The sequence below is a fragment of the Lissotriton helveticus genome, chromosome 11 (genome assembly GCF_964261635.1).
Source record: "Lissotriton helveticus chromosome 11, aLisHel1.1, whole genome shotgun sequence".
NCBI classification, from domain to species: Eukaryota; Metazoa; Chordata; class Amphibia; order Caudata; family Salamandridae; genus Lissotriton; species Lissotriton helveticus.
Genome location: NC_136072.1, coordinates 554,700,398 through 555,277,113, shown reverse-complemented (window position 1 = coordinate 555,277,113; position 576,716 = coordinate 554,700,398). Strand labels below are relative to the sequence as shown.

General features: G+C 44.5%; 1 protein-coding gene across 2 annotated transcripts; it reads right to left on the bottom strand.

Moving 5' to 3' along the window:
* Positions 1–206,818: 206,818 nt before the first annotated feature.
* LETM2 (leucine zipper and EF-hand containing transmembrane protein 2) lies at positions 206,819–507,066 on the bottom strand. 2 transcript variants are annotated; one of them, XM_078666310.1, is made up of 12 exons: positions 506,938–507,066; positions 491,357–491,451; positions 483,627–483,700; positions 443,220–443,676; positions 391,477–391,620; positions 390,085–390,225; positions 342,825–343,028; positions 342,626–342,745; positions 293,581–293,691; positions 247,204–247,293; positions 246,097–246,165; positions 206,819–213,352 (listed from the first exon to the last, which is right to left on the bottom strand). In XM_078666310.1, exons 3-12 carry the CDS (start codon positions 483,671–483,673, stop codon positions 213,302–213,304), a joined length of 1,434 nt encoding a protein of 477 aa, XP_078522436.1. In that variant the 5' UTR covers positions 483,674–483,700; positions 491,357–491,451; positions 506,938–507,066; the 3' UTR covers positions 206,819–213,301. The 2 variants fall into 2 exon arrangements, with proteins under 2 accessions (XP_078522436.1, XP_078522437.1); XM_078666311.1 differs by lacking the exon at positions 506,938–507,066 and having other exon boundaries at positions 212,582–213,352; positions 491,355–491,441.
* Between the last annotated feature and the right edge of the window lie 69,650 nt (positions 507,067–576,716).

The window sequence follows — 576,716 nt, the reverse complement described above, 5'->3', positions numbered from 1 at the left end:
TTTTCACTTTTTCTCTTTTTTTCAGTTTTTTCCTCTTTATCAAACAAACAAGTGTGCACAAAGGTTTGTGGAACTCCTACACCTCCTAAAGTGCTAGTAACAGTGCTAAAGTACATCAAGTGAGTTGTAGATGCCATTGAAAATAAAATACTTTGTAGTTATTTTGCGTATTTCTCATTTTGAATAAATTGAATCAATTATACACACATATTGAACATCAGATTAGAGGATACACCGTCAACAACGACTTCTGTTGATCCAGACCAGTGTTTTGATATTAAGGCATAAATGCATTGGCACATCGAGTATTGTTGTACAGTTTATGGCTTATTCCTGGTTGGTCACAGGTTAATCCACCTATAGAAGTATAAAGATAAATAAATAACATTTAAAGTAGTAGACAAATAGGTACAAAGTTTATGAACATATATAGATATATGTGCTAAAATTGTGTAAGAGTATAAATACAGGACGAAATTTGGATCAATAAATAAGCAATAAATACTGTATAAAATCCATTCCCTACTAGGTGCCTTCTACCTACGTTATTTAAAATTCTTATTTTATACACTTTTCTAGGACCAAACCAGCCGCTGCTCTACTTCCCTGATAGCGCTGCATATTTCCTACTAGGTTTGATTCATCCTCTAATTATTGAGTCCAGTATATTAATAAAATTGTATAGAACCCCATCAGTATTTCATGGCGATATCTAAAACTCCTGCAATGCAAAATTAAGTGTAAGTGCTTATAAATATATACTATTTTTCATTTCATTTTTATATTTTTTTGGTTATTTAAAAAAAAAAATATTCTAGATAAAAGTATAAAGTGCAAGTGTATGATATTAAAATCTAGGATGGTAAAAAAGAAATTTGAAGGGAATCAGCGGAAGACTACCATATAGAGAATCAATAAATAAATATCTCGAAAGGATAGTACCCTAATTCCAAGTTTAAATACTTAATTAACCAACTTGGTTAGTTCAAACCATGTTGAAATGCCCATGTAATGCAAAAGTATTCACAGTCTGTTTAATTTATTTGATAACCAAGATCTGATGGCGGTTGTACATCAATTGGTGTTCTTGGTTTCAAAGCCATAAATGTTTACAGACTGGCATGGAGTTCCTCAGAGCTATTCAGACCATTAGGGTGCTTGCTATCGAGACTTAAGATGTAATGCATCTCTAGCAATCTGAGACTCCTCTCTCTATCTCCACCACGTTACTTCCGTGGGACAGAATCAATGAGGAAATATTTGAGGTCCTTGGGATTGCCATCGTGGCACTCTTGAAAGTGTCTGGCCACAGGATATCCTTGATCATGGTTCTTGATGGCTCTGATGTGTTGGAGTACCCTCTTGTGTCCTGGTAGGATGGTACTGCCTACATATCTCAGTCCACACGGGCACTCCAATACACCAACACATAGACCACATGGTCCGTTTTGCAATTCAGAGATTTCATAATTTCCCTGTTAGGTCCTCCAAATGGTGTAGAAAACTCAGTTGTATTTACACCATGCTGACAGGCTTTGCACGCCTTACACTTGTAGAACCCCTTCCTTTGCGCAAGCCAAGAGCCCTTGGATTGCGGTCCACTAGGGTCATTCTCCACGAGGGCATCTTTCATGGATGTCCCCCTTCTGTAGGTTATCATTGGGTTCTTAGGGACAGTCATGCCAATAATTGGATCTTGTTTGACAAAATGCCAATTCTTTTTGATGATTTTCCTCACCGCTAGGTGTTCCTTATTGTAATCTAAAATGAATCTGAATGTATTGGAGGATTCATTCTTGGTACTTGTATTCTTTTGGACCCCGAAGAGTTTTTCCCTCTCCACCAAATTACATTTACTGAGGGCTTTACTGAGGCATAGATTGCTATAGCCTCTTTCTTTGAATCTCACAATACATTCTTCTTGCGCTACTTTCAAAGTGTCGTTGTTGCTACAGATTATTTTTATGCGCAAGAGCTCACCATATGGGATGCTTTGCACAAGGTGGGTGGGGTGGGCACTACTGGCGTGCAAAATAGCGTTGCCTGCTGTAGGCTTACGGTGTAACTTGGTTTCTAACCTTCCTTGGTCAATATACACTTCCACATCCAAGAATGTGACCATAGAGTGACTTATAGTGGCAGTGAAATTCAAATTGAGGTTGTTCTGATTCAATGAGCCAATAAAATCAATCGCATCACTCTCACTGCCATGCCATACCAAAAAAAGGTCATCTATGTACCTCCAACAATTTTTCACATGTTTGTTCAAATGTGTCCGAGTGTTTTGCCATGAGGACCTGCTCCTCCCACCAGCCCATGTGTAAACACGCATAGCTGGGGGAGAAGCTGGCCCCCATGGCAACACCTCTCAGCTGTTGGTACATCACATCCTGGAACATAAAAACATTGTTGTTTAGGCATAGCTCAACCATATTCACCAGCATCTTACTATGCTCCTCGTACTGTGGTCCTTTTCTTGCTAAATAATATTTCAATGCCCGTAGACCATCACTGTGCTTAATAGACGTATATAATGATGTAACATCTAGTGCAATCAGTAAAAACTCATTATTCCATTCGAAACCCTTCATTTTAGATAAAAAATCACCTGTGTCCTTGATGTATGAGGCCAGGTTAGAGACAAACTCTTGTAGAAAAAAGTCCACATAAATTGATGTGTTTTCGTAGATGCTGTTTTTGGCCGAAATAATTGGCCTGCCTGGTGGGTTTATCTCGTCCTTGTGTACCTTGGGTATATATATATATATATATATATATATATCTATGTTCCTGGATTCTCCTCGCCCCCCACTTGTCGGCAGACGTCACAGCACAGCAGCAGGTAAGTTTTTCAAAACTTCTTTATTATTCACACACCATGTGCAATCTATGTATATATATTCACCGAAAAAAACAAAGGTTACAGGGACGTTATAGTTAGGCACAGATTTCACTTGTACAAAACCAGCTAAATTCAGCAGTTATTGTTAGCTGAGCTAATTATAACTTACATCCCCGCAATACACTGCTTATGACCTCACATATTACATCACTGATGACATGATCGGTGACGTCAATGATGACATCCCTGATGATTTTTTCCCACTGGGGAGCGTGGCATTAAAAAGTTTGAAGACCACTTTGTGAATGCTTTGCCAGTGTAAATGTAGGCATTATCATATCAACAACAAAAGTATATTTATGGTGGAAATACCTTGTGTACTGCACAGCTCATTCGAATTCAACACAAATTTGCATTCCCCCCCGTGTAAAAAAATTACACCAAGGCAGCAGAGGAAACAAAAGAAAAGCACAACCATTGGGCCTTGGGCTCCCAAAATCGATTAGGGAACTTTTTTATTAAATTGTGAGTCTGTCAAACCTCGAATCACCCGAAATTTCTGATTATTCAAGTTTGAGAAAATTCAATTCGGGCATGGCTTCTCTTCAGGTCGATTGTCCTGCAGGTCTGCGTTAAACAGGGGCGTAACTAACACTGGTGTAGCAGGTGCAGTGACACCGGGGACAGAGTCCTGACGGGGCCATTGGACTCTGATTAATGTTGTATTTTACTACCCCAACAGCAGTTACATGGGCCGTTTGCTTAGCTTGCACCAAGGACCCTGGATTCCATACAATGCAGCTGTAGTTAAGAGACCAGCAGAGCCCTTCAATTGCACTGCGAGCTCATTTAAAGTGCCACGGTTGTCCCATCAAACAACAAATTGTAATTGAAAATAAATAAAGCTAATCTATCCCCACGAAAGCTTAAAAGTGTAAATCGTTCTGACTGTCACGAAGATAAATCAGTGGTAACTCCGAGAAATAATTCTCTTTTATTGGTTTCTCTTCTCTGCCTCTGGTTTGGCTGCTACCTATCAGCAAATGGATTCCTAATGAGTTCTAATTTATTAATGCAGCCTTGAGATAAAGGACAACAGCAGGGAAGATGGACAGCACCTGAGTGCTTCCGTGAGTAGTAGAGTGGCTCTTTCCCAACAGCCTGCAATCTGAAACTAATATCCCAGCCTCACAGAAGAGGGGCTATTAGTTTTACTTATTTTTTTAAACCTGTTAGCTGAACCCACTAAGATCAGCAGCTGGTCGAAGGCAGACACTGCCTCTGTAATTATTAAAAGTGGGTTTCTTTGAAAGGGAGATACTTTAGACTGTGCGCAACTTAGAAACCCATGTAATATCAGAGATGGAAACAGCACAGTGTGGCAAGACTGTAGTTTCGGTACTGGTTCCCTTATTTGTTATTTTGGCAGTTCTTTAACCCCTCCCATGCTGGTGACGGAACCGCTCCGTCACCAGCCTCGGTCCCGCTGTGCTGGTGACGGAGCGGGTCCGTCACGGCCCGCTCGGCGCGCCTGCACGGCGCTGATTTTGCGCCTGCACGGCGTGTTACATTGAGCGGGCGGGGCCGTGACGGAACAGCTCCGTCACAAGCACAGCGCGCCCGAGGCTCGTGACGGAGCGGTTCCGTCACGAGCATGGGAGCGCCACGAGGCCCGCCTAGCGCTGCGGCGGAATTACCGCCGCAGCCAAGGGGTTAAAGGGTGAACTCAGGCCAAGAGCATTGGACCGCTTTATATGAGCACCAGTTGCACTACACAACGTCAAATTCATGTTATTAAAGCACTGGGAAGTTAAATGATTTGCCCAGCATCACATGATGTTAAGTCAACAAACTTTGGGCCTAATTACGATATCGGGCGGACCGCCACTGACAGGCTGTCGGTGGTGGTCCACCCGACCGTCAGCACTTCGGACCTATCACCGCATTATGATGCAGGCTGTTGGAAAGTTGTTGGACGGGGGACAGACCGCTGCCTCTGACAGGATCTACTGCTCCTGACAGGGTGGCGGTCAGAATAGCGATCCCTAATGACCAACACAGGCAATGCCATTGAGATTACGATGTCCCCCTACACTTGTAGGGGGCCAAGATGGCAGCTGCGTGAGCTGCGTGTAGTTGCTCCTTGACCAGCTTGCTTAGTGTTTGGATGCTATGGAGCTGAGCTAAGCCGCTGCTGCCTTACCTGTCTGCTCGAGTAGGTTAGAAGCTGCTCCGAAGTCGCTGCAATTGTCTGTATTGAGTCCTCGACCCCTCGAGCCCTTGATTGTTTGATCATATGATCTTTTCTCCGGGCTTGCGCCAGCTCTGGCACCGCCTGACGGAACTCCGCCTTCGAGCTTCACGGAGCGGGACGGGCGTCGGGTCTGCAGCGGATGCCGAGCTCTGCACAGCCTGCACAGCCATTGGGGGAATACGCTTACAGGAGCAAGATGGCGCCTCCCCGAGCTGCTCCCAAGGATGGGGCGCTTCAAACCAGAAAGGCACCACCACTACAAAAAAGCAGGAGTTGGCAAAAATTCAGGATCGTGCCTCTGCCTATAGCGCGGGGACACACTGTTAGTGTAACCAGGCGCTTTAGAAATTCAGTTTACTTACTTACTGCTTCCAGGCAGGGGCACGGAGAGACTGCAGAGACGGTTGCTGAGAGCAGCGGAAATCCCGGCATGGAGCAGGTCTTACTTGATGGGGGAACAAAGAAAAAGACCCTGACGGTTCCTGGTATGTTTACTGGTAAGCCGGTAAGTGGGAAACCGAGCTACCAGTCTAAGCTTAATCTTGAGCGAACGCCTATCCAGTTAAAGAGTAAAAAAAGTGTTTCAACTGTCTCTTCTGCCGCTATATTGACACTGCCTCTATTACTACTACTATTGCTTCCACTGGCACCATGGCGGCTTCCAGCAATACTATTTTGGCAATGATTAATCCAGGCAATGCTGTATCCAGGATAGACAGTGTCTCTATAGGGCTAGATGCTGCAGATATTCAGGCTGCTACAACACCGCTTGTAGTATCGCTATTGGAGCCACCTATTGAGATGCAGTCAGAGACGCAGCCAGAGATGCAGTCAGGGGGAGTTCAGGACTGGACTCTGACCGCGATTCCCTCCCCGATGAGTAACAAGAAGGAGGAGGGGATAAAATACCAGGTACCGCAGACGGGGAGAACTTCTTCTCGATGGCAGAGGAATCAGATTCCATGGTGGGCAGCGATTTGGAGAATTCTGACGCAGATGGATCGGCAGACAATAGCGACACTGATAGCGCTCCCACAACTGCTGACACGCTCAGGCCAGCTTCTAGACATATCAAGGGGAAAAAGTATCCTAGCACCCGGCGGCAGAGTAATCATTCAGACTCCAACACCCACCTTTAATGGGACTATTCGAATACCAACCCAGGAGGCGAAGGGGCTGAGGGAGGGATAGGATTCCAAGAGAACCCCCATGCTTCCTCAATGTCTTTAATCTATGCGACTCTCAAAGCTATGCAAAACGAGGCTCGCCAGGAGCATAAAAGGGCTCAACTAGCAACAACAAAAAATACAGGGAGCAATCAGGAAGACCACGAAAGCCTGTACCGAAGTTATGGTGCAAACAACGGTGCTGGAGGAGCGTGTAGTAGGTCTCGAGGCTGGGTTGGAGAGCACTGAACAAAAGACATCTGCCAATGATGCTAGAATGATAGACATTTTATGGAAGCTTGAGGAGTCGGAGAATCGACAGCGACAAAATAATCTGTGCCTGCTGGGTATTGAAGAGAAAGCTGAAGGAGGGGACATGCGTGGTTTTTTGATCAAGCTCTTTAAGTCCACTTTCCCAGAACTTTCACACTGGAACTGGGAAGCTGAGATTCAGCGTGTCCACCGATTTCCCTTAATGGCAAAGAATAACCCCGGGCCGGACCAAAGACCACGAGCAATCCTGATATTTTTGGGGAATTTCTTATTGCGGCAAGCAATATTCGAGAAGGCCCGGCCAAATGCCGAGAAAGTAGCGGAAGGGCAGACTTTCGTCGTGCGACCCGACTTCTGCCATACAACCGTTGAGAGAAGATGGCATTTGAGGCAGATGATCTCTCCTTTTCAGAAACTGGGCTGCGAAGTTTACTTGATGAACCCTGCTTGGCTGAAAGTTATACATCTGGTGCGGGTCAGGGTGTTTGTTTCCGAGATTCAGGCGGGGAACTATCTTAAAGAGATATCTGGCGATTAGATAAGTCTATATTGCAATGGGGGAAAAAAATAAGACATGGGCTGTGGGTAGCTTGCCCGTCTCCCTCTTTTTCTTTCTTGACATTTTTTGGGGGGTTTTCTCTCTTTTGATAATTGTTGTGCTCGCAGGGGGTTTTGTGTGACAGTGGGTAAGGGGGAGGGGATCAGGACAGGTCAGGGAGCAACAGGGGCGCACTTACGTGGGAGGCATCACAAGGGTCTGGAGACCTTTTTTGCCTTAGTGAAGGATGTGGGGGGGTGGGGTGCGGGTGGTTGGATTCATTTTAAGGGAAAGGTAATCAGAAGCTACAAGGGAAACTTGGAAATGTGTTTTTTTTCTCTGTTCCTCTCCTTTCCAAGTTATGGCTATATTTGTGGTGTCTGTTTTACATAATCTATGGGGGGTGTTAGGATAGCCACTATTAACATCTGCGGATTAAATGACCCAGCGAAGCGTGGAAGGATAAAAGAAGATGTTCGAGTCCTGAAGGCAGACATAATCTGCCTCCAGGAGACTCACATCGAAGTCAGTAGAAGCAAGATCATGGAGCTAGATTGGTTTCAATTAATCTTATGGTCCAAGCAGGAGGTTAAGACTGGGGGGTGGCCATATTTGCCCGCCGGGGTATGGCACATTTTTCACGTTCTATCTCAGATAAATACGGCAGATGGGCAATAACTCAGTGCTCAATAGATAACAGCCTGTTTACGTAATGTTCAGTATATGGCCCAGTGTTAGATGATCCGGAATAGTACAATTGACTGAGAAATGAATTGGTGGGATGGCCGTTGCCAGTTATAATGTGTGGTGACTTTAACATAAATATGGGCTGTGCAATATCAAATCACGCGGAATTAATATATCAAGGGCGTAATCCCAAAGTCTTCACATCTCTCCGCCAGTTAAAGGAGCTCCATGGTCTAGTGAATGTCTGGGCAGCAATAAAAAGCAATGACTCTGGGTTTACATATTATTCAGCCCCACACCAATCACATTCAAGATTGGATTATTTTTTTATTTCCCAAAGCTTGGTGCAGGGCTGTAAAATTGAAAAATTCCCTAGGGTCATGTCTGACCACAACCCCTTGGTTTTGGAAGTGCGCATTAAGTGCCAAGAAAATGCCTCTACCTGGACTTTTAATGGGGCTTTGTTGAGCGACAATTTGTATACAGAACATATGGGGGTGTGGATCACCAGATTTTTGAAGGAGAACCGAGGTAGCACCAGCTTGCAGAATGTTTGATACTTTAATGGCAGGGGTTAGGGGGTAGACCATGTAGTTCGGGTGGGGGGTCCAGAAGCAAGAGAGAAGTAAGTTAAATGATCTGTATGCGGTGCTGACTAATGCAGTGCTAAACCTGGTTAAGGTTATATCTGAGGAAGGGGATATTGATGTGGCTCAAACTAAGATTCTAATTGCCAGAGCCGCTATAGTGGAGATCTCTTCAGCTAAAGCTGCAGCCAGATATCTTGCCTGGCGCACCAAACTCTATGAGAGCAATGAAAAAGTGGGGCATACGTTAGCTGTGCGAATAAGGGAAAAAGAAGTACAAACCCGTATTATGGGAGTGAATGATCCAGACATCGGTTTTGTGAATGATCCTGATGAAATTCTGGCTGCCTTTGAAAAAAATGTATCAGAGGTTATACTCGGAAGATAGTAGAGATGTATTAGGGTTACAGGACGAAATCACTGGATATCTTGACAAGGTTAAAATAGAATTTCTGACTTTGGCAGACAGGGAAATGCTGGATGCCCTGATTACTTTTGGAGAGGTTATTAATGAACTAGGCTCTGTTCCATCTGGTAAAGCGGCTAGGACGGATTTTCTTCCGGGAGAATTCTTTCAAATACAGTTGGCGCCAACTATGCTGGAGATGTTTGGTCAGATTCAGAGGGGGGAATCTCCCCCTGTGTCGTGCAGGTATGCAAAAATTGTCATATTTTTAAAGAAAGGGAAATTGGCCACTGATTTAGGGGCTTATCGGCCAATTACATTGATTAATAATGATGTTAAAATGTATTCGAAGATTTTGGCCGATAGATTGGCTTCTGTAATTAAAAAAATGGTGTCTCATCAGCAACACGGCTTTGTTCCAGGCTGGGAAACAATAGATCATATTCGCAGGGCAATAACTTTATTCGATTATACCAAGGTGACAGGAGACCCTATGGCCCTAATTTTATTGGATGCTGTAAAGGCATTTGATAGGGTCTCCTGGCCCTTTTTATGGGCGGCTATGAAATATTATGGTATTGGGGAGGGTTTTATACGAGCTGTCCAAAGCATTTATAAGGATCCAATCGCCAAGATGGTACTGATGAGAACACAGTCGGGGGAGATCAATATAAGGCGCAGCACTAGACAAGGGTGCCCTTGCTCTCCCTTACTATTTGCAATTCATATTGATCCGTTAATAAGATTGATACAGGAGAGCCAGTCAATACTCCCAGTCTCTGCTCGAGGGGGAGATGTAAAAATGTTAGGGTATGCGGATGATCTACCTATCACCACGTCTGCACCACAGCAGGTGTTGGAGGAAATAGGCATGTTAACATCACAATTTGGCAGAGGCTCAGGCTATCATCTGAATGAAAGTAAAACGCAAATAGTAATTAATGATAAGGTAGATCTTGTGGACCAACGTAATGTAGCAAAGGCTAGGTATTTAGGTGCCAAGATAAGCTCAAACCCTACTGCTATCGTAGACCTAAACCTTGCTCCACTACTATGTAGTATGAAATTAGATACTAAGAGGATGAGCAATCTCCATCTGACGCTTATTGGAAGATGTAATGTTATCAAAATGATTTTTTGCCCAAAATATTATATTATTTTAGAGCTATTCCTTTGGAATTCAGTAAGATATGGTTTCGGAAATTTGATCAGGTAGTGTTGTGGTTTTTATGGGCGGGGCAGCGTCCATGACGGGCACTTAGGTTCATGACTTTACCCAGAGATCGGGGAGGCTGGTCTGCCCTAATTTCCAAATGTACTATTCGGCTATCACATTGAAGTATCTGGGGGAGCTGGTGAATGGGGGTAATCTGGGTGGCTCCGAAATTTCTATCTTTCAACTACTATGTGTAGTAGAAGCAAGGGGCCTCTTCTTGAGGCAGATCGATTTTGCATACTACAAGAGGGTTAAGTTAAAGGTCTTGTTAGGGGCTTATAAAGTTTGGACCGCTGTCAGGAAAAGGTTTGAGATTGGGCGGCTTCATTTGGACTCCCCTCTAGCCAATAATGCTTTACTTCCGGAAATCTTCCATGATGCATATTTTAGAAGATGGGATGATAGAGGGATTCACCATATAGGGGATCTTCTTTGTGGTGTCAACCTACTTTCCTTTGATGTTCTCAAAGAAAGATTCAGCATCGAGAACAAGGATTTTTTCAAATATTTACAAATTCAGGATTTTTTTGATAAAAGATGTCCGAATCGGAATCGAATTCCGTTATATGATCCCCCGACAGAATATGTTTGGTTTAGGTAATTATTATCTATATATAATTGGGAGATTGCGGTGTATAAAAGGAAGAGGAGGCGGGCAAGGTAGAAAGGGGAGAAATTGTGGTTGTCTTTAACCAACTGGCTTATCAAGGAGGTATGAATGAGTCTGTTTTCGGTACGTTTATGCATATTTCCATTATCTTCTTTTTCTTCTCTTTTTTTTTTTCTTTCTTAGGAGGATGGATCCATCAGGGTGGGGGTTAAAATTTGAAAAATATGGGGTATCAGCCACAGCCTTTTTTTTTGTATATGATACTATGTCTTTCTTTTTTTCTGTGTTCTGGTATCCCAATAAAACTTTATTTTTTTTAAAAAAGAGATTACGATGTCCCTTTCTGACAGCCTTTTCCTAGTGGTCCCACCGACATGAAAAGGTTGTCGGAAAGGAACTTTTTAAGGACCCCAAACAGGGCGCCTGTCCCTTGTGGGCCACTGCAAAGTGGCCCTGGTGGCACCTGTAGTGGAGAGTGGTCGCCCCACGTCATCTCATCTACTGATGCTGAATCTCAACGGTGCATAGTCGCTGTCTCATCATCTTGCACAACTGATCCTCAATGCCACTGAGGAGTAACTCGGTACCGAACTCACACAAACTGAGAGACTGTGCCTTAGTCACACAAAGGTAAATTCTACAGCTAGTATATTCACCTTTGCCAGTACGAACTTTGTGGACATAAAGGCTATTGAGCTGACCTATGTTTTATCCATTGGGGTAATTGAGAAAATATCTTTTCGAGGGAAAAGGAGCAGAAGATTTCAAGCCACGTATTGCGGTGGTACACCTTATTATTTGGAGTACATCTCCATCAGTGGGAGCACATCCTTCCTTGACCCCAACCCAGACGGTTCATTTACACGTGCCCGATATAAGGTAGGAGATTGTTTGGTGTAATGGGATCACTACCGCGCCACTAAGAATTATCACTTCTTGGACGTAGGAATAAGAGCGAAAGATTTGTAATCTGACCTTATTTTATTTATTTATTTATTGAATTTGTAAGGCGCAACAGCTACCTAAAAAGGTGTTTCTCGGCGCCTGGACGGAACTTGGTGCAAAAGAAAAGTGAAGAGACGAAGTTACTGGTTAAATAACCAGGTCTTCCATGATCTGCGGAAACAAGTGTAAATGGTTTCTTTGCGAATAGTGAGAGGGAGAGTATTCTAGAGGGTCGGAACAAGATAAGAAAAGGACCTACCACCCATCCTGGCAAGTTTGAACCTCGGCACCATACATTTTTCAAGAGTGGCAGAATGGAGATGACGAGTAGGGACATATGGGCAAACAAGAGAGTGCAGATATTGTGGTGCTGGACCCCATTTGATCTTAAACATATAGCTCAGGGCTTTCAATTTGATACGATTTTCCACCCTGAGCCAATGTAGGTCACGGAGATAGCCAGAGATGGAGTGGTTCGGGGAACTCTGCAAAGAAGTCTTGCTGCAGAGTTCTGTACCAGCTGCAGTCTACGGGTCACAGCCTTATTTGCACCTAGAAAAAGGACATTCCCGTAATCCAGCCATGAGGTGATAAGGGCATGGACCACTGTTTTCTGGGTGACATTAGGTAGCATCCAGAGGATCTTCCTAAGCCATTTTAAGATGGTAAAACAAATGACTGTGACCTTGACTCCTTGATGATGCATGGTCATGGAGTCTTCAATGTAAATGCCCAGGTTACGAACATGGCTGGAAGGTTACGGAAGAGCACCCATCTCGGCAGGCCAATGTAGTGGGCTCCAAAGATCTTTCTCCTTACCAAGGATTAAGATCTCTCTTTAATCACTGTTTAGTTTCAGATAGTTCTGGTTTATCCATGTTGCAATTCACCTGAGACCCAGCTGAAGGCAGGATGAAGAGCAGGGGTCAGTGTGTGAGAGTGAAAAGATGATCTGAGAGTCATCGGCATAAGTAAAAAGAGTCAGACCAACCTGTTCGGCGATGTCAGCCAGAGGCCTGACATGCAAGTTAAAAAGCATGGGGCTCAATATGGAGCCCTCGGTTACCCCATAGGGTGATGAATGGATATTGGAACCATCCGTGGCATATCTTCCAAACATAAACCCCCCAAAACTTGTTTACCCAAGCCATCCCCGAAGAACTGACTCCTGTTGAGAGATCCCCCTCATTTCCTTTTTATTTCCCCGTGAACTGTATACCCCACCTCCCCATTGAAGGATGGACAATCCCGCTCAAGACTGCCCACCCCTTCAGAAAAATTCCGCCCAATAATTCTACCTGACTAACATGAACCTGTCTTATCGTGGCAGAAAAACTGTACATCATCGTAGTTAACTAAGACTGATAAAGGAAAAAACAGAAAATATAAAAGGGGAGGGTGGTTTGGACAAACAAATTAACCTCTCCTCCCGCCACCCTCTGGCACAGTGACTTCCCGCCCCCACCGGACCTCTATTAATAAACTTCCCCGCGCTCCTACTATCTCCCTGATTACCCTAATCAGCACCTGGGTGGCCGTTCCCATTGTGTGAAACAACCCAGGGGGAGACTGGCTTGTGCCCAGCTCCCCCTGGGTCCCCCCTTGGCCCTCTTGTGCAGCGGCAGCCTCTGACATTTCACACGTAAAACATTATTGAACGTCGAGTACAGTGACAGATAACAGTTCTTCCCTGACTCGAAGGAAAGGTCTGTGGGCTTGTTCGCTAACTCCCCCGCCTGGGCGCCTCAATGCCTGCGCAATTCATTGTGGCGCCTTTGGGCGTATGTTTATTGAGGAGACCGCCCAATCTGACGCCGTTTGGAGGTGGTCAATGGACAGGGCTGCTGCTGCTAGAGGCGGCTTCAGGCTCTAAGGCGATGCGTTGTAATAGATGTTTCCCATACGTTTCACTTAATTAGTAATAGTTTAATATATAAATATAGCAATAAGTAACAGAAAGGTGACTAGTCAACTTTTGTGAAAGGGCCTTCCAGTACACAGCAAAACATGCAGTCATGTTTGTTTTAGCAAAAAAACATGAGAGGAGTACCACCAAGAAGAATTTTGAATTTGAATTTGAATTTAATCTTTATTGTTTAGTTAATTAAAACCATAACAATTTGATTTACATCACACAACCGTTATTAAAATATTTAAGATTCTCTCTAGAAAGGAGAAAGAACATTTAGTAAGAACAAGAGTTAAAACTAGATTATTTTCCTTCAGATCAAGATAAAAACAGTCAGGCAAAGAGTGGTTCATTAACAATTAAAATCTTCCTATTATTTTAGACGTTTCTCGAATGCCTGCAAGAACTTAACCAGCTTGCAATGTATTTGAGGGGCAGTCGCATTCAAGCCTCCAATAATGGCAGATCTACATGTTCGTAGCCTCTCGATCCTAAAGATATGCTTTAAAAAATATATCCGTTCCTTGGTCATCATCTTGCAGTGACAAATTATATGTTTTAGATCTTCTTTGGGGCTACCACATAGTCGACATGTGACGGCAGAGTGCTGTTTCCAAGTTGGTTCCTCAGCCAGGGTTGGAAATTTACCAAATCTCAATGCCATCAGCTTTTTCTTAATAAAAATGGAATATGTTGTTTCCAAATAGAATGCTGGCGTTAGTGATTTATAACCATTGATCACAGCCCAAGAATGAGAACGATGGGAAAAAGTTTCTTTGTCCGTAACCAATGAATGAAATTTGGCCACTTTATTTAGTGCCTGTTCAAATGCTGGGAATGGCAGATTTTTATCCCAAAGATTTGTAGAACATGTGACCTCCAAAGCATATGTAAGGAATTGATTTGCTTTCGATTTTCTGTGTGATTTCAACTCTTGCCATAGGTAGGTATTAAGATTATTGTCGGTTGCTTTTTGCTTAATCTAGTACCACACCTTAATGTATGAATATAGTCTGCCCAGCCTTTCATTTTTTAAGCCAAATTTAAGTCGCATTTGGCTGGTGAGGACATGATGGGTAGTCGAAGAACTTTTTTATAAATTTTAGTTATTAAACTGTTTAATAGGTCGGCGTCCTTTCCATGCATTGCCACACTTGCATATGTCAGGGTGGGAAGAACCTTGTTCGCCATCACGATTAAAAGAGGTTTTAATGATGGACCTTCCAATTTCTTCGCAAGAGTACTTAGACCAAATATCAATGCTCCTGCTCTTTGCGTCAGATATTTCTTCTGGTCTATTAAATCAAGCTTGTCATCTACAAAAAAGCCCAGATATTTATAGTTTGAGACTTTCTCTAACGGTTTTCCGTCTAACCAAATATCATGTTTTGGAACACGGCGATTGGTTATCAACATTGTTTTACTTTTTGTAACATTTAAGGCCAACTTGTTTACCGACAGGAAGACTGAGAGTTCTTTTACTAATCTGGTTAGGCCCACCTTCATTTGGCTCATGAGGACAATGTCATCAGCATAAGCCAGGTGTGTGAGCTGTAGATCACCTAGTTTCGGAGGATGTTATGTTTATGTTTATGTTAAAGGAATTTAGTACCGCACGTATTCACCAATTGGTTTCTTGGCGCTCAGAGACATGTGGGAAGAAGGCACGGGGGAGTAGAAGCAGCTAGTCGTGAGCAAGATGGAACAGGTAAGTTTTCAGGAGTTTGCAGAAAATAAGATAGTCAGGTGTGAGCCGTATTGAGAGGGGGAGAGAGTTCCAAGTGGACGGAGCGAGAAAGGAAAAACAAGCACCACCGTGTTTCTTACGTTTAAACCTGGGAGTGATCAAGAGGTTGTGAGCAGAAGATCTAAGATGGCGAGAGGGGACGTGGGGGTGCAAACAGAGGGAAATAAAAGCAGGAGCAGAGGCAGATAGGGATTTGAAGACAGTGCATCCCATTTTGAAGGTACAACGGTGCGCGACCGGGAGCCAGTGTAATTTTTTCAACATCGGCGTGACATGGTGGTGTTTGGGCTGTTGAAAGACCAATCTGGCTGCCTGGTTTTGCACCAGTTGGAGACGATGAAGATGGTATGCGGGGATCCCCACGTATAGACAGTTGGCATAGTCTATACGTGAGGTAACCAGGGCCATGATGACAAGGGTGAGAGCCTCTGAAGATAAATACCTTCGGATCTTCCCGATTCTGCGAAGGTGAAAGAAGCAGGTCGAGGTAACAGCATTGATGTGGGGCCGCATCGAAAGGTCACTAGAGATAATGACTCCCAAACTCTTCACAGAATTGACAGGACAGGGGGGGGACCAAGGGCTGGGGGCCAGAAATTAGGAGTCCAAGGGTGCGAAGGCCCACCGATCAGAACCAACTCTGTCTTGCTAGGGTTGAGCTTCAGCTGACTGAAGTTCATCCACTCGAAGATGGTAAGCATTATTGATTGAAAGTTGGAGCAAGAGAGAGGGGAGGGGTCGATGGGAAAAATGAGTTGCAGATCGTCTGCATAATTGAAGATGGTAACAGAGGAGTGTCGAAGAGAGGCAAGAAGGGGCTGCATATAAAGATTAAACAAAAGAGGGGACAAGGCAGAACCCTGGGGAACACCACAGGAGAGTGAGATTTGAGGAGCGGAGAAGGTGGACAGTTGTACCGATTGGAGGCGGCGATGGAGAAAGGACACAATCCAAGACAGGGCCGGGCCAGTGATGCCAGCATTTCTGATGTGCATTACAAGCATTTAAATTGCCGGAAAGATCTGAAATAAAAAGATTAAATAAATGAGGCGCAAGGACACACCCTTGTTTAAGGCCGATCGATGTAAAGACTTTTCTCGACAGCCGTGAACCATCCCCTATTTTGACTTGGGACGGGTATCGGAATAAAATAACAGCAAACCCCTCAAAATACTCTCCGGTATGTCCCATGTTCTCAGTTTCGACCATAATAGGTTACGATCTACACTGTCGAAGGCGGCTTGAAGATGAATAAAACACAAGTTCAAGCCCTGTTTGCTACTCATGCACTTTTCCGCTATCATAATTATAGATAGGATATTTGATGTTGTGCCAATCCCCTTTCTAAACCCTGTTTGGTTAATGGGGATCAGCTCTCTTTCACCTGTCCAAGTAACCAGGTAGTTTAAGAGAAGCGATGCAAAATATTTTGCCTCAACGTCCTGCAACGCTATTAAACGATAGTTAGTCGGATTTGATCTTTCACCACCTTTATAGATTGGCATGAAAATGGATCCTTGCCAGCTTTCAGGTACTCTGTTGCTAGTTTGCACATCAGCAAACAGTTCGGCCAGACGTGGACCCCAGAATTCTGGTGCATATTTGTACGCGGCTTGAGGGATGCCGTTCGTGCCTGGCGCCCCATTAGATTTCGCTTTTTTGATTATTTTAATTATATCTTCTGCCGCATATGGATTATTCTGGAGCACAGGACTTGATGCATTGCGAAGATTACTAGTTAATGGCTGACTCCCTTGTTCTTTAACAGTGCATGTTTTATTGTAATATTTTGGAAAAGGATCACTGCCTGGAGTTTTTATCGAGGTATCAGTAAACTTTGTCGCGAGAAACGCAGCCCACTCGGATTCCTGCACGTTAGATGTTAATGCGTTACAGGGTCTTGTTAGCTGATTTATTGTTTGCCAAAATGTATTTGTGTTCTGAAGTTTTGAGCTGAAGATTAATTTGGACCAAAAGCTCTCATTGGTTATTCTTTTTTGTTCCCAGACCTTATTTTTATATATGTTTCTTTGCGCACGAAAGGTGACCCACTGACATACACCGCGGTCAGCAGACTGCAACTTCTTGCGAGTTCGTCGAAGTGACCTTCGCAGCTCTTGTAGCTCTTTCGAAAGTTTTCTCTGTGATCCGTCTGTGCCGGCTTTCATGACAGGTAGCTTCATATTTTGTTTTAATTTTGTCAAAAAGAGAGACCATGCATGAATCGCATTCGTTGCTGCATTCCCTATACCATTCAGTGTGTCCTTCATTATCATAAACCACTCGTTTTCATTTGTGTTGGACCAGTTTATGCATTTCAAATTGACAGAACTTAGTTGACATTCTAGTATATATGATGGTTGCAATCTTTCCTTATTAAGGTTGAATTTGGTGTGCTGCATTGCATGATCGCTCAACAGGGAAAACTCGATATGAAAGCTAATTACTAATGGGATTAGTGAGAGGCTAACAATTGTAAAGTCCAAAGTTGATTGAGCATGTGGACCATAGTACGTTTTACTAGGGGGTTGGTCTTCAGGGAACCTTCCATTCAGTACACGCATACCGAGAAATTCTAGTTCTGACACTAATTGGATTGCTAGTTGGTCCTTCCGTGTTCCTGCTACACCTTGTGACTGTTGAGGAACACCCCAATGGATGTTATCAGCTGTTAATTTAACTTATTCTTGCAGAGTAAGAAACAAGTTGGAATTGAAGTCACCAGTGATTATAATATTAGATAGTGGGTCTGTGGTGGGTAGGTCCATGATAGCGTTGCACAATATCGCATTGTTTCTTTTTTTCACCAAGAATTTGGGTTGCGTATAATAGTTAACCAAAATTGTTGACTTGGTATTGGTGGTATTTTGATCAGTTAATTTAATTAATTGGATACTTGGATATGGAGATTGTAGTTGTTCCGAGTTAATTTTTAAAGATGTTGACACATATACTGAGAGACCACCGATGGCACAGCCATAGATCTTGCATTTTTCAGCTGCTACACTGTGATGTATAAACCCAATAAGGGCAATTTCTTCTTGTAGCCAAGTTTCCTGAAGCGCAATTATGTCACATCCGCTCCATTCTTCCAATGGTATTCCTCCTTCTAGCAATCTTTTTGCGCCTGCGATGTTCCAGGATAACACATACCACCAAGAAGAACTAAGCAAGAGTTCTGAGTGGGATGTCTATGAAAAAAGAAAAATATTCTTTTATAAAAAACCCTCACTCACCAACCTGGTTGGTGACATGCTTCATCATTGGGGTCCACCCTGACAGCCGAGTGCCATCAGGGTGTGCTTCGACACCTGAACTACAGTGGAGCTGGTATTTGTGCAAGTAGTGCGAAAAAGTGATATTAAAAATTGTCCTGGTATGACTTGTGTGAAAACGATTTTATTCAGAAGCTACTGGACAATATTAAAAAGATGTGTAGATACATAGAAGGTTTGTTATGACCGTGTGTATCTCTATGTGATTGGTCTATATGTTTCAACCTGTGGGTGTCAATTTCCAGGTTTTCGTCAGGACCAAAGGAAAGTGGGTGGTCTGCACACACTAACGCGCAGCCAGTCCTAAATTCCTAGAACCTACGGCCAAAAATCTGTAGTAGGTAAAACCTCAAACCTGCAATGGGTGAGGAAAAAAGCAAAAGACTCCTATTCTGGGTCTTAAGGCTTCACCTACACGCTTCTCAATGCCGTCCCCGTCCTCATAGCGGGGACGGCATTGAGAGGCATGTAGGTGAACGGCCCACAAGACTCAATCAATCTATTATGTACCCTGGCTGAGACTAGCCTTCCCTCTGCCCCTGTGAAGCCTTAAGACCCAGAATAGGAGTCTTTTGCTTTTTTCCTCACCCATTGCAGGTTTGAGGTTTTACCTACTACAGATTTTTGGAAGTAGGTTCTAGGAATTTAGGACTGGCTGCGCGTTAGTGTGTGCAGACCACCCACTTTCCTTTGACCTTGCGTTTAAGGTTACCAGACCATGGCTATAAGCGGACTAGACCCGGTGCGTAGAGCTACCATGCCGGCATATATGCTATGGCGACCAGGCCATGTAATGTAGAGAAACCATTTCTTTCACTTAGGAGGTCTGGCCTCTGAATGCGTAGCTCTCACATCCCCTGTCACGAGGGCGATTTTCAGAGAGCGCAGACTTTTTACTAACACCACTGAGCATGCTGGTACTTTAAATCTTACCGTTGTAAGTATGAGCCTGCAAGCCCTGGCATGCTTACTTTTGTTGTTTGTAATAGGACTTGCTCAGTGTCACTCACGACATAGGGTCAGTTGACAGCTGTGTGGATGGTGAGAAGTAAATAGTGTCCGACGGCGGGTGAGGCGCTGATGTTAAAAGGCAAGACACTGGACGTCTGGTATTATAAATTCAAGGCAGGGAGGTGCACATTCCTACGTGTGGGACACATGAGGTGCCCGATGTAGATGAGGGGGTGAGGTATCTGAACCGTTGCCCAAGATGACAGATTATGAGCATGTAATGGGGAAGCACTATTGTGTCTGACAGAACAGGGAGTCCCGCACTGCAGGGAAATTCCTGCCACCACAAAGAGACATATGGCACCTGTCCAGACAGGAAAGGGTTGTGGATGGTTGCAAACGGCGCGGTGTAGAAGGAAACATTTTCCTGGTGGAAATTGTACTGTAACGCAATTGGTCTACCACACGTTTCTAGCCACAGACTTCATGTGATTGGTGTAAGTAATTCAATTATTATTTGCTATGGGTGAAATAATCAAAGACCTTGGCACAGTGAACCTGCAGATCAGAAAATGATCTGAGAATATTCTCCCCTCACACAGCACATGACTAAAAAAGAAATGATTATGCTTACTGTCAGAGCCATGGGGAGGGGTAGGGGGTAGGTGGAGAGGGTAAAGGAATAAGCCCTTTCAGTGCAATGCAGTTCTCTCCAGTCATCCATCATATCTACGCTATCCATCAAGTCAGCCAACTACATTCGAAAATATGTGCTCTGTCCCTGTTCATTGAGGATATCCATTTTACCCGTCATTACACAGTTACCATTGCTTGTCCGTTTCATAGGGCTCTTGCTTATGAAACATCTATCAGAAGTAATCTTCCTGGTCCATGTTTATCACTTCTAGAACAAATAGACAGCCACCCCTCTGTTGACGGTAGAAGACACAGAATAATATCACTGTCCACCCCATTTCTCTGCTAGCTTGGAATACTCCATGTGCATTTTAATGTGTTTCCTGCAGGAACTCGATTCCTACCCTGTTCTGTTTAAGCAAAGCAAAACAAGTGATGGGTCGACTTCATGAAATAATGTCAGCCACCAGTAATCGTGTGCCCCTGTTGCCTGCGTGTGCCTCCGTGTGCCCCTGTTGCCTGCGTGTACCTCCGTATGCCCCTGTTGCCTGCTTGTGCCTCCGTGTGCCCCTGTTGCCTGCTTGTGCCTCTGTGTGCCCCTGTTGCCTAATTGTGCCTCTGTGTGCCCCTGTTGCCTGCTTGTGCCTCCGTGTGCCCCTGTTGCCTGCTTGTGCCTCCGTGTGCCCCTGTTGCCTGCTTGTGCCTCCGTGTGCCCCTGTTGCCTGCTTGTGCCTCCGTGTGCCCCCGTTGCTGCTGTGTGGGTGTGTGTGGAGGGCTCTGTGTGGCTGTGTGTGTGGGAAGCTTTGTGTGGCTGTGTGTGTAGGAAGCTTTGTGTGGCTGTGTGTGTGGGGGGCTCTGTGTGGCTGTGTGTGTGGGGGGCTCTGTGTGGCTGTGTGTGTGGGGGGCTCTGTGTGGGTGTGTGTGTGGGGGGGCTCTGTGTGTGTTTGTGTGTGTCATTTGCGAGAGATAAAGCTAGTGGCATTGTAAATGACAATGCCATTTATTTATGTTAAAAAAAACATAAATAAAAAAAATGTCAAGAGCAATGCCAATAGCTCTAACTTTAACAAAGGCAAAACCATTGCATTGTAAATGCTTGTTTTATATTTAGTCCAGGGGACTGGGAGTATTCTCCATTCACCAATGTGAATAAAATCCCTTACTCTCTTTTTTGTTTATATATATGTTTGTTTTAGCAACTTTAGATCTCTTTGAGCTAGAAACGTTTTTTGTTCATATTTCCAGGTTTTTTTGTTAAAATGTGCAGATTATGCAGCAGATGGTGGGTAATGCGAGAAAACTACAATCATCGGAAAACACCTTCACTGCAAAATCGCACAATGACAGACATTTTAAGGCAAAGGAAAAGAGGCCCTTGGTAATGTAATGTTTCTCCCTCTCTGTTGGAACTGGGGTAGCCTGGCCTAGGGCAAGACAAACATTTCAGAGGCACAGTGTTAAGGTTGCAGACCACCCAAAAGTAATTCCACGCAATAGCACTCAAAAGAAAACACTACACCAAAACTGTAGGAAAATACGAGCTGCTTTATAAAAATAATATACTCCTTATCCTCAAAATATATAAATATAACTTAGAACATTGCAGGTCACTTTTGTATCAGCACTTATATCACTTAAACTGCTAAGCAATTAATCATTTAACTTGTCAGTACTCTTACACTTTTTACTCTAGGATTCACAGTTCATTACTTTATAATCACACAGGTGAAATAATAATCTGCTAGAACCTTGGGAGAGAAAAGTACCACTCAATTTAAGTACATGCAGATTTCATGGAATTAACAGGGTACTTTTCAGCAGTGTTAACTGTCATAAAAAATTCCACATCAGTAGTATTCTCTCATTACATCCAGATAACATATAAACAGTAGCTCCACTTTCAGGGATATTTACTTATTTTACTTGTTATTGATAACAGTACAGTTAATAAGTTCACCACATTGGCCAGATCTGCTTTCCTTATGCTATTCCCCAACCTGTGTTTAGCAGGGATTGACTGACCAGTATCTAATTCTCTCCTTTGTAGGCACTAGCGCCACTCCCCCTGCTTTTCCACTCCTTACTTGTTTCCACCGCGTGGTTAAGTTCTTCTCTGTGTTCAGCAGCAAGATGAGAAAGGGGGGGGGGGGCTGAGTACACCACCGAGGTGGTCAATCACTTAACTGGGGCGAAGGCTCCCTGGAAGCTCCCCTGCTCTCTCCTCGCTCGGGCCAGCTCCTCTGCCGGGCGCTCAAGCGGAGAACAGGGCCGATTTCCCAATGCCCCCAAAAACAGCCGAGTCTCTCAACTCCCTCTCCCTACTCGGCCAGCTCCTCTGCGTGGCGCGCGAGCAGGGGAGCAGGGAGACACTCACTCTGGCTGCAGCCGGCTCCTCACGTTGCTCGGTGGGGTCTCTGCTCCCGCGGGCATGCGCTGAAGCGCTCGCTCCGATGCTCCTCCTCACGATGATCGGCGGGGCCACTGATCTCCTCGTCATGCGCGGAAGCGCTCGCACCCGCTCTCAGGAAGGAAAACGCTACTCACGGACCTGCCCGACCCTAGGCCCTTCCTGAAGAGACGATGAACCCGCTTTGGGCATGCGCGAAGGCGCCTTTTTGCAGCGTCTCGCTCTGGCTCTTCCCTGGCAACCGGGTCACTCCCCAACAATGTAATTACAGCGCGGGAGGGCCCCCGGGGTCCCAATCACGGCAGAAGCGCTCAGGACTCCTCAACTGAGATGAGACTTTCCTTCACACTTCACCACCTTAGCGTTCAGAGGGGGATCGGCTCACTAGCAGTCCTGCCACAGGTAAGGGGTGTACAGCGCTACCCAGGCCACCAGCTTTCTTCCTATCCTCAGAAGGGAGGAGGGAATCAAGGGGGGGCTTCCTCAGTAGACAGTCACTGTGCACTTTTAAGGCACTGGAACCCCAGCCCACCTTACTGGACGGATGACAGGTTCAGGAGTCTTCTTTAGTTCCGATCCTCCCACTGGGCAGAGGACTGCGCACCGCAGCACTGCAGTCTCCTTCTCCTTGGACTTCCCCTGTTTAGTTTGGACAAGGGGCAAGCTAGGCGCCCAGGGTCTCCAGTAACCCCTCACAGCGGGGTCAGGACAAGTAACCCAAAAGGGGATAATGAGGTGACAACCCAAGGCAGCTTCCCTATCTAGGAGGTCAACCCTATGTCTAACCTCTCCCACCCTTGGCTACAGCCTGTCCTCCAGCTGACTTCCACAGGTAGACAAAATGGCTGCCCCGCATTCCGCCTTATATAGGCTGCCCTTCAGTGGTCCAGAGTGGACCAGAAGGTTCTAGAATGCCCTATGCTAGGCTATGGCCAAGTTCTGGGTGTGACAGTTAGAGCAGTTGGTGGCCACCATTTTAGGTAGTGCCAACTTTCCTGTCAGAACAGGCCTCAGGGCCTGAGGTAAAAGATTATGGGGGGAAAAAGAACACCTATCCCCTTGACCAACACCTAAAAAAATAGTAGACAGAAAAATATTAAGGATATGAGGGGCAAAAAGGGGACAAAATAAATAATAATGAGGAGGGACTGCGCAAAAAATCCAGACAGGTCTAACACGCGTCCCCCCCAGCTGAAAGTGGGGAGAACTACCCAACCCCTTGGGAGTCCTCATCACTAAGGCGGAAATACCTGGAGAGACCGTCTGCATTGGCGTGGTCCACTCCAGGCCGATGTTCCACCCGGAAGTCCATTCCCTGTAGGGAGATGGACCACCTCAACAGCTTGGGATTTTCCCCCTTCATTTGCATCAGCCAACGAAGGGGACGGTGGTCAGTCTGAACTAGGAAGCGCGAGCCAAAGAGGTATGGCCGCAGCTTCTTCAGAGCCCACACCACCGCAAAAGCTTCCCTCTCAATTGCACTCCACTTCTGTTCCCGGGGAAGCAGTCTCCTGGATAAGAAGACTACAGGCTGATCCAGGCCCTCTTCATTTAGTTGCGATAACACTGCCCCAATGCCATGTTCGGATGCATCTGTTTGCACAATAAACTCCTTGGAGAAATTGGGAGCCTTCAGGACCGGTGCTTCACACATTGCCTGCTTCAACTTTTCAAAGGCTTGCTGACAAGCCTTTGTCCAAACTACCCGTCGAGGTTGTTTCCTTGAGGTGAGCTCTGTGAGGGGCGCTACAATAGTGCCATACCCCTTCACAAAGCGACGGTAGTAACCTGTGAGGCCCAGAAAAGCTCGGACCTCAGTTTGTGTCTTGGGGGGTTCCCAGGCCATGATTGCCTCAATTTTTGCCTGCAGGGGCTGCACTGACCCCCTACCCACCAAGTGTCCAAGGTACACAACCGACCCCTGCCCAATCTGGCATTTACTGGCTTTGATGGTCAATCCAGCTTGTTTTAGCGCCTGGAGAACTGCTTGCAAATGTTGCAAGTGGTCCTCCCAACTGCTACTGAAGACAGCAATGTCATCCAGGTAAGCAGCCGAGAAACCCTCCATTCCAGAGAGGACCTGGTTCACCAGTCGCTGAAATGTGGCAGGAGCGTTCTTGAGACCAAAGGGCATCACACAGAACTGGAAGTGTCCCTCAGGCGTGGAGAAGGCTGACCTTTCCTTTGCTCCATCTGTCAAGGAGATCTGCCAGTACCCTGAAGTGAGGTCAAAGGTACTTAGGTATTGGGCAGCTCCTAGCCGGTCAATCAACTCATCCGCCCTGGGGATTGGATGAGCATCAGTTTTGGTAACTGAGTTCAGTCCTCGGTAATCCACACAGAACCTCAGTTCTGGTGTGGTGCCCGGTGGGGCGGCTTTTGGGACTAGCACCACCGGACTGGACCAAGGGCTGCTGGACGGTTCTATCACTCCTAGCTCTAACATCTTGGCGACTTCGCCATGGATGCTAGCCTTCACCTTGTCCGACAGCCTATAGGTCTTGGATTTCACTGGGGGGCTGTCTCCTGTGTCCACATCATGGGTACACAGGTGGGTTCTTCCCGTGACAAGGGAAAACAGTGAAGAGTACTGCCCCAATACCTGTCGGCAATCCTCTCGTTGCTCAGGAGTGAGAGACGGGGAGAGAATTACTCCCTCCACCGACCCATCCTTCTCTTGACATGAAAAGAGGTCTGGGAGAGGCTCGCTTTCTGCTTCCTCAGCACCATCAGTCACCATCATCAGGATGACCTCTGGCCTCTCATGGTGGGGTTTGAGGCGATTGGCATGCAGCACCCGTAGGGGCTGCCTCGGGGTCTTAAGATCCACCAAGTAAGTGGCCTTACCCTTTTTCTCCAACACCTCAAAGGGGCCTGTCCAACGATCCTGAAGGGCACTTAGCTCTCCAGGTTCCATCACCCAGACTTTCTGGCCAGGCTCCAACTCCACCGGGTGAGCATTCTGATCATACCATTCCTTCCACATGGTCCGCATGTAAGCAGACAGGAAGTTAGTCCCCCTGTCAGACACAACCTCCTTCGGGAATCCTACCCTAGTAAAGATTCCCATCAGGGCCCTAGCTACCACAGGTGCAGTAACAGTCCTCAGAGGGATGGCCTCTGGGTACCGTGTGGCATGATCCACCAGAACCAGGATGAACCTGTGACCAGCTGTTGTTGGTGGATCCAATGGCCCTACAATGTCGATGCCCACCCTTTCAAAGGGGGTGCTAACGACAGGAAGTGGTTCCAGGGGAGCCTTTAGCTTCACCCCTGTCTTCCCACTGGCCTGGCAGGATACACATGTCCTACAGTATGTGTTGGACGCCACTTTCATCTGAGGCCAGTAAAAGTGGAGGACAAGCCGTGCAAAGGTCTTGTCCTGGCCTAAGTGTCCTGCCAGTGGTATCGCATGAGCCAATTCCAGCAGAAAGGCTCGGTATTGCTGCGGGACCACCAAGGCTCTTGATGAGCCAGGTAGAGGTATCTTGGGTTCACTGTAGAGGAGGCCATCCTCCCAGTAAATATGGTGGTGTCCCGTAGCATCACCTGCTGCCTGGGCTTCAGCCTGACGCCTCAGTCCCTCAAGGGTAGGGCACTCCCTCTGCCCCTTACAGAATTCCTCTCTGGTAGGACCTCCCTCCACATGCCATTCAGCAGGGATGGGCAAATCCTCCAGAGAGTCTACTTCCCCCTCCACGGACTCCTGGCCTACCACTGCAGGTGGCCGATCTGTCACATGGGGCGTGAAAGCCAGAGCAGGCTGTCCCTGTCTCCGTTTCTGACCCTTTTTGGCAGCGGGTTGGGCCATTGTTCCAGGCTCCAACCCAGGCGAACTCCCTCTCCGGGCAGTCGCAGACCGTGTGCTTACACAGGCCCAGTCAGGTGTACCCAGCATCGCAGAATGCGTCCGGTATTCCACCTCTCTCCAAGTGTTGTGCTCCATGTCATTCCCCAACAGACAATCAACTGGCACGGCAGGGCTTACGGCAACTCGAAGTGAACCTGCAACCCCTTCCCACTCAAAGGGAACCTCAGCCACTGGATAGTGGCCCATTCTGCCGTCAGCCATCGCGGCGGGGTGGAGTACATTAGGAACAACCTGCTCTGGAGACACCAGTTGACTTCTTACCATAGTCATACTGGCTCCTGTGTCTCTCAGAGCCTCCCCTCTTTGGCCATTGATGGTAACCCATTGCCCATACTTAATAGTATTTGGGGGCACCTGGATCTTTGGCACCATCTCCCGTTCTCCCAGGGACACTAAGGTGACACCCGCCCACTCACCCCCCTTATCTAAGGGCAACTCCTCCCCGAGCGCTACACTAGCTACTCCCGGTGACTTTCCTCCGGTGGGAGGGGGTGGTCTCTTTGGGCATTTGACATCTCCCTTATAATGTCCAACACCACCGCATTCAAAACAGTGGAGAACCCTTGGCTGCTGGCTTTGGCCAGGATTAGGGTTTCTGGGCGGGTTTGCCCTAGGGGTGAAACCTGCTCCCTTACCTTGGAAATTATTTTGGGGACCTTTGGAGAACTCCTTCTTTTTGTCTCCTCCCTCTTTCTTCTGGGGGGCGCCCTGTCCGGAGAATCCCCTCCAGTCCCCTTGGAGGACACCCGGGTACTTGCCCAAGTGTCCGCCTCCTCTGCAAGCTTCCGGGGATCGGTCAGCTTGCTGTCCACCAGGTGTTGGCGCAACTCGGGAAAGCATTTCTCGAGGAGATGTTCTTTCAAAAATAGATTGTACAGCCCCTCATAATCTTTTACCTCGCTGCCCTTGACCCAACCCTCTAAAGCTTTCTTGGCGTAGTCTAGAAAGTCTACCCAATTCTGGTTACTCATTTTGTGACTTCCCCTGAATTTTTGTCTGTACCTTTCAGGGGTAAGTCCAAACTTTTTCACCAGTGCCACCTTCATGGCAGGGTAGTGGGTTTGCTCATTCTGCTCCAGAGCCAACAAAGTGTCTCTGCCAGCAGGTGGCATGTATTTGTACAGCCCACCTCCCCAGTGAGTCTCTAGGATCCCGTGAGCCCTTAAAGAAACTTCATAGGCGGCTAACCATTTGGCAATGTCATCACCTGAGGTATAACTAGCGATGACATCTTTAGGTAAGTAGGGTCTGGATTCCCTGGTGTCTACTTTCTTTTCGCTGCCACCATTGTCTGGAGTGGGAGGCCTTCGTATCAGGACCTGTAGGTCCATCTCCTTGAGGGTTCGCTCATGAGCTAACCTCCTTTCCTCCCTTTGCATATCCATCCTAGCTAACTCCAGCCTCATTCTCCTCTCCTCCCTCCTATCTTCTAGCTCGGCTTCAGTTAAACCCTTCTCCGAGACGCTGCTGCCCGCCCTGGGAGGTGTCTTGGAACCTGTCAGTAGATTTCCCCCCTCCCCTTGGTACAGCATGGCAGTCTCAACGACAGTGTCCCTGTCACTCCCTTCTGACACTGGTACCTCCCCGGAATGAGCCTCCACCCATGCCCGTATGCTTGTCTGCAGCTCGCCTTTCTTGGCACCCTTGTTGAAAAACACACCTTGCTGCTGACTCCAGTCCTTTAGTTGGGTCACAGTATAGTTATCCAGCTCTTCCACATTTATCTCCATTTTTGCTAGAGTATAAACTTTTCACACAGGAGGAAACCAAAAGTGTCCTAGGGTCAACCTCCACCCACCACCAGAAATAAATTTAGAAAAAACTAAAATGTAAATTAGGAGGGCCGCAAGGAGAAAACTCCTGGTGTAGGTTTAGTGTATTGCGTTAAATTACTAGTGAGTAGCTGCAACCAAGTCAGTAATCCCACCGCTAGGCACCAAATGTTGGAACTGGGGTAGCCTGGCCTAGGGCAAGACAAACATTTCAGAGGCACAGTGTTAAGGTTGCAGACCACCCAAAAGTAATTCCACGCAATAGCACTCAAAAGAAAACACTACACCAAAACTGTAGGAAAATACGAGCTGCTTTATAAAAATAATATACTCCTTATCCTCAAAATATATAAATATAACTTAGAACATTGCAGGTCACTTTTGTATCAGCACTTATATCACTTAAACTGCTAAGCAATTAATCATTTAACTTGTCAGTACTCTTACACTTTTTACTCTAGGATTCACAGTTCATTACTTTATAATCACACAGGTGAAATAATAATCTGCTAGAACCTTGGGAGAGAAAACTACCACTCAATTTAAGTACATGCAGATTTCATGGAATTAACAGGGTACTTTTCAGCAGTGTTAACTGTCATAAAAAATTCCACATCAGTAGTATTCTCTCATTACATCCAGATAACATATAAACAGTAGCTCCACTTTCAGGGATATTTACTTATTTTACTTGTTATTGATAACAGTACAGTTAATAAGTTCACCACATTGGCCAGATCTGCTTTCCTTATGCTATTCCCCAACCTGTGTTTAGCAGGGATTGACTGACCAGTATCTAATTCTCTCCTTTGTAGGCACTAGCGCCACTCCCCCTGCTTTTCCACTCCTTACTTGTTTCCACCGCGTGGTTAAGTTCTTCTCTGTGTTCAGCAGCAAGATGAGAAAGGGGGGGGGGGGGCTGAGTACACCACCGAGGTGGTCAATCACTTAACTGGGGCGAAGGCTCCCTGGAAGCTCCCCTGCTCTCTCCTCGCTCGGGCCAGCTCCTCTGCCGGGCGCTCAAGCGGAGAACAGGGCCGATTTCCCAATGCCCCCAAAAACAGCCGAGTCTCTCAACTCCCTCTCCCTACTCGGCCAGCTCCTCTGCGTGGCGCGCGAGCAGGGGAGCAGGGAGACACTCACTCTGGCTGCAGCCGGCTCCTCACGTTGCTCGGCGGGGTCTCTGCTCCAGCGGGCATGCGCTGAAGCGCTCGCTCCGATGCTCCTCCTCACGATGATCGGCGGGGCCACTGATCTCCTCGTCATGCGCGGAAGCGCTCGCACCCGCTCTCAGGAAGGAAAACGCTACTCACGGACCTGCCCGACCCTAGGCCCTTCCTGAAGAGACGATGAACCCGCTTTGGGCATGCGCGAAGGCGCCTTTTTGCAGCGTCTCGCTCTGGCTCTTCCCTGGCAACCGGGTCACTCCCCAACAATGTAATTACAGCGCGGGAGGGCCCCCGGGGTCCCAATCACGGCAGAAGCGCTCAGGACTCCTCAGCTGAGATGAGACTTTCCTTCACACTTCACCACCTTAGCGTTCAGAGGGGGATCGGCTCACTAGCAGTCCTGCCACAGGTAAGGGGTGTACAGCGCTACCCAGGCCACCAGCTTTCTTCCTATCCTCAGAAGGGAGGAGGGAATCAAGGGGGGGCTTCCTCAGTAGACAGTCACTGTGCACTTTTAAGGCACTGGAACCCCAGCCCACCTTACTGGACGGATGACAGGTTCAGGAGTCTTCTTTAGTTCCGATCCTCCCACTGGGCAGAGGACTGCGCACCGCAGCACTGCAGTCTCCTTCTCCTTGGACTTCCCCTGTTTAGTTTGGACAAGGGGCAAGCTAGGCGCCCAGGGTCTCCAGTAACCCCTCACAGCGGGGTCAGGACAAGTAACCCAAAAGGGGATAATGAGGTGACAACCCAAGGCAGCTTCCCTATCTAGGAGGTCAACCCTATGTCTAACCTCTCCCACCCTTGGCTACAGCCTGTCCTCCAGCTGACTTCCACAGGTAGACAAAATGGCTGCCCCGCATTCCGCCTTATATAGGTTGCCCTTCAGTGGTCCAGAGTGGACCAGAAGGTTCTAGAATGCCCTATGCTAGGCTATGGCCAAGTTCTGGGTGTGACAGTTAGAGCAGTTGGTGGCCACCATTTTAGGTAGTGCCAACTTTCCTGTCAGAACAGGCCTCAGGGCCTGAGGTAAAAGATTATGGGGGGAAAAAGAACACCTATCCCCTTGACCAACACCTAAAAAAATAGTAGACAGAAAAATATTAAGGATATGAGGGGCAAAAAGGGGACAAAATAAATAATAATGAGGAGGGACTGCGCAAAAAATCCAGACAGGTCTAACACTCTCTATTTACCTTTCCCGATTTTTCTATCAGAACTTCTCTACCTCTGTTTCTGGTTCTGTCTCTGTTTTTTAAGGAGAGTGCGAGAAAGAGAGAGTAAATAAATTGATAGTGATGTTGAGGTAGGCTTGAATTAGCAGAAAAATCAAAGTTGTTCTGAACAGACGGCCCTAAAATCTGCCTGGCCCGCCCCCAAAAATGAGATTGCGAACAAAAGCAATTATAAAGCGGTTTATACAAGGGGTATTTTTAGTGCGCATAGGCCGCGTGCCCTTATGTACCTGGCTCGCAGAGAGACAGGGGTTTGTCTGAAATCACAAAGTTTGTCGGTGGGTAGCTGGGCACTGACTCTAAGGTGCTGGCACTGCTCCCAGTCCCCTCATAGTCAGACCACACACATTTTCTCTCTCTGTGCACTCTGCATAGTTACAGAGCTCATTGCCGTGCCCATGGGAGATGGAAAACACCGTCAAGGTTCCAGAAGCTGGCGCTCTAAAAATAAAACATTTTTCTGCCTTATGGACAGGATCATGTTCGATGGTATCTTGGTTTTTAATTTTCCATGGTTAATATTTCTCTGGATGTCGCCATTGGAAACAACCTCGCCTGAAGATCAGCTGGAGGGGAGATTAGGGGACGGGAGAGGACAAAGCTTATATGAGGCATTTAGCTATTTATTTCAATGTCCTATCAAGGTGAAATGGGCCCCTGGAAAGTTGATCACAGATCCTGTTAATTGGAAGCGATTAATACGGACACCTCTATCATTGCTTTTATTTTTGCTATGTCCCAGCATTGGAACCAAGGGATAGCCATAACAATAAAATGCCACCCACACTTCGAACCATATCTTGAATGACACTCTGTGAAGGTAGCGAGCCCTGCACTTATTAGCTGATTCTCTGAAGAAATCCTTAAAGCAGTTTGGCCACATTGTGCCTTATTGCACCTGCCTTCTCAGAGAATTAAATCGTCCATCTATCCACTCATCCTTCTCTCTATTTCTCTTTGCTTCTCTTGTTCATCATTCTGCCTCTCCCATCCATCCAGCTCACCCTTTTCTCTATCCATCCATGATCTTTACTTCCCTCCATCGTCCTTCCACTCATTCCTCTCTTCATCACTCCCACCCTTCTCTCCATCACTTCATCCATCCGCCCATCCCTGCATCCATCCTTCTCTAAAGCCATCCGTCTCTTCTTTCTTTCCTTTCATAAATTTCTTGTTGCATTTTCCTCCTCCCCACAGCTCCTTCGTGCTATTCTCTTGCAGTGGTATTTCTAAGCTGAGGTTTGAAGTACAGTGTTGCTGATCAAAATCAAAGGAAACTTAACATCTAAAAGAGTTTTATGTCACAAACACTCACATTGTGCAGTGGCACCAACATGGATGTCTCAGCGCTGGGATACTCACGGGTTACTACGCGCTCTACAAAACCCAATTCATATTAATAATAATTTAGGGGTCACCAGCTATCGCAGATGCGGCCCCTGGCTTGCCCCTTGCATTCCCTGGTACTGCTTCTGGGACCCCTGACTTCATAGGTGCACAATCAGTGCATGGATCACAGGGGCAGCTCTTCCTAATGGACGCTGGTTGGAGCTCCACTTGCCTGGTTTCTGTTTATTCTTTTCTTATACAAATAGTGAATAATATTATTCACTGTTAGTGTAATAAACAATGGAGTACTTTAGCTGGAATATGACCCTATCTGGAAGCTAAGGTAAGTAAAAAATGCTGTTAAATGTATGTTGTATGCATGCTTGCGGATGAGAGTGTGTTTAGGTGTGCAAGAGTGTGTGAATGTGTTAGTATATGAAAGCATGTGTGTGGGAGTCAAAGTAAAGATGAAATAGGGTTCAATGTTACTTCCACTACCTCTGGCATTATGGTAAATTGAAATCCATTGGCACCAACACCCCACTCAAGCTGCTAATGTGGGGGATCATGACGACCTGGATCGGAACCCTTGCCCCTTAAGGAGATAGGGATCCATGGGACCTCTGTCTGCCCCCCCTTCCCACCCCTCACACTGGCAGCTGTCACTGCTCTGTGGACGATGTCTGTCCTAGCCAGCTTCCACACTGTGACTGTTTGCAGACTTCCTTTGGCAGTCAACAACCGCCCAATGTTTTGTTCCCCTATCAACGGTCACAATAAATCGATAAAGTTCCAAGGGAGACACTAGAAGGGAGAGCACCCATGTATTACCCCTTTGCCTTACAACTCTCAAGGATTCACAATGTGGACATTGTGAGGCCAATTGACAAAAGCACTTTTAGTACAGGTAGTCACACTTCTCGGAATCATCCCATTTTATCCACCTTTCAGAAGTTTTTAGGCCATTTTACAAAGGCATGTTAAAGTATGGCACTCCAAAATGTCTTTGTTAATAGGCCAGTGCTTGTTTTAAATTTTGCATCTCAAAGCCTGATGCTTTGAGTACAGTGGCTTTGCGAGCGTAACATTGTTTTAGAACACAAGCAGTGCTTTAAATAGGCCGGTACTCACCGGTGAGTACCGATACTTCCGAATTTTCTTGCCGTCAGTACCAGCACTTTAGCCAGAGAGAGTACCGGTACCGGTAATTAGCGTCGCGCCACTCTCTGAAAGCGCGCAGCCAGGAGGATTGTCTTGTGCTTGGCTACATCTGATTATATTGGGGCAAAAGTGCAATTGTGCATAGCGTCCTTTTCAGGTTGTGCCTCCATTTCAGTTTCGTTACTGTCCTGCTGCCATTTTGTGCTTTGTTGTTGTCCCTCCCTGCCCGGACCTCCGCCCCGCCTCCCAGCTGACCCTCCCTCCCACAGATACTATAGGCTTCTTCTTCCGGCACACACGCTGTGACCACCCTGAAACCCTCAGCTACGGTCGCTCCCCTCGCAGCTCCCAGCACTGTACACTGTGGTATCGTAGCGCTCGCCTGCATTTCTCGCTGTTTATCTATTACTGTGCTTGCCTATCTGCTTGCGCTCACCCGCATCGCCCCCTCATTACTCATTACTTTGTACTGGCTTGACTGTCTGCCGATAATTAATTGTAGCGTATCGCGGTATCATTTGTGGAAGCGTAGCGCGCCATTGCTGTAGTGACTTCGCAGCGCCTACGAGCATTATTACAATTACAGCTGTCCGTCTGCATTATTCACTGCTCGTAGCGCTTGAGCTTGTTAAGGCGCTTTGGAACCTGTCTACTGCATAGTGAAATAATTAGCATCGCGCCACTCTCTGAAAGCGCGCAGCCAGGAGGATTGTCTTGTGCTTGGCTACATTTGATTATATTGGGGCAAAAGTGCAATTGTGCATAGCGTCCTTTTCAGGCTGTGCCTCCATTTCAGTTTCGTTTCCTGTCCTACTGCCATTTTGTGCTTTGTTGTTGTCCCTCCCTGCCCGGACCTCCGCCCCGCCTCCCAGCTGACCCTCCCTCCCACCTCCCCCTCCACTATCCATATATGACAGATGCCTTAGCGCGCAGCGTTCACGCGCAGCGGTCGCGCCCCATGCGCGCCAAAGGTGCGCCAAAGGTAAGCCCGTCTACGCCCGTCCGCGCCTGGCCTGCGCCCAGCGCCAGACCCCCTGGTCCTCCCAAACCGCTCCCTTCCCGCATAACGTATGCCGCCTCCACCCTCCTAGCCCTCAACCCTGGACGCACCCCACCATGTTGCGTTGCGGCCCCAGGACACACTCACGGGCCTTTCGCCTGCCACTCCTGCAAGTTCACCTGCACCAGATCCCTCACCAAACCCTCTAACCCCAAAGACAGCCCCGATTCCAACCACCTGAAATGTATCTTGTTGAACACCCGCTCGGTCCACAGACACGCCACTGAACTCTGGGACCTACTCGACACTGCATCACCGGACGTCGCCTTCCTTACAGAAACCTGGATGAATGCTTCATCAGCGCCCGACATCGCCACAGCCATCCCGGACGTTTACAAGATCATCCGAAAAGACCGCATCAACCAAACTGGAGGAGGCATCGCCATCGTCCATAAAAACACCGTCCGAATCACGACCTGCTCCGACGATAACCTCCCGATAACCTCCCGACCGCCGAACACCTCCACTTCCAGATACACACCGACCCCAGGACCACAATTAGAGGCACCCTCACCTACAGGCCACCAGGAACCCGTAATCAATTTAGCGAAGACATCACCGACTTCATCAGCCCACATGCCCTCGCCTCCGAGAACTACATTCTACTGGGAGACCTCAACTTCCACCTGGAAAAGATAAACGACAGCAACACCACCACCCTTCTGGACAACCTGGCCAATCTCGGACTCAGACAACTTGTTGACACCCCCACCCACCTTGCCGGACACACGCTCGACCCTATCTTCACCTCCAGCAAACACATCTCCTTCAATCACACCACAACTCTCCATTGGACGGACCACAGATGCGTTCACTTCAGCTGCAATACTACCACGATCCACAACCCCCCACAACCTATTCCTCGTAGAAATTGGAACAAAATCACCACCGACCAACTCTTCACCTCGCTCAACCAAAACCCTCCCGCCATCCCTTCAGACCCAAACGAGGCTGCCACCAAACTCAAACAATGGATCACTCACAGCATTGACGAATTAGCACCCTTGAAAAACAACCAGACCAAACAAGGTAACAAAAAGGCCCCCTGGTTCAACGATAACCTTAAAAAATCTAAGAAACTATGCCGTACTCTCAAAAAAACATGGAGAAAATACCCTACCACTGACAACCTGACCACCTTCAAGGCTGCCACCCGCAAACACCACCAATTGATCCGATCCACCAAGAAATCAGCATTCAAGGATCGACTCGACAACAACACCCATAACAGCAAGGAACTATTCAACATCGTCAAAGAATTTACCAACCCCACCGCAGCCTCAAACGACATCACTCCCTCCCAAGACCTCTGCTATTCGTTATCCTCCTTCTTCTACAACAAAATTGCCGACATACATAACAGCTTCGAAAACAGTTCCAACGAACAATCCTCTCCACCCCCCTCAGAACCTAAACCACCCTCTAACAACCTCAGCGCCTGGAACCCAATCACCACTGAAGACACTATCCGCCTAATGAATTCCATCCACTCCGGCTCGCCAACCGACCCCTGTCCCCACCACATCTTCAACAAAGCAGACTCCATCATCGCACCCCATCTCCGTGATGTCATCAACTGCTCCTTCAACTCTGCTACCTTCCCAGAAAGCTGGAAACATGCCGAAGTCAGCGCCCTCCTGAAGAAACCCACAGCAGACCCCTCTGAACTTAAAAACTACCGCCCCATATCCCTCCTCCCATTCCCGGCCAAAATCATCGAGAAAGCCGTCAATAGCCATCTCGCCGCCTTCCTCGAATCCAACAACTCCCTTGATCTCTCATAGTCCGGCTTTCGAGCCAAACACAGCACCGAAACCGCCCTCATCGCAGCAACAGACGACATCCGAACACTACTGGACAACGGAGAAACAGTGGCCCTCATTCTACTCGACCTCTCCGCCGCGTTCTACACGGTCTGTCACAGCACCCTCATACAACGCCTCAGCAACATCGGCATAAAAGGAAAAGCCTTGGACTGGATCATCTCGTTCCTAGCTGGGAGAACTCAGAGAGTCCGACTTCCCCCATTCAAATCAGAGGCCACCAAAGTCATCTGCGGTGTACCACAAGGATCATCACTCAGTCCCACCCTCTTCAACGTTTACATGAGTCCACTCGCTTTCATCGCGCGTCAACACAACCTTAACATCATCTCCTACGCTGACGACACCCAGCTGATCCTTTCCCTCACCAAAGACCCCAACACCGCCAAAACCAATCTTCACGAAGGCATGAAAGAAGTAGCCGTATGGATGAAAAACAGCCGCCTAAAACTTAACTCAGACAAAACGGAAGTGTTCATCCTAGGATCATCCCCCTCTGCCTGGGACGACTCATGGTGGCCTTCGGATCTGGGCTCAGCACCCATACCCACAGACCACGCACGTAACCTTGGCTTCATCCTAGACTCCTCACTCTCGATGACCAAACAAGTCAACGCCGTCTCATCCTCCTGCCTTAACGTACTTCGTATGCTCAAAAAAATCTTCCACTGGATCCCCGCCGAGACAAGAAAGACTGTCACCCACGCACTGGTTACGAGTCGACTAGACTACGGAAACACCCTCTACGCCGGAATTAGAGCCAAATTACAGAAAAAACTCCAACGCATCCAAAACGCATCAGCGAGACTCATTTTGGACATCCCTCGCCAAGATCACATTACCGGCCACCTGAAAGACCTCCTCTGGCTTCCCGTCAACAAGAGAATAACATTCCGTCTCCTCACCCACGCACACAAGGCCCTCTACAAACTAGGGCCCGAATGCCTCAACACTCGACTTTCCTTCTACACACCCACCCGCCAACTAAGATCCTCCAATCAAGGCCTCGCCGCAGTTCCCCGTATCCAAAGATCCACCATGGGAGGTAGATCCTTCTCCTACTTGGCGGCCAAGACCTGGAACTCACTCCCCACTCACCTCCGCCTTACACAGAACCACATCTCCTTCAGAAAAGAACTTAAAACCTGGCTATTCGATAAATAATGGACCCCCTCCCCAAGCGCCTTGAGACCCTCTGGGTGAGTAGTGCGCTATATAAATTCTTGAACTTGAACTTGAACTACCCTGCTCATCGGCACGGCAGGCGCAGGTTAGGCATCTCCTCCAGCTCAGGGTAGTCCCTGCTGAAGATTCCAGCAGCGCCCACTTGAATGTCCCAAGACTGCAGGGTGTTGAGAGGGCTTACATCACGCTGTGATTTACAGGACAGGTCTAGACCAGAGAAACTCAAAGTACGGCCTGGGGGCCACTTGTGGCCCTCTTGACCTTTACATGCGGCCCCCCTGGTGAACAGCAGCACAAGCTACTGTTTACTTGCTGAGAACTAACATTCAGAAAAAAGTGGTAAATAAACGGACAAGCATTTGTTTTCAGGTTAAATAAAGTTATGAAGTAACTACAGTGGGTTCCTACACCACTTAACTGTAGTTAAATGCTTGCCCGTTTATTTACCATTTTTTTGGCCTCCTTACACCTCTCCTGATCCACCCAGACCCCCTACCGTCACTCTTCTGGCATCAGTGCGGCCCTCTGTCACACCACAGACCGTACTTTGTGGCCCCTGGGCAAATGTTTGCGAGTACCCATGGTCTAGACAGACCCTGCACTGTTGATCAGATGCGCATAGACAATTCGCCTGAAAGTGATTTCACCACTCTGCCCCACCCCCAACTCTCCATTAGGTGAGTGAAATGGGCTGGGACTGCTAGAAAGTCATCCAGTCCCATTTAGTGTATTGCACTGGCTCGCACAGGGGTGGTTTGGTGAGCAAAATAACGATGGATTAAACCCAGATCTGTGACTGGGGGTGAATGTTTTGCCATTGTGCAACATTACGTTCATCATCTTGTGTGTTTTGCTGTTCGCCCTATGTGGGAAGGGTATGCCCAGACGTGGGTCCCGTTCTCATTAGAAAGAAAAGAAAAAAGAAAAAACAAGAGACTAGTGGTGGTCTGAACTAAGCAATGAAGACTGAGCAAAAAAGACAGAGGCAAGAGGCTATGTGTGGGAATAGCTATATGCGTGACAAATAGGAAATGAATCCCATCAGCCCACCCAAATGGCGGAGCCTCATCATCTGGGATTATAGCAGGTCAAGGTCTAGATAAGGAGACACAACTGATGATGATGTGTGTGTTTCTCCACTTCCTCAAGACCTCCAGCGATGGATCCGACCCAGGATGTAATGTGTGGGTGAAATGGTGTGGAGAAGAAAAGAATTGCAGTGAAAACAGATTGTGAACAAAAATCGAAACAGTGCTATTTTAAGATTGGCTACCATGATATCAAGGGGAACTTTTATTGGGGATGAATCATGGTGTCAAGATTAAAAGAAGAAAGTGTAAGACAGTTTGAAATAATGACTGTCCAAATTAGATATTTATAATGGTCAACATGTTTCTGCCATGCAGGGGCATCTCCCCTACCAGGCTTTCATCAGGACCTAGAATTTACACTACTGCAATGACGTACAACAATCAAAATTAAATTGGGTTACCACAAAGTACTGGATACTATACCGTCCGCGAGCTACCTTCTGCGTCGGTATTTCCAGAAGTTCTAATGGATTCTTTCCTGAAAGAATTCAGAAACACACAAATATACATCTACCACATATACCACGTGCCACCTGTCAAACATTTATTTGTAAAGTTTAGCAAATTGGCTTCTAAGTCAACCTTCACAGAGATAGTGCTAGAAACAAAAAAAAATTATATAGATTGTTCTACTCACCCAAATATTGTTGGGAGTAAACCTCACCTCTCCTGGCCACTGCTCAGGAAAAAAGAGGCCCTGCTCTGTAGTAATAGAGAATAATCATTCACATATATTTGGGTTTTCTAGGTCACGAAAAACCCAACATGAAGCTATCTATTACATGTGCTCTCCTAAAGGAGGCATTCAGAAAACCTTGTCTTTAAGACACCTTAAAATAGAGACGGCTCAAAATATCACGGGCTGTCACAACGACGTGGAACTAAATGTTGTTAAAGAAAGCACACAGAATTATAGTGTGCTAAGTATCGTTGTTATAGGTATTAGGTGAATTGGACCAATACACCCATTTATATTTGAAAAAATCGAAAGTTGCAAAAAATTGCTTAGGAAAGTCCCAGCCATCCCAAACAGTCAATTTAAACTTTGCAACTTGTTCTCAAAATATAAAAATACAAATGTTGTTTAAGGTCCTAACTAATTCAAGCAGAATCCCGTGCTCACTAGGCCACTGGAGTCAAGCTATCCTGGCTGATGATGGCTGATTGCCAGAAACCGGTCCTAGGATGCTTGATTACGGTCCAGGGAAGACATGACTTGGCAGTTCGGGCTGGACTGTTCCCATGAGGCACAGGGTCAAGACTGATTTGCATATGGCCATGTCTGAACTGGGGTGGCTTGGTGAGCAAAATAACGATGGATTAAACCCAGATCTGTGACTGAGGGTGAATGTTTTGCCATTGTGCAACATTCCGTCCATCATCTTGTGTGTTTTCCTACTAAAGCATGTGGCAGCGCAATACAATCCTCGACCTTCATCAAAGATGTTTTTCTTTTCATCTTTATGTTTAGCACAGAAGCTGCTTCCCTTTGTGTGCCCCGTAAACACTTATTGCTGTATTTTCAAGTTAACAGGGACTGACCAGGGTACTGGGACAATGGGTGTGAATTAGGCCCTGCCCATAGGGCAAAGCACAGCAGGAAATGTTGGAACACTCCAGGAATTAGCTCCCATGACAACTATTGATGCATTTGGTTGGGGGAAAGATGAGACAAACATAGAAGGACGTGGGAGGGAGGAATGTAAAGTGAGTTGACAGGTGAAGTTAGGATTTGCTGCTTTTTCAGAAAAAAATGCCAGATATTTCTTGGGGAGAGTTTTATATAGAGCAAACGTATTTGCTGAGTTCTGAAATCATTAATGGACTTATGTGTGAGTGTTTGCTTACGTCTTTGTGCTTGCATGCTTGTGTGTGCCTGTTTTTGAATAAGAAAGAGAGAAAGTATCAGGACACTCTCAGGAGATATATCAAAGAGAATGTGTGGAATGTTTTGGTGTACATGTCTACTTGTTTCTTTCTGTGTTCGCAAGCTTGAGAATATATAGTATTATGCCAAACAACAATAAATAACAGTAGGGCATTAAGAAACAGCAAATATTTCAAAACAATGAAATGTTACTGTCTCCTGTTTGGCTTTCATTTTGTGTAATAAGTTAACCTGTTTCGTTTACATAAACGCATTTCATGTGTTTTGATGTGTGCTGCAACTGGTACAGAAGCCATTATGTGCCATCGTAGCTTGCCCTTAGCCCCTCCCACTTGCCTCACCTCTAGCTTATTTTAATGAGTACTTGCACTCATTTTTTCCCATTTAAAGCATTGAACACAAGGCCCATAGTTCAATCTCCATTATCCTCTCTTAAGTATCTACTTATATCTTAACAGAATTCCCAGTTACATAAATATTGACACCAAAATGCAAAAATGCAAAGGTTTGAAAATCTTACCATCACACACTTGCCCGCAAAATGCTCACAATGGAGACAGATTAGTGAATAAACTCAGAATATCTAAAAGAGGAAAGTGATTTTTGCTGTTTAAAAATGAAATTAAGAAATAATTGTACATTGAGATGAATCACAAAAGATGTTGACCTAGAAGGACCCCTTTGAAAACGTTCTTAGCTGAGACAGTAACCTCCTCTGTATATTTGAAAGATGCAACATTCTTCCAGTTCAGCTATTTTCAACTCACCAGGGGGCATATTACCAACAACTAGCGATAATTATCGCTATGTTGGCTTAGCGGCAATATTTTTATCGCTGAGCTGCGGCGATTTTTATCGCTTAGGAACCTTGCTATTATCGAGGTTTATCTCCTAAGCGATAAAAATCGGCCGAAATACATGAATATCGCTGAAAAGTCAGCGATATTCAGGCATTACCAAACTAATGCTCTTAGCCATGTTATCCACCTCCCATTGGATAACATGGCTAAGAACTGCTCAGAGGCAGGTGTTAGCTTTTGGAGATATTCGCGCTTAGCGCGAATATCTCCAAAAGTTGGTAATAGGAGATAGCGATGTTAGCGACTGTTTCCAGTCGCTAACATCTTGGCACGCCCACTTTGCATGTCATTAGTGATAAATTTCACTGACATGCAAAGCGGGGCCCAAGATGGTCGCTATCTCCTACTAGCTGTCGCTAACTGGTGTTAGCGACAGCTAGGTAATAGGGAGATCATTTTATCTCGGCTTTCTTGGCTTTTAAATCCAAAAAAGAGGAGATATACCCCCTTGATAATATGCCCCCAGATTCAGAACATTTGCTTGAAATATGGGAATGACCGTGGGCTTTATTTAGAGTGTGGTGGACAGGATACTCTGTCACAAACGTGGCAGATGTCCCATCCAGCGTATTAAAAGTGCATCAGTCTACTGCACTTGCAATAAGGCAGATGAGCTGTTCATCACTTTGTGACGGAGTATCCTGCCGCTGAACTCTAAATAAGGCCATGTATATCCTCAGGGATCACTGACAGTATATCAGAAACCGAAATCATGTATTGACATAATATTGTGCCAAAAATATAAAGGACCAAAATATCAAGAAGGTAAGTGCAAATAGGTAGGGGTAGATTTACTATTTTTAACTCCACATCTATGTACATTGAAGAGATACATGTATCTTCAAGGTACTCATATATGGAGTTATCTATTTTTATTTATTTATTTATTTTTGTGTTTTATAGCGCGCGAACATGACCCGTGCGGGTATCAGAGTGCTTTACACGGTATACATTGTTGAGCAAACAAAAGATTAAGGTGCAGGGACAAACAGATCAAACGTTACACGGTATACATTGTTGAGCAAAAAGATTAAGGTGCAGGGACAAACAGATCCACATGAATGGGTGAGCTCATTGTCATAGACAGAAACAAAAGCAAGGTTCCAAATGTATTCGTCGTGGGTAGCTTTTGATATGTGAGGCGATAGTCTTAGAATAGTCCCATTCAATGGGGAGGTTGTGGGCAGGCCTTAGGCGAAGAATTTACCCATGAGGAAGGTTTTCATCTCAGTTTTGAAGCGTGCTAGAAGAGGGATTTTTCTGATGGAGGGTGGAAGAGAGTTCCAGATTCGTGGTGCTGCTCCGGTGAACTCCCTGTTATAAGTTCTTTTTTTTTTTAAGGAGGCAGGTTGAAGCAGTAGGTTTCTGGCAGACCTGGAGTTTTAGGGAAGAGGTGTGGCGCCGCGGCCAGGGCGACTGACTACGGAATCTGGGGATCACGGTTCGATCCCCGGCACCGGCGGCAGATTAGCCCAGCACCATGTGACTCTGGGCAATAGCTTGCTTAACCTTCCCGACGGCCCCCAGCGCCTAGAGACCCTAACGGGTGATTGTGCGCTTTACAAATGTGGATATTATTATTATTATTATTATTAGTTTCTGCTTCCTCCGGATATCACTAATTTCTGTGCCAGATAAGCAGGGGAGTTTGTGTAAAGCGCCTTGTGTACAGTGCAAGCCAATTTCAACTGGATTCTGGCCTCCAGGGGGAGCCAGTTCAGCACTTTCATGTGTGGAGAGATGTTGTCAAACTTGTAAAACTTTGCTTATACATAGAGCCTTACTTTCACAATATTTGTGTCCTCGATATTCTTCACACAATATTTTGGTCCATGATATTTCTGTTTTCGTTATTCTGTCTAAATAGCTATCCTCAGATATTAAGGTCTCAGAAATCCTTATTCGCCCCTTCTATTAGTCTAGCAAAAATGTAGGACCTGATTTGATGGGTGCCAGCAAATGGATAGATATGTACTGCACAGTGTAAATACCAATACACAGAGTTTCAGTATTTTCTGGTTCATATAAATATCTCTGATTGCAATTCTTCCCTTGATAAGTGGGAAATTACATGCAGATCAGTGTTTTCTGCACCACACTCGGCGTGCATCAGAATGTACAGCACTTTTTCACCCTGGGAAATTTGTTTCAGATTTGGCCTGTAGAGATTTGCCAAGGGAAAGTTGCGTCCAATGTGGTAGTTACAGCCTTACTCAGAATTCCAGTCCCTGGCCAAGCTCCCATTTGTGCATAGATTAGTATTCAACCTCTCACCTGTAATAATGGCCTTAGTAAGCCCCAGTTTCATACCTCTGTACATAAGCCTATGCCACCAGGAGCATCATTAAGCGGTAGTGATTGCCTACAATGGATATCAGTTGATGGCTGTATGCTATTGCTTGCAACCTCAGGGGTTCCCATGTGATTTCACCAGCCTACTTCCTGATGCCTCTAGCTTTCTAAGTTTGAAGAGCTGAGCCTTCCTGCCTCTTATCAACCACTGTTAGTTATCATGCAGCTACCTTGAATTTACCTTGATTGATTAAAATAAACAGACATTCACCCATGCTCTAGTTATATGGTCTTCTTCATCATTGGACCCTCACCTTGTAAGATGCTAAACACCGGGTGGGCTGTGCCCCACTCATAAAGGGTGCACTTTCATACAACTGAGATCAACCCTTAGTGAGAATCTATAACAAATGGTTCAAACTGCCTAGGGTGAGACGCCACAAAGAATTTATTAATCAAGATCTCCCTGGAAGGTTAAAAACACTCTTGATGCCCATGATGTACTTATTGTGCTCCTGCATCTAGTTGGTCTTCTGTCTGAACATTAGGAACTGCATTTTGCGAAACTTTCACAAGAACTACGATTCTGCAAATATGATCAAAAAAGTTGGAAGCCCTCCTATCTCATTCAAACCATGCCTTCAAGCACTCGTTACCATTCCTCTGTGGCATCTGTTCTCAAGACCTGGCAAAATCTTTGGCTGGTGAGGACCCGATGATGATGCATGCCACATGACTAGTGTGTGGGTGAGGGTCTATTTACAAAAGAGGATAACCCCTTTTTCCCCAGGAAAGGGACCATGAATAGATATCAAAATGATGTTGTTAGGGACAGGCCTCTTTATAGAGTTGTTAAAATGATGTCACCAGACCTGGCTTGTAGAATACTGGGATTAGTTCACAGATAATGTGCTTCGCTTCTCAAGTGTGTTGCATGAACATGCACAAATTGTGCACAATAAGTGCATCCAGAGTTCCCAAGTGGATCTGCAGAAGGTTGTGTTCTTGCAGGACATGACATATTTGCTCAGCTATCCCATTAAGGAATATGAAGAAGCCGGGTGTCTCCTGGCTTTGATACATACGCTGAATGATGCCCAAGACAGGGAGGGTAGTTGACAGTGACTGGAAGCACTGTGCTCAGTGCTTGAGGATCTCAAATTCTGATGACAGCTGATAAAGGCTCATCCTCAGAATGTCTGGAAAATGGGACATTTATTGTAACTTCTTTCGAAGTACTCCAAATAGACATTTTGATGCTACATCATGCTTGCTTTTGCTCAGCTGCATTGGTATCTTATACTTCACGCAGGTGAAAAATGCCCACTGTGGCCACGGTACTTTGACTTGTGTCAATCTTTAATTGGTGCAAGTAAATGCAGTTGGAATGGGTGGCCATTGACAGTGCATCCCTTCATAAATTACTCTTTCTATCACTTCTTTCTCAATGCCTGACCCTTATGCATGCTGCTGTGAGGTTCTTGCTTTTTCCATCGCACTATCTCTCAAGAACACTATGGTCTGCCCAATTTGCCACGACTCGCTAAGACGTAATTCAGAAGTCATCTAAAGTTTACTCACCACTATAGGAACTCTAATCTCCAAGAACCCTTCGGGAATCATGCTGAACAATCTCAAACTTTGGCCAGGCAATCCTTCCAAACCACTGTGGACTAATACATCCTCATGAAGAGGTTGTCCTTGGTAGTTCACATCAACCATTTGTCCTTGATGTGGTTCCATTCCATTTTGTTGCATCATTACCAAAAAGCCCCCCCCCCGCAGACAATTCCAGTTACATCTATATGCAGAGTTCCTCAAGGTTCTTCCTTATCCAATACATAATTCTGGACCAGCAAGCATCAACACAATGCTACATGGATGACACTCAAATAAACGTTAAATTCTTTAAGGATTCCTCCTCTCTGCAGGCACTCCATAATGCTTCAATAACATTAAAATATTAATGGGGAGCATTTGATTTTCAGGGACGATCTAATTTTGTGTTCCTGCTAGCCCTCCTCCAGGCCTTTTTGGGCAACAAATACAATCATCCAATAAAGTAACAGTCTTGGATCTCTCTAAATAATGAAAGCAGGATCACTCTTGGTATCTAATTTAACCAATTGGATAGAAATGAGACCTATCCTTCGATGATAGGCCTCATTATTCCTTGATAATGGGAGAGGAGGCAAATCATGATCTGATTTTTCCAGTGAACTATATACGTTTCCCCACATTCCAAATATATACAGTTTAGATGCCACCAAATTAAACAGGCTAGTCAGTTCTTTTTTTAAAAAAAAATTTTTAAGAGTTTTATATAGCACAATCTAGACCCGAGACATCGGGTATCAGCATTTTACATAGCACCAGTTTTGTTACAGAAGGACACATTCATTTTTTTAGGCATAGGGAGATTAAGTGATTTTCCCAGAATCACAGGATGTTTAGCGTCGTTGCCGAGACTGGAACACTGTTCCCCAGCTTCGAGGTTGACCGCTCTAGCTGTAAGGCTACATCCTCACTCCAGTTCTGGGGTTCAATTCTTCCTTGTTCCCTCCATACACGTACTCATTCTTCCCTTTCATTACTTCATACTCACCCCTTGATTTTTATTGTCCTTCTGAATCTTCCTTCTTATTTTCTTGCCTTCCCTCCAGTCTTCGCTCCTTTCTTATCACCCATATTACATTCCTTTTGTGCCCCGTCTCCCACCATTACCTTTTCATTTCTCCTCCTTCTCTTCTTCCTATGTTCTTTTATTTTCCTCCACTTAATTCACTCTCATTACCGTCATCACTTTTTCTAGGATTCATCTTGCTGTAGTTTCAGTCATATTTCATTTCATGTCTTACTTTCCTTTGACCCCTTTCCTTTCACTTTTGCTTCCTTCGTCTTTCTTCTCTTTCCTTTGCCATGTTGGTGTGCCACTGGCTATACCAGATTGAATGTCTGACAAAATATCGAAATCAAAAATATCGAAATACAAAAATATCGGAACAAAAATATCGAAGTCAAAAATATAGGAATCCTATCCCTAACAAGGTAAGTACAAAAATATCGAAAAAATAATATCGTAGTGCAAAAATATCGATATTAAAAATATCGTTTTTTTAAATGTATTAATAATAATGTAAAAATAATTATAAAATACATATAATGTTACAAATATTAAATAAAAATATTAAAACATAATTAAAACATTAAAACTAATACATATACATTTAAAATAAATTAAAAACTTAATAATTTAATGTAATTTTATATTTTTTAATTTCATTTAATTGATTTAATTTAAATTTATTTTATTTTTACCCTGTACGACTGTACCCCAAAACCCCAAAACTGACCCTGAACCCTAAAAATACCCCTTTACCCAAAAACCCAAAACTGACCCTGAACCCTAAAAATACCCCTTCACCCATGAACTGAAAACTGACCCTGAACCCTAAAAATACCCCTTTACCCAAAAACTGAAAACTGACCCTGAACCCTAAAAATACCCCTTTACCCATGAACTGAAAACTGACCCATAACCCTAAAAATACCCCTTTACCCAAAAACTGAAAACTGACCCTGAACCCTAAAAATACCCCTTTACCCAAAAACTGAAAACTGACCCTAAACCCTAAAAATACACCTTTACCCAAAAACTGAAAACTGACCCTGAACCCTAAAAATACCCCTTTACCCATGAACTGAAAACTGACCCAGAACCCTAAAAATACCCCTTTACCCAAAAACTGAAAACTGACCCTGAACCCTAAAAATACCCCTTTACCCAAAAACTGAAAACTGACCCTGAACCCTAAAAATACCCCTTTACCCATGAACTGAAAACTGACCCTGAACCCTAAAAATACCCCTGTACCCATGAACTGAAAACTGACCCTGAACCCTAAAAATACCCCTGTACCCAAAATTAATTAATATTATTTAATTACCAATTAATTATTAATTAAAATATGTACAAACATATATCAATTAATTAATTATTATTAAATTACTTCCCACCCTATTCCCCTATAAACCCATAACCCGCTACAGAACATATTTATCTATTAATAAATTAATTAAAAATAATTAAAAATTAATTCTCAATTAATTAATTAATAATTCCTACTAATTAATAATTAATTTAACATAATTAAATTACTTCCCACCCTATTCCCCTATAAACCCACAACCCGCTACAGTAGTAAAAGACAATATTTAATAAAATAACATTAAAAATAAATAATAAAACATAATAAATACAATATAATATACACTAAATTTATTTAAAAATTGATATTAGTAACATCAAAGTTATTAATTTCGATATTATTAACATCGATATTTACAACTTCGATATTACTGATATCATGCCAATATCGATATTTAGACTGTCGATATTACTTACCTTCGATATTTTTGTATATCGATATTTAAACTTCGATATTTTTGCATATCGATATTTAAAAATCGATATTTTGTCTGTGTACCACCAGATTATCTGTAAGGAAGGATCATGCTAACAAAAGAAATCCATGAGGATCAATGACTGCATTAAACTAAGATACCCATTAAAACAGCCTACAACTGATTGTCACTGCCCATAAAACTGTCTACGAAAAAGACAAGAGAGCACCAACCCCATGTGTCACTGTCTGTTAGCCTCATGTAAGAAGCAATGTAACACAGTGCCTGAGTGTGCCTTTTTTGTTCTCTGTTAAAAGCGGAGAAACAATGAGGGTACCTGCCTTTTATTGTCCATTTACTAAGTACATGTCTGTGATTTACCATATTCGAGTGTCCGGTAGAAGATCCCTGAGTGTCACTGTTTATTAAACTGTCTGTAAGAGGCATGATGACACAGACTCCTTTGCCTCATTCCAAATGCTGCTCTCATGCTGTTATTACCCAGCATGAGAGAAGCTCCGGGATTGGGAGGAGCAGGCTGGTTTCCACTCCAGCAGGGACTGGGAGCCTGTGCTTCTGAGCCCTGCTGATATTTCCAAGCAACAGTATGGAGATATCCAAGTGTGCATGTCGGTTTGGACGTCCTAAGATGGCTGGTCAAACTGGCATGCGCACTTGTAGTGCCCTGTGCCCACCACGGCTCCTGCTGCTGCCCTTCAGAGGATAGCCCCTGCTTTAAGATTCTGCTGTAAGTCCGGTGTAAAATAAAATGATAAAGAAGCAGTTTTATTAATTGCTTTATTATCACTTTATGTTACATGCATCTGCTGGTCCCAGCAGTGGGGCGACACTCCTCCGCCATAATGGAGGAGCCGTCCCTGCCATTTAGTACTTGCTTACGCATTTCAAATACTGTACTAGTTTGTAAAGTAAATTGAACAGCAGTATGGTTGATTATGTCATCCGTGAAGCTATTGGTGATGTCATTAATGATGTACTTTAAGATGTCATTTGTGATGTCATCAATGATGTCATTGAACATGTCATGAGTGATATAACTGTGATAACCAGTGAATGGAGGCATGCATCTTATAGTTAGGTCAGTTAACTATAACTGGTATATTTCAGTGGTATTTTGAGTTTAGAATGGAATGTTTTCAAGTTGCTTTTTCACCAAACTATAACATGACTTTAACCTTTGTTTTTTCAGCGATTTTCTAAGTTTTTTTATGTAAACTAAGAAAATATTACCAAACCTAGCTATAATGTCACTTCAATCTTTGTTTTTCAGTGAATTTCTGAGTTTTTGTAATGGGGAGTGTGATTTATTACCCTACCTAACTACAACGTCAATTCAACAATTGTTTTTTCCACTGAATTTCTAGTGTTTTTTAACACAAAGAATGACCTTTCTACCATACTTAACTTATAATGTCACTGGCCTGTGGCAGACAGGCCCTGCACCCAACTCCACTGGGGGCGGCCGAAGCCCCCATCCACAGCCAGCCAATGAGAGCACGCAACACAATATAAAGGGGTGTCATTTTGAATAAGGTAGGTCTAATGGCTTTGTCAAGGGGTCACCACATCAGTATATAAAAGTCAGACCTATTGGCTTTGTCAACAGGTGACTACATTCATATAGAAGGCAAGTCTATTGGCTTTTTCAAGGGGTCACCATGTTAGTAAATGAGGGGAAGCCAGTCAACTTTGTCAAAGAATGGTACCATCAAAATGCAAGGCATGCCTTTTGGTTTTGTCATCAAGGATACACCACATCAATGAAAGAAGGCAAGCCTATTGGATTTGTCAAGGGTTCACTACTTTAATGAAACAACAAACATCTTATAAATTAGAACACAAAACCATATTCACAAGCATTACTTGTTTTTAAATAAACATTTAATTAAAGTTTGCACGTTTAAAACAACACTAAACATGTGTCAAGTCCTTTTTTAACACTCCCCAGGCCATATAATGCAGTCATAATCTAAACCACAAGATCCCTGCAATCTTCAGATGAAAAGCAAAATCTCCAGTTGAAGGAAAGCTTAAAAACAGGATTAACTATTCCTGGGGTCACATTTTTAAGCCCTAGGAAACGTGGGGTTACTCTAAATTATTGATTTCTCGGGGGTTGCTGCACTCCCTATGGACCCCAGAATGCTTTGAAAATATTGGTGGTAGCCCTACCCAGATAAGGGTACTACAAAGGAGAATAAAATATGCAAATTTGCCTTTGAAGGGCATTATGGGTGCTCCTGGCCAGAATGAGCAGCTCTTACCACTCATTTATTATTACTTTTCCGGCTACTAGCCATATTCTTTTAATTTATTTTCAATGTTCCAGTCCCACCAGGGACACCCACAGCTTCCTTCTTAGTTGGGGGCTGCGGGGGAGCGCAAAGCTCCCTGCGGCCCTGCAAGCTCCCTGCACATAGATTGTATTATCTGGGTCCACGTGTGCGCCGGCCACACTTTTTTGTTTGAAAAACATTGTGTGCTGTGAGGGAGGCCTATTGCTCTTGCCGGCTCCCCACCCAGCATCCAACCTGGGTGCCAGTGTGATTCAGCCATGTTTTCTTTCTTTCTGTGGGTGCTATGGTCGGATGCGGGGCACCCACCAACACACTCAATGCCATTGGGGTCATAAGGAGGAGGATCATGGCGCCTACGGCTCTTCTGGCTCACCTGCCAGCACCCATCTTCGGTACTGGCGGGAGCCGACTTCAGTTGTTTGATTCTGCCCAGCAGGAGCAGCTTTTTTTGTCCTTCAGATGGGCAGTGCCAATACTGTGTTCCCTGCCTACAAGAGTGGGAGTAGGGAAGTACCTTTCTGCTCCCACCAGGCAAGAGCAATGAAGTGTTCCCTGCATGTGCACTTGCAGACAAGGAATAAAACAGTGTCCTGGGGGTTATGGCCCATGGAAAACTGTCTTGCAGTTAGATGGCAGAGTATGAGGTCCCTGAACTCATTTAATGGCTTGGGCACTAGTGGTGCATACCCCTTCCCCTAATTAGTATTATGCCCTAACCCCTGCTGGCCCTGGCCCACCCTGCGGGGTTTATAATTTATTTATTTATTTATTTGAAAAGAGCGAGGCAGTTTTTATTTTTTTATCTATTTTAGGATCTAGGGAGGGGGGTTGTCCCCTTGAGACCTCCCCCCCACACAAGACCTAAGGTCCAGACTATCCCTACCCTGCCCCCTATATGTTTTTTGATTTTCTTACTACGACATGGGGACTACAGTGAATTTCTTAGTCTTTAAAAAGCTATTTTCTTACTATAACATCCTTGTCCGTTGTTTTTTCAGTGAATTTCTATGTTTTTTTACATTCTATTTCCTAACTTCAACATTCCTGTAACCTTTAGTTTTTTCAGTGAATTTCGAAGGCTTCTTAAATTTGTATTTCCTAACGGTAACCTGTAACCTTTGAGAGTGGGTGCATGAGTGGCTGTATAGGTTAGTGAGTGGGTGTATGAGTATCTGAGTGGGTGAATAAGTGGGTGTGTGAATGTCTGAGTGGGTCTGTGAGTGCCTGTGTGTGTATCAGAGTGGGTCTGTGAGTGGGTTTGTAAGTGTCTAAGTGGGTGCATGAGTCTCTGAGTGGATCTGTGAGTGGGTGCATGAGTCTCTGAGTGGGTCTGTGAATAGGAACATGAGTGTCTGAATGGGTCTGTGGATAAGTGTCTGAGTTAATATATATATATATGGTATGATACTGCTGTGAAAAGGAACTGTAGGTTCGAAACGCGTAGGGGATCACAGTTTTGTAATAAATCATCTTGAAAACGACCAAGCGGAGTGCCACGAGTTAATCTTTTTGTGTGGGATATAATGCGAGATACTGCCCTGATCTCGGCGATGGCACCGACTTAAATGTGCTCCTTCTGCGACAGGACAATTGGTGTAAAAAAAAAATAATATATATATATATATATATATATATATTCCAGACCCCGGTCCTCTCATCCAAAAAAACGTTACAATCGAGTGCACACAAGAAAGCCTCCAAGGGGTTTAAGGCAACATTAGATGTTTATTTGGCGCTATTACAGCAAATCGACAATATATATATATATATATATATATATATATATATATATATATATATATATATATATATATATATATATATATATATATATATATATATTGCAACACATCCAACTATCCAGTTGAAAAAATGGCAAGCACACTGGAATCCGTTATGAAAATTATTTAATGCAAACCCCCCTTCACCCCTGATTTTAGATTTCACTTATTACTGGGTAGCGGACGATTGTGGATCACAATACAGAACGACATGCATTAATCTCAAAGATCTTGCTAATATAATGCCCACTAGGGCGTGATATCTATGATGGACTCCTGGCATATATATATTTCACTGTTGCCCACTGGGGCTTGGATGTTATTAAGGTCGCCTTGACAAAAGACTTTTATGTTGGTTGCGCAGTAAGGAGATTTTACCTCGTTGATGTACAATTATTAGGTGCGAGGACATTTCAACTGGATCTGTTGTACAATAAGATATACGATCAGAGTACTTTATTCGTTTTACAATGTTGGTATACTGTAACTTCCTTGGTTACATGGCAACCGCGACCTTAACCAATAGCGCAACAGTTTGTTCAATGAGCCAATAGAATCCTTGCTTTCTAAAATAATTAGTTCAACAAATGATGTATTGTTTAACCGTTGATGACATCGCGGTTATAAATTAAATTAACATGCAGATACATTCTCTAAGTTTCTGAAATGATAAGGCATAAATCGATGTAATTTACAACATAAATTTGGAATTTACGTGTAATGTTAAACTTGGGTGAAACTTATCATCGCCGTTATGTGACAAATGTATGATGATGAATTAAGAGTTATTGAGATGTGTTACATCGTAAACATGTACAAATTCTTGTTATGCCTTGAATTCAAACCCATGACAACATGTCTGCCGCTTTTCCTGGTTTTTTACATGTGCACGAATTACACTGTGGGTGTTTGGTATTTAAAAATGGCTGTTAATACCATTAGACGAGCGTGACCAAGCCGTATTGGCGAAACGCGTCGTGGAGATTTTTTCATCTGCCAAATAAATTCTTGAACTGGAGCTCTGGGTGTCCTGTTTTCTTCAAGAGTTTTGAAGTTTCGTGGAACGATTTGTAAGCTTGCTGGTAGCTGCAACAGGACCGCCCGTGACAGCCTTATTTCCGAACCAGCACTGGTGGAGTATATATATATATATACATATATATATATATATATATATATATATATATATATATATATATATATATATATATATATATATATATATATATATATATATGCAAAGTTCCAAAGAATAATAACCAGCACTCGCGGGGGGTTAAATCCGGATCGGATTTATTGGCACAAAAGAAAATTGGTACAAAACGCGTTTCAGTGGTACGCCTTCGTCAGTACATATACATATATATATGTATATATCCTCTGAGTGACCAAGGACACACTGCTAGATTCATCAAAGACCCGTTTTGCGAGTCTTTAATAGCGATTCATAAGGAATCGCTATTAAGGACTTCCAAAACGGGATTCATGTAGGAATTGCAAAAAATATTGCGATTCCTACATGTTCCTTATTTGCGATTAGCAAATTGCTAATCGCAAATAAGGAATAACTCCCCATGCATTCCTATGGGCCTACAGGCCCAAATATCAGCCAGATGTAGCCCTGAAGTCATCTTGATTGGAATAAAGTGGTAACACTTAATATATTTAATTTGAAAAGGAACAAAATGAGGGGTTTCATTTTGCCATAGAAATTTTATATATATATATATTCAGTGAAAAAACCATAGGTTACACACCAGTTATAGTTAGGAATTAGCATTTAAAAAACCTTTGAAATTCACTGAAAAAACCATAGGTTTCACACCAGTTATAGTTAGCTGGAAATTTTACTCGCATAAAACCATTGAAATTCCCACGTTATAGTTAGTTGGACTCACTATAACTTGCACGTCTGCAATGCACTGCTGATGACGTCACATATTACATCACTCATGCATATATTTAAATATTTAAACATTACTCGCTAATATATGTATTCACTAAGATACACTTAATAAGCCAGTTAACCAATCAATTTTTGTTTAAAAAACACTGAAAAAACCATAGGTTTCAGGCCTTATATAGTTAGGAATTAGCATTTAAAAAACCTTTGAAATTCACTGAAAAAAACATAGATTTCAGGCCTTATATAGTTAGGAATTAGCATTTAAAAAACCTTGAAATTCACTGAAAAAACCATAGGTTTCAGGCCTTATATAGTTAGGAATCAGTATTTAAAAAAACTTTGAAATTCACTGAAAAAACCATAGGTTTCAGGCCTTATATAGTTAGGAGTTAGCATTTAAAAAAACCTTTGAAATTCACTGAAAAAACCATAGGTTTCAGGAGTTATATAGTTAGGAATTAGTTTTTAAAAAACCTTTGAAATTCACTCAAAAAACTATAAGTTTTAGTGGTGTTATAGTTAGCTGGACATTTTACTCATACAAAACCAATGAAATTGCTCCTATATAGTTAGTTGTACTAACTATATTTCGCGCACCCGCAATCCACTGCTGATGATGTCACATATTAGATCATTCATGACATGGTCAGTGACATCACTGATGACATCTCAAATGACATCACTGATGACATCACTGATGACATCATCCAGTGAATGTGGTTTGCTTCGTTATTTAAATATGCATTATATATATAGCAATTTACATTGAAGAATGAGTGGATAGATATAAATAAATATTTGGATGGAGGATTTAGTAGCAGTGTAATTGACTGTGGGCCCAACATAATCTTGATGCATCTATGGGTATAGTATGCATCTTAATTAAATACGCCGAAATCGATAGAGTCGAACTAATGTCCCAGATTGAAAAGCTTAACCTTGAACTGAATGCCATGGAACATCAGGAAGCGATAACTAAAGGGTGGGAAGAGATCAAAAAACGCCTAGATAAATATGAAGAGACTATCAAATCCCGCAAAGCATTTAAGTTCGCTAGAGACAAAGCCGATTATGAGAATGGGAGGATATTTACATTCTCTAGGAAGTTTGAATCAGTCAAAGGACAAGCACTAACTTCATCTGTGCCAGTGTCAGTAACTACATCTCAAACTTCACAAAATCAACAGGCTGCAGCCCCCGAGCAATCTGATACTGATCTGAGTTCTGTTTACAGCAGTGGGGGTTCTGACGATGAAACCAATGAACAACAAGTTGGGGTTAGCAGTTTCACTCCATCTGAGGAATTGGTTTTTATGGTGGAAGATCGGCGAAACACCTTAAGGTCGAGGGGAATACAACAAGCAAGAGGAAGAGGCGAAACAAATCCCGTAAAGAGAGGAGGAAACGCCAACAACTACACAAAAAAGAAAAGAGGAAGGGGAATGCCCAAGCGAAATCATAAGCAAAGTTTTGAGTTCTCCCACCACATCATTTTCAGATGACATAACGTCATTTACTGAATTGGTGATTAATAATGATGAAAATGAAAAAAATGGAAATAACCTTGAAAAATCAAAAAAAGAAAACGACAAATCTACAGAAAATGTAAAATCTCATTTCGTTGATACTGATGTAGAGAATACTGTGATCAACTTGACGGAACTTGACCTTAATGCAGCAGAAACCCAGCTTCTATCTTTGGGACTTTCTTTTTGTCCTCACAATGGATTCAAATATGTCCAAGCGAGAATTGACACCTTTAAATTCATTAGGAAATTGAAGCTTCTCAAATTTCATACCACCAATAAAAAGAGTGAAAAAGCTAATAAGATTTTGAATGAATCTCAGAGTAACAAGAATTTTTCCATAGCTGATACTAAAGCTTTGAAAGTTGCTCATTCTCTGGCCAATGATGTAAATGACTCCGCTACTAATACCCAGGAAGTTTTGGGTTCTATGGGTATCAACAGTGGAAGTGCTGGGAATAGTCCTTTTTGCCCCAAATCTACTTTTGTCCCGTTGATGCCTAGGGATGCCATTGACATTTTTAGCGATCGAGTCATTGATGACTTAAAAGAACTAAATCGGACTGTGGCTAAGAGTAAGAAACAGAGAAGTTTTAGAGATAAACAATATTCACAGTTGATTCGAAAAATCAAATCCAATGGCAATATTATTGTCAACAAAGCTGACAAAGGTGGAAATATCGTTTTGTGGCCACGTGCAATGTATTTACAGGAAGCTGAAAGACAATTAAGTGACTCTGCTTGTTACAGGAAAGCCTCATTCAATGAACTCAACAAAGTAAAATTGTTGGTACATACTAATCTGGCATCTTGGAAAAGGGAAGGATTGATTAGTAAAAAGGAATTTGATTTCCTCAAGAAGGATTTTCCTATCACTCCCACACTATATCTATTACCAAAGATCCATAAAGGCATTACGCCTGTACCCGGGCGACCTATTATCTCTGCCCAGAATGGACTCTTGGAACCCCTTTCCAAATATGTCGATTATTATCTTCGTGACTATATGGAGGCCTTACCTAGTTATTTAAGAGACACGGGTGACTTCCTGGTAAAATTGAAAGAAGTTGTGTGGAAACCTAACTATTTGTTTCTCGTTATGGACATCACATCTCTTTACACTTCTATTAATCATATTGATGGAATAAATGCAAATGAATATTTTTTGTCTACAAGAGACATCAAGTATTATGAACACAGTAAAATGCTTATCACCATGATTGATTTATGCCTTAATAACAATTTTTTCTTATTTAATAATGAGATCTTCCAGCAGATGCGTGGCGTTGCCATGGGTGCGTGCTTCTCCCCCAGTTACGCGTGTTTACACGTGGGCTGGTGGGAGAGGCACGTCCTTGGTGGGCTTCGCAGCTGTCTGGAGGAGGAGGAAACAGGCATTGTTAAGATGTGGCGTTTTATTGATGATGTTTTCATAATTTGGCAAGGTTGTAAATCATCAGCTGAAAACTTTGTCAGTAACATCAATAACAACTCTTTAAATCTTGAATTTACTGCCAACATCAGTGATACGAATGTAAATTTCTTAGACGTTGAGGTCTATATCAAAGATCATAACATCATGACTAGAATGCATAGGAAGTCCACTGCTGGCAATTCTATTTTACATGCACAGAGTAACCATCCTCATCATCTTATTAAAAGCATCCCGTATGGGGAGTTTTTAAGAATTAGACGCATATGTAACAATGAGATTGATCTTATCAACTGTCTCAATGGATCTTTTCAGAGATTCCTACGTAGAGGCTATGAAAAAGTACCCTCATTAGCTCTCTTAAAAAGGTGATGTCTAAACAGACAGTAGTAATTGCTGAGGATTTAACTGTAGACTTACCAGAGGAGGTTATTGTCAAGACAGACAAACCTACTATTCGTCTGATTACCATCTTCAATAACCAGGAAAAGAGGATCAAACAAATCATGAAGTCTAATTGGCCCATCTTGAAAACTGACATTATTTTAGGCCCTCTATTGGAAGACAGACCCAGTATCACCTTCCGTCGAGCACCCTCGATGAGGGATGCTCTAGTAAAAACTAGTCCTGAGACCATTGTAAAAAATAATCGGTTTTCTAATAAAACTGGATTTAGGAAGTGTAGTTCTTGTAGGACCTGCAAGTTTGGTGTCAATACCACAGAATTTGTTGAGGGCTTAACTGATGCTGTGATCAAAATTAATAGTCTGTACACCTGTAAGACTGATCATGCGGTTTATGTTTTAAAGTGTACGTGTGAGTTGCTATACGTTGGCAGCACGAAACTACAAGTATACAACCGCATTTTGCAGCATCTTCGTGCCATAGTAAATTCTGACCCCAACTATCCTGTGGCCCGCCATTTCAAATTGGTCCATAACAACAATTTAAATGACTTACAATATTTTGTTATCGATGCGGTCCCTCTCTATAAAAGAGGAGGTGACAGAGAAAAGAAACTGAGACAGTTGGAGAGCCACTATATACTTAGGTTAAACAGTAAGATTCCTAATGGCCTCAACATGGGGGAAGATCTTAATAACTTTTTGTAAATATTTTACTCTATCATATGCATAGTTTTTTATATGGATTTTTTACCTGTTTACATGGTTTTTATCTATATTTTTTAACTATGTTGAGGATATTTATTGACTCTATGAATTGTTAATCTCTATGGTTTTATTGATATATTATATTGAGGAACATATTGTCTGTAAAGTGTTTAGATAGGATGTTCTTAAGGTCTCATCCTATTTTTTGCTTCTGAAATGTCATTCGTCACTTTGTTCTTACAGTAACTCTGCACTTTATCTTGATGTTTAAAATAATATGACTCCTTCCCCCAAAATGTTTACTAAATTGCCGTATTTTGAACTTTTTTGCACTTTGCACTTTCTTCACTTTAAGATACATCTTGTTACAGGTTATATGCCTGAACATTATATTGCTCTCTCCCAAATATTTGGGATAATGTATTTTTGCACTATATTTATGCACTATTTTAGGATGTGGTTTTAACTTTTTTCTACTGGTTTTATACTATGGCCCGACAACTACATTTCATACCATTTTATCTTTTGTGTAGTTTGCATTGGCGATATACAGAATTGGGCACTTGCCCTTTATTAACAAAGATTTGTTCTAAATGTTTAGTTTGTATATAATTTTTACATTCTACATAATTTTTGTATTTATCAGCCAAATTTGTGATTAATGGTAGTATTTTTTCTATGTTGTTTGCAATATGGGAGGAGCCTAGTGTGAAAGTAACCAGTATTTAACCACATGAATCTCTGGGTTTGTCATGTGATCAAGTCCGGGTTCCCCGGACGAAACGCGTCATGTTGCCGTCTCCATCGATGGAATAAAGCACATCATTCACCTTTAATCCTCGTCTTGTGGTCTGTGCCTGTTTCGTGTCTGTGCGCTGTTGCTGGCACTCAGGATTGTGGATTCTTATATATATATATATATCCAATAAGTGCAATCACCCAGGCTCCGACCACAGCGACCCAGGAAATTACGCAGATCCAATAAGTATAAAGCACAGATTTTTTTGTTTAAAAGCTGAACCAAGCAATCTGACGCGTTTCGGGCATTCGCCCTTGCTCACAGACAGTCAGAGTTGGAAATGCTTGCGTTTTAAATAGTAACTGCCAAACAGTGAAAAAAGTGCATTTTTTTCTTTCTTTTTTTCATCATACACCTCGTGATAGTAGACAGCGAGGACAAACTACTTGTAATGAGTAGCCTAGTCTGTTTTCCAAACAATTTTAAATGGCAACAGTTAAACAAATTCATTTGACTGGTTTAAATCCACATTGTAAATTTTGACAAAAATGGAAACCCATGATTAAAAAGTTAAAGATGTAAAGATAACTTTTTTAACAGCTTAAAATGCAAATACCAAAAGGTTGTATATAAAAAAAAAATATATATATACACTCGTTAAGCCCACGCCAACATTCAAAGTTAGTAGTGCAAAATAGCAGAATAAAGTGCAAAGTGCATCATTTAAAACTTAATAGCTGTTCTTATAACAGATGCATTTAAAAAAACCACCCACAGTAATACTGTTGGTTAAGTGCAAAATACGCTTGAATGTAAACAGTATAATGTTGCATCTATATTTATCAAAGTGCAAATCAGCGTAATATGTAAACATCCGACTGTAGCAGCATAATTATGAGGCATGGGCTCGTTGGTATAGTAGTCAAGGGGATGTTATTGTCAAAATGTGAACTGTTGCAAAAACATATTGATCAGGGAATACAGAAAAAAACTGTTGTCTATGTCCTCAAATAAGTGTACCCAAAAAATTAAATACTCATACATAAGTAATGAACCACCGTAAAGTAATATGTACAGATAATACGTGCAATAACCCAACAAGGAGACAAAAATATTCATCACATGGGGGAGGGCGGCAACCAAAGGAACCCCACCACCCAAGGCGATACAGAACGAGGGAGAAAGCAAGGCTTAATTTATAGAAACACATGTAGGTCCTCTGTGTTATTAAGGCCATTAGGGGATCTGCTGTCTCGCTCAAGAATGAAGTGAGACTCCATTCTTCTCAGCAATCTGACCCTATCTCCGCCTCTTCTGGGTTTGTCAATTGCAGAGATAACAAAATAAGATAGGCACTCCAGATTGTTGTTGTGTATTGCCTTGAAGTGCCTAGCTACAGGGTAGGCTGGATCGTTATTGACGATAGCACGCAGATGCTGGAGGATCCTAACGTGTACCGGTTGTCGTGTACTGCCGACATACCTGAGTGCACATGTGCAAGTTAAAACGTAAATGGCAAATTCAGTTTTACAGTTATATTGACCCTTGATTTGGATTGGGTCTGGACTGAACAGCGTGCTGTATTGCCGCGTGCTTTTGCCAAATTTACAAGCCCTGCAAGAGGTGCAGCGTATGAAACCTGATCTTATTTTCATCCATTCCTGCTTTTTTCTAAGTTCAGGAAATTCATGGCAGATGTGGGACTTGAGTGAGGGACCTTTCCTAAAGGTAACAATAGGGACTTGCGCTAGTTCAGGTTTTAGTACAGGGTCTGTAGCAAGAACAGGCCATCTATTACACAAAATGGATTTAATTTGCCTGGCCTGTTTGCTGTATGGCGTGAGGAACCTGGGGTTCGTTATATCTTCATCTGAAGTGCAAGATGTTACAGCACTGCTATTAGTCTCAAGCAAAGAAGCACGAGATCTAGTTTTGGTTTTTAGCATTGCAGTTTTAAGCACTGATTCACGATAGCCCCTAGCGCGAAATCTAGTCAGGGCTTCATTAGTGCAAGATTCCAAATCAGAGTCTGTACTACAGATTCTCTTAATCCTTAAGAGTTCACCTAGAGGAATATTGTCTACCACATGGCGCGGATGTGCACTGCTAGCGTGCAAAATGCTATTGCCCGCAGTACTTTTCCGATGAAGCTTAGTGGTGAACTGGCCATTGCGGATAATGATTTTAACATCCAAAAATTCTGCCTCACAATCGCTGATGGAACTAGTGAAATGAAGGTTCACATTATTAACATTGATGGAATCAATGAACCGTTGTGCACCGTTCCTGTCGCCCTGCCATAACAAAAAAACGTCATCAATATAACGAAGCCAAAGCAAAACATGATCAGAAAAGATTTGGGCGTGTTGCCGCCTGAGGACCTGCTCCTCCCACCAGCCCACGTGCAAGCACGCGTAGCTGGGAGAGAAACAGGCCCCCATTGCGACCCCACGCTTCTGCAAATACAACTCGCTCCCAAAAAGAAAGAAATTGTTATTCAGGCACCATGTTGTAAGCTCAATCAGTACTTTGTTATGCTGGTAACAATTAATAGGCCTTTTTCCTAGGAAAAAACCAAGTGCTTCTATACCACATACATGCTCTATGCTCGTATAGAGCGATTCTATGTCCAAAGTAATCATGAGCATTCCATCACTCCACTGGATGTTTTGGATTTTGGACAGAAAATCGCCTGTGTCTCTTACATACGTGGGTAGTTCTTGGACCAGACTTTGCAGGAAATAATCGATGTACTCTGTGACATGTTCAGCCACTCCTGCAATGGCCGAAATGATTGGTCTGCCAGGCACTGGTCTTGATAGTTTATGTATCTTAGGGAGTAAGTAGAGTTTAGGCAAAACAGGGTACTCGACATGGAGGAATTCAAATTCTTGCAAGGAAATCATGCCTTCCCTTTTATATTTGAAAAGCAATTTTTTTAGTGATTCCTTGGAAGATTCAAAGTGTCTCATGGTGGTAATGGAATAGCAAGTACCATCACTGAGCTGCCGCTTTGCTTCCTTTATGTATTCCTCCTGGGGCCAGATGACCACATTGCCCCCCTTGTCGGCCGTGGTTACTATGATGTTGTGATCATTACTTAACTTTTTAACCAAAGCATGATATGCAGTTTCCTGTTTGCTTCTGTATCGCTTTTTATGCTTAATCTGATGATGTAACCGCTTCAGGTCTTCAACCACCACGTCCTGAAAAACATCAATGGAGTCTCTGGGCATGGTAGGATTAAATTTGGACGTTTGTTTGAAAGGACTGGTATTAGCTCCAATTTGGGGAATGTCAGCTGCCCTCAACTCATCCTGTGTGGATGTAAGATCGTTGGTGAGTGCATCATTGCCCATTAAATTCAATACTGTAAGTGCTGTTCGAGTATCACTGGCCGGAAGCATAGGCACAATTGAAAGAGCATTGGTGTTTGATCCGATTCCTTGCGGTGTCTTGTTGCTCAGACCTTCCTTTATTGCAAAGAATTTTTTGAGCTTCCATTTTCTTATATACATGTAAACATCTATGCGGGTTTTGGCATAGTTAAAATCAGTAACTGGACAATATGAAAGACCAAGGCTTAAAAGTTGTTGTTCAGCCTTGGTAAGGTCAACGGAAGAAAGGTTTACCACAGTATTATCACTCACTTGTTTTTGCGCCAGTATTGCCGCTTTGGTTTTTTGGGCGCTTTTGTACTTTTTCCGGCGCTGGCCCCGTCTTCTGTTGTTCCTGGCCCGCTTTGCTGCTGCTGCTGCCCCTTTGTCGGCTGTTTGTGCCGGGGCCTTAGTGACTGCAGTCTTTCGTTGGATAAAAAATCCATTTCTTCCCCTAAGTCCAGGATAACTGAGCTTGCCTCCCAAGTGCCACTGGCATCATCATCCGAGGTAGGGGCACTTGTCAATGATTCATTGTCGCTATGCATTTGATATGTTGCTGCTGTTGTGGGGCCCAGAGCTTGCCCAGAGGTCGATGTTTGTCCATCTGGTTTGCCCTGTTTAGCCAACTGCGTTTGTTGCGCAAATTTGGAGCGCTTCATATTATCGAATTTGCGCGCGAAAGTAAATATTCTTCCCTGTGCATAGTCCTCCTTATCGCGCGCAAATTTATAAATCTTGCGGGCTTTGATTTTCTCTTCCTGCTTCGCTATGCGTTCATCAATTTCTTTTCTGCCTTTGGTTATTAGGTCATGAGGTTCGAATTTCAGCAGCTCCTCATTAATTTCTGAAATCTCTTGCATAAGCTGTTCACGATCTATTACTGCGTATTTGACCAGAATTTTCATCAGTTTAGCAGATGATTCCAAATTAGCTTGGCCCCACTCCTTAAGCATGTTGGGATTAGGCTTGTCGTAACTTGGTGCCAATAAAATACGTAAGCCTCTGGGAACTCTATTCTCTTCCAAATACATAGTCAAAGATTTGTGTTCCCACCATTTGGACATTTCTGAATACATGCATTTTTCAAGTTTCTTTAGTGCAGCACGTATTTGGGTTTCTATCGTATTGGAGCTACCAGTTTGATCAGTTTTATTGCTGCTTCCTCCCACACCCGTTGTTACCTTGGGTAAGTTGGAGTACAGAGCAGCTGCCGCCGCTTCCCTGGCGGTCACCAGTAGGTATATATAGTTAGGATTTTTTTCCTATGGGATTTTTGAAAATTCTATGTTGAATAACTTTGGCGTTTGAGGAGGGAATTGGCTGAAATTTTCTGGAAAATGGAACATTCTGTTTCTGAGCAGCCCCTGAAAATTTGGGGGGGTTTCGTCAAGCGGGGGCCAAGAAAAAAGGGGGGTCCCAAAACGTGTTTTTAACATTGAGTTTTCCATAGGGCGGTTGGACTCACTTCTAGCTCGAACGGCTGAATGGATTTCCACGAAACTTGGCAAAATTGTAGGGACTGGTAGCCCAATGTGCCTTTGCTATGTCTCAAGATATATGCTCCAGTGGTTTTTACGAAAATTAACTTTGAAAAATATATATTGGGCTACATTGGGCTATATATATGTTGGAGCCCAAATGTAGCCCAATGTAGCCCAATGAAGCCCAATGAAGCCCAATGTAGCCCAAAGATGGCCGCCAGAGACAAAAAAAAACAAATGTAGCCCAAATATCAGCCAGATGTAGCCCAACTATAGCCCAGTGACAGAATGTCCCTGAGTGTTTTACAGAACAACTAGAACGCTAACAGTCTTACTTATGACAAAAGTATGGCACACCTGAAGTCATCTTGATTGGAATAAAGTGGTAACACTTAATACATTTAATTTGAAAAGGAACAAAATAAGGGGTTTCATTTTGCCATAGAAATGTTACATATATATATATATATATATATATATATATATATATATATATATATATATATATATATATATATATATATATATATATATATATATATATATATATATATATATATATATATATTACCTACTGGCGACCGCCAGTAGGTATATATAGTTAGGATTTTTTTTAATAGGGATTTCTGAAAATTCTATGTTGAATAACTTTGGCGTTGATATACGGAATTGGCTGAAATTTTCAGGAAAATGGCACATTTTGTTTCTTAGCGTCCCCTGAAAGTTTGGGGGGGTTTCGTCAAGCGGGGGCCGAGAAAAAAGGGGGGTCCCAAAACGTGTTTTTAACATTGAGTTTTCCATAGGGCGGTTGGACTCACTTTTAGCTCGAACGGCTGAATGGATTTCTATGAAACTTGGCAAAATTGATGAGACTGTTTGCCTGATGTGCCTTTGCTAGGTCTCAAGATATGTGCTCCAGTGGATTTTGAGAAATTAACGTTCCAAAAAAATATATATCTGAGACAGCGTCCCGGTTCGCGTACCAGACGCGTAACGGAACTTCGCGAGGAGAAGCGGATTGGCTCTCCGGTGACTGTCAACATTCTAAACAGTCCGGAGCGGCCGCCATCTTGTCTCTCGGTAGGATCGAGAGACAAGAGTTGGAAATAAACGAAGGGGGAAATGAATGAAAGGGGGCAAGGTAGACCCCTCCTGACCCCCTAGGATTGATGTGGGGGCTATTAAAGGGCCCCGCGGGGCAAAAAAGAAAATATTTTTTTTTTCGATTTTTCGCGGTGGAAGCGCTACCCGGTACGCGAACCGGGTAGCTCACCGGTAGCGTAATGGGAGTCCGCCATCTTGTGTTTCGGACGAATTTAGTCACAAGATGGAGGATAAACAATGTTGGGAATGGGTATAAGGGGGCACGGGAGACATATCCTGACCCCCTAGGTTTTCTGAGGGTGGCTGAGGAGGCCCATATATGTAAAAAAAAAAAGCGGTTAGCGCCCGGTCCGCACACCGGGTAGCATTCCGGAAAGCGTAACAAGGGGAAAACCAAGGGCAATATTAAAATAATATTTTAGAGTGCTTTGAGGTAGGGTAGCTCTGAATAGAGCGGTTGTGTTGTGTGGGTGATGTAAGTACCAACATGTAGGTACCAATGAAGAGTCTAAAATTCAATGTACACCGTCTCCTCTGTAGATATTTTGTATGTTCTAATATGGGTATTTAAATGTAAATGTGTGGAAAAGCACTTCATGCTTTAAAGCAATTGTATTTTTGAACTGATTGTTCTTTCCTCTTAGTCCTCCTCTTTGGTTTTTTTTCCCCACACTCTTCTTCAGCATGATAGTTGATAAATTCGTTCCCTCAAAAAATTTATATACATAAAAAAATTATATTAAATACATATAAAATATATTTTCCTTTAAAAGAAGAATACATTTTACAGCTTTTGATAGTTGCTATTAAAAAACCATTGAAATTCACTGAAAAAACCATAGGTTATAGACCATATATAGTTAGGAATTAGCATTTACAAAACCTTGAAAATTCACTGAAAAAACGATAGGTTATAGACCATATATAGTTAGGAATTAGCATTTACAAAACCTTATTTTACTCACACAAAACCATTGAAATTCGCATATATAGTTAGTTGCACTAACTATATATCGCGCACCCGCAATCCACTGCTGATCATGTCACATATTACATCATTCATGACATGGTCAGTGACATCACTGATGACATCACTGATGACATCTCAAATGACATCACTGATGACATCACTGATGACAACATCCAGTGACTGTATGTTTCTGTAAAGTTAAAATATGTCTTACATATTGAAGAATGAGTGGATGTATAAGTGTCTGGATGAAGGATTTAGTAGGTGCATGACTGACTGTATGAGTGAGTGATTAAATGTGTCTCACTGAGTGCATGGGTTAGTGACTAAACTGTCTTAATTTGTGCATCATTATGTCTGTTGTTCTGTAAACTGCTGCATGTGTTGATCAGTAGCTATATGAGTAAGTATATGGGTTATTGATTGGTTGCCCAAGTATTTGTATGGGAGACTGAGTGTGTGTGTGGGTGGCTGGGAGGTGTATGACTCTGTGCATAGATGTGTGAGCAGTTGATTCACTAGATGTATGGGTTAAAAAGTGCATGTGGAAACAGCTGTATGGGCGATTGACTGTGTGCATGAGTGTATTGGTGAGTGAATGGATATCTCAGTGCTACATGTCAAAGTAAGTACATATGTAAAACACAGTACATGTGAGAGTTGACATATATAAATAACTGTGCATAAGAGCCAGTGAATGTGTGAGTGGCTGTATGGATCATTGTGAACTTGTATCAGGGATTGTATAAGAGAGTAAATATGTGTTAGTATATGTTTGAATAAGTAAGGTGTGTATAACTGTATAGTTGAGGAAATGGAGGTGTGATTGATTCTTTGCATGACTGACTAGGTGTGTGAGTAACTCCATGGATGAGTGACAGTCTGTGAGTGTCTGTTTACACTGAGTGTATCTAAGGTTATATTAGAGTCTGAGAGGTTTTTCGTATTATCACATGAATGATGTCATCAGTGATGTGATCAGTAATGTCAAATGAGATTTCATCAGTGATGTCATCAGTGATGTCATCTGAGATGTCATCAGTGATGTCATCAGTGATGTCATCAGTGATGTCATTTGAGATGTCATCAGTGATGTCATTTGAGATGTCATCAGTGATGTCATCAGTGATGTCATTTGAGATGTCATCAGTGATGTCACTGACCATGTCATGAATGATGTAATATGTGACATGATCAGCAGTGGATTGCGGGTGCGCGATATATAGTTAGTGCAACTAACTATATATGCGAATTTCAATGGTTTTGTGTGAGTAAAATAAGGTTTTGTAAATGCTAATTCCTAACTATATATGGTCTATAACCTATCGTTTTTTCAGTGAATTTTCAAGGTTTTGTAAATGCTAATTCCTAACTATATATGGTCTATAACCTATGGTTTTTTCAGTGAATATATATATATGTTAGTGATCAAGGCGGCAGGAGCCCGTCGAAACGCGTCTAAGCAGAAACTGAAGTAAGGAATAAACACGTTTGAATTGAAACTCACGGAGTCAGCGCCTTCTTTAATCAGAAGATTGGTTTGGTAAAAAATATATATATATATATATATATATTTTATATATATATATTACCTACTGGCGGTCGCCAGTAGGTAGTTATAGTTAGGATTGATTTCCATAGGGAAATCGCAACATTCTATTGGGAATACATTTGGCGCCGGTTGAGGAATCAGCAACTTTGCCTCGCGACTCTCCGCTCCTTCCCTGAAAGTTTGGGGGGGATTCGTCAAGCGGGGGCCGAGATAAAACATGGGGAAAACGTGTTTTCCCCATGTTAATTTTCATAGGGCGGTCGGTCGCACTTTTAGCTCGAACGGCTGAATGGAATTTCACCAAACTTGGCAAAATTGTAGGGACTGGTAGCCCGATGTGCCTTTGCTATGTCTCAAGATATGTGCTCCAGAGGATTTTCAGTAATTTAGGTTCAAAAAAATTTATATATCTATGGCAGCGCCCCGGTATGCGCACCGGGGAGCGCTCGGGGCGCGCCACGCGACTTGCGCACAGGAAGCTGATTGGTTCTCGGGTGTTTGTAAACATTCGAAACAGTCCTCAGCGGCCGCCATCTTGTGTCTCGGTAGGATTGAGACACAAGAGGTGGCAAAAATCAAAGGGGGAAATGACCAAAAGGGGGCAGGGTAGACCCCCCCTGACCCCCTAGGTTTGATGTGGGGGCCATTAAAGGGTCCCGCGGGGCGAATTTTTTTAATTTATTTTTTTCGTTTTTCGCGGGGGGAGCACCTGGTACGCGCACCAGGGAGCGTACCGGGGAGCGTACCACAGGGAAAACACAGTGAAACAGGAAAATAATAATTTAAAGTGATTAGAGGTAGGGTAGCTCTGTATAGAGTTGTTGTGTTGTTTGGGTGTTTTAAGTACCAACATGTCTTAAATTTAATGTACACCATTTCAGATGTAGATATCTTGCATGTTGTTACAGAAGTTGTGCTATATGGAATCCATATCATAGTCTGTCAGGAAAGCAGAAAGAACATGGAGGCAGGAGATGAAAAACAGATGTCAAATACACATTGGAGATAATATAGTGGGAGAAAGGAAGTATCCATGAGCAAAATTACTATGTAACATAAAAAAATTGCACAGTATACTATAAGTCTGACTTTACATTATAATCAATTTGGTACTAGTTTAAGAATTACATATAAAAATGAATAATGTCTCAAACAATTTTAGAATTATTAAATATACATTTATTTTTAAGATTCTTTTTCCAAATTAAACATAACTTCTATCATTTGACTGTCAGAAATGTCCTCATTTTGAATGAGGAAATCCACTGATTCTACACATTGTAGTAGTTCATAGTCCCTTGATTCATCCATGAGTTCCAAGTTATCATTGGGTTCTATAATTTCTTCATTGTTGCTCTCTAGGACAATTTGAAAGGAAATGTTTTGTTGTCCTTCCATTTTCGTGCTGAAATTTGCATAAAAAATAAATATATCAGTAGAGATAGGGCACTGTTGGTTTTAAGTTCAGACAGGTAGTTTGGAATTTTTTAACAGTGAATTTATCTTTGGGCAGTGTATGGTATCAGACTGGAAGTAGAAATATAAAAAAGTGTATGTGATGAAGCCTAAGTAAATTCATAATTATACAAGACAAGCCTAAATCCATCGATAACTATAACAGAGAAGTCTATCTCAATCTATAACTATTACAGAGGGATAGTATATAATTATCAGAAAAAGTTTTCCAAATTAACTTAAAGTGCACAACATACTTCAGTTTTCAAAATAACAACTTACCTTTCAAAAAGAAGTTGAAGTTGTCAGTAAAAATGCTCTTGAAATGTACTTCAGGAAGTAGTAGTCAAAATGGCTGTGTTTCCCTCTCTTTCTTCATATATATTCAGGTACATAACCAATCAAATGTCATGAAATAATAGTAGAAAATGAAAGTAACTTTTTAATTGGTTGTCAATTCTAATACTTCAGATGTGTTTTTGTGAATTAGTTTACCTCAGGATATTTAGAGAGGTCTACAGGCTAAATGGCTCATTGGAATTCCACCAAATTTGGGAAAATGGTAGGGACTGGTATGTAGTATGGCCTATTCTATATTTGGTGAAAGTGTCTCCAGTGGTTTTTATGTAAATTAACTTTTATCATTTTTTGGAGCGCTTCCCGGTGCGCGCCCCGGTACGCGTACCGGCAGCGCTACGGGAGTCCTCCATTTTGTGTTTCGGTAGATTTGAGACAGAAAATGGAGGACAAACAACGTTGGGAAAGGGTATAAGGGGGCACGGTAGGCACTCCCTGACCCCCTAGGGTTTCTGAGGGGGTGTTAGGAGGCCCATATAGACCAAAAAAAATAATTTTATTTTTAAATTTTCGCGGGGGGAGCGCCCAGTACGCGCACTGGGAAGCGTACCGGGGAGCGTACTTTGGTGAAAAATAGTGAAAAAAGTTAGAAAAAGATAATCATTTGGAGTGATCAGAAGTAGGGTAGCTCTGAAAAGAGCTTTTGGGTTCTGTGGCTGATTTAGGTACCTACAAGTAGGTACCAATGCACAGTCTTAAATTCAGGAGGAATATTCTATTCCCCTCATCTGAGAAGTGCACACCATCTCCCCTGTAGATATCTTGCATGTTGTAACGCAAGTTGTTGTTGTATATTGAACCCATTCCATAGTCTCTCATGTAAGCAAAAACAGATTTATTCACATGTTTCCGTGCTTTCTCAAATTGTGGACAAAATTGGTTGGACCATGTTTCCCTCTCTTTCTTTATATATATTCAGGTACATAACCAATCAAATGTCATGAAATAATAGTAGAAAATGAAAGTAACTTTTTAATTGGTTGTCAATTCTAATACTTCAGATGTGTTTTTGTGAATTAATTTACCTCAGGATATTTAGAGAGGTCTACAGGCTAAATGGCTCATTGGAATTCCACCAAATTTGGGAAAATGGTAGGGACTGGTATGTAGTATGGCCTATTCTATATTTGGTGAAAGTGTCTCCAGTGGTTTTTATGTAAATTAACTTTTATCATTTTTTGGAGCGCTTCCCGGTGCGCGCCCCGGTACGCGTACCGGCAGCGCTACGGGAGTCCTCCATTTTGTGTTTCGGTAGATTTGAGACAGAAAATGGAGGACAAACAACGTTGGAAAAGGGTATAAGGGGGCACGGTAGGCACTCCCTGACCCCTTAGGGTTTCTGAGGGGGTGTTAGGAGGCCCATATAGACCAAAAAAAATAATTTTATTTTAAAATTTTCGCGGGGGGAGCGCCCAGTACGCGCACCGGGAAGCGTACCGGGGAGCGTACTTTGGTGAAAAATAGTGAAAAAAGTTAGAAAAAGATAATCATTTGGAGTGATCAGAGGTAGGGTAGCTCTGAAAAGAGCTTTTGGGTTCTGTGGCTGATTTAGGTACCTGCAAGTAGGTACCAATGCACAGTCTTAAATTCAGGAGGAATATTCTATTCCCCTCATCTGAGAAGTGCACACCATCTCCTCTGTAGATATCTTGCATGTTGTAACGCAAGTTGTTGTTGTATATTGAACCCATTCCATAGTCTCTCATGTAAGCAAAAACAGATTTATTCACATGTTTCCGTGCTTTCTCAAGTTGTGGACAAAATTGGTTGGACCAGTTCCATTTCTGTCTTTGGCATATATTGGAAAATACCAAGGCAGTTTGAGGAAAAAGTGCCATCAATTGTTCAAAGGTGTCCTTTAAAAGCATTTCCAGACCTACCCCAGTCAAAGTGCCTAAGTCATTTCCACCACAGTGCAGAATTATGAGGTTAGGGTGTGGCAAATGCAAAAAGGTTTTCACCAATGGAATCAATTGGTGACATCTCAATCCTCTCTGGCCAATCCATTTAATGTTCACATTTTGTAAATCAAGGTTGTGAAAATTTCTGGTAGCTGCATACCTTTGAGCCCAGTGGATATAGCTATGTCCAATAATCCAGACAGAATACATGGTGAGAGGAGATTCTGGTGCAGTCAGATGAAGTGTGGGAAAGAAATGGCAGTTGGAACAATAGGAGTTTGCAACAAAAAAAACTGTAGACTTTCAGTGCTCTTGAATCACAAGCAATGATTGGTAGATTGAGATAGTTGAAAACTGAAAGTTAGGGTGCATGGTTGTGTTCTGTGTAAGAAGTAATTTGAATGGTTAAAAAAAAGTCATTTAAAGAAACATTGCACCAGATAAGCTGGTGTATTCGCAGGTCAAACATCCTTGCTGAGGTGATTTGCAACATTGTAGAATAAACTTTTAAACCTGAGAGCTCAGTGAGGAGGGAGTTGCTATGGTAACAGGTAGAAAGGGCTGAGGGGGGGAAGGGTGTTGGTTTGAAAATACAGAGGGAAGAGTTTTGATTGGTTACCATGAGCAATATGTGTGTAGAATTAGAGGTTTTCTGTGCCATTAAGGTTTACAGTGCCTGGAGAACATACCTTTTGCTCTGCTAAAGAAATATTGGTGTGTGTATCTGACACTGTTCTGAATCTCCTAAAGCATTTGTAAAGGTGAGTTACGATTCATTTAATATACATAGAGACTTGTATACTCTATGGAGAAGATTTGGAAACAAATTGTGGTTTTTTAATGTTGCTTTGTGTCATGCTTTTTGATAATGCTTGGTAAAACGTTTTTACTGCATAGAGGAATTGTATTTTGTAACATTGTGAAGTTTTAGTAGTGACATGGAATGCTTGTACATAGGACCTGTGCTGTGTTTCTTAAATGTGATGTCAAAAACGATTTTGGGAAAAATGAATGGCTTTCACATTTTTTAAAAGGAATAAAGAATGTGTGCATGTTTAAAGAAATAAATTTGACTCTTTACAATGATGTTACCTGTGTATACTCAGTGTAGGAAGCATATTGAGTTTGTTTGCATAGAGGAATTGTATTTTGTAAAATAGTGAGGTTTCAGTAATGACGTGGAATGCTTGTACATAGGACCTGTGCTGTGTTTCCTAAATGTGATGTCAAAAACGATTTTGGGGAAAATGAATGGCTTTTACATTTTTGAGTATAATGTGGCGCAGAGGTTTAAAAAGTGACGCATCTACCTACATGCGTCACTTTTTAAATATGGCGCAAAAAGGTACATGTTTTATGCCACCGATGCGTCACAAAAAGTGACGCATCAGCAGTGCAAAACTGACGCAGGGCCTTTTTTTTTTTGCACACTACTCCAGTTTAGTCCTGTCCACTGCACTCTTGGACACAAGCCTCACCTTTTGTGCTCCCCTGGACAGTCGTCATCTCATCTGCACTCCTGCTTAGGTGTCAGAATCCTATCACATGGGGAAAGCTCCATGTGAAAGCGTTTGCCTCAGTCTTATCCCTGCTGTGAGGCAGATGCTTGTACATAGGACCTGTGCTGTGTTTCCTAAATGTGATGTCAAAAACGATTTTGGGGAAAATGAATGGCTTTTACATTTTTGAGTATAATGTGGCGCAGAGGTTTAAAAAGTGACGCATCTACCTACATGCGTCACTTTTTAAATATGGCGCAAAAAGGTACATGTTTGGGCTTTCCTGGGGAGCGTAGGTGGTGAGGCTTGTGTCTAAGAGTGCAGTGGACTAGGCTTCATGAAGCCTATCCTCGACTGCACTCTTAGACACAGGCGTCAATTTGACTCTTTACAATGATGTTACCTGTGTTAACTGGGTGTAGGAAGCATATTGAGTTTGTTTGCATAGAGGAATTGTATTTTGTAAAATAGTGAGGTTTTAGTAATGACATGGAATGCTTGTACATAGGACCTGTGCGGTGTTTCCTAAATGTGATGTCAAAAACGATTTTGGGGAAAATGAATGGCTTTTACATTTTTGAGTATAATGTGGCGCAGAGGTTTAAAAAGTGACGCATCTACCTACATGCGTCACTTTTTAAATATGGCGCAAAAGGTACATGTTTTATGCCGCTGATGCGTCACAAAAAGTGACGCATCAGCAGTGCAAAACTGACGCAGGGCCTCATAAATGAGGTTCTTTTTTTTTTGCACACTACTCCAGTTTAGTCCTGTCCACTGCACTCTTGGACACAAGCCTCACCTTTTGTGCTCCCCTGGACAGTCTTCATCTCATCTGCACTCCTGCTTAGGTGTCAGAATCCTATCACATGGGGAAAGCTCTATGTGAAAGCGTTTGCCTCAGTCTTATCCCTGCTGTGAGGCAGGTGCAAGATTTTGATGTAACAGTGTCCTAAAAGTGACGCAGTGAAATCTCATAGATTTTACTGCGTCATTATTACGAGGCTTTTTGCGGAGAAATGACCCCTCTGTGTACATTACACTTGACAGAGGTATAATGTGGTGCAGAGGTTTAAAAAATGACGCATCTAACTTCATGCGTCACTTTTTAAATATGGTGCAACAAGGCACATGTTTTATGCCGCCAATGCGCCACAAAAAGTGACGCATCATTAGCGCAAAACTGACGCATGGCTTTATAAATGAGGCTCATCTTTTTCTTGCACACTACTCCAGTTTAGTCCTGTCCACTGCACTCTTGGACACAAGCCTCATGTTTTGTGCTCCCCACGGGCAGTCTTCATCTCATCTGCACTCCTGCTTAGGTGTGAGAATCGTATCACATGGGGAAAGCCCCATGTGAAAGCGTTTGCCTCAGTCTTATCCCTGCTGTGAGGCAGGTGCAAGATTTTGACATAACAGTATCCTAAAAGTGACGCAGTGAAATCTCATAGATTTCACTGTGTCATTATTACGAGGCTTTTTGCAGAGAAATGACCCCTCTCTGTACATTACACTTGACAGAGGTATAATGTGGTGCAAAAGGTTTAAAAAATTACACATCTACCTACATGCGTCACTTTTTAAATATGGTGCAACAAGGCACATATTTTATGACGCCAATGTGTCACAAAAAGTGACGCATCAGTAGCGCAAAACTGACGCATGGCTTTATAAATGAGGATCAATTATGTCATCTGTGTTACCTGAGATTAGGAAGTAGATTGTGCAGATGAGGTGAGACATGTCCAGAGGGACAGAGGAGGTGAGGTTTATGATCAAGACTGTAGTGGGAGAGAGGGCTTTCCCGGGAAGCATAGGTGGTGAAGTCTGTGTATAAGAGTGCAGTGGACTTAGACACAGGTCTCATCTTCTTTGTACCTGTGGACAGAGCTGTCTTCCACTATACTCTTCAATACAGGCCTCACCTTTTGTGCACCCCTGGAGAATCCTCACCTGATCTGTAACCCTGAATAGATCGTTTGCTTTTTGTAATTGCTTTGTTGTTTGGTAATAGTGGTCTATAATGTGCTATTTTTTTCTTTAACACAGTTCGAAATCGAGATTTCAAGAGTAAGCAAACATGCCCACAAGGGAAAGGAGAAGAAAACAACGTAACCGCCAAAAATCAAAAACAGCAACGGAATTACAGCACTCTTCCACAACAAATACTTCAAAAAACAGGAACCAAGCTCCTGGTAAGACAACTAAGTCTTTTATACGGAACATATGTACTTTAAAAAAAAATGATGGACAGCATGTAGAAAAAGAGAATGAGAGAGTAAATTTGAAAAGGAAGGAGAGAACCTCAAAGAATCCTACAACTGGAGCAGGAGAGAATAATATGTATAGTAATAGAAGGCAGAATCAGTTTAGAGACATTCGTAAACGAATGTTTCGCAATAGGGTGGTTTTAAATTTGTTAAAAAACATTAGGAAAGGTAAACAGAGAGCTGCTTTTTTATAAGAAAAAGAAAAGTGTAGAGAAGATTGTTGATCAGGCTTTTGAAGTTAAGAAAAAATTATTTATTTTAATAATCAATAGAATTAGGACACTTAACAAGACAATTGATGTTTTCAAATCAAACAGTAGATGGAAAAGAGTAATTAATCGGACTAATTTTTGTAAAGTTTTTTCTGGAGAATGGATGCACAGTTCAAGTTGTGAGCCATTTTTTAATGAGGAGAGTTACTTCCAGGAGAATGATTTAGTGCATGCAGTTGACACCAGTGGTCGAGCGTATGAAGTGAAAGACGGATGTCCGATTGAAAAAGAGAAACTTGTGCCTAGAGAACCAGAAGAGGTGTTAACTGATGAAGTTTTAGGGAGACGTACTAAGGGTCCAGTGTACACTTGGAAGTGTAGTCGTATTTGTAGTGTGCGACAGGAATCAATTGATTTGTTTTGTAATTTCTTACGTACATATAGTAAGAAAAGTCTAAAGCAGAAAGTGAAGTTGTTGCAAGACTTAGATCCTTGCAGAGTGAGAGAAAACACAGGTTTGCAAGGCCATTCACTGGCTTGTCTTTCTAGAAAAGTCTGTCAGAGTGTTTTTCATCATTTTAGGATGTTAGCAGTGCATCATACCAAAATGAGGAAATTAGTGAGAATGTTGTATTATGCAAAAAGTCCAGCACTTAAGCTTAAACAATTAAACAGTGCTCTTTTGCATGGAACTGAATTAGATGTGAAGAAGATTTGTGAAGAAATTGAGATTTCTTATTTTGGTGAAAAAGAGGATAGTGTAGAAATTGACACAGCAATTCAAGGTAATGTGGAAGACAATGTACAGATTTCAAGTACAGAAAAGTTTGAGCAGGAAATTACCAGGTTTAAGGTGAAATCAAGTGAAAGGCCGAATTTTACTTGTGTGTGTTGTCGACGAAGTCATTATAAGCATCAAACTAGATTAGTTGATTTATACGTAAAAAGTGAAAAGATGAATAATTATGAGTGGAAGGATTTTGCAACTTATTTGTGGGTGGAGAATTGTTTTGATTTGAGTTCTGATCAGCGTATTTGTAAATATTGTTATGATAAATTAAATCAAAACAGAATGCCTGCTAGAGCTGTTCATAATAATCTGGAGTTGGTAGACATTCCCCGTGAATTGATGGATTTAAATACATATGAGTCTATTTTGATTCAATGTGTCCACCCTTTTCAGGCAATTGTTCGCATGGAGCCTAAGATAGGGAAATTGCCTCCTACAGATTTGCAAAGAGGATTAAAGGGAAGAGTTGTTTATTTGCCTCTAGATTTCAAAAAAAATATTGATACAATTGGTATAGAAAAAGTAGAAGAGGAACCTTTAGTTATTCTAGTTAATGGGGTTCCGACAAAGAGTAAAAAAATCTGGCAAGATTTAGTGGATGTTAGAAAAGTCAAAAAGGCATCGTTGTATTTAGTCAAAAACAATGAGTATTACAAACATGTATGTGTTGCAGCAGAGGAAACAGCTGCAGATGAAGACAGTGATTGTTCAGGCGGCCAAATTGAAAAAGTTGATGTGTCTAGGAGTGAAGAAATATATGAACATTATACTGTTCATCCTTTGCATTCCAAAGAAGTAATGGGGAATGCAATTGAATTGTTTCAAATGAAAGCAGCAAAAGGAAGTCCCGTTAGTGTATGGGAAGAAAGTTTGGAAGCTCGTTGTTTTCCACAGCTATTTCCAACAGGTCGAGGTGGTCGATATGACGATCGACCACTTCAAATTCCTGCATCTGAATATCGAACTGTAAGATTATATGCTGAAGATCCAAGGTTTCGTCAATGCATTCCCTATTTGTTTCATCTACTGTATGAAAGTGACTTGTCTGGGCTTTCTTATGCAGTAAACCATATACTGAAAAGTGGAGCACATCTGCAAAATGTTTCGGCGAGGGACTTTATGGAGAAAGTGAATCTGCAAGATAATATTTTGGAATCTCATCCAATCAATCTCATGGCATGTCAGCGTGGTACAAACGAGTATTGGTACCGTCGTCATGGGGAATTGAAATGTATGCTAAGAAACTTAGGAACTCCTACATGGTTCCTCACTCTTAGCTGTGCCGAGTATGCATGGGACGACTTACTTCAATTTCTACGAGAGGCAAATGCAAATATACAAAATATAGAATTCAAAACACCTGGAGAACTGTGTTCTTTGGATCCAGTGAATGTATGCAGATATTTCAATCATAGATTTGAAGCTATGATGTCTTTTATTACCAACAAAAAAATCCTCCCCTTGGAGAGGTTTTGGATGTCTTTTGGAGAAAGGAGTACCAAGCGAGAGGTGCTCCTCACATACATATGTTGTTATGGATTAAAGATGCACCCAAATTCGGAACAGATTCGGATGAGACAGTGATGAGCTTCATTGAAGAGTATTCAACATGTGCTGTTCCGAAAACTACCGGAGAAAACAGTTTAAGGCAACAAGTTTTACGCTTTCAATCCCATCGTTGTAGAAAGTACTGTAGTCGAAAATTCAGAAACAAGGACAAGTTCTACACAAAATGTCGTTTCGGCTTTCCACGACCAGTGATTTCTAAAGGAAGAGTAAATAATTTGATGTCTTCTCTGCGACATACTGTGACGAGGAAATCACCAAAAAATACATACAATTTAAAAAGAAACGAAGAGTCCAAGTACATCAACGACTACAACCCAGTGATTTTGTCCATGTGGAATGCTAACATGGATATTCAATTCGTTGCTGACAACTCTATTGCTGTGGCTCGATATGTGACGTCTTACATCGCAAAAAAAGAAAAGACAGAACTGAAGGAAATGTGGGAGGACATTTCACATGAAAAGAGTCTAAGCAAGAAATGATACAGTTACAGTCTGAAGATGTTGTCGCATCGAGAAATTGGAGCATATGAATGTTCTGATCGATTGTCATCAGCAAGTCTCTATGCCAAATCTAGAACCATCATTTGGGTGAATCTAAGTCTTGCTGCAACACGAAATCGAGTTTTGAAATCTGTACAAGAAATAGAGTATTTGGCGGAGAAAGAACCAGAAAGTACAGATATTTTGAAGACCAACATGTTGGATACATACTATCCAAATAGAAGTAGTCATCTTGAGAACAGTTGTTTGTATGAAGTTCTGCAAAACTATATTTCTAAGAGAACCATCAGAGAAGATATTAACAATGGAATATATGCTATCATTGGGTGTGAAGGATGTCTAGTGAGACAGAAAAAAGGCCATTTGATTAATCATCGAAAATTGGGTTGCGAAAATCCAGTAAAAAGGGAATTTTACTATTTAGCTCTTTTGCAACTCTTTAAGCCATGGCGTACAGAAGAGGAACTACTTGGAGATTTTCTCTGTTACGAAGATTCTTTCAATGCAACCAAGGATACCATAGAATGTCCTGCTTTTCCAAATTATCTGCAAATGTTGAACGAAGAAATAGAGCAAGAAGCCACAATTGCTGCAGAGATTGCTAGAGACAGTTCTCAAGACAGTCAGAGTTCTGCTTCATTGAGTCAGGAGCCACTTGGAGGACCAATTATCCAAAATGAAGCTGCCACTGCCATGGATGAGGTGGAAAGAGCTATGGAACAAGCTCAAGATGATGAAGTTAACTTAGAAGATTTGGTGAAACAACTAAACCTTGAGCAGGAACAGATATATGACGAAGTCACAGAACAGATTGAACATGGATTCAGTCATGAGAAAAAAGAGTGCTCATGTACATCATTTAAGCCTGTCCAACTGTACGTGAGTGGAGAAGCGGGAACTGGAAAAAGTTTTCTGATTAAAGCAATTGCAACTTATCTGCAGAAAAGGACTGAATCACCGCTGTCTTGTGTTGTTACCGCTCAAACTGGGCTGGCTGCACATAACATTAAAGAGATTACTTTACATCGTTTACTAATGCTGCCAGTGGAGCATGATAACAAATTGGAGTATCACAAGCTATCTGGAGATGCGTGTTCCGAAGTTTCGAGAGTCCTGAAGAAAATGAAACTTCTTATCATTGATGAAGTAAGCATGGTGTCAAATATAATGCTTGCTTTTGTGCATTTGAGAATGCAAGAAATTCTTAGAACAGACTATGATGTCTTATTTGGAGGAAAACACATTATTGTTTTTGGAGATCTACTGCAGTTGACTCCAGTGAAAGGACAACCTGTGTTCAAAATGCTCACGCATGAAGATACCAGGAAGTGCTTAGGAAGCATTGGAAACGTTAATATATGGTTAAACTTCAAATATGCAGAACTGCTTCAAAATATGCGGCAGGCAAAGGATGAAGATTCTAAAAAATTTTTACAAGATGTAAGAATCGGAAAAGTAAGTCAGCAAGGGAAAGAAGCTTTACATGGACGATTAATTTCAAATTTGTACCCAAATGAAAACATTCTTCCAGAGAATATTTTTAAGAAAATTAATGAGAAGAAATCTGGCATATGTTTGATGCCAACTCTGAAAGAATGTTCCATGTTCAACAACAAAATGTTACAGTTAGAAAATGAAGGGATAGTGAAACTGGAAGCTACAGATAAAATAGAGCATATGGGAGTAACAATTATTTTGTCTGAAAATTTGAAATCAAAATTGGATTCATTAGAGAAGACTATATCTAAAACTGCTGGTTTTGAAAAGACTCTGAATGTGTGTTTAAATTGTCGTATCATTTTGAGAAGGAATTTAAATGTGGAAAGAGGTCTGATAAATGGAGCAATGGGTCATGTTGTTGGTTTTGTGAATTACAAAAATAGAGATGGAATTGAAATTTTAAAAATTAAATTTGATGGCATTGATGAAATAGAACACATTTGTCGTTGTTCAGCTAGATTTTTGCTCGTGAAAGACTTATATGTTCGGCGAAAACAGTTTCCTATTTGTTTGGCATATGCGGTGACAATTCATAAGTCTCAAGGTTTAAGTGTAGATAGCGCTTTGGTGAACATTGGAAGTTCTGTGTTTAAAGAGGGTATGGCATATGTGGCATTATCACGAGTCAGAACTTTATCAGGATTGTACTTGATTGAGTGTGATGAAACAAAGATTTGTGCAGATCTAGATTGTGTTAAAGAATACAATAGGTTAAGAAGAGAGTATGCTCCACATTTGCCTCAATATCCTCTGATTGAAAAACGTGTGGTAGGCCGAAAAAGAAGAAATGAGAGTAATTGCAGTGAGGTATCAGCAAAAAGGCAAAAAGTAGATAAAAGTGTAATTGTAAAGAGAAAGAAAAAGGATTCTGTTGAAGATGTTGTTGGATTTCAGTTTGAAAACAGTTCTGGTGTCAACTGCTATGCTAATGTAGTACTTAATGTTGTTTTTTTTCTTCAAAATGTACAAAAACAGATTGTCGAAAATCGGGAACAAACATTGTGCTGTTTATTGAATTCTGTGTTAGAGAAATGTAGTAGTGATAGAGCAAAAATAGAAAATGTTTCAGAAATTAGAAATCTTCTAGACATATGTTCAGGTCAAAATCAATGTTCACAGATAATTCAGCAGGATTGTCAGGAATTTTAATGTATATGTTTGATGTATTGCAAGATGAAGGAGTAGATATAAAAAATCTTTTTAACCTTTCTTATCAATGGCAACATGACTGTGATAACTGTGCTTCATCAAGTACTACTAGAATAGACTCTGAAAGATTTATATATTTGACTTTACCAGACTGCAAATCAGTGCCTTTTAATAATCTAGTTAAAGCAGCGGATCACAATATGGTGTGTACCCAATGTAAGTCTGCAATGCTGTCCACATTATTTCTACAAAATTATGGTCACTATGTCATTTTAATGTTCCAACGATGTAGACCTGATGGAACTAAATTGACAACTTCTATTAAAAATTTCGTGGCTTCTCAGTTATCGATATCAGGAAGAACCTTTACAACTGTAGCTATTATTTTTCATGACGGTCCTTCTACAACATCAGGGCATTACACATGCTATTTAAAAACTTCTAAAGGTTGGACCCAATGTAACGACACTCATTTGACTTTCAAACAACGTTTGCCTTTTGGCTTTATAAATTCATACCTAGTGTTTTTACAGCCAAACTTTAGGTAAAAGTAATTGGCCTATGAAGACGGGAGTAGTTAATAAAGGTTATTTTGCTGTTTAAAAATATATTCTGAGTAAAAGTGATCCAGGCAATATAAAAAATTGACTCGTCATATAGGTACTGTAAGTGGATCTCATAGTAAGTAATATTAGTATTATACAAAATGATGTACATGAGTGAGTCAGAGATGGTTTTAGAAATACTTAAATATTGTGAAAATGTTGCAGTGCTTTATTTCAGAACGTCGGGAAAAAGGTCATTTCAGAGTGTCTGAGAATTAATTTGAAAATATACTCATACATCTGACACTATTTGGCCAAATGGAAAGGTGCAGGAATGAGTAAAGAGTCATGACTGAAAAAAAGGAGTATATGAAAATATTGAAAATATTCCAGATGTTCTTGGAGCTTTTCTTTTAGAAAGTCGATGAAATGGATTTTTAAGTGAACAGCAAAGTACTTTGCAACGAGAAATGGACCTCCATGATATACTATTTGGCCTCAAGGAAAAGTAAGTCAATCAAAGATTAGCGTACATTTGTCATTTGTCAGTATCTAAGGTTTTTTTTAAAACACAATCTTTTAGATTGTGTTTTTTTTTCCCGCTGTCATATGATGAGTAATTTGAACTCACTGTTTTAAGTGAAATTCAATATATTCTGAGAACAGCAAAAATAAACTATGTAACATGTTGTAGAAGTTATTCTATACTTTGGATTGTGTAAATTAAATTGTATTCCCATTCTCTGACACTCACTTTCCTTTTTCCATCCTCTTTCAGCTCTTTTTACTCACTTATAATGTCTTTCTCTCACTCTCTGTAACCCCCGTTCCTTTACTCAACTTCTTTGACAACCCTTCATTCTCATTTCAACTGTCTGCATCCCATCTCTCCCTTGCATAACTTTTCAGCTTTCAGTCTCTCTGCTTTACTTCCCTTTTCCGTATTTTCCTCCTTTGCTGTTTTAGTAAATTCTGTTTACTCATTCAGCAGTATTATTGCACTCTATCGCTATAAATCACCCACTCTCCCTTGCTTATCTTTGTTTGCTCCTTACTTTTGACCTCTTCTCTCTATTTTTCGTTCACTACTTCTATGTCCTCAGTGCCTCACTCTCCTTGTCTTATGTTCACTTGTGTTTATCTACCTTCTATCATTTCTTTTACAACAACTTCACTGCTCCTCTCTCATCGTTCTTCATCCCATTTCTTTTACTGTGGTTCTATTACTATCCCTCATTTTCTTTCTTTCAATGTCCTTCTCTTTACTTTCATCACCAAATTATTTTCTCTCAGTACCACTGTTTTAGTCGCCTTCTCCTCTCTTTCCTTTTTTTGCTCCCTTACTCATTTCCTTTTCTCACTCATTGTACTCCATCTCACTCAGTTTTTCTCTTAGTCCCTCTGTCTACTAACTTCCTCAGTCCATTTCCCTCAATCGTTGTATGTTATCCTCTCTTCCTTCATCCTCTCACTCTATGACTGTTCTTCACTTACTCTTATTTATCTTATATTCCTCATTCTTCTAAATGCATCCTTAAGTAGACTGTTTTCTGTCTCAGTCATTATCTTTTTACTTACTACTGTTTCCAGATTTAGTTTTGCTAACTCACATTGTTTTAGTATCTTTCTTACCTTCAGTTCATTTCTCTGTTCTTCTCTTCCTCTGTGTCAGTGAATCTATATGCCTTACTTTTAGTAATTTGCTCTCATTCTATTTCTTTTTTTCTCTTTTTATCCGTCTACCTTACTTTATTTCCCTTTCTGTGTCCTTCACTCTTACTTTATTTCTAAATACAGTGTTATAATTTTTAACTTCTTCATTTGTATATTTTTATTTAAAATATACATTTTACTAATTATAACTTATTTTTTCTTCTCTCTTTCACAGATACAAAGTGTAGTAAAAAAAGAATAATTAAAGTTACATTTATTATATGGTAAGTATGACTAAAAAAATGTAGTTTGTCATCACCCTTTTGCTTAAAGCTTACTAATATTTTCTCAACCAACCTCACTCCTGTGTCTTTACTCTGCTTCCCTCACTTATTCTTGTTCTCCATGTTTACTCCAATTTCCCTATTTCCCCTCTTATATTCAACTTCTTTCAATCCCTATTCTTTACTTCACTTACTCTCTGTTCCCTTCCTTTGCTTTTTCACTCATTTTGTTTTTCTTAATGTTTTACCTTACTCCTACACACACACCTTATCCCCCTCTCAACACATACACACACCTCTAACATACACCCCACACACAGACCTCATACACACAAAAAATCCCCCCACACACACTCTTCACATACACACACACATTCCATACACACACATACATCGCACACATATACACCCCACATCCATACACTCCTCACACATACTTCCAACATCCTCACCTCCACCCACACCAAAACACCCCACACAGCCACACCCACAGACACACCTTACACACCCACACCCCGACCTACACCCACTGACTCCCTATAAGTCACACACACTGCATTACTTATCTTTCTTTGCTGTTTCACTGAAACCTATTCAGGTACTGTTTTCTTTACTCTCTTTGTCTTTTCTCTTTGTCACTCCCCATGTCTTATCCTAATTCAATTTTTCACCCTCTTTCACTCCTCTTTACTTACACTAACTGGTCTTTTCTTACCCTCACTCACCGTTCTCTATTTATCCCGGTTACGCCACTACACTTCATTCTCAATTTGTAACTTTTCTTTTCTTTTTCTTTCAACATCCACTCATATTCTCCTACTATCTCTACTTTAGTCTTCTTCCTCTCTCTTCACTTCTTTCGCTCCTTTAATCATTTTACTTTTCTCACTTTCAGCCTATTACACCTTCTGTTTTTTACTATGTATTAATGAATCCCTCTGTGTTCATCCTGCAGCTCTCTTTCTCTTAACATTACTCTCTTTGTGTTCTTCCCTCATGCTAACTCCTTCATAAAAAAAAAAAATTCTATTTTTTGGGGGGCGCGCCCCGGTACGCGTACCCTTAAAAATAAAAATTGACAGAGATTCATTAAAAATATAGGTTTATTTTTATAAATGGAAGGTAGTTATAAAAAGAACTTTTTTTTCTTCTTTTTGTTGTTTTATAATTTTGTTAATGTTTTTATGAACATTTTGTACTTTTTTTGGCTTTTCTGAACAAAAAACAGGGAATTGTAAATGGCTCAACTGGAGCATAAAACAAAAAACGGAAAAAATTACTTCTCTTTTTTTGGGGCAATCGTGATTGTCACCAGCAAGGACGATGAGCTTTACACTCTTTTCCCCATAGGCCATAAGCTTGCCACATTCAGTACAAGTGACTTTAAAATCACCAAATCGTTCCTGGATACAAGGCATCGCCTCTGATGTTTCTGGTCCCGATTCAGTGGATTGCTTTCTTTTTGGGCTGGTCCTGAACACTGGGGGAGGTGACTGGCCAGTTCCCTGATCTCTGCACGAGAATAGTTAGCAGGATGCTTCCGGGTCATATGCCGAATCATGGTATTATTACCAAATGAATATTTTTTATCTGGATTCCCCCTTGAGAGTTCTGCACCACAGATTCGACATGTTACCTTGGCAGCATTAACTTTTTTCTTGCCCTCTGGAAGTGAAAAAAACTCCCATACAATGTGTTCTTTTGGCTTGTATGGGGTATTTTGTTCAGGCAGCCATCTGCTCCCCTCCTCCTCTTCCTCTTCCTCCTCCTCCTCTTCTTCACCACCAATGTATTGTTGTGGTGGTCCTCTTGGTGGTTGTGGTGGTGGTGGTGGTGCAGATGCTCCAGCTGTTGCTGCTACAGTAGCCATTTCAAAGTACAAAAGAATTGTCTCTGTAGATGAAACAGGTCTTCCTCAGTCAAAGGACAAAGTCAGAGTAAGGAAGAAAGGTGGGGTTTTTTATCATTTGAAAAGAAAACTGTGCTAAACCAATCAGAAGTGTTATTTTCAGGTCACAAGACCAAGGCTTTACTCATATGGAAACCAAAACTGTTCTGCACCAATAGAAAGTGTTATTTTCAGGTCACAAGACCCAGGCTGGTCACAAGACCCAGGCATTACTCATTTAGAAACCAAAACTGTTCTGCACCAATGGAAAGTGTTATTTTCAAGTCACATGACCCGACGCGCTTACGCTACGCGCCCCGGGGCGCGCCCGTAGTCGCGCTCTGGGGGGCGCCCGCGGGTGCGTAGCGTAAGCGCGTCAGGACGTTTCACGATCGTATGCGATCGCGTGCGATCGCGTGCTTTTGGATGCGATTACGCTGTGCGTCATATGACGCATCACGCGTGTACGCGATACGTCACGATGTTGTTTTCGTTCGCGGCAATAGCGCTCCCCGGTACACGCCCCAGGGCGCGCCGCGATCGTATGCGCACGCGTGCTTCTCGGTGCGCTTACACTGTGCGTCATATGACGCATCACACGTCTACGCTATACGTCATGATGTTGTTTTCGTTCGTGAGAAAAGCGCTAACGGGACGCTCCCCGGTACGCTCCCCAGGGCGCGCCCCAAGTTAAATATAAAAATAAATAAATAAAAATGGTGACATAATTATACATTATAAAATTCGTTTTAAAATGTATTATTTTTTATACCTATAAAGATTTGCTATTAAAAAACCATTGAAATTCACTGAAAAAACCATAGGTTTCACACCAGTTATAGTTAGGAATTAGCATTTAAAAAACCTATTAAATTCACTGAAAAAACCATAGGTTTTACACCAGTTATAGTTAGCTGGAAATTTTACTTGCATAAAACCATTGAAATTCCCACGTTATAGTTAGTTGGACTCACTATAACTTGCGCGCGCAATGTACTGCTGATGACGTCACATATTACATCACTCATGACATGGTCAGTGACATCACTCATGACATCACTGATGACACCATCCTTGTGACAGAGTGACAGACCTCCTTTCACCGTAATGTAAGCGCTTATAGACCCCCGGGTTATAACGCGCTATATTAAATCGAAATAAATAAAATAAATAAATAAATAAATAATGTAACCCTTGAAACAAATATTCAAAAATAGAAACTAAAATTTACAAAACAATTGAGATAGCCATACCACTTACAACAACCAATTCAATAATTCCACCATCTATATACACATGCACTCATTTACCAACAGTTCAATATAGTCACTCATACATATACTGACTCACCATATGTAGTGATACACCTATACATCCTGTTACACACCGACAGTCATCCAAAAGTTACTCACACACATACTCACACACGCAAATTAACTATTCAACATCCATTTATTTGCATATACAGCTATACACACACTACCACTTTACTTCTAAGGAAACTTACACATACTTACTCTCTTAAACAATCACTTATAGAAACACATACTAATTTAAACAGGAACTCTTACAATCCCTCACTCTCACATATACTCACTTATATACATCAATATTCACATATACTAGATTAAAACATATGTAGTTACTGATAAAGACACTAGTGAGACAGTCATTCACTCACTAACACACAAATATACACACTCATCCACCCATACAGTCCTGCACATATGCTGTCTTCAAAACACATACAAAGAGAGTCAGTCATTCATGCATGTATGTGCTAAGTAATACCCCCACCAAACCATACAAACACTCAATCTGATACTAAGAAAAACATCTAATAACCCATATACATACACATATACCTACTCACCAACCCATGCAGCCACTTATACAGAAAGTGAAACACTGATACATATATTTAAATATTTAAACATTACTCACTAATATTTATTTTTCAGAAAGACACACATTCACTGGATGGTGTCATCAGTGATGTCATGAGTGATGTCACTGACCATGTCATGAGTGATGTAATATGTGACGTCATCAGCAGTGCATTGCACGCGCAAGTTATAGTGAGTCCAACTAACTATAACGTGGGAATTTCAATGGTTTTATGCGAGTAAAATTTCCAGCTAACTATAACTGGTGTAAAACCTATGGTTTTTTCAGTGAATATATATATATATATATATAGATAGATAGATTGATAGATAGATGTATTTCCAAAGTAAAAGCAGAGATGAAGGCCTCCATATTAATCTGCTTCTAATTAACAGAGCCGGGTGGCAACTTTCCAAGATTCCATTTCACCTTGATGGGGCATTGAACTATATAGCTACAGGCCTCATATAAGCTTTGTCCTCTCCAGTCCCCTAATCTCCCATCCAGCTGATCTTCAGGCAAGGTGTATGTAGGGAGCATTTACCTTGAATCAGACGAGGACGCAACCACACCTGTTTCCAATGGCAACATCTAGAGAAATATTAACCATGGAAAATTAAAAACTAAGATACCATCGAACATGATCCTGTCCATAAGGCAGACATTTTTTTTATTTTTAGAGCACCAGCTTCTGGAACCTTGACGGTGTTTTCCATCTCCCATGGGCACGGCAATGAGCTCTGTAACTATGCAGATGCACAGAGAGAGAAAATGTGTGTGGTCTGACTATGAGGGGACTGGGAGCAGTGCCAGGAGCTTAGAGTCAGTGGCCCAGTTACCTACCGACAAACTTTGTGATTTCAGAAAATCCCTGTCTATCTGCGAGCCAGGTACATAAGGGCACGTGGCATATGCAGAGTAAAAAGATCCCTTGTATGAACCGATGTATAATTGTGGCCAGGTCATACTGACTGCTGTGTCCGGGTTGACTGAATGTTAATCAAAGAATACTGGGCATTTGCAGCAAAAATATTCCTTGCATAAATTGCAGGGCCACTGGAATTTAGGCACAGTGTCATTTTAGGAGCCTTGGGCCAGGTAGATTTTATGGCCTTGTGTTCAGAAAAGAGAGAGAGAGAGAGAGAGAGAGAGAGAAAGAGAGAGAGAGAGAGAGAGAGAGAGAGAGAGAGACCTGCAAGAACGAGAAATTAAGGGTCTGAAGAGTATATGTTCACTGCCTTATAAACCTTGCTTTCTCACTAAATTAATTTGCTTTAAAATAAACCATTACCAAATCGTGTTTAATTGTTTTATCAGGAGGTGGGCCCCCAGACCTCATGTTTGTCCATTTTCTTTTTTTGCAGATTTATATAGCACAAACTCGACCGGAAGGTATTGGAGCACAAGGACACATTCATTGTTTGGTAGGCACAGGGGAGATTCAGTGATTTGCCCAGAATCACAGGATGTTGAGCCGACACCGAGGCTTGAACCTGGTTCCCCAGCTCCAAAGTCGGCAGTTCTAGCCGGAAGGCTACATCCTCTCCATTGGGATTACTTACTTCGCTTGCTACATAAAACTCATACCCAACTTTTACACACCACCACTTTCAAATGTCTCCAGCACCACTGGCCTTACTGATACCCAGGAAATGCAAAAATACTAGATTAGTAATATGAGGAATAACATTTATGATGAATACAATTAGGGCCCTTTCCCCAACTGCACCACCACCCCTTACCCTTTAACCTAGGTTACTGAGGAGGAGAATAAAGAGGTAAGAAGCAAGCTTTTCTAGATACCCAACAACCTGAGCAAAAGGATATGGTGCGGTGATGGGTCTTACTTTGGGGCGCTTTGCCCACAACTGTTCTGTAAGAGATTTCAGAAAGAAACTTTGATAAGGCTCAGGACTGACTAAGAGGAGTATGGGGACTGACATTGCCTTTATCTGAACCTACCCCTGTTTATTTTTTAGAATGGAACCCCGATTTTTGCCTCGTTTGGCTCCCGTTTTTCTCCCCTAATATCCATGTGGCACACCTTCTGGTCTCCATCTTTCTTGTGTCCTGAAGAAGGTGGTGGCTGCATTGAAGCCCTTCACCAAAACGCGCGACAGCACTTTTTATGACAGAAAACACGCAGTGGTACATGGAAAGAAAGAGAAGAATGAGAATTATCTAAATATCTCATACTTACCTTTACCTCTCTTCACAAGCATATGATATTAATGTTATTTATTTGAAGAACATGTATATGAAAATTCTTGGTTATCAGCACAACAGATATAGATACTTATTGCATTCCGGCTAAAACCCGTTTTTTTTTCATCATTATATAACATTGCATTGTTCCACCTTTATAAAGGGTGGCTCATGATACCACTACCAGTTTGATCTGTGGCCCCTGTCTTTATATGTATTTTTTATTGGTTGGCTTTGACAGTATGATAGATGTATGGATGTGATTGCAGTATGACTGACTTTATGAGAGAGTGCTTTAGTGACTTACTAAAGGTAAACATATCTGAGTGGAGCAGTCTAATCGTCGCACTACTAAATGAAGTCCTGATGGGCGGGTCCATTCCGGAATCATGAAAGGGTGCGGAGGTCGTCCCAATTTTCAAAAAAGGGACCCGGGACGACCCGGCGAACTATCGCCCAATAAGTTTGCTTGATTCCACACAGAAGATAGCGGGCAAAGTAATCCTAGGGAGGATCCAACAGTGGATAGAAGAAGGGAAAATCTTGTCAGATTATCAGGCTGGGTTCAGATCAGGGACTGGCACCATAGAGCAAACATTTCGGCTCCTAATGATTCTGTGGAAAGTGGTCGTCCTTGGGAAGGGCAGCTTGTATCTGGCCTTTATAGACTTACGAACTGCGTTCGACTTAGTCCCACGAGAACAACTGTGGCGAGTTTTGGACACAATGGGCATCCCTCAGTATTTACTATCTTTGCTTATAAAACTTCATGAGGGCAATTATGCTCAGATCAGGTGGGGAGATCAGGGCCAGAAAACATCTCACATTCCTGTGAACAGGGGAGTCCGCCAGGGCTGTGTGCTTGCCCCCACTCTTTTCTCTTTATATGTCAATGGAGTGGTGGACCATCTCCTTAAACTTCCTGGCGATGCACCCTCCCTGGCTGGTAAGAAAATCCCAACTCTCCTCTTTGCAGATGACACCCTCCTGATCTCAAAAACACCAGCTGGTCTGCAACACCTACTTACTGGCTTCAAGGGCTTCTGCGATGCAAGGGGTCTATCAATAAATGTAAGCAAAACTAAGTTCTTGGTGTTGAATGCCCGAAAGAAAACTGTCATCCCACCTTTCTTGGACCTTGTCCCACTTGAAAGAGTACAGGAATTTGATTATTTGGGCATCCGCTTAAGTGACTCAATGAGCTGGCAACCCCATATACAAAAGGCATCGCTGGTACACAGAAAGGTTGTGGGGGTACTATTGAAAGAACAACGGGCCTCGGTCCATAAACCCATTGGACCTGTATTGGACATCTACAGGGCAAGAGGGGTAAGTAAGCGCAGCATTATATGGATCGGAACTATGGGGAACCCAGAACTTAGACATATTGTCAAGAGCGGAAAACAAATTTCACAGAGATCTTATGGGCCTGCCGCATAGTATTCCTGCAATACCAATTCTTCTGGACTCAGGTACCCGTTCCATAGGGGACCAGGCGAGGTTGCGCCCCCTTCTCCTCTGGGCACGCATATGGAGGGTTCCTGAATTGTCTAGTTATGCTGATGGACTAAGGGAATTACTTCAAACTTCTGGCTGGCCCAAAATCCGCTGGCTTATGGAAGTCAAGCGCCTTCTTATTGAACTAGGTCTCGAAGAAGCGTGGGCAAACAGATCTGCTCCGCCTAAACAGACATTAAAGTCGATATATTGGTCATGGGTGATGGCCACTAGACACTGCAATCCTAAACTCTGCAGAACTTCTGTCGAATTCCTCCTCATCAAAGATGTTCCCTACTGTGAACCTTATTTAGATCTGATCACCAAATCTTGGGACAGATCACTATACATCAAATTCAGATTGGGGCTTCTGCCAGTAGGAAAATTGACTGTCAGCTGGAGGACATCGTTTCATCCATCTCCTCTTTGCCCATTTTGTAGCAATAGGATAGAGTCCATGCCTCATCTACTCTTTGAGTGCCCAGCTTACCTTGTTCCTCGTTGTATCTGGTTAAAGCCTTTGTGTAGGAGTCTTGGAACTAGATCCCATCTTGAGGCTTTACGAGTCTTAAGATCTGACCCACGCCCTCTATTTGCTACCTGCCATGCTAAATTTTTGTCTTGGGCATGGCGGATTCGAGCATTGAAGTTACTTGCAGTACCCTTATAGATAGCTGCCTATTCCGTACCCATGTCCCATACTGCCCTAATATTTATAATGAAATGAAAAGTTTTTTAACCACGTACTGTTTTAAATATATATGTGCTTTTTTGTAATGCTTTTTAAGATATGTGTCATATATCGCAATAAAGCTTGTTTGACTGACTGACTGGCTTTAGTGTAATTGAGGTCATTTTTTTAAGCAATTATTTTGTAGTGATCCACTTGGATTGGGGGACACTTTATGAGTTATATTATTGTTTTAGTGGGTGCATTGTGAAGAAGACTATGTTTGTTTACGTTAATTGATTTGTTATACTATATATGTAAAAACACGACAAACCTTTTTGATAATATTAACAGATTTCTCTACTTTCAATAAAATATTTTTGGATAATGTATTTTTGATATTTTGATTCATTTTGTCAATTTTTGAGACATCCGTTTGTTTATAGAGAGACGCCACGCACTCATCCTATATAGTAGGCAGGTTACATTTATTCCCTTTTAGTGTAGGGTCCTATTTATAGACTATGAGGAGTAATCAGTTCATGAGCAAAGAAAGATCCAGGAAGTAAGCTGGGTCTGGTGTGCAGCCACTGACGGAGTAATTGGTCAAGATGATGGGGTTGGTGGGCTTCTCTGCCCTCCAAGTCAATGTATTATCTCCTTTGTCTTCAGGTCTGAAGGTGATATTCGAGGACAACGGTTCCAAACAAGTGAGCAAATACGAATATTTATATACACAGAGGGCCAGAGTGTAGGCATACTGCACATGGGCATCTTTTGGCAGAAAGAGGACGCCCTAAATATACATCAGTACTTATTTTCATAGTTAAATCTTTCCAAAATGACTCATGGACCAGAGTATGTGCAATATGCAATAGTCATTTTGGGGTAACCCAATCCCAACATTGTACCCTAAGCGCAATGGCCCAAGGTTTGTTTTTGGGCCAGGAAGAGATGTGTCTTTTTTCATCCTTGAGGAAAATGGCTTTCGGTGCAAAAGGTGGTATTTTCCCCATTATCGCATCACTTTGCATTTAATAGATTCTGGAACTAAGGAAAATTCAATCTACTTGGTGACGTCTTCCACCTTACTTCGGGGCATATTTACAAGAAATTGTTGGAGACTGGAACTGCGCAAAATTTGATACCACCACGCGCTGAAATTTTCAAAATGCGGTGATGCGCCATATTCACAAGATCACAGTGCGCCCTTGTGTTTTTTATAGCGCAGGCGCTAAATTCAGCTGCGAAGCACCAACACAGGCAGCCTTGCACCATTGTGCAAGCGTACCTGCGCAGCAGGGAATGATTGTTTATGTGCAGGAAGGTGTCCCTTCCAGCACATGAACACTCACTAATGGTGATTTGTTACTTCTATGTGTGCTGCAGAATGCAGACACTTTACTGCAGACAAACAATCATTAATTGCATTTTGCTTTTTGCTCTTTCTATGTGTGCTGCATAATGCAGCACACATAGAAAAAGCAAAAACTAGGAGAAATAAAAGTATTCCTCCTCGTTTCGCCATTCTTACGCCTGCTCTTGCATGGTGTTAGTGTTTGGCGATGCCTCAGATTTACACCTCCTTGTAAATCTGGGGCAGCATAAAAAGGAATTGGTGTTACAGTGGAAAGGCCACAGCAAGATCTATTGCACTCCCCTTTCGCACTTAAGGCCTGATTACGAGTCTGTCGGTCCGAGGAATGCTAGAGTTGCGGGGACACGAATCGCTGCAGTCCCGCCAAGCTTATTACCAGTTTCCTCTCTGCCGGCAGCGTCATGGAAGTTCCTCCTCCATATACATCGTGGCGGAGAGGAAACAAAGGGACCCTTCAAGGTCTCCTGTAGCTCCTCTGCATGTGGATGCACATAGGGGGGCATAACATGTGCTCCCCTGTGCGCACGCACACTAGTTCCTGCATGGCATGGACTTTCAAGTCAGACCACTTTTTAGCCGTAATCCGGCAGGAGCGCGTCAGCGAGTCTCGGCGATGCAGGGGTGCGGCGGTGGTGAACCGTCCGCTCCTGCACCACCGACACTCGGAATTGGGCCACAAGTGATGCGTGTAAAGGGGCCTTATTTACCAGACGTCGCTTTGTAAATATGGAGAAGGGCATATCGCCACCAGAACATCGCTAAAAGTGACGTTCTGGTGGTGATATCCCCTTGTAAATATGCCCCGTACTGTGTGGAACCACGTCTCCGTGTATTTTTTGTACGGCCTAAAATAGCGAATGATGGCTATGCTAATCAAACAAACCTTGGAAAGAAGATTGGCTGAACTGAAACGAAGATGCGGATATCTGTTCACAGGATAGTAATTAAAAAAAGGCCAACATTGCGTAGCTAGCGGGAGCAAAACGGGGCGTTTTTTGAGCCAATTAGTACATTAGAATGGAACACTATCTACATGCAAGCATGGTTAACTAACACGCCTGAAGACGAGTGGTGGGAAGAAAGCAGAGGTAACATCGTCTAAGGACTGTGCAAATGTTCTGAGACTTGAGATCTGTATCACTCTAACAAGATTTTAGATAGAAGGTGGCCCCAATCAGCTCAAGGGCCATGAGTGCCTGTGAGGATATGGGGTACTCAGTAGACCCTCACCACATTCTGTGGGGGGAGGCATCATCTTCCATTACACCGCTGCTCTTAGGTCCTTTTTCAGTCTGCCAGCTCAGCAGGACCACGGGATCCATCACCGAAATCCAATCAGGTGTCATGGTTGTGCTTCGGGTGGTGTGTTGTTACCCCTGCCATGGATAATGAAGACGATTAAGTTTCTGCTTGCACAAAGCCTGCTGTTGCAGATCCTGATCAGCCACTTATCTTGCAGAACTGGCAGGGAGTGGGACAAGCGCATGAATAATTGACAAGTCTACATGACATGCAGGTTTCTGTATATATTGTACTTCCATCGTAAATGGTACAACTCTCATGTATAATGCAGTATAATACATTTCTAAGGGGAGTCTGTCAGTGTTGCTTTGCTGGTGACTCCCTTTCCTCTCATTGAGTCCAAAAAGTAGGTGAGTCTGATTGCACGTCCTCACTGGGCGTCAGGTGAAAGGGGCAGCCAAAGGTTGTTACATTTTTTTAAACATATTTAGCTTTTCCTGTTTTCAGACTTCCATTTGCAGATTTTTCCCCACAGTCAGAATATGAAGTTTTTATTGGATTTCTGTTTTTTACTGGCTTTATACTCTCAGATTTTAAGACTGGGCTCTCTCAGCTGAGCTCTGCATTATTCGCCAAGTCTAAAGTTACTTTATTATGGGGCAGATGTGCCAAGTCATTGCTGATAACACAAAAGGCATATTTGCAGTTTAGCACAACTGTAAATGGCCAGTGCAGAATGCAAAGGCTTTTGCCACTACACAAAGCACAGCGAATAGATTCACAATACAGAGAGCCATATACAAAATCATGGAGTATGTATGTCACACTGCTCAAATTCAAGTTCTTAGCTGTTTATGGGGACCTGTTACACAAGATGTAAAGTACCTGAACAGGAGATCCACCTTACAATCTGGCCTGGTTTTGCATGTTGTGGGCAGCGTTTCTTTTGCACACATTGCTACAATAAACGTGCTTGGTTTTGTGCCACCTTGTGTTTTCACACGGAGCCTGCATTTGTTTTCGTGTTTTGTGCTTTTCCTGGGATTTAGTCTGAACAACTTAGACAAGGTCAAACAACAATGCCCCTAGTTATTCTCACTGGCCAAGCACTAGCACCTAGACATAACATGAGAATGATGCTGCTGGTTGTGAGCAAACATGTCTTGTCATATAACTGAGGACAGGAGTTCTAAAAACACACTCTGAGTGAAGGTCCTGAAGCAAGATCACCACATCAGATGGGATGTAGAACATCCATCTATTTTTGCTAAGGTATAGGGTCCGCCACAAATCACAGAGATCTTTGATATGTAATCATTTAGCTTCAGTATGAAGTGGGGGTAGGCTAATCTGTCTAAAACATTACAGCTCTTTATGGTATATGGTTTGTTAACCATGTTAACTATATTTTTGGTATGCATTTGTTTTTAATCGCAAATACTGCATCTTAGAGCACACTAGTTTAAATAAATATTATAAACTTCCTTTGTGCCTCTTGCCTATCTTATTGTGGGCAAGTAGGAGTGAGAGAGCGAAAGGGTGTGTCCTGTCACCGCAATCCCTCTGAGGATTGAAGTATTGTGTTCTGGTGTGCCAGTTTACTTGTTTCTCTGGAAAGGTTAGGAGGGAAAGTGAAGCACTATAGCTAGTCGGACTCTGGCTCATGGATACTGAGGTGGTATGGAGACTCAGGGGCATATTATCAAGGACCGGTGTTTGAAATTATCGCCATTTTATTGGCAGGAAACTGCTGATAAAACGGCGATAATAGGCTTGATAATACGCCCTTGTTAATTTCCATAGAAGCCCATGTTCTGATGTTAACATTAGCTTCTATGGGAATTAACAAGGGCGTATTATCAAGCTATTTTTTTATCGCCGTTTTATCGTCAATTTCCTGCCGATAAAACGGCGATCATTTTAACACCAGTCCTTCATAATATGCCCCTCAGTCCCTACATGCTGATGTTCTATGGTCCCAAGCATAGTTCTGTTCCTGAGCAGAATCCCTGCAACACGAGCAAACCAAACTTCCATGAGAGTAAATTACTAAAACCCAATGTGAGCATTGAAAAATATGTTAGGAAAAGGCAGATTCACCATTATTAATACCGGCATCTACTTTGCATTATATTATAATCATGTTCCGGAGCCTTGGGGAATAACTGGTGGAACCATTATATATGCACATTTTTACTGGAAAAAGTACCCCATAGGCACCAGTGCCATAGACACCAGTGTTGTCTCTGAAAGTTTGCAGGAGGTGTACGGTACAACCTGCACACTTCTTGGTAACTGCCATAAATGTCTGTGGTGCATAATTGCAAAGTGTTTCTTTGCATCCCGCCACACTGAATACTTGGGTTGCAGAATGCCAAGACACTGAGGGGCGTATTTACAAGGCCCTAGTGCCACCGGAGCGTCACTTTTTTTGCCATTCCGCAGCACATATAGAAGGAGCAAAACGCCATTAATGATCATTTTTGTGCAGGCAGGCGTCCCTTCCTGCATAAACACAATCCTCCTTGCAAAGCAGGCACTCTTGCACCATGGTGCAAGGGTGCCTGCTTTGGCGCATATAAAGAACAAAACAGTTGCAAATGCCACTAATTTTTCAAAATAAACATTCGTTAAATAAACATACGATCGAAGCAATATGTTTAATGAAATAAATTCTGTTTGTTTTAATCTTTTTGCATTTTCATTTGAACACTTCTATTTGAAAATAATTTTTCATATATTCTACAAATATTGGCGCACGGCTGCTGTTTGTGCGCCGGCTCAGGGGAGACCACAGGGGTACGCGGTATTCTTGTAAATACGGCACTTCCCTGTATCTATTTAAATGACGTAGCACCGCGCAGCAAATTGCTTGCGGCACAGTGCTGCGCCATGACATTGTAAATATGTCCCCCAGTGTTAGTTGAACCTCATGTCTCTTTCTTCAACCACCATCCACGATCTGTTTCAATATACCTACACCCTGCAGCTACCAGCACTAATTAAGCAGGATCGGGACTGGTATATGCCAATTCCTGTGACTGGAGATGGGCCATTGCCCCAAAGCAAGGCTGCATCATCAATTATACTTCAATTATACTCTTCAAAATTGAGTGCAAGAATGTTGTGGCACACTTATATCGTGGGCAAAATATAGAGGGGCAAAACATTGAAAGGTAAGTGCACAGACGTAATTACAGATTTGCTGTTCCTAACTCCACATCTATGTACCTTGAAGATATGTTTATTATCAAGGTGCAAAGATGTGGAGAGAAGTATAAAAAAATCTATACATACTTACCTTTCAACATTTTCTCCCTCAATATTTTGGGGCATATTACCAACGATTAGCGATATTTATCGCTAACTAGGCTTAGCAACGATTTTAACATCAGTTAGCGACAGCTTGCTAATTGGGCGATAGTATTATCGCCGCTTAGCGGCCGAAAACGGACGCTAAAGCGGGGAAAATAGCGTATCGCCAGCATTGATAATATGCCCCTTTGTCCGTAATATTAGAGTTGCATGATATCCTGGACTCAATATTTGGAAGCCTCTCGCATGTCTACCGGTTACATTGTCAGCGTTGATGCGTTCCTTCCCTGCAGCTACTAAGCACAGCATTTTTGGCATTTTGCTACACTGTGAGTGTGAGGAGGAAATGCCAGTGTTCAAACATGTGGACTCATTAATGTATGAGGTACATGGCTGTGTTCTATCACTGTGTTCCTTTGTGTTGCAAGCTCATTAGAAAAGTCCAAGTCCAAAAAGAGTTGTAAAAACTGAGCTGAGCTTTATTGGAGTATTCCACACTAGAGTAGATCCCAAAACAAATGACTCTAAGAGAACTCTCTTCATGGAACATCAATCAACATTCCATATTAGTGCATGGTCCAAATAAAACCTAAATAAAATGTCACAACAGGTTACAACACATCTCCTTCTCCATATAACATAACACAAACACTCACAAGATGCGCTCACACAAGGGATATGACAGAATACGCATACATAACACAAGTTCAGTACAGTTCTCACGATCAGACACTAATGGTCTAAGACACACACACACAAACACACACACACACATGCACACACACTGAATCACTCTCAACAGTATGAGTGCTACCCTTATCCCAAACTCTTAACTAAACAATCTTTGTTCCATGTATTTCCTTGTTCCAAAACTACATGATGCCTTCTTACAATGAAAATATTTTAAAGTGCCTTCCACTTTCTCTCCAACTTCCTCGTCAAATTAGTTTTTCTTATATGAGCCCATTTAAAACCTTGTAATCTACAAATCTACTCACCTTCTTTTTGTCATACCACATCTTGTACTTCATCTGGTGGCTCAAATCCTTTTCACATACACCTTACACACCCCATTTCACCTACCTTGTGCCCAAACCATTACGTACACAATTTCAGTCCCACACTCTGTTCCCTCTTAAGCGAAAAAGGTGAACTTGCTGTTACACTATCTGATGCCATTCAGAATGTCCACAAACATTTCTCAGACTTATTTCCTCAGGATAAAATAAGTTACCCCTTGTTTATCCATACCTATCCACTCAAACATTTCCCTTTGTGATACTCCTAGTGGTACTACTGTCATGTGCCATGTCTCAGTCTGAGTCCAGCCAGTGATACTATCCTTCTGCTTCTTCACATACCTACATCGCTCAAGTGCAATTCTTGCTTCACAAAATGTTATTTTTGCCTACAGATATATGCCTGGAGATCCATCCATAGCATACCTCTTGACAGTTAAGAGATAATCATATTCATTATTTGTACTTTGACACTTTTCCAAAATGTCCACTTGCTGTGCATAGATGTTGAAGTGAGACATCTTTTCCTGCATATGGTCATGTGTGTGAAAGGTCATCCACATAGTCAAGGTCCTCCAGTGTAGAGAATAAGGTCTATCTGATGCCGTTCTTCAGTTCGTGGGCACATCACCCAGTCGGTTACCATGTTGAAGAGCAACGCTGTCATCATGCATCCCTGTCTTACATCGTTCTAGACTTCAAAGCTGTACTCACTATTTCCTGCCTTGCAGGTAAAATTATCATAGAACCTCTTGATAAGGAGAACTACCTGCTACGGTATGTCATAGCACCTCGCTGTAACCAGAGTCTATCACTGTGGATACTGTCAAAGCCTCTATCAAAATCAATGAAGATAGTGTATAGTTGTCTCTGCCATTTTGTTCACTTCTCTATGATGTTGTGCAGAGTAAGGATCTAATCAACATAACCTCTGCCCTTGTAGAACTGAACCTGTTCTTTTCTTTACTGCATGTCCAAGGCTTTAGAAATGCACAGTATAATGATTTTCATGAGGATCGTACTCAGGATTGAGAGAAGGGTGATTCTGTGCCTATTGCTGCAATTGGTTAATACTCCCTTTTTAGGAAATTACACATTTATGTAAGCAGTGGTTGGAGGATCTTGGCTGATGTTTCAGGGTCTGCCTGGAACATTTCTGAATTCAGGGTGTCTTGGCCAGGAGCTTTTCCATTCTTGACAGATTGGATGGCAGTGATGATGTCTTCTTTCTGTGGTGGGGCGGTCTTCACATCCAAGCCTATCTCTGATCTTGCATGTCTGCTTCGGTTGTTGTAACTGGTCTAGCCAAAACATTTTTAAAGTGCTCTGCTCAGCATGCATCCTGCTGTTTCTCTGCTGTGAGTAGTCTTCTCTGCTTGTCCATGATAGGGGTGTTGTATGTTGCATGAACTATCTTGGTGATCTTGAAGACCTTCCCTCATTCTGCTGTACTGGCTGCCGCCTCTGCTTGGCTGGAAAGGTTATCCATGTACGCCTGCTTGTCTGCTCTTGTTAGTCTTTTGACTGTAATATTTGCTTCTGTGTACTGTTACTTGTACTTCTCCTGCAGCCTCTCAGATTTGGCCTCCATGAGTTTTGTCATTGCTGTCCTCCTGTCTTGTCTTATCCATTCTTTACTCTTCCTTGTCTTGGATCACGGCCAAGTTTCACTACTCTTCACATATATTGACCAGTCATTTTTGTTTGTCAGAGGAGATTGTCATCTACTGACTGCACCTAAGTTAAGGTATGTTTTAGGGTGAGCCCCTAGATCTTTGGGCTGACATTCTGTGTGCATGTCAAGTGCATGTATGTGCAGTAAATGTGTAGCACATATGATGTGGTAAGACTCTGTGTATGGTCAGAGTCGAAGTACTGGGACTAGCCGGATCCAATTAGGATGTCCCTGGTTTAGCTTGGCAGGAGATGGTGGGTGGATGCAGCTTCCCTAAACAGTGGAAGTGTATTGACTACATTCCAGTGGCTAGATAGGGGAAACCTAGACAAGACACTGACGTGAAGGAGGATGGAGACAGGCCTACCCTGATAAATTCAATGAGACCCTTGTTAGAAAAGGACTGCTGAGTAGTTCTCCTGGAGCACTGTCATTTGGTAGATGGTAGAGGTGAGGTAAGGGTCGATCAGAAGTTTCTGTTGTTAAAAAAGTGAGGAAGAGCAGCAATCTCAAATTATTTTATTGTGCCCAACTTTTGGAAATACTGCTTGGAGCCAACATTAGTGCTTCCTGCTGTGGGAGCCATCGTAAAGACTCTGTCTGAGCTATAACCAGAAAGTTACATTTGAAAGAGAACCCCAAATCAATTCCAGAAATCTAAGGGGAGGATCCAAATGCCTGATCTGAAATAAATAGTTTAAAAGTGGTATCCAAACCACCGCACTTTGGTGCAGTTCCAAGTTTTTCTTGACAAAGGAAGGGAATGCTCTGCAGAGCATTTGAAGGACTGTTTTGTGACCAGGGCTGGTGTCTCCATGAGAATCAATCTCCCAGAAGGAAGGAGACATCATATGAAGTCTCCAGCTTGGTGGAGATGCTGAACCTCTGTCTAGAGCCATAAAGCCTGCTCAAAGAGGGAAAAAGAGTTCCCAGCCCTGCAGGATGAGACTTTTCAGGAGGAGAAGTCTAGAATGTTCCCGGCATGTGGAACACCCAGAAAGGGTCGACTGCCTACATGAAGCGAAGCCAGTGTCAACCTGAGTCATTAGGGTCCCATGGTCTTCTAGTGGAGTTCCTATAGTGAGCTGCACGAAGAAACGGGGAGAGGGGTTGGCCTAACGGCTAGGGCGCTCGACCTCGGACCTGGGGATCTGGGTTCGAGTCTCGGTAACGACGCCAAAAACCTCCTGTGATTCTGGGCAAATCACTTAATCTCCCCGTGCCTAAAATGAAAGTAACTGGAAACGTAAAAATGTAACGTAACTGGAAAAATATGTAAAGCGCTCTGATACCTGATTCGGTTCGGGTCTAGTTCGCGCTATATAAAACTCTGCAAAAAAAAAAAAAACGAACCATCATCACATCATCATGCTCTTCGGCAATCCTGCTGAAGGTCTGAAGGATTGGTGTTGCCCTTGCCTGCTCGTCCTGTTGAGGTTCCGTGAGAATCAAAACGATGTTTTGGGTATGCACTGATATGGACGAGTTTGGTATCTATGAACCTTAAATGACGAGATTAGTAGGTGTACGCATTTTTCACTACACTACTTGGAAGGGCTCGTCTCATTTACGGGTTTGTCCATCTGAACCCTCGGGTTCCATTTTAGATGCGGCATTCATTTTGTTTTCCTGCCCTCACGTAGTCAGCGAACAGGCAAATGTCCGCTTCATGACCCTGAGTTCCCAAGCCTTACGGAAGATGCATATCCCTTTTGTGCGTCTTTTATGACGAGGGGAATGACACTGCAAAGGCAGATGGCTCCGCTCGAGGGTAATCTTGCCGTGCCGAACTATTATTTCAGCCCTGCATGCGCTAGGTTCCAATCCTTTGATCCTGTGATCACGCTTCCGATATTACCCCCACACTCCTTTCTCTTTTGTTGTCTGTCTTCCTTGCACCTGTTCCTGCCTCTTTTCCTTCTCTTGTTTACAACTAGAGTGGAATGTGCTTAGCAGCGAGATGATGTGCTTTTACAGTTGGGAACCGGCAATGCTACTGTAATTATGTTCCGGGTTTCTGTAAACATGAATGTAATCCTTTTAACTTTTTACTATGGGAACTGAGTTATAAACCTTTGTTCGTATGTTGTGCAATGACGAAATTGTGTATAAAAGTAGCGATTCACTTGTGCAATTCGAAGCAGACTCTCAGAACCTACACTTTGTTGTACTTCTAGCGATTTCTGTATCCCTGCAGTAATAAACGCTGATCTTTGACGCCGAAGGAAGGGTCCCGTGTCTCTGTCATTTCGTACGCCAGAACAGGTAACCCACGAAGGTTTTAGGTGTTGTCCCCTGGCACCGCTGGGCCTTAAATAGTCCAGTCCTTCAGTTGGCGCCCAACATGGGGCGACATCAGCGGTACCGGCCCAAAGCTTGACGATCGTGAGGAACTTCGTGTGAAATCTCCGAGGAAAGGTGCACCCTGCTTCATCGATCCTGTTATCGAAATAAGTGGTCCGAAGATTTTTTCCTGCGAAGCTTCCCACCTCCTGACGGCTGCGACGGACCGTTGCCCTGACTGTCGACCTGTTTTTGGCGCCTGGCGTAGTCCTTTGTACGGCGAGACGATAGACGGGCCTTCCTGGTGACGCCATTGTGCTCTCAGTTAAGTATTTGTGGGTCGCTCCCAGTATCCTTGGTTGTTGTTGAAGCTTAGTGGTTTGCATGGTTCCATTGCATTTGTGGTTCTTAGTTGTTGGTTCTTAGTTGCTATTTGACAGTTGCAATTGCCAAAAACCGAGGGTTTTGTATTTTCGCGAGGATTTTGAACCTCGATAACCCTTGAAGTTTGATACTTGGTTAGTGTGCACGATGCCTGGCCGTAGTGGTTTCCTTGGTTTCTTTAAATGTTACGATATGGATTCCCGGTTGGAGGACTCGTGTCCGATACCTCCAGTTGGAACTCCGATATATGAGCTCTATAGTCGACATGGTGTGGGCCCTATTATATATAATGACTGTTGGGTCCGTTATACGAAAAAGGATGGTGTCCTTAGTTGGCCACCACATGGAAGTTTCGAAACTGAGATTTTAGATAATCTCGAAATAAAATTGTTTTAAAAGAAATCTAGGCCAGCTATGTTCGATTCCTTTCGGTTATGGCGCAAAGAGGCCAAGCAGAAAGAAATCAAACAACTTAAGAAAAATAAAAGAGAGGGTATCGTTACGCTGATGCAAGGCGCAGAGCGATACCAACGAGATAAAGCAGATAAAGAAAATGAAGCTTCTATTAGATTGCATCACATGAAGGTGGATAAATGTTATCCGGTTGTATCGTCAAGTTCCGATAAAAAGGACGAAGATTCGAAGGAGGATCCTTTGTTAGCGTATCTGTTGAAATCGCCACCTCCTTATGCACAGGGTGCTACAGCCCCTGTAGTTCCCCCTGTTCTTCCTCCTGTTGTTTTGGCGGCTGCTGGTCAGCCTGTTGTTGGTCCTGTTTTTGTCCCTGTACCTGCTCCTCTTCCTACTGCTCCTTTGCCTGTACCTCCTCAGTCTATTGTTCCTGCTACTTCAACTATCTTGGCTACCCCTACTGTTTCTACGGTCACTTCTAATGTTGTTGCTCCTGTTCTTTTTTCCTCTTCTCCTTCCGTTCGTACTCGTATCCCTAACTCCGTTGCTAACCTCTATTCCCCACTTTCCGGATCGTTATTACAATCCGATGTCTCTGAAATTCCCCAGAGACGGAGTCAAATCCCTGGTGGAAGGGAGAGTGCGACGTTAGTGACTATGGCGCGTAGGTGGATTAGACACCCTGTTAGATACCCTTCGCGCATAGTTTTCGATACCTTTTCTCAGTTTAATGAGCCCACTCAGAGATTTGTGTTTGAAGAAATGTGTAACTCTTTAAGAGAAGAGTGGGATAATGATGAGTTGGATAATGTACCGCACGATATAACTGAACTTCGGAGTCAGTTTTCGAACGGTATGATCGTAGGTGGAGATGTGCGACGTGCATTAGAGCGACTGTTGGCCCTTAGGGCCGCAGTGCCTTCTCGAGTGTCATTTGATGATGACTCCGATAATCAAAAGGCGAACTCCGGTCAGTATCCTATGAGGGAGGTTCCGCCAGTATGGATGCCAGGTGATCCTGCAGCTAATCCCGTGGTTCCGCCATACTTTCAAAGAGTTTGGATACACCTCCCATGGAAACGATCAGAAGTCTTGCAGGTGCAGCAATCCTTGCCTGATCCACGCAAGAATCCGGCAGGTTATTATAAGGAGTTATCCCAACTGGTGGATGCTTCTATTCTGAACCTTGCTGACATCGACATGCTGTTTGGTAATGTCGTACCGCAACCGATTTGGGCGAAAATTCGCCAAGAGAATCATGTGGCTGAGTTAGGCAGTGATTGGGCTGCACTACTAGCGGCGGATGGACGACAAATTGGTGGGGCTAAGCCTGAGCAGTTAATTGCGGATTTGCCCCAAAGAATCATTACACTCATGAAAACTCTTATGCCAGCAATGAGGGTGAATTGGGAGAAATTGTCGGCTTGCAAGCAAAAGAAAGACGAGAGTGTCTCGGATTTCTTTACTAGATTTGAGGAGGCATTCATCGATCATAGTGGTCAGGATATGAGCACTGAGGGAGGCCAGCGGTTATTTGTTGATAAATTTGTGTTAAATTTGTTGCCTGAGTTATGCAACAAATTGAGGAATTCAGAAAGTGCATGGGCCGTCTCAACCACTGCTCAAATATTAGTGACGGCTCAATAATACGAGAATAGAGAAAAAAAGGAAAGTGATCGTTCGGATAAGAAAACGAAGGAGCTTAAAACGAAGGTTTTGTTGCAGCAAGCGTATCCTCCGCGTTCGAATCAAAATGATTCGCAACAACAGTATCGATCACAAGCACAGTCTTCTAGGATGCAGTCACGCTCTGACTCCTCTGACTTTAGATCTATGCTCGGGTATAATCAGTGTGCGTATTGTAGGGGAGAGGGCCATATGAAATTTAATTGTCCCGCTTTACGTGACCGCCATAATAATGTTTTGGCTCGAGGGGGGCGTGGTGGTCCCCAACAGGCATCTCGAGGTAGAGGTCGTGGCACCCCTCAAAACCAGAATGAGCGCTCTCCCATTTCGTCGGGTGCGAATAATTGTTTTGACCAGCGGAATGCGAGGTCCAATAGATCAGCACAGTATCATGTGGATGATTATTACACTGAACATGAGATTGTTGCCGACGATCGTTACTAGGACAGCCACCGACAAAGAGAGGGAGTAGTGTCAGTTCCGGTTGATCAGAGAGGGCCCTATGTCGCAGTTGCCACATCTGCCGTAGTTGAGCCTTTTCTGTTGGACACTGGTGCAGCGAAAAGTTCCATCATGCATTCAAAACTCCCTGGCGCACCCTTGTCCGGCTTAACAAATGTTTCCATTGGATTCTCTGGCGCCCCTGTTAGTAATCCTGTCTCTAGCCCTTTGTCCCTTACGATTGGTCCTCGTGAGCTAGAGGCCCCATTGATTCTATCTACAGGTTGTGGTGAGAATCTTTTGGGTTTGGATTTGCTAAAACTGTTATATGCGACTTTGTACTGCTCTCCTGCGGGAGTGGAGCTTACCTTAGGGCAGAGAGTAATCTCTCCTATGTACTTGTCAATCGATAAATTCCCACCGGAACTGAGTTCCCTTCCTGCGTCGTTATGGGCCACTGGCCCCAATGATGTGGGCTTACTGGACATTCCACCCTATGTGGTCCACTTGAAATCAAATGTGCGATTACCACGTATACCTCAGTATCGTATCTCTCTTGATGGTGAGCGAGCGCTATTAGCGATTGTTTATGACCTGATCAAAAAGGATGTCATTGAAGAAACTCGGGGAAATGTGTGTAATAGTCCTGTGTTACCCATTTTGAAACGAACCGATCCATCTAAACCTCCTGTGTACCGTTTTGTAATCGATTTGAGAGAAGTAAATAAAATCGTGATCCCACAGTTCCCTGTGGTGCCTGACATCACGGCCTTGTTGACCCTGATCCCAGCTTCTGCCTCCTGGTTCACGGTGATTGACCTAAAGAATGCTTTCTTTAGTATTCCGATCGCTGAGGAAAGCAGAGATTTATTCGGATTTTCATTAGGTGGTCGCAGTTTTAGGTTTAAACGCGCACCACAGGGCTACTGTGAGAGTCCATCGATCTACAGTCAAGCCCTTAAAAGTCAACTTGATGCATTTGTGTTACCGATGGGTGCGGCTTTGATTCAGTATGTTGACGACCTATTGGTGGCTGCTGATACCGAGGTCATTTGCAGAACTGCTACAGTATCGTTGTTGCAACATTTATGTGACTTACATCACAAGGTGTCACCTTCTAAGCTGCAATATTGTTGTCAGGAAGTAACCTACTTAGGTCACTTATTGTCAAAGGAGGGGAGAAGGTTGACCCCAGAAAGAATAGCAGCGATTGCTCGAATGACTGTGCCAAAAACTCAGAGAGATGTACGTGCCTTTCTAGGTATCACGTCATACTACAGACAATGGATTCCAAATTTTTCATTGTTGGCGAAACCATTGTTAGCTCTCACGTGCAAGGATGTTCCGACTCCTTTGCCTTGGACTGAAGAGTGTCAGAAAGGTTTTTCTGAATTACGTGATGCGTTGTGTTCGGCTCCTGTGTTAGGTACTCCCGATTACAGTAAGCCGTTTACCTTATACGTTCACGAAAGGGATGGTTGTGCGTTGAGTGTCTTGACGCAACAATTTGGTGACAAACAACGTCCATGTGCGTATTTTTCTTCGACCTTAGATCCAGTGGCTAGAGCATTGCCGAGTTGTTTAAGAGCAACAGCGGCAGCTGCGGCGTCCATTCGACAGTCCGCAGGTTTGGTCATGGATAATATGCTTACGGTGATGGTCCCGCATGCAGTTGACACTCTTTTGAACCGAACAAAAACTCAACACCTGACGAGTGCAAGGTTGTCTGGCTATGAGTTGACACTTTTGCAAGCCATATTCGGATAAAGCGTTGTAATGTGTTGAACCCAGCAACATTGTTGCCGATCAGCGTGGAATCAGGTGATGTAGCACCACATGATTGTTATTTAAGAACTGAAGAGGAGACGAAGGGTCGTATTGACCTGAAAAACACTCCATTGGTAGATCCCGATGGTACTTTGTATGTTGATGGTTCATGTTTCAAGTTGCCGAATGGTGATGTGACGACTGCGTATGCTGTAGTGACGTTGAGTACGGTTGTGGAATCTGCAAGATTGAGTCAGAATTCGGCCCAAGCGGCTGAGTTAATTGCGTTGACGAGAGCGTGTGTGTTGTCCAGAGGAAAGCGGGTAAATGTGTTTACCGATAGTCAGTATGCATTTGGCGTAGCGCATAGTTTTGGCCGATTGTGGAGAGAAAGAGGGTTTTTTACGTCGCATGGCACGAAGATACAACATGGACAGCTCGTGAATGACCTTTTGGATGCACTTACATTGCCTAAGCAGGTGGCAATAATCAAATGCAGCGCTCATCGGAAAGTGACGGATGATGTTGGCTGCGGTAATGCGTTTGCGGATGAGATTGCTAAGGAGACAGCCAGAGATCTGACAAATCGAATGTATGTTACAAGTACGGTAAGATGGCCGGCGGAGACTGGTATGTGTGAGGACACAGTTGAGAGTGTGAAGGAGATACAGAATGAGGCTACTGAGATGGAAAAAACTCAGTGGAAAGAAAGCACGGGGAAGTTAGACGGGAACGGATGTTGGGTTGATTTGTCAGAAAAGCAGAGATGGATGTTACCGGATGCATATGTGCTTGCCGTTGTTACTATGGCCCACGGCACATCACATATTAGCGCGAAAGGTATATGTAAGTTGTTGTCTCCTGTATGGAAGAATGATGGGATTACTAAGTGTGCGGAGAGAGTGGTTAAGAACTGCATGGTATGTTTGATGTATAATCCTGGTAAGGGCACCCCCACTCCACCTGGTCACTTTGCTCCTCCTACATGTCCCTTTGAAATTATTCAGTTGGACTTCATCCACATGGAGAGATGCAATAACTTGAAGTATGTCTTGGTTGTAGTTTGTGCGTTCTCCAGATGGATTGAGGCTTACCCCCTTAAGGATAATACTGCCCTGTCTACAGCAAAAGTTTTGCTCAAGGAATATTTCCCTAGGTATGGCATGCCACGGATTGTATGGTCGGATAACGGGAGTGAGTTTGTGGGAAGGGTGATGAAGAGTGTATGTAGTGGCCTTGGCATACGTCAAAAGTTCCATAGCGCTAACCATCCTCAGTCAGCGGGTTTAGTGGAAGGATACAATGGTACTCTGAAACTGAAACTTGCCAAAATCCAGGCAACGACTGGTTTATCATGGCCTGATGCTTTGCCTCTAGCTCTCTTATCGACCAGGGCGACTGTGCACTCTCGAATAAGGCTTAGCCCATATGAGATCGTGTTCGGCCGTCCTGCGAACGTTTGGGGAGTTCCGAGGCCTAAGGAGTTTGATAGAATTGAATACCCAATGTTGATTGACTATCTTTATGATCTGACTGCTAAATTGAGTTTGATTCATCAACAGGTTTTTGAGGCTCTACCGGCACAAACAGAGGGTCCTGGTCATCGGCTACAACCTGAAGATTGAGTAGTCACCCGAAACTTTGGACGAAAACGCAATCTTGAGCCAAGGTTCGTGGGACGCCACCAGGTGTTATTGGCGACGAGGACTGCAGTTCGGCTGGAAGGAAGGAAGCATTGGGTGCATGCCACCCACACCAAGAAGGTTCCGCTTCCTTTGCCAGTAGACACGTGGATAAAGAAAGGAGTTGCCTCGACTGAGACCGATACCCCTTTGCGCTATGTGCCATTTAGTGATGCTCAGCCTGTAGGGAACGATTCAGTTCAATCAGCGCAATCAGACATCCCTATTGAATCATCGGAAACCGTATCTTCGTCATCAGCATTGGAGAGTTCAAGTTCTGAGCTGTTACCTGAACAATCGAACACTGTTTTGCCATCTGAACCGTTGTTTGAAGAACAGACTCGACCTGGCAAATGTCGATATTTTCTTCGACCGCGCGATAAAGACTAATAAATTCTTTTTTATTTTTGACTTCACATTACCCCCTTACTGTTGCCATGAATGTTGTGGACATTTTTATATATTGTGTTTGTAACTTTTTCCGTGCAGCTAGGAGACTTACATTAAACTGAATGCTCAATTGTTTAAAAACCTACCATCTGGGTTGGCCGTAGGGCCGTGCGGGTACCTCCTTCTGTTTAGCAGGTTTCTGACACTAGGTCGATTACCTTTTGTCGATTTCTGGGAACTCCTGGGAATTGATAATCGCTACTCAGAACGAAGTGCGTCAAGAACGTCACGGACGGCTTTTAGAGGATGGAGTTTTCAAAGCTGTCGGAAATAGAGAAATTGGCGGTGCAAAGATCCAAATTGCGTAAGGTGTTTCGAACAAAATGTTTTCTGTTTCAGGTTTTCATGTTGTTCCTAACTGTTTCTTTGTTACTTGTGGGTGGAGTGTACTTTGGGATTCAATCATTATTGCCTTCCATTTCACCTACTCCTCCTTCACATGATCCAAATTCTGTCTCCACTATTTCGCCACATTCCTTTTTATCTTCTGCCCCAACATGAACAGGTCAGACGTGCGTAGTTTATGAACAATTCCTTTGTTCAACTTCTGCATCAGCATCAGCTGGTGATGAATACTATCAATTGTTGGGTGTGTGGGTTAATGCCACATACCATGGATAAGGGTATTCCGTATTTGGTTCTTCCTTACAGCTCCCAGGGGTCAGCTCGAGCATTCCAAGTTATGTTCCGTAGTGCACTAGATTCCTACCCCCATCGAGAGCCTCGCTCCACAGACCTTGGTTTTGGCCCGTACCACAAGCCTTTGATGATAGCAATTGCTGATTTAGATAGAGATATTTTTGATGCAACCATCATTCCAGAGGAAGAGGTGCGAGCTTACAAGGATCTGAGTGAGATCGAGTATAGTATGTCAGTAAGTGATAGACAGCTTAAGAGCTCGTCTCCGATCTGGATCGTACCTCATCTCGGTCATTTCTGTCTGCAAGGTCTTGGTCGAAATCCGAGAGCTCAGCTTGGGAAGAGTGCTTGTACTGAGACGTATGTTTTACCGATGCTCTCTTCCCCTGTCTTCCTGACTGCCAAGGGTACTTATTTTGTGTGTTATGATCGTGCTTATACGTGGTTGCCTCGTGACTTTTCAGGCACCTGCTATATCGCGAATCTTTTGCCACCAACTTTCACAGTTGCCTCAGACTATCACAAGACCCGAGTTGTGAGAGGCGTTATTAGTAAAGAGGATACAGCCAGTCAAGAGGCAGGAGACTTCTTTAAGGGTTTCCTACCGTTTTGGGGTCCTATGGTTAATAGTAGGAACTTGAGACAGTTGACTCGTGTGGTGGAATCGACTGCTAATATCACTGCAAGCGCCCTTGGTAACTTGACAGCAGAGCTTCAAGCGGATAGACTTATGACGCTACAGAACCGTATGGTTCTAGACGTTGTACTTGCAGATAGAGGTGGTGTGTGTAAGGTGATCCATTCGAGCTGCTGCATTTTCATACCTGATAATGCTCCAACTGTTTATCAAGCCATCTCAAAGTTGTATAAAATCTCAGAGTCCATACACGTGGACGAAGGAGATTGGACGCTGCTAGGATGGTTTTGGGATCTGATGTCGACTTGGGGTTGGAAGCTTCTGATGATTATAGGAGTTGTTGTGATGTTTCTGTTCACATGTTGTCTTTGCGTGCAGTGTGGTCCTGCCTTATGTGGCCTTTGTGCTACAACGTGTATAAGAAGGCCATCTGTTACCAAGGAGACATTGATGGATAGGATGATGTTCCAGCAACACCTGAATGATCTGATGAATATCGAAATTGATTCTGATTTCGACTAGTGCTTGCCTACATGAGGGCAAAAGGAGCGTCTGAGGTTCCGTGAGAATCAAAACGATGTTTTGGGTATGCACTGATATGGACGAGTTTGGTATCTATGAACCGTAAATGACGAGATTAGTAGGTGTACGCATTTTTCGCTACACTACTTGGAAGGGCTCGTCTCATTTACGGGTTTGTCCATCTGAACCCTCGGGTTCCATTTTAGATGCGGCATCCATTTTGTTTTCCTGCCCTCACGTAGTCAGCGAACAGGCAAATGTCCGCTTCATGACCCTGAGTTCCCAAGCCTTACGGAAGATGCATATCCCTTTTGTGCGTCTTTTATGACGAGGGGAATGACACTGCAAAGGCAGATGGCTCCGCTCGAGGGTAATCTTGCCGTGCCGGACTATTATTTCAGCCCTGCATGCGCTAGGTTCCAATCCTTTGATCCTGTGATCACGCTTCCGATATTACCCCCACACTCCTTTCTCTTTTGTTGTCTGTCTTCCTTGCACCTGTTCCTGCCTCTTTTCCTTCTCTTGTTTACAACTAGAGTGCAATGTGCTTAGCAGCGAGATGATGTGCTTTTACAGTTGGGAACCGGCAATGCTACTGTAATTATGTTCCGGGTTTCTGTAAACATGAATGTAATCCTTTTAACTTTTTACTATGGGAACTGAGTTATAAACCTTTGTTCGTATGTTGTGCAATGACGAAATTGTGTATAAAAGGAGCGATTCACTTGTGCAATTCGAAGCAGACTCTCAGAACCTACATTTTGTTGTACTTCTAGCGATTTCTGTATCCCTGCAGTAATAAACGCTGATCTTTGACGCCGAAGGAAGGGTCCCGTGTCTCTGTCATTTCGTACGCCAGAACAGGTAACCCACGAAGGTTTTAGGTGTTGTCCCCTGGCACCGCTGGGCCTTAAATAGTCCAGTCCTTCACTGTTGACCTATAAAAAGCCATCTGCTTCAGCCAGGAAGCCACCACCACCACAGACAAGTGCCTGCCTACAGCAGCTCTGAGTACCCCCACCTGCTGAAGCAGCACCTGCTGAGCAGACCTATTGTGAGATCGCCATCCACAAATGTCCATCACCAAGTGTGCTGTTGAGGGTTGCCAACCAGCACTACGCATCCACAACTCTGTTGAGCAGGGAATCAGTAACAGCTCCTTGAGGGAATACTGTGGGATGGTAGGGCGGGCGGGGGAGGGGCAGGGTGGGGTGTAGTAAACTCCAGAATTGGGCCGAGTTGAGTAAAGAAATAAAGAAATAAAACGAATTACATTGCGTGCTGCATCGCCGATTTGGCGTTTTTATTTATTTATTTATTTGCTTGCTCAACTCCGTTCGGCCCAATTCCGGAGTTTACTACCCCATCCTGACCCGCCACACCTCACTGCCCGCAGCACTCCCTCGAGGAGCCACTACTGAAAGACAGTCTTCAAATTGGGTTGTGAAAGCAATTTATCCACAGAATGGGCGATCCATGGTAGCCAATCAATGGCGCATGCTGGTTCAATCGCAACTCGTGGTTCACCGACACTGATTCCTCAGTTTCACTCGGTCGGCTTGATTCCAAGCTCAGCTCAGTAGGGTATGGATAAATCCATTGCCATATGCAAACTCATAAAAACACTCCAAATCAAAAAATCACTTGTAACAACCTGATCTTTATTTTAATACCCCCCCTGGAGCCTCTCTAAAGGAAATGACTGCACAAGAATTTTCATACATGTAACATCAATCAACATTTCATGGTAATATTCAAAATAGAAACTCAACAGAATGTTTGAGCAGGTTGCAGCACGTTGATGTTAAGAATTAAATGTAAAGCTAATTCGGTTTCAATGATATTTTTACTCAGATGTGCTCAAAGTACACCATTTGATTCTAAAAAATTACAATATTTGACCACAGTGCACGACCCAGTTTGTTTTATACAACATGAATTGCCCCGTATATAACCAAACATTTCTCGGAAGCAAAATGTTCCTGTAAAATGGCTTTATACTTCATTTGGTTTTCTCAAATATAACGGACTCCCCTGTTGTGAGCATACCATCTATGTATCCTAAATTTTGCTTGGGAAAAGGTCCACTATAGATCTGTCTTTACATCCCATCCAATTTTTACCAAAGTTTTTAGTCCTGTGTTATTTTAATAAGTGACTTCAGTTGATTAAGCATCGAACTAAACTGGTACCCCGTCCAAAATCTCCCACATGCGGAAGGAATCAGAAGAAATCAGGAACACCATTTATGAACAATAAGAGAACCTGATGCAGATCATAGCCAACAAGATTGAGAAGATTTCGAAGGGTATTCAAGGTCAGTTTGAAAACTCTATTTTATTAGCAATTACCCCAACTAAAATGCATCCAAATATGGTACGTTGGCCGCTGCTCAAGTTATCAAAGTGAAGAATTTATCAGCCAATCCACAGCACTTGACTGCTTTCACCCAATCTAAAAAACCCTGTTCCCTAAGGTGCTCTTGCAGAACAAGGCACATGTCAAATGCTAGAGTCTGTGAAGGCTTCATCTCGAGGCTTCTGAACACTAAGGGCCTTATTACGATGGCAGTCAGACGAGCGTCCGACCACCATCGCAGTGGGAGTGGGACAGCCCGACAAGTAGTCAGCGATCCCATCCGCCAGTTTATGATGTGCCCGCACTATAGGAGGTTGGAAACCTCTAATTTTCTATTGCGGCTTGTGCTGTGGCCCAGAAAAAGGACGCGGCACAAGCCGCAATCAAAAAAGGGGTGTTTTTAAGCATCTATGCACTGTGGTGCATGGATGTTTGGTAGGCACCACATGTGCCCCTAGGCCACATTGCAGAGGCCTATGGGGCACTGGGGCCTGCTAGGGACCCCCAGAGTGTGTTTCCAACAGCCTTTCCGTGGCGGTCGGACTGCCATGAAAAGGCTGTTGTAAACTGATATCCGAAATCCTACGGTAGTGCCTCCACATGCACTGCCTCCATTGTAGAGATTTTTATCAGGCAACAAAGGCCCTTCACTATACACAATCAAGAGAACAATGAATTATAGACAACAATCTGTACTATAATAAGGAAGGTGTCCAGCCGGACACGGATTTAATAATATGCAAAAAGTAAACAGATAGAGTGAACATATTATACAGTGGGACACAGTCCTGTATCCAATACATATAGCACAAACAGGAGAAAACCAAGGGGTTTAAGGGGGCGGGGTATTTGCAGGCAATTATTAAGTAACGAGACGCTAGTAACAGTTGAAACATTGGCCTAGCTGTACTCATGTAGTCAACACTGTTGTGTAACACAATGGAAAACTGGTGTGTCACTACATATACTGTCGACGGAGTTTCGATCCCATTACAAATAAAGGATCATCATCAGGACTCGAAATGTATTGCCTGAGTTGGAAGCCTTGGGAGAACGGTTGGAATCAATGATCCCGTGGAGAGGGTGGGCTTGGTGGGGTCAGAGGGTCCTGGGAGTCCCAGCAGAGTCAGGGAAGTGCTGAGCTGAAGAACAATGATTCAGATGGAAGAGGAGCTTGGTTTGAAACCAGCACTCAGAATAATGGTCGTGACCTGGGAATGAATGTCCAGGGGGAGGTATTATGAGCCAGTAGATACCGATAGATACAGAGGAAACCGCGGAGGGTTCCGGTGGCGAATCCCGTCATGAGGATATCCAGTGATAGGCTCTGATCTGGTGTTCCTAATGGGACATCACAGATCCGCTGGCGGGCTCGATGGCTCCTGTCAGGGCTGACAGGAGCCATCGAGCCCTCCGCGGTTTCCTCGGTATCTACCGGCCCAGTTTGTTGATCAATTTTTGAGACAATATGTGCCCTCATTTATTGAAGACACGAAGCATGTTCTGAATATACTAAATGATATGTCGTGGGAGGACGGAATGATTATGGTGACACTCGATGTAGTGGCACTATATACTAATATTGACCACAGACAAGGGCTGGAGGCAGTGGAATCTTATCTGAGCAGAAGATCGGCTGATTATTTTGAACACACTCAGATGATTCTTAAGATGACGGAGATGGTTTTGAAAAACAATGTATTTTTATTTGATGGTCATTGGTTCAAACAACGCCTTGGGACTGCGATGGGATCCAGATTCGCTCCGTCTTTTGCCAACCTGTTTATGGGATGGTTTGAGGCGGAGTGGATCTGGGGCCACAAAGGGAAAAGATGGATGGAATATATACATTATTGGGGGCGTTTCATAGACGACTGTCTACTTATTTGGACAGGGTCTGTGGATGAACTTAAAGGTTTCTGTGATTATTTGAATGACAATGAACTTAATCTACAATTTACTACACTTTATGATGAGGACCATATAACATTTTTGGATGTAGAACTTTTTGTGGACCTTGAGACTAGGAAACTTAACAGTAGGATGTTTAGAAAACCTGCGAGCTGTAACGCAGTATTGCATGCAAACAGCTGTCATCCTAGTAGTCAGGTGAATTCAATACCATACGGAGAGATGATACGGGCAAGAAGTATTGTTCCAGAGACTGTGATTTTTAATACAATTTGAGGGACATGACACAAAGATTCCTTGCCCGTGGTTATGAGAGAAAAGTTATTGATAAGGCAACAACTCAGGCGAGGAACCTGAAGCGCAGCAAGACTTTGGAAAGTAAGGAACGGCTGACTGAAAAACGAGATATGGAGACTATACGGGTAATTACCAATTATAGTACTGACAGTGGGCGACTTTTTTCTATTCTTAGAAAACATTGGCATTTACTTAGGACTGATAAGGATATTTTACCCTATCTCACAGTCAATCCTGGTTTAACGTTTAAGAGAGGCTTGACTTTGGCTAATATGGTGAGTCCTAGTTACCCTATTAAAACTGGGATCTGGATAAAGAGTACACTCAAGGGATTCTATAAATGTGGTAAATGTAGTTCTTGCAGATGGGCGACCAATAAAATAACAACATTTAATTATAATGATACAGGAGACCACAGTATTGATATGTTCATTAATTGTGACACGACATATGTGATTTATGTTAGTGTGTGCTCCTGTAAGATGATTTATGTGGGTAGCACCATTAGGAGACTTATTTATTTATTTTATTTATAATTACATTTGTTAAGCGCGCAGCTACCCGAAGGTTTCCCGGCGCTGAGGCAGACTAGGCGGTCAGAGAAAGTAAGAGAAAATAATAAACAATAAGGATCAGGAGTTAAAAAGCCAGGTTTTAATTCCCTTACGGAAAGTAAGGAAGCAAGATTCGGAGCGCAACAGTTGAGGCAGGGCATTCCATAAGGAAGGGGCCAATAGGGCAAACGAACGTCCACCCATTTTGGCTCTGTTGGTGCGAGGAATCATGTACTTGTTCTGCGTAGAAGACCTGAGTGTCCGGGGAGGAACGTAATGGTGCACTAAGGCAGACAGATAATGGGGGGCCTTACCAGTCATGATTTTATGCATATAGCAGAGTGCTTTAAACTTAACTCTGTTCTCGATACGCAACCAGTGCAATTTCCGCATATGGGGAGTAACCGGGGATCTAGCAGGGAGGTGGCAGATGAGGCGAACTGCCATATTCTGCACCACCTGGTACTTCCTGGTAACCTCCTTTGCGGCGCCCAAGAGAAGGATGTTCCCATAGTCCAGGCGGGAGATGACAAGAGCCTGGACTACAGTCCTCAAGGTGTCCGCCGGTAGCATCCATGTGATTTTTCTTAGCCACCTGATGATGGTGGTACAGGTGGCGGAGACTTTCACAGCGTGCTGCTTGAAGGTAAGCTGGCTATCAAAGAGCTCCCCAAGATTGCGTGCAGACTCTGATGGATTGGGTACAGGACCCATCTCCGATGGCCAATGGTGTGGGCCCCAGAGTGAGGTGTCTGGGCCAAACAGGAGGAGTTCTGTCTTGTCCCCATTTAGTTTTAACTTGTGCTTCAGCATCCAATCCGATATTTGTTTTAGCCCGGATTTAAGAGAAGACGAGGGGAGATTTTTATTGGTAGAGAGGGAGTAGATGACTTGAGTGTCATCGGCATACGAATAAATTGTGAGGCCAGCCTGTTCCGCTAAAAAAGCAAGCGGCCTCACATACAGGTTAAAGAAAAGGGGACTAAGAATAGACCCTTGGGGGACACCGTGAGTGGAGGAAAAAACAGATGAAACAGAAGTGGAGGAAAAAACTTGGAACGTGCGGTCAGAAAGAAAATTAGCAATCCAGGCCAGGGCGGTACCACCGACGCCAACTCCCTCCAGCGTGGACAGTAAGATGGAATGGGAGACGGTGTCGAATGCTGCACTCAAATCAAGCAGAATGAGTGCCACCGTCTCCCCCTTATCCACTTGGCGCCTGATGGTCTCTGACACGCCCAGAAGGGTGGTTTCCGTGGAAAAACCCGCCCGGAACCCGGATTGGGAGCCATGAAGAAAATTGGAGGATTCGACAAAGGAGTTAAGTAAAAAATTAACATGTTTCTCCAAAATCTTGGAAAAGCAAGGGAGCAGAGAAATAGGGCGAAAATTGGAGGGGTTGTCTGGGTCTGCATTTGCCTTTTTTAATAGAGGGACCACCATTGCGTGTTTCCATTCGTTTGGAACCGTCGCTTCTGTCAGGGAAGCATTCAAGACATCTAAAATAATGTGAAGGGAAACTGGGTCCAAGGAGCGCAAAATTTGAGGGGGCATAGGGTCCATGGGGGAACCAGATTTGATGTCTTGAAGATACTTATTTAGCAGCGCAGGGGAGATCGGATCCCAAGCAAGAAGTGGGGAGGCAGTGAGCAGTGAACCGGGGATGATATCAGGCGAGGAGTTACATGAATCTTGAGCAGAGTGAGTGGAGGAGGCAGAGGTGAGGTCAAAAGCAGCATAAATCTTATCAATTTTTGCGAGAAAGAAGTTGGCTAAAACATTACACTGAGCAGTGTCTAAACAGGGATCCTTGGGAACCGAGGAAGCACCCGAGAGCTCCTTGACTATTTTGAATAGGGCTTTGGGTCTATTTTGCGCTGTTAGAATGGTGCTGTTCGCAAAGTCAGCTCTGGCAGTATCGCAGGCCGCATGATACATTTTAAGGGCGGACTTATATTCAATTTTATGGGAGGGGTCATAGTTGGAACGCCATCTGCGCTCCAGTTTTTTACAGTTAGATTTCTCAGCCCGGAGAGAGTCGTTAAACCAGGGAGCAGGGGGGTGATGGATTTGAGCTTTGTTATTTTGGATCGGGATACAGGAATCCAGGGCAGTGGTTAACCATGATGTAACATCGGGGAGCTCTTTAATAGTAATCTTAGGGATCATGGGTTTGGAGTTGCCAAGAAGAGAGTTTAATTTATTCAAGTCAAGACGTTTCCAGTTTCTACTGGCTTTGTGGGGAAGATCGGGCCTAGGGGAATCAGCCACAGACGCTTTAATAGCAAAATTAACAATAAAATGGTCAGACCAGAGGACAGGAGTGGACGACAGATAGGACATGCTAGTTAGATTAGAGAAGATAGGATCTAAAAGGTTGCCGGCCTTATGAGTAGGGTCGGAGTTGTAGAGATGAAGGTCTAATGCTTCCAGATCCTGTCGGAGACGTTTAGCGATAGCACAAGAGGACGAGGTGAAATGAATATTTAAATCACCGAGGAATCGTGAAGTTGGGAGACTGTACTAAGAATGGGGCCACAAGCTCAGGGAGTGCAGCTGCCCAGCTGCTAGCAGAGCCTGGTGGACGGTAAATCAGAGTGCCCGTTAGTGTGAATTGAGGAGAAAGGGAGAGTTTGAACAGACCAGCTTCGCAATTGGGAAAGTCAAGATCTTCCCACTTGCAAGAAAATTCTCTCTTGAAGATGATAGCAATTCCCCCACCATCTTTGAAAACACGGTTACGCCCAACATAGGTGTAATTGTTGGGGAGAGCCATGGCTATGTCAGGGCCCGAGCTATCATTTAACCAAGTTTCGGTGGTAAACATGGCAGCGGGGCTAGCATTCTCCAAGAGGTCAAAAACTTAAGGTCAGAAGAATGACTGAACATTTTAGAGCTCTTAAAAATGGAGATACCCGGTATCCAATTGCCTCACATATGGTACGCAATCATGAAAATAGGGAGAAGCATAAATTTACTTTTCATGGGATTGACCATGTGAAACATGACCCCAGAGGGGGCCACAGACAGTTGAAATTGAGAAGGTGTGAAGTTCTCTGGCTAATGAAACTGAGGGCTGTGGAACAAGGAATGAATATTGATAATGAGTTTCAATATTTTCTGGGCCATGAGTGAACGTTGATCGTTGTTGATATGGAATTGCTGTGCTATTATTTATTAACATGTGATATGTTACATTATGGTGTTCTATTATAATAATAATATGTTATCTATTCCTCATCTGGATTATATGTGAATAGCAGTTTGTCAAAGCATGTATTTACCACAACATGCATGTAACGAGTTGAATACTGTTAATTATGTAAATTTGGGACAATGTATTGTGAGAACTGACTTATGTTGGTTACATGTCCTATTTTCCCTTAACTCACAACTCTCTCTATATTCCGTACATTTTCTTGTAACTATAGGTTTACTCTGACCCTATACTTTTGGTTGTGCTATATAATAACGGGATAGATTGTCAGTTTTATTATGTGTTTTGTATATGGAGAATAGGTTGACCACTTATGTGGTGACGTATAGTGTTTATAAGTACACCGCCCTTTGATGGAGTGTGTATGCTGCCCAGTACCCCACATTAAATTGCTGCGACGAGGAAGGCTGTAGATATTGATAGATGTTATGTTGGTGATGAAGACGATATGTATTTTACATATTACTATTTGACATATAGAGAAATCTCTTATATTTAATACAATTGGAATACACGGATATGTGCGGTAAATTCCTATGGTTATGGGTATTTTCTGTTCATATTGTAATAAACGGGGATATTGTGGTGACTTGACCGCTCTGAAATGGCGTCCGCGATATTAGCGTAGTAGTATTTATACGATGTGGGTGTTGGAACTAACTTTGGAAGAGTATAAACTAGGGATATGAGGATGTGGTGAATATGACTATGTGTGTATTTATCAGGATAGAGGATATTTACAAATTTGAAATAAACAGGTTTTTGACTACTTCAACATAGCGCTGGGAGCTACGCTGTATAAATAGACATTACAAGATGGCGCTTACTCAATACGCCGGCTCTCTTTTCTTGGAAGACTTATCCATATGCTATGAGGGGTGAGTACATGAGGCGTGGGTGGCTTTATGACTAGGCTTCTTGATAGCCGCTCTGACCTTTATTTTTGATTACAGATTACGAACCCGTGAGACTTAATCTCTACGTGGGAGCTGCCCGAATTTGGGATTTGGATATTGACATTTCGCTATAGGTGAGCGGTCAGAACGGTGACTTGAGCATTTGAATAATTATGAGTTGCAAGTGCGGTGGGATGCAGGATCTATGTCATTGGATTTGGAATAGAGAAGACAGCTTGAATTATTGACGCTAAATTAAAGGTGATCGGACGTTATGGTGATATGAGGATATGTGTAATGCACGAGTTGCAAGTTCTGTGGGGTGAGGGTGTACCTTTGAAACTGGTGTAAAGGAGATAGTCTGACATATTGGATCATGTCTATACTTAGTTTTGGGATGTTTATGTTTCAGATACCGTAATTAGGAGAGAATAATCAGATTCGTTGTTGCATTTTGGATAAACATTGAGAGTACTTAACCGATAAGGTTAGTGTACTAATTTTCTTTGATACTTATTGTTTTAGTGGTACAACCTTGTTTTTGCACAACTTGGGTGTGGGTTATGAGTATTTGGCTCTTTTTCCCTCTATGCTACTCAAACACATGGGTTGTTTGGTTACTTTGTATCTTTCTTACTCTACTTTTCTGATCTTAAACTGGATTTATAATAGGTGTATCTATTTATTTACTATTTTGTATTTTGGTCTTGGGTTGCAGCCCTGAAGAAGTCTAATGCCTTGGACAGGCAAGACAAAACACGTGTTGGCTGTACATATGTTTATGGAATTGAATAAACTTTGGATACAGTACCAGCAAAACTGAATGAGAAGACAATTCTTGGATCTACAATTGTAATATTGACTTTGAGTGCTCGGAAGGACAATTAATTTTGCTTTTGATACTCCACTTGTGGGGTGCAGTGGGGGTTGTGGTAACCGACCCTGTATCTTCGTTGAGCACCGTTTAAGGATACTGTGAATCGACTACATTACCCTGACTTGTATGAGCGCCTGTGTGTGATACTGGTTACCAATTTACATTATCCTTAGCTGAGAGCTCTGTAACTTCTGTGCTTTCAGAATCAAACCTCTAAAGCAGGAGATTATTTTTGAAAAACAAAAATCTAACGGCCCTGACACCCTGGGAGTTTTCTCGCAGTGTGCGGGTCAGTTCTATTTTGGTCATCTTCAGTAGGGCAGATGGACTGATGCCCAATAGCCGAAGGTCCAGCGGTCAATGATTGCCACTGGTGTAGACAGCAGAAGTTCTGCCAGCAGAAACATGGCAGCTTGCCCGACTCAAAAAAGAGCGGTCAGAACGAGCTTTGGTTATCATGGTATTTTGCCACATTTGTGGCTGAACACCAAGTGCATTACATACTAAATAAGGCCCTCATACATTACATTTTGTGACCAGTGACTTCAGAGATCTATCATCGTCTAAAAACTCCAGTATAGATGGTGTCAGACTGATAGACTGTGAAGTGATGCAAAGTGGACATAAGGCGGCAAGCTTTTGCTCCAGAAAATTCTTAAATACTCAGAAAAGACAGAGACAGGAAGCATAATTGGAAAGATTGTGTACCAATGCCATGGACACGTCTGTTAACCACAAACTGACCCTAGTGCCACCTTAGATCCCTCTTTTACATTTGGCCCCCAAAAGATATTCTCATTGCTACAAACGTAGTAGCATCACTGGTTGGGAAACTCCCCTGCAGTGTTGGATGCTCAGGCAGTGAGTACACTAGGGCATAAACACAGAGTGGCCTAATTTCAAGTGTGGCGCTCTCTGGTAAACTTGTGTTTTTAGCCAACCACCTGCTGCATTCTGGGACTTAGTTTTAAACATTGTAAATATGGTTAAGAAATCCCAGCAGGAAAAGTGGTCTTGGCTAAAAGGCCAAGAATTGCTCACGGTGCAACGGATTAACACAGAACAACGTGGTAACTAGTCCATCTGTTTGAGTCACTTCTTTCTTGGATATTTCGTTTCTTTGTGACTCCTATCTTTTGGGATCCCGATTTTGCCCTGACTGGCTGTTTTTCTCTTGGGATCCTTCAGCTATATATGTATGTATGTATGTATGTATGTATGTAAATAGATAGATGGGTAGATAGATAGATAGATAGATAGATAGATATGTATATATATATATATTTACTTCAAAAACCATAGGTTTCAGGCCTTATATAGTTAGGAATTAGCATTTTAAAAAAACATTGAAATTGCTCCTATATAGTTAGTTGTACTAACTATATTTCGCGCACCCGCAATCCACTGCTGATGATGTCCCATATTACATCATTCATGACATGGTCAGTGACATTGATGAAGCAAAGCTTCGCATATTTTGCGGCTTGCCGAAATCAAGAACCTCATTTATGTGTAATAAGGTAACCCGTGTATGTTTTACTAACGTTTATATTAAGTTTGAGTAAAGTTTAAGACGCTTGCCTATGTGTATTTCTAATGAAATTAATCCATGTCCTTTTAAAAATGGCCGTCGCTTGTATTTTAGTTACTGCGCATGCGTCAGCCACACTCACGTGTCCTGACGCGTCTGCAGAAGTGGAGGGAAAGTTATGCGCATGCGTAATTCATAGCTGTGCTTATCATGTGGTACTGCTTGTGCCACTGCTCTTGTGTTTCGTCTAAATGTAGCTAACATTTAATTGCATAAGTTTATTTCTTGATGATGAGTTAAAAGTACAAACCCTGTGATGTGTTTTTCATAATGACATTATTATGTATTAATTTGTTTTCGCTTACTTTTCATGTACCGCGGGCAATGGGGGTCTGAGTGAGAGGAGAGCCATATTGGAGGTCCCTTCTGCGCCTGTGCGACTTTCGGCAGCACGAGGGACCTTGGCTGATGGAACATAGCCAGCTGGCAGTGATGGGCGAGATGCTCCTGAGAAAGTCACCTCTGCCCTGCGAGAACAGCGAATGTGGCTTCTTATATGTTACATTGTATTTTTGCGCTACTGTTAGCTCATGGGAACCCAAAATCTGCTAGGCGGTACCCAAATATGTTAATGAAGGCTTCAAATTGTGTATTGTGATTGGTGTGTTACCCAAACCCTACCTTAGGACCAATCGAAATTGGGGGATTCTGACACTTTGCAACATTTGGGGGGTGGTACACTGTCCCAAACTGTATATCTACCCTGGGTTCACCCAGTGAACCGTCCGACTTGTCTGGTTTAGCTGACCTGTCACTGACCCAACGTACTCAATAGGTGACTGAAGATACAGAGAGCTGCGGAGCACTCTGTCCGAATTTGACCATAGACTAAGGTTTTACTGAACTTTAAAGTGCTGGCAAGGCACTTAGCTGGGAGTTCGCTGACCCAATCGGGGTCTTGATCGATAGCTGCAGAGCGGGTGGAGCGCAGGCGTTGCTTCCGAACTGTGGATTTTGGTCCTGTCCTGAAGAGGGTCCTGTCCTGAGGGTTTGCTGTCCTGTCCTGAGGGTCCTGTCCTGATTCCTTTTCTGAGGGTATCCTGTCCTGTCCTGGGTGTCCATTCTGCACCTGCTGTCCATTGAGGGGTATCCTTCCTTGAGGGTTTCCTGTCCTTAACTGACCCGTGGCCAGGGTTTGGTTTCCACACCTTTTCTAGGTAAATATTACCCTGAACCTCTTGAAAATCTCGCACCTTCTGAATTTCTAACTTTTTGCTTCAATAAAGTTAAACATTGCATATGTGATATTTTCCATGCCTTTCCGCAACTATTGAAAGTCATTTATAATTTTGCAAAGTTATTCCTATGCCTTCTCATTTGTTAGAAATTATATTTTGCATAGCAGTGTGTCATTTCCTGATATGGTCTAGAACTTCGTTGCCTAGGTTGTTCAAAGGCCCATTCACCTTAAGTGAAGCGTGTTATTCATTATAAGTTCTTCTATAGTCACACACACTTAGTCTATCACTGTTTAGTTAATACTGACTTTGCATAGTATCTTTCCTCGTTACATTTTCATTGATACTTTGATGATTACTTTGTCATTATTTCTTTCTGCCTATGTGATTTACGTTATCTTGGTTATTGATTGTCTTATTTTACTGTATCTCATGCAAGAAAATATTGAACTTTAGATAAACATTTTAAAACTTCCAGTTGTCCGTGGTCATTTTAAACAGTATTTGAATGTTATTGGTTGGGTTTGTATTTGGCTGCCTTTCCTTTACAGCTAGCTCCCTGATTCATTGTGGTCATTAGGCACCTGCATCGGTGGATGGTAAGTCGGGTGCACTGAAATTTGGTAGCAGGGAACACACACACACCAACTTGATAGAGCTCGTGAAGTCACCTGATCGATGTATATGGTGATTTGAAAAGTATATGGGCCCTGAAGCCGGAAACGGCGAAAACTGTTGGTCGGGTGGCCTCGCGCGCTCTATCAGTTTTCTGGTAGATCAGAGGATGGTTAGGGACTAGCTAAAGGTTAGGTAGGACCAGTTAGACTAGTTGAGTCGGAAGCTGCTAGTATATTGATGCTGCTAGAAGAGCGGCTGTTCTAAGAGACCTGATCAATCTCTTGTGAATACGCACGAATAATATCTTGTAAAAATAATTCATGAATTACTGTATTGTTATTATTCTTGTTCTTATATTGTTATATGTACTAATCCATGCAATTGTCAACCGTCTTGTTTCTTGTTGTCCGAACTCCCCGGGGAATTGAAAGGGCAAGTGGTGAATAGAATCCATTGTCCTGAGGTCACAGGTTCGAGGAAAGTTAGGTGCAGGTTAGGATAACCGGGAAGCACTAACTAGGGTTTTTTGAATACATGTGTGAATAAACGACAGTGACGGGGTTCATTGGCAAAATTCCCATAGTGGCGTAACCTAGTAAGGGTCACATCGGAAGAGTAGCAGGTTCCTCGGAGCTAGCGTGAAAGCAGAGGGGTCCGCTGAGAAATCTTAAACTCGGAACATATCCCGGAAAGAAGTGGATGAGTTTAGGGGAATAACAGGTTCACCGATGCTAGAGTGAAGGGTAGGCGGAAGAGATCTGCCCGCAGCGCGTGAAAAGTAAATGGAAGTAGTTTACTTGCAGTAAAAGAACTTTTTCTCTGTCTAGACACTTGAGCACTGTGGCGAATGTGTATTTGTTGTAAATTAACCAAGCACTGAGCACTTTAAAAGAAAGAAAGTTTCCGTTACCTTGTGAAGGGAGGGAGTCAGTCGCGAAGCGCCTCTGACATCACTCTGTGCCGCGCTGGGATTGGTGGACACAGCGGGCGGGTAGCGGAGCTGAAATTGTAAAGGAGGGGTGAGCGCCGGAGCGTGGGAACTGTCTCACGAAGGGGCCGCGCACCCATTGGCGGAGCTTATTTTGTGTCGCGCACCCATTGGTTGCACGAATTTTCTGAAGCGCATTCTGATTGGAGGTAGTTTGTAAACAAAGTTAACGCAGAAAACGTATGTGGCACTCGTATAGTCCAGAGACTAGACCCGATCCAAGAAACCAAGGGTTTGAAAGGGATCAGTGGAAGGCTAACAGATACGATATTATGTACGGAACCAAGAGAAAAATGTCCCTTGTAAATAAGGTGAAAAATTATTTTAAAACGGACAAACCGATTAAATCAAGGGAAGGTGTTCTTGTCCCAGCACCCAATACTCCCGCCTCATTCATGATGTTTGACCGAGGGTACAATACCTGTGTGTGGCTGGAGAATTGGGTGAAGTACACAAAAGATGACGGAGTATTGGCTTTTCCGTTAGATGGTACTTTCAATGGTAGGATCTTATTTAATTTAAGAACCCGAATGAATGAACTGCATCCCAGACCGAGACTAACGCAGTATGAGGCATTAGAGGAATGGGAGATTGAGGCTTTTGAAAGAGAAAGACCCCGAATGGACAAGGGTTTGACCAAGTGGTACCCCAGGCTGAAACAGGAGTCCAGGGATAAAAGGATGAAACAGTGGAGGCAGAGCATGATTGTTGAGGGTCTGTTTCCCATGATGCCGGCATGTCGTAACGTTGGAGCGGGTGAGAAAAGTACTGAAAAATGTAAGCATTGGGGGGCCCTGGGGGATTCAGATGATGAACTAATAGATGACATCTGTACCAGAAGTCCGCCACCTTACAATGAGGGAACCCGACCTTCCAGTGTAGGAGACGTTCCCCGACGCCCCTTCCAAAAGGAAGAAGACAGGTCCCTGGGACGGGGAGGGGGTGGTCAAGTATTGCCCTACCATGAAAAACCGGAACTGGCGGAAACAAGGGACATATATCCCAAAGTGCCCGCAAGTCAGGAAGAAAATTATCCACGTACAAAACCCTTTTTTCCCAGATCCTTGTATGAAAGCGAAGAGAAACCCTCGAATTCAGGACTGCCTTTTGTTCAACCTCCCTATAGGGAAGAGAGCAGGTCCTTTAATACTGGAACTTTATTCCCGAAACCAAATTATGGTGGAGGACCAAGTGAAACGCATCCTACTGCCCCGAGTTTTACTCCTCCATTGACCCCACAGATATTACATGACACAACTCTAAGAAGGGTACTAGTGGAAAAGGAGCAAGAGGCTCTAGCTAGACAAAGAACAGAAATAATTCAGAAAATTTCTCAGATAAATACCAGTCCTGAGGCATTGACTATTCCAGTAACTATTGGACCGGTGGTCCCATTATACGGAAATGGTCAGGGAAATTCGATTACTCCAGTCATGACCCCAGTCATAGCAACCCCGAGACAGGAACCAATCATCATAGATGATCAGTCCAGTGAATGCGAGTCTGAAGTTGCGTTCTTGGACTTGCCAAACAAACCGACCGGAAAGGGATTGCAGCAGAGGTATAATCCTTTTAATACAAAAGAAATTAAATTAGAGACAGCAACAGGTACTAGGAATGTCTCTCTGGTAACTCCGGATGAAATTGAGAGTTGGAGTCGTGAATTAGAGAAGCAGACTCCGCAAACAAAGCCTTTAGACCTTTACAAGCTGAGGGTTGAAATAGAGGAATTAATGGCAGGAAATGTGGGGTTGGATCGATTGAATACCTACTCTGAGGAAGAGTTGTCATTCATATGTAAGAGCTTTACAAGGAACACCAGAGTGCTCCATGAAAAACTGACCGAAACTGCAGTTAGTATGGGGGTAGATATCTCAAAATCCAAGCCCTTACAGAAACCGTACAGAGCAGACTTCTCAGACAAAGATATAGAACACCTGAATGTGGCGGGAAAGAAGTTGCAGATTAAAGAATTAATGGGGGTACTGCAAAAATGGGGAGATGTGGAAAAATGGAGAAGCAGGTGGGCGAAAAAGAGGGAAGAGGTTCGCTCCCGACAAGCGACTCCTGAGTTTGCTTTAAGAGAGGTAGAAAAACCTGAGCAGTTATGCCCCATGCGCGAAGTTCCAGGAGGGAAATATGTGCATGTCCCCTGGTCTAGGCAGGATATTGTGTCCTTCACGAACGATTTTCCAAAATTACGAGAGAAACCAGTTGACTGGTACCGGCAGGTGGAGAGGTTCGTGAAGGTACAAAAATGTCTGTGGAAAGACCTGGATGGGTTTTTCGACATTGTGGTTCCAGTAGATTTATGGACCCAGTGTAAGATAAACATAGATTGGCCCAGTGAAGAGTATCCCAGAAACAAGGAAACAGGGGAGCCATCAAAGGAAGTCATGCGAAAATATGAGCAGGTAATTCAGCACTTGAAAGAAAAGGTGCCCGCTAAGGAAACTGATTGGACAAAAATAGATAGAACAACACAGGAAAGGGACGAGACAGTGCACTCTTTTTATGAGAGGTTATTGCAGGTATTTAAAACATACAGTGGTATTGACAACATCGACCTGAAGGATATGACGCATTTTATTTACAGGTTTGTAAATGGTTTAAGACCTGAAATTTGTCAGTGGATAAAAGACAATAAAATCTGTTGGCATACTAAGAAAATGGATGAGGTCCTGCGGTACGCTAAGTACTGCGAGGACGAGATGGCAGAAAAGAAAAAGGCCCTTAAGGAGAAGGTTATGTGGGCTCAGGTGAAGCTCGCAGAACAACAGGAAAAACAATTGAGTAACATGGTTAAAAATGCTGAAAACAAAAGTCCTGGGGGAGGGGGTGGAGGAAAGCCCCGGCCCAAATTTAGCAGGGAAGAGGCTATGAAGAAATTTCCCTGCCATCAGTGCGGCGAAATTGGACACTGGCGAAACGAGTGTCCCCAATTAGTCGATGTTAATGAGACAACTCCTGATTTAATTCCACAGACGCAGAAAGAAAGACCAAGAAAGACTCAACCCCAGGTAAAAACAGTGCAGGTGCCTCGAGCACCCAAACAGGTATACAGGGGAAGACAGGCAGAGAATGAAGAGATAGAGGTTTGGGAAAGCGGGGAGAACAGAAATACAGCAACTTCGCAGTATCTACTGAATGATACCTTCCTTTGTAATGATCAGGACTGACGGGGCCTGAGAGGGGAGGACGAGGAGTGCGTACTTGGCGCTTCCTTGCCGGTAGACCAGTCTGGACCATATATTGAAGGAAAGGTTGACGGAAATGATGTCACCTTTCTGTTGGACACTGGCGCTACCCGTTCTACTGTGAGAACAGTGGACGTTCCAAACCTACCCCTCTCGGGAGAAAATATCCAAGTAGTAGGTGTATCTAATCAATTGATTAGTACTCCTGTTACCGAACCAATGGAGATTTCAATTGGAAATTTTAAACAGATGCATAGATTTGTCGTCTGTGACACCAGTCCAGTAAATTTACTGGGACGTGATTTGCTGTGCAAAATGAACTGTACCATCTTTTGCACACCAAAAGGTGTTGAAATACAGACCCCAGATGAAGACGGCATTTATAAATTATTGTTGCTTAGACCTGACGCAGAAATTAAAAGATTGACCCTGCAGGACTTGCCCCAAGAACTACAGGAAGCCGTAAAGCCAGAAGTGTGGGATTTCACTGGAAAAGATGTGGGTTTGATGAAAGATGTGGACCCCATACAAATAGCCATCAAGGACAACGCAGTATATCCTAACACTAGGCCCTACCGAATGAATGCTGAGGTGAAAGCAGGTGTCACTCTGGAAATACAAAAATTATTGGAAGGAAACATCATACAGGAAGTGATGAGCAGCCCATGCAACTCACCGATTATGGGCATCAAAAAGCCTAGTGGCAAGTATAGGGTAGTGCAGGACCTGAGAAAGGTTAACAAAATTGTAGTTCCTTGCTGCCCTATTGTCCCAAACCCTGCAGTAATTCTGTACCAGATTCCTTGGGATGCTGAGTGGTTCACTGTGATTGATTTGTGTCATGCATTCTTTTCGATACCCCTGCACCCCGACAGCAAATTTCTTTTCTCATTTGCCTTCGAGGGTCACGTGTATTGTTGGAACCGGGTCCCTCAAGGGTATACAGAGAGCCCCTCTATCTTTAATCAGATCTTGAAGAAATGTCTAGAGACTTTGACCTTACCTGGGAACTCTGTATTAGTGCAGTACATAGACGACCTTCTATTGGCGTCTAAAAGTCACAGGGACTGTGTAGTTGACACCATTGCCCTCCTAAATCACCTGTGTGAGAAAGGGCATAAAGTGTCCCCTGACAAACTACAGTTCTGTGCAAAATCAGTGAAATACCTAGGACACCAGATAGAAAAGGGTGTCAGAAAAGTCACTTCAGAAAGAGTAAGAATAATTCAAAAGATGCAGTTGCCCCGTACTCAAAAGGAAGTCAGAATGTTCCTGGGTGTATTAGGGTACTGCAGGCAGTGGATTCTGGGATTTGCAGCCTTAGCCAGGCCCTTGATAAAAATGACCACGAGAGGAATGCCAGATGTTGTACAGTGGGACGATGAAAGTCTAATGGCTTTCACAAGATTGAAAAACTGTCTGTGTACAGCCCCTGCGTTGGGAATGCCAGATTATTCAAAAGAGTTTGCCCTTTTCTGTGACACTCGCGATAATTGCGCATTGTCAGTCCTTACTCAAGAACATGGCACAACCAGGAGGCCTGTGGCCTATTTCTCTGCCACACTGGACCCAGTAGCTGCTGGGTTACCAGGCTGTCTAAAAGCAGTAGCTGCTACCTGTGCAAGTTTGGAACAGAGTGAGTCCATTGTCATGGGACATCCTGTGACTGTTTATGTTTCACATGGAGTGGTAATTCTATTGACCAGAACTAAAACACAGTATCTCACCCCTAGTCGGCTGACTAAATACGAGAGGATTCTTGTGGGTGCAGCAAATGTAAGCATTGTTAGGTGCGGTATTCTGAACCCTGCCACCTTACTCCCCGACCCCTCGGAAATGGAAGGTAGGGATGATGATGAACATGATTGTATTGATCTAACAGAGTTCAGTACCAAGCCACGCCCCGACATAAAAGAAGTGCCATTGCCTGAGCATGATAAAGAACTATTTGTGGATGGTTCCTGCCTAAGACATGAATTAGGAGGCTTGAGTGCTGCTTATGCAGTAGTGTCTTTCGAAAAGATTGAACGAGCAGGTTACCTATATAACATCAAGTCTGCACAAGTAGCCGAATTGATAGCCATGATAATGGCTTGCAAAATTGGGAAGGACTTACGCATAACAGTGTATACTGACAGTCAGTACTGTTATGGCGTTGTGCATGACTTTGGCCAATTATGGATGCAGAGGGAATTCATGACTTCCTCAGGTACTCCCATTCGGAATGCAAAAGTTGTTCATGACCTTTTAGAGGCCATCCAGTTGCCCAAAGAACTGGCAGTGGTAAAATGTGCTGCTCATCAAAGGAGCATGGACAGAGTATCACTGGGAAACGATTATGCTGATCGAGTGGCTCAATGGTGTGCCAAAGATCGATATATTATAAATCCAAAACGAGGGGGGCCAGGAACCAGCTGCCAGCTTCAGGTGTTTGAGGAAGTGCCTACATGGGATGAGGTGAGAGAGTGGCAGGAGTCGGCTCCTTGGCAAGAAAGAGAGAAATGGAAAGAGGATGGATGTAGACCGAGACGTGTGGATGGTGTCATCATAGGTCCAACTGGTATGCCTGTGTTACCCCGACACTTGCTTGGCACTATGGCAAGATTAATACATGAAGGATCACACATTGGTAGGGATGCCATGATTCTGGTATTTCAACAGACTTGGTACAGCAAGAAATTCAGGAAGGTAGCAGAGTCCCTCTGCCAGAGGTGCCTGTCATGTCAACAGATGAACCCAGGCAAAAGGACAATGGTTGAACTGAGCAAGATTGGGAGGTCAGGGGGTCCCTTTATAAAAATACAGATTGATTTCATCACTATGCCCCGTTGTGAAGGGAAACGATATGTCCTTGTCATTGTGTGCGTATTTTCGAAATGGGTAGAAGCTTACCCTACTCCCAAAAGTGACGCACTGACAGTAGCGAAGTGTTTACTAAAAGAACTGATACCTAGGTTCGGAATACCATACATTATTGAATCAGACCAGGGTGGACATTTCCACAATGAAATAATGGCTGAACTGTGTAAGGCCTTTGGGATAAGGCAGAAACTTCATTGTGCATACCATCCAGAGGCTTCTGGAATAGTGGAACAAGTAAATGGAACTATCAAAAACAGACTAGCAAAGCTGACAGATGCTACTGGCATGAACTGGGTGAAGGCCCTGCCCCTGGTCCTGATGGGACTGAGAAGTGTTCCAGACCGCAAGACAGGCCTAAGTCCCCATGAAATCATTATGGGAAGAGTGATGAGACAAGCATGGGTGCCAGGAAGCAAACTGTTGAGTATTACTGATGATTTGGTGCTTGAATACTGCAGAAGATTGGGTGACCAAGTGCGTTCTATCTCTCGCCAGATTGGAGACGACGGCATCCTTAATCCAACGACTCCTCTCCACAACTTGGTTCCAGGAGACTGGGTCAAAATAAAGAAGCACACTCGATCAAGCTGTCTGGCACCCAGGTGGGGAAAGAAGCGCCAAGTAATCCTGGTAACAACCACTGCAGTGAAAGTCGCAGGTGTTCCCCAGTGGATCCACGCCGGACACACCCAGAAGGTATTGCCAGACAAAGGATTTGAAGAACCAGGGCAACCAGCAGAGGACCCTGAAGAAGCCAGACCAGTAGCAACTGACAACGAGCAGCCCAGCACCAGTCAGGTTGCAGGAACAGCAGACGTTGGCCCAGGAGTAGTTGACTGCGAACTGCCAAGAAACCAGCCTGCTGAAGAGGTCCAGGAAACTGAGCCAGGAGTAGCTGAAGACGAGCTGCCAAGCATATGGCCAGAGGAATGGATACCGATGATTGATCTGACCGAAGATCCTATCAGAACAAGAGAACGACTTAGTGAAGGTAGAGAGTGGACTAGTCAGGAAAAGCAAGGCACAGGCGAAGAACCTCAGCCACTTGAGATTCAAATCAAAACTGAGGAAGGAGAAGGTCAGACAGGGACAGAGCACGTGATTGATATAGATCCAGTGAATAAGACTGAACAAATATCCGATACTGAACAAGTACCTGAGACTGAACAAGTACCTGATACTGAACAAGTGCAGGATACAGAGCAAGTGTTCGATACTCCTCCATTAACTCCTGATGTGGATAAGGGACAGACTAGACATAGAGTAATAGTTCGAGCAGAAGAAAATCAAGAGATCGAAGTGCTTGAACAGGATCAGATAGGGTTAGAAAAACGGGTTCAGGAAACAGAAACAGAAACAGAGACAATTGAAAGCCAAAAACAAAATATTCCTGAACAAGGCCAGATTAGCAACCAGGCAGAAGAATTTGATGCTAGCCCTGGAACTAGTCAGATAAGGGAAGTAGGAGAAGAAAGTGGAGAAGAATTACCACAAGATAAAGAGAACAAGAGAAGAAGAAAAGAAAGTGAAGTCCAAGTACCAACTAAGAGACTAAAGAAAAGAAACAACCTTGAGCCTAGGTTTGTAAAAAGACTGAGACTAAGAATAAAGACAGTGGAAGAAAAACGTGCAGAAGCAAGAAGAAGTGCTCGAATAGCAGAGCAGGAAGAAGACTCTTCCAAAAGAAGGAGTGAGCGAATAAAAAGACAAAACAAAAAGTACAAGTCTCCTGAATGGACACTGGTTTTGGAGGAGCTTGAAGATCTTGATATAACTGACGTGAGTGACGGAGAACCTGTCCCAGAGTACTCAGCTGAAGAAGAAGACGAGCCACCGTGAATTTGCACAAAGTAAGCTAATTGTGTAAAGCCACAAAGAGGGGTTCAAGAGACTCCTTCTAAGCAAAAATGTCTGATTCAACAGTGAATGGTAGACCTAGTTGCAGCCGTTTTAAGACGTGTTGCAAGGTGTGTATATGTAGTATAGTAGTACTGATAGTTATCTGGATAGGATTAACAATTTTCATTCCCTTTGCTGTAAGTAAAGATACTAACATTGTCCCTACTGAAGTTGTAAATACTGACAATGAGGAGCTGACAACACAGAGTGTAGAAAGACATGAGAGAGCATTGAGACAAACTAAACGAGACTTAGAAGCATCAGATGAGAAAGGACTACATTATCATGGCATGAAGAACAGGACACATTTAAATGTTTTTGCAAACTTGTTAATACACTATGTAGAGACTATGGAAATTGAAGATTGCTATGTCTGCATGAAGCTACCTACTTCGGTGGCTGAAGGCGTGACATATCATCATCTGCCATTAACATATGGAATTTCCTGTAGCATTTTAGCTAGTTTATTTTACAAAAGGGGACCGTTACAGTATTATTACTCTAACAATGACGTGATCTTTTCTGAACTTCCTATACGTGGGAACCTGAATCCTGTACATACCAAAACTGACACCATAAGATATATGGGAGACTACTTTCTGACTATAGGGAACATTGACATAGCAGACGCACACAGAGATAACTTGACTTGTTCTTTGCGTGAGCAGGAAAAGATGTTCCTGAACATGGCAGAGAAAAGGAGAATTAAAATTCAGAAGAAGGCTAATGACGAAAGTCAGAAAAAGCCAAAATGGGCAGAAAACATGGAAGGCACCTCATCTGGTGGAGCGGGTCCTGCTCTGTTGCTGGATTTTGAAAAGAAAGGCAAGCTATGTCTTCACCGCGAGAAGACTAGCTATTATAACAATGTTTTCATTGGTTCCAGTGAATGCGAACATAATTACAAGGTAATTGGAGGTTGGGGTTTCAAAAATGGGTCAGAGCCTGTGTTTCCTGGAATTTATTATATTTGTGGGGACAAGGCTTATTTCAAATTGCCGGATCACTGGTATGGAAGCTGCTACTTTGGCATTGTTTTCCCGAAAATATACCATGTGAATGGAAAAGCTGGAAGCAATGAAGATACTAATGGCTTAGTGCGTAGTAAAAGAGAAAGTATAGGTGAAATTATGGGTAGTATTTTCAGTGCACTGATACCTGGAGTGGGAGTGGTTCTGAACACTCACAGAATTTGCAAATTGTCTACTATAGTAGATGTGCTGTCTACTGAAACAGCTCATGGATTTCTGCTGGTCAATACCGAAATGGTTGCGATCAGATCAATGGTTTTACAAAATCGACTTGCTCTTGACACCTTATTAGCGAAAGAGGGCGGAGTCTGCCGGATGTTGAAGGCGCAACATTGTTGCACTTATATTCCGGATAAAAGTGTACAGATCAAAAGATATGTGAAAAACATTACTAATTTGGCAAAAGAACTGAAACCACTCGAGGTTGATAGTGCCTGGAAGAGACTGGTAGATGGTCTCTCAAATGTAGGTCATTGGCTTGCTGGCATAGGTAAAAGCTTATTATTCAAAATTCTGATGCCAATTGGTATTATAGGTCTTATTATACTTTCCATTTTCTTATGCTGTAAATACCGCAAGCGCACCAGAAAGCACGAGGTTAATGCAAGAGGAGTGAAACGAAGTGTGGATGAGATGGAATTAGAGGAAGTGAATGATCAAATATACAAAAAGGTGAAGACTTCTCACCCTGCTAAAACTGAAAGAGAAAAGCTAGAACGGTTGCTGGAAGAAATAGAACTTTATAAAGTGTGAAAGAAAGTTGGCATCTGGTTCCATTATAATTTGTGATGATAGTAGATATCATCAAAGAGGGGATTGATGAAGCAAAGCTTCGCATATTTTGCGGCTTGCCGAAATCAAGAACCTCATTTATGTGTAATAAGGTAACCCGTGTATGTTTTACTAACGTTTATATTAAGTTTGAGTAAAGTTTAAGACGCTTGCCTATGTGTATTTCTAATGAAATTAATCCATGTCCTTTTAAAAATGGCCGTCGCTTGTATTTTAGTTACTGCGCATGCGTCAGCCACACTCACGTGTCCTGACGCGTCTGCAGAAGTGGAGGGAAAGTTATGCGCATGCGTAATTCATAGCTGTGCTTATCATGTGGTACTGCTTGTGCCACTGCTCTTGTGTTTCGTCTAAATGTAGCTAACATTTAATTGCATAAGTTTATTTCTTGATGATGAGTTAAAAGTACAAACCCTGTGATGTGTTTTTCATAATGACATTATTATGTATTAATTTGTTTTCGCTTACTTTTCATGTACCGCGGGCAATGGGGGTCTGAGTGAGAGGAGAGCCATATTGGAGGTCCCTTCTGCGCCTGTGCGACTTTCAGCAGCACGAGGGACCTTGGCTGATGGAACATAGCCAGCTGGCAGTGATGGGCGAGATGCTCCTGAGAAAGTCACCTCTGCCCTGCGAGAACAGCGAATGTGGCTTCTTATATGTTACATTGTATTTTTGCGCTACTGTTAGCTCATGGGAACCCAAAATCTGCTAGGCGGTACCCAAATATGTTAATGAAGGCTTCAAATTGTGTATTGTGATTGGTGTGTTACCCAAACCCTACCTTAGGACCAATCGAAATTGGGGGATTCTGACACTTTGCAACATTTGGGGGGTGGTACACTGTCCCAAACTGTATATCTACCCTGGGTTCACCCAGTGAACCGTCCGACTTGTCTGGTTTAGCTGACCTGTCACTGACCCAACGTACTCAATAGGTGACTGAAGATACAGAGAGCTGCGGAGCACTCTGTCCGAATTTGACCATAGACTAAGGTTTTACTGAACTTTAAAGTGCTGGCAAGGCACTTAGCTGGGAGTTCGCTGACCCAATCGGGGTCTTGATCGATAGCTGCAGAGCGGGTGGAGCGCAGGCGTTGCTTCCGAACTGTGGATTTTGGTCCTGTCCTGAAGAGGGTCCTGTCCTGAGGGTTTGCTGTCCTGTCCTGAGGGTCCTGTCCTGATTCCTTTTCTGAGGGTATCCTGTCCTGTCCTGGGTGTCCATTCTGCACCTGCTGTCCATTGAGGGGTATCCTTCCTTGAGGGTTTCCTGTCCTTAACTGACCCGTGGCCAGGGTTTGGTTTCCACACCTTTTCTAGGTAAATATTACCCTGAACCTCTTGAAAATCTCGCACCTTCTGAATTTCTAACTTTTTGCTTCAATAAAGTTAAACATTGCATATGTGATATTTTCCATGCCTTTCCGCAACTATTGAAAGTCATTTATAATTTTGCAAAGTTATTCCTATGCCTTCTCATTTGTTAGAAATTATATTTTGCATAGCAGTGTGTCATTTCCTGATATGGTCTAGAACTTCGTTGCCTAGGTTGTTCAAAGGCCCATTCACCTTAAGTGAAGCGTGTTATTCATTATAAGTTCTTCTATAGTCACACACACTTAGTCTATCACTGTTTAGTTAATACTGACTTTGCATAGTATCTTTCCTCGTTACATTTTCATTGATACTTTGATGATTACTTTGTCATTATTTCTTTCTGCCTATGTGATTTACGTTATCTTGGTTATTGATTGTCTTATTTTACTGTATCTCATGCAAGAAAATATTGAACTTTAGATAAACATTTTAAAACTTCCAGTTGTCCGTGGTCATTTTAAACAGTATTTGAATGTTATTGGTTGGGTTTGTATTTGGCTGCCTTTCCTTTACAGCTAGCTCCCTGATTCATTGTGGTCATTAGGCACCTGCATCGGTGGATGGTAAGTCGGGTGCACTGAAATTTGGTAGCAGGGAACACACACACACCAACTTGATAGAGCTCGTGAAGTCACCTGATCGATGTATATGGTGATTTGAAAAGTATATGGGCCCTGAAGCCGGAAACGGCGAAAACTGTTGGTCGGGTGGCCTCGCGCGCTCTATCAACATCACTGATGACATCACTGATGACATCTCAAATGACATCACTGATGACATCGCTGATGACATCTCATTTGATATCACTGATGACATCACTGATGACATCATCCAGTGACTGTGTGTTTCTGTAAAGTTTAAATATGTTTTACATATTGAAAAATTAGTGGATGTATAAGTGTCTGGATGAAGGATTAGTAGGTGCGTGACTGACTGTATGAGTGAGTGATTAAATGTGTCTTACTAAATGCATGGGTTAGTGACTAAACTGTCTGAATATGTGCATCAGTATGTCTGTTGTTGTGTAAGCTGCTGCATGTGTTGATCAGTAGCTATATGAGTGGCTATATGGGTTATTGATTGGTTGCCCAAGTATTTGAATGGGAGACTGAGTGTGTGTGTGGGTGGCTGGGAGGTGTGTGACCGTGTGCATAGATGTGTGAGCAGTTGATTCACTAGGTGTATGAGTTCAAGAGTGCATGTGGAAACAGCTATATGGGCGGTTGACTGTGTGCATGGGTGTGTTGGTGAGTGAATGGATATCTCAGTGCTACATGTCCAAGAAAGTACATATGTAAAACACAGTGCATGTGAGAGTTGGCATATTTAAATGACTATACATGAGAGCCAGTGAATGTGCGAGTGGCTGTATGGATCATTGTGTACTTGTATCAGTGATTGTATAAGAGAGTAAGTATGTGTTAGTATATGTTTGAATAAGTAAGGTGGTGTGTGTATAACTGTATAGTTGAGGAAATGGAAGTGTGATTGATTCTTTGCATGACTGACTAGGTGTGTGAGTAACTCCATGGGTGAGTGGCAGTGTGTGAGTGTCTGTATAGGTGTATGAGTGCATATGATAGTGTTGTATTGATGAGTGACTGTATGTATGAGTGATTCTATGGGTGAATGAGTGAATGTGTGTGTAGACCTAGGAATCAGTGAGTGCGTATGTAGTAACTGGTATTGGTGTGTCAATGGTTTCAAGAATGGTAGTCTGTATTTAACACTGGGTGTATCAAAGGTTATATTAGAGTGTGAGGAGGTGCATCGTATTATCACATGAATGATATCATCAGTGATGTGATCAGTGATGTCAAATGAGATGTCATCAGTGATGTCATCAGTGATGTCATTTGAGATGTCATCAGTGATGTCACTGACCATGTCATGAATGATGTAATATGTGACATCATCAGCAGTGGATTGCGGGTGCGCGAAATATAGTTAGTACAACTAACTATATAGGAGCAATTTCAATGGTTTTTTTTAAATGCTAATTCCTAACTATATAAGGCCTGAAACCTATGGTTTTTTAAGTACATTTGCAAGGTTTTTAAAATGCTAATTCCTAACTATATAGGGCCTGAAACCTATGGTATTTTAAGTGAATTTGCAAGGTTTTTTAAATGCTAATTCCTAACTATATAAGGCCTGAAACCTATGGTTTTTTAAGTGAATTTGCAAGGTTTTTTAAATGCTAATTCCTAACTATATAAGGCTTGAAACCTATGGTTTTTTCAGTGAATTTGCAAGGTTTTTTAAATGCTAATTCCTAACTATATCATGCGTGAAACCTATATTTTTTTTCAATAAATTTCAAAGGTTTTGTAAATGCTAATTCTATTAGCGGATAACGTTTATATATGTTATTATCCTTCTGGGACCACCTGAGCAGCCATCTTGTTTCTCAGGAGAAGTGAGGCACAAGAGAGCACAAAACAAGAGTGGAAAACGCAAAAAGGGGGCAGGGTTGAGACCCCCTGACCCCCTAGCCCTTCTCAGGGGGTCCCAGAAGGACCACCAAGTGCAAAAAAATGATTATTTTTTAAATCGCGGGGTACGCGCACGGTACACGTACCGCACGCGTACAGTGCGCGTACCCCGTGATTTTTTTTATAAATTTTTTTTTTTGCCCTTGGGGGTCCTTTTGGGAGCCCCTGAGAAGGGCTAGAGGGTTGGGGGTCTCTACCCTGCCCCCTTTTCGTGTTTTCCACTCTTGTTTTGGGCTCTCTTGTGCCTCAGTTCTCCTGAAAAACAAGATGGTGGCCAACACTTCCTGGTTTGGACAGTTTGGAATGTTGAGAGTCGACTGCCAGTCAATCAGAAACTCGCTCGCGCACGTAAGGGTACGCGCACGTACGCGTACGGTACGCGTACCGTTCGCGTACGGTGCACGTACGGTGAGCGCATATAGATATATAATTTGCTCAAATTCAATTTTCTCAACAACTACTGGAGGGATTTTCACCAAATATAGAAAAGGCACTACTGCATACCTGTCCCTACCATTTTGCCAAGTTTGGTGTAATTCCGTTCAGCCGTTCGGGCTGTAGCCGTGTCTAAAGGTCCCATAGAAAATGCCATTTGAAAAATTTCAAATTCAATTTTCTCAAGAACTACTAGAGGGGTTTTCATCAAACATAGCAAAGGCACATCTGCATACCAGGCCCTACCATTTTGCCAAGTTTGGTGTAATTCCATTCAGCCGTTCGGGCTGTAGCCGTGTCTAAAGGTCCCTATGGAAATTAACATAGGGAAAACACGTTTTGGGACCCCCTATCGGCCCCTGCTTGACGAATTCCCCCGAAACTTTCAGGGAAGGAGCGGAGCGGAGCTGGCCAAAATTCTGGAAAATTACACACAGATTCCTCAATCGGCGCCAAAGTTATTCCCAATAGAATGTTGAGCGCATATAGATATATAATTTGCTCAAATTCAAATTCTCAACAACTACTGGAGGGATTTTTAACCAAATATAGAAAAGGCACTACTGCATACCTGTCCCTAACATTTTGCCAAGTTTGGTGTAATTCCGTTCAGCCGTTCGGGCTGTAGCCGTGTCTAAAGGTCCCATAGAAAATGCCATTTGAAAAATGTCAAATTCAATTTTCTCAAGAACTACTGGAGGGATTTACACCAAACATACAAAAGGCACTGCTGCATGCCAGTCCCTACCATTTTGCCAAATCTGGTGTAATTCCGTTCAGCCGTTCGAGCTGTAGCCTTGTCAGAATGTCCCTATGGTAATTAACATGGGGAAAACACGTTTCGGGACCCCCCTTTTTTCTCGTCCCCTGCTTGACAAATCCCCCCGAAACTTTCAGGGAAGGAGCGGAGCGCAGCGAGGCATATTTAAGGAAAATTACAGGCAGATCTCTCAATCGGCGCCAAAGTTATTCCCAATAGAATGTTCTGAATTTCCTATGGTAACTAGGTCCTAACTATATATACCTACTGGCGACCCCCAGTAGGTAATATACATATACACACACACATATATATATATATATACACACACACACACATGCATATATGCAAAAAAGAAGGAGAGAACTCTGGGTAGTTCTCAGTTTAGGTGGAAAGCACTCCAGGCACAGTATTACAAAAGTAATGGCAAAAGACTTTGTCCTTTTCTATCTCGGCATGGATGGCACTTTGCTAATCCTTTGCTTAAAGACTTTGATAGAAAAACAGACATTTGAGGTGAGCAGATCTAGAGTGTCGCTGGTGTTGAGAGTGCTCTACCAGGAGCTGCTTTCCACCTAAACTGAGAACTACCCAGAGTTCTCTCCTTCTTTTTTGCATAATTTATGCGTCACTCTATGCCTGAAAGGGTTTTGTTTTGATATATATATATATATATATATATATATATATATATATATATATATATATATATATTCACATATACTTTAGGAGATGTTGAGCATCACCCTCACAGAGTTGTCCTGTGCATGCAAGTACACTGGAGCTAGAGGTGTCAGCTATGCCATCCTTATAGTGCACCATTGCTGTACTCCAACCTCCAACAACTATTCCTCCAGTTTTTTGTTGACCCGCTATTCAGTTTTATCGATAGCCATGTCACAGTGAGGGGCAATTTTCTATTGTATCCCTCCGCAGAGTCATCATCCTGCCAATATCTTCATCACTGGTCCAGCCACAAAGGCCAGTCCAATGATAAGGACATTTTGAGTGGCTGCTACACGGTGCCAGTACAAAAGGCCACATGAGGGGGCAAGATTGCGGCAAATTGTATCAGAAATTGCCTTGCTGTGAGGGAAAAGGGAGAGCCCACATGGCGAAATACCGTTGTAATACTGTGTTTGCGCCTGACTTGTGCCAGACTCTTTACCGAGCTGCTACACCCTTCCAAAGCCACTGGCCTGTCGGCTTCCTGTAGCCCAGTCACAAAGTTTGCTCCAGCAAAGCAGCTGTCAGCAGCTACCGTTTCTTGTCAATGGTTGGGCGTTGTGGGTAGGAACTGATGGGCACTCCCCTACCCAGTAAAACGCTAATGGCATTTTCACATTACCAAATTCTGAGTACAAGTTGCCCAAGATCACAGGCTTCTCTGATAAGTTCAGGGACTGAGCAGGGCCAGACAAAAGATATACAAAGGATTTTTAAAATGTTGAAAGGCTGGGGCCTATTTTGAGAAAAGTTGTTAAGTACTGCTGTTTTAGCTAATAACCAGTTAATCTCAGAGCCTTGAGATATAACTATTCCATCAACCCATCACGTGGTTGCTTCCTCTATATGAAGGTTCAGGTATGGCAAGTTGCCAGATATATTTTCCATCTGTTTCCTCATTACTGACAGTAGCATCAAGGCTGGCCTCTGGCGGAATACTCAGGTATCCACTTCAACCTGCTGAAGCAATTAGAGTCCCTATAGAAAGAGAAGAGGGTTTCCTCGAGTGCATTTCATTAAATGTGTGAAGAGGAGACGGATGACAGACTGAATTTCCAAAACATATATTTATTTATTTTAGTTAATGCAATTTTATACAGCACGAACTTTACCCGAAGGAGTCAGAGCACTTTACAAAAGGGCCACTTACATTACATAAGGACTTCAGAGTGCATTAGTTACTCAAAAGATACAAACAGAAAAACTATAAATTTACATAAGAATGGTAGTAAGTACAAAAGTCTACTAAAAGATACTAGTGGTTAGAGTTACATATATACAAGTTGCAAATTAACTCATGGCAAAGATGCAAACAGATACACTCTAAACATAAACAGACAAAATTCTAAGAGGCTCCTTTACTGCTTAGAAGTTTTTTATCCGGTATTTAGTGATCGCTCGAGGACTTGTACGTGCTCTCAGCAGGCCGATGCTGCAGGAAGGCCACTACGGTTGGGGCAGAGTCAGTCACTTGACATGTCATTTAGAGGTGTGCCCTTTTAAGTAGGCCCTGGAGGCCTCACAAGGGTGTTCACGTGCTGAAGGAGTGCCATGCACCCCTCCCCGGTGGAACCTTTCAACAAGTGCTTCCCCCTCTGTCCTATACTCGGGAAATCGAGCGTTCACCACCCGGCTTGCCAAGTGGCCCTGGGCAGATCATGCGCAGGGCCGGACTGGGAACCAAAACTGGCCCTGGCAAACAGCTAGTCCGGCCCCCCTTGGGGGAGGGTGGTGCAGCTGAGCTGTTTGCGAGAGGCGGTTTGGGCCGATTTTGTTACAGGTGGGCGATATTGCCCACCCCGGTAACAAAAACGGCCCCCCAGGGGCCAAAAACCGCCCCCACCCTGGCGGCTCACCGGGAAAATGCCCAGTGCTCACTACGGTCAGTCCGGCCCTGATCATGGGGATCGGAGTCATGGCTCCCCAACAAGCCGCCACAACTCTTCCTTGCAGGCTAAGCTTGGTGAGCAAGGAGATATGCACATACGTCAGAGGCATACCTGTGCTTTGGTGATGTTGCAGTCACATTCCCAAGAGGATGGGACCCACCCTCCCAGCAGGTGAGCCTTCGGGCTGGACTGAGCACCTAACTCCTGAAACCCTGGTTTGGAAATGCCCAGATGCAGATTAGACCTTGCCACAATAAACCCATGACCAAGAAAAAGAGAATCACCAGGAGCAGCCCACGAAGGCAGAAGATGATCATGAGATAAAGAAGCCCACCTCCAGCAGAGACTGGCTGTCATGGCTGTCAGTCAGTCTAGGAAGAGAAGGGGATATCTCTGTTCCTGTATATGAAGGAGAGGGGCGCTGTGCTGCTAAGCTGCTTCTTCTGGGCTTGGAACCCCCCCCCCCCATGCTGCAGATCCAGAATACTGGTGGATGTCTAGAGAGACTAGAGCTTCCTAGAAAAGCCAGCTTTCTGGAAACCCGCTTAGCCCTTTAAGGGTGTGCCACTGTGCATCATATACTGCACGGCTGCCTGCGTCTAGAGCAGTTTATTAGTCTCAGAGTTTTCGCATTTCCTTCTGCTTACCAGGGTTGGCTCTGAGGAAACCCTTTACACATCTCACACTGGAGGGAAGGTGATCCACCCTGGGAGCGTCCTCAGATACTGTTGTTTTAGGAATCCTCCAAATGTTCATTAAGAAAAATTGCTGCTGATGTTTCTCTGTCGTGGGTTTTATGTACTCACCTTTTGCTAAATTGGTTTCTTTGCAAAGCCGTTTTTTTGGCGAAGGTATTTTTTGTGTTCATCCTGTGCTCTCATATATTTCTACTCCTTTGCCAGTTGTACCTTTGGGCATAATACCCGCACTACCCACATTTAGCCATTTGTCACTGCCCACCACTCTATATCCTGCTCTGTAGGGCGCTCCTCTGGGGTTCCCTATATATTCTCAACGTCTCCTTCAACCGCTCTCCAGCTTGCCTGCATGTTTCTATGCCCCACTTCCTCTGAGCCTCTTTCACAAGACAACAGCTCATGTTCCTCCCTTACACCTTAAGTTCCCTCAAAAGAACCTGCTTCCTCCTACCTTACCTTTGTACTTAGATGCAGAATAAGACACCAAGCTATACCAGCATGTCCCCATCTTTAACCTCTTCTCGCGTCTCATGTCTTCGACGATATGCCATTATCTCCTATTTAACTTAACCTCAAGCAAGGGCGTGGGTCCGCCTCCTTTCCCCCATTAACACTTTATCCATCAGCCAATTTGCATCCTTGGCTCATACCGCGTGCCATCTGCCAATGTATATGATCATTATCATCCCATACCCCCTCCTTATGTGCTCATATCTAGTCTTTCATCTGGTCAGCCCTACCCTTCAGAGCTACCCACATTGGTAACTGCTTCTCTCACAAACCACCTTTCTTGAACATTATTAAATTCCCCAATCTTGGTTCATTCCCTCCACTTGTTCCATCACTTGCCCGATAAGTGTTACGTTCCTGTTCTTTCTACCAAATTATGTCAGAAGGGGCTTTCTGGACCATTACTTCTCTATAATCTATCGCAGATAAGGCTATATTGGTCGACCCCTTTCTCGACTCCTGGGAGCCCACTGTCACTCCCCCGCTATGGGTGTTGACTGAGCGCGCCTCTTTCTCATCTCACACTCTTTTGTTAGCAGAGCCTCACCATGAAACAAGCACAGCCACCCTTCTCCTGTCTTATTCCCCTACAATCAATCAATCATGGCATTTGTAGAGCGCACTACATACCCGTAAGGGTCTCAAGGAGCTGGGGAGCGGGGCATGCTGCTACTGCTCAAAAAGCCAGGTCTTGGGGAGCTTTCTGAAGGTCAGCAGGTCTTGGGTCTGCAACAGGTGGATGGGGAGAATGTTCCAGGTCCTAGCAGCGAGGTGGGAGAACGATATGCCGCCGGAGGTAAGTCTCTGCAATGCCTTTTCACAAGGAGCAGAGCCCTGTCAGCCTTCCTAAATATCTTCAGCACATCCACCAATGCTTTCCTCGTTCTGTGCCCCAGTAACTCTCTACCACAAGCATCTACAACCACTGTGTTCTCCAAGCTAAGTGGGAACAACCCGCCTTATGACGGCCTCTCACCGCATAGCACCCCTCACAATAAAAATATGCAGGGCCTTCATTTACCAACTACTTCAGCCTTGCTCAGACGTTTTTGCAGGACCCAGATCAAAAATACTTGCAGGGCCCCACATAGCATGACCACCTGTTCAAAGTTAAAAAAAAATATCCTTGAAGAAAAGAGAAAACATGGCAGCTCGAGCATCAGACACCATTAAGCATGGTAGTGTTAGCTTCCTTGTTAACAGGAACGCAGGTTTGCTTCAGGATCTAAAACCTACATTCTGCAACACAAGCGCAGGGCCCTGAAAAGGTGCTATCTGATGGAATAATCCCCCCCCCCACTCTCCTCCACCCTTCTGAAAGCCCTGATCAGATCAAGTGAATACTAATTTACCAGAATGGTCGAAAAGAGGACAGCCCAGGAGCCAAAACACCTACTAAGACATCTAGGCCACACCGTCATTTGTATTCACATTTTTAGGAAGCAGCCCTAATATTATTGGAAAGACCGGTTATCATATAGGATGTGCTGGGGACTTAGGGCCCAATGTGCGAAACGGCTTTGCGGTCACACATGTTGCAGTTTGTAAAATTGTAGGATTGGCGCAGCAAAACCCAAAGCACAATGTACTAAATGAACATTAACAGATGTCTCTGGCACGTGTGATGTACATTTTTTGACTTTTAAGTAATCACAAGAACATGAGGGCTGATGAAAGGCTCCCTCTTTCCTTGCACTTCACAGTGGAATGCATCAATGGTACTGACCCAGTGTTTAATTTGAGCCAGTGATTTCTGGTGCTTGGCACCAGCACCTAATTGTCAACAGTGGCACTGATGACAGGCTGCCACATGGTGGTGCTGTTTGTCTTATTTAAAGATGAGGACTACCACAGTTGTTTATTAATACCTGCTGCCTATGCTTTTCTTATAACTTTGGGAGTCTGGAAAAGCCTAAACTGTCACACTTAAATGAGTGTGATGGTTAGTAGTTGTGCTGGTATTGTCTTTGTAAAAAGAACATTTGATGGACAGAATGAAGAACGATGTCATACATTCACCCCGGTACAGAGATCTGGGCGTAGCGGGCAAAAGAAAGATAGATTTAAACCAGATCTTTTGACTGGGGTAGAATGTTTGCATTGTCAGCATTCCGTCCATCATTTGTTTGCTGTAACATTTTGCGCCCTAAGTGAGATGGATATGCCCAGACGTGGGTCCCTTGCTCACTGTGCTACTGGATTCAAGCTAGCCTGGCTGAAGAAGGGTGACATACCCTGAAACCGGTCCCAGGATGCTTGTTTGCGGTCCAGGGCGGACCTGGCCTGGCAGTTTGGTCTGGACTGTTCCCATGGGACATAGGGTCAAGACTGATTTGCATATGGCTGGGTCCGAACTGGGGTGGCGTAGTGGGCAAAAGGGCGATGGACTTAACCCAGATCTTTTGACTGGGGGAGAATGTTTGCATTGTCAGCATTCTGTCCATCATTTGCTTGTGATATTGTCTTTGCAGCGCTGGCAGGGAAAAATGGTGAATGAACCAAGCAGCATTGGCTTGCTGACAAGGGTTCTGGCACTTATATTTTTACAAACTATGCACTGTTTTGACCGCAGTTGTGGCCGCAAACCATTCTAAGCCATTGATTGAGATCCAGCTCCAAAAAGCGTGTGGATTCCATCCATCCACAGAGTGACGCTATTTACGAGCAGGGCCCCTGGAATTATGCGAATCTGCAAATGCAGCCCTTTCCATGTAATGATCTACTTGCCTGATTTTACACATAATCAGGCATCTGCTGCATAATCTGCAGATTTTAACAAAAAGTTTTACAGCTCAAACAGACTAAACGTTACCATAAATGTGGTGATATGTGTTCGCCTGCAGTAGAAGGCCCATCGCAGAAGTTGACTTGTCATCTTTCAGTAGCCGATTGCTGCATTTGGTCGCTAAAGAGAGACTAGCAAGGCGAAAACTTTGCCCAGACGGTGTTACCATGAGTGAAAATAACAAAAATAAAATTTGAAGTGTGTTTTCATTGGGGGTGGGGTGCTTTACTAGCAACATTATTTAGTCTTTCCCTACGGCATACTTTAGGCAGCCCCTGCCACATAAGTCCAGTGTCAATGTCCATATGGATCAGCTTCCAGTTTGTGAATTCTGACTGGACCCTTAGGAGGAACCTGCAGTGACCCAAGGGCTGCTACATGTTCTCCCACTGCCCTTTGAAAAATGCCAGTTTTTTATTATATTTGTTTATTGGTTGCAACCTGTCTTTAATGAACAGGGGTGAAATAAGAAAAATGCCTTATGAGAATGTGAATGTAAAGATGGAGGCCTTCTACCCCTCAAAAACCTGCATCGCATTCACAGGCATTTGGAGGGGTTTGCAGAAACCCTGCCTCATTAATATCATTGAGCAAGAGAATCCTTGAAACATGTCCAGTGGCATATTGCACCCAGAGAGTCATACTTCCGTTGCAGCATAGAAATGTGTACTTGGATTGCATAGATACTTAAAAAAAATATGATTTGTTATGCTACCCGAGAATACATCGAACATCAATAAAATTCTGTAAATATGTAATATATAATTGTCCAAGCCTAATCGTTGTTTAAATGTAATCCTGAGTGAATTTGTGTATATATATATATATATATATATATATATATATATATATATATATATATAACCACTAGTATATGTAGTAGACCTTTGTACTTACTACCATTCCTATGTGATTTTAGAGTTTATCTGTTTGTATCTCTTCCTTGAGTGACTTTGCAACTTGTACATTTGCAATTTTTCCCTCCTTTCACTCCACTTGTACATATGCAATTTTTTTCTGTTTATATCTCTTTTGTAACTCGTGTAATCCAAAGTCCTTATGTAACGCAACTGGTTCTTTTGTAAACCCCTCTGACACCTTTGGGTAATGTTCGCGCTATATAAAATCGCATTAAATAAATAAAAATCAATAGTGGGGGATTTGTTACTATCTCTGTTTCTCTGCCTCCCTCCTACTCCGGAAAAACAAATTTGTTGTCTTCCTTTATTTCGAGTAGCTCTGTAATTCATGACGCGCTAGCCTTTATGCTTTGTGATAAACAGGATTTGAGGCATGTTGGCGCGCCGGATTTCCATACCCAGATGTTTAAACTCAGAGAACTGCCACGTTCTAATGTGGCGGAGGGGATGGTGCGCCCTCTGCCGGTTAGTGAGGTGAGAGTATCCTGAGCAGCAAATACCCAACTTCTTCACACAAGCACAGGAAGCGAAAGAGCTACAGCCAAAGCTCAGTAAACAAACACATGCCTCAAACTAATAGAACTAAATAGCAAATCACATCATTGGCATGGCTATGTGAAGTGCAAAAAGACTCGGAGAGCGCATTTGAAAGTAAAAAAGGGCCTAAACTAGCATTTTACACCCATATTAATTCGCTTTTTTTTTTGCAGTTTTATACAGCGCGAACTCGACCCGTGGGTATTGCAGCGCTTTACAGGAGCGCCAGTTACACACTACACAAGGACACATTCATTTTTTGTTAGGCATGGATTTGGGCAGAATCACAGGCTGTTGAGCCGACGACGAGCCTGGAATCTGGTGTCCAAATTCTATCTGTTGTGCTAACACAGCTAGTGAGTGCTTGGTTAACTTTCTGCCCCACGATTTGCACCTTTCTCTGTAAGCTTTCTAAAACTCGTTTGTGTGGAGTTCGCACTAGTTACGGCGATTCATGGAAAAAGTGCAGTTGTGGCTAAACGTAGGTTTTGGCAGCTTTCTTTTCAACACCCCTAGCTTTTTGGCATCTTTCCTGTTAACGTCCCTGTAACTTTTCTGTACAACGAACGGTATTAATGTAGGAGAATTGGTTTCCAACATGTGTAGTCATTTGATGCTCTTAAATTAATTTTAAAAAAACAAGCACAAAAAAAAACCCTCAGTAAAAATAATAAAAACTAAAAGAGGGAGCATCTTCGAATTTTCAAGCTTGTCAATGAGGGCTTTTTTACGTAACGCTCGTACAGATCACTGTTGTGCAACACTGGAATATAAACTCACACACGACCAACATCCACAGATTAGTTTAATGCATACATCATAGCTCAGATTAAGATTGCTGCAGAGAGACTTTCTATTGCTGCATTCATCCTTTTTCCAAAAGACAGTCCTTGAAACTTCAAAATGGGTTCCTAAGTAGATTGCTTTTACGTAAGATCTTACTGCCATCTAGTGGTCTTTATTAGTAACACGCCAAAACTGAGAATGTGTGTTATTAGAGTGAAAGCGTAAAAAGCACATAAAATCGGAGTGAGTACTAAATAAAGTATGTAATGCTTATGAGCACTTCATGGTGACAGCGTAGAACTAGAAGCACATTTTTCCAAATAATGGACAAAAGTTAAATACACCTGCAAATGAGCTGACATCACTGTATTTCCCATCGTCCATCTGTACAGGAAGAGGCATCACTGGTTTCGCGCCAAAAAGGCCTTTAAAGAAAGAAAAAGCCCAGCAAAAGGACTTAATTTCCCATCATCTATTGTAGTGTCTTGGTGTGTACACGTTCTAGTGTTCCTGTGTAATGTAACACACTATACACCCACCCACCACAGACGTCATGGTGTCACATGACGCTGCCAATAAAAGAGGCTGAGCGCACGTGCTCAGCACCTTTTCCTACCACTCATTCCTGGTGTCCGTGTCCCTTATTGTTGTGCCTAACATGCGGGCCCAGGGCCCATTACCTCCAACTTTACAATGGCGACGAGGTCGGTAGTGCAACCCATGCGTGCCACTACCCTACACTGAGGAAAAGGGGGAGAGAGTGCCCGCTTGAAGAGCACCCCCTGCAGCAAGGCACAGCGAGCCAAGAAGCCGGTGAGCGTCGTCGGAGCCAGCAGCCACTAGAAGGCCTACAGCAAGCCGATGGTAGCCTCCCACGTCAGCCGCCACCGACATGTGCCACCGGGAATGAGCGGACCGCCCAGAGCCACCGGAGACGGCGCGAAGCAAAAACCCCACCAGAGAGGAGCACGGGCCGAGCGGAGTCCACCCGCCGCGACAGCGACGCAGCATCTGACCGCCGGCCGAAGGTGAGCCCCAGGGGCGAAGCGCTAATAAATAAAGTGTGCCAGTACATAAGCAGTGCCAGCGGAGCCTACCCGCGGCCTGCCCGAGTCATCCCTTGTCCCCGCCGCGCGTGTAACGGAAGCGGCGGGGCCCAGAGCAAGCCACGGCGTGAAGGGGAAGGCGGCCGGACCCGAAGTTTAACAATACCAACGAGGGGGAGGGAGCGGAGTAGCTAACCGCCTCCCGACCCCCCTCGCGACGTGGTCCGGGCCCAGCGGAGCCCACCCGCGACCGGTTGGCGGCGCCTACACCGAAGGAAGACTCAGCAGCGCCAGCGGAGCCCACCCGCAGCCCGCCGGTAGCGCCCAGAGAAGGACAGTCACTGCAGAGCCAGCGGAGCCCACCCGCGGCCTGCGAGAAGCAAGGCAGGTCTCCGCCGCGCAGCGTGTGGGGGTAGAAGCTGCAGCGGCGGGAGACCGGTGAAAGTGAGGCCAGCGGAACAGTACAGTCAAGAGACAGAGCCGGCGGAGCCCAACCGCGGCCTGCCTCGAGCGTCCCCCGCCAGGGAGGAGTGACCGGAGCGACGTGCTCCCCCGCCGAGTGAAGCAACTTCTCCCCCGCCCGCGTGAGTACTGCCGAGGCGGCTGCGGACGGGAAGAGAGAGAGAGCGAGGGTGAAGCAAGCGTCTGCAGGAGGCCAGCGCCGCCAAGACCAGAAGGCCCCCCCCACCTCCTCCTCGTGTGCTCCGTGTGAGGAGCAGAGTGCAAGGAAGCAGGGGTGAAGTGACCGTCTGCACGCAGCGCCGCCATCAGCATAAGAGCCCCCTCCCTGTGTGCTCCGTGAGGGGCAGAGGCCGCAAAAGCGGTCCACACCGCCAAAACTTTACATAAGCCCCACCGGGACACTTAAACAAGAGGAACCACAGATGCACCTACAAAGACTGCCAATTTGGCCCCAGCATCAAAGCTGCACAACACCAGAGGGACATAAACTGTGCTTTTGCAAGGTAGGCCTGACTTCAGCACATTTACAAGTCGGGACAATTCTGGAACACTAAAAGCATAGGAAATCTACTCACCCATTATCAGCAGCAGCTCCAACCTCCTGTGCACTGAAGCAGTAGAGTGCACACCCGGGAAGACAAGACAGGCTGCTAACAGATCCAACAACACTGCCACCCGTGGCCAAAAGCATTAGTGCACCAACAACCTCCAGCACTGAACCAAGCATTGCACAACGCAAAAGAAGTTAACACCATCTAGAGGAAACAGGCGTAGTAGCGCCCCAAAGAAAAGCATCTTAACTCCCAAATCCAGAAAGCGCGCTCTGCGCAGAAGACGCCCACACGCACCAGCAAGGAGTAGGCGGCTGCCACTTCCAGAGTGACGTGGGAAGAGGCACCAACGCCTCACCAAGAATCCAAGCAAGGACAAAACGTCTGGAGAAAACGACTGCCAAGCAATGGAGGAACGATCAGGGAATAAGACTGCCGAGATCAGAAGACGGAGAGAGCAGTGACTCCTAGTGGCCACAGGAGATCACCGCAGCATCAACTACTCCCGCCAACGGTCCGAAGCAGCAAACTTCTGACGCCATCCAAAGCAGCACGTACCCGACGGTCCAAAGCAGCAAAGTACTGGACGTCAGCCAAAGCAGCAAGAAAACGACGCCAGCCAAAGCTGCAAATACGACACGCATCAAGTGTCCGAGAGCCTTGAAAAGTACGGGCGCAGATAACGCGCCACGTGGCAAAGGCACAGCCCCCACGAGATGGAAGAAGGGCACAGGTAACGCCACAGTGCAGAACAGTTACCGAAGAAGACCACTAAGCGTGGCACCCCCAGAAGCTGATCCACAGAAAGATCGCGTACCAAGTATCACCCGCGACGGGTCCCCTCAAACAATACCAGAAGGTGCTAACGCGCCTAGTCCGACTGGACGAGAAACCTGCCAAAACACCAGCAGGATGGGACCGCCAAACGGTCCAGGACGTTCGACCTAATCAAGATCCCTGAACACCAATCCACGAACGTCACCAACAAGAATCCAGAGTAGAGGGTTCGTGACACCTACTCGGGAAGCTAAGGAAGAAGGAGGAAGTGTTCCAGTCGGGGACACACCAGGACCACACATGCAGCGGGCGCGCCCTGCATGGAGGAGCCAGGTCAGGAGAGAAGATGCAAGATCGGACCGAGTGATGTCGCGAAACAGGAAGGAAGAAGAGGAGAGATCCGAGTGGCACGCTTGCCACTGAGAAAAGAAAGGAAGAAGATGTGTGGCACGTATGCCACTGGAAAAGAAAGGAAGAAGAGGAGAGAGCTGTGTGGCACGTCTGCCACTGCGAAAAGAAAGGAAGAAGAGGAGAGAGCTGTGTGGCACGTCTGCCACTGCGAAAAGAAAGGAAAAAGGAGAGAGCGGTTGGCACGTCTGCCTCTGTGAACAGAAAGGAAGAAAAGGAGAGATCGGCGTGGCACGCTTGCCACCGTGAAAAGAAAGTATGAAAAGGGGAGACGGGTGGCAAACCTGCCACTGTTAGAGAGCAAGGAAGAATATCCACGTGGCCGTTGCCACAGTTAAGAATGGAAGGAGGTTATTCCATGTGGCCGTTGCCACAGTTGAAGAGCAGAGAAGAAGTACATCCACGTGGCCGTTGCCACAGTTAGGAGTGAAGAAGGTGTCAGTGCAAAATAGGTCCCCACTGTTAGTCCGAGGCCGAACTGGTACGTGACCATCCATTACATGGCGAGCTGCAAGAACTCCAACAGCACCCGTCACCACGGAAGCCAACAACACAAAGACTGTGAGGAAAAAGGGGCTCCCAGTCGTCTACAGACTGTTTCCATCTAGCATCTCCAACCTGTGCCAGAGCGGACAAAAGTTCCCCGAAACAGACTGAATTCCACCTGCCCTTTCCCAAGCTGCGGCGGATAGAAAAGCTTGATGGAACTGAACACTTCACTGCATCCTGAGATAAGTTGATTCCCCAAATGTGAATTATCAAGTTGAGTTTTTTCATTGATTAAAAAGGGGAGTGATGTAGTGTCTTGGTGTGTACACGTTCTAGTGTTCCTGTGTAATGTAACACACTATACACCCACCCACCACAGACGTCATGGTGTCACATGACGCTGCCAATAAAAGAGGCTGAGCGCACGTGCTCAGCACCTTTTCCTACCACTCATTCCTGGTGTCCGTGTCCCTTATTGTTGTGCCTAACATGCGGGCCCAGGGCCCATTACCTCCAACTTTACATCTATATGCACAAGACGTGATATTACTGCATTTACAATCATCCATCTGCACAGGAAGTGGCACTGTTGGATTTCCAATCCTCTATGTGCACAGTAAATTATGTCACTGGCTTCCCACCAAAACATCTTTAAAAGCAGAATCCAAGCAAGAGGACTTCATTTCAACATCATCCATATGCACAGGAAGTGACATCACTGGATTTCTCCTCATTAATTTCCACAGGAAGTGACATCACTTCCTGCTTCTTCCCTACTGTAATCAATTCTTCAGGGCGCCCCCAGCAAAGGGTAGGCACAGACAAGGGCATCACCTGTTTCAGTCTGCAAGAGTCATGGGCGAACCCCATTCCAGTAAAATCTACAAGGTAAAATGATAATCATGTGACACTCATCACCCCATATTGCCAATCCCCACGCTCACACCAAGACATAGAAAATCCAAACATTCACATAGCTTTCACACAACAGAGACCCAACCCCATACACATCTCCACCAACTACAACACCCCCCCAAATAAATATAACATACATTTCATGCTCATTAATACTCACTCTGCAATACTCCACGTACCAGACATCTCAGACCTCATCACCTATCATAAGCATGGCACCCTCTTCATCACAGACACATGGTTAGTCACCACATCTCTGCACACCCTGGAAGCCCTTCTTCCTACATACCAGAGCTTCCATCGGGTAGGCCGCGCACATAAGAAGAAAGGAGACCTCATTGTCATTAACAAGTCCTCCTGGTCCTTCACACTAGGCAAGCAACACTCTACTCAATGGAACTACTAACATGCCATTTCCTTCTCTCTGCAACTCATATTGCCAAATTCCATCTCACCTACTGGCCACCCAGGCAGAACAAGGACTTAATTTAGGTATTCTCGGATCTCCTCACCACCTTGTTTATGAGACATGCCCATAACAACCTCTTGGGTGACTTCCACCTCCCAGACAATACAGGCTCCAAGAAACAGTCTTTTCAACCTCATGGATACACTCAACATGGCCACAATCAACACACACCAAAAGGTCACATCCTCAATTTTGTCTTCTTAACTTCACCAACAATCCAATGCAAACCAGCCAGACCCTTAAGCAGACCACTCTGCTATTCCTATCTCCCTACTCAGTGTACTACAAACAAACCAAGGTCAACAAAAAGAGAAGATCAGCCCTTCACAGACTTCTACATAGACAACCTAATGCTTGAACTCCTTTCTCACCCTATCAACTCCATCCCCGATGCCATCAGCCCAGTAAACAACTTCAACAATTTTGTTGGAAAGCTATGTGAATGTCCATGCCCCAAATAAAACACACAAGCACAAAACAAAGCCTTCAGCACCTTGGTCTTCGTAATACCCTACTGACAATAAACAATCATTCACAGACAAGGATAAAAAAGAAAGACAAACCGAAAACCTGAGGATCTCTCAATACTGAAGGCCCTGAGCACAACATGCAGAGAGCTCATTACATCATGAAAGCATTACACAATCACCATAAATGAAGCCACCAACAGAAGCAAAACACTGTTGAAGACAATCAAGCAATGCATCACCCCCCTACCAAACCCCCTACTCCTCACTCCAAAGAAAAGTGGAATACCATCAGCCTTGTGTTCAGCTAAAAAAAAATACACAAGATCCAACAGCACATCCATGATACCAAGTCTGCATTATCTCTCCCACCTACCCCTTACTGTAAAATCCCACAGTGGTCAGCCTTTCAAAACCCTCTCTCTTCCACATCCACCGCCTCAAAGCCATTTCTTATTAAGATGATGTCTTACCATCATCCTACATCAAAGGATTCTCTGGAGATGCTCCATTACCCCTACTTACCCTTGTCAATGCATTCATGCAAGGTATCTTCCCAGAAGCTCTCAAGAGTAATCATATCCACTCACTCCTAAAGAATACTACACTAGAACCTGATGACCAATCACTCGCCTACCATTCATGGGCAAGACCATGAATTAGTCTATGTTCAACTCCAAGATCACATCAAAGCTAAGCATCTCCTGCTCGACCACCAGTCTGGCTTCAGGTCACTACATCACTGAGATCACCACCTTACACATCATAGATGATTGCCCTCTTGACCATAGATAAAGATGACCCCTGCCTTTTAACATTGTTGGTCCTCTCAGCTTTCTTTTACACAGTTGACCATTCCACCCTCGTACATACCCCTGAGTCACAAATTGAATTAACCAGCATGTCATTTACCTGTTCTCCTCTTATTTTTTCAACAAATACCAGCTTGTTCACATGGGTACCTCAAGGTTACAAAAGACCCTGATCACATGTGGAATATCCCTGGGGTACATAGTGTCCCCTGTCATTTTCAACCTTTACCTGGAGCCGCTTGGTGCTCTACACACAAATAACAGCATCAAGATTCACCAATATGTCTATGATACACAACACTACCTGAAAGTTTCCTCTGCTTCAGACATTTTACGTCTCAAACACTGCTTGTACATCATCCAGACCTAGATTCCAAGTGCCTATCAGAAGATCCACCCGAACAAGATATAACTCATATTATTTTCCAAGAACGACAAAGAAGATGTAGTACAAATCTGGCTCAATGACATGAACCTAGATGAACCTCAACTCTCAACAAATGCTAAATCACTTTGAGGAGTGAGGGAGTGTGGCTCAATGGTTAGAGCTCTTAATGCTACAAGGGAACCCAAACGGTTGGCTGAGGACCATGGGGAATTATGCTTTAGAAGACAAAGGTCCTAAGCTTATCATGATAAGGAAAGTAAATAAAATATAGGCCATAATAGGAAGCTATATTTATCCTCTGTCCAGCCGGACAGGGTATTTATTTTCAACAGAATCACAATTATTTATATAAATAAGTGAAGGCACAGTCCTGTACCTTGTTCAAGAACGACAAACAACACATAGGGAGAGGTTTCCACAGGCAAGAAAGAGCTATACTGGCCACTTTCACATCAATGTTAAATTAAAGTTTTTGCCAGTCAGTACAAAACACAATTAAGGTACAGCACAATTGCTAAGTTGTGGAAGTACTGCTTATAGTCGACGTTTCGATCCCTCTACGCTCTAATTACATGGGATCATCATCAGGACAACATTTGAAAAACATTTGCCTGTTTGTATTTAAAAATGCAACCACCTGTTGAGGAGGAAGGAAGAAAAGGGGAAGAAAATCATAGCCATGGGCTAAGTTAGAAACCATCAGCAAGTCTTTATGTCCATCTACCTTGTGCATTTCACATTAATTCGGAATCGGCTTAACGTGTTTAAGGCTTGGTGTATTTTAAAGTGCGTAGTTCTGGGGCTTCCATACCCGAGTGCGTGTCCGTGACTAGTGTCAAACACATCCTGTCTTGACCCACAGCGTTACTCTGGCAATTTCGTTTAAGTTCAATAGATAAATGAAATTCATTAGATAAATAAAACATTCTATGCGGAAGCGGTTCGAAAGCAGGCGCTCGTGTAAAATCATACCGTGTCCGTTGGTAGGGGGAGGCACAGTGCACTTACTCGGAATCGAGCGGTTAACTCCCGATCCTAGCCTCACAATGGGGGAATTAGGGTGCAGCTAGACGCTGGCATGCCGGTCAGGGGTTTCGGTTTGGCTGTGATGCCTACGGGATTAATGGTGATTAGTATTAATCCTGAATTATTCCTATATCTTCTTTAGGAGATGTACTCATTATTACCTGTACGTCCGCCGGGTCTGGCTTCTACTACAGGTCTGCATAAGTAAAGACGCTGTATCTGGTGGGGGTGATAAGTGAATTTAAGGTCAAACTACTTTCAACCACTGAGGAGATTTTGCGCGTTCTTTCGGGGTTCTATAGAAATTATCTTACCCAAGTGGCATGCTGGCCACAAGAAGGACGGGATTCTTGGGGACGGGATGGAGGGGGTCCTGTCAATTCATCCAATGCGTGATGAAGGTTTTACCACAGGTATGCCTGTTGGTGGGAAAGAGTGAGTTAAATGACTTTGAGGTTAAGCCTCTTCATAGCCGCTATTTTTAACCTGTCCATCATGGGTATGGGCTTACCTTAGTATTTAAGTTGATCCATGGTATCAGGGTTTCTGGTGGGAGAAGGAACGATGTCCTATCGATCCGCTGCTTCGATTGCAGTCTGGTGAGGCATTTCCACCGTGTTGCTTAAGGCAGCATGGTAGTCAAAATAGAAAGGGGCCAATAGATGGCGGACATGATGGAGTTGTCAGTTTGCCGCGGGGCGGCCATTTTGGAGTGGGTTTGTCTGATGGTCGCGGGGCGGCCATCTTGGAGTGGCTTTGTTGCACATCTGATGGTGGCGAGTGGGTGAAATTAATAGTCGTGATTGTGATTGGTGGGGGGAGTGATTACTATTTGGATGAGAACTAAGGTGAAAGTGCATTTTGTGACCATAGTGACGCCGATTTATGATTTAAAACCTCAGAAATTAACATTTCATTTTCGGGTTATATCAAAACAATCTGCATTCGTGTCAATCTTTGGAATGAACATAGTCTGTGTGTCCACTTAAATCTTGGACATGGAGCAGGTAAAGTTCATATTTATAGTAGGGTAGTCCAGTCCTCTGCTCGATTCAGACCATTCCTTATTGTGTCGAATTGGATCATTGTCTTTAATTCCTCTCGGTTGAGTATTTGGGCAATATCTCCACCTCTGGCTGGTAGCTTGACCACTTTAAGTATTGTCCATTTTATGTCATTTTCACTGTGCCCAGCTTCCTCGAAGTGATAAACCAAGGGTGCATTGGCTGTCTTGCACCGTACACGGCTCCTGTGCTGGCCAATGCGTGTTTTAGTCTTTTGTGTGGTCTGGCCAATGTACAATTGACGCTGGGTCAATACACATTGACAAACCTCTCTTCGCATTTCACAAGAGTAAAAACTTAAAAGACCACCTAATCAGAGCAGCATTACCGATATCACCAGTAGGAAGCACACTTGAGTCAGCCTGGGGACTACCACCACTGATAGGCCATGTCAAATGTGGATGCTGCAATGTGTGTGAATACACGGTGGAGGGCAAATCATTCACTCACAATAGCACCACGTTTGAGAGACGCTCATTTTCCAACTGTAATTCTTCTAATGTAATATATGCGATACAATGCCCTTGTCCGAAATTGTACATTGGCCAGACCACACAAAAGACTAAAACACGCATTGGCCAGCACAGGAGCCGTGTACTTATCACCCCCACCAGATACAGTGTCTTTACTTATGCAGACCTGTAGTAGAAGCCAGACCCGGCGGACGTGCAGGTAATAACGAGTACATCTCCTAAAGAAGATATAGGAATAATTCAGGATTAATACTAATCACCATTAATCCCGTAGGCATCACAGCCAAACCGAAACCCCTGACCGGCATGCCAGCGTCTAGCTGCACCCTAATTCCCCCATTGTGAGGCTAGGATCGGGAGTTAACCGCTCGATTCCGAGTAAGTGCACTGTGCCTCCCCCTACCAACGGACACGGTATGATTGTACACGAGCGCCTGCTTTCGAACCGCTTCCGCATAGAATGTTTTATTTATCTAATTAATTTCATTTATCTATTGAACTTAAACGAAATTGCCAGAGTAACGCTGTGGGTCAAGACAGGATGTGTTTGACACTAGTCACGGACACGCACTCGGGTATGGAAGCCCCAAAACGACGCACTTTAAAATACACCAGGCCTTAAACACGTTAAGCCGATTCCGAATTAATGTGAAATGTACAAGGTAGATGGACATAAAGACTTGCTGATGGTTTCTAACTTAGCCCATGGCTATGATTTTCTTCCCCTTTTCTTCCTTCCTCCTCAACAGGTGGTCGCATTTTTAAATACAAACAGGCAAATGTTTTTCAAATGTTGTCCTGATGATGATCCCATGTAATTAGAGCGTAGAGGGATCAAAACGTCGACTATAAGCAGTACTTCCACAACTTAGCAATTGTGCTGTACCTTAATTGTGTTTTGTACTGACTGGCAAAAACTTTAATTTAACATTGATGTGAAAGTGGCCAGTATAGCTCTTTCTTGCCTGTGGAAACCTCTCCCTATGTGTTGTTTGTCGTTCTTGAACAAGGTACAGGACTGTGCCTTCACTTATTTATATAAATAATTGTGATTCTGTTGAAAATAAATACCCTGTCCGGCTGGACAGAGGATAAATATAGCTTCCTATTATGGCCTATATTTTATTTACTTTCCTTATCATGATAAGCTTAGGACCTTTGTCTTCTAAAGCATCAATGGTTAGAGCGGCAGACCCTGATGCAGAGTTCTGACCCGGGACCAGTGTTCAATTCCCGCCTCGGCGGGTCTTGGGCTCAATTTCCTCGGACCTGACAATTCTCCCCTCGGTGCCTATTCTAATCATGGGCCCCACGCTGCAACTCTGGGCAATAGCTTGCTTAACCTCCACACCGGCCCCAACAGCGCTAGGATGCCTGGCTTCACCCTGGGGGTGCCCAGGAGTGGACACTTCACAGGGAAAGCCAGGAAGGGTTCCACAGCGGTATGAGTAATAGCGCCAGGAAACCGCTTGGTGACAGTGCGCTCTACAAATACCTTGACATTACATTACATTTTCACCTTGGACACCAAACTCTACCAGAGGAACACATTGCCAGAAAAACAAAGAGAGCCTGGTACCAGCTCACTCTTCTAAAGAAAGTCAAACCATTTTTCCAAAAAATGACTACTGAACTGTTGTACAAGCCCTTGTACTCTTGCACCTGGTTGGTAGTAATGTCCTACTCTATGGCTTCCCAGACTCAACACTGGTACCCCTAAGACGCATCCTAGGTGCAACAGAATTTCTCATTGTGGGCCTGAATAAATATGATCACATTACAATTAGCCTGATGGAATTCATTGTCTTCCCTTGCCAAGCCCGTACCATCTTAAGAACGAGCTGCATTAGTTACAAAGCCATCATAGTCAACATCCTCACTTATCCTGCAGACAAGATCACCATCTCTGGTAGTTCTTGTCACACCCGCAGCCAGGACACCTTCCGAGTGCAGACTAAGAATAATAAAAACAACAAGCATTGGAAATGCAATAGGTCTCGCATTAGGAAAGTTTGAGCGATTAGTATTGTAAATGACACTTTTTTTTATTTATGTGTTGGTTTTGAAAATAGCTAAATTAATAGCTTTGTCAGTTACAATGTCAATAGTTTTAACTTTCGCAAATGTGACACCTATAGCATTTGTAATGCAATGTGTGTTGTATTTACGTGACTTAGATGTATTGATATTACAAATAACAATGGCTTTTAATTTTGTAAATAATTAATACTTGTTAGATCTGGGGGTCTCTAGTTGGCAGAGGTAAGTACCTTAGACCAAGTAGGGACCCTTGCTTCTAGTCAGGGTGAAGGAATACACACCGTAGATAACCTCAGCTCTCCCTCTAGGTAGCTTGGCGCGAGCAGGCAGGCTTATCCCCAAGGCAATGTGTATAATATTTGCACTTAACACAACAATAATCCCCCATCCACCACAAACTGAGACCACACAGGTAAGTATATATCAAAAATATATCTTTATCTACTTGCAGCAGTAAAAATCGACAATATGTTATAATTACTTTCTTAGGAAAAATGTTACACTTCTTCTTAATGGTTGCACTTAATCTTTAAGGTTGCCCTTGGTAGGAGGTTCTTATTAAAATCAACAATAGTCTCAAGTCTCTCTTTAAACGGTATTAAAAATAAAACTAGTGATTCCTCTCCACTTGGCTCTACAACCGAGCAAATTAAGCAATGCCCGTAGGTGAATTACTCAACCGAATCAGCCCACAAAACCAGGGGCCCCCAAGCGCTGCAAGCGCGCCTCACCAGATTCACCGGGGACTCCTTCGTGCCGCTCGGCGTGTCCTCGCACCCCTGATGATTTCAGCGCACCGCGCTGAGCAGAGCACACACCCTCTAGCCCCGGCCGGTCCTGTCAGATCTCCGCCTGCCCTCGACAATCCAACGGGCGGCGGGGACGGCAGACCGGGGATAGTCACACTGCTCCCTGGGTGAGTCGCGGAGAAGGCGGCCGGTCGGGGAAGGTTCCCCGGCTCCTTCGTTGCTTTCTCGGCTTCGGCGAGGCTCCCGGTAATTCCCGGCGAAGGCTCCTTGCTTGGACCAATCCGCTCGCGGCTCTTCTGACGAGCCCTCCTTGATGTCACACGCCTCCTCGGTCCTCAGCCAATAGGAGCGCAGCTCCTTCGTGTAATCCCGGGCAGTCCTCCAATGGCAGCGCGGCCTTCTCAGGCGAGCCTCCCTGAGCGAGCCAATCTCAGCGCGGCCACTCCGATGCTGCTCACGGGTCCCGGGCCGCTGGCGGTGTATTTCTTTAGCGGTTCTGGGTCCCGGGTCGCGGCGGTGATGCGCGGATCTGGAGAATCGGGGCACAGCAGCCCTCACCACAGGCACACGATGAGTAGAGGCCGCCCTCAATGTTTTCAGTCTACGCCACCAGCAGCTCACGGGGGTAGCAAAGCAGTCCCACGGCCAGCGTCGGTTGTGTGTCGATAAACACACCGATTCTCTCCCACGGCTGGCGGATGGTTTGCAGAGCGCAGGCTGGCAATGAAGACGATCTCCCAGCGTCTAAGAGCCTCTTTAGGAACCTTTTAACCCTGGGTTCCAGGAACAGGAGGCCAGCTCTTCTCAGGCCCTTGGAGATTCAAGTTGAAGACACAGCACACAGCAAAGTCTTGGCAGTTTCAAGCAGGCAGGGTCACAGCACACAGCAAAGTCCCTTTCTTCTCCTCTCCTTCAGTTGGATAGCAGGATAGGTCAGCCCTTAAAGCACACCGCAAGGCAATCTTCCATCAGCTCCTTCAGCAGTCCTTCTTCTGGCAGAGGTTCCTCTTGATTGTAGAATCTTAGAATCGGATCTTCTGTAGTCAGGGGTCCTTCTCTTATACCCCTAAAAGTCTTTGAAGTCCTTTGAAGTCCTTTGAGGTCTTTTGAAGTCCGTGTGCAAGTGGGCCCTGAGCCCGGTCTAAACCAGTTCTGGGGGTTGCTGGAGCACTGGGGTGTTTCTGGTTTCCTTCTTCCTGTCAGCATCAGGGTCAGAGGTGACAGTTGGCCAGCAGGAGGGGGAGCCAGCATGGTGGCCAGGCAGGCACAGCCCTTCACTATCAGGCGCTATCTCCTCCCGCTTCCCTGGCAGCAGATGCTGCCTTTCATCCACGGGCTGACTCCAACCCCCCTCCGGGGGCTCTGCAGCCCCTGTCACACTCAGACCAGACAGGCAATCCACAAACAGGCCCAGGCACACAGAAAGGTTTAGACAAGAGAACAGCCACTTTCTAAAAGTACTATTCTCAAACACAGAATCTAAAAACAACCTTCACTAAAAGATGTGTTATTAAAGTCTGAGTTCAGCGATATCATTCACTTATGTCCCATCTTGTTCCTATTAGAAGATAGGCTGGTATCCATTGGGACCAGCCTCCCCCATGTTATTCTATGGAGCAAGATAGCCTTACAGCAGTGAGCGCACAAAATGGCTGCTGCCCACTACCAGAGCATGTGACCTGCACTAGTACATGCTCTAATCAGGTATATTCAACCAATATGACAATTTACAGAGGGAGCACTTACACTCTGGCACTGATCAGCAGTGGCAGAGTGTCCAAAGCATCTAAACCAGCAAAAACGAAATCCAGCACAGCATCAAACATACATGAGTCAGAGGCAAAAAGATGGGGGAAAAACCACGCCAAAAGGTGTCAGGTCTAACAATACTTAAATAAAATTTATTGTAATTTATAATGGCAATAGCTTAAACGTTTGTAAATAACTTTTGTGAAGATTATGTTCAGTGTATTTTATTGTGATGAAAATCCAAGAACATTGCATTTGCACCTACACACACACAGAGCCACACACACACACACACATATAGATGTGGTGGTGGTGGATCTGGGGGATATGGTGGTGGTGGATGTGGTGGTGGTAGTGATGGTGGTGGATGTGGGGGTGGATGTGGTGGTAGATGTGGTGGTGGATGTGGTGGTGGTGGATGTGGTGGTGGTGGAGGTGGTGGTGGATGTGGAGGTGGTGGTGGATGTGGAGGTGGTGGTGGATGTGGTGGAGGTGGTGGATGTGGTGGTGGTGGATGTGGTGGTGGATGTGGTGGTGGTGGATGTGGTGAAAGTGGTGGTGGATGTGGTGGTGGATGTGGTGATGGAAGTGATGGCGGGTGTGGTGGATATGGTGGTGGATGAGGTGGTGGATGTGGTGGTGGATGTGGTGGTGGATGCGGTGGTGGTGTTGGATGTGGTGGTGGTGGATGCGGTGGTGGTGGTGCATGCGGTGGTGGTGGAAGTGGTGGATGTGGTGGATGTGGTGGTGGATGTGGTGGTGGTGGGTGTGGTGGATGTGGTGGATGTGGTGGTGGATGTGGTGGTGGATGCGGTGGTGGATGCGGTGGTGGTGCATGTGGTGGTGGATGTGGTGGATGTGGTGGTGGATGTGGCGGTGGATGTCATGGTGGATGTGGAGGTGATGGTGGATGTGGTGGTGGATGTGGTGGTGGATGTGGTGGTGGATGCGGTGGATGTGGTGGTGGTGGATGCGGTGATGTGGTGGTGGTGGATGCGGTGGATGTGGTGATGGTGGATGCGGTGGTGGTGGTGGATGCGGTGGTGGTGGTGGATGGGGTGGTGGTGGTGGTGGATGTAGTGGTGGTGGGTGTGGTGGATGTGGTGGTGGGTGTGGTGGATGTGGCAGTGGATGTGGCGGTGGATGTGGCGGTGGATGTGGCGGTGGATGTGGCTGTGGATGTGGTGGTGAATGTGGTGGTGGATGTGGAGGTGGATGTGGAGGTGATGGTGGATGGGGTGGTGGTGGTGGATGCGGTGGATGTGGTGGTGGTGGATGGGGTGGTGGAAGTGGTGGTGGAAGTGGTGGTGGAAGTGGTGGTGGATGTGGTGGATGTGGTGGACGTGGTGGTGGTGGAAGTGGTGGTGGAAGTGGTGGTGGATGTGGTTGATGTGGTGGACGTGGTGGTGGTGGATGTGGTGGTGGATGTGGTGGTGGTGGGTGTGGTGGATGTGGTGGTGGATGCGGTGGTGGTGCATGTGGTGGATGTGGTGGTGGTGGTGGATGTGGTGGATGTGGTGGTGGATGAGGTGGTGGATGTGGAGGTGATGGTGGATGTGGTGGTGGATGTGGTGATGTGGTGGTGGATGTGGTGGATGTAGTGGTGGTGGATGCGGTGGATGTGGTGGTGGTGGATGCGGTGGTGGTGGTGGATGCGGTGGTGGTGGAAGTGGTGGTGGATGTGGTGGTGGATGTGGTGGTGGATGTGGTGGTGGATGTGGTGGTGGATGTGGTGGTGGTGGATGTGGTGGTGGTGGATGTGGATGTGGTGGTGGATGTGGTGGTGGATGCGGTGGTGGTGCATGTGGTGGATGTGGTGGTGGTGGATGTGGCGGTGGATGTCATGGTGGATGTGGAGGTGATGGTGGATGTGGTGGTGGATGTGGTGGTGATGGTGGATGTGGTGGTGGATGCGGTGGAGGCGGTGGATGTGGTGATGGTGGATGCAGTGGTGGTGGTGGATGCGGTGGTGGATGGGGTGGTGGTGGATGGGGTGGTGGATGTAGTGGTGGTGGTGGATGCAGTGGATGTGGTGGTGGTGGATGTGGTGGTGGAAGTGGTGGTGGATGTAGTGGTGGATGCGGTGGTGGTGCATGTGGTGGATGTGGTGGTGGTGGTGGATGTGGTGGTGGAAGTGGTGGTGGATGTGGATGTGGTGGTGGATGTGGTGGATGTGGTGGTGGATGTGGTGGATGTGGTGGATGTGGATGTGGTGGATGTGGTGGTGGTGGGTGTGGTGGATGTGGTGGTGGATGCGGTGGTGGTGCATGTGGTGGATGTGGTGGTGGATGTGGCGGTGGATGTCATGGTGGATGTGGAGGTGATGGTGGATGTGGTGGTGGATGCGGTGGATGTGGTGGTGGTGGATGCGGTGGATGTGGTGGTGGTGGATGCGGTGGTGGTGGTGGTGGATGCGGTGGTGGTGGTGGATGCGGTGGTGGTGGAAGTGGTGGTGGATGAGGTGGTGGATGTGGTGGTGGATGTCATGGTGGATGTGGATGTGATGGTGGATGTGATGGTGGATGTGGTGGTGGATGTGGTGGTGAATGTGGTGGTGGATGTGGAGGTGGATGTGGAGGTGATGGTGGATGTGGTGGTGGTGGATGCGGTGGATGTGGTGGTGGTGGATGTGGTGGTGGATGTGGTGGATGTGGTGGTGGATGTGGTGGTGGATGTGGATGTGGTGGTGGATGTGGTGGTGGTGGATGTGGTGGTGGTGGATGTGGTGGTGGAAGTGGTGGTGGATGTGGATGTGGTGGTGGGTGTGGTGGATGTGGTGGTGGTGGATGCGGTGGATGTGGTGGTAGATGTGGTGGTGGTGGGTGTGGTGGATGTGTTGGTGGATGCAGTGGTGGTGCATGTGGTGGATGTGGTGTTGGTGGATGTGGTGGATGTGGTGGTGGATGTGGCGGTGGATGTGGAGGTGATGGTGGATGTGGTGGTGGATGTGGTGGTGGATGCGGTGGATGTGGTGGTGGTGGATGCGGTGGATGCGGTGGTGGTGGTGGATGCGGTGGTGGTGGTGGATGCAGTGGTGGTGGAAGTGGTGGTGGATGTGGTGGTGGATGTGGTGGTGGATGTCATGGTGGATGTGGAGGTGATGGTGGATGTGGTGGTGGATGTGGTGGTGGATGCGGTGGATGTGGTGGTGGTGGATGCGGTGGTGGTGGAAGTGGTGGTGGATGTGTTGGATGTGGTGCTGGATGTGGTGGTGGATGTGGTGGATGTGGTGGTGGATGTGGTGGTGGTGGATGTGGTGGTGGTGGATGCAGTGGATGTGGTGGTGGTGGATGTGGTGGTGGATGTGGTGGTGGATGCGGTGGTGGTGCATGTGGTAGATGTGGTGGTGGTGGATGTGGCGGTGGATGTCATGGTGGATGTGGAGGTGAGGGTGGATGTGGTGGTGGATGTGGTGGTGGATGTGGTGGTGATGGTGGATGTGGTGGTGGATGCGGTGGATGTGGTGGTGGTGGATGCGGTGGATGTGGTGATGGTGGATGCGGTGGTGGTGGTGGATGCGGTGGTGGATGGGGTGGTGGTGGATGGGGTGGTGGATGTAGTGGTGGTGGGTGTGGTGGATGTGGTGGTGGTGGGTGTGGTGGATGTGGCGGTGGATGTGGCGGTGGATGTAGCAGTGGATGTGGCGGTGGATGTGGCGGTGGATGTGGCGGTGGATGTGATGGTGGATGTGGTGGTGGATGTGGTGGTGGATGTGGTGGTGGATGTGGTGGTGGATGTGGAGGTGGATGTGGAGGTGATGGTGGATGTGGTGGATGTGGTGGTGGTGGTGGTGGTGGTGGATGCGGTGGACGTGGTGGTGGTGGACGTAGTGGTGGTGGATGTGGTGGTGGTGGACACGGTGGTGGTTGTCGTGGACTTGTTGGTGGTGAATGTGGTGGCTACCTACTCTGTCAATAGCCTTCCCTTTGACCTGGTACAAAATATATTATTGTACTATGGTCTTGAGTATGTGCAGTTTTCTATCATATTACAAAGAAAAAAATAATGGCGTTACTCTATATTTTGCACCAGTGCAATTATTTCTAATATGGCAATGGGCGCATACGTTATTAAACTACACGCTGCCAAAGTAATCGGGTGAATTTGATTGTAGAAGAAGCAAATCGGATTTATGACGAGCAAAAATCTTGTAGAAAATATGTACGAGTAAAACACGTGGAGCATCAACTTGACCACCAGATGGCGCTACATCGTGTCCGGTTTTAAGAAACATTTGAGTCAAACTAACTAGTAGAAGAAACAAGCATTCCTCGGTGGCGGCGTGGTTGCAAACCAAGCCCTGCAGATTGCAGGGATCTGAACAGACTAATAATGTCTATGTAAATAAACAAAAAAAAATACAAGACTATGCATGCAATTTATACCTGACCACAAGTTCATGCTCCCGTTGTAATGTATGGACCGTGCAACTACATGAGACATACTTGCATAACATACCTACACTCACTTTCCAAACTCTACCTCTCTAGAATGTAAGGAATGCATGCCACGCTTATATGTGGCTGAATGTGCCTTCCTGTAATGTAACTGATGCTTATGTAAAGCGCCCACCTCTGTATCGAGTTTATGCTAGATAAAACAGCAAAGGGAAACAAGACGGAGGGCATTGCTGTGGGGAGGGGGGAGGAGAAATGCGACGCGGAGCGGGGAGAGCGGCGAGTGTGAAGCAGCAGGGGCCTTTGAAGTGAAGCTAAGCTTCACTTCAAAGGTGTGGGAGGAGTGCTGCTGGGGAACAGATGGAGATTTGATGATGTGCACCAGCATTTTAGGTCAATGCGCTTGCGCATTGGCCTAAAAGCGCACGGGCACAGCATCAAATCGCCAGTCTAGGTAAACCTTGTTTAAGCCCCTATAGTCTCGCTCAATGCGCATGCGCATTGAGAGGCGAGACCTAAAAACAAAATAAGACAACGGGTCTTTTCCATCTAAGCACCCAGGATCTGGAACAACATTCCTGTATCCATCAAGATCCCCGTCCCCCAACGCTGCTGTAATTTAGGAAACAGTTGAAGACTTACCTCTTTGAGGAACACTTGTCACAATGCATTAACCATCCACAACTCAGCTTCTCTCCTATTACCCACCAACTTTTAGCTTGCCTTTGACCATGTACAGTGCTCCTCTGCCTTTTGTCTCGGTTTGAGCTAGAGTAATACCATACATATACATACAAACAAATCAAAAGAGACCCCTAGCTGGATCATCAACTTGTAAAAATACATTACAAATGCAGGAGGTTTGACCTTGCCCAATCTGGTCTAAAAAAACATAGGCACTGCTAAAGACTTTCCGGTCCTGGGTTTCGGAGATAGGGTTGGCAAACGCTTATACTCTGTCTTGTACGTTAGGGCCCAAAATGTATTTAATGTGACATAGGCAAAGTTGAATTATCTCAAGGCTGGACTTTATAACTGTGGGGGAGGCATATCAAAATCAAAGACATTTATTTTTGCAAATGTTGGAGAACCAGTAGCTTTGATCTGGACTTTAACAACACTGCTTATCAAATCTGGAGCTATGATGGGCACTATTACTGAACTTCCTAGAATCTCCTCAAGAAAGTAGATTAAAAGATTCCAGATCTTAAAAAAAAAAGAAAAAAAAAAAAAAGATTTCAGATCTTATAAAAAATGCAGCTGCAACCTGACTGTTCTCAATTTAATACCCATCATTACATTCACTATTTATTTAGCACACACCACAAACTGAATTATCTATTGGGCTTAAATAATATGCATTATTACCAAACTCAAACAGCCATTATGAGTCGGCCAAAAATAGGCCTGGTAATTCCACCCACAAAAATACCAATACCGGGCATTGGTAGCTCGGGAGGGAATTAATCGCCTTTACAAGTTAAGTGAATAGCATGCAGGAATAGGAGTATCTACACTGATTCCGACATATTGGCTTGGTGTGTTTTGCGGCAAGCGGCTCCGGTTCTGCAGACCCCCTAATTCTGTACAAGCATCTTGTTATATCAGAATATCAGACGGCTTTTCCTCGACACAGTTAGAACTCAGGGGTGGACCGCTAAGAAAAATATCATATTCTATAGGCTTTCCGTGAAAAGATGATCAGGACCTTATACAAGTGAGCCTCAAGCTGGCTGACTTTTCCGGAATCTGTTATCAGATCATATATTCCGAACCTGTTCTCCATCGTCGTAATTAGAATTTTACATCCCATCTATCTTTTAAACACAGAGTTGTCATCACGCTGCATCATAATTTGAAATACAGCGGCCAGCTTCTATATCCTTGTTCCAAACAACTTCATCCGCCATCAAGTTGGGCCCTCAAATTATTTCAAACAGTTCTCCAAACGACAACCTACTTACACTATCACTCCTGTCTTGATAAATTTTCTCCAGCGATCAATTGTTCTTTATTCTGCTTGCAAATGACGGACTCCTGAAGAAGGCAATAGCCGAAACGCGCGTTGAGTTTACATCTACCGCTTTGCTAACTTCATCTGCCCATTAATCATTACTGATTTATTCTATGTCTCTTACTTATTTTTCATTTTTGTGTTTGTTTATTCTTTCTGTATTGTAATAACTGTATATGTTGCACTGACTAAATCTCTGAACTGTAATTTTTAATGTAAACTGAATCAAAATGAAGAAAAAAAGATAAATGAATCTATAAAAAATATTTTTGAATATATATCATGTTTGGTCTTGTTTAATCGTGTGGAATCATAGTCCCATGTCACTTTGCATGTTAATTGTGTTGTTTCCCTAGGTTCAGGCATCTGAGTTAATGTACTTCACTACTGCCCTTTTTTCAAAATAATTATTGTTAGTCCCTACCAGTAGTGATCTTACCATTAGTAGGGGTCCCCTCTTTTTCCAAATTTTGGTGTGTTTTTTAAGCCAGACACTTTGCCTGTTTAAATACTGGACCCGCAGTGTTCCCATAGGACTTTAAATCCAAAAGGGGCAATAACTGCTGTTAACATTCCCACGAGGAGTACATGCTGACAAGTAATAGGTGCCTCAATGGTACTCATAAAATGACATGGGGAGGATAAAAAACTACATTCTCTTTGGAATTCACCCTACTGACTTTAGGTTACATATGTGAATTCTGCAATGGGGGCTCACCCACATTGACTATAGGTTACACAGCTCTCGAACTGTGTTCTACAATCCTGTAGGAGCTTCATCTCCCTGAACCAACTCCTGCTCCAAGTTAAGACTGAGCCATACTATCATCACAGAGAATGCTTTATTTGTATAAGAATGAGTGCCTGTGCCCACCGCTCTACTTAGAAGTTCGTGGCCAGTGCAAGTAAATGTCGGCACACCAAATACCAAGGCTGCGTAGTGTTAAATCCACCTCTTGCCTCATTAATCCAATACCAGACACTCCCTGTCCTTTTATCTCACTCTTTCAGGTTTCGGCTTTCTCCCTTAGTGGCAGTTTTTCCATCTTTCTCTTCCTCCGTGTTTCCTATTTGTGTGTTTTTCCCTCTCCTGCTATCTCTAAATGTCTGGTGCGTAAAAATAAGTGCTGTTCCTCAAACATGAGTTCTGGTTAGCCCCGCCAGCAACCACCGACTTAATTTTAAATTGAATACTGATTATAGAACAACACCTCAGGGGAAGGAGATGTGGCCTGATGGCCAGCACTGCCGACTATGGATCAGTGGAACAAGTGTCGAGTCCCAGTAATTCGCTCAACATCCTGTGATTTTGGGCAAATCAATTAATCTCTCTGTGTCCAAATTAAAAAAAAAATGCTTGTTAGTTTAGTAAGATTTGAGTATTTTTAAAATCCTTATTCTTAGAATCACAAATCACTGGCAAATTAGTGGTAAAGATACACATCAACCTACCCCTTAAAAATCTGACCAATACCTATTTTTATCGCAAATATCAGGAAAACTGCTTAACGGAGTGTCACAAAACCACACAAAGGGCCTACATTGAGGAAAGTACTAGCTTCATTTAGAGCAATGTCATTCAATATTTTAATCTGAGAGCAAAAAGTTATATAGGAAGTCAAATGAAAAGCAGTACTTTTTTAACGTCCCAGCACTGTTGGAAATGTAAAAGAAATACACTGAGATTTGTCAGTAAATGCAGAGACACATATGTCACTCTGACTAATGTACTGCTTAAGACCTCTCATGTGTCATTAATGATATCAGTGGTGACATCACAAATCCAAGCTAGGACATCACTGAAACAAATCACTCTTTTCCACCCTGGCCCTGCAGGAGACGTGCTTGTATGTTATTTTTAACATTGATTGCGACGCTGAAGCTTTGGCAACATCAATTCTCTTTGCTCGGGCGATGGAGCTTACAAGGGGATGTTGCAGAGATCATACAGGCATGGATGTATGAAGTGGACTTAATCGCATCCATATATGCAAACATTGTCCTACATCAGGCCTCTCCAACAAGTAGCTCCTGAGCTACAAGCAGCTCAGGAGCTATCAGAGAGTAGTTTTCCTGTGTGCAGCCATGCCTGCTAAGTAAGAAGCTCTTGCTTGGTTGAATTAATGGATGTATACAACATTGAAACGTGTGTACTCGAGACAAGGATGTGTGTATTTTCAGAACCTGTAATTTCCAAAATATATTTAAAACTTACATTTGATTGATAAATCATACAGCACTGAGAGGCCTATTACTTGTATTACCTTAGTGCCAGGGGTCTTGCAGCTGTGGTTGGAATTTCTCTTGTGGAGTCATTTCAAATTCACTAAGCCTTTTTTACATGTACTGGGTAGCAGATACTATTTCATAGAACGATATTAGGGTATACGGCACTAATATAGATATTAGCTGAATGATTATTATATTATACTGCAAGATTTGACAACTAAGCTTGTCATTTGGCTTGCCCTGCACCGAGGCATGTCAGAGAGAATTGGGTTAGTAAAAGAGCTTACTTTAAATAAAGTGTTGCATTGTCTTGATATTGTCCCAGTCACTCCACACGTCCAGTTTGCTGTTATATGTAAAACCTTAGCTACCAGGCTAGTCTGGGCAAGGAAGCATCCTATGATATGATGGCTGTGTCCATGCTGACACAACCTTATGATAATGGCACTCTGATGATACAAGGGCAAAACTAAAAGAGATGATGGACGGAGCGCTGGCACTCACGCCCAGTCAATTGATCTGGGTTTAATCCATCATCATTCTTAAGCTCACTCCACCACCCCAGTTCAGACATGGCCATATGCAAATCAGTCTGACCCTGTGCCTCATCGGAACAGTCCAGTCCGAACTACCAAGCCATGTCTTCCCTGGACCGGAAACAAGCATCCTGGGACCGGTTTCTGGCTAATCAGCCATCATCATCCAGGCTAGCTTGAATCCAAGCTGTTATCTGATGATACCAGACACCTTCAATATGCAGTCCATGCAATAAATCTAGAATAATAACATTGTGCATTCTAATATGAAAAGATGTAAAACAAGCAAACAGGAACCTGATAAGATGGCTACTTTTTATAATTTTCAACATCCAGTGAAATACAAAGACTTTTGTAGTCTATTGTCGTCTTTGGGACCCCACAAGCCCCCCTTAGCTCTCAATATGTGACAATCTGATAAATGGCAGGAATTTTGAATAACTAAATGGGGATCGGGGGGGGGGACTACGTTCAACCTCAAAATTCATATTGGATCAAATTGTATCACAGGCAAAGGGATACTCCCCCATTAATATCTTCAGATATGAACAGCTCAAATCAGTATTGAACAATAGATGGCCAGGATACCCAAACTAACTTACATCAGTACTTAAAGATGGCTGGGGAGGGCAGTGCTTGCAATTAGTATTCAATATATATGGTCTAATATTGTATGCCAGTCAATGGCGGCTCCTCCGCTAAGGAGAAGGAGCATCGCCTCACTACTGCTTTGAGCAGTCAAAGAAAGGAAAAATAAAATGATAATAACAAAATCTTATCATCATTTTATTTTGTCCTGCTGCTGAAGCTTTGTGTGACAGAGCAGGGCTGTGAAGGTGTGGTAGCCCCCTCCTAGTGTGCAATGACTTTTTGGTCTGCCCTATCGGGCTGGCCAAACAGTCATGTACACTTCGCATGTTCTCCATGCAGGCTGCATTAAAGCCTGCGTGGAGAACATGCCTAGGACCCCAGTCTCTGAGTGAGCGCCAAACCAAGGGGCTCAGACCAATCACAGCCCTGCATTGCAGCGTTGTGATTGGTATGGGGAACCCGGGTGCTTACCAATCACAACTCTGCATTGCAGCGTTGTGTTTGGTCAGGGGAGCCTGGCTGCTTGCTTCCTGTCCATTCCTGACGCGAGGAGAGACAATGGAGAGATGAGGTTGTAAGGTATGTTTTCTTTATTTTAATATCATCTTACCCCTCCACCCTTCAACCCCCCCAGACCAACTGACCCCCCCACCCCGCCACCCCCAATCAGCATCCCAGTGCTTAAATAAGAAGGAACATGGGACGAAAGCCTGTAGCTATAGACTAGTTGAGTACAGAATAATAGAAGGAAGGTATATCATCCTAGATCTACTTCAAAAAGTTAATTATTTCAGTAACCACAGTGGACCCCACGCCAGGAGGTAAATGCATATTTTCCACATTTAATATCATTGTGGTCTGGGAAAAAATTATTTAAGGAACAGAAAATACTTATAGTAATTAGGCAGTTCACTCAGCAGAGGCTCAACAGCAATCTTCGTTTAACTATACAGTCCAGATCTACAAGTGTTGCCGCATCACTGGCGAGCCACTGTATTGTCGTCCGGTGGATGTGATCATTCCTTCCTGATCTTTCGGATTGGATAAGAAACCTGATGTAATGCCATGGATGAACGCTAAAGAGTCTTTGGTACAAGTAGTACATAGAAGAGTTTAACGAGTATTCAAATACAAAGAAGACAATCAAAACGTTGAGTCGTTGGTGGACGAGACATGTTCAGAGATATGTTAAGTGTATGTCAGTGTGATAGTTTGAGCCTTTCCAACATTTTGATTGGTAATCCACTGGATGGTGGAGAATGGTTTGCTAGCTGTCTTAGTGTTAGTCAGCGGATCCATGACATTGCTTTATACTAACGCCAGCTTAATTGTATAGGCGGAAGCCGTGCCCTAGCTGTTCATGGAATTGACAAACTATGCAGCTGCACTTTCATTTTTGGTATGTTTGAGTCTGTTTTTCTTCTCTTGTGATATGTTGCAAGGAAAAATAGAAATTAAGCATATTAAAAAAATAACTTTGTCTTGTCAGCCGGCCCTGCTGCTTTATCACACCCACAACTTAAAAACAGATCTAGAGAACATAGCAAGAGCAGTGAGGAGGAATTTCGTGTGCCCCTGACAAAATGGCAGCTTCCAGTGGACCAGCGATAAGATACTGATTCATTACTGGAACGTTTAATCAGTGCAAATTACCAGAAAGGACTGAGTTCCAAAGGCCCAGAAGTATTTAATTAGAGCTGACAAAAAGAGTCAATGCCATTACAACTAACCCCAGTGGGTGATAAATACACCCACCCTCCCTTTTTCAATGATCCTATAGAAAAGCAAAAAAAAAAGTACTGATGAGCTCTTAATTCATTTAGATACTCCTTTCACCAGTGAGCATGTGACTGTCCACTAATACATGTTATTTGGGTTGTAATGAAAACATTAATAAATGGCTAGGCAGGGAGGAAGGTGGCGGAATAGGCTAATATTCATTGGGGTGCATTTCTCTACTGGCAGTATTTTATTTATTTTTATTTATGAAGTTTTATATAGCGCAAACAAGACCATTTCTGGTATCAGACCGCTGTACAATGGGAAATAAGCAGAGAAGATTCTGCAGAATAGTATGCTACTTGCTGCACATTACAGCCAGTGGTTGTAGCTACTTTCTTTAGTCAGTCTCATATTAGTTCATTGGATGGCCCTTATTAACTCTTTCACTTTGATAGCCTATCCCCTTGAATCCATGCGCGAGCACTGGCAGATCTGCCCTCTGACAAAGATAGGCAAGAAGTGCACCCCCTGGAGATGCACTTGTAATGTGCGCTTTGTGGGATGACGCAAACCAGCTCTGCTGAGCATTTAAACTGAAGGATGTACCGAGGACAGATCAATAAATAGATTAGCAGAGTCATTTACATCTCACTGCCATTAGCCATGCTACATGGCCCATTGATTTTCAAATTGTGTGCATTTAATTTGTTATGTCTGATGAGACCACAAAACGCTGCTGCCTCAGTAAATCCATCTTTAGGACTGATTACCCCTTGTGAATTATGTTCCTTTGGCCCAAAGTGCCTGTTAAAGCGGAAGGTCTGCCCAGCACGTTATATAGAGCACTGAAGGATACACAATATAAAATCTCAGAAAACGGTTCCGTTTTTTAATTTTTGTTTCCAAGATAAATGCTGTCCCTTTTTTCCAACGTCAATAGCTAAAAGCCAGGCATCTTATTTCCCTCTTTGTTACTCGCGGACACATTTTAAGTGGAAAAGAAGCGCTTGTTACTTTGTTTCTTTTTATGAACGCGTTGTCGGGGAGTGCCCAGCATGAAGTAATAAAGGCCCAGATGTAGGTAAAAAATATTTACCGATTCTTAATTACCGAATTTTACCGATTCGGTAATTAAGAATCGGTAAATATGAAGGGTGGACATGTAGGTCCATCCAGATGTGTATTTTACCGATTCGGTAAAAATCGGTATTTACCGAATCGGTAAATACCGACCGGTAATGCTCCATTCATTCCTATGGGCTTTGAAGCCCATAGGAATGAATGGGGCATTACCGGTCGGTATTTACCGAATCGGTAAATACCGATTTTGACAAGGGTGCAGGGGGTGTCACTTTGACACCCTCTAGCACCCCCAAAAAAGGGTCGGGGGCCATATGGCAGGCAGACCTGCCCTAAGGGCAGGTCTGCCTGTCATATGGCACAGGTGTGCATGCACACATGTGCATGCACACCTGAATCGGTATTTCATCACCATCAAATTGAATTTGATGGTAAAATACCGATTTCTTAGGCCTTGTGGGACTCATAAGAGTCCCACCTACATATCAATTTTACCGAATCTGTAAAAATACCGGTCGGTAAATTTACCGACCGGTATATTTACAGAATCGGTAGAATTACCGATCGGTAAATTTACCGAACGGTAAATTTACCGATTCAGCCCCCTACATCTCAAAATCCTTTTACCGGTCGGTAACGGCCGAATTCGGCCGTTACCGACCGGTAAAACCCTACCTACATCTGGCCCAAAGTAACAAATGCTAGTCCCAACCTTTACGAATCAGTCCCGGCCAGGACTTAAAGCGGGCCGGGTCTCAGCACCAGCAGTTTTTTAAAGGGGCCTCGAAACGGGTCTCTATCGGGCTCTGTTTTGTGCCCGGGCACAGGCGGTTAGTTTTTTTCCGGACTGCAGTGACAGCAGGCACATCCTTGTGGGGTGCGCACACTGCTCACTTCTCACTAGTGGAGAAGTTACGGCATGACGTCATGCCAGGTAAGCGTTGTAGGGGAAGGGAAATCCTTTAAAGAGAGTAATTTTCTCTCCAGATTTCTCTTCTGTATTTTTGTATTTGTATTTGTATGTGGATTTGTAGAGCGTGGTTGCTGCCCGGGGGCGTCCAAGCGCTAGGAACCAACAGAGGTGATTGGCGGTAGCAGGAAAAGCTAACAGAACATTACTGTGGGGAGTTGAAGAGGAATGTCTTGAGCTGTTTCCGGAACGAGGAGAGATTGGGGTTGGCTCTCAGATGAAGGGGAAGGGCGTTCCACATCTTGGAAGCCTTATGGGTGAAGGTCCTACCGCCTGATCTGGCCTTTTTTATTCTGGGTGCGGTAGCCCTAAAGGCCTGATTTGAGCGGAGGTTTCTGCTTGGTTGGTAATGGGAGACTAGGTCACGGGTGATCAGAGGACCTGTGTCCCAGAAAGCCTGGTGGGCGATACACATGACTTTGAAGTGGATTCTTTGGCGTACTGGCAACCAGTGTAGGCTTATCAAGCCAGCTCTAACGGATTGTCGATGTGGGATCTGAAGCAGTGTGCGAGCTGCACAGTTCTGCACTGTCTGAAGTCTCCGCAGTGTATAAACTGGGGCGGCAAGGTAGAGGACGTTGTTAAAATCCAGGCGGGACTGGATCAGACCCTGGATGGCTACCTGCTTAGCCTCCATGGGTAAGAGATGGAGAACTTTCTTTAGCATCCTGAGAAGGCCAAAGCAGGTAGCCAAGAGTTTGGTGGCTTGGGTGTCAAATGAAAGGGATCTGTCTAGCCACACCCCAAGGCTCTTGATGTTATTCTTAGGTGCTGGGGGGGTGCCCAGGCAGGGTGGCCACAGGGAGTTGAAAGAGCTTGGATCAGCGGGGCCCAGAAGCATCAGCTCCGTCTTGTCCCCGTTTAGTTTGAGTGAAGAGGAGGACATCCAGATCTTTACCTCCTCTAGACACTGTCTGAGCCCTCCTCCCATTGGCATGTTAGCCTCCTGCGCCAATGAGACCACCAGCTGGGTGTCGTCCGCGTAAGAAATGATCTTGACTCCAAACGGACGGGCAACCTCAGCCAGTGGCCTCATATAAATGTTGAAGAGCGCAGGGCTTAAAGAGGAGCCTTGTGGGACCCCGCACCTTAATGGTCTGCTAGTGGACACTGACTCACCGTCGAACACTCGGAAGCATCTGTCCTTCAGGAAGGACTTGAACCATAGCCATGCCTTGTGCTTGATACCAACACTAGTTAGACGGTGCAGCAAGATGTCGTGGCTGACCGTGTCAAAGGCCGCGCTGAGGTCAAGGAGGATCACTGCCACTGATCCTCCTTGGTCCAGGATTTTTCTGGATTCCTCGGTGACCATGAGAAGGGCGGTCTCAGTACCGTGCTTGGGTCTGAAGCCTGTCTGGGTGGGATCTAACAGTTGGTTGTTTTCTAGGAAGGCGACCATTTGGCCGTTGATATATCTCTCCAAGACTTTACTCAGCCAGGGGAGTAGGGAGATTGGCCGGTAGTTACTAAAGTCTGAAGGATCCAAGCTGGGTTTCTTTAGCAGGGCTCGAACCATGGCCCGTTTCCATCCAGGCGGGACCGTGCCGGAGGTGATAGAAGAGTTCAGGAGGTCCATTATGATGGGCTAAGTGACCTGGGATGCCGACATTACGATGTCTGGCGGGGCTGGATCGGCAGGGGAACCAGATTTGACTTTCCGAGCCACAGATTCCAGGGATGCGAGATCAAGGGGGGGAAAGTGGTCCAGTGTGGGAGGAGGCTGTGATGAAGGGTGTGTCAAGATTGAATCTTGACAATCTCAATCTCAATCTTGACTCAATCTTGACACACCCTCTTCTCTTTTAGAAACTCAGGAGCAGCAACATTGTCCTGGTGTCACCACGGCTTTATGTGGAAACTTTTTCAATATTATATACAAGAAGGCGCAGGTATGATGTTACTTGCTGTATCGTATATCTGGATGCAATGACAGAAACAGCAAAATACCAGTCAGGCGGCACACTATGCTAAACACCTGAGTCGCAACTAAAGTCAAATTTTGGGGGGGAGGCTGATTAAAATTTCGGGGGTGGGGGGCTAATTCTTCCAGCAATCGGCAGAGTGAAGATGTAGGGGCTCTAAGACGGGGTGAAAGAACAACAAAGCCTCTTTAACAAGTAAATGGTCTTTTAAAGACCTGTGAAGTACTCGGGTGCGGCTGCAGTAAGACGGTCGCCAGCCCGGGAAGCTGTCTCACCCCGGGCTGACACACACGACCGGAGGGGGCCTGAAGCCCTTAGAGCCCAATGGGCGTTGCGCGCCTGCTAAACACAGATTTTTAGCTTACATGTTTTTAAACCATGCCCTTAATTACATTGGCCACGCCCCTCTGAAAGACCCCAGTTTTTACATCCCACTTAAAGCCCTGGTCCTGGCCAGAAGCAGAGCAAATACTGATCAACAGGGAAATTTAATCAAGACTCCAGGCTAATTGTCATGAACACCTTGCGTGCGGCGCCGATTTCCCCCCAGTGCTGGACATTCCATAACTGGGTGTTGTCGTGACGGAACCATTCCGTCATCCGCACAGCTCAACCGTGAGGCATGACGGAATGGTTCCGTCACAAGCATCGAAGGGGTTAAGGGGTAACGTTGCTCTATTCAAAATGGTGGTTCTGCTGAGAATCCTTTATGTAACACGAATCTACCCAAACAGACTTTGCCTGAAATTTGTCTGCCGAGTGACTTCCATATTAAGGTCCATTATTTGGAGTAAATGGATCTCTCAGAAAGCCATGACAAAATAGTACCATTCAACAAAGGTCTGGGTTCTATGTTTTGTTGTATTTTTGAGTAGCCCAGATAGTCATTGACTTTTGGGATAGGGGGAGACCCCACCTTAGGAGCAAACTATTTTCAATGGGTGGAAAAACACTGCTCCACTTTCCGTATCAGGGTGCCCTCTCCCCAACAATATACCACCAGAGGTGGGTAAGTCAACAAATTAACACAGGGAGCGGAGCTAGAGCCCAGCCATGGGTCAGCTCTGTCTCTAAGTGCCCGTGCACAAGCCGAACTCTGAAAATATTTTGGCACGTGAAGCATGCAACAAGCATGTTAAAATATGATAGGTATCTTCATTTCAAAATACTAAAAAGTGCATTTCTTTAACACATGGAAGCGTTTCACCGTAGCACATCAGATTATATCCCCGCATTGAGAAGCATTATTAAAAGTGAGTTTTAAAACATGTCACATGGTACAGTCCTTTCCCCCCACTTCACCCTGACAACAGTGCTATTAATAAACTAAGAGGCAACTTATTTGTCCTGGGTACCCTATATGTGGCCTTGATTCTTATTATAGATGGAGTGACATTATAGGGTATTAAACAGTGGCGGCTCCTCCGCTAAGGTGGAGGAGCGTCGCCCCACTGCTTTTAAGCAGTGTCACTAAAGGAAAAATAAAAAGATAATAACTCTAAGATATTATAATTTTTTTCTTTCCTTGTTGGCAACTTTGCGAGCGGGGCTGCTCTGCTGACAGAGCAGGGGAGGGGAGGAGTAGTTTACACTCCCTAAAGTGCGCATGAATGTTTGGCCGGCCCTCATTTATGCACACTTTGCATGTTCTCTATGCAGGCTGCATTACAGCCTGCATGGAGAAAATGCCCAGCCTTCCATTCTCTGACTGAGCGCCGATCCACGGCATTCAGACCAATCACAACACTGCATTGCAGCTTTGTAATTGGCTATCGGGCGGCTGGGAGCTGGGTCCATCCTGCTTTCTACTATGGAAGCGGGGAAGAGGACCGAGAGGAGCCGGCGACGGCGGGCGGCAGACAGGTATGTATTTTTTTACATTATTTAATTCTCTCCCCCCCCCCCCGATCCGCCTCCCACCGCCTTCAAATACCAGCCGTGACTGGTATTAAATCCGATTTACACAGTGCAATTCACCCATTGAATTGGTATCTCTGTCTGACATCAGTAATGATTTGTACTTAATTCTTGGAAGCATTTGATTACCTAAGGGGGGAGACACTATGTTTAAGGTATTGGCATGGCATGCATTTGGATCTACTATTTTGAAAATTATCTACCTACTTTATTCTGCACCCAAAGTTGCTATTTACAATAATGGTACTCAATCTACTTATCTTTATTTACAGAGGGACACATCACGGTTCCTCTCACCCGATTTATTATTTATTCTCTCACTTGAACCATTTTTAGACAGAATATAAGAATTCTATCATTAAGGGTTTTTCTTATGCTGAGAAAGAAGCCAATTAGTTTTCAGCACAGATGGATGGTGCCTTTTACAGATTAAAACACACAGGCGACATCATTTAACATTAAAATCAAGTGTTTGGGCCTTGGGTTCGCTTCCACTCTCAAGAACAGTGTCAATTAATTTAAGTTTGGAATCGATCAAGCAAAACATCTTTAATATAATTGAGGAATGATTTCTTTGTTGTTGTCCTGGTTGCACAATATCAGGATTCGTGGGCTTTGATGCTATTAAAATGATGTTGCGGCCACAGTCTTATATCCAATATCTATGGTATCTGTTAATATTTTCAATTGTTAGGATGAAATAGGTTGACATTATCTAAATACCATTGTAGTGTTCAATTCTCTGATTTCTCCCTATAGGATACATCTTTTTAGTTGAAACAAACAGAATATCGGTTGTTAGACTTAAACCATGTCCGGTTACCTATTTGGGTGTATATAGAGTATTGCTTTAATTTCCCCTTTCTCTTTTTGAGATTTTACATCTATGACTCAAACCCCACTTCACATTCTTTCTGTATCCTTAAAAACACATGGAAAGCTTTTTACCTCATCCTATTTGATAATGTATATACAATGAATTGTCTTGCTTCTTCTATTTGGTATATTAGGAATATTAAAATTAAAAAATAAGGTTGTATGTTGGAGAGGTTGAAAGCATTAGTTGGACTCACCAACTTCTTAATCGCAATGCCTTTCAACCTTTTTCTTACTTACAACTTAATTTTACCATACCATACTCTTTATCACTGCAATATGGGCAGCTTAAATTTGCTGTGGTGGATGTAACCATATTTAACTCACACACTACTTCTGTTGGGGTTCTTGCCTTAGAAGACTGTTGTAACATTTCAATGTTTAAGGCCTAAAAAATGTATTGTTATTTGAATATCCCTATTGATAAAACCAATGAACATTGGATTCAGGAATCAGACTTACATTTTGTTTGGCCTTTAAAACTATGATCTGATATTTGGAAGAAACGTTTGGCAAAAGAAGCGATAAGTAAGCACAATTAAGACTTTTGTTTTCAAAAATCGAAGTTTTATCACTCCATGTCCTCTCACTAAAATTGAGTCATCCTGTTCATATTTATGTTTGTCATACAAATACTCTTTAAGCACTTTCTTTTACATCTTTCACTTATCATTTTAGTGCCCAATTGTTACATTATTTTGGTTGAATATATAGAAGAAACTTAATGTAATTCAATTTTACATACAATTGTTTATTTTCAATACTATAGTGTGTTTATGTGATAGTCTTATTCAGGAATGGCATGCATTTTTTTCCGCTCTAACTGGAAGATAGTTGAATTATTTATTGCAGAAGCAATTTAACAAATAGCTGTAGATTGAAAGGATAATGCTAAACCTTCAGACATGAAAAGCTTTTTGTTTTAATCATGAGATTGATAGCATGAAACATAGTACTTCTGATTTTTTACAAAGTCATTTGGCCCCCCTTCACAAATTTTCTACAAACAGTTGTCTTTTGGCAAGACAGAAAAAGTAAAGGGACAGTGGATTTTTTTTTTTAAAACAATTTTTATTGGCTTTTTATCAGCATAGCAATACATACATATGGCATTGTATTTATCCTCTTATATATATAGACAATTATTATTTATAACAAGGATCATTACGTTACATCTTTTCTCGCTCTATCATAGATAGCAGTATACATGTGTTCTCACGACATACGATGACCATTAGACGATAATAATATTAAGTGGTAGTCTTTTACGTGTTCGTGTATCAAGAGAGAGAGAGAGGACCAGAAAGCTAGTCCATATCCCCCGGTTTATATGTAGTTAATCAAAAAGAGACTAGCTCGAAATAGGTAAAGATAACAAAAATTAATTTAATTTTTGGTTCAAGGACTCAAGTATGCTTTGTCACGGGTTAGTGGCACCTGGTAGGTGTGCTCATGAAGCCCTCACCCACCAACCTAGTTGGTGGCATGCTTCATCATTGGGCCCACCCAGTGACACCTAGCGTGTCCCGGGTGTGCTTCGACGCCTGATTACAGCGGAGCAGGTATGTCGCTGAGTGTGCGGTGAAGAGTGTTATGGAAAGTGAGTTTAAAACGGCTTGGCGGGGATCCCAGTGCCCGAAGGCAAATTATACGTTAATAGCTGGGTCACCGTCAGCGGTTAAAAATAAGGCTGTTGGATGTTAGAGGCGGGTTACGACCTCCCACATCCTGGGATATGTCAACATGTTTCAGCCAGTGCCTTATGACTATGCTGGCTTTCTTCAGGACAGATAAAATACGTGTGTGTGATTAAAACTAGTGGGTGTATATTTCAGACTATGTGTATACACGCCCTAAAGTGTTTTTCTATGTGTGAGTGGGGAATTCCCATCTCAAAACACGCTAGTTTTAGAAATGTGCTACTTCAAGGTTGAGAAGTGGCAAGGGTTGACCAGAATTGTTGGCCAGAGCCTGCTGTGGACCTGTAGTGCCTCCTTCGCAGAACCGGTCTTACGTGTTGCATATTCGTAACTATTTCATCAACAAACAAGTATATCAGTAACACCTCCGTATCCCATTTCTTTCAGGTTCCTTCCCCCCCATGGGACTCAACAGGAATATATTAGATAGCTTAGTTTGTATTCCATCCAATTTGGAGTGAATATCTGCTCAATGTAATAGAGGGTGAGATGGGACTGCATATTTAAAATACCTATGAGAAGGCACCCTACATCTTCCATTCTTACACAACAAACCTTGTACTCCACCACAGGCAGGTGGAAAGCAACAGTGACAGGTAGCCCTACATTCATAATCACTTTTAATTTGATTCTTTGTTGGCTGAGAGGAATAGTGAAACCAGGAAATAAAACCCAAAGATAAAACAAAACTAATTACAAATGCATAGGCGGAGGTGTAGGCAGTGGAGGTAAGACACTGTGATGAGGCTAGGGTGGTAAATACAAAGTGCAAGGCCTGAAAAAGACGCTTCTGCTGTTGTAGAAAAAGTCCAGGAAGGTGAAGGGTGGTAATAGAAAGGTAATAACTATGCAATATAAAGTGGTGAATTCAGCAAGGGGACATCACTGCTGGAGAGAATAAATAGGATGTTTACATGTACTTTTTTTTAGAACATTTACAAAACGCTGAAAACTGAAACAAAGAATGTTATGGAACCATCCTCAAGTTTTTAATAATAATGGTCTAATCTCCATCAGTCTACATGCAAAGGGCCACAGTATTCTTTTCACATGTAACCCATGCTTGGCTTGTGAAGTTTAGTGTTACCTGATGCAGAGCATAATAAGTCTGGCATTCTCTGTTACTGCCCATGTTAGCAGTGACTATATTGCCTTTACCTGGGAAGTAGGGGAGCATCTCCAATGATCCATGTTAAGAATAAAGCTTACCAATTCTGGAAAAGTTTCTTAAGAGATACCCTTACCAGAGAACCAAGTTTTGCATCTATTTTTTTTTAATCCTGTCAAGTGTTGGTCAGTGTTACTACCGGAAAGTGCTTAAAATGCAGCACATAGTGCTTTTTGACAAAATTCACTGCAAAGAACTCAAACCATCAGCTTATTATGTATGGCTTATTTGATCTCATATTTTTACCAGTGCTAATAGCCCAAAGTACTTCAAAATTACCCGTTTTGGTACTAAATGTTTCCAGGGAAGCAAAGGGGTTTAGTTATGAACCAGTGGTCAATGAGGGCCTCATTCAAACAGCAAACAATACTTTTAACCACCCACAGCACCCCATTATAAAGTCTTATCAGGTTAGTATTTTACTGAATGCATCTACCACCTCATCATGGCTTCTTGGTGCTGAGACTGAAGACAGTCAGTGAAAGATTCAGTTACCCAAGTGGCTATATAGACAGGAAAGATAAATGCTGACAGCTTTGTGAAAAAAAATAACAAACTTCAATTTTCTTTATAGATTACGCAAGACTGTTACAACATTTCCTGAACAGAAAAAGCACGTAATTCGGGGTTTCGTGTACTCTAGGATATATACAAGGACTAGAGCACTGTTAGATATCTTTTGTGCTGAGGAACATGGGACCAATGTTTTGTACAGTGCAATGAACAACCAAGTTAAACAATGCTCTCACTGAAAGCCATCAAATGGGGGACTGACATGATCACTCTTAAGTAACAGAGTTCATGGGGAGGTGTGCTCCATAGGCTTGTACCTAATGCAAGAGGGAAGGTCCGTTTATGCAGCTTGGCAAAGTGGAGCTTAGATAGGGCCAACACCATTGTTGTCTGTACCATATGAAGAAAAGATGATCAAATATATTTTTATTGTCTATAAATGATGGAAAACCATTTGTACAACCTCAAACCCTTGCAATCTCCTTGTTGGGTGGGTACACATAGCAATTCCTAGATTCCTTACTGCTGGGACAGGTGAGGGAGAGATCCTTAAATCATAAATAATTAACGTATATGGCTGCATTTTTCCAAAGTCCTACATTGGAGAGCAAAATGGGCGTACCTGGTATTTTAAAAAGATGTACCTTTGACAACAGACACAAGGTAGGTAATTTGAGGGTATCTTGTTTCATGAAACAATTGGCATAAAAGTCTAGGATACCTTACTCCTTCCATTCCAACAATATGAACAATTGTTACTTACCTGTAAACAGGTGGTTCTCCAGTATTGGTGTCTTTCATAGGTTCACATGCTTGAATATTCCCTGTCGTCGAAGTGGGAGTCCCACGGTAAATATCATAGCAATAAGATGCTAATAACATAAGTATGTAAAAACATAACACATAAAAATACACAGTAGAAATGCATAGAAATGCCAGACATAATTCCTACATAGGAATACATGGTAGAGAGAAAAAACACTTGCAACATATCCATGTCATTATGTTAGTTCAAACTGCAGCCAATCAGGCGCAAGCACCCCTCCAGAACCTTCTCCTCAGAGCTCAGTCCCTCAGATTTTCGTAGCACAGGAGTGACAATAGAGTCTAGGAGGAGAAGCGAGCCTCTGAGGGGAGGTGGGTGGGTCGCATGTGAATCTATGAAAGACACCAATACTGGAGAACCACCTGTTTACAGGTAAGTAACAATTGTTCTTCTCCAGTATTAGGGTGTCTTTCATAGATTCACATGCTTGAATAGAATAGTGAGCAGTAGTAGCCGAAAAAGGCTCGAAGAAACCATGCAACAACATGGAAGAAACTCAATAAGACTATAATATAGTCATGCAAGTAACATCCATAAACAAAATAACCATAATGGAGGAGGGAAGACAGAGGCTCACCTTATTTAAAAAGATTGCGAAGCACTGCCTGTCCCACTGCCGTATCTGCGTCGTTGATGGCATCCAGGCAATAGTGTCTTGTGAAAGTATGCCTGCTGGACCACGTGGCCGCTCTGAAGATTTGATGAAGCGGCACACAGGCAAACAGAGCAGTAGAAGATGACATCACCCTGGTGGAATAGGCCCTCATGGAAGACTGAAGATGCTTGACGGCTTTCTGATGGCAGAAAGCAATTGCTGAAGAAATCCAACGTGCAATAGTTGGCTTGGTAACAGGACGTCCCTTGCGCATGCGTCCATAGGCAATGAAGAGTTGATCGGACCTGCGAAAGGGTGCCGTCCTATTGATGTAATGTCCAAGGAATGTAGGCGTTGCTCTGCCGGAGATTGAGGATTGGCAAAGAAATTTTTTAAGAAAACAGGTTCGTTAATGTGAAAGTCAGTAGGTACTTTAGGAAGGAAAGTTGGGTTAGTGCGAAGCATTATACAGTCCGATCTGAATTGGAGGAATGGAGGTTTAATGGTGAAGGCGTGAATATCGCTTACTCTTCGAGAGGATGTCAGAGCAAGGAGAAGGGCTACCTTCCAGGTGAGAAATTTTAAGTCCGCTTTGTGGATGGGCTCGAATGGTGCCTTCATTAGTTAAGCCAGTACGAAATTAAGATGCCAAGTGGGAGGAGGACGCCGAAGGGGCGGGAACTTCCGGAATAATCCTTTGAAAAACTGGCGAATAACTCTGGAGGTGCAGAGCGAGGTGGAACCATCTTGACAGTAACGCGAAATCGCCGCCAAGAAGACTCTCAAAGTGGAATGTGAAAGTCCTGATTGAGTCAGTTACAAAAAGAACGGCAGTAGTTGATCAGGAGTGGAATGAACAGGATGAATATTGGCATCTGCGCACAAGTGACAAAACCTCTTCCACTTGAGCTTGTAGGTTTTGACTGTAGACGGAGCTCTTGCCTGAGCAAGAATGTCCCTGCATTCTGGTGAAATATTCAAATGGGCAAATTGAAGGTGCTCCAGTTCCAGGTCGATAATTTAAGAGAGATTGGGTTCGGATGACATATCTGACCCTCGTCCTTCGTGAGGAGAACCACTCGAGGATGCAGAAGGATGGGCTCGCACTGGGAGAGGAGAAGCAGCTCCGAGAACCACGCTTGTCGAGGCCATCTGGGAGCGATCAGAAGAAAGTGGCAAGGTTGTCTCCGCATCTTCCACAGCACGCGAGGAACCAGCAGAATCGGAGGAGGAAAAGCGTAGGCGAATAGGTCGCACCAGTTCATCAAAAGGGCATTCCCGCACGATCCGTGGTGGGGATGCCAACTTGCGTAAGATGAGCATTTACGTTTCTCCGGTGTTGCAAAGAGATCAAAGGGCGGATGACCCCACCGTCGAAAGACAAGGTCGAGTGTTGGTTGGTGTAACTGCCACTCGTGGGGAAGACGTGGATCTGCTGAGGGAGTCTGCTAGGATGTTGGAGACTCCTGGTAGATGAACTGCAGTCAGGGTGACGTGGTGTCTGATTGCCCAATCCCAGATCGACATCGCCAGGCGAGACAAAAGAGGAGATTTGGTTCCGCTCCTGTTTGTTGACGTAGTGCTTACTGGTTGTGTTGTCTGTTTGGATGAGTACCAACTCTCCTTTGATCAGAGGATGGAACGACTTGAGTGCTAGAAAGATGGCCATCAATTCCAGCCGGTTGATGTGCCAAGAGCGCTGAGGCAGAGTCCACTTGCCCTTAATTGACAGACCTTGAAGGTGTGCACCCCACCCTTCTAAGGAGCGACTCACCATCATACGGCATATCAAGGATCTTTGCCTGTACCTCTTGACGAAAAGAGGTGGAACGGAGCCATCCCTGTCGCCGCAACACGGCGGCCCCTGCAAGCTGACGGAAGCCAGTCGATGCGATGTCTACTGAGCAGTCTATGATCTCCTCAGCTGCTCTCTCCCCGTCTTGCAGAATTTTCAAGGCTTCAGCCCTGGAGGGTTCTGGGATGAGGGCTACAAGGGCAGCCATGTCAGACCACATCTGACGGTCGTATCGCCCTAGAATAGCCAAACCATTCGCTGCTCTCACCGTGGTAGAGGCCATTGATGAAAATTTACGCCCAATGGTGTCCAGGCAACGACCCTCTCGATCTGGAGGATCCGTAACAGGTGATGCTGGGTTCCTTGAGCGTCGCTGAGCAGCTTGAGTGACCACCGAATCCGGCTTCGGCTGCGATATCAGGCGCGCGGGGGAACCAACGGGTGCCTTGTATTTCTTTTCTAGACGAGGCATTTGTGCCGGGATGGTATTTGGCGTTTGCATAAGTTTCACCCCTTCATTCCATATGAAATCAATGATGGGGACTGTATGGACCTGTTTAAATCGTTGATTTTTAAAATCATAAAGAAAACAGTCCTCCTCTCTTTGGACTCTTGGCAGTTTAAAACGTTGGGCCGCTCTGTCCATTAACTGATGGAAGCAGGCAATGTCCACTGGTGGGGAATCCCCAGGTGTCACTGGAGGAGGGGGACAGCGTTTGAATTTGGTAGTCGTCCCAATCGGCCATGGTGGCGTCGTCATTGTCATCATCTTGGACTTTGCCATCTTCACGCTCCGGGCGAACATCATCATCGTCATTGGCATACACGGTAGTGTGTATCTGGACTGACGTCTGGACTTGAGGGGACGGCGCTGATGGTGGTGGCAGCTGATCCACAGGTGGAGGCACTGTAGGCGCAGGTGCTGCCGGTACTGGCGAACCCTGATGTGATGGGGGAAAACACCTGTTATAATCCTGCAACATGTGTTGTAGGTTGGAGAGGAGAGACAGAGGCAGTGTCGCTGTTGGAACCTGCACAGATTGTTCTTCGTCTTGAAAATAATTATCTTCAGGTTCCTCACCATAGTCTTGGCACTTAATTACCAATTACGAGGGACTGCGTGCCGTCCGAAAAGGGCCACCGTCATCCTCTTCAGAACCAGAGTCCTTTTCAGAGCCAGTGGCAAACAATGGCGAAGGTGACTGCTTGTCATCCGGAATAGACAACTGGTCTACATGAACCCGGCGTCGTTGATGCAGCGGGTCGGAAGTGGCACCAGTGGCAACGAAGCAAAAGAAGAGGTATTCACCGTCGACGAAGTCGTCGTCGACATAGCTGATGACGACGGCATAGGTGTCAACGAAGGCGTAGATGCTGGTCCTGCCGTCGACGGTGCCACCGTCGACGGTGCTGCCGTCGACGGGCCTGACGTCGACGGGGCCATCGTCGGCGATGGGGAAGTTGCCGTCGACGAAGTCGTCGTCGATGATTAAGAAGCTGCCGTCGACGAAGCACTCGTCGACGGGATCGAGGACGAAGATTTAACAGCTCTTAGACGACGAGAGAGCCTTCTTTTTCGACGACGAGAAGATGGGTATCGTCGACGACACAGGTCTAGAGCCTATTGATACCTTCGTCGACATGGATGACGTCGACGTAACCGTCGTCGACGAGCCAGCAGCAGATGTCGTCACAGTCGCCATCGATGAGCCGGAGACGGCAGATCTCGTCGTCGGGACGATCGTCGACGCTCTAGCATGTTTTTGTGTGGAAACATGACTGGAAGAAGCAGAAGACGCCTGAGAGTCATATCTCGTGGGCGTAGTAGGAGTAGGTGAAGACACTGCAGGAGCCACAGAAAGGGAGAGTTTCTTCTTTAGAAATGGAGAAGGCAATTCCTGCACACTGCTACGCTTACTGGCTGCTTTTGAAGTACCAGACAACAGGCTTTCTGCGTCTGAAAGTGGGTTATCTTTGTCTTTAAGTCTCTGCAACCAGAGGAGGAGACAACCTTCCCTTTTTTTAAGGGTCTTAGTAGAAAAAATTCTGCAAAATATTCATTTGCTCACCTCATGGTCCTGGTAAAGACAATATATACACTTGTTGTGGGGGTCTTCAGAGTATAGCCGCAGCTTCCCACAAGAATTACATGGTCTAAATAAAGACTTCTTACTTGAAGACATTATAAACACTGGAAATCCAGAAGAAAGTAGAGAAAAAACTAAGCAGAGCTCAGGGAGATTCCCTTCACACGACGTGCGGTAGAAACTCTGAGGGACTGAGCTCTGAGGAGAATGTTCTGGAGGGGTGCTTGCGCCTAATTGGCTGCAGTTTGGACTAACATAATGACATAGATATGTTGCAAGTATTTTTTCTCTCTACCATGTATTCCTATGTAGGAATTATTTCTGGTATCTCTATGCATTTCTACTGTGTATTTTTATGTGTTATGTTTTTACATACTTATGTTATCAACATCTTATTGCTATGATATTTACCGTGGGACTTGCACTTCGACGACGGGGAATATTCAAGCATGTGAATCTATGAAAGACACCCTAATACTGGAGAAATAATGATATGTGTGAATGGTGGCTTTGATATGTGTGTGGTTGGATGCAATTGGATTATTAACTGGGGTGGCTGACTACCCACCTCAAGGAATAATCTGAACCCTATTCAGGGGGAAACTACCTTTACAACGCAACTATTACAACGCAGTACTATTACAACGTAACTAATACAACGCAAATACTATTACAACGCATGTTTTTACAACGCATGCTATTACAACGCAAATGCTGTTACAACGCATGCTTTTACATCGTAAATATATGTATATTTAGTTATATTTGTTTTATAATTTTTATTTACTAAATATTTGATTTAATTAAATTTATTTAATGTAGTTAAAAAAACGAATTTTTGATTTAATATTTTATAATTAATTAAATTTAAGGTTGATTAATTTTAAAAAAATGATTTTAATTACAATAATTAATACTCATGTATATATAGTAATTATTTTAAATTTTAATTTTAATTAATTAATTAAATTTAATGTTGGATAATTTATAGAAAAATGATTTAAATTACAAAAATTAATACTCTGGTATCTTTTTAGAAAATGTAAATGTTTTAACTATATGTAGTAAATTTTTTATAATTTAATTAATGATTTTAATTACAAAAATTAATACTCGGGTATCTTTAAAAAAATATAAATGTTTTAAATATATCTTTTAATTATTTTTAATTAATTAAATAATTAAAATTAATGTTGGATAAATGTTGGAAAAATGATTTCAATTACAAGAATTAATACTCAGGTATATTTTAAGAAAATGTAAATGTTTTAAACATATGTAGTGACTATTTTAAATTTAATTCTAATTAAATAATTAAATATGATGTTGGATAAATGTTAGAAAAATGATTTTAATTACAAGAATTAATACTAAAGTATCTTTTAAGAAAATGTAAATGTTTTAAATAAATGTAGTGACAAATTTTTTAAAGAAGATTATTTAAATTAAATTTTTAAATGAAATATATATTAATAAATATTAGTAATATGAAGGAAAATATTATGAATAAAAATTATATTTATATATAAATTATTTATTTTAAATATATATCATTTTTTTTAAATGATATAAATATAATAAGAATCATTAATGAAAATTTTCCCACGGTTTAACATTCATTCCAATGGAAGGTTTAGTCCTTCGTTTATTACAATGACCGCTCTATAGTAACCCACGCAATGGAATAGTAAGGTTGAAAAAGAACAGAAGGAGGAGAGAGAAGATGGAAATAAGACCAGCATACAGGTAAGTGAATAAAAAGATAATTTATGGTAGTCAATACATAATTTTTAAAGTAAATTTAATGAAGTATAAAAATATAAAGACAATGACGTTTTATATTTTTTTGGTTTAATTTTATTTAAAAAATATTTAAAAAAAAATATACATTTTTAATAACATTCTCCATATTTTTAAATAATTTAAAGATAAAAAATAACATTTTAAATAAATTAATATATTTTACATATAAATGTTTACTAAATAGTCCTTTGTTTATCTTGGTAGATTTTGATCACGTCGTTACGTTGACGTCGACGTTAGCGGCCATCTTGGATAGCATCGATTGCTGGAAGCAGCTGGAAGCTGATCTGCGCTCAGGTAGGAAACTTTAAAAACTTTATTTACATTAAAAAAAAAAGATTATGTATATATATATTGTAATGAAAAGATAAGGAGAGGTTGCGGTAGTTATAAAAAGATGTTTAGAGTTTGTTTACAGCATGTCGCCGAACATATTACTTGTATATGTCCACGTCGGGTTAAGTAACGAATAATGTAATGTCAAATGAATGAAAAACTATTAAGTGTTTAATTAATTGAAAACATTTTGAATGTTTGGGGGTCGATTCCGATCCGGTAAAATAATCCGGCGTACGAATCGTATCCGGAGCCGTTTCCGTACGACTCGTACAGACGCCGTACGACCGGACGATTCCGATCCCGATCGGCTGACCCGTTCGCGATTCGTACGGTACACATCGATTCGTACGGAAAAGCGCACGATCACCTACACACCGTACGGCGCGTACCCCCCATGATCGCAGGGGTACGCGGCGTACCCCTGTGGTCATGCGGGGTACGTGCCGTACACCCAGCTTACATGGGGTACGTGCCGTACACCCACTGTACATGGGGTACGGTGCGTACCCCATGTACGCTGGGCGTTCCGTACCTGTTTCGGCGCGAACTCTGCGTTTACGACTGTTTTCAGCTCCCGTAGGAAAAGGGTCGTACGGCGCGTACCCGACACGAATCGTACTTGCTGGGTCGTAAAAACGTGCCGCGATGTCGCGTACAGCGGGTTCCGAGTGAGATTCGTATGGAGATTTGAGTCGTACGGAGTCCTGTACGACTCGTACGGAGTTCGGCACCTAGTACGGATCGTACTTCATCGTACGTACGGGACGTCTATGGATAGGATTCGTACGGGGAAACAACTCTCCGTACGACCATTCGGAGCGCATTTTACCGGATCGGAATCGACACCTTAATGTTTTGTGTTGAGATACAACTGTTTTGCGATTGAAAATAGGAAGAAGTGAAATAGGATAGTTTGGTTGTTTTTCCAAAATGATTGCTTCTCATTAGGTAGTTGGAAAATTAAACTGTTTCCTTGAATTGCAAGAGAAAAAAAGAAGAGAGATGAATTTTGTTTTAATTGTTCTACTTTTCGTTTTGGATATTTGATTTGTTGTGTTGGTTTAAATTTTATTGGTTCTGGAATTCAAAGACATTTCTTTGCGTGTTGTTTATTGGAAAAATTGGAATGAGATACGATATAGTTAGTGAGAAAAAAAAGTAGTTAGGATGTGATGTTTGATAACTGAAAAAATTAATTTATAGGTTGGAAACGTGAAATTTTGCAGCATGGGATCTTTGTAAAAAAAAAGAATGTTAAAAATTCATTTAACGAAGACGGATTTGTTTTAAAGAACGAATATTTTCTGTTTGAAAAAGTACAGAAAATATATAAAAAATTTGAGCTACTAAGTAAAGACAATGATGGTATTTTAACAAAGACAGATTTGTATTAAAGAACGAATATTTTCTGTTTCAAAAAGTACAGAAAATTTAAAAAAAAATTTGAGCTAATAAGTAAAGAAAATGATGGTATTTTATGGAATTCAAAAAAATTTTTGTTTGACAAGTAGAATGCATTAATCAGGAAATGCGTTACTTTATCCATTAATAAATAAGATTAAGATAAAATAACGATCTGACATTTAGTAATTCATACATATTTAGATTAGTTTTGGTAATTTTAAAGTAATACATTTAGGAGATTACCAAAATATTTTATATTTGACAATTTATAAAAGTATGTCAAATACTGTACAAAAAACTTGCTATAAATAACCAGTTTAATATAAAAAATATAATGTCATAAAAAGCCTCACCACTTTGGAAAAAATAAGTGGTGAGAAAGGAAAGATTATATTTAAAAGATCGTTCTAAATGTTTTCAAAAAAATAATATTCCATTTTAAATGCAATGGATATCAATCATATTTGGAAATAAAATAAGGTTACGAGTGAGTTATCTTTGGATTGTATGGGTTTTTAAAAGGAAAAATGTATTAATGGATTTGTCTTCATGGAAAAATGGTGGAATAGAAAAAAAGACTTCTTAAGGTAAGGGAACCCGACGAAATTTTTAAAAAAAATGTTTTAAAAAAATGCCAATTAAATTAAATGTGTAAAAAATAATTGAAGGTCAAAGCAGGAAAGTAATTTTGTGAGAATTAATTAAAAATGTAATATGTTAGCAACATTTTCAAGATAGTCTAATGCCACACTCAACGAAAATTGTTTAAGTACTCCCAATAGTCTCTCGGACATTTCCTTAGCTTGCTTAGATGGTCGTGGATTTAGGCTACCTGTTAATGCTTGTGCAAGTCTCATTTCTTGAAAACTTTGCTCCTTCTTCAAAGTTTTCAAAAAAGAGTAGAAATGAGGATGATGTTTCCCAATTGTATGACTGAAGGAGTTGTGCCATCCCTCTATGGCATTGTTTGTTTTTGAACCTCCTTCCAAGCAGGTTGAGTAGCAGTTCCACCACTCCACATGGAAACGTGGCTTCCTCCTGCGACCTGATCTGCTTAGATGCCCAATCCATGTGTCCTCAAAGTAATTTAACAAGGGTGCCAATTTTTCTTCATTTTCGACATAATATTCCGATTCAGAAATTGCAGTGCAGTACTCGTCTACACTTTCAGGAGGTACAAAACAAAGTGCTGTTAATTTTTTTAATTCAAATTGTAGTTTACTATCTGGGCAGTAATCTGTAACCAGGGATGTTTTTTGTAATTTACACCAATATGCCGGGGAAAAATGAAAAAAACATCCCTGAATTTGGGTATCCACGTACAATTTGTTGATCCCATTGATCATAGTCAATTCGAAATCAATAATGATTTTCCGAGGACTTTTTCCAGATGTTTTCTCTTTAATCACTGACAAAAATTCAGTGTAGGTTGCAGATTGCTTATCTGGTAGTAAACTATACACTAAGGGAACAACATTTTTGTTAATTTGTGCATGAATGCTGTAAATGTGGGTGAATGGATGGGGTGTACATTTAAACGTCCCATCCATCATCCAAATTTCAGTATTCTCTAACTTATAAAGGTTGCGGGGAGTGCTAAATATTAAAATACGTTTAAGAGGGTTTTGGTTGTCATAGAGTAAGAAAGGTTCATTAGAGAAAGATAGAGTAAGTTCATGAGGAATATTTATGTCTGCAAAAGTTTGAGGGGTAACTGTGAGTGTTACTTGCCTGCTTTTTACGTTGGATAATTCTACGCAAATTGGGTATATTAGGCATATTACAAGCAATATGACCAGGGACATGCTGTGCAACCTCTCTTAAAATTGAACCAGGAGTTTCATTGGAGGTGGATGCAATATCTTTCATTTCATTTATGGTTTCACGTATTTCTATCTCCATTGCAGAGGCAGAGTGGTTATGTTCAGTTGTTTTTATTATGTTGTCACCAACAGTAACCGCTCTGCCGCTGCAACGGGAAGAATAATATTGCACACACCTCCAATGTCTCCTTGGTTCACTTATCCTTTCATTACAGTATATATATCCACAATGTTGGAGAAGTCTGTTTCCTTTCCTGGATTTAATGTAAGATGCTGTGGCCTGGCTTGACATTATCTGTAGAAAAAATGAAAATAGAAAAAGAAATTACTATGTTTTTCTATGTTTTTGTTTTATCTTTTAGAAATGTACAACTTTTTTCATATTCATACAAGTTTAAGGAGTTAGAATAGGAAGTGTAACACATACACTATCCAGCACTTACCCTACTGATGCACTTTCATGGAGTTAGATTAGTAAATAGAAACCCTACACTATCCAGCACTTACACTACTGATGCACTTTCATGGAGTTAGAACAGTCAGTGGCACCTCTACACTATCCAGCACTTACCCTACTGATGCACTTTCATGGAGTTAGATTAGTAAGTGGCACCCATACACTATCCAGCACTTACCCTACTCATGCACTTTATTGGAGTTAGAATAGTAAGTGGCACACCTACACTATCCAGCACTTACTCTACTGATGCACTTTCATGGAGTTAGAATAGTAAGTGATACATCTACACTATCCAGCACTTACCCTACTGATGCACTTTCATGGAGTTAGAATAGTCAGTGGCACCTTTACACTATCCAGCACTTACCCTACTGAGGCACTTTCATGGAGTTAGAATAGTAAGTGGCACACCTACACTATCCAGCACTTACTCTACTGATGAACTTTCATGGAATTAGAATAGTAAGTGGCACCCCTACACTATCCAGCACTTACCCTACTGATGCACGTTATTGGAGTTAGAATAGTCAGTGGCACCTCTACACTATCCAGCACTTACCCTACTGAGGCACTTTCATAGAGTTAGAATAGTAAGTGGCACCCCTACACTATCCAGCACTTACCCTACTCATGCACTTTATTGGAGTTAGAATAGTAAGTGGCACACCTACACTATTCAGCACTTACCCTACTGCTGCACTTTCTTGGAGTTAGATTAGTAAGTGGCACCCCTACACTATCCAGCAGTTACTCTACTGAGGCACTCTCATGGAGTTAGAATAGTAATTGGCACCCCTACACTATCCAGCACTTACCCTACTGAGGCACTTTCATGGAGTTAGAATAGTAAGTGGCACCCCTACACTATCCAGCACTTACCCTACTCATGCACTTTATTGGAGTTAGAATAGTAAGTGGCACACTTACACTATTCAGCACTTACCCTACTGATGCACTTTCATGGAGTTAGATTAGTAAGTGGCACCCCTACACTATCAAGCACTTACTCTACTGATGCACTTTCATGGAGTTAGATTAGTAAGTGGCACACCTACACTATCCAGCACTTACTCTACTGATGCACTTTCATGGAGTTAGAATAGTCAGTGGCACCTCTACACTATCCAGCACTTACTCTACTGATGCACTTTCATGGAGTTAGATTAGTAAGTGGCACCCCTACACTATCAAGCACTTACTCTACTGATGCACTTTCATGGAGTTAGATTAGTAAGTGGCACACCTACACTATCCAGCACTTACTCTACTGATGCACTTTCATGGAGTTAGAATAGTCAGTGGCACCTCTACACTATCCAGCACTTACACTACTGATGCACTTTCATGGGGTTAGATTAGTAAGTGGCACCCCTACACTATCCAACACTTACCCTACGGATGCACTTTCATGGAGTTAGAATTTGAAGTGGCTCATTTATATTATCCAGCACTTACTCTACTGACGCTATTTGTTTGTTTTTTATAAAAATGATAAATCTACTTTTGGTACTTATTGTGTGGTTTAGATGTGTTTATTTATATAAATTACCTTTGGTTATTGGACTTTGCTTCTTGATTTTCTTCCAGGTCTTCTAATTTCTTTTTGATTAGGATTGTTGTTGATTGCTTTTTCAACTTTGGCTTTTCACGCTGAGCTCTAAAAAAACCTTTGGAGAATGTTGTAAATGTATTATAAATGTTTCAAGTTAAATACTTTTTAGAAGTTTTTGAAGGTGTGACAATTTTCAAAATGATTGTTTTTCAATTTTATTTAAAAAAATTTATTTACACTGTTTAAATATTTTACAACTGCTTCATATTTCTGGTATTACAGTACTCATTGGCACACCTACACTATCCAGCACTTAATCTACTGATGCACTTTATTGGAGTTCGAATAGTAAGTGGCAGCCCTACACTATCCAGCACTTACCCTACTGTTGCACTTTCTTGGAGTTCGAATAGTAAGTGGCACCCCTACACTATCCAGCACTTACCCTACTCATGCACTTTATTGGAGTTAGAATAGTAAGTGGCACACCTACACTATCCAGCACTTACTCTACTGATGCACTTTCATGGAGTTAGAATAGTAAGTGATACATCTACACTATCCAGCACTTACCCTACTGATGCACTTTCATGGAGTTAGAATAGTCAGTGGCACCTCTACACTATCCAGCACTTACCCTACTGAGGCACTTTCATGGAGTTAGAATAGTAAGTGGCACACCTACACTATCCAGCACTTACTCTACTGATGCACTTTCATGGAATTAGAATAGTAAGTGGCACCCCTACACTATCCAGCACTTACCCTACTGCTGCACTTTCTTGGAGTTAGAATAATAAGTGGCACCCCTACACTATCCAGCACTTACCTTACTCATGCACTTTCTTGGAGTTAGATTAGTAAGTGGCACACCTACACTATCCAGCACTTACTCTACTGATGCACTTTCATGGAGTTAGAATAGTCAGTGGCACCTCTACACTATCCAGCACTTACCCTACTGAGGCACTTTCATGGAGTTAGAATAGTAAGTGGCACACCTACACTATCCAGCACTTACTCTACTGATGCACTTTCATGGAATTAGAATAGTAAGTGGCACCCCTACACTATCCAGCACTTACCCTACTGCTGCACTTTCTTGGAGTTAGAATAATAAGTGGCACCCCTACACTATCCAGCACTTACCTTACTCATGCACTTTCTTGGAGTTAGATTAGTAAGTGGCACACCTACACTATCCAGCACTTACTCTACTGATGCACTTTCTTGGAGTTAGAATAGTCAGTGGTACCTCTACACTATCCAGCACTTACCCTACTGATGCACTTTCATGGAGTTAGAATAGTCAGTGGCAAGCCTACACTATCCAGCACTTACTGTACTGATGCACTTTCATGGAGTTAGAATAGTCAGTGGCACCTCTACACTATCCAGCACTTACACTACTGATGCACTTTCATGGAGTTAGATTAGTAAGTGGCACACCTACACTATCCAACACTTACCCTACGGATGCACTTTCATGGAGTTAGAATTTGAAGTGGCTCATTTATATTATCCTGCACTTACTCTACTGACGCTATTTGTTTGTTTTTTTATAAAAAATTATAAATCTACTTTTAGTACTTATTGTGTGGTTTAGATGTGTTTATTTTTATAAATTACCTTTGGTTATTGGACTTTGCTTCTTGATTTTCTTCCTGGTCTTCTAATTTCTTTTTGATTGGGATTGTTGTTGATTGCTTTTTCAACTTTGGCTTTTCACGCTGAGCTCTAAAGAAACATTTGGAGAATGTTGTAAATGTATTATAAATGTTTCAAGTTAAATACTTTTTAGAAGTTTTTGAAGGTGTGACAATTTTCAAAATGATTGTTTTTCAATTTTATTAAAAAAAATTATTTACACTGTTTAAATATTTTACAACTGCTTCATATTTCTGGTATTACAGTACTCATTGGCACAACTACACTATCCAGCACTTAATCTACTGATGCACTTTATTGGAGTTAGAATAGTCAGTGGCACCTCTACACTATCCAGCACTTACCCTTCTGAGGCACTTTCATAGAGTTAGAATAGTAAGTGGCACCCCTACACTATCCAGCACTTACCCTACTGCTGCACTTTCTTGGAGTTAGATTAGTAAGTGGCACCCCTACACTATCCAGCACTTACTCTACTGAGGCACTTTCATGGAGTTAGAATAGTAATTGGCACCCCTACACTATTCAGCACTTACCCTACTGAGGCACTTTCATGGAGTTAGAATAGTAATTGACACCCTTACACTATCCAGCACTTACTCTACTGATGCACTTTCATGGAGTTAGAATAGTAAGTGATACATCTACACTATCCAGCACTTACCCTACTGATGCACTTTCATGGAGTTAGATTAGTAAGTGGCACCCTACATTATCCAGCACTTACCCTACTGCTGCACTTTCTTGGAGTTAGAATAGTAAGTGTAACCCCTACACTATCCAGCACTTACCCTACTGATGCACTTTCATGGAGTTAGAATAGTAAGTGGCACACTTACACTATCCAGCACTTACCCTATTAATGCACTTTCATGGAGTTAGATTAGTAAGTGGCACCCCTACACTATTAAGCACTTACCTTACTTTTGCACTTTCATGAAGTTCTAATAGTAAATTAAAACTAAATTCTATTCAGTAATTACTCGACTGATGTATTTTTCAAAACTTTCAAAAAGAATAGTAAGTAGCATATTTACACTATCCAGCACTTACCTTACTAATAAATTAAGATGATTTTCTTTGTGGAGTGATATTCCCACTTTTTTTCTCGTTTGGAGGGCTTCAAAAGATACATTTGAGTATCTAAAATGTATTTAAAAATTTTTAGAAAAGTAAAAATCGATTAATTATGATCTAATGATAACTGATAAGTGTTAATTCGACTCTTGATATCTGCATTGTATACTTTTTTCAAACGTAAAAAAATGTACCTTCTTTAAATGTATTTGCTTCTATTTCGAAAATGAATGGCTTTCTTCTTAAACCAAGTTGGTTTTTCTGTGTGAAAAAAATAAAATATAGATATGGATTAATAATTAAGAAATTATGTAAAATAATTTCTCATGTGTGTATGCAAAGTAAGTGACAACCCTGCCCATACAAAATACACTACTTCCACCCCTACAATACCCCTAAACGAAAAACACTACCACACTACACTACCCACACTACTCCCACCCCTACCGCTACCCACACTACTCCCACCCATACACTACCCTAAACTCTAAAACACTACCACACTACTACACTACTCACACTACTCCCACCCCTACACTATCCCTAACCCAAAAACACTACCACACTACTACACTGCCCACGCTACTCCCACACCCTACACTACCCTAAACCCTAAAACACTACTACGTTACCCACACTACTCCCACCCCTACACTACTACGCTACCCACACTACTCCCACCCATACACTACCCTAAACCCTAAAACACTACTACGCTACCGACACTACTCCCACCCCTACACTACCCTAAACCCTAAAACACTACTACGCTACCCACACTACTCCCACCCCTACACTATCCCTAACCCAAAAACACTACCACACTACTACGCTACCGACACTACTCCCACCCCTACACTACCCTAAACTCTAAAACACTACTACGCTACCCACACTACTCCCACACCTACTAAAAAAAAAAGTAAAAAGTACCTTATTTTAACTCATGCTGAGTTATGTTGATCTGTAGAAAAATAGCTTTTTTTACAGAAAGCTTGTTTATTGGTCTCACTTGTTTGGAGAACTGTTTTAGGAAGAAATAAATAATTATCGTTTCTTAAATTAATTTATATTATTTTTGCCTAGTGTTTAGCTGGTTTTCGACTTAGTTGGCCTGGGATCCTGCTAATCAGGGCCCCAGGCTATCTGCTCTCTCTTTAAATGGATTCCATGTACTATAGGTACATCACCAATTTGGTAATGGACACCTTATCAGCCCCTGTACAGTGCAGCATAGGTGCATCCAAGGCCTACCCGGGGCTGCAGCATATCTTTTTCCACCCCTGGCTGGTCCTTAAATTGACACAACTGGCTGATCACTCAGCTGGGGCAAGGTGGTGTACTCACCCCTTGCTTAGATATAGTATACCTATGTCTAAACATATATCTGGACACATTGACACCTATAAGTCACTCCTATGGCAGGCCTTTACAATCCTGGAGGCAGAGTGCTTGGTTTTATGTGAGATGGTGCTCTAGCATGAGCTGAGCCTGTCTGCAGTGTTCGGAACCATTTCCTTACTGCTGTTCCAGTGATACTGCCATACCATATACTCTTAAGTGCATTATAATCCTCGCGGTTAATGCTAACTTAGGTTTGGCTTTATCAAAACATGTCGTGTTTGGTGTCATACACTTTGGAATACTACCCCCTCGCCAGTTCTGGCGACGGGGGTAGCATTCCACCCTTCTAGAGGGAGAAGACATGTTACTTTACTCAAAACGCGGTTAATCCTAACCAGAGCCCCAGCATCACAAAATGGACGCTGCTGCCACAGACACATGTCTGGCCTCCTGCTGCTGACCGAAACTTGGCAGAGGACGCCTGGACAAAGGGTTTCCTGTCACAGGGAGGTGTTACACCACCCCAGACAGGAGATAGTGGATTGTAGCAGGGAGGATTGAAAGAAACTAGACACTGCCTGGGGCGCACAAGGTGTCCCCGGGCAGATTCCAGTCAAACCGGTTCTGGGGCCATCCTGCCCCAGTCCTGGCGGCAAACTGGACAAAGGAAAAGGGGTGTAACCACCCCCTTCCTGGGTCCCACCCATAGGAGGGACCTAGCAGGTAATCCAGCCCCCAGATTTGGAATATAGGTGGGAGCAGTGCCAATGCACATCAGATTATCCTGACTGAAACTTATGAAACGAAATTCTGGACCCTTCGACATTCTACTCGACGAAGAAGACTGAAGAATCTACCTTGTGGTCAAGAAGTGACCACCCTGTGCAAACACTAGCAAAAAAATGGTTAGGGGTTCTGCCCACTTATCCCTCCCGTACCTGAGCAGGAGACATCCAAGGATGAGAAAGTAGCAACAAAGGGTACCGAAGGGATCAATCCAATTTTAATTTTCAAACAAGAAACAGTTAATTATCTTGTGAATCAAAAATCAAACATTAAGAGAATATATATGTAAGTTCATCAACACACATAAGAGCGGACATCAAGGGAGGCACAACAAACAACAATCTATATACAAAACATCTCATATACATCATATACAAATATACACCACATTTACAATATCAACAAACGCTTCTATGTACCCTAAATACAAGAAATATATAGAGATATATATACACCAATTCAGGTAAGTGCCTCCACTTAATTTGCAATGGAGTGCACAACACAGAGGTAGTCCCAAAAGCAAAGCACCAGGGGGTTAAAACATCAACCCAGTCTATATTTGTATTGGTGCAAATCAGACAAAAATCAAATTTTTCTTAAATTGTAACAGGGGACTCCATTCGAAGCAAAGGCGTCGACGCAGTCGCGGTCGCGTTTCAGCCAGATGATAAAGGCTTCATCAGGACAATGGGTACTCTATTCTTCTGGGTCCTGGCAAATCCTCGGACCGGTATCAGCGGCTAGTGCACGCAACCACCCACACAGGGGTGGGGCGGGGAACGCTTTCTAAACCCAGAATAGGGAAATATTCCTTATATATATAAAGAGTCCACTCGAATAAGGGAAGAGGAAAATAAGCGTGACTTAAGTCCCACGTATTTTCTGAATTCTAGGGTAGCACGGCGACACGGACAAACAGTGTTCGCTGCAGCGTGAATCAAACAACACCCTGTGCAAACAGGCACCATCCAGCACCTTGATGTTTGCTTTGTTGCAGTTCCCGCCGGAACTCGAGCGACAGAGATCGACAAGACCCAGCGCGCCTGCCTTCTAACAGCCCGATCCACAGTCTATGCAGAGCTGAGACCCGTGGAGGCGACCTGAAGCGTGGGAGCGGCCATCTTGGAGGAACTACGAAGCGCTGACCGTGAAGCATCCGAGGCTCCCTCGAAGCTGTGCATTGGAGTTTGAGAAGCTCCAGCCCGAGCAGCTTTTGCACAGAAGCTCACCCCTCCACACTCGACAAGTGCTGCGTGGGGCCCTTTTGCATTTCCTGCTCGACGCGTTGGTCCGGTCGCTTGCCCGTTGGCTAGTGGCCCCAGTACCAACGAACCTTTGAATTTGCTCTGCTAGTCTGGTTGCTCCAGACTGGCCCTCGCTCCCCTGAAAAGGAGCACCCGCTCAAGCCTTGCTGGTCCGAGTAAGAAGCCATCTTCGAATCCTGCGTGGGATGCCTTTGCCAAGGCCTGTTGACTCAGATCTTGAAGCCGACAGCGAGAGCCTTCGTGGGACAGCTCGTGATTCACTCCAGGACATCCTCGGTGCCCCAGAGTCCACGTGGCAGCAGAGACAAGCTTCACGACAAGCACCTGATTGCGCCCGACATCGCCTGGTTCCTTCCTGGTCACTAGCTAGTGACCCAGACTCTGTCCCCTCTGCTTTCAGGTACTCTACATCTTCGATCCACCCTTGGATCGCACCGGACACTTCCCTTCTGGACGCCTGCAGCATCTTCATCTCCAGGCACCATAGAACTGCGTGACGAAACCCGACACATCTTTGCACCTGTGCACCCGCTTCCTGTGGGTGAGGTAACTCTTGAACGCCTGTGCTCCTGTAGTGGTTTACACCTCTAGTGTCTAAGTCTAAAGTGTTGTCCTTCTAGTCCAGTCGGAAGACTCCTAAAACTGTAACTCGATAACTTTTACGCACCATTGACTTTGCATTGGTGCATGCGTGTGCTTTCTGCACTGCACCCGAATCCCGCGGGCTACTCCCGTCCTAACTGCTGTTAGTCCAGTGTAGTCCCAGCGATTCCCAAGGCCCTAGGCCTTACCACTGATCGATTAGTGATTGTTATACCACTTTATTGATATATGGTTTGAGTGGCCACCGGCCTCATCCATAACTATGCAACTTTTCATATGTTATATTGTGCTATTGTTTAAACGCTTGTGCTTCATTGCTCATAAAGAGTAGTGGGGATTATTCTGAGAATAAATACATATATTTTTATAATATATAACTTGTGTGGTGTCCTTTCATTTGATATTACAGGATTGCATATGGTAAAACAGCTGGCTTCACATGTCCTCTTGAGTTAAGCCTTTAGGCTGCTTAGTCCATGCTACCACTAGGATAGCTTGTCTTTAAGGTTGACTTACAACCACCACCATAAGGGATTGTTTGGACTGATACAGGGTGCCCACAGAACTGTGGACATCATACATCAGGCCAACTTCTCACAACCGGAACTTAGCAGAAATCGGAGGCCAGCCTCAATGACGCACTGGTCGGATACACCAACCAGGTTTATCCTTGTTAAAGATTTTACCTTCTGACTTATTCCTTTAAGTCCCAATCCACCACAAGAGTCTTCTAAAGCCCCCAAGACCTCAGAGAAACCACTTAGACTCACAGGATATCAGCCAGAGTCCTACACCAATGTCCAGTTGCCACTGGTCAGCAAGGCACTTCAAGGGAAAGGTGTCTTGCAGCTTGTTGTTTCCTTGGAGCTTGAACAGGAGGTCAGCCTTATGACACTTGAAATCCACTTCTTTGTCCCGGGTACAAGAGAGAACAGGCCCAGTCCTTCAGGACTCCCCTCAGATGACAGAGGGGTCATCTCTGCCCATTCAGGCGACCCTATTGTTTGCTTTTGGAAGGCATTTCACAACTTCTTTCAAATCCTATTCAACTTCAAGTCATTGACTGATAGAAGCTGGAAAGCGAATCCTATTTAGCCTCCAGGAACTTCAATCAAGGAAAAGGTAACTTTCTAAAAGTTATTTTCCTTAATATTCACTACAAATCTGCCTCCCCAAATGAATTGGATTTTTAATAACTATTAAAAATAGTTGTCTATTTATTTTTCTAGCTAGTCCAATTCCTGAAATATAGTATTAGGATTTCTGTACTCTGGTTTTCTTCAAATGACTGCTAAGCTAGCCAAGTGAAAACTATCTTTTGAGTGCTAGTCACTGAAAGTGCAGGTTAACATTACATTTCTATGAGTCCTAATTTTAAATACAATGGGCACTGCCTGATGGATATAAGGGTAACTTATTAAAATTTAAAAGGGAGGTTTTACTTGTCAAAACAGTTTATTCTGATAGGTCGAACTGCTATTTTTACACTGCTACAGTCAGACTACACAAGTTAGGCCTGAAGCCATGTTTGTACTACCATTGTAGTGGAAGCCACAACAGGTGCTGCAGTCCACTAGTAGCATTTAACTTCAAGGCCCTGTGTACACCTTGTACCATATACTAGTGTCTTATAAGTAAATGAAATATAAAAATTTGTAATATGCCAACCCAAATATGTTAAAAGGGGAGCACAGGCACTTTACTGCTAGTTAGCAGGGGTAAAGCGAAAGGCAAATAAACGTGAATGACCACATAGATAAGGCAGATTTTTCTACTGTGATCTATATTTTCATAGCAATCTCTATATTTCAGCAGGTTAAATGCCTCTTTCTCATAATAGTTTGTCTATTATTGCATAATTTCCTCTTTTATCGTAGGGTTTGATAATAATAGTAAAGTCATTATTGCAACTCTGTTCTTGGGCCTCTTAAAACTGCCCTTTATTTCACATAACTGTTGATCTTTCACCCCTAATTCATGAAACCCAGCAAGCTGATCATAGGGATGGACTGATTTGTTTCTAGACTTTACTTTAAAGCCACTCTAACTCAGTGTGTTTATGAACGCAACAATTTGTCTCAGTAGGCCTCTTCTTCACCCCAACCTCCTCTACTTCCTGTAAAAATTCATAAATACTCTGAGTTGATTTATGTCAACAAAACATTGTCGCTCTTCCATGTTGTAATTTTACATGGTTGAAGCCCAGACTACTGGATCAGAATTAAGAATTTGATACAGAACGTCTAAATATTTACAGTCATGTTTAAGATATATAAAGGACTACTGTACATGTATAAAAATGACAGTATGTGTGATGAATATTTGAAATATGTCTTCCAACCCTGGAAGATACCAGTCTTTCTTCCAGATAGTGTTTCAAAGAATATACAGTTTGTGTTACAAGTAATCATGTTTTGTCTTGACAAAGACCCCAGAGTGATTCATAATGCATACACGATGTCACATGAATAAAGTACTTTATTAATATTCCAGGAGTGTGGCATCGTTTTTCTAAGAGCAGTTCTGTGGCTGTGATAAATGGGGAAATGCACCCTTTGCAAGGAACCAATGTTCCAAAGGTGCAAACAGCCATATCCTGCTCTAAAAGTGATTGCTTTATATGCAGTCTTTCTTCTAAAAAATGTTTGTTGTATTCAATTCTATTAACTTTAATTATTACTTTTTTGACTTGAATCACTTTAGTTTTCATAATTATATACATGTGTGTTTGTGCGTGTACATTTCTGTGAGAAACCAGTTCTGAAAGAACCCTTCAGCTAAAAATACGCTAAATATCATTTTCTGATGTAAATAGGGTTTCTCAAAACACAGAAAAGTGGTAGGTTCACGGAACATGCACAAGTTTATAAAACTCCTGCAGTAACACTGATGTGAAAATGAATCTTAAAAGGTAAATAAACATCCTTTTCTAATTGAACTTTCCATCTGATCTACTTCAATCTCTGTGGGTGCTGTAATTTCCTTTATTAATAAAAAAAAGTAATTTTATAGAAATTCTGAATCTTGACCTAAATGCTACAGATTTGGCATATGTCTAAGGTCACCAGATCCCCCTGTGTCACCAACGACAGTCCTGGACCCAACTAGAAATCATTGTTTTCATGCGTGTTAATTCAATTGGATTCATGGAAGTGAATCAGGACTAAAACAACAGAACGCATGAGGTTGTTAACAAAAATATAGGCCTTGAGCATTACATCTTTGGTGACTCAGAGTCATCTAGCTGGTAACCATATAACAGGTCTATGTAATATAGCTAAATAAATACACATATTTGCATGGATTGAGGCGATCATTGATGCAGAGTATAAAAATAAATCTGATTTAAACTCACTTGCATGAATCGTTAGTCATTAGTCACTTTCAACAAACGCTCAGATCAAACACGCATACACTGACACAGAGTCACAGAACAATGACTATTTATTTAGTATAACACTATTCAAATATATAAGCTCTGCATTAATACAGTGCACCTCCTAAGTGTAATGCTGCTTGCTGTAGGTGTTAGCCCTGGAGTGACTCTCTCCACCACGACCAGGATCAAGATTACAAAACAGCACTTGGGTTCAGTATCGTGATGGTACCTTGATGGTGCAATTATTAGATACTTAAATGTATAGCGACATTTAGGCTAAAGTGCAGATAAAAGGTTTGTAACTTTGGAATCATATTCTCTGAAATTGCAAAAATATCCTTTGGACGGACACATTGAGCATGTTTTTACACCTTTTTCTTAATTACATAAAATATCGTACATAGTTTTACAAAGTTTGAATGGATGCTTTACTTAAAATTACACATATTAAAGAAACAGCATTACGTAAACGGCATGAATGTTTAACCAAGAGAACAATAACCAAAGATTATGGCCATCAATTATTATAAGAGGCGGATTAAGAGGTGCGAATTACAATGAATATATGTGTTGAGATAGTGGTTTAGGGGTTTATCCCACCGAAAGAAAAAACAGAAGCAACATGGAGTAATGCAAAATTGTATTAATGGTCTCTTGGTAAATTGCAGTGCTAATGGTTTTATTTGTTTTTGGATCAACTTTATCAAATCAATGCGTAGAAAAGACCATAGTGCATCCCAAAAGAGACCCTCACATGTTCGGAAATATGAATGAGTTTGATGCTAGAAACTGCAATGTGACACGAAAAGCAATAAAATACTTTTTTTTTTTAAGTGTGCAATACAACAGCGCCAACATGATTTAACCTTTATTACACTTTCATGATTCGAAATAAAATGAAAAACAGTTAAATCCATGTCTGCATCAAGTGTAAAAATCAGACACCCAAAGATTGCTCTACAGAGTCAAATGTCTCTCATAAAAAAGCAGTCCAAGGCATCAATCTGGATAAAACCCACGCGGGGTAAACATGAAGGTTCTTCTACTACAGCAAGCAGCCTACAGGAGCCTAGAGCCAAACATTGGCAGGCTCTGAAGACGATTTTAAAAAGTGCAGCGCTTAGAATCAATTTTTCACTCAAGTTTATCCGGAGCTGAAATCAGGTCCTATCCAGCTGTGTAGATTCAGGGTTCTGCCCTTTCGGGTGTAAACATGGCATGCATAGTGGGTCAAAACAAACAGGATACCCATTTATGGCTTTGGTCGTACCCTTTAGAAATTGCCTCACAATTTGCTAACCAGTAAATACTCCAAACAATAGAGTGCTGCTGATCTGGACACCAAAACAAGTATCCCAACTTTGAATGCTTTAGAGTTAAAGGTTAGGTGATCACATTCCCTGATAAACTATTAGGATCCATCTTCTTTTAAGGAAGCTACAGTCACTGTTACCGATAAAATGGTGATGACAATGTGATGGCAAGCAGCCAATGGTACGCGCCATGTACTCATTCCAAACTATGAGAAGTTTATTTTAGAAACCACGCAATAAGTACTAGTGGGATCTAGTTCTGCTTTAAAAAAAACTCTATGCTCAGTATATTTCCTCTGTTATAGGATTTCTCATTCGACAACAGTGACAATGCACTCAATGTGGCTGGGCCATGGCATGTTGGAGCTCTCTGTGTCTCTTTGGAAAAGCAGAGTCGCATCACTGAAGGACAAGGTTAACAAGCACGGAGAGGCATAGGAGGGATGCATTTGAAAGCAGTGTTCCTCTGCTCCACAACACGGTGATGGTGGTGCAGGAAGGGGTCGGTCTGTCCTGTGCTCAGACCTGGATTGCCATTCCCTCGCAAGATACCCAGTGGTAAACAAGACTTGAAAGTGATGAAGCAGATCTGATGTCTGCTTGGAGCGCTTCTATTGAAATTAATAACACTGTCCCCTAAAAATCATACGCTTAAATACCTCTAAAATATTTCCTAATTCACCAAATGAAAAAGACAAAATATTTTTAGCACGTGTTCACCATGTACTTCTCCTAAGAAAGTTACGTTATTTGCCCACACAAACTGTATGTACACTGTTAAACTTTACAAGATTGCTATTAAAAAGGTTATTAAAATTGACCATTCTACAGCTGAAAATATGTTTTCGTATTTATAGGATAGGGTAGAGAATAGGGTGAACTACATAGTTCAGTTACAGAACACCAATGCACATATGTGCGAATGAAATATGTGGAAAAGAATGAAATGCATCTTCACATTTTCATAAAATGAGAATAAAAAGAAAGACCACCCTTCTAGATGACTGAAAACATTGTGAAAGCTCAGAGGATAACAGCCCTCATCACAAAAATGGAAACTGGAGGAGGCAGAAATAAAACGGCGTTGACATAGTGTGGGAAGCACCTGTACATTGATTTTTTCACACACTGTTGTGCTTGGTATCACTGACAGCATATTAGACCAACCAGTGGCAGAACTGTAAACCTTAGAACCACATACCTATTACTTATCACAGTTTTTGTTTTTGCTGCAGTAGTGCCAGGTGAGTATTAACTGTTCTGTGGAAAACAACCCAGACCTCACCCTAGACTCTGCCCTCCAAGACAACCGCCAGTATGTTACACTTGGAAGATGTTTTCTCCACGTGTGAACAGACTGGTCCTGGGCTTTAACCAGAGCAGTTGAATAAAAAAGGTAAAGCTGGAGACCAGATACCCATTACTGCGTAGGAGTAGGCTAGAGAAAGGGCCCACCAATACTTATGTGCACCACATTGTTTTGTGTGTTTAGTTGTGTTTCTGAAGATTGTGCTTCTATGTATTGTTTAACAGCTGCTGATGATTATTCGCCCCCTACTTCAATGCAGCAAAAGGCTGGGTCACAGCGGAGTTAGCCAACCTATGTACACAGAGTAGTGGCAGCTTTGGAAACCTGTGAAATTTAAAAAAGAAGAGTAGATAATGTACCCGGGGATCTGTGATGAGTAGCACACAAAGTGCTAATTCTCTGATATCTAGTCCCACCCGTCTAACATTAATTTTATTACCCAGGCTGCCAGTAGCTTACATATCCTTTAGCAGGGGAGTGTACAATGGTTAACGTCAAGTTAAAAGATATATATATATATATTTTTTACATGACTTACCAAATGCATTGTGGAGAGGTCCCAACTGATCCAGGAATACATATTTGTTACCCCTACTTTTCGTGCAAAGAAATGCCATGTGAAATACTCATAATAAAGAACAACAGGCGTATAACCCATAGACCGGAATGAGATCTGAGTATATATACACGTTTTAGCAACAATATCTCAACCGGATTCAGTGAGGAAGGCAAATACACAAGCATGTACAAGACATTACAAGGTAGCAAAGAAAGGAGAGATTCCCTGTATCTTTTTAGAAAAAGTGCTCATGACATCATATATTGAATTCACACTTTATACCTTGGGTTGCAGCCGCATTTTATGCCAACAGTGCTGTTATAACTGTCCTGTATAAAGTGTGAATTCAATATATGATGCCATGAGCACTTTTTTGAAAAAGATACCTGAAGTCTCTCCTTTCTTTGCTACCTTGTAATGTCTTGTACATGCTTGTGTATTTGCCTACCTCACTGAATCCGGTTGAGATATTGTTGCTAAAACGTATGTGAAATACTCAATCACACACAAGAGGTAGAGGTGCATGCACTACAATGACTAGTAACAATAACAGCAGTGCCCACTATGAGGATTACATCTCTCTTTTGAAATTAGCAGCATACTGTATGAAAGCCCACCTGACAACAGGCCATCGGTTTATCCAACTTACGATTGATCGCCTCTGCATTATCGATTTCAAATGAGTGCTGGAAGGGCTTCAACTTATCTTCCTGGGAAGTAGGAAAACATGTCATCTCGTAATTACGTCATCAATGAAGAAAATTGGTACTCGGGCCACATTTGATCCAATTCATCAACAGGTACACCTTTTATCTCGCTGTGACAGGTAAAAACTGACAATGGTTCTTCTGTACAGTAACAAAATGGCAATAACTATAGGCCTGCTTTAGAGTTTGGTGGCCATGGTACTCTGTTCCAAACCTGACAGAGTACCCTGTCTGTCAAACCCTTGGGCGGCACGCTCAAGTCTGAATCGGGGAAGATATCAATTTTCTGATGGCGGTGCCCCCGCAGGTTCTGCCACTGGAGAACATACTCTATCAGCCCAGAGGAGCAGGGTATGTCAGAGTAAGCGCATCTGACCACCTGCCAACTTTCCAGTGGACAGTGTGATGCCCCTTTTTTCTGGCTGTCACTGCAAGTAAAACCTGTTGATCACGCCCAGTTAAAAAACAATAACCCTCCACAGTCTATGGAAAAACTCCCAGGGTCTGCGGGAGATTTGTTTTTGTTAGAAACAAACTTTTGCTTTGGAAGTTTGTTTCTGGAAAAAATAAAAAAAAAGTTGGTGCCTGGATGCCTAAAAGTTGGCAGGCGCACTAAATTTTCAGTGCCTTTACAGGAGCCACCATGGTGTTCAAGTCGGTCAACCCCAAAGTGAAATTATTCTACTTTTGTATAAAAATCCACTTCTGCCATCTATACAAATGGTTGCACACACTATTGAATCAAAACCAAAAGACTTTTGGTAGGGTTGTGTGCTTCTTAAGGAAAGAATGCTGCAATTTACAACCCTCACTGTTCTATATTTAGCAACCTACCAATACTCCTCAAGGTATCTTTGGATTCAGTTATGTTTGATGGCTTCCTACAGAGCACAATTCCTATTTGTGGAACACTACAATTAAGATCAACAGAAAACAAAGCAATGTTTTTTCCAAAGAAATTCAGATTTTATCAAACGGGTAAAAAATGCCCATGATAACAAATATCCCTCATGGTCTACTTCTTTCACAAGCAACCCATATTAGTGTAATTTTTAAAGTAATCGAATTTGTTTACACTCACCTAGCACAGTAAATATATTTTGTGCACTGTGGATGCTGAAGGCCATCATCACAAAGACAGCAATATATCACACTTGTCACTACAGGTGTATTAGGCCACATTCACAGACAAAGATTGATATACACTTGTGCGCTGCCGTTGTAGACCATACATATCCACTGCATGTGTAACAGGTCATTTACACCTACATAGGCTCCTAAATAACAAACACTTGTATCCTGGATGATAGTTTTAGAATGATTGTGTGCATCAGTTCACCTAGCACCATTTGCAACATAGTCCTATTCCAATGATACAGCCCTAGTATTAAAGATACAAATAACATCTTTGTTAGGAGTGTGCTAAGTATGGTTTGTGCACCTTTGTGACACAGGGTCTCTCCACACTTGTTGGCAAATGTATAATGAGCTCCGATCAACATCTTGTGTGACAAACTGGTTTCCATAACTCTGTCAGGGACTTAGCAAATGACCTAAAATAAAAAAAAGGTTATTTCCACTTCCATGTGTAACTGATTGAAAAATATATTCCCTTCTTGCTCGACAGGGCATTGCCAAAGGATCTTTCACTAAGAACCCATGGAGAAATAGCGGTGTTACATAGCGCCATGCATAGATGAACCAGAGTTCACGGATGTCTTTGAGGAGTAGCCAGGTCCAACATCCTCTCCCCCTGGCGTGCTCTTTAGTACATTTGGCAATGCCCCTGCAAACCATGGGCCGAGCAAATATAGCAGCAAAAACACAACAAGCAAACCCGGCTGTCAAACCTTGTTTACTTCCTGTAGCTTTCAAACCTCACCCTGCCCTTAGGCCGTCAGCAGTGAAGAGGATGCTGTTGAGAAGTTGAGGGTGAGACAAGGGGCCACCACACTCAGGGGCGTAATGCAGGCCCCAGCGGCGGCCTTCAGGTGCCCCCACCCAGCAGTAAACCTATGAATATCTATAATAATATCTATAATATACTGGAGTCTTCACAAACTGCTGAAAAGGGGGCCCATTATTTGTGTCACGGCACTGAAATAGGTGATGACACTGTGGTTACATGGGGAGTCATGTCACTTTTGTTACCCGTAGCATTTTGTGAATTGACGCCCCTGTCCGCATTACAGTACAGTCGGGATTCTGCCATTCCCAGTCAAGTAAGAGAGCTTGGCAGGAATAAATTACAAAAAAACGTAACAGCTGTGCAGTTAGGGGCTCTGACAAGGTAGATTAGCTATTCACATTTTTACAATAAATGTTACGATAGCACCTCAGGCGGGAAAGGGACAGTTCTGGACAGGCAGGGATGTTTACCTATTTAATGCGTCAGTCAATGAGCACACAAGGTCACGTGATGGGTTTGAGCGTTACATGGCGTAGTGTCGCGACACATTGGCCAAGGGCCGCCAGAGACTTCGACGTTCGAAAGTCAGCCTTGCTCCCTCCCAGCCGTGCTCGGTTAAGAGTGACAGGCCGCCATTCATGCTGATAGCACCAAGCCCGAGCTCAGGAAACCTCCAGGCTGCTGATGCTGCGCGGACTCCACAGGTCTCCTTGCTTTCTTTCCACGGCTCCTTTCAAAGTCCATTTGCGCTGGCCTTGCTGTCCTGAGAAGCTGCTGATTTGGCCTGTGCAGGAAACAAAGCAAAAGCTTTTCATTTACCAAAAAGCAAAAATTTTAAATTTAATACAGTTTTTGCCTGGTCGTCAATCCAGTCCTGAAACAGACTCTGTCCATTTCAGAAAAAAATGAGCTCCACCTCTTGCAGAAAGGGTTCCCACAGCTGTAATGCTAGCAAGGCCCCATGCCTCTTTTGGAAAATAAGACAGTCATGATTCTGATGCAGTGGGCCCCCAACCCCCTGGGATCCAATGCCACTTTTCCTGCTCCACTAATGATGGGTGCTCCCTTTGCGAAGCGGGCAGCCTCCTCTGTTCCTTGTTAAAAACATAGGCCTGATATTTTTGCTATGTCCTGTTATATCCTCATAATGTGTATGTTTGTTACCCAGCCTAGCTTTCACCTAGCTGATCAGCCACAGTGAGAGATGGTATTGGAATGTTGGTGTGACTGTGATGAATGGAATGCTTGGGTGCCTGTGTGGAAGAGTGGTGACAGCTGGAGATGGGCTGAGCAGCAGGGAGGCTGCTCCTGGTGGGGCTGGAGTGAAGGCTGGCAACTGGAATATGAACTGATGTACATATTTACATGGAACCAATAAAGAAGTCTACAAAACTCTACCTGCCTACCTGTGTCAACATGTGATAGGGCACAACATAGCTGTAATGCTAGCAAGGCCCCATGCTCTTTTGGAAAATAAGACAGTCATGATTCTGATGCAGTGGGCCCCTCAACCCGCTGGGATCCAATGCCACTTTCCCTGCTCCACTATTGATGGATGCTGCCTTGCGAAGCGGGCAGTCTCCTCTGTTCCTTGTTAAACACATAAGCCCGATCTTTTTGCGATATCCCTTCTGGCATCTATATGAGACCCAAGCTAATCTGTCTCCTCTGCTTCAATATTCACTCCTCCGGAGTCATTGTTACAAGTCCCAAACCAACAGTGGCAGGGTCCACTGGGTCCTAAAGAAAACCAGGAATAGTAAAACAGCCATAATTGGGCTTTAGCTAGCCCCTCACACTCCTAGGCCTCAGTGCCACTGCACCTGCAGCTCCAATACCTACAGCCCTACGAATTAGGCTGCATCCACTGCTCACTCCAAAGAGATATATTACTCCTAAGCCTGAGGCTCAAAGTAGGTTATCTGCCCCTTTGTGTAAATAAAAAAAGGACAAAAAAGCTCCACATCGTGCTTTGCCCCCTCTCACCTCTACCCCCATGCTTGAGATCTGTTCCTTGTGCAACAAGGACAGCCGGGGCCCCAATACTAGCAAGGAAAATGGCCTCGACTCCACTTTTAGCTAGTAAGACATCCATAGTTGAGGTATAGTTCCCCTGCACACCCATGGTCCCAGTGCCACTGCACCTGCTACACTAATGGTAGTGCTGGCCCACTCATAAAACCAGCCCTCATATATTGCCATCTTCCTCATGTCATTTCTCTGTGAAAGACCTGTCTCTGTCCATTTGTAGATTGAAAAATTATCCCCCTGATAACACCACTCCTATGGGCCATGTCCTTGACATTATCCATGGATCTCGCTCATTTTCTCTTTTTCCTGGGTCATTACTTTGAGGCCCCAGGGGTCTGGATGATCAGGGCTGTGCTTCCGAATGCAGCTCTTTTGGCAGCTCTTTAACTTACTGAAAGGACATATGTATGTCGAAGTGAGCAGGATCAATGGGGACCAATGTGCCTATGTTTTTTTAATTTCAATAAATCAGTTCCCATACTTTATGTTAAAAAAAAGAGCAAATCATGCCTGAATGGTTAATGTGGTCCTTGGGTGCCTCTGGGTGAAAGTGAAAGGGGAGGGGGTGGGGTTATCGTGTTGTGAAGTCAAGGGTGCGGCAGAGAGTTAAAGAAAAATATAGGCCTTCTCAATAAGGGGCTTGCTACCTGAATTTTTTTTAAATGTGTGCAATTGGTTAATCACCAAATGTAAGCGCTGCTTGGAACCCAGTATAAGCCTTAATTAATGGTGTCACTTGAAGTTTCATGATGACAAGTGGCATAAGGGTGTTACGTTCTAGCAGAAAAGTGCCCCTTTTAATGGATACTCATAAGAATGATTGTACTAGGTACAGTTTATTACCTATTACTAAATATATGCCTTGAAAGCACTTGCTTTATCTTAAACACTATTCCCAGAGCCACCAGAGACATGCGATTCTGCTGCTTTTTCACATAATTATGGAATCACCACATTTGCCACTTAATCCATCCATTGGTGCATAAGCTGCAGATTTCAACAAAAAATGTATTTCTAGCTCAAAGAGATCAAAAGTTACTAAAATGTGGAAACATGTTCCTGCACAGAGGAAGGCCATTCACAAAGGTTAACTGGCCATCTTTCATTTGCTTATATAGTATTTTGTTGTTAAACTGGTACTAATAAGGTGAAATATTTTCCCAAACATATTACAGTGCGTAAAAAGTAAAACAATTAAGAAGTAATACTATCAAAAAATTTGCCACAGTAACTGGCTCCAACCTTATTTTCTTTATTCATCAACAGGGTTGTTGACCATCTTGATGTGGAGAGGGCAGCCTGATTATTCTTCACTCCTAGGCTAGCATTTTTAAAATGCACAAAACTTCTCAGAGTCAGGCTGTAGGTTTTTAAGAGCCAAAATGCAAATGGCAGCCCTTTATATCGCTGAGCTATGGGGACATTCAAATACCAACTCGCTAAAATAAAAATAATTTAAGTTCCTTAAATCCTTGTTCGAACTCCCCCAGTCTGCTCTCACTTTTCCAATTATCTTTGATACCGCCCACAAAAGCATAGACTATCTTGCTGTCTTAAGACCCCTTCTTTATTGGACCAGACTTTGGCCCAGGCAAGAATTGGACTTGTACAAAATAAGTGTCCTTTAGGAGCCTTGATACAAGGAACAAGATTAAGAGGTTCAATCATCTTAACGACTGGTCTGTAAAACTGAATTTGCGCTCCGTTTATGTCTCTCCCAAATGTATCACCTGCAATTCTAAGACTAAATTAAAGACAGCTTAATGGAATTTAATAGTGGACAAGTGGCACTACTCAACTAATCTTGGCTCTGTGTCACTTCTTTGTCTGTAAACCGGTCCCTAATTTGAGGGTCATCTCGACGAAATTACCTCCCCAATGGCGAAAAGCCAATATATCAAATTCCGTTTTGGCATTATGCCTTTGGGGGACTTTACCTGTAACTGGTCGCAGGATCGCTCAATGTCGCCAGCTTGCAAACTATGTGGCTTCAAGCGTGAGGACATTGTCCACTTTATGTTCTTTTGCCCTCTTTATCTGCACCCTTGTCGCCAGTGGATCCACCCCCTATGCCTCAACTTGGGTATTGACAGATTTCAGGTGGCCTGTAGGATCTATACAACTGATCTCTAAAGGTTTACTGTATTTGCCATCAGCAGATATCTCCTTGCAGCCTGGTCTATATGATCCAGGCACTTCCTAACATTTCCCAGGTGCCCATTTTAATTTCTAGGGTTATATTTGTTTAGTGCATATATCCAGGGGATAATGCCAGGTATCCTGCTGAACTCGAATACTATACCCTTGAACATCATTGACCCCAAAATATCAGGATTCTCTCCTATTTATTTCTGCACATTCCCTACACCCTAGCTCATTTTTAAGTGCCCAGTTGAGACCCTAACCCACCTGCCTGCAGTGGTTTTAATGGGTGTCATGCACTTTTTAAGTTCAGTCCAAGTCCTTAGAGTTAACAACATAACTGTACGAGCACATAGCGGACGCGGCATGGAGTTTTTTTTCCTCCACTTTTCCCTTTGTTCTTGAGTTTATAACCCATCCAGGCACTGTGTACTGGGCCCTGGGAGCGTATTCCCCAACAATGTTGAGAATAGTTTTATACTGCTCTGAAATGCTTTGAATAAATTGGGATGACAATTACATAATTATTTTAATTTCTGTGTGCCCTGTTCCTATTAACCATGCAATCACTGTTTTATGCTAATATGTCACTATGCACTTAATCCTAAAGCCCTTCCCCCATTTTTGTGTCTACTGTTGCAATTTACTCCTGTAATCTGTGCGTTTTAATCACTGTGATATCTATTGAATCATGTCTGCCATCAAATTTTTGTTCTGTATTTATCTTATAGTTGTATGGCTTATGGTTGAAATACACTTTTACTACTTCTATTTGCCACATTATGCCACCTAATTTGCCTTTCCTTGCTGCATAATTTTGTCAACCCTGCCGCATAATTTGGCTCTCCACTGCCATATAAATCCAATGGGCCTGACTAAAACATTCTGCAGCAGCCTATCTTGTACTGTGTGTAATACAGTTTGAAAATAATTATTTATATGTTTACATTCACTGTGCTTTCTTGTTACAGGCTGGGACCTCGTACCACTACATATACAGACAAGCCCCTTTTCCCCACTGCGTCCAATTCTGTGACTTTCTGGACTCACACACAAACATCTGCAGTGATTGCATTAACCAACTGAGGTATCATAAGTATTATGTTGTAATTATTTTTCATTTAAGGTGCGTGTTATTTTATCTGCTGTTACCTGAAAGTGAAAAAAAGAACAAAATATTTCCAGAATGTTTTTTTTAAAAAATAATGTCTGTGACACTGCCATGCACTTCACGAGCTGCTTGCATATGAAGACAAACTGGAAACGCGGTAAATATACAACTTTGAGCGTCAAGGCCATTTTAATTTACAGGTTCTTACTGAGGCATTTGCACCCCCTGGGAATACAGCCACGAACCATTAGAGGGGACGCACCTCACAAATATCTGAACTAGGGCCTTGCCCTCTCCCAACAGTCCCAATATTTTAACAACAAAGTGAAGAGAAACACTAGTAATTTCTGCCTGTGCACTATGAGTAAAATATACATTAAACTTGCGTTCATCATTTTTTTAGTCTGGCCAATTTCCACCTGCATAGGGTGCAAAATCCTGCTCACCTTGTTGTATTCTTGAAGCGGACTATACAATGTTCTCTCCAAAAGCTTGGAAACAATAGCAGTTGTGAAAACAGGGTGGTATTCTGGGTCTGACTGGAACACAGAATAGTCCAGGGCACCAAAATAAGAGGGGACCCACTAGTGAATTAAATACTTGACAAAGTGCCCCATGCTTGCAATATGGGATAGTTTTTAACTTGTAAAACGCTATATGAGTGTTTTGCAATGTATGAAAGACTGGATGTATTTGAGCTCTCGGCAGGCAATGTTTGTTAATGTAAGGGTAATCAACAGTAAAAATCATCCCAACATACCAAAAAACAGGTCCACAAACAGCCGAAAAACCGACCCACACACTGACCTGTAAGACCAGCTAGTCGATTTGATTGATTTGATTTGTGGTTTTATAAAGCGCGCATATGCCCGTGGGCGTCTTAGCGCTAAACAGAGGAAACGTGAGCAGTACTAATGGAATAGCATGGATTATTGTAAGTTAAAGAGCCAGTAAATTGTCTTAAAGACAGCAGGGAAGTACAACTTTTAATGACCCAGGGGAGTCGGTTCCAGTCCTTAGCAGCGTGCAGTAAGAAGCTTCTGCCACCCCACCTCACTTGTTTGAAGCGGGGGACCTGAATTAGTTTGGCTTGGGTAGAACGCAATTCTCTTGTTGGAACATACGGTTTCAGGTGTGTTCTCAGAAAAAGAGATCCAGAGCCCTGCAGCGCCTTATATGTTAAGCACAATGATTTGAATTTAATCCTTTTCGCTATGGGGAGCCAGTGCAAGGAATTCAAATGATGAGAAATGCGTTCTGATCTGGGGTTATTTATTAGCAGCCTAGCTGCTGAATTTTGCAGGTGTTGCAGTTTCACCAAGTGCTGGGTCTGCATACCGGCAAACAAGGCGTTCCCGTAGTCAAGTCTCAATAAAGCTAATGTGGTGACCACTGTTTTCCTTGAGTCCAATGGGATATAAGGTATTAGTTTCCTAATCCTTTTCAGTGTGTACCACAAGGTTGATGATAATTTATTGACTTGAGCTTCAAACGTAAGTTTGTTGTCTATCAGCATCCCCAGATTTTTTACTTTCTCGACCGGTGAGGGGCAATTACTAAGGTTGGAGGGCCACCAACTCGGAGACCAAATTTCAGTGTTACTCCCCAGTATCATTACTTCACCTTTGTCTCAGTTAAGTTTTAGACAGTTCCTTGCCATCCAGAGGCTAACTTGCTTCATACAATTTCTAAACCTATCGGCCGTGCCTAAAACATCCTTGGAAATTGTGACCACGATTTGTGTGTCATCAGCGTATGATACTGGGCGGAAGCCACATTCCCTGATAACTTCAGCTAGTGGTGATACATATAGATTAAATAATGTTGGGCTCAGTGAGGACCCCTGCGGGACCCAACACGGAGAGTTGAAAGGTTTGGATTTAACGTTCCCCGTCTCCACCGTGAAGGACCGGTCTCTCAGAAATGACGCCAGCAAAGATCTTGCATCTCTATGGACCCCTACTGCTGTCAGCCGGTCCAGGAGTGTGCCATGGTTTACCGTATCGAAGGCTGCCGAAAGATCCAACAGGATCAAGGCGGCCTTCCCCCCGGCAACCAGCACACTCCTGAGTTCTTCCACCGCCATCAGCAGTGCAGTCTCGGTGCCATGTCCCTCTCGAAACCCATACTGAGATGGGTCCAAGATTTCTGCCTCCTTAACAAACTGAGCCAGTTGTTTATTCAGCAGTTTTTTAAGAACCTTTGCGCCAAACGGGATCCTGTCTATGGGTCTATAGCTTCCTGGATCTAGTGGATCTAAATTGGGTTTTTTGAGTAGGGGAAGGACCGAAGTAGATTTCCATGGGGTTGGGTAGACCCCCGAGGTGATTATATGCTCTGAGAGTTTAGTCAATTGCTCACTGAGAAGCTCAGGAAAAAGATGCAAAATTTTCAGTGGACAAGGATCCCGAGGGCCCCAGATTTTGTGGACAGGACTGCCTGAAAGACCTGTTCTAGCCCTGGGGGACGGAACTTGAACTCTGGTTCCGATGATTCATCAACAGAGGATATATTCCTAGGAGGGATGTTCTCTGAGGTCGCTGACTGGAGGTTGTTTGATTTAAATGACTCGTATACGGATGTCACTTAGTCAGTAAAAAATTGACCAAGGGAGTTACAGAAATCCGTACTACTGGGTGTATTGTTGTTTGTTGTTATCTTAGATAACTTTTTTACTGTCAAGAAGAGCTCTCTACTACAGTTTTTTGACTCCTCTATCCTTTGGGTGAAGAATTGGCTCTTAGCCACGAAAATCTGTTTTTTATAGGAGTTTAAGGCTTTTTTGTATTCCCTTTTACTGTCAGGATCGTAGCTAACCCTCCACAGCCTTTCAAGCTTCCTACAAATTCTTTTTCTCTCCCTAAGAGACTCAGAGAACCAAGATTGTGACGCCTGTTTTTTTCCTGAGAGTAGATTTTTTCCCCAGTGGTGCAGTTGTTCTTATAGCCTCTGCTATCCAATTACAAATTTGGTCAGTGGCCGTATTGCTATCCGGCACTAACCTATGTATCGTGGATGCCAAGTGTTCTTTTAATTTGTGTGGGTCTAATCTGGACCAGTCAACAAATGATGTAGATATATCCGTGATAAGAGGTAATGCTACCCCTTCAACATTGTCTGGTGTTATTAAGAAGATTACGACCTTATGGTCTGGCCAGGAACCAGGAAGGCAGTCCATCATTCCAATGTGTTTATTGGACGTGAAAATTCCGTCCAACGTGTGCCCTGCTTTGTGGGTGTCTTTATGCACGATCTGTTCCATGGATAGGTTTATAAAGGTGTCTATCAATGCTGCCGTATCTGCCTTATCTCTTTTTTCCAGGTGGACATTAAAATCACCCAGGATGATGAAATCCGGGTGCTTCACACTGGCTTCTAGGAAGGGATTAAGTGACAGTGTCAGCGGGGTTTTAGCTTTTGGTGGCCTGTATAACAAGAGCCCATTGAAGGTGTAGTTATAGGTTAACTAAATGTTAAATGATAAGGTTTCACAATCTGGGGTGCTGCCCAAGCTACATCCCTTCACCATTAGTTCGTTCCTGGTAATAATAGCTAGGCCCCTCCCTTTTCTCTTTCCTGTCTGCTCTAGTAATTCCATATCCCTCTGGGATTGCTAGTAGTAGGTCAGTATCTGAGGCTTCATCCGCCCAGGTTTCCGTAATGAAGATTAAATCCAACTTCTGTGAGTCTATGAGGTCTGCCATTTCGGTGTTGTGTTTGACCAAGGAACGTGCGTTCATAAGGCCCGCCCTAAAGGGTATTTGTATTATTTTCCGTGACCGGGTACTCGCTGTTAAAGTACTACTTTGGGTAAAGTCAAATATAGCCCACAATTCAGGCAGTGCTTAATTTCTGCTAGGGGCGAATGAGGCTGGCAGCAAGGGCTGGGTCTTAATGCTAATAGTTCCCCGCTAGAGTATTTTAGATCTCCTAAATCAGGGGCATTTTGAGCAGAGTATTTGGCCCTAAGCCCGGTCCCGGCGCGGACGGGCGCAGACGGGCTTGCCTTTGGCGCATCTTTGGCGCGCCTGCTGCACGCGTCCGCTGCGCGGTCGGGGAGGTGTCCTCAGCTGCGGTGGACCGGGGTGGAGCAGGAGACGAACGGCAAAGGAGTGCAAGGCTTGAGGTATTTAGAATATTCTATAGTTTCTGTGCAAAAATGCTCAAGTTTCTGTGCAAAAATGCTCAAGTTAAAAAGTTAAGAAAGGAAGTTCCCACAGCAACAGTGTAAGGGTACGGCCACCCCACGCGCTACTCACGATCTCTAAACGCGCGTGCAGGCTAATGACCTTATCTACTGATGCTGAGGCCACGTCAGCGTGGGTGTGTCTCGCTCTGCCCGGTCCGCCCTCCACAACAAACAGCCTCAGCTGCGGTGGAGCGGGAGGCGAACGGCAAAGGAGTGCAAGGTTTGAGGTTTTTAAAATATTCTATTGTTTCTGTGCAAAAATGCTCAAGTTTCTGTGCAAAAATGCTCAAGTTGAGAAGTTAAAAAAGGAAGTTCCCACAGCAACAGTGTAAGGGTACAGCCACCCCACGCGCTACTCACGATCTCTATAGGTCTGTCTGAACCTGGTCGTAATTGGACAGAAATGTGATTTTTTTTTCAAGAAAGGAGTGACAAATGGGAATTTAAAAGAGAAGATTTTTTTTCTGGGAACACTAAAGAATTTATTGTAGTCTGCATCTGCACATTAAGTACTAGCTAAAGAGTTTTTAATATTTTTGCAGCAATTATGTCAACGAGGAGCCAGAAAGGCAGCTTTTTGCCACCAAAAAATTAAATATGTGTTCATTCTTGGATTTGAAATCAGTTCTCTGCACAACTGTGGGCAAATAAAAAGGTGCTGGACGAGTTAGAGAAGATCAATGGAGATCTTTACCCCTCTTAATTATCTCAATGTTGTGCTGAAAAAAGTCAGCAAGTTATCTGCATTTATCTATCGAGTTAAGCAAATTATACGGTTGATTCAGAGTTTAGAGAGAGCGGAAAAAATAGGGGCAAGAATGATGGAAGAACAAAATAGAGCAATATAGTAATTAGATTTTGCTTTTGCCACAAACCTATTATTGATGGATTGTAATCTGGATGCCTAATGCGTTCTAATGACCAAGCTTGTTTTTTTGGAGATCTTACAGTTTCTGTGAACCAGCTCTACTTCAATTTAATCTTTCTGGGAACTGGCTCTTCTTCAATTTTATTGGATTCTTTCGAAGAGATTTAAGAGGTGCTAGATGGTTTAACGTTGTGTTAATTCTATTGTTAAGACCATACAGCAGAAGGTAGGGCGGCTTATTTATTAGGTAGATGACTAAGATTGACTGCAGACACCAATGCCTCCGAAGTATTTTTTCCAAACAATTTCACAGAGCCCTATAAGACGTCAAAGGGATATCCATTCAGCATGACTCTTGTTGTCCACAGGCTAGAGGAAAACATATCCTTGTAGTGATGTGGAAATGTCAGGGACAAACTGTCAAAATGCAAGTTAAAATCCCCCATCACAACTTTGTGAGGGCTTGCTCTAGCTCTGCTAAAACAATGGATGCTACAGAGGTAGCTTGTGGAAGACAACATAGTAAAATGAGGTTTTGATTTCTGCATTCCCTTATCTTCTCGGCAGATAAAGCAAGGCATAATAAGCTATTTATCTTTAACCATCTTCTTAAAATAGTTTAAATTGAATGCTCTCTTGTAACCGATACATGTTTGGAAAGGCATATGCCAACCATATTTGATTTAACACTTATGAGTCTCTAGTTATGGGACAACAATTTATCATCTTCAAAAATCAGAAAACACGTTACTTGTTATGGCAAGAGAAAGATAATTATTACATTGTATAACTTACTTTGCCAAATTGGTGTCTTATTTCCATGAATGACAAAATATCTACATCCTCGGGGATGTATGAGAATTCAAGTATATTCATCATACAAATGCTTTGAATAATCTTCCCTAGCATTTTTTTCTCTGGAAACACATCCTACATCTAAAATTACTGGCCTTTATCTGTATTTGTTAGTCTTTCCTGTGGAAAAATGAAGTCGAATTTGGCTAGAAAAGCTAATAATTGTACATAATGTACATAAGATTATAATACTTGAATTTCTAAATAAATAATACTCAGAGCCTTGTAAATATTGTGGGTTATGCCAAGCCTGCTAACGTATGCATGCAATCTGATTGTGCTCTCAGAAGAACATACTACACCCAAGGAAACTGGTTACAAGGGATTTGAGACTTACATTCAAATACCTAATGTCCAGCACCATTGAAGCTAACTTGATAAACATGTTTTCAGATTGTTCTGTAATTACTTATCTATCACAATGTGATATTTTAAACCAACCATTACAAGTAAAAGGTTTGATCTAGTTTTATGATTGGTAACCTATTCAGAGACTGGATTTCAATAGCCAAATTCCTGGAATATTTAAGGGCCTTGGGTTTTTGTATTTGAGTGTGTGTCAAGATCCTAATCACTAACTATTGCATTCGGTAATGACTTTCTAAATCTGACCATCATATTTCGTTCCTCATTCAAAATCTTCTCCTTCAGTTAAAAACCTTTGTTACTTTCTAGATAAAGGCCTCTCACTTGGTTACAAAACCAACTCACTGGCTAACACCTGCTGCAGCCACCATATATCTTCAAAGAGGTCCTGTTTACCCGATACTCTCCATAAAAGACGACTGTTGTAAGCGCTCTCATCTCATCGGTATTCAGCTACAGTAACCACAACCATCTCCGATTCCCCATTTTCTTAACTAATTAATTGATTAATTATTACTTTGGCGCCCTTTGATCTTTTAACCGTTGTGATTTGTAACAATGGGGCAGCAGTACGTCCAATCTTATTGTTACCCTCCACAATACATGTGTAATCACTGGTATAGAATTTCCCCCATTTTTCTGAGCTTGATGCAGGTCACACATATAGATTTTTACTTGGATTTAAGACATTTTCTTTCTAAAATGTTACAGATCTGGACAGATTAATATTACAGAACGGGCAAGTTCACTTTATGTAGACACACATAGCAGACCTACTGGTTGATGAGCAGACCGTTGAGAATGGAAAAAGATACAGGATGTTCCAATTGTGCCAACTGCATCCTAACTTTCACTGGAGAGCCTACATTTCTAAAGAATCTTAATTCTCTAAACTCCAATACATAACATCTTATTGAAAAGCTGTGCTGGCAACTCATGAAATAGCAGGGAAAAAACTGCACACTGTGATGTCAATGGTTGAACGTTAACTTTATTCAGGTGATAGAGGGCTATGAGCCACCAAAGAATTGGATGAATGGTAATATTTTTTAAATGTAAACATCAAGTAACCTGAAAGTCAAAATGATTGACTCTTTTAAGGCTAAAGGAGCACAAGCCATGATCGTACAACAGTCTAAATTAAATGTCCTAGTCAAAGGATTTTTTTTATTTTCACTTACATATCTGAAGCACAAAGCTTTTTAGAAGAACATAATGCTGCATAAGAAAAGTAGACTCTGTAGTCATACGTCGGCTCTGTATCACAATAGGTTTGGTCTGAGAAGCACCATGAGAAATCCTCAAAGTAATTAAGGGCGGCTATGAGGTGAATCAGGAGTCACAATAGGTTGCAATAAGATGGCATCCAGTAAAAAGAGGGAGGAGGGAATAGAGGGACTAGCTGGGACTTCCCTTCTTCTGAGGAGGATGGGGTGGGGGATGGTGGTGGGGGTGAAGCAGTTGTAAAAGGAGAGTTCGTAGGTGAAATTCTATTGTTTCAGAATAAGCATAGGCTATGTAGAGAAATCCTTCATATATGGTCAACAATTTATGTGCCATATTATGTTTTTAAGAGGAGAATGCACTTGAGGCACTTTAATATTTTAATATGTTTAGGCATATGTCGCATTTGTGTTTTTTAATGCCAGATGTTATTGCCGTTTACCGACTAATGCCAGTTTTGCACATCAAACTTTAGCTATGAAATCTGTCAGCTGCCAATGAAAGATGCTGTTTAATATGTTGGTTCTATATTGCACATGGTATATTGCACATTGCACTTTAACTTGACTATTATGCGAAAGAAAGGGGGGAATTCTCTTCTTTGTTTCCTTTTTATTGAATGTTATATGCTGCTCAATGTATACTTTGTACAAATGGCACAGTCTGCATCATAGGTTATTGGTATAATATTTGCGTGATTTGCACAATTGGGACAACCTGTACTTTAGCCTGCAACACAGCCTGCTTCTTTCCTATCAGGAAGAGAAGTATCGGTTGCTACCGAGTATACTTTAGCCTGCCTATTGCTATTAGGAAAATAAATCTCTGGTTACGATCCAGAGTTGCTGCTTATATGTACTTTTTTGCACATTGGCACAATTTGCACTTTAGTTGGTATCCGTCGTGGTAAGATTTGTATCTACTATTATCCTTAAAATTCTAGAGTATTACTTTTGGTCTATGCAAGTAGTTTTCTCCTATTTTTTAGAGCTATGATGATTAGGAATAAATTGACAATTTTGCCCTTTACTGTTAATGGTGTGTTAGCAAAATATTTAGGAACTGGGTGGGCTTCTACTGCGCATCTGTATCAGGGATAGCCCAGAGGGGTGCGGGCATCTTTCTAGGCAGGCATGTTCATTTCAATGTGGAAGCATCGCACTCGGATCCGGGTGGTAGGTGGACGCTTCTTCACGGGAAAATAAACTAGGTAAACCTTATATGGGCTACAATTTATGCCTCAGTGATAGATGACCCGCTCCCTATTTTTCAATTAAAGCAAGCACTATGAGGTATACCTGGAAAGATATATGGGAAGGCGATATTAATTTTGTACAGGACCCTTCTGTCGACTCAAAAAAGATAGAACGTAAGCAAAACAAACCACAAGTTGCTATCGCTCTGTCCAGTTGTAAGACCGATTTAGATATCGTAGATAATTGGTGCCTCAATAATCCAGTCAAAGGGGGTACTCTTGCTATTCAGCAAAATATGACTCAGCATCAAGGCTAGATTATTTCCTAACTTCGCATAACCTTGCAGTTAATAAATATGAACATATCTTAAATGCTTTCTCAGATCACGCTTTAATTTAAATGGAATCTCTGTAGGAAAGACGGATGAAGGCGTATCCAGAAGGTGGTAATTTAACAAATTTAATCTAGCAGATGAACAATGGTGCACAGAAATAGAGAAGGAAATTAGTTCTTTTTTAATATAAATAAAGACTCTGCCCCAATTAATGTGATATGGGACGCATTTAAGGCTACACTTAGAGGCGTAATCACTTCAAAGGACATCCCGCCACCGAGGGTTAAAAAAGAGGAGAGAATTGCGATTGAAAACAGGCTTGCCTCTGCGAATCAAGAGTATTTTAGGAATAGGAGCCTAAACATTAGGCAAGAAGTACTAAAAGCCAAAATGAGAATGAGGGAATGTTATTATGAATTAGGTGATATGGAAAGTAGGACCTACCCCCAGACAGGCTATGAAGATAGCTAATATACAGGAAGACTCTTAGCCTGGCAGGCAAAGGAGAGGCAGGTCCGAAATAGGATTGAGAGCATTTGGAACAAAACAACTAAAACACGTTTAAAATGCACGTCACATATATGCGAGATTTTTCGTAATCATTATAAGGACATTTACCAGACATGCCATCAGGATTCCTCAGAAGCGATCAAGAAATTTTGACAGGAATGGCTACTTCCAGTTTTGGACAAGAAATTCAGAGTAATACTATTAGCTGATTTTACGAAGGAAGAACTAGATTTAGTTATCAGCTCCTTGCCTAATTGTAAAGCTACTGGGGAGGATGGTTTTCCTGCGGAATTTTTAAAAGAGGTGCTTCAATACTTAACCCCGAACTTTTAAGACTTGCAAATTATTTATTACAAAGGGGTGATCCACCCGAATCCTTTCGTGTAGCAGTAGTGGTCAGCATTTTAAACAAGCATTTACAATGCAATGGTTTCGCCTTTGGAAAAGTTAGACCTATTGGCATTGTAAATGACAACATTTGTATTTATGTGTTGGTTTTGAAAACAGATAAATAAATGGCATTATCATTCACATTGCCATTAGCTTAATCTCTGCAGTCACTCTGCACTCCCTAGCACTGCAGGCAATATTTGTGGTGCTATCAGGGAAATCAACATTAAAAACATACCCGCTAGATCATAAAATAGGCAACAAAACATTCCAGACACTGACCTGTCATGACTAGCACTTCTTGCACTGCCAGATTGCCCTAAACCAGTCCAAATCTGAACCAATCCTTTGTTCTCTAAGCAGCTTAGTCACCACCAGCTCACCTTCTCTCATTACGCAATCCCTCCGTTGCTGGCTTGGGGGCATGGGTGCTATTATATCATTTATATCAGATCATTGGAATTATGTGGCAGGGGAGCATCACTATATGCAGCTGATTTGACTACATTTTACAGTAAGAGAGGCCAAATTATGCGACAAATTGCAGTACATTGTTTTATAGTATTACTTCATTATTTTGACATTTTAACACATAGTAATACTGTTTAGGAAAAGATTATGTGGCAAATGCGGTAAATCCATAGTTCTGGGTAAACAGCTATGGTGGGAGAATCGCGTAATTCCAGTGGACCGCTTTATGTCCCAGGCTCCTGTCATGTTCTAATGCAACGTCGTGCGACATATGTGGTAGTCCAAGAAACAGTGAAGAGGTAACAAAAGCACTCTGACTGAAGGCCCTTAACTTTCTTCTTCCAGGTACTAACTACACTACACACGGCCCCTCTCATGCCAACTATCTAGTGATTTCACTCATGAATCAGGGTTCAGGGAGCAGCGGTGGGAGTGCCTATTTGTAAAGGCAAATAAATAACAGCTGCAAAACAACAACTGAAATGTATTGCAGAAACAGGCTCTGTCTGTATTCGTCCATGAGCCACATAGATCTCACGCAAGCCTTCGCCAAGGGAATTCGGCCGAGAACCAAGACCCGGGCAGAGGCACTCTTGAGAGATTTAACTGTGGAGAACGGCCCTCCCTATATGGAGACACTTTTCTTTAGGAACATGTCGGAAACATTCATCTGACTGGCAAACATGTACGCACGCTTCCTTCTCAGCTCGCCGATAACATCTCAGGGCTCCCGAGGCAAACATACTGTAATACATATTCCACAGAACAGCTGTGCCTAAAAAAACCTCGAGGTCAATGAATGATTAGGTCTGCAAAATGCACGAGCAACTTCGCCCAAACGAATTAATATTTCAAATGTGGGTACTGGTTCTGGGAGCCCTACCGCTTTTGATATGTGTGTTTAGATGTCTGTTTCGAACACCAAACTTCCTTTTTCCCCCTTTTCTGTGCGGCAAAAAAACACAGCCTTCAGATGAGTCATAAGGCATACAGATGTTACTCTGCTCTTCGTGTCTGAAGTGGCAAGATAGCTCAACGGACAAATGCAATGCCGCGCCAGGGGTACTAAGCGCTATATAAATGTGACGACTTGCAGAAATGTATGACACAATTGTGCTACTGCTAGCTGCGCACGCATGACTGTGCCTATTGGACTCACACACAGGAAACGTGGCTGCAAAGCACACCAACCGACCCAACAGTGTATAATCAGTTTAGTATGTGTCTATTCTGGGTACTCGCTTCATCCTTCAAACTGACGGCGGCAGGAATGTTAGGACAGATAATGCCATGTAGCCGATTCAAGCTTATTTGGGAACGTATTAACCCGTGGTAAGGCAGTTAAGACAGCAGCAATGCGAGTTAATGCGCCTGCAGTAAAGATCAGAATATAACCACAAGGCGCTACAAACCACCTTCAATTTCCGATGTTTAAGAAATAAATACCGCTTAATGGGGTCACGGTAAGCTATTGCATGTGACACCAAGAGCTCCGCACAAATATTAAAATATCAATGAGCTCATTAAAACTGTTGTAAACCACACATCGGATTACCTCCTCCGACCTCCTTCGCTTCCCCAGGACAATTCACCAGCCCATACCTCGGCATCTGCAGGCAGCACGCGAGAGTCGGATTGCTTGCCCTGCACCCGATTTCTTATCTAAAGTTTATTTTCGTGCACGCGAGGAGAGAGGATGGTAACTGCAGGTGACATGTCACTGACTCGACCCCGGCCCCTCTGACCGGTCAAAAGCAGTGTCTGGTCTGAATAGCCCCATTACAGCCTCAAGAGCCGTCCGGCGGCTGGCGCTCACCCACCTGCAGCAGCGTGGCGTGCGGTTCGGTCTCGTCCAGCTGGTGCAGGTTGCCAATGAAGGGCCAGGGCGGCGGCCCGGGGGGCAGGTTGGGATCCCTCTTCTTCCAGGAGGCCAGAAACAGGAAGAGCGCCAGGGCCACCAGGGGTCCCGCCACCAGCAGGGAGAGCATGGTCGCAGCGCAGCCTCCCTGACTGAGCTCGAGCACACACGGCACCTGTGAGCGAGGACTGCTGTCTCCCCTCCCCCTCGCCTCGGCAGCAGCACGTACACACGTGGCTAGGCAACCGACTATCTCTGTGGGCCATGATGCTATCTCAGCCATGCGGCCTGCTGTCTGATGGAACTTACTGGCTTTTCCCTTGATGTCGCGCGGCAGCACTTTTGCGGAGAGGGGGAGGGGGAGCGACCTCCGCAGCAGCGGGAGGATGAGGCTGCGCGCTCCACATTGGCCTTGAAACGAAGGGCGCCTCCACCGCTGCCAAACGCAGCAACATGCGGGAACGAACCAGAGCGAGGTTCTGGGAAATGGAGATGCGGACCTTCGTGGGAGAAGGGATGTTTGAGGGAGAAGTTAAAATACTGAAATAAAACACCGTTGGCAAAAAAACAACAAGTCCTTTCTTTGTTACTCTCGTTTTTGTTTGTTTGTCTTTTTTTAAACAAACTAAGTAAAGTTATTTATGAATTCAATTCATTATGGCTGCTTCCATGTTACGATTCACAGGTAAACCTTTTACTTTCCTTCAATCGAAGTAGAGGGTATTATGGTGTATTGCAAAGACTTATGGAATGCATTATGTTGACGGTAAAATAAGCCCAAACCTGATCGGTAGGCTCAGGCAAAAACAAGTCAAGTCCCGGGCCGGCAGCCAATCACAGCGCGGCCCGGGAATGACGTCACGGGGGTGTCCCGGGCCGGCAGCCAATCGCAGCGCGGCCCGGGACAAAGGGGCGGGGCTTAAAAAAAGCACCAGAAACGCCCCCGAATCGCGTTTTCGAGAGAAAGCGCGATTGACAGCCTCTGTCTCCCAATGGCTAGCCTCCATTTATGGAGCTAGCCAATGATAGACAGAGGCGGTCCAGACATCCCTACTGAAAACAAAAGTTTTCGATCTGGGAGGGGCTTTGCCCCTCGCCAGGTCGAAACCTAAAAAGGATAAAGACAGCGGGAATGTGAACTCCTACAGGCCCATAAGTCTTTTAAATGCTGACTATAAAACTTTTCCAAAACTTATTGCTAATAGATTAAATAGAATGGTGGGCTCACTTATAGGTTTGAATCAGTGCGGTTTTATTGCAGAGAGACAGCTTCACACCAATACAAATTTTTTAATAGAAGCATTGGCCTTCTTTTAAACAAACAAGATTGAGGCTCAGGTCTGGTTTTTAGATGCCTAAAAAGCATTTGACCTAGTCTCTTTGAACTGTCTGTTTTTGATTTTAGAAAAATGTGGCTTTCCAAATGAGTTTATATTTTTAATAAAGCCGCTATATATGAATTCTCAGGTGCAAATTTGAATTAATTCTGTAAATGTAGGGACATGTCAAATAAATAGAGGCACCGGACAAGGTTGTCCTCGTTCCCCGATTTTATTTGCGTCATTTATAGAGCCATTAGCAATTGCAATTAGGAAAAAAAACTCATACGGTCCCTGTTCAAGGGATGACCAATATAAAACTCTATGCCGACGACATTGTTCATTTTCTGGATTCAAAAACAGGCACCCAGGCGGAAATCATATATTTTCAGATTTTCAAGAGATGGGGGGGCTATCAAATTAACAAGAACAAAACAGAATTTATATTGTGTAATTGCAGTGTTAATTCCTTATTAACAGAATTCAGACAGGTATATAACACTCGCCCAAAGAGATACTTAGGAATTTATGTGACGGAGGGAGTAGAAGATCTATACCACTTAAATTACAGCCCGCTGCTGATAAAAGTAAAAGTTTTGTTAGCACGGTGGAACCATCTTCTACTCTCAATAATAGGTTGAGTTGCACATATTTGCATGTCTATTATCCCACTGATTAATTTTATTTTTAGTGCAGCTCCATGTGTATTACAGACCCCTTTTTTTAAAGAGATAGACAGTATGTTCTCCTCTCTTTTATGGTCAAATAAGATACCAAGACTGGCACTCGGCACTTTAGATCATCCTGTTGCAGAAGGAGGACTGTCTCTTCTAAATATTAGAAACTACTATTATGCAACATTTGCAAATTACAGTTTTAGGTTTTTCTTTTTGGATCCTCAAGAGGCAGACAATTGTTTTATGAAAAAGATCTTAAGGGAACATAATATCACTGATCCTACAAAAATAACTAAGTACCCTAAGAAAGTACGTTATAAGATCATTCGATGGGTACTTAAACAAAAATCTCAACTTTTAGCATATTATAGTACTCCAAGAGTTAATAATTCGACTAGGCTCTCCAATACATATACTGGGGAAAGATGCATTTTAGACACCAGTATTTTAAGGTTGTGGGAAGAAAACGGATATGTTCAGATCTGGGATTTTATTAGAGGCAATTGCTGGAAATCCTGGTTAGAGATCGAAATAGGGCTTCAACATTGTAATGCAATTTTGAAATGGTCATTTATAAGGTTAAAACCTATGTTGGAGAAATTAGATTTGGAAAATATAACCCTAAGAACTAGTATAAGCGAAGCTTTGGATTCCCCGATACAGCGGAAGATCAGTACCTGGGTTAAAATGTTTGATGAGAACAAACCTCTTTCATTATATGAAAAGGCCAGGGATAGTTGGAGGAAAAGGGAAGAGATACAGGTCTCTAAATCAACGTGGAATAGAGTTAATAAATTTAATGCAGCCATATTTAGAGGCACAAATTTTAAAAGCATGCAATACTACTCGAAATAGTTGATTTATAGGACACCCGCTTTTTTCCATAAGATATACCCACAAATTGAAAACAAGTGTTTTCTCTGTGCAAAGGAGGGTGGAGGCACCTGGGCACATGTTGTTTGGGAGTGTCCAAATATTCATAGTTTATGGGAGGAAATCGGGATCTAACATAGACACACATTGGACCCCCTTATTTCAATTGATGTATCGATTGCAGTTTTGGGCTGCTCACCTGCTATCTCTACACGAGAAGTATGCCTATATATAGTAGCATTAATAGCAAGAACTCTAATAATACAACTCTGGAGAACGGAGAAGGTACCTACCTTCCATGCGTGGAGAGCGAAATTGCGTAAAATTCAAGTACTAGAAAAAAATATGCAATACGATTAGGCACAATAAAAAAGTATGAGAAACATTGGAGCCTATTTCAGATATAGGATAGAGATCTGAACCTATCGCTTATTCAATATTAGGATGGGGAAGACTAATAGGAAATATGTTCAGTCTGGATTTTTAAAAAAAAGTTTGGGTTTTGTTTATATGTTAATACGCACTTTGTACTTACCCTTATCATGATTCTCAACCGATGTATATAATTGCTATGAATTTATACCACATCAGACAGGCAGAGAAATCGTTGTTATTTTGTCTTTCCCTTATGAATTTGGTATTTTGCAAGTCGTATATTAATTTATTGTGGCCACTAACTCTTTCACTTACGTATTTCAATTTATATTGTACCTGGTATAGAGTGATAGACCATATGTATCCCTATTTTTGTGACATTTAGCACTTTGCACTTTAATCTAAGGTGATTTTTGACTGACTCATATGAACGGTTTGATTTAACTCTGCAATTTTCTGGAATATGTATTTATATCTGATAGTATTGTATGTTTGAAATTTCTATGAACTCTCAATAAAAAGAAGAGAAAAAAAAGTAACCTGGAAGTCTGTTGAGGATTTTGGTGCTGCTCATTTGAGAATGCAGTTCCTTGGTGAGACCTTCTTGCATCTAGATATTATGAAGATCCATTATTTGAATTGTTTCCTCCACTGCTGTGACACTTATGTTTATGGGCAACAGCTGACTAAGGAGAGCATGTACACGTCCTACCTTAAAGCAATTGGGACCAGTGAAACTTTCCTGAAATTGTTTATGTTTGAACAGATTTAGCTTGATTCCAGCTGCCACATTTTGAACACATTCATTCACAATCAGATGTAGCTCACACTTTTGCTCGAGCAATACCTACCAGGCACATTTCTGTGCAGAATGGTGACTGACAGACCCAAAGGCATTTTACTGCATTTACCAATGCATGTTCTTCCTCTGCTTCTCTTATCAGATTCTCGTAGCCGAAATACTGTTAACATCCACTTTGGTGGAACTATTTTTTCTATAAAGTTTTGCCTCTTTCTGCTTTTTTGTTTTCAAGCAGATTTATATAGGGCAACTTATCTAAAGAGATTGTTTAATTTGCCCAGAATCACATGATGTTGCGCCGCCGAGACTCGCATTGGGATCCCCAGCTCTCGAGTCAGCAACTCTGGCCGCTGCCCACATCATGTCTACTCTTGTGATGCATATTAGGGAGCTCTTTCCTTTGTCCCTTCATCCCAGACTCTGACCAAGCTTATAATTCATCACATAGGCGAAACTGATACATTACCAATGCTTGTTTCTTTAGTAATGGCTGTTGCAAGAAATAGCTTAACCACAAACCTTTCAATTGTTAGACCAGGGGTGGCTCCTCCATTAGGACGGAGGAGCGTCGCCCCACTGCTTTTTCGTAGTGCGAGAAGCAGAAACATAAAATGGTAAAATTACAATTTTATATGTTTCTACTTCTTGCACTGCGAGAAAGCAGAAGGGTTTGGCTCGCGTCTGCTGCAGGCAGGAGAGGAGTGGCTAGCCCAATGCTGCGGGCCCTGACTGTTTGGTCGGCCCTCTGGGGCCGACCAAACCAGTCATGCGCACTCTCCCTTTTCTCCATGTAGAAAATGGCCTCACCATAGACGCCTGGCTGGCGCTGTCCCCACCAATCAGAACGCTGCCATTGCAGCATTGTGATTGGCTTAAGGAAGGGGAGATAGGCTGCCTGCTTCCTGTCCACGGGACCCGTCAGGAGCTGAGACGGAGCGAACCGGGAAGGTACGTTTTTAATTTTATTTTAAATTATATTCTCCCTTCCCCCACCAGTCATGCCGGCGGCGACTGGGTTAGACCATACTCAATTTTAAAAGTAGGGTTGATACCTGTTAAGTACGGATTATTAAATGTGCAGATGCTTCTAAGTAATCATGTAAGCGATGATGTCCTAATAGTTATGTTTGTTGTAAAGTTATAATTATAATGCACGACACCCACTGGCGTCGAGCAAATTATGTAATCTGATATTGTATGTGGTAAAATGCCAAAAAACAAAATAATTTAAAAAAAAATACAGAACATTAAGAAGCCCTACTAAAATATTAAACTACCATAGAGGAATTGTTTATCCATGTAGCACAACAAATCACTGCTGCAGCTACCAAGGAGATAACACAGATCACTATTCCAAGTAAGTATTCATTAATATACTATCCATACAGCATGCATGCTTTAAGTAAATATATTTGTGAAGCCCAAGAGGTCATATAAAACTAAAAGATAAATGTTTCCAGTGTACAAAAATATGAGTTTCTTTTTTGATGTCTGCTAGTTCCAGAACAGTACTGTGCTCTTAAAGTCAGACAGCCAGTCCGACAGCACAATGTTACTTTCCAGGGAAACCGGAAGTTGCTCACTCCTGGTTCAAACAGCATTTTGGAAATTGAAATGATGGGGGGGCTTTTCAACCAGGGCTTTACCTATTAGCAACTCATGACTCAGAGCAACGGTGCATTAAACATTATTTAATAATGAGTCAAATCTGTTGCAAAGGCACTTCGGAGAGATGCTGTTTCCGGGGGCCAAAATTAAAGCTACAGACTCATCTTTTGCAAAGTGAATGAAACCCAACTGGGTGGAATGAAATACATGTTATCTTTCTCATAAACGCCTAAAAGGTTTGAACTGCAAAACACCTCTGTAATGGTCAGGATTTTATTTTATAAACAAGATGTTATTATTTTTGTATGACCCATTAGGATTAAGATAAACAGTGTAATCATAGTGTAGAAGTTCATCTAAGAATATGGTCAAATCTGTTGCAACACATTAAACATCCATTAGAATATAACATCACTACCAGCTCCCCAACTCTTGTGTTTCTTATGTGAGCAGCCTCTAGTCCTTTAGATGGACTCTTCTGTTTTCGCACAACTGTCCACTGTTTTCTGCCATTCGACAACAGGAGGATGGATTTCCAAAAACGAGCAATTTATCTCTTGCCAATTGTTGTGCCGATGCCAACAAAAGTACAATATCCAATTTCCTTCTACCACAATGCCTATTAAAGCAACATGGGGAGAAAAGTCTGGTTCTGCCTATGATTCTGGAGAGTGCTTAATAATTTGGAGTAGTAGTGTGCTAGGGCAGAGCATTTCGAAATCACATGAAAAACAAAAACACTATCAGGATTACAGCGAAAGTGTAAAGATGGGGGAACCTTGCCAGCCCACTATAGCTTCCTGGGGGTGAAATAGGCAGCATGCAAGTAATTTAGTTGTATGAGTCGCAACTGAGAGGGAATTGCAAGGTCATTTGGGGCTATTTTTTCATCTCTGGAGTCACCATTGTCCAAGGGGCTCATCCAGTCTTCCCAGCGTTCTTTAAGTGCCTTAAACAAGTTAGCATGGTGACTTGCTCACAGTTGGAGCAGGTAAGGGGTCTGTCCTCTTACTATTTTGTAATTTATTTTTATCATTGTTCCATTTTTATATGTTTTCCAATTTATGGCTTTTTGTTTGGTTGTAGCTACGCTCTATTGAGGGGCTTGTTTAAATACTGTCTGGTCCTTTGTTGGAGAGCAACTGGATCTCCTTCTTGATTTAAGTGGAGGATAAGGTAAAGGCGGTTAGACTTCATTACTCGCTGGCCAGAGCCAGTGCCAAACCAGTTGAGAGTGTTTTTAAGCTGTTTTTAAGACCAACATTTTGCTGCTAGCGTTTTTGCACAGCGCGAGTGCGCTTTTTAAAATTGTTTTACTGTGTTATATATATTATCTCTGCAGTGTTCTGGTACCTGTAATATCGCTTTGGGGCTGAATTACTTGCAAGTGACTCCCCGGTCCACCACAGCTCTTAGAGCTGATTGATGTGGAGGGAGGTTCACTCCTTAATCACTCGACTTCCGGGTTGCCAGTAATAGCAGCCATCTGGAAGTCGGCGGTCTAGTTGATGACCGCACTAGGGGTGAGACAGTATATAAATCGGGCATGACGCGGACGCACAGATGATAAGGTAAAGGCGGCTAGACTTCATTACTCGCTGGCAAGAGCCAGTGCCAAACCAGTTGAGAGTGTTTTTAAGCTGTTTTGAAGACCAACATTTTGCTGCTAGCGTTTTTTCACAGCGCTAGTGCGCTTTTTAAAATTGTTTTACTGTGGTATATATATTATCTCTGCAGTGTTCTGGTACCTGTAATATCACTTTGGGGCTGAATTACTTGCAAGTGACTCACCGGTCCACCACAGCTCTTAGAGCTGATTGATGTGGAGGGAGGTTCACTCCTTAATCACTCGACTTCCGGGTTGCCAGTAATGGCGGTCTAGTTGATCACCGCACTAGGGGGCAGACAGTATATAAATCGGGCATGACGCAGATGCGCAGCGGACGTGCGCAGCGGGGGCGCCGCTGGCGCGCCAAAGGGAAGCCTATCTGCGCCCGTCCGCGCCCAGCCGGGACCAGGGGCCAGGACCCCTGCCCAGGTCAACTTATCTGCAGGTAATTTGTACACCTACACTAGGGGAGAGCTCTTAAATTTAAATACAGTAGTTCAACTACCATGCAAGCACACCTTGAACCCAGACTTATCACTAATCTGCACGGCCTGTGGATATGGGGGAAAAGCAAGCGAACACCACGGCCAGGGCTCCCTCTCACAACTGCTTCAAAGTGAAGTTGTGAAAATGGGGATGATTAATTGTAGGTCCCTACCCAAGCACATGGTGGAAATTACATGTCTTATAGAAAACGAAGGGCTGGATGTCTTGTTTCTCACCGAGAGCTAGCTTAGGGAAAGCTTGGCACCAGAAATAGTAGAGACACTACCCCCGGGATATGAAATCTCCCACCTGGACAGGGTAGGAGCTGTGGGTGGAGGCTTAGCCATCATTTATAAGGCACTGTTTGGATGTACAATATGCCCAGAAAACATTGCAAAGTCGGAGGCACTTAGCTTCCGAATATCCATCGCGGCATCGAACTCCTTTGCAGGAGGATTAATTTACAGACCCCCAGGACCTTGTGGCCAGTTTCTGGATGAGGTCCCAGACTTAGTAGCAAGCATGCTTATTGAGAAAAGTACTATCACCATGCTAGGCGATTTTAATATACACCTAGATGACGTTGATGACCCAACCGCTAAAAGATGCCTAGCGGACATGGAGGCCCTACAATTAGAACAAAGGTACGTTCAGCTACCCATGAGAAGGGTCATCTTTTGGACCCCATTTTCTCAAATGACGCTAGACTGAGGGTATTAGATCGCATATGGATGCCGTGGACTGATCATGCCCTCATCCTAATGCACCTCCAAATGAGTCGGGGAGAAGAAATAAAGAAAGAACATACAACAGTAGGTAGAAAATGGCCCAGATTGGTGCCGGAAACCTGGGTTAGCGATCTGGAGTCCTCTGTGCCGCCGGACACACAGGATCCAGAAGTTGCTTATAGTAATTGGCAGGCATGGGTAAAGAACGCCATAGACAAGAACTTCAGGAAACCAGGCCCCTTATCAAAAAAAAAACTTGGACAGATCATCTTGGTTCGCACCCGAGCTGGTCGCTCAAAAAAAAAACCTGTAAACGACTGGAAAGAAACTGGAGGAAATCATAGGACCCGGAACTAATGAGGGCATATAAAGTGGCAATACAGCTCTACCACAAGAGCATTAGGGTAGCACAGGCAGCTTTCTTTGAAGAAAAAATATAGGCCTCCAATTCATCTAAGGAGCTTTTCAAAATTGTCAAGGGACTCACAACGGTAAAATAGGGAGTTATCAGGCTGCACTACTCTAAAGAAAGGTGCGATGGATTGGCCACGTTCTTTAAAAGTAAAGTAGAAAATATCTATAACTCCCTCCCCCCAGCCTAATAATAACATCACAAGCAGTGACGCAAAGAAAGATACACTGTGAACAAAAGGAACCTGAACTACTGACCCACCCTGTTCTCAGTTCCATTTCACCGCTCAATACAGACAGTATTTCCAGATTACTGAAAGAAATCAAATCAGGCTCACCAAGGGATCCAGCCCCCCGTATATTCTTGCACAAGGAGGAAGTTCAATGATTACCCAATTATGCAAGGTAATAAATCTCTCCCTTGAAAAAGGGGTAGTTCCGAGAGATTGGAAACACGTATCCGTGAAGCCCTTGCTGAAAAAGCCAGATTTGGACCCTGCTGATTTATCTAATTATTGTCCAATATCGTTATTGCCGATAATGGGAAGAAAAGAAGGTCAACTCTACAATCTCTTCCTTTCTGGAAAAAAACAACATTATCCACCAGTCTCAGATGGGTTTCAGACCCAAACACAGCACTGAATCGGCGCTGCTAGTGGTCACTGAAAAACTTAATTCTATATTGGACCAGGGTAAAACAGCAGCAGTGGTACTCCTGGACTTAAGTGCCGCTTTTGATACGGTAGACCACACAGTACTGATTCAGAAGCTGGAAAATGTAGGAATAGGAGGAATGGCAAAGAAATGTGTAGCATCTTTTTTGAGCAATAGACATTTCCAATGTGTGGAGGCAGGTTTCCAGTCTGACCCTCTCGAAGTCCCCTGGGGAGTACCACAGGGCTCCTCCATGAGCCCGACGTTATTTAACGTCTATCTCAGCCCTCTGGCTCAGCTAGTGCAGGAATTCGACAACTCCATTGTGTCATATGCCGATGACACGCAACTGGTGTTTTCAATCTCGGAGTCTCCGAACTCAGATCACCGGCAGCTTGTCCCCTGCCTCGAAAGAATCGGAGCATGTATGGCAAATTGCAAGCTTAAGTTGAATGGAGATAAAACAGAACTAATGATTCTGGGCAATAATACTAATCCGACATTTGAAATTCTCTGGCCAACAAGCTGGGGGTCTCCGCCCTCCCCCAAGGCTGCCATTAAGGATCTAGGCGTATGGTTGGACCAGAACCTAACAATGGAGACCCAGGCCAATAAACTGGCCGCGGCCTTCTTTGGAATCATATGCATGATCAGGAAAATCATGTCCTTGCTCCCAGAGGATGCTAGGAGAACCCTAGTTCAGGCCTTAGTCACATCGCGACTGGACTATGGTAACTCCCTTTACCTGGGATCGGCCAAATATGTGGTAAAAAGACTACAAGTGGTTCAGAATGCGGCCGCTCGAATGTTGTTGAACATTCCCAGACGCCAATCAGCCAGGTTAAAACTGCGGAAACTGCATTTGCTTCCGATACATGCCAGAATTAAATTCAAGTCTCTGAGTATGGCCCATGGGGCCATGCAAGGGAGAGGCCCTATTCTTATCCAAAAATTAATCACACACTACCTTCCGGAGCGGAACCTCAGATCCAGTTCAAAATGTCTGATGAAAGGAGCCCCAGTTAAAAAGGCTAGATGGGGGGACGATCCTTTACTCATCTGGTCCCGAGGCTCTGGAACAGCCTGGACCCAGAGATTCGTCTCATTGAAAATTAACTCTCTTTCAAAAAAAGGCTTACGACCTGGCTCTTCCCGCAAGACTAATTGTTGGCTGTCTGTCCTCCTTATCTGATAGCGCTGAGATGCCCAAGGGTGGTCACGCGCTCTATAAATCTCACAAACATAAACATAAACATATATTAATCTTTGATGTGAGTATACACTCATTACAATTGATACAGACCTTCTTAAGGCCCCATATATTTAATTAATTGGTTTTTGCTTCTGTGTATTGTGTTTAGTTACGTGTTTTGCGCAACTGTGCTTGGATTACATGCCAGTAAGGCCCACTAGTTCCCTTGCCGTGGACTCGTCATGAATAGGTGATTGAATCCTTAAGGTGTTTCCAGAATTGTCTAGGATGCACTTTCTTTCTTTCTCTCATTTTCACTTGGTTTTACTTGGATTCTAAACTCAAAACGGTGATCTTGATACTGCTATGCAAATTTTCCTTAAAAAACTATTTTGTTTTACTCATTTGGCTCTCGACCGAGTCTGTAAATAATTATGTCACTATTTCCATGGGGGTTTTATCATCCTTGATTACCCTTTGGTGGTTCCCCTGCATTGGTGGTTGCTATTTCTTAGTCTTCTTTTCTTAACTACCATGCCTTTCCTGATCTTATACTATGTGATGACCCCTGGACATTTATATGATACCCCTATATTTATGTACATTTTCTAGATTACTTTACTGGATGCTGTAGTATTGAATATTGTTTGTCCTGACGATGACCACCTAAGAGTGATGTGGTTGAAACGCCGTCAACGCCTACATGTAGCCTTGATTGAAGAGGATGCATTTCTTGCTATTCTTGTTTTTTGTTTTGTCTAAACAGTGTATATGTAATTTTCCTCAGCCACTATTTATGTTTACACAGTTCATTGTCTTTATGGTCTTTTGTGTAACTTATTGAGCGCCATTGTCTCTTGTTAATCGATTTATTTTATCATTGTCTTATTAAATTTTGTACTTTTTGAATCTGTGTAGGGGAGTCACTTGTTAACATTTTTCATTACTTTTCTTGTCTTGTTTCATGTGATCAATATTTTGTATTTTACGTTATATGATATACTACTTGAACCCTTGTTAGGATCTAGTCTTTTTTTTCTCCAAAATATTTCATTTAATTTACAGCACTCTCGCCTACATCAGAAGTCCATCATAACATATCATGGTTAATCAAATGTATCATGTCCTATTACAGCTATACCACCATAACAAAACTTACCCAACCCTCCCCTTCCCCACAAGCTCGGCCAACAATTGCCAATACTAGCAAATGTACATGACCAATTCTTAATTCTGCATGTGTCCCAGTTCCACAGTCAGTCCTAGGCGTACCGTGCATACCTGCTATAATGAATAATAGATCCCCCTGTCACTGCAAGGAGCCTGCGAGAACTGTGACATTGTTCCAAGACCCCAACAGATGATAGCGTGACCCCCTCAGTAGGGTGCCGATCTGCCTGTACTCTCTGCAAAGTCGAAACAGGGGTTATAAGGTGCTGTATACCCTTACTTGAGGGTGAAAATATAGCACTCTAACAAGGGGTAAGAATCTGGCCCTAAAATCCATCCTTGCAAGCAATCTAAAAAGGGGGGAGCAATCAATGGAGTCAAATGCTTTTATAAATTCTATAAGCTTGAAGGTGCCACTGTCACAGAGAGCAGAAGCTTCTGCCAAGGCAACATGCACTCTGTGAATACAAAGTTGGGTACTCTAATGAGGGATGAAGGAACACTGATCTACATGAACAAAAAATTGTGATCACGTGCCGTAGTCTTTTGGCAAGGACTCTAGTATAGATCTTGATCTCCGTATTGATGAGGGAGATTGCGCCATAGAAGCAGCATCGATCTGGCGGGAGCCTCGTGCTATGAAAGACCACAATGGTTGCCAGGCTAAGCTCGGGAGTGAACTCGTATGTTTCTATGCCTCCTAATACATGTGCAATAGGTGGGAAGAGAAATGCGACTTAACTTCAAGTAGGAACCTGTCAGTACCATAGTTTTGCCTGGCTGCATATCTCTTGTACCGTGACAGGTTGCTCAAGCTCGTCTCAGTATGGGGTGACCAAAGTCAATAAGAGGAAGTCTTCCACACGAGGGCAGTGGAGCGCTCCGGTTCAGGGCACTCGCATTGTGTGTACAGGTCTCAGTAGTAAAAGGCAAAAGCAGAAGAAATCTCCACCACCATGTCAACCATGCTCCAATATGGATTGTGGGAAAGTTTAGATGCCCTCGATCCAAGAGTAATGGTTCCTAACACATTGAAGGAGCAGCTTGACTCTCTCCCTCGAAGAATTCTAAAAAACTAATTGGTTTAGGTAGAAGTTGCATTAATTTCTTTTGCCTCAAATTAATTTCTAGGGTAATTTGTAATGTTTACCTGTTTTTTAGACTTCTATTCACACCACATTTATGTTATGCTATTCTAATATATTTCTCTCTTTTTTTAGAACATCCTTTTCTTTGTTTACAGTATAAACTAAAGTATCACATTACATTTCAATCCTAAAGGCATGGTACAATTACTTTATAAATGTTTTCCTTGTCAGACTTCATGCCTAGGATATCTATTAGCAGTTTTCAAAGTGTGTGAAAATATTACCCTATGTACTTTAGTCCCTTCCCCTTATTACCATCCCTTCCCCCATTCATTCCAAAGTACGCCCTCCAAGGGTCCCATATTTAATGAAATCCTTCTATTTATGTATACTTTTTATACGGAAAAGGCTTTTCTGGTGTGAGCCATACTTGGCTGTGAGATTTCTTTGTTATATTTTCCAATTTTTTGCATTTCAGATGGCTCATCATATTTTCAAAGACAATGGCAAAAAGCAAGGGAAATAAGTGGTAATCTGAGATACTCTGCACAATTTGGAATACTCAAATTAGTCATCAAAAAAAGGTCTTGCCAATAAAAAAGAAAAGCCTATGTTAATAAGTGCTCTGTCAAAATCAAATTGAATTCTTGGCTCCTATAAGAGATATATATTTTTAGATAACTCCTAGATGTCCATTTTATTTTTTAACCATGCAAGAGTGAAGGGAAGGATGAGTGGACACAAATGAGGGGATTTGCTTTAGGGGAAAAAAGTTCCCTAATGCACAGGGAGGTTTTTCCCAGCATTCCCTTGACGGATTTTCCCACCTGGGACTGACATGCCTTGAATGGCAGTCTTGAACAGGGAAATCCAAAGACCATAGCCCCGCTGCAACCACCATTGTAATATGGTTAGCCTTGTAGCGGAAAGGGGACTAGCTAAAGACTTTTCAATGATTGGTGCAGCTGAGGCTCCATAGGCAGAATCCTGTAGCATCCCCACCTCTAAATGGGGTGGGAGCACGCCAGGGGTGGCGGATGGGGCATTCCCCATTTTTGGGCAGATGCTCTGCATTGTCAGACTCCAAATGACCTCTTAATCTTTCTACTTTTTGACGTCAAAATACAATCTCCTAAAACTCTCTGAGACGTTTAGAAGTACACACTTAGAAAAGAGTCAGATGTGGAATGATTAACTACTGCCCGGAAGAGAGGGTGCTTTTTAGGTTTAGCCAGAGACAACGATGGGCACTGTTGCTATTGAGTGTCTTGTAAAGAAAAAAAACTAAAAGGGGCTTAGAGCGCGTGCATTACTTACCATTGGTTGGCTACCCCGTCACTCATTCACTTCCTTCTCATAGGTCAGGGCCTCCTTTTTGCCTCTTTTCTGTGGAACATGGACCAAGCACATCTTCCCGTCTGCAGCCAGTGTCCTTCCACTGACCGCGCGCTTGCGAAGGTACCTTTTATTTCAAGTGTAGCACTCTATAAGAGGGCATTATTTTGCAGGCCGTCTCCTTTCCTGCGCACCCCACACCCAGTCATTATTTTTTTTATACCGCTCACAATTTGCCCTATGGCATTGAAGTGCTTTACATGAATACCGGATTAGGTTACACAAAGTCAGTTTTGTATTTCTAAATAAAAAAATGATACCTTCTTTTTTTAATTCATGATAACCCAATGAAAAAATGGGAATAAACCGAACTTTTCTAGAATGGTTCAAATCATTCCTCTTCTCAACAATCTCAATTTGGAAAGTTAAAATACTTTGAATAAGATAAGCATCCAGTAATATTCGGAGTTCTTCAAAATTCCATCTTGTTGCCTTACCTGTTTAACTAATGTATGCAATCTCTTACCACAATTTTCCACAACAGATTTATCCATCTGTAATAATATGCTTATGATACCCAGATTTAGTTTTGAGTCCCTCGACCCATCAGCATACAAACCAGAAAATCATTTAAGAGAAACTAATTCAATTGATATCCTCACTCTCTGTGAAAATGAATACAACCAAAACCAAATGTGTTCTCCTCTTCTTAAATGACTCTCCGAGTCCTGTAGAAAAATACAATACATTGGCTTGGTACTCCACCGGTTTGGTCCCACATGGGAAGTCGCTCAGCTTAATTATCAGCTAAAATCTCAATCTGAATGATAATATAGGCCAACAACTAAATTTGCCTCATACGAGCTTCCTCTACTCAGGAACCTAAAACTGCCAAACCCATTTCCGGAATTCCTAAACACTTATGGGCAATTGCTCTTACACATGCAGATGGGGGAAATACGGTCCTAGCAAGTCTCCCAAAATCAACCACTGCTCCCCTAACAGCTGTACTTGATGCAGCTGAAAGGCCTTTTATGGGAACAACAAGTTGAACAACATCACTCCTGTTCTAAAACAACTTCAGCGAACCCCCTCAAAGCAAGGATCAACTGCAAGATACCGTTTATAATTCACAAAACAATCCACAATGGCTTAACCTTCTACTTGAAGAATGAGCTTCAAATCATAGGAAATACATGTATATGTGTAAAAGGAAACAGAAATAGACCAATTCATGGAATTCCAAAACTCAAAATTGTGAAAATATTAAAACAGGTCCTCTGTTCCTAGACTATGCAACACTATCCTTAACCCCATCATAAAAAATCTGGACCTGCTGTCTTTACATAAATAACAAAAAACTCACCTCTGCAAACTATACCTCGCAAACTAATTCCGACATGTATTCTCCTCTTCCTCCGTCGCCGCTTTTCAATATGATCTATGTTATCTTCTGATACATTACTTGTAAAGCGCTCTACTTCCCTGTTGCTAGGTTCACAATATAAAAATAGCACGAAATAACAAATAAAAATAAATGGACAATGTTATACTGGAGGGTTGACTGTTCCAAAAGCTATTAAAATGGTAAAAATTGAAATGAAATTTAAAAACTCATCAACCACTTTCAATACAGATACATGCCTAAGGACTCACCGTGTCTTGCAAATGTGTTGCTTCATGTTTAAATTGGGTCTCCAACTTCTCTGATGGCAATTCCTCTTCCTTAAATAAGGTAAACAAAAGAAGCGCTAGAATTATTAAAAATATACATAAGATTAACTTCAACCACTTTCAATTTAACAGGCATTTATTTACAGAGAAGGTAGAACTCAAGAGGTGAGGAGGTGGCCCTGATGTGTTTAGGTTTGTGGACGTAGGTGGAGCCATTAAAGGAGATGGGTGGAGCCTTGGAAGTCTGTGTGGCCTCCTAAAAAATGTGAGCACCTGCACTTTACATTTTACAAATTAAGCACTGATTCACCACCTTTACTGAATGGAACTACATGAATATGAGAGACCTTGGTATTGCAGACATAATCTCAAGATAAATGGTGAAGTTAACACTCCCATCAGTCTCTAAGGAATGACAATCACTTATGTGAGCTGAAACTGTCTTCACCAATTAAGCCTCTCTACCTTATAAGGGTTAATTTCTTGACAAGGTCTACTCAGTTGGTGGCAATGGTGATCACTGGGAACCGGCAGAGAGTCATTACCAGGGTACTTTTAACACTTTCTGATCTCTCCTGGACTCAAAAGAGTTGACACTTCCACTACAATTGCAGGGATCAGTGTGTGATTGATTAGGTTTGAAGAGCCGTGCACTAAACCTGGCTCACAAAACATCTGTCCCAAGCCAGACTTTGAATTTCATCTTAATGAGAATGTCCTTGACGTCCTCCACTGACTGGTCTCCATAGAGGAAATAAACACCAAGGAGCAGCTGTGCTCATTATCAAAAATATCTTGCCTTGTGAATTCTATTTAAAATGGCGAAACCTGTAAAAACCAATCTGTGTGTGGGTTGGTCTAAAAAAAGGTAGATGAGGGTCATAGCAATCAGAAATTGGCAGCTTTGAGGGTACACACAGCAGATGTTTCCAAACACGTTTTTGCAACTGGAGTCCAAACTATAGAAAATGGCTATTAATGCAGTTGAAGGGCGGTTCAGAGCAGTTCTAATGCACATTATAATGAAAATACAGAAATACAAAACACCCGACATGACTCAAAACTAAATCATTATTGATAATCTTTTACCTTTGTTGTCTGCAGAGTTGGTGCAGTGTCCACCAAAATCTCTTTTATGTCTAAAATAGGTTTCTGTACAGCAGGTTCCGGCTTTGGCACCTGAGAAGGGTAAATATAAATTAGATATAGCAAAAATTCCAAATGCAGTGATTACACTTTTACACAGTGCGGCGTTCATTAGTGCACATTCCTATCGCACAAGTTACTACTTGTGTAACGATATATCTGTAAGAGACATTAGTTAGTGATAGATTCCTTACCATAGAATATCCCCAGGCGTCAGACAGGATCCCGAAAGTTTTGCCCAGCAGTACCCCTGCGCGTCAGTAGGTGGCGTCCTGCGGCTTCGCGTCCGACACTGGCGTCGTCAGCGCCGAGATGACGTCACGGAGGGTACTTAGGCGCCACCCATGCACGCTGACGTCAGTTCTGTACACGACTTTCCGCACCAGAAACATAGAGCCATTCAAGATACTGTCCATTGGTGCAAAAAACTAGGGCCCTGAAAGGGAGGACTTTAACCTTAGTAATCAGTCCGCAGAACGGGGAGGATGGGTGGGGCGGTAAGGAATCTATCACTAACTAATGTCTCTTACAGATATATCGTTACACAAGTAGGAACTTGTGCATCTGAAAGAGACACGTTAGTGATAGAATCCTTACCTTAGAATAGATACCCCAGCAATACCAACCCAGGAGATGGGTCCGCAAACAGGATTACACCAAAAAGTCACGGAGCACAGAACGGCCAAAGAAGCCGTCTCTCCATACCCGACTGTCAAGGCAGTAGTGCTTTGTAAACGTGTGCAGCGAGGCCCATGTAGCTGCCTGACTAATGTCCTGCAAGGAAGGGCCGCGTCCCAAGGCAGTAGTGGCTGCAGTTGCTCTGGTTGAATGGGCCCGCAGCCCCACAGGAGGCTCCTTCTTGGCCAAGGAGTAACACGCTTTGATGCACAGAACGACCCACCGGGAGTTGGTCCGTTTGTGCACGGCCCAACCTTTTTTGGCGCCCACGTAGCCAACAAAGAGCTGATCATCCACCCGGAACTGCTGTGTACGCTGCAGATAGAATGCAAGCGCACGTTTTGGGTCCAGACGGTGGAGCCTCTCTTCCTCCCTGGAAGGATGCAGAGGCGGAAAGAAGGTAGGCAAAGTGATGGTCTGCCCGATGTGGAAGGGCGTGACAACCTTTGGCAGGAAAGAAGGATGGGTCCTGAGAACCACCTTGTCCAGATGAATTGAAAGGAAAGGAGGTTTGGAAGAAAGAGCCTGGAGCTCACTCACTCTTCTGGCAGAGGTGATAGCAACCAGGAAAGCCGTCTTTAAAGACAGAAGACGTAAGGGACAGTTATGAAGGGGCTCAAAGCGAAAAGGGATCGTTTAAACAAACTTCATTAATTAATACCGTCACTAAGAGTGATCAATCATTCACCAGAAGCAAGGTGGATACAGTATTTGTACTGTTTTTTTATTTCTCAACAGTTTTTTGTTAGAATATTTTATCAAAATTCAGGCATGGCAACATGATACTACTACAATTGATTGATTTCAGTAGCATATAACACCTTATGCTATTTACACGGATAAACCAAAATACCATGTGAAAAAGAACTTTTCAGAGTAATACATTCTTTTTTGGCATAAATGATATCAATATAAGCAAAACGGTGTCAGGCGTCGACGTTTCGGTCCTTCTTCGGTTAATTAATTCCATAGGACCATCATCAGGACCAGTTGCACAAAGTATATCACTAACCACCAGCCGGTGGACGTAAGGCCTAAATGGGCAAATTTTTCCAAAATAGATTACTCGACTCAATCCTGCGTACTAGTTGGGAGATTATTATTCCAACCGAAACACTCGATGTTATCTCAATCACTTATATACGGGAGCACTCGCGTCACACTTCCTCACGCCTCGATGGTTTGGGGCTGTTATTGATTATACCCAGTCCTCACGGGATTATTGGGTGGCTCTGTTTTTTATACAAAGCGAAAAGGGAGCGCATATCAAATAAGTCAAGACAAGATTCAAGTCCCACTGAGGCATTATGAAAGGCACGGGAGGAAACGTGTGTAATGCCTTTGAGGAAACGGCTAACAATCGGGGACTTAAAAAGAGAAGGCTTATCAGGAAGCCGTAGAAAGGCAGAGATGGCAGAAAGATGACCTTTGAGAGTGCCCGAGCAGAGCCCTGCTGGACGAAAGACAAAAGAAACAGAAGAACCTCAGAAAGAGGGGCATAAAGGGTATCTACAGCCTTTGCTGTGCACCATGCCACAAATTTGTTCAATCGGCAGGCGTATACTGTTTTAGTGGAGGGACGCCTGGCTGCCAGTATGACATTACAGACCTTGGGAGGAACGTCAAAAGCCGTCAATTGTCGCCGCTCAATCTCCATGCATGGAGGTGGAGGCTGAACAGGTTTGGGTGGAGGACCGCCCCCTGCTGCTGTGACAGAAGATCCTCCCGAAGAGGCAGACTGATCGGGGGATCGATGCTCATACTGAGTAGCTTGGGATACCATACTCTTCGAGCCCAGTCCGGAGCCACAAGAATGACTTGGGCCCGATTGCGCCTGATCTTCTTCAGCACCCTGGGCAGAAGTGGTACTGGCAGAATGGCGTACAACAAACCGCAGTTCCACTCGAGACTATAAGCGTCTCCGAGCGAGTGCTGCCTTGGAAATTCCAATGCGCAGAACAGAGTTCTGACGCCATTCGTGATCCATCATGCACCGACGGCTGAGTTTATCCGCCCAGGCGTTCAGAGAACCTGCCAGGTGTTGAACCACCAAGGTAATGCCTTGATGTTCCAGTCATGTCCAGAGGCGCAGAGCCTCCTGACATAGGGTCCATGACCCCACTCCGCCCTGCTTGTTGCAATACCACATGGCGGTGGTGTTGTCCGTGAACACCTGAACTATACTTCCCCGGAAAGAGGGTTGATATGGAGCCGGGACTCCGCCGGAGACCAGATGCCTCTGATCTCCGCCTCTCCCAAGTGGCCTCCCCATCCCCGGAGGGACACATCCTTCACCACCATGTGCTCCGGTTGGGGAAGGGAGAGGGATCTGCCATTGACCCAATCGCGATTCGTGAGCCACCACTCTAATTGTCGTGCAGTGCCCTCCGAGATCGGAACGTGGTCGAACAGGTTGCCCTGATGTTGCGCCCACTGGAACATCAGGTCCCATTGCAGAGCCTGCATATGCCATCTGGCATGTGTCACCAGCAGGATGCAGGAGGCCATCAGGCCCAGAATCCAGAGGGCCATCCTGACCGAAAACCAGGATAGAGGCTGAAAGAGCAGAATCATAGCCTGAATATCCCGGACTCGTTGCTCGGGAGGATAAACCCAAAACAAAGCAGAATCCAGAACCGCTCCGATGAAGGGGAGCTTCTGAGAGGGACTCAGGTGCGACTTCGGCACGTTGAGGAAGAACCCCAGCAAGTGCAGGAGGTCAGCCGTAGTCTGGAGGTGGTTGACGACTGCCTGGGGCGAGCCTGCCTTCAACAACCAGTCGTCGAGGTAGGGGAAGACTGAGACCCCGGACCTGCGCAGATGAGCTGCCACCACCACCATCACCTTCGTGAACACCCAAGGGGCACTGGTAAGGCCAAAGGGGAGCACAACAAACTGAAAATGCTCCTGGCCTACCGTGAACCGCAGATAGCGCCGGTGGGGAGGCTGGACGGGGATGTGGAAATTAGCGTCCTGCAAGTTCAACACCACCATCCAGTCTACAGGGTCGATAGCAGTCAGTACCTGAACCAGAGTTAGCATTTTGAACTTCTCCTTCCGGAGGAAGTGATTGACGTCCCGGAGGTCCAAGTTGGGGCGCAGGCCCCTCTTGTCCTTCTTGGGGACCAGAAAGTAGTGGGAATAACAACCACTCCCTAATTCCTGACCGGGAACGCACTCGATGGCCCCCTTGGCCAGGGGGCCGTGACTTCCTTTTGGAGAAGACCCAAATGATCCGGCGACATGCGATGGTACTGAGATGGCATGGCTGGAGGGGAGGACTGAAATGGAAGTGAGTAACCCTGGCAGATTATCTGCAGCACCCACTTGTCTTTTGTGAGCTCCCCGAAGCTCAGATTAGGAAGGTTTGGAGGCGGAAGCAGTGGGGGTGGAGGTGGATGGACCCGCACGCTGGTTCCCCGACCCCCCCCCTGCGGAAACCTGGTTCTGCACAGGCTTGGTGGATGGGCGTGCCTGGGCGCCTCTCCCTTGGCCACGAAAGTAACGAAAACCAGGAGTGGCCGGGTTCTTAGCAGAAAGACACAAGGACTTGGCCGAAGCCCGCGAGTCCTTAAAGCGCTCCAGGGCACTGTCAGCCTTGTCGCCAAACAGGCGGGTCCCATCAAAGGGCATGTCCATGAGCGAGCTCTGGACAATGGGCGAGAACCCAGTCGAATGCAACCAGGCATGGCGCCGCAACGCCACAGTCATAGAAATAGCCCTGCCCAATGAGTCAGCGGTGTCCAACCCACACCGAAAGGCGAACTTAGCCGCATCCTTATCCTCTGTAATCGCTTGAGAAAGGATAGCCTACACCTCCTCAGGACACTGAGGTAACACCTGAGCAACAGCATCCCACACCGCGTATCGGCCCAACAAGCAGGCGGTGTTCACCGACCGCAGCCCCAAGCTGGCCGAAGAGAACAACCGCTTCCCAAACTGGTCTTGTCTTTTAGAGTCCTTATCCGACCGAGCTGTGGGAAAGGAAAGGCACTTTGCGACGTCGGGGCCTGAATGACCAGACTCTCAGGCGTAGGGTGAGTGGTCAAGAAGGCAGGGTCACCGGGCGCCGGTCGGTGGCATTTGGCGCCGTTTTTATCCACCGGGGCCCCCGTGGCTGGCCTCGACCAAGTGCCCAAGAGGACCTCCATAAGGGCATCATTGAAAGGAAGCAACGGCGCAGACGAAGTAGACGCCGTTTGGAGCACCTCGGTGAGGAGGTTGGTCTTGAGGACCACTGTGGGGAGGTCAAAGTTGAGGGCCTCAGCAGCCCAATGGAGTACCATCGTGTAGGAGGCACCTTCCTCCAACGTAGGCGGGGGAGAGGTGAACCCCGGATCAGAGGAGACATCGAGGTCACCTGCTTCTTTCAAGTCGTCCACCCAGTCTTGCTCGGAGTCACATTTCCGGGCAAGAGGGTCCTCGGACCCTTCCTAGTCCTCGTCCACCTCCGGTGTAGAGGGGGCCAGTCGCAGCGGCAGAGCCGGAGAAGGAACAGGGGCCGGACTGGTGCCACTTCCCAATGTGGATCCCAGGCTGGAACAAAATGGTCCTGGAACCGTGGCAAGGGAGGGATAAACAGCACCCAGTGCGGCGCCGAGGGTGGTGCTGGGGCCGGAGCTGGCAACGCAGCACCTCGTGGTGCCGGGGCTGGAGCCAGTGGCGCAGGAACCTGTGGCACTGAGGCTAAAACCAGTGGTAGAGCCGCCGGGCCAACAGGATCTGGACACGGGACTGCAGGGCCCGAAGGCACGCCAGCGGGAGCCCGAGCCCTAAAAAGGCGGTCCATGGCAGCAAGAAACTCTTGCACCTGTTCGGGTGTCGCCGACGGACCCGGGTAAGGTGGGTAGGCTGCGGGACTCCCAGGCTCCAGAGGAGCCAGAGGGGCGGAGCACCTGTCCCCCTCGTCCGCCTCCGAGGAGCGACGGGGGGACGTCGGAGAGCGAACACGCTTCTTCGACTTCTTTTTATGGCGTTGCTTACCGAAAGCTGAAGGCGAAGACTTGGAGCCCGAGGAGCGACGGCTCCGGTTCCGTGAGCGGTCCTGGGAACGGTCCCTAGACCCGGAGCGGCGGCGTGACGAATGCTGGACCTCCAGCACTTTCCTATGCCGCTCCCGCAAGGCCTTGGGGGCCATGACTCGACAGTCCAGGGAGTCGGTCTCCAGGCAGTAGAGGTAAACATCGTGGGGGTCCGCCACCGACATATTACGGCGACAGGCCCCACAAGACGTAAAGCCGGGCTTCCCTACATGCCCCAGGAGAAAAAGTCTCAAAATAGCAGTCAAAAAATGACTTAGGTACGTGCTCAATCAGGATCTGCGCTTACTGGCGCGGAAAAAGAAAGAACTGACGTCAGCCTGTATGGGTGGCGCCTAAGTACCCTCCGTGACGTCATCTCGGCGCTGACGATGCCAGTGACGGACGCGTAGCCGCAGGACGCCACCTACTGATGCGCAGGAATACTGCTAAGCAAAACTTTCCGGATCCAGTCTGACGCCTGAGGATATTCTACGGTAAGGAATCTATCACTAACGTGTCTCTTTCAGATACTGTAAATACTGGAAATTTCTTCCGCCCTTGCCCCTTTCCCTTCTTGCATCCAATTGCATGATTCTGCCCCGTTGATGCACAGGCTGTATCTAATTACATTTAGGAAGCAGCGGATTACTACAGGTGAGATTGTATCATAATATAAACTTGCCTCAACATTACAGCAGTGCTGAAACAAAGTCACAATTCGGGGAAAATTGCAGACTATGGAAGCCAACCTAAAGTTCTTCATTTACAACTAGCTGCCCGCCCGACGTTGTCCGGGGATGAAAATGAAAGTCTCTAAAGTTCTTTTTTTACCTGTGTAGTTGAGCAGTGCATACACGGTAACACTAGGTGTCCATTGCAGCCGAACATGTGCCTCCGCTTGTCCAGCCAGTGTTAGGAAGCGCCACAGTGACTGCGTTTTAGCCCCGCTGCTATGCTGAATCGCCTCAGCACCCGCCTCAGCACCCAAGCAATTTTGGGAACGTCTTTGTCCGCTCCAGCCGCAAACGTGTTTGTCCGCCGTACCTGACGCCACTGCAACATGCGAACTGTGTCAGCCGCAAACGTGTTTGTCCGCTGTAGCGCCACTTAGACGCCCCACACGGCATCAACGGCCAACGCCCACAACAATGCCAAATGCACCGCCCACTCGTATTGGAACGCTAGTCCCACCCAGGACGCTTCTCGCAAGCGGTGGAATCCAGCTTGGTTTTGACGAGTGCCGCACCCATCGCTCTATGCACACGCCCCCAGCAGAACGCACACTCCCACAACGGACTACTCAGAACGCTTCTCGCAAGCGGTATAATTCAGCAGGGTTGGGTTTTGACGAAAGCCGTGCCCATCGCTCTATGCACACGCCCCCAGCACAACGCACACGCCCACAACGGACTACTTTGCCCCTAACGTTCTTTTCCCCTTATAATGTATATGGTGGGCTGCTGTATAGCCTATGTCCATCTGCTGATACTGTGTTTTGCAATGCTGTATTGGGTGTTCCGATTGGCGCTGTACTTCCTGAGCTTACCCGCCTCAAAGGTTTGGGCTCTCTCTTTATAATAATAGTATGGATATGGATAAGGTAATCACAGGCAACTGAGAGCCTCACCACAAGAGTACCACAAATGTCTATGGTCAGATGTTTTTTGGCTCATACTGCTTCACCAAGTGGTATCACTTCTTAAATTCTCTAGGCCCTGAGCCCGCAGAACAGTGTAGATATTCGTCTGGATATACTGGGAATATTTCGTCCAATGGAACTGGCAGCTAATAACTCCTCACTAACAACCCATAGTGTGGAAACTGTGGAGGCTTAGTGCCAAGTTCGGATTCATCAAATCTTTGCTTTAATGGAGCCATGGGGGAAGGTTAAGAAGAAGAATATGCTGGTGGTGTACATGCAGCAGATATTATGTTGAGTGCATCACCACAGTCACCCAAAATGGAATTCTATTTCATATGTCAAGGCTACCAGAGAAAGGAAAGCTGATTTCCATCACTGACATATTGCTAGTGTCATAAATGACTATCGCATCCTCCAAATTTATCAATGGATTTAGCGTGTTTTATATGCCCTAAAATGTTTAAGTAAACCGGATCCCAGAACACACTGCATGGTGAGTGTCTCTCTCCTTTAATGTGAGTACCTTCCTCAAGTTCTCAAACTTTTGAACACTTCCTCACACTCATGGAGGAGCCTTCAACACTGTAAAAACAAACGTCAAGAAAAGTCGCCACTTTGGAAAAGGTGGTACTGTACCTTTAGGTTTATAAGCACTTAACACGAGATAGCCGCCCACCATACTGGGTTTTTCCAGAGCCATTTCAATTGAACATTTTGGGACACACAAGTGACTCCCAATCCAGCTCCTAAATAGACAAGATGGATTGTTTTCTTTATGACTATAACAAGTTTCCAACGATATAGAAGGAAAATGCTACTTACCAGTATGCATCTGTTCTTGGCATGTAGAGCTGCAGAGTTGTACACTTAGCATTAGATCGCCACCTGGTGTTGGGCTCGGATGATTGTAGGTTGTTGTTGTCTTGGAAGAAGTCATTGTAGTAACAAGATATGTGACTCCTCCCTTGGACAATACTGCGCATGGGCATCGGCTCCATTCTTAGATTGTTTTTCGCCATGATGGGAAATGATGGAGTTAGTATAAGTAAAGAAAAAAGGATGTCCATGCGTGTGCATCTAAGTAAGATGAAAACTGGAACGGATACAAGTCCCGGGGAGGCGGGAGGGCGTGTACAACTCTGCACCTCTACATGCCAAGAACAGATGCATACTGGTAAGTAGCATTTTCCGTTCGAGGCACATGAGCTGCAGATTGTACACTTAGCATTGATTGTACAGCAGTGTCTCCCCTAGCGGTGGTCGCTTGAATCCGTTGCAGTGGTTTGAAAGAGAGTTTTAAGGACAGCCTGGCCTACTGCAGCTTGCTGCTTGGCTTGCACATCAACACAATAGTGTTTAGTGAAGGTGTGTGGTGTAGACCATGTTGCTGCCTTGTATATGTCCTCTAGGGGTATGTTTCCTAAGAAAGCCATAGAGGCTCCTAGCTTGCGAGTGGCGTGCGCTCTAGGAGGAACTGTTAATGTACGTTTAGCCTTTAGATGGCATATTTGTATGCACTTTACAATCCACCTTGCGATCCCACCTTTAGAGATGGGATTGCCTTTGTGTGGAGGAGAGAAAGATACAAACAGTTGTTTTGTTTTTCTAAAAGATTTAGTTCTATCTATATAGTATAGAAGAGCTCTTTTAACATCTAGAGTGTGTAAAGCCCTTTCCGCTACAGAGTCTGGGTTTTGGAAAAACACAGGTAACTCTACGGATTGATTTAAGTCAAAAGGAGTGATGACCTTTGGAAGAAATTTTGGATTAGATCTAAGAAACACTTTGTGAGGATGTATTTGAAAAAATGGTTCTTGTATAGTGAAAGCTTGTATCTCACTTACTCTTCTAAGAATGGTAATAGCAACAAGGAAAGCTGTTTTCCATGTTAGGAATTGCAGTTCACATTTATGTAGAGGCTCGAATGGGGGCCCCATGAGTCTTGTAAGGACAATATTCAGGTTCCACACAGGAGAAGGTGGCAACCTGGGTGGGATTATTCTTTTTAATCCTTCCATGAATGCTTTGATTGCAGGCACTCTGAAGAGAGACAGATGTTGTCTGTTTTGTAAATACGCTGCAATTGCTGCAAGGTGCAGGCGTATGGAAGAATATGCTAAATTAGACCTTTGTAGATGTAAAAGGTAACAAATGATATTTTGGATGGAAGCATCCAGGGGATCAATTTGATTGTTTCTGCAATATATTGCGAATCTTTTCCATTTAGCGGCATAACACGCTCTGGTAGTGGGTTTCCTAGCCTCTTTAATGATGTTCATACAGTCTGGAGGTAGGTTTAGATAACCAAACTCTAAGACTTCGGGAGCCAGATCGCTAAATTCAGTTGTTTTGGGTCTGGTAGTCTGATTTCTCCATGGTTCTTTGTTTACAGGAAGGGTGTGAGCTGTAACTTTTGATGTGGAACCAGAGAGAGGTCCAGCAGTGTGGTGAACCACGGTTGGCGTGCCCATGTGGGAGCTACCAGGATCAGTTTGAGAGACTGTTGTCTGAGCTTGGGCACTACTAATGGAATCAGTGGGAGAGGCGGAAAAGCGTATGCAAATCTGCCTGACCAGTTCATCCATATCGAATTGCCCTTGGACAATGGGTGTGGAAACCTGGCGGCGAAGGTTGGGCATTTTGCATTTTCGTGGGTGGCAAACAGGTCTATGTGTGGATGACCCCACCTCTGGAAGAATGGCTGAAGAACTTGTGGATGTAGTTCCCATTCGTGAATCTGTTGTGACTGCTGACTTAACAGATCTGCTATCTGATTGTGAACTCCTGGAAGGTGTTCTGCCAGCAGATGTATATTTTGAGGAATGGCCCATCTCCAAATGTTCTGTGCGAGCTGGGACAGTTGCAGAGAGTGTCCCCCCCCTGTTTTTGTATATAGTACATGGCTGTCATATTGTCCGTCCGGATTAAGACAGTTTTGTTTTGTACTTGAGTTGAAAAGTCGAGTGCTAAGAATATGGCTAGCAGCTCTAGATGGTTGATATGGAACAGTTTTTGTTGATTGTTCCATTGACCTTGAGTTGTATGATGTAAGAGATGGGCTCCCCATCCTGTCAGAGATGCGTCTGTTGTGAGCACTAATTGTGGAACAGGTTCGAGGAACGGCCGCCCCTTTGTCAAGTTTTTGGTGTTCCACCACTGCAGAGAGTGATGCGTGCGGCTGTCCACCAACACCAGGTCTGTTAGTTGGCCTTGAGCCTGGTTCCACTGTTGTGCTAGGCACTCTTGTAACGGCCGCATTTGCAATCTTGAGTGTGGTACTATGAAGATGCAAGATGCCATCATGCCTATTAGTCTCATGAACATTCTGGCTTGCAGAGATTGTTGTTGTTGGAAGACTGTGACTAAGGCTTGAATGCTCTGTATACTTGCTGGACTGGGATACATTAGAGCTGTAGAGGTGTCTATTGTAGCCCCTAGATACTGGTGTACATGAGAAGGCTGCAGGTGCGACTTGGTGTAGTTGATCGTGAACCCCAAGTTGTGCAACGCTTGAATTGTTTGATGTGTGTGTTGGACACATTGATTGAATGACTTGGTTTTTATGAGCCAATCGTCCAGATAAGGGAAGACATGTATTTGCTGCCTTCTGAGATGTGCTGCTACTACTGCTAAGCACTTTGAGAACACGTGTGGTGCTGTTGTTACCCCAAATGGAAGGACTTTGAACTGATAGTGTTGTCCTTGTATTACAAACCTTAGGTACTTCCTAGGAGCAGGGTGTATAGGAATGTGAAAGTAGGCGTCCTTTAGGTCTAGTGTTGAAAGGAAATTGCCTTGTTGCAGTAGTGGGAGCACTTGTTGCAGAGTGATCATATGAAAATGATCGGATTGTATGTACTGATTGAGGGGCCCGAGGTCGAGAATTGGTCTTAGTGTCCCGTCCTTTTTGGGAATTAGAAAATACAGCGAGTAAACCCCTGTTCCCTGTTCTTCTAAATTAACTAATTGAATGGCATCCTTTTGTAAAAGTGACAGAACTTCTTGTTGGAGCAGAGTCAGGTGGTCTGTAGACATTGGACGCTGCCTGGGAGGTATGTGTGGAGGGGTTGCTGTAAGTTCTAGGCAGTAGCCATGTTGGATAATCTGTCTCACCCACTTGTCTGTTGTAATGGAGTTCCAGACAGGCAGGAACTGTGTTAATCTGCCCCCTACAGGAGTGGAATCCTGTTGGGGAGCAGAGGGAAGTCACTGTCTTGTGGCGGAAGAGGATCGATTGCTGTTGTTACCACGGCCTCTTCCTTTGTTATTATTGCCTCTGTATCCTCCTCTAAAATATCCCTTGTTAGAGGATGTTTGTGTGTGAGATTTGAAAGATGTTGTAGTGTCTGCTACAGTTTGTTTGGAGCCTCCTCTGTAGAAGGAGCGACGAAAGGAACCTCTAGCTGGTGTGGACTATAAAGCCCCCATAGACATGTCGGTGTCAGTATCTTTCCTCATCTTTTTGAGTGCAGTGTCCACTTCTGGTCCAAATAATTGGTTCTGATTAAATGGTTGGTTTAAAATGGTAGTTTGCACTTCCTGTTTAAACCCGGAAATGCATAGCTACGCATGTCTCCTAAGTATGACACTGGTATTCACAGCTCTAGATGCGGTGTCTGCAGCATCTAGTGCACATTTTATTGAGGCATGTGAAATTAACTTGCCTTCCTGTATGAGGTCAGTTGCCTGAGCTTTATACTGATCTGGTAGGTGCTCAAGTAGTTTTTCTAATTGATCATAATGAGCCCTATCGTAACAAGAGAGGAGGGCTTGTGTATTAGCTATACGCCATATGTTAGTGGCTTGTGCAGCTATTCTTTTACTTGACGCATCAATTACTTTGGATTCTTTGTCAGGTGGGGGTGCTTCGCCAGAAGTTTGAGAATTTGCCCTTTTCCTAGCATTGGACACAAATAAAGAATCTAATGGTACGTGTCCTTTAATGTAGACTGAGTCTGTGGGTGCAGGCCTATATTTTTTCTCAATTTTTCAAAATTCTAGTGCGTACAGGGTCTTTAAATACCTCTGGAGCATGTTTGATAAACCCTTTAATCATGGGAAGAATTTGAACAGACCGTTGAGACTGTTCAAAGGTATCTAAAAGAAAATCCTCCTCATCAGAATGCATAGTGACTTTGTGGTAAGCAGCAGCTCTGTTTAATAAATGGTCTAAACCAATGTTATCCTCTGGAGGGGAAGGTTTTGAAGGGTATTACTGCGGGTCAGGAATATCAGGCGCATTTTGTGGGTTTGGCAAGTCCCATATAAAGTCATCCACGTGGTATGGGAAAGGCTCATCTATATCATCCCCTCCACCCAGACTATATTCATCATCATCATGTTGAGGTGAATGCGATGATAAAAGTGGAGAATGTGCAGGAGAGATTTGAGATGATATGTGAAGAGAAACAGATGGAGGAGGAGGTATAGGAAAGGAAAAGTGCATAGGGGATGTTGCACAGTCCTTTTTCTTGGCAGGAACCACAGGTGTGGGCGGTGCATCTGCTGGTCTCTTTTTGTGAGGTGTAGTTTCTACATGGCCTGTTTTTGTGTCGATGTAGATCTTCTTTTGTCGAGGATCTGGCAAGAAAAGTTCCTCCTCATGTACAACCTTCTTGGGCGTCGATTTTTTCGGTTCCAGCTGAGGTTGTTTTGTGTCTTTAGCCTTGGGAGGTGTTGAAACGTCTTTTGGCGTACTTTTCGGTGCCAAAGGTGTTGTTTTCAGCTTGGTAGGCAGGTTCGAGGGCTCGGGCACATCGGAATCAGGCCTTGTGGGCTTCGGCACTGAAGAAGGTGTTTTCGGTGTGGGAGCTGGTGTCGTCGGCTTCACACTTTTAGGTTTAGATGTGGACGGTTTCGGAGCCGGTACTTCTTTCGGTTTCGGTGCCGATACTTCTTTAGGCTTCGGTGCCGAGAGGTCTTTCTGTTTCGGTGCCGAGCCATCCTTTGGTTTCGGTGCCGAGCTAGCTTTGGGTTTTGGTGCCGATGGAAGAGGTGGAATCGGCACATGCGGCTTGCTCGGTGCCGAGGCATTAGAAGGCTTAGGTATTTTCTTCGGAGCCGGGCTCAAAGGCGGGGCTGACCTTTGCCTTCGGTTTGGGAACTGTAAGTGGTGCAGGGGCAGTAATACTCACGCGCTGACCCGATGGAATGGAGTCATCTGAGTCGTCTGATACGATCTGGAGATCAGGTGAATCTTCTTCGGGAACGAGCGGGACCTCTTCATCGAAGATATCTTCCGGTTCCGGAGCTAATCTCCTAATTTCGTGTCAACGGGCCCTCCGATCCAGGATGTTTTTCTTTGATCGGAAGGATGCACAAGCTGTGCAGGTCGATTCGTCATGTTCTGGCGATAGACAGAGGTTGCAGACCTCGTGGTGATCGCTATGTGGAAACTTTGCTCGACATACCGGGCATCTTTTGAACGGAGTTCTGTCCATGAGTGTAGGCCGCACGGCGTCGATAGGCCCAACGGCCCGCGTCGATGACCGGAATGGAACTGATGGCGTCGAAACTATTGTAGTCGATGTCGAAGGTAGTTTTTTGCAGTTTGACGAAGTCTTGAAAAAGTGTTTTTCTAGCCGGAGCGGAGAAACTTTCATCCGAACCCAGTGGCGGAAAAAAACAATCTAAGGTTGGAGCCGATGCCCATGCGCAGTATTGTCCAAGGGAGGAGTCACCTATCTCGTGACTACAAAGACTTCTTCCAAGACAACAACAACCTGCAATCATCCGAGCCCAACACCAGGTGGCGATCTAATGCTAAGTGTACAATCTGCAGCTCATATGCCTCAAACCTATTATTATAGGCAGAGGTTGAGCTGGTCAGGAACTACAGAGAACTATACAAATTTTTCTTTTAAAAAGTTCCTCTGCTTCCTTGAATTTCATGGGGAATCTGTTAACAATATGTTTTAGTGAGATTCAGAGCCTGTTATCTAGAATGTTAAATGGTTTCACAGCTAGAGTGGCAATTGGGAGAGGGGCGGGATATTTCCAAATGGTATACCTTACTGGGAAGAAGTGAGAACTGGCACCTGGCTGTCACACCTTCTCACACCCAAGCTCTGCATGGCACCATGAACATTATTAGAGCCACATTACTCTTCCTTGTCACTACCATTACTAGCGAGGTAGCATTAGCTCCAAAAGAGAGAATTACATTTTAATCTTTCTGTTCTGTTAGTTCACTTAATATGGGCGATGTAATTGAGGGTGGCAGTCCCAGAATCCCAGTTTTCTCAGTCAGGAGAAGGGGCTTTAGTTACAATCCATGTTGGACTTACTTTCTGCACTGCACTTTTGAGTGGGAAGGAGGAGATGATAATATGGTGCATCATGAAAGCAAAAGGTACACGGGCTTTGCAATGAATTGAGTTGTTTTGCTAACTCCAGTTAAGGTGTCAATACTCATGACAATAGGTGATGTCTCCTTGCAGCAGCCAACCAGGAGAGGCAGTAAGATCTGGAAGATGAAGCTGGTGTTCTAGAAAGAAACGTGCAACATCCAGACTCAGTCGGATCTTCTCAGTCACTTATTACTTACGCATTTGTGTCCTAAGCTCCAAATTAGTGTATATTAGCTTGAGTTGGGTTCCATTTTGCTTTGGGTTGGTGACTTTGAAGGATCAAGTAGCTTGGCTGATGGGTGCACATGAGAACACAGCTGACATTTAAGTGTTTAGTGAGAAGTAAAGATAACGCAAAATAGGAAAGCCATGGCACGGCCAGAAAAGAATCCATAGGTAAAATATGATTTACATCTTCTAAACCAACCTTTTGATGCAACATGGCCAAGCCCACAGAGACAACATAAGATGCCAAGATAAAAATATAAAGGAAACATTTACTTCCTCCTGGAAACACAAGAACACATTTTCCAGGAGAGATTCACTCTCCCTTTCAAAGGACAGGACTCCTTGCTGAAGCAATGGCTTCAGTGGGAAAGAAGAAAGCTTCAAAGTAAAAGCAGCGTTGTTCAGGCTCCTCAACTGAAGCTAAGGACAGAACAGAAGAAGGTAGAGGAGGAAATGAACATTTCTAGAGCCATAAATGGGCAAAGGTAGATATTTTAAAGTGAGAAGGAACATTGGATTTCCACCTCCTAAAGTTACTAGGGCTTTCTCTTGTGCACTACTGTATCAGGTGCAGTGGGGAAAACAGGGCACCCTTTGTTTAGGTGTGTCCTGGTGGTCACCCAAAGCAAACAGAGGCATCTGTTACTTTATGTCCTGACCATATACGCTAACCAACAAACACTCGGGCTAGATGTAGGTAATTGTATTTTACCGATTCGAAAATACCGAATTTTACCGATTAGGTATTTTGGAATCGGTAAATGCAATGTAGATAAAAAATCTGTAAAAAATAACGAATCGTTAAGATTCGGTATTTACCGAATCGGTTTTTACCGATTCGGTAATTGCCATTCATTCCTATGGGCCTGGAGGCCCATAGGAATGAATGTCAATTACCGAATCGGTAAAAACCGATTCGGTAAAATTGGGAAATTGTCAAGGGTGGCAGGGTGTCACTTTGACACCCTGTTGCACCCCTGAATTGTGCTGGTGTGCACATGTGGCATACATACATGCCCTAAGGGCATGTATGTCTGTCACATGGCACAGGTGTAAATGCACATATTTGCATTTACATTGGAATTCGTTATTTACCACCAACTAATAGTTGAACCTGTTAGGCAAATCCTTTACATCCATTGAGCGGCATGGCCCACCCACCCGGAAAGAAGGATGATTCGTCTTTAAAGAAATCGTGCTGGCATCCATCTATCCTGAGGTAAAATAGATGTGGAACCTTTAAGGATAAGTGGCTGTTGTCAGACTTCGGAATCTCTTTTAAGCTAGCAAGGAAATTGAGTTTTCCAAATCACGAAACACGGATATTTCACAATGGGACATACGTTGGCATACTCTAAGTACAGGTGCTTGCTATACGATTTCAAATTTTTAGCCTTTCCAAAATCCAGCCAGGACAGAATGTCCAAACTGATCACCATGGGCCAGTGTTCCCAGAGAGAGAAAAGGCAGGATTTTCTTCACAGTTTTCCAAACTAAAAAGCAGGCTGTCCAAGTTTAATTGATTTGATTGTTAAAAACATTCCTGGTAAAACCAGACGTCAACATTTCTTGCCTCCCCTGGGGCCTCGTCCCAAGCCTGGTCAGCCTCCGAGACCTATCATTGCCAGGCTCATGAACTTCAGGGACAGGGACACTGCCCTTCTCTCTGCCCATGAGAGGGGGGATATCCAGTGGCAAGAGAGCAGGCTCTAATTTTTTCGGATTTCACAGTTGTGGTGGAGGAGGCAAGAAAAGACGTAAGTTCAACGTGTGAAGGCTGCCTTGAAGAACTTGGGCCTTAGATACGGGAGGCTTTATCGGGCTAGACTAAAGGTGGATGTTGACGGCAGATCCCGCATTTTTGAAAATCCGACTGAGGCACAGGAATTCTGCCAGGCATACAAAAAGAGCAACAATGGTGCGGCGGTTCGGATGCCAGTGTGGAACTTTTCTCCAATCCTGAGACTGGCTGATCCCCTTTGCCGCCTGACGACTCTGTAATGTATATTGCAATGTGGTATTTCTCAAATTTGTCCTTATGATGTTTTATTTTTGCTCGGCCGGCGTGGCATTGCTGCGCCTCATGGTGTATACTGTGGTATGTTTGTTGTATTTTCCAACTTTTCGGTGCCTATGGTTATGCACAGTATCACAATGTTTATTCGAATTGCACCGATATTTAGTTGTTTGGATTGGGTTTCACGGTGCCAGGGACTGGGTGGTGGTGGGTGGTGGTGGGGGTGGGGGGACTTGCTTTTTTTCCCTCCTTGTTCAGTTCGCACTACACAGGTCAATGGTATATGGCGCTGGGTCTGTTCTTTTAGTCATATCTTGGCTGATTCCTTGGTTAGATAGCTAGGCTAGGCTGGCAGCCAGGTCCTTCCGGGTTTTCTTTGATGTCCTGGAATGTCAGAGGTTTGAATAACACCCGGAAACGCAGACAAGTTCTTAATTATATCGCTCGCCACAACATTGACATTATTTATTTGCAGGAAACACACTTGCCCGGGTCCGATTCGACTTCCATGGCTATGAGATGGGGACCCCATAGGTACTTTTCCAACTATAGCAGTTACGCTAGGGGTGTGGCCATATTTATCCATAAACTAGTCCCTTTCTCCCTCACCAGGGTTGTTACAGACGGGGAAGGCCGCTTTATCATAGTTGTTGGCTCTCTTCTGGGTCACAATGTCGCTCTAGTGGACATATATGGGCCTAATGTTGACTCGTCTGAATTTTATAATGCGTTACTGGTGCATTTTTGGCTCTGGACCTCTGTCTATTGCTAATAGGGGGTGATTTTAATTTGCTGTTAGATCCCGCTAGAGAAAGTACTTCCACCTCTCCAGATGTTAAACACCGTTCGCGGCTAGCCATGCAAGATATTTGTACACAGTTCTCACTGGTGGATATTGAGCGCACACATCACCCGGTCCACACTGAGAGAGAGAGAAATCGGTTTATTTAGACCGTGGTCTTTAAACTTCGAGTTCATATAAAATTAAAACATTGCAATACAAACGGTAACAATGATACGTAATGATCTCTAAAATCACACAATTGCATTTCTAAGTTGCTTATACATTTCTAGTAAAACCCTAGCTACTATAGGCCCATATATTTCAGTATTCCCCAAATTTAAAAGTCAGTTAAAATGTTAAAAATATCGAAATTTAATAAAAATAAGCATTTACAATCTTTAATTTTATGCCATATTTTATAAATAACGGTCGTAAGAACTGTTTCCTCACTCCTAAACCAGTTAGGCAATCTAACAATATGTGCAAGATATCACACTTCGTCTCCAGTCCACACTTACATAACCCATCAGGATATAGCATTTCTGCTTTTAATCTCCCCTCCAGTAGCCAAGGGTTAGTTCCAATTCGGATTTTCAAAATCTCCCACCTCAATCCGTAGTTCGGCAGGGTTTCTAAGTATGGATACCATGCATCATTTTCCCATGCTTCTAACATACAACCGACTTTTTCTTTCTCAAGTATTCTATGTCCTGATGTCTTGATAGCTCCCTTCCTTGTGCTCTTAGTACGCCTTTGGTGAAGGAAATTTCTACTGGATTCTGATTAACTCTCACCTTTAAGCTACCAGTTACCTCCTTTATTTTCCTTTTTGCCTCCACTGCCCATTTTAGGTTGCTATGCTGGATTTCATTACTGCACCAAAGGGACACCTTCTGGGTTTCCTCTTGTAATTGTCGTTTCCAGAACCTTGCCACAGCCATTTTAGCCTGAATGCTCCATGCTATTATTCTGGTCTCTAATCTAATTGCCTGTATCATCGCTGACTTTGGCAAGGACAGAAGCATTTTCAACACCTTACCTTCCTCCCGATCCCAACCCACTTTGCCGCAGAAGTAAAGAACTTCCATCCCATACAATACTTGGGGAGGGATCATTGCTTCATAAGCCTTTAGCATGGGTTTATGCGACCGGTCCCCGTAATCTCTATTGAATTTTTTCAACCCACAAATAGAGGATGATGCTTTTGCCATTTAGGCTTCAATATGTCTATCCCAATTTAAGGAGCTTTCGAACCATAAGCCTAGGTATTTATATTCCTTTACCGTTTCCAATTTAGTTTTGCCTAGGTACCAGCTAAAACTTTTAGACCTTTTACCAAAACACAGAATCTTCGTTTTATCCATATTTACTACTAAAAGTTTGGCCTTACAGTAGTCATAAAAAACGTTTAGTTTTCTCTGTAGCCCTAGCTCGGTTTGGTCGATTATTACTAGGTCATCCGCGTATAGCAGGCTTGCCACCTTCCTGCCACTCATTCTCGGGCTAGCACTTCTTTCTACTTCCAGTGCTGCTGGCAGATCTGCTAGAAAAATCGAGAAGAGGAGTGGGGCCAGGACACAGCCCTGTCTTAACCTATTTGCTATGTCAATCTTCCTTGTCAGTGCCCCTTGAGTATCTTTAATCACTTGCGCCCAGTTCTCTCTGTGTAATTCTTTTAGGATTGCTAGTAGGCCCGCTGGGATTTCATATTTAGTCAGGCATTCCCATAGCTTCCCGCGGTCCACCAAATCAAAGCCTGCCCGGAAGTCGACGAAGCAACAGAACATGTTCCCCGTTTGCTCCGTCGACTTCCGTGCAAGTGCCCAGAGGGCATAACAGTGATCCACCGTGGAGTGCCCTGCTTTAAATCTCCCCTGTTCTACCGGGATAATTGACTTCCCTTCTACCCAAGTCTTTAGTTTGGCCAGCACTATCTTAGTAAATAACTTTTCCCCAATGTCTAACAGGTTCATTAACCTGTAGTTTTATGGGGTGTGCTTATCGCCTTTCTTGTGTATTGGTCTTATTATTGCCCCTTTCCAATTCTCGGGGATCCTTCCAGTATCTAAAATTACTCGGAACATATTAGCAAAAAATTCCGCCCACCAGTCTATATGAGTTTTAATTATCAGGGCAGGGAGGTTATCTGGACCAGCTGCCCTTGCTAATTTCAGGCCCTTTATCGTTTTTTTTAACTATAGAGGCCGTGAAGTCAAGTTTTATATCAGCTACCAGACCGCTCCAATCTGTGTGCTGATTCGCTTCCCGGTTCCTCCCCGGGCTATATAATTCCTGAAGGTAGTCCTCCCAGGCTGCTTCCTCCACTACACAGTTCATTCCAGCTGGCTGATGGTCTGCTGCTGAATGAACCAGTTTCCAGAACTGTCATAAGTTCTTTGCCTCTATGGCCTCTAATAGCTTTTGCCAACAACTTTCCTTAAATTCTCTTTTTCTCCTCCTGATTAACATATTATATTCTATTTTTAGGGATGCTAATGCATTTCCACTGCCATGCCCACCTTTTATCAGTTTACGTCGTGCCATTCTCCTCACTTCTCTTTTCTTTTCCCGGCATTCCCTTGTGAACCAACCTCTTTGTTTGTCCACTTTTCCACTTTTAAGCTATTTCCTTTAGGATTTTTTTGGCTGGTTCTCAGTCCTTCACTAAGGATTTGGACTACCTTCTCAATTTTCCCTACATACCAGTCTAGGCCCTGGCCATTTTCTGCATCCAGATCTAAATTCTGTTGTAGTTGCACTAGTTTGGCCATATATTCTTCAGTTAACCTAGTTGTACGTCGTTTAGGATAATCCATCCTTTGTTCCATAACTTGGGTTCCGGGTTCTAGTTGTACACCTGGAATCTCCAGGACTACAATATTATGGTCGCTCCCTTCTCTATTTAGAATCCTAAACCCTGATATTAGTTGGTAACTCCAGGGGGACACAAATACATAGTCAATTGGGCAATTTTGAGTGCCCACTTTGAACGTTTTTTTTGCTGGACAGTCTGAGGGAGATCTTCCATTTAGACAGAAAAGATTTTTTGTTCCCAAAAAGTTTCCCAACTGGATATCCTTAGTACTTGTTGTGCAGTCTGGAAAAATAGCTTGCGGTATCTCATAGGCCTCTAGTAATTCTTGAAACCAGCAATCTACATTTTTGGGATGCATTTTATGATTAAAGTCGCCCATTAACATGATCACATCCTTACCATACTTTTCACAGATCGTATTAATGTCTTCTGTAAATAACCCCATTTCCGCAGCATATTCCTCTACAGTATCCCATTGCATATATACATTTATTAGCAATAGCATGTTCTTTTCCTTACATCCTGATAACATTATTCTACAGACAAGTAACCATTTACATTTTAGGGTAATTTCTGTCACCTTTTTCATAATTTTTGTTGACACCAAGGTCATTATTCCCCCCGCAGGACGGCCAGACCTCTGTTTCTTAGCCTTTCTATTTAGCTGGAAGAAGCCATCTATTGTCGGGGATCTGCCACACAGCCAGGTCTCCTGGAAACATATAATCTCTGTGTTTTTGCCTAATGCCTTTATATTTTTTTGTTTAACGTCATCTCCTAGGCCATTTATGTTCCAGGAGGCCAATCGTATGCTATGTGGCATATCCTCTACCTATTCTATCTCCTCTAGCCATCCATCCTCACCCTGAATTTCAAGGGCTCTGGATGCAGGGCCCGCATGGGCCCTGACCTTGCTCCTATTTCCCCACCAGTTTTCTAAGTTTGAATTATTTGCTACTATTTGTATGTTACCCAGGGCAGTTCCTTCATCTTCTTCTGGGTCCCTTATCCTTACCTGTCTCTTTCCCAACCCTGCATGGCATCTTAGGAAATTATTTCCTTGCCAATCAATTCCTTCTATTTCCCTCAGTACCTCCTCTTCGGTTAATAGTCGAATACCCTCTTTCTGTAGGTCATTTGCTGCTTTCTCAATCAAAGTTTTTATCAGTTTTGAATACAGTATAATCTTAGTGACCTCCTTCCCTTCTTTATTTTGGCTAAAGCCCACTTGTCTGAGGTCGTTCGTTCCTAAATCTTTCAGATTATGACATTTGGCAAAGCCCTGCAGAAGTTGTGTCCTATTAAGGGGCAACCTCTTTTCAAGTTTCTTCCCCCCTTTCCTTAAGGGTATTGGTTCAAGGTATAGCCTTATCTCCTCCCTCCCATCTTTCGTTATCCTGTTTGGGATCAGAGGTTCTGTCCTATTTGCCTTGTATGTTTGAGTATTAGGCCTGCTAGCTTGCACCTCCCGGGTGACCCATGACTGTAGATTCCCTCCTAACTGTCTCCCGGCCTCTTTAGTCTGTGATTTAATTTTCTTATTACCTTGTTCCATCTGTGGCGCTGGAGTATTATGGGGGGCACACATTTTTCCCCTGTTTCTTTGGGGTTCTCTTCATTATTGTACTCATGCCAGGTTTGGGTCCCTTTATTTCATTCCCCTTTTCACAGACATCCTTTTCCACCCTTGACCTTTTCTCTGGAATTTCCCTCCCTTTCCCTAGTGATCCCTACCCCTCCTGCTCCAGTTAATTTCCCACGTCTAACCATTGCCCTCTTCTTATAATCCTCATTGGCCACTTTGAAATGTATACCTCGTGACTTTCTTTAAGTTGTTCGACAGTTTCTACCTGCGCCTCGGCCCGCGCCCCAGGCACAGGGTCAAGATCGAGGTTTTGTCTGCCCATATCTGGCATGTGTAGTCTGATCCCCTCTAGCTCCCCTTCTATTTTAGCTAAATACATTTTTTGAGTTTTTAGAATTACATTGTTAGACAAGGTTACTTCTAGAAGGCCTTGGAGAGTTTTTTGTAAAATTAGCATTAGATCCAACATTGAGGTTGCAGACATAGCAGAGAGATCTCGATTTATCTCTGAAGTTAGATTCAGTTCCCCACATTGATCTGTGCTAGCATCACGAAGGTCGGGAGGACTTTTACTTTCGCTTCTTCTGTGACGCAGCTTACTGCTCGGGGTGCTATCTTTTTCTCTTTCCAGATCCTCCGGAAGGATCGGGCTAACTTGGGTTCTTCTTTCCAAATCACGGGAGATGATGACAGCCTTGGAGACGCTAAACCCAGATGGTCCGATAGTAGCTGCAAGGACTGATTGACCATATTTAGGGACTCGGATATCTGTACATCCAAGGGTAGGGATGTATACCTGATCTCTTCTTGTCATGTATTCCTATAGGTTCTGAATCGATCCCCCTATTCCTGACCCTATTCTGGTTAAACTAACTATCGAGTTAACTAACAGTCAGCCCATGAGGCAAGAAAAGCCCCCATGATGCAGATACCGTTATCTGACGCAGTCACACTACGGCACAGGAACGTGTTATCTGATTAGGTCATAACGCTTGAGATCTAATTAGACAAGCGACATTCCTCCAGCCCCTGATAAGGCATACGACGTTCTCATAACAAATCAAACCTATGACAACCTGGAAAATCCGTGCGGCCATTGTTTTGATTTCACAGAGAACTTCAGTAAAAGAATGTGCTAACGAGCAAGTCGTATGACATCTTTATTGACGTATCTATGTCCATCCTTACGTCAATCTCGGCACCTTTAAGGTATAAATATTGCCGATCTTGCCCTATGCAAACACACGCGTGGTGACGAGACGGAGCAGCCATACTTGCCGAAGCCAAGAGCAGAGCAGACCCCGCTGGCAGCAGCCCCGCCTTCCTGACGCGCTGAGAGACGCGCTGCTATCTCCTGCCGAGAGACCCAGCACCGGCGCTTTCGGGCAGCCCTCGCAGGCGGCCTGGAATATCGAGAGCAGAGAAAGAGATACCATTCCTCATTTCATCCTAACTTCCAGGTACAGAACTGAATAACCCCTCACAGAGAATGCTTTAGTTATTCACTTGGCAAAAACAAACTTAACTTAAACTGTAACTTTCTATTCCCGCCCACGCATTAGACTTAGGTCAGGTACACGGGGTAGGCGTATTTAGAAACACCAGTTGAGTACGTTTAGTCAAATGTATATGTGTATGTAATATATTTTAATCATTTTAAACATCATATGGCTCAGAAACCATATCAATGTTTTTACAGTATTATTTTATACTATTGCTTTTAATGTATGCACTTTACTTAACTATAAGTATTGCAATAATATCGATCCATTTCTCTTGTACGAGAAAAGAGACTGATCAATAAATAACACCTTTTTATTGAATACGCCAGTCTCTTCCTTTTCTCTACAATCTGATGAGACTAAGAATGCACGTACTGACTGAGTAAAATAATTGCCTTGTGCTCACACGACTCTGGAGATACACTCTTGATTAGGGGAGAGCAAAGTTGTCATGTTCTATGGTTGTCAGAAACTAAATCCCTTCTTGTCTAATCAGGGGAGTTAATTCTTTCCTGAACATTCGAGAAAGTTTCTAGCGAACTCTGAGCTATGCTGGCAAACCCAAAACTTAAGTCTAGTATCGACAGTAGTAGACCTAGTTAACGTCTGGCCTAGGCCTTTACTGCTGTAGGTATTATTCCAATGCGCAGAGCCTATTGGGAAGATAGGAACTACACTACATTCTCTTTCGAAGCTCTCATTATCAGATACTGACTCGATAGACATAATTTCCTTGTCCTTTACAGGTGTGAATACTTTTTTTTAATGTTTTCCCACAAACTCCTTTATTGAGTTTGATGTAATGTTCTTAGTGGTCACTGTATTCTTTTTCACACCTTTCCTTCTTTTTTTCACAAGTGTAGACTCTGGGCTCCCCTTGCTCCTCTCCGAGGTACCCGCTTTCTCTACATTTGCGGAGTTTGATCTCGTCCTCAAGTTGTGCCCCACAGTTGTTTTCATTCTTTTGGGGGCCATCTCTATGGTTACCCTCCGATATTACACGCACCACCAACACTATTTAGGAACGAGGGGCCAGCAGCTGGTTTGTTGATCCAACAGGCTGACCAGTGCAAAACCCCAGCTACACACTCCAAACTTCCAATAGTCCAATTTCCCGACTTCAGTATTTGCGTGTGGGGATTTTGGGGTTAGATGTAATGAGTGCCACTGTTTACTAACTGTCCAGGGGTTCTGAGCTCGACCCGTTTATTAAACAGTCCCAGGGTCCTGCGCTCAACCCGCTTTACTCTCTCCTTCACTTACATCTGTCTGTGCCTAGCGTGCGAGGTCTCTGCTTATACTCACTACTCTGGGCTTCATATTACATGGACTAGGTTTAACTATTGGTTACTTTCGCCGGGAGTTGCTAGTTGGTTCCAGGGGTTAGACACGCTACCACGCACATTTTCGGATCACTCCCCGGTTGTACTTCGTATTAACATTCCTAGGCCGGGGGATATGAAAGGCAATGGCGTTTTCCTGGTAGGGCACTGCAGGATCCGGTGTTTCTGGAGGAGGTGAGGGAATCTATTGAGAACTATTTTGAGATTAACACTGGGTCAGTGGACACCTGGGCGGTCCTTTGGGAAGGTTTCAAGGCATATATCAGGGGGTTTGTATTGCTAAAAATGCAGGGGTCCTGAGGGATCTACGATCCACGTTAAACCGTCTTCAATCTGACATTTCTGCTCTTGAGGCTGAGATGCTGGGCCATCCATCGGAGACTGGTGAGGCTCGCCGTTTGGCTTCGATGATGGAGTTTAGGAAGGCCGCGGAACTTGAACTCTTATTTCTCAGCAAACAGACTGTGGCCAGGAGGTATGGTGAGGGTGAAAGACCTGGCAGGATATTAGCGCATACACTTCGCCCCCCTCGCAGTAATCTTATATTGCTGAAATCAGGGGTCCAGATGATCAGTTGTTTCACTCTACTCCGGAGATATGTGATATTTTTCTGTCCCACTTTAAAACTCTGTACTCAACCAGACTCTCTGGGGACCTTCGTGAACAGGGTGAATACATAGCTGAGATTGCTTTGGTGTATCTTGAACGCCATATGCAGGACTTTCTTGCCCTTCCCATATACCGGGAGAGTGTGGAGGAGGCGATACATGCACTGAGGGGCTCCTCGGCGCCCGGCCTTGACTCGTTCTCAGCGGATTTTTATAAAGCATATAAAGATGTGTTGATCCCGAGATTGATCGAGGTGTATTCGGAAGCGCTCGAGTTCGGCATTCTTCCCCCAACCTTTCGGGAAGCTATTATCATCCCTCTCCCCAAGCATGGCAAAGATCCTTCGCGTTGTGGCTCCTTTAGGCCACTGTCCTTGTTAAACCTCGATTATAAAATATTAGCTAAGGTAATTGTCATTCGGCTGTCCTTATTGATGGAGTATATAATATCTCCAGTTCAAGCTGGTTTTGTCCCTCACAGGTCTACTTCCCTCAACCTACGCACTTTGTTTACTGTATTGCATAGGATAGACCCCACCACTCCGGCCGCCGCGGTTCTTCTCGATGCCGAAAAGGCGTTCGATTCCCTTGAGTGGCCTTTTTTCCTTTCGGTGATGCGTCGTATGGGTATGCCTGAATGCTTTGTCTCCACCACTGCATCAGCTGTATACGTCGCCCACCGCTAGACTGCTCATGAATGGCACGATCTCCTCGTCTTTCCCGCGGCACTCGACAGGGTTGTCCCCTTTCCCTATTGCTTTTCATATTGGCGATGGATCCCTTGGTGCGACACTTTCAGGAGAAACATCTTCACCGTGGCTTGCAGTTTCGCACTGGCCCCCTCTTAATGTCATTGTATGCCGATGACACGGTTTTGTATGTTCGGCACCCCCACCTTAACCTTGAGCCCCTATTAGGAAGATTATCCGATTTGGCGGGTTCTCCGGTCTTAGTATAAACTGGCACAAATCAGTGATTTTTCGGTTAACAAGCAGTACTACTGCATGGGACTGTGAGTTTCCGCTGAAATGGTGCCATGACGCGGTCAAATATCTTGGGGTTTACATACATTTGGATACCGCCTCCATTATTCGGCTAAACTACGGCCGTGCTATTAGCGCTTTGGAAACTAAGGTGGATAGATGGATGCGGCTGCCTCTGTCCATGGCCGGCAGAGTTGCCATCATAAAAATGGTTGTCCTCCCGAGATTTCTGTATTTTTTTAATAACATTCCCATTACTCTTACCCAGTCCTTTTTTTTTACAATTGCGCCATCTTCTTTTGCGCTTGGTATGGGGCGGCAAAAACCCGCGGGTGAGCTAGAGGATTTTGACACTGCCACCGGAATGAGGCGGACTGGGCGTCCCGGATATGTATTTATATTATTTGATTGCACAGTGTTGTTATTCCTATGCTTAGTATCACCCAGACGCCAGAATCCCCAATTTGAAGCCTGAGGCAGATTTGGTACTACCGCAGAAATTATCCACAATATTACCTATTGGGGTCCCTCGAGACCCACATAATATTCAAACTGTTTCCACCACTAGTTGGGCGTGGGTCAAGTTGCGTGGGCTATTGGGTATCGATTTATTATATTCACCGGCACTCCTTCTCCCGAATCCCACGTTACTTCCCATCACTGGGGAAGTTTTGGTGCAACGCACACTGACAAAGTTTCAGATATCCACACTTGGCGACCTATGTCCCAACAATTATGTTTTTTCGGTGTCGGAGGAAGCCCGGTTTCAGGATAGCTTTTTCATGGATAGATTTGTGTTGTGTCGCATGCTCTCCATGTTGCGGCTGCCTTCCCCACATTTCCGATCGCTCCCGAACCGTTCGCCCCACTGGCGGTAATAATTGAGAGTCCTACGGGTGCACATTTGGTCCCTAAAATGTATAAGCAGTGTATTACAGATCTTCCCTTCTCTGACGTTAAGGTTCGCGCGGCTTGGGAACGTGATCTGGGCCATCCTATAGCCGATGATCAGTGGGAGAAGTGTTGCAGGGTTACAAAAGAGGTGTCACTGAACAGTAAGCACAAATTGCTGCATTTTAAATTTATACGCAGGATGTACCATACCCCAGCTTGGTCACATGAGATAGACCCCTCCAGGCCTCACCATTGTCTGAAATGTTCTGCTCCACACGCTGACTTTGCCCACCTTTCCTGGACCCAAGTTACAGCACTATTGGGTTCAGGTGCACGACACGCTAGGAGATATATTTGCTATGACACTTGATCCCATTCCTGAACTTGCGCTGTTGGGATATATGTGTAACTTCCCCCAAAAAATCAGGAAACTCGCTTCACTGGGTTTCCTACTGGCCAAACGGGAGGTGACGTTGCTCTGGGGTAGCAAGAAAGCCCATACCGCCCAAGCATGGCTTCGCAGTTTGGCATACTGTAACGTGAACTGTGAGGAGTATGCTACACTCATGCGCAGCTCCTACCGTCCAGTGGATATTTGGGGCCCTTATAGAGGGTACGTTACCCGTAGGCGCCGTGAAGCTGACACACAAGTTGCCAGAGGCATTGTTCCAGAGGGTATAGGCTAAGAGGGCTGTTGTAATGTCTGTTGTTCATGAAACGTGATTTTACCTATGTATTATCTAATGTGTTGATGTGGATAATGACGTAAATTGAGAGGGGGCGGCGTGTCGGGTTCGGCAGATGTTGTCATGCAGTCTTGTTCAGAGAAAAGGTGGCTTAACCTGATTGTCTTTACTATTGGTTTCCGGGACCTGGGGTGATGCTGGATACTGTCTTCATAACCTCATATGTGTTAAGGCGTCTTACCATTGTACCGATATATGCATTGTTCATTAACGTGAATTTGTGTGAAACTAAAAAATAAAACTTTTTAAAAAAGAACAAAAAATACATTTCTTGCCTCCCACACAGGGCTTGGGAGGGCACCAAAAGAAGGAGGACAAAGAGCCTTAGACCAGACTGACTATTTTTCAGTCCGGTTCTTATTAGGCTTCAGGAAGTTGGTCGTCATTTAATTTTGCAGTCGTCCGCTTAATTTGAGCCTGTGGTTTCTGGTGCAATTTCCAGTGCAATTCTCGAACAATTAGCAACACCGGCGCTAGTGGCAGTCTGCCAAAAGGTGCGCTGTCTGGCCAATTTAGAGATGACCACAACAGTTAATTATTAATTTAATATACATTAAAATGCACTATTACCGGCCACCCAAACCATTATTACAGTTTTGGGAGCCTGTAACAGTATGAATTGTCACACTTGTAAAAGTGTGATGGTTAGTAGTTGTGTTGTTACTATTATTGGCAGTATGGCAGGGGCAATGTGCGGTCCAAGCTTCAGTGGTCTCCTGGCGAGAGCCCTGTCACTTGTTTATTTTTACAAATTAAGCACTGTCAGAAGGACAGAGTAACAATGGATGGAGCGGTTTTAAACTTAAGAATCTGCGTGTCACCTACACAGGACAGAACAAGGGAGTCGGAGCTCCTGAGCAGCTCTCATTGAATAGCATATGTAGGAGAGCAGATCCCTGTGGGACTCCACATCAGATTCCAATTCCTTAGAGCGAAATGGAGGAAGAGAAACAGTTTGTGACCGCCCTTGTCAAAGGAGTTGAAGACCTTGTCAGCCTAGCTGCCCTTAGTGAGATGGTTGCTTAAGATTAAATGATCTACCGTATGAGTTGGGTCCAGGAGCTTGGATTTCAAGAGAATATGTCAGCCGTGTTTCTAAGAAGTGCTCCATTATTTTAGCGAAGGCCAGAAGTGGAGTGACAGGTATGAAGATCTTTAAAATTCCACTGGCAGAAAATAATAACACATTTTGTTTTTACAGAAGTCTGTGACGTCCTGCTTCAATGGAATTATTAGTAGCATCATAAAGAATTGGTGTGAGTACAAAGACAGAATGGAGGTCAGATAGGGATCACTAACCTGGGACAAAATGTTGAGAACTCTAAAAAATAAAGATTAGCACACCACTCAGAACAACAGTGATGGCGGATGCCTGAATATAAGTGGGTTAACTGCAGTATTTAAATAACTGTAATGGAGTGTGCCACCCTTAATACTCTACCGTGCTTACAACCCATGACTAGCAGGGAGATTAAGGTACTACTCAGAACAAACTGTTATCCTTTAGTCTCATTGTTATATAGGAGTGATACATGAATAAAGGTGAATCTAAGGAATTCACTTCTATGCATAAATAATATGATAGGTGTCCCCTCTTGTCGCTGATTGAGAATATGAATCTGTGTGAAAAGAATACTTAGGTCGGTTCTTGTTTTTATCTTTTTTCTTCTCTTTTTAATATTTTTTTATTTATTCCATATACTACAGACAGGTTCATCATCACATTAATTTATTTCGGTCTAGAAGACCCTAAAAGTACATATACACAATACATCACATTTTAAAAATCAATAATAAGCAATGCCATATCACAAAAATAAATTAACAGCCTAAGGTAGGAAAAGAGATAAAAAAAAAGGACAGTTAAAATCTGTGCTGTTGATGGAAATAGCAATAAAGCCTGGGTGCCAGGGTGAAATTTGAAGTCTAGCAGCTCACATAGTAGTATTATAAAATAGACACCTCCTGGAAGAAGGCCAAGAACATTTTGAGATTAGGGTACTAAAAGACAACCCGTTTATTGGGTCATTATGCAACAACAACAATTACTCATGACGAATCCCCGTGACAAATAAGCACTACCCAGAAACCCAGCTCCTTACAAAAGAAGAGATTGTAATGCAAATTTGCTCTCATTTCCTTATTTGCCTGGGCCAGACGCTATGATCTAATTATTATTGTTTTCAGTAAGAATGGGCAAACCAAACTACACTTCCACAAACATTTTACAATTTTAATTATACACTTTGCCCAAGTGAAGTTTAACTTTTCCTTTTCAGATGACATAAAATATCTAATCTTGCCATAGCCAACTTTAACACCTGTCTGTCCAGACAAGAGAAATTCATATTCAAGGGGCACCTGATCAAGTGAATTACCATGACCCCAAAGGAAAGTGTATGATCAACTGTTTAAGCCCGAGTCTTCAATGATACTGCTCGAAGGGATCATGCCCACTTTAAGTGTCTTTAAATAACAAACAGAATTCATTTGGATATATCAGTTTTCAATAGGCGTAAAGCTACCACACAGTGTTTGATACTTAAATTGCGACAAAGCAGGAGAATCCACCTTGATCTCAGGAGTGTGTACTTTGGGCATAGCAATAAAAAGTGTACCTCAGTTTCTGGTGAGTTAGGGCAGAATGGACATCTCCAGTCCTGCATCATCTGCAGCCCACTTTGAGATAAAAGACCTAAGTGGCAACGTGCCAATCCGAAACTGGACTTGGCCTAAGCTGGGGTAATTCTATCAAGGAATGGTTTGAATTGTGGGAAAGTCATATGGTTCAGAAATTTGCCCATCAACCCTTCCGACCTCGTTTCATGCTATATCTTCTGGAGAAAATGTTCCCAGTATATTCCCTTCATCCTGGTGGCTGAGATCTGACCAGCATACTAGGATCTTCCCACATGTTCACTAAGTTAAGTTGATTGCATACTACAGACATGTCATACTGTATGCAAAATCTGAATGTTTATCTACAAGCTAAGAAGGTGTGATTATTGAATACAAGGCAATAAAGACATTTAAAAAAAACTTGTGTGAGTGTGGGAGCTAGCGATTTGAGAATCACCGGTAGGTGGGGCAATGGTCATCATGATTTAAGATTACTAAGGGTTGAGAGAATGTCAGCAGGGGCCCAGTAATGGAGTTAATAATTTTTCAAAGACTGCATACCAGTTGGCTTATCTGCAGGAGGGACCCCAGTGGCCCAGAGCAGTTAATTACTGCATGGATGTCATGAACTTTGAAGGACATTTTTTTTTTAATGCCATTTGATGGAAGGTGGTCTGAATTGGTTAGATACCGCCGAAACACGTCAACAAATATATGAGACTACATTTGTGGAACATGCTGACACACTAGATGAGAGCCTTGTAACGATCATGTGGTTGTATTGATTATTTGTACAAATTAGCAGATGAATTAATGACAGAGTGTATTGTCTTGTGTGTTCTCTCTTCTCTAGTTGTGCTTTGTTTTGTTGCCATGTACTTTTAACTTTGGTGAAACATTTAAATATTTTTTTAATCTTATATCTTTCTTATGGAATGTACAATATGCACATGAAGGACCAGATCATATTATATGTGTATTTATTTCTGTAATAATATTTTTATATTAAGTATTTGATATCGTCAGTAACCTTGTAGCACTATATTCGATTGTTGGGGTTGTCTGTTTGAGTTGTGGTGAAGTTTGAGACTGTGTTATCTGAAATTTCAGTGAAGGCGATTCTGTGGTGATGTTGGACTCCAATGGGGATACTTTTTAGGTCAAGCCTGGGCAGCGCATACGCTGCTCTGCAAGGCATGCTGTTGTCAGGTAGAGCCTCGAAGCTCTGCCCACTCTCCAATTTTTCATTCGCTTGTATCTTTGTCCACTGTAAACTGTGGCTTAACATTGGTGTATGGGCTTAGTAGTCCCTCCGTAGTACCGCCTTGACTAATTTTGTAACCTCCCATGGTGACACCCCCTGTTACTCGGTAGGCTTTAATTTCAGCCTCCGAGCATTATTTTCTCAAATAGCTTATCTTGCCATATCTTGCAGGCAGAACACGCTTTCTCCTAACGCTTTTGATTTTTATAGCACGGGCACCATACGCATTTGAGATGCAATAGGTCTTGCATTTGCAAGAGTTTAAACTAGTGGCGTTGTAAATGGCAATGGCTTTTATTTATCTGTTTTAAAAACAACACATACATAAAAGCATTGTCATTTACAATGCCAATAGCTCAAACTCTCGTAAATGCAAGATCTATTGCATTGCAAATGTTTGTTTACTATATAATCTGACACGGAGCCCTATTTCTTTGGTCTCATTCAATTTCTTCTTATTAAATGAATCTAGTAATAAATTCAACAGAAAAGCAATGCAACAAATACATCTGAGAAACTGTTGGCAAAATAGTTCAATTTAAAGTAAGGGAACATGCACAGAAAAAATCTATATCATGGTTCACAGATTAACCTAATTACAAATGAAAGGCACTCAGAACTATTTGAGGAAGATGGAGAACAAACAAGCTGCTCAGAACACCAAGATACAAAAAAGTCAATCAAAATATAAATATGACCAAAATAATTCTTGCAATTTGTAAATAGTAGCACCTAACCACAAACCCAACAAGTACCATCAAATTTAAACAGAAATGCATCAACAACTGTGCCAAAATATCCCCAGTACAAGAACAAATAAATATTACAAGACCAAAAGTCAGAACTCATTCTATATGAAACCCCACTTTCTACTATGAAAAACCTCATCACCCGAACCAAAATCAATTTCTAGTTATCCAAAACTTGAGAAGGATGTTTATATCCCCCCAACAGGATCCTTGACTCCCAAAACTGGTCGAATCACACAGTAATTAAAAAGCAAATTGACCCTACACTCCCTACAGGTCCCTTGGTTGGGAAAAGTCACAAAAAAGCGTGCCATCTAACCTTCAATGTTCATAAAAAATGTAAACTAACAACATATCAATATCAATGTGAATTATATATAAGCTGAGAGCAAGGAAACGGCCATAACTAAAATAATGGATTACATTCACTACCTGTTGGATAATGGAGAAGGCTGCCTTCATATTCATCTCAGTCTTCTTCGCAGTTGACATATCAATAGCTCATCACTATCTTTGATACTCACATGCGATTCTATGGAAATGTTCTGAGTTGATTTACAGCATACTTCAGCTACCAAAAACATGTGTAAGCCCGGGAAATAACGCTGTCATGTGTGTAGTACCACAGGGCTTTATTTGGCCACAACATTATTCAACTTGTACGTGGAGCCTCTGTGATACAGAACTAAGGTGTGTCCATCCACCAAGAGGCTGCTGAAACACAAATATACCTGACAAATAACACATATGCAGATATCTTCACTCTCAAACAAGGCCAAATAAATATTCAAAACGAATGCCATTAAGCTAAACCCAGAAAACTGAATCCATCCTCCTTTCCAGTGAACATCACCGAAGCTTCAATAACATTTGGTTTATTGAACTAAACATTGGCAGTTTGTCTCCCAGTTTTGCTGTAGAATTTAAATCACTTGGTTTCGGTATTGACTCAAATCTCTCCACGGAAGCACACCTTGAAACACACTGAAATTAGCCAGAGAAGCAGACGCTGCTCAAAAAGACTCCATGACCTGGCAATCCGAAACGATTCCAGTCATTATTCAAGATACTATAAAATCCTAAATAAATTGTGGAAAGGTTGGAGGAACCCAAAACCATGTGCACCACTGAAAACTCTGCTACATATAGAAGCCAGAGGCTAGTCTGGTTCCAAAGAATATGGCCATATTACTACAATATTGAGAGATCTGCGGCAGTTAATTCTGAAGGTAAAAATTAAGTTTCAGATTGCTTGCTTCACTATCAAAGCCCTAAAACATAAAAAGTCTTCATGCCTCCATTCCACTTTCAAGACATCCATTGGTGACAAAAAAACTCAGGAGTAAAGACATATTTTGGCTAGACTTCTCTGTGTTTTCTGGCTCTGTGTCTTTATATTGAAGCTTACTCCCTGAGGATCTGTCCTATCAAAAACAGTTTTATTTAGTTTCCACCTTAGTTGTTAATTTTATCCCACTCCTTCTTCAACAAATAAAGATCGAATTCCCTTTTACTGAAGACTTCCTCCTCTATTACGATCTTCTTCATTCTCTTGCTTTTATTGCCATGCAGCATGAATAAACACAACCTTTTTGAATGCCTGTTTCTGAGAATCTGGTCTCTTAGTTGGTTAAATGTCCAGTTCATGGACTCCACTTATGTAGGAATTAACACTATATAAAAACCCTAAACCATACATGAATACACCAGGAAGCACAAGATCAGGAACAATTAGCTGTTGGTTCAGTCCAACAATACTATAACGATTACATTTATAAACCAGTAGGGTGGGGGCATGGTTACAGGCTTTGAACTCACCTTCCAGAACAACAACTTGAATTTGTTTCCCCCTCACATCAGGGGAATAAACGATTCCCAGATGTTCAGACTTAGTTGCATAATCAAGCTTCTCAGGGGATGCCCTTTTGTCCTAGGATTCCGTGTTACAGAGTCAGGATGCCTTGCATAGATGTTTTTACCCCCTGAGCCAATACTCCGCTGTCTGGTTTCAAAATATACAGGCTTAGAGAGGAGATACACTAGTCAGTTAACGCAATGTCCTAAGGCTTCATGCACACGTTTTCTACTTTCCACATCTGCTACCATTAATTCAAGGTGAACTGAAAGTGTGGAATATTCTACATCTTCCCTACACTCTACAATTCATTAACATATGGGGTCAGGCACCCAGGAAAGCCTCACAGTCAGTCTGGTTGGCCGTGCTGTGCTCAGGGTTGTTCTGATGTATCTGGAGTTATCAGAAGTATTCATGCACTCAGATAATTTTTTCCATCACCTTATGGGCATCACGTCAGGGTAGAAAGTCTTACACAGTCTCCATGAGTCGATGAAAGACTGCCCTATTGTACTTCTTGATACAGTTTCTTTTACTCTTTGCTATCCATAATGAGCTCAAGTGAATTATGGCCACATCTTGGGCAGAGGCGCAGGGTGTCACTCTGGCTGAATTTAGTAGAGTGGTAATTTTTCAGCCGAGAGCGCTTTGCAATAAAAAGTTGTAGTTTACTTTTTTGGCTCCATCTGTTGTTTTAAAGATCCAAGTTTGTCAAATGCTTTTCGCTTAAACAAGAGAGAACTGACTGAAAATGTCATAGATTACAAGTAGCTACGAGTAAGATTCACACTGCACAGACTGCGATGGGGCAGGGTGCAGTTTTAAAGAACTGCTCTTTGAGATATCGCTACAGTAATTCTGGGATGGATTTATGAGCTCAAAAGTGGCTTCTGGGGAATAAATCTATGGACTGGCTCTTGAGACAAGATGCACGTGAGAGTGACACTGCGTATACTCTGAGAACGGCACTGCAATGGATGCTCAAATGTATCCACTATTCTATTTTAGCACAATGGAATGGTGTATCTCCAAATTATTTGTGCCATTCTAGCCAGGCACTATTCTCTAAAGTTCTTTACATATAAGGCCAGGGCTTCATTACCATCTTTCAAAAAATTTCATCTTTGACTATAGGTCAGTGGTGTTTAGATCATGACCTCTACTTCCGACTCCTAAACTTTTAAATAGAGTTGCAATAAGTGAAATTCATATTGAGAGCAGGAGCTTCAGGAATTTATAGACCACTTAAAAAGAGCAAACGCTGCTCCACTTCATAATAATGCGTAGAATACAGGTTAAAGGTCTCCGGAGTATCAGCCCCATATATGTATGCCCAGGAGCTCTTTCCTAAATACAATGTCATTTCAGCCTTATATCTTACACAATGACTGTAGGAAAATATCAACTTTTGATAACAGATTCTTATTTACAGCACACACCATGCAATGCCTGACTGTTTATACACAGCTTGCACTGAATACCTGCCCTGTATGATATAAAGAGACCCTGGTAACCCTCAGATCTTTAGGCTGTGCAGTAATTGACACAATGTGTGCATGACATCCACCAAGCTGGGTGGGTGGGAGAAAAATCAGAAAATAAATTTTCCAGGTTCACATGTAAATCTGAAATAACATTAGGCAAAAGCATAGTGTGGGCACATGAAACCCATTTGTAAAGGTGCGTCAGCTGAAATAAACTTGATTCTCACCGCCATAAAAAGCTGAAGTGATGGTGACGAAAACAATTATCTCCCAAGGCAATATTTCAATTACAACTGTTCATTTGCTAAAAGCGAGAATCCATCAGCTGATAAGACGACAACGCTCACTTCCAAACCGAATCAAATGTTTTTAGTGGAGGAAACTTTTCTCGCAATGAAGAGAGCTTTAGACCTGCCTAGAAAGATTCGACAAATACAGAGACACACTGTTCTCCTGACATGAAACGGTCCAGATGGTTTCCATTCAAATAAGTCAAAATACACTGGTCAGGGCTTTCTGATGATGGCCCACAAGGTATATTTACATTACATTTACAGGACAGAAAATAAGCAAGTAAGGGTCCCAATTTAGGTAGGTAGTAAAATCCTTGAAAGCAGGCTTGGTTTTTAAGTACATAGAAAAATCATGCTTATCCACCCTCTCCACAATAAATTATGTTTTATGGCCTATTAGGCCCTTTATTAGAGTTGGTTCTCGATAGAAACTTCTAACCTACTAAATGACATTCTTAAGAACCTCTATGCGCTCTGCCCATAGAGATTAATCTTTGTACTGGAGAACCTAAGGGGCTACGTTCAGTGATGTGGTAAACCCTATCCTGCATTATTCAGAGGAGTCAAACATGTGAAGTTAGTGAATCTCAAGTAAGGTTCAGGCAATAAAATGGATGAGTTGCGGCAGCCACCACCAGAGTCAGGGAAGGTTCCTGGGCTTTTGCATGACTTTAAATGTCAAAGTAATTGTCCGACAGTAAAGTATAGTACCCAACCAGTTCATTAAAAGTCATCAGCCAGAGCACCAGGATCTGGCTACCAAAACATTACAACTATTTCAGTTTTCCATGGCGATAAGAACAAAAACTCTACTTTTGGAATGCCCGACAATGTCACTGAATTTATTGTCCAGTTCTGCTTTTCCCCACAATACTGCCTGTAGTGAATCCTTGGAAGAATCACCACCCTCAGAAGCAGGTTTTCTCTCAAGAGCTAAGGAAAGCTACTAGACCTCCATTCAACCCTAAGGTATTGCACTATTGTGTTCTGTAACAGCTTCAGTCTTCCACTTATTTCAAGTTGAAAGCTTGGAAGCACTAGAGGCCAATCTCATAAGCATTTTCATGTGAGGCATTCATCATCCTATAGTCACAGAACTTCTACTAACACGAATCCAATTGTTCTCCCCATTCCTACATAAACCTCTCCACAATCTTGTGGCTGCGATTGGCATCCGGGATTGCAAAAAGGAACATAGCCCGTGCCTGGGGGCAGGGAGAGCGCCAGAGGTTCTGGACTGGGTGGCGGAAGTGGGTTGGTGCCGTACAACTGAACAGGCAATCTATCAGGACAGGGGATGCCCAAAGAAATGGGAAAAAATCTGGAACCAAAGGCACAAAGCGCAACTGCAGAGAAGAGTCAGGGGGATAGAATATGCTAGAATAAGGTGAATCCCCTGAGATATCAAGACAGTATGTTCCCAAAACCGAATGTGCAGGTGGAGTAGCAGGAAAAAGGTTGGCCCCTATGGCACAATGTACTGTACCTATGGCTGTTGTTTTGTGGAAAACGTTCATACCTCGATGTTTGGAATATGTCGTCAAGCTTGTAATACTGAGCACTTGTTTAATAAAAAGAATTTATAAAACAAAAATCTCCACAATCACTTATATCACTGCAGGATACTCTTCAAAGGGAACCGAAATACACAATGTGTTTTCCGCATATCCATCAGGTTACAGATGCTGTTGCTGAAAAAGGAACAATGGCATGAATCTGGAGAGTAGAGAACTCTATTGCCATTACTCATCTTGACATTCCTTGAAGGTTCTCATGTATATATACTCAAATAAGAGCAAAAGCACTACGGGAGACTTTACTATCCTTTATCAGCAATGCATGACTGTGTAATAAGATTGACTGAGCCCCTTTCAGTAAAAACAGTATTTATCCCAGAACAGCACCAAGAAAGGTCACTTGGGTGTATGGACACCGGTAATAATTTCCAGTGATTGACGGAACTCAAGATGATGCAAAAGACCAGCCTTTTTGATGAGCACCTGTCTAAACTGTTGCAGATTTGATGAGCCAGTTTTCCACAAAAGATTGACATGTGATGTGGTATGCCATAGGCATTTTGTGAACACACCCGGACAGGATTTCAATTAAAATTAAAGACCCTTCAATTGATGGTTTATGTTCAGGGATACATCTGGGAGCACTCAAAAGTCGTTTGTAATCACTTACCAGCTTGAAAGGTAGACATCTAGAGACCTTCTCTGAATAAAATATTGTTGTGTGGAAGGGGGGAAAAAAGGCTCATTGTGCACTTCGGGTAGGGAACAGGCACTGGTTCACGCCCAGTACCTGTAACCCTACCTGAAGCCCACCCGCTTTAGGTTCTTTCCAAACGGCGGACCCGCCGTCTCAACGATTCACAGGCGCTCAAGTTGGGGGATCACCGTTATACCAGTGGTTCCAACATTGAATGTGGACCGGTTACTTGAGTCCCTTTTACTTCGCCTTTTGTACTGGCATTCCGGAGCTTCTATTTCCACATTTTCATTAATACGAGGACTTCATTGGTCCCATCCTCGTCCCTTCAGCCGGGTTGGAATTATCACCGGCGAAGTGGCCGCACCTGACTCCTACGCTTTAAGTACAGCCCTGAAGAAGTCACGGGATACTTCCCATTGTGACGAAACACGTGTTGGCTGGTTGTGTTCATAAAGATTAAAACAATTTGAAGAGACCATAAACATCTTGCGTGGATCTTATATGCTAACATTTTGAATACAAGAGACTTTGGCAAACAGTGCATTTACCTAGTAACGTGTGTCCTGGACTTTGTTTTTCTATTCAGTTTTGATCTGTGACCAAAAAACCTGGCCATCGGCCTCATTATTGTACCATATGCTGCATATTTGCCTAATCCTCCATGTTGACTAAGTTGAATATCATAAACTTATGTTTATGATATAAGTTGAATAGAAGCCTACCTCAGTCAATTGTTCTTGTGTCCCTATTAATTTGTCTTACCAGGCAAGAAATTCTAAGAATTCCCCATTTTGGGCTAAAAGAGCCTGACATGTCCCTAAAAGTGACCGTACAATTATCCTCTCTTAATGCCACATTCCTGAATTATTTTCCTTAAAAATCTTTCATTCTAGAGGAGTAGAGGGAAGATTATCTGAGTTTGCCAAAAGAACACAAAAGGTGCAGTGGTCTAAAGTTATGCAAGACAGCATCCGGCTAAAGCAAGGAAAAGTATGCTAATTGTTTGTCTGTGAACAATCAATCAATCAATCAATCAATCAATCAAATCACTACTTACCCCTGAGGGTTTCAAGGCGCTGAGGGAGGGGGGGAGAGGGGAGGGGGTGGGCTGCTGCTACTGGTCGAAGAGCCAGGTCTTGAGTTATCTTCTGAAGGTCAGCAGGTATTCGGTTTGTCATAGGTTGAGGGGGAGGGTGTTCCAGGTCTTGGCGGTGTGTTGGGAGAAGGACCTGCCTCCGGATGTGGTTCTGCGGATGCGTGGGACCAGTGCCAGGGCGTGGTCAGCGGAGCGGAGTTTCCTGTTGGGTACGTAGAATGAGAGTCGGCTGTTGAGATAGGCTGGGCCAGTTTTGTGGAGTGCCTTGTGCGCGTGGACCAGGAGCTTGAAGGAGATTCTTCTGTCGACGGGGAGCCAGTGCAGGTTCCTCAGGTGGGGGGTGATGTCGCGGCGCGAGATGTCGAGGATAAGGCGTGCAGATGTGTTCTGTATTCGTTGCTGTCTGTTGATGAGCTTGGACGAGGCTCCGGCGTAGAGGGCGTTTCCGTAGTCGAGTCTGCTGCTGACTAGGGCCTGGGTGACTGTTTTCCTCATGTTTGTCAGGATCCATCAGTAGATCTTGCGGAGGTTGTTGAAGCACGTGGAGGAGACTGCATTGACTTGTTCGGTCATGGTGAGTTTTGAGTCGAGGATGACTCCCAGGTTGCGTGCGTGGTTGGTAGGGGCCGGGGGTGTGCCCAGTGATGCGGGCCACCATGAGTCATCCCACGCTGAGGGGTTGGGCCCGAGGATGAGGATCTCTGTCTTGTCTGAGTTCAGCGTAAGACGGCTTTCCTTCATCCAGTCGGCGACGGCCTTCATTCCCTGGTGGAGATTGGATATGGCGGGGAGAGGGTTCTTGGTGAAGGAGAGGATCAGCTGGCGTTTCGTCGGCGTAGGACAGTGGTTCCCAAACTGTGCGCCGCGGCGCCCTGGTGCGCCATCAAAACTAGCCTGGGGCGCCGCGAGCACTAATTGGAATTCAGTGCTTTGAAGTTCGAAGGGGTTATAGAGGCGCGTGCATGACTGAAAAGAAATGGCCCAGCAACAGTTCTGAGACGACAGCAACTCAAAACTCAACAAGACCACAGGAAAGGACTGGGAGCCTGGAGACGGCAAATATAATCTGAATTCCTGACTGGGAAAATCGCTGAGTCGTCTGCTCATCGACGAGGCCACACACATAGAATCTGCTCTTACACTTGCGGAGACACACTGCAGTGCAGCAGATACCCCAGCAGTGGTGGCAAAGCACAGGCGGTCCCTCATCTCACGGCGCCAGGTGAAAGGAAGACCTTCACCCTTGCCACTTGCCCTTCAGGCATCAGTGGATGTCAAATGGCATGAGTCATTCGTTTAACGAGGTCATTTTTAAAACCTGGTAACAAATGTTTGTAAAATAAAAGGGCAACATAGGGCACTGAAGCTTTGCTTCCTTCAATAACAGAAATAAGGAAGTGCGAGCTCTTTGAAGTGTGCACACGTGGTTGAGTTCAGGGGAAGGCAGAGTATAAATGCATTTGAAGTGGGGCCAAGCAGAGAGTTGCCATATTTTACTCAAAGGCAGCTCACCTGTCTGGCGCACAGTAAGTACAAGAAACCTTTTTCTTTTTTTGCAGTTTTCTTTTTTATTTTATATAGTGCTTTGCATGAGTACCAGTTATGCTAAAGGTAAGGAATAGAATATTGCTGTGCCTCCTTCAAACATAATGCATTAACTACCCTTCTGATCAGCACGTAGTGATGGCACAACTCTAGCCAAACAGAGCAGCCAGTATTCAAATATGCCTCATAACCAATAGAGCGTACTGCAGTACCTTAACTGAGGAGACCATATTCCCCGACTTACAAATAGAACATAATGAGGACTTATATGAGACCACTTACAGATGGGCCAGAAAGCTGAGTCAAGGTATGTATGTGTGCAGCCACCTTTTACCTTCCAACTACTACTTGCTACGTCACCCAGTGCTCATCTACCCAGATAAATCACACTCTGGAGTCCCCCCTTGCCGTCCCACTATTCCTGTGACATTTGATTGTCCCTCCAGACAGAGTTGTGGATAGCACCACATCAGCTATCTTCGGCTGTTTGAAGGACTTTTCAAATGTACAAATACAAATGTCAGACTCCACGAATCCAACATAAAACACATGTAAATGATCAAACAAAATCTTTGTAATTCCCATACCGAGCACAAATCCATCTATCAATCTATCTAACCTACCCTCTCTTTCAGACACTACGACTCATAGGATGACATCCACAAATATATCCGCTTCATCTCAATAATTTTCAGGGAGAAAAATTGAATTCTCTTGAGGCCGGACTTACACCCCCACCCACCCAAAAAAAGTAACGTAATGGGGAGCCACGGCCAACGGCCAATGAGTCTAGGGAGCCGCTGGTCTAAAAAGTTTGGGAACCACTGGCGTAGGAGATTATGTTGAGGTCGTGCTGTCAGACGATGCGTGCTAGTGGTGCCATGTAGACGTTGAACAGCGTCGGGCTGAGGGAGGATCCTTGTGGGACGCCGCAGATGATCTCGGAGGCTTCGGATCGGAACGGGGGCAGGCGGAATTTCTGAGTTCTGCCGCTGAGGAAGGAGGTGGTCCAGCCCAGGGCCTTGTCACGGATCCCTGCGTCGTGGAGGCACGTGCATAGTGTGCGGTGGCAGACAGTGACGAAGGCGTCGGTGAGATCCAGGAGGATGAGGGCCGCCGTCTTGCTGTGGTCTAGTAGGATCCTGATGTCGTCTGTGGCGGCGATGAGGGCGGTCTCGGTTTTGTGGTTGCTGCGGAATCCTGATTGGGAGGGGTCCAGGATGCTGTTGTCTTCGAGGTGACGGGAGAGCTGGATGTTAACTATCTTCTCGATTACCTTTGCTGGAAACGGAAGCAGGGAGATGGGCTGGAAGTTCTTGTGATCGCTCGGATCCGCCTTCGGTTTCTTCAGTAGAGCGTTGATCTCTGTGTGCTTCCAGTTCTCAGGGAAGGTAGCGGTCTCAAAGGAGAGGTTGATGATGTTTCGCAGGTTGGGTGCGATGGACCTGCCGGCTTTGTTGAAGATGTGGTGTGGGAGAGGGTCGGAAGGGGGTTCCGGAGTGGATTGTGCCCATGGTCTTGATTGTGTCCTCGATGCTCACGTTGGCCCAGGTTGTCAGGGAGTCGTGGTTGGTGGAGTGCGGTGGGTCCGGCGTGTCGAGGTCTGTAGGGGTTGTCCGGGGGTTGAAGCTGTCATGGATGTCGGTGATCTTGCGATGAATTAAGGTGGTGAGGGAGTCGCACAGGGTTTGCAATGGCGGGATGTCGTTGGCGCTGGAGCTGGAGTTGGAGAGTTCCTTCACCATGTTGAAGAGCTCCTTGCTGTTGTGTGCGTTATTGTCTAGGCGGTCTGAGAAGGAGGTCCTTTTGGCGTTCCTGATGAGGTGGTGGTGGTTGCGGATGGCGTCTTTGTGGGCAGCGCGGCTGTCCGACATCTTGTTGCTGTGCCATATGTTCTCCAATTTCCGGCAGGTGCGCTTTGAGGCGAGGAGTTCCGGGGTGAACCAGCTGCCTCTTTTGCTGGTGTCTCTGTTGGCTGGCATTTTCAGCGGGGCTAAGGTGTTGGCGCAGTCGTTCATCCAGCGTCCGGGGTTGGTGGGGTTGGTCGGTGGGTTGAGCCTGAGGCTTGTCTGTAATTGTTCTTCAGTGACTTTGCCCCAGCAGTGGCGGGGGATCTGTAGGGTGCGGTGGTGTGTGAGGGGTTTTCGTTAGGAGAAGTGGATGCAGTGGTGGTCTGTGCAGGTGAGTTCGGAAGCGTGGCTGAAGGCGATGTGGGAGCTTGAGGAGAAGATGGCATCAAGCGTGTGAACAGCGATGTGGGTCGGTGTTGTGTCGATCTGTTTTAGTCCGAGGTTGGCGAGGTTATCGATCAGGGTGGAGGAGTTGTCGTCGTTGTTGTTCTCCAGACTGAACAGACTGTTCAGTTTAAAACAAAGGCCCACACCCACTCTAAGGTGACATTCTTAATCATAACTACTTTATGCCAATTACCACGAAGGTAGCAGTGTGGGTTACAACTCTTGGTGAATCAGCCAGGAAGCACTTGGGTAGATTGTTTTGTCAGAAGGACATCCAACGAGGTTGTCTATGCAGGTTGGGGATGCAGAGGATAAGAAAAACAGTTACAACTACGGCCAATTTGGTGGATTATACAAGCATTTATTCTTGTCCCTAAAGGATAAAGGTTAAATATCATAATATAATTCGACCAACTAAGTGGTCTACATGGTTCTGTCTATAACAAAAACCCTGTACCCGGTGAAGGCAAGCTTCAGACGACCATGAAACAAATCACTTTGCGAACATGATTAGTCAAAGATAAAGGGTATAGGAAAACACTTTAAACTGAACAGTAGGTTTACAGGCACACAAATAAAATAACTTTTCTTGCCTCAGCCTGATGGAACATGCATGACTTTATGTATAGGGTTTGTCTGCTCTCCCATTCCCTCTAGTGATAGTATATCTATGGACAACACTGTGGTTAAAATATGCATTCACAATACGCTAAACATAAGATCCATGGGGGACCTGTTCACAGATGGGGTGGTCAACACCTGGGAACAGATGCAAACACAAGCACATGAGACATCACTGCTCACCAAATACCATTATCACCAAGTGAAACTGTCGCAGCGCGCACGCTGCTGAGAGACGAGATGTTAGAGCCACATGAGTTAGCTTTATGGACATACTTAATGCAGGCTCGATCCCCACATCATGGGATCTTAATATTATATACATTTGCAAGGACGAAGAGCAACTCGGCTCAGACTAAGTCATGCCGGGAGTAGCTAGACGAACTGGGTGTTGACATAACCCGAGGAGCAGTGAACACACTGTTGTTCAGTCTTGAAGATTATCCCACAAAATGGGCAACATCGCTTAATATACTTCAAATACCTTCACTGAGTGTACTACACTCCGGTCACACAAATATGGGTTGCTTGAGGATGATAGCTGCATGAGATATGGGCCCAGGGGGGCAAATTTTCACTCATCTGGCCTGGGATCCGTATGTTCTGGGCTGCAGTATTCGAGGCATTACAAGACATGTCGGAGACACCATTGCCTGAGACACCATTAGTAGCTCTCTTGAGATATGACAAAGACATGCCTAGGACATCCCGAAGATTGGTAGCGCTTGGCATATTAATGGCAAAGAGAAGAATTGCTATGCGATGGATGAAGCGCCCATTGCCCAAATTATCGGAGTGGTGCACTGATCAGTCTTGTTCCAATACACAGTCGGACAATTACAATGCCCTAATGCCGATACACAGCAGACCATGGAATATTTAGGAACCATATCATGCATATCTTAGTCGCAAGGCAGCAGATGAAGGGGAAAGCGAAGAGCGGGTCGAGGCGGGGGAAGACTAGATCCGGGGTGTGGTATATAGGCACCCCTGACTGGATGAAACGTTGGTGCGCTCAGATGAGCAATATTCAAGGGTTTGTGCAGATGCTATGTGATCAATGTTAGATATCCTGTTTTCATATGTATGGCGCATTGAGATTGTTGAATGTACCCCACTGACATATACCTCAATTATCTCGATCAATATTGCTTGGAATGTATTTTCTCTCTCCAAGATGTTCTCTCCTACTAACGAGTGACACGATGATGCAAACACAGCTACTGTACTGTTTATATGCGTATAAAAGGAAAAATAAAGTTAAAAATATATATATATATATGCATTCACAAAGAGATGGCTATGATCAAACAATGATTCCGAAATTTTATACTTCTAGGGATATGAGGATGAGTAGGATCAGACCGGACTGAGGAGTGTTAATTTTGCTGAATCTATGATAGTCTCAAGATTCGTGACAAACAGAATAATTTGTTAACCTAGCTATATACTTAATAGTGTTTTCCACCACTTTCATATTCCTTGAAAGGAGCAACCTTCTGGTTTACCTCCATACTCGAATGATTCGTATTGCAAAAAGAAGGCTGTAAATTACTTTCTAAACTCTACTCAACATTCACATGCCTGTATCAAACATAAAAGCAAAACGAAAGTATGTGAACTACAGTATATATAAACATTAAACCCAATATGCATTTATGGTTTTTGAGCAAGAAAAGAGGAAACCGTCACCCCAAAGATGGCCTCTAGAAGTCCCCTAACTGAAAAGGTACCCTGCATTATGTTTAAGAAACAAGCAAGTCTTCCAGCTTAAGACATCTGTCGTGTATAGTAGGAAGAGCAGAATAAAGCACTACAGGAACATATGTGGGACAGCCCAGCAAACTCATGGTGCATGTTTAAGTTCCTGTTAAGGCCTTAAGTTAATTAGGCTATCCTTCACTTTTTGATAGGGCATAAACAAGAAGTGAACAACAAAGTCACTGTACGTACAGTGTGCTGTTAAAGGCACCTAGTCTAACAGTATGTATGATGCACCAGGACACTTCTTTTTAGGGTTGTGTAAAGATGATATGTAGACCCAGCCAGATTGGTGGTGTTGGCCTTGCTATGCGCACAACAATTCAATTATGCTATTGGGCTAAAGTGTTACAAATGTCGCAATTTCTGGGTTTTTCAACTCACCTCGATAGGAGGTATCTGAATAGGCTTTGGCTTTACATCTGTCAAGTACAAGGCACGAGAAAGCAGCAGCAGAGAAGGTGGGACATTCTCTTTCAGATGCAGGTCCAGCCACTGTAGAAAAACACAGAAAAAAAGCAGCAACAAGATGAAATATGAAATAAATGATAGATTTAAAATATATATGTCTTGTCAGTCCTACCTACTACCATCCTCAGAAATCCAATCAACTGTTTCCTATATTCAATGATTAGCCTAAGGTGTATCATGGTATCTACTTCTTTATAACAAATTGGAACCTTTCTCTCAATTTTTTGTTTGAATATTTTTATTATGATTATCTTTGCATTTCGTGTATGAGGTTACAGGAGAACAACAAAGAAAACAGCAACCATATTAAGCGGTACACTTTTTGCTTTTTTCCCAATATTCATCTCTTAAACACAACAAGAGGAAGGAGAACGGCAAATATATTAAGTACAGCTGTGTACGGATAGCCATATATGACAACATTCTGCTGTATGAATCACCCCTGCCACATGCAACCTGTAAGGCAAACAATCAGGTTAAGGCACCTTATTCAGTAAACAGGCACTAGAGGCGCATTTTAGAGCCTTTACAATCAAACAGGTGCACCTCTAGCAATCCAGAACAGGTACACCTCGGCCAAGAGGTGCCATCCCAAACAGAGGGTGCGTTAAGGCAAGTGAGGTCCGGGTATTATGAGTGTCACTGTATGGCAGGTCATTTCCAACGTGCTGCAATGTCCCCGTCCCCAGTGGTGTGCCTCCCGTTCATTGCCTAAATGAGGCATTCTCTGTCCTGGGTACTGTAATGTGGCAACCCATTGCAATCCGCAGAAGCGGTCGCTGGGCGGGGCCCAATGGGATCTATGGCTGGGTCAATATTCAATACTTTTTTTATACAACGTGATAACTATAGAACCAAATCCCGTAAAAACAGGAACTGAATCTTGTACAAAATCAAAATAAACTGGAGATAACACAGGCAAGCACGGGTGTGCATGATTCTCCGTCAACAGTGTAAGTCGTCTAATGTGATGGTCTATTGTCGCGATGGGAGTGGGGGGAGCACTTCTGGAGTCGTTTCGCACAGGGCTACTTGGATGTGTCCATGTGAGTGTCTGTCGGTGAATTGGAACCTTTCTCTCATGTAATGGAGGGAAATGCTAAGTCACGATTTATAGAGAGCTTAATTAAAAGATTCACTTATTATTGGCATCAAATAGAATGGTTCAAAATTAAAGTTAATGTCACTCGAATGCAAAAATGTTAACTTAATATTACAAACACCACTCCCTTCTGTACTTTGTGCTACACGGAACCTCATCATTACAATGACACATGTTCATTTTGCTTGAGCAGCAAAATCTAAAACCAGTACTCAAATCTATGTACCCAGCTTCCTCCTCTATGCATCAATTCACTTTCGGAATGACTACAAACCACCATAATCTTCAATAATTCTTATACATCAACATAAAATTACATTTATGAGAAACAAACATCTTCTCGCTACTGCCGATGTCATGATACTTGGTCAATCGATTAGCTACGCTCGTGAGGGCAGCACTGTCCTTGAGAGGTTTTGCACATTCATGAATGAGCATTACCGATTTCCTCAACTTCTTTTAAGTCCGATACATAAGCCATAAACTCTGGAGTCCCCAGGTTTCATCCGGCCGCTCTAATTTGTTTATTTGGATTTCAATTTTATTCGTATTCAGAAAACACAACAGATCTAGCTTAGGTTAGAACAGGGCAGTAAGATCTTGCCACAAGGGTTGTTACAAATGAATGGAAGGTAGCTCTGTTAAATTGCATTCTTACAAAATCAAAGTTTTGATTGTCAGGGATAAGGATGAAATTTCAGAGGTCTGGAAAACTGCACAATCTGCATTTGGAAAATACTATCAAATCATTGTGCGCCTCTGCTTTTTGTGTGAAATATTTGTGTGCACGAACGAGACGCTGAATATTGAGGACAGGAAGCCAATGCACCACTGAATTATTTTTGCCTCATTGGTTATCCATATTTGGGTAAATATTTATTAGACACCCTCCATCGTCTCCACTTGAAGAGTAAAAATAAAGAGCTATCACAGAGAAGAGAGGGGAGAATGCTAGTTATACAAGTGGCAGTATTCCTTGGTCTCTAATTAGTAAGAAACCTAATTAATGAGTTGTTACCAAGTTTGCTAATGGGTGAGTACTAAAATGCACTATGAAGGTACAGAAATCTGGCAGTTCACAAACCATTTTTCAGAGCACTTAGTGGTGATCACTGGCTGACATCAGTACTCAAATCTGTTAAGCTGGAGGTACAAGCTTTAGAATATAGTGAAAATACTTGTTTTGCCCCCATCAATTCGATCGTCACAGGAGGGTCTAACTGTTGTCACAGTTCCCTGATAGCAAGTTAACTTCACCAGCGTTTAAAATAATAAAACAAGCCACCCACAGAACTGGCTGTACCAGGAAGATGTATTTTTATAATTTGTATAAGGCCAGGTGTACCAATAAAACACTGTGGAGAAGATCATTCTCACACTGAGCAGACAGCTTACTTATCCAACTTTCTAGATGACCCTGCATTTTTCACCCAGTACATTCTATGTGCCTGAGCCCTCTCGAGTGGCTCTGTCTGTTATTGTTTGTTTTCGCCAGCAAAGCACAAAGCTTTGCTGGATGGGAAGAGTACCCAAAGTGTTCCCTGGCAAATTAAAAGGTAACTACTGAACGCGATGAGGCTTTAGGGATGCTGATAGTTGGTGACAGCCAAGATTTTAGTGAGAGGTCAGGCCTGAACAGGGAGTCTAACAAACCTTTTCATATAAAATTCATTATCTCCTCATCATTCTGTGTCCAGTCTCCACCTTCACTAGTGTTCTTGCTTACCCTGCCCACCAGAAAAAACAAGCATTGGCAAAGCCAACAGGTCTCGCTTATGGTACGCTGCTGTGCAACATGGCTAAAAAAACAGATAAAACCAAAAGATTTTGCATAAGCGAGTCCTATTGCCTTAGCCAATGCTTGTTGCAGTTGATGTAACTGAGACATGCGTGTGCCACATGGCAGCCGCAGCCCGTGGAGGGAGTTCTATGGAGCAGAGAGGCGGGGCAGGGGAGGGGCAGGGTGGGGGTTGCTAAAAACGGGAATATGGATAATTGGAGGTAAGTAAACTAATTTCGTAGCGCACCCTGCATCGCAAAATGCGATGCAGGGCGCGCTACGAAATTCATTTTATTTATTACATTATTTACTTACCTCCAATTATCCATATTCCCGTTTTTAGCACCCCCCCACCCTGCCCCTCCCCCGCCCCGCCTCTCTGTCCCACGGAACTCCCTCCACGGGCCGCGGCTGCCACATGGTGTGTTCTTATGTAACGTGACTGGGTGTACTCAGACTGCACAGAAGGTATTATTCCTGATGACGCACTGAATGGAGTAGAAGATGGAGGTGCAGTTCCATGCTGTCTATGTAGAGTGGATATCCTTCAGGTGGCTTCCCACTGCTACCGCCTAGTAGACAATTTCCAAGAGTTTAGGAAAGCTCTGCTGGATAATAAAGTATTAAACAAGAATCAATGTTGCTGCTTTACTTCTCTACCAGATCGCAGAAATAAGCTTACACTTTTTTTAAAAAACATCTGGCCTCCAATTTGCAGAGAAAAGCCTAAGGAAGTTTGGAATGTCGCCTTAGTAAAACACATTTCTTTGATCAATTCGAGCCGTTCCCCCTATTAGGAGAAAATTCACGAAGCTGTGCCCATCTCGAATTAGTCTAAGTTGGGGATTTTAAAGATGGCATACCTTTCCATTGGCTAGTGCCTCCTGCAGGTATCCCTGAGTGTGATAAGTGCCGGTCCTCCAGGACCAGTTCCATGTGCTCATTTAGACTCTGAAGCGGTTGGTGCCCCTCCAAGAAGGCTAGAACCAGGTTTATGCCTTCAGAAAAAGTCAGCTGTGAAGACCTGCGCTCTAGTGATCTGGGAGAAGAGGAATCTCTGACCCTTTCAGCAAGACTCAACTACGTGAATCTGCATCGAGGACATCCCAACTAACCGAGTAGTCCTAGAAGCCAAGAGAGCCTGCAGCAAGCTGGCAATGGTTGTAATCCAAAAAGATTTCCAAGTCATAATTTACAAGTGTAAAAACCTTAGGGAAAAGAACAATTCTCAAAGCGCCTTGCTTAGGGAAGGAGTAAAGGAACTAATAAAGAGAACAGTGCTTTGTGGACTCCATGAGACGAACCACTTACCTGTGTTTTAAAAATAAGGATACCAACACTTCAAATGGCACTTTATGCTTGTAGAATCTCGAGGTCTGAATGGGGTATTTAAAAAAGAAGTAAGAAAACAGTTTAGCTATTACTATATTTTTCTAAAAATAGTTTCCTCTGCTGAAAAAGTGTTTGAGATACAACACACGGGCATTCCTGCGCAATCCTCTTGGAATCTACGAAGAAATCTTTCTTCAAGTGCATTAGAATAAGTCGGCCACCAATTTTATAGCCTGAGGAAGGGTTCTGTTAAAGCAGAAAGACTACTTTAACATCACTAAAATAACTTGCCTCCCTTAGTAGAGTGGGTGGGGCCAAACAGTAAGAACAGAGGGAAGGTTATACAGTTAATGCAAACCAAATCAGGTTAAGACTATGTGTTGGAATTTCTAAACAGATTATGTCAAATGAAAATAAGTTGCTAAAGTCTCCCTCAAACAGGGAACATCAGTTGGTTTCATGCTGTCAGGCAGTTAGGAAGTAAATACAGCGAAGGGGGTGAACAACTATAGGATTTATATGATTCCGCAGCAGAGGCAATTGCAAATGGTTCCCAGTTCTGGAGTTTTAGCTCTTTAAAAAGAAAAAATGCTTCAGGCCCAGATTTACCAAAAAGTTGGGCGCTGAATTAAAATGTGCACAAACAGAAATTTGCAGAAACGTTTGCAGTGCCATATTGACTAAGCTATACATAAAATGGAGTTTCAGGACAACACTATGCTTTTCACCACACCGCAAAGGCAAGACAAAGGGGTCTTGTGAGGAAATTGTACTCAAGGTACTAGTTTCTTTGAACCGTCCAAGGTTAAACCACATGTGCAATTTTACAAATATTACACATGGAAATTTCATGTGTTATTCTGCTTTTCCACTGCTTGCACCTGGTTTTATTTCGTGCTAGGATTTCATAAAAAGACAAGGAATGCTTCTTTAGTAGGTCTGGCTCAGCATGAAATCGTAAAGGTCTTTGTGCTGCATTTGCTTGCTTACATCTGTTTGAATTCATTATACTTGATTTGCATACAACTAAACACAGCCAGTAAGCACTGTACTTGTTTCCACGTTTTGTGCCGCTTGCTTTGCATAGCCACACTTGATGCTGCATACAAGCACAGTAAATCAGAGTCTTGGTGTCTCAAACAAGCTGCTCAGCTGGACAATCCATGAATCGGAAGAGCTGAATAAAATGTCAGAAACAAGAACACTCAGTTCCAAAACAAAATGGGGCAAAATGTTCAAATAATTAATTAAAAGAATCAGTGAAACAATGGTTCAGTTTCTTCTCTAGACAACAAAGCAGTTTCAAATGTGATGCTGTGATTTCTGATTGGCTTACTGATGCGGCTAAAGCTAAGCAACCAATAGGAAGCAGGGGGTAATGTTCTCATCTTTATGCTGCAGACGAGGCTAAGGGAGGCAAGAACATTCTTGTACCAGTGACTGGGCAGATGTGGATCAAGAAGAACTGATTGGTCCTTAAAGCACCCCCCCACCCCACATGAGGGTTCTGTCTTTGGGTATAGGCCAGAGGGTCTCAGGGGAGGGCTCTTGAAGAATTCTGGAGCATCTAGTGCTGTGTTATTTCTTGATTATATCCTGGTTAGTCCAGTAACTAGGGTGACCAACCGTCCGTAAATTTCACGGACAGTCCGTAATTTCGGCCGTCTGTCCGTTGTCCGTGAAGGATTCTTTAACGGACGCCATTTGTCCGTCATTTTAACAGGGCACCTGTTGCCCCACGCTAAAGCCGGCACAGCTTGCACCCACCTCCCTTCTTCACTCCAATGCTGTACCAAAGCTCCTCAGACACTCAGCAGCATTGGAGAGGCACAGCGGGATGGCAACCCTCACACCTCCAGACCTGGATGACCTGTTAAGAGGTGCTTCGAAGGTGACTGAGAGGGAGGGGCTGCAGCTTCAGGAGCAGTGACATCTATTCACATGCAAACAGCCCTGAATGCATCATGTCTCTGCTATTTAGAGGGGGGCTCACACATTCCATTTCTACCCAGGGCCCCAAACATCCTAGACTCGGCCAGATAGATAATACTTTATTTGATTTAAAAAAAATCATAAAAGGGTGGACTACCACCATGCAAGCAACATTTTCATCATAAAAACAACACAAAATCAACTTTGAATCAACTTAAAAACTAATATCATAAAATAAGCAAAATTAGCGGGGAAAGGTCTAAAAGGAAAAAGAATAAAAGGAATCTTGTGTGTTCGTTCTGGATACACATTATTTTTAACTCGTAATAAGAAGGGGAGAGGTGAAAAGGTATGGGAGAATAATAGGAGTTCACACAGGGGGCACGTTAACTCGTAATACAAAAAGGCGACCGTTTGGAGAGGAGGGGAAAAGAGTGGAAGAGTCCGTGGCCGGCCAAAGCCTGGCCTATTGTCCGGAGACCTCTTTGATTGCTGCCCTGTTTTCCAGCTCTATGGCAGCGAGATTCAAAAATGTTATGGTTTTACATGAGAGTTCTATACAAGTTCCACTTAGGCATCTTATCACCGCCGCCCTACAAGTTCTCACCTGGGCTTCTCTTAGAAGTGATTGAAGAAGCATTTTCTAAGATTCTGAAGTGCCGGGCATATGCATATAAGGTGCAGTAAAGACTCTGCGCCGTTGCCACAGAGGCGGCAGCCGGGAGTTTCCCACAGCCGTAGCCATCTTGGAGTGAGATCTTTGGTCGAAAAGCAGCCCAGCCTTAACAGGCTTAGTTTCCTTTTGTAGTGGTCCCTGAAGCATTCTTTCAAATATTCCTGAGGTTTTAAGTGGGTATATGACGGCAAAACGATCCAGGCATGGTTTTTGCCAGCCATTGCCGCTTTATCCATGAGTAATGATGCTTGTTTGACTGCTTTCTTGGTTATCAGCTTAAAAGCAGAATAAGTCATGGGCAAAAGCAAGGATTCTTCCAGTTTTAATGCTTTGAGAGCTTGCCTCAAGGTCTTATATATTGAGCCCGGAAGCCCGGACTGTTTTTTAACTTCTGACCAGCAAAGGTGCGCCAGGGATTCGTCTGCTGCGTCCCTCATGCGCCAATAATATTTGACGAGTGCTCCTTGTCTTGCCGGGAGCTGGTTAGTAAGACCAAACTCCAAGCGAATTTGGGCTTGAGAGATATGACGCGGGATTGAGAAAAGGTTTTTGAACAGCCTGGATTGGGCGAGATTTAACACTGCGAAGTCCCGGGTTGCCAATAATTCAGAACCATATGTTAGTGATGGCAGAAATTTAGCGGCTGCAATCTTAAGAATGTGGCCAGTGGAATGTCCGTTTAATTGCTTTTGGACAGCTTTAAAAGCAAATTGAAGCTGCTTGGCTTTGGATTTCCCCTGTTCCAAGTGCTGTTTAAACTTTAATCGGTGGTCCAATAGGATTCCCAGGTATTTATATTGAACTACCTGGGTTAGAGAGGTAGAATGTATCTTCCAGACGAATTTTTGTTTTTTCTTTCTTGAGCCGCAGAAGCATAGGATGTTTGTTTTTTTTAGGTTTATAATTAGTTGTGCGTTGGAGAGGTACTGCGACAGTTTGGAGATCAAGCGTTGTAGACTGATGGGGGTTTTTGGGAGGAGCACAATGTCGTCTGCATATTGAAGACTTATTATAGGTGAGTTGTCCAATTTTGGTGGATCCCCCTGAATGGTACGCAGGTCACTTTCTAGGTCCGCGGTGTAGATGTTGAAGAGGCTGGGGGCTAGTACACAGCCTTGCTTTAAACCGTTGGTTGTGTGGAATTTCTTTGTCAGGCGTCGACCATCTCCTTTTTTCACTTGAACCCAAGTGTCTGAATAAAGCTCAATTATTGCTCCCAACAACTTTGGCGGCACGCCCCAGGCTTTCATTTTGGCCCAAAGATTGGATCTAGGCACTTTGTCAAAGGTCGCTTTTAGGTCCAGAAAACAAGTGTACAGCGGGGTGGAGTTGTGGCTTGCTTTGTTAACAAGGAGGGTTAAAGCGGATAGGTTGGTCAAGGTACCCAGTCCTGGCCGAAAGCCTGTTTGTGTCCGAGGAATTATCCCTGTGCTGCTCACCCAGGATTCCAGTTCCACCAACAAGTTGGAAGCATAGATCTTGGCCTCCACATCTATTAAGGCTATCAGCCTATAGTTGTTAGGGTCTGCGCGGGACCCGGATTTATAGATTGGGTGAAGAATGCTGCCTCTCCATGATTCGGGAATGTTCCCGGTCTTTAGGCTGTGACCAAATAAAGGTGTTAGTTGGCTGGCCCAAAACGTTGGGTCTTTCCTAAATAAGGCATTGGGAAGCCCGTTTGGTCCGGGTGCTCCATCTGCTCTCAATGTTTTTATGGTGTTTGAGACCTGCTTTATTGAGAATGATTCCATGTCTCCCGTATTCTTTGATGGCCGTGAATTCCTAATGATTTTTGGAGCTAGCTTAGTGCTCAGGCTGTAGCGAGGAAGCTCCTCAGGACGCTCGGCGTTATTATCCGTGAGTGAATTGTGCGGGGAATTATATAATAAGTCAATGTGACTACTCCAGAGCTGGTCCGTCATGTCTGAGTTAAACTGGCGATTTTTGCCATTTAGCATAAAGTTTATTTTTGCCCAAAAATCTTTTGAATTCTGCAATTTGCTTGCGTGGAGTATGGAGCACGCAAATTTTTCCTTATGCATTCGCTTGGCCAGATTGATCTCTCTTTTTAGTTCTCTTTTTAGAGATTCGATTGTGTTCAGCGTAGATTGTGATAGCCGAGGGTCTTTTTTGCGTTCGGCACTTAGGAATGCGTTTAATTGCCTTTTTAGCTGGCGCAGTTTCGGTGTGTACCATTCCCCACCTCTTTTTCTTGTGGGTTTGCGTCCTCTATTGTTAAATTGGTGTTTCTTGTTGATCTCCATTACGAAGTTTTCCCAAGTTTTAACTGTGTCTCTCGATGTTTCAGATAGTTGGAGCAATGCGTGGCATGACGCCATTAGGATAGACAGATTTCCTTCGTTCCAGTGTAGCCGTTTTAGGTTAAAGATTTTTGTGTTCAAGGACAGAGGCGCGGCCTTCACCGACTTTGTAGGTTGGATGTTCAGGATAAGGGTCTGTGGAAAATGATCGCTTTCTCCGCGCTCCTGAATCTGGAAGTCACTAATATGATGAAATAGGTCAGGGTCAGCCAGGGTATAATCTAAGGTAGAGCCTGAGTTCTTGGAGACCCTCGTTAGGGCGGCTGGTCTGTCCAGATGGCCTCTCCCATTTAGGGTGTACAGATGAAGAGCTTCCAGTTCTGAGGCGCATTTCCTTCCCAATGCATTTTGTCTGCATTGGTTGCCCTGCCGTGGCTCGATGTGAATGGGGAGGATTCCCTCCTGACCACAAATTAGGTTCAGATTAAAATCTCCCGTTATAATCATGTTTTCACTTGGATAGATTGATTTCAGTGACTTGATTGTGGTGACTAGTTGTTTTATCCTTTTCCCTTTATGTTTTCCGCCGGGGTGCATGTAGAGATTCACGATCAAGAGACCCAGGTTTGGGGAAATTTCCACTTTGATACATTGCATCCATGTAGAGTCTAAGTCGATGCTAGTTGGTGTCCAGGTAAACTCTGTCGGTGTGAAAATGGATAGGCCCCCTTTGACCCTGCCGGAGCGTCCATCCTTCTGGGCTGGAACAAAGAATTCTTTGTATCCCACTAGAGGCGAGTTTTTGATCTGCCATGTTTCTTGAAACAAAAGTATTTTGAATTGGGTTATAAACTCAATAAAGTCGTCTTCCTCCAGCTTTGCATTTAAACCATTGATGTTCCATGAGCAGATCGTGCAGCCCTGCTTATCCCCCTTCGTTAGTCTACTGTCAGTTCAAGCTGCATTCCTCTGGGATTGTGCCCGAGTAGCGTGTTGGGGCCTTTCGGGCATTTCTGCCTCTTGGTGAGCGAAAGTGATTGTGATTTGCCTTAGTCGCTGCGCTTCCGCTTCGATACTGCTTCTTAAATCTGGCCCTTTGGCGTTTTTTAAGAGGCTTATTTTAGGGTTTTGTTTCCGCAGCGGGCTGGGATATCGTGCGGGCTCCACTTTTTTTAATTCAATGCCCCATGCGGCGAAAGCCTCCCTATGAGACAGGACTAGATCTGTGATGGTATAATTGGTCCACGTTGTAATCGTCGAGTCGGAGCCTGATTGAAGAGGGTTTGGTTTGAACTCTATTAATTCGAGGTCGCTCGATTTTAGGTGTCGTAGACCTGGTAGTTCTTCTAGAAGTCTTAAAATGGCCCCTCTGTTCAGGATGTCGTAGGACCCTCTTGAACAATATTGTGGAGTAAACTCGATTTTGTTGCTTGACGTGGACCTGTTTGGGATTTTTGGTCGTCTGCTCTCTTCATTAGGTGGAGGGGCCGATCCTACCTGGTCCCCCTCTAGCTCTAATGTGTGTGAGTTTACCATCTGTACGCTATTGGCAAAATCTTGTCCGTTGGAGACTGGAGCTGATGGTACATGAGGTTCTCCGCCCTGTGTGTCTCGTGAATTGATTCCCTTGATCTTTGCGGCATTATCTAAGTTGGCTTGACTTTTGATGCCTGGGGCTTTGCTAGGTGAGTTGTTTTCGCTTGAATCCTTCCTTTGATTAATGTTTATGTTTTTTCCCGGCTCTTGAAGTGGTACCTTACAATCTGGTTTTTGTCCCGCGGATTTAAAAATGCTGAACACTTTTAATGTGTTCTCGTTTGTAGTTGTATCACCTATTGCTCCTTTTGGAATTAAAGTTGAGGGTGCCTTGGTGGGTGGGTGAACCGTCGGCGTGGACCCTTGCTCTGGCGTTGTTCTAGTTTGTGGTAAAACGCTCTCGGGGTGCTGTTTGGCTTCCTTGATCTCAGAGTTGTTGATGGGTTTTTCCGACGAGGTTTGTGGAACCCATCGGTTATGTGTAGGCTGTTCGGAATTCGGTTTAAACCGACTCTAAACGACAGTACCCTACCGGATGAAAATCAGCTGACCTGGTTTAAACCGAGTGTCACTGATTTTCATCATTGTTGCAGGTTTTGGCCACAGGAGGGAGCCAACGCATAATAAACTGGCGCCTGGCGTGGAGGTGTCAGGCGAAAACACTGCTTCTGGGCCGGTCCACACATGGGGAGCCATGGTGTGAATGGCCCCAGGACAGAGCAACACCAGGCCCCCTCCCCTGTCTGGCTCACTTGGGGGGAGAGGAGGTGTTGTGCTCTGCTGTCTTACTGCAGCGGCCAGCCGCACCCGAGTATTTCACAGGTCTTTAAAAAGACCATTTACTTAACAGGGCTTTGATGTTGTTAACAAAGGAGTGGGCGAGAGGAGTGGGCACCTGGGAAAGAGGCGGCACACTTAAATTTCTTGCACCACTCCTGGGCTTGTCATATCTGGTCTCTCACTCGTCTCCTCTGGCTCAGCTATTTCCTCACCTGCAGCTTTATAACCTCTCTCTCCTGACGCGCGTTCTCTCCCTCTCACGCTTTGCTATCCAGTCCCTCTTCCGCTGACATGCACACCAGACACTATTACCTCTCTCCTTGTGTGTGCTCTGTTGGTGTTTCCTTATTGTCCTCTTTCGTTTCTCTTCCCCTGTTTTCTCCGCCTGTTCACTCTCTGTTTTTCTCGCTCCTTATATGCTCAGGGAGAGAGAGTTGCAGGGTCACCTTCTCTTCTGGTCTCGTAAATTGCAATAATAAAATAAAATTGTGCACCTATGTTGTTTTTTTGTTTTTTGCCGTTTTCCACGCATTGCAATTTCACGAAAATCGAAGAAACATTTGCAAGCCAAAAGAAATGCAAGCGCTTCCCCTTTAGCTCTGAGGCCTTGCATCAGTCATCGCCCTGCCTGCATTTCGCGGGTGAGGCAGCCTGTAATTGTGTCATTTGGCAGGTTTAACACTTCCTGGCAGGGGGCTATTAAGGCGAAGTATTTGCGCATAACTATCAGAGGCAGGAACAAAAGCGCGCCCATTTCGATGTGTGGCACTGCTATCCTACCCACCTTCACTCCCTTGCACGCACTCCCACCCCCTTAGGCTAAACTGCAGCAGTGTAGGGTGTCAAGCCAAGGAGAGCACCGAGGTGTCATTAAGCAGACCCAGAATATGTTTTTGTGATGGCAAATTTGTGTCCGACCTGAAGACTATTGTGATTCCGAAGGAAAATGCTTATTAAGAGTTGTGGCCGCTTTGAGGAGACTTGAGGCTGATGTCACGTCGAGGACTGCTTTGAATTTAACAAGCACCGAGCATCGTTGTTTGCTGGTAATTTATGTCACCTTTTCCCAGTCTGTGTAAGCTCTTTCTTTTATTGCGTGTCATTTCTGTTTTACTTCTTGAACATTTTCCACTCCAGCAACTACTGTTGAAGCTATCACATTGCTATAATATCTTTCTTGTCCATGGTTGCTGTGATTTTTCTGCCGCCCAATGATACATCAGAACATTTCTATTGCATTATTGACCTTTATCAAAGCAGCTCCCTACATAGAAAAAACTTTTTATTGTTGTGCCTTTTTTATTTGTTGCCACAGTGTAGCACATTTCAGCACATCATTGCCTTTTGGGGGGGTGGAGGGGTGGTGGCAGCGTTTACGTGCATTCATAGAACAATGCATTGTCAGAAAAGATGTGTGTTCAGTACGTGTTCCTTTTCCGTGGTTCAGTTCCAGAAGTACCTCTGGGCTCTGTGTCAGCTAGAATTGCACTTCTGTGAATATGCACTTACTCAAGGCTGCTTATCTTCCCTTTTGGCCCAAACCTCCAGGCATGGCCTTTTTCTTTGTCATTTTCTTGATAGGGAAAAGCCAAACAGTTGATTATCGTTAATCTCATTTCATAGTTTCAGCCAATCCCTAGATTGGCTGAAAGATACTCTCTGCTCCAATGTTGAGAATTCCGTTTTCATAGAGAGGAGCTTTGGATACTAGATTTCTGGAGTGCAATGGTCCGTCTGCCTCCAAAACAACTGCACAGCACAACCAGAGCAAAAAGAAGTTAACAACTGCAATATCTATAGGTTTCAGCAAAATTCCCAATTTCTGCAGCTAATGTGTTGGCAGTGAGAACATTTGACTATCTGTGATATGTATTTGTATGTATTTAATGCTTATTAAGCGCAACTGTCACCCAAAGGGTATCCTGGCGCTGAGACCGAATCCAACCATCGGGTGAGTGCCTTAGATTGCTCTTGGAAATAAGTGGGTCTTGAGATCCCTTTTGAAAGAGGACAGATCTTGTCTACTCCTCAATGTCAGAGGTAGGGTGTTCCATAGCGTGGCGGCCGCAAAGCTAAAAGCGCGGCCGCCCATCCTCACTCTGTTTATCCTGGGAATCCTCACCAGGAACGCCGAGGAGGATCTCAAAGGTCTGGCAGCTTGGTACCAAAAAAAGAGGTTTTGGAGTGGTATCGGTCCTAGTCCGTGCAGAGCCTTAAAGACGAGGCATAGAGCCTATAGTGATAGCGAGCCGGCAGTAGCGTACTAGAGCAGGGTCATGGCAGAAGCCTTGACCATACTTTGTGGTTTCCACATTTTGCTCTACACTGAAAATCCTATGAGTCTGTGCAAAGCACTTAATCTCCCCATGCCTAACAAAATGATGAATATGCCCTCATGTAACGCAACTGGTGCTATGTAAAGCGCTCTGATAACCGATACCGGGTTCAAGTTCGCACTGTATAAAACTCTGGAAAAAAAGCACCGATCAACTTCCCTTCCTCCTTCCCGTCTTGGGACCGTGGGCAGAGGACTTAAAAATAAAAGAGGGTTTGCTTTATGATTGAACAGAAATGGTCACATTTGGAATCAAATGAACAGTGCTCCTGCAACTCTAAGTGTGAGTGTTTAAATGTAACTAACATTGTAAGGGATTGTAATTGTTACTGATAGGAATGCAAACTGCCACACAGGCAAGAAAGAAAGCTCAGTTAAACGCTCCCACGCGGGTTTCCGGAGTTAGCCTACAGGCCACAGCAGCAACCACTGCAAGGCAGATTCCACCCTTCATCCTTCTAAAGTCGACAAAACGAGCATTGTTGAGTTGGGCCGATGTGATTACATTGGCTACTTTCCGCTTTAAAAAAATGGCTAATTACACGAACAGGTACAAAAGGGGTGGTGATGGACGGAGCATCTGAACCAATCAAACACTCACACCCAGTAAAAAGATCTGGGTTTAATCCATCACCATTCTTTAGCCCACTCTGCCACCCCAGTTCAGACATGTGCAAATCAGTCTGACCCTGTGCCTCATAGGAACAGTCCAGCCCGACTGTCAAGCCATGCCTTCCCTGGACCGGAAACAAGCTTCCTAGGACCGGTTTCTGGCATTTCAGCCGTTAATTACACAAACAAGTACCACGTAGATTGCAATGTGTTGTTGTTTTTTTAACATTCAAGTAGTTTTATTTGTGTACAATTATAAATTATTTTGTTTTTTTCTTTCTAAGATTCACAAACTAATGTGCTATTGATAGATTAGTGTTGGGAGCAAATGAGGTAGGCAGCGGGATTTTATACGTATGTTGTGTTACATCACATTTGACTTTGGCTCAAAAGTAACATCTCCATGTATAACACTCAGCGTATATCGGCAGCCAGAAAACGACTCGGCAAGCAACAGTTAATGTTGTTGACCAGGGATATTGTGCTGCAAAACTAAATACTAATAAGGTCCCAAAGGCGAGACCTATTGTCATGGTGCACCTAACAGTACCTTATTGCATTTCAGTACTTGCTACACAATCCTGTTGGAGAGAGGTCAAAAAAGCAAAAGCTACTATCACTGTCGGACAAAAAAAATCAAGTGCAAAAAAAGCCCCAAATACTTTTTTTTTTGCTACAGGAAGTCTTTTTCTTAACCCCATTTTTAGGGCTCGGACTCCTTCCCAGTGAAACTGGGAGGAGTTTCGAGAACTAATGTTAAAGGAGAAAAAAGAAGTATCTCCTAGGGCCTTGGAGAGAGAAATTCCACACATTCCTTACCGTTTTCTGTCATCTGTTCAGTGATTCGTCTTCCCTGTGCTGTGTATGTAGTAGCCTTGAAGTGATAGGCTTTAAGTAATTTACGCGTGCCCGATGTGGCATTTTGTGTGCGCGAACGAGCAGGCAGAGTGATTAATCTTAATTACGAGCTGTCAGAGTGCCCGTGTAATGCAAGCCAGATGATGCGAACGCGTTCACAGCGGTGAGCGCGTTCAATGTTAAATGACGAGAGGCAGCAGGCGAGGCTCACAGAAGATGACTCATACATGCTCGTCCACACTGTAGTTCTTGTGTTTCCTGAAGAGTCTCATTTCCAAAGGGCGCCATTTCCTTCTTTTCCTCGCACGCTGGCTGCACTGCACTATTTTTGTCTTGTTTAAACGCTGTTAATAGTGCATCCTACTTTTTTTACAATTCGATCGCTTTCGCGATTGGTTGAAGTGCCGCTTGTTTTCTTTGTAGTAAACAAAACCGAAAGTGTATTTTTATTTTCCTCGGGAGATCCATCCTATTTCCGACTACTTTTTTTTCCTGTTGTGTGAATTATGACAGGGGGGCCTTTGGTGCAGATAATGCATTGTGTCAACTTTCAAATACAATGGGTTTCAGTGTAAGACGCTGCACATATATGTAGTTTTGATTTGTGCACTGTAAATCTCCAGGTTGTAGTTGATTAAAAAGGCACTGCTTGGCATGTCTTATAAAATAGGCCCGTTGCATGTTTACAGTATTGCAGGACCACCGATGTGCTGTGTGTACTCTTCTGTACACATACATTCCTAGATCAGAGAAAGGATGGCTCCAGAACCCGTCTTACTTTTAATGCATCTATGGGCCCAGCGCTGCCAGAAGCAATGATGTCATAGTCACGCCAGTAAGCAGAACACTGAGTTACGACGCAATATGCTTCGGAAATGGGTCTCTCGTTAGGTTTTCATTTTATCGACCTCAGGCAAATGAAATTCTGGGTTGGCCCTTCTGGTGCTTGCACCCACCTCCCACAGGTTGCGCACAGTTCTCTGGAGCAAACGCCTTAACCCACTGTTATGTTACCTTGACATACAGACATAATAAATGCATGCATGAATTTAAACGAGCAAGACAACAGTGGCAAATAATAAGAAACAGAAGAGGCCATTTAAAGGATTTGAGGCGTTGCTTGTGAGCTGGACCTGGGAGAGCAGTGGACTGCACCGGCGATGAGGTGAGGGAGGGGAGCGTAAACCAGGCGAGTCCTGTATCAGTAGGAAATCCTTAAACTAAGCTGATGAGAAGTGTCAGAAAGAATTTAGACATTGATGTATTTTACTTGAGATGTGGGAGGGAGGGGGTGGGGGCAGTGCACGGGAGCGGGTGCGGCTGCCGTGCTCGCAGCACTTGGCTGCCGCTGCAGCAGAGAGTGTATCAGCCATTAGCCTGCATTACAGTGACCCGCAGGGAGCACCAGCCGTTTGTTTTCATTTATTTCTCCTTGCAACCACCCTTCTGGAGCTCGGGGTATAGTACCATGGGTTAATGTGCCTGCTGCGGAGAGCGATTCAAATCAGCCCGGCACATTCAATTCTGCTTAAGAATATGTAATGATGCAGTACATTCAAGTGCGCAATAATGTTGGTACTGGCTGCTTTTAGGCTGAGGCAGAGCAATTTGTAGTTGACCATATGTTTTATAATGTCCACTTTATTCTTGTACAGAGTTTTGTGGGCCGTGTAATATTGTTGAGATATTGCGCAAGTGCACCTTCATATTTTCACAGCGTTTCAGAATTTTTAGCCGCTGCTAGAAATGCAATATACCAGGCTTGCTTTCTATTTTATAATAGTTTTTGGAAAACGTGGTCAGGATTCGTAAACCTATTTACAGAAAGGCAGCGCAGTCCTTAAACATTCTACACAAAAATATGGAGAAGATTGGCATACAATAGTGATTGATGAGAATAGATTGCAAAAGTCCTGCCACCAGAGTAAACCCCAACGCAACCGATGTTGACAGAAATCTGCGCAGATTTTTTGAAAAGCTCCTTATGCATAGAATTGTGCTCTTTATAAATGAAGAGAAAGTCGCCAAAATGAGAATTCTATTATATACGCCACAATGAGTATTACAAAATCAACGCATGCTTCCAATTGTGTTCTCATTGGTCGGGCCAATGTTGAGGTTGGAATGGATCACAGTGTTTTAACAAAGCTGATGGTCCATCTTGCAACGGTATCTGTTCTGACTGTGATCAGAGTCAGTGTTGCGCAATGGTCTGGCGATGTTGGTTATCGTCGGGTAACGTTAATGTAAGGCAGGGTTGGCTGATGGTGGTGGCTCATGCTTGGTCAGGTTATCTTGATGGTCTACAGATGTTGTTTTCTATCACTATTCTTCGGATTTCCTCAGCAGCCCCGGCAACCTGGTGACCGGAACAGGATTCTATTTATTAAGAATTCATTTAACCTGTGTGGGGTTTGTATTCTGTATTCAAATACAGGTTCTAAAAAGTGCACAACATTCTGCTGAAGTATTCCCTTTGTGCTGACAGTTGGGCATTGGTTTGTTGACACCCTGCAACTTTGTTAATCTCATCAGAAACCATTAGTGTGCACTTGCTACAGTTTGCATATGGTCGTTCCTTCCATTGTGTCCAGGGTTGTGTCTGTGTGGTGCGTTCTTGTGCTGAAAGAACTTTCTTGGCCGTCATTGGGGTTCCGTTGACTGCAACATCACTATATAAGATCCTTGGAATGGTGCTGCTAAGGGTGAGCAGTGTGCGAGTGTGCAGGGTGAGCAGTGTGTGACTATGCAGGGTGAACAGTGTGAGTGTGCAGGGAGAGCAGTGTGTGACTATGCAGGGTGAACAGTGTGAGTGTGCAGGGAGAGCAGCGTATGAGTGTGTAGGGGCACTGTGTGAGTGTGCAGGAGACGAAAACTCAAACTAAGTCCACCACACACATACATACATAAGACCACACACAAAACACCACACCACACACACCACACACACATACACCACACACACATACCAGACTCACACACACCACACGCACACCAGCCTGTCACCAGCACACGCTCATCACAACTCACCACCACACACTCACCACCGCACACTCACCACCGCACACTCACCACCACACACTCACCCCCACAGACTCACCACCACACACTCACCACTACACACACAACCACACACAACCACACACCACCAGCCGTCAGTGTACGCTTTCACCAGGCGCAAACACCACCAACCATCAATGTACACTTTCATCAAGCACAAACACCACCAGGCGTCAGTGCAGGCTTTCACCACGCACACAACACCAAATGTCAGTGCATGCTTTCACCAAACACACACACACACACACCACCAGCCGTCACTGCACACTTTCACCAGTCACACACAACACCAGCCGTCAGTGCATGCTTTTACTAGGCGCACATACCAGCAGCCAACAGTGCACAATTTCTGCAGGCACACACACCACCACCCATCGGTGCACACATCAATTGTTAACGCATCCACAATTAACTATTGTAGCAATTGCAATATGGTGCCCTTTACTTTTAAACATATTCATCTAAAGTGCAGCATGCCACCATTCCTAATATTCCAATCCAACACACATATTTCCACTACACACCACATGCATAGACTCCATAACACATGGCTAAAAGACATTGCCATTTACAATTCCATTAGCTCTAACTCAAAAAAATCCGAGACCTATTGCATTTCTAATGCTTGTTTGACTTGCATATGCCTCTTCGGCCACACTGCAATTTCATTATAGCATTAAAAAAAATTCTCTACGTATATTTATTGACAAACTCTGAGTCACCAATTCAAGCTTACATTTAAAACAAGTATTTGCAATGGAATAGGTCTTGCATTAACGCAAGTTTGAGCTGTGGACATTGCAAATAACAATGCCTTTTATTTTTGTATTTGTATTTAAACATAAATAAAAGGCTTTGTCATTTACAATGCCAATAGCTTAAACTCGCATAAGTGCGAGACCTATTGCATTGCAAATGCTTGTTAAATCTGAGCTGCAGAATCAAAGTACAATGGAAAGTATTTCATGACTGTATTAACTTCTGAAATGTAGAGCATGATACCATTTCTGAAGAAAACGGAAAACGCAATAATAAAAGCGAAGCGTTCCACAAACACCGGTAAAACACTGTTTCAGTTGGTTTTTTTGGCGCGAAAATGAGTAACCACTGAAAAGCACTGTTTTTTTAAGGTATGAAAATCACTGGAAAACACTGAAAAAACACCACCAGAATTTACCAAAAATAGAAACTGAAAACAGGAAAGCCTAGTTATGTGCTTTCGCGTTTCTAGCTTTTCTTAGTCGCTTCCGTTCTCTCTTTGTGAGCGTTGGAGCCTGTTTGATGTGATTTGCGATTGGAGTGACATTGGGAATTGGCTCCTGAATTAACTCGGCTGCCTCTATGCGGTTAACTGAGTTATATTCGTCTAAGCTTGCTGGCGACCTGTTTTCATTTGCTGGGGGGGAGTGTAGATGGTCTTGAGATTCCGGGCTCTCTTCGCCCCTGCTAGCATTGGGCAGCCTTGTCAGCCTGCCGGAGCCCTCTTTAGAGTGCCGATTGCCAGTTGATTCACTTGTTGTTGTGGTTGTTTCCGTTGGGGAGTCTTTTGATGAATCCTTAACAGCCCCCAGTATCTGGGTCATCAGACTGGGTACTGTGGCCAGTTTGTCTATTATGTTGGAGCAGTGGCAAGTGTAGAAAGTCTGATCCTTATTTAGTTGAACCTTAGTGATCATGGTGTTTAAGTCTTGTAAGTTTGCTTCAATCCCCTGGACGTGGAACGCCAGGAGGTTGAGCAGGTCAACTTGAGTATCCAGTTTGTCCGCGTGATAGGACATGGCGGCTCCCATGGTTTCCATTGTCTTTAATAATTGCGGCCAAATGGAAACCGTTTGGCTGATCTCTGGCGATTCCCCCTGAGAGTGTCTGGGGATGGGGATAGGTGATAAAGCAGAGTAGACAAAGGGGTCTGATTGGATAAAATGCTCACGCAGTCGGTCATTCCCTGGCCTTTTGTCGGTACTCTCTTCCTTCCCTGGACCTTGATTGTATTGAGCTGATAGCTCGCGTGTACTTCGTTCGAGTTTTGCTGTCTCAAATGCTGTTAAATTTAGTTCCTGTGGCTTCGATGGCAGACTGTCTCTGATAGCATCCGTGTCTTCATTAACTTGTCCGGTGGAAAGAGAGCAGTGCTTTTTTCCCAAACCCGGCGTGAGCTGTCTGGACGTTGGACTGTGAGAGTTTGCCTGTGGCGTTGGGCACGGTTTTTCAACGCGGGGTTGCACCTGAGACTGCGGGGTTAATCCCTCAATTGTAGTCGGGGACGTGTTCTGAATTATATGTACACTCTGCTCTAGAAAAACCGAGTCATCAGTTGCGTCCGGGGCCCAGTGTACTAGGGCACGCGCCGGTAGTGTGTGGGTCATTTGTGGTAATTGAAAGGGTGGATCCCCCTTAGCTTGCTTTGAGTCTTTAGCTGTTTGTTGGGTCTTTGAAACGTTTGACCAGAGAGGGCCGGACCCCTTACATCCGGAATTCCTTCTTGACTTTGTGGTATGGGCTTTACAGGATTCACTGTAACACCTTGGCCGGTATGGTGGTGATGCAGACCGTGGGGCTTCCTTATTTGTGCCCTCCATGTGAGCTTTGTATTGTATGCTTTTGCATTTGGAGCCGGAGTCATGTGGTAGGGGTACCTTCCCACTCCCACTCCCCGTGGAAAGTCTTTGACAAACTGTAAGGAAATCTGTGATCAATGCCCTTTTGCTTGCTTTTAAATGCGGGGCCTGTTCGCTATGTGCAGGGAGTGGTGTTATGTCTCTCAAATTATTTCCCTCATTCTTCTCTACAGGGCCGCTGGTTGTACTATCCTTGTTGGTCCTATTGGCTCCCTCGTCCAAGCTTAGTGAACCAGGATTGACAGATTGATGTAACGTGCCTTGGGGGGTTTTTGCGAGGCCTGCAGAGTCAGTAACGGGGGCTGTTGTGCTACAGCCATGATCTTCCTGGGTTGATTTAATGGGACTCTTTTCCCTGCCCACGACTGTTCCTTCGACTTCCTCCTCCGCCTCTTTCACCACCTCGGTGGTCATACATGGGAGGACCCCCTTGACCTTCTTTGTCTTCCCCTGTGACATAGCTGCTGTGGCGTCTTCGCCTCGTAGTTTCCCCGACCTCATGCTACTTCGTAGTGAGTTGTGGTGAGTAGCGTTGTTGTTGGTTTATCTGATGTGTTGACTGAATTGCTTCTGTTTTGTTTTTTTTGTTGCTTGTGATAAGGGTGTCAGGGAATGGCAAATGACAGAAGGCGGTAGCAAACTGCGAGTGGCAAGCAGCGAGAAAGCAAGCGGGGCACACGGGGAAACCGCAGGCTGGGTGGACCTAGCCAACCAGCCTCCCTGGGTCCACCCCCGGCTCTTACTTTGCGGCCGCCTCTAACGGCTGCCGCGCTTGCTTTTCTTCTTTCCCTCCAGCTACCGCCTCTTACCTTGCTGGCACCTGTTCACCTATTCCCCAGGGTACAGACTGCAGCTCCTCCTCTGCTGACTGTCTGGCCGGATGTGGGCAACCAGTTCTGCTGGAGAGTTTTGTCAGGTGTTTTGCCGGGGGGCCCGACTCACAGGAGGACCCACGGGATGGCTCGCTGTGACTCCCGTCTCCGTCGGGCCGTTCCCGCCGTTTCGGCCTTTTTTCGCCGATTCCGCTGTTCTATAGCCCTCTAGAAGCCCTCAAGAAGCTCCCGCAGCTGCTCCTGGGCGACTCGGTACTCGCCAAGGCTCCCGCCCCTCTCGGGCCGTTCCGGCCATTTTCGGCCGTTTTCGGCCGGCGTTTCCTGCGAGGAGCGCTGCCTGCGCCTGTGCCTGGAAGCCGCCGGTGCTCACCGTTGCTGTCAGGGGGTCAGGGGTCTCTGTGAAGCGGCGGTCGGCGGGCGGCTCAGGTGGACGGCAGACACAGACTGTGAGGCTCTGTGTTAGTGTCCGCCCTCTGCACATGCGCAAAAGCGATTCGGCCAGATTACACCCCTGATTACACCGAGGCAGCATGTGCTTCTCTTCACCGAGCTTAATTACTGTCACTAAATTGTAAGCAAACCTCGGTTCTTCAAACATGCAGTCTATAATGCACAGCCCCCATGTTGTCTTCAGCACATCTCGCGCGCTCATGTATGTGTTTACTCTTTGCCCTGATGTTGTCACCCGGTCGGACTGCGTGTATCTGCCATTTTGTGAACAGCCCCCCTGAGTCCCTCTCCGTGTCCGTTTTTAATGCTCTCCCTGGCCTGATCATGGGCGAGTGAAATCCGAAGTATGCATAGTTCAAAGCAAAAGGTGACAACCCTGAAGGAAAATCCCACAGACCATTTTCAAATGTTGCATATTGCATCCAAATCCAATATTAGATTTTTGAACATCTTGTGTACAGAACAGGGACGCTGACAAGGCCAGTTCTATCATGGAACTTGTCTTTTTTTTGGCAGGTTTATATAAGGTGAACTTGACCCAGAGGATGTATTACAGGAGCACCAGTTACGTGACATGATACATTCATTTTTGGGTAGGCACAGGCCAGGACATAAATTAATTAGCGGCTTGCCTCTGTCTACTCAAAAGCTGTAAAGTAAAGTCAGAAAATAACATGAATTTATAGGGTTCAAAGAGATGCTTGGCTAAAAGTTTCTGAAGGAAACACACTGCAGTAACAAACGTTGTGATTTTGAAGTTTATTAATATATGCTATAGCTATATGCTTGTATTCACATTCACAATTTGTCTCTATGTCTAAAATATGTGTTAACATCTTTGTATGCGATCTGGACTAGAAACAGTTATCGCTGTAGCATCACCAGCCACCTGTATTAAAAACAAGCATTTGCAATGCAATAGGTCTCGCATTAGGAAAGTTTGAGCTATTGGTCTTGTAAATGACAATTTTTTTATTAATGTGTTGGTTTTTGAAAATAGCGACATTAATAGCTTTGTCATTGACAATGCCAATAGTTTTAACTTTCGCAAATGTGACACATATAGCATTTGTACTGCAATATGTGTAGTATTTACGTGACTTAGATGTATTGATATTACAAATAACAATGGCTTTTAATTTTTTTAAATAATTAATACTTAAATGAAAGTTATTGTAATTTATAATGGCAATAGCTTAAACTTTTGTAAATGACTTTTGTGAAGATTATGTTCAGTGTATTTTATTGTGACGAAAATCCAAGAACAGAAGTGAAATATTAACATCTTTTTGTGACATTTGTAATAAAGCTTGAAACATTGAGAGAGCATTTTCGAACCAATTGTTGTTATGGAGAGGGAGGGGGGTGGGCTGCCTACTAATGCGTGTGGCAACAGAGAGAGACTGGGGTGCGCGCTGGAGAGGGAGGGGGTGGGCTGCCTGGTTAGGCCGAGACCTAAAAAGATGGATTTATGCCCAGATCTCTGTACTGGGGTGAATGTATGACATTGTCCTGCATTCTGTCCATCAACTGTTCTTTTCGCGATAGATATTCTACTACATCGCTCACCTTACACAAACTGAATGTATCACCAGGGAGAGTAATTGGATGCTGCCTGCCAAGAGTTCTGGAAAACATTAAATGCGAAATGAATTCACAAGGGTGAGAGAGGGTGGAGCGTTCAAGGTTCCATGTTACAATTCTACTCAAGGTTACAAGCAGGCAGTTAGGATGAAAGTTTCTCTCCAGAAGATGCAAATAAACGTAGCTAGTATTTTCAGAGTTTCTAATGAGGGTGGTGGGGTAGAGGGATGGAGAGGAGGGGGGGGTGGAGGGATGGAGAGGAGGGGGGGATTAACACCAAAGCAGGCGATCGCGGCAACACGTTTTATGTTTGTAGACACGCTCCGTCATACTTCCAATGGGCTGAATGAGCCAGTTTCCACCTTAAATATGATGAAGCCTTGTCGTATTTATTTGGGTAAATGCTACGGGAGAGCGGCGATTACTGTACGGGATATTCCCAAAAAGAAGTTTGGGCGGCAGGCAATTTAAATGCAGCTAGCTGTAAGGAGGCTGAATCACCTGAAACATTAAGGTCTGCATTCTCGTGGGGTCGTTAGTATATTAGTCCCTAAAATTGCTGCCACTTCGAATTAAAACAATTTTTTTCCTAACTACAGAATTAAGATTGTTTATTTACATAAAAAAAGATAATCTGAGACCACAGTCTTTCTAATGCAAACATATTTTTCTTCTGGGCTTCTTGAAAAGGAGCAAGCTGAAGTCAGATTAATTGCTGCATGCTGTAAGAGGGGAGTATGAATAACCAGGAAACGCAGCCGCCGGCCCTTTAAAACAGTATCCACGCTGTATGCACAAGAACACATCTTCAGATAGCAAAGATTGCATCTTTATATAATATTGCTTGGCGTTCTCGCAATGTGGCGCCTAAACTTCAGCCCTCCGCGCTGCTGAACTAGCTACAGTAAGAAATGCCAACTGAGAAAGTCACTGGCCAAACTCCCATCAGACGCTGTAACCTGGTCATATATAAAGCCAGTACCCACAGCGATCGCTGTAATAGAACTGCCTCCGAGTTCTCTGCGTGACACATATACGGCCCTTTGGCACGCATTCGAAAATAACTGCTTTAATGAATAATTCAAAGAGGAACAATATTTTTAGCAGCCTGGTCACCTCACCCTTTGGCAGGGGATCCCAGGCAGTGCACAAACACTCTGGAAAAATAGCAACTAAATATTTTGTAAGTTATTAGTACACTTTACAGATGTTAATAAACCACAAGGCCCCTTTCAAAAATGCCAAAGGAAATAGTAGAGCAAGTGAGATCGGCTAAGGCATATTTCTTCAATGGCCAAGTCATTAAATACAAAAATTGAAAAATCTTACTGGGATAGCATGAGCACATGCACCAAAACTATAAGAATAAAATCGGCGTACGAAGACGATCGCAGGTGACACAGCGACAAGAATCACATTCATGTTTTAAACAAGGGCCCGCTGCCAAGGCCCGGGGGAGAGCTTTGTGCAAGGAACAGGAGGAGGATGCTTCGGGAGACGCGCTCGGGAGCCAGGATCAAAGGAGGGCCCAAAATATGCAGGAATGGAGGAACCAGGGGCTGAGTGCGGAGGGAACCATCAAAGAAAGGGTTCAAAAATGCAAGGTCCCAAGCAAAGGCTTGACAAAAGCAGAGAGCCAGGGCAGAAGGAAAAGAAAGACACACAAATTTAGGGACAAAGGGAGGAAATGAAAAACAAAATGCAAGGTGCAAAGGGAGCGAGGGAAGAAAATGCTGCGCAATGCGAAAAGCAACAAACAATTGATTTCTCTAAGCGAGAGCCTACCTCGCTGTACTGTGGACGGGAGACGCTGTGCCCGCCTCCCTGCTCGGGGCCGCGCTGCCATTGGCGGCCGCCGAGGCAGGAAGACAGGCAAACACGGAGGAGACGTGGAGCCACTTCCTTTGGGCGGGACTTCCGTCTTCTGAAGTCCCGCGCACGCGTCCACGGAGTACCTGAGAGCGGGGCTCCCATGCCCGAGGGAGAGCCCCGGCTACCGAAGTCCCGAATGGCGGTAAGTGGGGCTTAGTTCTAGGGGGGAGGGGGGTGCGCTTGTGTGTGTGTGTGTGTATGTGTGCGATGGCGGCGGCGGGGGGAGGGTAGTCTTTGTATGTGTGCGTGCGTGTGTGTAGGTGCGCTGGTGTGTGTGTGGGGGGGGTCTCTGTGTGTGCGTGTAGGTGCGCTAGTGTGTGTGTAGGTGCGGCGGCGACGGGGGGGGTGTGTGTGTGTGCCTGTGTATGCGTGTGGCTGTGTATGCGTGTGGCTGTGATGTGCGCATGCGTGAGTGTGGGTGCGCGTGCATGCAGTGTAATCCAGCCGAAGAGAAGCACGTGGCTGTTTCTTGTCCTTCATTCCCCCGAGTCAGCTAGCTATAAGTCTCCACCTGGACGCATCCTTTGGATGCAAATTCCAGGCTCGACCTAAAAAGTATACTTAACAAATACATATACACAGAGACTTCTTCTCTTATCATCTGTTCCATTTTCATTCCCAAGTTGCTTCAGTCCCCTTCAGTTATTGGCTCTTTCAGTGTGAGTGACGCCTTGGTCCTGATCGTATGTGCACATCCACCTCAAAAGTAGTGCACTTCAGTGCCAAGACTGGTGGGACAGTCTACCTTTGAAATCATAAACTCTGTTAAAAATGGCATGCCCTACCCTCCCAGTATTGTCCTTTCCCCAAAACAGCACACAGAGCACTGACATTGTCCCTTTTCAATGTATTAGTGGTTTTAGCTAATTTATTCCAAACTTGTGCTTTAAATGCCCATTTGCTTTAATCTTTTTCAAAATGGTTCACGGGGAACCTTCTATCAAAACCTTACGAAGGCTCCCTTTCTGAAATTCAGATCAGGTATTATATTTGACTTTTAGCAGTGGCACTTGAAGATGTGGGTGGAGCTAATAGAGGAAGTGGGTGGAGCCAGTGGAGGGAGTGGGTGGAGCCAGAAAAAAGTGGGCGCGGCCTCCGACAAACATTTCAGCACCCGCACTTCATATTTTACAAATTAAGCACTGAATGTAATACAATAAAGAAATGGCACAATCGCACCCACACTGATTAACAAAGTATGGAGGACAATCAGTTAAATCAGTTCTCTTGGAGTATCTCCTTTAAGTACTGTACATCACAGTGGGGGATGGCATTTTGGACAGAGAGCCTGTCTTCTCGTTGTATTGTGCAGGAGGGGGCGAGGAGCCCAAGATGATACTAGAATACTGCATGCCCACCCCTGTCCCCACCCTGGTGGATCCTGTTCCCTCTCCTGTGATGGCTCCTGCCCTCCCCTCAGTGATGGCTCCTGTCCCCCCCATGTGGTGGCTCCAGTTCACCCCCCGCCTGTGATGGCTCCTGTCCCCCCCATGTTGTGGCTCCAGTCCACCCCCGCCTGTGATGGCTGTTGTCCCTCCTGTGGTGGATCCTGTCTCCGCCCTGGGTGGCTTCTGTCCCAGTCCTGGAACGGCCCTTGCAGCGAGGGTGAAGTTCTTGATGGGCCTCTTCTCAAAAGGGCTCAGCTCAAAATTAAAATGGAAAGGTGGGCGAGTAAGTAAGTGAAGGGATGGGTGAATGGCTGGATGAATTAGTGAAAGGGTGAATGGATGAATGAAAGATTGAATACATGGATAATGAGAGAGGATGGATGGATTGATGAGTGAGGGGAAGGATGGAGAGAAAATGTAAATAGCTGGATGTATGGGTGGAAGGGTAGATGGATGAGGGGAAAGATGGATGAGGGGAAGGATGATGGATGAGGAGAAGGGTGGATGGATGGATGGAGGGGATGGATGGATGGATGGATGAGGGGAAGGATAAATGGATGGGATGGATGGATGGGTGAGGGGATGGATGGATGATGGATGAAAGGAAGGATGGATGAGGGGAAGGATGGATGGATGAGGGGAAGGATGGATGGATGAGGGGATGGATCGATGAGGGGAAGGAAGGATGGATGAGGGGAAGGAAGGATGGATGAGGGGAAGGATGGATAGATGAGGGGATGGATGGATGGATGAGGGGATGGATGAAGGGGAAGGATGGATGGATGGGTGGGTGAAAGGATGGATGGATGGAGAGTGGGTGGGTGAAAGGATGGATGGATGATGAGTGGATGGATGGATGATGAGTGGGTGGGTGAAAGGATGGATGGATGGATGAGTGGCTGGGTGGATGGTGGGTGGGTGAAAGGATGGATCAGTGGATTGGATGGTGGGTGGGTGAAAGGATGGATGAGTGGGTGGGTGGATGGTGGGTGGGTGAAATGATGGATGGATTGATGGATTGATAAGTGCAAGAGTGAATGAATGGACATATGAGTGAAAGGGTGGATGTAAGGATGGATGAGTGAGTGAAAGGGAGGGTAGATGGACAAAAGGATGAATAGATGTGTGAAGGAGTGAAATGACAGATGGATGAATGATAGGGTCAATGGATGGATTCATGAGTGGATGAGTGGATGGATGGATGGATGGATGGGTGGGTGGATGGATGGATGGAAGGGAGGATGGCTAAGTGAAAGAGTCAATGGAGAGAGAAAGGGAGGATGGATGGATAACTAAAAGAGTGGATGGGTGGAAGGATTAGTAAGTGAAAGGATGGCTGGATTGGTGAAAGGGTAAATGGCTGAATGGATGAGTGAATGGATGGATGGGATGAAGAGTGGATGGATAAGTGTACAGATGGATAGGATAGGGTGAAAGGGTGGATGGATGGATAATGGAGGATGAGTGAAAGGATGGATGAGGGGATGGATGAAGGGATGGATGAGTGAAATGATAGATGGAAGGATACATGATGGATAGGTTTGCAAATGGTTGAATGTTTGGAAATGGCTGGGCTTACTTATATACTGTTGCGCGACCTCTGATGTGTCTGTAAAACGTACCTATTGTCCTGAAGTTTTGTCCTGAATTTTGACCTCCTGTCCTGAATTTGTGTCCTGAATTTTGACTCTTTGTCCTGAATTTTTACACTCACCGTCCTGAATTTGTACCAATGCCAGTTGGTCACCCTACCAGTAACTGAAATACAATAATTTAAATACAGCAGTGACGTGGGGATAATCTGTCAGCTTAACAATAAGCTCTATATGGCAAGTTTTAAATGTATTCAATGAAGTTAGTTACAAAGAGCTACAACACAACCAAAAGTAGCTTCAAGGTGTTTTAAAAGATTCTAGAAAGGAAGATAGGCCTTGCACACAAATAAAGATCTACAGACGCATAGTCCCAAAATAACGTCCAGAGATACAAGCCACAGAGGTCGTACATCTCCCTTGAATTTTGCGCAAACAATGGAGTCAATGGCTCAACAGTTAGATTGGATTTATGCAGAGAGGGCCTAGCTGCAATACTTAAAACGCCACAAACCGGCTTAGTGGTTGATGATGTGATATGTATGATTAGAAATATGCAAACGAACTTCCTCAATGGATAAGAATGACAGAAATGAGGAAAGGGAGCTGTCTGAACGTGAATGTAGCTTCAAAGTTCTACGAGCATACATTTTTTACATCTAATTTTTATGCTTCTTTTTATCTTTACTTTTTTCTTAATGTTCCCCATTTGCTTTGCTAAATGCGTGACCCTTTTTTACTTGTCCTATTTTAATTCCCCTCTCTTTTCCCCTTAGGATGGTAATCTCCCATATTTCCCTTTATCTCTGCCTTTTCCTTAAATTGCTTTTCATGCTAGTCATATCTCCTTCAGATTCTTTTAAAGTTGTTTTTCTTTTTTCCACATTTTTAGGTGTGACTTGTTAGTGCTTGCTCTATTGTTGACAAACATATTGTAGTCTATGCATACTCTAAAGGGCTTAGCTACACCTACCTTCAGCTAATCCCTTTTTTAGCTGAAGAAGTTTCTCCTGCTGGTTTGAGACATTTGACCCGCATCTTGGATTAGCACACAGGAGTATTTTAGTTTCACCTTTTTTCTATTGACTATTGTATATATTATTCCTCCTCCACGGGAATGCATGTTGGACCATTTTGCATCTGAAAAATACACTTTGACGTAACACGGAATTCTTAACCTCATCCATCCATCGTATACACAAAATGGCCTTTATTTATGCTTTAAATTGTGTCAGGTACTGTATTGCTTTTGACAGCATCTGAGAACAAATGACAAACCCCTTGCTTTTGCTAAAGCTTGTTTTCATTTGGGGGTCCTCCAAGCTCCTTTTTTACCTCTTTTCTTCCTCTAATTTCCCGGATCACCCACTTTTGCCATATTTCAAAGTCTTTTTTCTCCAAATCTTCACTACTTTTTCCAGAAGTATTATTTTACAATTGCTGATTTCCATAACTTCTCCTTGAAAAGGTAACAGTACCTGGTTTCGACTACAATAAATCCGGAATTATTGGCATACCTGATGCCCCAAGTGCTGTTGCTTATGGGAAAACGACAATCCGGGTTACCTTGGGTTAAAGGGAACATAAAGTACCTTGTGGGCATCTTGACCTTGTCATGCAACTCTTTGCAGGAATTAAATTCCGCATGCTTTATTTCATCATGTATAAAGGGCTGCTTGGATGGGGAAAACTTTAAATGGGGAACGATAACTCGCAACTCAATGTATTTTGTTCCTGGTTTCACATATGTAATCTAATCTCTACCCATTATGATCTCCTTATGGGTTATTCATATCATCCAATCTATTCAAATATGCATAAATGTATATGGGCCAATAAGTTCATGGGAGTGAAAGGGAAACTTCTTTGTATGTCTGTTGTTGAGAGGACATAGCAGCTCCAGAAGAAAACATATTGTTTAATCCCAATAGAAGGCCATCCATTAATGGTCATCAGCCATATAAACATGGTTAGATGATACCTATCCTACAATTCACCATATAAAGAGGTTTTTGTTTGGACAAAGGTGTAGAACCTACAACTTGAAGAGATAAGCTCCCCTACTTGACAAGTATAACATGTACAGGAGGAGGTATAGCAATTCCGCATAAAGCACTGGAAGACCAACTAGATTATAGCACCTAAGTGCTCCCAATGCATTAAAATACAAAGAAAATTGTAGCTAACCGTTTTAGAGTAGCGTATCACCTTTTGTGGTGTAGTTAATAGTTGGGGTTTTTGGGCGACAGATGCTTCCACTTCAGAAGTGTAGGGTGGAGGAAGATGGCGGGGGGTTGAGTGGGACGGGGGACCGTTGTCCCTTGACAGTTTGTTTTGTTTAGCCGCCTACGGGCCGCTGGTTGCAGTTCATCTTGCCATTTACGATCCTCTGATTAATTCCCAATGGGCATGCAGATCACGTCCTTCATCGTTTTTTTATTTTTGGCCGCTTACGGGCCGCCACTGGGGGTTCTTACTGGCAGTTACCTACCTCCCTTCCCTGATTCCCAAAATTGATGGGCTGACTACCAAATACTATGACTCTGATCCTGGGCCCGGGGGTAGGGAGGTGTTCTCCCCCGGATGGGTAGGGATCCACGTAGTTATCCGGCCCTCCATAGTTCCCTCCCTTAGATGATTTTTATCCTTACTAGACCTCTCCACATCCTTTCCTGGAACGTCAATGGCCTACTGGACCGAATCAAGCATACAGCTGTCCTCTGCGCGTCTCATCGCCATGGGCCGGACATTCTATTCCGCCAAGAGACGCACCTCCTGGGTACACAATGCAACTTCCTAGCTCGATATGGCTTTGATAGGGTCTGGCACTCAGGGTTTACACGTGGTTCCCGAGGGGTGGCCATCTTGCTGAGGAAAGGGCTTCCCTTTACCCTCGTTAACGTCGAGTCGGATGCACAGGGACGATATGTGGTGGTCTCGGGAACCATTGAGGGGTGCCCCCTGAGCCTTCTCTGCCTCTACACCCCCCCCCCCCAGGCTCCTACCCCTTACATTCCAAGGTCTTACGCAAGTGATCTCCTCCCTCCCACAGGGTCTTATGGTACAACGCCGTTCAGCAGCCCCTGCGGGATACGACGGGGCCGCCATCTGTAGCCCGTGTCTCCTCTGCGAGGATCCTCTCAAGCTGGTCCTCGACCTTGGGTCTGTGTGATGTCTGGAGAGTATGGAACCCGCATACAGAACAATATACCCACACGTCAGCCGCCCACCATACTCAATCCCGAATCGATCTTATCCTGATGCCGGCCACAGACTGCCAGCTAGTGTCTGCTGCCGTGATACTGCCAAGGGGATCTCAGATCACTCTCCCATCTCACTCCGCCTCGGGGCCCCCCTGAGGGGTCTGCGAGCAGTCTGGCAGCTTAATGCCTGGTTCTTACAGGATTCGATGATGGTGGAATCCCTTGACCAGGAGCTGCGTAATTTTTTCTCCACCAATCCAGGCTCGGTCCCCTCGCAAGGGACACTATGGGAGGCGAGCAAGGCCGTTATCCGGGGGGTGGCCAGGGGATTGGTCCACGCGAAGCAGTCTGAATGGATGGCCCAGTTTGCTCAACTGGAATCCCAGGCAGAGTGGCTCCGCTCACGGATGGCACTGGGGACTCCTCCAGTCAGCTGACCGTGGTGCGTGAGGAGATCTGTCGGGTGTCATTGGAGTCTGCCAAGATGCTTTGGCGTTCATTGGTTGCCCGTATTTATGGGTGGGGGGACAAGAATGGTAAGCTCCTCCATAACCTAGTGTCTTATCCTAAAGTCCACCGTATTATCCCTGAAATCCGTTTCAACACTGGGGCCCTCCAGGTGACGTCTTCAGCCATTGCACAAACATTCACGGATTACTATGAGACCCTTTACACTGCCCGTTCCCCGAATGCTTCCCTAGCTGACTTGTTGGACGAGACAGATACCCGACTCCCGGGTCTCTCTCCAGAGGCGGCGGAGGCTCTAGACCGTCCTTTCACCCTGGAGGAAATCCAAGATGCTATCTCACTCCTGCATCCCGGGAAGACGCCTGGTCCAGATGGGTATCCTCAAGAGTACTACACAACCTTTCGGGACATCTTGGCCCCCCATTTGGTAGATCTTTTCCGCCACGTGGTGGAGGTAGGGGTATTCCCTCCCGAATCGGATGTTGCCATGATAGTGGTTATTTCAAAAGACGCAACCGCCCTCCCTGAGCTGTGCGGACTACCGTCCGATATCACTGATTAATACAGAGATTAAGATTTTCGCCACTCTCTTGGCTCAGAGGCTCCGACCCCTTCTGCAAGATCTTGTCCACCCCGACCAATGCGGGTTTATGCCTGCCAGAGACACTCCCCAATAAAGGAAGACCATTCTCCCCAGACCCGTGCACAGCGAAGATTTGCCAAAGTAGGCGTATTCATCTCTTTACTTATTCTTTATCTTGTCTTTATCTTGTCAATATCGTTTTCTTGTCGCTTATACTCAATTCAGCAGTTCTAGTCCGCACATGGAAATACGCGCTATTTTCCAGGTTTCTAATGTCCCCAAAGTGCCCATCCAGACCTCAATCAGGAACACGACTGAAGCGCTGGTTCATAAAAAGCAGCTTTTATTCGCATTAAAACCCAATGCATTTCAGGCTGAAATAGCCCTTCGTCGGGGGTCACTAAAAAAACACAGATCAAACCGTAATCAGTACTTATTAATATCAAGAAGTATTACACATTGATGTGCTAACTGTTATTTCAATCCCAAATTACGTTTAAATCACCATGTTTACATTCGGTATTTCATTTCTAGCAAATACCCGCATTATGCCTCAGTTTGCGGGTATTTGCTAGAAATGAAATACCGAATGTAAATACTTCTTGATATTAATAAGTACTGATTACGGTTTGATCTGTGTTTTTTTAGTGACCCCCGACGAAGGGCTATTTCAGCCTGAAATGCATTGGGTTTTAATGCGAATAAAAGCTGCTTTTTATGAACCAGCGCTTCAGTCGTGTTCCTGATTGAGGTCTGGATGGGCACTTTGGGGACATTAGAAACCTGGAAAATAGCGCGTATTTCCATGTGCGGACTAGAACTGCTGAATTGAGTATAAGCGACAAGAAAACGATATTGACAAGATAAAGACAAGATAAAGAATAAGTAAAGAGATGAATACGCCTACTTTGGCAAATCTTCGCTGTGCACGGGTCTGGGGAGAATGGTCTTCCTTTATTGGGGTTTTTGTCTAAAATTGTGTCAGTTTGGGCATGACACTGAGCCAGTAGCACGCAATTTGGATTATTGGATTAATAATGGATAAAACTGTGGAAAGCACGAGAACGATGGTGTGCATCCCAACCCCCTACTCATCTTGCCAGAGACACTCGCCATTGTATTCGCCGGCTCCATCAGGCTCCGGCTCACCGTGGCCGCCTCACCCCGTACTTGCCACTACTCTTCTTAGACTTCGAGAAGGCCTTTGATACGGTGAACTGGGAATATCTACAAGATGTGCTGGACAGGATGGGTTTCGGTCCCTCGTTCCGCCATCTGATCAGTGTTCTCTACGCTAGCCCCAGAGCCCGAGTACTAATCAATGGAGAGCTGTCCGGGGCCTTCCCGATCCGAAGGGGTACGCGCCAGGGGTGTCCGCTTTCGCCACTCTTATTCGCGCTAGCGGCTCTAATCCGGCAGGACCCACTTATCCGGGGATGGGCCTGGGACTCGAGTCAAGTGAACAAGATAGCCCTATACGCGGATGACGTCTTGCTTTATTTGGAAGACCCTGATAGTTCTGGCCCTAGGTGTCTGGCGACCCTTGTCGCATTTGAGCGAGTCTCGGGACTCCGCCTCAACCCGGCTAAGTCAACCCTGGTGCCCCTGCACCCCTCCCGGGACTGCTTTGACTGGCAGTCGGACATACCCCTTAGAAGGCACTCGGTCAAATACCTTGGCGTTTGGGTAGCTCTTCTGCCAGAACTTGAATGGGCTTTAAATGTCACGCCTTTGGTCGTCCGGATGAAGGCGGATCTTAAGAGGTGGCAGACTCTCCCCCTTAACCCTTTTGGAAGGAGTGCACTGTTCAAAATGATGGTCCTTCCCCGTTTTCTTTACATAATGCAAAACATTACTGTCCAGCTGCCGAGTAGCTGGTTCCGTGAGTTGGACAGTGTCTTAACCCAGTTTCTCTGGGGAGGGGGTAGGCCACGCTTATCTTTGGCGCACTGTCGTATCCCCCCCTATGATGGAGGCATGGGGGTAACCAATCTCCACCTCTACTACCTAGCCACGAAGCTCATCGTCATCCACGATTGTAATGCGGGTGGCTGGTCCGACCCTGCATATCGGGTGGAACTCAGTGCGTCGGACTTTACACAGATCCAGGCCTTTTTATATGGCATCCCAGTCCTGCAGACCCTGCCCCTGGTCACCAGGACGGTGCTTCTGGCCTGGCGCACGGCCCTCCGCCATGTCCGGTGGGATCGGAAACTAACTCGACAGATGCCAATATGGCACGGATCCTGGATGCAGGAGGTCTCGTCCTTGCAGGGGTTCTGGCGGTGGGACCTTGCCGGAATTTCAGTGTTTGGTGATGTTTGGGTGGGGGACCACATCCGCTCCTTTGCGGATCTGCAGCATCGCCACGCCCTTTTTAATGCCCAACATTATAAATACCTACAGCTCAGACATGCCCTCCATACCCATGTCTCACCCTCTGTATCTCTTCCAGAGTTCAGCCCGTTAGAAGCCCAAGTGATGATGGGAAATCTGGGGAGGGGAGGAGTGTCCCGTATCTACTGATCCTTAGTGAATAATGGCCCGCTTCTCTGGATCGGCTCAGGGCTCGATGGGAGGGTTGGGTGGGCCCCCTAGAAGAGGCGGACTGGAGGGATGTCCTTATGGCGCCTAAAACCCTGACCACATCCTCCAAGTTACGTCTGGTCCAGCTCTAATATTTACATACGGCGTACCTCACGGCTATTCCAGGCCCAGCTGAAGCCCTCCCCGGCATGCACACGATATACATCTGCCCCAGCCGACTTCTACCACATGGTATGGTGCTGTCCGGCCGTGGCGTCATTCTGGGGGGGGGTTGGAAAGAGAGCTCACGACCGCACTGGGCTGGGAGGTTCCTCATGACCCGAAACGTTTGTTGCTTGGGGTGTTTGATGGCCTCGATGGTTCAATTGCGGACAAGCGCCTACTCGGGACAGCTGTGGCAGTGGCCAAGAGAGACATAGCGGCGCACTAGTCCCAGGCTAAGGCGCCCAGGATAAAGGCTTGGAGGAGGGGAGTGGGCTGGTGCGGGATCCAGGAGGAAGCAATGTTCGAAGCTCGGTGGGGCCCTGATTTATTTAATAAAGTATGGGGTAAATGGTTCAATATGCTTCCCCCTTGAGGAACTGCCTATTTCCCTGTTCATTGTATTTTTACTCCATCCCCCTCTATGTGCAACTCTCCCTCGTGTACGATCTGCCATGTTCACCCTGAAGGACAGCCTTGCTTCATGTCGACTGTGTGTACTGTTATTTTCTTTCCTGACGTCAATTGAACTGCAACCAATGAATGTATTTTATTGTAATAAACTTAATAAAATTGATTATCAAAAACAAAATACACAGAAATTACAAACAAAACTAGTCTGCAGGTGATATCGTACACTGGTTAGATTTGATTTCATGTATGTTGGCACACCAACCCTAGTCAATATAGTGAAATGTTCAATACTTGGTGGTCGTGAAGTACCGCACTGGCCTTCTCAAAATCTACATTTTCCTTCATCAACTGTATTGCCTGACAAAATAGACAATCATCCTTGACCTAATAACATCAGCGACAATATTGTTTATACACTAGTTTTACCCAGAAGCAAAGTGATCTGTTAACCCCTCCCATGCTCGTGACGGAACCGTTCCGTCACGAGCCTCGGGTGGGATGTGCTGGTGACGGAACGGTTCCGTCACGGCCCACTCGCCGCACCTGCGCGGCGCGAATTACGCACCTGCACTGACGTTCTAATGGGCGGGCGGGTCCGTGACGGAACCGTTCCGTCACAAGCACAGCTCACACGAGGGCCGTGACGGAGCGGTTCCGTCACAAGCACGGGACCGCCGCGTGGCCCCGCCTCCCCCTTAGCGCTGCGGCGGAATAGCCGCCGCAGCGAAGGGGTTAAAATGCTAGTAACCTCTGTTGCAGTCCTTTTTTTAGGTAGATCACAACTATACGCAATGAATTACTTTGGGATGGAGCACGCCCTCGGGTTAAATTGAGCACACTTTGAAGAAGGCGGAGTGTCACTCCCAGATTTTGAATATTATTTATTATATGGTCTCTCAATTGCAGCATCTTGCGCAGTAGCCGGCAGAGACCCCCAACAGAGAAAGATGCTTTGGGTGGGCAGTTACCCTCAGATCCCCTGGAGAACTGGGTGAGGTGTACTTAAATCGGAGATGCGAATCCCAGAGAGTGGCATATTTAATAGCCCTAATGCCTCAGGCCTGGGAACGTTTCTGCAAATGTGGTGTAAGAGGAACACCTCTAGCGTCTACTTTGGAGATCAGGACTTACCTGAGCTTCAACAATCTGTAAACTGTAGGAACGCAGGCAGGATGGATAGAGGGGGGCTGACAGGAATTGTGGGACCTGTATCAGGGAGAGGTGTTTATTACGTTTGAAGGAGGCCAGGAACTTATTTCAGATTGGTCTGGGTCAATTCTTGACCTTTGCTAGCAGCACCCAGATGCTTGAGGGACTTTCCGGGTGAGCCCCTAGAATCAGGCATGCCTAATGCCATTGTGGAACTACAGGAGGGAGGCAGATGGGTCTCATTCATTTATAAGTCAATGCTGTAGGATAAGATACATGAGCCTCTGACAATACTTGCTAACTAGGAACATGATACTGCTGATTTACTTACAGATCTGGAGTGGGACAGGATACCTGGGTACCACAAAGAGGTAGCCAGCAATGCAAAGGAAAATGCTACTTACCCAGTATTCATCTGTTCTTGGCATACAGAGCTGTAGAGTCATACTTTGCATAGATCACCATCTAGTGTTGGGTCCGGATGTTTGCACTTTGTTTTTCTTCAAAGAAGTCTTCCAGTCACGAGGTTGGTGACTCCTTCTTTCGGTGATAGTGCGCATGGGCATCGATTCCATTGTTAGATTGTTTTCCCACAGAGGGTGATAATGGAGGTAGTAAGAGTAGTAAAAGGAGATGTCCATGAATGCATGTATCTAAGTAAGATGTTACTGCAACAGGTATTGGTACCCGGAGAGGCGGGTGGGGGCGCATATGACTCTACAGCTCTACATGCCAAGAACAGAAGCATACTGGGTAAGTAGCATTGTCCGTTCGAGGCATATGAGCTGTAGATCATATGCTTTGCATAGACTACATAGCAGTTATCTCCCAAAGTGGTGGCTAACCTGTATCTGTTGCAGTGGTCTCAAATAGTGTACGTAAAACTGCCTGGCTCACTCTAGCTTGCTGTCTTGCTAACACATCTACACAATGGTGTTGTGTGAATGTGTGAGGTCTAGACCATGTTGCATCTTTGCATATGTCATCTATGGGTATATTTCCTAAGAATGCCATAGAAGCCCCAAGTTTGCGTGTAGAGTGTGCTCTAGGGGGAACTGTTAAGGTTCGTTTTGCTTTTGCGTAGCATATTTGAATGCACTTAACTATCCACCTTGCAATACCTGATTTTGATATGGGATTGCTTTTATGTGGTAGAGCAAAAGCGACAAAAAGTTGATTTGTGTTACGGAAAGGTTGTGTCCTTTCTATGTTCTAGAGCAATGCTCTCCTTACATCTAATGTTTGTAGGGCACATTCTGCCACCGAATCTGGTTGAGGGAAAAACACAGGTAGCTCAACAGATTGATTGATATGAAAAGCAGAAATTACTTTAGGGAGGAATTTAGGATTAGTCCGAAGAACCACTTTATTTTGATGCATTTGTAAAAAGGGTTCTTCTATAGTTAATGCCTGAAGCTCACCCACTCTTCTGAGTGATGTGATAGCAACGAGGAGCGACTTTCCATGTGAGAAATTGCATTTGTGCAATGACTCAAAGGGTGGATGCATTAGTCTAGTGAGAACAATGTTAAGATTCCACACATGCGCCGGTGGAAGTCTCGGAGGAATGACTCTTTTGAGTCCCTCCATAAAGACTTTGATGACAGGCACTCTAAAAAGAGATAGATGGTCTATGTCCGGGAAGTCCCACATTTGAAAGAATTGGAGGAGAACTTGAGGGTGTAGTTCCCATTCATGGATTTACTGTGTCTGCCATCTGATTGTCTACTCCTGGGAGGTGTTCTGCTAGGAAATAGATTTTGTGATGAATGGCCCACCTCCAGATGTCCTGGGCTAGGTGGGACAGTTGGAGGGAGTGGGTTCCCCTATTTGTGAATGTAGTAATGGCTGTCATGTTGTCTGTACGAATAAGAACAGTCTTGCTTACTAACTGAGCTTGAAATGCTTTCAAAGCCAGAAAAATCGCTAACAGTTTTAGATGGTTAATATGAAGCTGTTTCTGCTGCAAGCTCCAAATGCCCAGAATTGTGTGGGTTTGGAGATGCGCTCCCAAACCTGCCAGTGATGCGTCTGCTGTCAGTACTATCTGTGGAGCCAGGTCGCTGAAGGGCCGCCCTTTCAAAAGGTTTTGTGTGTTCCACCACTGCAGAGAGCGATGGGTGCGGCTGTCTACCAACGCTAGATCTGATAATTAACCTTGAGCCTGGTTCCACTGACGTGCTAAGCATTCCTGTAGGGGACGCATTTGAAGTCTTGCAAAGGGAACTATGAAAATGCAAGACACCATCATTCCCAGTAATTGCATGAACACTCGAGCTGGTAAGGAGTGAAGAGGTTGAAACTGAGACATCAGGTTTTGAATATTCCTGATTCTGGCTGGAGTTGGGTATGCTATAACTTTTTGTGTGTCTATATTAGCTCCTAGATAGTCTTGAGACATGAATGGTTGGAGATGGAATTTGGCCTGATTTACTGTGAATCCTAGTTGGTGAAGCAGTTGCAGTGTTTTGTGTGTGGCGTAGACAGCTGGGTTGCGAACTGGCCTTTATGAGCCAGTCGTCTAAGTATGGGAAGACGTGAACAGGTTGTCTACTCAGGTGGGCTGCGACTACTGCCGAACATTTTGTGAAAACCCTGGGAGCGGTTGTCACTCCGAAGGGAAGGACTTTGAATTGATAATGTTGGCCTGCTACCACAAACCTGAGGTAATTGCGGTGTGTAGGGTGCATTGGAATATGAAATTAAGCATTCTTTAAATCCAGCGTGTATAGAAAGTCGCCTTGCTGAAGTAGAGGAATCACTTGTGGAGTGTCACCTATTGAAAATGGTCCGCTGGAATGTATAGATTTAGTTCTCTGAGGTCCAATATAGGCCTCAGAGAGCCGCCCCTTTTGGGATTTTAACATTGGAACCTCCTGAGGCACAGCCGGGAGTAGTAATTATCGCTCGCATTACTTTTTTAAAACTTGTGTGGAAATCGTTTTTTAAAATCACTTACCAATCTACCTGGCACCCGATCTACTTGGTGCAGGCATCCCCGCACAGCGGAATCAGCGCGGACGCGGGAGAGTCTCTCACAAACTTTTGCCGCCATTACCCACGCCCAGCCACGGGACACGCCCACTTGTGAGGCCACGCCCCCCGCAACAACTACTTAAAGCGCGCTGAATACAAGCGTCGCATTTAACATTGGAACCTCCTGAGGCACAGCCGGGAGTAGTAATTATCGCTCGCATTACTTTTTTAAAACTTGTGTGGAAATCGTTTTTTAAAATCACTTACCAATCTACCTGGCACCCGATCTACTTGGTGCAGGCATCCCCGCACAGCGGAATCAGCGCTGACGCGGGAGAGTCTCTCACAAACTTTTGCCGCCATTACCCACGCCCAGCCACGGGACACGCCCACTTGTGAGGCCACGCCCCCCGCAACAACTACTTAAAGCGCGCTGAATACAAGCGTCGCATTTAACATTGGAACCTCCTGAGGCACAGCCGGGAGTAGTAATTATCGCTCGCATTACTTTTTTAAAACTTGTGTGGAAATCGTTTTTTAAAATCACTTGCCAATCTACCTGGCACCCGATCTACTTGGTGCAGGCATCCCCGCACAGCGGAATCAGCGCTGACGCGGGAGAGTCTCTCACAAACTTTTGCCGCCATTACCCACGCCCAGCCACGGGACACGCCCACTTGTGAGGCCACGCCCCCCACAACAACTACTTACAGCGCGCTGAATACAAGCGTCGCATTTAACATTGGAACCCCCTGAGGCACAGCCGGGAGTAGTAATTATCGCTCGCATTACTTTTTTAAAACTTGTGTGGAAATCGTTTTTTAAAATCACTTACCAATCTACCTGGCACCCGATCTACTTGGTGCAGGCATCCCCGCACAGCGGAATCAGCGCTGACGCGGAGAGTCTCTCACAAACTTTTGCCGCCATTACCCACGCCCAGCCACGGGACACGCCCACTTGTGAGGCCACGCCCCCCGCAACAACTACTTAAAGCGCGCTGAATACAAGCGTCGCATTTAACATTGGAACCTCCTGAGGCACAGCCGGGAGTAGTAATTATCGCTCGCATTACTTTTTTAAAACTTGTGTGGAAATCGTTTTTTAAAATCACTTACCAATCTACCTGGCACCCGATCTACTTGGTGCAGGCATCCCCGCACAGCGGAATCAGCGCTGACGCGGGAGAGTCTCTCACAAACTTTTGCCGCCATTACCCACGCCCAGCCACGGGACACGCCCACTTGTGAGGCCACGCCCCCCGCAACAACTACTTAAAGCGCGCTGAATACAAGCGTCGCATTTAACATTGGAACCTCCTGAGGCACAGCCGGGAGTAGTAATTATCGCTCGCATTACTTTTTTAAAACTTGTGTGGAAATCGTTTTTTAAAATCACTTGCCAATCTACCTGGCACCCGATCTACTTGGTGCAGGCATCCCCGCACAGCGGAATCAGCGCTGACGCGGGAGAGTCTCTCACAAACTTTTGCCGCCATTACCCACGCCCAGCCACGGGACACGCCCACTTGTGAGGCCACGCCCCCCACAACAACTACTTACAGCGCGCTGAATACAAGCGTCGCATTTAACATTGGAACCCCCTGAGGCACAGCCGGGAGTAGTAATTATCGCTCGCATTACTTTTTTAAAACTTGTGTGGAAATCGTTTTTTAAAATCACTTACCAATCTACCTGGCACCCGATCTACTTGGTGCAGGCATCCCCGCACAGCGGAATCAGCGCTGACGCGGAGAGTCTCTCACAAACTTTTGCCGCCATTACCCACGCCCAGCCACGGGACACGCCCACTTGTGAGGCCACGCCCCCCGCAACAACTACTTAAAGCGCGCTGAATACAAGCGTCGCATTTAACATTGGAACCTCCTGAGGCACAGCCGGGAGTAGTAATTATCGCTTGCATTACTTTTTTTAAACTTGTGTGGAAATCGTTTTTTAAAATCACTTACCAATCTACCTGGCACCCGATCTACTTGGTGCAGGCATCCCCGCACAGCGGAATCAGCGCTGACGCGGGAGAGTCTCTCACAAACTTTTGCCGCCATTACCCACGCCCAGCCACGGGACACGCCCACTTGTGAGGCCACGCCCCCCGCACCCTTTCCTTGCAATAAATATGTGCATTTGCCGGAGGCGCAGCGGACGAGCGCAGCGGGCACGACGATTGCGCGCCAAAGGCGCGCTTAAGGCAAGCTCGTCTGCGCTCGTCCGGGCCCAGGGCCATACTCCCTACATCCCAGCTGGAAGAGCCCAGGCATTATAGCGCTGAAACCCTTTACAGCTTCGGGCCCCGTGCTACGGACTGCCTCTCGCATCCCTATTACGCTGAAGACATTCCACAAACCTGTTCAAAATGCAAATCAATCCTTAAACCTAAGCTGGCCCCAGAACTGACACATGAGTACAGTATGTTTATGCTAAACTGCAGATCCCTGCCCAAACACAGAGTGGAAATTGCCCTACTATTAGAAGAACGCATGCCGGATATAGTGTTCCTGACGGAAACGTGGTTCGCCACAGACTCCGACCCTGCCCTAATAACAGCCCTCCCTCCAGGCTTCCAAATCACTCGGCAGGACCGACCTGAGGGAAGAGGAGGAGGCCTAGCAATCATTTATAAAGAACAGTTCCACTGCCGAGTTACTTCAGAAACAATCCCTGACTGTGAGAGCTTAGCCTTCAGTCTCGAACTTTCTCCTAATAACTGCTTCTCAGGAACACTAATTTACCGCCCCCCAGGCCCCCCTAAGCAGTTCCACAACCATCTTCCTTCGATTGTGGCTGAACGCATTAGTACTACATCTACCTTCACTCTGTTAGGTGATCTCAACCTTCATTTCGATTCGGCACTGGATCATACAGTCACTACGCTCGTAGATGACTTAGCTGCTTTGCAACTTACCCAACATGTCAAGACTCCAACTCACGTTAAGGGCCATCTGTTGGACCCTGTGTTCAGCAACTGTGTAGATCTTGTAGCCGGACTACCAATTCCTCTCCCATGGACGGACCATTTACTGGTCCCCTTCACCTAGACCACACTTAAGCCTCCACCGACTGGACTTACGACAAGACTCGCCAGAGCCTGGTCGCGCCTTCCAGTCGACGAATGGACCATTAAGCTTGCCAGCAACCAACCCCTCTACAATGAGGATCCTTGTCTAGCCAACCAGGCTTATGAAGATTAGATCACACAAACTCTTGAAGACACCCTCCCTAAAAAGAAAACCACGCTGAAATGCTCCCATAAAACCGCCCCCTGGTACTCAGAGGCCCTCAGGGAAAAGAAGCGCCAATGCAGAAAAACCGAAAGACGATGGCGCTTAGATTATTCTCCAGGAAATAAAATTCGCCACCAAGAGACAATCAATGACTACAAAGCTGAAGTCAAAGCTGCCCAAGCTGCATACTTCTCGAATAGAATTATCCTAGCCAAATCAAAACCTAAAGAAATCTTCCAAATTGTGAAAAAACTTACCAAACCCCCATCCAGCCTGCACGAAACAAAATCTACAGCCCACTGCAATAACGTAGCAAAGTTTTTCCATCAAAAAATCGTCAAAATCTATTCATCCTTCCCCCCCATAGATACCACCCCCTCAGTCCGGGCCAATACAACCATGGCAAGCCCCCCACTTCAGCTTTTACCCACCCTGGACCACTTCTCCCCTCTTGATCTTGCATCCCTAGAATCCGTGGCTCGGAAAGTAAAATCTGGTTCCCCTAACGACCCAGCCCCGCCAGATATCATAATGTCAGCGTCCCAGATCACACTACCAACCATTATGGACGTCCTGAATGTATCCATCACCTCTGGTACCGTCCCTCCTGTTTGGAAACGGGCCATGGTCCGAGCACTGTTAAAGAAACCTAATCTGGATTCCTCAGATTTTGGCAATTATCGGCCTATCTCCTAGCTCCCCTGGGTGAGTAAAATCCTGGAAAGACACATTAATCTCCAACTGATAAATTTCTTAGAAAACCACCAACTGTTAGACCCTACCCAGATGGGTTTTAGACCCAAACATGGAACCGAATCCGCTCTCTTGATGGTCACTGAGGAATCCAGAAAAATCATAGATCAAGGAGGATCAGTGGCAGTGATCCTCCTCGATCTTAGCGCAGCATTCGACACGGTCAGCCACGACATCCTGCTGAACCGTCTGTCTAGTGTTGGAATCAAGGATAAAGCCTGGCTTTGGTTCAAATCATTCCTGAAAGACAGATCCTTTCGAGTATTCGATGGTGAGTCAGCGTCCACTAGTAGACCACTGAGGTGCGGGGTCCCACAAGGCTCCTCTTTAAGCCCGGCATTGTTTAACATCTATATGAGGCCACTGGCTGAGGTCGTCCGTCCATTTGGGGTTAAGATTATTTCTTACGCGGACGATACCCAGCTGGTGGTCTCATTGGCGCAGGAGGCCGATATGCCAATATCAGGCGGACTTAGAGAGTGCCTAGAGGAGGTAAAGAGCTGGATGTCCTCATCATCCCTCAAACTAAATGGTGACAAAACGAAGCTGATGCTCCTGGGCGCATCCGACCCAAGCTTCTTCAAATCTTTGTGGCCCTCGTGTCTAGGCACCCCTCCAGCGCCTAAGGACAACATCAAGAGCCTGGGGGTGTTGCTAGATAGATCCCTCTCATTCAACATCCAGGCCACAAAACTCTTGGCTACCTGTTTTGGCCTTCTTAGGCTGTTAAAGAAAATTCTCCCCCTTCTTCCCATGGAAGCTAAGCAGGTAGCCATCCAGGGTCTGATACAGTCCCGCCTAGACCTTAACAACGTCCTTTACCTTGGCGCTCCAGATTACACCTTACGCAGACTTCAGACAGTGCAGAACTGTGCGGCTTGCGCACTGCTCCACCTTCCTCGTAGGCAATCAGTAAAAGCTGGTCTGGTCAGCCTTCATTGGTTGCCAGTGCGTCAGAGAATCCTCTTCAAGGCCATGTGCATTGCCCATCAGGTCTTCTGGGACACAGGTCCTATGATCACCCGTGACTTAGTCACCCACTACCTACCCAGCAGAAACCTCCGCTCAAGCCAGGCCTTTATGGCCACGGCCATAAGAATAAAAAAGACTAGGTCTGGCGGCAGGACGTTCACTTACAATGCCTCTAAAACCTGGAACACTCTCCCCCTTCATCTTAGAGCCAACCCTGACCTTTCTTCATTCCGCAAGCAGTTAAAGACATTCCTATTTCACCCCTCTCATTAATTCTCTGTTTAGCTACTCCACCAGTCCACCTCTGTTGGTTCCTAGCGCTTGGACGCCCCCGGGCAGCAATTCGCGCTCTACAAATGTACCTCCATTCCATTCCAATTAGGAAGTAGATGGAGTACACTCCTGTTCCTTGGTATTGTAAAGGGACTGGTTCTATTGCCCCTTTTTGCAACAGAGAAAGACCTCTTCCTTTAGAAGGGTGAGATGTTCTTGTTTTGTTCGCGCCTAAGTTGGCAGGGTATGCCCAGAAATGGGTCACTTGCTCACTTTGCCACTAGATTCAAGCTAGCCTGGCTGATGAGGGCTGTTAGCCCGACACCGGTCCCAGGATGCTGTTTCCCGTCCAGGGAAGACATGGCTTGGCAGTTCGGGCTGAACTGTTCCCATGAGGCACAGGGTCAAGACTGATTTGCATATGGCTGTGCCTAAACTGGGGTAGCGAAGAGAGCTAAAGAACAATGATGGATTCAACCCAAATCTGTGACACGGGGTGTGTGTCTGAAAAGTTTCAGCACTCCGTCCATTATCTCCTTGAATTTGTTGATGTTCTTGTGACATGAGGAGCGACCTTGGAGGAATATCTGGTCGAGTGCTTGTAAGCGCCAGGCAATAACCAGATTGGATAATTTGTAGAACCTATTTGTCTGATGTAATCGTATTCCAAATGGGTAGAAATTGTAAATGACATCCCCCGACAGGAGTAGAATGATAGGAGGGTATGGGAAATAAGTCACTGTTTGTTGTTTGCAGAGGAGGTACGTGTTGAATGACCTCTGCCCCTTCCCTTGCTGTTGTTATCCTACATCCTCCTCTAAATTAACCTCTTGAAGAGGGCGATTGATTGTTGCCCTTGTAAGAGGAGGAGGGATTCTCTATAGATATACTTTTGGTGCCACCCCTATAGAATGAGCGACAAAAGGAACCCCAGTTAGAAGGTGATTGTAAAGCTCCCATGGATTTTAACAACTTCTGAATCTTTTTTCATCTTTTCTAGTGATACATCGACAGCTGGGCCAAAAATATGTTCTTTTTTAAAAGGTTGATTAAGAATAGAGGCTTGTACTCCAGACTTGAACCCTGAAATACTTAGCCAAGCATGTCTACGGGATAGTACACTAGTGCTAGTGCTTATTGCCCGAGCTGCTGTATCTGCCTGATCTAAGGTGCACCTGATAGAGGTATCAGTTATTAATTTGCCTTCTTGAATAAGGTCACTGGCTTAAGTCTTATGCTCATCCAGTAGGAATTCAATGAGCTTTTCGAGTTCATCATAATGAGCTCTATCATACCTTGCCAATAATGCTTGGGCATTGGCAATACGCCAATTATTAGCCGCTTGTGAGGCCATCCTTTTTCCCGAAGCATCTAATAATTTTAACTCCTTATCAGGAGGAGAGACGTCCCCTGTTGTTTGAGAGTTAGCTTTCTTACGAGCATTGGAAATGACCAGAGAGTCTAAGGGTAATTGGCCTTTCATATACACAGGGTCATTAGGTGCAGCTCAGTATTTTTTCTCCACCCTGGGAGTGATGATTCTAGCTCTTACAGGGTCTTTAAAGATATCTTCAGTGTGTTTGAGCATTGTCTTTAACATTGGTAATGTTTGTGATGCCCTGGGAGTGATGATTCTAGGTCTTACAGGGTCTTTAAAGATATCTTCAGTGTGTTTGAGCATTGCCTTTAACATTGGTAATGTTTGTGTAGCCCCCTGAGATAAACTCAGTGTCTCCAACAATAAATCCTCCTCTAAACTCTCCTTATGAAGCTCTACTCCATGATATTGTGCGGACCTAATAAAGAGCTCAATGTACCCAATGATATCATCTGGAGGCGAAGGCCTGGATGGATATAGGTCAAGGTCATTATCTGGTTGAGGGACATTATAATGATCCCATGGATCAGGATCCTGTGGTGTATTCTGTGGTGCATAGTCATCTATATCCTCAACCCCTACATCCTGTGGCGATGGTGGTGTAGGGGAATGTGTAGGTGTAATGAGTAAGTTTTCATAAATGGGTGAAGACGGTGAAATATAAGGAGGAGGAGGGTCAGTGGTCACATTTTTCTCCTTTAAAGGAATGTGGTAGTCCAATGGTATGTCCATTTTCCTCTTTTCAGGAAGTTTGGCAAGAACATGTCCAGTTTCGGGATGAATCACTATTTCCTTTTGTTTTGGATCCGAAGGTGGGTGTTCGGTCCGAGGCTCTTTAGTTGCAGTACTTTCTTTAGATGCCGGTTTGGCGTCAAAGGTTTAGGTTTACGTAAAGGTGGCACAGAAACCAGAAGGTGTTTATTTTTCAACACCAAAGGTTTCGGGTCGGTACCGGTGTGGGGACGGGTAGAGCCCGAGCCGGAAGGCTGTTGTTTATGTTTCGGCGCCGAAGGTGGGGTGCTCAAAACCTTTTCTCCGTGCCGACCTTAGCCAAAAGACAGAGGAGGGACCAGAGCCTTTTTCTTATGAAGGAGATGGTATGGGAACGAAGTCTTCTTACTCACGATCTGTTGTCCTGGTGTGAGGTCTCGGAGTCGGCTTCGGATACGGAGACATGCTCCTCTTCCATTCTGGCTTCCTGCGATTCTTTGCGTTCGGACTCTTCTCCGAGGAGGTCCGGTGCAGAGCTGCTTTGGTGGTACATTTCGTGGCGTCGAGCCCGACGATCACGGAGATTTTTTTTAGACCGACACACGTCGCAGTCTTTCTCGTCTTGCACGCAATTTTGTATCACACACTTATAGGTGGATTGTATCTCAAGTAACTATAACGCATGCGCTAAAGTAACTATAACCTGCACCTCCACTATGCACAGTGTTGTCATGAATGATGTCATTTCAGATGCTGGAGTGATGTTATCAATGATACCAAAGATCATGTCATGAGTAATGTAATATGTGGGGTAATTAGCAGTGCATGGCGAGGGAGCGAGTTATAGTTACTTTAGGGCACGATTATAGTTCCTTGAGATAACTATGATGAATATCAATGGTTTTGTTAGTTTAAAATAGTTTCTTTTAACTGACACCTTCACTGAACTATAACGTCATTTTAACCTTTGCTTTTTTCAGTGAATTAGTAAGGCTTATTTATTTTAATATAGAGTAAGAAATTATTACCATACCTATCTATAATGTCACATTAACTTTTGTTTTTACCAGTGAATTTCTAGGGTTTTTAACATAAATATTGTATTACCATATGTAACAACCCCACACTGTGCACGTTCTACAGCCAAGCTCTTTGTCCAACTCCCACCCTCCTCCCCACCGCCTCAGCCCCCCACAGACAGGTCAACTCCACACTGCGCCTAGTTTTCAGTCGTGCTCATCCTGGGGTTGGCCACAGGCTCTGCAATCAAACTCTCATGTGCAGCCAAACCCACGCCATGCACAGCCTTCAGCCATGAATGGTGTGGGGTTGGCTCTGAGGCTTAGCCGGTGGCCAGGTCCTGCATCCAACCCCTCCATGGAATGGTAAATGGAGAAACACGTAAACAAAATCTCACAAAACAGCCCTAAATGAAAGTCTATGGCACAAAAGTAAATGGTAAGAAGTGACAGAAAAAAAGATTTTCACCTGCTTAATTTGCTCTCTCAGCTGTTCTTCGGTCAGGCCTAAAGATCTCATCCCTCTAGCTCTGCTAACAGCTTGCAACTCGGAAACGCTTAAGGAATCCACTCCTTCTTTGGCAATCATCTGAAAGAAAGACAAGGCATATTCATACTCCTAACCTGGAGAATTATTATTCTACTGTAGAAACAGAACAGGTCCCTACCTCGTCATCCGCTTTAATGGACCGAAGATTCATCATTAGCTGGAAACGAAGTAGGTTGTTGGTGCCAATCGGCTGCAGTTCTAGCAGTTTGCACAAAGCTACCAGCTGTGATCTCTCAAGGTGTTCCAGTGTCAGCTCATCCTCAAACAGTTTAGAAAACCTTACAATCTCCTTCGTGCTGGGCTGCTCACCTGTATGGCGGACCTGCAAATTAAAGTAAGATACCTTCAACAACAAATGATCTCACTTGAAGGAACTGTGTTGCCAAAAATATACATTGCAAAATGGTAAGAAGTAGTTCAAGCCAACCACGGGATTACACCGGCTTATACAGAATTGTATCTGGTTCCAGACAACTAACTGGTTTGAACCATATTTCTAAGAGGAAAGAACTGAAAACTGTTCCCCTATGAACATTGTTTTTAACACAAAGCTAGGCAACTGTGTATGTTCATCCTTCTCTGCAAGTCAAGCTCTTTATTCTACATATGCTACGTTTGACTAAGACTCAAATTCACAGATACATTTAGGCAAATATTTGGAAAACAAAGCTGAGCCGATAAGGAAGAGTGGGTATTACTAAAAGGAACTTGATGTACTAAAGTATTCTGCAGTTGTACAACTTCCAATTTGCGAAATCATAGAGTTTGCCACCAGAAATTAACTTTTAACAAAGTACAAAGCCATTCTATGAGTCGGATCACAAATGGGACAGGTGTGAAAAAGCATTTCCTACTCTGTGATTCAGAAAAGTATTTATAAATGATTTGTGATCACAACTATAGTTGCAAACCACTGATGTGTTACTGATATCCAGATTGGGTGATAACTGATTTCCAAAGGTGCAACTGCCTCAAAGGACATGGGTAACCTCAGGTGAAGCAGATAATGCGCCAAGAGACAAATGCATGCGTCTTCCGTTATCTTTCCTTATTTAAAGCAGAACTGCATTTGGTTGCTTTGAATTTTTTTTTTCAAAAAAGGCAATGTGAATGCAGGAATTGAGGTCCGCTGTCTCTTAAAGGCCTCCGTCCCTGCATTCGCAGATAATCATAGGGGTCGCAACTGAGTCATGCCTAATAAATATTAATAAGGAGTGTAGGGCAATATGTATCAAATGATTTTGCATTCGCAAATGGTGTGACTTGCTGAATTTGACCGTTTACATATGCAAAATAGCCTTTCAAAATGTATGAAAGGCATTCCCAGCCCAAAATTTGGAAATAGTCAAATGAGCGATTCCCATCAATTGTGATACCAAATTGCGACTCCTAAATTACAAGCCGCAATTAGGTAATTGCAAATTCAATTAATGAACCATTCGCAAATTGCAAATGGTTGCAAAATGGGGATTTTGCAAGTGCAATTTACCACCAACTCAAATTAGGTGGTTACCAGGTGCAATCTATATAAATAGGCCCAGAGTGGATCAGCATTTCCCACAATGGCTGCTCTCTATGTCCTGGCAAGGAGGATGAGGATCCTGGAAGGTTTGCGGTGGAGGAGACAAGAGTGTATTTTCAGAGTGCACATAACATAGTTTGACCACACTGAGGAGGAAATCTGTGAGAAATATAGATTACATTCTGCCATGATTTCAAGCTTAATAGGTCAACTGCACCCACAACTGCTGCGTCACACTCGCAGGACCAATGCTATTCCCACCCATGTGCAGATGTTATGTTCCCTGCACCTCTTAGCCTCAGGAAGCTGTCACTGTGTAATAGCTGCAGCAGGAGGGGTGTCCCAAAGTGTGCTGTAACACTTTTTATATGCCTTTCTGAATGCAATGCTCCAGAAAATCAGTCAATACATCAGATTCCCTAACACACCACAGTACTTGCAGCTCACTAAATGGAAATTTTACCAGATACCACAATTTCCAAACATCATTGGCTGCATTGATGGGACACATGTTGCAATATGTCCTCCCTCTGTAAATGAGTATATCTTAAGACATAGGAAATGTAGCCATACATTAAACATACAAGTGATATGCAATGCCTCAAATATCATAACTGATATAGTGGCTAGATTCCCTGGTAGTACTCACGAGTCCTTCATTTTTCGCCATAGTAGAATATACACACTGCAAATTGGTGGTGAATTTGGAGAGGGATTTTGTGAGAAGCTGGCTTCGTATATGGTACACACCTACTTAAGTGGGCACCTTGCATCAATACAGACAACCCTTATGGTGATGTTAGTGGTCTTAGCCAACCTTAGAAAGCTCTCTAAGTGGTAGCTGTGGAAAGCAGCCTTCAGGCTTAGTTCAGAAAGAGTGTAAAGCAGCTTGTTTTACCAGAATGTAATCTTATAGGTATAGATTAAGTGAAAAAGAACCACACAGTATATTGATAAAAATAGATATTTATTATAGTATACTCACTAACACATTCAGGTATCTCCTAGCGGGAGATGCACACACAATGCACACAATTTTGCAACCAAAATCAATTCTCTGGGAAACGAGCTGAATTCCGCCGCTAGCGCCCATTCTCTGTCTCCGGCGACACAAACCAACAACTCCACTCTCCTCCACCAGGCAGCTCCCAAAAACCAAGGTCATGGGTCTACCTTCGACCTAAACAATGACCATATCATCTAGAAAATCTTAGCATCCATTAAACCAAACAACCACTTCAATGACCCACTACCAACCAGCTGCTTATCCGCAACCAACCAATTTATCATACCCATTTGGACCACAATATTCAATGCTTCTCTATCGCAGGGTCCATACCTGACTCTCTAAAAGCTGGGCAAGTCATCCCGATCTTAAAAAAACCCTTCCTGAATCCTGCTGAACCGGACAACTTCAGACCTATATCCAATATTCCACTTCTAGCTAAAGTTCTCGATAAATGCATGCAACAGCAACTTAGCCAACACATCGCCAAATTTAAACTGCTAGATGTATGCCAATCAGGCTTCGGGCCAGATCACAGCACTGAAACTACTATTCTCTACATAGTAGATGACACCCTTCTAGCCTTAGACCAGGACAAAACGTGTCTCTTAATTCTTCTGGACCTATCATCGGCGTTCAACACAGTCAACCATGAGAAGTTACTAGAACGTCTTGAAAACAGGATGGGATTAAGGGGGAACCGTCCTTGAATGGTTTAAATCCTTCCTTTGTAACCGCGCCCAAAGATTCTTAATCGAAAACTATCCAATCCTTCTCCAATCACAATCAGAGTTCCCCAAGGTTCAACTCTCTCCCCTTCGCTTTTTAATCTCTATCTGGAACCATTAGCTGAAATTCTGCGCAGCGCCAACATCTCTTTCCACATGTATGCAGATGACACACAGATTTACTTCAACATCTCATCTCCAGAAGAGATCAAAACAATGAATGAGGCTCTAAAGCTAACTGTGCAATGGCTTGCTAGCAACCAGCTCAAGCTGAATGCGCAAAAAACGGAATTCCTGCTAGTCTCACCCCTAAAAGTTCAACTGACATTCGAGAATGGACCAACACGATCACCGCACTGAACTGCACTCCGACCATAGTGGACTCAGCCAAATCAATAGGAATCACACTGGACAAGAACTTGAATATGAGAGCCCACATCAACACTCTAGCCAAAAATGCAAGGTTTCACCTGAGCTACCTGAGAAAATTAAAACCATTCCTAGATACATCAGACCTTAAAATGGCAGTTCAGGCACTAGTTATTTCTCGGATCGAGTACGGATGCTCTACCCTCGCAGGACTACCCAAGATCTCAACGGCTCCCCTAAATGCTTGTCTCAATGCAGCCGCAAGACTCCTAACAGGATAAAAAAAAAATCGACCACATCTCTCCACACCTCAAAGCTCTGACCTGGCTCCCGTAAGAAGCCATAATACAGCTCAAATTGGCCCGTGTCACACACAAAGCGCTAAACTCTAACTCTCCAGCATGGTCTCCGGAAGAAACAGGCACTCCCGGTCCGCCAGGGCTTTTGTTCTGAAACCTCCCCTCTTCCGGAAGAAGAAAACATACAACAGAGCCTTCTTTGGGCCCGCGCCCAAAATCTGGATTTTGCTGCCGCCCCACATCAGAAGAATACCGTACTTGGCTAGATTCAAACAGGAAGTAAAGACCTTCCTAATGGGCACATTCTTTCCTTAACATTCTCATCACTTATACAGCTTGCTGCCTAGCGACATGCATTTCTTTTTGACCTCTACATATGTATGCCAATCTGGACTTCCTTGATGTAGCCTATGCAATATCTTGTACCATGTCTGTTGCTATTTCCTCCTATCTCATTCGTACCTCCCTGTTCACTTTATGGGGCAGAGTCTAGTGCTGTACAATCTGTCTCTGCTGCCACCAATGTTTGTTTTTCCCCGTTAAATTGTACCCACGTTGCTTATTCCCTCTCATTGCATTACCCTGCTTCTGATGGCAAAATGCTCTCATGAGTTCGTCTGTCTTGAATTATCTTGTAAACATCTTGCTTAACTCTGTATAGCGCTCTGATACCCTAACGGGTCACGTTCGCACTCTATAAAACACTAAATAAATAAATAAACAACATTTTTTTAAAAAGAAACAGGTAAGTAGCACACAATACACAGTGGTCGCTAGGGGGAGATCAAACCATATACTAAGATAGTGGTATGGGAACCACGACTTGAGTCAAGACTATACCCAGAAACGTAGAAGTGCTGGGGACGCAAGGAACCATATCAAAATTAGTGACGACCGTACATCACAAAAAAACTGATAAGAATTCCTTGCTCCACTACAATTCTTTTCATCCGAGAGCCCTACGTGACAACCTTCCTGTGGGGCAATTTTTGCGCTACAGGCGAAACTGTTCCACCATTGAGTCATTTGTGGAGCAATCGGATGAACTGCCCGTTAAATTGGCAGCCAGGGCATATCCTAAGAAGGTAGTAAAGCAGGCACGCAAACTTGCACTGAATACGCCTTGGGGTGCGCTCCTTGAACGCCATGTTAAAACTAAACAGGAGTGCATACCGGTAGTAACTACTTTCGATCCTTTATCCACCAAATTAAGACCGATTGTGCGGAAGCATTGGTCTATTCTTGATACAAGTATGGGAAAGATGCCACCTCCGAGGTTTGCTTTTAAAAGAGCTACAAATTTAAAAGACAAATTGGTCCACACCCGGACCTCACAACCTGTTTATACTGAAAGGTTACCACCTGGCCACTACCCATGTACGAGCTGTTCAGTATGCAATTTAACAAAGACCACGAAGGCAGTGACCTTGCGAAATGGCAGAATTTGGCATCTCACGAAGTTCAGTAATTGCAATACTGTAAATGTTATCTACAGATTGACATGCAAATGTGGGTTGCACTACATTGGACTCACGTCCAGAAAGGTAAAAGTCCGCATCCAAGAACACCTCAGCACTATCAGGGCGAAAAAATTGACAACGAGATTGGTACAACACTTCAATGACATGGGACATGATCCCAAGGATTTGGAATGGGTTGTTTTGGAAAGGGTGATCTATGAGAGTCACAATGTAGAAAATATCTTGGCGAGAAAGGAAGCTCGCTGGATATATCAGGAACAGGTCGATCGTGAAGGTTTGAATGACCTTATTGAATGGAACAAGATTACCAGAAGATGAACCCAGATTATGATGTATATCTTTGAAAGGCCGATGGTACAGTTATGTGTTATCATTATTGCACTATTCAATACATATAGTACATCTGTTATGACTTCTGTGTGACTCTGTGTATTAGATGCCCCTGTTAACACATTTGCCTACACTTAAGTTACGCAATTCTTTGTATATAGTTTTTATATTTTTGTAAATAAATAATACTATTTGCCCCTTCAGGATGTACCTCCGACGATAACATGGTTTATTGCGACCATTTTCCCCTCGGTGCAGCTCTTTTGATCATTGGTTGGAAAGCTGTGTACTGCGAAGAGGTGTTCTTCGCCCACTGTTTAGATTAGGGAACACATTATAAGATGGCCGCCACTTGGGACAGACGTCTGTCACGTGTCCCGTGACGCCTTACACGTCATTACGCGCTTCCTGATATCCGGCTTCTGAAACCGGCATGGGACGCGGGTGACACTTTGAAGTGCCGGTGACTGAGCGTGGGTAAGCTTTTTGCCCGTGAGCGGTAAGGTGGTTTAACCAGTTTAACTAGTGTTAAAAGGGAGGTTCGTCATGGAGAGAGGGGCGGTGCTCGATTGGTCTGATTTAAGACGGGCGAACTGATAACATTTGGTGCCCGATGTTTAATGGCAAGTCCTCTATACTCCTACGCGGTGATTGTAAGCGTGATTGTAGACTACGTAGTGTTTTACCGACTGACTTTGACCTCTGTCTTTTGTCTCTGTGTGCAGGATACCCGACGATAGCGGGTTCCCGCAATCAACACGTGATCTTGGAGGACACGGGCACACTTTGTAAATAAACAAATAAAAACAAACAAGAAGGGGTAGCCGGTATGCGTGAAAGACGCTAACCCCAGGTGATTATGTGCAGTGTTACCTTGTCTGAGTAACGCAACCTCACATTACAATTTAAAACCGTTTTCATCAGTGAATATAGAAGGTTTTTAACCCTCGGCTCATTTTATTTTTCAAATCTGTCGTTTTTACCACCACAGGTGTGTGTTTAAAGATAGTGGCAATAGCAGTGGGTAACCCCCAATTGCCCTGAAGAAGTTGCAGAAAATATGAGCAACGAAACATGTTGGCGACTGTGACCCACCTGAAATTGTGTAGGGTGTGAGTCATTTTTATGTTAGAAGGATTTACAGCCCAGAATAAATCGAGAGTGGCCAGTAAACTCTTCTATTTTAATTGTGTGAGATTCACGTTTCTTTCTCACTGGGGGGTTTTCTGTTTGTGTGTTATATATGCACATAAGTATAGCAAGTACAACACATGGACTTGCTTTTATAGGAACAGTCAGCAGATTGTGGGGCTGATGTTGAGAAGAAGCACCGTTATATGTTGTTGGTCTTTTTCTGTTTTATTTTCCACTGCTATGAGAGTGAGTCACCAATGATGATAATTGGGTATACTGGCAATTGCTAGTCAGACAACCCGATTGGCGGTTCTTCCGTGAGGGGCTCACTCTCCTCTCTACACTTTTTCCACTGGCACTGTTTGGTGGGTGTTGGTATTACGACAGATTGAATGTTTACCGTGTTTGTACCATATTACTGTTTGACACTTGGATGCAAGAGAATAGCCAGAGAAAAACTGGCCTGTGGTAAATAAAAATAAAAAATTGTTTGTACCACTACAATCCATGCCAGATTATAATTTAATGAATAGTGTCTAGGGTCACAGGCCTGTTGTTGTATATTATGACCCAAGGAACCACCCAGGGTAAGTAACTAGGAGCCCCCAGGAGGCTGTGTGCAGAGTGGGAGCACAACCGCGGGATCAATGCAAGTCAATGGATACGTCACGGTTGCTATTTCAAAGAAGAGGGACCCTTCCCAGAAGACCCTGAAGAAACCCTGTGGAAGACAGAAGGTTGGAGAACCACGATACCTTCACCAGGGAAGCCGGGTGCATAGGTGTGAGGTGGCGTCTGAAACAATAGTCAAACTCAATGGAGGACTTCAGAAAGATGCAGCTGCTGGAGAAGGTGAAAGTGTCCGGTGGAACCCAAAGGAGGATTCAAGATGTGAAGAACCTACAAGCAGAGGGGACAGAGTCTACGCTACTCATGAGTGACCAGGAGGCACGGACGTCGAATGCCCACCGATGTCAGTGTTGAAGGCAAGCTGACGGTGACCTTGAAACTGCAGCTGTGTGGACCAGGCGACACTGTGGAAGACCAGGAGCCGTACACAAGATGTCAGATGTAGAGAGTTGAGGGGTCGATGTCTGGCGGGAGCACAGACAAACCTTGGCAACTGCAACCAACGTGGAAGTTGAAGAAGGTGCAATGTTGGGACCAGCAAGGACCAGGAGACTCACAAGCAGGAGAGTCCGGGTAGGACCCGAGCAATCAGGGGAGCCCAAAGAATTCAAAGATGACCCTCACGAGGACCCACAAGCCGGAGGCACTGGAGTAGCAGGAGGGCCTTGAGCAGCTCACCAAAGATGCAAGCCCCAGATGCAAGTGATGCAGTGAGGACGAAGATCTGGGTCACTGGAGATGCTTGAGGTTGGGGCTACGTTGAGCCTGAAGACCTTGGTGGAAGGAAGCCAACAAGCCTTTGCAACTGCAAGTCGACGTGGTGCACAGGGGTTCAGTTCCTGCAGCTCCGAGGGATACTGGCTCAAACTTGGTGTGAGGACAGGGAAGTCCTCGAGGGGTGAGAAGAACCACCGCCTGTATTACTGAGCCTTTCGGAGTCCGTGGGAGCCCAGGATCACCAGACCAGTCAGCTTAGTCATGGTGTCTGTAGATGCAGGGAAGTGACTCCTTCAGGTGTCTTGGATGCCCACAGGCCTTGGAAGGTTCCTGTATGGTGCACAGGCACGGATGTTGCAGCAGATGAGCAGGACGACGAGATCAGGAGAAGCAAGAGTCTTCCTAGTTGCAGCCGTGATGCCCAGAGCAAAGTCCAGAGTGCCCAATGTTTGAAGAAGAAGTAGTGTCTGAAATGTATCTTGTCCCACGACGAATCTAGGGACAGGCCCACAGGTAAGCCCTTAAATACCCTAAGGAAAGGGTTGGGACGATTGAGGGGTCTCTCCATGTCCTGTGTCCAGTTTCAAGCCAGAGCGGGAGCCTACTGCTCCCTGAACTGGTTTTAATTGGACTATTCATAGAAGGCACCAAGTGCGCCCTGCACACAGACTATGTGAGCTGGCAAGCGCCCCCACCCTGGCCTAATACATTAAACCCTGTCTGGAAGGTGGTCACACCTCCCTGTGACAAGATACCTATTGTTCTGCCTTCCCCTGCCCAAGCTTGGCTCAGCAGCAGGAGGGCAGAAACGTGTCTCTGGCCAGCAGCAGCCCTAGCGTGCTGTCACGGTCTGGAAGACTGGTACTGTAAGCACCGAGGGCCTCCCAAAGAAGCTTTACGGTGAATGGTAATATACCTCCCACACCGTTTACGGTCATTGCGTAATGACGCATGCCCCTCTATCTGTTATATGGCTGTCCCACTTACAATCCGGGAGAATGGACTCCGTAGGCTGTAGGGGTGTCCTGCTCGTGCAGGGGCACCCTCATATTTAGAACCGAGCACACTGATTTCAGGATTGAAAGACATGCTTTAGGGGTGGCTTATAGGTTTTAAGTGCAGTGACCTTAGATATAGGTACACCTATATTTTTCGTAAGTGGTGCTAGCACCAGCTGTGAAAAAGTGCCATCTTTCTTGCATTGGTATGCCCCCACTTTTTTCTGAACTGCTGATGTGCTTTGACTGAGTGTGCCCTGGGCTCCTGCCAACCAGGTACCCGGGGCCTGTGTTCCTTCCCTAAAACTGTGTTGAAACTAAAACCCAATTGGCATCTCTGGCCACCTGTCAGCCCCAAGTAAATGGTACCCTAGGTACCCAGGGCATGGTGACCAGAGAAGACCCCTAAGGGCTGCAGCACTTATTGTGCCACTCTTAGAGGCCCTGCATCCTGACACCCACACACAGTCTTTGCAGGCTGAGTGTCTAGGTACAGAACTAAACAAAGAGGCGACATGGCAGACATCCCTGTGTGCCATGCCCACAAACCCACTGCCCTGGCATACATCAGTCACCCCTCTAGCTAGGTGCCCTATGCCAGTGGTGTGGGCACAGGTGCATGAGCCCTGTGCCCCTTATTCCTGGGCACTGTAAGTGCAGTGATGTCATTAAGAGTATATGGTGCTGGGAGGTCGCCATTACGAACTCCACAGCACCATAATGGCTACACTGAAGACTGACAACTTTGGTATCAAACTTCTCAGCACATTAAACTCACACTGATGCCAGTGTGGGATTTAATGTAAAATGCACCCCAGAGGGCATCTTAGAGATGCCCCTGAAACGTAACCTACAATCCACGTCTGGACTGAGAGGCTGCCTAGGCTGCCCCACAGCAAACATGTTGCTGGACCCCTGGGTGGAGAGCCCCCGCTCTCCTGGGTCTGCAACAAGACACATCCTGGGCGAGGTGCTAGGTCTCCTTCTACAGTATGGGCAGGGGGAAGCTTCAAAGGCCTGCCGCCTCTGTGAGCTTCTCCAGACCATTTGCTGTACCCAGCAACTGGCCCCCACCGGTTCTGACCCCCACTCTGACGGGAAGACTGGCGGGAACCCCTACGTCAGAAAGGGGGGTGTGCCAGTGTGACTGTGGGTGTGTGGCAGGCCGGAAAAGCAGGCAAGGAGGCCGTATGTAGTGGGCTATGCTGTTCGTTTATTATGCACAACAGGCAGGAAGAAATGTCCCAACAAAACAAAGAAAGGCTCCAGGGAAGATGGTCCGCTCCGGGTCGTGGGGATGGGTCCAGGTCTTCAGGAAGTCCCACGATGTCTCCGATGTTGGGGAGGATCCACGGAGGGCAGTAAGAGAAGAAAAGAAACAAGGGACCGTTAGTCCTATCCTGAACTTCAAGATACAAGATGCCGATCACCGTCACCCGGGCAGTGAGGGGGGGGGGATGAAAGAGATAGTGAGGAAAGGGAGGTATCGGGAGGGAAGAGCACAGGGTCGGTAGATAGACAGTGTGTCGATTCGGGACGTGAGGGGGACGGTCGGGCTCTCTGTGAGGGTGCTATACAGATATGGTACAGTGTAGGGCACGTGAGACTACCGAGAAGGGGGATATTTACAGGGTCCTTACAGCGAGCTCCTAGTGAGCAGGGAAAGGGAAAGAGTCAGGTACTCACGTGGTCCGCCGCAACTCTCCAGTGAGTCACGGCCGCTCTTCAGCCACCTCCTGAGGACTCCACCACTCTTCAGTCCAAACGTCTTCCTCGTACGCCTGCTCTCCTTCTTCAGCTCCAGTCCGAGTGTTCTGCCACGATGCTCCGACGGTGTTCTGCTCTCGGGTCTCGGCTTTTACCTGTTCTGACGCTGCCACGGGGGCAGGACTTCCGGGGTCAGAGGGATGTGCTTCCTCCGGACCCGGCGCTCTGGTTGGTTCCTGTGGGAAAGAGAAGGGCGGGTGTCCGTGGGTTATGGCTGCAGCTCGGCGTCCTGTTGCTGACACGGGGAAGTGTTTGCGGGGTGTCAGACCCGGCGGATAGGAAGGAGGTATGTGTGTGGGAGGGCGGCTTCCGAAAGGGGGACCCCGGGGTACCGTCTCACATCCCCTTCCCCTAGCTGTCTTTCTTGTACTGGATGGAGTATGAGGGTAGCGTGAAAGGAAATCGGCGTTACCCTGGTCCGTCCCTTTTCGGTGTTTTGTCTCGAAATGAAAGGGCTGTAGGGACAGAAACCAGCGGAGGACCCGGTCGTTCTGTCCTTTGTTCCGGGCCATCCACTCCAAGGGGGCGTGATCGGTATAGAGGACAAAGTCTCTACCCTCTAGGTAGTATCGCAGGTTCTCAACTGCCCACTTTATCGCCAGGGCTTCCTTTTCCACTACAGCGTAATGTTCTTCTCTGGGGAATAACTTGCGACTTACATAGAGCACGTGTTTTTCGTTCCCTAGGGCATCTTTTTGTGATAGCACTGCCCCTAATCCATGATCGGAAGCATCCGTTTGTAGTATAAAGGGTAGCGCATAGTCAGGGGGTACCAGGACAGGACTGGAGGTCAGGGCGTCTTTTAAGTCTGTGAACGCCTGCCACGCTTCGGGAGAGGGGTTTCGTAGCATCTCATCTGATCGGTTTGATTTCAGATCTGTGAGGGCGGCTGCTCTCTGGGAGAAATTGGGTACAAACCGCCGATAGTAGCCTAGAAGCCCTAAAAAGGCTCAAAGATCTTTTTTTGTTTGAGGGAAGGGAAGGGATCGGATGGCCACTGTTTTGCTTTCTTGGGGTCTTATCTGGCCATCTCCCAGGAGATAACCCAGGTATTTTACCGTCCTCGCTGCCAGGGTGGTTTTGGCGGGGTTGATGGCAAACCCAAAGGAGCCTAGGGAAGAAACAACACTGGAAAGATGTGTTAAGTGATGGGCCCAGCTATCGCTAAAGATGACGATGTCATCTAAATAGGCCCCAGCGTACTGTGAGTGGGGACGTAAGACGTGGTTCATAGCACGCTGAAAAGTGGCGGGGCGCCATGAAGCCCAAAGGGCATGACTAGAAACTGGTATAACCCCTCAGGGGTGGAGAAGGCGGTTTTCTTTTTGTCTTGTTCCCTGAGGGGTATCTGCCAATACCCTTTGCAGAGGTCCAGGGTGGAGATGTATTTTGCCTTTCCTATCCTCTCGATCATCTCGTCTACCCGGGGCACGGGATAGGTGTCGAAGCGGGATATTTTATTGACCTCCCGGAAGTCGATGCAGAAGCGGACAGACCCGTCTGGTTTTGGCACAAGAACGATAGGGGAATTCCAGTCGCTAACTGAGGGCTCTATAATTCCCATCTTTTGCATCTCTTCTACCTCCTTTTGTATGACGGCCCGGCGGGCCTCTGTAGGGTCTCAAGCGGACGACTTTCCCTGGCTCTGTTTCTATTGTATGTTCCGTGATAGTGGTTCGACCAGGAGAAGTGGAAAAGACCTCTTTCACAGTACATAGGGCTTTTTGGAGTTCCCAGACCTGTACGGGGGTCAACCCGGGGTTAAGACAGGGGTCAAAAGGAAAGGAAAGGGGGATACCGGTTCCGGACAGGACCGGACGGGGTCCTCCCCATTTTTTAAGCAGATTCACATGGTAAATCTGGGAAGTCCGCCGAGTGAGGTCCAACTCTATCTCGTAGGTAACCGGGGTCACCTGCCGGCGGATGGTGTATGGTCCTTGCCATTGCCCCAGGAGCTTCTGGTCGGAGGAGGGCATCATGAGGAGGACTAGATCGCCTACAGCCAAGACACGGGTTCGAGTGCCCTTGTCGTACTGTCTTTTTTGACTGTCCTGGGCACTCCCTAGGTTTTGCCTGACTATGTCCCGAATCACGGACAAGTGGGTTTTCAGGTTTTCCAGGTATTCCGGGAGCGGACGTGTGCGGTCCGGCTCTGCTTCCCAGGCTTCCTGGGCCATGTCCAACAAGGTACGAGGGGGCCGCCCATACAGTAACTCATACGGGGAATAACCTGTGCTGCTCTGTGTCTTGCAGCGGATGGCGAATAGGGCTAGTGGCAGCATGTCTTCCCACCGTTTTGCTTCCAGGCCCAAGAGTTTCTTCAGAGTCTGTTTTAACGTGGCATTGTAGCGCTCTACCAATCCGTCTGTTTGCAGATGATATGCTGACGTTCTGATTTGCTTTATCCCTAGTTGTGAACAGACTTGTTTCATAAAAGCAGAAACGAAAGGGGTACCCTGATCGGTCAGGATTTCCCTGGGAAACCCTACCCGGGAGAAGACAGAGATGAGGGCCTTGGCTATGGTTTGGGTGGTGGGTTGACGTAAGGGTATAGCCTCCGGAAAGCGAGTGGCATAGTCGACTATGACTAACGCATAGCGACACCCGCTGCGTTAGGGCAGGAGGGGTCCTATGAGGTCCATCCCTATCCTACTGAACGGGATGTCAATGAGAGGGAGGGGTTGTAATGGGACTCGGGGGGGGGGGGGTCGGTATCGGCTGTTTTTCTGGCAGATTGCGCATTCACGGCAGTAGCTCTTGATCCGCTGGTGTACTCCTGGCCAATAGAACTTCTCTAGGACTGTCTGACTGGTTTTCTCATCCCCGAAATGACCCCCTAACAGGTGGCTGTGAGCGAGGAAGAGGACCTTGTCTTGGAAAGGACCGGGGATCAGTAACTGGGCGTTCTGTTGTGCCCCCTCTTTACGATACAGTAACCCGTTTTTCTTGTAGAAGTAGGGACCTACTTGCAAGGGATCCTCGTTATCTAGGGCCCTTCCCCAGGCTTCCTGGAGGAGGGGATCCTCTTGTTGTGCTGCCCTGAACTCCCGGTCTGTCTGCCAGGGGTGATCGTCCGGAAGCGCGGGATAAGCGCTGATGAAGTTTTTTTTCTTTTCTCTTCTGGCTTTTTGGTTTATGTGGTTTCGAAACCGTATCTCGGGATGTCTGTCCCTGAGAAAAATAAGCGTCCTTCCACCACTGGGCCAGGGAGTCAGTGGTGTCCTGGAGGAGCGTTGGTAGTCCGGGATAGTCGCTCCCTAAAATGGCTTGCTCTGGGAGAGCGGGCACAAGCCCTACTCTGAGGCATGTTCCGGGGTCCTTGGGATGCTGGACTCGCACCTGGGTAGTGGGGTATCGCTTGGTGTCGCCATGAACACACTGTATGGCTACTACCCCAGTAGGGTTACTGACCGGGTGAGCTAGGTCTTGTGGTCGGAGAACGCTCTGACGGCAACCGGTGTCGGCAAGAGCCAGGAGACTGATAGACACAGGGCAATGGAAAGGGGGAGGTGCGGTCCCCGGAGTGGTACAGACATAGTTCCTTACAAGGCCGATCTCCATCGGTTCCTCCTTCTGTGGGCACATCCGGGCGATGTGTCCAAATCCTCCACACGAATAGCACTGGGGTCCGGGGTTAGGGGGCCTGAACAAGACTGGAGAGGGAAAAAGGGGAGAGGGTTCCGGCCTTCGGGGCTGTAGCGGCCGGGGTGGACGGGTGGCCGTCGCAGTCGGGGCCCGGTGTGGATGTTCCTCCTTGCCCCTCTGGAGTTCTTGAGCGCGGCTATATGCACTAGCAATCTCGATAGCTGACTCCAAGGTGAGGCGGGAGTGTTGTCGTACCCAGCGCTGGGTGGCAGGGTATAAGGAATTCAGGAATTGTTCGAGATATATCTTTTCAAGGATGTTTTCCTTTGTAGAGGCTTCGGGTCGTAGCCATCTGTTAGCAAGATCCCTGATCCTGAAAGAGAGAGCCCGGGGATTCTCCTGGGGTCTCTCTTTTGCTTGTCGGAGTTTCACCCTATAGGTATCATCGTCAATTCCAAGGCGTTCCAATATGCACTGTTTTATGTCCGGATATGGGGTGTTGCCCTGTATATTGGCCTGTTGATAGGCGGCCTGTAAGTCCCCCGTTAACAGGGGGCCCAGGTATTGGCCCCAACGGTCCACAGGCCAATTGGCCGCTTGGGCTAATCGTTCAAAGTTGGTAAAGAAGTAGTCCGGGTCTTCTCCCGGCACGTACTTCTGCAGGACCACAGATGCGAAAGAGGTCACCGGCCTTTGTTGTCCGAGGGCGTCGGCTAGTTTTCCCATTGCTTGTTCGTGGACAACCCCCTGACCCTTCAGCACGTCGTGGAGCTGTCCCCTGTCGTCTTCAGCGGTCTTCAGGAACTACTCCATCAGCTTTCCGAATTGTTCCTGGGATTCCGCCATCTTCTGCACTATGGCCTCCATGCTTCCAGCAGATCCCACTTCTGACACCAGATGTGACTGTGGGTGTGTGGCAGGCCGGAAAAGCAGGCAAGGAGGCCGTATGTAGTGAGCTATGCTGTTCGTTTATTATGCACAACAGGCAGGAAGAAATGTCCCAACAAAACAAAGAAAGGCTCCAGGGAAGATGGTCCGCTCCGGGTCGTGGGGATGGGTCCAGGTCTTCAGGAAGTCCCACGATGTCTCCGATGTTGGGGAGGATCCACGGAGGGCAGTAAGAGAAGAAAAGAAACAAGGGACCGTTAGTCCTATCCTGAACTTCAAGATACAAGATGCCGATCACCGTCACCCGGGCAGTGAGGGGGGGGGGATGAAAGAGATAGTGAGGAAAGGGAGGTATCGGGAGGGAAGAGCACAGGGTCGGTAGATAGACAGTGTGTCGATTTGGGACGTGAAGGGGACAGTCGGGCTCTCTGTGAGGGTGCTATACAGATATGGTACAGTGTAGGGCACGTGAGACTACCGAGAAGGGGGATATTTACAGGGTCCTTACAGCGAGCTCCTAGTGAGCAGGGAAAGGGAAAGAGTCAGGTACTCACGTGGTCCGCCGCAACTCTCCAGTGAGTCACGGCCGCTCTTCAGCCACCTCCTGAGGACTCCACCACTCTTCAGTCCAAACGTCTTCCTCGTACGCCTGCTCTCCTTCTTCAGCTCCAGTCCGAGTGTCCTGCCACGATGCTCCGACGGTGTTCTGCTCTCGGGTCTCGGCTTTTACCTGTTCTGACGCTGCCACGGGGGCGGGACTTCCGGGGTCAGGGGGATGTGCTTCCTCCGGACCCGGCGCTCTGGTTGGTTCCTGTGGGAAAGAGAAGGGCGGGTGTCCGTGGGTTATGGCTGCAGCTCGGCGTCCTGTTGCTGACACAGGGAAGTGTTTGCGGGGTGTCAGACCCGGCGGATAGGAAGGAGGTATGTGTGTGGGAGGGCGGCTTCCGAAAGGGGGGCCCCGGGGTACCGTCTCACAGCCAGCCTGTGCCAACCCCACCTCTCAGGTGGGAGAGGCGAGGTGAAGCACGACCCCGGGCTCCGGCCATCTTGAAGATGGGGAGCCCTGCCCAATCACAGCTAGGCTCCTGCCCCCCTCCCACAGGAGAGGAGCAGACTAGGGGTGTACCCACCCCAGGACAGGGACCTATTGGTCCCTGTCCTTGTCCTACCTGTAACGCCCCTAAATTCAGTATTTAGGGGCTCCCTGAACCTTCCTTCGGCAGATCCCGATAAGAAAAAGAAGAAAGAAGATCAAGAAGAAGAAGACCCGCCATGCAGTTGCTCACAACAGGGCGACGCCAACTGACTTGGCCCCAGCCCTACCGGCCTGTCGATCCTGGAACCTGCTCCTGCTTAATCCCGGCGACTCCTGCGGACAGCAACCTTGGGACCCCCGGAGGACCTGCCTGCCTTGACCCTCTTAAAGACTGGGACTCCCATAAGCAGAGGCTCTGCTTCAACAACCAAACCCTTGGTGCCAGCCAGGAAGCCCAAGACCTACCCACTCTGCACCCGCCGAACCCGGCCCGTGCCCAAGTGATCCAAGACCACGAGGACGTCCCCCCGTCGACTGGGACCCGAAGTCCAGTGCCCACAGAGCCTCTTCGACGAACCAGACGCCTGCAGCCTCAGAACCAGGGACCCCTCCAACCGCGACCAGCTGAGGGCAAGATTTCCCGACACCCAAAGACACCCCTGCACCCGGCGCCCTGCGGCTTCCTGTGCCTTTCTTTGGGGTACCTACCTCTTCTCCAGGATCCCAACTTACCTCTCGAAGTGGTGGACGCACCTGAAGAATCACCGTCCCCGAGTCTGCAGCCTTTGTTACCTTTTTACCTTTCCCATTGAATAACATTGAGCGCCCGACGGCTCAAAAGCACCCTGCACCAGCCGCCCGAGTGCTTGTGGCCGTGCAACCTTTGCCTAGCCTACTGCCCTATTTGCCCTGAGCAAGTGACTAGGAGCCCAGCTCACACAGCCGCGTGGCCTGCTAGCCAGCAGCCACCAACCGAAGGCTCCCTGTCCCTCATTGGTTAACACTGGGCCTAACTACCTCTGCACCCGGCCGCCCCTGTGCTGCTGAGGGGGAATCGACTGAACCTACCTGACCCTGGGGGACCCCTGAGTCTATGCCCAGAACAATAACTTCACCAGTCGAGTACTCACCTGGAAACTGGTAACTCACTTACCTGCCATTGGATAACATTGACTTGTTTGACTCGAAAAATCTTCTAAGTGTGAAGTTTTGAAAACTTAAAATATTCCTATAAAATCAGCCGAATCCCGAATTCCGAAGTACTCACCTGTGATCAGGAGGGAAGCCAGTACTGTATCTTCTAGCCCAGTACTGAACCGCAAAAGTAATCCTAACCGGGTTTACTAGTAACCTGAACTTTCTCCATAGGAATCAATTGTCTGCTTTTCTGTGAAATTTCTATTGTGTCTACTTTTAAAAACCTGAAATATTCCTTAAAAATCGTACTAACTACTGAAACGTAATTACTTACCTGTCTTAAGTAGAGATCTTAGTGCTGGACCTAGGAGCCCAGTACTGGATTACAAAAGTAACGAAAACATACTTTACCTATAACCTGAATTTTCTCCCATTGATAACATTGCCAGATTTTCACTGAAAAGTTTCTAAGTGTGAATTTTAAAATACCTTTTTATTCCTTAAAAAGCATTGCAATAACCAACACGTTTTTACTAAACTGTTTCCAGCTTAGACCCCAGGACTGAATCTAGGATCCAGTCCTGGACTTACAGAAGTAATCTACAAAGTAATCAACTGCATTATTGTAGAAAAACCCATTGAGCTCAATGCTAAATTGTGTTTAGAATCGTGTTGCCTATTGCAACCCCTGTACCTATTGTGTTTACAACGTCATTGCCTTTCTGCAAAGCAATAACCTGAGATCACTCATCACTGAGAAAAGTATATTTTTATGCCTGTTGGTTCTAAAAATAAAGCAACTATATCTTTTGATATTAAAACAATTGGCCTGGAGTTCAGTCCTTGAGTGTGTAAAACCTTTTGCTGACCGAGTGTGTACAACAAATGCTTTACACTGTCCTCTGGTACTGCCTTACTGCTCGACCAAGATACCACTTTTGAGAGTAAAGTCAGCCCTGACTTTAACCTCTGTTATACCTCTGGGGTTGGTGGACTCTATACACACTGTACCTTACTTTGGTCCAGTATATATATAGCCACTTTCTCACACCAGCTTACACAGGTTGCAATGGCAGGCCTGTAGTTACATATTGAGTGGTCTCCCATGGGTGGCAAAATACATGCTTCAGCCCATAGGGGGACCACTGGTGTACCTATGCCCTGGATACCTTAGTACCATATACTAGGGACTGACAAGTGTACACCAGTGTCCATTCTGGGATGTACCCAAGTACTTACCATACCAATTTAGGGGAGAAAGCACAGAGACTGGAGTCCTGATTAGTAGGATCCCAGTTAGACTAGTCAGAAACAGCATTACACCAAGCGAAAAGTGGGGGTAACCAGGTAACCATAAAAGCAGATCCTATTTTCCTACACAATATCTACTAGGTAAATCTCTTATACACACTGTAGCACTTAGTAAAGAAGCAGTAACACATGACAGTGAATCATTATTTCCTCTTGCCATTGTAGGATACAGTGAATATGCTGTGCACTCAATCATCCTCACCCCATTTCTGAATCCATCCATTCCAAGTGAGCACTGTTACAATGCAGCATATTAAAGCACATGTAATGTGATAGAAAGGACCTTTGGCCTGCTCAAGTCGCTTCAGTTGTCTGCACAAGAGTGGAGGTGCACACAGTACAGTCCTTAAACCAGCTGTAAAATTGTGGCTAATTGTGCCATGGTGCAGAACAAAGCTACAAGAAGCATATCCCTGGGCCTGTCTGATTCAGATTCTGATAATGACGTTGAGCCATAGCTAATCTGAAATTACATGCAATTTTTGTAAAGTAAGGATGAGACAGTGCATTTTATGATATTGCTGTTAATTTTCATATTTATTATCTTAATTTCAGGTTAAATATGTTATCAAAACCCTAGGAACCAAACAAACTGGGAAGGTATAACTCGAGTAATGATAAACGTGGTGGGTGAGGATGTCCCTCTTGAACCAAGGTGGCTAATTTTGGGAGTGACTGGCGAAACGACGTGGCTGCAATGGGCCAAGACCTGGCTAGCTCTGGCGGGAGGGGTGGCCAAGAGGAACATCGCCCAAACATGGGGAGCAGGGACACCCCCCCCCCCCACACACACACACACACTTGAAGCCTGAAAGAAGGACCATGACTGGTGCTATGGGGCAGAATGGGTGATATACCAGAGCCGGGGATGCCCACGGAAAGTTTAACCCCTTCAGTGCTAATGACAAGGGTAACTCGTCATGGAGTTTCCATTGATTTCAATGGAAATTCAATGTAAATCATGAGCATGCCTTAGCATCCAAGTGGTTAAAAGATATGGTCCCTGGGCCAAATATAGAGGTTATAGTTGAAGGCTGGAGGGATCAGGGTGCACTGACGTGGGAAAATTGATGCCGCGAACTATGTAAAGGGAAGATTATTGTTGCCCAGTGGGCGCTTATGAGGGGGTGCATGTCGTGCATTGTGAATCCTGAATTGCATGTCTCTCCAAATCTGATAATATGAACTGACTATGTATGTACTGAAGCTTGTTTATGTTCAATAAAAAGACTATATATATATATATATATATATATATATATATATATATATATATATACATGCTTTTGCCACTTGCATGTGACAGCACGTCACAAAAGCAATGCAGTTGCATTTTTCAGGCGATGGACACATCTCGTAAACCCATCTAATCTCCCAATTAGTTGGCAATAACGCCTACGCTGTGTGACATTGTCCTGCTGCATTACTGTGCGCAGTTCCTTGATGGCAGATGTCAACTCCTTGAAATTGTCTTCAGCTGCTTTTTGCCCTTGATCCACTGAGTTCAGCTGCTTGATACCATCTTTGATGCCACAAATGTTGTTATTCAGCGACTCCAAATGTCTTGCAAATAAAATGTGGCTTGGATTAAAGTTTTACACTGTCTTCCTAATTGGTAATCTTGTAACAAAAAACTTTCATATGTTACAATTTGTTCATCTTACCTTTGCCGGTACTGGGTGTGGCTGAGGAGTCATTGTCTGTGACCCTAACAATGGCTTCTGGCTGCAAGGTTGCCTCTAACATTTCTTCCAAATGGAGTGGATGGTGGCTGGGTGGATAGTCCTCCGCCAATGTGAGGGGGCCTTGATTTTCGTCGCAGGGGCCCTGTGGGCGCTGGGCCCCATCGGGTGAGCCGGTTCCCTTCCCTCTCCTGAGCACTGGTTTGGAGGTGGTGGAGGCCGCCTACGGGGATCAACCGCGGCTGCCTCTCCAGGGCCTGCAAAGTTTCTGGGCCTAGCTGGACACGGCTTGATTGGTCTTCCCGCATCCACTGGCGGCTATAAAAGATACGATCTCTTCTGGGGCTGTGACGCTGCTGTTGCCGCACTGCGAGGGGGCCTTAGATTCACACGCTGACTCTGTTGCTCACTGAGGGACTCTGTGATCACTCCATATTTGCCACTGGTTCTTTACTTGCGGACAGAGCAGCATACGCTCTCCCTCGCACTATTCTTTTGGTGGGCGGCCTGGCCGGATCTGCTGGACTCTCGCCTCTGGGGGCATTGCCATTGTTCTATCACTTAGCCAGTGTTGCTACGTGCGTTCTGTTAGACTGGCGCGCACCGTGGAGCTGCACTGTGAGGCTATTCTCTTGGGATGGTGTCAAACGAAGACTCTGAACTCCTCTGGCCTTCCTGCTTTGCAACCTCAGCTTGGCTCCGTTTGCGTCTTGAGGCACAGCTGCTTTCCCTGAAGTATGGGAAGAAAAGATCCTAAGCACCGTACGCTGCAATTTGAAAAGGCCCCTGGCTCCACCTCGGACAACCCTTCAGATATGTTGGATGGGGCGCAGGGCTCTGACGATGCAGACAACCCTGTCTCCCTTACTGTGGCTATGCTTAAAGAGATGACAGCTGGTTTCAGGGCACTGGACAATAGATTTGATGCGCTAGATAAGAAATTGGCTGACATCAAAGGTCCAGGCTCATGGCCGGCGGTTAGATGTGGTGGATGCGAGGGTCTCAGATATTGAAGACGGAGCGGCGACATCGCAGAAACGGCTTGAGAGGGTGGAAAGGATTCTTAAGGAAATGGCGATAAAGAATGAGGATTTGGAGGCCCGCAGTCGACGGAACAACATCCGCATTATTGGCATGTCGGAGACAGCTACCACCGGTCGCATGGCTATCTTCGTAGAGCAACTATTAACGGAATTGTTCGGTAGGGAGGCCTTCACGCAGGGATTTGTGGTGGAGCGTGCTCACAGGTCGTTGGGCCCTCGCCCTAAACCAGGTCAGCCTCCAAGACCCATTATTGCCAGACTCACGAACTTCAGGGACAGAGACGTGGCCCTCCGCTCTGCTCGGGACCGTGGGGAGGTTCAGTGGCAAGGGAGTAAGTTGTCATTTTTCCCTGATTTCACTATCATGGTCCAAGATGCAAGACGCAAATTCAATGGAGTTAAGGCCACCTTGAAAAACCTGGGTCTTAGGTATGGCATGCTTTACCCGGCGAGGTTGAAAGTGGATGTGGATGGGAGATTCCGCATCTTTGAGTCCCCGGCACAGGAGTTTTGTCAAGCTTATAAAAGGAATAACAACGGAGCGGCGACCACCCCACGTGCCGCCTCCCCTCCTCAAAGTAGGTCGGAGGCCAGCATTGAGCTCTTCTGTAATCCCTGGACTGGTTGATCAGTTATTGCACTTATCATATATGTTCTGCTGTGTTTGTATTATGTGTGCAATTCTATCCTGGTTGTTACTGCAACATTCAGTAATGCCCGACCGACATGGCGTTGCTGCGCCTCATGGTGAAAACCAAGGTTTCTTTACTACATATGCCAAGGTTATGGTGTGTAAATTTGATTTCTGCATTGGTATGGTTGTTTACATTGCACCGTCATTTGGGTAGTAGAGTTGGGTTCTGCCTCGCAGGGGTTGGTGTGAGGCTGGGTAGTGGGTTGGGGGGGGGACATTTGCTTGTTTTTCATGGATTTTTAGCGAACATTACACACGTTACTGGTACATGGCACCGGTTTGATTTGCATTGCTGTAATTTTGTTGTGATAACTCTCCAATGGTACAGTTAGGCTGGCAGCCAGGTCCTTCCGGGCTCTCTCTGATTTCCTGGAATGTTAGGGGGTTGAATAATACTCTAAAGCGAAGGCAGGTCCTTAATTACACTGCAAGGCATAACATTGACATTGTCTACATGCAGGAGACCGACCTGTCCAAATCTGAAGATTCTCCTGTGGCGGCGAGCTGGGGTTCCCATTAATATTTTTCCAATTACAGTAGCTATGCGAGGGGGGTAGCCATATTTATACATAGAAGAGTCCCTTTCTCTCTGCATAAGATGGGGGGGATGGGGAGTGCCGGACGTTGATTGTGACTGGCTCATTGATGGGACATAATGTTGCACTGGTCTGTGTTTATGGTCCTAATGTGGTTTCACCTGATTTATATCATGAGTTATAGGTGGGCTTATTGGCACTTGACCCGTGCTTACTGATAATGGGGGGGATTTCAACTTATTGCTAGATCCTTCTAGGGATAGCACTTCCTCCTCTCCTGACACTAAACCTTGCTCGCGCCGTGCGCTTCAGGACATCTGTGGGTACTTCTCTTTAATAGACATTGAAAGCAAACAACACCCGCACCTCGCAGCCTACACGCATTATTCTGGGTTTCACCACACCTGGACTAGAATAGACTACTGGTTGGTTTCCCCGGGGGTTGCTGGATGGTTGGGTGGGTTGGTTACCCTACCACGCACGTTTTCAGACCACTATCCGGTCGTGCTTAAGATAAACGTTCCCAGACCTGGAGGATATGAGAGGTAGTGGCGCTTCCCTGGGAGAGCTCTTCTAGATCAGGTTTTTCATGAGGAAATAAGAGAGGCTATTGAGGGTTACTTCAAAATTAACACTTGGGTCGGTGGACCCCTGGACTGTGCTTTGGGAAGGATTTAAGGACTATATCAGAGGTGTCTGAATTGCCAAAAATGCAGGGGTACTGCAAGATCTCCGTTCCACTTTGAGACAGATATCGCTGCTTTAGATCAGGATTTATTGGAAACTGCATCGGGGACTGGGGAGGCCTGGCCATTAGCTTTGTTGCTCGAATTTAGAGAGGCTGCTGAATGAGAGTTATTATTCCTTAACAAACAGCATGTCGCTAGACGATATGGAGAGTGTGAACGACCCGGTAAGATTCTTGCACATACACTCAGCCCCCCACGTGATAAAGCCTACGTCACTGAACTCATAGGCCTGGACGACACGTTGTTGCACTCCACCCCGAACATATGGGACACGTTCCTCTCTTATTTGAAAACATTATACACTTCCAGAGTCACCAGGGACCTTCGAGAACAAGGGGAATACCTGGCGGAAATCGCGCTGGTGTACCTAAAACGACGAGGATTTCCTGTCCATTCCCATATTCAAAGAGAGCATTTTTGAGGCAATAGAGGCATTGCGGGGCTCCTCAGCTCCCGGTCTTGATGAGTTCTCCGCGGATTTTTATAAAGCGTATAAGGATATATTAGTTCCAAGATTGGTGGAGGTGTATGCTGAAGCGCTAGAAGTGGGTATCCTTCCTCCAACGTTCAGGGAAGCGGTCATCATCCTCCTCCCCAAACTGGGTAAAGACCCAAAACTCTGTGGCTCCTATAGGCTGTTATCCCTGCTAAACCTTGATTATGAAATACTGGCGAAGGTGATCGCAATCCGGTTATCTTTATTAATGGAATCCATCATTTCTCCGGCACAGTCAGGTTTAGTCCCGCAATGATCCACATCTCTCAATTTGCTGACTCTGTTTACGGTGTTACATAGAATTGATCCTAACACACCTGCCGCTGCAGTGCTCCTTGATGCGGAGAAGGCATTTGCCTCCCTTGAGTGGCCCTTTTTTCTGTCTGTCATGCGTCGTATGGGAATGCCCGAGTGTTTTGTCTCTACAGTTGCTCTATTATATACACCGCACCTACAGCTCGATTACGCCTGAATGGTACTATTTCCGAGCCTTTTCGCTTATCTCGCGGCACAAGGCAGGGCTGCCCTCTGTCCCCATTACTTTTCATTTTGGCAATGGACCCACTAGTTCGACATTTTCAAGAAAAACATTTACACTGTGGCTTACAATTTCGCACTGGACCTCTTCTGGTGTCCCTGTATGCTGATGATACAATCTTATACGTCAGACTACCCCATCTTAACCTCGAACCTCTTATTCTGGAAATTATTCGATTTGGCAGATTTTCCGGTCTCAGTGTCAATTGGCACAAATCTGTCATTTTCCCATTGACTGCTAGCACTACTTCCTGGGAATGCGAATTCCCGCTTGAATGGTGCCAAGATGCTATCAAGTATCTCGGAGTTTATATACATCTAGACACCGCCACTATTATCAGGCTAAACTATGGTCGGGCAATTAGCTCCCTGGAATGGGATCGCAGGTTGTGAGACGGTTACGGATGCCTTTGTCGATGGCCGGTAGAGTGGCCATTATTAAAATGGTGGTCCTCCCTCGGTTTCTGAACCTTTTTAACAATAACCCCATTCCTGTCACTCAGACCTTTTTTCTTCAGCTGCGTACACTCCTCTTGCGACTCGTTTGGAGAGACAGGAGGCCGCGTGTGAATTGGCAGACCTTGACCCTGCCGTATGAGAGAGGGGCTTTGGGGTTCCAGACATGTATTTGTATTACCTGGCTGCACAATGTTGCTATTCCAACGCCTGGTATCATCCAGACGCACGTGTCCCCTATTTGAAGCCGGAAGCTGACCTAGTACTCCCACAGAAACTGTCCGCCATTTTACCCACGGGCATCCCAAGAGACCCTCGGGACATTCAGACTGTATCCACCACTTGCTGGGCATGGGACAGGTTGCGAAGACTGTTTGGCCTAGTCCAATTGTATTCTCCGGTGTTGCCTCTACCAAACCCTTCACTGCTCCCTATAACGGGTGAGGTCTGGATTCAGAGCACACTGGAGAAATTCCAAATCCGCACGATTGGTGACCTGTTTCCAGATGATCATGTTTTCTCTGTGTCATTGAAAGCTCGGTTCAGTGAACGCTCCTTTATGGATACCTTTGTAATGAAAAGTATGTATTCCATGTTGCGGGCCACGTTCCCTTCTTTTCTGGCTGCTCCCGAGCCTCCCCCACCACTGACCTTAATTATAGAGTGTCCTACAGGCGCACATTTGATCTCCAAACTGTACAAACAATGTGTGATGTTCCGGCCGTTCTCTGATGCTAAAACGCGCACAGCATGGGAGACTGATTTAGGCAGGCCTATTACGGATGACCAGTGGGAACAGTGCTGCAGGGCAACTAGGGGGGTGTCTCTGAATAGCAGGCATAAACTGCTTCACTTTAAGTTTCTCCGCATGGTCCCACAAGATAGACCCCGCTAGACCCCACCGCTGCCAGAAATGTTCGGCTCCATTTGCCGATTTTGCCCATCTCTCCTGGACTTGTCCTAAAGTGCAGCATTACTGGGTTCAGGTGCACGCCACACTAGGGGACATACTCTCCATGACATTGATCCCCACTCCGGAGATTGCACTGTTGGGGTATACGGTTAATTTTCCTAAGAAGGTCAGGAAATAGCTGTGCTTGGTTTTCTGTTGGCCAAACGCGAGGAGGCATTATTATGGGGTAGCAGGAGGGTCCCTTCACTGCAGTCATGGCTTCGCAGTTTGGCGTTTTGTAATGTAAATTGCAAGGAATACGCCACATTAGTTCCTAGCTCTTCGTGACCTGTGGACATTTGGGGACCGTACAAAGCATACATCTCTAACAAACGCACTGAGTCAGACTCTCAGATTGCTAATGGTATTGTTCCTGAGGGGGTCGGCTAAAAGCATGGGGCAGCAGTGAGCACCCATGTTTTGAATGTTTTTACTGTGTGTCATTCATACTTCATCTCTGTTTGTATCGGGGGATCCTGGGGGAAGTAGACCATTCCTTGTGTTGCGAGTGCCCTATGGGTTAATTGGTGTTGTGCCTTCACTTATCCCCCACGTTCCATTGTCTACTTATGTTATGGACTGGTACATGTCGCTTATATCACATTGCATTTATTTATCTTGGTGCCAGTACTATGTATTGCAATATGCTTTATATTTTTGATCATGAATGTATAAAACTGAAAAATAAAGCTTTAAAAAAAAAAATACAATTGCTCCAAAAAAGCAACATTAGCAATTTTTGCGATTACCTAATTGCGATTCGCAAATTCCGATTTTGATACATATGACTCGTAGTTTGGCAACTTCACGCGAATATCCATTTTGCAATTAAACTGATTAGTCGCATCGCAAAAATGAACGCTCTTCGCAACTCAGTCTTTGAACAATTTGCACATGCTTATTTGCAAACAACCCTTCAAATATGGGGCCCTTAATTACTGAGTACCTAACATATCCTCTCTCTTGATAGGACTTTCCTTATTCCCAGTAGTGGGAACAAATATTCAAGCAGACTAAACAAGGAGTAGACCAAGGAGCAGGCACACGATAAGAGGATCTCAAGAAAAGTGGCCAAATTAACCATCTGCTCTGGTACTGACGAATGCAAGTGAGTAGCCCCATGTGCCCTCACTGCAAACAATATTTTCTGCAGCAATGAATGACGCATTGCCTCTGGTAGAAGTAGCATGGTCCATTTGTGTAAGACAAACAACTAAACTCTCCTAGCAATGCTTTATCTAAGTGCTGATTGCAAAAAGAGAAACGCCTACTCCTGCATTTCAGATTTTCAAACTCCACTACAGAAGAAAACACAACAAGAGGAAAACCTCAGATTGTTTAAATCCCAAGAGAACAATAAGAAAGAGTGATGAAGTTGCACCCTCTTTGTTAGAGCTAACATCTTTTAGAGTGTGTTGGACCTGGCCCTTTTGGCAGGTTCACCCCGAAACTTTTTGCTTTTTCCTAGCCTGTTTTTAGAACCTGGTGTTGGTGATTTTAGGCCTCTGCGCACTTTTTCACTGTGGTACAGTGTAAAGTGCGTGAGCTCTCTGTGTATGTGTGGTGAGTGACCTGCCCTCCCATAGGAATGAATGGGGAATATGTATGCCCATGGTAGTTCCTGGTGTGTGGGGAGTGCAGGGTCGAGTTTGATATGTGCGAACTCGTGAGATTGAATGCTGCATAATGGTGTATGCCGCATGATTGTGTCTAGTCTAGAAGTGCCACTTTTAGAAGTTGGCATATTTGTGTAGTCTGTGGCTGGCGTGTGATTGGCTGGTGAGCCTGGCCCAGGAGTGCCTGAGCCTGCTTGTGGATTGACTGTCTGGTTTGAGGATGACAGGTGCTGGGGATCCCCAGGAGGTTGTATGAGTCAGCCCGTGGATGAAAGGATGCATCTGCTGCCAGGGAAGTGGGAGGAGATAGCACCTGGGAGTGAATGAGGCTGTGCCTGCCTGCCACAATGCTGGCTCCACCTCCCCGCTGGGCGACTGTCCCCTCTGTCCCTGATACTGAAAGGAAGTCCCTATAACCAGTTCTAGCTGGTTCTCACACTGCCTGCACCTTCTAGACTTCAAAGACTTTTTTCCGTATAAAAAGGGTCTGTGTCCCCTTCCAAAATGTTCTTGTTTTTGGACTTGAATCTGCCAGGGGCGTGCTGCTGCTTGGGCCCAGGGGAATCCCTGGGCCCTGCCCAGCCCCTGGACTCCTGAAGGACTTTGCTCTGCCCTGGGATCCTTTGGGCCTTCTTCTTATCCCCCCCAGGACTTGCTGCATCCCCTGAAGAACTTCTGTGGACCCTTCTTGCTGTAGGGGTCATTTCTAGGGGCCTGTGGGTGCTACCAGGGCCCCCAGCGCGATGGAAGCACTTTATTTTGTCTCATAGCGCTTGAGAGCGTTTTTGTGGAAGGGCGAGCGTGTCGCCGTCACGCATTTTGCGTGAGGATTGGCAGGTGCCTACCCTGAGACTTTGCCCGTTGATGTGATCATTTTGCGAGTGCCCACCTCGCTTCTCTATTTTATTTTAATAGCGAGGGTGCCCACCCCTCGTTATGCCCCTTTGTTCACCGCCGCGGCCCGAGCTGTGTTTCATGGCCGCCGGAGAGACGCTTGTCTCTAGAGTCGTGCAGCCATTGGTCGGCTGCAGGAGGCTCGTCCTGCGAGCCGCGTGGTGATTGGGCAGCGTGAGAGGAGCTGCTACGTCACGAGGGGCTCGTCTAAAAGGCCGCGCTGGGAGTGGCCCAGCGCTTGTGGTGTCCCGGGAAGCGAAGAGGAAGCCCGGGCCGAGAGAAGAAGTATGGCGGGAGATGGCACGGGACTCCCGTGAGTCTGGGAGAGCCCCGCACCGCGACCGGAAGAAGGAAGCCGCCTGCCGTGTCCGTCCCGGGGCTCCTGAGTGAAGGGAGAGCCCCGGGGAGAAAGAGAAGTCCGGCCGAACGAGCCGCGAGGCCTCCGTGCTGAAAGGTGTGGAAAAGTAAATTTTGCCATGTTCTGTGTCCCTACGTGTCCTCCATCTTATGTTATGTGTGCATGATTAATATGCATATGTATTCCCCATGTTCGATTAAAGACGCAATTATAGTTGTGTCCATCCCTAGTATGCCAGTTTCCAGTTCTTGTGAAAGCTACGAGTATTAGGCCTATGTAAAGCTACGTTGCCACGTTTCCCAGTGTGCACGTTATTTCATTGAAAAGTCCCCGTTTCTAGGCCTCAAAAGGGCCCGGACACCAGATTCAGCTCCTGCCTCCTGAGCCCTCGCTGAGGAGCGATACAGCCCCCACCTGTGTTCCTGACCCTTCACTTACTTCCTGCCTCACAGTGCCCGGTTCAGCCTGGCTCTGCCTCTGAGTCTGCCAAGAGTATGTTATGATTCTAGTTATCAGTCCAGCCCTCCTTCTCTGCATTCCTAAGCTACTGAATCGCATCAATAGTTTCCGTCATCGTCTAGCCTTTACGTCTCCATGTAAGAGAAATACTGTATTAATGGTCATTTAATATTCCACATCACGCACTACATGTAGAATAATGCATGCACCAGTCTTAGAGTCTGTTAGCCTTTACCCCGATAACTTTTGGATTCTATCAACATGTTCTCTAAACATCAGATACTAGATATGCTTAGGTACATGTCGCCCTGACTCTCCAGACTTCAGTCTCTGCTCCTAGCGCAGAAGTCATAGCCCCCAGCTTCTCCTAGTAACACGTCATTGTCAGTTTGCGCGCACCATTAGGTTAGAGGTCCCGGCTCCTTAGGTAGCCCCCTCCATGTTTCCGCCCCATTTATGACACATTCTGTTACGTTTACATCACATGTCTATGTATACGCCTCTTGTTACACCTACTTTCACCCTTATCTTTCGCGACTGCTATTGACCACACCCACTGCTCCGCCTACTGTATTCATTGTAATGCAACTGTTTTAGTATATATGCTTGTGTACTGTTATTAAATGTTAGCGCGCTCATCCCAGATCCTGCCCGACAGCTGTCGGGGCCCCCCTGTCAGGCCCTGCCATCCTATTCCCATGCAGGTTGTCCTGTTCCTGTCCTTTATGCTGTATTAAACCTGCAAACTCCTACTACCTCGAATCTTGACTCTTATTTATTGAGCTATCTGTTATTACTATGTCCAGTAAAACCTAGATCCGGTATTATTTATTTATATACCACATAATGGCGCCCGAATAGGGACTTGCCCTTTCCCCACGCGCCGGTGAAGCCACGTATGCCCCCTGATCCTCTGCAGCCGTGACGGAACCATACCGTGCACGTGCAGATATTTCTGCTTCAAGTATCCCTCAGGCCCACGGAGGAGACGGAGGTTGCGGTCCAGCATCCAGACGAGGCGGTGGAGGAACGCGGCGAGTCCCGACCAGAGCCCAAGCCGAGAGTCCAAGGTCCGAGGTATCCGGAGGCCCACCCGTAACAGAAGTCCGAAGTGTGTCCGTCCGGCGTCGAAGCAGTCCAGTCCAGTCCGAGGCCTTCCGTTCTTGCTGCCCGGTGAGTACCGTTGCTGGGGTAGTATCTAGACAGGGTCAATCTAATTGTCTCTGGTCCGCGGGGTTTGGTGGTACACAGATCCCAAAACGAAGTGTCCACTTCGGGGGATGCGGGTCCTGACGTGTCTCTTTATGAGACCGGTGAGTTTCGTACTGTTTCAGCAGTGCATCTAGTTTCTGTTCTAGTCAGTTCTGTTCTCGAGAAAATTCATGTATTCTGTTTTCCGTATTCCAGGTAGTATTCTGTCCGAACTGTTATTTTTAAATGTCATTCATGTATATTAATGTCGTGGTATGAAAGTGGTATAATTATCGTGTTTATTGTGTATTGTATTGTGTCCAGATTACAGTTCAGTCATGCCGTGGTTTTCCAAACTACGTCAGTTAAGAACTAGGAAAGGTCTGTTAGAAGAAGCAGTTCCTGTCCCGCCTAGGGACAGTCCAGGTCATTTTATGTATCAGAAGCATGGCATAAGTGCCATATTATATCTAGATTTATGGGTAGAGTATACCAAACAGTTAGAAGAAAAGTATAGATGGCCCGTATCGGGTACATGGGATGCCGAGTGCATCATGCGAGTAGAAGAAGCATTATGGAAAAAGAAAGCCAGACAGTCACAGAAAGATGCCATCGAGTTATGGCGCAAAGAATCTCATAAAAGAACCGAAAAAGAAATCAGAAAGTCTGAATTAAGTAGAGAATCCTTAGAGCGAGCCCAAGAAAGAGAATTAATCGAGATAGGTGAACGAGTTAAAACCGAACAGTCAGACAGACAGAGGCATGCCCTCATTAAGGGTATGTATCCTCTTCTTGCCGAGGGCTTGCCAAAAGCGACCCCGGAGGCATCCAGTAATTTTCCGCCACCATTAGTTCCGACCAAGCTACGTCACAAACCGACCGCAGCTGATATTTTCATCTCGTCCTATTTGGACGACACAGTCCCAGAATATGCAAATCCTGTTCCGCCAGTCCCTGTAAATCAGGCAATTCCTGTTCCTCCAGACACCGGAGTACCTGCTACGGTACCCCCGGTCCAGCCTACATTACAATTTCCCGCCACTCTGCCAGCACGAAGAGTATCAGTCGACGATTCCAGTCTAGGGGCCGCAGGAGGAGGTCCTCCTGGTACCCCGCCACCACACCAACGTAGAACGTTAGCCGAGTTACATGAATGTGCGTTACAGCGTACGCCCAAATATAAGTCCGTCGCAGATATCCGACGAGCTCTTACTGAATGCCGCTATGATCCAGTCGCAGGTGATGATAGTACAGTTATATATTCCATCCGTGTAAGACGGGTGACCGGGTTTTTGGACACCCTACCAGATATGAAAGAAGATCTAGACAGAATATATCGTTTCATCCGTACAGGGAATGATCCAGAAAGTATTGGCGAAGCCATGTCTCAAAGAAAAGCTGAGATCCAGCTCATGTTATTAAAGTTTCTGATTAATTGTTTAATAAGGGAACAAGATTATCCGACCAAAGATCCGGCCGAAATGAGAATCCTGACAAGGTGGAGTGATAATATAGCCGAGGGTAAGCACAGAACTATCAGTAGTATAGAGAGTATGTACAAGAAAATTCGTAAGGAAATAATAAGGTTACACGAACAACGTAAAGCAGCACAAGTAAGCGAGAAAGAGAATGACTCTTCTACTGAAGAGGTAGAGGACGAGAATCCCGCCAGAATAGCGTATGTAGGAAAATCTAGATTTCCAGACCGCCATTTACGCCTAGAACACAAGTCGGTTTTTCATCATCCAGCACCAGAACAAGGTTCTCTAGAACAAGTATTTCAAGCTACCGATCAAATTCTGAAATCACGAATCGGTTATAGTGAGTTAAGTACTATGCATGAACAAGAACTAGTCCGATCAGCAGTCCGATGGATTACTGATTCCACCACTTTTCCAGACGAAATAGTGGCACAAATGTTTCTGAAATTGCCCCCAGCCGAGCAACGACTGGTGGGTATGTATATGGTTCAGCACCTCATTACTCTGTATGAGGGTCAACATTCTGATCCAGGTCCGTTACACGATGTCTTGAACGAGTTACTCCAGTATAGATGGAAAGGTTTAGGTACCGATTTAATTAGTGTCATTCTAGAACAGCGCCACAAATATAGTATGTTCTTGAACCCGCATTTTGTTCATGTCTCACCCCCAGAAAGTAAACCGTTTTACATAGATAGACAGAACCCGTTACGAGAAGTACACCCAGTCAGGACAGCAGATGGTGAAATGCAAAGAGTATTTGTTTACACCCCGATTACAAAGATGGAACTCTTAGAAATGAAGAAATTAATTCCTTGTCATGACAAAGATCCAGCAGGGTTCCACCGAGAATTAAAAGACATGCTCCGTATGGGAGAATATACGTATCCAGATATTATTAAAATGTTAAAGGTCCTGTTGCCCGCAGGGGTATATGAAAAACTCAAGGAAAAAGATTGGGAGGTGGGAGAGAAAAAGATCGATTGGGCAGTTCTAGAAGCTGAAGATAAGATACGAGTACCAGGTACCGGTCTTGGAGAGAAATGTAAAGAATTACCAGAACTGTTAATACAAGTTTTGCCCAGATTATTAGCCACGAAAAAGGAAGACTGGGATGCAATCTCAGCCTGTAAACAGAAACAGGATGAAGACACTAGTGATTTTTATTCTAGATTTGAGAAATGTTTTATTATAAACAGTGGCCTCAAGACGAGTAGTGAGTCGTACCCTCATCTTTTTGTTACTAAACTAGTCGAGAATTCAAGTCCACAAGTTAAGAATCGAGTTTTGAAAGTCGAAAGTACGTGGCAAGCAAGTACTCCGTCCCAGATGTTACAGATGCTCCAGTACCACCAGAATCGAATCAGAGAAGAGCAAGATCATGAGAGAAAACGTATGAAAGACACGAAAATGAAAGTACTAGTTGCACAATCTGTTCCACAAGACAGTCAGAAGAGGGGTCCGACTCAAGCAAGTCATCCTGCAGCTCCCGTTAAAGGGACATGCAATTATTGTAAACAGCCAGGTCATTTAATAAACGAGTGTGCAGTTCTGAAACACAATATAGCTACCGGTAAGACTAAAGAAAGACCACGTCCGCCTAGACAAGAACAAGTTTCACAGACTTCTCAGCCACAGAATGCACAACAGACAGTTCCAGCACCGCAGCCTATTGCTGCAACACAGCATGTTACACAGCAGATGTATCAGTATGCACAGTCCGAGTATCCAGAGTATCAGCCATATTCATGAAACAGCCTAGAGAGGGAGGTAGGCTTGCCTCTCATCGAGATTCCTGTAGATCAAGAAGGTCCCTATGTTCATAGTCAAGTACTAGGGAAAGACAGAAAGTTTCTGATTGATACAGGGGCAAGTAGGACGACCATCAGTCACGCCGAAGTTCCAGGGGCTCCGCTCTCAGGCTCTAGAAATGTTTCCCTTGGATTTTCAGGAAAGCCTATTGTAAACGAGATATCTAAGCCAGTTACTTTAGAAGTAGGTCCATTGTCCCGTACTACTGACCTGTTACTTACAAAGTCATGCCCAGAAAATTTGTTAGGCATTAAGACACTGAAAGAATTAGGTGCAGTCATATGTTGTTCCCCAGAGGGAATACGATTGTTTTTACGTGACTTCAAGGGTCACTATGTATTACGAGATTTTGATCCGAGATTGTCTAATGTTCCGCAGCATCTATGGGCGCAAGGTCCAACTGATGTAGGTTTTATGCAAATCACACCCCATCGTGTGACTCTCAAACCAGGTGTAGTGTTACCACGAATCAGACAGTACAGATTGCCACCTGAGGCTGTAGCAGCCTTATCCAAAATTATTGACGAGCTCATGGCTCAAGGGGTAGTTGTAGAAACTGACTCCAATGTATGTAATTCTCCGATCATTCCAGTCATGAAACGTACTGATCCAAATGCACCCCCAGTATATCGATTAGTGATTGACCTACGAGAACTCAATAAATGTATTATTCCCCAGTATCCAGTTGTTCCAGATATTTCTTCCCTATTGACAGCCATTGATTTCGAAGCCTCATTTTTTACAGTCATAGATCTCAAGAACGCGTTTTTCAGTGTCCCCATTCATCCAGACAGCCAGTTTCTTTTCGGATTTTGTTTAAATGGAAGAAGCTATATGTTCACACGAGCTCCTCAAGGTTTCACAGAAAGTCCTAGTATTTACAGTCAAGCACTTAAGAGACAACTAGACAACATTCACATGCCAGCTGACACTGCCCTGCTCCAGTATGTTGATGATCTACTGATCACAGCCCGTTCTGAGCGTGCTTGCGAGCGAGCATCACTTACAGTCTTGTATTTCCTTGCCGAGATGGGGCACAAGGTGTCCCCTTCGAAGCTTCAATTCTGTGTCCAGCAAGTGATCTACTTAGGCCACTTACTGTCCAAGTGGGGTAGGCAGTTGACACCAGACCGTATCCAGTTAATAGCGAGTCTTCCTCAGCCCAAGACCCAGAAGGAGGTACGTGCCTTTATCGGCCTTACTTCTTATTGTAGACAATGGATTCCTCAGTATGCATTTCTAGCTAAACCACTGATACAGTTAACGACACAGGAGGCAGCCGTATCGACTGTCCTCCCTTGGACATCTGAACATACACTTAGTTTCAATGAGTTAAAGAAAGCCTTATGCCAAGCTCCTGTTCTAGCTACACCGAACTACAGTAAGCCTTTTACACTTTTTGTCACAGAACGCGAAGGTACAGCATTATCTGTTCTCACACAAGATCAAGCAGGACAATACAAGCCCTGTGCTTATTTTTCTAGCACATTAGATCCAGTAGCCCAGGCTCTGCCTGCGTGCCTCAAGTCAGTTGCAGCCACAGCACTAGCTATCAGACAAAGTGATTCCATAGTATTAGGACATTCCCTGACAGTACAAGTTCCACACTCCGTGGAAGTTCTTTTAAACCGAACCCAGACTCAGCACTTGACAATTGCACGTTTAACAGGTTATGAATTGACATTGTTCCAGCCACACATAGAAATCAGGCGCTGCAACGTTCTAAATCCTGCTACACTGTTACCGTCAGTTAATTCGAATCCTGCCACACACGACTGTGTGGAAGTAGTTAATATTATGACTAAGCCAAGACAAGATCTGACAGATATTCCATTACCAGATCCCGACCTGACACTTTATGTGGATGGTTCATGTATGAGAACAAGTACAGGAGAACTAGTAGCCGCGTATGCAGTGACTACTGACACTGAAGTTATTGAAACACACCGTATTGACATCCTGTCTGCTCAAGCAGCAGAGCTAGTTGCTCTGACACAAGCCTGCATACACGCCAAGAACCTGAAAGTTAATGTTTACACAGATTCACGTTACGCATTTGGAGTTGTACACGACTTCGGAGTGCTCTGGCAGGAGAGAGGTTTCATGACTTCTCATGGAACCAAGATTCAGCATGGTCTCCTTATTCAAGCTCTGTTAGATGCTATACATTTACCGACATCTATTGCTATCATGAAGTGCAAAGCACATACGAAAGTTACTGACATTATTTCTCAAGGTAATGATCTAGCAGATCGCACAGCCAAGCTTACAGCACAGACTCCAGACATTTCAGTTAATCCAACACAGACACATACTCCAGATCCGACTATCTGTATGACAGTTAAGGACCCTACTCAAGATGTCATAGATATCCAGTTACATGCTACTCCCGATGAAATCAAGAAATGGTCCGAACAAGGAGGGGTCCAGACAGATCAGGGATGGGTAACGAAGGGTAGAGCCACATGGTTTCTCCCCGACTCTATGGTTCAAGTCATTATCAATACCGCACATAGTCCAGCACATTTAGGAGAAAAAGCCATGTTAGACAGTATCCAGAACATTTGGTTTAACAAGCATTTACGAGCTGCAGCCAAGCAGAAAGTCCGTACCTGTATGATATGTTGCCAGTTTAATCCAGGTAAAAGTGTCCCGGTGGAACAAGGTGGATTCCAGCCCCCTGACCACCCTTTTGAAGTCCTCCAAATGGATTATATTCAGATGGAGCGATGTCGAGGTTTCAAGTATGTCCTTGTAGTTGTATGCGCTTTGTCCAGGTGGACAGAGGCATATCCAGTCCCAGATTACACAGCCACGACCACTGCCAAGCAGTTGGTTCGTGAGTTCTTCCCCCGTTATGGACTCCCTAGGGTCGTATATTCTGATAACGGCCAGCCATTCTCATCTGAGTTGATGAAACACGTTTCCCTGTTGTTAGGGTACCAGTGGAAGTTCCATTGTGTACGCCATCCAGAAGCAGCCGGTCTCGTAGAGAGACATAACCAGACCCTGAAAGTCCGCATTGCCAAAGTCTGTAAAGAAAAAGGTGTAGACTGGCTAGTAGCTCTGCCAGTCGCTTTGTTTTATATGCGCATGGTCGCACATTCCAGATCAGGTCTGTCCCCGTACGAGGTCGTATTCGGCCGCCCCCCTAATATGTGGGGTACACCTAGACCCCGAAGTATTACCGATGTTTCAAGTAATATGCTGACAGATTACCTAGCTTCCTTGATGTCTGCCCTACACTCTTGTCGTTCACAGGTTGCCGCCGCATTTCCAGACAATACCGAGGTGGCACCGCATGAAATCGTTCCCGGATGCATGGTCCTCGTAAGGAACTTTGATCGGTCAAGTCCGCTGGAGCCTCGCTGGAAGGAGCCACGACAGGTCCTCCTGGCCACCCGTACTGCCGTCAAGTTGGAAGGCAGGAAGGGGTGGGTCCATTTGTCGCACATCAAGAAATTTTACGGACTAAAGCCTGTTTCTAAGAACATTTCCGAGGATTCAAAAGACTGCCAAAGTACTATTCTTAAGGACTGTCCCGCAAAAGACAATGATACTGAACCCTCCCTGTTAGAGAAAACTCCGCAACAGGAGTATAAGATAAAATTAAGGTCTAGTAAAATAAGTCAGCCAGTTTGATTGTCTAAGTCCTCCCCTAGGTGAAACGGTTAGACCGGTTTCTGACATGTATAAAATAGACCCCCATAGTGAGAGAGTTAGTCAAAACTCAATCCGATGTATCGTTTTTCTAAGTTTCATATTGTTTTTCAGCCTTATGACTACCTGCACAAGTTATGCTTTTTATTTGTATTTTCCAGTTTCTCATGTAAATAAGTCTTCTATTGCTACAGTAGAGCACACGTTTAGTGATCTGCCTCCTCATGAACTATCTTATCGTCTTGCTATGCGTAATAATTCCTTTATCCGCATGTTACATTATTCACACCAGACCAGCAATGCCACAAATTGTTGGGTGTGTGGTCGACTCCCCCCTTTCCAGACACCGAAGGGAGTTCTGCCATTCTTTCCTTATCCATTTTCACATAATGGTTCGTGTGGAGCATGGTCCACGTTAACGTCATCCTCAACAGATATGTCTCTTCTTAACAGTACATGTTTTCCAGACAAGCAAGGTCTCCCCCACAGAACAGGGTTAGATCTAGAAAATGAAGTTTATAATTTAGGTAATTATTCTTCGAATTTCATGGTCCTCAATGTTCAGTCTGATTCTACTCCAGACTTACCTGCTATGTCAGTATTACCAGTCAAAGGCGAATTATGTGTCCGAAAGAATGGTTCCGCACATGTAGGACATAGTGATTGTACTACTATTGTCAAGTATAATGACAGTAGGAAATCTATTTTTAAAGCTTCACGTCATTCTTATTTTTTTTGTGGTCAGACCGCATATGTTCGTCTGCCCCTCGATTGGGAGGGAACCTGTTACATTGCCTCCTTACTGCCACCAGTTTTTCTAGCCCCATCCGATTATCATAGAAACACACATCTAGTACATCTTAGACATAGAAGGGAGATCGAGTCCCCAATTGTCGATTATACTGAAACCGCTCTAGAACAGTATACAGATTTCAATAAAGGTTTCTTCTTCTTTATAGGCCCTATCCAGAATAGTAAGTTAATACGTAGATTAACCAGAACACTTGAAGCAGTAGTGATTGAGACTACTTCTGCTCTAAGTAACTTAACCGAAGAACAATCCTTTATGAGAATTGTCGTGCTCCAGAATCGTCTCGTCCTTGACGTCATATTGGCCGATAGGGGCGGGGCATGTAGAGTCATCGGATCTAGTTGCTGCATTTTCATTCCAAATAACGCGCCGTCTGTTTATTCAGCTATAACCAGACTCCATAAAATTGCCCATATGTTACACCAAGATCCAGGCACCTGGACATGGTCCGGTTGGTTCTGGAATATAATTTCCGCCTGGGGATGGAAAGTCTTGTCCTTTCTAGGTATTGCAGTAGCGATCATATTCAGTTGCTGCCTCTGTATACAATGTGGCCCTGCGATTTGTGGCATTTGTGCTACCTCTTGTATTCCTAGTCCCAAGTCCCGTTCTAAATCCCGTTCCAAGAAAATTCGAGACGAGCAAATGATACTGTATGAAATGATAGATGGTATCATGAATATTGATGTTTCCTGATGGAAACGTAGTGACAAGGAGGGAATGTGGAAAAGTAAATTTTGCCATGTTCTGTGTCCCTACGTGTCCTCCATCTTATGTTATGTGTGCATGATTAATATGCATATGTATTCCCCATGTTCGATTAAAGACGCAATTATAGTTGTGTCCATCCCTAGTATGCCAGTTTCCAGTTCTCGTGAAAGCTACGAGTATTAGGCCTATGTAAAGCTACGTTGCCACGTTTCCCAGTGTGCACGTTATTTCATTGAAAAGTCCCCGTTTCTAGGCCTCAAAAGGGCCCGGACACCAGATTCAGCTCCTGCCTCCTGAGCCCTCGCTGAGGAGCGATACAGCCCCCACCTGTGTTCCTGACCCTTCACTTACTTCCTGCCTCACAGTGCCCGGTTCAGCCTGGCTCTGCCTCTGAGTCTGCCAAGAGTATGTTATGATTCTAGTTATCAGTCCAGCCCTCCTTCTCTGCATTCCTAAGCTACTGAATCGCATCAATAGTTTCCGTCATCGTCTAGCCTTTACGTCTCCATGTAAGAGAAATACTGTATTAATGGTCATTTAATATTCCACATCACGCACTACATGTAGAATAATGCATGCACCAGTCTTAGAGTCTGTTAGCCTTTACCCCGATAACTTTTGGATTCTATCAACATGTTCTCTAAACATCAGATACTAGATATGCTTAGGTACATGTCGCCCTGACTCTCCAGACTTCAGTCTCTGCTCCTAGCGCAGAAGTCATAGCCCCCAGCTTCTCCTAGTAACACGTCATTGTCAGTTTGCGCGCACCATTAGGTTAGAGGTCCCGGCTCCTTAGGTAGCCCCCTCCATGTTTCCGCCCCATTTATGACACATTCTGTTACGTTTACATCACATGTCTATGTATACGCCTCTTGTTACACCTACTTTCACCCTTATCTTTCGCGACTGCTATTGACCACACCCACTGCTCCGCCTACTGTATTCATTGTAATGCAACTGTTTTAGTATATATGCTTGTGTACTGTTATTAAATGTTAGCGCGCTCATCCCAGATCCTGCCCGACAGCTGTCGGGGCCCCCCTGTCAGGCCCTGCCATCCTATTCCCATGCAGGTTGTCCTGTTCCTGTCCTTTATGCTGTATTAAACCTGCAAACTCCTACTACCTCGAATCTTGACTCTTATTTATTGAGCTATCTGTTATTACTATGTCCAGTAAAACCTAGATCCGGTATTATTTATTTATATACCACAAAGGAGAGCCCCGCAGCAGGAGAGAGGAAGCCCCAGCCGCCGCGAGCAGTCGGTGAGTCAGGGCTGGGCCGGGCAGAGTGGGGCATATCTGTTTTCGCTCCCGTGGGAGCAGAAGAAGCTTAGGGGTGCCGGTTGAGAGGCACAGAGTCAGGGCGGCCCCGATTGGCAGCGGGTCACCCCAACTTTGTAGAGCCCTGAGAAGGCTCCCTGGGGGCATGTTGTCTAGAGCCCCGAGAGGCTCCCTGAGGGAAGGTGTGTTTCCCGAGCCCAGATGGCTCCAACGACGGGGCCATAATTGTTTAAGAGCCGGTGTGGCTCCAGCGGTTGGGGGCATGTGTTATGTTCAGAGCCTGTGTGGCTCCAACGTGGGTAGAGTGTTTTCAGAGCCTGTGTGGCTCCAGCAGTGGGCGCAGTTTGCGCCTAAGGGTCAGTGAGGACCCTGTCGCAGTTTGTCTCCAGCTGCCCAGCAATTAGTGGGCAGCTGCACCGTTTAGGCGCAAGATGGAGAGTGAGTCCCTGAGAGGGACAGAGATGGCACAGAGGTGCCCGGCCAGTCACAGCTGCGCAGCACTTAGTGCCAGCTGCAGCGTTTAGACCCTTGTGAGTGTTCCCAGGTGCCCAGCAAGTAGTGGGCACCTGCACCGTTTAGGTTTTGCGCCAGTGGCGCACCCCTGACTGACGCTGCATTGCAGCGCGCCCTGACATTCTGGACACAGGGCTCTTTAGTCCCTTTATTAGATGGGGGCTGGTATGTGACTCTATTTAGGCGCAATGTGATTATCTATGTGATGGTAATTGTCTAATGTGAGTTTGGCGCAATATGATGTGGTGCTAGGAAATGTAATGCATTTAATATGATTACGCACCTTGATCTTACACCTCTGAATGTTTTTGGGCATCATGTGTTTCTGCGCTATTGAGTTATGTTCTGGCACCTCTGAATGTTTTTATGCATCATGTGTCTTCCTGGATTTTACACCTCTGAATGTGTTTTTGATGCATCATGTGTAATGTGTTCTTGCTCCTACCCCTAAATGTATTTTATTCTTAGGTGGTTGTGTTTTGCCTAGTATAGTTTATACTAGAGAGGTTATGTATCCATGCGTGATCTAGGCCTATGGTTATTAGTATTGCGTAGTGTGTACCTACCTTTACCAGTAGTTACTGGTTGTGATTTATAACTGTTATTTTATATCCTTTTATTCTAATTTCTGACAGTATTTCTATTCTAAAAGTGTTGATTCTGACAGTGGCCTATGTGGCCCTGTCTTGTAAATAATCCCTTATGAATATTGCCCGTGCCAGTTGGCACAATGTACATGTGTGATTTTTATCTGATGTGTTTTGACAATACAAAAGTTATTTTCATATAACCTTGTGTGGAGTCCCTTTTGTGGTGTGCCTAGGATGTTGTTGCTGTTGTGTGCTGGCGCAAATGCTTTACACATTGCCTCCGAGTTTAGCCTTACTGCTCGTGCCAAGCTACCAAGGGGGTGAGCAGGGGTTATCTTGGCGTGTGACTCCCTTGCCCTGACTAGAATGGTGGTTTCTGCCTGGCTTTGGCGTCAGCCTTAGCCTACCAGAAATAGCCAGTTCTAACAGAGTGGTTTCCTGTCTTTTTGCTTCTGGGTTCTATTTTTGATTGCTTTGTTTTTGCTGGTGTTAGGACTCTGGGCACTTTACCCCTGCTGACTAGGGCTAAAGTGCGAGTGCTCTGTGTCTAAAATGTAATTGCATTTTGTTTCTCCATGATTGGCCTATTCGATTTATTAATAAGTCCCTAGTACAGTGCACTGTGTGTGCCCAGGGTCTGTAAATTAAATGATACTAGTGGACTTGCAGCACTGATTGTGCCACCCACATGAGTAGCCCTGAAAACATGTCTCAGGCCTGCCACTGCAGAGGCTGTGTATGCAGTTTTGGACTGTCATGTCAACCTGGCAAGTACATAAATAAGTACACCTACTTGCCAGGTCCTAAACCTTCCCTTTTACAACATGTAAGGCACCCCTAAGATAGGCCCTAGGTAGCCCCATGGGCAGGGTGCAGTATATTTAAAAGGTAGGACATGTGGTTTTACGTTTTACATGTCCTGGATAAATATTTTACACTACAGCAAGGCCAATCTCTCCCGTTGGTTAGTATTGAAGCTAATTGAGAACAGATAGATCATTTGAGTTTGGTGTCTCTGGACTCAACAACATCTCATGAAATTGGTTTTTAAATTGCAGGCCTGAAAATGCCACTTTTAAAAAGTTGGTGTCTTCTTACTTTAAGACTGTAATGTTCCGAGTGGAACATGTCGAACAAGGTGCTCCAATGCATTTCAGGCTGGAAAAAGCCCTTTTTCAAGGAGCTCTGAAAACAATAAAGATACGCTCATTTTAGAATGTTGATCTATCTCAAGGCCAAGTATAATGAACGAAAAACATTGTTTGTGAATTATCACTTACGAAAACATATTAGCAAAACATGCGTAACCAGAGTCATGTGAGACTGTGAAGATGTGTCTAAGCGTTGTTTTAAGTAGTCTATGTGTTGACTTCAAACAAAACGTGATGACCAGGATCGCCTCGGACTGTGAAAAGGGGTACCTTGTAACCCGTGGGGTCGGGTGGGGTGAGGGGTTAAAGCATGCGGTGGTTGCTAAGAAATGCTCACGTGAAAGTCGCTTGTCCGTTATGTGGGAATCTGGAATGGAACCAATAAAATGTTATAAACGGGCGTTCTCACCAAACGGTGAAACTGCAATTTAAATCCATGTCGGGTCCCCGACTTACTTGTGGAGTGTGTGGAGGCGCTTCGGGTTCTTTCAGCGTGACTGGAGCGGAGTTACCGCGAAGTGAATGCGGAGTTTCAATCCGTGGAATGAAGGGAAATTGGGGGAATGAGCATAGAAATAGGACTGGAGGTGGAGAGGCAAGTGCGGGGGCCATGTTGGAGTGGAGAAAAGGTTGCTATGGGGGTGAAATGGGTACAACTACTAAGAACAGTGTTATGATAACGTGTTTGTGTACAACGCATTGACATTTAACAATACAGGCAATTTAAAGAAGGCATGAAGAAGGCATGAAAAAAATGAAAAAATATATATATAATACAAGGCTGATAATGAAAAAGAACTCACTTTCACGTGAGCATTTCTTAGCAACCACCGCATGCTTTAACCCCTCACCCCACCCGACCCCACGGGTTACAAGGTACCCCTTTTCACAGTCCGAGGCGATCCTGGTCATCACGTTTTGTTTGAAGTCAACACATAGACTACTTAAAACAACGCTTAGACACATCTTCACAGTCTCACATGACTCTGGTTACGCATGTTTTGCTAATATGTTTTCGTAAGTGATAATTCACAAACAATGTTTTTCGTTCATTATACTTGGCCTTGAGATAGATCAACATTCTAAAATGAGCGTATCTTTATTGTTTTCAGAGCTCCTTGAAAAAGGCTTTTTCCAGCCCGAAATGCATTGGAGCACCTTGTTCGACATGTTCCACTCGGAACATTACAGTCTTAAAGTAAGAAGACACCAACTTTTTAAAAGTGGCATTTTCAGTGTGAAATCTACCTAATCATATGCATAAATATGAATTAAATGAACTGATGAATTATTGATGAATGAACTTGAAATAAACCAACTTTAAAATCACAAAGGAGTCATTCGTATCTTACGATGAACCTGAAGGTGTGCCCAATCACAAGGATGCGTTTACGTTCGTAGTAACGCACTCAACCAGCCACCATTGTCCGGCGTATTGGGACGGTTACGCCACTTGTTGGAGCACCCTCAACATCCATAACAACCTCACCCCAACCTTCCTGAACCTTCAAACAAGCTCACGCTGTGCGCCTTACCCGAATTTCCAGGTCTTCTTACTTTAACCATACTGTGCCTCTGCCTGCCCCGAGAATACACATCTGGGTTGGATGACAATTGGGATTTGTGAATTCACTTTAGACAGTCGCACACAAAGGGGGCAGAGGTGTGCCCTGCATATCCTGATTATTTCAAGAAGGGGGTGGTGATGGACAGAGTATCTGAGTTAATCAGAACACTCCTACCCATTTTGCATACAGCCAGGTTCTGAAACTGGGATGGTGCAATGAGCTAAAAAACGGTGTTGGATCTAGCCCTGATCTCTTGACTGGGTGAGAGTACTCTGCTTAATTCAGAGACTCTGTCCATCACCACCCCTTGTTGTAAATAATTCTGCATATCCTGATGGCCCATCACGAGGTTGATGGGTCTTCCTGAGCTAGAGTGGTGAGAGGAACTGGCATTTGCACCTGGATAGGGCTGTGCCTGTCCCTACACAAAGAGATGCCTACCCCCCTATAGTGTGTCTGGAGCCAGGGCCAGGTAGGGCATGGTCTTGAGCACTATAAAGACCTTTTCTTTGAAGTCTCCCTACTTCAAGGGCTGAAATGGGTAGAAGTACTGGACCTCTGACACCCCAAATTCAGAACACTCTGGACTGAGGACATTCTACCAAGAAGAAGAGCGGCCAGGAGGGTCTGCTAATTTGCTGCTTGATTTGCTGCCTGCTGTTTCTGTCGGGAGTGGGAGGACTGGACTTTGCGCTCTCCATCCTGCATTCTAAGGTTCTACAAGGACTTGAGTTAAGTTTGCCTTCTATTGGAAGTCTCAGGGTCATCAAAGATTTCACCTGCAGCGCCTGGGCTTTCCTGCAGAGGGCCCTACTCTGCCAAGAGGTGCCAAATCCACTTCCTTGGCCCTTGGAAGTGAGTTTGCTGTGCTAAACAAGAAGTAGCCAGACCATCAACTTTGAATGTGACTTCAGAGCCAGTGCTGCTCTTCGAAACCGTGCCGCTGCCTGCACCGAAGCTCAACGCAACAACCGTGACTTGTAAAGCAGACCATGACGTGCCAACAACCTGCACCAATAGCAAGAAACCGACGCCGCACCGGCCTTAGGGATGACTCAACTGCTTGGCGAGTCGCAACGTCTTTGTTTTGTCATCATTTCCAAGGTACTGTGACTGAGGTCTGTACGACTCTGTAGCCGAGCCGCACTCCATCACGGTCTGGCCCTGAACTTTGAGATTCCACTCCGTCAAGCAAGTCGTATATAGCCCCAGCTAGAGCTATTGTGTCTCTATGTGCTAGAACTTCACTTAATATTGAAGAAGGCGTATCTGGATTTGTGTATTTGGGACTCCTGGTGTTCTAATCTTGTTTTAATCAGATAAATATTGGCTAGTTTTCTAAAATGATGTGGAGTACCTATGTGGTGTTCCTGTGTGTGCACACATACTTTACACATTGCTTCTTTAATATAGCTTGACTGCTCTGTGCCTAGCGACCTGAGAGGGAGCACAGGTAAACTTAGCATGTACTACATTCACCCTGCCTAGGACTGTCTGTCCCTACTTGGACAGGGTGCAAACCTCTGGCAACTAGAGACCCGGTTTCTAACACTCTGGAACATATTCCAAATCATGATCTACTAAAAGAAAAAATCAGCACAACACTTCCAGGAGGACCTTATTTGGCAAACTAAGAGATTTTGTGTCTCCTTGCAAGGTACGAACTCGACAAGCTCATAGCCCAGTGACTCTAACTGAAAGACATATTAATACATCACAGTTCAAAAGAAACAGCCAGGCAAACCACAAAGCGAGATTTAAACACTGCTGAACTACAACAGTGTAATACCAATTTAAAATCATTTCTGGGTCTAACTGCCAACAAGTAAAGCGTGGAGCAAGGTGGCTGTGCAACTGAAGGAGGAAGCATTTCCTGAATTTAGGCCAACAATCCAGAACTAAAACACCCCACAGAATCCCGAATGCAGAAGACACAAGGGCAGAATTTAGAGCAGCAAAGTAGAAGTTAAGAGATACTTTGGAATTTAGCTGCACATACAAGAGAACAGAAGGCGTTTGGTTGGGGTGGGTAGCAATCATACAAGTGTTCGACAGTGGGGGAGTAGACATGGCAACAGGAAGAAGATAAAAGTACATGTCACCTCCCTCCCAACCCCGTAAAAGATGAGAAACCAATTTGCTGAAGAAAAAATCAAAGTGTGCAAATCCAACGAGTAGCACCACACAAACCAAATAATGCTAAGGGTCAAAGCTGAGGTCATGTAGTCGATGAGGACAAATAAAATTTTGAAACGTAATGATATTACACAAGAAGAAAATACTTGATTTAGTTTAAAAGCTGAAAGATAAAACTCTGCTGCCATAACCTAATCGGATAACAACCAGCATTATGTACAGTGAAACAGTGTAATTGGTAGTCAGAGTATTAATGAAGTTAAATAGAGCTATTGTAAAGTAACAAGATGTCAATAAAGCATAAATAGAAAAAGCCAAAAATAAACTCTGACACCAGGCTGCAAGGCCTATCACCATTTCGTGAAATGTTTGGAAGGATGTAAACCTAGTGTCTACCATATAGAAACGGACAACACCCATCAGACGTTTTAGTGGGCTTTACAGGCCAGTCGGAAAAAAGGACGTCTCTAATTTCACTAATCTCTAGGCCATTTCTTTAGGGATGTCCAGCAGCAACAGATTCAAGAAAGCACTCAAAGAAAACTAAAACAAATCCTGAATGTTCCCAGCAACAATTGGAATGATCATAGAGAAACGTTAGTCTGTTTCGGAACACAAAGAATCAAAGAGGTTTCTCCACTAAATGCAGAGAAAGGAACTAGAAGCTAAATGTAAGAAAATCAAAGTCATTCTGTAAGAGATACACTTCCTACTAATTTCTTTTACACTTCTACTTAATACATTTTTCTCCGGGTCCTTTATTATTTGATCAAAGCTTTACATAAGAGGGAATGGAAATATCCTTGCGTTTCTATATTTATAAGTGAAAGCATAGCTTAAGCGGACTAGGCTGTGCGCAAATCAATCCACGTTAAAAAGAACTACACTCTCTTAGTACATTTTTGGTGCGCATATTTCTAATCAAATTTCGTCTATGTGAAGCATAGGGGCGCAGGATCTGTCACCAAAAGTAAGGTTAGTTGGTTTTAAGCGCCTAACTAACCAAGGCTCAGGCTAACAGCCAAAGTAACAGTTCAGGACAAAGGCATGCACATCACCTGCTGAACGTAAGAGGAGAACTGCCCAGTAGTGGCATCGCCAGTTTCTGCTTTGTTTCTTCTAGCCATCTCAGAAATGGTTTCTTGGAGAAATTTTGCCAGCTCCAGCTTAGCTCCCAGCTTCTTCTTAATCTTTTCTTCCTTGGTGTTGGAAGGAAAGAAAGCAACAGTTGTTATGTCACTTAACCCAATGTTACATAGGCATTCCTAGTAAATTAGACTGTGCCTCAACAGTCCTACATATAATACATTGAGGTAGCAAATCCTTTTATTTATTATCAATTAAAGCGTAAACTTGTACTGTGAACCTAGCCAAAAGGCAGCGGAGAGCAGTGCAGGATAGTAGTAGTAGGAATAAGACATGTTTTCATCTGTATGATGCTCTAAGATGCTATTGCCAAGATATATATATATATATATATATATATATATATATATATATATATATATTTATTTATATATATATCTTGGCATTAGCATCTTAGAGCATCATACAGATGGTGAGTTTCAGGAAGGTAATATTCACTGAGTTATGATATCCTTAATCCTGGATATCTCGGACATCAGAAGTAGCCTTAATGGGATATCGAACTACAGCCTCCCAGACGGTGATCAGTGTTCAAGATAATCTACTAAGTATACTTAATGAAAGCTAAGCTCTCATTACAGGCTCCCACTATGTGTTTTTTCTCCAATAGTTGATGGTCTTTCGCTGTAAAAAGGAAACATTACTTTGTGGGGGAGGTGGGATTACGAGTGTACATCTGCACTTTAGGATAGGAGAAATGGGATGTGCAATATTCTGAAGTTGACATTCAGTTTGAAATTGTTCTTGATTTACATGTTTAAAATGTGTATTTTACATTGCACTTCAAATATACCTTTCTAAGCTCAGACAGAATTGCATCAACTGTTGACAGTAAGCTTAACGTATATATTAAAAGGGTATTGCAAGTAAACTCAAACCTCGGTGTCCTGATGAAGAACATCAACCCATATATATATTTATTAGAAAGTCACCAAACTCCACCCTGAAATACCTCTCAAAAGAAGACCAGTAACAGGTTGCCTTTTTTCTTGCATTATCCTTTCTGCCCCTGGTACTGCCAACAGTGTAGCATACGCTGGTGGTGGACGTGGGGAAGGTCTCATTTACATAGGGAATACAACACAGCAATGAGATGTGCCTGGAGAACGGATACCTAAATAATACATGGCATTTCCAAAGTGTTTTATTATTTACAAAATGTTCACTTCTTAAAATCAAGGCAGCTAACTAACTACAGGTCTTTGAAAGGTGAAAATAGCTTGGAACAAGGAATGTGACATAGGAGCTGTAAAAAAAGCTGCAGTCTTTAAAAAGAGGTCAATTTGTAGACTATTAATGCAAACCTTCTTGGATTCGGTCTCAAATGTTGATGGCAGCATTTCTGGGAAAAGCTTCAAGAATACAGGCAACAGAAACTCCATGAAAGGCACAATGATGAAAACAGTAAATGGGAGAAGTCGGAAGAGATCAGCACAAGTCCTCATCAGCTGTGGATCAAACCAAAATTCCAAATAATCAGCATCTTTTACAGTTTAAAAGCCACAATATCTGACATCACCAACTCAATATCTGCGCAGCATAATAATTCCAAATGCAAACAAGCATTGGAAATGCAATAGGTCTCGCATTAGGAAAGTTTGAGCTATTGGTCTCATAAATGATTTTTTTTTTAATTTATGTGTTGTTTTTTAAAATAGCTAAATTAATAGCTTTGTCATTTACAATGCCAATAGTTATAACTTTCGCAAATGTGACACCTATAGCATTTGTAATGCAACATGTTTTGTATTTACGTGACTTAGATGTATTGATATTACAAATAACAATGGCTTTTAGTTTTTTAAAATTAATTTTTAAATAATTTATTTAATTTGTAATGGCAATAGCTTAAACTTTTGTAAATAACTTTTGTGAAGATTATGTTCATTGTTTTTTATTGTGACGAAAATCCAAGAACAGAAGTGAAATATTAACATCTTTTTGTGATTTGTAATAAAGCTTGAAAGCTTGAAAACAGCTTGAAACATTGAAAGAACATATTTGAACCAGTGATGCTGTGATTGCGCTGAGTGATGCTGTGGTTGCGCTGAGTGATGCTGTGGTTGCGCAGAGTGATGCTGTGGTTGCGCAGAGTGATGCGGTGGTTGCGCAGAGTGATGCGGTGGTTGCGCTGAGTGATGCTGTGGTTGCGCTGAGTGATGCTGTGGTTGCGCTGAGTGATGCTGTGGTTGCGCTGAGTGATGCTGTGGTTGCGCTGAGTGATGCTGTGGTTGCGCTGAGTGATGCTGTGGTTGCGCTGAGTGATGCTGTGGTTGCGCTGAGTGATGCTGTGGTTGCGCTGAGTGATGCTGTGGTTGCGCTGAGTGATGCTGTGGTGGTGCTGAGTGATAATGTGGTGGTGCTGAGTGCTAATGTGGTGGTGCTGAGTGATGCTGTGGTGGTGCTAAAAAAATGCGTCCAGCAGCTGAGCTTAATGTCATGTCTGTCGTCTTTAGTTATTTCAAAAATATTCACTATTAAAATGGTATCATGATCATAGGCGGTGCAGTTCCAATGTTTATAAACATAAAACAATATCCTGTGTTGGACAACTGTAGGGTTTGCAGCGTCGTGCCAGAGGACATAAATAATTACCCACAGTCAAAGTATAACAGATGAACAGTTGGCAAAGGTCCATCAGAGCTCACATAACTGTAGCATGACTCGAAGCTCCCAGGGCCGCCAAGGAATGAGTTGTTAGGACCAGCAAGTGAGAAAGGGTTTCGCAGGCTTTACTACACGGGGAGGCTGCACCACACCAGCATGAAATGAACAGGGAAAACATTTTCCAGAACAGCAAAAAACAAGTGTTGGACATATTATTTTAGCTCGGTGGAAAAACTGAAATTACATATGATACTGTATGCAGTGCAAGATAATAGGAGCGAGCGTTTGTGCCACACAACATTTTAACTATATAGTAAAAAATAAGTCTAAAAGTGTATAACAATTCCAAATCGGAAACAACCTGGTCAAACTCGCTTCCTACATATGTACAGGTCGGTCCATATTTAGCTTACATGGAGTACAGCCAACAGACACCAACCACGTGTGGCAGAGAATGAAGGCGAGAAAGTGCTAGCATAACATGCTCTTGGCATTGCTGTGGGGGGGGGGGGAAATGCGAGACACGGCCGCCAAGACAGGATGTGGCATAACGGCTAGAGCAGCGAAATGAAAGTTAAAAACGCGGCCGCGAACTAACGGAAAGTGCCATTATTGGGTGATACTGTGGGTCAGCCAAACATAAGATAAAGTAAACATGCGTGGCTTACCAAGGTCCATTAGATGAGGTAAATGCAACTAGAAAAATAAAGAGAAAGGTAGGTGATTGTCAGAAGAAAGATGGGAGGAGAAGAGGCACAAAGAGAAACAAGGACTGGAGTGAGGTAGCGACCTTAGAAGCGACATACAACAGCAGAAACTGGCCGAAGTCTAAGGGTATGAGCGTATATGAGCGTGGCCGTAAGCTTGTAAGCCAAAGGGCTAGGGCCGCCAAGACAGAATGTGGCATAACGGCTAGAGCCGCGAAATGAAAGTAAAAAACGCGGCCGCGAACAAACGGAAAGTGCCATTATTGGGTGATACTGTGGGTCAGCCAAACATAAGATAAACTAAACATGCGTGGCTTACCGAGGTCCATTAGATGAGGTAAATGCAACTAGAAAAATAAAGAGAAAGGTAGGCGATTGTCAGAAGAAAGACGGGAGGAGAAGATGCACAAAGAGAAACGGGGACTGGAGTCAGGTAGCGACCTTAGAAGCGACATACAACAGCAGAAACTGGCCGAAGTCTAAGGGTATGAGCGTATATGAGCGTGGCCGTAAGCTTGTAAGCCAAAGGGCTAGGGCTAGAGCTGGTGAGCTAATTCTCACAAAGGCACAAAGAGAGTGGCGGGCGGGTGCAGAAAAAAAAATGTCAATGCTTGGCAGGAAAGGCTTTATACACTTATAATCGGGGTGAAATAGTAAGGTCTAGGTATGACTTACTTATGCTAGACAAGTCGGGCGGCACAACAGGGGCAGAAAAAAAAACGCGGCCACGAAATGAAAGTAAAAAACGCGGCCGCGAAATGAAAGCCTTTGATGCAGCAAGGGGCGGAGCGGATACCTTTGAAGAGCTGCTGGAGGCACCAAGCTGGGGAACAGATGGCTGGCTTTGATGTGCATGCGCTTTTTAGGTCAATGCGCTTGCGCATTGAGCTTGCTTTTCACGGGCACTGCATGGAATCGCCCGTTTGGTTAAGCTCTCGATAAGCCCCTATATCTCTCGCCAGCTCAATGCGCAAGCGCATTGGCAGGCGAGACCTAAAAAGAATCGAGTTGTCAATGCCCGAATGCAGCAGCATAAACAGGACCAATTTCTATTCATCTACCAGGAATGACAATGTCGCAGTGGTGATACAGTTACACAACATTTAAAAACCTCTGGCAGACACACAGTTATTATCATCAGTCCCTGCAACAGGCCTCAAGCTGTCTCTACATTACCTCAAAAAGCTCTTTGATGCTGCCTAGACCAGCAAGTTGTACTCATATGATAAATACGGTAAGATACAAAGGGGCTGGTATACAAAAGCATTTAGGGTTACAGGAAACAATACTACAGGAGTAGTCTGATATGTACTCTTAGATGCCTTTGTGTATCGGTCTAGAAGCTTAAGAAAATGCAAATAAAATGGAAATATTGGGATCATATTCATATACAGTTAGTGCAATTCAATTCAAACAGAAGAAAATAAGTAATTTACCTGTAATTGCAGTTCTACAGCGTTGGTATCTTTCATAGACTCACACGCTTGAATCATTCCCCATCGTCTTAGTGGGAGTTCCTGTGTAATCTTAACATAGTAGAACAAGACACTACCTGGCTGGCTAGGGTCAATCATAGACTCTTTATTAGAACACTAGCAGCCCGTCCCGACGTTGTCCGGGTATGAAGAGTTGAGTGGGTGACAGGTCGCGCTAGAGACGCTGCGCGTGTGGGAAATTGCAGTCAGTTTCAAGGTTAGTGTGCCATCAGGGCCGCTTAGTCACGTCAGCCGCCACTTGAGGCCGGCTCCAGCCCTGGTTGATGTTGTGCGCCATGTGTAAATTCGTTTATGCAGAGAGTTGAGTGACAGCGCGCAGGAGACGCTGCAGTTATTGTCCCCGCAGGCACCCTCAGTGGCGTGTGCCCCCGCTTGAGGCCCGGCTCCAGCGGTGACCGTATTGCAATGCGAATGATGTGACCCTTGAAAGTTATTTCCCGGTTTTATTATTTTTTAGGACCCACATGGCGTGAAGGCAGGAACGTAACGGCAATTTAGTAAAGCACCGACGGCATTCGGCCCCAGTCTGTTTGACACGCACCCAGCACAAGGCTCACACTGCATTCGTCCCCAGTATGTGTGACACGCCCCCAGCACAACGTGCAGGCCCACAAGTGAGTAGAGCGAACGGTTACTTGCCACGCCTCCAGCTGAACGCAGATGCCCATTGAACGCATACGCCCAGGTGCGCGATTGGCATCATAATTTAGGAATGTGGCGCGATTTTTGGGGGCCGATTGCCGCGCCCATTGGCCACAGCCTTTGCTCCAGTGCAATTCCGCAATTGCCGCGCCCATTGTCGTTTGTCACGGCCCTTGCTCCCGCGTAATTGCACAATTGGCGCGCCTCCAGCTGAACTCAGACGCCCATTGAACGCTCTTGCTCCCGTGCATTTCCGTGCACATTGGGCACGCCCCTTGCTCCCGTGCAATTCCGCAATTGCCGCGCCCATTGTCGTTTGTCTTGCCCCTTGCTCCCGCGCAATTGCCTCGCCCATTGTCGTTTGTCACGCCCCCAGCAAACGTCCCCAGCCTTTGTGACGCCCCCAGCACACGCCCCCAGCACAACGCATTCGTTTAAGGAACACTTATTTTTGTCGTCATGCCGCGCCCCGCCCACGCACACGCCCACAAGGGACTACTTTTCTGGCAAGGTTCTTTTACCTTTCAAATGTATATGGTGGCCATCTGTATAGCCTATGTCCTTCTGCTGCAACTGCCCTTTCCAATGCTGTATTGGGTGTTGTGATTGGTGCTGTGGTTACTGAGATTACCCGCCTCAAAGGTTAGGGCTCTCTCTTCATAATATTAGTATAGATTCACCTTTTGGTAAAAGGCACAAACTTCAGCCAATAAAGTGAGAGTGCTCCTTGTCTCAACCCTCTCAAAGACCCTCATGCCTCAGATTTCTTTACACACGAACGGAGTGTAAATACAAAGAAAATGCTTGACATGCGCCTCTATTTGCAAAGGAGGACGGGCCATATGGGATTCTATGAAAGATAATAAAGCTAAAGAACTACAATTACAGGTAAGTAACTTCTCCAGCATTGGAACTTTCAAAGATTCACATGTTTGTATCAGAACAGCACACAGTAACAACAATTTAGACATACAATGTAGGAAATCCGCCTTTTCTGCATGGTAACCCTTCATTTTCGCCTTTTGATTGACCCTATATTTTTGCTCTCATTAGAACTCGTGCTCTCACTCTAAAAATGGTTGAATATGCATATTTTTAATTGGTATATTGACTTACCTATAAGCCCCTAGCATATGGTACATCATGTATGCAGGGCCTGTAAGTAGAATGTCACTAGTCAACAACAGCACTGATTATACCATACACTGCAGTGACAGTGTAAAACATGGAATCAGGCCTACCAGAAGAAAAAAGCCGGTACTCCTCCATTCACAGGCACCCTTCCGCAGCACAAATTTGTGTCAACTGCATTGGTCCTCATCAGGTATGCTTACATGGGTTTTTGAATACCCGTTTTTGCTATTTTTTATTCACGTCTTTAGAGGCAAGATTGTGTGGCCCACACGTACTACACGCCGTGACTCAAGGTTGGTGGTCGTGTTGGACACATTTCGATCACGGGTCGACAAGGGTCGAGCAGCCTTCCTAGTGCTGCTCGACATGTCGGCCGCGTTCGACACGGTCAGCCACTCAATTCTTGTCAACAGGCTGGAGGAGGCCGGGGTAGCAGGATTGGCACGAGATTGGCTGATGTCCTACCTTCAGAATAGACACCAGGTGGTGGCTTTACCTCCCTTTCGATCTGGTATTAGGAGAGTGGGACAGGGTGTACCCCAGGGGTCTGCGATCAGTCCCATTTTGTTCAACCTGTATCTTTGCCCCTTGATCGGTTTGATCAAATCTTTCGGCATTTCAGTGATTAACTATGCCGACGACACCCAGCTCATTTTCTCCCTTGAAGGAGAAGATGCGGTGTCTACAGAGACTTTTCATCGCTGTATGACTGCCACTGCCGACTGGTTGAAAAACAACTCCCTCCAGTGTAACAGCTCCAAGACCGAGGTACTCTACTGTTCCTCGGATCGCGTTCCGCGTCCTTTACCGACTGACCTTTGGCCTTCTTCCTCCTTGGGCAATGTGGTGGCGGTGGACTCTGTCCGTAACCTCGGAGTCATGTTTGACTCTAACCTTCAGTCGGACGGCTTCGTTAATAAAACTATCTCCACATGTATGCTGCTACTCCGTACCTTGCGGAAAATCCTCCCCCTGCTCCCGGTCCAGGCTAGGCCAGAGGTGGTGCGTGGCATTATCCTTAGCAGGATAGATTATTGCAATGCACTGCTTTTAGCGGCACCTGGCACTCTGATCTATAAGCTGCAGCGCATTCAAAATATGGCTGCGAAGTTAGCTCTCTCCAGGCCGCGCGCTGCTTCCTCCTCCCTTGCACTTAAAGACCTCCATTGGCAGCCAGTCCAGCAGCGTATCCTTTTTAAATCATCCTGCCGGGTCTTTAAAGCTTTATATGACCAAGGCCCAGTCATGCTTCATAACCTCTTCTCTTGGTACCACGCAGTGAGACCTTTGCGTTCCTCCTCAGCATATCTTGTGGTGGTCCCGAGGATTCATAGGCTACGGATGGGGGGGTCGGTCCTTCGGACACGCGGCTGATAAGCTGTGGAACTCCCTCCCCCTGTCTTTGAGGAGCTTGAAGGACCTGCCATCCAAACCTATCTTTTCCCTAGAACAACCTAATAACGTGTCTATGTAGCTGGTTGAGTAATGTCAAAGCGCCAGGATATCCTATGGGTGGCAGCCCGCGCTATATAAGTGCACAATACATACATACATTATATATGGCGTGAGTTTCATTACCAAAACTCAAGGTTGTTGTCTTTGTAACACTTTGCTTTACTTTGAACCTTTAACTTACTGTAATCGAATGCTATAGATCCACACAGTTTTTTGGCTCACAGTAATTGAAATGAGCTGCAAGTTTTTCTTCCTGACTTGAGCAATCTCCTGCACTTATGATACGCTAAATGAAATATAATGCCATATGGCCCGCCTGATGCGTGGTACGAGAGCACGTACTATGCGTTGTGATATTATATGCAACGCGAGTTTTATTACCATAAACTCAAGGTTGTTTTTTGTAACACTCACTACTTTGAGACGTTTTGTACACACAGGTATTTGGCTCACAGTAATGGAAGCGAGTTGAAAGGGTTTTTCTTACCTATTCGCACAATCATCTCCACATATGACGCTAAATGAACCATAAAACATGGTATACCTGTTTCCCTTCAGCAGTAATGCACCAACAAATACTACAGCCAATGTTTGGTTGCATCTACATTTCCAATTTATTTGGACGGACGGACTTTTTTTTTCTCTCTCACTAAGTGAAACCAACCATTTAGATATATGTTACACTGTCTTCTCCACCTAGGACTGGATCAATATTAGTCATTTTCCAATCTACATTGTCGATCTACTTTTGTAGACTGAACTTTAGCCCTTCCGTATTATGATTTCATTCAAACTGCTTACATTGAGTGTTATTTTCAAGTCAGCATCAATGGGGCTTGAAAATTAAATCCCACCTGTTTTTTCTAACAGGACTTGGATGCCACCTCAAGTATCTGTGCCGAGGTAAAGGGGTCACCTGGCCACCCGAAGGAACGGGTCAGCCATATTCGCAGCTTATCTAATTAAGCACTGCTGAACATTTTACAACAAGGGGCGTTAGAGGGTTCACGAATGTCGTCTTTTATGAATACACTTTCATGATATTTACAACTACAGAGTGCGTCTCTAATCATGTGTTATAATTTAACACACTCCCAGATGCACTCAGGCACGCATGCACCCACTCACAGGCCTACTCAGAGACTCATGCAACCACTGACAGACCCACTCGCAGATTCACACATCCACTCACTTACACAGCCACTCACAGACCCACTCAGAAACGTATGCACCCACTCACAGACCTACTCAGAGACTCCTGCACCCACTGAGAAACCCACTAAGACACTAATGCAGTCAATCACAGACCCGCTCAGGAACTTATGCACTGACTCACAGACACACTTCAAGACTCATTAACCCACTCACAGACCCATTCAGACACCCACTGATAGACCCACTCAGACACTCATGCATTTACTCACAGACCCACTGAGACTAATGCACCCACTCACAGATCCACTCACTCACAAACCCACTCACAAACCTACTCAGGCACTGATATACCCACTCACAAATCCACTCAGGCACTCATACACAGACCCACGCAGACAATGAAGCACTCACCTGAAGACCCAGTCAGAGAATGACACACCCTCTAACAGACCCACTCAGAGACTTGTGCACCCTGTCACAGATCCACTTAGTCACCAATGCACCCACTCAGAGACTCATGTACCCACTCACATACCCATTGAGAAACTTGCACAATCATTCACAGGTCCACTGAGACACTCATACACCCACTCAGAGACTCATGCACTCACTCAGAGACACACACAGAGTCCCAAGTATGGTCTCATAGACCCAGTGACACTCTCGCACACCCTTTGACAGAGGTTCTGAGATAATTGTGCACCTACTGACAGACCCACTCAAACTCTCATACATACAGTCAACCAGACAGACTCAGAGACTCATTCATGTTTTAATAGAGTTATTTAGATACTGATGTATCTAGTGTGATGCTTATAATCAATTATATAGTTATACATTTTCTGATTATGCTGGTGGCTATTCAATGTCTGCTTTTATTTTACAAATTTGGGACGAAGTTACGAATATTTTTTTTAAATGAAGAAAAAAGGTATTTATAAAGAAAATTAACAACATCTTGGGCAATAGGGTGCATCTGAGAAGAGCCTGTGTGTGATACAGATAGGTCCGGATGCAGAGTTTCAGGTTGCTGAGAAACACCCTGTTTCCGTTGTCTGTGTAGTGAACTCCATCATTTCTACAGATTCCATGCATGTAAAAACGCAGGTTGTTATTGTAAATAGAGCCCAAATTATGGTCTCTGAGGAATACAAAAACAGTTTTATTACCATGTTTTCTGGCTTTGTCAATCTGTTGTCAACCAGTCAGACAGCTACATGACTTATAAATGTAGTTGCATATATAGAAACTACTTATGTATGCTGCAATATCAAACGCAGTTGCAAACACACCAACATCACTGTCTATCCCTAAAATAGGCACAAATGTATTCTTTTAGCCACTTACATGCACATTTAGATAGTGGTAGAGGCACTAAACAGTCATATTCTGGTACACTTACTTAAGCATCTCATGGCACTGCTATAGGTGGACTCGTGCACGTACTGAGATATACAGGTAAGTAGTGGCACAACATCGTAATCCATCCACCGGTAAGGCCTACTAATGCGGAGCTTGTCTATATACTGTAAGTGCCCATTCAACTTGGCATGTAAAAGCTCTTCGTCAAGTTTTAAAGCCATATTTTAGTACACATAACTCACCTTTGAGATACTCTGTAGGTATGCCATAAAGCATGGTGCTTTGTGCTTAAAAAATGAGAGATGTCTTTTTTTTGTTTTAGTAACTGACTTGTGCACTTGCAGACCCTTATGCCAAGTACTACATAGAGTATACCATCTATAATGCAACTGACATACAAGATTTCAAAAGCATTTAGCATCTGCCTCATCCAGTCCAACACCAACAGAGGAACTTATACAAAGCATTCAATACCTTGGAATGGGACTACCTATTTACCATATTGGGCAGCTGTGGCCTGGGCCCTTGCTATCTCCGCCTGGTCAAGCTCCTATACTCCCTGTCCACAGCAAGAGTAAAAACAGGACCCTATCTGTTCAAGCCAGTACCCATCGAACGCGGTACCAGACAGGGCTGGCCACTGTCACCCCTCCTGTTCTCTCTGGCATGGAACCACTAGCGGCTACTATCGGCTTGGGGGAGCAGAATAGGGAATACCAATTGGTGGCGCAATGAACGCAATTTCACTCTACGCAGATGATCTATTACTATATGTCAGAGACGTCGGGGCTCCCTGAGATACCATTGAGAACACACTTACAGAGTCTGCATCACTGTATGGCCTCAACGTCAACTGGGCTAAGTCATGCTTATACCCATCCACCGCAGACCCAGGATTATCCATAACCGATCAGGAAATCCGCTGGCAACCAGGTGGTTTCCGTTATGTTGGTATCAGGATATAACATCTATCCGATGACCTACTGGACGTCAATGTCACACGTGCAACATCCGCCATACAATCTTAAATGTAATTTTGGTGCACCCTACCACTAACGGTAATGGGCTGTATTGCCCTGCTGAAAATGGAGGTGTTACCCAGGCTGTTATATTCCTTTGCGAATTTACTGATTTATATCCGCCCTCCAATGTTTCATTCCTTCGAGAGCATGATGCACGAGTTCATTAGGAATGTCTCTCTCTGCCGAATCACACTATTCAAACTATACATCCCGGTGGACCAGGGGGGACTTGCAATGCCCCATATAGAACACTACTAACTGGCAGCACAGCTCCAGTGAGTCGCCAGATCAATGAGCAGGTAACACACACAGGACAAGGCCACGCAACATCAGGCCTGGCCAAGTTCATCCATTCTATGACTATTCCACCCGGGAAGCCGAGACAAGATCCCGAGGCAACTAAGGCTGGCAGTGGCACATAGATGCTTTAAACACCCCTTATTCCTCACCAAAGACTACATCCCATATGCACCTGCCCTCCCACTGCTGGGCACACCAAGAGGACAAAAATACGTCACAAGTGCGGACCTCCCCGCATGGGAAACATCGGGGTTACAAACTTTGGGAGACCTTTACAGGGACGGACAGCTGACTCCTTTACTGAAACTAGCGTCAGATGAAGGTCTCCCTCAATGGCAGTTACTGCTTCATGCCTCCCTAACAGCGGAATTGAGAGAACATTCGGGCGACATGTCGCAGGAACCGGCAATACACCATACCATACAATACATCCACACCTTGGGCACAGGGAGGCAGCTAATTAAATGGTTCACTGACTCACTATGCATGCACACGGCGCACCGGCTACTCTCACTTAGAAATCAATGGAATGCTGCCTTACAAAATCCCAGTACTGACAAAGCTTGGGAGGCTATACTACAGGGACCAGTTTGCATACCTAGAAACACACGGTTCCGTCTCATACAACTTTACATAATCCATAGGGCGTACCTTACATTGGAGAATATCAATAGCTACTTTCACCGCACGGATATTCGGTACCCCGTTGTCATTTGGAGGATGCAAACCTGATACATATGCTATTGGGCTGCCCTGCCTTGGTCACTTATAGGCGCACCGTCACCACCTAGGAGATCTGCATCCTGGGCCTGTACCACATAACCTACCAAATCAAAGCATTGTCACGCTTCATCGATCTAGGCCGGATTACTGCTAAATGCCCAATAACCAGGCCTTGGAAACACACAGAACCCTCTCCTTGGGAAGCATGGCACCACTCTTTTCTCACTAAAGCACAAGCTGAAAGTGTGGCATTGCGCCAGGAAGACACACTGGGTCTGCGCCAGATCCCACTGGCAACAGCTTGGGATGCCATGCTCAGGGACTTACAAAAACCCCACCAGATGCCCCGCTCCCCTACATCAGACATGCAACCAGAAGCCAATAACCACTAATACTAACTGGAATGCCCTCCCGCGCTTCCACTGCACTTATACTCCTATTATGCAAAAACGTGACCACTCCCCGACTGGGTGAGGGGCTGACAACCAGAGCTGTAGAGGCAGGCACGGCTGCACAGTGAATAGCTTGGGCACATAACTCAATACACTTGGAAATTTCATAACCCCAATTAACCCCCAATCCCTTCCTCATGCACATCCGAGGCCATCAAGATAAACAACCCTGTCCCATCACTGCACACAGAGCTTCCTTCAGCCCCAACTGCCATACTATCTATGGCTGTAGCCTCACTACCTAGTAGAAGGGTAGGAATACAATTGGTACTCCTGATATATTGTTGCCTCGACCCTATGATTCATGTTCTAAATTTAGCTCATGACTGCATGTGTATTACCCCGTTTGTAACATTGAAAAATGTCAATAAAGAAATGTAAACAAAAAAACAGAGGAACTTAGTTACATACTCAGAAACTAGTTATATATTCAGTACTATCAAAAGTATTTGCACACACACATACATACCCCTCTATTCCCTAACACAAGTACTGAGGTACTTGTTCAGCCATTTACATACACATTTAGCGAGCGATAGAGGTACTACAACAGACAACCACATACCAGCAGATTTACCCAACCATCTCTAGGCACTGCTATAGGTAGATTCCTCACTCACACATATATGTAGACAAGTAGTAATACAACCTCATCATGCATCCACATAAATACTTCTTTAAACATGGGTCAAGCAAACTAGTGCAGAACCTGTATGTGCACTGTCACTGCCCACTCGACTTGGCCTCCAAAAAAGCCCTTTGACAAGTGTTAAACCCTTGTTTTAGTACATGTGACTGACGTCTGAGATATACTATAGGTATGCCATTAAGCATAGAGCTTTGTACTTACAACAATGAGAGATGTCCTTTTGAGCTTTAGTAAGTTACTCATACACTTGCAGACTGTTATGCCAAGCGCTACATAGAGTATACCACCCATAATGTAACCGACATACAAGTTTCCAAAGTATAGAGCCTCTCTCTCACACAGTCACAGAGCGAGAGGGACGTATATGTTCACTCACATACTCAGAACCTGCTTATGTATGCAGCAGTATGAAAGGCAGTTGCAGACACCCCTCCATACAACCTCTAATCCCTAACACAGGCACTGATGTATTTGTTCAGCCACTTACATACACATTTAGAGAGCCACAGAGAGTCATATACCAGTACACTTACTTAAACATTTCATGCCACTGCTTCAGGTGGACTCTTACACCGAGTCAGATATGTAGGCAATTAGTGACATATCCTAGTCATCCAACTTTGCTGGGCGTTACAGAAAACCTTTGTCATCTTTTGGACAGAGGAGACACAGCTGCGCTGAATCTGCTTGATCTCAGCGCAGCATTTGATACCATTTCTCACACCATACTCATAAAGTCCCTTACCTCGATGGGCATCGGCGGCCAGGCTATGGGCTGGCTGGCATCCTTTCTTACTCACCGTACTTTCCAAATCTTCTCAAACACTGCTACCTTCAATATCCATGCGTCCCCCTATGGAGTACCCCAGGGCTCGGTACTTAGCCCTTTTCTATTTGACCTATATGTAACACCACTGCCCCACATTGCTGAACAAGAAGGTCTTACTCTGTTCACATATGCCGATGACTCCCAGATCGCTTTTTCCCTCTCTAACTCGGGCCAAGCCTCCACCTCCCTCCTCCTGTCAGGCCTAAAGAAAATTTCAAACTGGATGAACGACAATTTGCTCAAATTGAATGGAGGCAAAACCGAAGTCTTAGTTCTAGGTCAAAAGCATGACCTTTGGAGCTCTAAGCATTGGCCATCAGAGATGGGTGCCCTCCCTCTCCCATCGGACCATGTGTGTAACTTGGGGGTTATCATGGACAACGGTTTAACTATGCAGCATCAAGTAAATAAGGTGACAGCCATCTGCTTTACCATTCTGCAATGGCTAAAGAAAATTATTTGGATGCTGCCTTGCGAGGTTATATGTCGTTACCACGAATTCCGTTGCAACGCATGCCTTTTCCACGCATGCGTTACCACGGAATTCGTTTTCCCCTCATCTTCTTTGCCACGTCGTTCTTACGTCATAAAGAGGAAGCGGAAGTTTATTCCGCTTCCTCTCTTATGACACTGTTTTTTTCGGCACGGCGGGATCGTTTTTTTATGGGGGGGGAGACCCCCCCCAACCCCCCTATTTAATCCTTCGTTTTTTTTTTTCGTGGTAAATACGATCGTTGAAGGCATACGCGTTGGAAAGACGTTTACGTGGTAAGTGCCTCGTTGTAAACGTTACGCGTAGTACTGCCTTCGTTGTTAATGATGTTTCCCGCCTTGCGATACCCAGAAGTCTGTGGTCAATGCCCTGATAACCTCTCGGTTGGACTATGGCAATGTCCTTTACCTAGGGGCAACTAAGGCAGTAACAAGACGCCTACAGCTTGTTCAAAATGCCGCTGCGAGACTGCTATGTAAAAGTCACAGAACTGATCTCATTACGGGGCACCTCCGTGACTTACATTGGCTTAGAGTGGTGAGTCGGGTCAAATTTAAAACCCTGAGCTACATGTATAAAATAAAATGGGGTACTGCCCCCCGCTACCTGCAATCCCTTGTCCACACCTACACTCCTGCACGCTGCCTTCGATCTTCATCCCAAGGCTATTTCAGCGTGCCCAAATACAGACTCGCTAGAATGGGTGGTAGGTCCTTTTCTCTTTTAGGCCCTAAACTTTGGAATTCTCTCCCCATGAATATCCGTACAGAAACCAGCTATGTCCGATTTCGCAGAGCCATCAAGACCTGGCTGTTCAATCAATAATTTTCCAGTACGTAGGAATCTCTCGGGCCTCTAGTACACTGCCTTTTTCAGAGCCGGTAAACCCTTATTGGGTAGCTGTCGCGCTCTATAAGCTTAATAAATAAAGAAAAAATCCATCCACAGAAATACTGCTTTAAAAATGGGTCAGGCATACTAGTGAAGACTCTGTCTCGGCATTCTCACTGCTAGCTTCACCTAGCATGTAGAAGCTGTTTAGCAAGTCTTGTACTTGGCATGTGAAAGCCCTTACTCAAGTTTTAAACCCACACTTTAGTACACATATTTCACCTCTGAAATACGCTGTGTGTATGCCATAAAGCATGGTGCTTTGTGCTTAAAAGATGAGAGATGTACTTTTGAGTTTCATTAAGTTACTCATTCACTTGCTGGCTCCTATGGAAAGCACTACATAGGGGATACTACCTATAATGTAACTCACTTACATGTTCACAAAGGCATATACACTGTCTCTCACCCAGTCAGAAAGTGACAGATAGATTTATATATTCACTGACATACTGAAAAACTACTTATGTATGTAGCAGTATGAAAAACAGTTGCAGACACACTTACATACTACTCAATTCCCGAACACAGGTACTGAGGTATTTATTCAGCCACTTGCATACACATTTACAGAGCCATCAAGGTACTAATGCAGATAGTCACATAACAACATATTTACGTAACATCTTATGGCACTGCTATAGATGGACTGTAACACTCACTCGGATATGTAAGCAAGTAGTAATACAATTTCATCATGCATGCAGACAAATAGTCCTGTAAACATGGGTGAGGCCTAGTAGTGCAGGGCCTGTCTGTGCACTCTCACTGTCCATTCGAGTTGGCCTGTAAAAGCCCTTTGTCAAGTCTTACACCCACGTTTTAGTACACATAACTCACCTCTGACATATGCTGTAGGTTTGCAATTAAGCATTGTGCATTGGGCTTAAAAGAATGAGAAATGTCCTTTTGAGTTTTATTATGTTACTCATGCACTTGCAGGCCTATATGCCAAGCACTTCTCACCTTGTCACGGACTAACAAAAGGACTTATACATTCACTCACATACTCAGAATCTGCTTATGTATGCACTAGTATAAAAGGCAGTTCCACAGACACCTACATACCCCTCTGTTTCCTACACGGGCACCAAGGTATTCATCAGGTCACTTGCATTCACATTTAGAGAGCCACTGGGGTACTAAAACAGACAGTCACATACCAGCACATTTACTTAAACATCTCATGGCACTGCTATAGCTGGACTCCTACACTCACTCAGATATGTAAGCAAGTAGCAACAGAACCTTATCATACATCCAGACAAATAGCCCTTTAAATATGGGTCAGGCATACTAGTGCAGACTCTGTCTGTGTATTCTCACTGCTAGCTTCACTTCGCATGTAAAAGCTGTTTGGCAAGTTTTATATCAATGTTTTAGTACACATAACTCTCCTCTGAGATATACTATAGGTATGCTGTAAAGCTTGCTGCTTTGTGGTTGTGTTGAAGACCCTTAAGCCACGCACTACATAGAGGATACCATCCATAATGCAACTGACATACATGTTTCCAAAGCATAGAGCCTCTCTCTCACCCAGTCACAGAGTGACAGTGGGAGTTATACATTCACTCACATTCTGAGAACTTACTTATCTATGCAGGAGTATGAGAGGTATATGCAAACATACCTACATAACCTTTTATTTGTAGTGAAGTACTGACACATCCTAGTCACCAATCAAAACAAGCAGTCCTTTAACTATGGGAAAACACATAGGAACACAGTAACGGATACGGTAGTATAGTATACCCAGAGAGAGACTAATGCATACACTGACAAAGACATAAACATGAAAATTAACAGAGTAGTGTTAGCTATAGTATAATAAGACAACTCTTTATGGTAGTTATATAATTAAAATATGTAATCTGATCGGATGTAATTAAAAAGTACATGTACTTTTTTTTTCTTTTCAGGCATCAATTTCTAGTAAAATGCAGACAGTTACAATGCCATAAAAAAGTGAGAGAAGAAAGAAACAGAGGCAAGAATACTATGAAAAAGAAACAAGCATTGAAAATGCAATAGGTCTCGCAGCATTAGAGTTAGTGCTTTTAGAATTGTTTATGGGTTTTTTTTGTAAATCTTTAGCATTTTTGTTTCCTGTAGCCAATGCTAAAGAATTTCAAAAAAAAAAGCCATAAACATTTCTAAAAGCTCTGAAATGCAGCTCTTGAAATACGATTAGAACCCAAAAGTGCAAGAGTGCACAGCTATCTAAATAGAAAGTCTTGATCTGCTGGTGTACTGTGTTTGACACTGACCTGGTAACATTACATTCCCAGTCTGAGGGTTCACTGAAGGAAGGATGGACTAGCAAACACAGCCATAAAACATCGACTCCTGGCTCATTTATGGGAAAAAGCAACTTAGCAAAGACGCACAGCTCGGCAGGCGCTCATGTGAGAAAATAGCCGTTGCGTGTGAAAAGTGTGGCAAAGCAGAAAGAATACATAGCAGCGGGACAGCATGCCAGGTCCGTCATTAGGGGGACGTACACAGAGCAGAGAGGCACACAGGTGAGCGGGCCATAAAAACACAGTTGTGGGGGAAAGAGCCAACAGGAGGAAGACGGCTGAAACAGCCCTGCCAATGCACCTTGGGGTTAAACTAACGGCAATTAAGTCATTTCCGCCGCATTCCAACAAAAAACAAGACCAAGTGAAGCATGTGAAATGTAAGCAGAAACTGCAAGCTCTTTACAGGGAACCAATTTAGCTCCTTGGATAGTTTCAGAGCATAAAACAATTCACGATTAAAGCGATCAAGCTACTGTTTGTTCACCGCTAAGAAGATGGTTGCAACACTGGAGTAGATTTAAAGGAAATTAAACGTTTTCCAAACAGTCCAGTAACTCTGAAAGGGTTAAGAACATAAGGAAGAGTCAGTGAAAAGAAGATTCAAGAATGCAGGGGTGGAAGACTGAATACCTAGGTAGGCAATTGGTTTGCCCCTTAATTCCAGTGTTGTATTTACCTCATGTCCAGCTACCGTCCTCTTGGTTAACATCGCCTCCTTAAGAAGGACAGCTTTGCTCAAGTCTCTTGTTGCCTATTCACCATATCACGAGGCCGACACTGAGTGCCAATTCTGGTGACACCTACAAGTTGATTCAGGAAGAATGTGAAAGCATTTCTTTGCGGCTCTGGCAGTTCACATACTAAAGTCCACGCACTTCAATATTTATTTACCTGTAGTGACCGAGCATTTACAAACTGCAAATGCGTACACACGCTACTCTTTTGAAAATACAAATGCTACAGCTGCGAAGCCCGAATGGAAATGCTTTTACACAAGCTGCTGCTTTTTAAAAATACAAATGCCGCTGTGGAGCTCCTACTTTGTAGGCGCCCGCTGGACCTGTGCAGGAGGGGTGTAGGGAGTGAGGGAGGGGTCGGGCAGACATGGGAATGGCTGCGGGAGGAGGAATAAGGAAGTATTGACACTTGCTTAAGAAAGGCACTGTTTGTGCTCAGAGGGTGGGGAGGGCTGGTAATGCGAAGCAGGAGAGGGGAAGCTAAATTATAATGCCGAAGCGGAGGTCACAATTCACGGTCACAATTCACGGTCATTATCTTTGTCCGTACCGCATTGATGTGGACTACGGACCGGTTCGAGTCTCCCTTTCTACCAGTGCCTATTAAAAAAATAAAAACTGTGGTGAATGGGAAACAAAATAATAAATGTGCCTATCGCAGTCTCGCAAATGGATGAACTCCCGAAGGGTGAATGCAAGGGTTTGCTTCAACAAACAACAACAAACAAGACGGAGGGAAGAGAGGGGAGGGGGGAGGAGAAATGCGACACGGCGGGAAGGGGAGGGGGCGGAGCGGAGAGTTGAGGCAGGAAGAATTAAGTGAGAGAAATGTGTGGAGAACAGATGAGCACGAAGAGAAGTGGGGGCGAGAGGGTAGAAAGAAAAGAGAAAGATGTGAGAGTAGGCGGGAGAAACGAGGAGCTAAGGAAACAGAGGTAAAGGGAGGCAAACGTGTGGGGAGACGAGGAAAGCAGACGTGGCAAATGTTGGAGAAAAGAAAGGAACAGGAGATGGGCATAGAAGGAGGTTCAGAGAGGGAATCGAAAGGAAGGGATAGAAGTAAGGGGCAAAGAGTGACAAGTGAGCAAGAAGAACAAGACGGAGGGAAGAGAGGGGAGGGGGGAGGAGAAATGCGACACGGCGGGAAGGGGCAGGCAGGATGACTCAGGGGAGGGGGCGGAGCGGGGCAGAGCGGCATGTGGGTGTGAACAAGCCGGGCCTTTGAAGTGAAGCTAAGCTTCACTTCAAAGGTGTCGGAGGAATGCGGGCGGCTGTGCACGCGCTTTTAAGCTCAATGCACATGCGCATTGAGCTTAAAAGTCACGGGCACTGCAAGGAATCGCCACGATTCCTTGCAAGTTAGATAAAGTCTGGATGAGCCCCTATAGTCTCGCTTGCTCGATGCGCATGCGCATCGACAGGCGAGACCTAAAAGGGCAAAATGCTGAAAAAGTGGTGAAAGAGAAAAGAGCTGCTGGAAAGAGAACAAAAAATTTCATAAATTAGTACATGCACAATAAATTTGGAATCCAAGCTACTGGGGAGGGTTCTTGCGGATCGCTTGCGGTCCTGCATACAGGATTTGTTCCAACTGGACAATCCGGCTTTATGCTGCATTGGGCCACTTGACATAACATCCGTCGGGTCCACAATGCCATGGCTCTGGCCCTGAGCTGGGTCGCCCCGCGGCTCTACTCTGGCAGATATAGATAAGACCTTCGACTCTCAACTGGGAATATCTTTTCCAACTCTTAGAAGCGATCCACTTCGGTCCGCGCTTCCTAGCGTACGTGCGCCTACTCTATACGGAGCCTATGGCTTCTGTGCACATTGCCGGTCATTGCTCTCCCATCTTCTCTATTGGTCGAGGCACACGCCAGGGGTGCCCCATCCCTTCTCCTTTTTGCTTGGCAGTGGAACCTCTGACGGCATGGGTTCGTAGGGATCTGATGCTCTGAGGCTTTGACCGGCCATGATCACGGCCAGACCGTATTGCGTTATACGCAATGTCTTGTTTTTCATGACCGACCCATGGAACTCAGGCCCACGTATTCTACAGATTCTCAAGGTCTTTGGTACGAACACTGAGGGGCATACTAATCATGCTAAATTGGTACTGTTCCCTGTATGTGGCCATCAGGGCAGAAGCACGTGGACAGCCCAGCTGAAACACGCCATGGAGGGTTTCCAATATCTCGTAGTGTTTGTGTCCCCCTATCCAAAGATTTAATGGGCATGTATCATAAATCCGCTCCTCGCTAACCCTTGCGACGAAAATACTATTTGGTCTTCCCTACCTCTCTCTTTATATGGACGGTTTGCCATTTTCAAAATGGTCTCCCTCCCCAGGGTACTCTACCGTCTTCAAAATTTCCCCCGATCGTGGTTCGCGCAAATTAACGCCATACATAATACGTTTTTTAGGGGATGGAGGGGCGATCAGAGTGGCACTAAAGACCAGTGCACAATCCACCTACTGCGGAGGCATTGCTGATGCTGACGTATACTCCTATTACGTGGCGGCTCATCTTTTAATCATTAACGACTGGTGGTGTAACTCACCTACAGACCCGGCGTGTGCACTAGAACATGCAGCCATGGAAGAGACTCCCCTCCTACGGTTACTGTATAGTGCGCAGAATCTCAACTTCTTGCCACACACCAGCCGAACGACTATTAGATTATGGCGGTATACCGTCCGGCGAATGGGATGGCACATGCGGCTGACGCAGGCAACCCGCTATGGCGAGATAGTTATCTATATAACCACAAAAGCCAGATAAATCTGGGCTGAGGGAACCAGAGGCACGGGGTACTGGTAGACGGCAGCCTCCAGAGATAGCTATCTATGCCAGGTGGCTGCGCTGAAGGGGATCCACCAGTGGGAGCAGATTGGCATTCCCACACTGGGAAACATTATGCGGGGCAATGTCCTCAAGTCCTTTCAGCGCCTACAGGAGGAGTTTTATCTCTGTAGGACCCAGTTCTATAGGTACCTCCAATTAAGCCATTCTTTGACTCCCTCGCTTGCAAACCTAACCGACCTCCCTGAATTCCATTAGCTAGAAGGCTGCCTTCTTATGGGCGATCTAGGTGCACACAAAATAAGACAGATATACCAGACGCTGACTACACACTCCAACACGACTATACACAAACAAGCATTTACAATGCAATGGTTTCCCCTTTGGAAAAGTTAGAGTTATTGGCATTGTAAATGACAAAATTTGTATTTGTGTTGGTTTTGAAAACAGATAAATAAATGGCATTGCCATTTACATTGCCATTAGCTTAATCTCTGCAGTCACTCTGCACTCTTTAGCACTCCCTACTCACTCTGCACTCTCTAGCACTCCTTAGCACTCCCTACTCACTCTGCACTCTCTAGCACTCCCTACTCACTCTGCACTCTCTAGCATTCTCTAGCACTCCCTACTCACTCTGCACTCTCTAGCACTCCCTAGCACTCCCTACTCACTCTGCACTCTCTAGCACTCCCTACTCACTCTGCACTCTCTAGCACTCCCTACTCACTCCCTACTCACTCTGCACTCTCTAGCACTCCCTACTCACTCTGCACTCTCTAGCACTCCCTAGCACTCCCTACTCACTCTGCACTCTCTAGCACTCCCTAGCACTCCCTACTCACTCTGCACTCTCTAGCACTCCCTACTCACTCTGCACTCTCTAGCACTCCCTACTCACTCTGCACTCTCTAGCACTCCCTAGCACTCCCTACTCACTCTGCACTCTCTAGCACTCCCTACTCACTCTGCACTCTCTAGCACTCCCTACTCACTCTGCACTCTCTAGCACTCCCTACTCACTCTGCACTCTCTAGCACTCCCTATGCACTCTGCACTCTCTAGCACTCCCTATGCACTCTGCACTCCCTATGCACTCTGCACTCCCTCTGCACTCCCTATGCACTCCCCACTCCCTATGCACTCTCCACTCCCTATGCACTCTCCACTCCCTATGCACTCTCCACTCTGCGCTCCCTATGCACTCTCCACTCTGCGCTCCCTATGCACTCTCCACTCTGCACTCTCCACTCTCCACTCCCTCTGCACTCTCCACTCTCCACTCCCTCTGCACTCTCCACTCCCTCTGCACTCTCCACTCCCTCTGCACTCTCCACTCCCTCTGCACTCTCCACTCCCTCTGCACTCTCCACTCTCCACTCCCCACGAACTCGCGTTTCTCGCTCAGATATGGACAAAAAACAAAAGTACTCCCTTGGGCATCTCACCCACTCTGTGAGTTCACACATATCTCCTACACAGCACCAACCCCAGCAAATACAACATTTCTGCAGAACTGCAGCACAGAAGAAACCAAACTGCGATTATCCGAGGTCCTCCAGAGTATCCCCCTGTCCTTAACATCCTACCCACGCTCAGGGCAGAAACACCCCCGAGACTGTCCTCGTCCGTCTATGCCACACCCAGAGCAGACTTCACCCTGACACCAAGCGAAGAGGAGGCGCTTCCATCACCATCTCTCCCACCTTTGGAGCGCACAGATCACCTCACTCGCCAAGAGCGCTCACAAACATTACACGCTGTCCTGACACGCCAGTCAATGTAAATTAATTTTTAAGAAAAAAAACATTTACCTAGCGCAGTAATAAAAAAAAAAAGGCATCTAGGCGCTGGAATGAATGTCTGATATGGTGCTTCGCACGCAAGCCCAATGCACAACACGCTAGTGGAACATGCATAGAAGCACACAAATGAGCAAAACAAACTCTATCATACTTAAGAGGAAAATGTAATTTTATCATTGCGAGTGCTCACACAGCACGTGCACAGCCTCCCCGGGCGGATCTGGGCTACACAGCGCTTACAAACCGCCGAACAGAGCTAGGAGGCGCTACATAAAGAATAGATTGATAAACAGCGGGGGGTTCCTAAGCAGTGGGTCTGTGTACAAGGAATACCTTCCCTAATAACCACGAAGAAGCACATAAAAGTTGCCGCAGCTTTTATGCAGAAAAGATGTCGCAGTTCCTCACACACAGCATCTGCCTCAAATAAGCCTCCGCCCGGAGTGCTGTTGTGCAACACTTCCGGTGGGCCCCTGGGCAACTGACCAGCGTGCCCATGCGTTAAGCAGGCACTGCTCCACTCCAGAGCCCTCGGGTCCCCCCTTCCTCTGCCCTCAAACAGAAACAACCATTTGGCTATCTTACTGCCCTTCCGAGCAGGTTTCACCCTGTCACTCGCCCTCCGTTAGAGACTTCCCCCTACACCCGTCTAACACTGAAATGCTTCCTCCAACATATCGCTCACTCAGGAAATACAGATCTCACGTGTATACTGTCCCAGGTAGTTGCGGAGGTCCCCTATCCAAGCATTTATCCCAAATTTGTTTAACGTCAGTTCAGGTTTTTGTTCAGGTTTTAAAGTCTTTATTTCGATTCAGAAAAAAATCATAAAAGACAAATAATAACAGACGTTGCTTAATTAAAAATACATAATCTTTAGGTTCATAAAACTAGTATTAAATAACATAGAAGACAAACCTGAGGAAAAATTACTAAAATTAAAACACAAAAGTAAAAACAGGAGAGCTTACAAATAAATTCCAAACAGTGTTTAGTAACATAAACAGAGATGGACAATCCGATTTTGTGGTGCTAAGTAGGTCATAGGGGAGCATTTACATGATCACTAGACTGTACAAAAGTCTGATCAGGGAAAAAGTAAATCACAGCAATCACAATGGTTATGCTAAGGTTTCGACCTTATTATCCAGGCCCACCCCAGGTATTTAGCCAGGCACACTGAAATGACCTCTGAGGTGTTAGTTATTAATACACAGATGGCCTCGTCAGATTTTCTTATGGGCAGGCGCTGGAACAGTGGCTTTAACCATTTGGCTCTTGGTGCCAAATATCTAGGGCAGGCAAACAGAAAATGTCCTACAGTTTCCTTGTGGCCGGGGCACCATCTACAATGATCCGTAGTACTCGTTGTCCAACTTTTCGTAAATGTATTCAATGGCAAAGCACCCACCCGGAACTGATGGTAAAGTTTCCTGTCCAGTGTTTTGGAGATTAAATCCCAGTAAAGTTCACGGGATGAGTCCAACTTAAAGGAAAGGAACCTACCCGTGAGATTGGTGGAGCTTGAGGCATTGACTCTAGTCTGACGAATCGTGGCCCAGTACAGATCTTTAAAAGCTGGTTTAGATGGAAAGGTGCTAGTAGTGGGAGATGTCCAAAGCTGCTCTAGCCCCATATCCGTCAAAGTAGATTTTACCATTTTGAACCATTGGATTTTTCCTGAGCCCCCAAGTGACCTAACTTCAGCTACCTCATTAGCAAATAAGGTAAGTTCAGGGGTTATCCATAAACGCCTCCAGAAAGCAACCAGTCTGAATCTGGCCATCTCATTAATCGGGGGACAACCCATGTCCAGGCAGAGAGGGATAGAAGGGGACGACGGTGGCAGGCCCACCAGGTTACGCAAAAATTTGCATTGTATTTTAAACAAACCCGTAAGGTCCATGTAGCCCCACAGATCTGCACCATATAAAATTGCTGGATTGATTTTGGCGTCATAGATCTTTAGCGCCGGAGAAACCCGCTTTGTGATGGATCTTTTTTGTTCGCTAAGTAGACAGCCGGTGAGGCGGGCAAGCTTTAGATGTTGTGCACCGACTTGAGCTTTCCATCTCAGGCGGCTGTCTAGAGTGACCCCCAAATATGTCATGTTCTCCACTTGGTCCAGTTTAACACCACTCATACTAACTGTGCACTGGACAGGGCGCTTCTTTGTTAGTACCATGAGCTTGGTTTTCCCGACGTTCACCTTGAGGTCGCTGATGACACAGAACTCCTCAAAGCGGTCCAACGCCCGCTGTAGACCGCCGCGTGTTCGAGAGAGGAGAAGGGTGTCATCAGCGAAGATGAGCATCGGGAATCGCTGTCCTGCTAGCATCGGGGCGTCCGTCGGGGTATCCTTAAAAAATTTGACCACTTGGTCAATAAACAATAAAAAAAGTGTTGGTGCAAGAACACACCCCTGACGGACACCTCGGGTTACTGGAAAGTGTTCCGTCACTTGGCCCTGGCCTCCCCATCTCACCCTCGCAAAATTGTCCTCATGCAGTTTGATTATTAGGACAAGTAACTCCTCGGGCATTCCCAAGTTCCTCAGAACTCCCCACAATTTGTTCCTCGGGACTAGATCGAACGCAAACTTCAGATCAATGAACGCTGCGTAGATGGTGCCACCGCCAAGCTGAACCACCTTCCAGTAGATCAGACAGAATCTGAACACCTGGTCGATGGTGCTCGTTCCTGATCTGAAGCCCGCCTGCATTGGAGATAGTATGTCCTCTAGTTCGATCCATCCTTGGACCCTACCCAGGATCATGCGTGCAATGAGTTTTTGTGTTGTGTCGATGAGGCTAATCGGGCGATAGTTACCAGGAATAGACCTACTGCCCTTTTTGTAGATAGGTAATATCTCAGCCCCCTTCCAGGATTTGGGTATGCTTGCACCAGCAGCTATGGAATTGGCCACTTTAGTGAGATAGGGCGTCCACAAGGCGGGGTCGGTTTTGAACAGATCGGCTGGTATAAGATCCATGCCTGGTGCTTTCCCTCGCATAGTAAGGCTTATGGCCAGCTCGACCTCTTTTTCCGAGAAAGTAATGATCTCGGTTTGCATGGGTGAATGTGGTACCATCGCCAGGAAGCTGGGGGGGTTGGGAGTCTCGGCACAGAACTGGGTCGAATAAAATGTTACCCATTCCGCGGGGGACACATGGTTTACAGGGATGCGTGCATCCGGGTCCTTCCCCCACTTGACTATTTCCCAGAACTTGATGGGGTTATTTGACGTGGAAGCCTCCAATAAATCCGACCAATACTTGTCCTCCCACTCCCGTTTAGCTTCCCACTGCGTTTTCCTATAGCTTGCTCTAGCCTCCTTCACAGAACCCATAATCCGAGACTTGACTGCTTTAATGAGTTGGGTGTGGGCTTCCCTACATTTGTTGTTATACCATTTCTTAGGACAGATCGGTATTTTACAGTTTGCCTGGGGCCGTGGTTGTGAGAGCAGAGATTTGAGGTCGGCAAAGCAACGATCATGGAGGTTTATAATGTAGTTGGCCGTTTCGGAATTGTCCCCCAACTGGTCATATGCCAACATCTCACTATATGTGTTGCTAACCTTTGCGTTGACCTTATCCCTTAATGTGACATCCTCCATAATTTTGGACCATTTTAGTCTCCTCCTATCATTGGTTAGGAGGGCGTCCCCAGTCTGTGAGGTACCGGGGTTCTCAGATCTTACTAAACCTGGTATCTTTAATTTTAGGGACAGGGGGTTGTGGTCACTTTCTGGACGGGGAAGTACTGCCATGTCCACCAGCAGAGGCCAGTCTCCTAGCTTTAACAGGATATAATCGATGCGGCTTTTTCTTAACCCGTTATCTAATGTAAAATTCGCTGTCCTGATCTGATTTTGCACGGCCATTAACAGCCCGAAGGCCCCTATTAAGACAGAGAGCCGTCCAATTCACCGCTGCCTCAGTTGTAATTACTGGTTTGATGGTCATCAGGTCAGGAATACCCCATACTGCATCTTCCGCGGAGCCCCAACTGTCCCCTGAGTCAAGTAATGGCTCGAAGGTACAGTTTAGGTCTCCAGCTAGGAGGGTGACATGATCACTATCTAGGTCAACTAGGATGGTATCCAATGTTTCAATCAGGGGAGGGGAGCGGCCTCCTGGCAATCCTCGGGCGTATATGTTAATCAGGATCAAATCCCGACAACCAATCTTACTGAGCTTAATGATGAGGAGATCAGGGTCTTGTACTGTGATTTCTGTGGAATAGAATCCCAGGGATTGTTTCACCCAAATCAGTAGGCCCCCTGAGGCTCTCCCTTTGGCACTTCTAATTGCCGGCTTAAAGAAGTTTATGTATCCCTGCCTAAATGTTGGTTCGGTTGCCCAGGTTTCCTGGAGTAGGATAATATCATATTTATCCATGAACTCCAGCCAGTCGTCAGAATGGATACGACTTTTAACCCCCGCAACATTCCAAGACACAAAGGTAAGTAGTTCTGGGGCGTGGACCACAGAGGGTGCCACCGAGTCCAGAACTACTAGAGTGCCCTGACTGATCTCAGCGTCCCACCCATTTTTGGTGCACCCATTGGTGCTCTGATTTTCCCCTGTCTTCAAGGAAGCTTCCACTTCCCTTAAAGGTGATATGGGAATTCCTACTATTATTGAGGCCCCCATTCGCTCTTCCTCTATAATTACAGGCTCCGGGGGCTTATCGCTCGGCCTCACTGCCAGAGACCCAGGATTTACTGTGGGTTCGATTATGCAAGACCGAGATTGGAGTCAATCGTTGGCCTCAAGATCGAATAATGGGCCAAATTGATTGAAAAGAAATGGGAAGTGCGATGGTTGGGGAGTCCTCGTCGTGGGGTAACTCCTGATGGTAGGTTGACCGTGTCTGGATCCCGTTAGGATACTACTCTGCCTATGTGGGTAAAAGTATGATAAGCCCAGTGTCTGAACATCCCCCTGTCTGGCAAACCTAGCTTTTCTGCTGATCATTTCCACCACCCAGGGGTCCTTAAACGAGATTAAAATGCAATCACCCTCCAGGTCTTTTGTGCCATGGCCCACCCAGTCAACCCTTCTTACAAACAGAATTTCAGTTGGCAAAGAGGGGGGTAGCGGTCGGTTTTTGTTTAACCAATAGGTCACCTTATTGCGCAGGTCGCCGAAAGTCTCCCTCTTGCCAGATGGAAGGGGGGCTACACCAGTCAAAACTATTGTATATTGTGCAGCCTCAATAGGGAGGTCGGCCCGCGGGTTGGTATGCCTGCGATGTTTTTCTATCAGAGGTTTTATGGTGTTACGGTGATGGTTAGCAGAAGGCCCTTGGGGGGGATGCCGGGGAGTATTCAAACTAGGTTGAACCAGAGAGGGTGGTTTAGTTGAGCGGGGTCTAGCAGGGTTTAGGCTATCTGATTTGTCCGTGGGCTTCGTCCTATGCGTAAGTTGAGATGAGACCCCAGTTACGTTGTTTGATGTGGTCTTAGGATCTCCACCCCTCGTTGGTCTGTTAGTTGCTGCCCCAGGGAGTTTATTATTAAGGGAGGTGGAAGTATTTGTTGGCTTGGGGACTGGGTGTGTTGGTTTAGTCCCCCCTTGGCTCGGGCCAGTTAGAGATAGTAGTAGGGCTGAGTTTGTATTTACTACTGCCTCCAGGGTGTCTATTTTTAAAGTCATTAACCTGGTCCGCTCCAGAACAGGTAGTAGGAGATTTTTCATCAGGGCCTCAATCTTAACCAACAGTGATTCATCACTGTTTTGACAGGTGGGACATGGGTCAGAAGATCCTAAAGAGGTGAGGGAAGGGCATAAGACATTGGGAAATGTACTGGGACGTTGTTTATCACTAAGATTACCCATAGCTGGTGTTGTGGGATTGCCGTAGGGATTACCGGTGGTATCTTTTACTTTTAATTTAGGCATTTTGTGTTCTCTCCCCCCCATATGGCTCGTGTCATGCTTTCTCTTCCTTGCTACCATGTTGGTGCCTGCCGAATCCATGTGGGTCGATCTAGTGGAAACAGTCTTTGAAGAATCGGAAGGTGAATGGGGGATTTCTGAGGTATAATCTGACTCAAAGCTAACCTGGGATGCGGTTGCTCTACTTGCCTCAAGATCATCCAGGTGGTGTTCCACATGAACTGGTGTATGTACAGGAGAATCAACCCCCTCACTATCCATATGGACTAAGGCCTCGGTGGTAACTGAGTGGATACAGTTAAAGGCTGCATGAACTTGTGTCACGGGGCTAGGGATCGTGGCCAGCCTACCCAATGAAGAACGCTTTCCACTGAGTAAGTCAAGTGAAAGACGCTTTTCTACCATAGCGATTTCTTTTTCTAGTATTCCTGTGGCACGAGTAATAAAAGCATCTAATGGCCCTGAAACCACACCTTTGGGAGTTTGGACTTGAACTATGCGTGTTTTGCCTGAACGTAATGACATATTTTCTACGTGGCACCAATAGAACAAATTGTAACTAGACACGCTATTTACACAAGATGATTATAATAACATAAAAATCCTCGCAGACAATAAAAATGTTTCTTGAGTCCAGGCGCTCGGGGTTTTAAAATAGATGAATAGAGGTTAACTGTCCCGCCTACCTTGGGTGTATCACAAGAACCAATATAGGGGTTATGGGCCGGGGCCGTCCTCTGCCGTCCTCGAACGGCCCAGTCTTTGCCCAGTCTTCGCCCGGGCTGCGTCCCGCGCTGCGGGAGTAGGTGGTTATGATATAGGGGGCGTGTTGGACGGGGGGCGGGCCGGCAGGGAGAGCGGACCGGATGCTGGTCTCCGTGGTCTCGCAGGGGCTCCTGGTAGTCGGAGTCCCCTGCACACTCGCAGCCCCGCCGAGCCTCACGCCCAGCCGCCTTGGTACTTGAAGGTCCGAGCCCCGCGCACTCCTGTGCGATGCGGCACCCGCGAAGCGGGTGCGGCGAGGTGTAGCTGAAGAACCGGGAAAGAATGCCGCCTGAAAGTGTTTGCCTCCGTGGATACTGGAAAGTCAGAAGTCCCACCGGTAAGAGGCACTGGGCGCCTTAACAGCCCTCAGGTGGACGGGGGGCGGGCCGGCAGGGAGAGCGGACCGGATGCTGGTCTCCGTGGTCTCGCAGGGGCTCCTGGTAGTCGGAGTCCCCTGCACACTCGCAGCCCCGCCAAGCCTCACGCCCAGCCGCCTTGGTACTTGAAGGTCCGAGCCCCGCGCACTCCTGTGCGATGCGGCACCCGCGAAGCGGGTGCGGCGAGGTGTAGATGAAGAACCGGGAAAGAATGCCGCCTGAAAGTGTTTGCCTCCGTGGATACTGGAAAGTCAGAAGTCCCACCGGTAAGAGGCACTGGGCGCCTTAACAGCCCTCAGGTGGACGGGGGGCGGGCCGGCAGGGAGAGCGGACCGGATGCTGGTCTCCGTGGTCTCGCAGGGGCTCCTGGTAGTCGGAGTCCCCGCACACTCGCAGCCCCGCCGAGCCTCACGCCCAGCCGCCTTGGTACTTGAAGGTCCGAGCCCCGCGCACTCCTGTGCGATGCGGCACCCGCAAAGCGGGTGCTGCAAGGTGTAGATGAAGAACCGGGAAAGAATGCCGCCTGAAAGTGTTTGCCTCCGTGGATACTGGAAAGTCAGAAGTCCCCTACGGTTTCGGCATGTTTGCGTTTTCTTGCTTCTGTTCTCTGCCTTGTGAAAAATGCTCTTCTCTGTGGCTGGTTGCTGTGCAGACCTTTATTGGTCAATACCCGCTGTCTCGCGCCCGCTGCTCCCTCGGCAGGACCCCCTCCTCCTGCTGCTCCTGCGCGCGCTGCGGGCTCTCCTCCCCTCTGGCTGCAATATGGCTTTAACGTCAGTTGAAACCAATATGTTTATCATACATTATTGCACCAATAAAAAACATGCACTATGTTTACATAATAAATATGCCATGAACTTAGTCTGCAATTGAGTCCAGTATTACTGTACCCCGTGATCAATGTTACTTCACAAACTACAACACACTTCAAATTCACATATGACTGAATGGATATAGTATAGAAAAGACAAGCAAGGGCTGCTTCCTATGACATTTCATAATGTCATACACACTCTGTTCAAATAACAGGACTAATAGCATGAATAGCACTTACCCAGAAGAGCATATTGAAGAAGAAGAGCAGGAACTTCACAGTACGACTGCCGAAGGAGAAGTCTTCCCCTGGGAGGGTGGCGGCTGACCTCGGGGCCATTGTAGCTGAACAGGAATAGATGTTTTGGGATAGCAGTGGTGGTGGCTGTCAAATTAGGTGCCCATCAACTAAAACAAACTATCAACCCACTTGGAACCTTAAAACCTAAGTATGTGCATTACTACTAGTTAGATCCTTAACAAAAAAACACACACAGTGCCTAGTCAAAAGCAAAGCAGATAGAGGATACAGAATGTGCTCAAGGAAAACTTTCTGAAAGTCTGCTGTGGTCAGTACTTTATTTGTAAAGGAATTAAGAGCCAAGCTCCACATTTCTGCTCATAACTCTGCGGCCAGAGCTAATGAATATTGAGGGTGGCGAAAACCAAGGCTCCATAGTTTTGATTCCACCTCATGCATCTCTAATCCACCACCAGAAACTCTGCCTCGTTATCTCACGCTTTCAGGTTCTTATCATCACTGCTTTGTCCCTTTGTCATTGTCCGTATTTCTCTTTCTCCTCCCTTCCCCTTGCATGTGTTTCCTCTCTCTTGCTCTGGGTCAAAGTCTGAAAACAAAAAATGAGTACTGGTCCCCAAAAATAAGTGCCATCGGGCCACCACCTGCAGCCACCAGTTAAAATTAGACACTGGCTGTGGAACTTGTGACCAGTGGTGGCGCCCTTTCAGATGGGTGATGCAAGCCCCAAGTGCACAATGGAGGTTCCATCAATGAGCCAAGAAGCAAGGCTGGATTTTTAAGACGGAAAAAAATGAGTCGTAGGTCACTGACCAATGCAGGTGAATTTGTGCAGCTTAGATGCTCAGACCTTCTCAGTGCAGGACAGGTGAGAAGAAACAAAGCTACAGACCCTGCATGCTACTGGCAGGTCAGATTGTGGTGTGTAGGTATGTGCAAAGGATCTATTCAAGGGGGTGAAGCGCATATTAGAGCAACTTACCAGTGGCTGTACCAGCTGTAGGACTTTACGTCTCAGAGGCATCCCCTTCTCAACAGAGTTGCCCCTTACCTAGCTGGAAGATCCACAACTCTACACACAAGAAGCACTTTACCCCCCTAAGCCTCCACTTTCTCTATGTAGCATCGTACTAATCAGTAAACGCATTAACAGCTTCCTTCCTCAGTACACACCGACAGCAGCTTACCTCGCTTGAGAAAAAAAACACCACACACGGAGACGCATTCGTCCTTCCTCTTATGCAATTAATATATGTAACAAATAAATAAATTAGCTTGGCCCACCTCTGTAATCTAGGGGCCTCCCTCTTCACCTAGAAGCACACACTCACTCTCCCAGATACACCCCCTCCACTCATGGAATTGGGAAGCACCGTTTCTTTCACTGGCAGCGGACTCCTCCGAACAGCGAAGATGTCCCTTCGGTTTTTGTGCACATATGACACCAATGAACCACGCTGCCGGGCTCACGCAGGAAATGCCTGTATAGCGCCTCCCTCTCCGTGTCTAGGCACCTCTGTCAAGATGTCCCTTCGGTTTTTGTGCCCAAATGACACCAATGAACCACGCTGCCGGGCTCACGCAGGAAATGCCTGTATAGCGCCTCCCTCTCCGTGTCTAGGCACCTCTGTCGCTGTACTAAGCCAGCAACCTCGCTGGACTGGTAGTACACGCGTTCTTCCTTCTCTGAGCGGATTGCCTCCCAACGCTCAGGGGGTCACTGGCTGGGCTCAAGACCTTAACAGCTGATAGAGTTTGTCAATCTGCACTGGCGGTCGGTCTTTGGCCGCCCTTGCCCCGCCCACCTATTTTTGGCGACCGCTCCCCCCTTTCATTCCTCAGGTGTTCAAGAGCTGCCTCATTATCTACATAGGCCGCGCCCCTATCACGCCCTAATCCCGCCTCTTCCACTCCAATTGGCTGTGCCCTGTCATTCATCGTTTCCCTGCGCCCCCACCCCCTTTTTTTTGCTTTCAGTTCTACAGGTCTGTGCGTCACGTCTTGCAAGCTTTTAACATTTTATGTCCCGCCTCGTTACCCTCTATTGGTAGTTCACTCCACATCGTCTGTCTGAGATGGCAGTTCTTAAAAGGGCTACGACGAGGTAGCGCTATATGGGCTCCACTCTGACATTAGAACTGGGGCATAAAGCTCCCCGAGAAGTACTCTTAGAGGATGGCAAACCGTTCTCTGCACCTACCCACTGCAATCCCGAGATGTCAGCCTCCATGATGACAACAAGTGATAACCGTCACCACCAGTGATTGCTCTTTTAACTGAAAGTCAGACAAGAAACAATCACAGGAATGCCAAGGACACCAGAGCAACTGGAGCTGATCCGGTGACTGCCCCTGGGTGCATTTCTGCATGCTAATGCAACGCTAACAAGTACATACACAGAACCACCCCCGAGTCGAACGAGCAACTGCACATGCACTTCCGAGCGGGAGGGGGGGGGGGGGGCGGGAAGCGGAAGGGGGGCGGGAATGGACCCGAGCCGAGCTCCAGAAACAAATCACTTTCACACGGGGAGGGGGGCGGAACGGACACACGGGGAGGAGGGGGCGGGAAGGCAAGATGAGCAACTGCACATGCACTTCCGAGCGGGAGGGGGGGCGGGAAGCGGGAGGGGGGCGGGAATGGACCCGTGCCGAGCTCCAGAAACAAATCACTTTCACACGGGGAGGGGGGCGGAACGGACACACGGGGAGGGGGCGGAACGGCACAGACGACATGAGACGCAGCAAGCACTTACCAGAGGAAGACTTCTTCCGGCGGCGGTCGGCCTCGGAATGACAAAAGCAAACACGGACGACAAAAAAAAAGAAACCCCGCCCACCGCCCGATGACTACACAGAGGGAACGCCCATGGAAAAAATCTCGGGAACGCCCCCGAATCTGGTCCGTGAATGACGGACAGATCTCTGTTCCAATGGCTAGCCTCCATTTATGGAGCTAGCCAATGGAACAGAGGGCGGATTCAAGTGTCCCTTACTGAAAACTACAGATTTCTCTGGAGGCGGAGCTAAAGCTCCGTGCTCCAGGCGAAACCTAAAAAGGAGGTGTCGCAGGATGACATGCCAGACCTGACGGACGATGACTGGGCGGAGGCGATATCTAGTCCTCGGGGCGCCGTGGTAGCCTCCAGATTAGGTCTTATTCAATTTAGGTATGTTCACCGCGTCTATTACACACGTCTTTGTCTCTGGAAGATGGGAGTTGTGGCATCCCCTCAGTGCTTACGCTGCGACAGGGAGGAGGGGACACTTCTCTACAAGGTATGGAATTGCACAGCACTGCAACTTTTCTGACGTAGGATATCGACATGCCTTAAAGAGATGCTGTCCTGGGACCTTCCACGCGATCCCCAACTGTTTCTGCTTCATAGCACGGAAGACATAGGTGGGAACCGATATAAGCAACACCTCCTCTTTCTCGACCTTACAATCGCTAAACGGGATACTGTACAGTTATGGAAGGGAACTTCTCCACCAACAATGGGAAAGTGGCGTAGAGAGCTAGACAAATGCATGGCCGCGGAGATGGCGGTATTCCAAGCGAAGGGTTGCCACCAAAAACATAGAAAAATATGGTCTTGATGGGCTACATACCGGGGCATCGACCTCCCTTCTCTTCCCAAGCAATCCCAGTAAGAGTAGCTCCATGGGAGGTTTGGTGGGCCACACTGTATGGTGTGATGTTTTATCTCTTTGGGTATATGTATAGATTCAAATTTGCTTGCCAAAACGGATGGGGTAGGAAAGTCTGCGGACTATGTCGGGCTGTCACCCAAGCGGTACTATAAAAACCTAATAAAATATGTTTTTTACAAAACTTTTTATATGCACAACTTGAAAGTCAGCGAAATAGAGTAAATAAAAAACAAAGTTTGAGAACAAGTAAGAAAGGAGAAAATGCACATGATATGAAGAGTAAAAAAATCGTTTTAAAAAAGGAGAGTTTAACCAGAATACAGAGGCAGTTTAAGAATGTTAGAGTGAGAATGTTCAGCACTAGAGTAATTCACAATCTAAAGACAACTATGAAAAAAGATAAAAGAAGATGAGAAGTTGTCAGACAAAAAGAATGTGTTGAGACTGTAGTTCATAAGACCTTTGCTCTTAAGCGGAAGCTATTTATTTTAATTCTAAACAGAATGAGGACACTGGATAAAATAGTGTTATCTATGAGAACAAGAAGCCAAAAGAAAAGATTTGTCAACAGAAGTAACTTTTAGGTGAATGGAGACCTACTTCTAGTACTGAGCCTTTCTTTAATGAAGAAAGCTACTTCCAAGAGAACACATCAGTGCATGCAGTTGAAGAATATGGATACTGTTATGAGATAAAGGATGGTAGTCTTAGTCCAAAAGAGGTGATGGTACCTTGAACTATATAGGAAGCAATTATGGCTGGTGCAGGTAATAGCGGTGAGGCGGGGTGCGGTGGGGGTGCGTGATATACGACAACGATGAAAAATAAAATGTTAATAAAGAAAAACACGTACCTTATGCTCACCGCATCGCCGACTCGGTGATGCGGTGAGTGTAGGGTAAGTGTTTATTTTATTTTATTTTCCCTCGTCATCGTAAGTCGACACCCCGTCCCACCACTCTTACCCTGCACTGGTCGCAGCTGAGAGGAAGTGATCGCTAAAGAGGGACAGGGAAGGCGTAGACAGGCCCCTGTATATAAATAGGACTGTAACAGTATTTGTAGAGTACGGCAGAAATCTAGTGCTATATTGAGATCTTTCCTTCGTAAGTTTCTAAACAGATGTCTAAAACAGAAAATTGTGGCTTTGCAAGGATTAGATCCATGCAACATAAGAAAATATTCTAATTTACAGGGACACTCACTATCATGTCCATCAAAGAAAGTGTACCAAAGCTGCTTTGATCATTTCAGAATGTTAGCTGTACACCACTCGCAAATGAGAACATTAGTTAGGAGGCTTTACTATGTCAAAACTCCTGCCCTATGTTTATCAATCAATCAATCATAGACATTTGTATAGCGCGCTACTCACCCGGTAGGGTCTCAAAGCGCTGGGGGGGAGGGGTCCGGTACTGCTCGAAGAGCCAGGTCTTGAGGAGCTTCCTGAAGGAAAGGTGATCCTGGGTCAGCCGGATGGGGAGGGAGGTCCATGTCTTGGCTGCCAGGTAGGAGAAGGATCTTCCCCCGGCGGTGGCTTTGCGAATGCGTGGTACGGCGGCGAGGGCGAGGCTGGTCGATCGTAGCGCGCGGGTGGGCGCGTAGAAGGTCAGGCGGTTGTTGAGGTACTTGGGGCCCAGGTCGTGGAGGGCCTTGTGTGCGTGGGTGAGGAGCCTGAACGTGATCCTCTTGCTGACGGGGATCCAGTGCAGGTCTCTCAGGTGGCCGGAGATGTGGCTGTGTCGGGGGACGTCCAAGACGAGTCGTGGGGAGGCATTCTGAATGCGCTGGAGTCTTTTCTGAAGTTTGGCTGTGGTTCCGGCATAGAGGGTGTTTCCATAGTCCAGTCGGCTGGTGACGAGTGCCTGGGTGACCGTCTTCCTGGTTTTGGTGGGGATCCATTGGAAGATCTTACGGAGCATGCGCAGGGTGTTGAAGCATGATGATGAGACGGCGTTGACTTGTCTGGTCATCGAGAAGGAGGAGTCCAGGATGAAGCCTAGGTTGCGTGCGTGGACCGTTGGCTTGGGAGTGGTGCCCAGGGCAGGGGGCCACCAGGAGTCGTTCCAGGCAGAGGGCGATGATCCTAGGATGAGGACTTCTGTCTTGTCTGAGTTCAGTTTCAGGCGGCTGTTCTTCATCGACTCGGCGACGTCTTTCATCCCTTCGTGCAGGTTGGTTCTGACGGTGGCGGGTCGTTGGTGAGGGAGAGGATCAGCTGGGTGTCGTCGGCATAGGAGATGATGTTGAGGTTGTGTTTGCGTGCGATGGCTGCGAGAGGGCTCATGTAGACGTTGAAGAGGGTTGGGCTGAGTGATGATCCTTGTGGTACGTCGCAGATGACTTTGGTGGCTTCGGATCTGAACGGGGAGAGGCGGACTCTCTGGGTTCTTCCGGCGAGGAACGAGATGATCCACTCCAGTGCCTTTTCTTGGACTCCGATGTTGCTGAGGCGCTGCACTAGGGTGCGGTGGCAGACAGTGTCGAACGCTGCAGAGAGGTCCAGGAGGATGAGGGCCGCTGTTTCCCCATTGTCGAGCAGGGATCTGATGTCGTCAGTGGCTGCGATGAGGGCGGTCTCGGTGCTGTGGTTGGCTCGGAAACCGTACTGCGAGGGGTCGAGGGATCCGTTCGTCTCGAGGAAGGCGTTTAGGAGAAATGTTTAGGAGAAATGAATAGAGCTCTTTTGCATGGTACAGTAGCAGAGGTAGAAAAAGTTTGCGATTATGTTCAGTTTAGTTTATTTGGTCCTGGAGAGGAGTGTAGGGAAAATGAATACTTGGTATCTGCAGGTATAGCGGAACAGGACATACATATTAGTGTTGATAACTTTTTGATGATGATCAACTTTATTGGTTTTTAAACGAGGAAAACCAGCAATAATCAGGTGTAGCAAGGTACAGCAATTGTAGAAAGTCATCACATTACCCATACAGACAAGGCACCTGGAGTACATAGTTACGAAGGGAAAACAATATAAGACCTCGCACTTGACACACTGTCCCTCAAAGGAGGTATTATCAGTCCAGTAATCCCAACCATTTTCCCCATACTTTGCCATACTTCGCCGAGCACCCTTTAGCCGCATACATAGGTTTCTCCTGTGCTGCACACCAGTCTACCCCTCTATGCCATTTCGCCATAGTAGGTGAATCAGCATTTAGCCAGATAGCAGCAATATCCCTCTTGGCCACCATGAGGTCTGGGTTTAGAAATAATTTATCGGATCTGGTCCCGTCCAACCAGTCTGTGATTCCCAGGAGCATGGTTAGCGGTCTGTGCAGGACCTCCCAGCCCAGAAACTCTGTAAGTTCGGTCTCTATTGAGTTCCAGTAGCGTGTGATGTCAGGGCAGGTCCATACCATGTGGAAGAAATGTGCTTGTTCTTGGTTGCAGCGTGTGCATGATGCATTTGGTCTTAACCCTGCACTGTGAAGGCATTTTGGTGTTAGGTGTGCAGTATGTAAATAATACAGTTGAACCAGACAGAGCCTAGTGAAATTGGGAACCGTTTTGGGTGTCATCAGTGCATTTCTCCAGACTCTCACCCGCTCGAATGCCACGCTGCAGATTCCTCCTGTGCAACGAGCGGGGCCTGACACCTAATGAGCCACCCAGCCGCCGATACCGCGCTGTCTCTACATGCCACCCCAACTGCAAATGTTAGGCTGGGCAAGAACCTCACAATCCCTAAAAATATCACACGGAAGTAGCTCCTGCCTCGCGTTCCCTCAACAGCCATACAATTGCATAGAAAACAAAAGTAGCAGCCCACACACTATACTCGCATGCTAGTCTGGCCATGTCTGCAACTAGATGGCACACTAAGATACTTGATACATATGCTCTTGGTTATTTGATGTCTCTTTTGTTTTGATTTATTATTTACTATTGTTGGATGCGGTTGAATAGTTATAGAAATTAATATCTAGTGAATGAACTTGACATTTGCATGTACACTGATATATTTCCTTATGGCATGTTATGTGATGCAATTCAAAAGTTGGATCCAAATGAAAACTGCATTTATCTGTATGCATTGATGTTCTTACGCATTACTCTTGCTGCCATGGAGAGGCGTACTAAATACCTTCACTCTGGCCCTCGATTGGAGATGACAGAATGTGCGGACCATAGGAGCCCAAGGCGATTTGTATACGTAGATGCAGCCTTACACCCCAGACATGAACGATACTGAAGTAATGTGAAGGAAATGTTTTGATTTATATGTATAGTGTTATGGTGCAAATGATATTGTTGCCAAAGTGATATGCATCGATGCTTGTAGACTGATGTACCAAAAAAAGATAAAATGCAATAAAGATATTTTTTTTTTAAATCAGTGCGTCTCTCCAGTCCTCTTCCTCCAGAGGTCCAGTCCAATCCTCCCATTGGTCCCTAAGTCGGTGCAATGTGTTGGGAGTATTGTTTGTGAGATTCCAGTAAATAAGGGAGATCCCTTCCTTCCCCAAGTTACCTGTCATGGTTTGCGCCTCGGTGGGCTATATTCTGGTAGCATGGTGCCGTTGGATATGTGGGTGTGGAGTGCGTGGCGCAGCTGCAGGTATTTATATAGGGAATATCAGGTTTGTGGGTCTTAAAAAGTGCGAATGCGATCACCGCCCCATATGTCACCAAGTTGCGAGATGCCAATAAGATCCCAGGCTTTGAATCCGTTTCAGCTGCTGACTTCCCGGAGCCAGGAGCCATGCCAGAGTGGTGTGTATTGGGTTAGTTTATTCGAGCATTGGGTGTGGCGCAGGGAGGCTCACCAGGCCAAGACAACTCCTAGTGTCACCATAGGCAAAAGTCTAGGGATAGGTCTCCTGTACACCATCTCCTGCATCCTGGGTAGGCCCAAGATATTCAATTCTACCCTGTATGCCGGGTCCGACCAGCCACCGTTGAACCAGTCGTATGCCGTGAGTAGTCGGGTAGCCAAATACTATTAGTATAGATAACTTTTAAGAAGAGATTAGAACATATAAGTTTGTTTAGAGAAACTGAACTGTGTTTGTATATATTGTCAACGCACTCACTATAACATTCAAACTTGTTATGTGGTTCTGTCTTCATAAACTGAAGAAGAGAACAGAGATATTTGGCAAGAATTAGCAGCTTATTTATAGGCAGAGGAAAGTTTTGATTGTTTCACATGACAAATTATATGTAAGTACTGTTATATTGAGTTGGAGGATAATAAAATGCCAGCTAGAGCAGTCCACAACAAGTTAGAATTGGTTCCAATCCCCAAAGAACTTTAAGATCTAAATTTGTATGAATAAATTCTTATACAGTCTTTACATCTATTCCAAGCTATAGTCCGTATGAAGCCAAAGCCAGGGAAGTTACCACCAACAGAGTTAGACCAAGCATTTGCAATGTAATGGGTCTCGACATTTTTGAGAGTTAAGAGTTATTGGCATTGTAAATGACAATGTCCTTTAGATATGTGTTTTGGTTTGGTGTAGTGGATGCATGAACATAGACACAGCTACAGCATTGCCTAGAGGACTTAGTATGAGGAATTACCAGTGGTACTAAAGAAGCAGCTGTAACACTGTTGAGAGAACTTAGAATGAGAAATTACCACTGTGATCAGAGACACAGCTTCAGCACTGCCTAGAGGATCTAGAATAGGAGAGTTACTGACGAACCCAGACAAGCAGCTAGCTACACTAACTAGAGGACTAAGAATGACGAATTACCACTGAGACCTGACAAGCACCTGCAGCACTGCCTAGCATACTAAGAATGGGAACTTTCCATTGGAAACAGAGACGCATCTTGTGGGACTATCTAGAGGACTAAGAATCGGGAATTACAACTGTGACCAGAGACACAGCTGCAACACTGTCTAGAGGAAATAAAATGAGGAATTACCACTGGGAGCAAAGAAGCAGCTAGCAGCACTGGTTGGAGGACTAAAAATGATGAATTAACACTGGGGCCAGAGACATAGCAGCAGCACTGCCTAGAGGACAAAGAATCAGGAATTACCACTAGGACCAGAGAAGCGGCTAGCAGCACTGGCTAGAGGACTAAGACTGACAAATTACCAGTGGGACCAGAGAAGCAGCTAGCAGCACTGGCTAAAGGGCTAAGAATGGGGAATTACCACTGTGATCAGAGAAACAGCTGTAGTACTGTCTAAAGAACTTAGAATGAGTTATTACCACTGTGACCAGAGAGACAGCCTCAGCACTGCCTAGAGGAATTAGAATGGGGAATTACCACTGGAAATAGAGACACAGCTAGCGGCACTGCCTAGGGGGGATTAAGAATGGGGAATTACCACTATGACTAGAGACTCAGCTGCAGCACTGTCTACAGGACATAAAATTATGAATTACCACTGGGATCATAGAAGCAGCTAGCAGCACTGTCTAGAGGACTAAGAATGAGGAATCACCAACAGGACCAGACAAGAAGCTAGCAGCACTGCCTACAGGACTAAGAATGAGGAATTACCACTGGGATCAGCGAAGCAGCTGCAGCACTGCCTAGAGGACTAAGAATGGGGAATTACCACTGGAAATAATGACACAGCTAACGGCACTGCCTAGGGGACTTAGAATGAGGAATTACCACTGGGACCAGAGAAGCAGCTAGCACCACTGTCTAGAGCACTTACAATGATGAATTACCACTATGACTAGAGACACAGCTGCAGCACTGCCGAGAGGACTGAGAATGAGGAGTTACCACTGGAACCAGAGAAGCAGCTAGCAGCACTGGCTGGAGGACTAAGACTGAGGAATTACCACTGGGACCATCGACTCATATGGAGAGGAAGTGAAAAGTGCGGTGAAAAATTATATTATATATTTTATAAGTTTCATGTAGCGCTGAATACACCATTGTTGATGTCAGAGCTCTTTACACACATGGCAGTATGTGTACAAGGTACCCTGTTTTAGACAGGTTTGTTTATATAATGGATAAAAAGAAAAATCAATCAAGAGAGTGAAAAAGCTACTCCCTGATAGTTAACATTAAGCAAATCTTCAGAGCACTGAAGGGAGAAAGAGAATGTCAATTTAAAGGAGAGATTTTTATTTTCTTGTTGGAGGTTAGACAGAAACCGCTAGATTGATCTTTAAACCATATGGCGTGTTAAAAAATGTTATATATTATTAATAAATGTAATAGAGGTATATTTTCTTATGTGTTCACAGACAAGTTATTAACGTAAACTTCCCTTAGAGCATATCACTAAATTACCAGTTTATTCACCAACAAGAAATCCTTGAAATGTGCAAACGTCATCCAGCTTATCTCTGAATAAGCCACTTAGCAAAGACGTGTATGCAGGCTCTATTCTTATGAATCCAAACTAACAACAGTATAAGAGTCCGTATTCGCCCAGGATAGGGTAATTATATGTCAAAAGTAAAAACCCTTTTGTTTTGTAACACTCTTTAGGCAGCTAAATTGGCAAACCTAAGATAAAAATCTCTTTACAAATGCTGATCAAGCTATGACTGTGCTGACCTACAAAATTAACACCAGAAGCCATATCAGGGAACGCAAAGCCTGGTCAGCACACCAGAATAAAATACCTCACGTAAATGACCAGTTTAGAGCTATACGGAAGGGCTCTTATGTAGGACAGCCGGGACGTTTGTAAGTGCTTGCTTCACCCTTTCCTGCCCGGGGTGCTTGAAAGAGATATTAAAAGCACGGTTTCATTACGATAGTGCGGTCATGTCCATCCATCCTGCCTTATGTCCAAGCAATCTTTGCAACTCGTTTTACTGCGAGCTGGATTTATTCAAATAGAAAATTGCTCTCCTTGTGTTTTTTTTTGGGGGGGGGGGGGATCACAAAGCACATTACAAGCACCCCCTATAAATGCTCCCTTAAATTATACACTGCTTATATAAACTCATGTGTGTCATAACCAGCAGTTTATCTAATAATGGGTGGTAACCCAGACACTGCAAAGCAGATTCAACTTTAACTTTCATACCGGTTAGTGTGTATAGAAAGAAGCTGCCATTTCATTGAAAAAAGCGTGAACGCAGGACATATTGCTTACAAGGGCAGTTTGACTTGTTTAATGTGCAACATGAGAGAAAACGTATGCTACAACTAAAACGCTTCCCTTTCAGTGACGAGTGAACCAAGTCAAAAGCAGACAGTTTACATGCCATCGCCTCTCGAGATCAGATGGGTTGTGGCAGTAACACAATGTCACAATTTCAAATAAAAAAAGCAGACAGATTAAGGAAGTTGTGCCTCGCAAGTAGAGCATCACACAGCAAGGGGCACTGACACTTTCAAAGCCCAACTGCAGAGCATAACGTGTATGTTTGAGCTGATGTCAAGGCTCACCTCACTGCCCTCCATATTCTCTGTAGCCATCTTCTGCCAGGGACCAGCAAGCTGCTCCTGCGGCAAGTTGGAGCTTTGCAGCTGAAATTGCTGGCAAAGAAGCACGAAGACAGTGCAGTCCCCTCCCACCACTCAAGAGTGGAAGGGAGGGAGGGCATGACTAACCTCACAATGGAGAATAGAGGGACATCCCTGGGAAAGCAGGCTTGCTCGCGACAGCTCATGTAAGCGAGAAAAATAAAGCATCTGCAATGTAATACGATTCACATTACTGAAAGTTTGAGCTATTGGCCTTGCAATATTGCAACACTAATAGCTCAACCGTTTAGTAATGAGCGACCGATTGCTCTATTTTGTCAATATTATATGTTTTTAGTAACCAACGCTGCACAAGCGGCGTGCTGCTTACGAGAAATGTACAACATTGAAAACATACAGTTTTGTGAGCCGTGCCGATTAAAAGAAGGGCGCGGCTCACCAACCTCTATTTTTTTCAATATTGTAAATTTTTTGTAAGCTGTACAGCACACTGCTTGTGCCGCACTGCTTATTAAAAGTATATAACATTGAAAAAATTGTTTGGCTACCCGCACGAGAGCAAAGAAAGGCACAGCAACATTGTTTAGGATCAAGGTGTGCCTCGCTGCTGCCAACCGTAGCTAGGATTAACGTATTAGTGAAATAGTGCTCACAGAATGTAAATAAAACACATCGAGCAACAACACAGTAAAAGGTCCAGTACTCATGGGAGGTTACAAATGCAGATAAGGCGGTATTAAGGATGGACTACTAAGCCTATTCACGAATCAAAAGCAAACATTCGGAAAGGAGAGTAAGAGGAGCCAATTGAAAAGATTGGCAGGAAATTGGGCGGAGCTTCAATTCCATACCTCAATACAGCATGTCTCGAAGAGACAGCGCAAGCGCTGCCTAGGCGAGACCTAAAAAGGCCTTAAAGGTAGAGTTGTGTACTTGACATTTGATTTCAAGCAGCATATTGAAATTGTAGGGTTGCAGAGAGATCTGAAAGAAGCACTTACTTTTTTAGTCAAGGGTGTCCCTATCAAGAGTTTTATAAAATATGGAAGGAGTTAGTGCATGTTAGTAAAATAATGAAAGCAACATTATAATTGGTACAAATAATATTTATTATAAAAATGTAGATGCTCTTCAAGATATAACACATATGGAGGGTGACACATTGCCATCAAGAGGTCAGATTGAAAAGGTGGATAGATCCCGATCAGAAGTAATTTATGAACACTACAGTATCCACCCTCTGCATTCTAAAGGGGTTATTGGTCATGATATTGATCTCAATGTTCAATGTTATCTGCATCTCTTTCTCACAGGAGTGGATGGTAGGTATGTTGACAGGCCTGTACAGATCCCAGCAGTTGAGTACAGATCAACTAGATTATACACAGAGGATCCTAGATTTCGCCAGTGTATTCCCTATATATTTTACCTTTTGTTTGAGAGTGACTTGTCAGGCCTATCTTATCGAGTAAACCACATTCTCAAGGCAGGAGTGAATCTGCAAAATATCCGAGCAAGGGGATGTGTTGACAAAGTTCAATGAAAAGATGAAAACCTGGAATACAACTTTATTAAGTTGGTGGTGTGACAACATGACACCAATAAATATTGGTATTGTTGTCATGGTGAGCAGAAAATCATGTTGAGAAACCTCGGAGCACCTACTTGGTTTCTAACACTCAGCTGCGCAGAGTATGCATGGGATAATCTGCCTGAATTCCTGCGAGAAGCAAACTCAAACATAAAAGACACCAATCTAAAGACACCAGGAGAACTTTGCTTGCTGGACTCTGCAAAAACAGATATTTTGACCACAGGTTTCAAGCGGTGACGGCTTTATCTACAACTAAACGCATCCTCCTTTTGGTACAAAGAGTACCAAGCTAGAGATGCTCCCCATATTTACATGCTGTTATGGGTAAAAGATGCCACGAAATGTAGAACAGACACTGGTGAGTCTGTCTTGTCTTTCATACAATAGTTTGTGACATGCGCCATCCCAAAAGACGGTGCTGACAAGGGCTTGAGGCAACAAGTTCTATGGTTTCAAACTCATAGATGAGGGACGTACTGTTGTTGAAAATACAGAAGAAAAGGAACATTTTACACAAGATGTCGTTTTAGATTTCCACAACCTGTCATCTCAGATGGGAGAGTTAACAGTTTTTTTCTGCAGGCAGACATATCCTGACATGGAAATACATACATCCTTCCAAAAAATACATACAACCCGAGAAGAACAGATGCTTCCAAGTGTATCAATGACTACAACTCTGTGATTCTGAAGATGCTGAATGCAAATATGGATCTACAATTTGTTGCAGACAAGTCTATGGCTGCAGCTCGCTATGTTACTTCATATATAACAAAATCAGAGAAGCCCATGATGAAAGATGTGGAAAAAGATTTCTGCAGAAAGGAGTCTGACCAAGAAATTGAAAGGTTCGTTTGAAAATGCTTTCTTAAAGAGAAATAGGAACCTATGAATGCTCGGTAAGGTTGTGCTCGGCTACTTTGTTCTCCAAGTTAAGAGGAATGGTGTGGGCAAGCCTAGGCCTTGCAAGCAGTCAAAATAGAGTATTTAAGTCTTTCCCAGAAATACAGTACCTTGCAGAATTTGCTCCCAAAAGTAGAGTCATTCTGAAGATGAACTTGCTGGATACATACTACTCAAGAAGGAGTCCTTATCTTCAAAATACGTGTCTCTATGAAGTACTGCACTACTATACTTATAGAAGTAATCTAACTGAAAACGTAGAAGTATGAAGATATACAGTACTTGGATGTGACAGTTGTTTGGTGAAACACAACAAAGGGAACCTAATTAACCGGTGAAAGCTCAGTTGCCAAACCCTAGAGAAAAGAGAGTTTTTCTATTTGGCACTTCAACAATTGTTCAAGCCATGCCGTGCTGAATCAGATTTACTTGGACACTAAGACTGTTACAAAGACTTTTTCTATGCTGTGAAAGACAGCATTGAGTGCTCAGTCTTTTCAACCACCTGCAAATGTAGAAAGATGAGATTGAACAGGAAGAAACCATCACTGCTGAGATAGCAAAGGAGAATTCACAAAGCAGCCAAAGGTCTGCACCAGCGAATCAAGATCCTCATGGAGAACCAACTATTCAAAATGAAGCAGCTATAACTATGAATAAGGTAGAGATTGCAATGCAGCAAGCAAGAGAGTAAACTGTGGATTTCAAACACTTAGAACAACTGAACAAATGAACAAAAATAAATTTACAACGAAGTTAAAGATAAAATAGAGCATGGACTTCTCCATGAGAGGAAACAGTGTGATTGTTCTTTGTACAAACCAATATTGCTATACATCAGTGGTCAAGCTGGCACTGGAAACACCTTCCTAATTAAAGTTATCCCTGGTTATCAACAGGAGACTACAGAATCAAATTTGTCATGTGTAGTAACATCACCAACAGGCAACAGTATTAGCTGCACATAACATTAAAGGGATTATTTTACATTGCTTACGAATGCTATCTACTGAATGTGACAAACTGGAATACCAGACACTACCTGGTGAAGCTTGCCATGAGGTCTCAAGAGTATTGAAGAAACTGAAGCTTTTAATCATTGATGAGGTCAGCATGGTATCCAACGTAATGCTTCATGTCTTCATACACTTAAGAATGCAGCAGATTTTGAGAACAAACTGCGAAAATCTCACCCCCGTAAAAAGACAACCTGTTTTCAAAACACTTGTGCATAATGAAACAAGAAATTCTATATGGTGTCTTGGCAATGTGAATATTTGGTTAAACTTTGAATACAGGTAACTAGTGAAAGATATGAGTCAAGCATCTGATGTAAATTATACAGATATACTGAAGGACATTAGAATACAAGTTCTGACACAGGAGGGGAAACGTGCTTTGGAAAGTCGATTTATGAAGAAACTATTTCCATCTAATATCACAGAAGCTGAACTAATGCACTATTTCATTAAAGAGCAGAAGTCTAATCTATAGTTTATTTAATATCAACACTTGAAGAGTGCACCAAGTTAATGAATAATTACTACAACTGGAGAAAGAAGATATTTTGTAAATTACAGCTATTGATAAAATTGAACATCAGGGATTCACAATACTTACTTCTCAGAGATACACTGCAAGCAAAATGTAATGCTTTGGCGAAGTCTGTATCGAGATCTGCAGGATTAGAAAAGCCTTTACGTGTGAACAAAAGCTGTTGAGTAACTTTGCGCTGTAATTTAAATGTTGAGGAAGGGTTAGTAGGGTTAATAAATGGTGCAATGGGTAACATAATTGATTTTATTAATTTACCAAACAGAGATGGGGTTAAATAATTGGCCATAAAATTTGATGAGATTGATGGCTTGAAGCAGATCGGATGTTATTTGCACGTTTTATGCTAGTGAAAGACATATGGGTGCCGCCAGCAGTTCTTACTGTCTCTAGCTGTAACTGTCCATAAATCACATGGTTTAAGTGCAGATGCAGCTTTTGTTAGCATTAGAAGTACTGTATTTAAAAAAGGAATGTCACTGTAGCATTGTCGCAAGTTCAAACATTGTCTGGTTTGTTTTTGATTGATTTTGATGAAGAGAAAGTTAGTGCTAATGCAAGAAGTGTAAGAGAGTACAGTCGGTTAGGAAGTGCATAAGCTTCTCATTTAGGCCAATACCCTGCTTATGAGAAACTGATAATCTATCCTAAACGGAATATTACAAAAGAGTGTACAGATAGTAAAGAAAAAAAGGACAGAAGGACAATCTAGAATCTGTTAAGAAGAGAAAACTAGAAAATGACAGAGATATTGTAGGTTACCAGTTGGAAAACAGTTCAGGTGCCATCTGCTATGGAAATGTTGCTTTCAATATTAATTTGCCACATCTAGTCAACCAAATTGCACAAAAATGAGATAAGAGATTGTGCTCGGCACAGTATCACTTGCTGCAAAGTTTACTGACGGACAGAAATATGACTCATTCAACTTCGGGTATTCAAAATCTTTTAAATATATGTAGTGGATCTGTAATATTTACTCTCAACCGTCATCAAGATGCCCAAGATTTTATTATGGTTATGTTCGGAGTTTTAGAAGAAGATGATGTAAATATTGATGATTTATTCGGCCTGAGTTGCACATGGAACAATGTTTGTGATTATTCACCTACCACTAAAATAGATTCTGAGTGTTTTCTCTATTTAAAATTACCAGATTCAAACAGTGTGCCTTTTGACAAATCGTTGAAGAATGCTAACCAAAATATGATCTGCCCAAACTGCAGATCAGATGTTATCTCTATGTTAATCGTAGCAAGAACTGGAAAATGCCTTATACTAATGGTACAACAATGCAGAGCATATGGTTCCAAATTGGAAAATTAAATTACAAATTTCAAAGCTGGACAAATATACATTTTGGGAAGACCATCTTTTACCTCAGCTATGATCTTTCACAAAGTAATTAAAACAACCTCTGGATACTACACTCAAAGAGTGAAAAAGGATGGATGGAATGTAATGACATCAACCTAAAATTCAAACCAAAACTTCCTTTCAAATTACCAAACTCTTATCTTTTCTTTCTTCAACATAAGTTCTAAGGAGGAATTGTGGATAAAAAAGTGCTTCCACTAGGGGTGGGCGGAATTTGCGTAGTCGCGCTACGCAAAGCTCTGCGAAATTGCTTGTTCCGTCCGTTCGCGTGCTTTTTTCCTGTTCACGAATGTTGTTTGCGTGCTCGGGGGCAAATATCTTGCGAACACGCATTTTGAGAGCGCGAACAAGCAAAAAGTTCCACGAAGCCGCAGATCGCAGAATTTTTGGCAATTCCGCGTTCTCTTCGGAAGGCGAAATTACCCAATTTCTGCGATCGAAGCGGAATTCACCACCCAGGCCTAGCTGCCACATGGTTCATCAGTCTTTTAGACATTATTCAGCCTATTGGGTGTAATGTCTTTAAAGTCTTCCTCAAAATTCAACAGTCCTATTATCTTCCACAAAGGAGTTAATAACACATATATATACTACACTGTGTTAATAAAGTTACCAGGTGTGATGTTTTCAAAAAGATCTTCAAAATAATTTTAGAAATATTTTTAACATAGGTTTGTTTACATTACCGTAGTAAGTCTAGAAAAAGCAACACATTTATGGGTAGTAGTGATTGCAATGCATAGTGTCACTTAATTATAGTAATGTACTGCACAGTTATATATATATTTTTTGGGCAATCCATTGATTGTTTTTTCCCCATCAGTCGAGGTTGATGCTTCATACACACTATAATTTATGGTGAAGAAGTATGAAAGCTGAGAACAGTAAAAAAGGGAAAATTATATTTTTACTACTTTCTAATACTGTGGTATAGTATAAGTAATGTGTATTGGTATGATTCTGTAATTTTGAAGATCAAATATTTACATATATTTATGTTCTTTTTCCATATCGGCTGCAGTTGAAAGTCACTAGATGTCTCAAAAGACTTTTTCTACCACAGATATATTGGATAGAGATATCCATGCAGAGTGTCTTTAAACATCAATTGTTCTTGCACTAACTTCCAGTTAGTTTGTGTAATAGAGCAGATTTACAGTCAACATAAAGTGTTCCTGCAACAATTTCCTCTTAGTTTGTTTTGCCTATTTTCTAATTAAAATGTCAGTGTAATAGAAAAGATTTACAATCAGTCACACAACTCACTCACACATGCAGTTACACAGCCAGTCACTTACACATGCAGCCTCCCACACAAGCAGTCACTCACACAGACACTCACATACCTTATTATTTCACTCATAGTGAACACACTGCCACTCATTCACGCAAACAGCCACTCACACACCCATTTACTCATCCATACAACCACTCTTTGACAACATTTGGTGGTTGTATTTTCGTACTATTGCCATAGGATTGGCAGCTCTGATGGACATTGTGGAGAATCCTTCACTAAATATATCCATTATGAGCCCTGACCTATTTGGAAATGCAGTGCAAGGAATCGCTGGATTTTATGACTAACGTTGAGCAGCCTGCATTTTGACAGAGTCCAGCTACGGGTTACCTAGGAGACAAGCTGGTGAATACCCTGGATCTTGTACTTTTTGTCAAGCTTGGGTGCCGCTCCCACATCTGTGGCTGGGGTCTGTATCAGTTTACCTAACTCCTGCCAGATGTGATTCACAGGAGGTATAGCTCTTAATTGTCTCCTTGCCGGCTGTTTGTTTATACATACCTTATGATCCGGATATAGGAACTAGATGCACCTTTTGTATGGATCATCTGTGAAAATTCACTTGCCCACACAGATTACATGCCTTGAACAGGCTACTGTTAGATTTTTTTCATTTCCACTCTTTTTTTATTTTATATTTCTCTAACCCTTTTAAAAAGGTGGTGGTGAATAGAAACTACACCCCACGTAAGAAAAAGTTTTAAAGAAAATGTCTCAGGTAAAAATATACTTATCCGAATTGAAGTGGGAGAGAAGCTCTGGAATTTCCTTTCACGTGAGGTGTGGTAGTTCAACTCTTTTACAATGAGATGAATGTGCTCATAAAGAGGCACGGCCCTGGGCCTAGACAGGCAGGTAGTGCCTTGTAATGCTATGTAAGAGTTACAGAGAGACTCCCACTTCGAAGACTCGGAATGATTCAAGCATGTGAATCTATGAAAGATCAAATGCTGGTGAAAGGACTGAGCAAACATTGCACTTTTACAAATATGGAATTGGATGTTTTAGGGCCGATGAACAAAGGCATGTACCACGTTTAGGAGTGCACCTGTAGAACTACTTCTAATTCTCATAATTGCTTTGGTGAATCAGTTTCATCAGGTACACGTAAATACTTCACTGGGTAGTATTAAGTGTATAGGCATTTCACAGGTGTTATCATCTGCTATATTTCAGGAAATAAGCACACCTAGAAGCAGAACATGTCTGTGTACAAACATGCACTCCCACTACATTGTCAACAGGATACAGCAAGCAATATAAACTGCATGTAGCTGAAGACAAGATGGGAGCTGACATACTATCACTGAAGGATTCTCTGCACCACTGTCATCATCTGTAATTTGTGCTTCAATCTCTCCATAGACCCCCAGATCCTTAGACAAGCTACTGAAGCCTTGACACGGAAAATACCCAGTGGTCAATGAGAAAAGTGAAAGAAAGTTGAAGACATACCCGACACTGGGTGAGTAATGATCTCTGAAAAAGAAGGTGGGTTGGCACCAGCTACATAGGGCTATGCATGAACAAGTGTTGAGAGGACTATGCTGAGAATGGGAAGCATATGTCTGTTAGAGGTCTATTAGATAAGGGTGGGACAGTTGGTTTTGCCAAGTCACCAGAAGAGATGGCGCACAGAAAAAGAAAAGGCTAGACTCCCTCTCTCCTGCGCCAGCAGCTCGAGTCATAGGGACAAGGTCCTTAAATGTGTCCACGTGCCCATAATTCTTGAAGAAAATTATTAATTCTTCTGTGTTCTATGCTCCTTTCACTACTGGAACATGTACCAAATGTGAACCCCACTGAGGCTGAGCTAACAGCAAGGAATCATTGGAGGCAACCAACAAGGCATACTAAGTGCGAGGTATCGAACACTGACAGACCAGTTCAAGTCACAAAAGGCTAGACAAGTCCTACAGCCAAACCTTTAGCACCCCGTGGAAGGTTCTAACTCTTAAGCCTAGGTCCTATCAGAAATGGAGCAGACAGGTCTGTCGCTTTCAATGCCCTTTTAAGGTGAAGCCATGCAGGTAAATATTTCTATTGATTAAGGAATGTAACAATCCTTTCAAAGTCTGCGCTTGGGTAGATCTGTGGTTATTCAATCCCTTCATTTTTAATGTCAGATTTCAGAAACTCTCAAAATAAATTAGGTTATTCCTTTCCATCCACCTTCTGGAATCCATCACCACAGGCCACAAACCCTCTTCCAGGAAGGTTTGTGTTTGAAACCTCTATGGCTAGTCCCCTTCATGGACAAATGAACTGTAGTTTGAACCAGTCCTATACAGTTCACAGCTCAAACTCTGATCCTTCTGTTACAGACACTGCTACCTTCTAGCTCTAGTAAAGACATATGGATGGCTCTTTTGTCACTACATTACACCAGCAGTTCTTAATCACCCCCACTACTCTAAAAGCTTTAAAGTGTATCAAAGATGTATCATATTGAAACGTTAAAATACATGCCTGAGAAAGCCTCTTTAATTGGCACACCTCTTTTGACACATTTCCATGTTGCTATTCAATGCCGCACATAGACTGCAGAAGGTTCATAGATCATGTAGAAATAGCTTGAATAATTCATAATGACAGTCTTACCCTTCGTCTTTCCCTCCTGGTAAGCACCTGCCCATGCAGTAGTCTCCAGACCATTCTGCTAGCAATCTTGGTATCAATCCACAGCAAACGGAACCCATTGTAATAGTGTTTCAGTTCAGCTACAATTTTCTGACGTATAGTTTTTTTTGCTGGAACAGCTTCCTTGCCACTGAGCTGAGATGATTCATTGGCTTTAGCTGTATCCTTTACAGTACATGCATCTGGTGGGGCTTTGTCAGGGGGAGAGTCTTGATGAAAACCAGTTGAAGTGTGTAAAGCTTGCGATTTAGCCCACGAGTGGGGGAGAGCTCTGATGAGGCTGGATGCCGGCAGCACAAGCTGGCTGCTGTCTGTGTACATTAGAAAGGTCCTATTCGCATGGTAACTTGGAACATGAAGCAGTCGAACACCTGAGAAGCATTGGCAGCAACTGTTCTGCATGAGAATGCATGGTCCTCTGAAATTCAGAAGCAAGATAAATGAACAAACACAAGAACCAGCAGAAAAAAATCAAACTATTATTTTATTGAACTAGGTGTAAATTCATTAATACCAAAAGCTGGATGAAAAATATCACCTGCAGCGTATTGCTTCCAGTTACTCTATCATTATTAGGCCTATCCATATGATCTACTTCACCTCCCATGATGTCTCTAAAATGGTCAACTCAACTCTACACAATGTAGGTATTAGAGAACCCCATAGTGAAAGAAAATATTATAATTTGAACAGATTCAGAATATTTGAGGTGTATTTGGACTGTACGCAGCTTTATAAGAAAGGTACAATTATTACACAATTCAGCTGAACATGCAAGCAAACCTGTATGTTTCAAAAACCTCAACATAGATTGTGAAAGTGCTCTGAAAAGAAAGTGTGCGCGCTTATCAGTCAGGTCCCAGAGCACTGGGTTAGATACACTGCACACTTTCTTAAAGGTGTTTTCAATCCTTTTCTTTTTAGTTAAATAGTGGCAAATCTTCTAATGGATTATCATTTAAAAATGTTGCATGGCTTTTTAACTTATCTATATGACTTATATAGTGCAAACCTAACTGCAAAGGTATGCCGTATGCATCATGTTTTACAGTGGACTGTGCAGACTCTGTTGAAGAGGGCTTAAGGAGAGTCCTGGTTAAGCATTACAGGCAACAATTTACAGTGGACAGGGAAGGGTATTGGGTGATGCTTAAAGGGAGTTTTGGCACAGCTAGTGAAGTAGCAGATCTGTGGATGGGAAAGTAAGTGGGGTGTTAATGAGAACTCCTAATGGTTGGTCTTACACATAGGATCTTATCTATTTTGTCACCCTACTGGTCTAAACAAATATTATATACGTGTAGAGTGCACTATATTTTACTAGACCAAGAAAGAGAGTGTAAAGGTTTTTTCAAATCTCAATAAAATCATGTGTGCTTCAAAAACTAATGTGCAACACAATCTTTGCACTTCTGGTACTACAATAAAAGGCAATGCAACACACAACAATCGACATTTTAACAATGACATTAAAACTTTTCAAGTTCAAACTCTCCCACTTGGGTGTTGGGACCCCTTGAATAAAGATTTTTGTGCGGCCACTGCAAATGATGGAACTATTAACTTCTCGCACTGTCAACATAAATGCTGCCAAATATTGCTAACAAATATAGCCTGCAAGCTAAAACACTAAAAGAAGTTTCCAATGAATATCCTGAACTGAAATGTACACAACATTTAATGTTTGCTGATAGTTCTAACTGCTCACAATAACCACAGGAAAATGTACACGATGAAAGGGCTCATTTTATTTCCTTTGGCGGCTACCCTCCAAGAAATATTGACTTACAAAAGTTCATGGGCAAAGGCAGGATGGTGGTGGTAATTCATAGTCAATCTCTTTATTCGACCTCTTGTAAAAAACAGATCATAAAAGCATCAATTCATTAAATGAATCATGGCACAATATTATAAAAAGATCCACACAAATCCACCATTTAAAACATTTAACATCATTTCAGAGACAATGGTTTCACAAGTAGGATCTACCAATAAAAAATATTATTTAAAATCATGTATGGGGCAACCGTGCACATTAAACAATTCCAGGGACTACGGCCCCCAACATTTAGTACAATCAATGTTTCTAGTTGTTTCAGAGATTTGATTGAGAGGACCCCAGTTCTTCCTCTTTCTCATGCATGCCCATAAAAAACATGTTACTGATAAGCTCACGAAAGGGTCATGAAGTGCCTTTATAAAATACAGTGCCACCCTACATTGTACAAAATTGTGATGCCTTAAAATCGGGAAGATAAAACATTTTCTTTCAGTATGATAAAACTTGCAGAAAAACACCATGTGCAAGTTCGATTGGGGAGAATGATTGTCGCAGGGGGGCAAGTCTGAGTGTTTAAATTTCGTCACTGGGTGGGCTAACATCAGAGGGATGTAATTCAGGCAAAAACGCAGTAGAATAAATCTATGGTGAGCGAAGTTGATACACGAGAGATATGAAAATCCATCACCCATTCTTGCAGGAATAAGACCATATACCACTGACGCCCTTTGTTTGTGATTTTTTTCCTCCTGAAAGAAGTTAGCCCTTTGAAGATACAGCTTGGTGATTTGCCTCTTCGAGACCTTCCTACACAGTGAAGGGTCACTGAGTAGATTACCCTGCCAAATTGTGATCAGTTCAGCCTCTACATAGCTGAGCCAGCCAATCCTGTTGCAGTAGTCCAGCTTCAGGCAACTAGCGATTATGTAGTACATTAAACTGACCGTGGACCTGCGCCAAAACGAAAGCCAAAGCAGGGTTGGGGCCAGTCTGATGGAATCAAGCAAGTAAGGTAACCCCAATTCCAAGTGTCAAGTATATTTTGATTGTGATTTGGGGTAAGGATACCCAATTTTTCAAGAAGGTGTCTTCCATTCTCTGAAGATGGTCAACGTTTGCCATCCCCCAGACTCTCGCCCCATACGTCGCTATTACCTTTGTTTTGGCACGATAGATGTTTTTAATTGTGTCCAAAGGGCTGGCACCCAGCTTTCTTGCAAAGCCCTTACTAGCCTGCAGACTCCTTTTCATAGCAGTTCTTCCCACAACCAGAATTTTCCAGGAGTGGTTCTTTTCAAATAGAACCCCCAGGTAGGAAAAGGAGTCTACCACTTCGAGTTTCTTTGAGGACAACTGGAAATGGGGGAGATTTTCTCCTCTTCTGGCGCCTATGACAATAAATGTTTTTGCCTCATTTGCTCTAAGATCTAATGAGGCCATAAATGAGGCATAGGCTGTTATAAGAGACTGTAAGGGCACCACTGTCCTGGCAATCAGGAATGCATCATCTGCGTACGCCAGTATCGGAAGGGGCCTATTATGAAAGATAGGGATATCCAGGGGGGCACGAGTCAGGGCAGCCTACACCCAGTTATTATGGATAGAAAAAAGAAATGGGGTGAGGACACAGCCCTGCCTTACTACCCTCTCAATTTTAAACGTACATGTACGTTCCCCATTTGCACCATTCCGAACAGAGAAAGAGCCATTGGCATATAACTGGCGGATGAAGCGGATTATCAGTGAGTCAACCCCCATCTCTTCCAGCATAAGCCAGAGATTCTGGTGGGAGACACAATCAAAGACCGCTGAGAGGTCCATTATTGCCATATAGATCCTCCCCCTTTCGCTTTCATGTATTTATCAATGCAGAGTGACAAGTTAAGACATTGGTCAATCGTCCCCTTTCCCTTCTGGAACCCATATTGCACTTCGATCAGTATATTATTTTCTTCGGCCCAGTTCTCCAATCTGGCTAATAAAAGACAGCCTATAAGCTTTGCAGTGGTGTCCAGAAGGGAGATGGGATGGTAGTTCTTTGGGGAGCTCCTATCCCCTTTCTTATAGATGGGGACAATTACACTCTGGTTCCACAATGGTGCAGGGCCCTCAACTGCTATTCTATTAAAGACGTTTGTTAATAGGGGGACCCGCAAGTCATAAATCTGCTGAAAGAGATCTATATGGACCCCATCAGGGCCCGGGGCTTTCCCTGGCGGACAAGGCTCCAACCCTCTCTAAACTGCTGTTAGCGACAAGTTCAGGCAACCTGATGGCATTTCATCAGGGTCAGCAGAAAGTGGGGGAAAGGGTGTTTTTATGACCAAAGATGCTTTCAAAGTGAGCCACCCAATCCTCCTCATCTACATAGGAGGCCAATGAGGGATCTTTGGAGTCCTTAAAATAAGGGGTGTTTATGACTCTCCAGAACTCCCTGCTGCTGCCCGAAATCGCAGTTGCTCCAAGTAATTCCAGGCCTTTTCCCTTATCTCCTTTTTTCTTTTTTCCTGACCTGTTTATAATTGTTTTGCTGTGGTGTTAAATATCAATCAATCAATCAATCAATCATGCCATTTGTATAGCGCACTACTCACCCGGGAGGGTCTCAAGGCGCTTGGGGGGAGGGGTATGCTACTTCTCGAACAGCCAGGTCTTGAGTTGTTTCCTGAAGGCGAGATGGTCCTGGGTCAGCCGAAGGTGGATGGGGAGGGAGTTCCAAGTCTTGGCAGCCAGGTAAGAGAAGGATCTTCCTCCGGCGGTGGCTCTTCGGATGCGTGGTACGGCTGCGAGGGCGAGGCTGGTGGACCGTAGCTGGCGGGTGGGCGTGTAGAAGGTCAGGCGGTCGTTGAGGTACTTGGGGCCCAGGTCGTGACACTGCACTTCTAAACGACAAGCTTGCAGGAAAACCTTACCACAAACTAAACTTACAATTGTGCGCCCAGAACTATCCACTGGTTCCTATTGTGCAAAGAAGCTCACTGTACCACCGCACCACTCCTCCCTACAGCAACAAGCTGCCATTCTTGACTTCAACCTACATAACTAAAGCATGCTTCATCTACTCGCTGCTGGTTTCTATAGGAAGAGGCCAAGTCCAGGCATGCTGTTGAGGCTACTTCTGGCAGTTCACAAAGCTCGAAAGGAAGTGGAGACCAAGGAGAGGGATGTTCAGGGGTCAGAACAAAAGTCATACTTTAAGTACCTTTCCGTTTCAATATTTGTAGGAATGCTCATGCTCTGCTTTAGTGTATGCTGCAGCAAAGAATCTCTTTCATTGGGTTGAAACAGGTGGAGCATGAGGGTCCTTGTACTTTGATTCTGAGTGCCAATATTGGAAGATATCGGGAGAAAGGAGCCTTTTTGGTGCTTCAGATCAGGCTCTGCATGTGTGAAATCATCAACTTTGGTGCTTCTTCTGTAGTTGGACCTACAAGGTAGCATTGTCCACTCACCGACAATCAATGAAGGTGGGACAGTCACAAAGTTAGAATGTCATGCTTGCCACATTTACTGCAGCACAAAGCGAACAGAGTGCACACAAAGTGGGCTACCCAGGGAGGTAAATAGGCAACGACAGTACCCCCGAATCCCTCTACAGGGACAAAAAAGGCTGCAGAAGTAAAATCGTTCTTTTTCTACCATAAGCAAATAGTTTGAGTGGAGAGTCCATTCTTAGGTCTTGCCTAACAGCGTGCTTGCGCTGTTGCTGCGAGGGGTTTTGTATACAGTAAATGGCTTGGAGCCAATCATTATATACCATTTGCTGGCTCGATTGTCATTTTTAGCTGCCTCCTAACTGGCCAACATATGCTTCATGACACCTTTTATTTCTTCTGGAGCATGGACCTTGGTCCATGCTCCAGAAGAAATGATAAAATAAAAAAAATGATTTCATTTGAATGGTGTCCCACAGTTCTTTTGCTGTTTGCGTTGTGATTTCATGTCCCTTTTCTTGATTTTTTCTAATCATTATTTCCACCTCCATACTACACTTTTGAGTTAATTTTCACTTCTGTGTTCTACAGGTTTGCCTTAATTTGTTTTGGAATTCCGCACTTTCTTTCACACCAAACAAATGGCTAGACCGTGTGACTGCATGTGCTTGAAAGCTGCGCCTCCTCTCTGCGCATACAAAGTATGTGTCTGTTTAAAGCGTACACTTCTCTGAAACACAAGCAGCCCTTTCACATGCTTCAGGCCAGGATCCAACAAAGCAACAAACATTTTGAATATATCTGTGCCTTTTCAAACACAAAGTATGTGGCTTTTCAAAGTGCCTCAATTTTGGGCAGCACTGCAGTTAATCCAGTTCGCCTTAAAAACGTGTCTCCTCAGTCTCATACATATTCCACCTCTTCCCTGCACATACAAAGTATGTGTCTGTTTAAGGCGCTTTAGTTTTATACTTTAATCCCCATTCTTAAATCCGCCAACTGCGATTTCAGATGCCCCTATATTTATGTGCACTTATGTGCAAGAGATATAGCCTAACGGCCACAGCTACACTCCACTCCACTCCAATCTACCCCACTCTACGCCACTCTATCCCATTCCACTTCAATCTATCTCAATATACCCCACTCCAATCTACCCCAATCTTCCCTACTCCACTCAATTCAATCTACTCCACTCTACTCCAACTTACCCCACTCCACTCTACCTCGTTCAACTCCACTCCAATCTACCCCCACCATTCCCATCTAACCCTACGTACCTCACGCCACTTTAACCCACTCCACCACAATCTACCACAATCTACAACAATCTACCCTATTACAATCTACTCCAGCATACCCCACTCCGCTCTAATCTACCCTACCCCACTCTAATCTACCCCACTAAACCTGACTCCACTTTGTTTACTCTACTCCAATCTACCCCATGCACCTCCAATCTAGCCCACCCCACTACAATCTACCTGCTCCACTTTACATTACTCCAATCTACTGCACTTGACTCCACTTCAATCTACCCCCTCCACTCTAACCGAATCTACCCCCAAACCACTCTACTCCAATCTATCCCACCCCACTATAATTCAATTTACCACAATCTACACCACTCCACTCTGCACCACTTAGTCCAATCTACCCTAGACCACTCCAATCTACCCCACTCCAATCTACTCCACTCTAACCTACCCCAATCTACTTCACTCTAAATAGACCCCACTCCACTCCAATCTACCACAATCTACCCCCTTCTAACTACCCCATTCTACCGTAATCGACTCCAATCTACCCCACTCCACTCCAACCCGTCCAATCCAATCTACCACACTCCACTCTACCCCAATTCATTCCAATCTACCCGACTCCACTGCACCTTAATCTACGCCACCCCATTCTACACCACTCCAATCTACCCCACCCAATGTACTTCAATCTACCTCACTCCAATCCACCCATCTCCACCACAATCTACTCCACTCAACTCTAATCTACCCCAGTCTAACCCACTCCAACCCACCCCAATCAATCCCACTCCAAACCAACCTACCTCAATCCACGCTCACTCTACTTCAGTGTACCCCACCCCTCCCCAATCTATCCTATTCCAATCTACTCCACCCCAATCTACTCCACCCCAATCTACCCCATTCCAGTCCAATCTACCCCAATCTACTCCACCCCAATCTACCAAGCTCCAATCTATGCAACTCACCCTAATCTTTCCCACTCTACTCTACCCCACTCCAATCTTCCTCATTCCAATCTACCCCACCCTACTCTATCCCACTCCAATTCACCCAATTTACTCCAAACTACCCAACTCCAATTTGCCCCAATCTACCACAATCAACACGAATCTACCCAATCTACTCCACTCCAATCTACCCACTCCAGTCAAATATACCCACTCCATTCAACACCAATCTACCCTACTCCAACAGTCTACCCCACTCCACTGCAATCTACACAACTCAATCTACCTGAATTCACCGCACCCCAACCAACTTCAATTTACCCCACCCCACTCCAATCCAATCCACCTCAATCTACTCGACTCCACTTCGATCCACCCCACTCCCCTCCACTCCACTCTAATTTACCCCACTCCACTCCACCCAGATCTACCCAATTCCACTCAGATCTACCCATGTAACTCCAATCTACCTCACTCCACCCCAATCGACCCCACCCAATCTACCACACTCCACTCCAAAGTACCCCAATCCACTTTACCTCTATCTACCCCACTCTATCCCTCTCTACCCCAATTTACCCCACCACACTCCAATCTACACCACTTCTCTCTACCACAATTGACCCCATTCCAATCTACCCCACTCGAACCTACCCTAATATTTCCTATTCCCATCTAGCCCACTCCACCCTGATCTACCCCACTCCACCCAAATCTACCCCAATCCATCCCACTTCAGACCACCCCAATTTACCGCACTCCAATCCACCAAACTTTACTCCAGCCTATCCCAATCTACCCACTCTACCCCACACCAATCAACCCCACATCAATCTATCCCACTCCAATCAAATCTACCCCAATTTTCCCCACTACTATCTACCCTTCTTAAATCCAGCCCCACCTCCACTCCAAATCAACCCAACTTAAATGTACCCACTCCACTCCAATCACCCCATTCAACTTCAACCGACCCCACTCCAATCTACCAGACTTGAATCTACCCCACTCTATTTTACCCCACTCTAATTTACCCCTATTTATTATACCCTACCCAATTCCAATCTACTACAATTTATCCCCTACACTCTACCTCAATCCACCACACCCCCCACCCCCCACTAACATTTAGCCATGCTGAACAGCAGTCCCACTGGTGCAAAACATGGCTAAAACATATTGCCAAAGCCAATAGGTCTTGCATAGGTGAGACCAATTGACTTTGCCAATGCTTGATTAATCAAGTAGATCCATTGAGATACTAAACCACTCAGGTACAGTTATTCATACTTGAAAGCTGTAATAATATGCTGTGATTTATAGATTGGCTCAGCCTCACTGCAAGTCAGTTTCATCTATAGAAATCTGGAACAGTCTTGAGCGCTCCTAATTCACCTTGGTAGTCTGGACTTCGTGCCATACCAAATAATACAGAGGCGCTTAATAAATGCTGAAGAATAATAATAGTTTCTCATCACAAAATCTCTGAAGTACGAGGTACAGAAAATATAGGCAGGAGTACATACATAGTCAGCAGAAGAAAAGGAATATGTGTCTAACAACAACATGCACAGGAAAGACAATCTCAGTGAGAGATGATGTGCTCGACCAGACCTCTTGCTTAATGTTTAAGCAGACCATGCAACAATTGTAAATAAGGTAGTAGCTGAAACTAAGTCTGAATTTCAGACAAGCATGAGTTAGAGGTGCTGGACAGAGACCTGCCGGCGACTGCAGCAAGTGAAAGTGTAGATCCTTTTTTTGAAAATGTTATTTAAAGTTTTGCATAACATACAAAAACAATTAGCTTATCAGCTCTTGCACATACATATTTCATTCACTGCTTACATCCTATTTAGGACATGTGCATAATATTATTTCACACTAATTACTATCTGAATCAACAAAAGCCTGCATAACATATTTCACCCTCCTTCCCACCTTCATAACTACATGCCCTCATACTGAGGTAATTTCCTTCAGTCTTGTGTAGTCTTTAAATGGTTCCCAAATGTACTACAGTCGCATTGCAAGATGCACTTTGTGGTAACATCCTTCTTCTCTTTTTATGTTAGAGTTTAAGTATGTCATTTCTGGAGTGTTAACTATGTAATTCAGAATGTGTTGTGAGCCAAGTTCTAAGTCAGAGAAGCGGTTGGTGCTGATCTGACTTAGACGCTTGGCTCTGTGCTCCAGTGGGTCCTTGGATTTAAACTTGAATAAATCCCTTTACAAAAACTTAGCCTGCCTCCATCCGCTCTTTACAATGGCGATGAGGACAATTTAAAATTATTGGACCCACTGCGATCCTAAGCGTTTTTAAAATTTAATTAAAATAATTTGATGGAAACGGACCTACGTCGTGATCCTCTTCTGAAGCAGGGGAACTGTTCGTGAGGCTGTCGGCAAGTGTGTTTGCGCTGGATTACTAAGGTACTGTTGACTTTGGGCAATTAGGAGACTTTCAGTCGTCTTTTCTTGAGCGCCCAAGAATCAGTTGGTCTGCTCGCGCTCTGGGGCGTTTGAAGACTGATGACGTACCTGGTACACAACCGTCTCCTGAAACGCATTGCCTTCTTGACACGCAGCGCGTAGGGCACGCAATGTCACGGCCATTTTGGAGTTCACTTTCTTCCCTGCTGAAACGCATTTGAAACGCAACGCTGCACGCAAGGCCACGGCCATTTTGAAGCCGATTTTCCGCGATCACCAGTTCTGTGTCAGCGCTCGTCGTGCAGTCTTGGCAGCTGGTTACTTCCGACGCCTGTCGACTACAACTGGCAGTTTTCAGTCAATTTCAAGGGGAATTTCTTGCGAATTCAGTGATTCGCTCATTTTTCTTCTTTATACTTTTGGTGAAGGTGTGGTAAGCTGATTCCCTATTTATCACACTTCAGTGATGTGCACACTATTTTTACTTCAGTGATGTGCACACTGTGATGTACACTTCGTTTCTTTCTCAGTGATGTGCACACTTTGCTTATTTTGACAAGTGCACTCTGATATTTATTGCTGTGTGGTGCATTTCATTTGTATAAAGGAATACATCAGTGATGTGCACACTTTACTTATTTTAATAAGTGCACTTTGATATTCATTGCAGTGTGGTGCATTTACTTGTTTAAAGGAATACATTTTGCCATTCTTTCACTACTGTCTTCAGCTTTTTACTAAATTTTCGATTTCACAGGTTTGTTTATATTAGTGGTTGAAATGGCATCATCTCAGATCTGCAATCAGCCATCTATATTTTTACAAATACCAGGTAAACCGAAGTTAAGCTGGAGGAAATGGTTTGATATATTTGAAAATTATATCGTTGCTATTGATGGCACTAAGTTTTCTGCGGAAAGGAAGAAAGCTATTCTTTTCAGTTATTTAGGCACAGCTGCTATTGAGATTTTTAAGAACCTTATACCCATTGCTCCACCAGCTGATGGTGGTGAAGGATGGAATGTGTTTGTTGAAGCTGTCGCCAGACTTGAAAAACAATTCGAGGATGAACCAAATGTTATGATTGAAAGACATTCTTTTCATAAGAGGAAACAGTTCACAGATGAATCCCTCGAGGATTATATAGCGGCTCTGAGGGTGTTAGCTGCAAATTGCGAATTTGGTGCCTATGTTGATACTGCTTTAAGGGATCAATTTGTTTTTAATTGTGCAGCTAAAAAGGTTCAAGAACGACTCTTGGCTTGTCGCAATCCCACCTTGGCTGAAGTTATTGATTTGGCCAAGGGGATTGAGAGATCTATTGAGTCTTCTAAAGTCATTGCTGCTAATGATAACAAGAGTTCTAATGACACCTCTGTTTGTGCTATTCAAATGGGCAGTAAGAGTAATTTTCAAACTAGTAAAATTTTGAGTTGTTTTAGATGTGGCTCAAAGGCACATTTGGCGAATTCTCCAGATTGTCCTGCTCTTAAGAAAAAATGTACCAAATGTAGTAAGATTGGCCACCTTGCATCTTCTTGTAGGATTCAAAGGAAGGGTGGTAGATCTGACTCTGCTGTTACCAGTGTTTCTTGTATTCATGATGATTTGGAGAATTTGGTCATTACTATTTATGATGATTCCTTTGATAGTCACATAAATAGTATTTCTCTTCCCTTTAAAGCTCCTTTAGGGATAGTTCATGTTGGGGAGGTTGCCTTTGAAGCTATGGCTGACTCAGGTTCGCCTGTGACCATTTTGTCAGATGTTTTCTTTTATGAAAAATGGAAAAGTGTCAAACTTGCCAAATCGGATATCAATCCTAAAGCATTTGGTAATTTTAAGATCAAAATGCTAGGTTTCTTTGAAGATTCGTTAAAATTTGAGTCTCGTGTTATTTTTACCAAAATTTATGTCGCTATTGATGGCAAGAATATTGTTGGGTGGTATGATCTTGGCAAACTTGGCATTAATTTATGTCCTGGATCTGATCATCCTATTCAGTTGAGAGAAATGCCTATTAATAGTGTTTCTTTTGAATATCCTATTTCTTCTATTCTGGATAGGTATAAGAATGTTTTTGAAGATATTGTAGGTGAGGTCAAAGGTTTTTCACACAGGATAAAACTTAAAAAAGGAGCTTTACCTGTACAACATAAGGTCCGCATGGTACCTTTGGGTGTAAGAGACAAGCTTAAGTCGCATTTGGATAGTCTCTGTTCTCAAGGTATTATAGAACCTACTGATAGCTCGGAATGGGTTTCGGCTATCGTAATTGCTCTTAAAAAAAATCAAGAAATTAGGCTGTGTGTAGATCTTTGATCTCTCAATAAGAACATTGTTGTAGAAACTTACCCTTTGCCTAGGATACAAGAAATGTTGGCTGCTGTCAATGGGGCGAATTTTTTTTCTATTATAGATTTAAAGGCAGCGTACCATCAAGTCGTCCTTGACCAGGATTCTAAAGATCTGACGGCATTTATAACTCCGTTCGGATTATTTAGATTCTTGAGGATGCCTTTTGGCCTGGATTCGGCGGCCAGCGTTTTCCAGAAATTAATTGAGAATTTGTTTTGTGGCGTAAAAGGTGTCCAGTCTTTTCAAGACGACATTTTAATTTTTGCTAAGTCTATTGATGAACACAATGTCACTTTGGAAACAGTCTTAAAGATCCTTAGCAGCAAGGGTATGACAGTTAGCAAGGAGAAATGTAAATTTCTTGTTCAAGAAATTGACTATTTGGGTCATAAGATCACTCAGGAAGGAATTTTCCCGAAAAAAGACATTATCAGTAACCTTGAAAATGCCAGCAAGCCTCAGGACAAGGATGCTTTACGTTCCTTTCTTGGGTTGGGGGAATATTACGCAAAATTTGTAAAAGGTTATGCTTTGGTTGTTGAACCTCTCAGGCAGTTACTGAAAAAGGGTGCTAGATTTGTTTGGACTGACGTTCACGATTCTGCTTTTCAGGGTGTCATCAAACTTATTGCTAATGCACCTGGTCTTAAAACCTTTGATCCTGAGGGGAAGTCTTTTGTTACGGTTGATGCCAGCACGGTTGGTCTGGGTGCTGTGTTCACGCAGATGGTTAATGGCAAGGAAAGAGTTATTTCTTTTATCTCGAGAGCTGTCAGAGGTGCTGAGGTTCATTATAGCACAATTGAGAAGGAGGCCTTAGCCTGTGTGTGGGCTGTGGAGAAATTGAAGAATTTCTTGTGGGGTAGGCCTTTTGTTTTGGTGATGGGCCATAAACCTTTAGTCTATATGATGGATGGTGTGAGGAGTGGAAGCGCTTCCTCCAGGTTGGTTCGGTTGATTGCAAGATTGCAGGAGTTTAACTTTGAGATTCAGCACATTCCTGGTGGTAAGAACTTTGCTGCTGATTGTTTATCTAGGTTACCCCCACTTGATGTTTCCGGTGATGAGGTTACTGATCAGCATGAGTGTGTGGTAGCTGCTGTGGATGCTGTGGAGTTTAGTAATTTTGGGATTGATGTGAATGAGTGGAATGACCATGCTTGTAGGGATAACGGTTTAGCCAAGGTCAAGTCTTATGTGGTTAATGGATGGCCTTCTATTAAAAATGTGGAAACCTCTTTAAGGAGTTTTGCTCAAGTGGCTAACGAGTTATCCATTGAAAATGGTATTTTGTTGAGGAATAATTTATTTGTTCCACCTAGTGGCCTTAGGGAAAAAATTGTTAGGTTAGCGCATTCTGGACATCCCGGTGTTTCTGGAACAAAGAAGTTACTTAAGTGTCACTATTGGTGGCCCGGATTGGATGCCTTTGTCGAGAAATTTATTAACAACTGTGCAGTGTGTGTTAGGTCTGACAAGCATTGGAAGGTGTCTTCTGAACCCCTGTCAATCTGTGAGGCTCCTTCCGGTCCTTGGGAAAGACTTTCGATTGATTTTTCGGGACCTTATGATTGTCTTGGCAGGGAGTTTAGGTTTTTAATTGTTCTTGTGGATGACTTTTCCAAGTGGTTGCATTATTCTTTTGTGGAGCATCCTAGTACTGATGTGGTCATTAGTTTTCTGGACAACGTTTTCAGAATTGAAGGAGCTCCCATTTCCATTAGGTCTGATAATGGGGTTCAATTCATTTCTAATAAAATGGGTTTGTTTCTTAAAAAGTTTGGTGTGACAGCTAAGAGGGCTCCCCTTTATAGTCCACGTTCTAATGGTCAGGTGGAGAGGGCCAACAGATTTTTTTAAGGAGGGGATTCAGGCTGCTTTGGAGAGTAATTTGGACGTTTTTGATTTTCTTAACCACTTGGCTGCTAAGGCACCTGATGAGCTTCCATTGACTTTCCATTGAAATCAATGGAAAGTCCATGACGAGTTACCCTTGTCATTAGCGCTGAAGTGGTTAAAGACAAAATTTCGAGTTATCATATCACTCCCAATTCTTGTACTGGTGTTTCTCCTTTTTAGGTTTTGCCTGGCGAAAAGATGCGCTCTGCGCATCTTTTTCGCGCAGGCGAAAACCTAATGAGAACTGTAGTGTGGGTTTGGGTCGGCCCTCGTCATTCATTGGCTGGCTCCATAAATGGAGCCTAGCCATTGGACGAGGGGCCTGTCCGTCAATGCCGGACCAGATTCGAGGGCGTTCCCGAGATTCTTTGGCTTTTGCCGACGTCACGCGACGTCAGCCGAAAGCCGGGAACGCCCCCGAATCTGGTCCGGCATTGCCGGCACCTGCCTTCCTGCTCCGTGAGCAGTGTGATTAGAATTATTCGGAAATGCATCCTGCTCCGTGAACGGTGTGATTAGAATTATTCGGAAATACAAAGAAAAAAAAAGTTTCTTGCTGCGCAAAACGTCCATTGGAGAATCCTGAAGCTCTCTCTGCCAACGACTTCTGCTTTTTTACGCAAGAATAATTGAAACCATTATCTGGAGAGCACAGAATGTTTTTGAAAGCCTGCCAGCTAATTTTCCAGTAACTTCTTCGGCAGTGGTACGCAGACAACTCTTCGATCTGAAGTTCAACAATTGCACTTTTAAGAGCTGGCCTCTAATTTGATTTGCAGTTATAAGATTTATATTTTGTGATTGGCTCAACGTTTAATTATTGTTTTAATTAATACAATCTTATTATATGAAAACCCCCTCATTGCAGCCGCCGTCATTACTGTGATCCTGTTGGTGTTTAGAGCCGACCCCACGTGAACAGACCGGTGGCCGAGTGGAACGGAGATGCCACCTCTACTAATTAATACAAAGTGCACGCTCCCCCGTGTTCCCGCCCCCGTCCCGCTGTCCGTGTTCTCGCCCCCCCCCCTTCCGCCCCCCCACCCGTCTCCTCTGCAGACCACTGGGTGTCTGCAGAGAGCGTCGTAATGCCGTGGTTCAGGGCTCGGGGTTGGTCCCGCTCTCTGCAGTGCGGGGTGTTGCACAGATCCGAGGGTCATGTCATTAACACCTCCCCAGCCCCTTCTGACAGCAGCTGCTCGACCCGCTGTCCTTCCTGCGGAGCTGGGAGCCAGCGCACCACGCACCGCAGAGGGGAGTGAAAGGAGGAGGGGCAGGAGGCGGGCAGGAACTGGATCCGATGAGCTGACTGCCCCGTCCGCCCACGGAACGCCTTCCCGCGCCCCCGGTGTTGGCTCGGCTGAGCTTTCCCTTTTCATTTGCTGGATTGCGACGCTGTGATTGCCCCGCACGCAGGATCCCGGGAGGAGGAACTTATGTGACCCCCGGCCCGGAGCTTGGATAACGCAGGTAAGCTCTCCCTCCTTCCCGTGCCCCCTTGTTTCAGGAAGTAAAGGGGTTCTTGTGACCGCCTGTCCTGTTCCTCACCCTTGGATCCGCAGGAACTGGGCGAGGAGAAGGATCTTGGGATAAGGAAATCCGGAGAGCTAGGCCACAGTCACGCTTCAAGGTGTGTACTCGGGCAGCACTCCCGCCCCGTTAACAATTGACACCTAACACGAGTGAGTAACCTACACAAACATGTATTACGGATCCTGTCACTCTGTTTTCTGCGCCTTTACAATCCGTGATATTCCTTAAAACGTGAATTAGTGAGAAACCCTGAAAGGGTGAAACGCAACAAGACAGAAAACTTCCCCAGTTGCTGCTGTCATCACGCCTGCCCTTTCCCATACGTGTTGTATGTATCAGCTTTTCTCAACAACAGTGGCTGCTTCTGGGGAACAGTGTGGTGTTGTGTGTCATGCATGGAATCAGGAACACTACTGTGCTCCGGATTCCATGGGATGACAGTTACGACCCAGGTTACCTGATCAGATGTAACTTATACTTCTCTGCAATAAATCTCTACAATTTCATGCCATTGACTCCAGAAGAGACATAATTTCACTGGCGACGATTGGGCAACAACCCTAAATTAACCTGGAGTCCCTACCTGCATCACTGAACCTCGAGTTCTGATGAGCATGTGAATGAAATTGATGACGATTATTTAGAAGAAGAATTTCTTTTTGCAATATATTAAGTCAATACTGGCGAGAAAGACTCACCTTATTGCACTGTGAATGTAGGAGGAAAAGAAATTAATGTCATGGCTGATTCAGGGGCAAAGCGCACGCTCATTGGTGAAGAATGGATGAAAGAATTTCCTGGGTTAAAATTGTCGCCTCCAGATATAAAATTACTTGGATACGGCAAGAAACCCATTGAAATTCTTGGTTTCTTTAATACATCCCTTACTTTCAAAGGCAAAACTATTAATTCAAAGGTATATGTAGCCAAAGATGGCTCTTGTTTGTTGGGTTGGCCTCAACAGAGGGACTTAATGATAAAATTAGATCCCAATCATCCTGAACAAGTACTAGGGTATTCTGATTTGATCATGAATGTAGACTCTGATCTTGCTTCTGAATGTGAAAAAACATTTCCTGTAGTTTTTTCGACCTCCAAGTTAGGTCTTTTGAAAAACTTTGAACACAAAATCATATTGAGGGAGGATGCCATCCCGAAAGTTCACAAAGTTAGAAATGTCCCCTTACATTTAAGAGATGCAGTAAAATCTGAACTTAAAAAGTTGTGTGATTTAGACGTCATTGAGGAAATAGAATCCTCCGTTTGGTTATCCCCAGTCGTTGTCGCTCACAAGCCCAACGGCAAAGTAAGACTCTGTGTGGATTTGAGGGATTTAAACGAGAATGTGTGGGTGGACAGACATCCGCTCCCCAATATCAATGAAATGTTCACGAAATTGAAAGGGGCATCAATTTTCTCCACTTTGGACCTGTCAAATGCTTATCATCAGATAGCATTGCACAAGGATAGTAAACATTTGACATCCTTCATCACTTCGGAGGGTGCTTTTAGGTACAAGAGGATGCCTTTCGGCCTAATATCAGCATCTTCCGTTTTTCAAAGGGTCATGCATAATCTTTTTAAGGATTTTATTAATGTCTTATACTTCCAAGATGACATCTTGATTTTTGCATCCAATCCATCTGATCATTCCGAGATTTTGTATAAAGTTCTATATATATTACAAGATAGTGGTCTAACACTTACAAAAGAAAAATGTAAATTTGGTGTAACTTCTGTTGACTATTTGGGGCATACCATAAGTAAAGAGGGCATTTCCCCGAAAATGAATTTAGTCAAAGCTATAGAGTCAGCACCAGATCCTATTGACAAAGATCAGCTAAGATCTTTCCTGGGGCTTGCAAAATATTATTCAAAATGTATTCCCCTATTTTCTGACAAGACGGTTAGCATGAGAAACTTGATGAAAAAAAATGTCCAATTTCTTTGGGATGACAACTGCAGGAAAGAATTTTTATTGTTAAAAAAAGAGTATCATATCAGCACCTGCATTAGCAACATTTAACACGGCCAACAGTTCATTCGTTATCACAGATGCTAGCAATGTAGGAGTTGGAGCAGTATTGATGCAACGTCAAAAAGGTCAATTAGTGACGATTGGGTTCGCATCTAGACCTTTGAGGGATGCAGAATGCAAATATTCCACATTAGAAAAGGAGGCTCTAGCTTGCTGGTGGGGCATTGAATACTTCCGCAAATATGTGTATGGCACTGTTTTTAAGCTGTGGTCTGACCATCGTCCATTAGTAGATTTATTTACTACCAAGGGCTGTGGCAAAGCCACTTCAAGAATTGCCAGATGGCAGTACAAGCTTCAAGACTTTCATTTTAAAGTGGAATATATCCCTGGCATTAGAAATGTCTTAGCTGACTGTTTATCTAGACTGCCCGTTCCTGATGACAAGGTTGTGGAAGAAGATAATGATGATGACAATGTTGTATCAATATGTGAAATCTCCAAAGGTTGCATTGGTAAAGATAGTTGGAAGTTGGCATGTGATAATGATTCAGTTCATAAGGATGTTTGTGGTTTTGTAGAAACACATTGGCCTCGTAAAGAGCTATTATCTGATAAAATTCTGCCTTTTTATCATGTTGCGCAGGAATTATCCATTGTAGAAAATGTATTGTTTAGAGGTTTACAGTTAGTGGTCCCACATGAATTACAACCAAAAATTTTAGACATGGCCCATGAAGGTCATCCAGGGATGACGTCCATGAAAAGAAGGATCAGGAGTGAATTTTGGTGGCCAGCAATGGATAAGTGTATAGAACGTAGGGTTAGGAGCTGTCTAGATTGCTGCTTAAGCGACAAATCACAAAAACAAGTTAAGTGTGAATCATTTCCCATATCTAGACCTTCACGTGTTTGGGAAAGTGTGTCATTGGACATTGCAGGTCCTTTATCATATAACAAAAACGTGATGTATGCAATAATTCTGGTAGACCAGTTGTCTCAGTGGCCTGAGGTGAAAATGGTTTCCAGTATAACATCTAGTGTTGTGATTAAATTTTTAAACGAAGTATTTGAAAGGGAACGTTTCCCAGAATCTATCACAACTGACAATGGGGTACAATTTGTATCTTTAGAAATGAGAGAGTTTATGGAGCGCCATGGAATAAAACATAGGCGCGTGTCAGTGTACTATCCCAAAAGTAATGGCATAGTAGAGAGATGGATCAGAGTGTTTAAGGAAGGCCTGCAACTTGCCTTGCAGAGTGGAAGAGATTGCAAACAAACCATTAGTGAAGTCTTGTGGTGTTATAAAAACACACCCAGGAGCATGGGAGACCTGTCTCCTTTTGAAAAGATGAGAGGGAGGAGATGTAGTTCCAACTTGTCTCCACCTTGGATGAGAAAGCTTGGCTCAAAGAGTTCTGATGACATCGATTATACTCCTGCTAGAAGTACTAGTCAGTTCAGTATCAATGATTGGGTCCGTGTCAAGAAGTGCAGGAATGTCAAGTCTGGTGAATCTCGGTATTCCAGTCCTTTAAAGGTCATGCGTGTTGGAAGACAAGTTGTCGAGCTGTCAGATGGAAATGTGTGGAATTTGTCCAGGGTTGTTAAGGTTCCCAGGTGGTTGTGGCCCAAGGATGTGTCTCCAAGTTCCAAAGTTGCTTCTGGTTTGAGGTCTTCCAATGGGGCAAATAATTGGAGAAAATTCTCTGATTCTACTATCCCTCAATGTTCTCCTGAAGTTGGATCTTCCTGTTCTTCTGCTGTCAATATACCAATCCAACGTGTACAGAGGACGAGCCGTATTCCTGCTTGGTCCAAGGACTATCATCTGTATAGATAATTCAATTTGCATATTGCACATAATGTATTTCAGTCATTAGTATTAATGTGATTTATTTCCACGATTTTTAATGTATAATATTTGTTAATTCTCATTATTTATCTTATCTTTATGTTTCTGCAATTCTTCCTTCACGAAGGGGGATGTGTGGTGTTGTGTGTCATGCATGGAATCAGGAACACTACTGTGCTCCGGATTCCATGGGATGACAGTTACGACCCAGGTTACCTGATCAGATGTAACTTATACTTCTCTGCAATAAATCTCTACAATCTCATGCCATTGACTCCAGAAGAGACATCATTTCAAACAGCACGTCTGAAAGTTATCTGTCACTTTCTTCCTGCCCCACTCGTTAACCCTCTCCATGTATTTTGCTTTTCAGGGCGTTGTTTATAGCGAGTAACCTGGCAGATACATTAATTATTGGAAGCTGTTTTAGAATGCATTGTACGTTGTTATTTCATTCTTAAATCAGTTCTGGTAAATGCGTTTAAATATTATTACAGTCCGTACTGGGCATTCTTTGCTGTATAGATAGTTATACACAAAATTTCGCTCTTAAAGCACATTTTACGCGTTTGTAGGTGTAGGCGTTTGTAGGTGAAAGCTGCACTGGTGAAGTCGTAGCAAGTTTCCGGACAGGCTTCAGACACAGAGAATTGCCTCTGGTTTCAGGGATCCAAGCACTGCTTCCCTGGTCTTATAGGGACTGGTTACAGTTATGAAGTACGGGCGTTGGTTTCAAGGATCCCTGTGCTGTTTTCCCAGGCCAGCTGTTTGCTGCCCTCTCCCAGCCTGCCCTCTCCCAGCCTGCCCTCTCCCAGCCTGCCCTCTCCCAGCCTGTCCTCTCCCAGCCTGTCCTCTCCCAGCCTGCCCTCTCCCAGCCTGCCCTCTCCCAGCCTGTCCTCTCGCAGCCTGTCCTCTCGCAGCCTGTCCTCTCGCAGCCTGTCCTCTCCCAGCCTGTCCCCTCCCTGCCCTTTCCCAGCCTGCCCTCTCTCAGCCTGCCCTCTCCCAGCCTGCCCTCTCCCAGCCTGCCCTCTCGCAGCCTGCCCTCTCGCAGCCTGTCCTCTCGCAGCCTGTCCTCTCGCAGCCTGTCCTCTCGCAGCCTGTCCTCTCGCAGCCTGTCCTCTCGCAGCCTGTCCTCTCGCAGCCTGTCCTCTCGCGGCCTGCCCACTCCCAGCCTGTCCCCTCCCTGCCCTTTCCCAGCCTGTCCACTTCCAGCCTGCCCTTTCCCAGCCTGCCCTTTCCCAGCCTGCCCTTTCCCAGCCTGTCTACTTCCAGCCTGCCCTCTCCCAACGTGCCCTCTCCCAACCTGCCCTCTCCCAGCCTGTCCCCTCCCTGCCCTCTCCTAGCCTGCCCTCTCCCAGCTTGTCCCCTCCCTCTCCCAGCCTGCCCTCTCCCAGCCTGTCTCCTCCCTGCCCTCTCCCAGCCTGTCCTCTCCCTGCCTGTTGTCGTGTCCCGGCGGCAGCAGGCAGGAGCGTGCACTGCGTCCCCGAAGTAACAGCCCTACAGCAAGCAAGAAGTACGCCCCCCCTCCCACCAATCCCTGTTAGGTAGTGGAAACTGTCCAAACTGGGGTGCAGACAGCCCCTCTCACCTTTCGGCCTGGTACCACTGCACCAGCCGCACTACTTCCCTACTGACCGTTCTCCACTTCAGCCCCGTCTAAATTACAATTCATGCTTGTGACCCTTTTGCCTGCTTGTGCTTGTTTTCATGACCCTGTTGCCTGCTTGTGCCTCCGTGTGCCCATGTTGCCTGCTTGTGCCTCTGTGTGCCCCTGTTGCCTGCTTGTGCCTCCGTGTGCCCCTGTTGCCTGCTTGTGCCTCCGTGTGCCCCTGTTGCCTGTTTGTGCCTCCGTGTGCCCCTGTTGCCTGTTTGTGCCTCCGTGTGCCCCTGTTGCCTGTTTGTGCCTCCGTGTGCCCCTGTTGCCTGTTTGTGCCTCCGTGTGCCCCTGTTGCCTGCTTGTGCCTCCGTGTGCCCCTGTTGCCTGCTTGTGCCTCCGTGTGCCCCTGTTGCCTGCTGGTGCCTCCTTGTGCCCCTGTCGCCTGCTTGTGCCTCAGTTTTTGTGCCCCTGTTGCCTGCTTGTGCCTGTTTTCGTGCCCCTGTTGCCTGCTTGTGCCTCCGTGTGCCCCTTTTGCCTGCTTGTGCATCCGTGTGCCCCTGTTGCCTGCTTGTGCCTCCGTGTGCCCCTGTTGCCTCCGTGTGTCCCTGTTGCCTGCTTGTGCCTCCGTGTGCCCCTGTTGCCTGCTTGTGCCTCCGTTTTCGTGCCCCTGTTGCCTGCTTGTGCCTCCGTTTTTGTGCCCCTGTTGCCTGCTTGGGCCTCCGTTTTGGTGCCCCTGTTGCGTGTGCCCCTGTTGCCTGCTTGTGCCTATGTGTGCCCCTGTTGCCTGCTTGTGCCTCTGTGTGCCCCTGTTGCCTGCTTGTGCCTCTGTGTGCCCCTGTTGCCTGCTTGTGCCTCTGTGTGCCCCTGTTGCCTGCTTGTGCCTCTGTGTGCCCCTGTTGCCTGCTTGTGCCTCCGTGTGCCCCTGTTGCCTGCTTGTGCTGTGTGGGTGTGTGTGGAGGGCTCTGTGTGGGTGTGTGTGTGGGGGGCTCTGTGTGGCTGTGTGTGGCTGTGTGTGTGGGGGCTCTGTGTGGCTGTGTGTGGGGGTGTGTGTGGGGGGGCTCTGTGTGTGTGTCATTTGCGAGAGATAAAGCTAGTGGCATTGTAAATGACAATGCCATTTATTTATGTTAAAAAACATAAATAAAAATAATGTCAAGAGCAATGCCAATAGCTCTAACTTTAACAAAGGCAAAACCATTGCATTGTAAATGCTTGTTACCTTATGAGGGGCAGACAAGCTAGATCTTTATTTTTACCTCAATTGGCTAACAAGAGCTGTTTGTCTGGGAGTTTTGAGTCTTCTATTTCTAAGGCTAGAGATAACATCATCTCTGCACGGTCCTCTGGGAAAGCATACCATGATGGGTTTCATCATTGTAAAAGCAAGGTCATCAATGTTGGTGATTGGGTTAGAATTGTTAATCCCTCTCACACACCCAAGGGAATGTCCAAGTTCAGCAAGCCTTTTGTGGTTGAAAAGGTTTCTGATTCCACTGTTTTCCTCAAGGACAAAGGGTGGTGATGTAAAAGTTCTGTGGTTGTTCTAAGACCTGGACAGGAATTTTTTTTTGATAGTAAGGAAGATGGTGAGGATGGTCTTTGGTTTGATGACGCGAGTCCATTACCTGAGGACTCATGTGTCTCATAACCTGGTCCATTACCTGATCCTATTTTGGATTCGCCTGCTTTTGTGGATGTTGCTGTTCCTGATTCTTCTGTCGTACCTGATCCTTCTGTTGATGATGCTGCTCCTAGTTCTCCTCTTCTAGATTCCCATGTAACTCTTAGGAGATGTGTTAAGTTACCTAAGAAATTTGATGATTATGTTTTGGATTAATCTTTCTTTGATTTGTTTTTGTTTTCTCATGTTTAATTTCTTTTCTGTTTTATTTTGTTTTTCTGTGAAAAGGATACATGTGGTAACATCCTTCTTCTCTTTTTATGTTAGAGTTTAAGTATGTCATTTCTGGAGTGTTAACTATGTAATTCAGAATGTGTTGTGAGCCAAGTTCTAAGTCAGAGAAGCGGTTGGTGCTGATCTGACTTAGACGCTTGGCTCTGTGCTCCAGTGGGTCCTTGGGTTTAAACTTGAATAAATCCCTTTACAAAAACTTAACCTGCCTCCATCCGCTCTTTACACACTTGTTATACCTGCTGCCAAGCCAGTGTGACTGTGGTGACAGAATGTTGGTGAGGGTAATGCTGGTGAGTGTGTGAGTCAGTTGGCGGATGGGCTGAGCAGCAGAAGGCTGCTCCTGGTGGGACTCTGCGTAACATCTTATCCTGAATAAATCTACTTGAAGAATCTACATGGATTAGACCATCATTTATTCACTATAGCACTAAAGCACAGTATTCGCCTGTCGCCATATGACAGTATGCCAAGTCTCTTAAACATGCCTGTACCGCAGGCGTTCTGTGGTTCATCCAATGAATTGCTACGTGTCTTTTGACCAGTAATAAGGCCATAGATACGAATCTTCTCACAATACCAAGTATATCAGCTGTGAATCCTAACAAAGCCATCTCCACCTTGGGAGTTATAGCCATGCCTACCATCTCATTAATTGGTTTAAATATGTTCTCCCCGTATGCAGATATTGAGGAGCATTACCACGCTATGTGCAAGAAGGCCACATTGATTGTCTTGCATTTTTTCAACTGCACTATTTCCCCTGGTGTATGTAAGTGTTAATCCTTGAAGCAGGCAAACAGCTTGTCGGTAAGGTGTTTATCATTGCATTTTAGGGAAGAAATGGATAAGATCTAGGAAACAGTCATGGCACGCTAAGTGAAGGGCGTCAACAAATAAAGACTGGGTCAGTGAATTACAACTGGCCGCAGCCCAACAGGTAGGATAACTTGATTGCCACTCTTATGTAGGTATATGCAGTGAGTGCTAACCGTGGCACCTGCAGGAACCGCTGCACTAGTAACCTGGAGTTTTGTAAGCTTCTAGTATGAAGCACTCAGTCTCGGCAGCCCATTGTACAGTTTATATAGGAATTATAGTGGCCACTTGTGTCGCTAGTAGCCAGGCTCCCATAGATCTGTGGCATTCACCCTCTTCAAGTTTTGATGCTAAAGCCACTCCCAGGTCACCCTCTACTGCCCCTGGGGCATTGAAAATTCACCAGACTCTGTGTTTGCTTACCTGCTGTGCATTCACAATGCAGTCTCGGACCCAAGATAGCCAACAGGAGCAGCATTTTCACAGACTTACCCAACTGTTCTGCAGGTCACTGTTCAGTCCTCGTTTTTTTGCCAACGCTCCCCTCTTCGTTGACTTATCTGGTCTTATGGAGAGCTCCACAGAAAGTGCTATCAGCTCCATGTTATTTTCTGTCCAGTTGACCACTTTTCGAACAGCAGTTACTGTCTGATAGGCCTTTACAATTAGACTCAGCAATCTGCTACCATCAGCCCACTGAGGAGCCTCCTTCCTGCTGTGCTGCCCCTCACCCGTATTGCCACTATACCACTATAGATGTGGTATAGTGGCATCAGTTCTGAGGGATTACTGGTAATCTGTTTGGTAATGGGACACAGTGGTCCAATTAAGCGACCATTTTAGCTGGGCTCCGGCCAAGCCCTCCAATGGGGTCAGTGAATAACATAAGTATGTACAAAGTATCAAAGAGATAAAGAAAATACTCAGTATATTTAATTTTTCTGAATGAAGGCTATGAAGAATACCATCAGGTACCTCGAAATCGCTCCCTAAAACGCTGATTAGAATTTTAAGGCATCTATGACAAAGTAAAAACACTCATGGCAGCTGGGAATAAGAATACGCTTAGGCACAATGGTTACAACTGATCTTCTATCCAGCTAACCGTGCGGGAAAAGAAACAATTTGGGAGTTATTTAATGTAGTCTAGTGAAAAAGGAGGGTGACAAAAAGTCAAGAGTGCTGTGCTCCTCCACCAGCCAGACTGATAAATGACAACGATGGGAAGAGGAAATTATTTTCCATTGTGGAGATTAAAAACACCTATGTGTCACAAAGTCAAGCTCGGACAAATATCCTGGGAGACTGGGATACATATCTGTTGGTTTATTATATATAATTATGATGTGGCTGTAACAAACCTACCGCTATGACCATATATGCCCTTCAACAGATTATGCGATAATTGTTCAAAAAACGCTGATGTTGCTTGGAAATCTGTCCATCTAACTGAACGTCAAGTTATGTCAAATTGGTTCGAAATTCTATGGCCATTACTACACTTATGTGTAATTCTGATTTTAGCTTGTAAAGGAACTTTTATCTTTTTTTAATATATATATATATATTTTTTTTTTTTTAAGTATTTCTAAATATCTATTGTTCGTTAGTCTAAACTTGTGTGGCCGTGTGCTGGATAAAGTTAATTTCAATCGCAAAAACGTCAAGTACAGGAGATATGCACTAAACTGTTGCTGCCTTGGATGGATCTTGGTATGCCCACAAACTTTCATGTATTGGAAGGGTTTAGTAGCTATAATTTTGAAGAGTGTACAGTCTCATCTAATATTCACCTGCAGCATAATTATGGTGTGTTGCTTGGTGGGGGGGTTATCATTTAAAGTGGGTTTGTTAGATTAACTTTTCACCACACAGCATCTCTAACCAGCCTCTTGATCAAGCAACATAGTGTCTAGGTAGGTGCATATGGCTATTTTGAACGCAGGAATAAACCTGTTTTCTGTGAACTTTTTGCACATGGAGTCATGGTTTGTGAAGCCCTAAATTCCAGTGGAGGATCAAGCTTATACCCTGGTAGACATCCATTTCCTTCTCCTTTTATTTCATGTTAAACCTTGGGGCGTGCTGCACACTACAAATGATGAACCATTGAGCTTGCAATAATGCCTCGCTTGACATACATTTATGATTTCCCAAATGATTGCCTAGCAAATGGAAATTTTATTGAACAACCAGAGACTAGAATCATTGCCTTCCTTCTCTTTCAGGACGCCTGAGAAACTGTACTAACTTTACGGCTTGTAAAACTTTAGAAAATGTTAGACAACTGTTATTGGAAATGGAGATGGCAGTTAGTATACGATTTTGCTTTTTCGTAATAATAGTTTTGTAAAAACTACTATGTTAGGTTTAGGTTGCTCTGTTTTGTGCATATCTTTATGTTTCTCAATAATGATTATTTTCTTCCTACCCTTACCCTGTATTTAAGTGTGTCCGTCTAGCCACTGTCTCCTGGGGCACAGAGTCACTAGATGTCCCTTTGAAATGTGCCAATTGGTGCTGCCATCTCATCATTTGGACCTAGCTCTTTGCTGTTTTCTGCAGCATATGAGAATGTGACTAGGTTACACTACATCTTATTTCCATGAAGATTCCATGCTTTATGATGTCAGTATGATGCATTTTTGTTGGTTATGATGCAGGAGTTCCACACTATTGTATAATGCAGTTACTGGCCTCGTGAGACCTGAAACTATGAGCTTTTAAAGCTGAAAGGGGCTAGGTCGAATTGATGAATAATAAGTCAGAAGCACTTAACCTGCTTGTTGGAGGACTGCAAATCAACCACATTAAGTAGGTAATAAGGCTAACACTGGAAAGCCAGTTAAAATCTGTGGTGCAGCAAAACGCAGAAGAGTAGAAGGATTACATAAACATGTTACAAAAAATGTGACATTAGTTGACTGCTTGAACAATGTAATTGCCAATCACATGTAAACCACCAGCATGGTGCAGGGGATAAAGCAGAAGAGGTTTGGCATGGCTGGGTAAACAGGACACTGGGTTACAGCCCATAGTGTGAATTAGGAAAGAGGGCAGAGATATCACACTTGATCAGTCAGAGAAAGATCTGACAATTGAGTATTTTCTAAAAAATATACACAGACAACATTTTAGAATAGGGGATATAGCCCTGGATTGACTGGAATATGCAAGTACTTTGGAGCAGAGGCGTGGCACGGGCAAAGCCACAGGGGTGGTTGCACTGGGCGCAAAATACCTAGGGGCATTCTTAGGGGCGCAGAGACATTCTTACGGACAAAATGTAAAACATTCGGGCGCTGACAACCTATGCTGCACCACTGCTGTGGAGTGCCCCCAGCTTGGTAGAATAAGGCACTGGGGTGATAGTATTCTAGATGAGTACTATGTGAAGTGTGCTGGATATGGATATGCATAGTGTGAATGAGGTCTCGGATATATATGTTCAAATCCCTACAAATGTACAGGGCTTTGTGAGTATACATACTGCCTTATAGCCATTCACATGAACTACAGGTTCGAAAGCAGTGGATTAACTTTAAGAGGTACCGATATATTTTCTTATCACACATGAATTGTTTTGTGATACAATAACCCATTAGTTTAGGATGACATGAGAGCAGCACTCATCTCAATACAACAACAGTGGAGAGGAGTTACAACAAGCAGAAGCTGTTGTCCAGTAGCTTGGGCCAGAAATTGACCATGTAACAGCGATAGATGACTTGCACTGATAAACTTGCTATGGAACAAGAGTGGCACCCATATGCACCATCTCGGAGGAAGCGCAAATATAGGAGAGAGTAGAGCTTTAGAATAAATAAAGGTATCCATCTGGTTAAGTACAGACTTGAATAGAGTCACTGAGAAGCAATTATTTTATCTGCAGTATAAATGAGTAATTCAGTGCTCTATTTCCAGCAACTGAATGAACCAGCAAGCTCAGATACATGCAGTCAATCAATGGCCAGTTTACATTAACCCGTGGGACACCCAGAGACTGGCAAACCACCCACAGATAAGAATTCCCTTAACTGAACAGTTTTCAGCATGGTTTAAACCAAACAGGTTCACCTGGTAAGAAAGTGCTCTATTGGCAGGAAGAAAATATATAACTACAATTGAAGATGGTCTTCTCAGTCATATAAATATCTAAGCCATGCGGCAGTTAAATTGATTGGCTGGAATATTTTTCTTTTGACTACATACACTTGTAAGATGAACCATTCACCTATTTAACAAAAGCAGCAGTTATTTTACTAAATATGCATGTAATAAATTGTGTTGGTGATTTCAAATGTTAACTTAATAAGGAGTTGGATAGATCCACAACTACACAACAAATAGGAGGCCATTAAGAGTTGCATCAACAAATCTTCTCCTGGACTTGGAACACTGCCTACTGGGGAAAATGTAGCTATCTTGGCAGGACAGGGAGATTACATTGTATTTTATTCTCTTAGTACCAATTATTCTTTCAGCATTTATTTCATGTTCACATATGAGTTTTATCTGTGGAATATGTTTGATTTCATATACACGGGTACATTTCAGATTACTTGTCAGCCAGTGTACTAGTTACACTGTATAACTTGGTGTACTGGTTATAGCGGTAGATGAATCAACCCTAGCTAGCCCAGTAAGTGCATTTGCAGCAGGACAGAATACAGTGTTTGAAAGTAAGATACTAGACTTTTTAAAAAGGAAGGAGCTGTGGATATGCAAGAATAAATATGTGAAACAGTAAAGGCCACAATATCGAACTTATGTATTTTGGGAATATGGGGGTGGATGACCATCTCTAAGGTCACCACGTTGGAGGTGCAGGTTAAATCTCAAAACTCACTGACTGTAGACAATCCTTGGATTAACAGGGAAGTGGCAGAGAAGTAGACTGATATTAACAAAGGGATATGCAAGTGTAGGCAAACTATTTAAACAACAGTCTGAAAATGCTGGTTAAATGCTGATCTCCTTGCTTTTAAAAAGGATGTGTTAATACACCTCTTCTAACTCAATATCCCTGACTAATTTCTCTACCACATTCTGTCCTACTACTACTGCTCTCAAGTCATAACGTTTCTGTGCCCTTATGGCTAGGTCTGCAGTATAGAAATATTACAAACACATAAATAACCTAGGAATAGCTTGTGCAATGGTCGTCAACTGTGATATGCATTTCAGAACAATGAAATCCATTTGTAACAGGAGTGGATATTATGTCTAATTATAAAGAAGTCAACAAGTTTTCAGTAAGTTCTACAGCAATCCGCACACAATACAGGTTAGGTGAGGCAAGTATATATCAAGGGACGCGCTGGAGCTTGCTATTATTTTCTACTTTTTAACAATTGGAGGAGTTACGTGCATCTTCAAAGAACATGACGTTAATAGGGAAAAAGTCTTTGCTGCTTAAGAGTTTTTTTTAAATTTCTGTCAATACATGATATTGTTAAAACATGTTTGCCGCACAACATTTAAAGACCAATTACTTCTTTCCATAAAATGGTTCCCAGGACCACTGGCTATGCACTAGAGGGCTATGGTCCTTGCAGTAACATGCGGTTTGATGAACAGATAAGAAGGCTTTGGCCTGGAAATATTATGCTGCAAACTGGTTTGGTACTCAGTGCCTATTCAGAGTGCTGCACATGGAGGCTTTTGTTTTTTCCAAATACATTTGCTAACACTTTAACCCCAGTTGAAGAAATGTAAATGATGGTAGTTATCCAAAAATAAAACTGCAGTTAACTCAATTGTTAAAACAGGTATATGTGCAATCCAGGGCTCCGTTATAAGTGAACACCGTTCCTGCAGGGACTCATCTCAAATAACAAAACACTCTTCAGACATCACCTTCCCTATCCTGACTAAAACAGTAATCCTTATTCCAAAACCAATGGAAAGTTCCCCACCTCAGCACCACCTGAGAGTCCATGATAGAGAAGGTGCGGGCTGAAAAGAAAATGCCTCCCTTGCTGACTAGAGCACTTCAAAATGATGCCACTCCAAATGTGAGAGCCCGGACACACCCACCAAGCAGAGAAGTGGGGTGCTCTTGCGGAAGCTTGCTAACCTTGGGGGCCAACCATCAGCGTTGTGGAGAAGTATGCCTCCTGTGGAGAACAAGTTGATATGAAATAACCTTCCCATGGCCAAAAGCCTAGAAATATCCCGGCCAAATTGAATTATATCACTGAAAAATAAAATGTATTGAGAACTGCAAGAATATAAGGAGTAATATTCTTTCAGATCTCCACTTGCATACTTTTTCAAGATATTTCCAGTACACTGTTACAAAAGAGGCTCTCATTTAAGCCTCTCACTGACAAAACCTGGGTAGATGAGATTGGCTATAGATTGTCATTTCACATAGGCACCATCTTTAAAATAGGCAATAAGCCCTATCATTTTACAGTCAGGGTTGAAGTGGCTAATGGGCTTTATATTCTACTTTAAGAGAAGCAGTAGAAGAGAAGAGAGGCAGAGTACAATATGAACACAATAGATATACGTGAGAAAGTGCCCTCTTTCTGCATGGTGGCCCCCAACTTTTTGCTGAACTGCTGATGTACTATGACTGAGTGTACCCTGGGCTCCTGCCTATCAGGTGCCCAGGGCCTATGTTCTTGCCCTAAACCTGCATTGAAACAAAACACAATTGGCATCTCTGCCCACAGGTCAGCCCCAGGTATATGGTACCACAGGTACTCAGGGCACTGTGACCAGGGAAGACCTCTGAGGGGTGCAGCACTTATTGTGCCACCCTTAGAGGCCCTGTACCATTACACTCGCACACTGCTTTTGCAGGCTGCGTGTTTTGGTGCAAAACAAAGTGAAGAGTCGACATGGCACACATCCATGTGTGCCATGCCTAAGACCCACTGCCATTGCATACATCAGTGACCCCACTAGGTGGGTGCTCTATACCAGTGGTGAGGGTACAGGTGCATAAGCCATGTACCCCTACAGTGTCTAAGTCCATTCTTTAACATTCTACGTGCAGTGCTGCCATTAGGAGTATATGGTGCTAAGAGTATGTCATTAAGAGCTCCACAGCACCATAATGGCTGCACTGAAAACTAAGAAGTGTGCTATCAAAAGTCTCAGCACATTAAACCCATACTGATGCCAGAGTGGGAAATAATGAAAAATGCACACAGAGGGCATCTTAGAGATGCCCCCTGAAAAACGACCTACCACTAGTGTCCAGGCTGAGTGGCTGCTTTCAGCTGCCACCACCAGACATGTTTCTGGACCCCTGGGTCGAGAGCCTGCTGCTCTCAGGGGCCTGAAACAATCCACATCTGGGACGAGGTGCCAATCCTCCTCCTCCAAAATGGGCAGGGTCCACAAAGGGGAGGCTTCAAAGCCTTGCTGACTTTGTGAGCTTCCCCAGGCCACTTGCTGCTTTCAGCAACTGGTCCCCACTGGTTCTGACCCCCATTTTGGGCGGATGAACCAGCGGGATAAACAAGTGAGGAAGAGAGGTGTGCCCACCTCTGCCAACTCCACCCCTCAGGTGGGGGAGGCAAGGTGAAGCACAACTCTCAGTCCCTGCCATCTTGCAGATGAGGGGACTCAGCCAACCAGGGAATGGCTTATGCCCCCCTCCCACTGGAGGGTGGCATAATAGGGGGGTGTACCCACCCCAGGGAAGGGACCCATTGGTCCCAACCTCTCACCTACCTGTAATGCCCCTAAATCTAGTATTTAGGGGCACCCCAAACCTTGCTTCCACAGACAAGAACCAACTACAAGAAAAGAAGAAGGACCAAACAGCCATACCGAAGCTAACAAGAGGAAGACGCCCACTGACTTGCCCCATCCCTACCGGCCTATCTCCACCTCGAGCCTGCACCTGCGAGATCCCGGTGTGTCCTGCAGCCAGCAACCTCGAAAACCCCGGAGGACCTGCCTGCCTTCAACCACAAAGACTGTGTCTCCCGTGAACACCAGATTTGTTCATCGACAACCTCTGGCCCCAGCCGTAAACCGCAAATCCGCACCCATCTGCCCCCACCGTCCACAACCTGAGCTCAAGTGAGCAAACACTAAGAAGAGGTCTCCGCGGCGATCCTGACCCGAGATCCAGCGACACCTGACCTTCCTCAAGCCTCCAGCCGACGCCAGCAGCTCAAACCGGAAGGTCCCCTCAACCGCGACTAGGAGCTGGTAAGAAGATCCGACACTAAAAGGCACCCCTGCACCAGACGCCCCACGGCATTGGGTGGCCGAACTGACGGTGCCTAACCAACCCCCAAGATCCCAACTTACCTCTCCAAGTGGTGGTCGCAACCAGAAGACCTTCGTCCCAGAGCTTGCTGTGCTTTTGCAAACTGGAGACTCCCCATTCCGACGCCAAAACAGCACTCTGCACCCGGCCACCCCAGTGCCGCTGAGGGTACAACTGTTGTGCTGGCCTAAACCCCCATTTGCCCTGAGCTTAGATCCAGGAGCTTTGCTCCCACAACCCAGTGGCCTGCTCGTCAGCAGCCACTAACCAGAGGACCCCTATACCCCTCTGGATAACATTGGGCCTCAGCACTCTGCATCCGGCCACCCTAGTGCCGCTGAGGGTGTAACAAGAGAGCATCCTTGACCCTGGGGGACCCCTGAATCTAACCCCAGAACACCAACTCCCACAACAAAGTACTTACCTTAAAACCGATAACACTATTTTCCTCCATAGGATAACACTGACTGTTTTTCTATGAAAAGTTTTGAAGTGTGGAGTTAGAAAACCTAAAGAAATTCTTTAAAATTGTATTAACTAACAAAAACAATTTTACTTACCTGTTTATAGGTATATGTCCCCGTGGAGTATCCAGGTATACTACACTGTGTAAGAAAAGTCATCTCAAAAGTAATTTACCTGTAACTTTACTAAAAAGCCCATACAAAGTATATGTACTGTATTTCCAAATCATTGCATTCTCAGTACCAGTACTATAATCCAAACAAAGTGCATATACAATAACAATTCAAACTGTTTATAAAGTGCATTACTACTGTAAAGTATGTATTGCTTTCCTGTCCCAGGCTTGCTTGGTTCTAGAAAATAAAATAACTAAAATAATATTTTTATACAAAAACAATTGGTCTGAAAGTCAGTCTTTGAGTGTGTGAATTAATTTGCTGACTGAGTGTGTACAACAAATGCTTAACACTGTCCTCTGATAAAGCCTTACTGTTCGACCAGTCTACCACAAATAGAGAGTAAGGTGCTAACTAACTTTACCTCTGCCTACCTTTGGGGTTCCACTGGACTCTGTGCACCCTATACCTCACTTTCGTATAGTATATACAATGCCAGCTTATTACACTATACAACAAGTTAGAAGGTAGGAAAACTAGATAGCCCAAAGCAGAAGCGCCTCGAGGAGGAGAGAAGATATCTACAACTGCAGAGAATGGACAGGTGAGTTTACCTGTCAGTAACCTCTATATATCATGTAAACAGTGAGATGTGCGGAAATTACTTATATTCTAGAGGAAGGGGTTAATTAATGACAAGAAAATATGACACGGACTCCCCACATAAAGACACTTAATGATCTGGGTTCAGCTTAGAAGGATAACAGGTTGGAGGGAGGAGCCCAGGAATGGCTGGTGAGCTCACACCCCACTCTAGGATCTCACAGACACGGAGGTGGCCAGTTGGTAGGGACTGATCAACATTGGGGGCTTTGGACCGAAAAAGTTTTTTACTCTTATCTGAAAGCGTCTCTTAGATCCGAGCATCATTGGATTTATTTGTCGAGTGTCAGATTAAGTAGTTGGAAAATGTTTTTCTTATGTTTGTTTTTAACTATGGGGGAAAGGTACGAAAGGGGGAATGTTGCACTCTCACGGTTCAGGTCATGTACAATAGGGTAGTTGGTGTAAATATTTGATGATTTAGTCCTATAGTGGGCAGATAATAAATGTAAAGAAATCCACTTTCTCTGCTTGGTCACCAGTATTTTTTGCTTCTGGCTGAATCCTATATTTTGATGGTTTTAGAACTCTGTGCACTTTACATTGCTAACCAGAGGTACAGCGCCTGTGCTCTCCTATTAAACATGGTGAAACTGGCATATTCCTAATTGCTATTATTAACTTACCTATAAATCCCTAGTTTATAGTCCAAAATGTACCCACGGCCTGGAAGTTAAATCTCATTAGAGGACTACAGAACCTATGGTGACATCCACTGCAGTGACAGTATAACATGGCTTCATGCTTACCACTGTAGTCTGCCTGTGGCAGCATAAAAATTGCAATTTCGACCTGTCAAAATAAACCCTTTCGACAGATCAAAATCTCACTTTAAAATGTTAATAAGGCACCCCTATGTAGGGCTTGTTGCCCACAATACAGTGTGCATGGTATTTAAAAGTAGGACATGTAGAAATATTTTATGTAAAGATATCCTTGCAGCGACTATCACAGAAAGACTACATTTCACTGTGGCAGGCCTAGCCTGTCCTATGTAGAAAACTAGGGTACAGATTAAAAATGCCAAAATTGTATCTCAGGAAAGGGACGAGCTAGACAAATACATAAACAAGTACTTTTAATAGTTATTAAAAATGAAATTCAATGGTGAAGTAAGATTTTTTATAAATATTAAGGAAAAGTAACTTTTAGAAATTTGCCTTTTGCCTGCCTAAAGTTCCTGGAGGCAAATTTTAATTTTTTCTCAGACTTCTCCCAGCCACTAATTAACATTTTAATAGGTGTGAAAAGGGTAGAAAAATGCCTCCCAGGAACAAACAATAGGCTGACCTTTCTGGGCAGAGATGCCTCCCCTGGACCTTTCACAATATACAGGGTGGAGGCTGTAAGCATCCTTTTATAGTGTAAAATTGTGCTTGACAGGTCTGGGATGTTTATATATAATACGCTGGGGCACACTTGAATGGTAGAGAATTGGATGGCAAGACAGTTTTTGAACATCCACTGTTTGACTGCTAATAAACCCTGCTTTGTCCTTCCAGACTTCTCTCTGTTTTACATGTAGCACTGGGGATGCACTTAAAAGCAAGGGAAACAAAATGTCAAAACAATTCTTTTATATTCTCGGATTGGTTGCAGGAAAACTCTATGTTTGTTTTACTGGACTCCTGTCTCTGGGTTTATTAGGAATCCAGTGGTTTTCCAAACTGGATTTTAGTTTTAGATGTGGAAAGACCGTAGGGTTACCAAAGTACACTCCTCACACGCACCTCCAGCCCTCAGAGGCCATGTTTAGTGTAGCCAAAGACTTTCACCATCTTGAAAATGGCCAGAATTGTGTAGGGTTGGCCTCGGGAACTTTTACCACGTTGGTTACAGCATGCCCAGGAGTTACTCCTACCAACTGGCTAGTGAAATAGATCTATTTCTCACATAATTTAAATCCGGTAGTGCTCCCAGACTTCAAGGAAAAATATTTTGCAGCGCAACTTAGCAAAGTGATAGAATGGTCCAGATTTCAAACAAGCAAAAGATGAGCTAGTATGGAATTGCCAATGGTATCTAGACTACTGTAGGAATTGAGTCGGCTGAGAAAGTATCCACGTCATATTAAGGCAAACTTTAGTTCACCAGTTGCTACTGCCCTTCAGACGTAGGATATATGGGAAACAAAACAGATTCTTATTGCTTTCACATCCCCATGCTCTCCTCTACATTTTAACCCAAAATTTACTTCAGTGTTACAAGCAGGCCCTTTTACTAAATGTTGGTCATGAAGCTGTAGATTATTAGCAGACCTCTTTCAGAAAGGGCACAATCACATCATTCACACAGTGTAAAACTGACTTCAAGCTAGACAAGACTGAAGATATGCTTGCCACTCAGTTACGACACCACATGATGTAGTTCACCTTTAAGACATGACCATTTCAGAGAAAACTCTCTTTGAGAAGCATTTTCCCTAAAACAAAAAGTGTCTAAGAATCTAGATTCTAAATTGTACGCAATATTTACAGAAGATCCCACTGCCATCGATCTCTCATGAACCACTGGAAAAGATGCCTGAATAGGGAAATGACATCTGGGGAGTGTATGTATTAAGACAAGAAAGGTGCACTATCAAGTATTATTTGATTGGTACCATGAATCCTCAAAATTACATCATATGTACCCAAATGCAAACACAGACTGTAAGTGGAGCTGTGATAAGGAAGGCACTATAATGCATGTAGGGTGAAGTTGCCAAATTCTGGTGCTTTCTGAAGGCAGGCGTTACATATTGAAAGATATCATAGGCTACTCTCTCCCATCCAATCCAGGACCACCGGTCTATAAAGACCATATTAGACTACATTGGTGCTTTTTTCTGGCAGTGTCTAAGAGTGGCAAAGTAAGCTATTGATTTAATGTGGAAGAGAAAATTTCCACTTTCGATGACTCTGTGGCCTTAGAGGCTCTGGAGCATATTCTAGATGGAATGACAGATCAGTAATTTGAAAGGCGAGCATATGACATAAATGTTTGGATAAGTTGTATGTAACTAATATTTTGAACACCAGACGCTTCTGAAAAGGAGGGAGTGGTGGGGGTTTGTTGGAAGACTTTTTGTGTCTAGTTATGGTATGCATAAAATAGAAACTGACACTGCTCTGTTGAAAACTTGTCAACGAATGGTACTAAGGTTATATAGTTTGCGTAAAAAATATAAATAAATAAACATACTGTTATAAAAAGGAATGTATGACAGAACAATTTAACGGAGCAGCCAATTGACAATGGAGTAATATGTGTTCCCTTTGTGCTGACGTACAGGCAGTTGGTCTGGGAAAGATGACCTACTCGAGCCGTTCAGGGAGGTAAGAACTTCCCAATCAAACTCAGCTTAGGAAGTCCTTATTCAGTGGGGGACCAGGCAAAAGAGGAAAACAAATAACATGTGTGAAGAGACTGTATTTCCTACTGATGTATTCCCACTGGAAGGAGGCCTGCTGAGGGCATGGGAGGCTGTGATAGCAAAACTCAAATGCAGCTGTACAAAAGGAGATGTAAAAGCAGACTACAAAAAAAACAGGGACAGGATGCATTCTAAATCTGAGAGCGTATTTTGAATGAGAAGGAATGTAACAGTAGAGCAATGCCTGCTACTGTTGGAAAAGTCACTCATTGTGAATGGAGAGGGGGCAGGGGAGCTAGTGAGGGAGCAATAATGTGGGTACACAAACTGTGGAAATGAGTGGGCCACATGTTCTTGCTTCCCATCTTCTGCTCAATCGTTCGCCTAACAAAGGGGGAGTGTGTGGAGTAATACAGATTACAAGCGTAAATCTAAAAGGAGTAAGATCGGAGGAGGAGCCAAGATGGCGGACGGGACGGACGTGTAGGCTCTCGGCTCCACAAGCCGTCCGCTCTCGCATTGATATCCTGACTCTTATCCTTGCCTACGCCGTGCTGGACCGGAGACATGAACGCGCTGTTCCCGATTGCGTTCTTTTGAAGTCTCCGCCGGCCGTTTTGGTGCAGATTCCGCAGTGTTTGCCGACCTCCGCTGCTGCTCGTGAGCCCTGTGCTGATCGCCGCTGCCGGACGCTTCGGGACGGAGCGGATGGGACGAGCTGGGGAGAAGCTGCCGGCTGGGGGAGCATGACCGGTCACGGCAGTGGAGGGCGTAGACCTTTTCTAGCATAGTGGGACTCCCTCTGCCTCCGGAGCGTGTGTTTGCCCGATGAGAGCCCTTCACACGGCGCTTCCCTTCACTACGCTGCTTGCACGCTGGCCGGACTCCATTTTGGGGCGCCTCTTCGGCCGTGGTCCACCCCGCAGTCATCAACAGCGAGGAGACTCTCTTTCAGCGCGGCCCCCCTGACTGGGGGTCGCGTTTCCTTCGGTGGTTCTGACACTTGTTTTCCTTTGTACCGCAACTGCCCCCCTTCCTCAACTGTGGACTCACTGACGGGGTGATAATGGCGCCTGCTTTTCCCGACGGAGGGTTGGCTCCTTCCCTATCCCTACTATGTGAGGTCCTGCCTGCCCCGGAGACGGAGGCTGCTCTGAGTGCATCTCTGCGCGGTGCAGACCGACTAACGTCGCAGAGCGACCTGGCTTATGGGGATATCCTGGTTGCCCTTATGGACCTGGGGGCAACATGGCGGCGAACCATCCGAGAGTTGATATGTAAGGTTGAGAGAGCTTCGTTTGTCATAGCGCGACCGGAGCTGGCTGGCCCCCTGCTGCCTCTAACCACTTCTGGAACGGATACAGTGTTGCGGCAGGAGATGGTGGAAGAGCGATGTGTCCCTGGCAGTGATTTTGGATGTTTACGTATTGATGAGGCTAAGGCTACAGTGTTTCCTTCCACTTCGAGTTCTGGGACTTTGCCTGCGCAATTACTACTGAGGCTCCGCTTATCGCCCGTTCGTTTGGTAACCCCCCTCGTTGTTTCTGCCTCTGGAGCCTCTTTCCTGCAATGGTGGTCTGTGTGTCATCCTGAGGTGGAAGTGGAGTTTATCGTTTATGACATTGACACTGTGCTGGACTGGGGACGCTCATTGCCTCCTCCTCTGCCTCTTCTTTGTCGGGAGCGGCCATCTTGCTCCTTTGTTCTGCCTGACGAGTGCTTGCGGCGGGGGTCGTGTCTGCAGGGATTTTGTCGTTCTGGCCAGGGCTGAAGGTCTTTTCCTGGTTGGCTTTGCTTGATCGGCTGGCGGAGACCCGGATTGAACTGCATTTTGTTATGTTAATTGCATTGATTGTGCTGATTTTCTCCACTAAATACTGTCATTGCTACGTCCTGTTCTTGACTCTGGTGGGGGGGACGGCGGGTTTTGTGTTGCCCGGGATCTGGGTGTGACTGATCCTGCCCTTCTTCTGGTTCTCTGTCTTTCGAATTTATGTACACGGCGTAGTAGTTTGATATTGCTGGGGAGTCCGGGAGGTCTGATTTTGAGTGGGCTCCTCCCCGCCTTTCCTTTTCCCGGGAGTAGTGGATTAATTTATTCCTTCCTACTCCCTATATCTCAAGTGTGAGGGTTCTTCTTTCCTTCTTCTTTCCATTTTTCTTTTTCCTTCTTTCGTTCTTGGTCTATATTTCGGGTTCCTTAATGGGCGACAGACACTTTGCTGGGGGGGGGGTAGGCCGTAGCCTCCGCATTGGTGTAGGGTGGGGGGTGGGATTTAGTTGTCTTTATTTAGTTTCTATGGGCCTCTTTTTTCTATCCTTCTGCACTTCCTTACTCTGTTTCTGTTCTGGGTCCATGTTAGGGGTTAGTGGATGGGGGATTGCGCTGTAGGTGGTGCGCAGCTGCTGGCGGATTATCCTGTTGTGTTGCTTTGCACCGCCCTTTTTGCTCGAAGTGTTGCCTTCCGTTGTTGTCTCCAGTGATGATGCCGCCTGCTCGTGTCGAGAAGTTATTATACGGACTCAGTTCTCTTGATACTTATGCTTTATTGATTTCTATTTTGAACGTAAAATTTAAAATTAACCTTACATGCTCCTTTGCCTCGGCGACGTGATTATATATAGTGTAACGTTCATTGATTGTTTATATGTCTCCTGATGCCGCTGAGGTTCACATTGCTTGCACCTGTGCTTTAACAGTATTGTGGCCAGCCTGAAGGTTGTGGGCCCGTATTTGTTCTTTTATTCATGCACAATAAAGGTTTTGAAAAAAAAAAAGAAAAAAAAGGAGTAAGATCGAAAGCAAAACACGTTTTATAATAGTGTGTGTTCACGTTTGAAAATGATCTCCTGATCTGCATTTAATAAAAAATACTTTTTTCAACTTTAAGTTTTTAGCAAAGGAGAAGACTGACTCACTGATGAGGCGTACAAATAACGGGAAAAGTAGGCTCAATTTAAAAGTATCTTGGACAACGAGTGGATTTTCAAATGAAAATATCCATACTTTAAGCAAAACAACAAAAGAACTGTGTTTTTGGGTCAATTCAACCTCAGAAAGGCTGAGAGAGCTCTTAGCAAATACGTCTAGAGCTTGCTACAAGGGGTCATATTCACTATACAAAAGGCAGATGCTTAAATCTCCATAAAGAGTTTTCAGCCACCTAAAATTTAAAACTGTAAAAACAATTACAGCCATATCAGTGGCCGATTAAAAGTGTACACGCTGAACAGACAAAGTAGGGATGGTCCTACCACTCATCTCAGAAAAAGGTGTCAGAAATGGAGGCGCCAGCTCAGTAATTGATTCTCTGTTTTGATTCTGTAAGTATGCTTTTGATTGTAAACATGAGCCAGAAACTGATTTAGAGATATAGTGCTGGTTGATGAATCCACAGAAATGACCTTCGTCGTTTACTGAGAAATCAGATCCAACATTCTGGTTAATGGAACACATGTGAAGCAAAATAATCATTTACAAACATACCCACATCTACAATCCCTTATTGTACCTGAATTAACAAAACAATCTCTTAGTTGTGGGGGGCTGCACATTTAATGTCAGTTCCAAAGAAACCTAATCAATTATGAGATAGACATGGTAGTTGTATTTGGCCCAAATGTTTTTATTTTCACAGCATTGTTAGGCATGGTTTATTCCTCAATACTAACTCTGCCTTAAATAGCAAAATGTATTTGTGTAAAGACGTTTCTTACCTTGATTTGGTCACAGCAAGAAGCAAGCTACACGGAAAGGTAGCCATGTTTCTCTGCAATTTTCACTTTTAATCCTTTGAACAAAAAAGAAGACAAAAATGTAATGTCACCCCAACATCGGCAAATCTCGAAGAGCTGCACATTAAGAGAAAAAGTGACTGTGTAGAAGATCATGTCTCCTTGGTCCAGATAGTGCTTTATATTACAATTTGTGGAACCTTTCATCCAAAGGCTAGGTGTGCACACAGTTTTGAAAATTATGTAGGGCAATAGGACAAAATATATATTTTTTTGCTTGTAGGGGCCTAGCAATTGTGGTAAGATGATGCACTTTCTCTGGATTTGGGTACATCTTGCATGGTATAGTAGAGTTAGATGCATCAAATGATCCAACAGGGCATGGAAGAAAGAAACATCCCCATGTAACACATATTTCAAATGCAAGCACATAACCGCTCTGGAAAGGGACTGACCTTCAGTGGGATCATGGAAAAATTTGGATTCATAACCAGATTGGGAACTTTAAATGGCTGTACAAAAATTAAGCTTATAGAAAAAGGACATGTGTGATTCGCTGATTGACTAAGAAATTGAAAATGTGCTTTGAAATTAGTGAAATGTGAGTGGGGGGTCTACCTATTAAGTTGGGAATATAGTGAGGACTTCATTTGGGAGTGTTAATGCCCACCCAAAAACACACTGTTAATGTAAAAAATCTTTAGTCACAGGCATCCATAGAATCAAAAGGAACGTTGACAATGTGGTCAAAACAATTTTCGGATTCTGTCGAGGACATGATTTGCTAACTGGACAGCTCAAACACTACTTGCAACTATCAAAGTTCAGTTCAATTTTCACTAAGAGGAGCTATTGAAAAAATTAATACTTTCACATAATACTGCTGGAAAAGGGTATACATACACAAGATTTACGGCATGATAGTCAGCTTTGGAGAGCAAAATGAAAGTCAGCATGTTTCGCCTTTAAGCAAGTGGAATAACAGCCATATCATGTCTCAATTACACATCAAAACCAAACTGAAAAGGTATGAACAAGAACTGTAATTGCCGTTATATAGCGCTTACAACCCCATACAAAGTGTTGAATCACTTTTTCGGTGAGTAGCACGCTACTCCAGAACCCTAAAAGGATTAGTGGTGGATTTGTAAAGGGAAATATAAAATTAATTTGAGCGGTGGACATGTTAATTTGTTATTTAGATTGAAAAGGGTTTGCATTTATACAGCGCTTGCGACCCCTGATAAGCAGTGATGTAGCAAGGTCAGGTGGTACCCGGTTCGGAAAATTTCTAGTCACCCTGGTTTGACAAATTGGTAAAAATATGTGTTTAAAACACATATTTTTGCCATTTTGTCACCCCTTTCAGAGATGATACTTGTCACCCCCGGCTTCACTAAATGGCATAAATATGTGTTCAAAATACATATTTTTGCCATGTTGTCACCTCCTTCAGTGATGACCCCGGAGCGGCCCGCACCCACCGCACCCCCCTTCCTACGCCACTGCTGATGAGAGGTTGAAGCGCTTTTCGGCAGATAGCACGCTACTCCAGAACCCAAACAGGATTACTGGGAAATGGGCTATGAAATTAATTGTAGCAGTGGACATGTTAGTTTGGTATTTGTACCGAAAAAGGATAGTAGAGGGATAGAAGAGGGGAGGGTTTGCATTTTTATAGCACTTGCTACCCCTGATGAGGTGTTAAAGCGCTTTTGGGCGGACAGCACTATAGGGAAATATGAAATTAATTTGAGTGGTTAACATGTTAGTCTGTTATTTGGATTGAAAAGGATACTGGATGGATAGAAGAGAGAAGGGTCTGGAAAGATTTTGTTTTAGCTCATAGCAGTAATAGGAGGTTTAAAATGAGTAAAAAGGGAGGTGGAGGGGGAAGAGTCAGACAGAAGGGTTTAGAAAGGCTTGTTTGGGAGCTCTGAATAGTAAAAGAGGTATGAGATGATGCCAGGAGGGGTAGAGGAGGGAAGAGTCTACAAAGATTTATTTGGGGATCATAGCAGTAGAATGGGGTTTGGGATGAGTGAGAGAGTGGAGGTATAGGATATATTGAGAGAGGTATAGGGTGAGATATAGGGTAGTCCATTGGAGAGTCTGAATTATAACAAAGTAATAAATATAAAGATACCTAAGTACATGGAAGGTATACATGTATAAGAAAGGTAATATATGTACATTTAAAAAGTATTTAATAAACTCAGACTTTCAAGTGTTGCTGTACTTTAAGTTAAAAAATGTTTTAATGTTTTTTATATATTTCTTATTTCTGTCAAGTAATGACCAAACGTTATAATATTGCAATCCGAGTAATGCCCAAGATGATGGATTACTTCTTTATAGGTAGGTAACAAACAAAAAATATGTGACTTTCTGATTCAGTTTATGAATGCTTCATCAAATGTCTGTATATTTATAAGGAAATAGATTTCTCATTAGTCATATTTTTAATTCAGCTGGAAAAGAGAGTATATAATCTCCCTCCAATTCTGAGATAAATTATGGAACTTTGAAAGAAATTGAGAATCTTGTAACTTTCTGGCAGTGGTCAACACAACCACCAAATGTCACAAATGTAGGTACTCAATAAGGAGAGGTGCTGGCCATGTCTGAACTTCTGAATCACCTTTTTGATTAATAACAGGGATGAAAAACATAGGTAGCAAAATACCTGGACAGGTGAAGAGAATGCTGTCTGCACATCTACAACTCAAGTATATTTGGGAGGCATTTGAAATTGTAGTAAGAAATAAAAGAGGAATATCTGCCTAACACAACATGTGTTGATTATCAACTGGAGATACTAATATAGTTCCCATTTGAGCTTGGCATGATGGAGTCTGTTGACTTTGTCAGTGTACCCTAAAACAAAAGAAACTGAGACGGTCCCGTTTCCCGAAAGGGCACTCGGAATAAGGCCCTAAATCATTCACTGATCAGATTACTGTGTTAGGAAGAAATTTATTTACAAAAAAAAGAAACTTTCTTCAATGGATATGTCGCATTATCGCATGCCTATATTCTGAGAAGTAAAGCATACATGACAAGCAAAACATTTTCCAGTTGGATTTCATGGTTTCATTAGCAACTAGACAAGAACATGACTGCACTTTACCTCACACCAAAAACAGGACTACCTTCAGGTAGTATAGGCTCTACCCTTCGTATCTCAAGTTGCTCCACCCTGACCCCTTGTCATAAATCCCCAATCACGTTTCCACTGTCATCCACCTCAATCATTTTGGGCTTCCAGTTGCATCAGAGGACCAATCTATTCCTTGCTGAAACAATCTGCCCAAGTTCATGACAGGTACACCAAAGGTGCATTAATGAAGGTTGATCTTAGAAGTTGAGCAGAGATCCTAGCAAACTTTGAGGTACATGGAAATGTTGCAAGGACTCTGCGCATGCGGCTCTAAAATCCATATCTGTGATCTTAGGTACCCAGATAACATGGAGCAGAGCAAATCCTCAGGAGAGTCATACATCATGGTACTCTCCAAGATACCAGATACCTAGAGCCTTTGCTCTCCTTTTGACACCTGCCGCAGAAGGGATCCACAGCACATCAATGGCACACAGCCACACATCAGACACTAGAATACAACAGAGGCCAGCGTATGCTCATGTGCCGTTTGCATAAACATCAACGTGTTAATTCCAGTCTTCTGTTTATATATGGAGTCAATAAATCTTACTCAGTCCCCTCCAACAAGGTAAAAGTCAATCATAGTTTACTGGTTGTGATATTCCTTTCATTTAATGTCATCACACTTCCACTGGTTACGCCTCCTTTGACATCCCATCTTCCTCTCAGTACAAGGGGATGTAATAACTCACTGTCCTCTTATTCTCCTTCCATGCCTTCATCTTCCTTATCCATCACAAACATGTTTGCATTTAATTTATCCAAAATAATATTAGTGGTTAACGACAAACCTCTTATGAACCTGAAACTTGTGATGGTGTCCTCCCTTTCGTTCTTGACAGGTAAGAATCCTTTGAGTTATTCCATCTCAACAACACTATCTCTCCATAGTAGCCATACCTACCTACTGCTGTTTAAGGCACTTTATATTCCAAGAGTAACATCCATACCTCCTATGAGCAGGTGGCCAATATCTCACTGTGCAAAGGGAAAGGACCTGTGATCACTGTGAGTTGGGAACAGTTGTTCTGCTTGTGCAATAAGACATGCAAGACCTAACACTTCTAAAAACCAAAAATGCCAGTTATGATATAATAGCATGAAACTGTAGTCAGTTTCACACAATATTTTTACTGGCTCTGTTCTCTGGACTTGAGATCATGTTGCATGACTTTGGTGAGGATCATGGTGCTGTACAGAGGTTTCCTCACTTTAAAAATAAATTCAACTGACTCCCCGCTATCCCCAGGGGCTATGGGTAAATAAGTTAGATCTTAACATGCAAAATGCAAGCTTCAAAATGACCCCTTGTCTAGTGAAAATATTAGCCTGTTTTTTTAAATGGTGTCTAATCCCCAAAATGGCAACTGCTGCTACAGCATATCGGTTAAACATCAACTTCTAATGAAACGTTCCACTAGTGCATTAACCTTCTAATTTGGGGGTCAGCTGTTATCTCTGGCGGGGCAAATGAGAGACCATTTCCACGACTCCTCCTGCCCCTTCCTCTCCAAGTGCTCTGCGAGAAAGTGTGCAACATACTCAACTATCCGAGGGAAGAGATTGGAACATTAACCCAGTTGATTAGGAAGAGCAGCCATGGAAGTATTCTTCAACAGAAGTCACGCTTCAGGACTAAATTTGTGCATCAGAGAACACCAGTTGCATCGGGGCTCACACCTAAAGGACTGCCAAATAGATTGTACAATACTTACAGGGTCTTAGAAGACTGAAGTATGGCTATAACTTCTCCATGCTCACAGGAGTTTCAGAACGAAAACTCCCAAAGCGGGAGTACATTTCTAAAGAAAAAAAAATGAACTGCCTTTAAACCCCGAGGGGTTGCTCCCAGGTTGGGGGGGGGATTCATTATTTTCTTTTCTTGTCCCTCACCACCAGGTTTTTCCTGGGTGTTAACAGACAGGGAAAAAAATATTACACCATCCACCCTAAATAGGGCTGGCAGTGTGATATCCTTCTTCCGATGTCCCCTACTCCAGTGGGCTATCGAGAGAAGTATTCCATCAACGGAGACAATAAGGACTCCATCAACAGAATACTTACGGTCTGGCTGTCACTAAATGAGGCAGGCAGACCAATGGTTTGGTGGGCAGGGTAACCTGTTGCATTTATGATGGAGTACCATGTTCACATCGGGCCTTAAGCAACTAATGACAAATGCAATAAATATATAAAACTTTAATATTTTATATAAACTGGCTGTGAAACTCAAACTCATTGCCATTGCTGCATTCCACGGGAACATGAAGAAATTATTTTTCAAGAATCGGTCTACCTGTAAGTATAGCAGGGTGGGAGGGTGAGTGTTTGGGGTAGCAAAGAGCATGGCTTTGTCTCAAGGCATATGGTGACACAAAAGGGAGCAACAAGGCTCCATGCCACTCTCTTGTGTTCGATCAACGCTTTGTAAATTCAATGAAAAACAGTTGGCCCCTCTGCTAACTTTGGAAAGTAAATCTGCCACTGTATGAAGAGACAGGAGTAAGAGGGATACTTGTGAGTATTTAGTCAAAAGTAAATTGCTTCCTGTTGTTAAAACAAGATTCTGAGGCACACTGTAATTTGATTTTAATCCTAACAGCTTCAGCTGAGTTTGATGTGTTTTTCTATCTGTCAGTCTGTTCTTGGCAGGACAAGCTTGGACACTGCTTTCCATGACCATGTGAGCTAAGTTAGAGCTCTTGGTAACAACACAACCCAGAGAGCATACACAGCCAAGCAAGCAGAGGGAGGAATCTCAAAGGAAACAGATTCCATAAGATACTATATAATTCAAAAGGTTGTGAGGGCAGAGTTGGGATGCTACCACTGACCTGTAATGCAGTGTACTCTGCCAAGAACACTCAACATTTCAACAAGGAGGCGACAGTAGAGAGTAAATGAAGGAGCAGTGGTATAATTAAAAGCACATGTAAACAAACCACCAATTAAAAAAGGTTGAGCCAACTAAAATCTTGGAATTGTAATGTTTGTACTGGCATGGGAATAAATACCTAACCGCACAACAGGATAGTGGCATGAAATGGGTACTTGGGCATTGAGACTCCACTGCTTCAATGTGTACTACGGTTTGGCATTGTGGACCTTTAACAGGTTTCATATACATGTCAACAGAAAACTGTCTTTTCCCCAGACTCTGGAGGATGACTGACTTTATAGAAGAAGAGGGATAACATACATCAAAAACATGCACAAACCAATAGCAGAATGTATTTTTTTGTCCTCAGTTTACTGAAATACGCTGTAAAGGCTAGGTCTTGTTTTGATTAAAGGGCTGAATGGATTGTGCATTTAACTCAGCATTTTATAGGTTATCACTTGTATTAGGATTATTATGTGATGAATTGTGTAAATGTTAATGGATTTCTATGTATTGGTAACTTTTATGGTTTTAAAATGCTAAAACCGAATAAAGTTGTTTGGAAAAAATTAGCCAGTTACAAAGCATAACGTCATTACCTCAGAATACACTAAACTCTTGCTGAAGAGTAAGAAATGTGACACCAGTCACCTATCACCTTGCTATTATGTGGACATGTGAAAATATATTTTGCATAGGCATATATCACATATCCAAAGGTGAAATCCTTTTGGGAAAGTATGATGAATCACTGTTGAGGTGTGATTAAAAGCTTTATTGTCTCCATGTGCACATTTGATTTTAGCACAGACAGCAAATGTGAATCCACCTGTGTCATTCTCAACAACTATTATTTATCCTTATGCCCAGTGAATGCTTATGCACTCTTCCCTTTTGAATTAATAGTAACACTCCTCTATCTGTTGAATGGTGGATGAAAGCACTGGCTAGAGTGAAAAATGAGATTATAATCAATTTTCCTACTGCTAAAATGACTATAATAATTGAAGCCTAGTCTTTATATTTAGGATAGCTAATAATAAATGCAATTGATAAAATAAACCTTTAACCCAATGATTTTAGAGTTATCAACATGACATTGTTATTTTCATCATGTCATGGACAGGATATACGAGAGCAATAAAACAATTGTAAAAACAATTTAACAGGAACCTCACAATGTTTCAATTTAGAAAGACAATATAAATTGTACATGTCGGCTCTCAGAATGGTACTGCTATCCCGGAATGAATCCTGAAATATTCACTAGCTGAAGCACTGACATTTTCCAGTCTTTTATAAATGGGAAAGCATGAGTAAGAGTTGCATGAAGAAAGAAAATACGTTTTTAGTTTCTTTCTAAGGTTTTTATTTACATTACTACCTGTCTATAGGGTTCATATTCTATTCATTTTGGTACAGACAAGATACCAGCTAATTGGGCAACTGGTTTCGAGCTATATACTTTAACACTGTACTACCAATACACTTACACAAACAATATCCAATATCACTTTTGTACGCCCCTCAAAAGCATTTGCAAACACATTATTTATTTCTGGAACTTTGCAGAAGTCTAAGTTACCTAAGTTATTTCAGAAAAACAACATTTTATTTAATCAAAATGAAAATCTTTTCCCTAATAATCTAATGGAAAATGTACTACACCTTGATTTCAGGGATAGGTGTTGGTAAGTCCATCGTGCTTCAGGTGACTATCAAGAGGTCCTCAGACTCCTTCTGACCTCCAAAATACAAAATACCTGTCACATGGGGACAAAAAAGTACATGGAGACAACATTATGCAATGTCCAAAAATAAGCCATTTCATGTCAAGCGTGAAAAAAACGTTTTGATCCAAAGCCGAAGAAACAACGTCTGCCATCTTTCTTTTCCAAGACCACCCCTGTTGTACACAATTACATAACAGAAGCATCATCAAACTACCCCAAAGAAGAATCTGATCCTGCCGGTTATTCTGTCTCCAAAAAGAACATACCAATTGGTGATGCCCGCAGCACATATTTTTTTACTTTTTTTGTCATGGGTATTCCCTTTTGAGTGACGCGGAATATGTGACTGGGTAAGTGAAGTGGTTCTACAAGCTGTCCTGTGAGGATGGCCTCTCATCAGCAAGGTGTATTTCTAATCTTTCTTCCAGAGAGTTGTCAACTTATGGGTATGGAGTTTTGCATCAATATTTACATATTTACATTCACTGATTGTTGGTGTGCATGTGGTTGTCTTATTAAACATAGCTGGGGTCTAATTTCAAAGAAACACTGTTTTCTGGTGCTTAGCCTATCCCAGTAGGTCTAATCTCACTCCCAAAGAGGATGCCGAACTTTCTGGCATATTTTAACTCCTCCACCAATCAGGGCCATCCATCTTTTATTTCTTGAAATGACAATCACCAAACAGTTTCTTACATTAGCTTTACTTGAAATTAATTTAGAATATTTATGTTCTGTACTATGATTCTCCTTCATGTTCCAAGTTTTCCTTCCAGGTCTATACATTCTTTCATTTACCATGCATTCTGTCATAATCAGTGCATCTGATAAAACAGACACCTAGTATGGAACAAGTTTGTAGACTGACACTACCACCCATCAGAAGAAAGGTGAGGGGGATATGTAAATAAATAATAAGGCTTATGAAGACGTTTGACACCACACCACATCACAAAGGTCTGTCGGCACTGATGTCAGTCTGTATATGTCGTAAAGAAGCACAAACGAACTCTAGGCATTCATCGGTTTACATTTCTGAGAAGCAAACACATCAGAATCTGAAAAGAGGGGACACTGTGGTGGTATCTTAGAATGGTAGGCTGCTGTGGCAAACTGTCACTGAGCAGAGAATGCAGAGATGTTGAGGGATTCCAGTAGGTGAAATACATGAATACAGAACTTAGTACTTACCATACTGAAGGTACCGTCTTCATTTTACACTGAGGACAATTGGCTAAGAAGACCTCAAAATGTCTGTTGTGAACCTACAAAGTGAAAGTAGTGCCCTCTTTGAGGTGAAGAGTGCAGTGTTGAGTTTCAATTCTATTACAGAACATTTGAGTAAACATGCTACTTCTTTCTCAAAAAGCTGATATCTAAACAAAATGCTTTTGTGACAGACACCACAAATATGATAGCCAAGGTTGAGGGTATACGTTTCAATAGAGAGACTGAATTGTTAGTAATCCTCGATATTGATGCACTGTATACAAATATTCCCCAGACAGACAGGATCGGTGTAATGCCTAATGTGGATTTTATGGTCGACTGCATGAGGATCATCCTTAGGAAAAATATTTTTTTTATTTAAGGATGAACTCTTCATACAATTGAAAGGGACCAGCATGGGGGCCACGTGTGCCCCTAGTCTGGTATGTTTATATGTAGCTGATTTCGAAGCAAAACAAATTTTTTATTAATTTGCCACATTTTCAGAGAATATTGGGTGTTGGTTTTGTTATATAGATTATATTTTTTTCATTTGGACTAGGACTAAAGACCTCTGTGCTGGGGTTGTTGAATGGCTGAATCTAGGTGATCCAAATCAGAAATTCACTAGGACAGGAGGAATGTATACTGTGAATTTTTTTATTCGATTACTAAAGAATGACAAAGTAAATTGGAAAATGAACTATATAGGAAGCCCTCTGACCGGAGTACCCTTCTACACTATCAGAGTTTTCACCCCAAGAGCCAAATAGAGAACATCCCTTTAGGACAGTTTCTGTGTTTAGGCAGTAATTGTAACGGTAGGATGGAGTTTGAGAAACATGCAGATATTGTTAGACAGAAGTTGGTTGAGTGGCGTTATCCTAGTAGATTAATAAAGCAATCCTATAAAAGGGCTAAATAATATTATATTTTTGGTGTGTCTTACTAGACAATGTCAGTAACCAACTCAAATTTCTTATCAATAGGAATTGCCATTTTTTAAACAATGAGCGCAAAACAATGTTGCAGAAATCCCTTTGGGTACACAAGAAGAACAAAAATTTAAGAAATTGGTTAGTGTATACATATATATAGAAACCATGTAATGTATAATACATTTTTTTAGATATTAAGGAAGTGGTGGGCAATTTTAAAGGCGGGACATGTAGTTTCTGCAAGTTCGCATTAGGGGGTTTCTATGGTTGAGTGCCAGGGCAGAAAGGGGAAACATCGTTTACACCGCATGTGATTAAAACGACAGTGTTGTAACAACGCATGCCATTACAATGCAAGTCAGAACAATGACTTGCTCTAGTGGTCAGAAGGTGTTGGATTTAAAATCCAACACCTTACCTACTGTTGCATAGACTGGAATTGGAATAGTAAATTATATTATTCGAACGCCCAGTGCACACCCTAGAGCAAGTCGTTGTTCTGACTTGCGTTGTAATGGCATGAGTTGTGACAACGCGGTTGTTGTAATGACCGGTTGTAATGGCATGCGTTACAAACGCGTGCGATGTAACACGGCATATTCGGAAGAAAGTACTGAACCAATTTCTTAGCTAGTCATGGGTGCAAGAATGTTGTTTACTTACTCATATGCCCTCATGGCATGGGGTACTTAGATGAACCGGGTTGTGAATTCTAAACCGGCTATGTGAACATATATCTGCTATTCGCACTAAAAGGAAGGGTGCTCCGTTGGTCAATCACTATTCAGCCCTCAGGCATAATAAGAACGATATCAGGTAGTACATGTTGGAAAAAGTATGGCTTTCCCTTCTGGGAGGTGATATTGTTCGGAAGACAAAGCTGCCTAACAGTATTTTATGTCTTTTTTCATGACATAAAACAGCAGCTTAAATAAACAGAGACGAATGGGAGGGCCTGATTAGGCAATAAGATTTTTTGCATTGTAAGCAGACGGTGTGACTCTGTACGTTAAGCACCCTTAAAAAAATCTTGGCGCCCTAATTCCGGAATTCACGCGGTGGGAGGTCTCTCGGTTGTGTGCATCAACTGGAGCAAATCGAAAATATTTCCACTCACGCTGGCCACTGAGAGATTCCAGCTGGAGTACCCTCTCAGCTGGGCTGACGGCCCAGTGAGGTACCTGGGGATTTGGCTTAGTCAATATGTAGACGAACTATGATGCTTTACCTATGGCACGCTCATGGAGCTGTTGGGAGATCCGTTTGCCCAGATGGGAGAAGCTGCCGCTGTCAATGATTATCCTTCTCAAATGTTTGTATTTGTTTCTCAACCTTCCGATTCCCATCAGCAGTACCCTTAGGCGTAGATTAAGATTGAATTTAATATCCCTTACCTGGGGTGATAAGCAACCCAGGATTTCTTTGGGAAACACTAACACTACCTTTTGAGCAGGGTGGAATGGGTGCACCTGATATTGAGCTTTATTATCTCTGCGCCCAAGTCCAGTTTAGCTATCACTGGATATACATATACCCTACGCAATTCGTGGCACATACCACATCGGAGCACGATCAAGCGACTCCAACGTCGTTGACCACAAAGAATTACTAACCTCAGTTCAGTGCCGGGGTGGACACGACTGGCTGTACGATTTGTTTCTGGCACAGATTGAGACGCAGGGCGCGACTAGAGAGGTTATATGCATCTTCTATACCGCTACTAAGAAATCCCATGTTCCATTCACGGCTGACGCGGGGGCTTGCACTATGTTAAAAAAAAGTTCTGACTTGTCCCGATAGAAGATGCATTTCCAGAGGACACATTTGTGGAGCAGGACATAGTGCTCGAGAGGAAAGGGATGGATGCACTGGAGAGATTGACATATTATCAGCTTTGCACGGCCCTGCGTGCATACTTTGCCTCCTTCCCAGCAGGGCATCCCGACCCTACATTCCAGGTGCTGGAGGACTTTCTGACTAACCCCTCACTCCGTAGGATAATCACACGACTAAATGCAGCAATGCAGCACACGGCTCCGGTCTGTGTTTCTGGGGCGTGAAGGGAGTGGGAGGTACAGCTGGGCACACCCATAACGGAGGAACAGTGGAGGTTTTGCTGCGCAGAGGCTCATGAGTTATCCTCCAACTATAGGCTGCGCCTGATCCATTTTAAGTTTTTGCATAGGCTATACAGAACACTAGAGTGGCTCACTAGCAAGTTATTCAAATTGTTTTGTGTAAAACTAATGTGCACCACTTGAATATGCGGGTTAGTGAAGCTTGCTTATGTGTTTACTAACGAGAATAACATAAACGAAGGACTGAAACCGCTTTTAACGGGAAATCTTTACTGCGCATGCGTCAACTGCATCTACGCAGTATGACGGGCTATCGCTTGGAGGGAAATTCTTGCGCATGAGCAGAAGACTCACATGCATGACATCTGCTTGTTTGAACTAAATTGAGTGGTTTTTACTAAAGCTAACGTGGGGATAAGTCTAATAAATAAACTGGGATAGAGTAGAGGTGAGTGGTATACAGTGCGACCATTTATTCGTGAAGAAACATCTGTCTTTTGACTTTATCACTAGTGCGTATTTGGGCCTCTCATGTGTAACTGAATGAAGTGGAGTCACCTGACGACTGCGCATGTTCACTGAAAGTTAACCCGAAATGATGACGTGGATGTTGAACGGGAGCCAAGGTCGCAAAGTGTAATACCCTGGGAACGGACGGTGAAAAGTTCAACGATGTGGACTTGTATTCAGACTATTATAATAATGTTACAAATAAATGTGAATGCGGGTGTGAAATAAAATTATGAATACAAATTAAAGGGATGGGTTTGTGAACAATAGTCAAATTGATTTAGATGACATGTAAGCATGGTGTGATGATCTTCCCAACCTTGCCTGACCAATTAGATTTCGTATTTTTACGATATCGGACCAGTACATGTAAGCAGGATTTTGGGTGGAAAGCCGCATAGGATGGGTGACTATCACGTAGCAATAGAGCTCTGCAACTAAGAGGAGAGCGGCTACCCTCCCTTTTTTCCTCCTTTTCCTTCTTCTTCCTCCTCCTCCTTTCCCCCTTTTATATCAGCTGTTAGAACGTACCAAAATAAGGTAATTGATGTCAGCTGCTCTGGCAGTGGGCAAATGTATATTTAACTTGTTACTGGATGAGTATACGATTTAACAATATTATGTCTTTTGATGCCAATACAATATGTGTAATTAGCAAAGCCGCTCATTTGTATACACAGCTGATTTTCAATAAAATATTCTTTTTAAAAAAATAGATTTTTTACATTATATGCTCTTTAATTTTAGGTGCATTAACTGATCATTGATAAAGCAGTTTTTATCGCCCTCAGTAGGGTTTCTTTTTAATCCCCCTATCATAATAGTTACCTTGGTTTTTATAGATTAACTTTTAATCTTTTTTATTTTTCTTAATTGATTTTCAACTGTAGTAACTCCCCCCCAGCACAGCCACACAGAGCGACTTTACACAGCGTCTTTATGCATGTTGTATACAATATAAGACGGCATTTTCATGTCCATCGAGTTTGCATTTTGTAGCAGCATTTAACCATTCTGTCGGCTTCGCTCCTTTCTGTCCATGATATCTAACCTGGCCAGTAGCAGTTCAGACTCTGTAGGTTAGCATAACCAGGCTCCTGCAGCCATTTATCTGGAGAGCGTGCCTGTGTCGCCCCGTCTGAGGTAAGCCATGAAAGGGTCCCAAATATCTTTATGTCGTGTAGCTAGGAGCATCATATCCCAATATGCTGTCAGCAGCTCCTGCAGTATGAAATGTCCGCAACCCAGGCCTGCGCCGTCAGAACTGGCTGCCTCCCCCAGTGCATCGCCACCCTGCGCTTAGCTAGTAGCAACAACACCGCAGTGAGTCGCCGACATCCCACTGGGACTTCCCCCATGAAGCCCAACAGGAAAACAGTAGGGTCTGGCAGAAGTGTCTCCCTGATGATTGTACTCACCGCAATGTACACAGCCACCCAGAAGGCCGCTTTCCCAGGGCAGGACCACGGTAGGTGCAAGAAAGTGGCCTCCGACCCATGGCAGCGCAAGCATTGCGGGTCTGCTGTTAATCCAATTCTGTGAAGTTGTGTTGGTGTACAGTATGTTCAGAGCAGATAGTTTAAGTGTATCAGTCGCAGTCTGTAATTGAGAGACAGTTTCTCTATTTGAGCACAGCAGTATTGCCATTGTGTATCTGCTATTGCAGAGTGCAGTTCCTTTTCCCAGGCCACCTGGGGACCGAAGTGTCAATCACAGATGCATTGTGTCAATATGCATAGCCAGGCTGTAAGTTTATTTGGTGAAGCAGTTGTGTGTATGTATTCTAACGCTGCAAGCGGGGAGCAGGGAATGTGTTGAATATCTCACAACAGTGTGCTCTGATCTGGTAATATAGCAGTGCGTCCGAGAATGCCAGCGATCCTGCGCCCATGGCGGCAAGGCTGGGTGCAAATTCGCCCTCTGGGCATAGATCCAAGACTTTCTTAATGCCACGAGTCTGGCTGCTCCTTTGTCCCTCAATCTTTAGGTGCTTTATAGAGTTGGAACACCATGGTTTTCAGTGGCAGCGGTACTGTTTGATTGTGCTCGAAAATTCTAGCAGGTATATTGAGTTGGTTCTCTTAACGGGTTTTAGGACAGTTTGAAAAAGCAAGTGGGATATCAGCGTTCCTTCCATATTTCTCATTATAGTGTTTTGTAACAACATATAGCTGGAAGGTTGGCGTTCCTACAGCGCGTCATCCATTGAACAGTATAGAGTTAAAGGAGAATCACTATATGAATTTCTGCTGATAATTGAAGACACGGAAGACCAATATTTGGCACACATGAATTTGTAAAGACCCATGGGCCACGAAACTCTTATACATTGCCATTTGTATTCTTTCTTTGCATTCTTCTCTATAGGAAAGTTTTTTGGTCATTCTCTATCCGATTTTACACATACTCCGGAATCTATATCTATACTACTATTATAAAGCAAGAACTTTGGACCTTTGAGGTGGGTAAACTCGGGAACCACAGCGCCAATCCACACACCCGATACATCATTGTAATCGTCAGGGTGTGCAGATGGACATAGGCTATATAAATAAAATAAAAAATACGTTATTTAAAAAATTGACGATAAAAAAAAGTAGTCCCTTGCAAGTAGCGCCGGCCGCGACCTGCGTGGCGACATCAGGAGCGCGGGGAGGAGCGGCATGCAGGAGCGGAAGAGGAGCGGCGGACATCAGCGCGGGGAGGAGCGGTGGACATAAGCGCGGGGAGGAGCGGCGGACAGGCTGGAAGGAGCGGTGGACAGGCGGGGAGGAGCGGTGAGGAGCGGCGGACAGACGGTGAGGAGCGGCGAGGAGGAGCGGCGAGGAGGAGCGGTGAGCGGCGGATGAGGTAGGTTATTTATATTTATTAAGGAGCGGGGAGCGGCGGATGAAAACATGAGAACATTACAAGTGAGCAAAAAACAAAAGCAAACGTTACATTAAATGAAGCAAGCGGATGAGGTAGGTTATTGATTAAGGAGCGGGGAGCGGCGGATGAGAACATGAGAACATTACAAATGAGCAAAAAACAAAAGCAAACGTTACATTAAATGAAGCAAAAGCAAAAATGACAATCGTGAGCCAAAAAAATACGTGAGCGTAGCAAACGGTGCATTGCAGGAGGAAAAAGTGACGTGTGCAGGTTACAAAAGCATACAAAGTAAACATAGAGGTATAATACTGCAATATATGGAGGAAGGCTCCGGGGAACCCACGGACAACGTCGGGGCGGCGGGGGCCTGAAGCCTAATTGCTACCGGACAACGTCAGGACGGGCTGCTAGTTTCATATAAACATGGCAGTTTACTAGGTGGGTGCTGCGTGTTGAAATAGCTTTGTTATGCCCTTTTAATAATCAAGGAGAACTAAAGGTTACATGCGTTTGTAGTTTACAGAGCAGAGGTCCGTGATGATTGTGTCCTTGGGTAGCAAAGCCTATTCATTCAATGATGAACAGATATACAAGGCCTTTAACCTTCAGTAATGGTGGAGTCTAGTACTTACGAGGAACCCCTTTTATTTTGAATTGTAACGTTCGGCACAAGGTTATGAATGGCAGAAGTACATTTAGACAAATGCTTAACTGATTTTGGTATGGGGTTTACAGACTGTTGATTAATATCACAGTTATATAACAGGATGGCGAGCCAGATCATAGAATTGATGAATGTGTTGGAAAATGAAATGTGATTATAACTCTATTTTCCACTTCCCCATTTTTTTTTCAAACTCTTCATCTTGCTCTTGAGGTGGAGGGTGAAGTTGTTTTTTTAATGTACTGTGTAAAAATATTGCTTAAGAAAATGTTTTAAAAGAATATGTAAAATATTGTCAAATCCATTGGTGTTGTGTTTTTGTGCTGGTTTGATAGTGTGTGTTTTGTGCTCTTGCAGGAGTAATACCACACCGAAGATACGGATGTGTTGAAAAAGATTTTATTGATCCTGAAAAGGGTGGTCTTAATTAACCACCGAAATGAGTCGAACATACTTTACACATTTTCTATCACATTTGATTATGGAAATTTTAAGTACATGAATTCATGATCGTATGATCGATTATAAAAAGTGCAATGATAAATATTGATGTAATTTTGGTAGGATTTTTCATGGAATGTGTCAATGTATGGTCTTGTCTTTTATGTTTGATACATTTTACATGATTATAATAAATGTAATAAATATTTTATGTAGTTGTTTTGTGTATCTATTTGTGCACAGTTACTCTTTTATAGATTTTGTCTCAGACTTAAAGGAGCTTTATTGGGTTGTTGTAAATAAGGAGAATAACTGAAGAAGCCGTGGATAAGGTAAACATCAGGAAACGCTCTGACATCTAAAGTTTAACATGGAAAAATAATCTACAGGTAGAAATCATTACTTCTGCGTGGTTGGCTGAACTAGCTAACTGAATATGGAGACACCTTTGGTTTCAGGCACGCCTTTTCACAGTGGCGCTGAGTACAGTAGGAGCCAGATGAAATATTTCAGTCTGTCGGATGCGCTAAAGAACTTTTGGGTTACAGACACCCCAACAGAAGAGAATTCACACACAGAAACACATCATCCCATCTATGATACGGTGGCAAATCAGTGACAAGCAGACAAACAAGAGCTCCACTAGGCTAATTTGAAAAAAAAATTGACAGGTACTCGGAGTCTCGATTAGATACAGGAACTACACATTGACTTGCTAAACAGTCAACTTTATCAGTTTGTAATTGCTGAAAGTGTCACATGTGCAGTGGAAAGAAAAGGTCTTCTCATTTGGCTTTTAACTTTTATATTACGCCATGGCTCCAAAGCAATAGATCATAATGTCTACACACATTAGGTTTATAATTTCAGTTTCCAAAATGTAATGGAAGTGAGAATTGTTTGTTCTGTTATTTAATAGTTTTGCTGTGATTTTTTATATGTATCTACGTAGTAGGCAATGCGAAATAAAACAACTTCTTCCTGAGCTATCCAAGAGAGCAACCCATTTAACAGGCGAAATGGGGAAAAAATGTTTACCTACAGAACAGTGTGCGCAGCAAACATGTCAATGGAAAGGAAGCTTTCATTTATAATATATTATTTAAGAGCTGCATGGAAGGAAGCGTTCGACAAGTAGCTAGATTTGTAACAATATGAAGTAAGAGGGTTGAATGATTAGTGTAAAGAAACTTCATAAACATTATCTTCCAAAAGTTAGCACCATCGTAAAAAGAAAACACTGTAGCAAGATTTCATGGTGAAAAGAAATCACAAGAGTTTAAGAAAATTGGAGTTTTGTAAGTTTGGGGGGCAGACGGATTAAAACATCCAGGCTTGGTTTCTTATGAATTGTAATAATGACAAATTGTCTGAAGAACCGTGATTGAAGGTTGATCATCAGCTAACTGAGGTATTAATGGTAGTGAAAAGGGAGATGGTGTGTTGTGTGCTGAAGAGATCAAAAGAGAAGTGAGCAGAGAACAGGTGTGAGTACGGTAAAGGAGAACCATAGTAGTGGCATTAAGGAGAGAGGTGAATTTTAAAGGAGTGGGTTTCTGTTATTAAAAGGAAAGATTGTCCTGCGCAAAAATGCCTTTGGTAAGCATGGATATTTTGTGAGGTGATGCAGATTACAATAAAAAGCAAACCTGTGAAGGAAGTGTGCAATTGGTTGTTTTACAATTGTGTAGTAACAATGGTGGTAATCTCATGCATTATGTGATCATGGAACGTAAACTTTTGGACATGATATTCGAATCCTGCTCAAATAGTACCATAATTTAAGAGAAGACTGGCAGATTTCGTTTTGAAAGAACATTATGCTAAGGAAGATGGGTGTGAAGCCTCTTGGGTGGGGGCACTAGATCAAAATTAAGGGTTATTTTGAAGAGACTGTGGAATTTAAAAATAATATTGTGGTCAACGTATATGTGTCTTTAAAGGGTGACAATATCCTTTAGTTGCCCTCATCAAAAGGAACTAGGTGTGTTTCTTGACCCTCATGCTGATCTATAGGTGCAAATGCATGTTACTGAGTAAGGTTGCATTAAACCTGAAAGTTATTAAAGAAGACCTTGGGTGTCCTATAGCCATAACATCACGTTAATAAAAAATGCAGTTCCAGTTGGGTCAAGGGTGAGGATGTTGCCTGTAGGAGTACACGATGCTGTGAGGCCTTAATTTGAGAAATTGTGTACAATGGGATCTACTAGTCTAGTTGGGGGGGGGGCTGAATGGTTGGCTCCTGTTGGTGAGATTTGTCTCTGAGTTGATTTAAGCTCCCTGAACAAATAGGTCAATGTAGATGTATATTCCCTCCAAAATATGTCAGAACTGCTTTCCATGTTGTGAGAGTCAACATTTTCACCACTATTGATTTTGCCTATCATCAGATATGTCATCATGAGCAGATATGATTATACGATATGTGAGGTTTTGGTTAAGCTGAAATGGGTTGGATTGAGGAGACAACGGACCGTGTTAGACCTTTCTGGAATCTGAAGAAAGAATTGAGTGAGAAGGATGCATTGCTCTTCAGTTTTATAATGTTGGTGCAGCCTATTACTTTGAGGAAATGGCTTATGGAATTAGGGCATGATGGTCATTTGGGGGTAAAGACTATGGATTCAGCAGGATTTTCAGTAGCCATAAGGTGGATTTGGAGGTGGAAAGATTAATTCGGAGTGAGCTAAATACTACAATAATGACAACATTTTAAAAATGCTTACTCAACCAATGCAAAGGTGGGAACTACCCACTTTGCAATGTGAAGAACCGTACATTACAAACAAGACGACCAAAGAATGTTCTTAAATGGATTGATAGGGTGAATGGATTACCAGGTAAGGACGAATTGAGGAAAGGGTTGGTAGCTTACACGAAGAGTTGAAATTCTACAATAAGACATTCACTATTTGAGTTATGTGGGGTAGAAAACAGAAAGGAGTCTATCCCCAGGCCGAATGGTTCAAAGGAAAAGTAAAGGTATCCATGGAAGAGAATAGGAGCAAGAGAGAAGAAAAAGCGGTGTGTGTGTTGTTTTTTTTTTTTTTTAAATCTTTTTATTATTATAACACAAGAGGAAAAATATACATATCGGGTGTCATTAAACGAAATACCGCACAGCTGTGGACGGGCAAATGAAGTGACGAAATAATGTACAGTCATAAGCAGCAGAAAAATCAAATGCAGCGTGAACCAGAAGCAAAACAATTGGATAGCAATGACCGCAGGCACCCATCAACAGCACCCGCCCACCAGGAGTACAGGATGTACGGAGCAAACATGTGACACCCGGATACGTTAGGCAAGAATCAGGAGAAAACGCCACAGCTCTTGTGAAGAAAGGAAAGGGGAAATAGAATGGTCATAGAAAATAACAAAGGAAAAATAACCCCCCCCCCACAACCCCCCACCCTACACCCCTGCAGATGGCTACGACCAAACCCCATTAGCAGCGTGCCTGTCGCCCCCTAAGCTACACCCCAAGGAAGGGAAAAAGTTGGAGGAGGAGAATATAACAAATCAATACGAGCTCCCGGACTTCCATCCCCCCGCCAAGAGCAGACACCCCGTACCGTAATGTTAAGCAAGTTATAGCAAAGCAAGAGACATGTCGTAGGGGAGTCGCAAGCAGAAAAAGGACCATCCCGCCCGATCCCCGGCACCACAGAGGCAGCAAATCCCGTCCCGAACACATCAGACACATAAATATCAAACACTCAGAACCACGTCTGGCCCTCGCTCCCACAGATATAACCCAGCAAAGACAAAAGAAACATTGCATCAAAGTCCTGTCCAGTTCAGCCCAAACCCTCACGTTCCATCACGAAGACCCCGTCCAGTACAACTGAATTGTTGCGATTTTTCACACGGGTTCTATCCATCCGAACCGCCAGCACCACAAAAATAACCGAAAACAGTTAGAGTGTCAAAGTCAATTCGAAAGAAGGGAAAACAGGATAGACGTACAGAGTCTAAAAGTCAAAGCAGGTCCACCGCCCACCATCGACAAACCTGCAAAGCGGTTTTGATCACTCACGAAAAGAGGCAAAGGGTTAATCCTATAGACGCTGGAGAAGACACAATGGCTAACAATCCAGGACCTGACCTCAACCCTGTCCCGTTCGATCCAAAACGTCAGCAGAGATCAACCGGCCAGCCGCCGTGGTAGTCGACGTGGGCAACAAGGGCAACCAGGACAAATCGGTGGGCTGTCCCCCCAAGCCAACCGTAAGCAACAGCAGTTCACAACATCCAACGGAGATTGTTCGACAAGTTGTCCAAAGCACCTGCACAAAGTTCAAAGACAATAAGTCTGACATCGGCCACTGTGAACCCTGGGGGACCCCCAAGAGACATTCTTCAGATCGCCAAGCCCTGCTTACACAATTACTGTGCTCATGGTGAACAAGACCGCGGGAAGATGTAGGGGGGAACATGTCCGGTTGCGTCTGAACCACGTCAACAAGCCCACAGGGCATTACTGGCTGGGGCTCTTCCCCCTCGTCGGCCCCGGCGGGAACAGCTCTTGTCGGGTGGAGCGCAATGAATCCTGTCTCCAGAGCAGTGTTCAGCTTTGCGAACTGCTCATCCAGAGAGACTCGGACATCAGCTATGGCCGCCATGATGTCTTGCATCGTAACCGCCATCTTGGGGATGGGGGGGTCGTCAGGTGTTCCAAGCATTAGTTCCCAGCCTGCAGGTAAATACCCCCGGAGACCAATGGACCACACAAAAGACAGGGCAAGTCACACATCGGAGGAATGCCTCTCTCCACACTGCCAAGTCAATCCTGCCCGTGTAATAAACACACAGCTCAGTTTCGGATCCCACCACGTAGCGCCAGCAATGGGGGCACCTCAGTATCACAGAAACAGTCTCATCTCCGGCAGGATCTGCAGAGCCGGTCGTGCGCCCGTGGGAGCAGCGATCGTCCTCGCCCCGAGCGGCGCCAGCCGAGAATTCGGGAGCGGCCCGTGAAAACCGGGCCGAATCCTAAACAGCGTCGGGGTCGTCACAGTATGCGCTTCGCAGACATAGAATGTATCCAACAGGCCAGCGCTTCGGGGGGTGTTACATCGCCACGTTGCCGGTCAATTAAGGCGTCCGCGGCAACAACCTGACCGATGGCCACTACGCACCAGTAGACCGACTCCGCCCCTGCTTAGATGGCCGCTGTTGTTGCTTCTTCGCCCGGCCATGCTCTGCAACCTACGTCCCGGCTCAAGAGACTTTAGGGCCGCTAACTACCGCTGCGGATTTCTCCGATGTCGGGGCCGGCAGGGAGCCGGGGATCGCGCCATCAATTTCAGCGCTCCTTCCCCAATACAGAATATAGCGCGATAACAGGATGATATGCAGGATAGTTGTGCGGGGCTCGGAGGGTCACGGAGCCGGGAGCCTACGCGTCCGTCCTGGTCGCCATCTTGGCTCCTCCGTGTGTGTGTTTTATTTTAGAAAATATAGGCTTCTGTGGGCTAGGTCATGGCAGAAGTTCACAAAGCTTTTTCAAGTGATTAAAGGGTCTAGGAACGCAGGGACAACAAATAATAAAATATCGAATGTAATTTGTGTGTGTTACAAGATTCCAGAAGGTAATTAATACGAACACTCTGGCTGTGGGTGCTGATTTGACACCACAAAGCGTTTAGGAAAACTGTAACATTTCTCTTCTGGGTGCCCCAGAAACATCAATCACAGGATTATGACAGCAGTCAAGAAACTGATGTATCAAAGCCTATTGAGTGTACATGCAATCTGAGGTGGCGAACGTGTCTAACTCCACTTGGGTAACTATGCCTGAACAAGACTGCAACTGCAGAGAAACGCAGTACAGTCTCAACTAAGATTCAGAAGGCGAGGTAATGAAGGAGATGCTACTAACGTGTAAGAAGGGGAAGTTCAACAACAACTCTGGTCAGAGTACAGACCTCAAACTGTACTGAGGGCCTGGTAAAGAGTGAGACGAGAGGGCTGTGCATGGGGGCAACGTTTGAGGCTCCACTGATGCATACATGCCAACAGACCGGATTCAGACGGGAGACTTCCGATTTTTTTTTAAAGCCAAAATGGGTTTAACTGACTTCCGCCGAAATTGCATGTGCTTCCAGAGAAGTCATTTGGAAAATGCATATCCCCGATCATTTTTTTTCTCAAATTTCCCACTTTCCTGTGTTCTGAGATGTCGGCTGAAGTCCATGAAGACTAGCGCTGCAACTCAAAGGCAAAAAAAATGAAGGCTATTCCTCGGCTGTATATAAATGTAAGAGGTCAGCCTGAACAGAGGCGAGGGAGATTCATAAATGGAATGCTGTGTATGATAAAATTGTGAACGACTGTTAACCCATTTAAGCCTGCCACATTAAAAGTCCTAATTGTGTGTATTCTCAATTTATATAGAAAACCAACACAGATTCAGAATAGCAAAAAAAATGCTCTACGGAGTTAAACAAGATGGAAACATGTATTGGGATAAAGTTCATACATTTAGTAAATCTATACACAAAACATTGGATGGCTATTTTCAGGACCGCAATCACACAGTGATAAACAAATATAACTGATCGGAACCAAAGAAAGCAAAATAAAATACATTACAGCCAACCTCAGTTCATCGAAACTGGGATCTTTCAGGTTGCTTTACAAGTTACAACCTCCATGTCAGCTGGAAAGTCTGTTTTTTTTTACTGATTACTGTCCAACTCACCAAAGGCGTTAAAAAATTCTAAATATCTAGGAAATTATGCACACAAACTAACCCACCCGAATGAGGCGGGAGAGTCCCATACCTGGGCCTTACCTCCCGCCTCCAGACGGAGGATCTTAAAAAATCCTCTGTCTCGCTTTCGACTCTTAGCTAGGGGCTCAATAAACGACAGCAGTAAGAGTCTTGTTTACATGTTAGGAATCTAGGAGGGGGCTCGGGACTGTGTCGTACTATAAGTCTTGCAATTGGTTGAACTCGGGACCGGCCCCGGAAAAGAAATCTAAATCGACCCGGAAGAAATCTTCCACTCTGCCCGGAAAAAGGCACTTGATATTACCCGGAAGTGATTTTTCATTCGCATTTGGGCCGGCATTCTACATCTGAGCTTCTTCAGAATGTGATTTAGATTTTTGCTTTCAATTGAGGTGAATCTCAGACAGTATAGTACTGCAGAAAGCCGCACACGTTTGGAAGCTTATGTATTGAAGAAAGCAGCCAGCAGACAAAGCAGAACTGTGGCCCGGCGGCGGCTTGTAAGCCGCCTGGAGAGGACACTTGGGCACTGGTGTCAGCAATTGTAGCCGAGGATGCGTCGTGTTGTTGTCAGGCCTGAGAGATGCATAGCAGTGGACTTTTCAGTGGTCTACGACCTGGCGGGAGGTGGCAGTGAGTTGAACCAAATGAGATGGAGAAAAGGTTTGCCCAGTGCTTTAAATGGGAAAAAATAAGTGCAGGTACTCATTAATATCAGCTAGAGGCGTGGCGAGTGGGCGGGTCTAGGGGTGGGGCTTAGGACAACATATGAGGATACATAGGGTGACCAGAATTTTAAAGCCAAAAACCGGGACATTTCACAAAAATAGAAGACGGACTACAATTTTACTTAAAGTGATGTGCGCGTTCCTCAGCAGAGAATTACAGAACAGGCAGTAAGAATAAACATAAAATGCAATTTTTAAGCCCAGTAAGCTTGCCTGTTAATTAAATTGCTTTATTGAAACAACTGCTAACCATCCCTGCTTTGTAAAACATAAAAAACACCTCCCACCGTTTTCAGTCGACCCTCTCCAAAAACGGGGACATGAGCTAAATTTCTTGAAATTTGCTGGGACAGCTGACTAAAAACAGGGACCGTCCTGGCAAAACGGGGACGCCTGGTCACCCTAAGGATACATGATGACTTCTATATCAGTAGCAGCAACTATGAACAACACATGAGAAAGGTGTTTATGTAAACGAAACAGGTTAACTCATTACACAAAATGAAACCCAAAAAGGATGACATGTGAACAGTTCCTCGTTTTGAAATATTTGTTGCTTTTTAATGCCATACTGTTATTTGTTTGGCACAATACTATACTCTCAAGCGTACACACGCACGCAAACACACACTCTACACATTCCCTCTAAAATCTACTGAGTGTTCTGATTCTCTCCCTTTTCTCTCAGACAAACAGGCGCACACACACAAGTAAAAGCTGCATGAACAGATTTGTTGCACGCACGGTATACAACCCTCAACTTTCTTTTAGCTGTGCATCATTGAAGCCTGTGCTCGGGATATGATTTTACCCCAAAATTGTCATGATTAGAGTAAAAAACATTAGTGTAACTGTAAGTATGTCGTTTTGGGTAGCTCTTCTTCACTCCTTGAGTTTGAACCTAGGGGCATTAATGTTTTTTTTGTTTTTTTCTAGAAAAAGATAAATGCAACCTCTGTGCAGGTTTTCTTTGCCAACTGTGTACTCTTTCACCAGGCGAGAATCTAACATTTGCAGGATTTGTCTGGAAATTATTAGTGTAACCTGCATGTAAGTAGTTTTTGCTAGCTGTTCCTCAAGACATCCTCAGTTTGCACTTCTGGTCATATCATGTGATGTGATGAAAGCCTCATATTCTCAGATTCTGTCCGCAAAAGATGAATTGTAGCCTGCTCGTGTGTAGCCTTGACTATCAAACTGTGCATTATACGTCTAGGGAGGAGAGCCTAAGATTTCCAGCGTTTGTCTAGAATCGATTAATGTAACCTACATGGATATAGTCCCGCCTCATCGCAGGTTCAAGCATGCGATGTGATGTTTCCCATGAAAATGTCAGGCCTATTTATGTGATGGTAGATTGCACCCAACCTTTGGTGGAGCATGTGGGATGCATTGTTAAAAACCCACGGCCAGAGAAGTGGGGTGAATAGTAGGCTCGGCTCCTGCTGAACCACAAAGTTCATTGCCAACATTAGTCAAGCGTTTGGCACTTCCTGATTCTTTCTTGGACAAGTTGGTAAAGTAATATGTTTGTTGTGGCTGTGGGGAAGGAGAGCATGCCCCCGTATGGCCCTCATTCACCATTGCCTGGAAGGAGTCCCAGGAGCGATGGTTATTTTTTCATGTCTTGACTCCGCACCATCCCTACTCCTACCTTCCACAAAGAGAAGCAGCTCCTGTCCTGAATAAAAAGATGAGGGGAAAAAAACGGCTTTGCGGAGGCAGAGGATTTTGTTGGGCTGTCAGTCAATATCCTAAATAAGACTGGATTACTGACTGACTGCCCCTCCTAACCAATTTACACACCTGATGGAGAGGTGCGGGGATGATACTAAAGCACTCTCAGACGAATAGTCCTCTGGCACCTGATCGACAGTAAAGGGTCTTTCTAGACTCTGCACTGTTAATCACACCTCTTAGACCCCTGCAGAGTCAGACCATTCACATGGGCGCAGCGACTCTGCAGGAGGCTTGGCGGCTTACACGCTCCTGAGAAGCAGAGCGGCATCTACGCTGTGCTATAGGATAAACATAACCGGAGCCTGCAGTCCCGTCTAATAGGGTACCGGTACTCTTCCCTGCCTAATAAGAAGTGCTGGTACTGCGGGACAGAAAATTTAGAAGTGCTGGTACTCAGTACCGGTGAGTACCGGCCCATTTAAAGCACTGGGTTTGCCGGGGTTAAGGCAGGGATACCAGCAAGAGCCATCTACCTGCTATTTGACGTCACTGTGACAATATGTGGAGGAGCATCTAAATCTTAGAGCGTGGTCCTCCAAGCGTTGTCGGGAGACCGACTGTGACTGTCTGTTTCAGAGGTGGACTGCCCTGTTTATTGACAAGGAGTCCAGCAAGGGCCACTGCATTTATTTATTTAATGCATTTTGATATAGCGCGGACCTTACCCGAAGGTGTCAGAGCGCTGTACAATAGAACCAGTTACGTTACATGAGAAATGTTACAAAATAGAACGTTACAAAAATAAACAGGAGACTAGAAGAGGTAGGTTAAAACCATAAAAGGCAAGAACACAATGTCAAACACAGCAAGCAAGCAATTCAGTGTTGGGAGGGATTGAGAATGAGTTGGTGAACTAACATCCAGTTGTCAGTAGAGTTGAGTAGTGAGAGATCGTGTGCGGAAGACACCTTGAGGTAGATTTGAGTGTCCTCCGCATAGAGATGGTAGTGTATCCCGATTTACTTAGGAGGTTCCCTAATGGTTCCAGATGGAGATTAAACAAAGTGGGTGCAAGGATAGAACCGTGAGGGATGCCTTGACCTACCGCCAATGGAGACGAAAGACTGTTCGCTATCTTGATCATTTGGGATCTGTCAGAGAGGAATGAGGCAAACCATTTAAGCACTGTGCCTTCCACGCCCATTCTCTGTTGCATGTACACCTGGGATTGCCAGGAGGTGCATGGACGACTGTCCCCAGTCAGTGGTAGCGGGCTAACCTTTCCTTGTCCGGCTCGTGGTAGAGAGCACCATAGGGAGGGAGAGAACTTGGACAGTTTGGGTATTGCCTTTATAAATCCTTAGAGGCAGCACCCCACCCCCACCTGGTTGCCCTCCCGGATCCCACAAACTTAGATCGCACAGTTTCACATTTATAGAAGAATTGAGTATGCAGCTTATTAGGCATTTTTTAACTCGCAAGCGATCCTTCAACCACCATTTCTTTCTTTATCCAACAAGCCTGTGCCTGCCTTACCATTGCCACACTGTACCCTATCAATCAATAAGGGGTTTGTAGAGCGCACTACTCACCCAGTGTCGGGCTTCGCCGGAGGTGAAGGGTGAGGTAGTTCCAGGTCTTGGCTGTGAGGTAGAAGAAGGCACTTTCACCCGCTCTGTTCCTGTAGACGTGTGGGACGGTGACTAGGGAGAGGTCTTCCTGAGCGGAGGTTTCTCTTGGGGCATGGAGGGAGAGACGGTCGTTGAGGTATTGTGATCCGATGTTGTGAAGGGCCTTGTAGGCGTGTGAGAACAGCTTGAAAGTTATTCTTCTTTTGACGGGGAGCCAGTGGAGATCACGGAGGTGTTGGGTGATGTGGTTGTGTCGAGGATTGGTCTGACTGCCGCGTTCTGGACGGTCTGGAGTTTACAGAGGAGTTTTTTTGTTGATTATGGCTTGGAGGGCGTTGCTGTAGTCCAGTCTTCTGGTGATGAGGGTGTTAGTGAGCGTTTTTCTGGAGTCAGGGGGGATCCATTTGAATGTTTTATGGAGTATGCAGAGGGTGTTGAAGAGTGCGGAGGAGACAGCTTTGATCTGGCGATTCATAGTGAGCGATGAGTCCAGTATGATGCTGAGGTTACATGCATGGTCTGTCGGGGTGGGCGGGTATCCGAAGGCAGGGGGCCACTAGTTGTCATCCCATGCGGAGGGGATGGAGCCCTTCTGCTTTCTCTGAGTTGAGTTTCAGGCAGCTGTTCTTCATCCAGGTTGAGACGGCTTTCATCCCTTCTTGGAAGTTGTGCCTGGTGATGTTGGGTGCCTTGGTGAGGGAGAGGATGAGCTGGATGTCATCGATTTAGGAGATGATGTTGAGCCCATGATTTCTGACGACGGCTGCAAGAGGGCCATGTAAACATTGAAGAGGGTGGGGATGAGGGAGGATCCTTGGGGTACTCCGGATCTGGTCTCTGTCGTTTCGGCGAGGAAGGGCAGGAGTCTTATTCTCTGTGTTCTGCCTGTGAGGAATGAGTAAACCCAGTCTAGGGCTTTTCCTTGGATGCCGGCGGTGTGGAGTCTTTTGGCTAGTGTACGGTGGGAGACATTGTCGAAGACTGCTGATAGGCCCAGGGGGATGAAGGCTGCTGTGTAACCTCAGCCAATGAGGGTGCAGATGTCTGTGGCGGCGATGCGAGCAGTCTCGGTGCTGTGGAATGTTGATTGGGAGGTGTCCAGGATTTTGTTGGCATTGATGAAGTATGCTGGCTGAGTGTTGACGGCCTTTTCGATAACCTTGGCTGCGAAAGGAAGCACCGAAGCTTGGCTCATGCACAGGCTCTTAGAGCCATGCAAGTCATTTTTCTGGGATCTCGTTACCACACTTTCTTGTTTAGGCCTCAGGCCTGTCAGCCAAGTGGGAATGGCACGTACAGTACCTTCGAGTAATGTAATAATGTTCAAAATGAACTACTGCTACTTTTTCAAGAAAGTTGCTCACGTTCAATAGACTGAAGCAGTGAGAGCTAGGCCGGGCAACACCTGTGTTTAATGGGGTTGTCATTCTGCTATTTTGTATTTAGGAATCAGAGGGAGGTTTGCAAGGATGAGATGCTCGAGGTTGGGGAGGTGGGACAGCCCCTCCCCATTTTTCCGAATGGCCAGCCACACTCCAGTTATCAGTACCTTTAAATGTCTACAGTTGTGATTTGTTAAGGTTGTAACTTTTGAATGTCATTTTGCACGTTCCCCTCCAACCCACAAGCCACATCCAGTTACCCCACTTCCAAACATAGCATTCACCAAAATAACTTACATTATGATTCATCTTCTTCATAGTCAAGATATTTAAAACAAGCATTTACAATGCAACGGTCTCGCCTTTGTAAAAGTTAGAGCTATTGGCATTGTAAATGACAAATTTTGTATTTATGTGTTGGTTTTGACAACAGATAAATAAATGGCATTGTCATTTACAGTGCCAATAGCTTAATCTCTCACAAATGCGAGACCTATTGCATTTCCACACACACACACAGAGCACAAACACACACATAGAGCCACACACAGACAGAGCCACACACAGACAGAGCCACACACAGACAGGCTTCAGACAGGATATGCCTTAATGCCAAGCCATAGATGTCATATGCATGCATGTGAGGTCATAGACGGCGTCTGCCTGCATATCAAGCCATAGATGGCGTCTGCCTGCATATCAAGCCATAGATGGCATGTTCCTGCATATCAAGCCATAGATGTCATGTGCCTGCATATCAAGTCAAATATGGCATGTGCATACACGTTAGTCCACAGACAGAGTGTACATGCATGTCAACATCTAGATGTCATGCGCCTGCATATCAAGTCATAGATGTCATGTGCATGCCTGTTAGACCATAGATGTCAAGTGCATTCCTGGTAGAACATACAGTGTGCATGCATGCATGTCAAGAAATAGATGCCATGTGCGTGCATATCACGCCAGATAGCATGTGCATGCATGTGAGACCACAAATGCCATATGCATACATTTAAGGCCATAGAAGGTGGATGCGTACAAGTCACGGATATCACAAGCCTGCCTGTAAGGCCAAAGATGCTGGGAGTCTGTATGTCGGCCGTAGATGCCATGGGAATCCATGCATGCCCTGGGTGCAGTGCCCCTCTGAGTCTGACCATAGACTGTGTGTACCTAGACAATAGGTCATGGCTCTTGGCTGAAATCTACACAGATCTTTAGCCCAATGGACAGTGGTCCCCAGCTTTTAAATATGTGAAATGTTAACAGGAAGTGGACTCTGAACTACGACCCCCTGCGGCTGCCGCCCCACCCCCGGTCTGCACGGGTCTCGCAGTGAACTTTGCTTTGAATTGATATTTTAATAGCTCTTGAATATCATGCCAACCCAGCCCCAAAGGGCATCAAAGCTCTGTACACGAGAAGCTTGGCAATTTGACGTATACTTTACATATACAAGGAAATTATATACGAAAAGTCTATGAGCTCTGCAAGGCCAGGAGTAAAATCAGCACAAATACCTGAGAGGATGAAAGATTAGAGATTTCTGCAGGGAGCTAGCACCACACAGCAGTGTGTGTTTCCTTTCCCTAACAGAAATGTCCATGCGTATAATGGGTTCGCCTGGCAGTCTCTGAACCCAAGACTAACACCCCAGAGTCAGACTCGGGGCGTCCTGGCTAACTACTGAAGCAGCAGCGCCACAGGCCTGTGAGGAGACTCAACAGTATCAAACACCGGTACTGCCTAGACGTCACATCCGGCCAAGGAAAGGGACCGACAGCCTAGTGACTGTGATGTGAATGTGCAGAATAAAGCTTTTCCTACATATATCGGTGTCTCGTGAACTGGCGCATCTTTACCTTGTGATCCCGAGAGAGCACGGAGTACGTGATGAGGGTGCAAACTAGGTTATGTTGCAGGAGGGGGGGGGGTCGGGTAGCCGCAAGCCCAAATGTGCGACGTGAGCGGGCAATGCGGGAGGGGACGAGGAACTCCAGAGAATGTGTTAGCAGTGAGACAAAACCACATCTACTAGCAGTGGTTTAAATATATCGGTATCTCGTGAACTGGCGCATCTTTACCTTGTGATCCCGAGAGAGCACGTAGTACGTGATGAGGGTGCAAGCAGGGTGCAAACTAGGTTATGTTGCAGGAGGAGGGGGGGGTCGGGTAGCCGCAAGCCCGATTGTGCGACGTGAACGGGCAATGCGGGAGGAGACGAGGAACTCCAGAGAATGTGTTAGCAGTGAGACAAAACCACATCTACTAGCAGTGGTTTAAAGCCCAGTACTGGCTAGAAGTTATGAAGCTAATGTAAGGTGCGTAGGAGGGACTCCTGGCCAGTTAAAGGAGACATCGATGGCGCAGTGAAATACAAACACAATATAAACAAGACAAGCACAACGAACGCGGGGGGGGCGGGCGGATGCACAACACTCACCTGAGGACGACTTCTTCCGGCGTTGCCCTCCGCAGGCTCTCCGGGGTTGAGGAGGGGTGCGCGCCTGCAGCGAAGCAATCGCTACGTCCATCCCGGCAAGAGAAACTTTAACAATGACGAAAAAACAGCCCTGAAAAAAAAAAAAAAGAAACACCCACTATGGCCACCTCTGCATGACGAAACAAAGGGGGCGGGGCTTAACAAAACCACAGAAACGCCCACGAATCTGCTCCCAGAATGATTGACACATCTCTCTTCCAATGGCTAGCCTCCATTTATGGAGCTAGCCAATGGAAGAGAGAGGCAGGTTAAAGCCCCAGTACTGGAAATCAAAAAATCTCGGCTGCGCGACACTGCTGCGCAGTGAACGCCAGTCGAGACCTAAAAAATCATGTTAAATACAAGTCTTTCCCTCAGGCGTTTGCTGGTAAGGGGCTAGGTCAGAAAGAGATAATATAATTCGTAGAGTTTGGAAGTGAGGAAGCTACGATTGCAGTGTAATTGTCCTGGTATTATACGGGGCAGCTTAGCTAAGGGATCAAACACCGGCTGTAAAATTAATTACTGTAAGAGTTATAGCAAAAAGGCTTTCATCATATCATTACAGCTCTCTTTATGGGTGCAGGGGCTGCAAATCCAGAAACCATTTCAACATTTCCAACCAAAAATCAACGCCAATGAAGACGTGCTAGGTTTCAACTTGAAAATCTAAGCGATTTAGGCAAGCAGTGCAGAAAATACTGCAGCAATTAATGAGTGCATGGATGAATAGGTAGAAGTGTGGGTCAGCTGGATGAAACTGTAGATAGATGTATGCAAGCATGGATGGATGATGGGTAGCAAGATGAATGGCTAGTTGAATTAGTAATGGGCGTGTGTGATGATGACAGGGTGGGTAAATTAATGGGTGGCTAAGTGAATCAACATGTCTATCTCCGTTCCCTGTTCTGAATCGCATCAATGCACCATGTCATAAATGAGTAAGCAAAGAACTCGTATAAAGTTGAATATATGCTTTTTTCCCCCACCTCGGGCACACCTTATTTAGTTTTATTGAATCCAACATGTGTCACAACCAGTCTTTCAGTCAGCGCATAACATTAACTTTCGACAGTGGTATGGGCATTAATCTCACCACCCAGTGGCTTGCCCGTCATTATCTCACTGTCATACAACTATTATCTGTGCTTTATATGTCACATGAAGTATTTGGTTGCCAGTTAATACTAGAGTATACAGATGGCAACTTTCCCTTTCACGTCGGTGTAGAAAGCCTGGCGTAATCAATCCATTCCTTGTACACTTCCTCTCTTTTACCTTACATTTCTGAGAGAGAGAGATGTGACCGGGAAGGCTCAGAGACAGCAATGATTGTTGTAGGTGCTGTATGTATGTATTGTTTATAAAGCGCTGCACACAGCTGGTGACCACAGCAAAGTCTGTAAAAGGTGGCGCACAAGCAATATGGCCGCACTACTGTGAGGCTCCTGCAGCTCGATCCAGTAATCCGTATATTTATCCTGCCCATGAGGTCCTAGGACAAAATCCACTGTACCGGGGTGAAGTACATGACCCGGTAACCCAGTGGAGTGGTTGCAGAGGCTCCTGACCGCTGCTGTCTGCTGCAGAGGCTCCTCCAAAGTTACCCGGTGGCGTGGCCTGGCGCACCTGGAAACAGTGCGAGCGGAGTAGGATACGCGAGCGCCGAGGCGCCCACGTGGAAGCTAGGCCGCCCGCCTGATGTGGCCGGGACTCTGCAGAGAGGTAGCGGTGAGTGCACATAAGCTAAGCCTCTGCGTGCGCCTGACACCTCCTGCGCACTCCCATATCGAAGACCGGAGGTCTGGGGAGAATTTGTATCCCCTGCTGAGCCTCCTGTCCCGGGGCCGCGTGGCACTGCGGGTTGCCTGCATACATCGCTAGCTGACAGGACGCACGAGCGCGGCTCCTTCGATACCCACAGGGCTTGCGTGGCATTTACCTTGCTGCGAACACTGGTACCTCATACTCGATTCACACAGCCCTCCTTTTGGATATTTAAAGGAACACAGCGATAAGATTACTGTGGCGGCGCCACATTCGCAATGTCGGCGTATTACGCTCTCACTGGGGAAAGCACATTGAGCACTGCGGTAATGTACGTGCCTCACGAAAATTGAATAACTCTCGTGCACTGACCAGTGCTGAACCGGAGACCTGCACTGGCACAGGTGCCCCACTGATCTCCATGTCACTCATCTGCAGGGAACAACAGCACAGCTGAAAGGGCCACTTGCGGATACTCCACTTGAACGCGGCCTCATTGTTACTCGTGCAGCCTGTTCGGCGTGTCCATGGGCGGTCCAACAGACATTATCAGTAAAACCCATGCACGCCCTCCTTGCACACTGGGGGTACACAAACACAGAATTTCTGCAGCAAGATCGCCCCCTGGACTACAGATTGCCTCCGGATTGGAGTGCAGTGAGCACAGTGGTAACGGAATTGCCCTGACTTGGCGCATGATCTAATGCACGCATGATCGTACGCCCTATACCAGAACAAAGTAACAGTGACTTACATACCTTGTCGCCTTTCCCTACATGTGAGTGGCTTACGGCTTGGGGTAGACAGGCACCGCTGGCAATGTCAGTAGCAACATCTCTAGAGGACCCTCTGAGAGCCCAATGTGGTAGCACTCATCTTTGATACTGAACGGAAGGAATTAGCAGATTGCCGACTCCAGAACAGCTGCTGACAAAGTTATATACGATCCACAGAATGGGGAAGGCGGATGTGAAATAGACTCGGCTGCCATTTGAGACCAAAAAAGGTACCCGCACATAACAGGAGAATCCTGACCACATTAGTGAAGAACAACCACAGAGGTTGATGCAACTGCAAGACGAAGACATAAAAGAACTCCTCCTTGCACTCAGACAAAGCCTTACCTCCGTAGAAGGTAAAATGGACACAATGAACACTCGTATGGACGCTATTGTCCATTAGCTGGACAACCATGACGAACGTATAAAAGAGACCGAACGCCGCATCCCCGACACGGAGGATAACCCAACGAAAATGCTAAAACAAATGAACCAGATGGACAAACTACTTAGGGTCATCGCTGCCAAAAATGAAGAACTCAAGGGGTGCAGCAGACAAAATAATATTCTCGTTATTGTCATCCTGAAGAGCACCAATACAAGCTGGATGGAAGAATTTATAGAGAGGCTGCTGCGTGAAACAATTGGCGCTGAATCTTTATCCTCACAATTTATAGTGGAAAGGGCACACCGCTCCCTGGGCTCTAAACCGCTGCCAGGAAGCACACCACGTCCAATCATCGCGAGGCTGCTCAATTATCGCGATATGGCACTGAAAACACCGCGGGACAAGAGACATCTCACGTTTGAGGGAATCGCATTCACCCTCTACCCCGACTTCACGGCCACCGTCCAGAAAGAATGGCGGAAATTCCTTCCCGCAAAGCAAAAACTTCGCCAGGCACAAATTGATTATGCGCTCATGTATCTGGCTCGACAAAGAGTGACACACCAAGGCAAGCAACATCCTTTTACTACTACACAGCAAGTAGACGACTTCCTGAAGCGCATCAAGCGGCCAAACAATTCCCGCACCACACAGGACGTGTCACCAAGATCGTCGTCCCCGGTCATGGAATTATACAAACCTCAGCCTTACCGCTGTGTGCCTCATGGGACTGGTGCGGTACTTCACCTTCTTTTCTCCTCCCAGCTGTAGAATCAACCTTCTGCTGAATGTAGGGACAATAGAACACTGTTGTGCAGTCTCGGTGCGGGGAAGCGGCTGGAACATCAAGAACAGATGAGTGCCTCCCTGGGGATGTATGACACTTAGCACCGGGCACCCCTGTCCCAGACGAGTTTGTCTTTTAACTACCCTCCAACTCGAAGGGAAGGGTGTAACTGTGCAGGTACCTAGGAATCCCCCCAAGGGCGATCCCCCTTACTGCAGGTTAAACTGCAGGATGCATTTGTTCTTTTGGGCTATGTGGGTGGGGGTGAGATTGTTCATTCTGGCATGATTGGGATGCTACAGTGGGACAGGGTTTGTTAATGGGGTATGACGCAAAAAACAATAAGGCACAGATGGAATCTTTATTGCATGTACTGTACCAGACTTGCAGATGTAGATCACACACTGCTTTTGACATTAGATTAGAATTTCTTACATGGCCAGCTCAGAAACTGATCAGAATTTCCTTTTTTTTCACATGGAATGTCAGAGAATTAGGCGATTCGCGCAAGCGCAGACCGGAACTAGCATACCTGGACCACCATCATGTCCGTGTCTCACTGCTTCAAGAGACTCACTTGAACACCCACTATTCTACTTCATTTGCTTGTAAGTGGGCAAGTCACAGCATATTCTCCTCATACTCAAGAGGGACGGCCATACTTATAAAGAAGCACACTCCATTCACCATTGTAAATGTAAATGTAAATGTACAGGAATTTATGTAGCGCAAATCACCAAGCGGTTTCTAAGCACTTGCTTAGGGAACCCGTCCTGGTATTCCCCTGTGAGATAACCCCGGCAGGGTATCCGCAAGGTGAAAGCCAGGCATCCCGCCGCGAGGGGCCGTTGTGGATATTAAGCAAGCTATTAAGCAAGCTATTGCCCAGAGTCGCAGAGTGTGAACCCGTGAATCGAGTAGGCACCGGAGCGAGAATTGTCGAGTCCATGAACATTTTAGGACTCAAGACCCCGCCGAGCCGGGAATTGAACCCTGGTCCCGGGCTGACCTCTGCTTCCAGGTCTGCCTCCTCTAACCAGTGAGCCACACTTCTCCACCATTGCTGGCACAGCGCAGAATCAACAGGGGCGTTACTGCATTGTTTGGGGCAGGTTAGGTACAGTATCCGTCACACTGGTCTGCTGCTAAGAGAGATTTTAATACTACTCTAAATCCAGCAAGGGATAGAGCCAACCTGGCAGCACATCACTACACTCGATCACATACGCTGTTGCAAAACGTAGTGGCTGACAATGGGTTGTAAGACGCATGGGTATGTGTTCACCCACATAAAACTCAAGGTACACATTATACAGATCTGCATGCATCTTGGGCTAGATTGGATTACTGTCTAGTATCTTGTGCCTGGGTCCATCGATAGTTTCAGTTGCACATTTGGCGAGACCATACTCTGATCATTCTCCTGTGTGATTGTCGCTGTCCCCCCAGGGTTAACTGCATCCCCAAGAAGCGGGAGACTATCACCCCTCACCCTACTGGACCCAGCGTTTTGCAGTGAACTAGGGCAGGAAATCACAGATTTCTTTCAGAGAAATTTGGGATCCAGTGACAGAGTTGAGACGGTTTGGGGGGCCTTTATGGTCACAATCCCAGGTTTTTGCATTTCTAAAAGCTCAGGAGTTGTGCGTGACATTCAAGGCATCTTGAAGCAACTGGAGGGCAAACATAAGGGGCTGGAGACACTACTAGCTGTTGGTGCAGATGGTGCATCTCACCGAGACTTCTGGGAAAAACGTTCAGAATATACAGAAACAGCTGAACATGAGGCCCGATTTAGGAGTAAATACTGGGTGGCCCGCAGATATGGGGAGGGAGAGCTTCCGGGCAGAGCTCTAGCTGAAGCCATACGCAAACCCTACTTCTCTAGTTACTTAGTAGAACTTACAGGTCCTGATGGTGCCCAGTGCAGAGATAATGCTGATATACTGGCCTCGTTCACCACTCTTTATTCTACGCTGTATTCCACTAGCCGGCAAGGCTTACTCTATCTAGCCAACTACCTGGATGATGTGGCATTAGGGTGACTGGGAAACTCGCAGAGGAAATTCCTGGATGCTCCCTTTGAGTTGGACGAGATACGTGAGGCACTTATACATATAAAATCCGGTAAAGCCCCCGGTTTAGATGGGCTCCCCATAGACTTTTATAAAGCATATATTGATCAAATAGCCCCATCCTAAAATTGTTTATGAAGACGCTCAAACGAATGGCATCCTTCCACCCTTGATGAGAGAGGCACTCATTACCTCCCTAAAAAAGCCAGGAAAGCCTGCGGATCAATGCAACTCTTACAGACCGCTGTCCCTTTTCAACAACGCAAAAATTCTGGCTAAGATTCTGGCCAATATATTAAATTTGTTGATGGAAAAACGAATCCTCCCCGACTAGGCTGGGTTTATTACAGGACGTGCAACCTTGCACAACCTGCGTACCTTCTTTTCCACATTACAAAACGTAGATCCTGATTTGGTACTTGTGGCAGTCTTCCTAGATCCAACAAAAGCGTTCGACTCCTTACAATGGGACTATTCCCTCTGTCTCCTGCTATCCTCTTTAGCCCGCATCTGCTACAGACTCGCGCCAGCCGGCTCCCTGGCGGTGCCGAGTGCAGCCGCCATTGCATCCGGGACAGCTGGTGCTGGGGTACACATTAAATGGCGCTGGGGCCGCGGCTGTGCTCACGCATGGCGCTGACCGCCAAAAAGCAGCTCACAAGATCTGGAGCCCCGGTGACACCTGCGTTTAGCGGGCCCAGGAGGTGCTGGACCCTGAAACCACCATTGACGGAGGGGATATCACTGGTATATATGACTCACTTCCAAAACACTGAGTAACCTCTGCTACTCCGAGGACGCCTCCCAGGGGCGATCTACGCTAACCGCCTCTAGGGACTTGGGGCTCTCTGATACTGTCAGCAGGGAGCGCGCGGCGCGCTGGGCACAGTCGGTGGTCTGGTGCAATGTCTCATCTCAAGAGTTCCAAGGTATCGTCGCAGAACAGACTAGACCGCTTCACATATCAGAAAGTGAGTTCTCCTGACGCAGCAACCAAAGAAAAATCAAGCGCTGAGACGGGGGGCACCACCTGAGCACACCCTGAAAGGCGTCATGGACGCCATCACTGGAGTGCGCACCTCCTTGGAACAACGCACCAACGCCATCACGGTGGAGATGACTTATCAGGGCGGACTTATCCAAGATGAGGATAAGGTAAAGCAGCTCGAGGTCACTTCATCCAGTCTCGTAGATGACGTGTCGCAGCTACAAACCGATCTCCGTGATCTCCAAGCCTTCAAGAAGCAAGCACAGGATAAGCTGGACGATTTTGAACGAGGACCTCATCACGAAGCACCTTTGCCCCAAAGGCCTGTCGCGTCTATTTGTAATCGAGAGGGCTCACAGAGTCCCGGGTGGACAGCATAAACCGGGGGCGCCTCCCCATCCCATCCTGGCTCGCCTGCTGAATTTCAGGGACCGTGATGTCATCATGCAGAGTGCTAGATTAACCCCGCTGCTTAAATACGATAATGCCACAATCTCCTTTTTTCCTGATTTCACCCAGACTGTGCAGAAACTCCGACATTCCTTTCTTGCGGTCAAGAAACAGCTCTGGGACAAGGGATTAAAGTACTCAATGCTCTTCCCGGCTCGCCTGCGGGTCGAGTGCGATGGGAAGGCATGGTTCTTCGAACGCCCTGAGGATGTGATGGACTGGCTGGAGGGCTGGCGGGATGCGAGGGACCATAACGCCCATTGATCTATCATAGCTGGCGGATCGGGGAGGGACTGTAACCAGTGACATGGTAAGACACTTTTCTGCCATTGCACCGATCGGGAAAAGGAGCCACTGATGTGACACTGGGGACTGGTGCTCCCCTCCGCTCACCCTAGTCGGAGAATGCTCAAACTGAAGACCAACGAGACTCTAGGGTGGTTTAGCTGGGGACATTATTTATACTCCATGGGGTTTGGGCCAGCTGCGGGGGCGATTACTCCCCATTGTTATTTTCTTTTATGGTTAGCAGGTTGGGTGACAGGCACTCTGCATAGTTCTCATGTCCGGGCAGTACCAAGCTCAGACCGCAGGGTAGCAGGGAGGGTGGGTTTTGGGGTTGGGAGGGTGGGAAATGTTTGAAGTAATTTCCTTGTTCAGTTTAATTCGTTGATAATCAAGCAGTTCAAATGGTTGAATTTTGAGATGATACGGCTGGATATTTCGCACATGATACACATAAACTGTACTCACACATTTGTCCGCGCAGTTAAAGCTCCTTAGCTGAAACGTCAATGGACTCGGGGATAGGCTAAAGCGAACATTGGTCCTACAACAGCCTAAGCGTCACTCCCCTGACGTAGTGCTTCTCCAAGAGACCCACTTAAAGGGTATCACCTGTAGGGCCCTCAACCCATGGGGCTATAAGATGATACCTCATGCTGGTTTTACCACAAGCTCTCGAGGGGTGGGTATCCTCCTGAAAAACTCATGTCCCTTTGTTCCGCAACATACACGTACCGACGACGGGGGCAGATATGTGGCAGTCTTGGGCAGATGGGAGGGACGCACCCTTAATCTAATTTCAACTTACGTTCCCCCCGGTCTCCAGCACTCCACATTCACTGACCTAGATACACTTCTCTTGGGGCTCCCTGAGGGTCTCCTTCTGGTGGGCGGAGACTTCAACACTGTAGCTTCGGGAACCATGGATCGATACCCTCCAAGAGACTGGAATATGTCAAACCGCTGGTTACCCGATTTTCTCGACTCCCCACAACAATATCTAAATTAAATCTCGAGGGAATTCATTATTTTTGGGTGACTCTCAGGGATTAACTGGGGGAGGTCGCAAATATTCCCTCTCACCTCGGCGGCCACAAAGTTCTCATTGGATTATAGAATAGAGTGGTTTAACTAAGAAGGAGTAGTTTCTGTCCTGTAACTCCAGTTCTGTAGTAGGGGTATCTATTTTATAGTCATAATCTAGTGAATAGTCCCGCCCATGTGCGTGGACCCCGGAGCAATCAAAAATAATCTCTTACAGTGTCAAAAAATGCAGAAATGCATAGACACTTAAGAGAACATTTTAAAGACAGATAATGCAGCCTAAAAAGGCTACACTGTCCAGTACTTCAACTAGAAATTCCACCATAAAATCCACAAAACAGCAAAAGCCTGTACACATTTCCATTGCTTCAATAGCAAAACTCACTCAGGAATGATAGAGAGAAGAACCTGGACAGACAAGCCCCATAGGCTGCCATTATGTGGCTCAAAACAGGATACTGTGCCTTTAAGAGAATCTTCCAGAACCTTCTCCCAGTATCCCAGAATGCATAGCAGGTCCAACTTACTTTCAGTTATTTTTGAAGGCGTAACACGCCGGACCTGTAGCATTCCTCAAAGGAATATGTCTCTCTCCACCGGGGAGGAGGGAGGGCGCTTATGACTATAACAGAGATACCCCTACTACAGAACTGGAGTTACAGGACAGAAACTACTCCTTCTGTAGTAGGGGATCTCTGTGTATAGTCATAATCTAGTGAATAGAATGGCAAGCCCATCCCCACACCAAAGCGGCGGTGGAGAAAAGAGAATCAACACCACTATTGTGCGAACAGATTTCGCAGCGAAGCCTGTCCAACCTGAGCATCTGCCCTAGCATCAGTATCCAGGCAGTAATGCTTAGCAAAGGTATGAACCGACTTCCAAGTGGCCGCCTTGCAGATCTCTGCAATTGGAACATTACGGAGCAACGCTGTCGTGGCAGCCTTGCCCCTGGTGGAATGAGCCTTAGTCTTACCTCCTAAGGTCTTATTAGCTTTTTGGTAACACAGCTGTATGCAGGACACAATACACCTAGAGAGAGGTCGCAAGACCCGTCCTGACTGATCCATAATTGACGAACAATTGGTCTGACCTACGAATATCACTGGTTTTATCCAGATAGAATTTCAGCACCCTCCTAACATCCAGGGAATGCAAAGACCTTTCCGCTGGAGATGAAGGATTCTGAAAGAACGTAGGTAAAGTGATAGTCTGATTGATATGAAAATCAGAAACAACCTTGGGAAGAAACTTAGGGTGAGTACGCATAACAACCTTAGCAGTATGAAATACAGTATAAGGTTCTTGGCAACACAACGCCTGAATTTCACTCACCCTGCGGGCCGATGTAATGGCCACGAGGAACGCCGCCTTCCAGGACAGGTGCTGCAACGAAGCCTTATGAATAGGTTCAAAAGGCTCCTTCATCAACCTGGACAGCACCACATTCAAGTCCCATGAAGGCGAAGGAAGCCTGACAGGAGGGAACACTTTCTTCAAGCCTTCCAGAAAATCTTTGATCACAGGGATCTGGAAGAAGGAAGTCTGTGAAGGGCATTTCCTGTAGGCAGTCAAAGCAGCCAGATGAACCTTAATGGAATGGACATTAAGGCCAGACTGCGCCAGCTGAAGTAGATATGGAAGGATGACATCCTCCTTGCATGTTGTAGGGTCAAAGTTCTTGGACTTGCACCAGATGCAAAATCTCTTACACTTGTAAGCATAGGAAGTCCTAGTGGAAGGTCGCTTAGCCTCCTTCAGTATGTCCATGCAATCCTCTGGGAGATTCAGATGGCCATATTGCACTATTTCAGGAGCCATGCCGCCAAACTCAAAGACGAAAGGTTGGGGTGCAACATCCGCCCCCCGAACTTCGTGAGAAGGTCCGGCCTGCACGGCAGCTTCATGTGAGGAAGGAGAGACCGGTGAAGCAGGTCCGTGAACCACCACTGTCTGGGCCATTCCGGGGCAATCAGAAACATCCTCGCCCTGGATTGGGACAGCTTGATGAGAACCGTAGGAATCAGGGGAATGGGTGGAAAAGCGTACAGAAAGCTGTTCGACCAGTCGATCCATAACGCGTTCCCCAGCGTCCCCGGCTGGTAGTACCTGGAGGCAAAGCCTCGGCATTTGCTGTTTTCGGCGGTGGCGAACAGATCTACGTCTGGAGTTCCCCACCTTGCGAAGACTTCTCCTAGTACTTCGTCGTTTATGACCCATTCGTGGTTTTCCTGAATCAGTCTGCTCAGCTCGTCCGCCTGAACATTCTGCACACCTGGCAGATGAGTGGCCGTTATCGAGAGTCCTCGAGCCAGAAGCCAATGCCAGATCGCCTGCGCCTCCTGAGACAGAGTGCGCGATCTCGAGCCCCCCTGCTTGTTGAGGTAATACATCGTGGTCGTATTGTCCGTTTGCACAAGCAGAGAGTTGGTCCGGAAGGACGGTTGAAAAGCCTTCAGCGCCAAGTGAACAGCCCTGAGTTCCAGGAAATTGATGGGGTACGTGGACTCCGAAGGGGACCACGTCCCTTGAATCTGCAGGTCTCCGGAGTGCGCTCCCCATCCCAGGAGAAAAGCATCCGTCACGATCGTCTGTGTGGGAATGTCCTTGTGGAAGGGAACCCCTCTGAGGAGATTTTCCGCTGAACACCACCACTTCAGAGACTGAAGAGCATGTAGAGACAGTCGTATCCTGTCGTCCCAAGATCCTCTCCTCTGGTCCCACTGATCTTCCAAGCACTCCTGCAGCGGTCTCATGTGCAGCCGCGCATGTGGCGTCAGGAAGATACAAGAGGCCATCGATCCCAGTAGAGAAGACACCGTCCTCACTGTCGTGGATGGAGTGGACATGAGAGCCTGAGCTTTCCGAAGGAGTGATAAACGTCGCTCTTCCGAAGGAGACACGCTTGCCGACAGCGTATCGATGGAGGCTCCCAAGTACTGGATGCACTGGACCGGAGTCGGGACAGACTTGGACATGTTGATGTGCAACCCCAGCTTGTTCAAGAGAACGCACGTCTTCTGGAAGTGCGCTTGAGCTTCCGAGAAGGAGGAGGCTTTGATCAACCAATCGTCCAGGTACGGGTAGACAAACACCTTGTTCTTCCTCAGGTGTGCCGCTACCACTGCCATGCACTTCGAGAATGTCCTGGGCGCAGATTTCAGCCCAAACGGAAGTACCGTGTACTGATAGTGATTGGTGCCGACTTGAAATCGCAGGAACTTCCTGTGTTTGTGTGCAATGGGCACATGGAAGTACGCATCCTGTAGGTCTATGGCACAAAGCCAGTCTCCCCGTTGCAGCTGAGGATAAATCTGATGCAACGACAGCATGCAAAACTTTTCTCTGCGAATCCATTTGTTTGCCTGTCGCAAGTCCAGAATGGGCCTGAACTCGTTCTTGTCCTTCTTGTGGACCAGAAAGAACCGAGAGTACAGACCCTTCCCTCTGTGAGACAGAGGTACATCCTCTATCGCCCTTTTCCTTAACAGGATGTCGGCCTCCGCCTGAAGCTCGCGCAGTTGAGACTGCGAGCCGATCGGAGGAATCGATGGAGGAGGGCTGGTGAAACGAAGACTGTATCCATTGCAAACAATATTCAGCACCCACTTGTCCTGAGTAATTTTTCTCCACTCTGCCAGAAAAAATTGAATGCTTCCCCCCACCGGAGTGGGTAACGGATGAAGGGGAAGTAACTGCTCAGGGTCGAGACCCAGCCGGGCCCTTGTTCGCAGTAGAGGACTGTTGTGCACCTCTACCCCTCTGACATTTTTGGAAGGGTCTTCTGTACTGCTGCTGTTGTTGCTGCTGCTGATATTGTCCAGAAGACTGTCCCCTTCCTCGACCCTGCGACCCGAACCGTCGTTGAAACTGGCGGTAGGGTTTCTTTTCTTTGGGCTTCTCCAAGCCCACCGCCGTCAAGGTTTCCGCCTCGGCCTTCATCCTGGCCATCTCGTCATCTGCGTGTTTCCCGAAAAGGGTATCTCCGGAAAACTGCAGATTCGCCACTCGTTGTTGCGCCTCAGGTTTAAGCGACGTCAACCGAAGCCAAGCATGGCGCCTCTGATTGATACCGTGGCAGTATCCATGCGCGGCCAGCAAGGAGATATCCGCCGCGGCGCTGATGGCCTGGTTAGAAACCAGCATCCCTTCCTGGACGATCTCGATGAAATCCTCTCTCCGGTCGCGCGGAACGAGGTCCGCAAACCGCTCCATGGAGTCCCACAGTGCACGGTCGTATCGTCCCAACAACGCCGAGTCACTGGAGGCCTTCATCGTTGTGGAGGACGTCCCACACGCCTTTCGTCCATCAGAGTCAATCCAACGGCTCTCCTTATCGGGAGGCACAGTGGAGGCAGGAGAGGTGGCATGGAGCTTCCGAGCCGCCGTCACAATCACCGAATCCGGTGCCGGGTCCTTTCGCAAGAAAGCCGGGTCCGACTCTGGAGCCCTGTATTTCTTGAGGAGCCTGGAAGGCGCAGCTTTCACCACCGCCGGCGTAAGGAAGAGTTGTTCCGCCGGCTCAAGTAGTCCTGGCACCAAAGGCAGTAGGGGGCGAGACAGGTGTTTCTTATGCAATGTCTCAAAGATCACTGAAGTTGAGGGCGTAGGGGCCGTAACCTCGATCCCCAACTTCGCCGCCCCGCGCAGGAGAACCTCCTGGAACGTGCCAATGTCATCAATCGGGGACACCCTCGTCTCCGGTGAATCTGACAACGTAGGGGAGTAGGAACGGGTCCCAGAGGCAGAACGAGCCCTGGACCTATGCCTCCTATGGCGATGCCTGGATCTCGAGGAGGATCCGCGTCCACTCCTCGACCTGTCCCTTCTCCCTGAGCGTGACCTCGATCTCTTTGGTCTGGGATGCTCCGCTGGCCTCCCCGGGTCGGACGTCTTGGGCTTAGGAGGAACTTTCGACTTAGGAGTCTTCTTCGGGGGTGTCGGGAATTTGGGCATCGACACCGATCTCGGTGGAACCGGGGAAGGAGGAACAGTCGGAACCGGGGCCTGAGGAGCCGGTAGAGGAGGCAACGGGGGAGGTGTCAAAGACCTCGGAGGTGGACCCTTAGGCAAAGGGGGCAAAGAAGGTGGTGCAGTCTGTTTCCTCGGGGTATACACCTCGGAGTATGCCGTTCCCGGCGAGCCACCATCCTGTCCTGACTGTGGGGAGCCCCCACAGTCCTGGGCCTGTCCTTACGACCTCCGGACGCCGACGATCGGTGCTCAGACGTCGATCGTGGTTCCTTTGACGGCGAGCGGCCCTTCGGCGTCGACCGTTTCACACTCCTCGGCGTCGACCGGCTTCTCCGCCTCGACGTCGACCCTGACCAGATGGACGAACCTCTGAATCTCGACGACGGGCGATGACGCCTCGACGGCGACCTCGACCGCCTCGACGACGACCTCTTCGATCGCCTCGACGTCGACGTCTTCGATCGCCTCGACGTCGACCTCTTCGATCGCCTCGACGTCGACTTCTTCGGCGCCAGAGACCTCCTCCGTCTCGACGGCGACCTCGACGACGAGGATCCCCTCGACGACGACGATGTCCGTGTCTTCGACGGCAAACGACGGTGTCGCCTCGACGGCGAGCGCCGACACCGGTCCCTCCGATGCCGTCCACTCGACGGCGACGACGAGGAGATCGACACCGGGTTCGACGGCGGCCTGTAAACGTCCGACGTCGACGGGCGACGTTTTCTCGACCCAGAGCCCTAGGGAGACCGGGAACTGGCCGTGGACCTTCCTCTCGACGTCGTGGTCCTAGCAACTGAACCAGACGGAGACCTTGGACGCTTGCTGGACTTCCTGCCCCTGGGGAGCCCCCCAGAGGCCGCAGCATGGGCAGCAGAAGCCCCTCCGGACCCACCTTGAGCCTTCAGTCTTCTTTCTTCAAGCCCCTGAAGTCTGATTTTTCTCCTGTCCTTCAGGGTCCTGCCAGAGAAGCCTCTACAGATCACACACTCCTCTGGGATGTGGGAAGAGGGAAGGCAGAGGATACACACCTCATGGGGGTCTGACTTGGCCTTCTTCCTGGAGCACTCTGGGCATTTATCAAATAATGCAGGCATTATGGACAGCCAAAGAGAGCAGAAACCCAAGAAGAAAGTCACCAAAGTACTTTAAAAGTACACAAAATCGAAATTAGTGAAAAAACACCAACAAAACCCTTGAAAAGGGAGAGCTCAATGCTCCAGGGTCCTGCTTGCAGGAGCCGGAAAAAAGAACTGAAAGTAAGTTGGACCTGCTATGCATTCTGGGATACTGGGAGAAGGTTCTGGAAGATTCTCTTAAAGGCACAGTATCCTGTTTTGAGCCACATAATGGCAGCCTATGGGGCTTGTCTGTCCAGGTTCTTCTCTCTATCATTCCTGAGGGAGTTTTGCTATTGAAGCAATGGAAATCTGTACAGGCTTTTGCTGTTTTGTGGATTTTATGGTGGAATTTCTAGTTGAAGTACTGGACAGTGTAGCCTTTTTAGGCTGCATTATCTGTCTTTAAAATGTTCTCTTAAGTGTCTATGCATTTCTGCATTTTTTGACACTGTAAGAGATTATTTTTGATTGCTCCGGGGTCCACGCACATGGGCGGGACTATTCACTAGATTATGACTATACACAGAGATCCCCTACTACAGAAGTAAAGTATTTGGGCATTCGCATCACCAGGGATAGGGAGGAGTTAATGTGCCTTAATTATGGCACTGTGAAACAGTAAAGGTATTGGATCCTACATCTGACCAACCCGGATCTCAACAATAGGAAAAACAGAACAGGGTGGCTGGACAGGATTATACGTGAAACAATTCACCAGACACACAGTCAATCTGTACCGTGTGACCACTGGATTTAATTTTCCAAACAAGTTTATTTTTCTTTTTTACATTTATCAGCAATTTTTTGAAACACAAGCACAAACAAAACCACTGTCAATTCAAAAGGTTCATATATACAGTATCTACAAATGCACACATTTACAAGTTGTAAAAAAGAAAAATAAACTTGTTTGGAAAATTAAATCCAGTGGTCACACGGTACAGATTGACTGTGTGTCTGGTGAATTGTTTCACGAATAATCCTGTCCAGCCACCCTGTTCTGTTTTTCCCCTTAATTATGGCACGGCACTGGACCACATCACGAGCTGTGTCACACGCTGGATCTCTATGCCGCTATCTATGGCAGGACGCACCTCACTAATCAAAATGGTGGATCTCCCGCAGTTGCTATACTTATTCATGAACATGCCATACTACCCAGGCAGGCATTTTGTTTATAGCTGTACGCTCTGAAATGATCAGATTAACATGAGGGGAAAGCAGCCACGTCTACAATGGGGCATAATTACCTGACCTGAAGAAATGAAAATCTTCCTTCTCAGGGAATACTTACTAACAGAAAAAAGAACTTGGCACAGAAGTTGAAATATGAAAAGACATATTTATTAAATTATTAAATAATAAGTGAGGCCACGTCACACAAAAGCCGTAGCAACTGAATGAGGTAGTCTGAGGAGTACAGAGAACAGAGGCCTTATATATGTTCAGGGTTACAAAACTCAGCATAAGAGTAAGGGGCAGTCCTTGCTTTTGCAAGCATGCAAAATGCCTAACATGGACATGCAAGGTCTGCCAAACATTAGCCAATAGGACAAACACCCACTATTTACAATTGTCCAATCATAGGTATTATTACGCAAGGTATTGCATGACGACAAACCCACTTTTCAGTTGTCCGGCCCACCATTAATTATACAGAAAAGCCCAACATTCCTTCTTACACAAGCCGGACAAACCCATAATAAAAGGACCACAACCCATATCATAAACAGACCATAAAAGAAGGAACAGAAAACAGATAAGAAGCAGGATAAGGGGTGTGTGTGTGCATACCAAACTCTACAATGTCCTGTGCACTGATCCTTAATCTTGATCAGCTAAAGGGCAGGAACTGGTTTAACAAGGTCAGCTTCAGGCAACAGGGTCAGTTCACTCAGGTCAAACAGGAGTCAGCACGAACTCGAGCTAAGGTGTACATGTCCCTAAAAGACTAGTTCAGCCACAATCATCGGCCTATGTGAGGGCAACCACAAAATGGCTGCCATACACAAAATGGAACCCTTGGGTTCAGAATTCACAGAACCTCAGACCCTCCTTTTGCCCTTACATAGGCAATCACTCAGTCTGTATCTGAATCGATGTCAATATTATCCGTTATTCCCTTCACTAAGGCATTATTACTCGAGTTATCTTTCATGGAACGCAAGGCATAGACTTCGTTGGCATAAATAAACATCGTCTGATATGCCCATACAGACCCATTGTAACTAAATGGCAAAACCAAATAGGGAATACCTCTATCTGTAGTATGTGGCATAAGACCACACACCCAACAATTAGTGGTGTTCATTACTAACTGGTGTTGATGCAGAAGCTGTACAAAGGAATTATTAGTAAACTCTGACCTCCTAACCAGTTCATGTTCAGGTAAAGTATGGAAAGAATGCAAAGAAGTAGTAGTAGGAAGAGACATAGGTTGGGAGGTGGGTACAGATGTCAATTGGGTAGCAAAAACAATCCAACCCACAAAAGACAACGTCAACAGGAGAAAGTAATGACCACTATTACAAACAAAATTATCATTTTTCACAACTCTAAGCAGAAAGCAAATCCTAAAATTATCTAGTAACATTTTTATGGCTCCTATGCATTTCAGTAACTTATTATATGTTCAGGTGAAACAGGGGTGATCCTCATCAATGCTCTGAGGTGATAAGGGGGTACTATTCCACATAGAATGGATTTTATTCTGCTTTTACTAAACAGAATACTACTTTAAAACAATGCCAACAAAACAATAAGAATCAGTCTCCTAAAACCCATTTTATGCAATCACACGGAAACCACTTTGTGCAACAATTATGCCCATAGTCCGTTCAAGCCTCTGTGGCAGGCTTCTATCGTCCATCAAATCTTCTCCCATTGTTGCATGGGCCTCTTGATTCAGGCCTCCCATGAAAAATAGTGTTTTTCAGTATCCGTTGGAGTGCCCTCCTGGCAAACACTCACAGCTCATTTGAAAGTCTCAATGTCTCAAGGCAGTGCACCAATATCTCTCCTCTGCGGCAGGCACTACAGATAGTGTGCTCTTCATTGATCAAGGGCACAGATCATCTTATGCAGATCCGCGTCTACATTCTCAGGCTCCAACACTCATTTCTCAGTGTTAGAGAACGCTTAGGCTGCTCTTTCATGGGCACCAGAATGTAGTGCCTTTTGCCAAACTCGAATCCTCCGGTGCACTGCACTTCCGTTGGAGCAAAGGAAAAGGGGGTGTGTGGCCAAAACTCAGGCCAAGGGGCTCAAGGGACTGCACACTGTCAGAGGTTACCAGCACATGACAGGTGGGTGGAAAACTGAAGCCTCAAACAACAAGAATCCTTCTCTTTCGCTCTTTTGCACTGAAATTCTGGTTCTGTGATGTCCAATGCCGTCTGATGGAGCAAGTGCGATGCTTTAAACAGTTCATTGTATAACAAGGGGACTGCAAGCAGGTGGCCTGCAATCTTCAATGGAGTGGCCATACGCCATGGGACAATTCTGGTCTAGAATACACTGTCATTTCTCAAAGGCAATACAAAGACAAAGGCAGTAGGCAAAACAGTGTCTCTAGGCTCTTCAATTGGGTTTCCGTGTGAGAGCATATCCTCCACCATCTAAGGGTAGATAGCGACATGAGAATTCTATCTAAATGGATGTCTTCACACATAGTGGCACTGCTAATGGGGTAAACACATTTATTTTCTCAATAATTACATATAGGTGTTCCTAAATTCCTTATCTAGAACACCTCAAAAGAGAGATCACATAATACATATTATCAGGGACATGTAGATACCTCCCTTTAATAATTGTGCATCAGGTGGACTATGCAATACAAAAGCTAATGATCAAGATGTGGAAACAAAAGACAAGAACTAGAGAGTCCTGGTATTTCCATTATTAAAATACATCTGGTCCATCAAAAATTAAAGCAGCAGAAAAAAGGAACTAAAAACCAAATTAGAATAGGCATTGAATTTGTCATATTCAAAAAAACGTAAGGTGTCTCCTATTGAGGTGGAAAACTTGTCCTACTATAGTATTGAGTCAGTTAACCAGTCCATCACTACCCTGACAGTCAGACTGGAAAACATCAAAGTAGGCCTAAAGAAAATTCTTAAAAACCAGTCTGGTTATACAAAAGGGAATTATACATAATATAGGGGTTCCTAGTACATTACTGCAATCTGGAAGTGTGATCCTAAACAATACACCTACAATAATAAAAGGGCTGACTGGTGAAAGGAATATGGAAAAGGGAAATGGGACTAGGTCACAGAAAAATCTATAGGAGGAACAAGAAATTACTTGGGTGAACAAAAAATCAAAAATAGTTCAGAAATGTTAGCTCTACCGCTGGCCGCTAAACCATATACGGTAATCTCAGCTAATGTTCCAGTTCCTTCTTCAGGTAAAAATGAAACCTTGTTTCCTTTATGGTACAAAGCCATACACTACTTAGGAAGCAGAACAAAACTGACTAATGTAATATAGAAATCAGGTCACCATGTACAAGAGTCACAAATCTATAATTTATCCTTACGTCCAATCAGGATACATACATTTAGGGCTGCCTGTTCCTTAAGGGAAGGGGGGCAGTAGCGTGACTAACTGTAGGTAACATACATTGATCCTGTATATCTCTCTTTTTTTTTTTTTTCTTCAAATATCATTATAGCCAAATTTGACATACACTGATGAAGTGTTGTCTGTCTATCTGTGAAATTTAGTGTCAAAACAAATCTACCCAACTGTTTGTAGGATACACATCGTCATGTATATCCCTTCACAACACAAGTAAACTTGTAATAGTATCAAGAGCAGCAACGTAAAACAAAAAATATGCCAAAAAAAACGCACAAAACGCACATGTCCAGCCATCAGATATACTTGCTGTATATCAAGCACAAAAAAACATAGACAAGACAATAGCATATGTAAATGAGCGGTGACGCACACACTTCAAGTCCTTTACTTTATGCACTGGGAACCTGCAGCCCAAAACTCAATATTCAGGCCTTCTTAATTTGTCAGGTTTAAAATCAAAATTACACTTTCTTTTACACACTTTCTCTTACTTTCCTCACACTTACTTTTACTTTCCTTACCCTCCTTTTGACAGCTGATCACTAGTCAGTCGTGATCGTCTGGCAATACAATCTACGGTGTCACTTCTGACATACAGGACCATCAAAAACAATTCCTGATAGGACCAAATACACAAACATGAAAACCACCTGAACATTCCTTTCCAAAGGAGTTACGCAAAAACACATCCCTTTTCAACCAACCAAACTCACGTGTCTTGTCAGCCTTAGAATCACCCAGAACAATCCATGAATGATCTGTGGGCAGAAGCAAAAGAAATACACAACACACAAAAGAGAGACATTTCTCATAACAAACAAATATTCTATATAACTTGTAATCAGAAGACAAAACATGATACAAATTAACAGACACAAAAATAAATTTCCATTATTTAACTGTTACCATTTTGTCAGGCAGCTTGCAACAATAAATTATTTTAACTTTTCTAAAAATAAAATTCTTTCACGGACACTCAATGTTATTTTTGGGCCACAATTTCCACTGTAAAAAATAATTCTTAATTGGCAAATCGTTCTCACTTAGGCATGTAGCCTTCAAAATTTCAATAAAAAGCTTTGTCTTATTTTCTGTCTAAGACTTAATGCAATGCTTCATTTTCGGTCAAATAAAAGCAACTAGCAGACATTATTTTGTTTAGAGGCAGAGATACAAATATATCATTTCTGCAGAGCATTTAGCATGATGTTGGGACTTTCAAAGAAACCTTTTTCATATTTTCCCTTTGGAATTAAGTTCTTTAATTTTGTGGAGAAACCAGAAACCCTTCCTTTTAGAGGCCTGTTTAGCAAGGTCATTCTGCATTTCACAGAGACAAGGCCCTAATTTAAAAGGTCACAAATGTCAACATGATAGCCTCCTTCCATTGTTTACAGGGAAACTAAAGATAACACCTCAGCGCGACTTGAGCAAGCCTCTCCAGCTCCACTAGCCCCCACCCTCTGCTCATTCTGAGGCTGACAAAGGCAAAAGGCCTTCCTAATTCCTCCTAACCTGCAATAATTCACTCTATTTTGAAAAATAATGTCTCCTTTTTGGGCGCTAAAAAATTATCTCTGTTTCCAGATTATTAAACAACATTTACTGTGAATAATTCACAGAACCTAATAACACACATACCAGTTTTAGAACAAATGCTTGTTGCAATGGTACTTATTTAATCAACCTTAAATGAATCTCACTGGGCCATTTAAAAGCAAACCCCAAATGAGGACAGCCTGCAAATTTGTATTATACCTGAATGTATGCATTCACTGAAGCCTAAAAGCACTTTAAAGCTATTATAAATGGCAAAATACCCAAATTCGACTTTGATATTTGGGGCACTTAAAAATAAATATCCTATAAGTATGTTGCATATTAATCATCCTCAGAATGTTCTTTACACATTACAGATATTAGACATTAGACATATCTCATGTAAATCCTTAGAAAAATGATTTTTTTTACGCCTGCGCTAAGTGAGATGTCATATGCTAATGTCCTCATTATGCAGTGCAACACAACTCAAATTAAATTATAATGCTAGGAGGTCACAGTATGAGCATTAAGCTTCATGAATAGTAAAAAACGAATTTAGTAGCACTTATTTTTAATAATTATTTTTCATAATTTAATAATTATTTTTAATAAACCCAATCATTTTTGATAATACCACTTATAAAAGCAAGCTGCATCCCTTGCCTATCATTTTTAGACGCATTCATTTATAAGCCTAAGCACAGAAGCCTAACTTAAAACATGACAAAATTTGGCGCCACATTTTTCCTTCTAAAAAGAACTATTTATATTTAGCAACAGAGCCAAGAATATGCGTACAAAAATGCTTAAAGAGAGGAAACGCTTATTCGAAATGTCTTCCTGTAATACAAAATAATGAAGAAATGCTATAAGTTGGTTTTTCTACAAAAACACAGCATTCGTTTTTGGGGCCTTTTTATTCCTAGTGAATGTGAATTTTAATTTTATTTTTTTAAGCATTTAGACATTTTGCTTAATAGACTGAAAACATAAAGAAACCCACGAACAAACATTGAGCTCATTTCAGACATAAACAGAAAGAGGTGAAACACTCAGGACACACAATACGGCGCGCTTTAGCCATTTATTTCGTGAATAGCGCCATCGCTATTCACTTACAGAAATTGCACTAATGAGAAAACCACATAGACATTTAAACACATATTTAACCCACAAACCAATACTCAGAACAAAAACAAAGGACAGCCCACAGACTGTACTAAAACCAAACCATTTGTAAATACTAGTTGTAAGTCATATTTACAAGAAACGCTTCTCAATTGTGTTGCAAAAGACTGCAAAAACAGCCCAACAGACTGATGTATGTCCAAGAAGCGAAAATACACTCAATTCACTAGCTTTGGCTAGCAGAACACCAAAAATCGCTCTGCATATCTTCATTCATAAAATTGCACAGAACAAAGGATCCTTGTATGTATTATGTCCATATTTTAATTCCCTGGGGATACAAAATCACCAAGGAAGAAATATGTTTGTAAATCTAAACCTATTTAGATATTTCCCGCTAGGGGGGGCGGCTAATTTACTTCACATCACACTATGGTACCTTCCAAAAAAAGCAACACATTTTTCCATGTGAGCTTGAAAACAGGCATGCCAAAAATACTGCGGAATACGCAAGTATTATAATCAAAGTGGTGCTTAAGGTACTTTTCGTACGTGCACCGTTCAACTAAACCAAATGGAGAAATATCTCCTCATTACCTGCCTACACAAATTGCAATTTGCATATACAAACCTATACAAATCCAAAAGTTGGCCAACACAAATTCCAAAGTTCCAAAGCTACAGTAAGCGTTACTAAACTAACTTACTCTTCCAAAGCTACAGTAAGGGTTACTAAACTACCTCACTCTTACCAATCAAAAAGGTTATCCAAATTCTAACTGCCAAGTTCTAAATGACCTAACGGTCTCTTTGGTTTTTTTGGTGGTTTTTTTTAATACTCATGTCAAAAAGGTTCTCAGTCAGGAGTGACATCATGTGGAGGATCAAAATCAGGAAGAGCAGAAATATACTGGGCTGCAGAGACGAAGAATCCCCAGAAGCGCCGTGCACAGAGTACCTCCTTAGTAGATTCCTGTCTTGTCCTCCTCAGTAGATTTCTGTCTCCTGACAAGATCACTTCTTCAAAAAGTCACTTCTCTGATGAAGCCCGCTTTGGCCGCGCCATTTGAAGAAATGAAAATCTTCATTCTCAGGGAATACTTACTAATAGAAAAGAAGAAAAAAGAACTTGGCACAGAAGCTGAAATATGAAAAGACATCTTTATTAAATTTAATAAGTGAGGCCACGTCACACAGAAGCCGTAGCAACTGAATGAGGTAGTCTGAGGAGTACAGAGAACAGAGGACTTATATATGCTCAGGGTTACAAAACTCAGCATAAGAGTAAAGGGCAGTCCTTGCTTTTGCAAGCATGCAAAATGCCTAACATGGACATGCAAGTTCTGCCAAACATTAGCCAATAGGACAAACACCCACTATTTACAATTGTCCAATCATAGGTATTATTACGCAAGGTATCGCATGACGACAAACCCACTTTTCAGTTGTCCGGCCCACCATTAATTATACAGAAAAGCCCAACATTCCTTCTTACACAAGCCGGACAAACCCATAATAAAAGGACCACAACCCATATCATAAACAGACCATAAAAGAAGGAACAGAAAACAGATAAGAAGCAGGATAAGGGGTGTGTGTGTGCATACCAAACTCTACAATGTCCTGTGCTCTGATTCTTAATCTTGATCAGCTAAAGGGCAGGAACTGGTTTAACAAGGTCAGCTTCAGGCAACAGGGTCAGTTCACTCAGGTCAAACAGGAGTCAGCACGAACTCGAGCTAAGGTGTACATGTCCTTTAAAGACTAGTTCAGCCACAATCATCGGCCTATGTGAGGGCAACCACAAAATGGCTGCCATACACAAAATGGAACCCACGGGTTCAGAATTCACAGAACCTCAGACCTTACACACAGGTTGGGTTCGATATCCCGAACCTTGAGCTATACTACATATTCGCCCAGGCTCACTATGCTTACTACTGGTTTCACCCACCCAGATACATGCCACAAATAGCAGTGGAGCAATGGCTCGCAGATCCCATTCCCTTGGCAGGCATGATATGCAGCGTCCCCCAGCCCCGTGACAAAAACACCACGAAGATCACATGCACAGTGACTGCCTGGAAGTGTATTATGAAACTGCTACAGGCTCCTATGCTATACTCTCCACTACTCCCACTGATTTATCACCCCCGCATACAGTTACTTCAGGAGACAGGCTTTGTAAAGTCATGGCGTAGACGAACATAACATGTTGGGGGGACTTCCATCATAACGGGAAATTTTGCATCTCAGAACAAATATTTCATATCACACCGGCCTCGCAGCGAGACGTGTTTCTCTACGTGAGACTTAGACAAGTTGGGCGTAACAACACCCCGGCACACCCCCTAGAACCTCCGACATTAACCCCACTGCATGCAATGCTCCAGGCCACCTCTTCGGAACATGCCGTCTCAACACTTTACCATGCAATACATACGCAACAGGTGGTCGAACAATGCCATGCCCGCGCACACTGGGACATAGGGCTAGGTTGTGAGTTATCGGATGAACAGTGGTCTTATTGATGCCTGCAGATGGAAGAGGTGTCAGCAAGTAGCAGACTGCGTATTACGCATTAAAATTTTTTACATCGCCTATATTACATGCTAGCCAAAATTTACAAATACAAACTACGAGACACCAATAGGTGTGACAGATGTGGCATGGAGGGGGCTGACTTTCTCCATTTAGTGTGGAGCTGTGCAAGCATACATGAATATTGGCGACAGATCTTTGGAGCAAATGAAGTCATTGACGTTTGTAAATGTCTCCAATACTAGCGGTATTGGGATATACTGAACTCATAGACAAGCCCTCTCGCAGATATGTCGCTCTGGCGCTATTGATGGCCAAGCGCCGGATTGCATTTGGATGGGAGCGAGGAATGGCTCCGATATCCAAAGATTGGATCAACGATTTAATGTTTTGTCAAGAACAACTGAATAATTATGCTGAATTGCTTCCCAAGTCATCGCGTCCCAAAGATATTTGGGACCCTTTGAAAAGCTACCTACTATCTCATCCAATAGGCACAGCTGCTGAAAATGTGTGAACAGGGTTGTGACGATAATACTGTTTAAGGTCACAAAAACTTTCAATGAAATGTGCATTTAATGCTACCTGCCAGACTGCACGAGCACGGGTTGACCACTGAGTCATGATCAGCTTTCGCTCTGGTAACCTGTTGAAAGGTTAGACATTTGCTGTATATTGAAATCTGTAATGTGGATACCTATTAAGGTTGAAGACTTACATTCCACTTGATTGCTCTTCTGTCATCTCATGTTCAAGAATGAATGTTAGAAATGTAATGATCTACACTGCACTGTACATGAAACCTTTGTAAAAGATGCACATACTTCCAGAAGGTGCATATATGTTTTTGTAAGGATTGCAAGCTTTATGTTTGTTGCTTCTCATTAAAACTCAATAAATACAGTAAAAAAAGTATTTAAAAGGTGAGAGGCCATGGACGGAGACTGAAATCTCTCTTCTTGCTACTCACAATGGTACAATAAAATGACACTCAACCGTCAATGTTTTTGTATTATTAACTGGTCATAGTGTGTTTCAATTGTGAAATATAAAGCAATGTGCCAAAGTCCACACAATGCGGTAATGCGGGGAAGCCGGAATTCAGTTAACCTTAAGACACTGTTAGGTTATATAATGCATGCTATGAATGTCCTCACCCTGAAGAACTGACACAATGCATATTCAGAGGTATTTCTAGTAATCAGGGTGACAGTTGGGACTTGCCATCCTGGATATTATATCGGGTGATATGGGGTGGTGGAAGGGGTCCTATGAAACAAATTCTAATTAAACATTCTGTTGCAAGTATCAAACCTGTTAGAATGTCATATTAGAAAAATGTTTGAGATTCCATTAAACTCTTCATGAACAGTAAATAATTGAACTTCAGAACAGGGACAGTTGTGTATAAATTTAAAAAAAACATCTTTAGTTTTATTATGCACAAACTTGTCCTGAGCGTATTTTAGGGCTTTACAAGAGCACCAATTACATTACACATGGACACATTCATTTTTGTAGGCATTGCAATATTAAGTTTTGCCAAGAATCTTCCTTCAGCGAGACTTGAACTCTAGAACTTGTCCGTTTGCACCACATTCTCTACCTCCTTATTGTTATAACTATTGTAGGCAGCATCATTACACATTATAATAAACCCTTGCAATGACGGCTTCTCTGGTATGGCGGAGGAGCATCGTCACCTCTGCCAGCAGGCTTTAAAACGTGAAAAATAAAACAATGATAAAACAGGTTTATTATCGTTTTCATTTTCAAGTTCTGAGTTGGAACGAGTCTTGAGGGCGGAGCCTTCGCGGAGGCAGTCATCAGGAGGAGTGGTAGGTGCACTGCTATCAGTGCATACGTTGCTTTGGCCGTCTGTCTCAGGACGGTCAAACCGACAGGCGGACTGAGCTGTCTCAAACCCAGCTGCGTTGCTGGGTTGGAGACAACAAAGCACAGGTTCCCACTCTCCCTGGAAGTGCAAATTGAGAGCAGCGTCAGGATTGGCAGCAGGGGAGACTGGGAGCCCGTGCTACAATGAGGAGCGGAGAAGCTCTATTTTTTTGTTTTTTATATTGTCATCTGTCTCTCTATACCCCCACCCCCCCCCCCCACCACCACTCTGCCTTTATACCGACCACTATTGAACCCCTGCGCCCTTCTGAGGTCATATCATTTCATTTCCAGACTCTGATCCGACAGTCTATTATTCTTTTAAATGATAGGCTCAGATATTTGCTATGTTTGGAACTGAATCAGTTTGCCCGTCTTCTTGTTACTCTCATGTTTTCAATAAAGCTTGTTGAAATGGATAAGGGCTCTCCTTCAACCAACCTTGTCGACAAGTCCCCTCCTCCTAGGCTGGACCCATCAGTCAAGGCAATTGTGGTTTCCAAATAATCACTTACTCACCACAACTCGTAAGTCTTTGCTCTACATGTAGCTGAAAACGAGGGAAATTTGGAGCAGCGTACATGAAGTTCAAACTGAAGGATTTGAATCATCTCTTCCCTGTGTCTAGTTGGAGATAAAAACGAGGAAAGGTGCTGGATTTAAATAAGTACAGCGCTGTGGCAGGGGGGTAGGATTAGCAGAGATAGCAAGGAGAAACAAGAAGACTGAGGTGAGTAAGGCATCGAATCTACCCATTCCCTAGGTGAGAGCTACATCAGTTTGGTATTTTTTAAATAGGAGGGTATAGGAATGCCTCTCATTCTCAGCCTTTTAGCATGTTTCATGTCTCTCCTATCAATACATTTTTCACTTTTGGTTCTACATCAAGCTTCAGCATGGTATTTTCCAGCAACTTTACAGCATGTTCTATGTTCCTCATGCACTTTAAACCCTAACTATTCTGTTTCAGGTCCAGTGAAGGCTCTTTTTTTTTTAACTTTATTTTTTGTTGTGCAATAAAGGACACAAACATTCCCCCTCAATTGCGGCATCATATAAAAACTGTTGCATACAGAACAACGACCTCATTAAGGCACATTAGGGAGACAATATATCTGGGCAAAAATCGGACATTGGGATGATAAGTAAAACCATACATTACAATCAGGACATAGCAACAGTGAACATGAGGTAGCGGCCGAGTGCAAATGACAACCCAGATCTATTCGTCCCCCTTACCCCCCTCCCCGTCCGTTCCGGACCCCTCAGGTGTAAACAGTTCTGCACTAGTCCCCTCAGAATCACTCAGGGACAGACCAGCGGTACACATTACTCTCCATGCCAACAGGTCTTCCTGCAGTCTCCCATCCCTGCGCGCACATTGCATATGAGTCTCCTCCGCCAGAGACCACTCTCGGACATCCCTCAGCCATGTAGAAATCTCCGGGGCCCTCCGCCCCATCCAGGTAATGGCCACTCTCCGCCGCGCCAGAACCAACATGAGCTGCAATAGTTTATAAGGAATTTTCTTTTTCCTAGGCCGGGGAACCAGAGCCAGCAGACAGTGGAGCGGTGTTAATTCTATCGCAAGGCTGGTAGCAGCGGCTATACGTCCCACCACCACTGACCAGAAACTTCGCACCAAGGCGCACTCCCAGGCCAAGTGTAGGAACCCAGCCCTCTCAGCTCCACACCTGGGACAGGTGTCCTCCCTATCTGGCGAGAAGCGCTGCAAGGAGACCGGTGTCATATAAGTGCGGTGCATAAAATTAAAATGTGTAAGCTTAAATCGTGCATTACATGGCACTTTACGTGTAAGACCCCCTATACGCTTGCGCTGCCCGGCCTCCAGGGTCTCCCCGAGATCCGTTTCCCAAGCGCTCCACGCAGGCTGGACCGGCGGCTCTGTGTCCCGATGCATTGCGGAGTAAAGCAAAGAAATTAACCTACGGCCCCTGCCACATGAGAGAATGATGTTCAATGTATGGGAAGTCTGAGGCGCCTCCAGGAACTGAGGCCACATCTCCCTCGCCACCTCCTGAATGCCGAGATAATGTATAAATTGTCCCCCCAACCCAAAGGCTTCCGCAGCCTCCTCTTAGGAGACAAAAGAGTCGCCCGGATAGAGGTCAGCCAAGGTTTCGCAGCCCCCATCTCTCCAGTCCCTAAAGGACATGTGCTCCTCCATAGCCACAATGGGCGCCAAGATCCATACTGGCAACTCCCTGTGAAAGGGGGCCCGTCTCAGGACTCGTTCCACACACCTCTGCCAGACTGCAGCCGTGTGGCGCACCACATATGGTAGGGTCGCGTCCGCTCCCCTCCCCTTCATTAATGCCACCTGTAATGTCCGTTCAGTGGCACTTCCAGCCAAAAGCTGCATCTCCCACCCGTCCGCATCCGTGAACCACCTTGCTGCCGGCAGCAGTTGTGCTGCATAATAATATAGATCAAACCTCGGAGCCTCCAGGCCACCTTCCTCCCAGCTCCGAACCAGGGTGTGTAGCGCAACCCGGCTGCGTCGCCCCGCCCAAAGCAGTGACGTTAGCAAAGTATTAAGGGTACGAAATATTTGCGGTGGGATAGGGCAGAGCGAATTCTGGAGGACATATAATATCCTGGGGAGCATAACAATTTTTGCAACAGCAAGCCGTCCCATAAGGGAGAGCGGCAATGTATTCCAGAAGACTACTGAAGACTGTAAAGACGTAAGTATCCGACCGACATTTCGAGCCAGTACCTGCGTGTCTGTCGGGGCCACCTGAATTCCCAGATACCGAAAAGCCTCCCGTTCCCATCGCAGTCCCAGGTCTGGGAAGCCCGCCTCCTGTCCCTCCCCGTATCCCGCCAGAGGGAATATCAAGGACTTGTTGCGATTGATTCGCAAACCCGAGGCCTCTCCAAAGCGGTCAAGGTGGTACAACAATACAGGTCAGCTGGTGCCCTCAAATAGAAGAGAGCGTCATCCGCATACAGGGAGATCACATTACACATGTCCCCCACCAGAATACCCCCATTGTGCCATCTCCATACGAACCTTGACCGCAAAAGGCTCTATAGCCAGCGCAAAGAGGAGCGGCGAGAGGGGGCACCCCTGCCGCGTCCCCCGACCGAACCACCATTCCGCGGAACGCCCCGCGCCCAACCGTACTCTGGCACTGGGAGCTGTATACAACAGGTGGACCCAGCGGTGAAAATTGGGGCCCATGCCCACCACTCGGAGGACCTCCAGGAGGTATCCCCAATCAACCGTATCAAATGCCTTTGCGATGTCAATAGACACCACAACCAGTGGCTCCTCCCAATCGCGAACTTCATGCAGAATATGATTCAACCGCCGCAAGTTCATGGCGGTATTGCGTCCCGGAATAAAGCCACATTGATCCGAGTGGATCAAATGTGTCATGTTCGGCGCTAGTCGGGCCGCCAAAAGTTTTGTCAAAATCTTAACGTCAGTATTAATCATAGTTATGGGCCTATACGCTGCCGGGTCACACTTGTCACCCCCTGGTTTCAAAATCATGCAGATCTCGCCCTGGTTCATGGTAGGCGGTAGACCACCGCTCTCAAACGCCTCAACATACACCTGCAACAGGCTAGGGGCAACCGTAGCAGTGTATACTTGATAAAATTCCGGGGGGAAGTCATCACTCCCCGTAGCCTTGACTCTCAGGAGACCAGCCATAGCGGCCCGCACCTTCCCCAGCGTCAATGCCGCATCTAAGTCCTCCACTGCGTCCCTAGACCAGTGAAGGCTCTTTAATTTGGACCTTAACCTAGTCCTGGGGAGCTGTGGCACAGAGCAGTCAGGCTTAACTCGAAGGAAAAAAGTGTTAAGCATTTTGTCCGAACCAAAACAGTCCATAAGATAGAAATTGTATATTTTTTTTAAATATATACCAAAACGGCAAAAAATAGTGTTATGATTTTACAAAGGTTTTCACAAATCATTACAATTCACTTGTAAAGGTTATCTTTGAGCCTTGAAAGTGAGGGTCCAGGGCATAGTAAACGTTTCAGGCTAACAGCAATGTAGTGCTGTTTGGATACAGGTGCTGAGTTGTTCCCGGTCAGACTTTCACCTTTGGTACTCTGGTTCATTTCTTAATTGATGGGGCTGGTCTTCAAGGTCCTCAAGGTCCTCTGCAGCTTGGGTCGGTTGTTGGGCTCAACATCAGTGAACAGGTGAAGTCCAGCTGTCTGGTATGAGGTTTTGGTCCTTGACAGGAGTTTGAAGCTATCCACAAATAGACAAAACATTTCAGAGGGTGCAATCTAAAGCCAACATTCCAGAGAGGCTTCAACAATGGGGTGCTGAGTAGCGATATTGTATGAGCCTCTGGTTCTTTGTCAAAAAGAGTAATCTTTGAGCTTTAGGTTCACAAGTTGCAGTTCATTTTTGGGTAAAGAGTACACCCTAGCACCTGCCAAAGGTTCAGGACCTGGGGGCACATTTTGGGGATCTCGTGCTGCACCAGTGTCACATGGTTAGAATAGGCTCAGGAAGAAACAACCCTATTTTTCATGTCCATGTTTCTTATGTTGCCTTCTTTCTTACACTGTGTCTTTTAACGTACATTTGCTTGCGTGTTTGTGAAGGATAATATTATTTGAAACTACATTGCTTACATTACCACTTTGTAGGCACACTATCACAACACCTTCAACATTCAGTACAATGGACAAAGTTCATTAGCGCAACTGTTACGGTTAGTTGTCCGTTTGGCGATGACGCTATCACACTAGGATAAACAATTGCCGCCTGACTGATATTCTGACATATTATTATTATGTTATTATTTTTAAGATTATAAAGCACCTGGTTACTTCAACGGACTGTCCCCGTGCTAAGACATTGCAGTTCATGACCACAGAGTCATATCCGCCCGCCCCCCACGGACCACAGGCCATAGCATGCGTGATAACCTTGCAACCAGTGCATTAACACCAATCCCCCGGGAGTGATTGAAAAAAACAGGTTTTCATTTTTTTACAAAACGTTGTTCCAGATGGATAAATCCTCAATTCCATGGGTAGGTTATTCCAGGCCTTAGCCACGAGAAAACTGAAGGATCTACCTCCCAAACGTGCCTTTTGATCCTTTGGCACTACCAACTTAGCAGTGCCCACAGACCTAAGATTCCGGGTGGGTCTGTAAGCAGTGAGTAATAGGCGTAGGTACCTCTGCCCTTTCTCATTGAGAATCCTGTGGCAGAAACACAAAGCCTTAAATGTAATTCTGGCCTGTACTGGAAGCCAGTGTAATTCCCTTAAGGCTGCCCCCACTGATGCACGCCTAGGAATATTCAATATCATCCAGGCAGCTGCATTTTGGACCTTCTGTAAGATGTTCAAGTTGCTTTTTGTGACCACTAGATAGAGGACTTTGCAGTAGTCCAGATGGCATGTGACAAGTGTTTGCACAATGGTCTTCTTGGCATCTCATGGCAGTATATCCAAACTTTTGCACAACATTCTTAAAATGCCAAAGCATGCTCTTGCCACAGCTGATATCTGCTCTGCAAACAATAGGGTGTTGTCAAACCAGATTCCCAAATTTTTAACCTTAGACTTGGGAGTTGGGGTTGGTCCCAGTTTCTCCAGCCACCACAAGTGTGACCAAATGAAAGGCAGTTTGCCAACCACCATCACCTCCGTCTTTCCTGTATTTAATTACAAACAGCTGAACTTCTTCCAGTTCGCAAGATCACTCAGGCAGGCTTTGAGATTATATGCAGCATCTGCCTCCTTTTGCTCTAATGTGACAATCAACGGAGTGTCATCAGCAATGCATTGTATACGTTTTTCTTCCCCCCCTTACGTATAATGGCATGATTATGATTTCTGTGGATTTTACCTAGTATTATGAAAGTTTATTTCTGTTTTAGGTACAGATGGCAAATGAGAGGTACAACTCTTCTACGTTGGTTCAGTCAAAGGGTTATTCCTTCTGGAGTTATGATGCGGTTGCCCGCCGAGTGCTTAAAGTTCATGGAATCGTCTTCAAGATCTGAGGATTAAAAGTTCATCTGTCCAGGATCTGGGTCGTGAAGGACTCTTCCATCAGGGACATCGTTTCAAGATAATGTTTGGACAAGGTTCATTTTAACCATGCTGAGATCAAGCAAAGAAAGAGGAAGTAGTTACCTCTGTTGGGACCTTTATATGTTACACTCTATGGTTGTTATGAGCCCTGAGGGCTCATGGAATTTGTCGTTTTTTTTAATAAATAAGTGTTTTGATTGGCTGCTGAATAAAAGCGAAGAAATGAGAATCATAATCCTCGCCTCCGTTGTCCTTAATAGAATTGAAAATTCTTGTCACGTATGTTCACAAATTTTTAATTCCTCCACGGACACATCCCAAAGGACTGAATATCTAGGGCACAGAGATTTCACCATCCTAATACCCCGAAGCAGTTTACAGACTAAGGGAAGCTCTCCAACTGATTTACTGCCTATTTGAACGTGTCCTGCCGATATGGCGGAACGAAAGTTGTTCACAGTTTGGTAAGCTAACCCAGAAGACGCTAGGGAGGCAAGGAAATTCACTACCATGGAGAAAGATGCTGCCGCTGGATCGCCGTTCCGTTGAGAACACCAGCCTCATCATCTGTTCCATGCAGATGAATATCGTTTATTTGTGCTGGATGACTATGCCTCATTAATGAACTTGTGAGCCTCACTCGAAAGCCCTGGGATCTCCCAGCGATCCCTGAAACTCGCCAAGCTGCCCTGACTATATCAATGCATGAGAAGCCTTCTGAGGATCTAGCAATAGATCTCTGTGGAAGCAGAAGAGGTACAGCACAGGACAATTCCAGAAGTGTAGGGAACCAAGTCTGAGCCCTCCATAGCGGGTGATAAGTACTATCTCTGCTTGTTGTCGCCTGGTTTGGGCCAAGACTCTGGGAATCATCATGAATGGCGGGAATGCATAATTCAGAGTCTGGGGCCATGTCTGGAGAAACGCGTCCGAGGTTAACGCCTCCGGATCCGGACGCCAACTGTAAAACGCCAGTACCTGCCTGCGAGGCAAAACGGTCTAGATGACACGGACCCCATAGAAGGTTCAGAGCACGAAAGACTCGTGGATGGAGCCTCCAATTGCTGAAGTCTCGAAGGTAGCGAGAGTGCCAATCGGCCACCTCGTTGCTTCAACCTGGGAGATACTGCGCAACTACTGAAAGTCTGAGGAGTAAGCAATAATGCCAAAAATCCTTGGCTATTTCTGCCAAAATCCTCGATTTCGTTCCCCCCAGTTTGTTGACATAGTGGACCGCTGAGACACTGTCCATTCGCAAAAGAATGCAACAATCTGTCTTCTGGGGTGAGAGACTGCGGATCGCGAAAGAGCCTGCCAGCAGTTCCAAGCAATTTATGTGCAAGGAGAGTTCCTGTTGGGATCACCGTCCCCCAGTAGATATTGAGCCGCAACGCGCTCCCCAGCCCCAGCGGCTGGCGTCCGATTCTATCACAATCTCCGAACTGGACTCGAATATGGCTCTGCCATTTCATGACTCCATGTGTTCGAGCCACCACAGCATCTCCCACCTCGCCTCTTCAGAAAGAGGGATCTTTTCTGCATATCCGAGGCCTTGGCGGAGATGTTGAACCTTTAAACACTGGAGTGCCCGATAGTGAAGAGGGCCTGGGAAAATGGCTTGTATCGAAGAGGCTAACAGTCCCACAATCCAAGCCACTGACCTCTATGACACCACTCGTTTGTTCAATAGGATTCGCAATTCCTTCTTGATAGTTCTGATCTTTTGAGCTGGCAGCTCCGTGAATCTACCTGAAACCCTAGAAATTCTATGGAATGCATGGGATACAAGATGGATTTCTGAGGGTTCACCACAAAGCCTAGACTCTGGAGGAGAGAGATGGACCATTCCAGATGATTGACTACTACTCGGGGACAACTCGCCATGATAATGATGTTGTCTAAATAGACGATCAGCCTTACACCACGCGCTCTCAAGGATTCCACTACCGGGCGAAGAAGCTTTGTGAAGCACCATGGTGCAGAAGAGAGCCCGAAGGGAAAGACTTTGTACTCGTAGCACACGCCTTGCCAGATGAATTGGAGGAAATCGACGATGCGTGGCATAAATATGAACAGAGAGGTAGTCGTTTTGAGATCTAGACGCACCATCCAATCCCCTTCTTGTAATAGATCGTGCAACAGATGGATGCCCTCCATCTTGAAGTGGCGATAAACTATCCAGCCGTGGAATTCTTTCAAATTGAGGACCAACCTGGACCTGCCCCCTTTTTTTCTGGATTAGAAACACGTTGCTGACAAAACCCAGCGGGTGGAGATGCGATGGGGCGATGGCTCCTTTCTGCACTAGAGAATTGATCTCGTCTGTGATAAAATTCTGGTCGTGTTGGGAAAAATATATTGGAGTGGGTGACCAACCCTGACTGGGGCTGTCGTACATCTCGAGCTTGTAGCCCTGAACGGTCTCCAAGACCCAGGCATCTTGCGAGATCGTGTGCCAAACCGGAAGAAAAGATTGAATGCTTTCTCCCAAAATTACCTCTGAACATAAAAACAGTCTCACCTGAATTTCCATTGTCGTGCTGGTTGGCCTGGTTGCCGTTGTATCTGCCCCTGCGGAACCTATTCCGAGCTCATCTTGTGGGTAGGAGGAATTGGAGTAACTGGGGTCCTGATAACCTCCACGCTGTTGTTGGTATTGGCCTCTTGGGACGCCTTGGTTTCCTCGGCCGAACGACCGCCCTCTATATCGTCCGGCCCGAGTAAAAACTGGGCGGAACGCCCATTTCAAGGACTCCTGTGCCTTATCCAGGCCACTGAAGTTCGCCACAAATTTCGTGAGTTCCTTTAGGAAAGGCTGACCAAAGAGGAGACCTTACGCGATGGGTCATGCCTTCAAAATGATCTGTCAAACGCTCACCACAGCGTAAACTAGGCGCGATCTCACTCGGCAATACACTGGTAAAGAAACAGTAGGAGACATGTAACAGTATACAATGCAGTAATTAATCGAAGCACATAACAACCATACACTACAAAAATGCAAGTAGGTAAGGTAAGAGGCACTTAACTGGCTGCGGAGCAGCAAAGAAAGAGGAAGTAGTTACCTCTGTTGGGACCTTTATATGTTACACTCTATTGTTGTTATGAGCACTGAGGGCTCAAGAGATTTGTCGTTTTTTTTATAAATACGTGTTTTGATTGTCTGCTGAATAAAAGAAATGAGAAACATAATCGGAGCCTCTGGTCCTGACATAGAATTGTTCTTTTTCACTATTCTTGTAATGCTAATCACTCTAATCTGTTGAATTCAATTAATTATCGCAGTGCACATATTTTATACAAGAATCACAATGCTTCAATAAATATTGAAACACCTTGTTTAGTATTTCTTGTGTACTTCTTTGGGTATGCATGAGTAACCAAACAAAAGGGTTCTAGAGATGTTACCATGATTTCATTGCGAGATCAGTGTTGTCATGTTCTAAGGTTGCACACACGTCTATTACCCTGTAAGGTTAGGGGTGCAGATGGTGCACTGTGAGCTAGCAGGACTGTAGGTCAACATATCCTGAGGGTGTACATGGAATCAGTCTGGCACAATCCTGATGTTTATCTGTCCAACAAACACACATTTTTATCGAGATGGTATAAGCTGTACGACATGGTGCCGCCAACGTTTTAGTTTGGATTCTTATTTATTAGATTGACTGAGTACAGGAGATGTCCTTGGTGTTGGGGAAATAATCTTCCTCAGCTTAGTAGGCAAACCCTGTGTATTGCCTGTAGGTTGTTTTATTTATTTAGTTGTGGGGAGAGGATGTAACCTTATGGCTAGAGCGGTCGACCTTGAAGTTAGGCAACCGGGTTTGAGTCTCGGCAACAACGCTCAACATCCTGGGATTCTGGGAAATCACTTCATCTCCCTGTGCCTAACAAAAATTAATGTGTCCATCTGTAACAAAACTGGTGCTCATGTAAAGCGCTCTGTTATCGTCGGGTTTAATTCGCACTAAATATACCTCTAAAAAAGAAAAACCTTATAAAGTATTATATAGCACAAACATGACCCGTGAGGGTATCAGTTTAAGCTTGAACCTTTCAAGAGATCACCCTGTAGTGGTACCCTCTCTGAATTTGGCATATTCTTATGGTTGAACCGGCCACACTAAACATACCTGAAAACTGCAGACATTCAGTTACTCAGAGGTTGCAACAACATGATTTCATACTTAGGGGTGGGGATTTTACCTTCGTAGCTGAGCACAAAGCATTTACAACAGAGGTATTCTGTTCATGGGTTACATTCCCAGCAGCAAACGAACACTCACAAATGTTTCACACTTACCATATAAGACGTTAGACTAGGTCCCTTTAGCAATGAGGGAGCAACATGGCCAGTCTTAGTCAGCTACACACCACATCCAAACATAGCTTATATGAAAGCACCACAATTGTGGAGATTGTATAACAGTCTAGTCAGAATATATAGGAGTCTGACACAATTCATTATGTGAACAATGATAGTAAATCCTGCAAGGACTGCTCAAGCTACACAACCACAGTTGACTACACTGGGTATAAGCCCACAAACGATAAATGCAGTCATGGGTAAAGTTCCCGTCAGAAGGGAGGAACTTCCGTTCTGGATTGCACACAAAAACAAGCCACTTGAGGGAGTGTTCCCCCATCTGGAACCCAGGAAAAACACAGGAATCCTACAGCATGATTGCCAATTGGGATGGCTTCTCCTGTAGAGGACTGCACCAAATGGGTGCCGTTTTTGCTGCAGTATATACGAAAATGCATGGCACACTCTTGTTAGCTGTTTTTCCAGCAGTGCTTGAATAGATTCAAAATGAGTACAGGGCAGCCCCTGCCCTGGGTTTGTGGATGAACCTCATGGACAATTTGCAGCAGTATATGCCATTATGTTGAGTCATTAAAGGGGAAGCAACAGTGTGGGCTATACCCTAGGACCTTGGGGATTTGGCTCCGGGAGAAAAGGAGCGTGAATTGCCTAAAATTATTGAAGAAAAACCTATGCATCATTAGGGAGATAATTTGGAACCTAGACCTGCAAAACCACAAATTAATAGTAATTATGAAAATAATGATTCTAAGCAACCGTTCAAATCTTCCAAGAAGAAGTGGGATAATTAGAAAAATAAAGAAAAGACTAAGTCACAGGGCGGATCTCCTCAACAGGTGGCCACTGAAAAGTGCTATAATTTGCATAACAGCAATAATATTAAAACGCCTGACAGGTATCACGTGTACTGATACTTGGTCATCTGGTTCCTTTTCAGGAGTCATCCGAAAAACGCTCTGAAGTGGACAGTCAAAGCGCCGATCAGAGGAGTACATGAAACCAAAGGAGGACTCATAACGCTCATCTGACTACATAACAAACAAGCATTTACAATGCAATGGTCTCGGCAGCATTAAAGGTAGAGCTATTGGCATTGCTCATTATTTATTTATTTTTTTAAATCATAAATAAATGGCATTGTCATTTACATTGCCAATAGCTTCATCACGTGCATATGCAAGACCTATTGCATTAGCACCCACACACACAGTAAGTAGTAGAGAAGTCGATAGTGAGTAGGAGAGAGTTATTAGTAAAGAGTATTAGAGAGTGCAACAGAGCTATGTGAATAATAACAGCTGTGAGCCCGTGCCTGAGGTGCATCATCTGAGCTGTGTGAATAATAACAGCTATGAGCCCGTGCCTGAGGTGCATCATCAGAGCTGTGTGAATAATAACAGTTGTGAGCCCGTGCTTGAGGTGCATCATCAGAGCTGTGTGAATAATGACTGCGTCAGCCTCGTGCCTGAGGTGCATCATCAAAGTTGTGTGAATAATAACAGCTGTGAGCACCTGCCTGAGGTGCATTATCAGAGCTGTGTGAATAACTGCGTCAGCCCCGTGCCCGAGGTGCATCATCAGAGCTGTGTGAATAACTGCGTCAGCCCCATGCCGTAGGTGCATCATCAGAGCTGTGTGAATAACTGCGTCAGCCCCGTGCTCGAGGTGCATCATCAGAGCTGTGTGAATAACTGCGTCAGCCCCGTGCCCGAGGTGCATCATCAGAGCTGTGTGAATAACTGCGTCATCCCCGTGCCCGAGGTGCATCATCAGAGTTGTGTGAATAACTGCGTCAGCCCTGTGCCCGAGGTGCCATCTGTGTATGTATGTGTGTATATTATTATTATTATTATTTGCAAGAAAGCTCAGGCTATTAAGGAGGAAGACGGTAAAAAAACATGCTCATTGCTTTTCATTAAAACAGGCACGAACAACGGGACAGAAGATCATGGTGACCAGGGAAAGTGAGGACAGGGGCCAAAGATACATTCAACTTCCCACACATGGACTTCAGATAAAAGGTCATGACACCACCTCTTAGCACAATGAAAACGAAATCCCACACTCCACAGATGAAACTGATCACAGACTGGTCAGTTGCCCTTCCTCCACCCCACACCTCCCTCTCTGCTGGAAAAATTCTCAATGGAAACTTTTTAATGGTAGAGGTTTGCATAGTTCAGTGCAATCATTTACCGATTTGCTGAATATTTGGATGTGTGCATCAACAATTCATTTGGCAGCAATGACCAGGTGAGAACATACTTCAAGGCCGCCTCAGCCATTTGTAATAAACAAACTGAGCTCGCTGAGCTTACCTTTCACTGAGACAATTCATTAACCAGAAAGTTGGTGCTATTTAAGGGAGGCTTTTTTTTACTTTTGAATTACTTCCTCTAGAGCCATCTACTGTCAGTGATCCCATCAATTTGTCCATCCGTTTCGCTATAAAAGTTCACAATGGGAGTAACTGATAGGACACACTCACCAATGAAATGCCTGCACGCCTGAACCTTTCTATTTTTTTTATTTAAACTTGGATAATAGCCGAAGACCCATTTCCCTAGGTAGGTGTTAGACCTCGGAAGCAGTGAAACGGAACTGTTGTCTTATTTCTACAGTTTCAAGTGGAGTCATTGGGCTTACCATTACGGATAACAAAGAGCGCTGGTTCTTCAGGAGGAAGGCCTCGGTGGATCGCCTTTGAGAAGGCCGCTGTCTGCTCTTCATCAACTTAACGACGGCGCTTTTGGACTTCCACAGCGAGCCCTGTCAGAACAGCAAGGACCGTAGAGCATTTTTGAATCAGCTAAATCAGAGCATAAATTGCTTTTGAAATCTCCTCTTCCGAAAAGATGCGAGAGGGGGCTCAGATTCACGAAATGAAATAGAGCCCCGCACCGTGCCTTTACTGGCACCTCCGCCGTCCGCGGGCGCCCCTTGAATCCATCACGCGGTGGCGGCTTCGCAGTTACATGATGAAGCAGCGTCTCGCTGCAGCACAGGACAGTTCAGCTCGGATATTACTGTGGAATAAAGCAAATTATTGCTAGTAGCCCTGCGGTGTCTGCACCGGCGTTGTTTATCTTAGGACGGCACTGGACCGCGGTGGAAAGGCGAAGGCTCTGGAATGGTTGACAACCTGCAAGAGAAGTTATCACCCGCGCCAGGAAGAGAGCAGTCATCGGCGCGCGGCGGGGACGCTGGCGCCGTGAGCGTGCGCGCGACCAAATCCGTGCGTGGCCAGCACTTGTCGCTCCCTCTCCCATTAGGAATGCTGGGCGCGTGCCCAGCTCTTGTCTCCTTTTTGGCGGCTGACACAATTGCAATAGTTCTCTGCCGAGAACCGAGACCTAAAAAGGAAGACAAACCTAAACAGTCAAACCCTCAATTAAAAAAGAAGGTAGCAGGGCTTAAAGTCAGGCATGCCACAGATATTGAGGACACTGCTACTGAGCGGAGAGTGGGCTCTGACCATGCTGGACAATGCAACAGAAGTCATGATAGTTTGCCGAAACCTGATGGATTTTCCGGAGGCAGTATCGTTGATTGACTATTTCCAGGTAGAAACACTGGATATGCGGGTAAGCATCCTGCATCGTTTATATGAGATGCAACTCCATTTGGAGGGGAATGTACCAAGATCCATTAATGTTCTCTTTCTGAGAACTTGTCATTCAGGTACCTATGATATTCTCTTGGCTGAAAAGCATTGGCCATCTGAATTCATGATTGATTGCCCAGAGGGAGAAACAGTCGTTTTACCTGCTTTTTCTGACCTCGTCCCAGAGACAGTAAAACATTCATATGCCAAGGAGTGGGCTTTGGTGTTAGCTCCTGCGTTATACCACAACCATGTGGGGTGGGATGACAGTTCCCCTTATTAAGTAATACCAGTGAGGTAAATCCCGCAACCCCAAAGACAATACCCCATTAAAAATTAGGCTAAACAACAAGTTAGAGATAGACTCACACAGCTTGAGTACCAAGGTGTAATAGAAAGCTGCACTTCCTCTACGAATATTCCCTTGTTTTAAGTAATGAAACCGGACTATTCATGTAGTTTATTATTAGATTAGACACTTGTACACAGCTACACGTACATTCGCTGTACAAAACTGGCATAGTACAGCACTAATGACCAACATAGTGCGAACAAAATCTAAAACAACACTAGATATCTTGAATGGATTTTTCTGACAAACTATAGTGCCTGAAAGCTGGTACTTGACAGTATTTAGCATGCCGGAATCTCAAAAACAGTACTTTTGTTTGCTTCAAGGATGTAAGAACAACCCAGGGCTGCTTTCAGCGCCCAGGTTACAGAACGTTTATAAAATCTTGATGACCAGGCGTTGTCCTATGTCATGACATATATTTGACGAATAATGACATTTCTACACATTTGACAAGAGTAGATCGCATAGTTCTGGGATTTGCTCACATGGGCTACAAATGTAATTTAATAAATATTAAAAATAGCCCACCTCAATGTCCTTGGGGTATGAGTTGTCAAGTGAAGGCAAAAGCCTTGCAATACATTTCTTAGAGAAGTGTGAGTTCTTAAAACCACCAAACATATTGAAGAAACTTCAATCCACATTGGAATTCCTACATTTTGGCAGAACTTACATTCCAGATTACGCAGAACGGGTTAACCCATTCTCCAACTTGATTAGTCCAGATTTTTCCAGCACACGCTAGACAACTGAACACACACAGATCTTACGTTCAGTACAAGCTGACATGCTTGCTTCAAAACACTTACACACACACACGTGTAAACTCAACAAACCTGGTGATCTCTATCATTGCGGGTGCACCAGGATACACCTATATTACATTCACTGAAGGTGACACTGTACCAATTGCATATAAATCACATTTTACACCAATGCTGAGATGTGTTTTGCACCAACACAAGAAAATTCGGATGGTAGTATAGACTGCTGTGGTGAGAGAGAGAGCATTGTCTAAGGGAAAGCCAATAATTGTTGTGACTGGAGTTCTAGCCCTTGAGGCTGTTACGAAGGCTATTGTTCCTAACGCTAAGGCTTTACATCTGAGATGGATACAGTAGGCCAAGTCTCTTGCCACAACAGATGTAGACTACAGATTTGACTCTACACTACATACACAAGCATACCAGCAATATGAAAATGAATACCCTCTGCCTAATGAGGTCATGCCTGCTGATTAGTATGATTAGATCATCTATACTGATGGTTCTGCACAACCTGCCGGAGGGACAAAGCACCAATCTGCAACATGCGCTGCTATTAAGGGTAGAATGCCACCCTGAAAAGACCTACACACTGTCACTAGGTGATTGCACAGCACAGCTGGCAGAACTCTAATTCTGGCATTCCCACACTCTTAGTGTTTGATTCGTATTACTGTATCAAGCCTTACAATGAGTATCTACACTACTGAAGCCAGAATGGATTCAGTGATTCCAAAGGGTACACCATAAAGCACAAAACGCTTTGGGGACAGGTGGCTAAGTTGAAAGAATGCTTACCACAGACTCGTGTGATCCGCACCTTGAGTCGCCAAGGTGTAGGAATGTACGTTGCAGGGAATTCGATGTCTGATAAAGCCACAAAGCAACAGTGCAGACTGCTGCTGCCATTACTCCTTCAGTATGAGGATAGATAGAGACATTATGATGGCTGTCAACACTGCACATACTGACCCACCACATGCCAAAAGGCTTTCCAGCAAAATTCTCCTTCCATTTAACCATGCAAAATATACCATTTGCTCATATTCACGGAGTGGGGGACAAAATAATACCAAATTCAGATCGCAGGTTTGGTTTAATCCTAGCGGCACAATATGGCCTAGCATGTGCACACACAGGGGTTGTAGCTACAGTTTCACTATTGTAGCAACGCTATTGGTGGCCAGGTCTATATAAACAGGCTGTGGACTTGGTCCTTAAAGTCAACATCTGCCATCAGATGAATGTTCCACCATAGCGCGTCTGCCACAGACTCTTCTATTGATCTCCAACCAGCCACTCGCTTGTGTTTATTTGGACCACTTCGGGCCCTTGCATTCAGATGGGGCTTACATGTACATTTTGGTTGCACTGGATTCCTGCTCTAGATTCCTATGGGTATGGCCACAGTGATCAGCTGACGCCCAACTGTTATAAAAGGTCTGCATGCCTTCATTGGGACATATGCAGTTGGCACATTCCATTCAACCAGGGACCTGTATTTGCCTCAAAGGCTTACAAATACACCATGGGAAAATTGGGTGTGACCGTGTGGTACTTCTCCCACTATCATCCCGAGGTAAACACAGTAGTGGAGAGAAAGACCCAGGACTTAAAGCAGTCTGTAATAAATCGGGTGTTAGCCTCAGGTTGCAATTGAGTTTATTATCTATATGGGGTCCAGAGAGCCCTCAACAATGTTATGTTATGTTAAATTACTTTTGTAAGGCACACAGCTACCCAAAAAGGGTTTCCCGGCGCCAGCCAGGCTGGGAGTAAGCATGGAAATTATTGGTTAAATAGTTGTGTTTTTAAATTCTTGCGAAAACTTGCGAAATATGTTTCAAGACGAAGAGATGCAGGCAAAGTGTTCCACAAAGTAGGACCAAGAAAGGCAAAAGAGCGACCTCCCATCCGTGAGAGTCTAATCCAGGGCACCAAAAATGTTCCCTGAGTAGTAGAACGCAGTTGCCGTGAAGGATAGTAAGGTTGGGCCAAGGCCTGCAGGTACAAAGGAGCAGTGCCAGACTTGATCTTATATAAAAAGCTCAATGCTTTAAACTTAACGCGACTTTTCACTTTTAACCAGCGGAGATCCTGTAAGTAGCTGGTGGTGGAAGTGAATTTGGGAATACGGCATAATAATCTCGCTGCCGCATTTTGCACTACCTGTAGCTTCCGCACTATATCTTTATTTGCCCCTAGATAGAGAACGTTGCCATAGTCCATTCTTTTTTTTTTTACTTTGTTTATTGAATAAAATCACAATAATACAGTACATGATTGGACAACAAATTGCATATTTTCGATAGGATAGTAAGATTAAAGCTTTTAGCAAGAAGTGTTCATCACATATCTCCTACCAGTCTCTCCTGTCTTCGCATTTCCATCTCAGTTGTGGGCGACACACACAAATCTCTCCTGTATGCATTCCACTGTGACCATTTCTTATCCCACTTTTTGGGGCATCCCGAGCCTTATAGACCTCGGTCTCTGCCAGCATACATCTATCCATTTCCTTGGCCCACAGTGTGACACGAGGAGGGTGCCTGTCCCCCCCAGCCCCTAGCCACCTCTCTCTTAACCAGTGTGTAACCCAGCGTTGCAAACTGCCTCTCGACTTCTGTTAGGTCAGTGGCCTCCCATATATTCAATATCCCGAGCTGTGGTGTAAGTGTAATAACTTTCCCCAGGGCTGTGTGCATATGATTTGTGGCTTCCTCCCAAAATAAGCGTACCTTGGAGCAAGACCATAGTGTATGGTAAAAAGTGGCCTGCTGCCCTAATCCCCTCACACATTTGTCATCAGGTCTGGATCCTATCTTGGCCAGGACTGTCTCTGTCATATATGATCGATGGAGTATTCTTAGTTGAATAAGGTGAAACCTCTGGGTGATAGCTGCTTCACGTGGGGAACTTAGGGCCGATTGCCAGTTGTCATCCTCTATGGGGCCTACGTCATCTTGCCACCGCTCCCTGAGCTTCGGGAAGGCGTCTGGGAGGTTGTTACTCAGCTTCCTGTAAGTTAGGGATATCCCCTTCGAATTGAGAGGCCCGTCAAGCAAGCGATCTTCTAGGGGCGACGATTCCGGTATGTCTGTAAAAGACGGAAAAGCTGCCCGCTACGCTTGTCTGATCTGGAAGTATCTGTATATTTCTCCCTGCGCCATCTGATATTTTATCCGAAGTTCAGCGAAAGTCAGTATTGCCCCTTTTTTTAACCAAATCCCCTACTTTTGATAGTCCAATAAGGTCCCATTTGTCAAAACCAGGCTGGTAGCCTAGCCTACCCAGCCCTTGAGCAAACCATAGTGGCGGGCTAATGATAGAGTGCCTGCCCATTCCAGTCGAGAGGTCACCAGACGCCAAATTTCTAGTGTATGTTTGGTCGGTCCGAAGAACTTCCCCTTGTTTTTCCTGTCGGTGGTGTATAAAGCTCCCAGATAACCTGAGCGATCAGTTTGGTACCTGTCGAGGGCGTATGCCGAATCATACGGGGGACGATATATCCAGTGGTTGACGGTCACCAGTTGTGCCGCCCAGTAGTACCTTTGCAGGTCTGGGAGAGCTATGCCTCCATCGTACAAGCTGTTAGTCAATTTTTGCCTTGCAATTCTGGGGGACTTACCGTCCCATAGCAGAGTGGTTATCTCGCTCTCTATAGCTCTGAAGTACGAGTCTGGGACCCTGTGAGGACAGTTTTGTAAGACATAAAAGAAGCGCAGAAGGGCCAGCATCTTGAAAAGTGCCGCCCTCCCCAGCAGCGTCAAGGGCAGGGTCCTCCAATGTTTCACATCTGCCCGCCGACTAGCCAGAGGCGGGCCAAGTTCGAACTATAGAAGCAGGCCGGGTCTGAGGTAATAAAAATCCCTAGGTATCGAAATCCTTCCGTTACAACCTTTATCACACACTGTGGCGGGAGGCACGTTGTGCCCCGTTTCAGCATAAACAGGACTGTTTTACTCCAGTTAATCGCGTATCCAGAATATTTAACGAAGTTTGTGAATATATCCAATACCACACTGATCGATCTATAGGGGAGCGCCAAATAAAGCAGGATGTCATCCGCATAAAGCGATATGCGGTCTTCTACGTCAATTGCCCAGCGCAAACCCCGAACCATCACGTCCCTCCGTATCCAGGCCGCGAGCGGTTCCAACACAAGGGCGAAGATCAGAGGGGATAATGGGCAGCCCTGTCTCGTGCCCCTACGGAGTTCAAACGTACGGGAAGTGAAACCATTAATCCTCACCTGGCCCATTACCCCAGTGTAAAGGAGTCTCACCCAGGCCACATATTTGGGCCCCAACCCCGATCTCCGCAGCACCTCAAATAAGTACAGCCATTCTATGGAGTCACACTCCACGGAGGCGTCAAGAGAAAGGATGGCTGCGTCTTTCTCAATATATTGTCTCTGGGCCATTACGTTGTGTACTCTACGGAGGTTGAGGGCTGTCCTCCGCACTGGCATAAAACCCGATTGGTCTGAGTGAACCAGAGAGGCAATGACTGTCGACAATCTAGTTGCCAGGATTTTGGCTAGCACTTTCGTTTCTACATTAATCGACGAAATAGGCCTATAGGAGCCACAGTTGTCAATCGGTTTACCCTGTTTATGAATAACTACTACAGTAGCTATACGCTGATCCAGTGGCAGCTGACCCTCCTCTAAGCTTTCCTCATACATTGCTTTCAGATGTGGCACAGTCAAAGAGGCCGTGGCCTTCAGAACCTCCACCGGGACACCATTAGGTCCCATCGCTTTTCCGGATTTGACTTGTCCTAGGGCCTTTCCTATTTCTTCCGCTGAGAGATCTGCCTCCAGCATCTCCCTGTCTGCCTCTGAGAGGCTCGGGACATTACTGTTTTGAAGGAGCTTGCGAGAGTCTTCCGCCGTATAATGCGTAGAGGGGCAGTATACCCTCTCAAAGTGATCGGCAAATTGTTCCGCTATGTCCTTCAGGTATACTACTATATCTCCCTCCGGTGACGTCAGTTTAGGAACCCATTGAGAGCCCCGCTCCCGCCTCTCTAGCCATGCCAGAGTCCTACCTGTCCTATCTCCGAGCTCGTAAAGTCTATGCTGAATTGCGTGGTGCTTGGCTACCATCTGTTCCCTAGTTTTAATCCGGAATTCGTCATGTTTCAAGAGAAGCCTATGACAGGTGTCGGGTGAGGGATCTAGCGAGTGCTCCCTCTCGAGCTCGAGGAGGTCAGATTCTACTTTGGTCAGGAGCTCTTGTTTTTTGCTGATATAACCAGCCCTCAACGATCGAGCCACCCCCTTGAGTACCACATCGAATGCCTCCCAGATTGTGCGCGTGGAGTCAACAGAGCCCACATTCTCAGCAAAGTAGTTCTCAGTTTGTTTACGGAGTTCGTCCTTAATGTCTAGAATGTGCAGGAGCCATGCGTTAATCACTATCGTGGCTGGTGGTTGGTGTTCCCAGTGTGTGTAATCTGTCAGGATCGGGGAGTGGTCCGAGATTCCTCTAGGTAGGAGTTTATATTGGGCAAAGTTACCTATGGAGGACAAATGTGTGAAGAAGTAGTCAATACGCGACAAACTACCGTGTGCATTGGAGAAAAAGGTAAACATTTTGTCAGTGGGGTGGAGCATTTGACCTACGTCCGTCAGACCCAATGCCTGTGTAAAACCGCAAGAAGGTCGCTAGATTTGTCTTGTGGCCTATGTGGCTGGCGATAGACAGTATCATTTAGTGTCACATTGTAGTCTCCCCTCATTATCAGTACACCCTCCCGGAGTCCAGTCAGCTCATTGCCCAAGTCCTCCAGCGCTGTCTTGCCCAGGGCGGGTGGCAGATAGACCGAGAGTAAATTGATGTATTTTCTGTCCCATTGGGCCTCTACCACCGCAAACCGGCCTGCCTTGTCTGCCCATGTCTTGTGTAGAATAAGGGGAGTGGACTTTTTCACTAGTATGGCCGTACCCCGGGAGCCCATAGTATAGTCTGCATGCGCTAAGAGTTTATATCCACATCTAGTTAGGGCTTTGGATTTCTGTCCCACCAAGTGGGTCTCTTGTAATAAGACAACATCAGGCGAATGCCTCTTCAGGTATTGTTGCCCTATTCCCCTCTTGATTCTATCGCCCAACCCATTCACGTTCCAGGACATTACCGTAAGAGAACGCTCCCTATCCTTCCCCATCTCTGTGTGTCACCCCTCGTTCCACCCCACGGATCATGGCAATACAGGAGAAAACATAAACCCATCCATTTAGCAAGTGTCGTCCAGTAATCAATGCCTCCATCGTACTCTTAGAATGCTTCACGTCTAATAACACATTTTTAAGCGTTTCTTCGAACAATACATTCCCTAACATCAATGAAACAGTCATTGTATCAATAAACCAGGCACCCCTAGAACAACCCCCCCTGTCCCCCATCCCTGCCCCCCTGCCCGTGGATTCAAAACTACCCACCCCAAAACTTGGCAGAGTGCTTCCCTCCCCCCCTCCAAGATTCTGAAACTACTCGGGGTAGAGTGATCCCCCCTCCCGTTCATGCACATCACAATAACTGGAAACTTTGCCATCCACATTGATTCATCTGAGTCCCTCCTAATCATAAAGCTGAAATTTAAACATAGTATGTCATAACTTTTTTAGGAAAGAGCTTGCCGGACACTGTCATAACCTTGGATATAACTCCCCCCTCTCCACGGGCTACCTACTTGCACTATTCAGCATTTGTGTGCGCGTCAGACTCATCATCTCTGTCCATCATTCCTGTTCCTTGAGTCGACTGTTCTTTTCTATGGGGTCGTCGCGATCTTCTTTCACTTGGACTTCTCAACCCTGGCCTGGTTTTCCCATACCGTCTCTCCTCCTACCCCCCACTGCGTACCAGCCTTCCATCCACTCCCAGACCGCTTCTGGGGATTCAAAAAACCAGGACTTGTTGTCTGATTCGACTCTCCACCTAGCGGGAAAGAGCATTGCATACTTGACCTCTCTGTCCCTTAATACCTTTTTCACAGCTTGATACTGCGCCGTAGAGCCTGGACCTTGGCAGTAAAGTCAGGAAAAAAGGCCACTTCATAGTTGTCGATCTTCAAGGGGGGGGGGTTTGGATCGCTCCGTTAGTAAAATGATGTCTCTATCCCTATAGTTGAAGACTCGCCCAATGATGGGCCTCCGGGGAGCCTCGGGTTTTGGCCTATCCCCTGGGACCTTGTGGGCTCTTTCAATAGAAAAATAGCTGGATAGGGTCTTGGGTTTGAGATGTTTTGTGATAAGTTCTTCAACATATAAGTCCGCAGCTGGCCCCTCCGTTTTCTCTGTGATCCCCAAAAGGCGGATGTTGTTGCGACAGGCCCGGCCTTCGTATTCGTCGAGTTGCTGTAGCATCCTCTCTTGCTTCTTCTGCATCTCAAGCATTTGGGATTGCAATTCAGATGTGTCCAACTGCAAGGCGCTGGTGACTATTTTGAGTTCCTAGACCTTCTCATCCATCTTGCGGAAGTCTGCTCTGATAAGCGATACCTTAACGTTGACTGAGTCAACTGACGTGCACACCCCGTTGATAGCCGCCAATATGTCATGTAGAGTGGGCTCCTGATCCTGTATGGGTGCCACTGCGCCTCAATCTTTATCTAATTTCGGGGAGTCACCCTTGTCTCCGGATTTGGACCATGTGAATTTCGCAAGTGGTTTCTGGGGGTTGCTTCTGAGGCCCTTACCTCCCGTCGCAAAGTCTAATTGCAGTCAATCCCTGCCCCAAGCTAGGGCCGTCACTGGAGGCTACACAGTGCACACTTATTCCAATGCTATCTCTGCAGTCCACTTTTAAGGCCGTCCACTGTGGGAGTCGCTGCCGCCCCAACCCCACCCGCAGCGATAGCCGGGCGGAAGGACGCGAGTCTTGGCACCTGTCCCCTCCTCTCAGTCTCCTCGGTAGCTCCAGACGTAGACTGTCGACTCACTGTCGCTACGCAGGCAGCCGTCTGAGGGGTGGCACACTTTCCCCCCGCGATTGTTGGGGGTGTCCACTCTGGGGACCACACGAGACACTATTGAAGTCTCGCCAGTTACCTCTCATATGAGGGCATGTGACTGTGTACAGGTTGTAGCGCCAGTAAGTCAGCTCGCATATGCCAGGGGCCCAAGTGGTAGTGGTTTAATTAGGCACAGTCGATGCACGCCCAGATTAGTATGTTTGTTTCGTCCTGTTTTCTATGCCTCCGGACTATTCGTAAAGTTTCCCGCTTTTTTACCACTGACGCCCTCAAATTCATCCTTCTAGTTCTAGTCATCTCTCGGGTTGACTACTCTAATTCCCTTTATATTGTTATTCCCGCCTATGAATTACGCCGGCTACAGCTTGTCCAAAATCAGGCAGCTAGACTGATTTATAGACGGCCTAGATACCATCATGCTCTCCCACTTCTGAGACAACTGCATTGGTTACCTGTTACCCATAGATGCCTATTTAAATTGGGGTGTCTTATTTTCAAATCATTAGCGGGCTTAGCTCCTTATGTAGCAACTAGGCTAACAGTATATACTCCTTCTAGAAACCTTCGATCCTCCTCCAAGAATCTTCTGGTTGTTCCACGCTTTGTGAGGAAGAAACATGGGGGGTTGAGTTTCTCCTTCCAAGCCCCTCGTTTCTGGAACTCCCTTCCCGATAATCTACGATCTTCCCTCTCATACTTGGAGTTATGTAAATGTCTGAAGACCTGGTTATTTACTAGGGCCTTTGTGGTCTAATTGTTGCCTTGTTCTGCTGCGGCCTGACCAAATTAGCGCCATGAAACCTTTCGGGTATACGTGCGCTTTATACATTCCCCCAACTTCAACTTCAACTTCAGCAGTGAGCCGGCTTGCACGTTCCCCACACGGGAATCACTAGACTCCTTCCCCACCTTGCACTCGGGCTGAAGATAAGCAGTTAATAGCCCCCCCCCGTCACGGGCTACCGGCTTCACAACTTCTCAAAGCCCCTCGGGGCACTCCAGGAGCCACAACACTCCAATCACGGTCTCCTGTGGGTCTTAATACAAAATGATTCCCCCAAGGCGCCCTCAAATCGGGGCCGCCTCCGCAAAGCCACAGTCCAAAATATCACCACCGGGCCCTTCAGATCCCCGCCGCAGGCGCTACGGGTCAGCCGCTGAGGCTCCCAGCGGCACTTCAGCACTCCATTTACCTGCACGCTTCTATGGCTGTACCTCTGACGCGCCTCCTCTCTCGGGCCGCCGGGCTCTTAGCCACGCCCATCCGCAAGCAGGCCACGAAGCTGGGGACTTGCGTAGATCCTCGGGCGCCCAGGTCCCGCGCCAGACGCGTCCTGCAGCGACCTCCTCAGCCGCCACCTCACCGTAGCCGCCCCTCATCAGTACTCCGCCTCACCGGAGCACCACCACAGCAAGGAAGCCAACCTCTGCCACCTCGCCTGGATCATCGACACGGCCACGGTCACCAAGAGCAGTCTCCGCGAGCCACAAATTAAGTTCGGAAGGCACCTGGGGGGGGTTCAGGGACGGGACCGCACCGCTGGAGGTAAGAAGGTGCTGTAGATGGCACCGAATAATACAGTACTTGAGACGGGAAGGTGGGAGCTCACTTAGGCAGCGGCCATCCCTGTCGGCAGCCATGCCCCCCGCCATAGTACATTCTTGAGGTCACAAGTACCTGGACCACCGTTTTTTGGGTGGAACAAGGAAGCAGCCAAACCACTTTTTTTAACCACTTCAATACAGTGAAGCAGGTGGCTGCCACTTTTACAGCTTGCTGTCTCATGGACAGCTGATCATCAACAATAAAACCCAATGCGGGCTTGTTGAGTGGGCTGGGGGGCAGTAACCAGTTCAGTAGGCCAACATAGTTCTTTGTTATTCCCAAAAACAAGAACTTCGGTCTTGTCACCATTGAGTTTAAGCATGTTTGTTTGCATCCATGTAGCAACTTTCCTTAAGCCATCTTGTAAAGCTGACGGACCGGATCCCTTCTCGGAGGAAAGATAGAAGATGATCTGGGTATCATCTGCGTAAGAGAATAGAGATAGCCCAGCTTCTTCTACAATGGTTGCCAATGGTTTAACATAAGCATAAAAAAATAATGGGCTAAGAATAGAGCCCTGAGGGCCTCCACACTCAGATGAATAAAATTTAGATGTGGCAGCATCAGAAAATATTTGAAAAGTGTGGTTGGTCAGGAAAGATACCAGCCATTTCAGGGATACACCTGAGATGCCAAGGGCTTGGAGGGATCGTATTAGCACGGTGTGAGACACCATATCAAAAGCAGCGCTTAGATCGAGCAATATGAGGGCTGCTGTGTCCCCCATATCCAGACGGTGTCTCAGCATCTCCGTCACGCCCAGCAGAGTAGTCTCTGTTGAGAAACCGGACTGAGAATCATGCAAAAATTTGGAGGATTCAATAAACTGTGTCAGTTGGTCATTTATATGCTTTTCCAACATTTTTTATTAAATCGGGAGAAGGGAAATAGGTCTAAAATTGGAAAGCGTGGAAGAGTGGAAGAATCATAGAATGCTTCCATGGAATGGAATGGAATGGAATTGGATTTATAAAGCGCATGGCTGCCCTTGAGCGTCCCAGCGCTAAAACAGTAGACAACAGTGCAGCTGAGGGAAAAAGAATTTTAGGGAGCTTTGGGGAAGAGAAAAGTCTTAAGTGATTTTCTGAACTTAAGGTAAGAAGGTTCCTTCCGAAGGTCCCTGGGCAGGGCATTCCACTTTTTCGCTGCATTCAGCGAGAAGCGACGACCTCCCGTGCGGGCCTTCCTTACTCTGGGAGTGACGGCCAGGTTTTCTTCATCAGATCGAAGGGCACGAGTGGCTTTGTAGGGACAGATCAATCCCCTGAGGGCTGGAGGGCCGTTGCCTTGGAGGGACTTGTAGGCGATACATAGGGATTTGAAGGAGATTCGCTCCTGGATTGGAAGCCAGTGCAAGGCTCTAAGCAGGAGGAACACTTGCCTCCTATATAGAGGCATTGAGCAGATTCATAATTAGTTCAAGGACAGGTGTATCATGTTGTTGCAGCACCCTAGAGGGTAAAATGCCCCTTGTTGATCAGACTCCCTAAAAGATCCTGTTCAGGATTAAGATGTGGGTACCAGACCTAGAGAGTCTCAGTACAGTGGTGACTGATACACCATTTGACATCAATGAACGTTTGGATGTTTTACAGGAACTGAACAGCTTCCGGGACGCACAGAGTATGTCGAAGTAAAAGGTACCACCACTGGTGAAGTGAAGGAAGCACCAGCAACTCCTGGTGGGATCCCCAAGATTGGTGAACTGATCTAGGAGAAGATTTTGGACAAGAAAGAATTCAGGCCATCTTACAGAGTGCCTGTCCTGGCTGTTGAAGATACCAGAACTGTACTTTTACCACCCGTTGCTGGATGCAAAAACAAGAGATGTGTGTCAATAGATCTCATGAAACCACATCATGTGGCCAGTTCCAGTCAGTAGACCATGTAGGCTCCTGGATAGTTAATTGCCTCCTCTCACTACCTTGCCGGAAGTCCTGTTTGAAGCTTCAATGAGAAACAAAGCTTCTACTCCCCGGCTGGGAATAGTTCATAATGAAGTGGCACAATCAAGTTGTATGGCAACACATATTTCAATTCTGAAACCTAACACGGATGGTGTTTCCATCAATGTAACACAGTTCGACTCAACTCCCAGTTCTACACAACCTCTAGAGCAGACATCTTCAAACTGTGGGGCGCGACCCCCAGGGGGGTCGTGGAGTTCTAGGAAGGGGGTCGCAGATTCCCCAGCTTTACTTGTCCCTGCAAAAAGACAGCTGGTCTCGCTAATTGAGATCGTTATCAGGTGCTTGCCTGAATGAAAGGCGGATCTCCCTTCTGTGCAGAGCGAGAATCGCATGTAACTCCACCCATTCCGGTTTCAATGAGATCCTCGTGCTCCAGTAATCTGTCAGTATTTCTACACTTTGGGGCATCCATCTCTCTCCTGACATACCATAATAGCTGTTAAAAATACCGCACAGTCAGCATAGCTAAAAGAAATGCATTACACCAACAATCTAAACCATGGCATCCAAGAAAGCTTCTCTTCTGCATGCAAAACATGTATTCAAAGGCGGCCCAAACATCCCTATAAATGTGTAAAACAGAGTGTAGTCAGAACTGCGTCCTCTAAGATCGAGGCAGCCTGACCTTGCTCTTGACATCTGATGTGTATATTGGGGCTGAGCAGGTCGCAGGTTCAGCCAGTACAGGAAAAACAGGTCTGTATGTGGCAAGATTCTACTGTGAGCTGTTACAACTCACTCTTTCATCCTTCCAAGGTCGATAATACAACGGAGTTTCAATTGGTTGATATGGGCAGACCTAAAGCTAGCACTAAAATTCGTTAGTAACTTTACGAGTCATTTTAGCTGAGAGCTGTAGGTCAACTAGAGATGAAGCTGTGGGACTGAAGGATGGACGGGTACACATTTAGATGGGAGATTTTGGGGCAGAAGAGGGAGAGTTGTGTTCCATGATTTTAGTAAGGAGCAAGCAAGGCTTTAGTCAAAAAAACAATTTTTCCAGTGAAAGTGGTTTATCTCTTTCCTGCGTAGGACTTATCGGCCTGGAATTCCATCTTTCTATTTTGTAATTTTAAAAGTTTGCATTTCCCAGGACAGTATTTGCGTTTCTCATTTGTGCGAGTGCATGGCCACTTCAATCGTGACCATCACAATAATTGTAATTTTGCCACAATTTAAGGTTGACTACGGTGGTTCCATTCTTTTGCTTGCCATTGTTCTATTCATTCTGTTGATGTGCTGGTTTGTGTGAGATAAATTAGCAGTTTGTAAGTAGCTGTTAGAAGGGTAACATTTGCTCAAATTGTAATATTAATCCTGTTCAAAAGGGTTATTAGACTTTTTCCAAAGGTGGCTGCCAATCTTTTTTGGACGTTCTATTGTGTTTGTTTTTGGGCGTCCCATTTTTAAATGAGAACTGTGAATCCTGCGCGTCCTTACAGGATGCCATGTACTATTTAGGGGCATGATGCTTATTTGCCGCACATTTTCTCTTGTTGCAGGAGTTTGTAGTGGCAAAATATGACCAGTTGAGGATGGCACATTTGCAAGATGAGTTACATGGGTAAAAGTTGTTAGGAGCGTGCCTGTGTCTTTCACCAAAATAAAACTAATGTATTTTAAGCTCTCCAGGTACTGTGTTGTGCTGAGCTTGTTTTTAAGTTCTGCTATACACATAATTCCATAAATACAAGCCTTTCTACACCCTTCCCTCATGTATCTCTCCTAGACTCATGCGATACCTCCTCTTTCTCCCTAATCCACTTCTAGACTCTTGCCACTCCATCTCTTCTTTGCTCATCCCAAACCTCCTAATGTTATGATCTCCAAATACACACTTTTAGACCCTTCCCTCTTCTATTCCTCCACTACCCTTTCCAATCCAACTAACAGACTCACACGTCCACAGCTCAAATTCATTTAGTATTTCCCGATACTAATTCACCACTAATCCTTTTTGGGTTCCCAATAGCGTGTACTCACCGAAAAGAGCCTTGATGCCTTGTCACGGTAGTAAGCACTATATCAATGCAATTACAAGTCAAGGGCCCTTCCCTTCCAGTAAAACACACATGGTGCATATGGCTGGGTTCAAACTGGAATGGCCTGGTGAGCACAAAACAATGGATTTAGGCCCAGATCTCTGTACTGGGGTGAATGTATGACATTGTTCTGCATTCTCTTCATAAATTGTTGTTTTTGCATTTGTCACCCCGAGTGGGACGGATACGCTCAGACGTGAGTCCCGTGCTCTCCATGCCACAGGAATCAAGCTATCCTGGCTGATGAGGGCTGAAAGCCCGAAACCGGTCCTAGGATGCTTGTTTCCTAGCTTGGCAGTTCGGTCTGGACTGTTCCCATGGGGCACAGGGTCAAGACTGATTTGCATATGGACGGGTTCAAACTGGAATGGCGAGCAAACAATCTATGGATTTAGGCCAAGATCTCTGTACTGGGGTGAATGTATGACATTGTTCTGCATTCTGCCCATCAGCTGTTGTTTTCGCTCTTTCCTTCCAGTGACAGTGCCACCTACCCCCTACTGTCACGATCAACAGACCATGCCCTTTGCCAGGCTGCCATCCAAGGAGTCTCTAGACATGCTCAGAGGAGTCTGTAGACATGCACCAGACATTGATAGGCCCTTAATTCCCAAGTCAAAGGTCCCTTCCATCTGTCCCACTTCCACCTTCAATCACTCACCTGATGCCAGGCTGCCCTCTGAGGGGCATTTAAATGTGCTCTGCATGTTCCAGTCGTCCATAGGCCAGCCCTTCATTTCCAAGTCAAGGGTCCCTTCCATCTGCACCACTCACACCCCCAGTCACCCAGGTTCGAAGCCAGGCTTCCCTCTGAGGAGTCAGCAGACATGCTCTACATGACCAAGCGGCCACAGGCCACCTCTTTCCCTTTGGGGCTTGGAACTGCTAGCCCCAAGTCAGCACAGTGCCACAGAAAACAGGAGGACTAGCAACCCTGGGCTATTGTGCTTGGCTTAACCTATGATCCAGAATGTTACTACAAAGGAGAATAAGGCGAACAAACACTCTAACACACTATTTCAAATTGGAATGCTCTGCTAAAACAGTTTCAATGATTTAAGGGTGGAAAGGAATGATTACAAGTAAAATAAAGTGCTGCAATAATGCTCCAAAATGTCAATTTTTGTGCCGCTAAATTTAAATTTTTGTGCCGCTAAATTTTCAAATCTATGCCGCAATATCCTGGGGGGTCTGATCAAGGAGGTGTTCCATGGGCTTTGCGTGGGGTTCCCATGCAAAGCCTATGGATATTGATGCTGCCCCCTATTTACAAATTCACGTAAACCTGGGGCAGCTCCAAAAACGGATGCCTCTCCAGCAGAAGCGTAACGAGGAGAAATGTTTTCATTTCTCCTTGTTTTTTCATCTTTCCATGAGTGCTGCATTCTGCAGCTCACATAGAAATAGGAAAACGCCCCTCATGATTGTTTTGGTGAAGGAAGGTGCCACTTCCCGTACAAAAACAATTTTGCTACGTTGGCGCTAGGCAGCAACTTGTGAAGGGAAAAGGACTGGAATGCGCCGTATTTCATAAGAAGGTCAGAAAGGAAAAAACACGGGAAACGTGCCAAAGGATGCCAGGTCTAACAGGGGCATTTATGGTTGTCGAAAAATGCTGATGATGAGGAGACTCAGTTTCTAGAAAATTTTGTCAGAGGGGGTCCTTACATCTAAAAAGGTTTGACAAGAGGGTCTCGACATCAAAAAGTTTGAAGACCACTGCTCCAGAGCTTCCAGAAATAGACTGAACAGCCTCAAGCTACTTTGTCGACTTTGATAACTTTTCTTCGGATTCATCTGACCCACTTCCACCGCTACGTGCTAGACTGCGTGTGTTTTACTTTTGGCTGAAGAAGAGGTGCTTTGTCCCTCCATGGCTATACCTGTAGATTTCAATGTAATTACTTTTCCTAGTCCTTTGGATTAGTTTTGTGACAGTCTTTTTCCTGCTTCTCCCAGAAACCTCAGCTGTGCAACTGGTGAGCCTGGTTTTAACAGCACATTCTTCATCAAAAAAGTGTAAAGAGACCTTTCCTCAGTGAACATTTCTGCTGTTCTGGCTCCTGATGGAATTGTTTGGCATAGGGTATTGTATGCTATATTTGGTCCAACTGAACTTTTACAAATACCATATGTATTTTGCATTCCATTGAATGACATGATCACCCCTAGTACTATCTACGTTGATTGGAACATTGATACAGTGCATGAAATGGTTAGACGATCTAGAGTATTCCACTGTTTTTAAATCTGATGATATGTATGATGGTACGACTAATTATGATTAGGGCTCCCGGTTTTATGGTATTTATTTTTTTGACATTTCAGTCTGTATTTATCCATATTTATTTTTGTTAATTTTATCTGTATTTATCCAATTATTTAGGGATTTGTGGAAAAATTAAGCTGAAATTAGTATGTATTCACATTTATTTAACTAATAAATATGCACTCATGCTTGAATGCCAGCCAGGATTCAATGCTGTGAAGATCAGCAAAAGATAAATTAATGCACTTATATGAAAATATGCAAATGTCAGTATCAACTTTGTGCATATCTGCTGCTGTTAAATCCTCTTTACTAAAATTCCTTTCTTTTTTAATCCCCTTACCTATCAATCCACGCAGCTATTGGCCTTGTAGTCATGGTAGACAGTACTTAGAATTACTCAAAAAGCAACCCAATTTCTGTTTTTATCCACATTGAAAAATAAATACAGACAAGAAAACTACCATTTTCTGTCTGTATTTATCTTTAATAATCGGGTAAAAACGGAAAACAGGGAGCCTTAATTATGATGAAATGTTCTGTTTTCATCATTGTGTTAACCATTTCTTGGATAAAGCAAGTACTGTCACGTGGCTAGGTTAGGCCCGGGAAGAAACACGGCCATTTTACATGTACACATTTCTTAAGTAGCCTTCTTCTCCACACAATGAAGTTTGACACATATTTGCTTGTGTGACAGTGCAGGATTAGTTTCTATTAAACCACATTGCTTACAATTCCACTTCATAACTACACTATCACGATACCATGATCATTTAGTACAAGGTCTGAAGACACATTGTGCAAATGTGGTTGTTTAATATTTGCCCATAAGGCGACAGGGCTATCACAGAGACAATAAACAATGTCAGCCTGGCTGAAGCCTCAACACAGAAGCATGGATACAGTTACTATAAATACACACGTATTTCTGTGCTCAAATTAGAGGAACACTCTGCTGTCATTGCAAGATCATCGCTGTGTAGGAGTCTCAGCCTAGCTGATTCCTGTTCACCCTCTGTGAGAGGAATGTCACACTTGTGACCAAGACGAGGACCTACATACCTTGCCTACTGGTAATCAGGATTTAGATAATCCAGTAGGGGATTCTTGGCGGAACACCCACCCTAGGCAACTAGGTTAGGCAGCGCATAGTAGGAGTACACTATACACAGTTCTTATATGCCAGCATATATACGCTGTCTTAGCACAATGGTGCAATTAATCATTCTGTTCACTGTTCTTATATTGTTAATCACTTTTATTTGCTTCTATTACTCATTGCAGCACATATATTTTATACAAGAATCACAATGGTTCAATAAATATTGAGAAAAAAACCTTTGCGTAAAGCTTGTGTATCTGTCTGTGTGAGCAGAGTGAGTGATGAAAAAAAGGTTCTAAATCTGTTACAGCGCTTCTCTGGAGAGTCACGGTTGTCATGTTCTGAGGTTGCCCAAACCCTTTGTTACCTTGCCAGGTTTAGTGGTATTTATGGTAGCTCTGTGAGCTAGCAGGTCTATAGGCCTGCATATCCTGAGGGAGTGCATTGAATCAGTCTGGCACCAAAACAAAGTTTATGTTGTCCAGCAAATGGACAGTTACTACTGGAAAGTGGAAACCGCACACAAGTACTACACATGCATTGTTTAATTACACACAATTGGAACACTGCCCTACACCACCACAGAGTAGTTCAAAACATAACATGTGTATTTGTAAAGCGCACGTTCACCTATACTGGTATCTTGGCGCTGAATAACAGATGTTTGTTGGTAGAGAACTTTGCATATTTTTCCGGTCACAATACAGCAGACCTTGGGTCTTATTATTATAGGCTCACACCACCAGCAAAGAAAAATATGCTCACATATACAAAGCTGATATATTGTGCATCTTTTCTTTCCCAGTTGCCCCAAGGGTTTGACTTTTGGAAAGACACGGTTGATTTAAAAGCTATTTGGGAACTACGGATTGACAGGATTAGGAAAACAAGAATTTATTTAGAGCATGCAAGTTATAGCAACTGATTTTCCTGAACAAAACTGTGCAGCAAACATCATGCCTGGCTAAAATAAAAGATTTGAATACACAGAACATTCCCACATTTGCACGTTTTGTGAACTGGCAATGGTTCACAAATTACATGGATGAAATATTAGACACCATGCTTCGCAATGGTTCATACAATTCTTCAGGGACCAATCGGGGATAGTTAGTGTGGCTGTTAGATAGCAGATGTCATGCAAGTTTCCTAGGTGACACCAAAGGGTTTAAGATCAGCAGGACCTACCTACGTTACGCACAGAAACAAAACTCAGGGGTGGAAACTACTTAGTGTTGAGGTTTATGGCCAATCTAGGCAAAACTTCCAAACATTGTCTCAGATGAAACAACACGTGTCACTTTTTTCTGATGACATGGGACTACAGGATGTTTTACTAGGTCCTCACAAACCACGTCAAAGGCGCTTCTGTATGCAATTTACAATGAAGTGTGGAAGGTTTCACAGCAGGAAGCGCTGAGAGACTGCGTGAAATTGACGGGAACATTTAGAAAGAGCACTAGTGGTAGTTGCTAATGATAGGACTACATTGTCCACTAGGTTAAATTATACACTCTGGGTAACCTTATGTCATCTGCAATAAACATTATGCTGCATGACATGTCCTGTTTACAACATGGGCAGTCACAGCTTAGATCAGTCATGTGACTAGTCTGGGTGGCCTGCAGCCGGTGAACACTGAGCGAGCTCCTCTGATCGTCAGTGTATGATCCCCAGAATATCCAACATCATCTGTTGGTCCTGGTTTTCACCCACTGGAAAACCTTCAGCAGTGCAGAGGTGCATGACAGCTGCTCGGCACCAGCTTGAGAGTGGCATAGACAATTGGACCCTTGAGGTGGTGTGCTGCTGAGGCCTAAGATGGCGAAGGCTGTATCTCCCTTCTAGACGTCGTCGCCCATGAACGGCGACACAAAGGGTGGAGACAGCTGAGGTCCCCAGGCCCTTACTTTAACTTAATCTGGACATTGACCGATGGCCAATTGCCGCATAGCTGAAGCTGCTCGCCTGTGGACCAGAGGGCAGAGCAAAACCGATGGCTGTGAGAAGGATGTGGAGGTGATATTCAGGAATGATTGCCTCCGCCTGCCCCTTTGTCTGAGTGCTGGGGCCTCCCGCCTCAAAGCTGTTTACCTGGTCGAGTCGCTGTTATGTGCAGTGAAGGCAATGAGTATGAAGGGCCAGGGCTTATTCGAAGGAATTAGTATTACTCGGCGCTGGGTGAGAGGCAAGCCTGACCTGCATGGGAGCGCTGGAATCTCCGATCTCTACAGATGCCCTGGGGCCCCCCCCGCACACGTATAGCCCGCATATTCAACTTTAGAGATCGAGACACCATCTTACAAACGGACCATTTGCATAGCGATCTGCAGTATGAGAATGCAACAATTTGTTTTTTTCCCCGACTTCACAAAAAGTACAGCGCAAACGAAATGATGCTATATCCTGCCAAGCTCAGAATGTTGGCGGATGGGCAATCATTGTTTTTCACAATACCAGAGGAGGCTTGGGAATGGCTGGAGAATGATTGGGCAAGGAAGAACCTGAAGGAAGACGACCACTACAAAGCATAAACATCCCAAGACACATAGCCCTGGGCCCTCGGTCAGCCACGCCTGGGCAGAAGTTCGATGCAGATAAGTGACAGTTGTTGATTGTGGTGGCGGTTCTCTGAAGATCTCTGTTCTTCACTCTAGGGACAGAGGTGAGGCAGGCAATGGGGAAGTTGCATGACCTTGGGCCTTCATTATTGACACTTAACTTCCCTTTTTATAAACCTGAACCCGGAGGCACTCCCCGCCCTCATGGGACTATTGGACCTGCATTTTGGTTGTGATCTGGGGAGATATGATTTATCTTTGATAATTATCCATCTGATTGACGCCGGCGGCATGAACGCCTTCCTATTGTTACAGGTATACCTGTGCCTGGAAGCCCATGAACCTGATTGGGGCAGAATGCGCCCATTTTTCCATCAGCGTCGGGCAAACACAAACACTATCAGGCCTTTTGATTTACCGCCCCCCAGGAAGTGATTGTGCCTTTAGGAAAGCTCTTCCGGAGCTGGCCAGCTCTTTGTCTCTGTCTTCCTCCAATATAACCATCATTGGCGACCTTAATATACATTTCGATGCCACGGACTTGCCAGCGGTTAGCAGTTTGCTGGATGATCTCGAAGCTGTGCAGTTATTTCAACTGGTCCGTCTCCCGACCCATGAGGGTGGTCACATTCTTGACCCGGTGTTCACTAACCTCCAATTGGTCGAGATCTCTCCTCCCAGACCCATGGGATGGAGTGATCACCATCTTAATGAGCTTTGTGTGACTATGGTAACACGCTTCACCGGGAAGCCTGATAAAACATCTTTCAGGCGTCCCTGGAAATAGCTCAAACTAGAGGACTTCCATCGTCTTTTGGCCACCACTCCTTTGGTTCTTCGAGACGACGTTGCAACCGGTTACAACACCTTTTGCGCCTGGGTTGTCCAAGCGCTTGATGCACTCATTCCAGCTAAATGGAGTAAAAATCGCTCTTCTCAACCTAACC

Excerpts from the sequence above, each read along its gene's own strand:
- LETM2 (XM_078666310.1), bottom strand. The coding sequence starts at position 483,673 with ATGGCTACCTTTCCGTGTAGCTTGCTTCTTGCTGTGACCAAATCAAG. Across the intron at positions 443,677-483,626 it reads CTTGCTGTGACCAAATCAAG|AGGACCATGCATTCTCATGC; the intron begins GTAAGAAACGTC and ends TCTGAATTTCAG. Across the intron at positions 293,692-342,625 it reads TGAGAGAGCAAATTAAGCAG|TGGCTGGACCTGCATCTGAA; the intron begins GTGAAAATCTTT and ends GTTTTTCTACAG.